The sequence below is a fragment of the Camarhynchus parvulus genome, chromosome 4A (genome assembly GCF_901933205.1).
Source record: "Camarhynchus parvulus chromosome 4A, STF_HiC, whole genome shotgun sequence".
In the NCBI taxonomy this organism is placed as follows: domain Eukaryota; kingdom Metazoa; phylum Chordata; class Aves; order Passeriformes; family Thraupidae; genus Camarhynchus; species Camarhynchus parvulus.
This window is the reverse complement of record NC_044600.1, coordinates 3,647,783-4,146,179: the sequence shown is the minus strand read 5'-3', so window position 1 is coordinate 4,146,179 and position 498,397 is coordinate 3,647,783. Positions and strand designations below refer to the sequence as shown.

Below are 498,397 nucleotides of genomic sequence, written 5' to 3'. Positions count from 1 at the left end.
CTCTGTACATGCCATTTAAATACTGTGTTTGTAACGTGCTGTGCCTGCCTTTAAATGAAGGAACACGAGCAAGCAGGTTTGGCACAGAGGTAAGATACGAGTAGAACAATATTGGTTGTTCACTAATGCTGCAACTTAAACAGGTTTTAATAGGCTTTGAAGTATTTCATGGTGAAAGAAAAAAAGAAATCTGCACTGAGTAAGGTACATACTGCAGGTTTTCATCGTTTCTTCACTGTGAATTTAAGTGACACATGACTGTGAGTCACAAAATTCAAAAAAAGCATGAGAATGAAGCTAAAAAAACCTCCTGAACTAATCAATTACATTCTGTGATACACTGACATGTATAGCTGAGTTAATAATTCAAAATTATGTAATGTCTGGCAATAATTTTTAACTGCTAGCAGTACATTTGCAAGTGGGTGAAGTTATTCAAAACATCGTTCAAAAACCAATCGGTATTGATTGGTTTGGGAAGACACACAAGTCACACAGTGGATTTCACTTCCTTGCCTGGGTGAGAATGGTTTGGAAGAATCAGATTTTGGGGAAAATACTTGTATTCTTGGGGGAGAAAAAAGATTGCTCTGAATGCTACTGAACATAGATTTCAAAGCCATTCACAGTTTGCTTTGTCTCTGCTTGTAGAATAGTTCTAAAAGGCAGAATGAAGGGGATGTGAATACAGCTGATGTCATTTCACTGAAACAGATTTCACTGATCATTTTTTCACAAGATAAACCTAATTGCCTCTCATCCATCAAGGACTGTAAAATTCATGCAGTTCAGTATAATAGAGGAAAAAATGTCATCTCAGTGAGTCCTAGTATCCAGAAGGAGATTTCATTATTCCAAAGCCAGACCAGGTGAAGGCGTCCTGCGTGTTTAGTTCTGTCTCCACAGAGCAGCTGAGGGGGGCTGACCTTGGCTGGACAGGAGGGCAAAAAATGCCATGGGAAAGCTCCTGGGTTGAGACAGAGAGATCACCTGCTAATGGTTATTGTAGGCAAAACAAACCTGACTTGGGGAAAATTCATTTATTAACAATTTAAAATACAATTGCATAGTAAGAAACAAAGACAAAATTAAAAATACCTTTCCTTTGCCTCCTCCCTTCTTTCCAGTCTTAATTTCATTCCTTCATTTTCAGTGAGCAACAGCGTAAATTATGGAATCCATTTAGAAATTAATTCATATTATACATGCAAGCAGTGATGGATGGTCACAGAAGTAAGTTACATAGATTGAACTATCTAAATTCCTAAAGAAATTTAAATATGCCTATTGTTTCAAACCCAAAAGATGGCTTGTGCTTTCATAATGAAAATATCTATATTGTTTCCAAATAGCTTTCCAAAAGGATTTCAAATGCCACTGCTTCATCATCAAGACATAACTGAGCGTATTCAGTGAAGTCACAAGTAAGCAGAGAATACTACTTAGAGATACAGCTGAAAATGAGAAACATAATTGGGAAGACAGATTTCTCAGAAATGACACAAATAGTAGGGAAAACAGATCATCTCTGTTTTAAGTTTAAATACAATTTCTGTAATATGAATAGATGAGATAAATAGTAGATAGTTCATAGTTTTGCTCAGCTTATCTTTAAAAATCTTTCAGTGTCATGAGATCATATTTTCTGAAATTCTTGGAATTGCGAGTCTGCATTCTGCTCTTGCAGAGCAGCTCTCAGCAAATGTGATTTGCACTGAATAGGCCAAATAAATTGTCCAGGAGATTCATGAGATTCATGAGATGAGATACACTGGAGAAATTCCCTCTAATGGGCTTAAGATTAACTGGGAGAAAAGTCTGAACCATTTGTCTGGCATTGCTTGTGCCTTAGAGCAAGCAAAATCTAATTGCTAAATTAAGCAATACAAAGACTTTATTTTTTCACAAATGTCAGCTGGCATTTGGAAGCCATTTCACAAGAACTTGTCATTCTCCTGGCACATTTACTGAACCCCACCCTGCAGCCCTTCCCTCCCAGCCACGGTTTCTTCCTTCTGGATGTCGGTTCCATCTAAATGGACTGCAGAGAGAATGTGCACAGGCACCACGGCACAATTATTTGGATTCTCACCACCTTTGAACTCACCGGAATGCAAAGTGCAATACAGATAATATATTTAAAAATTCATGTACCAAATCCAGCTTGTGTGTTAAAGTACATCCAATTCTCCTGGACCAACAGGTACTTAAACACACAGTACAAAGCAGCTGGAATTGTTGTGGTCATTTTGATGCCATATTTTTAAATAGGAAAAGAACAAGCCTTGGCTGTTGAGTTCATCAAGGGAAATAAATAGCATCTGTACAATAGATTTATTAATTTACCAGTTTTCCTGCTTGAATTCTCAGGTAAAACTTGGTTTTTAACATATACAACAGCATGGAAATGTTTGGATGTGCTTTATTTAACTGGATCTTATTAAAGTTAGTGTCTTCATTCAGAATTCCTTCAGGTAAAATGTCTCAGCCCATACACTTTCTTTGACACTCCACAAGCTGAGTCTTTTTGTTCCGGCTATTTTTCATTACAACTGATTTAATGCTCCCCCTGAGCTACTGATTCTGTATTCAGTGACATGTCAGATCTTTGAAAGTGTCTTAATAGTTCTCTCGGCATCACTTCCTGAGAGAACCAAGACATTTTTCTTGGTTTCATTACTTTAAGTGAAAACTACCCTGAGCTTGCTCTAATTGACATGAACAAAAATCAGAGGAGGAGGAGGGGGTTGTTATCAGTACATTCAGCTCTGGCTGCTGCCTTTTGAGCTGGGAATGTGGTGCTCCACTGGCTTTTTCCAAGGAAAAAGAAATGAGTGCTGCAGAGAATTGTGCATGGCCAGTTAAGTCTCCTCTCCCTCCTCTCAGCAGTTACAGCTCGTTCTCCAAGGTCCTGTGAAGGACAGCACAGGTACCTTTGAAGGAGTTACTTTACAGTGGCTCTGGGAAGGGCTCAGCCTCCTCAAAAATGGTACAATTCTGCTGCTGACCTTTAGGAGATTTCACTTTAAATGTTAATAGGACCTCTGGGAGAAAAATGAAGAATCTGGTAGAAATTGTTTAACTCAACAGAAATCTGAGGAGAACAAAGAATATTCTTTTCTTTGTCTCAAGTAATGCAAATCAGGCCAAGATTATCACAAACCTTATTTGCCATATTCTTTCCTCATGTGGTCTTACTGTCCTCTGAAGTGATAAAAGCATTCTTTCTGCCAAAGATAGCAGCATTCATGACCAAGGTGATATAGCTGGGGCCTGTTGATCCTTGAGGAGAGACAGCAGAGATATTTTGTGATAACTCACCAACAGTTGGTACAAACCCCTTCATGCAGTGGGGAGCAAAGTCCTTCAAAGATGGTTTGTGTAAAATGACCCTTGGCTAAGGCACAATGCAGCACAACAAACCCAGCCCCCTCTGCAATGCCTGTCAGCTGCCCCTGAGCTAGAGATTACCACCAGGGAATTTAATTATAGTTTAGACACTCAATTTGTCAGTAAAGCAAGTCTTCTGTCCCTGCAGAGGTTCTGACAGTCTCCAGAGCCAGGCCTAGGGAGATTCCTTAAGGAAGAGAGCCGAGGCCTGTCTGTATTGCTGGGCCCCAGCCTGAACCCCATTCAGGGCATACCTGGGTTCGCCACATTTAATGTTAGAGAAAGAAGTGTTGGCTGGGTCTCATAAAGAATTTATTCACTCCTCAGTTTTCACAGTAGGGAAATGGTGCTTTAGGGCAGCCAGAAGGGCACAGGTTTTCTATGGTAGATTTTCCATATACTACATGCCTTGGCCCACAGCACATCACCTTCCCTGCTGCCAAATGATGTTTACTTACCACTAGGACAAAAAATGGGTAATAACAGGAAAGACTGGAGAAGCAATATTAGCTATTTGTTTATATTCAGTATTAAAAAGCTCTTTTTCTTCCAGAATATTTCCCTCACTAAAGCTGAGGCTCAGGGTAGGTTTCCCAGGCAGGATGCTGTGGGGAAGGGTCCTCCATCTCCTCTCCCAGATGAATTCACACTGTGTAATGTGAATTCACAGAGCCTCAAGGCTGAGGCTCTTGATGGGTGTTAAGTGGGCACAGATCTGAAAATCCCTTCTGAAAATCACATCTGAGCCCTATCGGCTGTTGTATAGAAATTTCATGGCTATTTAAACCAAAACTAGTAAGTTGTATTTCCTTACTTGATGTTTATAGTTATTTTCTTCGCTCCCATTACACACAAGTGAAATGTGATGTTTCTGATCAGTTCCACTCTCTAACATGTGGGCAGGGAACACTCCACTCTGGATATAACTAATAGAAAAAGAAACATGTTTTAAAGCTTATTTTCTATATTTTACGGGTTATACCACTCTTGCACATCCAGAAGGAGGTTTATAAACAATATTATTTAAGTTTTTATCAGGTTTGAAGACAGGTGATATACTACTGGGACCTCCTCTTAATAAAAATATTTAAAGAATTCAGACAGAAACTGCCTTCAGGAAAAGAACCATATTCACTCTTAATGCAGGCCAGACAGATATATATTTATTTTTATCAAGAACATATATGTGTTAGAAGTGACAGTTAGGGACTTTAAGCATTAATGCCACTGTGTGAGCAGTATTTGAAAGAAAGCAATGTTGTAAAAATTATCAAATACATTGACAACCTGCTGTCTGACCAGCTAGGCCCTGTAGCTTCTGTCCTCACATTTCTAGAATATTGTTCATCCTCAGGCATTGGTGAGGGTATCAATACAGATCTTTTTACTAACAGTAAATGTGTCTGTCTGAATGCTGCAGATTAACTAAGGATGTCACATGATACATATAAACTATTGCATTTTTTCACTAGCAATCACAAAACAAATACGTCTTAACAAACTGTGTTCGCTGGCCAAAACACCAGTAAGACCCTGTTACCAGTTAAGACTTCTGTTTTACTGAGAAACAAGGATTTCAGCTTAAAAATCTGATGAGAAAACAGGTTAGGATTTAAGAGAAATGCACTAATATTAATAAACATTTTACATTTGACACATACTGTATTACAAAGACAATATCCTTGTAAGACCATTAATTGCTGGGCCATAGGTGACTTCCATCTAGGTTACTAAATAGCTAATAAACCTTGTACAGAGCCTTTTTTAGATAATGCTTACATGTATGGAAATGTATGACACCCTTGTACTATGGCTTGCACTTTACTTGCATTAAACTGTGAAGTAGGCTGTAGTAATGTCTTTGTATATTCAGGGGTTGAAATACCAAAGCACTGGAGTATCGTACTGCTGGTGTTCAACCTGTCCAACGTGCTGACAACGTGTATTTTGCAAACCCCACCAACTTCAAATCTTTGGCAAATAATGCTATGGGGTCTCCATGGTCTTTGTTTCTTTGTAAATATAAACATTCTTACTGTTTCTGTAGCAATAGGAGGTTATAAACCAAACTTTCACTAGGACTGTTTTCAATAACAAAAAGGAAAAATTAAATAAAAATCTATAGCGCCTTGTAAAAAAATCATGGAGACTCCATGACCTGTGGGCATTTTTGTTTACAAGCAGTATGTATATATGTATTAGAGGCAGAACTGTTATTTATCACAAAGTTATATTGTGGATGATTCTTTCTTAAATAAATATATGTTTTCTGTCATTAAGAAAAATAAGTATTTTAGAGCCATCTTGAGAAGTTTGAAGTGTTAAGCTTCAAATACGAGTAATCTTCCATGTTTCAGCCTTGTTTTTCTAATCAGCTGGGAGATGAACTGAGAGGCAATGGAAAACCACCAGTCCATGGCAGGGAAATGCTGGAGTTGTACGTTTTTGAGCATTCTGCAACTTTTCTATAGTGCCCATCGTGCTTAATGCTTTGACAAGCAAATGCTCCATCGGTACCACAGTAAATCCCTCAGCTCATGGATGCTACAGAGAGAAAACCAATGGTTCTAGACTAATACAGGTCAAACGAGGTTTCAACCCCTGGATAACACAGTATTTCTTCAGTTTCACAACAGTATTTTTAATTTTATACTTGTCTATGTTGAGAGATAATCCAATAGTTTCTATAGGCAATGAACATTAGGTTTCTTTTTTCCCTCTTTCCAGATGAGTTCTGTGTGAATTACTGTAACCGGCTGCGTTTTCTATCACAGATTAATAACTTGTTAACTTTTTGTGTGTCTACAATGAAAATTTATGAATGGAAAACTTCACTGTGTGTTGCTCACTGGGCATATACCTCATGGTACATTGCACAGACGTAAGTCGTAAGTTGCACTGCAACATTAAAAAAAGGAACATATTGCTCTTTTTTCAAAGATATTAACTTATTTAAGAGATATAGTCTGTACATTATTTAAAAAAAAACAAAAACAAAAACAAACATTTATTCTTCCTAAATTCAAACAAACCTTTTGTTTTGGGGAAAGAAAAAAAAAAGTTGTAAACTTCCGTTGTAAATTTGGACTTCAATAAACGAATTATCTGCACTTAGATTGTGTGTTTATGTGGGATTTTGTGTGTTCTGAGGGAGATTCCGGTTGAGCGCGATGCGGCCTGAGGGGCATCGCTGTCGATCTGAGGGGGATCCCGGCTGAGGGCGATGCCGCCCCATCGGGGCGCGATCCTTGCCCCGGCTGAGGGGGATTCCTGCGCACCTTAGGTCGATAGCGGCTGAGACTGATCTCTGCCCGATTTAGGGCGATCCCGCCGCGGTTGAGAGGGATTCCTGCCCGCTTTGGGGCGATGCTGGCTGAGGGCGATGCCCGCCCCGGCTGAGGGGGACCATCCCTGCCCGCTTTGGCACAATGCTCGCCCCGGCTGAGGGGAATCCATGCCTGCCGCTTCGGGGCTATGCCCGCCCCGGGTGAGGGGAATCCATCCCTGCCCGCTTTGTGGCTTTGCCGACTGAAGCGAACGCGCCCCTGCCCGCCTCGGGGCGACGCCGGCCGAGGGCGATCCGGCCCGGCCCGAGCGCGGTCCCGCCCCGGCCCCTCGGCCCCGCCCGGCGCGGCCCTTCCCGCGCGCCGTACGCGGCGCTGTCCAACATGGCGGCCAAGGTGAGTGTCCGCCCGCCCTCAGGCCGGCGCTGCCCCGGCCCCGCGGCTCCGCTGCCCCTCAGGCTCCGCTGCCGCTCCTCCGCCGGCTCGGGACAGCTGGGACGGCTCCGTGCGGCCCCTCGGGGAGCGCTCGGCCCGCCCGCGGGTCCGCCGGTGAGGGCGGGAAGGAGCCCCCGGTGCCGCGGAAGCCGGGGTCAGGTGGCGGAGTGGGGCAGGGAGGGGTCTCTGGTGCTGTGGGACTTGGCGGGGAAAGAGCTGGTTCGAGAGCTGGTTAAACTGTACAACAGGGAATAAAAGCGGGGTTTCTCTTCTGGTGCTTCTCCGTGTACTCGCAGCCCCCGAAACACCTTCAGCTCGAGGAATATCAAGATGATAGTTTGGTAGTGACATGATAAAGTGCTAGTGGTGCTGTACATCACTAAAAGAAGGCTGTTAAAATCATGCTGTTACGAGCTAACAGGGTTACAAGTACCTAAAATATCGTTAGTTGTAGGAATAATACAGTGTCTTTAAACAGAAAAACATGCATGTAAAGATCTAAGCTTTCTCACAAATATTTAGACAGGTTTCCAGTGTTGGCAGTCAAATTGATGAATAGGTTCATCACATGAATCTTCATATTTACTTTTTTAAGGCATTTAAAATGTGTATATATCTGGAAAGAAAAGGATGGTGCCAACGAGGACAGAAAATAAAGCATTTTACTTTTGTTTGTTTCAGCAGAAGAAACTGTCTTTGGCTTTGCTGTCTGTCTGGGTGATCTTGAAGTAATTTAGTTGGCTTAGTAGATAAATCCAAATGATTCAGTACCTTTAGTGAAGTGACATAATTTTCTATGTATTCTTTACTATTTACTATGAAATATTTATTAATAAGAGTGCTATTCTTAAGATTTTACTCTCTATGGGTCACTTACCAAGACTAAACCCAAATCCATGGAGTGTCAGGGAGTTGAGGTGAAGTGGAAGGATCTGTTCCATTTGTGGGGGAGTTTTTGGTGGTTGTCACCAGAGATTTATAAAGACATGCCTGAATTAGGATACTGGGTTTGGCCTGCAAGCTTCTGGCAATCATGTCTCATGTAACTTCTGGGGAAAACAAACCAAAAGGATGTGAGACAGTTTTGTGACATGTCTCAAGACATCTGCGTGGTAGGAGAATGTAATAAACCTATAACTCTTTATTCTTTAATTAACATCTTTTCATGGAAAATTTGATACGAGGTAGCTGCTAAATTTAATCTTATTTTACCCTGGCTAGTAGATTCCCATTTTGTGGTACAGAAGTTGTGTATTTTTTTATATAAATCCATGCATCAGATTTTTGCATATACTCCATTCTTTGATTCCCTTTGTTTTGAGGCAGTTCCTGCCTTCAGGGCAAGTTTCCTGCTCCAATTCTTGAAGCAAGCACACAGAATTTGCAGTTTCAGTGGGAAACAATGTCTTGGAGATTAGCATAAATTAACTATATGGTTTTATTATGGCTTAGTTTGTATTCTGCATCTTTTGAGTGGAAGATAGTGAATTCTTTGTAGTGATGTAGCTTTTTAATTTTTTTTAAATAGAATCTGTATTTTTGATCGTTGATAAGATTCCAACACTTTGAAGCAGATTGTTTGAAATGCAAAGAATTAAAGCCAAAATTATCCAGGTACATTTGACAGTTTTATTGTTATGTTTTGATTGGTCTTACTCCAGTTCTACTATTAAGAGGCGTAGCTGTAACAAGTTTCTGCTAGAGAGCATATAATGCATTTCTTCAGCAAATAATTGCTGTTCAGGCTTCTCATCAAAAATATTGCCATGTCTGTTTGTCTTGGGTGTGTTTTTTATTTCTGGGGAAAAAAGCATCAGGTTGTCCATGTTGTAGGTCAGGACCTTGGCAGTGGTGTTACAGGGAATGTTTTAATAGTGGCCATTGACCTTTCCTTCTGGTGGTGCTTAGCTCTGTGTCTGTGCAGAATTCATCTCCAGAAATGTCACCTGGCTTTTGTACCTGCAGCAATTTCCTGGATTCCTCAAAATGAAGATTTTTATTTATTTGTAAGTCAGTTATCAGCTGATGTTCTGGAGTCATTCTAGTGGCTGAACATGCAATCCCAGGGTGTTTCACAGCTCCAGCCTGTTGCAGGGGTTTTTCTCTGTGCTTCTTTCTTAGTGTTTGATAGAAAAATATGATCCTGCCATTTCTTCATTCTCAGTAACTTCTGTGGGAGTTTTCATAGGTAAAATACTTAGTGGTTTCTTTAACTAAAAAATATATGATTTTTGTTGTTTGATACATAATGCCTCGTAAGGAACTTTTAATAAAATAATTTCAATAAATTAATGCTAGAAACAACTTAGCTAATTGAAGTCTTTCAGCGCACCTCGTGATTAGCTAAGGAGCAGCTCCATGCAGTGAAGCCTCTTTAGTGTAGTCAAGGTGATGTTGCTTTTTCTTTCACTCTGGTTCTTTGTGATTTCAGTAGAAAAGAGTGAAACCCTCTTGGGATAACTGCCAGTGTAAATGTTAGCCAGTACAGCTATTTCCTTGGATCTTTAAACATTTATGTGTTCGTCTGCAGGCACCTAAAAGTAAAGCAATTACTGTCAGTCAGGAGCTGGACCACTTTGATCATTCCCTGTATAGCTTTTTCTCCTTTACATTGAGAACAGAATCCATTGTGACTTTTAAAAATACATGATTATTTTTAAGTGAACAATGCAACTTTCTCGTGCTCTATCACTTTTAAATTCAGTTTTCCTTCTAGTGTCTACTGAAAATTGGTGTTGTGTTCTGGTAGCATGCTGTATGGAAATAAGCAATCTGAATTATGATAGGTTAAAATAGTTTTTCTTTAATAATTCTTCAGAAATGGAGTTCCTGCATGCTGAGTAAATTACAGCTGAATTTACCCTAACAGGTGATGGAAGCATCAGCGTGGTTTGCTGGTTTTTCCTGGTATTTTAGACATAAAAGTGTTCAGGGTTCTTTAACCTTTTCTTTACCATTATAATTTGAGAAAATCTTTGTATAAGTCAGAAGACATTTCTAAAAGGCATAATGCTCAAAAAAGGCTTTAAAAGTGACTTGTTTCATCCCATATTTGATCAATCCAAAGGGAAATTTTAATTTCAGCATTAAGACTCCCTGTTTTCATCTCTCTGTCTCAGGTGGCAAAGCTGGCAGCTGTTTCATCTGGGCTGCCATTTATATGTATTACTGTATATGCAGCAACAGAAAAGGAATCAAAAAGTCAGCTGGTGAAGCCAGACAAGGTATGAATCTTCCTCTTTTGTGGTCTTTAAAATAATACCAGAAAAACCTGCAGAATAGCAGCTCTGTCCATTGAATTACATTATCCAGTAATTAAAATACATAGCAAAGTAATATGTGATAATAAATAACTGACCACTTTGGCTCAAATAAAACACAAAGTGTTATAATATTAAATTAGTGAAGTTTTATCTCATTTTCATTATTACAGTATTTCAAAAATGAACTCAGAAAAGGTGAAAATAGAAACTGACTGATGAGTCCTTTTCTGATGTGCAGTTTCTAGTAGTACACACATCCACACACATGCCTTTGCTTCATACCGAGTAATTCTGGTGCTAAGAACCCACACCATTGTTTCAGTTTTCACTTCCAAAGAGTGAAGTCCCGCTTGAGTAGAGCCAGTTGGAACTCTAGAACTTCATAATTCCACAGAGAGGCTTTGTGTGCTGCAGGGGGAACACTGAGGGTTTGCAGGCTTGGAAAACCCCCTTGAACTGCAGCAGTTCATGGGAGCAGAGCTGTGTCCCTGCTGCAGATCTGTGTCCCTTTTGCTCAGCTGTGTTTGCAGCACTCACAGGAGCAGAGCTGTGTCCCTTTTGCTCAGCTGTCTTTGTTTGCAGCTCCCTGTTTACAGTGCACCCCCTTGAGGTCCAGGGGTGCTGCAGAGCTGTGTCCCTGCTGCTCAGCTGTGTTTGCAGCACTCACAGGAGCAGAGCTGTGTCCCTGCTGCTCAGCTGTGTTTGTTTGCAGCTCCCCATTTACAGTGCTCCCCCGCTGACGTCCCGGTACATCGAGGAGCAGCCGGGGCCCCTGCAGCAGCAGCTCACGGCTCTGCGGAGGACGACCGGCCACTACTTCGGCTGGTGCCAGGTAAGGGATGCACCCAGCCTTTCCTGCAGTTCTCTCAGCACTAAACTACTGAAAAAACAGCTTACTTCCCCCTGGAGGTTTTTTTTGGCAGATCCTTGTCTTGCATAAGATAATTTTGGATGGAAAAATGAGCCTTCCTTCTACAGCAGGAGTTACATTGGTAAATTCTTGCTGGGAGAAATTGAGGGTGTTTTGGAGTCTGAAATTCCAGATGTAGTCCATGGAGAAGGAGCTCCTTCCAAAGGGCAGTACCTGACAAAAAAGACAAACAATGCATCCCCTGTATCTGTTGCAGCAGGCTGTTCCTCATGAGCCATCAGAAACACCTCCCAGCTCTGTTACTGCATGTTCCAGCTGGAGAGGGAACTGTGGTGCCTGTCACTGCTTTTGTACCTGCTGGGAAACGGCAGCTTCACCCTGACTGCTGGCCAGAGGAGATGTTGCACTTGTGTTTTGCTTTTGCAGAAATTGTAGACCCTAACAGTTGAAAACAAAATTCAAAATGTCTTCATTTTTTCTGTAAATTGTGATTCCATTGGTCTGTAAAAATGTTGCCAGTGACTGCATGACTGAAATACTCTTGTTATAAATCTGTATCAAACTTTTTAATGCCATTAATCATTGTGAGTTCCTGCACTGAATAGCAGTGACCTCTGGTGGTACAAATTCGGTGTTGATCTTTCAGTTTTCCTGAGAAAGTCTCTAAGGAAGAGAAGATTGTATTTTATAATTGAATTTTCCTATACAGTTGGCATCCAGGTGTTTTCCTATTCTAGAGTTCACCAGATTTCAGTTTTGAAAGGGAGCTTACATTAGAGAGATTTTTTTAAATTAATTAGTTGCCAATGTAAGTTTTAAAAATATATGTGTTTGTCACAAAGAGGGTAGATCTCTGCACAGCCTTTCTAGAAAGTCACTGGTTTGTGTTTTTTAATGTCACACAGTATTTCTTTGTCTCATTGTGCTGAGATATGTGTGAACAGCTACTTTTACAGAGATTTTACTTTCTGGTTTTGTTTTTCTTTCCTTGTAGAGTGTCTATGTCTTTATTAAAAATGGAATAATGGATTCGATTCAGTTTGGAAAAGGTAGGCAAGTCACATATCTGTCTCATTTCATCTATAAACTCTCAGTAAAATCAAAATTTTCACCTTTGTTTCTTAAGTGGGAAATAAAATGACTGACACTGAATTGCCCTGCTTCTTTTTTGTCTTTTTTTTTTCCCATTTCTTAGATGCTTATGTTTACCTGAACAACCCTCCCCCAGAATTTCTTCCCAAAGCCGCTGTGATTACAGTGTCAGGCCTGGCTGGTGCAGTGCTGGCAAGGAAAGGTAGGGCTGCCTTGTTTTCATGACTGGCCTGTAACAGTTCCAGTGGTCAGAATACTGTTCTGAACCATTGGCAAAAGCCTGTGGGACTAAAAGAAATTCCTGGTAAATGAAGGGACATTGTTGATTGCTGTTAGGAACTGGCTGAGAGCTGACAGAGCAGGACTAGACAGACTAATATACAATTCTTCTCATTCTTCATAATATTGGAAAACCTAGTTTGGGATTATTTGTCTTTGCATTTAATTGCTACAACTATTTAGTTTGCATTTCATTTTGTCTAATTATTGAAAATATTTGGCTTTGTACAGGTTCTAGATTTAAGAAAATTGCTTATCCATTGGGACTTACTACTGTAGGATATGCTGTTTGTTACCCAGCTCAGTCAGTGGTCATTGCTAAGGTAAGGTTCTGGTTTATCTGTGGTCATTTCCAACACAGTGGGACAAGTTTGGATCCTTTAACCTGGTGCTCCATCTATTGTGCCAACATTGCCAGCACACTGCTGATCAGGGTTTGATTTCATTTGGAGTAGGGGGTTTAGCATGGAAATGTTCCCTATGGATTCCTAATACCAATTTAAACATTATTTACAATTTGCTTGGTGTAAGGGAAATACATAGTAGATTTGAAAAGTTGATGCCTTAGGATGGAGTTGAGCATGTTCTCATGCAAATGTGATTAATTTCATTTGAATACTCTGTCTTTTATTTTAAAGACTATTGTTAAATTATGTTTTTCTAAAAAATAGGTAACAGGGAAAAAGTTGCGTTATGCGAGTCACCAGACCTACGAGGCTGTGAGGTCACTGTGGGCAGACAAGGAAACTGTCACCAAGGTAGGACTTAGGAAGTCATTACACCTCACACCTTGAGAGGGAGCTTAGAAAGTTGTGGTCTCTTCTGCTGGTGCTGTTCAAGGTTTACTGATGGTGTTAAGCAAGGCACAAACCCCAATCTGATCTTTTTGTCAGTTTGGTGTTTAATTGTTTTCACACCAGTGGATTTTGAGATCCCCTCTGTAGTCCCACAATGCATGCAGTGTGCACAGGAGAAGAAGAGCTCTCTTAAGGGCTCTTATCTTGGCATAAAGGATCCGTTTTGATTCAAGCTTTGGTCTTAGGTAGCCCCTGAATTTGGACAAAAGACACTCAGGGTTACAGTAGGTATGACAGGCTTACTGCTCTACAACCCTTGCAGGAAGTCTACTTTATTTACCCTGTGATACGAATTGTCCATGGCTGATTTATTTCTTCTCCTTGCCCTGTCCTCATGGCAGCCACAGTGAATAAATGGTCAGTAACCTCTTTATATTGGCCTACTACAAATGGAAAAGTTATCAGGGTTTTTGACCTGATTCTCTTCCCCACTATAACCTTCTGTTACAGAGCAGGCTTTCTAACTCTGACATAATTCTTCTTCTCCTCAGAATTTCCTCTAGTTTCTCTCCTTTTTCTGTTTTAGGGGATTTTGTGTGTGGTTAAGTGAGGCAGTCAAAATAGGACATATTAAACAGCTGAAGCCTTGCCAGCAGAGAGTAGAGGGCAATATGAACCTTCTGTAAATTACATATGGAATTTGGGTTGGTAATCCCAGAATTAAATGTGGGTTTTATCCAACCCAAAATGTTTTTTTCTTTAAGTGGACATTTATAAAACCTTGACAAAAGTAGCACTTCCCAAATAAAATTGCAGCTTTGCATGGTAGTTTTTCATTGCTCTTTTTAAAGAAAATTTCAGTTTCTCAGTTACGTTAACATGTAGAAATAGTTTGCTTTAAATTGACAGTGCTCATAGGCATGCAGTCCTCACCCTTTATTTCTTCTGAGAAGCACAAATGGAATTCTGAATTTTGAAAATGAGATTCAGATAACTGTCATTAAACTGATAGCAGAACAAGAATTGATGTGGTACAGACACTTCTCTTAACTTCATTTTTTCCCCTGAGTGAAGCCTCTTCCCAAGACACATTATTTGTCATTACTAGGGTGTACCCATGATTTATCTTTCCATCTCCTGCTAACTAGGGGTAGTAAGTGTTGTGTAAACACTCAGGGCTGTTCCAGTCTTGTGTAAGGCTAAAGGCTCCTCACCTGGAAATGAACTTGTGAAGGTCTTGGAGGGTCTCTGGTAAAACCACAGCTTCAGTCCTAAGTATATACTCATGACAATTTCCCTTCTCCATAAATTTATTCTGTCTGATCTGTGGGGTTTCATGAATTTTACTTTTTCCAGCTGTGCCCCTTGTGTGCAGCTGACTAGTTGAATATCATTGCATGATGTCATATCTGAAAATAATTTCATGAGATAAGCTTCCAGACTTGAAAGCTTTATTTTGCAATAATGTATTAAGCATATACCCAGGTGCTTTCTTTTATTAATATTTGGTTCACAGCTGCAGCAAGAGTCAAAACCAATTATGCAAGAAGATAAGAAAAAGAAGGGAATTTCTAGTACCAAACCTGAGTCTGCTGTTGAGTCAGGATCATTTAACAGAACTGAATCTTTTCCAGTAAAGTGTCGGAGTAATGAAGATCCAGTGCCTTCATCAGGTGAATTAAACATTTCAAGTGTAATCTCAGGGCAACTTGCAAATCTAATTAGTTGACTTAATTTTGCACTTACTCTTGCTCTAAACTGGAGCAGGCTGTCAGTGCATATTATTCTTGAGAGCATATTTTACATGCTGTCATTTAATTCATATTTCAGAGCCTCAGGGAGGTGATAATTTTCTCACTGTGGACCTTGTCATAATAACAGAATTATATATTTGCTGTTCTCTCTCAATAATGTCAGAGAACCAATATTAATGTAAACCAGGTTCTTTCAATGGCCAAAATAAGGAATAATCCAAATGCAAGTCATACAAAAAGGTTTTAATTTGGATTATTATTAGAAAATTGAAGTCTCAAATGGATTTTATTACTTTTAGCCTCTGCTAAAAGTGCCGAGAGGATCCATAGTGGAATGAAAGAGGGATGTGTAATTGAGAAATGAAGCATTGGATTTCATTGTGCTGGGTTTTCTGCACTGGTTCCTTGTGCACCTTAAGTGGTTGAGATAATCAACTAGATCACATAACAGCCTGTTTAACAGACAAAAATTTGGTAGTCCAATTTTTAAGAGAAAACAGTGGAATTACCTATTGAAGGAGAACTAAATTTGTTTTAAAGTATTGTTACCTCTTGTAAGAGGCAACTTCTAAATTTTATTTGTTGCAAGGAAATCACTTGGAAGGAAGGAATTGTTACCAGAGATTTTTTTTCTGGAAAGCAAGCAGAACATACTTGGATGAGGGTTTTACTATTTTTTTCCTTTATTTTCACTGTCGTATGCATTCACATCTTTGCTTTGCATCTGAATTTTTTCTGATTTAGTTTGTGGAAGGCTTTGATCTGTTTTTACACTTGCTCCAGGCCAAACTGTCTTTATTGGGTTTGTGTTTATAGATCTGTCGTTGCTTTTATAGGTGGAATTAGTTCATGTCCTTAATACAGCCAAAAATATCCCTGCCCTAAATGAATCTGTGTTGCCAGAGATGTTTATTTTCTCAGTCCAAGTGGAGCAAAGCTTTCAGGAGAATGTAACACCCTTTGTTGGATCAAGTGATGTAGCTAGAAAAGAAGCAGATCAGGAACAGGAGCCACAGCCCCAGAAAAGCTGCCTTTATATCCCCCTAGATGCTCTGGAATTGCAGTATCATTAAATATATCAGCTGTGCTCTGTCCTTCAGTGAGTGGGAGGGTTCAGTGGTTCACTAAGCTCAGTTTGTGGTTTTTGGAAGCTCAGAAATGAAACTAGGTGAGAGTGCTTGTCTTCACGTGGAGTTCTTGCCATCTGGCAGCAGCTGCTGGGAGATCTGGCAGGGCTGGCTGTGGGATCCATCTCTGCTCCTGGACAAGAAACACTAGGGGACTTTTTCCACACCTCAAACTTTCCCTTCATTTCCATGTGTTGGGCAAAGCGTCACAAATTCTTCTCTCACTCTGCTGGGGTAGGAAGTGGTGTTGGAGAGTGAGAAGAGCTCTTGCTCTCCATCCACTGCTGTGCTCAGTGTTCCAACCTGCCCTCATCCTCCTTCTTCACACACTTCGAACTGGAGCAGGCAGGTTTTGATCTTTTCTAAGTGTTTGGTAATACAGAAATTCTCAACATGTATCACTAAGCTTTTTTTCCTTACAGCTCAACTATAAGCATACTTTTTAACCATATTTTTTTCACTATCTCTAACAGGAACAGTGAAGAAATCAAAATTTAAGCCTGATCCAAAACTTGCAGACCATGGTCAGTCCAGCCCAGAAGATGTGGACATGTACAGCACCAGGAGCTAAGCCAAGTCTGCTTTACAAAATGCAAAATGTTACAGATAAGGGGGAGGGAAGAAGGGAAGGAATAATCTTTACAATACACACTCTGTGAGGTATAATTTCATCAGATATTTTCTTATCTCCAATTTGTATTATTGACTTACATGATTCTGTTTAGTGCTTATTTTGTTCCTGACTCCATAAAAGCAGTGGGAATTCACTCAGTGTCATTAGTGAGACACTGAGAAAACAAGATTTGTGTCTTCTCCCAGTGGGACTTCTCTGTGCCAAACTTGCTAATAAATATCACTTCACAAAGGATATTTGAAAATGCAAACGTATCTCTGCTTTGGCTCAGATGTTCCTTGATCTGAATGAAGAATGTGAGGGATGGGGTTTGCAGAGGCTTCTTTGTCTTTTATCTTTCAGCTCTGGAATGAAGTGCAAGTTCCTGCTGGTCTGAGTATCCTTAAAATCTCCGTGGTTGTATGATGTGAACAGCATTGGCTTTAAAGCTTGTGTAAAAGAGTCACTTTTTTCATTGCAAAATAATTTGGTACTGTTTGCCTCTTTCACAAAGGTGCATGGAAACAACTCCTTGTCCTGCACACCTCTGCTGTGTTCAGATGTCTCTGAAGTTGGGCAAAACCACACAACCGATCTCTAAACTTCCTTTCTAGACTAAGCATCAGCTTTCACTTACTTCTAATACTTGGAATAACTGTGCTTGAATTGCTTAATCCATGAAACTGATAGTGAATTTATATAAAATCCATTAGAAGTGTTTAGGAAGTTGGAAATCTGTAGTTTCAAGGTTTAAACTGCTGACAGTAAAAGTGCAGAAGTAGTAGGCAGCCAACTTTTTCATCCCACAAGTTTGTATGCAATATCTCATTGATTTTGGTAGGATTTCTGTGAAATTCTGTGTTTTTCCTCGAGAATGATATTAGAAATTAAGTTTCCTAGGATGAAGCTTTCAAACACTGCTTTTATCATGGTGCATATCCCTGTACTTCTGTTCATCCTCCATTTCTCTTCATTCTGTTACCTTTTAATTAAGGAAAATACGGGCTTTGCTGTAAAATTGAGGGGGAAGCTAGAGATACCAGATAGCGTGGATGGAAGGCTAAAGCCTGAACTGCTGCTGTTCTCAGCACTGGGATGTGATGGGATATTTGCTCCTGCTCTCCAGAAGAAGAAATTTCACAACCTGATTTCTCTGCAAGGCTGCTGATGCAAAGTCAAATGACCAGTGAAATACAGGCAGAATTCCTGGTGTCCCTGTGGGATCAGCAAAGTTGTGAGGAGATGCTGCAGGATGGAATGTGCAGAAGGCACAAATGGTGAATGAGCAAAAGAAGAAAAGCTTTTAGGATGGGTCAGAAACAAATTGATATTTTAAAATCCAAATTTCGTGAAGTGCTGGTTTTTGTTACACAGAGTCCAGTGCAAGGTGAAGTCAGAAAATGTGGAGTTTAAAAGAAGAATTCTATTAGTGAAAATTGCCTGGGACAGCTGACAGGATTGAATGTCTTTTGTTTCTTTAATCATTTCTTAAAGGCCCAGGCAACTGTCAGAATTCAGGCAGCAATCAGAGGATATTAAATCAATCTTCAGAGAGCTCCTGGACATGACACATTTAGTGTTTCATCACAGAGAGAAGAGTAGAAAACTTAGATGGCTGGGCTTCATATACCATTTCCAGGGAAACAGATGAAGACATAAGTGAAAATTGTGAAGAAATTATCATTTTCAAGTGCATGACTGAATGCCAGAAATTGTATTATCTGTCTCCCTTTGATAACATTCTGGATAAAAACATGAAGGAAAAGCCATCTGCTCTGCTCCTGGATTGTTAAATTCTAACTTTGAGTGATGTGCTAGCACAGCAAGTCAACAGGAGAGGTAAGATGATGCAGATTGCTTGGATTTTGCAGGAGTTTACTGTGGTGAGATTTTTCAGGCCATAGTGAAAAACTGCCGAGGAATTGGTCTGGTGGGAGCAGGGAGAGGAGCTGCAGGGCTGCTGTTGTGGAGCCAGCACATCTGCCCTTCCCAGGAGAGCAGCCTTGGGACACTGCCTCTTCCCTGGTGCCAGAAACTGCCCTGCACTGCCCAGGTACTGAGGGCATTTCCTTCAGGTCTGGTGCTGCAGGAGGGGCTGGCTGGGCTCAGATGTCCCTTGGCCCTGTGGCTGGGCAGCCAGGAGCTCCATGGCAGCCCCTGGTGCTGTGCATGGCCCTGGTGCCCAAAGCTGTCCTGGGCTGCATTTCAGGCTCTATTGACTCCTTAGGGCAACACTGGGATAGAACTAAACCTCAGAGTTAAACATCATAACATAAAATGAGTGTTCCTGCCCACTCTGATGGACAGCAAGAGGAAGGATGCACTTCTGTGCTCACAGAAAGGAGTCCCTGTGCTGTGTCATGGTTTGGTAGGTGAGAGGAGTGAGCAGCACAGGATTATTCCAGCTCAGGGTTTGCCAGGGGGCTGCCCCATCCCTGGAAGTGCTCAGGGCCAGGTTGGACAGGGCTTGGAGCAGCCTGGGATAGTGCAAGGTGTCCCTGCCCATGGCAGGAGTGGAAGAAAATGGGCTCTAAGTCCCTTCCAACCCACACCAGTTGATGGTGATGCTACTGCTGATGTTATTGTCACTTTCTAATTTAGTTTTTTCATCAGCTGAGATTTCTCTTTCTCCTCAAGGCAGGGTAATTTTCTGTTTGTTTCATTTGTATCACCAATTTTTGTTTACTATCCCCACACAGTGGGGTTAAAATTAGAAGGTTTTGGTTGTGAAACAGGGACAGCTAAAGAAAAATCTTCCCTAACTGCAGCCAAAGAAAGTGGAGGAGAAAGATGGCAAATTTTGTATTCTGGCTGGGTGTGTTCTCTGCTTTCAGTTCAGACATCTGAACCTCCAGGGGTTATTTAATACTTTACTCTTGACTGCAAGGAGCTGTAGCCACATGTCTGTATTAGTAATTTCTAGTAAAGGTGCTATGCAATGGCTTTAAAAAAGCAAACTCAGATCTGGATGATGCCACTCTTGTGAGTCCTGGGTAACCACGTGCCTGACTTGGGCTCTTGAAGATTTCAGACCCAACAGACAAATCTGTTACACTGAAAAGTTAACATAAAACATGGGAAAAGTTTTATTGTGAGACATGGTTTTATTAATTTATAGTGAAACACTTTGAAATGCCTCTGAAATGTATCCTTAAGTGTCACTTAAGTTTGTTTCACAATGCAATAATACAGTCACATAAAAGTAAGAATGTATATTGTAATTTTTATATAAGTTATATATTTGTGAAAAAATCAACGTCTTAAAGAATGGGGTCACATGGTATTTTATAATACAGGAATAGCTTTAATTTAATGCATGGGGTTTTTATTTATGGTTGATTGTATTCAATATAGAGAGATTTGGAGCTTGTTGGTATTAATTTTTTATTTACATAAAACTGATTGTGATACTTTATTTTGTCATATCGCTGTGAGGCACCTGGAAATAAAGGGTGATAAGATACTTTTTAAAAACTAAGTTTAATTTTTGTCTGTTGTTTTCATCTGTAGGAAAATTGTCAATTCCTTCCCTTTCAAGTACTTTTTAAGAGTTCATTTCTAATGACTAAGTCACATTTGTTTTATTAATGCTGGGGGAAAAACTTCACCCTGAAGTATTGAAACACTCCTGGAACAAATCCCTGAAGCAATAGGACAGATCAATGCTCAGTGGCCTGAATTTTGAGAAGTGCTTCCATGTTCTTCTCTTGGTATTTTTTCTAAAGAATGGTGTAGTTCAGGACTTGGAAAAACTAAAGTTTTTATCCATGCTGGAGGAGTGACACTGTTCAAGAAGGAAGCAGGTGGTAAATGTGTTTGTCTCAGTGTGACTGTGCCAGTCTTCTGGATTAAGTAATTTGCCAAGCACGGGTCATAAATTATGTAATCCATGTGTAAAATAAAGAGTGAAATACTCAAAAGGAGGAGAATTGTGTGAATGAGTAATGGGGCTGTTTTAATGGCACGTTGTCCCTGTCATTCTTGAACAGCTTGGGAGATACTGGAAAGGAATTGGAATGCAGCAGTGTTGTTATCTTGTAGTGAAAGTTTGGAGTATTTTAGTGAAAAGCTGAAAACATTTTAAATCCAAAAGAAAGTGGGGTCCCACAAAGCCAATACTTTTTTAAAAGGCCAATCAGTAGGCACTGGATTGTGTGTGGTTTTTATTTTAAAGTGCAGGATTCCCAGAAGCCAAGCTCAGCTATGTGCTGATGGCAAGCTGCAGCCAAGGAAGGGTGACTGAAGCCATTCCAGAAATCAGTGTGTCTTTCTTCCTGCCCCTGAGGTGCTTTTGTTGTGGACCAGAGGCAGAGAACAAGCCCTGTGAAACCCTGGGTTCGCTGTGGGCAGAGCAAACACCCTTGTTCCAGGTGCAGCTACTCCTTTGTCCTTTTGTTTACAGACACAGGAGATGGATTTTGCTGCAACAGCTGAAAGAAATTCGACTGCTGTGACCAGGGAATAGGTGTAAACTGAGCCTGTCATGGTTTCAAGCCTTGGTAACCTTTTCTGGCCTCTATTTGTAGCAGTCCTGACACCAGTGCTTGGGGAATCCATAGCTTGTGGTCAGTTTGTGTCACTTTTAGAACTCCTGCACTGCTGCAGGAGGAGAGACTGGTCTCCACAGCTATCTTGAACCAGATCTGAATTAAGATTAAAGATCATGAGCAGTTCCATCTTCCACCATTAATTTTGATCAGTAACTTTGGTTTACTTATATGCCTCTCTTTGAAGAAATTAAATGAGCCTGGATGTTGTTATAGAATAAATAACTTGGCACTTGATTGTGCTGAGTTCCAGAAACTCAGACAATAAGAGGAGGAAATGGGTGTGCTGTGCAGTACAGAGCTCTCAGCTGCTCAGGGCTGCTGGCTCTGGGTTTATTTGCTGTTACCCAAGAGGGCACTGAAAACAGAAACTGCCTCTCAGCCTCTGCAGCCCTTCCTGAGGCCAGGTCCAACCCCTCTGCATCCAATAAATGCCAATGATGCAGCCAAGTCAAGAGTTTGGGGTTTTTAATCTGCCTCATTAAAACATCTCACCCAAGGAAAAACTGCCCACTGCATTTCTGCATCCTTGAACCAAACCTGAGAGCCCAGGTAAAGGTGTTTGTTCATCAGCCAACGTGAGGCTGCCACTGAGCAGCTGGAGCTGGAGCCAGAGGGGAATTCCCTGTCAGCAGGAGAATGGAGCATCTGCAGGAACTGCTTCTTCACACTTCTGCCTTACATCTGAAGAAGGATCATGCAATTTCTTTCACTGATGTAAATATTAATTTCTTTGTTGTGGTCTGTTGTAAAGCCATCTTCTGGCAGGACTGAGAATCTCTTATCTACTGCTGTAATATTAAGTGCTGTTGGGCTTTAGCCAAAGCAGTATTCTTTCAAGAATTTGCTAGGCATTGATTTTTAGAGATCATTATTTATCCTTTGAGAAGCAAAGGTTAAAGTTTACCTTTTGCTGTTAATGTAACTGTGCTTGGCATGTTTACATAAGCAGCCAGCTCCTGTCAAATTAGGAACTCCACGTTGGGATTTTATCAGTTATGGATTAGTTTTGAAAGCCCTGTGCTAAGAGCAAGGTTTGTGCTAACTTCAGCTTCAATGCAGTCAAACTCCACAAACTTTGGGTGTAACCTGGGTAGTGTTTGGGGTGACCACAGAGTCAGATCTTCTTGTGCAGTGAATGTCGAGAATTTCTAAGGACTCTTTAAATAATAAAGAAGAAAGATGACAGGGGGTGTGCTAAGGTGTGAGTTTCTGTCATTACTCATCCTTGCCACATGGGTATTTTCTATTTTCTCAGAAAAATGAAAAATGAATCAACAAAACATAATGGTAGATGCATCCAATTACAGGATTCCCTCCTTCCCATCACATCCATCTTCAATGACTTCAGGACCATGGCTTTGTCTTTTAAAACAGTGTCTGTTCCAGGAAATTGTCTGCAAATGCAGTCCAAGTTTGTTATCTGTAAAAGGTAACAGCAGCCTAAAGGAAGAACAGAGAGGCTCCTGACAGATACCTTAGTGTGTTGAAATTTATGTCATTAAATGAATACCTCACATCTGATTACAAAAATTCAGAAACAGCAAGATTAATGAGATATTTTTATGGAACTACCTTGTTTCATAAAGGAAAATATGCTGGGTAAGTTATCTGGAAGTTGTATCAGTTTTAAGTTAATTAGTAATTCTTTATAGAGAAGGATGCTGTAAAACAAGCTCAAAATCCACAATCCACAGCAGCAGAAAGAGAGAAGTTCATTCTGCTGCTGGCAAAGTCTGGAAGAAAAGGCCCAGGATGTCCTTTCTGAAAGTGCTGCTGTGTGTCCTGGTCCTGGCCAGCCCCTTGCTGAGTGAAACTTCACAACGTAAGAACTGCTGCAATTCTGCTTTGTGGCTTCTCAGGGCAGGGATGTGGCCATGTCCACTGCTCTGGGCATTGCAATTCCTTGGGGGGGATTGCTGCTTGGGAATTCGTAGGCTTTAGGCTGGCTTTATTTCAAAGAACAGCAAAACAATGCAGATGTGAAAACCTTGGTGAGACAGCTGCTGTCCTGTGTTTGGTGGCACAGGGAAGAGGTTAGAACCAGATGAATTAATTACAGCTGAAACTCAGTGTCCTGGTGGGTTGGGATCATTTGAGTCAGACTCTGAATTTCAGAAGGGTATTTTTAAATGAGTTAAATTGTTTGGTTCTTTTTCAGTAGGGAAAAAAACACTTGGTATATGGGTTAAAAAAATTATACACTTTTTAGTAGCAAGTATTCTTAGACTTTTTTTGATACTAACAGGGAAAAAATCATCAATAATTAAGAGCATGACAACCAGAATGCACTGGTTAGAAAAGTTATTTTAAGTGTATAGTGAAGTAATGGAATTGTTTCGGGTTCTGTTAGACCAGTATTGGCCTGCAATTATTTTATGAGAAGATTTCCCACATATTTTACGGATATATTTATTTATTTTATCATCCCTGTTCTGTACCTGGTAGCTACCAGTTACTTGTAATTGGGTATCCCTAAGCCTGGAATGATGCAAACCAGCTGCAGTTATTATTTTTCTAATAAGAGTTTTGTTTGTGATCTGAGGAATTTTTTAATGCTACTCTAAACTTACATTTGCAAAATAAGTTACCACTTGAAAGCTAACTTGGCATTTATGTAGACCACAGAATTTTGAAGGGCTCAGCAGTGAGTTCCTTTATCACATGGAATATTAGAGCATTAATAGCAAAGGGAACACACACCCCCTCTCTCCCAGACTGGTGATTTTCTGCTGCCTTAGTGTTTTTTGTATTATTGCTAAAAGAATTATAATTGTGTTACTGATCAGAGGGGTAGCTAAAAACATTGCTTATCCCCCAGATGAGCCATGCCAAGTGCTACTTGGGATTTTTCATTGTTCTGTGTTTATAGCCATAACACACAACCTGTAGTTAGGTTTTCTTGGAAAAAGTTCCAGTGCTGATGACTCTAGAGAGGAGAGCATGCAGGGTGTGTAAATGGGCTGGTTCAAGCCTTGGTCACTGTAATCAGTTAGATTTATCTCTGATAAGCAGCAAAGGTTGGATTAGAGGCACTTGGACAGTGGAAAAGAAGGAGGCTTCCATCTCTTTCTGGAGTGCAGGCTGCTCCCAGCACAGTTCCTCTGGCTAATAATGCATCAGTCAGGAGCTGGTTCTGGTGGGAAGTCCATCTGACAGTGACAGTGACATTACAGCTGCTCCATCAGTTGCCTGCTGGGCTCGGAGGCTCTGCTCAGAGATCTCATCCAGTTCTGACTCTGGCTTCATTCCAAATGTGGCTGCTCTCCTGGAACTGCTGTGCACAATTAGATTTGGCTCTGGTGGCAGTTTGGGGGCTTTTCTGGGTGTTCAGGGTGGTGCCTGCTGTTGAGTCCGAGTGCTGAGCAGGAGAGAACAGGTAGCAAAGGATGTGGAGTGGGAGTGCCAAACGTGCTGGTGTTTGGTGATGATTCAGGCTGCTGAGGGAGTTCTTTTGAGCCAGCCAAATACCTTGAAATACTGTAAACACTCAGATTGTGGAACAAAATTTACAGCCCAGTGTTTACACAGCAAAAGAGATAGAGGAGAACCAACATTAATGCAAACCAGATCCTTTTGTAGGCTAAGCCAAGGAATAATCCCATTGCAGAACACACAAAAAGGTTCTAATTTGGATTATAACTGGAAGGTTGGAATCTCTAATGAGTCTCATGACTTTTAGTCTTTGTCAACAAGCCAGAGATGATATATAGTGGAATTCAGACACAACCACACTTATAATTATGAAATAAAAACCATACCAACACAAGCCATACAATTTCCTGGCCAACAGGAAGATGGGTACACATTCAGGGTAAAGTAATTTAAGCAGATAAATTTTCATTTCTCAAATAGCTTCAAAATTTTCCAGGGACAAGTCACAGGAAAGAAAGATTTAGTGTCATCTACAGAGTACATCTGAAGCATAAATTTCTGGTGTAATTAGCAACACAGCCCACTGACAGTATGTTACTGTATAATTGCATTAAATACTTGTTTTGTTTTAATTCACAGCCAACTGCAATGGAGTTGTGGACTTTGAGGCCTGTCTGGGTAATACAAATGAATTCTGTCCTGAAAATATTCCTTGTCTGTGTAAAAATGGAGAACCTTTTTGCAGGTAGTGTGTGGGCTTGGTTTGTTTGTTTAATATACACCATGTAAATGTCAAATATATTCTAAATGATTAACTAAATTTAGATCCTCCAAAGTGATCCATGAAAATAAATGTTGATCTTCATTCACAATCTGCATAAGTTTATAGCTCTGGTACAGAGCATCAAATCTGGGATTTGGGCATAGTGTTTTCTTTTTAAATATATGTGTGAGCATGTCATTCCTAATGTAGGTAATCACTGTAGCCCTTAATTTTTACATGCTACCTGTTCTCTCAACTATTTTACTTTAGAATTGACTTAGCTGTGTAATTGCAAGTTCATTTTTTTCTCAGGTTGATCAAATTTTGAGTTAAAAAAATTAGATTTCTTAATGTTCTATTCTCCATTATGTAGTCGGGGTTTTTTCCCTTTTAAAAAATCTGTATCATAATGACAGCCAGAAATGTGAGGTTTGACTTCCACTCAGCAGCTTTGCCATGCTGAGAGCAGACAAAGAGATCTTTGACCTGAGCCAGGCCATGACTTGGGTACTGCACCCTGTTCCCATCAAAGCTCCGTATCTTGGACTCCTGAAATGCCAACTTGGACTTGGTTACTCAGAGCCTGGCAAAGTATTTTTGCATCAAATCTGGAAACAGATGGGTGTAACTAAGATAAAAAAACACCTTTAAACAAACAGGAAAAATAGTGAAACTCTTGGCCCCTGCAGTGTCGAATAATAAATAATTATATAGCAGAATATTGTACTTTTTTGGTATTGCTTACTTTTGAAGTAAAATGCTGTTGCTAAAAGTGAATATTTTTATTTGCAGATGTGATTACTACAGAATGGGCTGGATGGAGTACTGGTACATGGGCCCCAAATGTAACCACCTTTGGAACACTCTGGATTTCATTTTAGTGGCTACTCTTCCTGGAGTGGCACTGATTATCATAGTGGTTGTAATATTTTCTGCTGTCTTCTCCTTGAAAATGAAAAACGCTGGGTAAGTGACTCTGGGTGCACTTATAAGGAGTTTTATACTCAAAATGGAAGTTCAGCAAAAGGAGTCTGGCATTTTGGTTAATTTTTAACCTCTGGATTAAAAAAGCACAAGGTTTAAAAGCACAAGGTTGCCATTCTGCCAAAATACTATTTATACAATTTAAAACTAACTCAAAGCATCTTACCTGAGCACTCAGCACTTACTCAGCATTTTACCACCTCACTCTCAGTCACTGCTTTTCTTTAGGGCTCACCAGGCAGGCTTTAAAGATTGATAAGTACATTTACTGCTTAAATTCAACACCACGAAATGTGTGTTTCTGATTTATTTGCTCTTAGGGATTTTTTTCCACAAGTTTAAAAAGAAAAGGAGTAAGACTGATAACTTGACAAGAGGCTTGGTGTTTAAATACAATTCTTTCCACTCTTGGGTCTCAGATATTGGCAATTTGAGATGCTTTTTGCTTTCATCACTTTTTCCCAGTGACACCTCTCCCAAGTACACAGACAATATGGGTTTTTTCTTCTGTCACTGAGCCCCAGAAGTGTGTCACTGGCCCTTGCTCTGACATAGAAAAGCTGTAATAATACCCAGCTCTTGTACAGCCATTGCCACAGGACATCTAAAGTTCTGACATGGCTGTTGAACCAATCTGCAGCACAAAAAACATCTGTCAGGACCCTCGGCATTGCTAATGCTCTGAATTCCCATTGTTCCCCCCAGGAAGCAGCCAAAGGCTCCATACAGTGCAGCACAGCAGAACCCTGCATTCAGCACTGACACAGCTGCCAACCCAGGGCACCATCAGCCAGCTGAGGTAAGAGATGGCACAGGGGGCACAGCACAGCCCCCAGGCCCTGGGGATTCAGCTCAATGCAATGGGAATAGCAAAAAAAAAAAAAGGGAATTTGAGTTTAAAGTCTCCTAGCATCTGATTTCCAAGATCAGCTGAATGCATGTGAGAAGGTGAAACCTGTCATCAAGGATTAAGTGAAACTAATTTGCATAGGGGAAAACAAAGAACCTGGCATTATTTTTACAGGATGTTCAAACAACTATTTCCATTTTTGGCCAGTTAGAAGACCAGCTTTAAAAAGAGATCATGCTCTGCTGTGCCAGTTTTCTCTATTAGGCAAGATGTAGTAGAGATCATGGCTTGAACTAGTAGGTGTCAAGAGAAAAGATGGATAAATACCATTAAAAAATCAATATAAAATACAAAGAATCACTGAAAGGGAATATTTGTGTATGTGTGTTCATTTCCTCATTTGGTACTTCAAGGGATTATTTTACATATTAAGGAACACACAGTATGTGAGAAGGAGACATTGAAGGCTGTCTGAGAAAAGGGAGAAAATAATCTAGTCTGCTACAGGATTTTCTGCTAAATCCATCTGTAGAGTATCAATAGCTTGGCAATGCAGCAGGTCTGAGCCTGCCTTTACCAGGAGATGGTGCTGTTCAATTTTTAACTAATTCAGATTTAGTCCTGCCGATGCTGTTGTTCCCAAGGTGTGAATCAGACCCAATCCTGCAGTTTGGTAGGGAAGAAAACCCTTTGTAAAAGGAATCTTTTTGGGTCAGAGCTGCAGAACTTAGGGTTTTCTCACACCCCAGACTGTGAGTTGTAGCCTAGACATTGTATTTTGTAAGTGAAAAATTGGTTTATACCTTCTAACATTCCGTACCTGGAGAGCTGGTTATTCTAATTTGTTGTCATTTTGCTCTGTGTAACCACCTGATCCCTACATGCAGGATGCCTGGGTTGGACAAATTCCAAAAGTTGTACTGAAAAGAGAAGATTTTAATGATGCCTCAATCCCAAATCAAAGACAGGATTACAGGTATGCTGTTATTTTTTGTCTTTTGTGCTCATTCTCACGTTATACCCTGGTTTGGAGACTCAGAATGACTTTGCAGCTTTGCCAGTGGCACAGCAAGCAACAAAGGTCCAGTAAATGGCAAAGCTTTTGGCTGGATTATTCACATACAAATCGTAAAATACTGCTTTATCCAGAGGCTTCTCTGGTTTTCCTCTAATCCCAGAGGCATTGATTTCATTCCTGTTTAGAATCACAGTTCCCTGCTTGTGTTTCCTCACTTGAATCCCCCTCAGCACCAGACTGCTGCAGCTCTTACTGCAACTTCTGCAGAGAACTTGTTTGCCAGGGTGCAGCTCAGTGAGAGCACAACAGTCTCCTCACACGTAGCAGGGCTCTGCTGCAGAGACAGGCTGGAGCTTGCTGATGTTTCAGCCCTCAAGGAAGGCTGGTTTTTTTCAATATAAATGTTGAAAATGTTGAAGGTATAGCTATGGTGAATTTTAAACGCTTTGAAAATGATTGTAGGAATATAGGAAATTAGGTACTGTGGCATTGTTTGTTGTAAAAAAAAATAAAAGCGTAAAGAGAAAGCTGCTTCTATAAATTCAGTCTTCTCTGTTTGCAGGATGAGGGCTTGACAGTAAAATGAACTTAAAAGACCTTTTAGATGTTATTGCCTCAGTGCCGTGCATGCAGTAGTGAGCTTTAATATTTTTATTTTTCAGTTTAAACAATGCCTTTGTGCAATTTGCAGTATATTATAAGGTTTAATAACCTTTTTCTCTTTTGTACAGTCCCGTGTATGCTCAGCCTCTAAGGACAGCAGATCCAGCATCAGATCATTTCCCTCAGTCCCGAGCCCAGCGGGATGAGTTTGACTATCCCAGGAAGGATTTGCCTTATCCAGTTTATCCAGAGGCCAGACAGTACCGGGTGCGTATCAATCACATCCCTCTGCATATTAATTACATATTCTGCATATTAATTACATAGTCTGCATATTAATTACATACTCTGCATATTAATTATATCATCCATCCTGGTACTGAATACAAATCATCACTAAATTGATAGTGTTTGTCACTAAGATGTGAGCTAACAGAAAGCCTACAGCCACCTTTCACTGTGCAGGTGTTTTCTTCAGGAATGTTACAGACCCTGCTGAAATGTTTTCAAATATTTCCAAAGCTGTTTCAGTTTGTGTGCACACAGTGGTAATGCTTTCAGTTATTTGCATGAAAAGCATCTTCCAAAGCTCTTGGTGAGTGAGCACTCAGAAGCAGCACATACTAAGAAAAGAAATATATAAAAATGTAGTTTGATTAGATACAGATTATTTTAAAAGCAAACATACTGGGGAGTGTGTGTCATGCTACTGATTTAATTCTAATCTCTTTACAGAGATACTAAGAACAAGTGCATCCTGTATCAGAAATGTCTTGGAATGTTGCATGATCACCGGACAATGCAGGTGCTGCGAGAGCAGTGAGACCTGGGTGGGACACAGAGGAAATTGCCATCCTTATTAGAGAGCACTAAGTTACTGCAAAGAGAAGGCATCAAGGATAATTGTGGAAGAAAACCTGGTGAATTCCTGATACTGCAGCAAACAAGGCCCTGGCCCTGGCAGTGTGGTACAAGGACTTGGCCTCTCTCTGTCCCAAGCTTTACCAAATACCTCCAGACCCATTCCCTTGTCTCTTGTCTTTTTTGCTTTGTCTTCCTTCTGTGTTGATCCCAACTGTCCTGGCTTGCTTTGTAACTTTTTTGTAAATGAGGAAAATAAATGAAGCTATGGAAGATTGACTACCTTGCCACTAAGTAACAAATAAAAGAGACTGAAGACGGGGATTTATTTCCCATTTTCCAAAAAATCTGAAGCACGTTACATTGCGATTTCTGTTAAATCATTTTCCTTAGTATTAGGTAATATGTGACACTATATGACAAAACTAGAATCTTAAGGGTTTTAGAAAGGGTTTCTTGATCTTCGGTTTTCTCTCAATGTAACGAAAATGCAAAGTGGGCAAATTTCATTGGATTTACTTCTACTACAGCAAATTCTGTCAGAAATAAGTGACTCTGGTTCCCTCTCTTATCTTCAGAAACACACAGATATGGTGTTAGCACATCTGTTCAGAGCCCAGACTATCAGTTTAAACAATCTAACCTCCAAAATTCAGATCCAAAGATGTCAGAGAGTTGTGTCAGTGAATTGCTTTTTTCTGTCATTTCTCAGCCTTGGTGGTGCCACAATCTGACAAACTGTGCTGGTTGTTCACCTCAATCCAGCTCTGTTGTACCGACCTCAGAGCGACCACAGAATGTGAGTGTTCAATTTTATATTCCAGCACTGCTCCAAAAAGGAGTAGGAGGACAAGATAAGGCAGGGCTGTCAATATCCATGGTGCTGGCAAGTGTAGAGCTGGCTAAACTGAGTCTCTCTCACCATTTCCCCCAGTGTTCAGTTTTGTCATTACCTTTTGCAGGTATTTTCCCCTTTGTTCCTTAATTGCATTGAGCAGTTTGAAATTATTTCATCATAAGAATGTCTGTCTCTTGCTAGAGCTAGACAAAATGACTGGTATGTCTTTCCTACTGATTTGGTGTGTGCTATGTGGCTTTCCTCTTTAAAACAAGAAAAAAAAGGAGAGGAAGGTCAAATGAAAGTCTCCAAGTTCTCTGCTAAGGAGGTGAAAGTCCAGGAGGATGAATCTCTGAGAATTATAGAAGCTCCTGAGGAGCCCTGAACTGGACACAGCACTCCAGCTGTGGTCGGTAGGGTCCCCCGGGAATGCCCCATCTCAGGATGCCCACCTTAGGTCGCCCACCCTGTGTTGGCCCAACTCCCAGAGCCCAGGTGGTTTAGGTGCCCTCTAAACCCCAGATGGGGCAGCCCTGCACTCCCTCAAGTAGCTCTGAGCAATCCCCTCTCAGCATCCAGGAATCCACCTCTGCCTTTACACTTTACTTGGAAACACTCTGGCTTAGGATTCCTCTAAGGAGTAGAAGACATGGAACAGGCACCAAGCATTGCCCAAGTCCTCTTTTGCTCAGATTTGCACAGAAGCCTCTCAATCTTATGACAAAGAGTAATGCAAAGTTTCCACTATCAGTTGCTATGCTTGTTATGAGAAGGTTCGTGTCTGAATCCTAACTAGTTTTATATGTTAAAAAAACTGGTTCAATTTTGTATTTACTTGTCACGTTTAACCAGGTAAGTCGGGTTTTCACGCCGGTAAGAGACCCACAGAACTGAAACTGTTGCCCGAGCTATTTAAATGTTGATTGTTTTATTCACTGCCCTCACGGGGACGGGTGTGTGGGAGAACACCCCCCATTGCCCCTCACGGTGCCCGGGGCGGGAGCGGGGTCCCCGCGCGGTGCTCGGGGCCGGAGAGGGGTGCCTCCACGGTCCCCTCACGGTGCCCCGGGCAGGAGCGAAGGTTCCCCCGCGGTCTCCTCACGGTGCACGGGGCGGGAGCGGAGGTCGCCCCGCGGTGCCCGGGGCGGGAGCGGGGTCCCCCCGCGGTCCCCTGACGGTGCCGGGGGCGCGGGGGGGTCTGAGGGGGCGGCGGCGGCTGCGCCTGCTCGGCGCGCGGGGGGCGCGCGTGACGTGCGGGGGAGCGGAGCGGGGCCGCGCGCTCGCGGCCGCCGCCCGGCCCAGGCTGCGGGCGGAGCGGGCCCAGGCCCGGCCCGGCCCCGGCGCGTCCCGCGGGCCCGGCGCACCCCGGGCCTGCACAGGTGAGCCGGGGCACGGACACGGGCACGGTGGAGCCGCGCAGGCCGCGCTCCGGCACCGCCGCCGCGGTCGCTGCGGGCCGCGACCGTCCCTGGGCTGGCGGGCGGGGGGCCCGGCCGGGCCCGCCGGTACCGCGCCGGGCGGGTGGTGCGGGCGGGCCCGGCGGTGGAGGGGCCGCGCGGGCGGGCAGAAAATGGCGGAACACAAGATGTCGGCCGGGCCGGCGGGGGGGGGAGGCCGCGGCTGAGGGCCGCGGGACGGCGTTATCCCGGCCGGGACCAGGTTATTCCCACCGGGCCGGCGTTATCCCGGCGCTGCCCCCGCCTGCCGGCCCGCACCGCCGCGGGACAGCCGCTCCTTTGTCCCCGCACTCCCTTGGCCGCCTCCCCCCGCCCCGGCGGCACCGCGGGCGCGCCCGCGCCGGGCACGCGCGGAGGGAGGGAGGGAAGGAGGGAGGGAAGCGCCGGAGCCGCCGGCGGCCCCGGGCACCGCCGGCCCGCTCTGCCCGTGGTTTTTACTACGGAAACTTTTATTGGTGCAACGCGTAGATGTTATTTATTTTTTCTATTTTATTTTTTATCGTTTTGTATGAAGAGGCTTTAGCGCGTTTTAGGCAGCGAGGCAAAATCTCGTTCGCTGGTTTTGTCTGTGGCGTTTTAAATGGATTTAGAGTGTAAGTGGTCGTGGTGCTTTCTAGGTGGACACAATAAAGGACTTTAAAATGGATATGCTGGCTTTTCATACCCAGTCTGTTCTCTGTCAAGGGTCTGCGTTAACCTGCACGTTATTTTATTAATTGGGGTTTTCTTATTAAGATTTCTGCACAAGCAGGACGTTTCTCATAGCGTTTCTTGTCAGCTGCTGCATTAAAATTAAGGGCAGAAAAAAATGAAAACCGTGTTATCAGGCGAGGATAATTTTTTGTTCTTCAGCTTGAATGTTAAGAAATTAAATGGTTACACAGCATCTGGTTCCTGTTTTTCAACGGCGTAGAAGTTTATTTATTGTTCCATTGCTCTGTGTCTGAGCCTGGTCCTTTTGGTTTAATGCAAATCTCATACGCAGCTTGTGAATAACCAAAACACCAGCAGTGCATGATGTTATGTTTTCCTTTGGAGCGTGTAAACAAGATGTAAATTACCTAGAAAAAATCCACTATTTTGAAGGAGAGATTAAGAGCTGACCATGCAATTAGGCTTCATGTGAAAATACACTACCTGAACCCACTGTGAATAGAGGTGTGTATAAACTGGGGAGATGCTTAAAGTTTGCAGCACCACACAAAATGCATTCCTAAAGCTCCATAAATAAGGAGCATGCATTTAGGCTGTAATTGGCATGTTGCAATTGGCGTTCTGTAGAAATGTTGTTTATGTTACACACATTTGAAATATGGCAACAATGCCTGGAAGCCAGCCCCGGGATTGGGAGTTTCCCTGTCCCCCTGGGAACACCAATGACACCCTCTTTTTCCTGGGAAGGGTAAAAGTGCTGAAGCATTGGTTATTAGCCCTCCTCCTTAAAATGCTTTGCTGAATATCGTTGCATTTGGAGTGCTTTCTTAAGCTCTCTCTAAAATGAAAATATTCCTGGCTATTTTGTGATACTTTCTTTAGGAAGAGTAAGCTAAGAACAGATCAATGTAGCCTGGGAACTTCCACCAGGTTTTCAGTTGAATGTTGCTGTTACGTGTCCTTAGGTCATTCCAAACTGCCAACCATTACCCTTGATTTTAAAATTGCCATGTGCAGAAGTAATTTACAGTTGTAGTCAGAGAGGTCAGATATCCCTTCTACTCGAAAATTCATTGCTTGTCTCAGCTGAGCCCCATCTAAGGAAGAACTTTGGCATAAAAAGCTGAAATAGATTGAAATGAACCTCAGGCTCATTAGAAAGAGAACTGTTATTTTTCAGAAAAGCAAAACCATTCCAAATACAGACATATTTTAAATATTTAGCCTTGAGACATTGCTCTGGGAGTCTCAGTGTAGGTTGCATGAAGTACTTCATTTTGGGATGTGATGATAATACGCTCTTTCCTGAGCCAAGATAGGAAAAAAAAAATCAATGAAAAAATTAATGGAATATTGTAAAGTAAATATTTTATTGGCTGATGCTAAAAACATTTTCATTGTCTTGAAATACCCAGAGGAGAAGGGGAATTGAGAGGAAGAATTGAGATGTCACAAGTTAGAGGAAGAGAGGAAGGGCTAAGTTTGGGATTGTGACAGGGTGTGGAATTGTGGCTTTCCGCCTGATTTCTCCCTTTCCAAAGCCCTGATTGGATGTGGCTGTGGTGGTGTGGGTGTGTTACACAGTGTACTACAGGAGGAAGCTGAGAAGAGCCACAATTAATCACTGCACTGCATTTTTTTGCTGTTCCCGATAACAAGATTTGCCTGCATGTGTGACATGTGGAACTGCATCATCTGCACTGCTGCAACCTGAGAGCAGAACCAGCGGGGCTGGGGCCTCCCCCAGGGTTCACTCTTCCAGCAGCAGCAGGAAGGGCTTTTCCTGCTGGCACTGCATTCCTTTGAGATCCCAAAGTTGATATAAAAAATAAATTTTTGATTGTATGGTTGATTCAAGTCCGTCCTTTGTCTGCAGTGAGGGTTTACAGGAACATTCTTCATAGGGTTGGTACAGCTTCAGTGGGGTTGTTACCTTGGTGTCATCATCCATCTCTGATTTCAGGGGAAGTTTAAGGGATTGCTGGTGCCATCCCATAACTTTGGTTCTTTTTCTAGTCCTGTTAACTACCAGGAAAATACTCTTTTAATAATTATTTGCGTTATCTGCAGAAATTTAAATTCAAATTGTAGTCCTACTTTGTATTAATTTTTTCTGTGTGCCACAATACATAATATAGTTGTGCATCTAATTATTTAATCACAAAATAAGTTGCTTATTGAGATGGAAAAAAATTCTAGCCTATTCTTCCTGTAATCTCAGATTGATATAAACTAAGATAATTTTTCATATCCATTTACTCTGAAAAAAGGATTCTCTGAAAAGGCTGTGGTTAGGATATGTTAGATATTGCCTTAATTCTGAAATAGTTAAATGAGCTATTTATGCCCTAGAGCTGCATTCCATTTTGTACTAGCAAGGATTCATTAGCTACAGGGAGAATTTTGGATGGCTGTGGTGGTAATTTGGGAGTGATGGGGCATTGCGTTGGGGTTCTGGAGCTGCTCTCTGATCCTTACAATGCTGAAAAATGTTGATTTTGGAGTGGAACTGAAGTAGTAAAATCATTGCCAACTTTTCTCATGGATAATATTTGACTTTTTTCATATTCTTGAATTCAAACCTCCTTGGTGTGGATCAGTGGCTTTTCCTTGCAGCTGCCATCGTTGGGCACCTTGGCTGGAGGAGCTCAGGAGTTGTGGGGGGTCCTGGCTCTTCCTGGGCCCCTTGACTCTGCCTTGGAGCTGTCTCAGATTTTGGGCACCTGTTCCAACAGCCTGGCTTGACCTTGGCTGTGCTGGCTCCTGATTGTCAGTATATTCTAACACAAAGTAATTGGAGTTTCCTTCATAGTTTGGATTTAAATAGTAAGATCTAACAAATTCTTGTGGTGGGGCGCTGGTAATTTCTTTAATGAGCTCTAGGAGAGCAAAACCAAGGTTGGTGCTACAAGAGGAAAGCAGGATGCTTTGGAGACTTACCTTGAAAGATTTGTACTCTCTGCCCCACTCAGGTCATGTAGTTCTGAGCTCTGACTGCATTCACCTCCCACAGCTCCTAAAACTTCTTATTTGCTCTGGGATTCTGACACTTTCTCTGATTCTTGGATATGAGAGGGCAGAAAAGTACAAGATTTTAGTCTTGTGCAACAGAGATTTTTTTGGGCTTGAGATTTTTCTCCTGTGAAAGCCTTGAGCTCTTTCTGATCCTGTGGGTGATCCTGTTGGGTCAGTTTGCACCGAGAACTTGTGTAAAGTCCTTGGGGCTGCAACAAATTGCAGAATAATTTAGAATCCACACATTTCAGTGTTTGGTAGCAAGGCTGGAATGCTGATTTTATCCTTCTCTCTCGTGTTTTATGGGGACACTGTCAAATGATAGATGCTTTCTCCTGCTCTGGGAGTGGCTTTGTGTAGTTGTACCTTGTCAAAGAGATCCGGCATCCCCAATTAAATATACACACTAAAATTGTTTTTGAAATGTCTCATATATCCAAATTTTGAAAGAATTGGAAAAATTTATACTCCCAGTACAATTCTCCCATTTTCTTCATTGTAGCTCCACACATCCAGAATCACCAGTCTTGATAATTAGTTAATGAGTCTGTAGACAGGCAGAGCAGAGGCTGCTTTGTGCACAATTGCTAATATTTATTATTATGCTAAGGTAAAAAATATAAACTGAAACGTTAAAGTGAATTCTGTGAAGTGTTGCTTATGGTTTTCTTGAATTTTTGGGTAAATTCTTCTCTGTGTTTGTCAGTGTAACACATCAATCCAGTAAAGCTGATCAACACAAGAACACTGTTAAACATAAATTCTCATTTTTGGTTGGTTTTTTTTGCAGTTGTTTGTGAATGAATTTGGCTGAATATGGATCCAGGTGGTGGAAGTCTTGGATTGCAAACACAGGAATCCAAAATGCCTCACACTATGATCATGCAAGATTTTGGTAAACATTTTAACTATTAAAAATAATGAGTAAAATCCAGGAGATGATCTTCTCAGGTGTTAGGAAGGACCACGTCTATACCAAGATATTTTCATTTGAATTGCAACACTGAATAATGTTTATTATTTTCTAAAAATTCTGATAAGAACCATTTTCTTGAGTGTTTTCAAGATTAAAACTGCTATTTGTGTGTTAAAATAGTTTACTGTGCATTTTATGTTATGTCTAGAAAAGTAGTCTGCAAATATGACTGGCCAGTCTAGTCTGGTAATGAAAACCAAATTTCTACCTCCAGCCATTCCTTGTGATGTGGCAAGTTGTTGGAAATGTTACCGTAAATATTGCATAAAACTGAGTGTTTATTTTTAACAAGGCCCTTGCTGTCCAAAGGATGAGTCCTTTTATTGTAACAGCAGTTAATGGTTTGTTACCACACTTCCAGTGTCACGCAAGAATTCTGTGAAGGTTCACATTGCTGCTGCAATCAAATGTTTTCTAACTGGGAATTAAAAAGAAAGAGACTGAATTGTAAACTGGCCTTTAGTTTTTAGCAGATCCTAAGTTTGGGACAAACTCCACATGACGTCCCAAAGTGGTGTGTTTTGTTTAAATTAGCTTATACAGAACAGGCTGCTTTGGACAGTGTTTATTGGGTGAAATGCAAAAGTGGATGTGGAGAAGTCACAGATTTTTCCATCTGTGCTTAGCTTGCCTATGTGATAACTCCATTCCTTAGACAAACCAGTTGCTGGTGCTGTAATTGTAACGTTTTTCTCCCGGTTCCTGGTTGTTCCCTAGTGGCTGGGATGGCTGGCACTGCTCACATCGATGGAGACCACATTGTTGTGTCAGTCCCTGAAGCTGTCCTGGTTTCTGACGTGGTCACAGATGATGGGATAACCCTTGACCATGGCCTGGCAGCCGAGGTGGTCCAGGGGCCCGACATCATCACGGAGACGGACGTTGTCACCGAGGGCGTCATCGTGCCCGACTCGGTGCTGGAGGCTGACGTGGCCATCGAGGAGGCTCTGGACACCAGCGACCACGTTCTGACCTCTGACCTGATCACAGAAACCGTGCGCGTTCCCGACCAGGTGTTTGTGGCAGACCTTGTCACGGGCCCTGAGGGACACCTGGAGCACGTGGTGCAGGACGCGGTGGCCGGGGCCGACTCGCCCACCATGGTGTCCGAGGAGGTGCTGGTGACCAACTCGGATTCGGAGGCTGTGATCCAGGCTGCTGGCACTGTCCCTGGCTCCACCGTCACCATCAAAACCGAGGACGATGACGACGGCAAGAGCACTTCTGAAGACTACTTGATGATATCTTGTAAGTCCACAGAGGTAGATGAAGCAGGAGGGAGCTTCTGGTGGGGAGAAGTTCCTGGAACTGGACTCTTGGAACGCTCAGGGGATAGGCTGGTGCCCAGTTAATTCCTGGTGTCTGGATTTGGGGGTTTTGATGCAAAATCATTGCTACAACAAGAAAGAGAAGGACATTGATGCTGCTGAGTGAGTGGGTGTGTATGTTTGTGTTTCTGAAACTAGATATTCTAGGAAATTTAAGAAAAACACCTTGGGAAGTTAAACACTCAATTTATTTTGAATATACAACTTTTCTCTATAAAAACACCACAGGTGTATTACAGTGCTATGGAGATCCATGTAAAAATAACATATTTGGCTTAATCAGGAGAATCCACTAAGAAATAGTTTTTTAAGATCTCTAACTCAAAGTTTTCTCAATATGTCCACAAAATGTGGTCTGCTTTGTGTATTAAAAATGATAATAGGTATTTTATTGTCTCTTGTGCTCTTCTGGGCTGAACTTGGAAATAAGGGGTGAGGTTCATTAATAGATTGGCTCATTAACACATTCCAGTTCTCACACAGCATCCAGCTCCATATGATCCTGTTGACAGGAGCTGAAGTTGGCTACTGAAAGAACCTTGGGTACTTTGTGTTTCTTCAATGCTTACATTATACCCAAGGTACCAGTTGTTGCTGCTACACAAATTTGATAAAATACATTCCAAGTAATTGATTTTTTTAATTCTTCAAATCACTTATTGAAATGTGAGCAGGTCAAAACAGATTTTATTTAGTCAGATGCAATATGTTAAAAAAAAGTCAATGCCAAGTGTGTCTAAGTGTCAGTCTGTTCACAACAAGCTGCAATTATTAAAAATCTCATGGCACAGGACACCACTGATTCATGATTATAATGATTTCCCTCTCTTATAGCATTTGTGTCCCTTATGCAAAATATATTTGTTTTTGTTCAGTACAGGATGAACAGCAATGATTTTTAAAGCTTTCCATCATTACTGTGTCACTAACAGAAGTCAAAAAGAGGGGTTTTTGAAAAAGAAACTTCAAAAATGAGTCTATAGAGCAAATTAGACCTGCTACAAAGAAAACCTTGTGTGTTTTTGTAACGAAAGGAGCACCATTTTTACAGTCAGTTGTTTCACTGAACAAATTCCTCCTTTCTGATAGAATACTTAGGATGAGTTTATTCTGTAACTGGCTATTTCCCTTGTCATTGTAAGTACAGTCATCTTTGGGACTCCTTCTGAGAGAGATGAGTGTGATGGATGCTGATGATCCTGCACTTAGACCAGAGCATCTGAAGCTTTCAGTTACCTGATGGCCCCACGAGTGTCTGACACGTTCATGGTTTTGTCAGGTGTTCTCAAGCTTGGCTTTCACAATGTCTCAAAGCCATTTTGAGACCTAGTTTTCAGCAAATTAAATTTTTATATCTGTATAATCGTGATGTGCCTGAATAGTCGCAGTTGGAAGCTACATTATTCATCTAGGAGTTTGTTTTAAGTAATCATTTATGTAAATTAAGGCAGTCATAGAACTGTGTAGGATGGGAAAGAGCTGTAAGATTATTGAGTTTAATCATTCTCCCACCACTGGCCATGTCCTCAAGGGCCACATCCACATGGCTTTTGAGTCCCACCAGGGATGGAGACTTCAGCACTGCAAGGGCTGCACAGCCCCTTCCATGAAGGAATTTTTCCCAGTATCCACCCTGAGCCTCCCCTGGCCCAGCCTGAGGCCGTTCCCTCTCCTCCTGTCCCTGTTCCTGGGAGCAGAGCCCGATCCCCCCCGGCTGTCCCCTCCTGTCAGGAGCTGTGCAGAGCCACAAGGTGCCCCCTGAGCCTCCTTTGCTCCAGGCTGAGCCCCTCCCAGCTCCCTCAGCCCCTCCTGGGGCTCCATTCCCTTCCCAGCTCCATTCCCTGCCCTGGACTCACTCCAGTCCCTCAATGTCCCTCTGCTCATGAGGGTCCCTGAGCTGTCCCCAGCACTGGAGGTGCCCCAGCAGTGCCAGCACAGGGGACAGCACTGCCCTGATCCCCTGGACACCATTCCTGACCCAAGCCAGGTGCCACTGGCCTCTTGCCCACTTGGGAACCCCTGGGTTTGTGTCCTGCTGCTGGCACCAACACCCCAAGGGCCTTTCCCAGCCCCTCTGCCTCAGCCTGGAGCTTTCCATGGGGTTGTTGTGACCCCAGGGCAGGACCCAACACCTGTGAGCCCCCACAAGTGGCCTCAGCCCAGGATCCAGCCTGTGCAGACTCCCCTGCAGAGCTTCCCACCTCCAGCATCAGCACTTCCCCAGCTCGGTGTCACCTGCAAAGCAGATCCCCTCCTCTGCATCACTGATAAAGGTCTTTGAGCTCTGTTGTGTTCCTAAGTTCCTGTGTTGTGCTGGGGATGCCAGGCTGACCCCACAAAGTGTCTGCTATTGTGTTTTTGTCAGCAGTGATGAATCATTCTTATGTAGCTTTTAATTTTTTTTATTGTTCAAATATTACCCTTGAATTTGTTTTGTTTATGGAGATAATGTTGTGTAGAATAGATAAAGGCCTCAATTTATCAAGCAGGTCAAAACTTTTTATTTACTTATATGTCTTCAATTGTCAAATGCTGTCAATATTGTAGAAAGTGAATTTTATATATTTCATTTGGGGTGTATATGTAGGACTGTTGAACTGTTTTTGTAATGTAAATCACACTTAAGTGATACTTCTAAAGAATTTCAAAATACTCAGTTGTCTTTTAATGAAATTTAGCATCTAAAAAGGGAAGACTACATAAAATGCCAGATATGCCCTCAGAGAATACCACAAGTTGTTCTGTTGAACACGTGGAACTACCAAAATATGATATTTTAGGGTATGGAACTGACTGTGGAGTTTTAATTTCCCTTATGCTTGTTGGGAGTTACAGCCTAAATGACAGAACCATAGAATGGGTTGGGTTGGGTTGGAAGGGACTTTACTGGAAGGTGATTTTTCACCATTTTGAGGTGACATTCCCATGTAGATACTTTATACACTTCTGGTAATTACACTTTCTGTGTAAATACTATTTGGACAATATTAAGTTCATCTTGATAGTTGTGTGAATATCTGTGTATGATTTTGTGATTGGAAATTTTCATTGGAAGATTATCACTACTCTGAGTTTAATCATTCTCCCAGCACTGCCAGGGCCACCACTGGCCATGTCCCCAAGGGCCACATCCACATGGCTTTTAAATCCCACCAGGGATGGGGACGCCAGCACTGCCCTGGGCAGCTGTGCCAGGGCTGCACTGCCCTTTCCATGAAGGAATTTTTCCCAGTATCCAACCTGAGCCTCCCCTGGCCCAGCCTGAGGCTGTTCCCCTGTTCTGCTGCTTTTTCAAACCCATTTTTGCTACGTTCACAACACGAATACCACGGGGTGTTGACGATTCTTTGCTTTAAGCCATCCGAACACCTCGATAAAAAGGAATTGAATCCCAAAGCTGTGGTGGGCCCCTGACCCCAGCCTTGTGAGTGAGATGGAGCTGGTGAGCAGCACAAGCCGTGCTGCAGGGGCAGTGGGCAGTGCAGCTGAAGCCTCCCCTCTTTTGTTTTTCAGGTTTGCGATATTCAGACCCACAGCGGGTTGCCAGCCCCCGCTCCGCGTGCCGGCCCCATGCACTATTCTGGTGACCTCAAAGCCACCACTGACCCACACTGGAGCTGGCCCGGGGCTAAGGTACTGTGCCACCAACACCTCCTTTTTAGTGTCTTACACTGTTGCCTCATTTGCTAAACATTTTAGGATTCCTACTCCTCTATTTGAACATATGGGACTTAAGTAGATCAGACATTAGAAAAACCCGGAGGATTGTCAAAGCCTTGTGGGACTTACCTTGCCCTCGTGTTGCTGCTCTGGTGGCTGTGGCATCACCAGCATAGTGCATGTGAGGCATCACATGGATTGGGAGCTGGCAATCCACGGTGAATCTGGACATCACACACCTGAAAACAGCCTAGCAGGTAAGTTTAACACTGGGAGTGTGCTGAGTTTGCCTTTAAAGCTTGTTCACTCAGGAGGATTCAGCATCTATTTATGGAGGTTCTCTGTTGTGTTTTTTTTCAGTTTATTTTAAGGGACCAGATAATAACATGTAGTGCTTCTGGTGGGTGAGTCAGAGCTGGAAGACACTTTGATATTCCATTGACAGAAAGGAATCAAGCAGTCCCTGTTCCCCTGAGCTATCCCTGGGGAAAGCAGCACAGAATTTAGCACTGATGGGTTGGCAGTGATTGAAGGAATCTTACTTAGACAACAGAATATTTTCATGAGCTGTTCTAAAAAACAATAATATTTTGGAACCTGGCAAAGATTACTTGTCCTGCTGTGTTGTTTTACTTAAATCTGTTTAAAAAGTAGATGGAAGCCATGAGATTTACTTCAGATAAGACAGGGCTTTAAGCAAAAGAAATTGCCAACTCAATGTGTTTTGTTATGTTTGAAACAAAAAGCAACATCTTACAGATAACAGTCTATACTGATGTTATTTTCTCAGCCCAGATGATATTTTCCAAATTTTGCTACATTGCACATTTGCTATTTTAGAAAAGTGATCCCATAGGCCCTGGATACACAAACTTCCTGATAGGTTTCCATTTCTTTAGCTTAAATTGTAAAGGCTGAATTTTTTGGAGAATATACAGGATGGTTAATGGTGTAGAAGCAACCACAAATGTTAAAAATACTGTTGTAAGTTTGCCCCTCTAAAACAGGACTCTATTTTCAAAGGATATTGAATATTTGGGGGCTTTACAGGCAATATTAAAACACTGTGTGTGTGTGTACATGCTGTATTCAGGTTTTGGGGTTTTCTTTTGCTGAAAGCATTCTTAAAAAAGTTGAAAAATTCCTTATTTTTTTCCATCATGTAATGTTTATTGCATTACAGTTGATGTTCTGGTCACTATCTAAGATTGTGAGATTTTTTTCTTACATTATTTTACCAGCCCCATAGCAGTGCACAGCCACTGTCACATAATATTAGTTAAATAGTTGGAAAATTTTCCATGAAGAAAACTTCCTATCACACATGTGGTAGCTCCCCTGTTCAGCAGGAAGTTGCTGTTGTTGAGTAACTTCATTTCTGTCACACTGGTAATGTGTTATGTTTATAAAATCTATGAGTTTAGGAAAAAATGGTGTTGCTGGAGTTGCAACTTTGAAAAAAACTTCATTACCACCTCCCAGTTCTAAATTGGCAGGGTTTGTAAGCTTTGAAATACTCTTTTGGCAGTCAGAGAGCTGGGTGTATAATCCCTCTTTGTACTGGGGATTACCTCCAGTCCTTCCAGCACTCACACATGCAGTGGGAATGGTCATTGTACCTAATTAAACTTACATTTATCATTTTCCAGAACATGCATAAGAAACTTTGATAAATTTTAAAAGCCTTGCAGAAAAAAAAAAGTCTTTAATAAATTCATGTTTAGTAAATGTATGGAAATACCTATTCCAAGATAAGGGAATTTCAGCATCTCTTCTGTCTGCTGACAACCCCATTCTGGCAGCTTAAAAAATGTCAATTAGCAGGTGCAGTAACACTCCCCCAGGGAGTTTAATGGGGTTTAATGACCTGGTGCTGGGAAAGTCGAGTGTCAGAGGAATATTCAGGTTCTCTGTTGTGGCTCTCTCAGTGTTTGTGCTCTGGGGGTTCCCAGTGTCCTGCTGGGTCGCACAAACATCAGGCTGCACGTGGCAGGCTCTCACTCATTGTGTGGATGTTCCTGGCATTGATTTCAGTAGATATTTAGAGAGTTTTTTTAAATTAAAAAAGCAAAAACTCCCTCCCTGAGGAATTTTTTTTCCCTGATCCATGTTGGATACTTTTTCAGCAATGGAATTAATCCATTAGTTACCAAAAAAGACCCCAAACCCCACCAAACAGCTAAACCAGCATTTTTTTTTTTTAATGTTTTCCTTAGATGTTTCAGGTTATAGAGCCTGGTGCTAATAACAGCAAGGTTGTGGGATCAATCCCCATATGGATCATTCACTTTAGAGTTGGACTTGATGATCCTCGTGGGTCCCTTCCAACTCAGAATTTTAATTTCCACCAAAGTACAGACATGACAGAGGTTCTAAAATAAAACCAGATATTTACTTGTACTTCCCTACATTTTATCCAGTTCTGTCCTCAATAACTTCTGTACTTACCTGGTGCAGTCCAGTCCAGGATTTGTGAGTAGAAATGAGGTTTCCCAGTGCTGTGAGCTGGGTAGGTGTCTGTGGGTAGCTTAGTTTGGGATTGCTGGGGTGGATCCCACTGCCCTGCTGCAGGAGAGGCACCTTCTCCTTCCCACTGCAGTGACTGCCCCAGCATTAGAGGGACTCCAGTTTAGCCCAGTGCTCAAGGGGGTTAAAGCAGCTCTTGGGAGCAGCCACCAGTGCCTGGGAGCAGGAAACTGGGAGGGGGCTTGGGGATCACTGCAGCCCTCCCAGGTAAGCCAGGGATCAGGGCCTTGGCATCCCCATGGAGTCAGGAAGCTCTGCTGTCACCTCAGTGTTCATTTTAAGGAGTTTTTCTTTGCTTAGTGCACACATTCTTTAATGTTACGTGTGCAGTAAGATGCTGTTTCCCTGGAATGTGTTTCATTCAGATTTTGTCTACATTTTGTGGGATTCTCCTCTATTTAGAGGACTTCAGTGGGTGTTCAGCACTGCACAGGTTTGTGTTGACCATCTGTACAGGAGCTAAATTTATCCTCAGTGAGAAGTGTGTCAGTACATGTGTCAGGGAGAGGCTGAGTTCAGTGCTCTCTGGGTTGGCAATGTGAAATGTATCTATGGTCATCTCTGTGATGCCCTTTTTACCAAAATATGCTGCTTTTAATAGTTTGGATGTATTTTTTTCTCTTAGAAATTAAATGAGCATTTTGAATGTATAAACCAAATAATCAGCAAGTGAGTTGTGTAAAGAATGAGAAATCAATCTCTCATAGTAGTGTTTGGATTTATTGTCACTGCATCTTTTAATCAGCTGCATATCATGCATTAATCTTCATTAATGTGTATGTTTTCAAGTGATAAAGTAGATAAAATCATCATTTCTTTGAGGAAGCAGATACAGTCAGATTTTTGATGCACACTTCTTTAGCTGGGAATATACTCCAGTCACCACACTCCTCAAGAGTTACAGCCACTAAATTTTAATCACTATGCATCAGAGTGAAACTTTTGAGAACTCTTAGACTCTAACAGGCAATTCTGGGTTAATTTTTAATGTTTTTGTATAGATCTTTAATTTTAATTATTGATAAATTTTTGCTTTCTTAGAATAATAGTTTCAGCCATAACCAGTTTCCTCATTCCCTTTGATGACAAGCTCCCTCTTGTGTCCTTTATTCTGTAATTCCTGCTGTGTTTCCTGAGTTGCAATAAAATACTGAACTTCTGGAATCTCTTAAGTTTCTTGAGATGAGCTGCTTTTAAAGGCCACTTATGAATACAAACCTTTCCTGTGCATGGGGAGAATAGTGGAGAAAATCATGCTACTGATTACTTCGACTTCTAAAAATGTGTTTGAAGCTCATTATTATTCTCTTCTCTTTGCAGTGGATGATGTTGGAGAGAAATTGGACCATATAGGAAGCACTCCCTTGAAGATCAGTACCGAGGTGGCAAATGATGATGTTGCTAAAGATGATGGCTTTGGTTCAGAAGTTATCAAAGTCTACATATTTAAAGCTGAAGCTGAAGATGATGTTGAAATAGGTACCTTGAAATCCTATTTATTCTTTCAGTAGTGTGAAGTGTTTCAGGGTCTTTCTGTTTGTTCTTCATTCCACATAATCCAGTGACTGGAGTGTTCTGTAGAACGTGACATTTGTGGAGGCTGCCCAGATGCACACGTGCTGGGTGTGGATTAGGCTCGAGCTCTTTCTTGATTAGCTGGGCTATTTTCAGGCAGCCAAAGCCCAAATGTAGAAGTGGTTGTGTGTCTGCAGCTGTTTTTTCAGCTGCTGCTTTTCTCTGACTTTGCAAGGCACAAGTGTGTCAGCACAGCAGAGCCTCTGGAGTGGATCCCTTTTGTTGGTGGGAGCCTTTGGTGGCCTTTGCAGAGAGAGGGGAGGAATTCTGGGGCTGCAGGTGAGCCAAGGGACTCAGAAATCTCTGCAGTTCCCTTTCCCCACAGATAGACCAGCAATCCCTGTACTCTGAGGGGATGCACAACTCACCTATGCCTGTTCCTGAAAATGCAGAATCCCCCTCTTGGCTGTTCTTGGAGCTGAAACCTCTGGATCATTCCCAGGCTCTGTTCCCAAATGCACTTTGTTCCTCTGGGGATGGGCTCTCAGTCTCACAGAGGACAGAAGGGACAGACTGCTCATGCAGCAGCAGGGAGAGCCAGAATCTCTGATGGCTGAGAAGTAATTCCCAGCAGGGCTGTTCTCTGAGCTGCTCTCAGGGAGGTAGTCCCAGCCAGTCAAAAAAATCCTTGGATCTGACATTAATCTTACCAGTGGCTTTGTTCACATTGACTGAATGTGTGTAACTTCTTTTTGTTCGAGGTGGGACAGAAATTGTCACTGAGAGTGACTTTCACAATGGCCATTCTGTAGCTGGAGTCATTGAACAAGGAGGTGTTGGGAGAATGCAGCGAGAAAAAATGGTTTACATGGCTGTTAAGGACTCTTCTCAGGAAGATGAAGATATTAGTAAGCATAATAAGAAACATTTTTGTTTCTCATGCTATTTGTACACCCATATAACCATCATTCTCAAGGACATTTTTAATTATTTTCTGAAGGATTCTTCAGCCTGAAGTAGTAGAAAACTAAACTTATCTTCCTAAAAATAAAAAGCAGGCTATAATTATTTTAAAGTGATGTGGATAATGCACTTTGTGCATACTGTGTGCAAACACTTAATTATTTACGTTAAATTTAACATGTCCATGGATGAAGTTAATGAGGTTTGTCAAACTTCTTATTTTTCTATTTTCCTACTGTGAATTAAGCAGCTTTCTGAAAAAGTGGCAAATGTCATCAGTTGCAAGTCCATGAGTTTGTCTGTTGGAAATTTTGTGGGCATTTGTTTTGTATTAGTATTTATTGATAAATGTTTTCTCTCTTTAAGGAATATCTGAATAAGCCATGATCCCCTAAATGCCAAAAGAAGAAAATTAATTTATAATGGGTATCAATCAGAGCGAGAGCAAATTAAATGAAGGAAAAATTTTGAAAGACAGAATAAAATTAAAGATTTATTCTCCTCCCTTCATCCAGGCTGTGCTGAAATAGCAGATGAAGTTTATATGGAAGTTATTGTAGGGGAAGAAGAAGCCACATCCCTTCCAGACACCCAGCTTGAGGACTCTGGCGTGAATAAAACGTTTGTCCCCGTTGCTTGGGCTGCTGCTTACGGTAGGAACCTGTGCTTCTTTCCTGAAAATCCCTGCCATTATTTCCTCCCTCATCCAGCTGCCAGCATCTCTGGGATGAACCTCACCTTGTTCTTGGGGTTTGGAAGCAGCTCCAGATCTCTGCTATCCAGTGATTGCTGTGTGTTGGGTTTCATGGAGTAGAAAGGAAAGCTTGTTAGGGGAAGTTTGATTTTGTTTCAGATCCCAACTCAGATATACAGAGTATGTGGGGTTTGAAGATCTTAATGCTGAAGATCTTAAACAAGAAAAGCCTTAAGTATTTTACATTAGGAGGGGGAAGGGGGAAAGACTGTAAAAAGGGAATAGTACGAATAAATGTGTAAATACATTCCTAATAATTTCAGGTTATAGACATGTTTTAAGCCTGTTAGTCCTCCAGGTGAGAAACAAAAAACTGATTTGTTTTCAGATAGTGGAAGTGTCTTAGGATGTTGTGAGTTCTGTCTGTTGTTTTGTATAATTTCCTTGGATTTTTGTGTGTTAAATTTTGTTAAGAGGGTATCAAATTATTCATAGTTTCTGATACAATTAATTAAGCAAGTTAGTAAAAATTCCTTGGTGTGGAATTTGGTGAAAATTCTTTTGTGAGAGCCCAACAGCTGGGCTGGTAAAGTGCTTCAGAACCACAGAGCTTTGGCACATAGCAGTAAATACTTCCAGTGCAAAATGAGGAATGTGCTCCTGAGGTATCCCTTGTGCATCTCCAAAACTCCATTGTGCTGAGGCTGATAAGGGCCAAGTCCTCTTATCTGCCTTCTACTCCAGGCAGATAACGTGCTTCCATCTCAGGAGCAAAGTGTGCATTTCAGATAACCTCTGCATTGCTATCTGAGGGGATAGATGAGGTTAAAAGTTTGCAGAAACAAGAATATTAATAATGGAAAGCAGGAGAGGCAGCAGGGTAAGGATGCAAACGCAGATGGGGTGGATATTAACTCCTCCCAGAGATGGGATTTTGGTTCCTGAGGCTCATGATTACACAACACTGAGCTGCACATCCCACTTGGATGGTGTTAACCTGTTAGCTAAGTTAGTTTTTTTTCATTATCAGGCTTTCAAAAGCAGCATCTTTAAAAAGAATATTATTTTATAATGACTAAAATACCATTTTCTGCAGGAGATGAAAGAAGGCTTCCCAGAAGATACGAAGATGGTCAAGCGGCAGGTGAGAACTTTTAACAGCATTAAACTAAAACTGTCTTTGAAAACACAGATATTTCTGTGTCAGTGCTCCTAATCAGAGACGCAAAGAATGAGCCATAAATTAGATATTGAAGGACTCCACAGTCTTTCTCTATTGTTTTGAATGAAAACAATTCTAGATGTCTGTAGGCTTTCAGAGGGGGTGGGGAAGTTGGGAAGCACTGCCAAGTTTTTAATGTAGTTTTGCAGACAGAAAAGAGATAATGCAGTTGTATGAAGTGAAAACAAGTTAAATAAAAATCAGGGAATATAATTAGAAATGAATCAGTGTTTAAACAATCATGTCCTTGACTTTTGCCAGGAAAGACAGATAGTGGTTCTCATTAGCATGCTTCTTTGTAATGTATGTTGTGGTAGAGGAATGGGCAGTGCTTGTTTTTAAGAAGTAGATAATGCTGCTGTGCAATTCCAGTCGTCAGTCCCAAAGAAACGAGTTGTTTAAGGTTTTTTATGGTGTCTAATTTTTGTTTCTAGGAAATAACTTGGATACACGATTAGAAAACAAAAACGGTAATGCAACACAGTACCTGCAGATTTGTGATAGCATTAGCACTAATAGAGTGCTCAAACAAAAAACCAAGAAAAGGAGGAGAGGAGAGGCCAGGCAATGGCAAACAGGTAAACACTGGATGGTTACGGTATTGTCACGGAGTGCCACTTACTCCTGTCCTATTCCTTTTCTCTTTTTTAAGCTGATGCAGAATTAAAAGCTATAAGTGATGATTTGCGTATTTCCTGTGTCCTTCCCCCCTCCAGTTCTGTGCCTAGAAAATGTCATATTTTCTATGTCAGAGTCAGTACACCCAGGGCTGATGCAATTCATTGGAATGTTGCAAGCTATTAAAAAGTACCCATGGCTATATTCAGTGCACATGTGATATTCCTGATCTGTTTGAGCAGTTTCTAAAACAGAACTATATAAACTATAGGTGCTGTGGATTGGTTGTTTTTAAACTACTGAGCCACTCTCTCTCTGCTGCAAGTGTAAGTGCATGAATCTGAACAGCACTTGGCTGATTTAAAACTTCTTAATCAGTAAATGTGTTTCCTTCATAACTTGTTTTTGTTTGTTCAAAAACAGCTGTTATAATAGGTCCTGATGGACAGCCCTTAACAGTTTACCCTTGTCATATTTGTGGGAAAAAATTTAAATCCAGAGGATTCTTGAAAAGGCATATGAAGAACCATCCCGATCATATGATCAAGAAGAAATACCAGTGTACAGACTGTGACTTTACAACTAACAAAAAAGTAAGTTTCCACAATCATCTGGAAAGCCATAAACTTATAAATAAAGTGGATAAAACGCACGAGTTTACAGAGTACACGAGAAGATACAGAGAGGCGAGCCCGTTGAGTTCCAATAAACTCATCCTGAGGGACAAGGAGCCCAAGCTCCACAAGTGCAAATATTGTGACTATGAGACTGCAGAGCAGGGGCTGCTCAACAGGCACCTGCTGGCAGTCCATAGCAAGAACTTCCCTCATGTGTGCGTGGAGTGCGGGAAGGGCTTCCGCCACCCCTCGGAGCTGAAAAAGCACATGAGGACCCACACGGGGGAAAAGCCATACCAGTGTCAGCACTGCGTGTTCAGGTGTGCTGACCAGTCCAACCTGAAAACTCACATCAAAACCAAACATGGCACCGACCTGCCCTTTAAATGTGAGCACTGTCCCCAGGCCTTCGCCGACGAGAAGGAGCTGCAGCAGCACACCGAGCTCTTCCAAGGCCATAAGACTCACCAGTGTCCCCACTGTGACCACAAGAGCACCAACTCCAGCGACCTGAAGCGACACATCATTTCAGTGCACACCAAGGATTTTCCCCACAAGTGTGAGGTGTGTGAGAAAGGCTTCCACCGGCCCTCGGAGCTCAAAAAGCATAGCGAGACCCATAAAGGGAAAAAGATCCACCAGTGTAGGCACTGTGACTTCAAAACCTCCGACCCCTTTGTGCTCAGTGGGCACATCCTCTCCGTTCACACCAAGGACCTGCCTTTTAAATGCAAACGGTGTAAAAGGGGCTTCAGGCAGCAGAACGAACTGAAGAAGCACATGAAGACCCACAGTGGCAGGAAGGTGTACCAGTGCCAGTACTGTGAGTACAGCACCACGGACGCGTCGGGCTTTAAGCGCCACGTCATCTCCATCCACACCAAAGACTACCCCCACAGGTGTGAGTTCTGCAAAAAGGGCTTCCGCAGGCCCTCCGAGAAAAATCAGCACATCATGAGGCACCACAAAGAGGCCATCATGTGATAGGTGAGCTCCAGCAGGAAGCGATGTAGGAACTGTCATATGCTAATTGGGGAAAAAAATAAATCTCACGAACTGTTTCTCCTGGTTTCAAAGCTTGATATTAAACCATAACTTTACATTCTTTGTATTAAAAGTCTTAAAAAGTATTAGGGTTGGCAGGGGAACTCATAGCCCTATGATTGTTGCTGATCAGAACATAAAGAGCACTAGAGAATGCAGAGGATGGATGAATGTCTTAAATTTGCAGAAAGATGGATGAATGTCTCCAAGTGAACAGTATTTGCCATTGCTGAGTCTAGAGGACAGGGCAGAGGTGATTGTGTGACCCATTCTGTCAGTCCCAACGTGTGTCTCCAGTATGGAAACAGATCCCTGGTGGGGTGAGCTACAGAGGGTTTGCAGAGGAGCCCCTCTTCACTTCTTGTGCAGTTTGGAACAGGGAGTTTTAGTCAGACCCTTCATCACAACGTTTTCAATTGTGCCTAGAAATTGAATTCCAGAACTGGCAAACTTACCTGGGGGGGGGTGTCCCTTGTTCGGTTTGGTTTGGTTTTTGTTTTTAAACATTTCATAGGGAAACTTTTTGGTTTCCTTTATTAGTTTAGGTCCAAGAAGCATTTTTTTTTACTGGTTTTCAAAGCTGCTAACCTATTTTATTGCAGGATATGATGTTTAAAATAGAGCATTATGTTATGGTCTCGGAGGTGGTGTTCTGGTGCTAGGGTTAAAGATGTATATGTATATAATTTCCCTTTTTTTATCTGAAACTACAGTTGAATGTTGTTCAGTATGGCACATATAACAAAATTAACTTTGAATTTGACTTTTTTTTTAAAGGATAAAAATGGATGCAGCTCATAGTGTTGTGACTCAACACTAATTTTTTTCCTCGCTACTTTAAAGTCTTCTCTAAAAAGAATATTAAAAACAGTTGAAAACTGTAGGGGTTTTTTAATTAAAATTCAAAGTACTTAGAGGTTCTTTAGGGCAGTCTTCTGAACAGGTATGACAGTTACTGTCCTACCTCCTAATATTAAATTTTCCATATAGACGTAAAATTGCACCTTTTAATCGATTCTTTTTAAAAAAGATCTATACCATGCTATAAACATGCATTTTCAATCTGTAAGAAAGTATATATGCAGTATTTAACCAGAAAAACCTGCTGCCACTAGAGTTTGGAGGTGGATCTTGAGTTTACAGTGTATACATTTAAAATATGCATCCCTTTAAAAATGCTTTGTGTTAGCATGCTGCAAATCCAATGGCGCTTATATAACGAGCTGGTCTAGGGCTATTTAATGAAAAACCTGGTCATAAATGTTATGCATATAATGTGTATTTTTTACTTTTTTTAGTTGCTTCATGTTTGCACACAGCTGTTCACATGAGAAATTGTAACTTCATGCTATATTGTGGCTTTGTGTTCCAGATAATCTTCATATTTTGTTTTTGCACCAGATGAGAATCAGTTCCTTGAGAATAAATTTTTTTTATATTTCTAAACTTCAGAAAGTTAAAATTTGGGAAATCTCTTAGACAAATAAGTGTTTTATGTGGCTGTAAAAAATGATGTACACGCTGTAAAATAAGATTGTCACTGTTCTGTGGGATTATTATTTCTAAATGTGTTACTCATCGTAACGGGCATACAATAAAACGCATCTCTTGCACTCCAGATTTTTTGGAGTTTCCTTTTCATTTATGGTGTTTAGGAAAGTCCCATTCTCTGTAAATTCACCTGATATTTTTAATTGCATTGTTCACTAATTAATATGTGATCACATTTCAAGTAAACAGGTTACTGCAGGTGTATTTATCAGACTGTTGAGGAGAGAACGTTGGGTTTGATTTAACCCTTTAGACTCACAGGTAATGTATTTGTGTTTGTTTTGCTTATTTCGAAAATAATTATCAAATCTGATACTGATATTCCTTTGAATTTTTTTTTCCTTTAAGAGAACAAAAAACTTCTCACATACTTTGGGAAAAACCAGGTAGGTTTTTGTCTTTTTAACTATATAATAACAGCTTGCAGAATGAAATGCTAAAACCTCTGCCATCCTAAATTCCCTCTCTTTTTAGAATACTTGAATTGCACCATCAGTAAGAGATTAAAAAGCTGAAGAAGAACATGTACTATTAAATGAACCCTTCACTGAGGATTCCAACGAGCTTTGAGCCACTGAACTCGTAGGTTTTGCACAAAGAGCAGAAATTAAGTAGACAGGAATTAATTTATCTGGGTTTTGTTGCTGCTTTTCCTTGCATGCCCAGCAGTCAGAAGGGAAAAAATCTTAGTGATTTAAGGCTGTGGATTTCTGACAATGTCAGTGTTTTATTCCTGAATGCTATGTTGAATACATGGACTGAAGGAGATGCTTCACCTGAAGATGATCCCTGACTCTGCCCATGGCTGTGCTGGCTGATTCTTCCACCCTACAGATGGACCAAATAATCAGGTAATTAATTGTTCTGTATCAAAGCAGGAGGTAGGTTGCTGTTCTTGACATAAGATTTTATTAGGAAGTGGTGTTTTAAATCTTCTGAAATGGAAGGATAAAATGGCACCTGAGTCCTCAGCAGTTTGAGGGACAGTTCCCAAATCCTTCTCAGCGCCCTCTCCCAGTAAATATTTGAGAGCTGTGACAGGTCAGGGGTGCTTGAGCAAGCACAGCCTCCCAAAGGTGTGCAGGGCTTGCTCTGAAATGTCAGACCTGTTTGGTGCAGCTTTTTATTGGGCTGACAGGTGCAGTTAAAAGTGATTCATCCTGATCATCAACTATGTTTTTCTTTCCTCAGGTTTCAACTGTCCACAATTAAAGGCAATAAATTAGAGAGAAAACAAGGAAGAGCTGCAGCAGAACTCTGGAGGTAAAGGTGAGGTACTGGGTGTGGGCTGGTGGCTGCTGGAGTTAGGGACTTCCCAGCCAGGGCTCTCTGGCTTTTATTTGACAGCTGAGGCAGAGAAACTTCAATACTGCAGAAAGGTCAGTCAAAACAAAGAAGACAGTTTTCTCCTTTTCAGTGCAGAACAAGACTCTGCATTCTGGCAGATAAAGACAGGGCACAATGTATATTGTTGTAATTATATAAAGTAAATAGTGTCTGACTTCTTTCTAATTTGTTCCTAGAAAAAATGTAGAAGTCTTGCTGAAGCTACTTGAAATTGAGGTGGGAAATGAGCTAAAGTAAAATGTTTCTAACCAGGATTTACAGAGCTGAGTAAATGAGAAAATGTTTTTCTGTAAACTTCAGCAGAACCTGCATTAGGTAAATCAGTTCCAGTTCCACAGCAAAGAGGGGACAGCTGAGCCCACAGTAACAAGTACTTCGTAGTAAAAAATACTAAATTTGCTTTTTAAATACATATGGTTTGAAAACAAAACCAGCCTATAAATAAATGGCCATATGCTTTATCTACTAGTCTAATTCAGCTTTTTGACAATTGCTTGGTGTTTTCTGTGAGTACAAAGTGTAGTTACAGTCTCTGTAGCATTTACAGGGTCTGGTGACCTTCAGATTCTTTGAGGAGCTGTCCTTGTCCCCAGGACAGAGCTGGCTGGCCTGAGCAGCAACCTGGGCTTTTTCTATGCAGGCTGCAGCTTTCCTGGCTGCCCCAGGATGGTGTTTCCACTGAGATGGATCAACTGGATTTGAAAAGGGCATTTGCCTGATGGTGGCCTTTGCCATGGAATTGTCTCACCACACCCAGGAGCTCCTGCTCTGAGCCCTGTCCCTCCTTAAGGAGTTCCTGTGCTGTGCCATGGAGTGGGGGAAACACAGGTTGGTGTCACTGAGGGGCTGCTCAGGAAATCCATGGCTGGGATGAGCCATCAGGACCTGTGGCCATCAATAACTCCCATTTCTGATCTTTGTAGCTTGGTCTGAGCTGTGGGGAACCCCAGCCCTGGTGGGAGCCCAAGGAGCAGCTGCACCCAGACCCCTGCACAGGTAACTCTGATGGCATTGAACAGACATGGTGCTTAAGTCCTTTTTGTGTTTCAGATCACCCAAGGTGAAAAGCCTTTTCCTGGCAGTGTAACTAAAATTATTTATTGCACTGACACTGTCCCATGGCAGGAGCACATTAGCTCTGAGTGTAGTTGTACCTTTTATTCACTGCTCTGCAGAAAAGGGGGTTGCTTTAGAATCTGTTTTAGAATAATTACTGAATGCAGAGGGGCAAGGCACTCCTCATTCAAAGGAGGGTATTTAACTAATTAAAGCCAGGCTGGTGAAACTGCAGGCCCATCTCAGCCTGGACACACTCAAAGAGCAGCAGCAGGAACAGGTTTTACTTGTGGCTCTTTGCCAAATCCTAAAGAGCACAAGGCCAGCTGGACATCCAGCATCACCTGAGGGAGTTCTGGCAGCAGCAGCCAGAAAAGGGAGCCAGCCCCAATCCTTCACTTGAAAAGATTCATGGAGAGGAACAAGACACCACCTACACCCCCCTGCCTCCAGCTGTACACAAGATGTTTTCAGGACAGACAGACAATGATCCAGAGAGTTAGACTTGGGTTTATTTCATGGTTACAGGTAGCCTCCAGCATTCTTTCCCCATTAAACATTGCCTTGAGTTTATAGTATCTGGGAACAGAAATACATGGCTGCAGCAGGAAAGCAAAGCAAGAACCCCACGATAAAAAAGCACCTTGGATTGCAGCATTGCAAACTTTCCCTGTGAGTCTCTGTGCTGTGTTGCTCAGACAACTACTAAATCATGAACACCAAATCAGTTTGAAAGAATTTCTGTGGTCCTTAAAGAAGTGGAAATTGTAAATGGCAGGTTGGTCTGATAAGGAAATTTAGTCCATGAGTTATTTTCACACAAAGTTCTTCTATATAAAAATATACCAAGTTCTTGAAAATTTGAAGCACAGCAAATAAATACAGCTGGTTTGGGGCTGAAAATACATCACCTCTGAGGGCAGAAGCATTCTCTAAAATAAACCTTGTCCCAGCCCTTCACTGAACTGAGTCCTGCTGGCATTTGCCAGGTCAGCAGCTGGGTTTGATGGAAGATTTGTCCTTTGTGTCCGAGCTTCCTAGACAGAGGCAGGTGTAAGGTGAGGAGCAGTTCCCAGTGAGGTATTTGTGAAGTTCCCATGCAGCCCGTGACTCTGCACTGAAAGCAGCTGTGGGAGGGGTGGGACTGACATCGGGGTCATTCCCACTCTCAGCATGAAGAGACAGATCATGGCTACAAGGACCAAGAGGAGAAGGTTCCAGGTGTCTTCCTTTTGTCTCCTAGATTGCCTGAGGGCTGGCTGAAGAACAGGAGCTAGTCAAGAACAGCTGAAGTCCACAGAGGGATAGCATCCCACTCCTCCGAGGGAAAAGTGAGTCCTTAATGTTTTCCCAGCCTTCCTCACTATCAGACTGAACCTTTTCTTGGATGCAGAAGAGCAGAAAGTAAAGCAGTTTTAGTGGTTTGTGAACTCCTTGGAGCAGCTCTGAGGGCTCAGAGGTTTCTCTCATTCCTAAAAGAAACAAGCAGCTTGTTAGAAGAAATACACAAACCTGTTTCTGTTATGAAACAGAACTACCTCCCATAAAGCATCTCATTTAATTACCTACTTGTTTTCTCTTGTACAGTGTCCAAGGGGACCCGTGAGCCTCTGTACCAAACACTTTACTTTTTCATTTCTCTATTGCTGTTTCATTGCTTGACATTTCACTAGGTTGCAATGCACCTGGGTGAAGTTTAGGGATCAGTAATAAAACTCTGCTCTTTCCCAGTGCCCTGAGACTTCTGCTTTTTTGATCCTGCTGCAGGCAAGGATCATGCCAGGTGTGTTACCTGCATCTGCTCAGGCTGTCACAGAACTGTCCCCTGGCTGTGTCCCCCCGTGGTTGTGTCCAGGTGCTGCTGTGACCTTGTGCCTGCAGCCACCACCACCCCTGCTTGGCCACCGTGCCATTTCTCCAGCCTTTACCTTGTAGCCAAACTTGGCACCACGAGCCCTGCCTGTAACAGAAATAGTTTCTGCAGCCCTGTTTTCTATTTTTACTCTGAATCACTCCTTAAAATGTCACCACTCTTCTGCATTCCTGGGTTTGTCACTGCCCTGGCTCAGGGTGAGTTTCAGGGATGTGGTGCTTTGTGTGTTTTAGTAATGGCTTGGAGTCATTAGTGCTGCTAATGCAGAGGAGCACATTCCTCCCAAATCCCTGCTCACCCAGAGCACAGCAGGCACAGTCCCTGCCTACCTGCCCAGTACAGCAACACCCCGGGGCCGGTGTTAGAGCAGCGCTGATGCTTTTGTTCCGGGCAATTACGTGCCAAAGAAAACAACAAAAGGTTTTATTTGTACCACACCCACCAATTACTGCCTGCTCCAAGAGCCAGGACAGTTCCCTGGCTGCAGTCACTTTGCTTTTTGCAGTTAAATTACCACGAGGGCATCACTGAGCTCTCAGTTTGGGTAACACTTGCTTTGAAGTTAAATTGAACACTTGGGGATTGCAGAGCAACAGTCCATCTCCAGGTAAACTTACATGTTTCCAGATCTCTCCAGTCCTCTCAATTACAATCGTTTGTGATTTATTGACCGGTGATGTGACCTTGTAGTCATCAGACAGGAGACCCAGAATAGGATACTGATTCCTGTACCTGTAGAGAGTTGAACAGGTTGTTTAACAGAGCCTAAACAAAGGAAAGCCCAAATGATGTCTTTTTTAAAAAGGTGAATAACACGTTACTTTTTAGTGATGATGGCTGTCACCCCAGGGGACTGGCTGCCTGAAAACTTGTCATGCTTCAGTCTGAAGAGCTCCTGACAAAACCAAAAGCAAACACTGATGTCAAGTCATGTTTTTTGAAGTATCAGTTCACTAAAGCCACAACAAAATATTTGCAGAAATTTGTCTCAACAGTCTGAAAATCTGCCCTTCCAGAAGGCTGGCAGAGAAACAGCATTCAGGTAGAACAAATCCTAACCCCCTTTCCTGAGCCAGGAGAGGACAAGGAACTTCCTGGTAAGGTTCCACCTACACAGTACCATGGAGGCTCAAACACAAAAACCCTTAGAGAAATAACTTGTATTATTTTACCTCTTGCTGTTGTTTAATAAAAGCCTCTTTGTCCTCCAGCAGCGATGTCAGTTCGTGCAGCCTCATTTGCAAGTCGCTGTTGCTCCCCTCTCTCCTGGTTATGTCCTGCTGGAACTGGCACAGCTGGGACTGCAGAACAAGGCAGGAGCTCTCAGGTGTGGGGGGCTCTGGGCAGGGCCCCTCAGCACCCACCCAAGGCTCTGGGGGTGGCATTTCATTAACACCATCAACAGTGAGACACAGGGGTTTTCAGGTCAGGAAGTTGAGCCACACAGTAAATTCAGAAAATGCTAATTGGACTGAATTCTACCCAGTATTAATGTAATGATTTTACAATTCTCAAGCTAAACCAACACTGAATCAGTTGAATTGGCGTCCAGAGTTGGAGACTTTTACCACTGATTTCCATGAGAGACATTTCCTACATACAGCTGTGACTGGGATTTATTTTTGTTTCCTATTAAGCATATTTTGACTAATTTCTTATGTTTTCAGGACACACAAAATATCCCTTTAGGACAGCCCATCCTTTAGGATCAACCACTAACCAGGTTGATCCCTAATTTCTTCATGTAAAGAACAGTTGGATTTTTTTTAAATCACAGTTTTATGTTCTACTATAAAGGTTTTTAACCATCACCAGTGTCTATGAGTAAAGTAACTGCACAGCCAGAAGACAGCCAAAAAGTGCCTGTGGAAGATCTCTGCTGCTCCAAGTGCAGGAGCAGCTGTCCCTGCACACAGCCAGCAGAGCCCCTCACCCTGAGGCTGCGGATCTCCCTGTCCTTGTCCTCCCTGAGGTTGTTGATCATCTCCACGTAGCGGCTGGACAGCTCGTCCGTCGTGGTCTGCAGCGTCGGGCTGGAGCAGCTCTGCACAAAGAGCCCAGTTTTAGTTTACAAAAAATGCTTCCATTGTTAGTTTTCTTACACTGATCCCTCTGAGTCTGGGACTCAGAGGGGACTGAGCCCTCACCTGCAGCTTGAGGCTCTGGATCTCCTGCTCCAGGGCCCTCTTGCTGTACTCCAGCTCCTTCAGCTGGCAGTCCTTGTCCCCCTCGCTGAGCCGCAGGGACAGGAGCTGCTCCTCCAGCGAGCGGCATTTGGCAGTGCTGTCCCTGAGCCCTTGCTGCAAAGCACAGGGGGAATGAGCACCTGCAGTTCCTCAGGGGAGGAACAGCATCACACACACAGCAGGCAGCAGTTACTCAGAGTACCCAGAAGTCAGCAAATTGCCCCCATTTTGGCTGCCTGGAATGACACTGGAAATGTTTCTCGATTTACCTGCTGCTGACGGTTGTTCTCCCTCAGAGAGGCCAGCATTGCTTCATATTCTTTCACTTGGCAATCCTTAAAAGCCAAATCCTTCTTCAGCAAGACATTGTCAGTTTCCAGCTTCTGCAGGACAAAAGTCAAAAGTTTACAGTCAAAAGCTGCAATTTTTCAGTCAAGTCTTCCCATAAAGTGCCACACAGTCATTAATAAAGGGATGGTTTAGAACTGAGAGAATGCTTAACTTCCTTGAAAGTTTGGGGTTTAGGTACATAGCACACACTGTAGTGCCTGTGGCTTTGTGCTGGGTGGTGAGCACTGGGATCCTGGACACTGCCCTTCCACTCTGCCCCAGAAACAATGGGGCAATAGAATAAAACAAAAACCACCCCAAAACTGCACACATTCCTTGTTCTGTGCTCAAGTTCAAACTCTTCTCCTTCAACTTTGCATTTTCCAAGACAATGCTGTGACATTCCCAGCAGTGCTGAGCACCTGTGGAGCTGCCACAGCCACCCCTGTCCATCGAGCCTCCTGAGGCACTGACAGAGCAGCCACTGGCACCAGCACAGGCACAGCCTGGAGTGCCAGCTCTGGGAGCAGCTGGATGAGGAGGATGAGGAGCAGCACTCACCCCCAGGTCATCCTGCAGGTGGCAGAGCTCCTCCCGCAGGTTCTTGAAGGTGGAAAGCACAAGTCTCAGGGATTTGTCCGATGTTGCTCTCATCTGGGAGGGGAGAAATGAAAAGGATAATTGGGATTAATTAGGCAGCTTTGTTTACAATATGCCTGACAAGAGGTAGAACAGAAACTGCTTTACAGCTGACAGTAACTTCTGAAACCATTGCACGTCCTTTGAAGTGCCCACAGTTTCTACAGGAAACATTTTCCTTGCACTTTGTTCTGCAAATGCCAGTGTTCAGTTTCTGCTTTGTAACACAGCACAGCATTGTTAAAATGGAAGGAACAACAGGGTAAGAACTGCCTTTGTGCACCAATAAAGGGAAAAATAAATGTGTTAATATTGTACAATTATTATTTGAGCTTTAAAAGCTTTGTGCTCACACTGATTTTTAAAAATTACTGCCCTGCCTGAAAAGGCACAGAGGAATGAGTCATGTTTGAGATCTGGCAAAGCTTTGGGCTCAAGGATGAAGAAATTTAATTAACATTTTTAAAAATTTAAATTAAAAAAGCTCATACAGCCAACTCCTCCCTTTAAAAGGAAAAAGATCCCAAAGATGAAAGGAGTCACCTGGATGAAAGAGAAAACCATAAGTGACCACAGCCCAACACTGTTCTCCTTTGGAATGTTAATTTTAATGCCTTTAATACCTGTGTATTGATTCAGGTGAAAATATAAATTGTTGCATTTCATGATACATTTATAATATTCAAAAGAAGAAAAATAGACTTTGAAAGGACACACAAAACAACTCCTCAAGCTGTAACGCTCCTGGAAGGGCTGAATAATCTGTGCAAAAGCTGTGGTTTTTTCCTGTCCAGACAGAAGTGAAACCCTCCTGTGTGTTCCCTTAACTTGGAGCTCTCATGCTCTCTGTCCATATGGGGATTGGCCCTTGCCCAGTTATTTATCCCCACTGGTGCCATGGTCTGACTGAGACTTCATTCCTGGTGTAACTCACCTTTCTGTTTGTTTTGTCATTAAAGTGGAATTTCACTTTTGCCTTATGGTTCTGTTGCTTTTATTGTGTAATACACTACAGATTGAGTTTAAAAGAAGGAATTGAGTCAAATGGTGAAATTTAGACTATAAAAATATAAGTAAAACCCCACTCAGCAATTGCTTAGTGCTAGAGCTTCCTAAATCCCAGAGGTGCCTTGTGCTTCTCTCCAGGGGAGTTCTCTGTGTCCTTAGAGGAGCCTCTGGGCATTCCCAGCTCGGGATCCTGGGCTGTGCAAACCCTTCCCTCCCTGCTCTGTCCTGGTGGCCAGGGGATCTGAGGGCACCCTGGGTGGATCCTGACAACACCTGGGTCCCCAAAAGCCATTCTGGCTGCATTTTATAATCACAGCTGTGAGGATGTAAAACCAGCTGGACACAGACACAACAGGAAATGCCTGTTCCAGCTTTTCACCTGGAGCTGAACCAGCCTCCCAAGGACAGTGTGCCAGTGAGAGGCCATGGAATGTCCTCATGCTGGCTGGAATGTCCGTGGGGTTGATGTCCCTCTTCCTTGTAAGAGAAGCACAGAATAATTCCAGCTGGAAGGGATGGGGAGGTCAGAGCAGGGCAGCTGTGAACTCATACGAGGCTGCTCCTTCTCAACCTCATTTTAATGGATTTCTTTTTTACCAGGAAGTGATTCCAAGGCGCAGCTCCCAGGTAGGATCACCCTTCCCCTACCTGAGGGAGCCCAGATCAGGACACTCCTGCTGAGGCTGCCCTGGATCCTGCTCTGACACCCCTGCCTGGCAAAGGCAGCTCTGAGTGCTGAGCTGTGCTTTTGGCATCCAGCAGCAAACTGAACCATTCCTGTTGTGGTTCAGTGTAAAGGGTTTTGTGCTCCTGGGCTGGTTCTTCAGCTCCCTCCCTGCTCCATGCCCAGCCACGGGGTTGGGCTGGGAGCAGGTGGGATTCAGGCTCTGCTGCTGGGCTTTTAGCAGCTCCTGTTTGTGTTTGGATTTTAAAGCCTTAACACACAACACAGAAAGATGAAAGGTCCCTGTTCTCCTGTCAGTGGTCAAAAGCCAAGACAGTTTCAGTGAAACTGCAGGAAAGCCCCAGTAGAGCTCAGTTTAAAATACACAAGTGAACTGTGGGTCCATGTGACACTTCCTTTAAAGCCACCATTCCACCCCCTCACTCCAGAAACAACGGGATGAGGGAATGCAGAGTGAAGGGTGTTATGTACCAAGTCCCTCCTGAGTGTGAGCCAGCTCCCACTGCTCCCAGCTCCCACAGGCTGCCAAGCTCCCATACCTGCAGGAGATAACGAATCTGCTGCTTTGTTGCCTCAGACAGTCCTTTGGGAATTAATTCTTCAATATCTTCGGTCTAAGCAAAGAAGGGAGGAAAGGGGAGACATCTTGATTAAGAATTTTGCCTGGTAGATTAGTAATGTGGTTTCTTCATTAATTACACAGCTCTGCTATGAAAAACATCTTTAGTACAAGGCAAATAAGAACAAAAATAGATCAAAGTCTATCCAGAAAAGTTCCAAAGTCTTTTATATGTGGGGCATGTACAAAATGAGATAAAGTGATACATGAAGCATATATTCAAATGCTTAAATTCAACATTTAAAAGCAGTATTCAAACCAATCCTCTCTCAGGGATTAACAGCTGATGCTCCAGCAACTCCCAGCAGTTTATGGTGGGGCAAAACCTCTGAATGGGCTGCCAATAAACCCCAGCTGACCACCAGGAGATGCTGCCAGGATTCAGTGGCATTTGCTTCCTGCAGGTGAACCCTGGACAGGTATTTCTGCCCCATTCACACTGAATGCCTTCAAAGGTGCAGCTCCTGCTGCTCAGCAGCAGCTTCACTGAGAATGACAGAGCCTTTGTAAAAAACACATTGTAAAAATACAGGTACCTGTGCAAGTCATTTTCCAGTGAAACCATTATTGGAACAGCAGGAGAGACTTCCAAAATTTGACTCTCATACTGGAATAATGTGAATTATTGAAGTTTCCTTTCAGTATTATCACATTTGCAAATACCTGCCTGGCAGTGGTTTTCAGGCTCTGAATGTTTTTACCAAGCAGGAAGCACTAACAAAGACCAGCCTCCTCCATTTCAGCTGCTTTGGCTTTGTCTGCTTGAGCCCTCCCCCAGTGGTGGCAGGGACAGCCTGGCCCTTACCTGGCACGTGAATTCGATGTCGTGGTTCCTGTAAAACACAAAAAGCTGCTTGAGAACTTTCAGGATTCAGGCCCACATTCACCACTAGAAGCATATCTGGACAATACAGAGCAAGGAAGGGTCTCTCTCAGCTGCAGAGTCATCACCTTCCCTCTGTGGAGGAATTCCTGGGGACACTGGAGTCCTACAGCAGCACAGCAAACACAGGCTGAGTATCCCTAGTCCTTTGGGCAGTTATCCCAATTATGGGCAGTAAACCCAATTACTCCCTTAATTGCTTGGGTAATGGTTTGCCCACAACTCTGCTGCAATTCCCTGCCCTGCTCCAAGTGTTGACTCAGGGTTTCTGTGATGGTTAAATTCCTTTTTTCCCCTGCTACAGGACCACTTTCCTTATTCAGTGACCTTGGAAGGCACCAGGTAAGAGTGGGAGTGAGGGGGAAGAATGAGGGTGATGGGAGGGAAGGGAGGAAGGTTGTGCAGGGCACTGCCTGCTGTGACTCTCACTTCTTGCACAGATAGTCTGCAGGGCTCTGCAGAAAATGTGCTTTATGTTCATTTGGATTTGGAGACTGAGTTTTATGCCTGGTGGGGGTTGTCCTTTGATCCATGACACAACATCACAACAGGACTGAGGAAATTTGGACATTTGGGTTGTTTCTTCAGGACACAGCAATAGAATTGTGTCATGAAATATGTCAGAGTGTGCTGTAAGTTCTTGTTTGCTCAATGTACAAACGTGTGGGAGACACAATTCTTAAGCATCACATTCAGTAAATTTCCTTGGCTTACAGCATTTCTGTGTCCTCAGTTACTTGCAAATCAGATGGATGTGTAAAACATCCAGTCAGTTCCAGCTGTCAGGAAGAAACAAGGAGCACAACCAATTCACAAACAACACTGTTCCTGTCAGCTGTGCAGTGCTGGATGTCTGGGACACAGGAATGACAGAGCCAGTGGCAATACCTTGTCCCAATCTTCTCCACGTGCTGCAGCAGGCAGCTGTACAGGTCATTGCTCTTGCGGTGCAGCTCGGCCAGCAGCTCCCCAAAGAAGCGACAGTCCAGCTGCTCGGGGCGTTCCTGGGGGCAGCTCACCTGGCAGGAGACAGGCAGGGCATCAGGACAGGAGGGATCCTTATCTGGGATAAAGCTGAACATGAAAATGCTACAGGTAGGATTTGGGTCTGGCTGCTCTTAGCAATTTTCAATTTAATTACACTTTTCTTGGTAGTGAGTCTTCCACGTCTGCTGGTTTTCAGTAAACTGAACAGAGAGGAATGACTTCCTTTAAAACAACAAGAACCAGCAAAGTCCTGCTTCCACAGCAGTGTCCTCAGCCCAAGCTGAGTGTCCTGAGCTGGTTGATGGGAGTGTCCAGCTCTGGAAGGTTCTGCACAGGTGTGACACCGAGGTCCCCAGGGTGTTTGTCACCCAAACAGCGACTGGGTGCACAGGAGGGACCTGCTGCACTCCTCCCCAGCTGCACTGACAGGCTGCAGGTACACCAGGAAGCATTAGTGATTCCACTGAATTTGTGTCAACAACTTTTGCATCAAATTGAAATACATTTGAAGCCCTGGCTGATCAGCATAGGAGGAAAGGAACCCTGAGCTGATGTTTGCCAAGGTTCTAAAGCAATGTGTGTTCCCTCCCAAAGCAGAGGCTGTGCATCCCTCAGTCTCTGTGTACAGACTGACAGCTGAAACCCGACTGAATTGATGGGTAAAGAAAAACAAAACCAAACAGCCCTATGAGACTGAGCCCAGCTAAAGTAAACTGGACTAAACACCACAGGCTCACCTCAGCCAGTGCACACCTGAGCACAGGTCTGTGACAATGAGAAATACAACTCTCAAACAGCCTTTTCCCCCAACAGCACCTGAGAAAGCCTTGGACAGTGCCAGACAGACACACAGACCCTGCTCAGTGACAAGGGCATGGTGCTGAGAGCCCCCCACAAACCTCAGGAGGCTGCAGAGCCACAAACCCGCTCGCTCCCGTGGTTCTGTCCCTGCCTAAGAACGAACCGCGCTGAGAACAAACCACGGAGCCCTCACCAGCTCGGGGGGGGCCGTGCCCCTCCTCACGGGGTGTCCCCGGCACTCGTCACTCCCGGGGCCCGGGCACAGCTCGCAGGGACTGCCCGTCTGTGTTTGCTGGCACTGCTGCAGCACCGGGGGCGGCGGGCACGGCTCCGGCGGGCACAGCGGGAACTGCCGCTCCTGCGGGAAAGGACCCGTCAGTGCTGGGCACCCTGCAGGGGCGGGAAAGGCCCCTGCTGGGGCAGAAAGGGTTAATGCTGGGCACCCTGCAGGGGCGGGAAAGGCCCCTGCTGGGGCAGAAAGGGTTAATGCTGGGCACTGCATGGATGGGAAATGCCTCTGCTGGGGCAGAAAGGGTTAATGCTGGGCACTGCATGGATGGGAAATGCCTCTGCTGGGGCAGAAAGGGTTAATGCTGGGCACTGCATGGATGGGAAATGCCTCTGCTGGGGCAGAAAGGGTTAATGCTGGGCACTGCATGGATGGGAAATGCCTCTGCTGGGGCAAAAGGGTTAATGCTGGGCACTGCATGGATGGGAAATGCCTCTGCTGGGGCAGAAAGGGTTAATGCTGGGCACTGCATGGATGGGAAATGCCTCTGCTGGGGCAGAAAGGGTTAATGCTGGGCACTGCATGGATGGGAAATGCCCCTGCTGGGGGAGAAGGGGTTAATGCTGGGCACTGCATGGAGTGGGACATCAACCTCAGTAGTGAGTGAACTGTGTCTGTGACTGGCAGTGCTGGTGGTGGCTTCGGATGTTTTAATAATCCAAACTAAATTGCTTTTATACGTAACAGGGTTGTAATTCACCAATTCTCCTTTAATTTTAGTAGCTGCCAGTGAGAAGCACAGGCAAAAAACCTTTCCCAAGGTGGATGTCCCACTACACATGAAAATTTCCTTTAGAACTAAATTTGACCTAAATCTAAACATAGCCCAGGTAATAAAAAACAGAAGTAAAACTGTGGTTTCCAGGGCTAAACTGCACAATTTTTTATTCTTTTCTTTGCACATCATCTGCAGAAAGAAAGAAGCTGTTATTTTTAATTATAGTTTTCTCCTTTTCCACTTCAGAGACTGGATATCACAGAATTCAGCTGTCTAAAATCCAGAGAGGCATGAAAAAACAAAGTAAAAAAAACCCTCAGGTAAATCACTCTCAGATACATGAAATTCCAAATCTTTTTCCTGTTGGAAATGTTTCAGAGCAATAAAATGGAGCAATATTTTTGCTATTGACAAAACACCAATTGTGAGATGAAATTTCAGACAGGTTTGCCACATATATTTTTTCAAGAGTTAGTAAAATAAAAAATTGTGGTTTTAATTTTTTTTTCTAAAAATGTATCTTGTGTTGTTCTGCTATAAAGCTATTCCAAGAAACTAATTCACAGCCCCTATTCAGATATAGACTGACAATATTAGAGATACAACAGCAGTTTTCAGTGTTAATTAATAATAAATTCTTAGGAAAAATACGGCAAACATTCCACTTTCTTCTCTCCTTAAACACTGCTTCATTTACTTTGAGAATGTATTCTAGATCACAACAAGGCAGTTCTCAGGTTGGAAGCTACTCCTAACAGAAATAAAAAAACCCAGAACCAACCCAGAAACATCAATTTCCTGCCACCAACTCAATTGTCTTCTTACAATAGATAATATAAACAGCCAACTTACTTGGAGGGGATTTAATAGCTCATATTTTCTTATTGTTTTTTCATAGATGACATTATTTCCAGGAGAGAAACTGGCCCCTCTAAGAAAAGGGGATAATGGCTCCTGTAAAACACATAAATAAAAACATCCATAAATCAAACAGCAAACTCAGGATTAGTGTAATTTTGACTAAAAACAGATAATTTAAATATATATGAGATGTCCTTTAGGATGTGAACATATGAGTGTGTGTCCATTTGGAAACCAAGTGGCTGTGCTTGCATAGGGACTGTGTGAAATAAATACAGTAGAAATAGTAATTAATCAATATTAATAAAGACTGAATTGCTGAGAGGTGGGAGCCTGAGTGGCCACTCTGCAGTGTTTTCAACCCCTCAGAATTCCACCTCTCACCCTCAGAGGTGTGAGCTGGGTGCTCTCAGAGTGTTTCCCATCCCCTGTGGAGGAGCTGAGGGAAGCCCAGCCCAGTTTCCCTACCTGATCCGGGTTCTCGATAATGATCCTGCGGATGGTGCCCTGCAAGGGAGGAAAAAAGCTTCAGGATTACTGCAGCTCAACCTCCAACACCTCTTCTGGCAGAGGAATCTGATTATGGACACTGGCTGTGAATACTTTGGGATCCACTGGCCACAATCACCTAGAGATATTTTAAACCCAGGGCCTTCCCACCCCAAAGGAATTGGTCCGTGCGCAGCATGGCAAGACACAATCCTTCATTGCATTTTATGAGCTGGGTTTTTCTCAATCCCCTCTTTGCAGGTCTGAGGGAATTAGTCCACATTTTCTGTAAGTGCAGCAGAACAGGCTACAAACCAAAGCTGGATGAGCCTTCCTGGATCCCATGTCCCTGTTCCAGCCCATCTCTTTTATTTTTGGTTTTTTCACGTTACACATCAAACTCAGCTGGTGTAGACGGAGATGCATCATATGCTTTTTGTTTCACCAAGGCATGAAAATTTGGATTTTGCTTAAACTCAGAAATTAACAGGTAGAGGAGCTGCCCAAGAACCCCCTGGGTCATGTCCAGTGCACACAGCTCCACAGCTGCCACCTATGGGAATGATGGCCATGTGCAGCATCTGCAATGAAAAATGAGATCTGCCTCTTTAAATTACAAGAATCTGTCCCTGGCAACAGCTTTATTTTCAAATAGATTTCTTCAGGTTTTGCCCCAGCACTGTCTAGAAGCAATTGCTTCTAGACACTGTCCTCCACCAGTTCTAACAAATCACACATTGCTTCAACCCTTCACATCCAGGTCTTTACCCAAACCAGCAGAGTTCCCACTGAACCCAATCTAAGGACTGGGCAATTTGTCAGTTTGCAGCACAGTTTATCCTCCCTCACAGCACAAACCTCCAATTTTCATAATGAATCATTTCTTCCCCAAAGCCAGGGGGAAGTTTATGTTGCTGCAGCTCAGTCTCAGCCGCATTCTCTGCCAGGTGAGAGCAGCTCTGAAGTAGGTCAGGTCTCCTATCAACTGTTGCATAAGTTTAGGAAGCCTGGAGCAGTTTTCCAAACCTCCCAAGAGTGAATCATAACAGCACCAGGAAAGAGAAACAAAAGTAGGAAAGAAACTGTTTTTTCAGCAGTCAGAGTAATTAAGAAATTTCAAAATTAAAACTGCTGCAGAAACTTGGGGACACAGCCCAGTGCAGCTGCCACCCCATGTGCCAGCAGGACTCTGGGGACACAGCACAGAGAGGTGGAACATGCAGCTCAATCCTGCACCACCAACACCTGCAGAACTGGAACTAAAAGGTGAAATACTCAGCAGAGGAATGGCCACTGGTCCTTCCTTCAGCCGAGTGTCAGAGCAGGCACAGCCGAGCCCAGTGTCCCTGAGCAGCACACGGAGCTGTGACACCAGAGAGCCCTGGGACAGCAGGGACTGACTCATTCCAGCACAGGGACAGCACATGGCCACTGTGTGACACTGAACAACAGCCCTGGAATCCACTGAAAGGTTGTACAACCGTGCCAGGGCTGACTCAAAATTGAGAGAGGATAAAACATCCAGGGTGTCTCTGAGGAATAAACCCACAGCAGAGGAGTCTGGAGCATTTTAAGTTGAAACAGACCTTTATAATATTCTCATTGTATATGCAATATTATACAGAACCTAAGAATGTTTTGCCTGGATAAAATTATGCTTATTTTTGAGATACCCAAACTCTTTCATTTTCAAAGAACTGCTTTACAAACAGGGATTTGCCTGCCCTTTCTCCCATTCCAGCCAAGCAGGCTGGACAGGCACAGGCTGGGAGGGGACCAAGAGGCAGAAACGCTGTGTCTGTGCCAGCCTGGATTGCCCACACACAGCTCGGGGCTCTGCACAAGGAGCTGCCACCTCCAAGAGCTCTGGAGCTGTCCCCAGCAGTAGGAACATGGAAAGGGATCTTGGGCTGTTTCTGTTTTCCAGCACTCCCAAGAGGCACAGCTCAGATTATTCTCTCCAAGCAGTCAGAAGATGCAGTGTCTGGAGATGCAGCGTTTTCTGTCTGGGAGAAGGAAGGGAAGGTGGGATTCCAAAGGGAAAGCCCAGTGCTGTTGTGGGTTTGGAATTCATGACAGCTTGAGCAGTCAGTCTGGGTCTGTTTTACAGAATCACAGAATGGTTTGGGTTGGAAGGGACTTTAAAGTTCTTCCCGTTCCAACCGCCTGCCATGGGGCTTATAAGGAGAATTTTAAAAGGTAACACTAAAACTTGCATGAATATTTTTGCTAGTCTTTACAATTTCTAAATAAGATTTTTTAATTTTAGAATAAGCACTTGATAGATTTATCCTAAGTGTGCCAATTTTATGTGGAAGCAATCGAATGTCCTTTTTTTTTTTTTTAATTTCAACAGGTTACCCTTGGCTTCAGCCAACCCAGAGATGAAAGTGAGAATTTCATCTATGTCAAAGGCCTTTATCCACAATACATTGTCTTGCTAATGACAAGCAATCCAGTCATCTGCTCATAATTTATGAGTTCCAGTTGGCAGGTGAAATGGGGAAATGGCAGGCTGAGTTTGAGGCTGTTACAACACAGACCAGCCCTAAAGCTGGTTAATATTACACCATTTTCATGGGAGCCCTTTGCACGTCACAGAACTGAGCCCAGCCACACAAACACCTGACTCCCAAAATGTCTCACATGGACAGAGAACCTCTACAGAGAACCTGTCAGGGTTTTGCCCTCTGCCAACAATTTGTATGAGCCACTTCAGAAATATCTTTTCATGACCATGGAGAAGGGATTCATACATAAGCCACACTAGAAGGGAATTTATTCCAAACACTTTTCATTTACATCAAGCAAAGCAAAATTTGCTGTGAATTTCTCCGCAGACAAAACAAACCAGGAAAGGAAAAAAAACCCTGAATCACAAAAAGCACCAGCACGTGTGCTCTGTGCACACAGCAATTTCAAATTCTCCCTCTCTCCAGCTTATTAAAGTGTACATAAACACGAGAGCACACCCAGCCACATGACTGAAGACTAGCACTGTGTCAACAGGGATGTACATGTCTGTTATTGTTAATCCACACAAGCTCTGCAGAAACAAATTAAATACTGCTCAAAGCCAGCCCTTTGCTTTAGCAGCAGCACAGAGCTGAAATTGCAGCTCTGGGCTGCCCCTAACCCCAAATCCTCCTGCACACCAAACACAGATGGGAGTTTGGTATCAGCCCATTATTCACTTTACATGGCCCCACACAATGGGCTCAAAGGGCAACTGATCCACTCCTGGGGAATGTCCTGCACCCCTCCCAGGGCTTCTCTGGGGCAACTCCCATTCAGCACCAAGTGTGCCACTTCTGCCTCCTCCCAGCTGACTTCCCTGTTTGTTACTGTTTTCTGCTTTAATAACTTCCTAATAATCTGTATTAGGCGCCTTCCTTCTCCACCACTGAAACTGCAACCCACACAAAGCCTGACTGAGCTACACCCTCTTGGCTTTAAAGTCTCGTCCAGCAAAACACTTCAGCAAGAAATTAGTTTTCATCAGCAGGACGTAATGGATTCAGTGACTATGACAGATGTTGAAAATTAAACATCCTCCATAGAGCAGCGACAGCATTTGAGCCTGTAATCCTTGTTCACGTACTTATCTAGGCTGAGGAAGCTTGGGACTGCAGTGTTTATGCCAATGAATATTTAATTAATTAACTGCAATTCAGACTATCATCTAGCCTAGCTGAGCAGATCACTTATATGGGAGGTGAGAGACCTGTGTTTACACTCCTGCCCTACATCTTGCAAAAGAGGATTAACAACCTGGATACAGAGGGAATGGCTCTGCCACTACCACCTCCTACAAAGCCCCAATGATCACAGACTCGTTCAAGCTGGAAAAACCCACCAAGATCATCGAGTCCAACCATTCCCCAGCACGGCCCAGGCCGCCTCTCAACCATGTCCTCAAGTGCCACAGACGCACTTTTGAACACTTCCAGGGATGCTGAGTCCACCAATTCCCTGGGCAGTGTGTTCCAATGCTTAACCATCCATTCCATGAAGAATTTTTTCCTAATATCCAACCTGAACCTCTGCTAGCACAACTTGAGGCTGTTTCCTCTTGTCCTTCTATTTAGCACAGCTGTTCGCTCACTTCCCAGGATTTACATAAACCATCCTGGAGAGGAAGGCAGCCCTCAAACTATGTAAATACTGCTTTGAAAGGAATGCAGATCTTGTATTGGTCTTAATCCAGACTCTTTCTGACAGGTAAATATAACACAGGAAAGAAAATTCAGTAAGAGTTCATCTTGAAACAAATGTACATTGCCATTTGAGTACAGCAGAGCAATCCTGTAGATGTTAATGGCATTCTACTGTATGAGGAAAAAATGAGCTGAGAATAAATTTTGATCTCCTTTCTGGTTTTGCAGTCAATTCTGTTCTAAAGCTAGTGGTTTCTAGTTTTAATACACCTTTTGCATGTGTTAAAATGACATTAAATTCCACCGATACTTTCAAGCCATGCCTTGGATACACACACAACAAACCTGCTGAACTGCATTGCCAGGGCCTTCCAAGCCCGACTCCAACACCTCAGCGGCGAACCTTACTAAGCACCATCGATACAGAGAGAACGAATAAGCACCCAGGCTTCGAGTTCTATTTACATGAGCAGCGCCAAGTCAGCAGAGACAGGCAGTGACATCCCGGCGTGGGAAGGGAGCAGCGCCGGCGGGGCCCCGGGGCTGGGCTGGGCCAGAACCGGCCAGAGCCGCGTTAAAGGGTGCGAAAAGGTGACACCGCTGTGGGGCCGGTGCCAGGGACCGCATCCCTGCCCGGGGACAGCCCGGCGAGCCTGGGGACGGTGCCAGGACCGCATCCCTGCCCGGGGACAGCCCGGCGAGCCTGGGGACGGTGCCAGGACCGCATCCCTGCCCGGGGACAGCCTGGGAACGGCGGGGAGCGCCCACAGCGGCTTTTCCACTGAGGGAAACGCGCGGAGAGGCCGGGGCTGGACCCGTCCCACCCCGGGGGAGCCCGGCCCGACCCTCAGAGCCTCCGCGCCGCCGGGCGCACCCGCAGCTCCCGGGGTCGGGCTCCGGCTTCGACGGCCCCTGATCCGGGCCGGGAGCAGCCCCCGAGGGGCCAGGCCGGGGCCGGGGCCGTGTCCGCCGTACCTGTGGCGGGTCGCAGCCGTGCCCGCAGTCCAGCGGCGAGGCGGCCCGGGAGGAGCAGGAGGTGCTGAGCCGGCGGCAGCCCGGCCCGTAGGTGCGCACCCGGTCGTAGGCCACGGCGCCGTCCTGCTGCGGGTGCGGAGCGGGGTCCAGGCAGGGCAGCGGCCGCGGCGGCTCCGGGCACGGCGGGGGCTCGGGGCACGGCGGGGGCTCGGGGCAGGGCCGGCGGGCGGGCAGGGTGCTGTAGTGCTGCTGCCGCCGGTAGTAATGGTGCTGCTGCGGCTGGAGGTGCGGGGCAGCGCGGGCGGCTGCAGCTGCTGCTGCGCCCCGAACATCGCGGCGGGACTGCGGCGGTGGCGGCGGGGCCGCTCCGGCTTTACCTGCGCGGGCCGCGCCTTGGGCGGGCCGCACCTGCGGGCGGGGAGCCCCGGGCCGACCCCGCCCCGGCACCGGCACAGCCCGGAACGGGCTCCGCACCGACCGCTCCCGTACAGCACCGCCGCGAAACAGCACACGGCGCTGGGGAAAAGCAAACCCCGCGCTGTTCACTAAAGCGCTTTGCTGTTGATCTCTTTGCAACGTGTGTAGGCAGAGTGTAAAGCCATAGCTACCTGCTGCGCAAATGAACTTAAGTATCCTTTTCACGGGAGGTTGTGAACTTGGCACAGAGCCGTTCCCACCTGCAGGAGCCGCGGTGGCCCCGCAGGAGCTGTGCCTGGAGCAGCAGCTGCCCGGGAGAGGAGCGCATCCTGTGCCCGCATCCCTGCACCGCAGAGCAGGGGCTGCCTCAGTGACCGGCTCATCTGAGCATCCCTGCATGGTCTGGGTTCAAAGGAACCTTAAAGCCCATCCCGTTCCGCCCTGTGACATGAGCAGGGACACTTTCCGCTATCCCAGGATGCTCCAAGCCCTGTCCAGCCTGGCCTTGGACACTTTCAGGGATGGAGAAGCCATGCAGCTCTGGACAACCTGTGCCAGGGCCTCACCAGCCTCAAAGGGAAAGATTTTCCCCAGTATCCCATCTAATCCCACCCTCTGCCAGTTGGAAGCCATTCCCCCTAGTGCATTCCCAGCTCTCATCATTATGTATGGAATACATCACAGCTCTTATCTAGAAAGGATGGAGTTTGTTACTTACACAAATCTCACTCTGCAGAGAAGAATGTGAAGTCGGTTTCTCAATCCAGCATATTTTAAGTTGGATTCCTCTGGCAGCGTCAGGCAAGCCCTAACTGAGAACATAATTTTGTTCTGCAAGGTCATGTGGCAATAACATAATTGTAAAATCTTGTGTAATGAATATTCTTCTTAATGATAAACCTGAAATTCTTAATTTTGTCAGTTTGTTTCTCCTATATGCCTACTGTGCTGTAAGGCCACACAGTACAGTCAGTCACAAAGACTAAAAACTAATTTCTAAAGCGCCATGTTAGGGCAAAACACCTCTGAGGGGATGGAGCAATACCTTTGCCTTGCTCTACACTGACAACTCTGTCTCTAGAATTAAAAAGTGTTCACCAAATCTGCTCAACAGGCTTTTGGCAAGGTAAGGATTTTAGGGTGAGTGCCTACAACAATCCAGTATTTTAAGGCACTGTGACATCTGGAGACATTCCTCACATATAAAATTCTCCCTTTTCCTCCAGGCATTAAACCCAAACAGACACCCTGTTTTACATAGGAATGTCTATAAAAAGCATTTCAGGTAAATTCTATCCCACTGGTTACAAAGGAACTAAATGCAAAGAAAATCTTGTCATTAAACCTCATTCTTGCTTCACAAGCTTGAAAGAGCTGTTAGTGTCTTCTCACAAACAATTTTAAAAAGAGCATTTCTTAGAAAGCAGTAAAACATGATTACAACAACCTCTGTTTTACACAGACCATAAGAAAGTTTTTTGTGCTTCAGTAGGAAACTACAGAAACTGCAGTAATACTCCTCGAGGGGAAAAGGTGCTGTAATATAAAATGTGGAAACAGCGCTGGTTTGCCAGCTCAGGAGCGTTACCTGCATGCAGCACGTTGCCCTGCTTAATGAAGAAGTTTCTACCAGGGTCAGCAGAAAGCTGGCCCCAAGTCATCCTGTTGGAATGGAAATAGGAACAGCTTCCGGAAGGCTCTGCAGATGTGGTGAGGATTATTGGAGTCATAAATAACAACAGTCGCTAATGCATGCATGGTGATCTGTACCAGGTAATGAAAAGAGCCTCAAACAAAGCTTCTGCATTTTAATGTGACCAAAATTCCATGTACATCCAAACCCTGGGATGGAGCTGCACTGTGGTGTGCAGGGTGTTACCTGCTGTGGAATTCTGGCTGTGACAGCTGGGGCTACAAGGAACAAAACTGCTTTGATATAAAAATGAAAAATACTCCCTTGGGAACACCATGATCAGGAACAGTGTTTACAGCATTTATACTTACATTCTTTATGGGGTTGGGAAGCTCTCTGAAGGACTGAGGCACAGAGGGTTACGAAGCCTGGCAGGCAGCAGCACCCCATAAGCAACTTGATGAGGCAGATAAAAATCTGCTTTCAGCTGGAGGAAGGCTTTAGAGCTGGAAGTGAAGTCAGAACCAGCTGGTGAGCAGAGGCTTTGTTTGTGTGATCCTCCCTTTGAAGGCAGAGCCATCCTGCACCTGAGGTTTGGTGGAAGGTGCCAGTCTGCAGAGAGAGCTCAGTGCCTCACTCCATCCCAAATGACCAATCCACACAGCCCAGTGCCCCCCCTCCATCCCAAATGACCAATCCACATAGCCCAGTGCCCCCATTCCATCCCAAATGACCAATCCACACAGCCCAGTGCCCCCCCTCCATCCCAAATGACTGATCCAGACATCCCAGTGCCCCCACTTTGTTCCTATCACCCTCAGGGTCAGGCTGTGCTGATGGTGGGGCAGCACCTGGTAGAGGGAATCAAGGCAAGGTGTCCCTGTCCTCCTTCCAAAGGCTGGCACAGCCTGGCTGCAGGGCTCTGCTTTGGACCAGCTGAAGCACCAGGGATTGACATGAAGATTAGGCAGACAAGAGAGCAGATGTCTAGGACTGGCTGTTCAAATCACAAGTACATCTCTGGCTTCTGAAAACTGAGCTCTGCTCTGGCTGTGTTTGTAGCAGAAATGACTCAGGATGGTCAGAGCCCACTCGATGCAGGTCAGGCTTTGTGGCCGTGCCTGGCACCAGCAGGTTCTGCTCTCTGGGGCCCAGGCTGGGCCAGAGGGGATTTAGAGGAGCAGCAGGAGGTGAATGGGGATGGGAAACAACAGATGAGCGCTGAGCAAAGGTCTGGCTGGGGAGCACCTAAGGAGTGCTGGAGTGTTGGCTCTGCAGCACCTGCAGCCCCATCTGCCTCCTCCCCACGGCAATTTTGGGGCACAGAATGCTGAGAGCAAGGATGGCAGCTGGGGTTTGGTGCTGCCTGACCCTCTGCCCTGGTGATTCGTGGCTCTGCAATGCCAACAGGCTCTGCTTCCCACAGGAAGAAAATAAAAAAGCACATGGGGTGAAATACCTCAAGTTGTTCAGGACAGCACTCCAGCCCCACACTGGAGCAGCAGGGGGCTGCTCAGAGCCCATCATTCCCTCTGTTCCACACAACATGTCTGTGTGCTCACCCACAATGACTTTTTATCTGCTGTATCATTTTATATTGCATTTAGAAATGTGTTTTAACAAGGTGCCTTGCAATGCACAACTAGCAGAGTTGGATCTGAAGTGCTTCTTGTGTGATTTTGGAATTATAATTCTCCTTTTACATTCAGTGGTAAGAAAATTCAGTGAGCAGAAAGGGTTTAACAGAGTTTAGGGTATGGTTTAAAGACTCATTTACCTTGCTGGCACTAGCTCATGACCAGACCATAAAGAGTGAAGGGGAAAGCTCTCTTATCCCATTAACATGTTCCTTATAATAAATTGTGATATCAGTTGTAGTTTATACACTTCAAAAATAAATGGAAATCCTTGGAATATGAAAAAAAATCAAGATTTTAAAGTTGCATTTATTGATTAGTAGCTAGGATGATTTATAATCTGAAATTGTCAAGGAGCATGCAAATACACTTCTACTTTTGCTGTGCCACCAGAGAGGAAAAATCATCTTTGTACTACAGTATAACAGCAGTACATAGGATAAAACAAAATAAACATAGAACAAAACAGAATAAATGACTTTGTTTTATAAGGACACTGGGTTTGTGATGGCTCTCAGTATTTTCAGCTACTCAAAAGATTGTATTTCATGGTATGAAATGAAATAATTCAGTGCTGCACTTACCCTGAAGCAGAAGTCACTCCTTTGTTCTAAGCATTTTCCTGTTTTAATCATGGGGGTTATTTAACAGTCACTTTATTTCAGATAATTAATACTATGCAGGAGATTGGTGATCAAGCAAAAAACCCCTCATTGAACAACTTTCCTGCTACCAATTAAAGACCTCATTCAGCATGCTAAGGAGTAAATGCCTCAGCTGAATGAAACACTGCCAGTTATCATTTACCAAATATCAATGGCAAAAAAACCCAAACCTTCAGAACATAACATTGCATGATAAATACAACAATTTAAGGCTTAGTAGAAAATAAAAACATGATGCTAAACTTTATCCTGACACTGCAAAAGTCCTGTGAGCCCCAGCAGTGATATCTGTGTTTGTCTGCCAGCTGTAATTTCCAGTTCAGGGGAAGGGAACTGATAAAGGAAAGGGCCTGCAGACATGTGGAACACAGGGAGCAGCTGATCTGGGAGTCAAACACTGCTCAGCTCCATGCCAAGGAAAGATATTACATTCATTATGACCAAAGAGCAGGAAACCTGTTCAATTCCAAAGCAACAATTTGCATTTCCCTCTCCTGGACAGACTGCCTGAGGAACAGTGCTCCTTATTAAAGGAGATAAAGGAGCTGTGCTTGTGGCACATTAAAATAAGTGTTGGTGCCTTGTGTTTTGGGGAGAACAATGCAGGGATGTGGGGGTTTATCTTTGCTGTTACATGTACATGACTAAAAATGTGTTTTAGAAACAGCTGGTCTGTCTATAAAGAAAATCTGAAATCATTAAGCAAGTAGCAGAGAAAAGTGTTTCGAATATAAAACTATTAAAAGTGAGGGAGTAAGTTCTTAACATCCATAAATAAAATCTGCTATAGATTTCAGAGACTGTTTTTCTACCCAGAAACCTCTCAAGATGAAAGAAAGCCTATAGATATACTTAATTTCTGATGCATCATCATTTCCATTATTCAACTGCTATGAAATTTCTGAGGATGAAGGATGATGGGAATTTTAAATAACAACTGTACTGAACAGTTCTTTGGTCAATGTGTATCACAGGAACAAAGTATCTGAATATCTGAGGAATCTGGGCATGGAAACTGGAATAGGGATATTTTAACCTGGTTCTACTTCTAAACCATTAGTGACTGCTAGATTTTAACTACATTCTATCACTGCTGCTGTTGTGGCAGCCAGAGGCTGACTGAAATGCCTTGTGCCATGCTGGTCCTACAGAGCTTCTCTTCTACATCCTATTATTTGGCTATATATAGTATATATTATAATATATATCTTTCTGTCATGGAATTTGTTTTTTTTTTTCACAGTTTCTCTCTCTTGGTGTGACTAAGTTTTGATAAATTCCTATAATTTACACCCGAAGTTTCAATTTTCTGTGAGTGCAGAGTTTATGCTGTTTGTCTTAATGCAGCACAGAAAAGTTTCCAGGTTATGGTTGCATTTAGCTGACTTTTGGTTTGGCTGAGGTAAAACATTGTGCAGAATTTATTTTTGGAAAAATTATTCATTTTGAGCCCTTCCCACTTCTGAGAAAGCTTCCACTTCTGACTTGTCTATTGCCAGGCAGGTAGAAAGCAAGAAACCAACTTGATTTTTCTATAAAAATGTATAAGATCTATAGCTGCTTCTCTGGGATTTCAGAACCAGAGCTCCTGACAATCCTCCCACATCTGTTTCATCAGCTGATTAAAATGCAGATCTCTGAGCAGGTAACACATTTTGGGATGCTGGGCGTTCCTCTACCCAGCTCATTATTAAGAGAACAACTTTATGCACCATCAGCAACTTGGCAGTGTAAACATGAAACAGTTCTTTAAATGGGACTTGGTGTTTTGTTTATGAGAACTTCCATTTTCTGGGAGGCTTTATGGCTTTTATCACCCATTTGAGCATAAAAGTTCTCGTTATCTTACAAATCCTTTTAGCACAAGAAAGAATTCAGATAGGAGCCTTATGTAAAGTGATGGATATCTGGTTTCCTGATTGTGTTGTATGATTTTTGGTGGTTTGGATTTTTTTTTAAGCCCACAAGCCACCTGACAAGTTCTAACTTATGCTTCCAAAAATGAGATCCTCGTGCTGATAGGGACAGCGTGTGCTGTTGCACTTAATTTTATAACTACTCTTTATTTGTGTTTCAAGTTGGAAAAGAGTCAAAATCCAAACATTCCAGTCAAATGTGTATTTTGATTTTGTTTTTGATTTCACAGTTAGAACAGTTGCAGTTTAAACCCACAACTGCTGATTTTTTGAGGAAGGAATTTTTATTTTGACACAGCTCCACTGTCTAGTCTCTGACTTGCTTTACTCTGCCAGCACAGCAACTGTTTTTCCCCAAACTAGAATAAAATAATTAATTGTACCCCAGTAAAGCTAACCCTGTACAATGCTGCTGGCAAAACCAGTCACAGCCTGGAGCCAGCAAAATGCGCCCAGTTTTAGGAAGAACAAAAGTTTTAGGAAGCAAGTTTTTTCCTTCTGTATCTCACCCTGATTAACACTTCAGGAATCATCTTGGTGCACAGGGGGGTAACACACAGCTCAGCATTTTGGTGATTATTGCCACTGACTCAAAGCACTTCCTAGTTTTAACCACTCCATCAGATTCTCTTTTCTCAGCTGCTGTAAATTCCCTCCTGGATCAGACAGCCACATGCAGTTGGGATGTAAATGATGTTTTAAAACACCCCATGGATATGGAGGGTTACTGGTTTATAATGAACAAGGTTATTTATACTTTGCACCTTCCTCCCAGGTAGGTCTTTACACTCACACAGTCTGTATAAAGCTCCAGAGCAAGAACAAAGTCCATGGAGCAGTGAGAGATTAAAGAGTCTTGGCTTTCACTAATTGCCTCCTGTTTCCTCATTTACAGAGCTTAGCAAATGAGGGTTTCCAGTCATCCCTGGGCATTGGCTGCAGCACTAGGAAGGGGATCCCTGTCGTGGGACTGCTGATGATTTACCCAGGTATGTGAGTCCACATGTGCACAATACCAGCACTCCCTGTGTTATTGCAATCCACATTAGCTGGTGCTTTTATCTTTGTATCCCATTATTTACTTTTTCCTTACACTTTTTGCCATTTCACTAAGATGCCACCAGATTGTGTTTTCTACATTACCTCATGCACACATTGTAATACTTCAGCTTTCCTGCTCTGCTTTCTGCTGTCTGGTTCACACATAATTGTTCTTTTACTATTGTTACTCTATTTTCTACTCTTTTACTGTTTTTATCTGTGAATTATTATATTTGTCAAGAAAAGCTTTCACTTGCATAATTTGTCAGGTACACACAGGCTAAAAAGGCAGCTCACCACCACGGAGACATTAAAGAATCCTCTCTCTGCCTGATGTGCTGTTGCTGCATTGGTTCAGTTCTAAAGAATCTGCTTTAACTCTCAGTTTCTTTTGTCCTGAAACAATGGAAAAACAAAAACCCTTCCTCCAAACAGCTCAGGCATCAGCACCTTCTGGAGCTTGTTGTGAAGCATCAGCTCCATTGTGCCTGAAGCACACTTTGTGTTCAGAAATACACATTTTCCATCTCAGTTTGTCTTGAGATAAATTATTTTGTTATTAGCCAGGAGTTAAGCTGCTTCTCTTGAGATGCCAGACCCTTGTTCTCTCCATCCTGGTGTTTGGAGCAGTGCTGAAAAGGTGAGGAGGTGTCCCCAGACCCATGCATGGCTGAAGGCAGCTGAAATTCGCAGCAAGGTCTGCACCAGAACGGAGTCACTTCAGTCCCTGACCCTCACAAACCACAGAAACCCCTCAGAATATTCATCAGCACCCACTTCCCTACTCCGGGCTGCTCTTGGACCAGGGAACAAGTAGGATCTTCAGCCATAAACAGGTTCAGGCTTTAAGGCAAATTAAGAAAGGCTTAAAAACCTGCAGCTAAAGGAGGCTGTTTTAGGACTGCCCTGTTTGCATAGGATCCTTAAGGCAACACGAGATATTTGGGAATATCTGGAAGTGGGAATGGTCCTTACTTGAGACATGGCTGTAGATAATCAACTTGGGACACGTTTGCTTCCTTTGCAAGGCAGGCATTGCTCTTCCATGCTTCCATACCATCTGAAAAACAGGATATGTTATTTCAACATAAAAATATTGGAATTCTTTTTCTAAGTTAAAACCAGAAGGATAAATAAGAGGTGGCATGTTTCAGACACTGTGTCTGCCCTTGAGGATGGTCTGTGCCATACCTGGCTTTGTTCACTTATCATCTCTTAAAGCTACTGGTAAAAATCTTGTAGTATAATAATGATAATGATGATGATGATGATGATAATAATAATAATGATAATAATAATAATAATAATAATAATAAACCATATAACTGTATCAGAAAAGATGTTCCTCTGTTCCCTTGCAGCCCAATTTCTCTGTCTCTAAGGAAGATTATCCACAAAGCATTTTACACCACAGAGCATGGGGCTAAAATAAACTCAGTGTGAAAGAGGCATGTGCTTTACAGGCAGTGAGAGTGAAGAGAGACAACTCTGTTCCTCACAAGCTACTAATTCACAAACTGCTAATTCTGTGGTCAGTGCAATGTAGACTATCACTCCCAGGACTCAATAATTACCTCATTATTTTAATTGCAAGTCAGCTGCCAACCCAAGTGATCAGTCAGAAAGGCACAGGAGAACCTTCTACCTGTGGCCAAAGTTGAAGGTGACACCAGGAGCTTTTCCTAAATGATCCAGCACCCCTCATCCATCCACCCATCAGTGCTGCTCCACAGACATGGCTGGGCTGGGAGTGTCCAGCCTGTAGCTTTAGGAACTGGGAAGAGTTCTGGAAAATCATCAACTATCAATAATAAGTTTTTCTTATGACAGGAGCAGAAGAAAGAATATTCTTCAAGCAGGAGGACAGGTTCAAACCAGTTCTGCAGGAAGCGTCACGCACCAAAGATCAAGAAGAATGCTAATGTGCAATCATTGAACAGAATAGGAGCCAAAACTTGATCTAAGGCACGTAATGAATAATGCTATACAATCAGCTTCTCTACACCCACAGCCTCTCTAAATTTATAAGCCATACATGCCATTGGATGGAATTGAAATGCATTTCCCATCATCGAAGGGTACCATCCAATCTGCTCTAACACAGCACCATATTGGGACTGAGCAGACCATTCTGTTTGTTAGAAACCCACCAGAATGTGCTGGTATTTATATCTCATAAAAGCTGTTCAGTAAACACAGTACAAAGACCTCTGATTTCACCCAATGCATAAACACGTGCAAAGAATTTCATTCTCAGATTCAAACAGAGAGAGCTCTCTGGCAAATGAGCTTAACCATCATTCCCCATCCCAGGGAATGAAACACCTTCCCACTTGGAAAAAGTCTCCTGGCTTCACCAATTGGAATTTCTTAGCTGAAATGACAAACTCTGAATTTGCCTATGACAGTTATTTAAATGCAGTATTAGAGACAACAGTTTGGGGATTTTTTCCCCCACCAACATCCTGATGTCTTCTTTGCCCTTTAACATTTCTGTGTGGACTTATATTTCTTGGTGTATTTTTATGGATATGACAGCTCAAGCCTGTAACAATGACTGTTATAATTTCATTTTTATTGTAAAGATTCTTTGTCAGTCTTGGGAAAAAGCGAAAGAGAAAGAACTAGAAACACCACAACAATCTCTGCCATGTACAATTGCTAAATCTGCTTTTCCAAGCCACACAAACTGAGCTGTAATAAACCAATAAACCAAGAGAGTATAAGCAAGTCGGGGTCATAACTCCTGCCTTGACAAGGAAAGGAACCTCTGAGGCTGAAAAGGAACAAGGCACTTTTCATTTCTGTTCCTGATTAATTCACAGTGCAAGGTGGAAGGATCTTGAGGGAATCAGCTCCACCTAAATGCATCCTCAAGTTTGACAGCCCCTTTCTGGCAACAGAACCTCTGTAGGCAATCCACTCCATGCCTTAACTGTTGTTATCCGTTTCCTTAAGATTATAGTTAAATTTCCCTTGCTGCCTCTAAAGACCATTATTTCTAGAGCTGCTTGTGGTGAACAGAGGGGAAAATCCTATTTCCTTTCACAGGCTAAAGACTGTAAGATATCACATTTAATAATCTCAAAGACATTTCCATTGAAAAAAACTCAAAGCAACAGAGACTCTTTGAAAATACCTGACAGAAGGAGAAATCAGCTCTCTTGGCAGGCTCTCCCTCTCTGGGCAAACCAAACACACTCAGTTAGAATTAGTCTGGGGTTGCAAAACTTCTCCAAAGAATCCCCAAATCTCTTCACTTAGCCTGGAAGGTGTTTGGGTTTGGCCAAGGAGTTACAAGGTGCCCTCAGGCCAGGCAGGGAGTTTGAGAGCTGATTGCAGGCAGGGTGATCTGGTTCCCTGGATCTTCCCTTCCTGGAGCACAGACCTTCCTGGGAATGTCAGACCAGGAGCCAGCAGGAGCCTCAGCACAGCTTTAAAGCAGAGAGTTACCCAGCTGGAGTCTGAGAATGGGAAAGAGCAGGACATTTCAGTTCAGACTGAGCATCCAAAACCTTCACAGAGTCCCAGGCTGGTTTGGGTTGGAGGGACCCTAAAGCCATCCAGTGCCACCCCTGCATGGCAGGGACACTTCCACTGTCCCAGGCTGCTCCAAGCCCTGTCCAACCTGGCCTTGGGCACTGCCAGGGATCCAGGGGCAGCCACAGCTGCTCTGCAAATGAATTGTCATAATTACTTTTATAATTATTTCAGGGTTTTGTTGCAGGACACAGAGTTGATTACTTTGAACCTGTGTGTGTAATAATCCTACACTGTAACTCAAACCCACAGCATCATTGCAATGATGGCAGATTTTACTCTGTGTGGTATTTGTAGACAAACAATAAAATACAATGTTGAGAATCTTTGAATTTTTTCCTAAATTTTCCCAGTCATTAATTACAATTTATGTCCCGTACCTTGCTTCTCTCACCAAGATTGATTTTGTGTTATAATTGCTAGAAGTTGCCTGGTTCTGGGATTCTTAAAATATGAACAACATTTGAAAAGAAATCTTGAATTTGAAGTAGATTTGTCACTACTCATTGAGCCAATGACTGAACAGAATAGAAAGGGAAAGTGCGTGAGCTGGCAGAAAGGTATTTACAGAGGAAGGCATAGAACATTTACAGAATAAAATATTTCTTATAAGTGATATGAGAAATATCTTTATCTTTCTTTATATGAGAAATACTTTTAATAAAATCTTTCCATAAAATTTAGTTTAATAATTCAAATGTTTATAGTCTGGTAACACTAGAACGACAGAATGGACCCAGCTGTGCAACTTTTCTTTCTAGACTAGAGCAGAGATGAATTTCAGAATCATCTGAGCCCAGTGCATTGGGAAAGATGAGTGACAAGGCAACTTCACAGTGGCTCAGACCCAGAAAATTTGGGTTTGTTACCTTGGTGTTGTTTTGAGTTGGTGGCAACAATCTTCAGTCTTGTGCAAGGATTTAGAGAGAGAATTATGGGTAAAATTCAGGAATAAGGTGCTTTGTAGGGTGGAGTTAAACTTCAAAGGTGGTGAAATAAAGGCCAGTCATCACTACACCTCACAGCTGTCCTTCTATTGTAATTAAATGGGACATTAATTGCCAAGTGTTATGACATTTAATCAGCTATATAAAAATAATAATAGTTATAAGAGTGATAAGCATCATCACCAAAGTTATGAGAACAAGCTGAGATCCCATGCCCAGTATCTCTAAAAGTTCTTACAGACAAGTCATTCCAGAGTGTCAGTACTGTCCAAAATACTTTCTTGGAATGTATCCTGATAAATTTCATTCTTTAATGAGAATTTCTGCAAAGAATCCCACGGTTCCTATTCACCAAATGAAACAACAGCTATCCTCTGCCATTGTATTTGACCTATTTATCCCTATAAGGATTTGAAATTATTTTTCTTTTCTTTTTAGTCAGGGCACATTAATGAAAAATTGTCATTTTGCACCATATTATAGGGGCAGGCCAAGTGAAGGGTTGGCAAATGATTGATCACAGGGCATGAATAATATTGCAGCTGCAGACCCCAAATAAGATTCGTGACTTTTATTCTCTGATTTTTACACCACTTTCCTTTCCCACATAAGGAACTGGATTGGATATATCCATTCCTTTCTTCTGTTGCACAGGAATACATGAACTGTCCTTCAATAAATGGGTGTTTTAAACCTTATCCTCCAGGCCTTGGGAGAAAATATGGAAACAATGAAATATGACAAAAATGTCAAAAAAATCCAAACCAAAAACCCCACCAAAAAAAAAATCCAAAGCCAACAACAACAAAAAATCAACCAAACAAAAAACCCACCAAAAAAACAAAATAAAAAAAGTGTTTTGAAATATTTAGGGTGAAAAATAAAGGATGAGTCAATGGACCTCAGTCCCTCCTGCAGGTTTTGTACCTTTTCCTTGTGCATTCCCAGTTCTTACAGCTTAGGCAATTCTTACAGCTGGTTATTTGCAGCAAATTTCTTTTGTTGTGAGGTTTTGCCTGTTTGGTTTTGAGTGAGCCACTTCCAAGAAGCACCAAAACCACCAGTGAAGTTCTTGTTGCTGGTTGGGAAAACCTTCCTGGGCTGTTAGGAGGAGCTCCTGGAAAAGGAAGGGGCCCGTTATGTTCCAGCCACATTTCAGAAGGATAAAAACAGGAGTGCAGAAGGAGAATGAGGAGGAATCATCAGTTTTGAATGCAGGGATACAATGCCAGCCAGTGCCTGGGTTCCTGAGCCACCCTGGCAGGGAGAAAATTCCCTCTGGGATGAAGGGAGGAATGCAGTCATGAGGAGCCACAGCTATCTCCCAGCTCGGTCCATGGAACCACCCAAAAATGCTCCTGCATGTTCTGCAAACATTCCATCCCTCCCCTGACACGTCCCTCGGGAGCACTGCCTGGTAGCAAGGAGGTGCCTCCACACACACAAAAAGATGTTTTTTTCAATTATTTTAAAGAACAGCCAATTAACCTCCCTTTAAATCACATATTTGTGCCAAACAGTGACAGTAAGGAATTTTCATGTGAACTTGGTCATACCATCAAGACTACTAATTTGGCAAAACAATTACTTCCAGCTGCTTCCTAACACTCCCCAATTAACTGATTTTTTTCTTGTGTTCTCATGTACATAGCAGCCAACTGGGAGTCCAACCAGCAGGAGCATTCTTATGGATGTTATGTGCCCATTCCCACACTTTGCACTGGTGCTATATTTGTTATTTAGAACAAGCCCAGATTGTTCCTGGAACTGTGCCTATAGAAACTCCTGCTGTAATGTGTTTATATGATCTATAATTACAGGCAAGCTGCAACCTGTCCACAGCCACTGCATTATCAAACACATGAGCCAGTCCCTGGATTAACTATTCCATCTGATAAACTCCCTTTCTTCAGCAGCTAATGCCAGGGAAGCTAAAAGAAACACAGGCTGCATTTTTGAGATGGCCAATATGTAATATTCCAATACCTAACATTCCAAACCAGTTAAAGGACATTCAAAACTACCAAATTCTCCCCAGAGCAACAGGGGTGTCAAGGCACCAGGCTGAAGATTAGGCCAAGATTAGTTCATGTCAGGTATTTGCATTTGAAAATACTTGTCAAAAACCACAAAGATGATGTAGGAACAATCATGGTCCTCACCTGCCAACAGAGCTTCATGCAGCTGAGCCTGTGTACACAAATATAAACTCTAAAATCTGCTTATAATCCCAGCAAACAACAGATTGTTACAGGTTTTGATCTAAATACTGTGTCAAGATAAATAATTAGGACAGTCTTAGTACCTGTAAGGAGAAAAATCTTTGTAGAAATAACATTTTAGTTAGACAGAAGAGTGGACCTGCAAGGCTTAATTATTTGAATTACTTTGATGTACTTCACATACAGACCTTAATACCTTTTCATACCAAATATTTCATATTTTTCTGACACCAAGCATCTAAACAAGTATTTTCTCAATAAAAACTGTAAATACATGTCAGTAAATTTCTGCTCATTCATTTTGCATCAAGGCAGCAAGTTATCAAGGAGAATTTTCAAATAATACTTATAAATGCTTTTAATCCCATCTACTAAATACCTCTTACATATGTGATGTCTGAGACAGATCTATAAAACCTGGCTTCAGTACTATCTAATCTTCAGCTTAATGCCATTGTCTAACCTGCCATTGTGTCTCTGTCCAGCACCACCACTCAGACAGAAGGGGTCCTGCTGGTGTTTTTGGATTTTCATTCCCATTTACAGAGGGAGAGGATGACATGGAAATCACTGCATCCAAAGTGCAGAGGGACAGGCAGGGCAGGGGCTCGTGGTGCTCTTTGCCATTTTATATTTTTTCTTTACAAATTTTATTTGGAGGGAAATCCAAGCCTAAAAGATGAATTTTGCAGTTATGAAATGGATGTGGCCAAAGGACCCCAGCACAGCTGGTCTCACTGAAATGAGGTGCAGGTGGCAGTAACAATCTTACAAAATTTGATAGGAAAATTGCACAATCTGCCTTATCAACTCACCAAGGGCATTCCTGCACATGTGGGGAAGCAACTTCTGCTCTCTCATATCTGACAATTCCCAGTTTGTAACTCCAGCAATCGTTTTTCATATGTGAATTAAATATTATTGTGTTGGTTTAGTGTTGTTCTATACTTATAATCAAGTGCAAGAAAATAGATATGGAGTTCCCATTGTGTTTGTGTTTTCTATTGCACCATGACAGTATTAAAGATTATACAAGAAGTTACCACCTGCTGGTACCTCTGACACAGAGGAAGAAGGAGGAAGTAAATAAAGAACTGAAGACCTTCCTGAGGTCACTGGGGCTGTAAGGGCATTACAGACAGGTCTGACATTTAACCTCCCACAGGGAAATTCCCAAAGAATTGCACTTTAATACCTCAGTTCTGAGCTCTTACAGCTCCAGCTCTTCCTTCCCAACTCCCTGCAGGTACACAAAGCTACACAGTGTTTTAGTCAGGGAAGTAATTCCACTGTAGACCTCACTGTTTTTTTTTAATTAAGGTTTTCTACATGTGCCTGGTGTTTCTTGGAAGAAAGTCTGTCTTGTATACAATATTAATGACATATGAATCAATATAGGGACTATAATGCATGTCATTTCCACTAGGGAATGTTACTTAATTAGATATACATCCAATTATCTCTTAATGGCAGGAATTTCTGTTTACAAACATGGTTAATACTGGGCTTCTTCTAAACATGATTAACACCTCAATATATGAATTATTATAAGCCATTCCTACACCAAACCCCACTACCTGAGTGTGCCAGACCCATTATGGTAAGACGGTGAAGATTCTCAGCTGACAGGAAAATGTGTTTATTTGGGATCAGGTTTTTTTGTCCCTGGTTCTGTTATGAATTTTAGGTTATCCAAGGTAAACCATCTCCACCTCCTGCCTGCCCTGTGCTGCAGAATTCCAGGTCCTTGCAGTGAACAGTCCCTTCTCACGTCAGGGGCTCCAGGCAAAGCTGATCCAGCTCATCCCAGCAGCTTCAGCTGGGGAACTTTTGATGTCCCTTTGGCTATAATGTGTAAATACCTAAATATAAATGTATGGATGTGTGAATGTGGATTTATAGAATGGATTAGGCAAATCATTTTCTGCAATATCCCTTTCTCCCCCTTACAGCCTCCAGAGCATGATCCTCTCACAGCTCTTTTCTGAGAGCTCCCAGATCTGGGGTGGCACGGGGTGACCTCAGGCACTGGGCAGCAAATACTGAGTAAATGCCCTGGAATTAATGGAATTACTCCCCTCAGAAAAACAGAAGTGAAGAATTTTTCCCTTCTCCTTTACAGGGATAACTGAATTTCACTGATCCAGAGAAGGCAGGGAATGGTTTTGGATTAGATTTTATAGCAGGAACACAAATGCTGCGTCCTCCTGGTCCACCCAGAGTCATCAACACTAAACCAGAGCTGATAAAATGCTACAAAAACCAGAACCAAAGACAAATCCCACCAAAGACAAATCCCACCTCCCACATTCCAGCAGCTCAGCAGTGCCAGAGCTGTCCTGACTCCTTGGAATAATTGTGCTGGGAGGGCTCCCAGGGACAGTGAGTGCTGCCCCTTTGTGTGGAGGCACATTTAGATAGAGACAAGGTCATTGAAGATAATTCTGCTTATGAACACGGCTGCCCCTTTGAGTCAACCAATTTTTTAATTATGTGTTACTCTTCAGGTGGAATTTTGGATGCTATTTTCTTTGATATCTTTATGACTCATGCTTCAGTTGAGCAAAGCAAGCTTCAATTTGCTAATGCAAGTGTGTACAAATTTGAAACTGGTTGGGTTGGGTGTGTCTGCCTGTAGAAACACACATTTTCTTATAGTTTTCAATGAATGTTACTGGTGCAAAATTATCTGGCTACATCTTAGCTGAATTTAAGTAATTCATAGTTTGAATACCATTCTTTCAATGTTAATTCAACTGGGTAATTGCTGAGGTTCAGAAGAGGAAAACTGCATTAATTGTGAAAAACCTGTGAATAAGAAGTTGTCTATCTTGATCAGCTCGAGGGTTGTACAACCAGCTGGCATCACCCCACATCTGCTGTGCATGAGGCCAGCTTCCCTCCCACAGCCTGGAAAGCATGGAGCAAATGAAATGGTTTTCATTGAGAAAATGAAGAAATCATTGTTCCCGTTTTCCTTCAGGCTGTTGTTTGCAAAGCTTGGAGGGAGCTTTGAAGCTGCTCCCTCCTCACCCTTCTGCAGGGCCAGGGGGGCAGAGCCCCGAGCTCCTTTGCTGCTGTGATGGGACATTTCCAGCAGCACCTCAGGGATTCCGTCCCCGCCATGGGGATGTCCTGGCACCATCCAGACAATCCCTGCTGCCCTTGGCTCTGCTCTCCCTGCTGTGCTCCCTTGGAGATGCTCCCACCCTGGCAGGCGTGACCAGAAGCTGCTCTGGTTCTACTCCCAGCCAAACAAGGCAGCAGCAAACCCCAAAAGAAGGGAAGGAAAAAGTTGGTTTGATTGGTATAATCCTCCCACCGTCCCCTCCCAGCTGGGAGCACCTTTACCAGCTCATGCTGCTGTGGTCAGCAGGAAAAAAAAAAATTATAGCATTATAAAAAACAAATTCAAGGCTTCTCGAGGAATCTTACCAGCACGCTGGGACTTTTGGGGAAAACTGCAAAAATCCAGTTTGCATTTAAATGTAGGTACCTCTCCCCAGTGCATTCCCTGGTAGTGCAGAAGTCCTGATTTATCACACACCTGCAGTGGGTTGTAGGAGAAAAACAAGGCTTACAAATCAATGCTTCAATGTGCTAATTCACTGCTTTGCAATATAGTTTGTTTGTTACTTGTAAATGTACAAATATGCGAAAATTAATTGTACCATTTGCTTTCTCAAAATAAATATGTTTTTTCATCTACCAATCCAAATGTTTCCAAAGAACTGAGTGATTAATATCATCTCTAAAACTGTGATTATGTCAATAAACATAAAGCAAGATATTGGACTAAGCATGACTCCAACTGTGAGTGATTTATAGTGATAAAAATACACAGATGCCATCTGTACCAACAGAAGAACACTCGTCAAAAATTTGTCTTATGGTAACACTTCTCTCTCATTTCTACTGAAACCAGCACTGTTTCTTTTCCAATGGCACTGACAGTAAAATATGGCCACTTTTCAAGTGAGTAACCTACCAGCAGGAGAAATACACTGAGAACTATGAATTAAACTACTTCTTTGACTCACTCAAGGCCTCCAGGATGTATCATTGAATGCTCACCAAGCATCAAACCCAGTTTGCCAGCCCAGCTCTGCTAACTCAGAAGCTGCTTTCACACAAAGAAGTTTTTTTTGGGGTAACACCCCCTTACCTTTTGCAGAGAAAATTAAAAAAAAAAAAAAAACGAAAAAAAAAAAAGCCAAAAAAACCCCACCAAACAAAAAATAAAGAAACAAACAAACAAAAAAAAAACCAAACAAAACCCTAAATGGCACAAGCTTTAGGCTGAGCAGCCAGCCCAGGTCATTATCTGTGTGTCTGATGCTTGCCAGCATCTCTGCCAGTTCAGCATTAAGCAAGAGGGCCATGGGGTATGCACTGGGGAAAGCAGGGCAGGCACTGAGCACCCTGCGATAAACATCTGTCAGCTTGAAATGCTGACAGAGACATCAAAAGAAAAGGAGAATTTGAATAAAATCTGCACACAGAGAGCTTCCAGTAGCAGCAGTCGCAGAAACAAAGACATGATACCCAAAGCATTGTTAATTTCTAACCATGCACCAGATCCTGAGAGTTTGAGAGTGGTGAGGGGTTATGCCATTATTATCATTTATTGCCAGGTGTAATAAAGCCATGGCAAGTGCAGGGGAGGGTCTGGCTGGGTCCCCCTGAGGATGCACAGCTCAGCCTCACGTTCCCAGCCCTGCCCTGGATGTCCAGGGGAAGGGAGATTACAAACACCCACAGCCCTTCAGAAATAGTTTTCACTAGCTGTGGCCTAAAGTGTGTCTGCTTTGGGCTCTAAAATATGGCAAGAATGTAAATTAAAGTGCAAAGTAAAGCTGTATTTATTTCTGATTTTTGTTCTGTCACTGTGCTTCCACCCCCACTTCTGTCAGTGCTCCAACCCCACAAAATTTCCTTTGTATCAGAAAGCTGACAGATTTAGCTCCTGAACACTTCAAGCTACTTTGCTTGCTGAAATTTAGGAAAACAGAACAGCTGTCATTCAAGCACACTTTGCAAGTAGCAAGCCTGTTCACTTTCTAATGTTTACTCCCTAAAAATCAACACTTAAATGACATGTTCTGCTGACATCACAAACCCACACTCGGATCTGACAGACGTGGGGGACAAACCTGTGCCAGGCCCTTCCAGGGTTCTCACACAGCTGATGCTGGGCATTGGTGCAATCACTTTTTTCTTTGCTGTTTTGAACTGTGCAGGGTTTTTTGTGCAGTGCTCACTCTTGGTCAGGTTGTGAATTTGGAGTGAGGACTTGAGGATAATTCCACCTGGAGCAATTCACTGCACAGGCACAGCCACAGGAATGGAGAAGGAGCTGAAGCTGCTTATTTCATGGAGATTTTATGGTTCTGGTGTCCTTCAGTTCCACACCAGGGTGCTACACACAAATCCAAGATGTTTTTTCTCCTTAACAAGCTGTGAGATCAAGAAGCCTCCCCTGGGCAGGGAGCATTTGTTCTTGAGCTCACTCCTCCATGATTTCACATCATGGTCCTCACTAAATCTCAAATGAAGTGCACTGAAAGTCACACATAATCCCATTTATCAGGGACTAGGGAAAGGCACAGTTAAATCTCAGTTCTTGATAACTTTTCCCCTAAGAAATCCAACCAGTTTTTAGATTTCATAGAACTATGAGAGAAATGAAAAATAAATCCACTGACTACACTCCAGACAACCCCCAGCAGTTCAGTTTCCATCATTTAAGCCTTGCTACTCCTTCTCGGGGGTGGATTTTTAATGCCAACTTTGATGCTGCTCTGCTCATTAGCAGATTTTCCATACCAGCCAAATGCCACTTCTGTGCCAGCAAGACATGCAGAAGTAGGTGATCTGAAATTATTTTCATTATTTTCCCTAATGACATTTTCTTTCTGGATGCAAATAAAATTGTGTCTGAACGTGGATCTGTATAATGCAATTACATGGCCTGACGCAAACAGAAACAGCAACTACAATCCTAAATTAAATAACTGCACATGAGAATTCCATGAAAATATACTTCTGGTATTTCATATCCCTTGTTCACCTGTCAGCAACCAGCATCATGGGTGGTTTTCTGCTGGTTTTTAAGATAAAATTGTGCAATGTTCATTGTAAAGCAGTAAACATCCACTCTTGGCATCACTGACTCTGGATTTTTACTAAAGTGAATGCAAAAGTCCCAGGAAGCAGAAGACACTTTTCTATTAATGTGCATATAAATATGTACTACTAATTAAGTAAAAGTTGCACAATTTATTCTGTCCATGCTGCAGATACTTTAATTGGGACTTTTTTCCTTGAGAAAAGTGATGAAACATTGCTTCAGGTATCTGCACTAATCAATCCCCCCATCCTGAGAACAACACAGCATGAATAAATTAAAAATGCAACTGAAGACTGGGAAAAATGCCGATTTTACATTGTTATAAATCTACATTGTTCAAATTGAGTCCTGGAGCAAATGCTGAGTGTCCTGGACATTTACAACACTCTGGTTTTCAGACACAAAACGTGCAAAGCTCTGCAGGAGTCAGAAATTCATCAAATCCTGTGCAAAACCCGATTTCCAGGGGTGACGTCAGATGGCCGCTGGTGGGAAAGTGAGAGAAGAGCTCTCTCTGCTGGTGCTTGCCTGGAAAATCCTCCTGGAGCAGAAATAAACCCCGGATAACAAACGGCAGCCCCAGCTCCGAGCTGCCCCCTCGGTTCAGCCGCAGTTCCCCCAGTTCTGCTGCTGCCCTGTGGCCACAAAAAACCAGAATTTGACCAAATGCAGGTATAAAATGCTCTCAGCTGCACCAGGGTGAGCAGCCTGGCTTTTGCTGGCATGGGCACTCCCCAGAGAACTTCAAAACCAAGCAAAAAGAAATGGGATTTGCTCTGGGATTTGCTCTGTACCTTGCAGGGAGGGAGATGATTCATTTAGAGAAATTCCCCAGCAGAGATGGAGGCGGCTCTGTTGGGATTTCCCGCTCCAAAGAAGCAAAACTCCGCCTCTGGGTGGCTGGGAGGGTTCCTGCTTTGTGTCATTTAAAAAGTGAATGACAACAGAAGAAACTTTACCTGGGTGCTCCAAGAATGCCTTACAGAGTGAGAACATTTTTAACCCAGCTGTGGTCCCGGAGGAGCCAAAATCTCAACCCCAGCCCCACCCGTGGCTTTGGTTCTTTGCTTTAGGTGCAGTAAACAGAGAGCTGCTCACCATCCTTAAGGAAGCACAGAGACTCTGACATGGGGATTTCCAGTGGTTTGGGGTTCACTTGTGGGTAGAGAGCCAGAGCAGGAGGGTTTGGCATTTCCCCATCCCTGCAGTGTCCCAGGCCAGGCTGGACAGGGCTTGGAGGGCCAGGGAAAGGTCCCTGCCCATGGGGCAGCTGCTTCCCTTCCCCAGCCTGGTCAGAGCTCACCTCTGGGAAGAAGGAGAACAGAAGAGATCAGGGAAAAGCAGGTAAATAGGGCTCAATTCTCAAGCTTCTGGTTTCCTTGTTATAAACAAGAATAACCCCCATGATTTCAGTACATGTTATAAACCAAATAAGCTCACTTTTAACAAAGCCTTGGTTCAAGCACATCACCAGATGTTGAATTATTACATCAAATGAAATTATGCCTTCACTGATTCCACATTTTTTCTATAGGGCTTTCATGTTTATATGAATTAAATATATTGCTCACTACATTTTCTTTCAATATAAAACCATGGCAATATTTTAACAATGTGCCCACGCAAGGATTCCTACTATAGTATTATTTTTCTTTATATGTAGCATAGAAGAAACAAAAATTGTGCAATTTTGTGGCACTATTTCTACACAAAGAATAGGATATTTATAGGACTTATTAAGGCTATAATTATCAGAAACAAAAAACAAAGTTAAATTTTCAACTGTCACTAATTTGTGGATTGTGAGCTCACATTGCCTACAGGTAACACACAGAGAAATGTTTATTTTGTGAAATCTATAAAGAGAATTGGAAGTTATTTCTAAATGCTAACATTATACAAAATTTGAATTTCTACAAATGTTTTTTATGTCATATTACAATAAAAATCAAGACACACATTGTGAACAAGACTTTCAGACCAATTAGGCACACAATTACATGTGCAGGAGGCATGCACAATTGTGCAGCTAATTTGTGCATGAAATTACTTTGATTGCACATCCTAATTGGATAAATGTGTGTGCAAATGCCAGCAGCCATTGGTGCTGCAATTATCCAATGCACATCCACAGTCATGGCAACTGCCTGCAGAAATGAGATGCAGCCTTGCATCCCTGACTGGGCTTGGGATTCCAGCTGAAATCCTTTTTGTCTTCTCCTACCAGAGAAATATCATCCTGGACATGGTATTTCTGGAAATTTCTACTTTCCGAGCAGGATGAAATCCCTGCCTCGATGCTCAGACCTGAGGTGCAGCCACCTTCCAGAACATTCCCCCAGTTTTCCCTCCCACATAAAGTTTTACTGTCACCCTGTTCTTCTAAGTTCTTCTAAGCCTTCTGATGTTTACATTTTTCTAATGGAGTTTCTCAGGTACTTTTCATGTAAATAATGATTGCTTTCCATTCCTTTCTGGAGGAGGAGAGAATTGGTGGACTGTTGGTTTGACCAGTGTAGCTAGAGAGGTGGCAATTTCATCCTCCAATCCACAGTCACTTTTAAAAGTCTATAAATATTAGAGTTCAGAAACAAACTGCTCCTTTTTACCTTGGGCATGTCAGGGTGTGCGTGTCGCTCATTTCGTGTCCTGTTGGGACATTTCACCCCAACAGGTTTTGTCCTGAGAACTCTTCATTCCATGGGCTGTGCAGTGATCAATCTGATCCCCAGGAAGAGTCCTAAATCTCGTTTGGGATTTTGGGCAGGTCACAGCCTCCTGGGGGAGTTTTGTTTGCCCCCAAAATGGGGCATCAGCCCTGGGCAGGAGGTTCCCAAGGGTGCACCAGCTGTGCCAAGAGCAGCTTTACAGAAACCCCATCAAACCAAGGAACAGCCATGAATTAAACCCCTAAATGCTGGAAGGAGGTGGGAGAGGAGAGATTTGGGGGTTGACATCTTTTATATCATAATAAAGATGGAGGGCTGGCAGCTCTGGAACTTGTTGATATGCATGGAACTCCAGGAACTCCTGTTCTTTCCCTGCAGTGCATCTGTCACAGCTATTCTCCTGTAGGACATAGAAAAATGATTCAGCAGAAATTGAAGTTCCTCATTTCTATGCTGCAAGAGCTCATGTTCATTTCCAGGGCACTTGAGAGCCTCAGAGAGATGGTTATTGTGAGCCTGCAGCATCCCCGGCCCCAGCTGCCCTGCTGAGGCCACTCCATCAAGGAAATCACAGCTCTGCTGCTCCTGTAAGTGATGCCCTGCTGTCCCCAAGCCTATTACACTGGCCCTGGGAAATGTGTCCCTTGTCACCTGGGGAATTTGGAATTTTCAGCAGCTTGCTGCCATCAGGTGTAACACAGCTCCCCTTTTTTCTGCAGATGGCAGTGTTCTCTGCTTACAGGGGAGCAGGAGCAATCTGCAATGGGCTCTTACATCTCTGCTGGGAGAAAAAGCCTTTTAAAGTTCAAAATTCTTATACCTTTACTCCAAAACCTGTGTATTACAGCTGCTATCCACTTCTGGAAGCAGTAGGAAAGAAAAATTAATTTCTCCAACACAGGTTAGAAAAAACTTGTGGTTTTTTTTTTTTTTTAATAATTTTTAAACAGTCTTCCTATGGGAAGAATGTAAAAAAATAGATGCAGTGAAGATGTCACAGTCAGATCTTGTGATTATCTACAACTAGAGCTGCAGTAGTTGGTATTTTTTGTTGTTGTTACTTTTGGTGGGATTTTTGGTTTTGATTTTTCAATTTTGAACTTTAAAAGAGCTTGTTCAGAAAGGGCAAACTAAGCACCCATGGTTCCAGCATTATTTTGTCAGTCAAAAAATCAAGAGAGTTTGAAAAGGAAATTGACCTAACTGACACTGGCCAATTGCAGCCTCTATTCCCCCATTGTTTCATATTCAGAGAACTTTGTATTTCTCTCTAAGTTTCAGCCCTGAGCCATAATTTTTTATGTATCCACTTCAGGTCTGACAACATTTCAGCATTTGAATTTTTTCCCTCTGGAGATATTGTATTAAATGGTATGAAATGACAAAGTAATCCTCAGAGCCAAAAGTCATTGTCAGCAGTAGATAAAAAAATTGCTAAAAATCTTAATCCAATAAATGATCTAAATGCATGTTTCTTACATTCCAGTTCCAGCAGAGCTTGCTCCTTTCGGTGGTGTCAGGGAAGGACAAGGGGAGAGGAGGGCTGTGTTTCAGTTTAGCTTCACTTCAGTGACTCCTGGTTCTCATTTAACATCAAATCTCTTTCAGTGCTGCTCAGGTTCTTGCCTTCTTTTATGTCCACCAGCTCTTCCCAGTCTAAGTAAAACCAGTTTATGGGTTGTTGGGAAAGAGATTAAATCACTTCAGCAAACAGTTTGGGCATTTTCCCTTCAACCCCTCCAACTTCTCCCAGGACCCCTCTGGGGGCTCTGTTCCTCTTATTACCTGGCAGTAATTTAACCAATTAAAACAGGTCTCTAATCACAGTACTAATATCCAAAAATTACCACATATTTTTAACTTTAGGAGCAAATTGTCCCTTTAAATGAACTACTTTGATTTCTGTGTTGTAGTCATAGGATTTCAGTCTTTAACTGCAGCAGTTACTGCCATACCTGGACTCACCATAGGGCAAAATTCAAATTTTGAGGAGTTTTTGAGAAAGAAAAGCCATCACTTTCCCTGGTTGCTTTCCTCACAGTTTTCAATGCTGACACAGCTGGAGGTTCTGGTCCTTGCTGGGCTTGCATTAAAGGGGTTTTACCAAATAAACCTTGATCCAATGAAGTTATTTGTAGGCAAACAGTTTATCCTATTAAGTTCTGGTTTAGATGCACAGGTGTTTCATTAGCCTTACACCTGAAGCTCTCCTCTACATCCTCTAAGTTCTTCAGCACTGTTTACAATTTAAACACCAGAATTAATGAGAAAACACTGTGCAGTCAAAAATTAAACCTCCCTGGCCTCGGCAGGGCACAACCCAATTTTTATATTATTATTATAAAATTTATCCCACATTGCACAGCATTTGCTGGGAGGTTCTGTTGAGTCATTTAGTGATTTTCCAAAGTGTCCATGCAGTGGCTGGGAGCTCTTTTCCCTGGGCTGCAGCAGCATTAACACATAGCTCATTATGATGGCTCAGCTCCCATTTCCAGCTGCATTACTGAGCATAATGGCCCTGTCCTTGTCAATGCTGATTAAGCCATAATCATCTTGTCAGTGGCAAATGTTCAGAGTGGTATTGCAATATTTATGTTACATTATTGATAAGAATATTGAAGGCATTAGACTTTTCCACCCTGGCAGAAAAGCTGCTTTTCCAAGGGTATTTCCCATTGCTGGCTGCTGTGGGAGGGCTCAGATCCATTTTACATTTTACTCTGTTCTAATCCTCTGCTCATTTGTTGTGCACCTAAAATACACATCTGTGCAAATGGCTTTATGAACATGAATTTTGAAGAATGAGATAAAATTCATCCTTTCCTTTTCTATTCTTTGCCTGGGATTCCTGAAGTTAATCAGCCTATAAGTAATTATCACAAACCCTACTATCAAATCAAAACTAGAAATTGAGTCTGGTAGAAAAAGAGAAAACACACACTTGGAAAATCCTAATCCTAATCCTAATTTACAATGATGAGACTTGTAAAAAATGGCAACATGGTTCCTAATATGTATTTCTCTGTGTCTATTAAATTTTGAACAAGCTGCAAAGCTGAATGGATCCCACTAAAGCTAAATTCCATAGGCTGAGCTTTTATTGGAATAGCACTTCAGAAGTTAAGAATGCAATAAAATATTTTTAGACTGCAGACAGGACAGGCTGTGTGAAATTAAGCAAGGACAATTTGGTAAAAAGTTAGAGGAAGATTTGAAAGCATTTTATGACTACAACAAGCTTGTTCCTAAAGAGTTGCACACATTTCAAGGCAAGTTCATTGGAAACAGAGGCACTGAGCTCGTGCTAAAACCAGAATTGTATGAAGATAAAATGGGCACTATAAGTGAGCTATAAATGGAATTAGTACAGCACTTGTTTGTCATATTTGAATGAATATTAACAAATTTTAAAAAATTAAAATAATTCTTCATTTTAAGATGTACTTTTCTTCTTTGAGCAGATTTCTGTTTTATATTAGCCCTGCTAAGTTCCTGCCCCTGGAAAGGCTGGGTGTGATGGAGCAAACCTCTGCCTTGGCTGACAGAGAACATTTTCCCCTAGATAAAAGTCAGCAATGCATTTTAAAGGCCGAGAATTTTGTGGTATTTTCCTGAAACGTGGAAGTTTTCATTTTCATGATGTGAATACCTGCAGAATTGCAGAGCAGAGTCCCCCCAGTCCTCCCTGCAGCCACGAGGCCTCCGTGTGTTCTGAGGCTGCCTTTGATGAGCACCGAGAGCCAGCGCAGCCATCTGGGCAGGGAGAGAGAATTGTGTAAAAATGAGATATGAGTGTGTAAATAAAAGATTGATGAATGAAGCCCTGAACGCTGAGATGAAAGTGAAGCAGAACAGACAGGTAAATCATTCTGATACTTATGTTAGTGCTGAAATTATGTTCCTCTACTTTCTTTTTTTTTTTTCTTTCTGCTGACAGCAGTGCAGGTGACAAAAAATACTTTCAATTTTGCTGCTGACACAAGTGCTGGTGGTTAGCAAACTGTTTGAGTTCTACTGCTGGGGAAGGATGCTTTAGTCAGGAGAAGTGAGAAAGTTTTGTGGCTTCATTTTTAATTACTGGGTTCTTTAGTTATGAAGCTCCAGCTTCAATGTTACCTCCAGAGCAGCCTAGGCTGGCTTGCCAAAATTGATGCTGTGTTTAGAAAAGAGAATAAGTTCTGTGTATCTTCTGGCAGAATTTTAAAGCTAGATTCCTTCCCCCACAGGTCTCTGATTTTTCAATAAATAAAATATTAATTTTAGCCAAAGTAAAATGGGAGCAAAATCCAAGCAATTCTTTACAGGCAAGCTTCACCTAGGAGCCCATTAGACTGAAAATGCAATTAGGATGTGTTTTTTATATGAAAATTAAGTTGACATTTGAGCAATGAACAAAAAAAGATGGTGATATGCAAAAAACCCACTGCAACTCATTTTTCACATAACTAATCACTGTCTGACATTACAGAAATCTTACTGAGTCCACCTACAACTCCAGCACTAACGAGAAGTAACCAGTAATTCATCCATTATCTGAAGCAGCTGAAATACCCACTGCTTATTTGTTGGTGCATTGGGCATTTTACAAATTTAAAGCCAGCAGCAGCCTCAGTTCACTCCTATTTTACAAAATATCCATCAATATCCTATTTTACAAAAATATCCAATAATCATTTTGTAGATGAGCAGAATCAATCTTATTTCTGAGTTACCTCAGCTCCTTATTCAGTGCTTGGTATTTAATGTAAACTACAGGACCATGCAAACCACCACGTTTACTTTTGATGGACATTTTTGTGTTCTGTGCCTGTTGGTTCCCTGAGAGTTTAGGAGATCCACCATGAGATATAAGAGGCTTTCCCCACCAACTTTCTGCAGAAGAACATCTGCAACTGAGCAGCTCTGAGTCCTCTAAAAAAGCCAGAATTTATCTGGTGTTTATCACTTCATTTGACAGAACAGTTTTAGGGGTAATTTTCAAAGGCAGAAGCAGGAATTTGACACTGATCTCTTCTCTAAATCACAATTTAAGAGTTCATTCACATGTTGAATGGGGAAAGAAATCCTGTCCCCACAAATATATACAGGCAGTTATATTTAAACAAAGCAAAAACCAATCCAAACCTTTTTACAACCCTTTTACCTATTTCCCAAACCTTGGGAATAGCCATTCTAGATTCCATCTAGGTGTTCACATCCCTGGGAATGGAAAGTTCTTGAATAAAATATAATGCAGACTTCTTGACAGAGAAATGCTGGCAGTTCACCACACAAATTACTGTAAAAATCAAAGGTATAGAGTAATTTATCTCTAATTTGAGCTGGGAGGATAAAATGGGAACAATGCTTTAATCTGTGCTCCATTGTTTATTCCATAAGGAAATCAATTAACTTCTTCAATTTGTTTTTGCCAGTTATAAAACAGAGATACTAAATATCAGTCATCATATCAAGCCAAAAATCAGAAGAGTGTTAAAGGTGGCAAAGAGGCATAATTATCATGAATCCCATGGAAAGAAAAGGGAATTCTCTCCTGACATGAAAAGGTTATTTCCTTTGAGAAAAGGCAAGATTAAGGAGGGATAATGTGCGAGTCCTGGCACATTATTTAATATAATATTTATTGGACAATACTGAGACAGAACAGACACAGTCACAAGACAGCAAAGGAGCCTGAGAAGCTGATCCAGCCCAACCTCAGCACCTTCCCCTGCCAGCCATGCTTGGGAACCCAAGGTGGAAAAGAATCGATTTTGGTGAACAGAATTCTACTCAGTTGTGTTAAATTCCAGACAATGGCAGCATCTCCAAGACACCATTTCTTAATTCGATTTTTGTTTCTCCTGAATGTCCCCATTTGAGACTTCTTCACACAAGAGAGGAAGCTTCCAAGGAGGCTGTAGGCACAGGGCAAGGGAAGAGGCAGGTGAAGAATGAATGGATGGATTTTCTTTCATGGATTTTCCCATGAAAGAAAATGAAAGAAAATCCATCTTGGGCAGAGGGACACTGGGAATCCTGTGCCTAAACTAAGCCTGGGCAAAGCTTCTGGGATTTCTTAGGCCAGGCTGGTGCTGAGGGAAGGCAGAGCCTAAAGGCAGCTCAGCTCAGCACTCCCTGTGCTGTGCCCAAACACAACTCCCAGCAGAATTCAGTGAGGAATGAAGGTGTCCCCTTACTGGGGTTTCTCTCCCCTCTGAATCAAGGAGAATAAAAATCCCTGAGCATCAGAACCACCACACTGCACTAAACTCTGTCATCTGGTCCTACACAACAGCCTCAGATAAATCTGTTTTGATGATTTTGAGCAATTGCTTTCAAAACAGAACATGATGTTGAAAAGGAAGCCATAGGAACATATTTTACATTGAAAGGCTTTGTGAAATTATATAATCTGTAAAAACTGAGAGATTTGGCCTCTGTTTGCTTCCCTTCCTTTCCTCATGGTTATTATTGCCTCATTATACAGTCGTTTGTACAATGTTTTGGCAGACATTCACTATTGCATAAATTAAAGTTGCTGAATCTAGTCATGCCTACAGGTCTTTATGAAAATACCAGAAACATTTTTATTTGAATGTCAAAGTTTGTCAACCATTAAACTGATTGATTTTTCATTATGCAATTCAATAGAAGAAGCAATCTCCAGTCTGTGTGCAACATTACTCAGAAAAATGTGCAGCTTGGAAAAATCCTTCCTGCTCAGTCTCTCCACAAAGGAGCTGTGCTTTAAGGCTGGCCTCAGACATTTCATTAATACAGCAACAACAGATAAGATGCTGTAATTCAATTCTTTGAAAGAGAATGAATTAATCTGTGGTGATCCAAAAATTCCAATAATCCTTTAAAACCCTTTCCAAGTGGCTTTTCAAGTGCAGTGTCTGTTGGCGTCAGGAAGAAGAGGTTGAAGCTGTGCAGTGTGAAGCCACCAGAGCCCCCAGCAGCAAGGACAGACAGAAACCCAGTGTTGGGCTTCCCTGCAAAATGCCAGAGGAGGAGAGGACAGAAGTGCCCAGAGGAGCTCCAGACTCACCTGGTGTTCATCTGAAGTGCCCAGAATTGTGAATCCCACCCAGAGCTGCCTTCAGCTGGCCCAGGGAGGGATGAGCTGGGCTGTGCCACAGCCCCTTCCCAGCAGTGCCCAGAGAGAAGCATGAGAACTGCAAAGCTTCCAGCAGGAATTGTTTCAGCACCTCTCAAATTCAGGAATTGTTTCAGCACCTCCCAAATTTGCCTCCCCCCACCAAGCACTCCCAGTGTGCACAAAAAGGAGGGGGCACCAGCAGGACTTACATTTGTCTTTGCTTTCTCTTTTCTTCCCACTTGTCACTTCAGTATTATTCTTGGCCTGGCACCATGAAACCTCCTTGACTCAAAGATTAAAGAGTGCAAAGCACACAATAAAAAGACCCTTTTAATTAAATTGGGACATGTTACAAATTCTACAAAATGAGCCCTACAAATATGCAGAATTCAAGCTGTAAAAAGGTGAATTAAAATAAGAATGTGCATGATCTGGTCACTGAATATAAAATGCATTTAGAAGTTAAGGACTTAAGGACAATAGTGAAATATCCAAAACAGGGCTCAGTGCTTACTCAGTCTTGTGACAAGTATCCAACTCACTGCTTTTATTTGAGCATCTCCCTGGAAAAGATAATTTATGCAAATAATATTTTACAAATGCTTAGGGAAATGCCATAAAGAAAGAAATGCATAGAATCCATTATCCCTGCTAAAGGGATTATCTGGAGTACAAAACCCAGCAGTTATTTTGCACTTTATAGCCCCAAATAAAGCACACATCCATATTTGTGGTAAGAAACTGAGAGGTCAAGTGCTGCCCAATTACTTGATTTAGAAGCAGTGAATAAAATGTGAAAATTCCAGTTACTTAAATTCAGTGCTCCAAATCCCGATTGTCTTCAAGGACAATATTTCAAACTTCAGATCAGTTTTCTGAGATTCTTGCTTAGTTTGGTCTATTTCTATTTTTTCCCCTCAAAGGATGACTTAGACTCAACCAACAATAAATATAATAATTTAAAACTCCCATGTTTACTGCATGCAGCAGCATTTTTCAGACTCACTGGACCATGGACAATGAAACTGAAAGCTAATGTCAGGTTAGAGTAAGTTTATTTTTAATTTAATTGCACAGTCAGAAGCACTGCACTACAAAAAGTTAAGACTTTCATTATGTCTATAAATAGGGAACCTACTGAATTATCAAACAGAATGTTAATGACATTAGCATTAAGTCCTAATTAAACAATGAAGCAATATGCATTACAATCTGCCAGCAAGACACGCATAATCAGAAAAAGATTTCATAAAATAAGGATAATTTGGTTATTTTTACTAAGCAGTAAACAAAGAGTTTGTGCTGATTGGTGAAACTTCACTTGAGAAACATGGGAAATGTCAGGGCTGGAAGGAGGGACTTGAATAACAAAACATTTGCTATCCCAGGCACCTTGCAGGAGTTACACTGGATTTTTTCCTCACATCATTTGCCCCTCTACTCAAATAATCCTGCTATCCATTTCCACAGTTATCATCACCACTGTTCATTTTCTTTCGCAAACACATTTACTTTTATATTTCACTGACCTTGTAAAAGGCTTCAGGAAATACCTGTCACTATTTTACACCTTTTTACTACAGCATTAAAGGGAAATGACTCAACCACATTCAGTGAGGAAAGCAGTGCCAGAGCCAAAAAAAAAAATCAATTTTTTTAGAGTCCCAAGTGGATCCATAATCCACTGGTGGTGTTATTCCCCATGTGAGTCCTGCTCTGTCCCCCCTCATGACTTGTGCACATGTTTTCAGACCTGGGCATGCCAAGTGCTCCCTCAGCAGACAGGAATATCCTCACTGAGAGGGCTGCTGGCTTTTACCATACTCATATTGTCATTTGGAATCAGGCTGAGAGTCTGGCAAAGAATCAAATGTTTCCTGGCTTAAAACTTCCATGGAAAGAAAATACATCATGTACAAATGCCACCAAAATAAGAGGGTGGCTTTTTTTTTTTTTTATTTTACAGCAGCTTAATTTTTTTTTAATATATTTTTCATAAAGCCATTTTTTATTTCTTAAAAATGTCTGATGTGATTTTAAAAATGGTGTATTCGTTATTATGTATTATTTTAGCATCCAAACACAGAGCAGGGAAATACCCCAATGACCTAAGCTAATAATTTGCTCTAAGAATCCCATAGGGGATTCTCCCTGGATAATCTATGGTCTAAAAATGATTCACTGAAGGTACTTAGCTGGGGCTTACACAGATTTTTGCACAAGAAAAAAAGGCTGAATTCACTGGGTAATTTATTCACAACAAAGGAATCCACCATGACTTGCAGTGACTTTCATGCTAGGGAGAGGTTCCCAGAGCAGGAGCTGTTTGCTGCGCTGGGCTGAGAGCTGCTCTCTCCTCATGATTCAATGGCTTTCCCTTGGGTGAGCTCCAGAAATGTGCTGGGTTTGAGGCAGAAATACATGCAGAGTCCCACATTAGCTGTTACTGAGTTTCTTGTGCACACAGAGTCTAAAAAGCTCAGGAGGGTTTGGATCTGGGATTATAAAAATTTTGGTTTTTCAGAGAAGACTCTTGTATCCTTTCTCAGACTCAAATTTCCAGCAATTAAAAACTTGTTCCTCCCTCTGGACATGCAGCTCAGGTAGAATTACCCACACTGGTTTATGGGTTGTGGCCTGGTTTTGAGGCGCTGGTGGGCTGCAGTCTGGAGCAGCATTACCAGATGTTTTATCATCACTGACCTCAGCTCCAGGATCCAGCCAACAACTGCTCCCACAGAGCATTTCCCAGGGCAGCTTCACGCTCACCTCAAAGGGGTGAGACAGAGCTCATGAGAGAAGTTTCCTGAAGCTGGAGCAGCACAAGAGCACTCCCAAAGGCAGAGGTGCATCTGTTTGACACCAGCAGAGAAGCTGTGCTGATTCAGGAGGGTCCATAGGCTTGGCCTGCCCCACTGCCTGAAGTCTTGCCCCTACAGAATGTAGGAACAGCACTAAGGCCTTCTCCAGAGGCCCAAACAGACAATGAATTATGGGGTGGCACTTCACAAGGAAGCATGAGATCCTGAAAATCTCCGTCTAAAATTGTGGGTGTTCTGAGGCTCCCTGAATTGTTCAGTCAAATCCATCTGGGTCTGATATACACTCAGGTTGATACTTTCCATCTCTTCTGCCAATGTATGCAAGTAGAGTAAAATAAATTGTCTGTTGGAATTGTGACAGGAAGAGTATTTTCTATTAAAGTCCCCTCTGATCAGAACTCCCATGCAGTCAACAACTGCATCTTCCTGATACTTTGCTGTCAACTTTCTAAATCTCAGATGTCAGTGAGATTTACAACATTCCTGCTGGGCTCCCCAGCCAGATTCTGAAGAACCATTCACTCTTACAAACAGGAGCTGGCAGCCTGTAAATAAACATAATGGTGGAATTGCTAATAAGCTCTATTTCCTCCACAAGTTGTTTTCAACATGAATTCCACATGGCTGACCATTTCCCACCACTCACCTCTGCAGCTCAAAGAATCCTTCTATGGTAACCTTTGATCCCATTAAAGAAATCACACACCTAAGCTAAGATTTCCATCTGATCATTGCAGCAGACTTACTGTTACATTGGTTTGCAATAAATGAATGTTTTGTATCAGTGGCTGGAACTCCCAGTGTCACAACCTCTTCTCCATCTTACCACAGGTACTTGGCATTATTGCTTACCCCAGGAATGCAGGCAACTACTCTACCACCACAACTCTCCCACATATTTTTGACAATTCTGGCAACACAGGCAATTCTAACTTTTGCAGGTTCTGCAGTGGCTGGTTTCTGCAAAAGTTTAAGTGATAAGCTTTCATGAATCAATAATTTTGCCATACAATACTCCTATATACACCCATTGGAGAAATATTGTTAGGAATTGTAGACACACACACACACAGATCAACTGTGTCATGATGTGATTTCAGCAAATTGCTGCCCTTGCTGGAAAATCAGCAACTGCATTAATGGCAAGCAAAACATCCTCAGAAAAAAATTAAAAAACAGAAGAGAAGTCAACACACCAGAATCTGCAGAGCTTATTGATAATTAATGGCTGAAGAGAGCACTCACTGAGGCAGAAAAGCCAGGAGAGATCTCTGGAGCAGTTTAGTTTAGTTGTAGTTCCACACCAGACTTTTTACATCCAAGGGATGACTTGCTACGGATATAAAATCACCAGATAAGTAAAACCCAAAAATGCACTGCAGAGATTACATAAAATATCTATATAAATAACTGTGTGAACAACACCATACACAATACAGAATGAATAAACTTATCCACAGATAAAATACATTCTCATTTGTGCTGCCTAGCTATTGAAGCACATATATGAGTGTTGAGGAAATTAATTTTATCCTTTCTGCAGAAGAGATTATGGATTGTAAGTGACCCAGTCTCTTATTGTGTGAAAACACTACATTAATACTTCTGACTTGTCATTAATCAATACATCACTAGCAAATTATTCTTGAAATTAAGCTGTTGCAACTCACAGTGCTGAAGCAAAAAGATTTAGAGGGGAGAGAGAGGGGGTTGAAATAAAATGAGATCCAATCCAAGGACCTGTGCAACCTGCTCAGTATGGAAAGGGAAATTGCATTTCCCAGCTACACAAAGAGAATCACTGGGGCAACTCCAACAAGATTCAGTGTATGGAAAATATAAAATACAATGTAAAAGAGAAAATGCTGAAAACTCCCCCAGAGCATTCCAGTGAAACAGCACATGCCCCAGCACATTTCCACAGGGGAGAGGCACTGCCTGCATGTTTCTGAATCAGCAAGTCTAACAGGCAGGTATTTTGTTTCAGGGGTCAATTTTCCCATTGATGCAAGGAGGATTTACACATGCAAGTCCCATTAACATTAATAGGAGTTGCCCACATAAATCCCCCTGCAATGATGGGAGAAAAGACCCCATAGTCTGCAAGGATCCAAGTTCTAATGATTACCTGTCAAATGGCCCTAAGCATCATCAGCAGCAGAAAAAGCAGACGAAGCAGCTTCCAGGCTGGAAATGCCTCCAAAGGAGCAGTGACCACCTGCAGTCCCACAGCCCAGGCAATGCCACAGGAGGGAAAATGGCATAAAATGGACTCTTTGAATATGAAGGGTTAATTCAATTAACCAACTTAAAAAGAAAGTACTCATTAAAAAAGGAATTCAAACATATCAAAGCACTCCTTAGGAAAAAAAAGGTGTGAATATTGTATGAGCTCCAAGGTGCTTGAAGGATAATACAGCTACTTGTTTAAAAATTCAATTAACCTTATCTTTCTTTAACTTGATTTATTAATAATCCTACAGATAAATTGCCAGTTTTTAAAAAGTCATGTTATCTTTTGAATACATCCTGTATGACAAGCCTTAAAAACGACTTCAAATAAGCCTAACCCTCACTTTGCATGCTTACATCATTTAAAGAAAGAACAAAATGCAGTTCAGAGCATGATTTCTGTAAAATACCAGCATCAACAGTCTGATCTACTGCTCCTGCAAGTGAGCTATTGGGTACTCAAGTACCATAGGAAAAACATTTAATGTTTCCATTCACCCTATGGAAGAGACATGAAAACAGTTTTTAAGCAATCAATGTAGTGTAAAGTCATACCTCCAACATGTTCATCATTCCATCAGATCTCAAATCAAACCTGAGCCATTTCCAAACTTGGCTTCACATGGACACAGAGCAGTCAGACATAAACTGATAGAAACTTGATAACCAGATACTCATATTGGCAATTACAGGTGTCCTCGTGCTGGAAGCAGCCAAGAGAATCCTCAGGAAACCCCAGCTAAAAGTGAATTGGTTTGCTTTGAAAAAAAGTTGAAAGAAAACACAGGACCATGCACTTGCAAGCAAACCTTTAATTTTCATCAAGAGATTCTCTTGTAAACACAGATGAGAGATTCAACTATGACCCCTGTTTTTGAGAGACAGGGATAGGTCCCTCCAGGACCCTCCCTTTACAGATCTGCAGATGTTAAATAAAATCATACACTCATGCTTCCCAATACACAGAGAAATTACAGCTAAATGAAGAGGCAGCCTGCTTATTAATAGATATATTTATATATAAATAACTGCTCAATCACAAGCATCCAGAGGTTACAGCTGCTGAACACTGGGAACATTCCAGCCACGTGTTTGTCTGAGCACTCTGGATTATGCACACACAGACACACACACACACCAGTACCTATCCAACACAGGGGGCAAACACTAACCCTGAAATGCAGACTGGACAGGGGGCACGATGCAGGACAAAGAGAACAGTATCAGTTATGCTGTAAAAAAATAAATAAATTCCCCTTTCTGGCCTGGAGCCAGGCTCAGGGCAGGCACAGGCACCACAGGACTGTACAGAAGCCTGGCTGTGGCATGGCCAGGCAGAGCTCAATGTTCAGGACTCGATGGCATTTTTTATTTACTTACAGTATTTAAGCACTCCTGGAACTGGCTCTACCTTCATGAAGAAGTTTAAACCCCAACTCATCAACTCTAGAGATACTACTGATCTACTGGGTGTGCATTTTAAAGTAAATCTTTAAGTACATGAGAAGTACTTTTCAGATCTGATTTCAAGCATGGTTCAGAAGAAGTGCAAGTTTAACATGGTCATTTACAGCAGCTTTCTCATTTTGTAGCTTTTTCATACAAACTAGGTTTATAAATAGTTCCATACATTTTATTGTATAAATGCTTCATGGTTTATCATTACAAAATGCATAGTTTACAGCTATCACACTAATTTTAATCTATTAACTGGGATCAATACAAACCTTTGGAATTATCAGTTGAATTTTTTCTCCACCACAAACCCCCCTCAGCTGATGGTCATTTAAACTTCTCAGAACCTAAACTTCAAAAAGTAACTATTGGCTTACTAAAGGCCAAAACAGTGCAACAAATCCAGGGAGAATAAGAACAGGAATGCTCCATTTATGACTGAACTTTGCTGGGAAATCTGGCATTAAGTTCAAATTCTGCCATTTTCCTGACTCCAGTAAATGAAGTCACTAGAGAAAATGTGTCATCTGTTAGGTCTTACTAAAAAAACTGAATGTAAAATAGTTCCATGTGAGGAACATCTTCTGGATTATACTTCCTACTTGATTATGGGGTCAGTTTCAAAACCATACAATAAAGCCACTGCAGAACTGTCAATATTATTGCCTTTAAATTCCATTCATAAGGCCACTGTGAAGGACAGATGGTGAGCCTCACCTTCAGCTGTTTAATTAGCAGAGATCCAAGGATTTTTAGTAGAAATAATTTTCTAACTGGCAAACAAACTTGCACTTTTTTCTTTTCGCTTAGTTTTGACTTCCTCTTTAAAAGATTGAGGATTCTTTCCAAAATGTAAAACAAAACCAAATCATCTCAATAAATCATGAACCCTATTTTAGCACTTTCAATTCAGATGCTTCATTCTGTATTTTTGTTTAGCTACAAAACCCACTGGATCTGGTGGACCTGTGACTGTTTAGAAATGTCTCAGCTATCAATGAAACAACTTTAAAAAATGATCCAAGCTAAGGAAAGTAAGGCAATGGCAAATAACATATTTCTGGGGGTTTTAAACCTTTTTTTCTTACCCTTCCTCCCTTATGTCCTAGTTTGGGTCCACCTACTCTTCTCCTAAGAAAACACTGTTCATTCATTCATTCATTCATTCATTCATTCATTCATTCATTCATTCATTCATTCATTCATTCTTCCTTTGTAACATCAGCACCACCTTCACTACTGCTCTCCTCAGCTGAGGTTTCAGGCTTTGTCTCTGGTGAATTATTCAATCCAGACTCTTCTGGCTCAATCTCATCTTCATCATAAATAATATCTTCTGGATTTGGTGGTGGGGGGCAAAACTCCTCTGCTGGAAACATTTCTCGGAAAATAGTCTCAGCCTATTCAGGAAAAAGAAGAATAACATAAACTTTACCTTGAAATGTAACAGCCTGAGGAAATATTTTACAGATATTTAAGATTAACCTGCGTTCTTTCAAATCAATAGTGATTTAGTACTTTGACAGTATTGTAAACACATGGGAAATCCATTCCTTCTGCAGACCTCGAAAGAGAAAAAGCAATTTATCTTTTTACATTGTTCTACTAGGAAGTCACAGCACAGGGCTTTGTAAAAAATGCTGGTCATTCTGTGCTGCATTGAGAACAAGAAAGAGGATTTTTCTGGAAGCAAACTGATCTTCTGCACTATAAAACCATCCCTAGCTGCAGTCCAAGGCAAAGCATGGGAAAGATCTTGGCTCTTTCCAGAGAGAGGGATCCATTTCAAAGGAAACCCAGGGAACTGTACACATGAATAATCCATATCATGGCTAGATGGGTTTCCTTCTTAGATTAAAAACTGCAAAAAAAATTCTATTTCCCCTTTTCTGAACAGCTTAAACATTGCCCAGCTGAGAACTACTCTTATCCAGTGGAACATTACCACTGAAAATACATCCCCATATATTTGTGGTTCATTTAAAACTCCTGTCTATAATTACAAGGTATTAGACAATAGTTTCTCCAATATTTAGTAGTATCAACTGAGAAATGTGTGTCCAGTTGAACCCAGCATTAAGACACAGGCATGTAAAGCCCTTGCACAGCAACTCCAGTAAGTTGGAGCTGAATAAAACTCAGTTCTGTTCCTGTGTTTCTGCATCCCAACTTGTGGATAAACTGTGGGGACTTTCACAGCAACTTTTACAGGGACCATGACCAAAGTACCAACACCTGATTAACTCTGAAATCCTTCCAGATATAGAAAATAAACAGGTTAAAGGACAAATATTGGCCTGACAGTTTTAGTACATCCTCTCCTGACCATGAAGATGCCTCAGAAGTCTGAAATATGTCAGGGAATATATTACTTTAGCTCCTAATAATTCATGTCAGGTTGCAGCAGTGAAAACAGAAAACTGGAAGCCAGATGCTTTACTAGATCCACACATAGGGAGTTTGAAAAGATCATCAATGGCATCTTCATTTCATTTAGCCTGTCCTCAGGGCAAGTAAATGCAACCATCAGCATTAATTCAGTATCACTCCAGGAACTGAACACAGAATTGCAATAAAACAAGAGGGCAGTAATTTGTAAATGAGGTGTAGATGGAGAGTTGTCTGTAAGAGCTGTGGTCCTGCCTTGCCAATAATGGATCAGCAGTGCAATCACACAGCATGACAAACAGAATTCAGTAATACTGATGGTAATGAAGAAAATAAATCGCAGCAAGTATCACTAAAACACTAATCCCAAAATGATTAGAGAAATCAGATATAATTTCCCAAGCTATCTTTAAGACTAATACACACACTGGTTTTTTTTAAGCTGTTCTGATCCATGAGTTTGCAAATATCTCCTGTTTGGAGATTCCCACCCCATTCCTGGGAGGGTGAGAGTGATTTGGGAGTGGAAGACACACCAACTTAGAGCTATTTCCCTGCTCCTCTTGTCTACAAGGTCCGTGCATGGTGTGACTCCTGCTTCATCTTCAGCCTACTCTTCACTTCGCTCTCACACACCACTTCCAATTATAAACACGGTTACACTGAAATATTTTCCACTTTAACTTTACTTGTGACCATTTGTTTCAAAATTTAAGTCAGGCTCAAAAAAATGCAGCCTCTCCCCATTTTTGTCAAAAGGCAGTGATTTGGCTCTTGATGGTTCCTCCTCAGAGATCTGCTCAGCACCTCCCTCAATGATGGCTAACAGATTGAACATAAAGGCTGAATTACAGCACCAAGAACGCTTAAACAGGGCCTGATTTATCCCATCATTGTTCACTGATAAGAAGAAAACCTCTTAAGGGAAGACAAACCTGAACGTTAAAAATGTTAAAATCAGAAATAAGTTTTAAGTGTATTAAATCAGTTTTTAACATGCCCTGTTTTAAACAACAGTTTGAAAAAATCAAATTTAGAAAGGAACTCATTTACAATTTAAAACTGCTACCATAATAATTGTCTTGCATTATTTTTTGTCTTTACAAGTCTGAGAGGCGAATTATTGCCTTGTAAAGCAAAATGAAGGATACTATTAGCCCTTAATGACACTGTTCTGACCCTGCAGTTCAGGCTATGTCAGCCTTTCCACTTCGAAACCTTATTTTTAAGAGGTTTATGACTTAGTCATAAAAAATCCTGCAACTGGCTAGAAGATGGCATGCACATTGTCTGAACATGGCTATTAAAAACACAGCTTTAAAAATGCCCAGTGACACTTAATGCTCCAAAGCTGTGAAGTGTTCTCCTCTCTGGCAGTGCCCTGACACCACAGGGGCTGCTGGGGCAGATCTGCCCAGGAATTTGTTCCTTCCTTATCCAGGGGATGTGTGAAAGGAAAATTCTTTAATACAGTGATACCAAGGCAAAGAGAAGGAAAACAGAGAGGAAGCCTAATCTACCACATTAGGAATTGTGCTGGGTTTTTCCCCAGTAAGTTTCTGGTTTGGGACTGTGTCCTGCAAGCACTAAACTTCTTTGGTGTTCCTTCCCACTTGAACTGTAGACAGGATTTTCTGGCTTTGGTTTGTACTGTACCTCCTCCTTTACCTCCCAGGTGAAAGACTGTGACTATTTCCTGATGTCTCCATCTACCTAGTTTTATAATTTTGCAGAGTTATCATGTATATGTTTGTATAGAAGAATAACCCAGACTGCATTTGACTTATTTCTTTAGAATGGAAGTTCTGCAACCAAAATCTGCTCTGCCCAACCTGTCTGACAGCACAGTCATTTCCCAAAGCAGAGTCTGGCCCAGAGCAGACATAAACATTGGAGGGTAAGCCAGCATAGGAACTCTTCTCAACTCCTGAGGAATCTCTCATGTTGAAGTAGACTGCCCAGAGGACTCTGGGTTTCTCCAGTTCTTCATTTCCAGTCTCTGAAAAGGAAAAGGAGTATTTGCAGTAATCAGTGTTGTTGTGTGATAAGGAAAACATGTAATCTAGCACACTGGGAATCAAATTTTTATCATGGAATTACTGTAATAAAGCATTTTTTTCTTCAAAAAGCCAATAATTTAACTTCCTGAGATTCTCCTTCATGATTCTTTCCCTTCCTTTCCAAGCACAGCTATGCAGACTCTACTCTCTCTGCACACCCTCCACCACACCAGCAGCAGTTATCATGCCAGCACCCTACCAAGCAGCCTGGTTTAAATTTAACACCTCTCACATGATCTCCTTCACTGGGGATAAACTGCCAGAGCACTGACAGACAGCAAGTCCTGCCTGGGCTCTGCCAGCTCACAGGCACTGCACTCCCCGTGCACAGAGATTTCTGATGTGTTCATACTCTATCTTTGTACAGAGAATCTCTAATTGTGGCAGTGCTGCTAAGTGAAAACAAATGTCTAATTTGTATTTATCTACAATTACTGAGGCTTGTACTGTGCTGCAATACTCATCAAGAATACAGAATTATCACAAACTCAACTTCCTTGCTCACGCTCTGTCCCTCCCTGCTGTACTTGGCACATTCCTGTGATCCCTCTGCACACAGGCAGAAAAACCTCTGGGAAGATGAAGGTCACTTTTTAACAGTGCACAGTGCAATGGAGGAACACACAACACAGAATCTGAGCTTAACAGACACTATTTGTTTGGAATATCTGCTGTCCCCTTTCTTGTATTTTACCTCCTCTAAAGTAAATGAAATGAAGCTTGTAAAAGACCCTGTGAGATTTACTTCTTTCCAAGGAAAAAACTTCTTGATAACTATGGCATTCAAAACAGTATTTTAAAGCAGCTGAATTACAAAAAAGAGATAAATCTGTGCTATTCCTTCAGTGTCTTTTTATAACTGTCAAATAGTTAAAAAAAAATAGGTGCTACCCATACTGAATAGTTTGAAATATAAATTAAATTCATCAGCCTGTGAAAGTCTGAGCCTTAATACAGGGCAAGATGCTCTTTAATATATTTAAAAGTTCACATTGCTCATAAAAGTTACTTCTTCCTCATTTAGGCAGGAAAATGAATGGAGTCCTCTTCTCCAGGTGACTTTGCCTCTTTGACCTGCCATGGCCCAGTGCTCACTTTATCTGGTGATTCATTTTCAATAACTCCAACAGTATTTGTTCTGACATTTTAATTAAAATACGACCACTACCTCATCCTGATGATAAAAAGGCCTATGTGTCAGGGAAAACTGGCTTCTCAGTGCCTCAGTGCACCTGAGGACCCCAATGATCACAGAGTTCCTACAGAAGAATTTCAGTCAGCTTCTAAACAATCTATCATTTCGAACCTGGATCACTTCAAACATGAAGATTAATGCCACCCCTCCCCAAATGATTAGAAGACACTAAGCTGATCTTCTCCTCACCAGGTCTTTGAAACACATGGCACTGTCTTGAAAATTGAAGAGAGAGGTGAAATATTAAAAGGTGAAAATTAGCAGGCTTGAAGTTAACACATCTACAAATGAGAAATGTTTGCAACTCTCCAGTCTAATAAAGTTTTCTATTTACAAATCTAAGTTGTTTTCTAAATATTACAAGCAAACCAATTATGAGTATTATAAAGTACTCCCACATCTTAGTAACTTGCATTTATACCAACAAAACCCCTGTCAGTGGGAGCTGAGCACTGTTTTCTCTCAGAAATGTGATTTATTGCCTTGCAGCATGGGCACACTGTACTTAAACTGCTTCTGCCAGGGTTAGAACACAGCAGCATCTCCCACATGCACATCACCTACTCTGTGAGCATCTCCCACAAATATGGCTCCAGTCACGATCTCAGGATTAAATTTCAAACACTTGTGTGGAATTAGCCCAGGTATTTTAGGAATAATTTCCTTCTGCTCCATCAGCAGCTGTTCTCCTCTGGGGTGTGGAATTGTCCATCTCAAGGCCAAAGTTCATAAAGTAGCCAAGGTTTCCTTGAATTTAGGGCCAAGTAGTTCATTATTGGAAATCTATCTTTGTGATAACAACATAATACACATTTATGCTTCCACTGCTTACAGCAGAATCCAGATAATTTCAATTCAAACAGCAAACAAAAAAAACCACTTGAAGACAAGAGGCTGAGCAAGAACCTAACAATAAGAGGCAAGAACACTCCAAGAAGCTTCCACAATTTCAAAATATTAAATTTCACTAGTGCAACTTTCAAGGATGTGCTGAACAGTAAGTATGTTCCATGGAAAATAGAAAGTGTGACAAATAAAAAGGTCCCAGACACTTATGGTCATGTTCTTGGATACTGGAGTTAAACCACAGCTGAAGCAGTCAGTAACAGCTACTTTAGTAAACTATATTTATGAAAGATAGTATCATCATACCTCATGTGTTTATTTTTACCTTTTTCTGTATTTAGACTGAATAACTTCTGTACAACAGGCTCTAAATCTTCCCTTGCAGTTTTAGTTGATGGACAGGTTAGATGGACTAAATCTGGGAAAAGAGAACACAAACTAATTCCAATCACCAACACACAGATAGATAAACAACATTTACAACTTTTAAAAGGCACAGCAGGCTTTTAGAAATCACAATTCTTCATAAAATCCCTTCCTTTAAGCCAGGGAAGTGCTGTACCATGGACATACAGTGTATGTACAGCACACAGAAATTCTCTGGAAACACCTGAGAATTCTCTAAGTCATTCCCATGATGGACACTATGACTGTGCAATCCTTTGTACAACATTTAATTCATCCACTTCTTAGATGGGAGGAACTATTGCTGAACTATTCCTTTATTTGTTCTGTTTCTCTGCTCAGATACAGAACCAGCTGCTTCACCCCACCTGATTTTCCAGCCATTCATTCATTTAAAAGCCTCACCTTAAAGCTTTTCATACAATCACCTTACTCTGGCTCTTGGAAACTTCTCACCAGAGAAGTCTCCATCAGAGAATCCTGAAGGAATTTAACACTGTGCAAAGTTTCAACTGATCAGTTTTTTCTTAATTACTGCAAATTTCTGATCCATTTAAAAGCAGAGCCCAGCTCTGGTATTATTTTAAACCTAGATGACATTCTTGTCTCTTCTCTCTGAAGCCTGGCTGTGTTTGTTGTCATTATTTTCCAGTACATCACTCAGATCTTGACCCTGGTTCTGTCAGGAACAGAAATTTAACCCTTCATGCTCCTCTACTCTCAGGTTGCACACATACAGTTTCTATTCAAACATTAATATTCATTTTTTTATTCAACCCAGACCAAACCTTCTGTCTGAAGGAATATGTATTAAAATAAGGAAAAGGGTGGTGATAATCAAAGTCTCCCCCTAACCTTAACTGGATGCTTCCAATCCCAAACACTGTAATAAAATCTACTCTTTCCTCAAAAAACCCAGCTATAAATCACTAAAGTTCACATCATTTACTTTCTATAAAATCTTTTTTATTATCTTTAAGGTTATGGTTATGAGTCACAGTCATCAGTATATATTTTGATTATATTTGATTTACTCAGGTATAACTGCATTAGTTACAGTGGTTGCCAACATTTGTCTTCAAGTAATTCTCCCAGCAGGAAGAACGATGAGTTCAGTTCCTGATTTCATCATTACAGTCTCCATTTTTAGGGCAAGTGAAGGAGTTTGGTTCCACTCAAGTGGCAATACAGATGATGTGCCTGTCATTTGTGCACTGTGATCAAAGAGTAGATGTATTTGTATACTTATCTTGAAATAATTGTTCCAAGGAGAAATCAGTCAGGTTAAAACCAATTTACAGATAATGATGTAAAAGTTTTTTAAAAAATTATGAAATATGTCCCATAACTGGAACTCAGCTATGCCTAATATAGAACTTTATTATTTCAATATATGAAGACAAATTTCATTAATGAAGGCAGTACCTTCTCTTCTGAAAGGAAAGGAATTGATGGAGAAAAGTAAATAACAGAAACCTTAATATTTCAGCACCATAAAAATCCTCCTGAAACTAATACTTTAGATCCATGGAACATCAATCTTTCATTAGTTTCACTTCCTGCTGTATATATCTTGTGAACCCTTAATAAAAAGAAATCAGCTATTTAAATGATAAATATTAACAATATGTTTTATAGCACTAAGGTATTAATTAATTAGAAGCCTATATTTTTTTACTATTATTTAGTAAGATATAACTTTGAATGACTTAAGCCTTTACTCTTCTTTCATATGCAAAGAACTTAATTCAACCCTATTTAACAGCAAAATAAATTGGTTATTATTACAGTTACTTCTTGTTAAAAAGAATTAGGTAAGGTAACTTCAAATTCTATTCTAATAAATACCCCAAAAAACATTTTATTGCTCAATTATTTCAAGTTCACATAAAATACCAACAACAGAATCCTTTTAGAAGATGAAAAGCTCCCAAATACATTGTATTTCAGGTATTTCCATTTAATAGTTCAGCTAAGGGAGCCCATTTTCAAAAAAACAAATGACAGAGAACCAGGAAGATCCATGTGCTTTGGATTATTATTTTTATCTCCTGAAGGAGGATTTATTCCTGTGTAAGTGAAAATGAGTCCATGAAGCTTCATGACAGCAGGAAGCCATGGCTCCCCATGTTCTGTGCAGCAGAGGAACAACACCCAGGGATTCTCAGTTGTGTTCCAGAGCTGCCAGAGCCAGAGGGAAAAGCTCCTTTACTTACAGGTGTCCTTCATGCACGTCATGGTGGAGGAGCAGAGCTCGATGGCACGAACGGCTGCCCTGCCCGGCTCCAGGGGAGGCACTGTCAGGATGGACACCTGGAACAGAAACAGAGCCTGAGGGACAGCACAGGGACACCTGGGCACAGAAACAGAGCCTGAGGGACAGCACAGGGACACCTGGAGGGCACAGAAACAGAGCCTGAGGGACAGCACAGGGACACCTGGGCACAGAAACAGAGCCTGAGGGACAGCACAGGGACACCTGGGAACAGAAACAGAGCCTGAGGGACAGCACAGGGACACCTGGGCACAGAAACAGAGCCTGAGGGACAGCACAGGGCCAGGGGGATGTGGCAGGGACAGCACAGGGCCTGGGGGATGTGGCAGGGACAGCACAGGGCCTGGGGGATGTGGCAGCACCACCATCCTCACTACAGCTCAAAAGGAACTGCAATTACAGTTTGGTTTTCTAGTTTACTACGACTGACAAAGCAGATCTAAAGATGCATTTTAAATTGAACAATGAGAACTTCAAACAGCCAAAAGGAATGTTTAAAAAAACCAAAGGAACTTTGAACAAAGTTTAGACAAGATAAATAATTAAGAGAATAGTAAGGGTAATAGTTTATTAAAAAGCAAGCAAAATTAAAATTAAAGACAGCAGCTTAGAAACTCTATTAATTATAGTGTGAACCAAGCAGAAAAAATCCCAAGCGTTGAACTAAACTTAACTAAAATTTGTACTAGCTTTATAGACACTAAAACAAATTAAACAATTACCAGTACAGAGAGCTGATTAAAGATCTTGATTCAAGCACAAACAAAACTGAATTAATGACTTCATTCCTACCAACAACTAAATATTAACACATGAGACAAGTGATACAGAATTGGTGTGTACCTGCTGCTCTGAGTCTGTGTTCAATACAGACTGATCTGTAATGAGCACTGCCCTGGAGATCTGCCTACAATTCAATAAAAGAATAATGTAGCATTAATAATATTATAAATTCAATAATACAAAATGAAAACAAATATGTAAAAATATCAATTTAGAATCATAGTTTTGGTAATACCAGGGCCATGTCACTATCTAACCCTCATTACTATGAGTCTTAGTGGGATATTTTGCCTGTTGCTGAAGCAGAAACACACCTGGGACACCAATGTAGTACTTTCAATGACCAAAACAGGTGATGAATAAATGACTCAGTGCAGTTGTATCAAACAGCCTCCTTCTGCTTTTTAAAAAATTCTTTTGCCTATTTGCTCAGGACTAGCAGCAGCACATGAAGGCCTTGTGCTGCTGCACAGAGTCCAGGAGCCTTGGGATGAAGGGGAAATGCAGCAGGGGGAAGCTCACTGCTCCCTGCACTTTGTGCTCCTGCAGTGCCAGGGTTATCCTGCTCTGCTGATCCTCCCCTGCCCTGCTCTGACACAGGCAGGACATGCCCAGGGCTTCTGCAGCAAAAAGCAAATCACAGAAATCGAGGAAGTTTAGGACTTGTCTAAAGCTGAACAAATTTAAAGCAGGGAGAGCAACTGGCACCTTCACCTTCCAAACACATTTTAGCAAATATGAAATTCCCAACACATTTAGAGCTCTTGGATTTTTTATATGGAAAGGGGAATCTGATTTCAATCAACTGAAGAAAACCTGACTATGGAAAGTACACAGTATATCCTCCAGTTAACAGAGAAATACTTTGCTCAATACTGAACCACAAAAATAAAGGAGTGGACAAGAGGCTCCTCAGTTTAACTTGCAGGGTACTTTACACACCATTATTTAAAGAAATTGTGTTTTTTGTTTTACCACATACCTGTAACACACATTTGTGCATGTGCTCTCTGAGAGGTAACTGTCTTCCACAATAAAATAGTTGGCACTTATTCTTTGTCCAAAGTGATCCACAATAGCTTTGCACCTATTTAAAAAAAAAAAACAAACCACAGTAAGAAATTTTGATTAAAGGTAACAAAAGCATGCATATGTTGTTAAAATTGACTTATACAACACAATATTTGTATCTTTCATTAAATTTATTGTATTTCTTGAACATGTGAACCCCTAAACCAATTCAACTGATCACCAAATCCTAGACTGACACATTCCACCTGGTGTACATGCATTTACACATGCAAAGCCAATATAGATAATGACATCCCAACTTGATTCAATTGATCACTTTTTACAGAAAATATAAGCTTACAGCACTGGCATTTAGCTCTATATTTCTAACTTCATAATATGTAAAAATAAATCTGTGAATTATTTTGGAGTGGGGCTTCTTTCTCAGAAAGACACCTTCACCAAAACCAAGTTTGTTTTGACAATAATATTTGGCAAATTAAATAGCAAATTAACTTGGGAGATTCGGGAAAGCTCCCTGACAAATGAGTGCATCAGACTGTTCCAAGAGTGAGTTGCTCTAAGACTAAATACACCCTTCATCTCTAAGTGACACACAAAGGGATTAACCGAGTCCTGGTGTTGTAAGAACAACACAAATGTTCTCCACAGAACAAGGACAGAAATAGAAGTGGGACAGAAATGCAAACCACAGAAATGAACCCATTCAGTGAGCTCAAATGAGAACACAAATTTCAGATTTTAAGGGGGAAAATTCTCTGTGAAAGAACAAACTTCACTTATATATGAAGTTACATCATATATATGAGACAAAGAAAAAGGAGGCTGCACACAGATACTCAGTAAAGCCACCTCTGCTGCTGATTCTATATCCATGATCTGTGCTCTCTTCTACACTATCAGAACATTTATTGCATAAATAAATAAAGCAAATTAACTTTACTGAACTTTTTCTGAACATGAAAATTACCTTTTTTTAAATTAAACTTTCTGAATAACTTTATCAGTGTTTCAACAATTTAACACACAGTGACTTAATTCACTTAAAGCAGTGAATTTTCTCACACACACTTACACATGTGTGCATGCACAGGGAAAATCCAAAGGAACACAATGCCTGAGCCAGAGATCATGTGCAGATTTACCTTTTTATCATAGCGCAACATTATCTGTGGAATATCTGCAAGTTACACCTTAGGAATCAACAACATTTCTGTAACTTAAAGCTATTTGTCAGCTTCTGTGATTATAATGATCTACAAACCCAAATCTAAATAAGTAACAGCAATCAGCTCCACCAGCTCTGGTAAACCAGTTGTTCCTATAACCTGAGATGAGAATTGAAAAAAGGTGACACACAGTCCTCATCTGTAAATGTAAGAGGTTTATGACTATTAAACATGTTTTAGTAACACTAACTTCTAATGCTGACCTCCCAGGCATCTGGTCCCTACATATATTCCTATTTTCAAATTCAACAGGTACCTGACAACAGTACAAGCACTGTTTGATGTCCAACATTCTTCAGTTTCAAATCCTATCCAACGTATGTTTCACTTGCAACTTTAACAAGTTTTTCCTAACTGTTAATCCCAGTGATTTAATCCCGGAGCTCTCATTTGAATACTGCAAATAAACAAGGAAGTCGAGCTGCTGAAGCTCATTTCTAATTATAACCTTTCTTATTGTTTATGAAACAATTTCCCCACCACCCCCCAAACATTCTGAAAGGGGAAAGGTTGATTAAATGTCATGTTGCATCACTCAAAGCCAGCAAAAGCAACAACACATTTCATTTTCCTGCTAAGTGTTGTTTCCTCTCCTTTGTTCAGGAATAGCAGCAGGTCATATGTGTGATAAGATTTTAAACTGAGAGAGAGAGAGCTTTTCATTTCAGTCCCACTTTACTTCAAAGGGTGATGCTGAGAAAATTTCTTTCAAGTAGTGCTTCCACATGCAGCAAACACTCCTGCACTGACATTATCAGGTCTCTGTCATCTGATCTGTGTTGCGACAATGAATCACAGCCAACCCTCCATTGACCTTCTTTCAATGTGTCTGGATAAAAGGATGAAAATTAGAATCCATCTCCTTGCAGTGCCACGAGTTATAAATGTACTTTATAGGGCTCATTATCCAAACTAATGGACTAAGGGCGACATCCTTGAAATGGACTCAGCAGCACTGACAAAGCCAGGCTGCAGTATTTCAGCAGATATGTAAATTACTGGCTGTTTGCTCTGTCTTTTCATCACAGATGTATAAATGGCCATTTATCACATCTCTTCCATTTTGAGACAGAATTATGCAATTGGAAACATATGTGAAACATGATCAATATAAAATGCCCACCATTATGATGAAATTTTACATGTATCCAAAAAAGTGACACACCATAAACACAGAAAAACAACATTATCATACATTAAATGTGTTTTTTTTCCTTAGCCTCAGAAACACAATGTGGTTTTTATTTCCTAACAGAGCATCACAGAACTCAGGATGTTCTACAAACTTATTAAAACAGCAGATCTTGTACCATACATAAAAACCAGATATTTTCAAGTGCATTACTAAAACCTTAAAATAGGGATGTCTAAAATTCCTGTTCTTTCACCCCATCTTGACTGAATCTTATTTTCAAAAAGTATAAAAAGACCTACAGAAAAAGGTTAAAAATAATTGTAGAGCTGGGTATGAAATCTACTGTTCTCTGTATATACAGGCATGGGTAAGAAAATGTGAAAAAGCAATGCTAGCCACGTCTAGAAAAATGCTGGAATAAACTTTGGTGATATTCTGAGACTTTTAATTAAACTCTTAACAAAAAATTTTAGAAGAAAATCAAGGCTGTAGCTAGAAGTATGCATTTTCCTTATGTGTACTAAACCAGGAATATTAAAAATAGAGAAAAAATCGCTGCCTTAAGGCATGGATGCAGCCTGGAGAGCTGTGAAAGGAGCTATAAAGTGGTAATGACCACTGCACAATGCATTTCTGCAGTGCTGAGTGAGCCATCTGTAACCTGGGGAAGCTGCCTCTGCAAGCACACAGCCAGCTGCACTGACAACCAGATATGAATTTGCCTCTTACCAATTACTATTAATGGTCTGTTGACTCAAAAGCTCAGTAACTCATAAATAGCCTCATTAACAACTTGATAGCTGATTTTTATTAGGCAAAACACTGAAGCCCAAAGTCAAGAGGAAATACAAGCTGGTGCAGGGGGGGGAATACACAGTGAGGAAGGAGATAACAGCAAGAACAAAACAGAAGATAAAGGAAAAGGATATCTTGGATGTGTTGTGCTTCTTCATATTCACTATCAGATAATGGTATTATTAAAAGCTCAATGTTTTTGGAGTAATGAAAGTCTGGTAAAATCTTTAGAAGTATTTCAATAATTCTGCTCCTCAAAAATCTATCATTCTAACATGGCACAAGTGAACCCCAAAAACAGCCTAAAAAAAGACACTTGTGCTATTTTTTTAAAACTGTATTCAAAACTAAGTCAGGTTAATGGAAAAGCAGCACTCCAGCTCTTCTGCAACACACATAACCTTGCAAAAAACATTGATTTCAAAGGTCTTCAGGATGTGCAGAAGAAGCTGGAAACTGGGGCAAGCAGTGCCGCTGACCAGTTAAGACCTGTACAGAGTAGGGTTTGGAAGTTGCTTCCAACTAAAAGCTTTGTCCCCCTGCAGGAGCAATTTAAGTATTTAAAAATTATTGGAATAAACAACTTCCTACAGCAGCAGTTCAAATATCAGTGTTAAAATAAATGACTGCTCCCGAAAGGGGCACAGTTTAATTTGCATATGAATTGTGCATTTGGAAGAACACACCTGATAAAACACATTTACACCTCAAAGTCTACAACTGTGCAGTGAGCTCCAGAATCTTCAGGAACTGGCAGAAAGGTAAAATCTGGAGTTTATCCAGTTTCAGGGAAAACAGCTACTACTTGACCATGTTGTGGCAAATGCAGCTACAAGGACTGTGCTCCAGGAATTGCAGAGGAGCTGGGAAATAAACTCAAACCCCCTCATTTAACTACTCATTCTCCTAACACATTGGTACTACATCATTTCTAAATTAATTCTCTAAATTTTCTACAAAACATCTTGAAATTTTCAATTATAGACACTAAGCTGCAAACAGAGTCTTCAGGACAGCGAAAGTCTGCAGTTAGACTAATACCTGATAAAATGTGTATAACAGAAATATGGCAATTTACAGAGGTGTGAAAAATGCCACTACGGAAAAAACTCTGCGTTGATTTTTCTTAGCTCAACTTTAAACCTGCCTACAGGCCTGATATTGTTGTAAAAGAATTTATTCTGGAATAAGAGGGCAGCATAGTTTATGACAAAAATCTACCTAAAAACTCATTAAAGTCTTTTCTCTTGGAGTGACATGCATTATCAGCAAAGATTAATCTGATGAGTCTTTAGGTGAGCTCCATTTTTAAAAATGCAATAACAGAGGGCTTTGTTGTCATCTGATGAAAATCAATTAGAGTAGGTAAGGCCACAAGGAAAACTAACATCACTCATCACCAGCCCCCCGGCAGCTGAAATGATTTGTCTTCCAAGCTTGGGTGATCAGGAGCTGTAGTAATATCACAGGGAAATTAATTTAGTTTCTATATTCTAGACCCACTTTCCTTGTTCTGGAGGACCTATACACAAATTACTTTTAATCAAGGTTGATGTGTTATTAATACCAAGGAGGATCTCAGAAGAATCATTTTTTTTTCAATAGACTTGAGACATTTTTCACCTGTGTTTTGTGTATAAACAGAAGTTCCTGGTGCCCCTTACCGGCCCGAAGCTCTGTCCAGCACCAGGCAGCGCACGGCGTGACGGAGGCAGTAGATCCCCCCAAACACAGCACACAGCCTGCAACAGGGAAACAGAGGTAATTAGTGCAGCTCTGATAATTGCAATCAGTCTGAGTGGTCAGCAAGGCAAAGCTCTGAGGTGTTGGTAACACTGATTTATTGACAGAAGCAAGATGTGGAGCTGTTGGAGTGCAGGGGAGGTCACAGAGTTATCACAGGGTTGGAGCCAGGCTGGCAGAGCTGGGGGTGCTCACCTGGAGAGGAGAAGGCTCCAGTCACAGCTCAGAGCCCCTGGCAGGGCCTGAAGGGCTCCAGGGGAGCTGGAGAGGGACTGGGGACAAGGGGAACAGCCTTAAACTGAAGGAGGGTAGGCTTAGATTGGCTATATGGAGGACATCCCCCTGTGAGGGTGGGCAGGCCCTGACACAGGTGCCCAGAGCAGCTGTGGCTGCCCTGGATCCCTGGAAGTGCCCAAGGCCAGGCTGGACAGGGCTTGGAGCAACCTGGGACAGTGGAAGGTGTCCCTGCCCATGCCAGGGGTGATACTGGATGAGCTTTAAGGTCTCTTTCAACCCAAAGCAGCCTCTGATTCTGTGATTTTGAAGTGAAAGCATTTTGATTTATGTTCACAGATGACAAACTTGAAAACTTTCACTTTGCAAACCTGACTTCCAAAAATGGCATTATTTCGTCATTCCAATGTCAGATGAGGCAGCTCTAAGCCAGTCCCAAAACCCCTCTGACCTGCAGGACTGGGGCAGCCCAAGGAACTGCCAGCACCACCAAGTACCATAGGACACCTGGAATACCCAGTTCCCAAAAAATACCCCTGCTCCTCATGGAAAACCAGAGATACATCCCAAAAATCCCAGCCTTGGCTGTTTGGAGGTTGTTGAAGATGCCACAAAAGTTTATTATCTCTAATGCTGCAATCCACAGCCTCCTGCCTGACACAGAGCTATCAGCATCTTTCAAACCAACTCAGAGGAGTTGATTTCATATCTTGCATATAAGAATAGCACTATTAACTTAACTAGAACTGGATTCCTTAGTTAAAAACATTAATTACAGTTTTCCTTCAACCACAGCCAGGAGGTTTTGATATATGCACTTTATTTTACCAGCATGCTTTGAAAGAACTTTGCTGCTTGGCCGCACAAAAATGTGAATTATTTCTTTCCAAGAGTAGCCTGCTATCCAGGGGATGAGGGCATGACCAGTTTTCATAGGCCAGCAGAAAAGTTTTTTTTTTAAATGAAAATGGAAAGGAATTTTGATTGTGTTGCTGAACAATCACAAACAGCCAAAACACCTATTAGAACAGCCTAGCATGAAAAATGACACAGCTAGGAAGGACTTGCCAAAATTATTTAAATACAGAAACTGAAATATTAAACTAAATGGCACCCCAATAATTTATGACAAAGTAGAATCATTGTGCTGGCATTACTTTCATACAATGGGCTATTCAAGATGATTTGACTGCACTTGAAGTACAAGGCAACTCTTTGATACCATTAACCCTAAATGACAGACATTTAAACTGATATTACTCTAATTAACTGGCGACTGCCTCCACCAATAATTCAAGTTTTGCTGAAAGATAGCAACAACACTGTACTCGGCTTCAACTTTGCCCTGCTGACATCAAATCATATTACAGCTAAATTAACAGTTGTGAAAATTTTTGGCCTGGTAGCCTTCCATCATACACAGCCTTTAAATGCCATTTCAGACCCCATCAAGGCAGAAATCAGCAGTTGCAATTTTTAATACAGCTGTGAAACAATATGACATATTAAAAGCTGCATTTTTGACAGCATATTCGCAGTGATTTATGAGTTTGTATATAATTTGATTATTCTATTAATTTTACTGATTACTGATTCAGCTAATACAGTGAAGGTCACTTACAAAATAAATCTTCATTACATTTCACAGAAAGTAACTGCCTCCAACTAGTTGTTTTCTTTAATTAAACACTAATGTAACAAGAGAGAAAATAGGCTTCAGGGTTGCTGCATCTGTTGATACAAGAGGAGTTTACTGCTTTGATGTAATGCTCTGTGATATTAATTGAACAAAAATAGAATGTCTCTCCATTTGACATCTCGATTTCCAACACTGAGATACCACAAAAACACTCACATTACAGACTTAGCCTTAGTTCACTCTGGAAGAATTTTAAAAGTGTATCAAATAATTTTACACCAAATTCTAGTTTTTATTTCTAGCACGTAATTTGTCTTCTGCTTTCTAAATGCACATTGTGATTAATTTAAAAATTGACTAATTTTTAACTGTGCATTTTTTCTATAGTAAAAACTACTTGCTTCTCTCCTTAAAGCTGAATACTCCATGTACAGCACTGCAAGCTTTGGAGAAAGATCAAAGAAAAACATGGCAAGTGCTGAGATAATGAATTGTCCTCTTTCAATTTATTTTTACACACAGAGCAAGCTGTGACCTGGTTCTTATGTTAAATTCTGTTTCCTGAAAGACCCCTAGAATATCAGCCTTTCCTCCAGTGTTGCTGTGTTCCAAAAACATTAACAAGTAGAGTTGAGACAAATCAAATAAATAAAACAGCTACAGCTACAAAAAATGGTGGTTAATCTTCCCAACACATGGTTCCCATACCAAAGGCAAAACTCAGTGTGTGCATCCACCTGGCTAACACCAAAAATCCACCCCACCAAAAAAAAGCACCCAAAAGCTAATGAAGGAAATAATCAATGTCATCCTGAACTGTCCTGGCATTTGGAGGGCTATGGAAAGGAAAATATGTGACAGAAGTGCTTAGGGAAGCAGATAAAGAGTCAAATATTTTGACTTTTTCCTGCAGGCTGTGTTCATTATTCCTGTGAAATTTAAAAAGGTCCTCTAAGATTAGAGAAGCAGCCTATGCTCTAAATCCATCAGCAACAGGACAATTCTACACCAATCACAAAGTTCCTGCACTTCCCCACCAGCACTCAGCTCACTCACAGAGAGTGCTTTGAGCCTGTAGCCCAAGGTAAGAGGATTTCTTTCCCCAGATTTCCCTCTCCTTCTGGAAACCAGGCTGGGACTGGGAAATGCTGCAGGAAGAGGAGCTGGAATGGCAGAGCTGGGGTACCAAATTTATCTTTAAAACTAAGAACTTGCTCCTTTTAATTGTATGGAACTAAGACTGCATATACAGAAATATCCATTCACATCCTGTGAAACATTCTGGCAGTGAACACTGCCAGTAAAACAGACAAGATATAAACTGCTGGGCTTGGTTTGGTTTAGAGCACAAAGCTCCAGCTACTTATCGCTGACCCTAAACAGACCCTCTGTGCACTTCTCTCCATAATTACAAAATAGGGGTAATTTCAGTCTCTTTCATCATCAGAGTCTGGCAAGGGCTGGTATTTATTGTTCATGGATTCTGAATGACCACACTGCACTTCAGTATTTCAGAAGTACAACTATTTCAGGAGTTTTAACATTTGAGTTCCTATTCTGTGATGTACAAGTTTTGGGGTTTGGAAAGTCACTGCTGCCTTTTACAGACCCAAGATTTCATTTCCCAAATTCAAACGTTAGAAGATAATGCAATAAAAATCTTAATTTCATCAGATATTTCTATGTTCCTATACTTCAGCCTTGCTTTGTGCCAGTGTAGATTTCTTAGGATGTTTCTAAAGCTGAGGAAATTCTGTTGACAGAAAAAGACCATGTTTAATTTGTCTTTGCATTTCAGCTAGTAATTAGCAATTTAAACAACTGCAGCAGCTTATTGCTGATAAAAGTGCCATGTTACTGATGACTCCTGTCACAATATAAAAGTACTGTTTATTAAAATTAACCACATTATCAACCTCATTTTTTCAAGGATATTGCAATTAACACTACTTTTTAGTGAATCAAGGTTAAGAGTCATTCTCTGGGATTCTAAACTCAAGAAACAGATGATTTCTATGAAGGTTAGGTGAGAAACCATCAGGCAATGTGTTTAAGAGGCCTAGAAATTATGGTTAAAGCACTGTGGCAACTGTAGGAAATTGCCACAGAGCTGGAGAGGGGAAAAAGAAAAAGGAAACAGAAGAGTCCAGTTGTTTCTGTGCTGCTGTGAGGGCAGGGAAGTGCAGAGGCACTCCCAAGGCTCCTCTCTGGGGAGGTGGAAGGACCTGGCTCTAAATGCCATGGGCCTTGCTGGAGAAGCAGCTGCTCTGCACCCAAGGTCATCCAGCTGCAATTACACAACAGCTCTGCCCTCCCAGAGAGGCTGGGGAGAGCAGGACTGCAGGGCAAGGCACTAGGAGCAGTCACTAAACATTAGCTCCTCTATAAAACCCATTTCTGTGTTCTCTGCCTCCAGAAAAGACAGAAAAATTCCAGCTCTCTTAACCCTCAATGAAATTCAAGGGCTATTTTACTAATTCTGTCATGTTTAGGAAGCTACCTTTCTCTGTCTTCTGGTTTAATGAGAAAGGACTCTGCTAAATGCAATTTGCCTCCTCATCTCAGATTTGCTCCAGTAATAAACAATCCTGTCATTTCCATAGCTCTCCTGATAATGCTGCAAATATTCACATGTCTGAGTCAGAACTCTCAGGAAGACCCTGTAAGGCACAAGCTGCACATCCCCACACAACCAGGGAGGAATTTCCTTGCTAAGGGACTGGTAAGAGGTAATACCAAATAATACACTAAGATACATTTCTCTCCTATTATCACCATTACCCTAATTATTAAACCCTGAAAAAGTCATGTCACAATAGCATTTGTATTTTGTGCTTTTAGGTTCCAAATAGGTTTTTAAAATGAACCAAGATGATCAAGAATGAGAGTAGGACACTAAGTCTGACCCCTCAATACAATTTCTTGACTGAAAACTTTTCCCTGCCTTGTTAGGGATGGGAAATCAATACACTTTGACAGCATCCACATGATTGAGAGCATCCCATGTGATAGATTCCAATGGCTGAAGGCCTTCACCAGGTATAAACTCCTGCAGAACACAATTTCTAGTCAGAAATAACAAGGAGCAGAACAGCTCTCATGTTTGCAAGTAATTTTTTAAACAAAGAATTGACAAACACTCAGAAGATAGAATCTAAAATGGGAAGGTATTCTCTAAGTTTCATCCACTTAATGCATTTTACAACAAAGGTTATTTCCAAATTAAAAGTCTTTCCCTGTCAAATTCTGAGAAATACTGTGGGCAAGGACACAAAAGCATTCCACAGCTGTATTAACGACAAGGCTCACTGATCTGTGAATAACCTGAAAAAAATGAAGATTATTGAGTTACTTTACCAATCTATCCATCCATCACTAGTGAACAGGTCTCAGAATGATGGATTATCTCACTTCCCTCATGTTTATCCCAAGAAAGAGTTTCTCCTTAGAGGGAAAAACAAACAACTGATCCTACAAACAATCCTGCTAACTCTGCTTGCCCATTTTGCATTCATCTGCCAACAAAGTGAGAAGAAATATATCAAGTTTGTCTTTAAAGGCTAAACAACATTTGAAGTTTTATTATTTCCCTGAAATGCAAGTGAAAACAATTAAGAGGAAAGCAGCACTGCAGTTATTGGTACTATTCAGTATTTTAGTACAACCCAAGGAATAGTGATAAGTTGTCAGTAATTCCAATTACATGTTCTGGTCCAAAGAAATGGAATAATTATAAGTGATAAGAGATAGATAAATATGAAAATTAGGTATTTTGAAATGGAGGACTGAACTCATATCTCACTATGATTTTTAAATCACCTGTGACTGTTTCATATGTGCTGACACTCAAATCTGTCACACCTGATTGTTACCAGGAATTCACATTGATTGAATTTCTCATTAATTTCTCATTAATATGCTAAATCATACAATTTACACACAGAAAAGTTCTGCATGTTGCTAACATGCAGAGATATAATACTTATGTATAAATTTAGCTGAAAAACATGGTGTGCCCAATTTTTAATAAATTATTGCAGTCAGGTTTTCTGAAGTCCAGTCTTGATTTCAGACCACTAAAACCTTCCCAGATTGTAACAGGGACATAATTGGGAATTTTAAAGGACCTGAGACTACCCCAGAAGCTCTGACATCTGTAGCAGGTAATAGTGCACATGTAAAGGTAAAACTGATTATTCATTTTTAAATATATACAGGAACCCTCAGAATCAATCACACTATCCATCTTATCTCAGCCTGGCCTCTTAATCTTCCTGTAAATATGGGCACTGAAAGAGATGGAACTGTCTTAATCAGATCTTTCCTCCATCACTAAATTACTGCTGTCACTGTCACGGAGACAGAAATTACAATTTCAGCCAGAATCTGTAGGAACTCCTACAAAGGGTGACACTGCCCACCAAATACACAATGGGAAAGCTCCAGGTCTGTTTATAGGAATGCACATCATGAACCAACTGCCCATAACAGTCAGGGACTCGCCAACTCCTCTGGCCAAGCAGCCAAGGATATTCCAGCACCTACTGATATCTGTCAGCTTTTGGATAATTCTTAACAAAGACACAAGAGACACAACGTGTCCCTGTAGGACCTTTGTGACATGACACAGGGGACAGTCACCAATTCCCTCTGAAAGTTCACATGGAAAAAACTACTGCTTCTCAGAAAGTCAATTCCATTTGAATGTCCATATTTGCATGGGTCCAGAGGAAAAAATCTGAAAACCAACTGAAGAGAAACTTTGCCTGCTCTGCCCCAAATTCAGCGTGTTCACAAAGCAAACACAGCAGCAGATGTAAAAGCTTGTTTGGGTTTTCCTCAAGAATGAGATATTATATTCACTTGTACTTAACATCAGAGTATTGCCACATCATTAGAAAGGAAGAGTCAGAACAGTTTTGTACCGAGAAGGAAGTAAAGGAAGCTGTTAAGGGCCAGTAAAGTTTTGCTTTTTTTGTCAGCTCAGGAGAGCAGGAGGCTCCCAAGGACCTTCCTTGTTCCACGACTCCAACTGATGGAGACAGAAACCTCCCATCTGTACCTCACCATATTGGGATGTACATTACAGTGATATAAAAGTTTAATTTTCTCTCCTAAACCATCCCTGCTTAAACCAATAAAGAAGGAAGAGCGCTTCTGCTCACTTGAGTGTCGTCAGCAGTTCCAAAAGGTTGTGGTGTTTATGCAGAATTCATTTGGGATGCAAGGATGTGACTTACAAATGTCTTTGACTCATTCCCATCAATATGCATGTGTGCCATTTATAACAGTAGCCTTGATGAGAACACACAGTGTAACTGGCTGCAAGAAACGCTTAAGAGGTTTACATTAAAGCAGAATATAGAACAGTGGTTAGAAATCACAGGCCAGGTGACACCTTCCCCTGATAAGCTGGTGATAAAAGCTGTAGGCTGTGATCTATAGGCTCTGGCGTTGCCTCTTTACTCCACAGCCCCAGCAGCATTCTTCACATATGGCTCACTTTGAGCAAGACACAATCCTGAGGGCAGAACACCTTTAAAAATTGTGATTAATCTCAAAAAATATTATGGTTGCCTCCTAAATTGTTCACTTAAAAAAGAAAAGACATTTTTTAAAAAAGTTTTGTATTAGAATGTTTGCAATACAAGCCTTTTAGAAGTGTAATTACTTTTTGGTTTGACGGATTAATTGGCTTCATCTATTGAAATACCTTCTTTGTTGTAGAACTTATACATTTTAGCAAAAAAAAAAAAAACCTAAAATGCAGCAACCAGTGATCTGAAATAGAAAGTTCAGGCCATCTGAAGAACTCCTGTCATCACAGAATGATTTTCTGATAAGAATATTTATAATACTTCTAGACACCTCTACTGCTAACTTGAAATATACTGCTGTTACAGATCAGAAAACTGCATGTGCTGGTTTTTAAATAAAAAAATTAAGCCAAAGGAATTTTGAGAATGCAAGAAAAATTACATGGATAAGAATCTACAGAGAAAAAAACAAGCAAGTAAAATTTATATTTTCATTATTAAATTTATTTTTTTCTCCAGGTATCTGAAGCCAAGGAAGGTTGAACTGCCAAAACTGTACTACTTCAATGGCTCTGATAAAATTGTGATTTATTAATCTCTGGTCACATACAGATACCTGGCCTCACATGAAATCCTATAAAGACACAAAGACATTCAGAAAATCCAGAAACACAAGTTCTGTTGCATGACTGTATGCAGAGTAGTTACCTAACCCCAATTTTTGTTCACAAATTATCTGTCCAATCACCTAATTATACCTAGGTCTGCACTTTAAATCACCATATAAATACAGCTCAAGGAGCAGATGAAAGGCTACTGACAAAAGATGGTAGCAAATAACATTTCTATTCAATGGAGCACAATTATTCCAGAATGTTTCTATCAACACATAACTGCATCCATCCTTTACACAGCCCAGCAGGATCAAGCTGCTAAGGCCATTCCTCTGGCAGTAATTTAGGGACTGTTGTGGAGAAGAGAACTGGAATCTATCACAGAGACAAACAGGAATACCCAACAACCTGCTGTAAACCACAAGTTCATAGTAGCACACATGTAAAAGCAGAACTTGTCCAGCACCAAACAAAGCAGGTAAGACCCTGCACTGCTATTTAAGGGACTGATGTACAAATATATCACTCAGACAAACTGGCCTCACCAGGCAAAGCTGCTTTTTTTAAACAGAGCTAATGTTTACTTCAGACCTACAGGTTACCACATTAAACCCACATTGAGCAGATGGAAAGGCTGCTTGCCAGCAAAAGCAAAGATGAAAAAAAAACCCTCAGCCTTTTAAAAGGCAGTTGAACTGTTGGAAACAACTGAAGTGAAAACCACCCACTCTCTGCACCCAAAAGCACCAAGCACCAGGTCTGTGCCAGAACCACGGGCCAGGGACACCTCAGGAGCCAGGGCAAGGACTGCACTGCCACTGCCACTCAAGTGGATCTTGGTTTATCCTGGAATCAACTGGGCTTTTTTGTTTTACTTGCTTTCTAAGGCTCAAGGAGTGGAGAACATATGGCTGCTGTTTGGATGTCAGAATGTAGCAGTGGCTCAGTGAAACAGAGCTGCATGGGATCTCCTCTGCTGTTCAGTTCATAGGAGCTGGAATCTTCAGTCTAGAGGGAGCTACAAAATAATGTCATGATTTCACAGCAATTGCCCTGTTTGTATAAAAGTCTGTGATGTAGAAAGGCTTGTTTTAAATGTAATTGTAAACTGGACACATGGCATTATTCTCCTCTTTCAGAACAATCCAGTTCATTATTAAATATATACCTGTGAATGGTAGATGAATTCTCAGCATTAATTAGTAACACAAATTGACAACACAGATCTTCCCTCAGTTTCAGAGAAGACTCACAAATTTTTTCAACCTACCCAAATGCACAGTCGCCCTTTTGGACAGATATCCCCAAGTCTCCTCTGCCAGATTTAAAAAGGGGCAGCTACATATGGGTTAAATTATGGCTTTTTCATTTCCTAGCACTTATTAACTTACTCACAGCAGCCACCACAGCCAGCAGCTACTACAGGCTGCATTTGTAATACAGTGAAAAATGTTGCAAAGTGTCCTAGTGAGCGACACCTCTTACATTACAAGGGTTTCCTTTTTGGGATGTGTCTGGGTGAGTGAGGCTTACCTGCAGAAGCACTGTGGGATCTCTCCTTGCCCATACAGAGGGAACAAGAACGGGGTGTTGCCGTAGCGGCCAAGGCACTGCAGGAATTTTTTTGTTGCCTGAAGCCCTTCCAGAGTGCTGCTCTCAGTCTCTGCCACCATTGCAATGGAGTGAAGGATGAAGTGCTGCAAGCTGGGGGTCAGCTTCCGTGTCTGGAGGAACTCAGCAAACGTGCTGGACTCGTGGTCTGGGGGAAAAGCACACGAGGCACTGAGCACACTGTAACATCTGCACTTCAGCTCAAACAAGTGCTTTGGATTCCAGTAAACATAGGCAAGTGAGTTTTTCAACAAAATCTTTATTGAAAATGGATCATCCAATCAATGAAAGTTAGAAGAACTACTCCCAGAAAGTGAGTTATCTCAGAAAACAGAAATAGCATTCCATTAAAATATTTCAAAATATCCCAAACTCACTTTATGGGTCCCCAATGGCATCACCTATTCATTGCTAGACTTGATCTAACTCCATTTCCCAACGCTGAGAGAAAAGTGAGAAACTGTGGACAGTGCCGTGGGATGCTGTGTCCTGTAAATTACCCAAAATACTAGCCCAGATTGCAGCCACAGAACAGGACTGCTGCATCCCCACTGCCAGTGCTAGACTGGATATTTGTGCTCAGAGAAGCCCCTCACACAGTGCCACAATCCAGAGATGAGAAGGTGCAATATTTATTTCAACTGAACAACTTGCTGGCAACAAACAAATGTGGATGAGACAGAGAGCAGAAAGAGATCAAGGACACCATCTTCCCTTTAAAATAATATTATTGCTGGCACATTCTGAAATTCCAAGAAACACAAGTCTTCTGGGAGATGTTTAAAGCATGTTGGCATTGATACATCTCTGAAAAACTTTATAGTCATCTTCATAACTGAAAGATTTTTTGCCAGGAAAAGATTGTATTTAAGCAACAGCATACTTCCATACTATTCAGAGATCTGCTCTTATTTCAGTCCTGGATAAATTCCTAACTAGTTCAGAAACACTTCCATCAATGCAGAGCCCAGTACTATCAAGCTATATATTCTGTTCAAGATTCAACCACAGCTTTATTACAAATGTATCGCACTGCTCTTTGTACAGCCATGCACAAAGTCATAAAATGACAGGGTTTTTTTTTGTTTTATCATTCTAAAAAAATTCTCAAGTTTTCCTCACTTCAAACTTCTTATATAATTCCATATTTTACGGAAAAAAAGCTTTAAAAAAATTCTTCACACTCATGAACTCTTCCTATTAAAAGTCTGCCTTCCCACGAATGCAATGATCTCATCAAGAGCCATTTTAAATTTCTTAAGATTTTACATTAGCCTAATCTGACTCAAAATATTCTCAATTACTTCTCAGGCTATTTTAAAATGTAGGAACAAAAACTGTTTAACTGTCTCTGTAAGTAAAATAAATCTAATGTTATTTAGGTACATGAATCAATGGATTCATTTAAAATTGATGTGGCATCTCCTTTTTTTACTTAATAAATTTTCTAAATACCACCAATATCCTCACTCTGAGCACCTCCATTTCTTCCAGCAGCAGCAAACTGAGATCACCTGTAATCAATAAACCACTTCAGCCTAATGAGTTTTTCCCCCTTCAGGATTTTCTGGAGTTCATTACAGACTCTCCTTTTCTTAATCTTACCAGATCTTGATACTGACTGTTCTTCTCTTGCATGTGCTTAATAATTTTCTCTGATGTTTGTACTCCTCATCCCACACTATTTCTTTTTGACAGATTTTTTTCTCTTTGCCTTGATTTACTTTTAGACTCCAAGAACTGAGGACACCACTTCATTCTTTGTACCCTGAGGAGCACGAACCCAAAGCACCTTCCTCCTGTTGAGCTGATTTCCCTCTTTGACCCGACACTCGTTATTCTTCACACATTATAGCTCAAATCTCGTCTGATTTCCTCTCATCTAAATAAGCCAACACTTGATAAAAGCACTTTGAACTTGCCCTTTACAACTAAAGAGCATTAAATTACATTTACTTTCACAGTTTAAAAATTCCATTTTCTCCATTTCTGATTTGATGTAAACCATTGTGAAGGTTTACCTAGTAATCCAAAAAAACAGACAGAAAATTCAGATACCTCACATTCTTTTAAAAAATACCTGGGGGAAGGGAGGAAAACACTTAAAAATGACAAAAAGCATTTTGCAACCTTGCTGTAATATATAATTTTGCTGTTAAAGAAAAATGTAAATAATAAATGATGTGGGAACTGGAAGAGCAAGTGCTTAAGTAGAAGAATTTAACACTGAAGTGAAAAGGTCACAAAAAGGTCAAAGCATACTTTAAAAATGAATCTGTAAAAATAAACCACGTGAAAACACAGGAGAGCTCTCAGAACTGTGCCTCCCTGAAGGAAGTCCTCAGAAGGGAGTGTGCCTTGTTCAATGAGACACTACCTTGGTATTCCTCAGGGTGCTGTTCATAGTCCAAACAAAATGTCAGAAATTTCATGAGCATTCTCTTCTCCACCATGGTCAGCTGTCTGCTGTTGAAGACATCTGCTCTAGAACAAGGCACCTGCAAAGTATTTTTTAATAATTTCAGATACTTTCCACACTCTGAATGTAAAAGCATCAAGCAACAAGTCTGATTAAATAACAAATACTTCAAATTACTGTTTTCAATTACAGCTATTTTCTTATATATTTATTTCCCCTAATTTCTATTGTAACTAAAGTTACCAGTTTTCCACAATAAGAATATTCAAAAATCTTTTTTATTTCACTTCAATTTCACTTGCATCTCTAACTGCAGAGATAATCACTGCAGTTTGTATTAACTGTGCCAATATCTCCTGTTGCCATTGTTATATACAAGAGAAGTCAGTGTGATAAAGACAAATCAAATCTAGTCAGAATCTTAAAACCTAAAATCTCTGAATTTTCAAGAATACACTGCCAATCAGTCATGGCCTAAACATTTAGGCTGAGGTAAAAGATTTATGTCAATGTGCTGGACTGCTGGACTTTAGTTTGATTTTATTTTCATATTTCTATATAACACATACAAAAAACTTTTCTTCCAGAAATTAAGTTAGAATCATAATTAAGGAAAAAACACTCAAAAAATCAATTTCAAGCTTCTTGACCTTCAGAAGATGAAATGAAACACATGCAGCCCACGATTTTCTGGTACCTGTTCTACTTTCCCCTCTCGGAAGGCGAGAACCCGCGTGGCGTTTTTGAACTCGGCGTACCTGCTCACGTTGGACTTAATGAGGAGGTCAATTAACAGGCCCCGGGAGTAAAGCAGCTGCACAAGAGCAGAAAGGAAGGGGTGGGTGAAGAGGATCAGTGAAGCACCCAACAAAATCCTCACCAGCTGCTCCCTAAATCCCCTGAACCAAGAGGCACCTTTTCCATGGGTAAATTCCCATGGAATTACCCATGGAGATCCCATTTACCTTCCCAATTTAAGGTTCTGTCATATATAATTTAATCATCTTTCTAGAAACTACAAGTATACGATGAAATACAGAAGGACCAAAAATGTAACTATGAACTGAAAGTGTTTGTCTGGATTGAAAAGTCTCATGGTCCTCAGGAACAGACTTTGCAAGAGCACACAGAACTTTCTGGATAAAGGTTTCCTGGGACACCAACAAGAAAGCTGATGTTCCTGTGCCAGGGAAACCCCAGCACAAACTCCTGGCCTTGCCCTGCTGACCACTCTTGTGTCTGAATTTGAGGGATTTGCTGCAGTTAACACCACGTCCCACAGAGTGTAAAAAGGATGCAAAATAGCATTATCTGTTAACCACCACCCACTGACTGGTGTACAAGATGTCATTGCAAGGATGCTTCAAGCAGGATCCACATTTGGAACTCAGTTTGCAATAATGATTTCGCAGTGTCTTCACAAAGAATTGAATGAATTAGTGAAGAGAGTTTCTTTTTTGGTTTCCAAAGGTTTGAAAAATCTTTTTAGGCACAATATGTAAAGTGAAGCATTCAACTTTGAAAAAACTTCCCTATGCTGTGAAAAACATTTTTTTATCTTTTTAAAAAGACAGAGCAATCTGCATGCAGATTGCTCTTTCTTGTTTAAAAATACAAGTTTTTAATGGCACTCTTTAAAAAGAGAGATTTTGCTGGTACTGCCCAAGTGCTATATTTCATGATATTTATTTCAAGGCAATATTTCTGAGCTGTGTTTTTTGATCTCTTTGGTTATAAAGCACTTAAGGTCACATATTAAATAACTCATGTTTATTTTAGTGGTAACAGTTCTTACTTCTCAAGAGTGGCTATTTTGCCTCAAAGGTGCTGTCTCAACGTGAATGGTTTTAAAACAAATGTCAGCATTTTAAGCAAAGCAAATGTACTTACACAAAAAAAAGTCATTCCATTCCTACCTTAGAAACTAAATCAATATTAAACCTTCTGCCTTCTCTAACAATTTGGGAATAGGTGATTTTCTTTGGTTCTTGGGCAGCATTTTCAGAGGGTGCAGTGTCTGTCTTTGCCGGTTGCGGAGCGGAGTCGCCTGCGGCTGTGCTGGGAGCAGCTCCAGTGCCAGGGGCTGCTCCTGCCCCGTCCCCTGCAGCTGCCCTGGCTGCCTCAGAGCAGCTCTGGGGCTCCTCTCCAGGGCTCTCCACTGCTGCATTCTCTTTCTCCACCCCCTCTGCTGCTGGACTCGGCTGTGATCCCAGAGGAATCCCCTCTGCTGCTGGACTCTCCTTCCCCGGCCCTGGAGTCTCCCCCTGGGCAGCAGGGGCTCCAAACACAGGCAGCTTTGGCAGTGCACCAGCTTCTTCAACACCTTCAGCTGAATCCTGACTGATTAAAAACACAGAGGGGAAAAAGAGGGGGGAAAAGTCTTTTTGAAGAGTCTGAAAAACTTGTTTGAAGTTTTGAGTCAGTGCCAAAGCAGAAACCTCAAGCATTTCTAGGAAAAGCATTAGAGTTTCTTTATCCTGGCCCATTCACTGGCCCACTAACAAGCTCTGGTTCTTTTGCTGCAAAGCTATAATTCAAGAGATTATTTTTATTCAGGAGAAAAAAAGCCAACAAAAATTTGAGTTTTTACTTTACATATACTCAAAAGATAGAAGGATCTCAAAATGAAAATCAAGGCACTCATGGTGAAACAATCCACAGCTACATAAAAAACAGAAATGGACTATTTTGAAATAAAACCAGTAACTTGGTCAGGCGTTCCCTACGGATTAAAACCCATGAAATTGAAAAGCAAATATGCATTAAGGTCATTAAGCTGAGATACTGTCCTGAAGAAAACAGACAAGCTTTACACAACCAAGCAGCCATGATCCCAGCAGGGCCATTGAGAACCAGACCACTTGGACCCAACGCTTCAGGAAAACTTTCAAATTCCTGTTTACACTCTGCCCTTGCATTCTAATGAGTTGCTCAAGCAGCAATGCTGTTATGCAAGCGCTCCAAATCCATGCACAGGGCATGAAGGCAGCCAGTCACAGGAGGGACATGCCCACAGAACATTCACTCTGCACAGTTCATTTCCTTTCCACAACATTTCTTTCAAATCCCCCTTATAAAGCAGCCCTCCACTCTTAATCTCATCTACTTGTTTTATGTTGAACTTCAGTGACACCTCCCTGAGAAAGCAGGACTTTTGAACTTGGTTTAGTTTACACTACCACTGAGATGAATCAAATCAGTGTCATTGTAAGTGAAAGGAGTTCAGCAATAATTCCAAACTGTCTTTTTATCTTTATGCCACAAACCATTAATGCACTGAATAAACTATTTAATCTTGGCTGAAAACTAATGAACTATGATTTAAAGGTGACCTGCAAACACAGAGTATTAACAGGATGCTTAAAATTCCCAGAACAGCAAGGAATTACTCAGCATCAACACCAAAATGCTCCCTTGCACACCTGCAGCCTTGCAGATGGAAGCAGGAGCAGAATTTCTGTTCAAAAAAGAACAAAAACCTGGGATCCTTTCAAAATTGCTCCTCATTTATGAACTGATGGAGCTCACATGGACTCATGAAAAGTTTGGAAGTGATCTCCCAGCTTGGGCACAGTCACCAGGAAGCACTTAACTCATGACTGGGGTAAAATATTGCCCTGGGAAATACAGGAACTGCTATAAGGAAGCACTAATGAGAGAAGGCTGTTTCTGTACATTAATTATGTCTTTTTGCTTCAGATTGCCAGCATTAAGTAACTATAAAATATCAAAGAGAGATAAGTAGTTTGTCAAATGTTGTTCAAAAAAAGTAATCTCTGCTACAAATAAAAATGAAAGTCTATTAAATTTTGGGGTTCTATTTGGATTTTGGGTTTTTTTAAGGATTTTAGAACAGTGTTTGTGAAAACTGCAAAAGCTCTTACCAGAAATTCAGTAACTAAGAGTGAAGCTTTTATTTAACTCATCCTTTATAAAACTTTATAAAACAAAATTTCAGAATAAGGTTTTGTTTCTAACTTCTCCCAATCTCAATGAACAGTTAATCTTATTTTAAACATACTTGATTATTACTTTTTAAAATCAAAATAAATTTGGATTCATATCACAATACAGTGTATTTTTCTATATCATTCTGAGAAGCAGTAACAGAAATATTTACATATTTTAAATCTCTATTCACTTCCCATTAAAGAATAGGTAAATCTCCATGATTTGCAGCTCCACAGTTTTTATAATGAGAGCCCAAAAACTGTATATAATCTAAATTCATGACATCCTTCCTATAAGACCAAATATCCCTGAATAATGTAAGAACTGTCTATAAAAATGACTCAAATTGAACTTCTGTACAGACAATTCTTCTCCTAATTCAGAAAAAAATAATACATCTGCAGACAAATTGTTGTGTAAATTTAGAATATTATCTTCCACCATTCATCAATTAATGGTACTAACAAAGGAATATCTTAAAATGAATGTGTCTTATTAATGCCTTGTAACAGCAACCCCTTCAGATAGGTCAAATGAAAAATTGCCAACCAGCTGGTTAATTTATTCAGCACAGGTGTTCACTATTTATTTTTCAGCCATTTGCCTTTTTTCAATCCAGCTTGTTGTAGACACAGTATTCTTTCCCTTTGATGGATGCACTTTGTTCTAAGGCCATTCATTTCAGATTTGCACTGTGTATATTATACTGCTACCCAGCTGTTTATTCTTTCAAAATAAATGTTTAATGGTTACTTCATAGGAGTTACAAAAGTTAAGCAAAAACAGAATCTAGGCAGAACATGTAAATTGTCAGAAGCACAGTAATTGACTCTCAGAAAGTTTCAAGTTCTTTTGGAGAACTTTTTCTTTGCCAGGTTTATTAAGTTTATCCTTGCTCCTTGGGGAAAATGTTTTTTTTTTTTTTCTGGGGATGACCAGGACAGACAGCACTGTACTGAGCTAAGTTGAATGCTTAAAGCTTAATTTTACCCAAGTATAATCTCACTTCTAAGTGTGAAATCTCAGTGCCAGGGGACTCATTTGGGAGCCAGCTATCAGTCAAAAATTATACACAAAGTTAAAAGACTACAAAACCTTTCCATCTGACTTAATCCTGGTTCTGAACATTATTTATTATGACAACAGGATGACAATTACAATATCCAAGTACTATTGCTTTAAAATAAGCATTACATTTTATCTGCAATCCAGTCAAGCACCATTACTGTGCAGCACTGAACCTTGGAAGAGTCTCAGTCTGTGACCTTCAGATTGTATTTATGTAATTCACACCTTTTTTCCCCTACTTATGGTGTTTACAGACAGAAATCTGTATTTCTTTATGAGTATGTGTCAGCATTCCATTTAGCTACCTATGGTATTTTCTAAGGGATTCAAGGTTAAATTTACAGAACTATCTCAAAGACTTTCCTCTCAGGAATTCTGGAGAATGTTCAGTTCAGTAGAAAATCCAGAAGATATAAATAAATAAATAAATAAATACACAGTTCCGTAGTTAAATTTATACTCAGTGGATTTAACTTCAGTAAGTTAAATTCATTGCATATAAAAAGGACAAAGGGCAAATATTACTTTATCATTTTACCACAAGTATTTCATAGTTATAGAACTGTTGTCCATTTGTGTTGTTGTTCTTTTCTAAGTGGTTCATTTTACATGGATTTAGGGGTTTTATTTTTGACTATGAGAACAGCAGCTTTTAGGCAAATTAAGAATGGAAAAATTTAATTGATGGCAGTGCACAACTGCCTACTACTACTAATATCTAAACACAACACTTCTGTTTTCTGCTCAGAAGTAAATCACAAACTTACAAAGTTGGCCAACAAATTGCACTGCACCCAGAGAGGTCATTTAGGAAGGATCAGGGTGTTTCAGTGAATTGATTTCAACAAAGCACAAGGACATGAGAACATTTCAGAGGCCAGGGATGCTTTTTGAGACAATGTGTAATATGGCAGCGTGGTGAAACCCTTAAAACCAAAGCACAATATGATAATTTACCCTGGGCATACAAAACTGCTCATGAATTTCTACTTTTCTACTTACTCTCCAAAACAGAAATCTTCTACGTGTTGAATAGTTTTATCCTTGCTGCTAAGAGGAATTGCTTCTTCATCCTCAAGGATCAGTTTTCTCCAGTCCTCACATTCATCACTGAGATCTGTCTTTTGCTTAAAAGAACAAGTATAAAATTACATATTGTACTGTGCAAGCTGTTCTTGAACTATAAATCTCTCTAGACACAAATAATATGTACCATCTAATAATATAAGGAAAAAGAACCCTGTTAATGGTCCTAATGTGTTTTTCTATTTATGTTTTTTGAGTTAAAACACTTAGAGCTGGTTACTTTATCACACCATGCCAACATTTGTACTACAGCACCGGCTCTATTAATCTGAAATACAGTGTTAAATGAAATAAAGGCTTTAGTAGAGAGCTGAATGTAACTTGGAATACAATCTCCTTGAAGAGAGGTTTGCCACAGCCAGGGTAGTTCTGTGACAAAATCCCTTGAATGGAGACCATATGGAAAAACCTGGTGATCTGGGGGATTGGATTAGTCTGTGCACACAGCAATCTCTAAATCATACAACAGAACTCATAGAATATGAAGCTCTGGCACTGAGCAAGTGCCCCGATTATGCCAGGAGGCAGCACAGTGTAAAGAGCAGGGGTGAGACTGAGCTGAGGAACTTCCATCTTCTACGGCCCAACAGGCTCTGAGCATTTCTGTAAATAACGGAGCAGCACTTGCTAATCCAGCCCTGGTGCTCCATCTCCTGAATAAATATCCTCCCTGGAAGATTTCTAGTGGACTGCCATGAATCAGATAAACTTTGGTCATTGAAAAATACACTATCAGCATTCATCTTTTTGTCCTGGTTACAGGACATTTCAATGGAAGGATGCAGCAACCACTTCTCTGCCTGCAAGGAAGAATCAGCGGAATACAAACGAGACAAACAAAAGGGCTGAAACATCAGAGAGAGGAAAATAATCCCAGAGGAAATGAAAAAGACCAGATTATCACAAAGGAACTGAAACAATGGTGTAGCTGCTTCTCTTGAAGCTCAAGAAGCCAGAAGTGTGGCTGAACACCAGGCTGGTCTCAATCAGACTGACAAGGCAGCACATCAGAGCCTCACACTGCCAGGCCAGATGGGTGAGGCTCAACCAGCAAAGCTGGGAACTACAAACCCCTTTGATCTGTCAAATTACCAAAGAGCAAAAGCAGGGAGGTGATTTGTCTTGAAATAAATCATGCAAACAGAGATTCAAGAAACAATTTGGGAAATTTTTACCTGATTTTCTTTAATCCAAGATAATAATCCTGAAAAACTAAAGCTGGCCCAGTTTCCACCATAGTAATTTCTCCTGTAAAAAAAAAAAAAAACCAAAAGGAAAACCTGTTGGACAGGTAAAGCAACTTTCTCAGATTCAAAGAAAAAAACAACTAAGTATGATACATTCAAAACATTTTACATGGTAAGATTTTTCAGATGCAGAATAGATAAAAATTAGCATTTTGCAATCCTTAATGAAATGCAAAATTTCCATTTTCCTCCTTGCATGCATCTCTGACCAAACACACTATAGTTCAAAATCAAATTATATTCAGGGTAAATGGATAATGCTGAGAACAACACAAGGGATAGTGTGAAGAAAAGGAAAATAGAGATAATACTGCTTTTTGGCCAAGACTGGCTCTCTTATCCATTATGTCAAATACAGGAAAGTGCAGTTTATTGTTTATCTACTGCTTACACAACAGATTTTGCCTATTACACATTGTGAAGCTGCTCTGGCAAAACACTTACTGAACTGCATGTACTGCAGGTGGAGCCAAAGGAACTGATTTGTACCAAGTGAACATCCCTCCCTGAGCACTTCCCAGTTTCTATTTGCCACCTTCTTGCTTGCAAAAAGATTATTTACTGCTTTTAAATCACAGAAAATTAATAGTTCTGCTGTTAAGCAAAGAAAGTCTCTGCTCTCTCTTTAAAATTTCTCTACCAATATTTCTCTAAACATCTGTTGGATTAGTTGGCATTTGTTGTCATGCATAGCACATCTTAAATACTTAACAACTCAGAGAAGAAAAATAATGGAGTAATTACATTTTAAAAAGTCACCAGTTCTTGCAAAATTAAAGTTATTTCAGGATTTAACTCTGTTTTCTGGCAATGTGTACTGGCACTTCAGAAGCCTCAAAGATACCAAAAATACCCTCCTCAACAGATAGCTATAGGGAGGAAGATAGGGTTTGCATTTTAAAGAATAATGCGAAGGCTGTTAAATCAATCTTATCATAACCTCCTCCACTTTTAAATTGTAGAGATCAGTGTGATACCAGTGAAAAGCTAAATTCAGGTTAGATTCTCCTGACTAGATTTACAATGGGCTGCTTTTGACAGGGCTTATCTGCACTGACAGAGACTTCACAGGAGCGTCAGCCCCGCTCAGCACCAGGGGCTGCTGCTCTGGACCTCGCTGCTTACTTAGCATATGAAGGACAGATGTCTGCTGAGCACTGCCTAATTGCTCCTGACTACAAACTGACCTAAAAAAGTCTTTCAGCTCCTGCAAGGCAATAGTGAAGAACATAAATAGGACATCTTTTGCAAAGACAACAGAATGCAGCATTCACAGAATAGAGGTGGCTCCAAGAAGGGATGGTGGTGTGGCAGGCCCTGCACTGCAGTGAGGGCAGCACTGGGCAGCACAGCTCCTCCTGCAGATTGGTACCACACAGAACACAAAGCAATGGGGATTAAATCCATGCACTGGGCAGCACAGCTCCTCCTGCAGATTGGTACCACACAGAACACAAAGCAATGGGGATTAAATCCATGCACTGGGCAGCACAGCTCCTCCTGCAGACGGCTCCCAAGCAGGAACTCCAATCCTCTGGAACAGGAGCTCATCCTGACTCTGTGTGACTGACATGGTCAGCTCCACAGCTACTGCTGCTTGGTACCACACAGAACACAAAGGAATGGGGATTACATCTATGAAATGCCCAATTCTGTCAGATTTCAATCTGTAAAAGATACTGACAGTTGCATGTGATGGTAACATCAAGCTTTGTTTAAGCTGTCAACGGTGCAAGGTAATTTTTTCATGTTTCTTTAGATTCTACAGAAAAAACTTCAATATCCATGTATTAACTATCATTTCTGGGATTTCCAAAAACCATGGCCATGAAGATTTCTTTTTAAGGAAATGTGCTGTTCTGGTTGCAAGTTTCTTGAATATGGAATATAATATATAGCTGTTGGAGCAGGCAAGGCCATGATCACAGAAATCCCAAAAAAACTGCCTAAAATTAAGAGTGGGTTTCTTGATTCTCCACCTATATTAAGTCATGCATATTTAGACTATTTAAAGTTAGAACTTTCAGTAAGAGAAATTAACATTATTTTCATAGAAAGTTACAGAAGTTTCTTTGTGAGCTGTCAGACATCTTTCATGTGAGCATGCCTCTGTTCATCAGCTTGGCTTTCCTTTGAAATTATTTGTTTTACCCAGTTTTGAGGCAACCTAAAGGGTTCAACAAAGCACTGCACGACCCTGGTGTGGAGCTCCATCCATTCTGAGGAGCTGGCACAGCCCTCTCCAAAGGAAAATGAACCACAGCTGTCCCTCCTTTCCTGGTGTCTGAGCACCCTTCCCAAGCTGTGTAATGCCACCTCAAATATTCATCTCTTCAAGTAGCAACTTCCAGATTTTTTTTTATCCTGGAATTTTAATTAGTTTCCCTGCACTACATGATGAATCAGGATTGCTTAATTTTCTCATCTGAAAACACTACAGAAGGAAGACAGAGCAGACATGATTACTGACATAATGAGCAAAGTTTACAGCAAGTCTTGAAGAGGAATTCTGAGAAGAGCTGACTAATGGTTTTACAATTAGGACTCCTTTGTAACCAAATATTTCTGTTAGAATTGCCCTGAAGATGAACTGAGGAATTCCTCTAAGTAATGGTCAAGATCAAAGCCTAATTAAAGCTAAAATATTGTCCCAAAATCTCCAGGCCAAAGCTGCCCTCTTCTCTTGCTATATTAGCCAACTACAAAGATGGATATTCTCTCCCTTTTTTAGGGTTATAATCCCATTATTCCCTAACTAAGAACAGGAATCATTTTGAAGGTGTAACAGCACAGGTGGAAAATACTTTTTCTACCGAGTTAGAGCACAGATGTTTTCCTTCCCTACCATACATTAGTTCCTAAATTATATTTGCTCAACTCCTCCCGTTTTACCTGGATTTCACCTGAATTACAACACTGCTCCTTTCTCTTCACAATTTTCAAGTCTCTAATCTGCAGTTCAGAGCTAACAGCAGAAAAAAGTTTTGCAAACTTTTGGAAATGTAACTAAAGTACAATTTTACCTTTGCAAATGCCTTGTCTCTTCTCCTATGTTACCTTTTCACTTTTTACTTCAGTTACCAAGACTGAAATAATTGGTAAATTCCAATCTGGAACACTGAAATCACAATTTGTTTCTGACTGATTACCAATCTCAATCTGAATGAAGAAAATCTCTCATGTGCCCTTCTGCAGACAGATGCAATTTTAGAACCTGGCCACTTGTGAAAGCAGGAGATTCCCAATGAAAACCCAAGAGCTGCAGAACATTTGTTGCCTGCTGGGGAGCTGGCCCTTGCCAGGCCATGGCTCAGCCCCCAGGGTGACACTCAGAGCTGCTGCTGCTGCACAGAAGCTGCTGATGCCTCAGGATTTCCCCCAAGAGCTGCCTCAATGCGACTGTCCTGCCTCTGATCTTGCAGAAGGAAGTCCTGAGCCATCAGAGCAGCTGTCTTTTGCACAGGAAGTTCTGCCACATCGATTTTAAGGATCTGAACACAAAATTATTTATGTTTCAAACCCATGAAGTTTCCTGTGCCACCTATTGGTGCACAGGCAGATGTATTAGAGATTCCCAGTCTGGCCCAGGGATGGGGTTTAGGAGCTGCCTGGCTTCCAAGAGGGAAGTTTAACCCAAACAGCTCCTGAGATCCTTCAGCCCAACAAAAGGCTGGGTGATGGTGGCAGTCACTTGTGCCACATCACATTATTTCCTGGGATATGAACATGACCAAAGGGAATTACCATGGCCCAGCTGAGACCATGGTTTACTCTCTAACACCTTTGCTGTGAGATTGGATCCTAAACCAAAATAAACAGAAAAAAGACTTTTTCAAGTAAACTGAAAAGATACCAGAATTAACAATTTTTTGCCTAGTTTTCCTTATTGAAATTAAATAATTTCTTTTTTTTTCTTGCAAGAATTGACCTGCTTAGAGCAGCACCTGTTTTGCTCTCTGGCTGCTGTAATCCCACAGCTCCCTCACTTCCCAGCAGTTAAAGATCCAAAAGAGGGCTGTACGAAGACACAGGGTCTATTACAACATACATTTTACAAGTTCTGAAAAAAAAAGTGAGACAAATTGTTTAGCAGGATGTGGAACAAACTACAAACAGGGATGTCAGACTGGGGAGGTACAGGAATAAGGCCCAGCAGAGTTTTGGATGTTCAAGTAAAAGAATTTTGGACATAAGGAACACTCAAGTGCTCTACAGGCAAAGTAGTCAAAAAATAGGAAAGGTAACAGGTCTCAAGAGCTGCCCAGTTTGTTCTACTTCTCAGAGAAGTTAAAATTCTGCATCTTGACCCTCCTTTGCATTTGAATTCAATTCTGTGTGGAAAGATAAATAAGCCAATGAGGAAGAATGTAGACAATAAAACTGCAGCCTACAAATGTATTTCAGACCCTGAATATCAAATACAAAATGTAGCTAAACATGCCTCACCCCTAACTGCCCCATCCTCAGTAACCAAACTGGTGCATAACTACAGATACAGAATTAAAAGAGGCAAATAAAGGAACTTGCTCAGGAACTTGAGCAAGTGGTTAGGGGAAAATCTTTTGCATGTGCACAATTAGTACAGGAAGCATATTCACTTCAAGTAATCCACTTTTAGTCTTGATCTACCTTTCTCCAGCAGCTTCAAATTTAAACTAAGTGCCAATCTCCACATTTTAAATTGCAAATTACTTTTGTAAATCATTTAACAAATATCCTTGAAATTTCACATGTCAACAGCTCATTAATATCTACAGCAAATGTAGCTCTCTGAGAAGAACCACAGATTTTATGTTTATTGAGACAGATAGCTGGCACAGAGAAATAGAGCTCCTTCAATTACTAGTTGGCAGAAGCTAACTTCAGTTTAAAATCAGTCTACAGCAATTTATGGCAACACTGCAGTGAAGTGACTATTTTGAATAAGATTAGCTACTGCTGATGGCAATGCTTGGACAGTGTTTATAAATCAAACTCAGAACTCAGTATTTTATAACAGGCCACTTCAAAACTATCTCCCATAATCACCTATGCAGTATATTATGATAAATGCAAACATGGCTGGAGATTAAAAGTAATAAAACAAGGTACACAAGGTAATGAGAGCAAGTAAACTATAAACAAAGACTTTATGCATATATGTGAGCAATACCTGGTGCCTGACTTAGCTCAGGCCTTTGTTCCCTGCAAAGATTAATCAAAGTAGCACATCTAACACAGCTATTTCACTAACCCCGAATCTCATTTCTTTATACACTGAGAAAAACTTTAATTAATAATTCTGATCATTAATGAAGGGAACCATTTACTTTGTTAAAAGGTAATATTCATCATAGCTAGAAACAGGCATGGATAACAGAAATCAAAGTTCCAGAGGCCAATACTATTACAGACTTTGATAGCCAATGAAAACAAAAACTGAAATAACACAAGTCATTCTCACCAAGAGAATGGGATAATTATTGTCAGGAATGAGAACCAAGGCACTAAACCTGCAGCCATTCCTGCCTGTAGCAAGGAAGGAGCCATCACAGCATCCTTCACCACAGCACTCATGTTCCAAATCCCTGAGCCAGCTTCCAAAAACTGCCTGCTCTATTGATGGAAATAACACCCCCAAAATAAGGCAGAGACAGAAACATAACATTACTTGGTGCCAGATGAAGAGACAGGAGTCCTGCAGCCCACACTGACAGAGCCACAGAAACCCTTGCAGTCAGTTTGGCTCAGAAAGGGAAATGACTGGAGTAACTTACGAATCCACATGAAGAACTCTCTGGCCACTTCTGGCACACGCTGCTGCAATAATGGACTCAGGCAAACCTGAAATGACACAGGCAGTTTTAGAACTTACCATGCAATGATATATTAAAAATTGCAATAATGGTAGAACTTGGTCAGGAGCAGGCAACTCAAAAGAAATTTTACAATGTGAGTCACTGAAATTTTTAACAGTCTCATGGTACTACAATAAGGAACACTATTTTATGCTCTTTAACATTTTGCTGACCCTCTTAAATGCAACTTTATTTTTATTTTTTAAATAACTGTATGGCATGTACCACTTGCAAACACTGCTGAATTAAAGCTTGGCACCAGCATCTTCTCTCCACACCCTGCTCTCATAACCAGACTGAGCAATTTCGAACACAATGATACCCAAAGCTTAGTGGGGTGCTCTGTACTCACATCCTTGGTAATGCACACAGGTATTAACTGACGGCATTTTTATTCACTTCAAAGTAAACAAAAGGACTGTGATTGTCCTTAAGAGTGGTATCCCTATCAAAATCTCCCACATTATGCAATTACACTCTACCAAATCAGTAAGTTTTCCCTATATTTAGAAAAAAAAATGTAGCAAAAAAGCACACCAAAAGGCTGTGATAGCTCTGCCAGCAATACATGCTTGGAATGGCACAGGATCCCACTGGAGCTCAATAAATAAATGGGGCTGTTCTGTAATGTCTGCTCCCACTCACCAGATTTCACATGCCCAGTTAAATGCCTTGGATTCTGGAGCAGGTTCAGAAAAGCAGGACAGCTCACCAGCTAAGCTCTGTGGCACTAACTTCCCTCAAATCTCTTTTTCAATGATCTGTTGGCTGTTCAAGCAAGTAATTCAGGATCAGCAATTAAAATCCTAGGGACTGGTATTAGAAGACACTTAGGCCATGTATTCAATTAAGGGATGAGATTAAAGGAAGTGAAAGGAGTGTTTGCTCGATCTCATTTTCAGCAGCACCAGAAGCAGCTGCAGAGACAGAACTGGAAGGGGAAGAAGCAGCCCTGGAAGGGCACAATCCACTCTGGCTCACTCCATGACAAACACCATTTCCAGCAGAATTCCAGACCTGTGCTGTCTGTTCCTTACACAGAACAGTGCCTTCACCAACAAATAAACCTTGCAGTCTAGGAAACATCCCCTGGGAGCTGGGTACACCAGGCCACAGTTTCACCAATACTTCAAACCAGCAAAGGCCAAAAGAATCATCAAAATAAAGAGGTGCAACCTCTGCCCTCGTCACCTGCCCCTCCTGACCTCCTTCCAAATCAAATAAATGGTCAATTTTTGGGAAAGCAGTTCCATGGTGTTGTCCAAAAGTATAAATATTTGTATCAATACAAAGAAGGAAGTGTTAAGACAGGCATGACAAATTTTCCTGGAAAATAGTTACAACTTCCCTTCAGAATTTCTGGTTTTAATGATTACTTTTTCGATGGATTTTAAAAAAATCCTTTTCTGAATTGATAAAGCAGAAAATAGTTTTGCACTGCTGACCTTCCACAGCAAGTGAAGGTTTAACACAGAATTAACCTCCAGGGCCAGAAGGAGGGATGAACAGTTACAGCAGTTCCCAGGATGTTTGTTCCACAGACTAGAAAGGCCAAAAGTCTTCAGAGTTGAATTTTTGGAAACAAGAGCTCATAACACAGACCACTGTGACCAAGGAGACAAGGAGAAAATACACAAGTGCAGCACACACTTCAGGACTGCCATGAGGCCCTGGCAGCACACAGTCATTACGTGAGAGCTCCACACTCAGCTGTCCCCCCATGTTTATATATATGGTTCATTTTGCTCCCTCTATAAACTATCTGGAATAGAATCTACAACTACTCTGTGTTTGGAGGTCCCAAAAAAGCTTTTCTTTCCCTCATTGGGGCACAGACAGTATTACTCTAGAAATGGAATTGAGAAACTTGTTTCTCCTTCCTTATTGATAAAAGCCACTGAGAAAGTGTTGTAAAACATCACCAGTGCTGCCTGGCTGACCTGGGCCGAGTTATAGCTACCAGGGCATAACTGATTGCTTTAAGCTTGATCCAATTGATACTGTGTTGGAGGTCTGTTCTTCCATTAACCTTGGATGAAATTGTTCCCTGAATTAGCTTCCTCGCTCTTGAAAGCTGGCATCAATTTTCTTCACCAACCCTGTGCTTCTAAGACACCGTGGCCCCCCACATACCCAGTGGTGAGAGTGGGAGCATGGCTGGCACATCCCAGCTTTTGGAGAGGCTCCCAACAACCTGCTGGAACAGGACACCCTTTGCTCCTGGGGACAACACCTCAGGAAATCCAAGAAATAAATAAGACTGTCACATGGCACCAGTTTCTGAATTCTCTTCTCCAACAGAAACAAGGGCACAGGGAAAAGAGGCAGCTTTGTCAAATGCAAGTTAGTCCTATCTGTGATCTGTATTGCATGATGGTTATTGAACAAAAGTCTTTTCCAAGAAAGAGGGTTCTGGACAATTACAATTACAATACAATTATACATTGTCCTTCTCCATCTAGGAAAAAAACTTACTTGGAAAAGCCTGCTTAGATTATGAAATCACAGCATGGAAAGCTGAATTGCCTCTGACAGGATGCTCAGACAGTTGTGCAAAATAGTCCCCTTCAGATAATCCAGGAACAGAGAAACGTGTTTTTAGAAAGTGTTCATACTTGGAAACAGCCTCCTGACGTGAACTTTGATTTCTCAAAACGCCTAAAATGGATTCTATTCAGATTCTGAAATGTGTTTGGATCCTCACTACAAGGCACACTCATCCTCCTGCATTTGGCTTCCCATTGGAAAGAAACAAAGTGGCAAGCAGACTGCATTGTAACAATAATTAGCTCTAATTAAAGTAACAAACATGGGCGGCATGGCCACTTCAGTACAGAGAGGAAACTGAAGTTTGTACCAATGCTTCTGTACAACGCCCTGGGAAGTGCTGGGAGAGACTGCAGGGCTGCCTTGGAAGCAGCTGCGGGCAGGAGGAGGGAGCCCGGCAGGGGGGGAGGAGGAGGAGGAGAAGGGAGCCCCACAGGGCAGGAGGAGGAGGAGGAGGGAGCCCCACAGGGCAGCACAAGCTCAGGGCTCTGGGTGAACCTCTGGGCTCAGGCCAGTCCTGTGCTGAGCTCAAAGGTTTCTCTGCACAGGCCCCTGCCAGCACTCACCCTCACCACCACTGCCCGAGCATTGCCTCCATCCCAGCCCTCCTGGATTCATCACAGGCAGATTCATCTCCATAAATCTCAAAGAGGTGCCTGCTGCAAGCTGACCTTGAAGTCTGCATCTGGTTGTTTCCAGTAACCTCTGACCAAGATAATCCCCATTACATGAATTTTTGGAGATTCCCTATGAAACAAAATCAGCCATACTCTCATTTTCTAGAATAGTGTTTTAGAAGTAAAAAAGAAAGAGGAATTAGCTTCAGATTATTTAGTTATACAAAACCCAATTCTATTCTTAGTTCCAGTACAACAAAATTAAAGTTTGAGATAAACATTAAGGTGGAAAACTTTAATTCAGTTTTAAAAGCCAATTAATTTCTGAAGTATTACAAAATAATGAAAACGTATAATTCACCTCTGTGTGATCAAAAATTAATTACAGGCTTACACACTGTGTCTCCTGCTTAGCAGCTGTACTTGCAGCTCTAGTGCTGCACTGCCTCTTGCAGTGCCCTGAAAAGGACTCAGCCACTGCCCTGAGCAATTTCTAAACTCAACAGCTTCACATCTCTGGGAGCATCCTGATCCTGAGCTGCTCACTGCAAACTGCTTTGCAGTCATCCAGATGATAAGTTTTTACTGAATTACACAAGATCCATCTTGAAAAGGCTTAAATGTTTAATTTGCTTCACTCCATCTACTAAATAAATCACAAGTGGCTTTTTCATAATATAAAATGTTGAAGGGAAATATATAAAAATGTTGGAACACAGACAATTTCAAAACAATCTTCTGGAGTCAGACAGTTCACCAGCTGCAATACATTTTGTTTGCATCTGAACTTCTAAGTAGAGAAGAGCAGCTGACTCTGGAGGAGCTCACTACAAAATCCTCAGGGTGGGTTTTTGGTATATGTGACATTTTAAAAGAATTTCATAATTAATTGCAAATTAAAATGCTTCTTGTACAGAATATTTAAAGATAAAGATTATTAAAATTTATTAATTTCAATATTTGCTCATATTGCAGAGCAGTGTCAGAAAATACTTCTGCATTACAGAGTATGGCATAGAAATGCCAACCCACTAAGAAAAGTAAGAACATGTTACTGGTCAAGAAAGAAGTCACAAAGTAAAAGTTTCTTTCCCTACACTGTAATTGCACACAGTTTTCTGCATCTCATCAGAGGAACTTGGCAATGAAAACCATTCAATCTCACAGCTGGTGTAAATGAACATTTAGGAAAGGAATACAAGCACTTAGGCTTGAAATAAAAATTTGACTTATTAAAAATTATACTCACACCAAGCAATGTTCTCCAGCACAAACTACAGCTCAGAGCCTCATCTCTGGTTTAAAGCTATAGCAGTCAAAGCAAAGCACTTGAATTAAAAGATCTGTAAAGCAAGACACATACTGAGTTTCATTTTCACTTGAGTCCTCTAATACTTCCACTTCTTTTCTGCTTCCCCATGGGAAAAGAGCTTGCTCTCCTTGCTCCTTACACGTTTGTAAACATTTCATGAAGGATACTGAGGAAGTTTCTCCTCCTCCTGGAGCAGCAGCTCCCAGGAGAGCAGCAGGGTCTCTGTCTCCCAGGGTGCTCTGACAGCAGCTCCTGCAGCAGGACTGGACCCATTCCCCAGGCAGTGGAACCCATTTCCTGCTGGGATACACAGACCTGGAGTCCCACTGTTCCTCATTCACACTGGAATTTCAAAGTACCTTACTAAGGCTTTTTCTAAAGGAGTTTTTCACCTTGATATGCAGATGACCTACTCTGTATTTTTCACAGTAGAGTCCTACAGGCTCTGATTCTGTAAGATCAGCAATATGATCTCGAAAAGCTGCAGAACACAGGCTGAGAAGAACAACAAAGGGATCAGAGAACAATGAGTTCTCCTACAAGAGCAGCCAGGGACACTGCACAGTATCTGCGAAAGAAACCTCCCTGAGGTACCAGAGGGAGCCTAAACCTCCCAGGCAGCACCTCTGCTACACCCCAACATCCAGACGGGGAGCCAGGCCAGAACACAACCCCTCCATTTCAGTTAGGTTAAAAAATCAGTAAAGAAGAAAAAGGTACATTTACATGTGGAGAGCACTGAAAAAAATGAAAGGGAGACACACAGAGAGGAGACACGGGACAGGACTGTGAGTCAGTGTTCATTTTGTTTGACATTTAAATGGACAGGCAATGACTTATCTACAAATGATTATAAAACATGGATCTATTTCCTCCTTCCAGACATCAACATTACAAGTCAGTGCTACTGTGTTAGTCCACAGTGACCACTGACGTCAAAAAATATCCATCTTCAGCTGGTTTTCCATTGAGCTTTCATCAACTCTAAATAGCTGCTGATATAAACTGAAGACTGTGCAGTTACATAAGATAATGTAACCAAAATATCAGCCCAAATTATGTATTACAAAATATTTTAGTCACATTCTAAAAATATCCTGCAACAATGAAACTATTAGGAATTATTATTTTTTATATCAATCTTCAGTGTTTACTTGAAAATTTGCATCTGTAATATTTGGGTTAGTTTACTTGTAAGGTATATTTTTAAAATTGTGTTAGTATCTGGAAGTGATTTTCCCTACCACACTACACTTACATAAGATAAACATGAAGTACTTACACCACTCCCAGCATATCGAACAATAAATAATAGATTCTCCTGACAGGACTTTGATGACCTGGCAAAGCCCGAGTGCTTTCAGCCAAAATCATATGAAACCATAAATCACTCCTTATTTTATAGAATATTTCAAAATGGATTCCTGCTTTCTACCTTGAAAGTCATTTCATGTGTTATTTATAACCACTGAAAACCAGAATGGAAAGAAAATTGCATAGAACTAGAATATTTACTGTGACTGCTTTTATAAAGAATAACTATTTTTTAGAAAAAAAATTAGAATTACTGGCAGACAAACTTGTGAATACAACACCTTTCAAAGAGCCATATCCTTTACAACTTTCCCAGCAGTTAACACAGGTCTTGGGGAGTGTCAGAGACAAGAAGGCCAAACTGAATACAATCCAATTCACTGAAAAAATTCCAAGGTAAACATGACCCTGCACCTGTATCCACACCACTCTGCACAGCCACAAAGTTGCAAATCTTGGCACTCACAGGGGTTTCTGCCCTAAATCAGCACCGCTGAATGTTTTGCCTGTGAATTTTCCTATTTGACAAAGGTGTGCCACTGACCCCAGTTCTGCTTCTAGACCAATAAAAACCACAGAGAAGACCTCCCCAAACAGCAGAGCTGCTCTGAGGACTGATGATCCTGAAGATCTGCTTTGGCCAGGAACCATCCAACAAACCCACCCTGCCTGCCTGATGGGTAACCAGAGCACAGCACTGGGCTCAAAAAGCAGGGAGAGGAGAGACTGGAGCAGACAGGGAGGGGAGAGCGACTTCAAGGCTGCAACAAAAAAGGAAGCAGAGCAAAACAATGTCCTAAAAGCTGTAATTCTCATACTGTGCTGGCCATGAAAAACCTCAAGCTATGCTCATCAGTTTCATATTGAGATAATCCAGTTTTCTTTAGAACTATGGATATAAATTCCATGACAGCAGCAAAACTTCAGCTGCTGTACCCACCAGGAGTATTTTTGTACCCATATCCACCTTGCTCTAAACTTGCTCATGCAAAAAAATAACTGAGTAAAGGAAAAAGAATTTCTTCTAAAAGAAAATTTCCTTTTCCCATAGCAATATTGATGAATTAATTGAACCTAGACATTAACTGAAGCACTGATAGCTAAAATTTAGTTGAGGTTCCATCTGCACTAAGCTCACTACAGGGAAACAGTTAAATGAGCCTGAAATAAAAACAAATTCAAATCTTATGTTACCACTCAATCTAATTACTAAATTTAATAGATACACAAGTTATAAAACCAGGAAAAGGCCACACATGCAGAAATTAATACAATTACTACTATGCATTAAAAATACCATTAAACACAAACATTGTAATTATTATGGTATGACAATTGCATATTCATAGGTACACTCAGCACTGGTGACAGCAACAGAAATAAGAGAGTTGAAGACTGGGGTAAAATATTCCCTCAGGAGTCACTTCCCAAAGAGAAGACAGATGAAAGTTCTACTCTGAACAAACTTCCATACTGAGAAATTTAATACAGATTAAAAACCCTCAGTCACTCACCAGTGCTAATCACCACTTGTGTCTGTTCTTAGAAAAAGGAATGCAAAGACAAAACAACTCCTGAAGAGCAGAACTCTGAGAATCTTGGAGTTAGTTAGAGCAGTACTCTCTACTGCTAGGTGGGCAAAAAGGCATCCTTGAATACAAATCAACACCCTCAAATACAGCATCATTTCAGAGAATTTAGCTCAGAGAACCTCCCTCCTGCAGCATCAAAGCTCCAACATCACACCTCACTCCAAAGCAGGGAAGATTGGGTTTGATGGCTGCACATGACCTGCTCTCTCTGGCACAGACAGTCCTTGCACCCTTCATGGCTAGAACAGTAAATAGCTTAACATTCATATCATTTTCATAAACCTCTGAGTTTCTGCATATTTACCTCATGGCAGTAAAGAATGGATCATTCCCAAAAATCACAGAAGTTACACCATGTTTAATATTTCACCCTTACAGTTTGGTAATTCAGCTTCTCATTATTAACCAACCTTCTCACACACTTAAAATGTTCTCAAATCTGAGCACATATAAAAAATGCCAGATTCATTATTGCAAACCACTCCACAGAACAGCGTTAACACACAGAAGGGATCTCTTAATTTGCTCAAGAACCTAAATTTTGCATTTTTAGCACAGTTTTGGTCAAAACAATGGGGGCAGTAAGGGTTTATAATTACTCAAAAACCCCATATATATATCAGAAATCTTTTAAACAATTATACATACACTGTATGGGGATTGCTTTTTTCTGCTGAACACTGAAATCAGCAATTTCTTTAAAGAAACTCATTCATTCAATTTCAAAGTGCTAGGAACCTTAACTCCCATGGACATAATTTCACAGATCAGCAAACTCCAAAATCAGTTACTAATTTCACATGGAAAACAGTAACATTTAGAAGTGCCTTCCCATTTGTGCTCCAAACAACACCCTGAGCTCTTTACAAAGGCAAACAAAATCTGACTGTTAATTTGGGACCTCTAAACTGTGATGTACTATAAGACTAAAGCTCAATGCTGAATTTAAGGTTTATCAAGACCAATCTGAACCAGGTCACTCTCATTGGGTTCTACAAACAGAAATCTATTCCAATAATTCAAGATTATTTTGCTACAAAGCACCAAGAATCTTAGGCCTGAAGGAGTATTTAAAATTTTCTCTTGTAGTTACATTGTGGTAAGTTACAATGAGACAGTCCAGGTCTCCATCATTATTCACCTGAACAGGATGAAGTTGTACAGGATACAGAGAGTGCAGAAAGATGAGAATTAAATGTTTGGTTTATGCAATCATTCATAGACAGAGAAATGTGCTTTAATGAGAAAGAATCAAAGAGTTTTCTGTTATTTATAAAGCAGGCACAGAGATTAGAAAAACTACTTCGAAGACTTAAAACTACACGTATTGGAGGATATGATAAAAAATATATTATCAGCCTACAGCACATATACTGCAACGAGATAGAATTTCAGCTCTTCAGAGCTGTTTTCCTTGCACAAAAGCAGACCTGAACAGCAGGATAGGATTTCGGGAATAAGGGCAGCCAGGGGAGGCAGAGTCAGTCAGACAAGGCTTTCCGAGGCACCAAAGGAGCCCCTGATCTCAGGTGTGGTTTGTGAAATCTGTGCCCGGTCACAGGGCCGGGGGTCCCGGCAAATTCCTCAGGGCCAGCCACACACGGCCCTCCATGACAGCTCCATTTCTAAGCAAACCCGGCCACGGCAGTGTGAGCAGCGGCCCTAGAGCGGGCTGCCATGCCCGGGGCGCTGGGACAACGTCCCGGCCGCTGTCACGGACACGTCCCCGCGGGTACCTCAGCAGCCACTCGCACACCCTGCCCGCCCTCCCCGGACGCCGCTGCGGCCCCTCAGCCGGGGACCCGCGTTCCCCCGCCGCCCCTCGGAGCTTCGGCCCCGGCCAGGGCTGGCAGTGCCCCCGTGCCCGTCCCACCCCGTACCGGTGCCCACCACCACCACATCGAACTCTGTGGGCAGGTTGTCCGCCATCTTGGGAGGCGCCGTCACGCGCGCGGCGCCGGCGGAAAGGGCGGGAGCGGCTGCGGGGTTCCGGCGGCGGCGGCGGGAGGGAGCGGCGGCCCCGCCTGAGGGAGGGGAGCGCTCGGGGAAGGAGAGGCGGCCCCGCCTGAGGGAGCGGAGCGCTCGGGAGGGAGCGGCGGCCCCGCCTGAGGGAGGGGAGCGCTCGGGGAAGGAGAGGCGGCCCCGCCTGAGGGAGGGGAGCGCTCGGGGAAGGAGAGGCGGCCCCGCCTGAGGGAGCGGAGCGCTCGGGACGGAAGGGCGGCCCCGCCTGAGGGAGCGGAGCCCTCCGGGAGGGAGCCTGGAGGGAGGGGTGTCCCGGGTCCATCCCCTTATAATCCTACGGCCCCTCGGCCTCACCATCCCTCACTGCTCCGCTGTCCTGCTCATCCACTGAACCAGCCCTGGCCTGCCATGCAGGAATGCTGCGGGATGCAGTAGGGAGTATATATACATACACAGCACCTACATCCATCAGTAAGCTTCTTAACTACAGTCACATGGCGGTATTCCATCTACTGAGTCAAATCGCTTCATTGCAAGCATGTGTGTTTTTGGATGGCTTACGGGTCGATTTGAGGAAGGAATTATTAAATTGTTCCCTGGCAAAGTGGGCAGGCCCTGGCACAGGTGCCCAGAGCAGGTGTGGCTGCCCCTGGATCCCTGGAAGTGTCCAAGGTTGGACAAGGCTTGGAGCACCCAGGGACAGTGGACGCCCATGACAGGGGTGGCGCTGGATGAACTTTAAGGTCCCTCCAACCCAATCTTACGAACGCCACTGAAGTTTCTTGGATGACCATTTCCTCAGAAACAACAAATTTCACCTTTATTTTTTCCTCTGCGTATTCACTGTTTCCAAAACAAATGATATTGGTTTTTTTCGATCTTGTTGCTCACTGTTCCTTATTAATATATCCAAGAAAATATTTTCATCACCATTTTTAAAAAGTTCTCTTCCTCCCAATTGCAATATTTTTTCCTTTAGCCAGCATGTTGAACAGAGATTTAAAAAGAAAGTTATTAGTGTTAGTTAGAAAGTTTATCAGTCATTAATTTCATGTCTTTTTTTGTTAATTAACAGATAGATGTTTGACTGTACTACATTTTCTGCATGCAAAACCCTTTCTTTTTTTCTCAACTCATTCATTAACTCTTTCTTTCCCTCTGAAGCCCAAAGCCACACTTTAGTCTTGCTCAGCCTCTTCTTTCACCTTACTAGGAAAAAAAGGGAGAATCAGGGATAAAATCCAGAATCTCCTACTTCAGAGTTGCCCCTCCCATAACAACAGTCTGAGTGTAAGAACAGCAGGAATAAAACCACAGATTTGAAAAAGCCAGATACAGCAATGTAGGCAAAATAACCCAGCACAGAACACCTGTGCCAGAATATGCTCGAAATTTCTGGAAAGTTTTTCTTTTTATGCTACATTTAATGGCTTATATGGCTTTAAACTAATCTCTTAATATTATTCATTGTGTATGATTATATTAAAGTCTTAGCACCTTAAATCAATAATAACAATAAACCAGCTAGCAGCCTGTTAACACCTTATTACAAGCTCCTTATTCACATAGCAAAAGAATAGTGAAAATAGTAAAAAGTGACTAATGGAAACCAGAGGCCACCTTACCCCTGTGGTACTGCCAGACGTGCTGGAGCAGAGTGCAGCACAGAAAACAGTCCAGCAGGAAACTTCCAACCATGCAGGAACAAAAAATAGAGATTTAAACAGCAGCACTTGCTTACTGCACTGATAAATATGTGACAGAGAAAATGAGGAGTTATGAATTCAGATAGAAGAGCAGTATGATCAAGTTTAATGTTCCTTATATTTATGTTTCCAACTGTCCCAGAGAGATTTTGATTAAAACTTCCATTGTTTTATTGTTTGATTTTGATTAAAACTTCCAGCTCCCATGCAAGTCCAGGGACAGAGCTGTCATTTCTACTTTTTAACATGTAAAAGAAATAAAGCTGCAGAGTTCTCACAGTGCTGGATCATCCCTGACCTAAATGTCTTGTGCTGAGGAACAAAGCATCACTATATTGGTGAGATGAGATAAGACAAACTCCCCTTGCACACCCTTTTCCTACTGAGGGAGGGCACACTCAGGAAGGTCTAACATCATCACGAAACCCTTTTGTTACTGTTCAATATAATTCTAGGACTGCACTGGAGCAGAGCTATTCCACTGTCAATGTCTTACTGTTTCTCAAGTGCTTCAGTATTTATCCCACCACAAAATGCTGTTGTTTGGTGCTGTGAGTTCCTGTTAGCTTCATTCATAAGATGCAATCAGTGCAATCCTATTTCGTGATGACAGTCATTATCCACTGGACCAGAAATCCTCCTTAGTACTTTTTATTTGACAAAAATGATTATTCAGGATCTTTAACTGCAAGGTTTGTCAGCCCCACACAACACCAAAATATTTCTCTGTAGTTTGCAGTTTTAGTATCAGCAAATGTAGAAGTGAAATATGTAAGTATGAATAATTTTTATGAGAATTTCATGGACCTTGAGAAAATGTCTTGCCATGTTTTTCTCTTTAGCTATTTAATTGCAATGTCATATTAACAGAAAGCAGCATACCCAATTCTGCATGGATGAATAAGCACATTCAATAAAGAAGATTTAACAGAGTAAATCAAACACTGGATTAAACATTTTCTGCATAACAGACCACAAAATGGGCATTCATTTTACCAATAGATCCTCTACATTAGAAACAAATAGAAATGCACACCAACGTAATTAAACTGCACATCCTGTGCCCTGATTACTGAATCTCCCTATATTTTGTTAAACTAGGTCTCATCAATTAGGATTACCAAAATGCATTCCAAAATGTATACTGAAAAACTGAATGGGTTTTTTAAAAACATTTGTATTAAATACATTTTTCCCTATGTTTTATGAAGTAATTCCTACATATGTAATCCTACATATTGCAGAGGATTTATACAGATTTTTTAGCAATAGCAGTTCAGAAAGGCACACAAAGAGAATTTTAAGATCCCACTTTTAGCAGTTCTAAATACTTTTTCTGTGAGCAACTTTTCCAACTTTGATCTCAACCAAAACATCTCTCATAAAAACATGGTGGTTTTTGACTTTTATTTGGGATTTTCATGTGTCCATAGAACTACCCTTGTTACTTTAAAGTTTGTGTAGTTAATACCTAACTCTATCAAAATGCTTTTCAGAAGTCCAGTAATCTGAGCAAAATCTCATAAGGTCTGGAAGTGTTTTTATTTTCCCAGGTAGGAACACTGAAGTCCAAAAGAAAATTAGGAAGAATCAGCATTAGAATTATGGAGTTTTTAGTTATCTCAAGATCTGGTCTCCCACCATTTGACCAAATGCTTCTTCCTCCAAAAACAAACAGCAAATGCTATGATGAATTTTAATTTTCTTGAGTTATGTAGTCTCTTTATCCTGCAGTGATTTCACGTGTGAAATCTCATTATTCTTTCTATTGTTCCCTCAATGGATACAGAATTTAATTCTCCTTGAGTACCAGTTTGAGTAAGGATCAGCAGCAGGATCGGGCCCATCAGCTGCTTGAACCATCCAGTGAATAATCTGATTTATCCCAGGGAAATGGCTCATTAGTTCAGGCAGCAGGGCAGTGTTGGTGTGGTTGGGGCTGCAGTTGTGTGTGGTTTTCCTCTGGAGTTTTGCAGTTCCACAACTGGCACCCACTCAGGCGTGCACACCCTGATTGTTCATTAACCACAGGAACAGCCTGGCCACAGCCAGGTGTGTTTGGGAAAAAATTATTGGTTTCCAAATTTATTCCAAACTGTCAAACAACTTTGATTCCAACTTCCTCTTGTTTACCATTATCTGAGTTTGTGTTCCTGTCACAGCTTGCAGTGGTCAGCCTCAGTCATGCCCATAGAACTTGTGTGACATTCGTGCCATTAGACCCTGTACTGCAAATCCTCAGTGGGATGCAGACACTCAGTTCCCATGGATGGTATGAATGTTCTTGTGATACAGGCCTTGGTAGATCAGTGACCTGAATATATTATAAAAACTCTGAATAATTAAACCCACATTCTCTACCTAAGGAGCACTGAAACTCATTTTGAAGTTGCCCTTTTGATTACTAAGATGTGTGTAAATTATGGGATTGCTTACAGAGACTGGAAAGAGAATTACATGTCACTTGACTTCTGTAACCATGCAGGGCAAAGAGTTTACTTTTCCAATCCTTAGTTAATGACAATCTGCAAAAATTCTGTAGGTCTCTCGTGGCAGTCAAAATTATCTTGTACAAAATGAACACCAAGGAGAAAAAACCCATGATCACAGTTTTGACAATGCTACTCTCCCAGTGTAACTGGCAGAGAAAGAAAGTTCCACTACAGCTACATTAAGGATTACCTATAAATTTTATGGGTTTCCCAAAACTACAGGTATCCAGGAAGAAGGAGAAAGTCTTTGCAGCAGCCCAAGATTCAGGCTGGTTCAAAGTCCAGGATGCCACAAAACAGAGTTGAAATCTTTCTGTCCTGGCAGTTCCACTATTTGTCCATTCCAGCATCTAAAAGTCTTGGTCAGTTAGGATACTTCAGAAAGTGTCAGTCAGAAAAAAGAAACGGATTGGAAATATAAGAAATGGAAATATACTGCTGTATAGTTGTGTAAGTAAATGAAGATTCATTAGGATTATGATTTATTAAGATTTAAGGAGGATTCAGTAAAGATGGACAAGTGTGTCTAATGACATTCAGTTACTGCCTTACTTCATTTGCAATATTACTTGAAGCAGTTTTACTGCAGTGAGGTTTTCAGACTTGTGTTCTCTAGTTTAGGAAAACTGTACCTTTTCCAGCACATCTGGAGACTGTAACTTAGGTAAGAAATTAATCTCTTTTCTCTGGAAATATTCCCATTCTTTTATATATTGCATTTCTTTTATTCATTTCTTTTGACTTGTTGCCAGTTTATGAATACAGATCCTTCAGCCATTAGTGCATATTCCTACTTCATTACAGTCAGCACAAGTTTTACCATGCAAAGCTCAGCCTCACCCTCTTGGTCTTTTTAATTTCATAATTACACCTGAAGGTGAACTGTATATTGCCTTAAACAGGAGATAGAAGTAGTTATTTTATTTCACTTAATTTATATATATATTTATATATATGTATTTAAAAATGTGCCCATACAAATACTGAAAAAAATCAGGAATTAGTCTGGGAGGTGGATGATACAGAAAATGAAATAACATCAGCCAGCTACAGGTTGGAAGTTCTGCATTTCCTATTTGAGGAGAATGACAAGTGCAAGATCACTGAATAATTTTTAGACAGCAGCATTTAATTTTAGCAGCATTCTCCAGTCCTGAAAATCATAACTGGCACCTTACTGAAATGAAAAGAGAGGATAAAGCAAGACTTTAAGTTCTGAAACTGATAAAAGTCCCTTAGGAAAATACCCATAAATATTATCTTATAATTAAAAGGGTTTAAAGTAGTCCATAAAGTAAAGGAATTGATGTGTCTCATATGCAATATTTTTGCCCAGACTTCACCAGAGAAACCATAAACAAAAGATTATAAAGGCCTAGGCTGAAATGAATTCTTGCCAGCTGGGATTCTTGTGAAGACACACGTGTCACCAAGGACTCCAACACCAAACTGTAGCCAGGAGACAGCTGAAAGTTAGGAGTGAGTAACAGCCAGGGACTGACTTTCAGGTAAATCAGGCTATTGGTGATAATTGCTACAAATTAATACAACAACTACATTTGAAATTACAGAAGCAGGTGACTAAAAATGATAAAGCAAACTCTGTTCCTGCTTTGATAAAATCTCTGTTGGAGGCTGAATTGCCTCAGTTCCAAGGCTGGGTCTGTCAGGGCTCCACTTGGAGCTCTGTGTGTGAGCAGAGATTTAGTTTGGGCTTTGCTGCTGCAGTGGTGGAAATTTAACATTATCTGAGGGTACACACAGCCAGGGAGGGGCTGCCAGACCCTCTTCCTCTGTTTCCTCTGGAAGGGCATGTATGAAACTATCTCAGCTGCAGCAGGGTGATTTGGGGACAAATTGAAGTTGTGAAAGGGCTGTGGCTAAAAAGAAAGTTATCAGCTTATAAACCAGGAGTATGTGTAATCACCTCTTTGATAAGTGAATTTACTACACTCATATACAGCAAAGGCCTCCTTATTGAGCATTTTTTCCCCAACATTACAGTTCAAGCAAGTTTTGTGTTAAAAACACTCTCTTTAGGAGTTTAAAGCCAGAGAGTAGCAGTAGTGGTGCACTGAAATCTTTAAGGCATTTGAAATGAGATTATACTCAGCTTGCTCACAGAAATGAGAAAAACTCTTGTTTTTCTTTCAGAAGCTGTGAACTGGTGCCAGACTGTATGTATGTGTGATGCTTTTGAGAATTCAGGATGGACACTCAGGATTTAACATCCATTTTTCATTAATCCAAACATAGTGCACTCCATTTAAATGCTGCCTTTTCTTCTGCAGAAAAGAAGACATCCCCATTGCACTTATTAAACTTTAATTAAACTATATGCCTAGGAAAAGAATGCTCCTACTGTAAACAATATATGGGACAGCTACATAGAAGTATTTAATGTTTTTATAAGATGTTTGCATTTTAATCTGTTTTCAGCGGCCAATATCTGCAACCTGAATTTCAACCCCATTTCTTTGATAACAGGGTTTTCTCCAGGCTGTGTGATCTTAGATTGATAATATATAAAATAATAAAAGGTCAAATCTTGTAGTCTGGATGACAATTTTAGGTTTGAATATAATAAATCATAATGCACCGTACTCATTAGAAAGTTGTTTATTTGTTTAGTCTCAGCATCATCTTTTTCAGGGTAAGATGCTGGCTTAGCAGATCCCAGATCCCTGCAGCACTCCCAGGACAGCTCTTCCATAAGGTAACTTTTCCTTCCATAAGGTAACTTCTCCTTCCATAAGGTAACTTCTCCAGGAGCACAGCAGTTATTCCTGGAACTCCAGCCACCTCTCTCAGGCGTTCTGCAGCACAGAATCTCTGAGGGAGCAAGGAGACTTTGGGCTGTTCTCTTTACTGCAGAGAGCAGAACTGCTGGGAGCACCACTGCCCTCCCCTTTTTGTACCTCCTTAGCGTCTAAGGAGCAGCACTTCCCTGTTTGATGGAGTAAATAAGGAATAGACTGTAGCTCCTCACACTGGGAATAATAATTATATATAAACCCCCTCATTTTGGCCCTTCCATTAAGCCAGAAGAGACAGAATTTCCCCCCCACTTCAGAAGAATGCTGTGCTGTTGTCAATGTTGAGGCAGATTATTAGGAAGATTTGCAAGAATAACTACTTAAAATGGTCACATTCATTTTAAAGAAAAGAAATATAATTGCTATTTGCATAGAAGAAAATGGATGAATTTAAATTTTAGTTGATTATAATTATTGTCATCATAATCATCATCATTATCTTTGTATGTCTAAATGACTGATTCAAAGAAGAATTTTTAACACATTTCACATGTCAGTGCAATTCTTTTCTGTTTTGTGCTTTAGTGCTTGGGGTTTTTCATTTGCTTTCTTCAGTCTGAACTTTTCATGGAAGCTATTGTAATTTTCTTTCAAGGTGGAAAAATGTTTCAAAAGAAGTCAGATCTAGAAGTACTACATACGTCCTTCTTTTTATAAAAAAAGATAATCAAATTGTACAGAAAAACAGGTACATAAATACTGTGGGATGGCACTTTGAACTGCTCCTAAGAAAGAGACTTTAAATAGTGAGGTGCTGCCTAAAGCTGCCCTTTAGAGCCAGACAAGGGATGTTAAACAGGGACAGTAGCACACAAATTAGTAGGTGAACTAATTGAAGTGGTAGTGCATCCAGATGAGGGTACCATTCAAAAAGTCCATTAATGAACTGGGAATGTATGTAGACACTGAGCTCCTAAAGATTTTCAAAGTTCCTAATAATTGTTTGTATTTCAGCACTGTGGATACTGATCCAGCTGGGATTTAATTCTGTGTTGCCTGGTAATGTTGCTACATAAACTCTGTGTATTCAGCTAGTAAATCTATATTGTGTGGGTTTATCAGTATTGGCAGTTATGAACAGTTCAGATCCACAATATTTGTTGGTGAAAGCAGTTTCCTTTTTCCTGAGTTTATATCACATCAAACCAGAGATGAGCAATCAAGACTACAAAGGCTGTATACCGTGCATAGCAAAATAAAAGTTTCATAATTCCAATTTCCCTGATGACTTTGAAATGACTATGAAAAGCATTTTGCAACAGAGGGATCATCAGAGCTGGTGTGATAGCTGCAATTCCTGATACCTGGCATCTGTGAAAAACAAGGCTTGATCTTCCAGAACTTAACCTTTCATGTTACTTCATTTTCTTTTGTTCCTTTACTCTTCCATCAGGGCCAGCGAGCCAAGTGCTAAAATCCTGTTTCTTACCAGGGTTACTGTGACTTGTGGAAACAATTGCTCCCTGCAGCCTCACAGATGGCAGTTTCTGACAGCCTCTTTTCAGATGGCTTCCTGCACGGCCAGAATTCCCTAAATAGGAATTGGGAAGATGTATTCTATGGGAAACCTTTGTTCAATTAAATTATGGTGTCTTTCCTATTTTCTTGGAATGAACAGAAGCATGTTCATGCCACTACACAGAAATATGCCTTAAAAAACACACTTGAGGCTGTAAAACCTCACAGGTGAGCTGCCTCTGCTCAAGAGGTGCACTGAGGAGAGCCTGTTGGGAGGATTTTCCTGAGTGGCTGCTCTTAGGCAGAGGAATTGTCAGAATTCACACTGACAATGGATGAGCTGCAGCACAGCCATGGAAAACCTCTGGCTAAAAGACAGACTTTAAATTTCCTCACTATGTCCAGGAATTGGAATTTTTAACGTGTATTTTGTATGGAAAAGGATTGCAGTGACAGATACTGGATTCAAGTAAGTTTCAATTAATGGAAAATATCAACAAACCCAGGATTCCTGGCTAATTTCATGCACTGAAGTGACCACAGTGCGTTCAATCAACAATTCATTATTAAAATAGCAAAGAAAATTAGTGTCTGAAGTCCTATCACTCTAAGCAAAACAATTTTTAAAAAATGCTCAGTTTTCTTTGATTCTATTGATCATGTAAAACAGACCACCATCTAAAATAGAACACAGTTCAATTTTAAAAATTTAAACTATATTGTACATTTACATTTTAGGGAAAAATATTTACATTGCAAAGTATCTATTAAAATAGAACACTCAGTTCAATTTTTTGAATTTCAACTGTATGGTACATTTACATTTTAGGGAAAAAATATTTACATTGCAAAGTATCTGTTAAACCTTGCTTGATCCTATATTCATAGATCTTGTGGGAAAAAATAGGGAAGATCTTGTCATATTGAAAATCATAATGGAATCAAATTGTAAGACATCCCTTTAGAAAAATTTCTGAAGAAATACTTTTGGTTTACAGTGCTCCTCAATGCAAAACACTCTAAAATTCATAATACTAATGAAAGATATCAGTGATGGTTTCCCAGGGTACTAGCAAGTTTTAATATTATAAATTTGGGCAAGGAGAATTTTTAAAAACTCAAACTACAGGATGGTTATGCATTAAATAATTATGATCACAGGTGTTCCAGCCTGTACTTTCAATTCATGGCCTGATCATCCTCATGCCTCCACAAGTCACTGGTAATTCCATCAGAAAGTCAATGAAGTTACAGAATATAAAACCAGGTTTACATAAGATTACATTTTTTTTTGGGGTTATCAATATTTGTCACATCAACCTTGATGTGCAAGAAAGAGGAAAAAAGGGTAGATAAAGTCAATAATGTCTCCTGAAGATGAAGAGAGACACTTCTTTAATATGGCTTTATCCAAAATCTCAGAGAACATACCGGGACACAGACATTGGTCAAGTTAAAAACAAAAGCTGCTCTTAAATATTTGATTCTGATCTCACTCTGAGTTGCTTTGACTGAGATTCAGACAGACTCAATTCTACTGTGGATTCAGCCTCAGCAGCTCAGGCTTTGTGACAGGCTAAAATAGCAGAGTGAGTCCCCAGTGAGACCTTTCCCTCCACTTCCTATAAAGAAAAAGAACGATGGACTATCCTGGAGCTAATTTCATTAAATACGTTTATTTACAACAACAACAAAAAATTAGGTTCATTATATTTTCTTCAACCTCCACCAGAGCTATGAAAAGTGTGACCCAAGAGTTGGCAGAGTGGCAGGAAGGCCTCAGGATCAAGCTCCTTGGGGAGTTGAAAAATAGATGAGAATTCTGAAGGAGAGGCATTTGAAAGTTCTGTGTGAACTCAGGAGGTTGTGTAGATCTGGCCTGAAGTTCCCTGCACCTGTCTTCTGTTCTCTCCAGACTGTCCTCCTAATTCCCTGAACATCCCAGATCTCTTATTTAGGTGGGGTTTTTATTCCTCTAAGGGCGTGTGAGATAAAACATCCTGGACTTTGTCAGCTGCAAGCAACATCCCAAATGAAAGTATTTACCTATATTTTAATTTGCTTTCTAAGTGAAATTCAAACCTTCCCAGGCACATGGTTCAGGGATCAAAGGGTCAAAATGGCATTTACTACCTCAACCAGTTTGGACCAGTTCCATTGATTTTACTCAGAACTCCAGAGTGATTTCAGGAGGAACTGGCAGCACAGATTGATATTACTTTATGGATTTCAGAAGAAATGTAGTGTTTGAAAAGACAGTATCATAAAATTGATGTTCAATGCAAAATACCCATTGATCCCCATTTGTGTCAATAAGATTTCTATAATTTGAAGATAGTAAGACACTGAAATGTCTAGTAGTACCCAAGGTAAAAATACCACTCACTTCCATGGAAACAGAAGCAGGCCCACATTATGAATACGAAAATATTATCTGTGTAATGAAGTATTTAAATCTTTATTATTTCATTACTGGTTTAGATAGTAGAAAAATCAAAGTATCTATAGAATTTTAAAATATGGTAATTTCTTAATATTTACTCTTATGCTTATAAAAGATCTGGACTCCTGAATGATGTAAATCAATTATCCCTGTGTGTGTGAAATGCTGTAACAAGATCAATGAGACCTGAACACAAGGAGGCATCTTAGGATAACAGCTGCAGATGCACACATTGTGTGGTAAAACCCAAGCAAAGGAACTCACCCTGCTCACCCCGATGGTTCTCCCTCCCCCACAAAAAATCCCTGCCATTGCCCTGCCCAACTGTAAATGCATGAAAGGAAAACCAAATGAGAGGAGGTAGCAGTCAGGAGATCAGCACAGACAAAGTACAATAAATGGTCACTCTTAGAGGTAAAAGGAACGCTTTGCATTCAGCTTGGGAATTTATTTTAGATGGGACTTAATGGTCAGACTCGGCTTACAACCAAAAGCTGTACAGTTAATGGCTCTGTGGAAAACTGCAAGGATGGATCTCCACTCCCTAAAATACATATTGGTTTTAAGGATGAGCTCAAGATGATTACTTTCACAATATTAATAATTCTGCCAATTGGATTTCCACAATGTAGATTCAATAAAATACTGGAAATATTTAGTCAATAAATCAATTACACTTCCACTCAGTCTGGATAGCTATAAATTGTTTTCTCATTGATAAAATTCTGTTTATGAAAACCTATTTTCAAGGAAACGACTCGTTAGGTTTTTTATTGGAAAATGCTTTGCAGTTAAAACAGAAATGAGAATTAATGGAAGGGCCACATACGCCTTATATGTATAAATAAAAAAAAAAAATCCCAGAACCTTTTTTTTTGCTACTTGAAGTAGAATGCAACGTCCATTTTTAAAAATACCAAAAGAATGTAAAGAAAATTAAATACCTTCTTATCCCACTAGATGGTGGTGCCTTCAGATTAGGGCTGAGATGCTCAGACAGTCTGAGCAGGAAAACTTTTGCTTTCTTTAACTGACCTGCAAATGTGGAGAGATGAGGTTAATCTTGTTCCTCTGGGAACAGTAACAAGCATCTGGGTCTGATGACTTACTGAATATATTGAAGTACATGAGTCGTGTCCACAGAGCTTTGCTATGAAGTGTGTTTTAACTTCAATACACATCTAATAGTATTAAGTTTTCTTCCTGCAGAAGAAAAGCTGCAAACAATATTGAACCTTAAGGATAATGGTATCTCATGTAAAACAGCCTTGTTCTACTGAGGTCCTGGTCCTTTTGCTGCCCTCTCTCCTCAGTCAAAATCCAGATTAACGTGGGGCATCATTAGCAACTTGTATTAACTGATTTCATTGGAACAAGCATAAAAGTACCACTCACATTTTTGCATGACAAATGTGCTGCTGGCTTTCAGAAAAGGTATTTACACATGTTAGACAGAAAGTGATAGTGCCAAACGTGGCAGGTCCCATCTCTCCAGTGATAACACAAGTGACATTTTGATGAATAGGAAAAGTGGATGGGACCTTGTTTGGGAGTGTGTTTGTGCTTCAGTTATCTCAGGCTCTGCAGTGAATGGTCACATCCTTCATGCCTCACATAGAGCTGGAGCTCAGGGCAGGTTCTGTGAACTGCAGAGCTTCTGTCAAGGGCTATGTCTGTCAGGGCTGGCCCAAGAGGAGCCCCCAAGTCACACTCAGTGCATGGAGGGAGCCTCAAGGTGCTGTCTCACCTGGGCTGGAGCAAGGCTGGAGCTCACAGAGTATGAAATGTGTGACCCTGCCAGTGAGCAGCACCAGTCCTGCCCACACAGGCTCTCCCAAACCAGCCAGAGCTCCCTGGCCAAGCCATGGGGACAAACTGCTGGGTGCACACACTTGGTACAGAGACCACCCACCCAAATCTGTGCAAAGTAGTCAGTGATCAGTCAGAAGCAATGTGTGATACTTGCACTGGAAAGAATAAAATAAGTCGGAACTGTTTTAATTTTGCTTAAATATCACGATGCCCAATGTCAGTATGAAAATTTTAAAATTAAAATTAGAAACTGCTTTGTGGACGAAGAACTCTAGTCAGGTAAGCTCTAATGTTAGGTTTTCCAATTTTCTTTTTAAAGATGGTGTGAGGTACAGAAAAGTTAAGGATGACCATGTGTGTCTTGGAAAAGACAGCATTAATCAAGAACCTCAGACTTCCTTTGTCTGTAACTGTTGTTGCTCAGTGGGTTTTACTCCTGTCACCCAGGTGGTCACCCCATCTGTAACACTGGAGTCATTTAGAAACCAGCCCTCCTTCTGGCACAGTTTACTTTGTGCTTATTTGCTGTATATTCCATTTATTCTGTTCCCCCTATTCTACTCCTCCACTTTTTGATTCTCATGTTTGCAATATCTCAATTTCCTGTTTCTGTTGCAGGTAACACAATGAACAGCAGCACAAAGCTGAGCTTTAATGTCACGTTAGTGTGACTTCAGGAAAGATTACAGACCCATAGTCCAGACACTGGCACTTAAAAACATCACAGCCAAAAAAGGCTTAATCTGAGACTTTTTAATGAGCACTTAGCTGGGAATTCCTTTGTATATATGGAGGACTGAGGCAGAAAAATGGATACAGAAATGGTTGTGGATGTCTGGATCTTCTGTAGAGCTTTAATTGTTTTGCATGTTAGAATCTTCCCAGCTGTATTAGAAAGAAGGGATCTGCTGTTACTTTCTCTAGAAAGGCAGGCAGGATTTTGTGAAATCCTAAAGAGGCAAAATTCACTCCAATCATTGTTACTTGCTGCCATTAAGGGTTGAAATGCAGCATTTGCCAAGAGTGCAAGTTCCTTCATTTGATCCCTTTGACTGTACCAGTATAACTGCCAATCAAAGGAAATACCTCTAATAACTCTTCCTTTTACTTAATAAGGAATCCCACATCTTTAAAACATTAGAAACAGATGTCACTGCATTACTTCACTGCTGATGTATGTAATAGAAATGACACACTAATTAATTTAATGCAGTATAAATGTACTGATTATTTATCATGGCTGACAATAAAATTATGAAAACATTCAATTACAATCAGTGGTAATTCATTATTTATTGATTCTGCGTTATGCACACATTAATACAATACATTTAATCACCTAAGAGAAGGGATCATTTTTCTATTGATACTTAGACATTTAGATTCATCAGTTTTATGTAAAACCCTTGATGTTGAGGTGGGAAGTTTTAATCCACAATTCCAAAAAAACCTCAGCTGAAATGTCAGAACTAAATTGAATACAAGTGTCAAGTACGAGTCTAGAAAAATGTGGGCACAAAGAATGACACACTAATTTCAGTCTCTTCTTTCTCTCACGTCAGTGGCCTACATTTGTTAATATAATTGTGGGTACTCTTTCTCAAGGAATCCAAGGCATTGAACACTAACCCAGCAGAAAGCTAACACTGTTTTTTCTTCCTTTTCAAGCTGTTACTCAGAAGTGGCACCATCAGGGCTTTGCATGCTCAGGATATAAGCTCAGAGCTCACCAGGGCAGGTTACCCGCTTTCCACTGGGCCCTGAGAAATTTCACTGTTAAGGATGAGGAGAAAGGTTTGTAACTTGGACTCCAGCTGGGTTGGAATTCAGAAAAAGAGGTGTTTCATTTCGTTATGATTAGGGTGCATTGCAAATGCAACTTTTGGTTATCTCTTGTCTTTCATTTTGGACACGCAGTTACCTCTGACCCTTGTAAGTCTATTTTCACATTTATTCCCTCCTACTTACTTTAGGGACAATCCAAGTTCTTTACTAAAAAGTAGCATTTTTTCCTGTAATCTACTCACATTGGACATTTCTCTATGAAGTCCATAGAAAAAAAAATTATATTAAAAAAAATCACATCGTGATATCTATGGAATTCCTACTTTTATTGTCCTCCCTCGTGTTTGGCTACAGGAAACTGAGATGAAGCACAAATAGGACTATTGAGCTTTCCAGTCTTCTTATTATTTTTAGTTCATTTTAGTTCATCCCCTACTGCTTCACTTAGCTGTCATTAATTTTCCTCAGTGTCCCCCCCTTGTCAGGTGTGTCACCCATCATTTTCTCCCTGGACCCCATGGAGAGCAGGAGCTGTGTTCCTGCCAGCTGGCAAAAAGAGATTTCCAGAATGCTCTTGACTGGGGCTTTCCTCTCTCCTCCTGTGTTAGGGAAGACTCTTTCCCATTTCACTCCAGTGGGGCATATGCAAGGATGACAAAAACAAAAACAAACAAATGGAACCTTTACTTGACATCTTGCCATACAAACACAGCCAATTTTTGTATAGGATTAATACACAATACACCAGCATTTCTATGGCTGCCAGGGTAAGAAAACAGAGTAGTTTTCTTACCTGCACACCAGTCAAAAAGAAGAAAAATAATGAAACCTTACTTTTAAAGTAATATTCTGAAATAGTTATTTCAGCTATAGGGAGGCTTTAGTAGTTTGTACACATTCAGATTACGTACTGCTGGACTTCATTCAAATAAACCATCTGGATACTTTATCCATTACTGGATGATTGTTAGGCTTTAGTAACTTTGCCTTGTCTTTAACAAAATTACAGAGAAATAATAATATTCATGGATATAGTTGATTTGTATATGCTTAGTTGAACTGGACAGCTGCCTGGCATTAATTCTCAAACCTTGAGCATTTTCGAAGTTTCAGAGCAGTTCTTCTCTCCATGGACAGTCACCTCTCAAGGGTACTGCTTTTACTACAGCCTTTATGATTTTATATTGCTTCATGCCACTCCAGCTCGCTGGGCGTTGATGTGCAAGGCTTCCTCTGGCCTTGTGAAGATTCAGTCTTATTTAGAAATATGTTTAGCTTATGGAAGGCATTAAAGTCAAAAAGGAGAAAGAATTCTCATGGTGGATTTTGATTGTCGCATTAATCTTAAAGGGGGAAAAAAGTCTTTAAAAGGGCAGAGTTTGACTCTGATTTATCAAATCTTTTAATAGCAATCACGTTCAGAAAATTAAAACCCAAAAGTTTATATATGGAGTCAGTTATTTGCTACTTCTATAACTTCCAGTCGGATGAGTTCAGGGCTTGATTGTACTTTGCCAAAGTAAGTAGCTCCTGCCCCGCAGAGCTTCCAGTCTAAGGTTTGAGCCTAAAAAGATGTATCAACTAGTTCAGAAAATATGAGAATTCTTATTGAAAGGTATTAGTTTAAACTAAGTTATGTGAAAAGTCTGCCTTGGTTTCAGGCAGTGAGGTTAGAGACCTGAAACCAGCGGCCAGGCTTCTTAGAACACATAAAATCAATGGGGAGAAGGGGAGGTTCCTCCAGAGTGTAATTTAAGATCAGTTCTGTTCACAAATATAGCAATTTAGTTAGCATACAGTCATCTTCTCTCATCTAAAATGGGATTACTCATAATGCAAAAAACATTTAACTTTGCAGAGAAGGTGCCTAAATAAGCAAGCCTAACAAAAGGAAAGAGAAGATGGCCCACACAGGCAATGGAATCATGGAAATAGCTGAAATGCTCTGTTGGTATTGCTTGCTTGGCATCAACTTGGAAAGTTTTGTTTATTCTTTTCTGCTTGTTTTGTTTATTGAATGGCTTAGGAGAAAGCTAAAAAAACCAAAACAAACCAAAAACAACAACAAAAAAGGAGAGGACTGAAAAAGTTAAAGGACTAGGAAAGAAGGAAAGCTAAAGAATGAAAACCAGTGGCAACGAACAGGAAAAAAGCATGTTGAAACACAGGAAAAACGGGAAGAGGGTGGGAAAAGAGGTGTGATACAACACTGGGAGAGGGTGAGACGCCAATAACCAATGTAGCCAGTGTGCCCTGGGCGTGCTGGATGTCTGATCATCCTTCGGCTCCTCTCGTTCAGGGAGAGGGGACACAGGAGCCTTGGCAGTTCTTGTGCCACCCGCCCTGGATGGGTGGAGAGGCTCAGGATGTGCGGGCTGCGGGGATGTTCGCAGGCCGGGGCACCTCATGGTGCTTTTGGGGGCTGTGTGAGGAGCGGGCCGAGCCCCTTGTAGCTGAAGCACAGCTGATGCCGCACCAAGGCTGTCAATTTCAAACAACTGCGTGCCAAACCTCCCGAGAACGGGCTTTGTCTGGGGTGAGCGACCGCAAACTTGCACATCTCTCCATCCTGCCCCTCTCTGGAGGGTCTCGGCTTGCTTTAGGCCTGACTCAGTGGCCGTGGGCCCGCGCCCTGTGCTGGGCCGGTGCCACCGCGCTCGGTGCTCCCGCTCCGCGTTCGTCTCACCGAAGGGAGCCTCGCACCACCACCCCTCCTCTCCCCGTGCCTCCAGCTCCGGCGGGGCACAGGTGTTTTAACACTTACAAACGTGCCAGGGAGCCGCGACCGCTCCAACTCCCTGGGGAAGGGATGGGGACGGCCCCAGCGCTGCCTCCCCTCAGCTCCCTTCCCCCTGAGCGCGGGGCAGCGCCCGCGGGACCGAAACCCCATCACACAGCCTGGGCAGCCCCACGGGATCCCGTCACAGCTCGGGGCACGAGGCGCTCTCCCAGCCCGTGGAGCGGGAGCCTCTCGCGGCCCCAGGGTCCCCCCCAAAACTTCGCCCCGAGTTGCGCGGCTGGGGCGCGCTGCCCTCGCTCCCTCACGCCCCCCGCCCCAGGTGCGCGGCCGGCGCTGCCCCGCCCCGCCCGCGCCCGCAGCCACTGCGGCGGCGGCGCTGGCGGCGGGCGGGGCGCATTGGCTGGAGGGCGCCGTCACTCTCCCCCGGCGGCGCTGGGGGAGGGGTCTGGGCGCTGCGTGCGGGCGGCGGGAGCGCGGCGGTCCGGCGGCACCGCACGGAGCGCAGCGCGGGGCTGAGGCAGCCGCGGGGAGCCGCGCCGGCCATGGCGGTGTCCGCGCCGCCCGTCATCGCCGCAACTTCCAGCGGCGGCGGCGCGGGGGGCTCGGCGGGTTTGTTCCGGGCGGACCCGCTGTACTCCAGCCCCGCGGAGTCCCCGCGCCTCACCAACAGCCTCGTCAACACTTTCCTCTCGGCCGGCGGCGGCGGGGCCGGCGCGGGCGGCGGCGGCGGCGGCAACGAGTGTAAGATGGTCGACCTGCACGGGGTGAAGGTGGCCTCGTTCCTCGTGGAGGGGCAGGAGCTGATCTGCCTGCCGCAGGTCTTTGATCTCTTCCTCAAGCACCTGGTGGGAGGGCTGCACACGGTCTACACCAAGCTGAAGCGGCTGGATATATCGCCCGTGGTGTGCACGGTGGAGCAGGTCCGCATCCTGCGCGGGCTGGGGGCCATCCAGCCCGGCGTGAACCGCTGCAAGCTCATCACCAGGAAGGACTTCGAAACTTTGTACAACGACTGCACCAACGCGAGGTGAGCGCAGGCTCCGCTCTCGCCCCCGGCCGGCCCGCGGGGAGCGCAGCCGGGGGCGGGGGCGCGGGTCCCAGGGGAGGGGGCAGCGAGGGGCTGAGCGGGGCCGGGGAGCGACGGTGCCGACACAGAAAACTTTCCCTGCTTCCATCAGCCCCCGCCATGGCCGGGACTGCCCGGCAGCGGAGCGGCTCCGCGCGCCGCTCTCCAAACTTTTCTCCAAGCAGGGAAACCGATAGTTCCCGAAAACACTCCTTAAAAAAAACCCCAACCAGAATCTCCAAAAGTTTTCTCCGTTACATTTGTCCCGCTGGAACCCGCGGCTGTGCTCCGGCGCTGCCGCGGGCGGTGCCAGCCGGGTGCCCGGGCAGGGGCTGCGGGTCCCGGTGCCCCCGGAGCGGCTCCGCTCCCGCAGCTCCGGAGCGGCCGCAGCCCCTGCCCTGCCCGGCTTCGGTCACCGAGCCCCCGGATCCCTGCTGGGTCTGCATACTCGGGGTTATAATCCTGGTTTGTGACCTCATGGTTGCTGCCTTTAGAAATGATAATGATCTAAATAAACACAAAACCCTCTCGGGGCTCGGCAGGAGCGCTGGTGCCGTGGGGCAGGGTGTAAGGCAGGCACTCCGGAGTTCCCATTCCCCGCTTCAGCAGTTGGTGAGGGACGTCTCCAGGAACATTTCCATGTCAGCGTGCTGCTGCTGCTTTCTGTGGCAGCAAACTTTCTTTACAGACGCTTCGGCGAGCTTTGGGTGCGATATCCGACCAGCGGCGTGCCCGTGTTTAGTAACTGAGGGCTTTGTGTCACTGGTTCGACCCCCTTAGCACCGAACGGGGGTTTTATCTTTAATAATTTAATTTCGTGCCATGCGGGGCCTGATCCTGCCCTCGCTGCTGGAGCGGGAGCAGACCGGGCGTTATTCTTGGATGCAATGTTTGCTCTGTTTCAAATCACTTTATATTACAGGTGGCAGTTTAGAGATGCACTTTATTCCTAGATCTGTTAATATGAACTATGCGCTTTTTTCCTTGCTCTCGTTCTGTTTCTGTAACCCCTTCTCCCGCTGCCTGTTTCAATGTCAGGCACCTCGATGACATCACACCCACGGCTTTATTTAAGTGATGCGTTTGGAAGTACGGTCTGAGGCTCACATTAATTTTATTCCAATACATTAGATTAGTAAGGGGCACATTTAACATGTAAATGCTTCTGTGAAAGGTTTCTGAGATTCGACTAGCATGAAAGTTGATGGTTAAAGAAAGACATCTTGTTAATTTCTGTGACTGTGCCAAAGTTTTTTATTAGGCAAATACAGGATTTGATATGATGCAGTCTGTAGATGCAGTCTAATGATTTCTGCTCTTGTACCACCAGCGTTTCAAAATCTTGAAATGCTGCAGTGTTAAATGTGTAAAACTTCTATTTCCCAACTTTTTTTCCCCCCTTCTCTTTGACAAAGACTTATGGGAGTGATAGGACGAGGGAATGGGAAATGCAGGGAGGATTGGGAAGGGGAGCTGTGGGTGAGGAGCCAGGGGATGCTCCAGGAGGGGCTGAAAGGAGCAGAGAGTGGAACGGAGCCCTGGAAAGGCTGGCGATGAGGCAGAGCTCTCAGCTCAGACTCACGTGTTGAATGTGCTTCAACTCTCCCCACACTGCTATGAAAACGTATTTTTACCTGTTCAAGAGTAGCAAATCCCTTTACATTTCGCTTCTTTGTGCCTCACGAAGATTCCGCTGGTTGGAAGAACCTGCTCACATCAGGCGTTTTACATTCACGGTTTCAGGTGTAGCACATCAGGAGTGTAATCAGCACACCTGAAACTTTGTTCAAGGATTGTAACTTAATGTTAATTGTATTCTGTCCTGCTAATTAAATGCTTAATGCCTCATTTTATTTACAGATTATTATTTCCCTTGAGCAGTCCATACTGACTGGAGAGAATGTTGGGTAAAAATAGTTAAATACACGAGTAAACTTCATTATTTTTGTTTGCTGTGAAGTGACCTGGGAAGCACTGCAGTGCACGTTATCAAACAAATCAAATGCAGTAGTACTGTTAAAAGACACAGTTTTTAGTTCTGTACTTGGAAAGTAAAGGCTTGAAAATATGTGATCTTTTGGAAGTACTGCTCTCAACTCGGAATACTGTACATTGCACTTCTAGTTAATATTCTTAAAAATTTGATAGCTATTTGTGTATTTATTTGAATAATGTAGAAATGCTGCAGTAAACTCAAGAGCTGCCAGTGAAAGCAGTAAGAAATGCTGGATATCATTATTTTAACTGGTAATTGACTTGTAAAAGTCGGCATCTCTTACGTTAGTGTGCACTTCAGTTATTTTTTGAATTGGGATGCAAACCATCAATTATATATAACTGAAAAAAAAGATAAATTCTATTTCTCCTGCGTACTCTATTGCATTTTTCTAGTTGAGTTTGTCTACAGAGCTCGTACAAGCTTCAGAGAAACACACCCGTGGGTGAAAGTTTTTCAGTGTGTGTGTTCTGTAGCAGGAGTTACTCTGTCCAGCAGCTCTGACCTGTGTATTTCTGTAGCGCTGTTGAAATTGTCACTCACATATTTACACAATCTTCCTAATGTTTGTTTTTAGCCAGCACCGTGTGCTCTTAATTTGCAAGCAAGGTTTGTGAAATGAAACTAACTGCTCATTTCATTGCAGGTCCCACCCTCAAGTGAGTACAACATACTGACAAAATCTAGCTCCTGATGGGCAGTACCTTGGAATATTACTTATGTTATGGAGGATTGCTTAAATTTAGTAGTAAAGCATAACATTTAGTTAACTAAAAAAAAGGCAAACCATAATGAGGACATATTTTTAAAAGGAAATTTAAAACTGTAGTAAGAACATGTTTGTGGTAATACATATGTCAGTCCTGAAAAATAGGATTATGAGTGTGATCACAACCTCTTCCATGCAGTTCTGTATTTGATGGATGCTACTGGCCACTGAAAAAGCATAGGTTGGTCTGGATTATTCAGTGAATGATCAGAATACATTCCAGAAAAGAGTATTTCAGTGCATGGCATATTTTTTATGATTTAAAGAAACCATTTAAGCTAATATTTTGCATTACTTCGGCTATTCACAAACAATAAAAGGCTTTAGAAATGAATTTAAGCAGTAAATGCAGACATTTAATTTCATGAGATAATGAGGGTCTAGTCATGTTGACTATTAAAAGCTACCCTATAGTCAGCAGTACTCTGTCTTTTATTAGGAGACTGATGTCAAGATTATAATTAAAGCAATCCAGCCATGTAGCACTGCACACAGCTTCCTGTATATTGATAGGAAATGTGGCCATCTGATTGTGCATAAACTTCTTTCTCTAAGTGGATATTTAGCCTGCATTCAGACTTGGCCAAATCTATGAATTTTGGAGGTGTTAGCATTTTTAAATAAAGATCAGTTTTTCAGTTTTCCTCTTCTCCTTGGATAGGAGGCTCACTTCAGACACTCTGGAGAGAGATCCCTGGCAAAGTGGATTCTGCTTGAGCTGGAGAAAGGAATTCTCCCACTTTTTGAGCGGTGCAGTTATGCTTTTGGAAAAATACCTCTTTCTTTTTGGGTATCTTGAAAGTCTGTGCCTGTTCAAAACTCCTAAAATACTTGAATATTTTCATCAGATGCATATCTAATCTGGAGAACCCTTGATTAAAATTCCCTTCTTTCTTCATAGCACTAGAGCTCCCCATTTGAAGGATAACATGCTTTTCCTCCAAAATGGAGTATTTGTATGATTCCTGCATGTGTATATGCATAATACATATGCAATTTTCTACTGAGACTTCTACAACTGAAAAATACTGTGTTTTTGTAGCAAAGACAAAAAAGCTAAACAATTAGGTATTAATGATATTCTTGTTGCATATTCAAAAGGTCTTTGCAAGCATTTCTTCTCCTTTTTTTCTTTTCACCATTTCAACCTGCAGAACTCTTCACTGTCACTTCAAATCACACAATTCTACGAAGATAAAACAACATTTAAACTCATTTGCTTTGGGAGGAAAATTGAGCATTTGCACCCAATAAGCCTGATTGTGGAACTGCATGCAAATTGTGTTTTGATTTATCTCTTTTGCACTTTTTTCCATTTGAATTGATCTTGCATTAATTTCGCCAAGCGGCTCTGTGAGGCTGCAGATGTTGCCCTGTGTTTAATAAATCAATGAGACAGATCTGAATGAATCACTTCAGATGGATTCTCTGCTCGGTTTGATGTCTAGATGTTATTCTTAGCTTGTTATCATGACAGATGCATTAATGTTCCCATACACTGCCAGCAATGTCAAAGAGATTGAAGCTTTTAAAGTGGCGGTATCCCCTTTTCCCCCTTCTGTTGGAATAACTAAATTGCCTTTAGGAATAGGTCAAAATATAAATTTAATCTTGGCATTATTGTGGGGGAAGATGCTGAACTTCTGATCGTATTATAACGCAGGCAGATGCAGATTCTTACAGAATGATTAATTATTCCCAAATAGTGGAGATCAATATTAAAATCTAAACATAGGATAGCTCCTTAATAGAGTAACCACTTTCTCAACATTAATATTTCATTGTAATAGGAATGATACGAATAAATAATATAAGACTAGAACATGTTAAAAGTATTACTATAAATAGAATTTCATCGTGTCCAAATTGATTACAGGCTGAAGTAAGGCTTTTCTTTTTTCCTTTTTTTACCTCATTAAGAATTTTCTTTTAAAGTTGAGTATGTCTGGATTCAACATCTGTTAGATTTAAAATACTTGTTTATTATGTTTCTGCTACTACTCCCCGTGTAGGGCCAGATATGTTGAAGAAGTTGTTGATCACTGTTAATTTCGGGTCAGTTTAGTTTGATATCCATTATCTTGGACAGAACCTGTGGAACACAAACCATAAAAGGCTTGAACGCGTCTTTGTGGAAAGGTTTTAAATTCTGAGAAAAAGATAGCACAAAGTGTAAAGTACTCAGCCATGAATAATGAAGATCTGTTTCCCACGTAGGCTATGCACAGCTTTTATTCCTCAGTGTTTACTAAACCACTCGTGGTCATCTTTGTTTTTCTTTAGAGGATAAAATAGTATTTTGTGCAATCATTTTGTTAAACCTGATTTCTCTCTGTGACGCTTTTATTTTCATTTTTAAAATTATCAGGAATGTTCCTTTTCCTAATCTTTCCTTGACATGGAAGAACTTTGACTTTTTGTCTTTAAGGCTTCTGAGAATAAATTGGAGAAACTGGCTGTAACGGATCTAGATTTATGTTGGCATTCTTGGTATTCTTGCTCCAGTAGTTCCAATTTGATAAAGGAAACAATATATGTAATAGAAATTCACAGTTTATTCAAATGAGTTTAAGCTTTAGCATTGTTATATTTGCCTTTCTCTCACCAATATATCAATGTGTGGCAATAGCATTATACTCAGAAAGCCTCCAGAAGGGACCAGCTCTGTGGATGGGGAATTATTCTCACGCTGGGGCTGTGGCTGCACACGCAGCCTCTGTTTGTGCCCTGCTTTGAAAGGCAGGGAAAACCAACTTTGCTAGGACTGAGGAGCACAGCAAAACCCACTGAATAAAAGAATCATGTTTTATTGTATGGCAGTGGCCTTAGAGTGAGAAGCTAGTCTCTACCTACCTTAGTAATTTTGCAGTAAATATTTCAAATGAGGCTCATGAGATGTTTTAAAGAATTGTCTTGTTTATTTCACTGCTTTCAGGCTGGAACTGGTGTTTGTAAGGGCTGTTTGTCAGCATTACTATTAAAAAGGTGTTGAAATCTGGGCTGTAAAGTCTCTGTTTTGACTTTGCTGAGGTGAACCTCCCTTTGATGCCAGGGGCCGTCTTCCAGAACAAGGGCAAAGAACTTAAAAATGTTTCTAGGATCTGAGCCCTTCTCATCAAAGGTGGGACATGTGTACTGAACCCTGCTTTTGGAAGAATAACATGTTCCTATGTTTTTGGGTCTGATCTTGTACTTGCTGAATGTAGGATCTTGAATCTCTTTTGTGCCTTTCCAGAGGTGATAATTATGAATTTTCTGAAGTTACAAACAAAGTTATCCAAATCCTTACTTTAAAAAACATGGAAAGTTCCCAGCTGGTTGCTTTTGTAAGTTCTTTGTGTGATTATCGGTGTAATAAAACCTGTAGGTGTATGGAAATGTGTGATTTTAATGATTATTTACATGCACAGTACTAATATCAAACCCAAACATAATGAGGCTGCTTCAGAGTTCCTGCTGTCTGGGATGTGTAAGGCAAGGTTTTTATATGTTCTGATTAAACCTGCATTCCCTAGCACAAGTATGTTAGTTAGTAATGATTCTTAGTGATTTAGATTTATCCTGGTTGATATTAGAACTGTCCCTCGGGGCTACAAGCTTTTGATCTTTGTTCCCTCTTGGTAAAACAGGGTTATCCAAAGTGTCTCAGTAATGGGGTTTCCCCTCTCCCTCCATTCTACAACCTGTAAGAAACACTGATACCTATTAACTAATGTACTTTGATACCTGCCCCAGAAGGTTCCAATATCCGAATCCTGTAAAGCAGAAATTTCTTTGCTTGCCTTTAATTTTTGGTAGTGCAGCCGTGCTGTTGTTTTGTGTGTGTGTGTAAAGTTTATTGTCACTAGCAGACGTGGGGAGATTATATTCCCTTGTCAGTACATCCTGACCCGCTGAGCCCATTTTGCTCATTAAAATAGATTATGTCAGAGCCTTTGGTGACTCACTCACAAATACCACTTCTCCAGAAAGTAAGAACCAAACCCAATTAATGTGCTCCTTTTATTACTGTGCAGTGCTTTAAAGTGTGATGTTTAGCAGTGTATATTGTTCCTATGATAAGGTATAAAATGTTCGATTGCAATTGTGCCTGATGTTATCAAGTTTCTGGAAATTGATATCTGGTACTGGCATTTAACCTACATCCACTCTGTCTGCTATCTATGGGATGGGTTAAAAAGAAAAAGTACTATTGATCTGTAGCTGGATTAAAGTTTGAAATCGGCAACAGCATGAGCACAAAAGGCTTTTTTATGATTTCTCAGCTTGCCATTGATCTACCAGTTTTATTGCATTCATTATTTATTAAAAGAATTTGCAAGCTAAACATAACGTTAAGCTAGTTTGCACACAGGGACTGCACTTAGGAAATTGAATGGAAATTGCATTAGAGATGAACATCTGTGCTATTTTTCCACTCGTGTGTTTATGGGTTTGTATAAAAGGTGTATTGGATTAACAGTTATAACCATTATAGCTTGCAGCAATATGTTAGAACCCCAAGCATTTAGTAGTTATTTAAGAAGGAGACTCTTTTTTCTTACACTAAAAAGTATGGTAATGCCATGACAAACAGAGCTTTTATTGGATTATTCCTTATTAATGGGCTTTTTACAACTAATGTGTAAAACTTGAGCTATCTTGCTATATTATGCATGTGCACTATTATCTATGCTACATAAAGCTCCATGAATATTGTCATTAATTGAAGGTTTCCAGTGACAGTATTAGTTAAGGATTTGGCATGTAGTCACTGAAGTATTGAAATGTATTTTATAGGAATGTAAGTATTGAAAAGATACTTAATATATGTTCCTTCAGATTTTTCCCAGCAAGTGAACTAGTTTACTCTCCTCCTTGAGCTGGGTACCTTCTGTGATGTATGGTGTCTGTGAATCAGGTGAAGTCTTAAGTATTTTGAAATACTTTCCCATTTCAGTTAAAGGGTTCAGTTGCCCTTAACACTGGCTGTAGTTGTGTGTGATGTACAAAGTGGAGGGTAGATCTTGAATTTTGAGGTCATCTCCTGTAATGATTTTAGAGTTTCTTTCTTGATTGTGCTCCTTCTGTTAAACAGAGGAAAAATTACTTCAGGGGCTCTGAAAAGTATGTATAATCAAGATGTTACCTACTAATTTGGTCTAAAAGTGAGTCCAGTCTGTTCATGACTAAAATGTACTGAAATATGTCACGTTGTGCTCAAGGCTCAACCTGAGACATCTCACAGCTTGCAAGACTTGAGGGTTTCCTGTGCTCAGACACAGAAATGAGCTCCATGCCAGGAGGTTGTGCTGCCTCTGTGGAATGCCACCCCCTCATCCTTTCTGTCTCTGGTAGGATGACAGTATTTTGAGCAGAGGTAGCTCTGATTTTTCTTTGAAAGAATCTCAGGGCTGTTTTTCAGCAGCATTTTGCATTTTCTGGTCTTAGTCTTCCTCACTCTTGTTCCCAGCCATAGGCTCCTGTGATCAGAGTTTTCATATTCTATCAGATAACACATTCAGCTCCCCTGTAAGTTAAAGCAGGAGTTATATTTAATATAGGATTTTTGCAATTAAGATACACACATACTCATTGACAAAATGTTTCTATACACACAAATTTATGTATGATGTGTTTTAACTAAACTTCTGGATTTTTCCAAAGCTCTCTCAACCATGGAAATCAACCTTCATTTTTGGAGAGGGAGACTTTAGAATAATCCAGAAATTTAGTGTAAATTTTATTTGCTATGGGCATGAACTAAAATTGCTAAATAAACTTACAGGGCTGTGTGGACTGTTTTGGTCTCCTTAGTTAAAGTCTTTAGTTTTTTATGTGCTTGTCATAGCCATGTAACTGAGGAACATTCTCAACATGTGATTCAATTCTGTCCAGTCCATGGCAAGAGAACTTTTAGGCTGGGATGCCCTCATGGTATTTTAAATCAGCAAAACACCAAGACTTTCTTCTTTGCTGTTTTCAAGCCTAAAGGGGCAGTGGAATTAAAACAGAATATTTTTTATTTTAAAAAGTTCATCAGAGTTACTTCATGCTGTGTATACAGTTCCAAATCTAATACATTTTGCAGTATCACAGAATTTCTGAGGCTAACCTGGTCCTCTTGAGGTCATCTTTGTGCATTTTGAGACAAGGGCTCTCCCTGTCTCTAAACTGGAGTGATCTGGACTGGATGGATGGAGCATGGATGGGGAATTGGCTGGATGGTGATGCTCAGAGCTGCTGGATCCCCATGTGGTGCCCAGGGAGCAGTGGTGTGCCAGGGTGGGGATTGGCACTTGTGCTGATTAACCCTGGTGACAGTGATGGGGACAGTGGGCTGGAGCCATTGGTGACAGTGATGGGGACAGTGGGCTGGAGCCATTGGTGACAGTCATGGGGACAGTGGGCTGGAGCCATTGGTGACAGTGATGGGGACAGTGGGCTGGAGCCATTGGTGACAGTGATGGGGACAGTGGGCTGGAGCCATTTGTGACAGTGATGGGGACAGTGGGCTGGAGCCATTGGGGAGAGTGACAGGGACAGTGGGCTGGAGCCCTCAGCAGCAGCCCCAGGCTGGGTGGGGTGGGCACACCCTGGAGGGAAGGGATGGATCCAGAGGAACCTGGGCAGGCTGCAGAGGTGGGACTGGGCAAACCTGGTGGAGAGGAGAAGGCCAAGCTCAGGGTGTGGCTGCCCCATCCCTGGCAGTGCCCAAGGCCAGGCTGGACAGGGCTTGGGACAGTGGAAGGTGTCCTTGCCCATGGCAGGAGGTGGGATGAGCTTTAAGGTCCTTTCCAACCCAAACCATTCTGGGATTCTGTGGTTCAGCCCAGTTCCTCTGTCTCAGCAGGGTCAGCTGGAGTTGGTTGTCCTGAGCTGTCTCCATTTAGATTTTGGATATTTGCAAGGATTGAGACTCAGCCTCTCCAGGCAACTTATTTGCAGAGTAGAAATACCTGTGCTGTGGAAGAAAGATTTTATTGGGATGGCTGGGTTCCGTGGGAGCTGGGAGTAGATGTCACAGGCAGCCACTGCTGGGGTCACTGCCCTGCAGAGGAGTCACTCAGGCAGGTCAGTACAGACACTCTGCTGGTGTTTGTCCTTCATCTTGTGCCATCTCTGTCTCACAAACAATTTCCTGAAATCCTGTGGTGTGCTGAGGAGCTGACTTCCCCTATTCTACGCTGCCCCTGGAGAAGAATATTTGTATATTTGCAATTACAAAATAAAGGTGACTGTAAAGAAAGCTCCTGGCCCAGGGGTTGTGCCAGTAGGGGGATTTAGTTACTTGTATGTTACAGTAACTTAAGAGTTGCTAATTAAGAAGATAAAGCTAGTTGAAATAAGAAAAAATATTTTGAGCTTCATTTAGAATCTCTAATCAGCATGTTTAGAATATTCTGCATTATGGTTTTTCTTACGTGTGCAGTGGTTGTTTTTGCCTAGTGCAAGTTTTACATGCTTAGCTAATAGACTGTTTTGATAACAGTTAATCAGAGAATGTCCTGTGTCTGTGAAATGTTATCCCTGTTGTTTTCTGGGAGGCTGATGAAGGCATCTCTCTTTCAGGGCTGCAGGTGTCTGCAGCTGCCTCCTCTCCTCCCCGTACTTTTAAATGTTGTTGTGTGCTGAAGGAGGGCAATTTTCTAAAGAGCTGCTGAGATAATACTGAAAAATAGAAGCAGGAAAAATGTCAAGTCTTTCCAGTGAGACTTAAAATACATGTCTAAACAAGACAAACTGAAACCCCTCCCCCAAACACAAAACCTCCCAAAACCAACAATAAAAAAACCAGAGCAGAGCAAGGTGGTAAAATGCTGGCAGTTAGACAAGAGCAGAATATGGATACTGAAACAGGACCCAGGGTAATGAACTCGGTGTTCTGTTCCCTCTGTTGGATGAGCTTGCTGCTGAAAGATGAATTTGTAGGTTTGGGGAGCCTTTTGGCTTACAAGCTTTATTTGTTGTGTTTTTTATATGGCAGTTCATGTATCTCATAGGTGACTTACCAGAATACCTTGAGTCGAGCACCCTGCCATTACAAAATCATTTCTATATTCTGCCAGGCTGTCTGGCTGTTTGCAGGGAGCTCAGTGCAGGCTGGCTGCACCCTTTGGTGCCCTGCTGCATTCCAGGTGTGTGCCATGCCCAGATGTGCTGCTCTCAGCAGCCACAGTGCCTCTTGCAGGAGCCCTCAGCAAGGGTTTGGCCAGAATTGCTGCTGTAACACACTGCAAACCTCACTTGTGCTCATGGCCAGCAGTGCTGAAGAGCATTAATTGATCCCGCTGTTCTATGAACTAAGATTTCCTGTCTCAGAACCAGAATTGCTGTCACTTCTTTCTGCTCTGTTTTTATGAATTGCCTTGCTTGCCACGCAACTGACTTTCGGTTCAAACAAATCTCTTCTTGCTGGACCTTAGGAACATTTCTGTCTTGCAGTTTCATGAATGACTTTTCTCTTGCATGTTAGGGTGGAGGGTTTCTGGTCATTTGCTTACCCTGCCCTATTTAAATATGCTTTCTTCAGAATTTTAATTTGCATGATGTGCACCCCACAACCACAGCCCTCTAATAAACTGCTCCATCTTAGTTTTTGTCCTTAAAGGAGAGAATCTCTATTCCTGTTGGTGTGCAAGCAAAACAAAAAATACTGGTGAGACATTTGTTGTAGTCATCTTTCCCCAGTAATGCAGAGAGTGCAATGGAGTAGTTCAGATTATGGCATTAGACTTTTAAAGCCATTTTTAAGAACTTGTGTTCACTGAGTGAAGATTAGTTGAGTGACTGAGTTTTTAACACTGGTGCGTTCTCATCTGGATAGAAAGTCTTCATGAGAACTTTTTTTATTCATTCATGTGAAGTTTCTGAGTATAAATGCCATATTTTTGGTGGTTTTTGGAAACTCAGCTATTAAGAAGTTGTTAAATGCCTGGTAGGGATGGGCATCTCTGCTGCTCAGTCTCACATGTAAGCCAGCTACATAAGGGGCTTATTCTAGCAGGACTGCATTTCATGGAAGTGGTGTGTTGCATTAGGGTCTGAGTGTGCTGTTCTGTGAGGATGATTTCCCCCCATCCTTGGCTGTGACAGAATTTCTCTCTAAAATCTTCAGGTTCTTGTGGCCACACAGCTTCATCTTTTCTCCACATCTGGACTGACCTGTCATTCACAAAAACAACACAATAACTCAATACAAAAACAGCAGACACCACTCACACATTTAATTTGCTGTGCTGGTCACTGAGTTGTCTTTAAAACTTTAAAAGTGTCTATTAAGCTCAAAGTTTAAGATTTTCTTGACTGTATTTTGATATTGGTGTTCGTTTGCAGGGATTTTTAATGCTTCTGTTTACTCTTCTGCTTTTTAGTTAGAAGCTCTTTTTAGCATCTTATGCACATGAAGTTTATCTGATGATGTCAGGTTGTTTCCAGAATAATCCCCTGTAGTGTCTAGCGCTGTGAGAATCTGAGTGAAAGTAAACAAGTTTACAGACAGTAGGTGGGCAAAGAGTGTTTTCGTTTAAGTGTTTAGGTTGGTTGCTTAGTTTGCTTGTATGACTGTGGGCAAAATTTGCAAGTTCCTTTTTTTTGCTGTTGGTTTTTCATAATGTCCTGACCCAGCCAGTGTAAGACTGCAGAGGAGACTGAATGAACACGAAGGCTTTGGTTCTCTCATGGAGGAGGGGATTGCTTTGCTTTGTATTTTTGACTCATAGCAGGTGAAATTCCGCAATGGAACCATTGTAGAACCAGAGTCTTCCAAGTGATTTCAGTGATTTTTGGATTGCCAGCATAGAAAGCATCCAAACTTCAGTGCATGGCAATGAATTAATCTGTAATTTACTTAGGGCCACATCAGGAAACATTTCATGCGAATTTGAAAGTGGAATAATGAAACAATTCTTGGGACATCCCTTGTATCCCCTATGTATTTAGTGAATCTTATATTTGGATAGATTTTTATTAAATCCATATATTTGTAGAGGGGAAAAAAAGTAGAGAAAGTGCATAGTGGAGCCCCAAACCTTTCCAGTAAAGATCTCAATATTTGTGATGAAAGGCAGTACATGGGCCAGGAGTAGTGAGAGTCAATAGATGTTCATTTGCATTGCCTGGTAAACACTTGTCAAGAATCAGGGATTACAGGGTGAATAGGAATATTCACTTTTTCCATTGGGGGAAGTATTTACCAGTGGTGATAAATACACATTATTTTAGTATAGAGAATATTATAAACTTGTTGCTGTACATTTATCGTACATTGCACATATTCAGAAATCCTTACTTGGATCATAATCATATTTCATGTATTTGAGACTCTCTTGATTACTTTAATCAGGGAGTGAATGTTAATATTCTAAGTGGAGGTGACTGCATGTAAAGAACAGTGAAAAATAATTTTATGTACCTTAGTTTAAAAAGTAGTAAACTGATAATTATTATGTATTTAATTAGCACATACATTTCATAAAGGTTATGGCATCATTGGTAGCATCCTGACTATTTAGCCAAATCTTGATTTACTCTTGCAGAATTCAGAAAAGACTGAAAACACGATCAAGGGCAAAGCACCAAGCCCCTGGATTTGTGTGAACACTGTACAAGCCCAAATTGTGGTGGGGGATTAGTACTTCACACATGCACCTGGCTTTTCTGGGAAACCCTTGGCACTCTCTGAAGGGGAATGGCCATTGCTGGGCTATTTCTGACTCTGGTTTTGGTGGAAAATTCGGCCTTGTGTGTCATTTAGACTTTGTGACACATGTAGCCTCCCAGGGCCTAATGACTTGTCTGCAGATGGGCTGTTATTTATTACAGTCATGTAGAATAAAATTGATTGTCTTCTAAAATTAATTTTTCATTTGCCTCCAGCTCTGCTTTAATAGAGGACACACAGTTGCCTGTTTGCAGAAATACTGTTTAATCACATTAATATCTCAGCCCCCCAGGCTGGTGAAGATAATTGTACAAACGAACAGCAAAATCTGTATCTTTAACTTCTTTTTATGATTAAATTATGCAAATGACTTATCTCCTGCCCTTCCAAGCACTAATCATCTAATTAGGAATGATGTGTTAAAGGGATGGTTTTGAATCAGGAGAAGGGGAGAACGGAGGAAGCAGAAAATGGGACCTGACAATGAAACTGCTGAAAGTACTATAGCAGTACAAGATAAATTTGTGTATGTGTTCAAAAAGCAATAATAAAGGCTTGCTGTGCTATTGCTAGTCCTGTTTTAGTGCTATTTTTCATACGAGGATAATTCTTCTGTCTGATCTTCACCCATAATTTTCCATATTAACTTTAAATTCTATATTATTGTTATTATTATTAACTTAGTGCTTTCTCTTCCAGTTCTCATAAGCAGTGAGTGTGAGTGTCTCTGCATTTGGCTTTAGTAATAGAATGCTTAGAAAGACAGAATGTTTATTTGTAGTTTGTGTTTTATCAAAGTGCTTGTCATTGTACTGGAAGATGTCCTGAGCCTGTTAAATACTTCATATATCTCAGTCTCTGTTTTTTGAATACTTAACTGGTGGTTAAAGAAACTCACAGCTTTGCATTTTAATGTGAAAATGCAAGTGTCCAAGTAAAAAGAGTGCTCATCTCTTCAGAGTCCTGTGCCTAGTTTGTGGCATTTCCTTTTGGGTGCAAACCTTTAAATTTAGATATTTAGGCAATCATAAATTTATATTTTAAGCATATTTATATTAAATAATCATGCCTGGACCTCTCAAAGAGTTTTCAGCCCAGTTTGCCATGTTTCTTTTTTTTCCTATTCCATAAGCCAGTTCTGTTTTTTGGAAGTCAGGCCTTTATAAATAGATCCTCCTGCCTAAGCCACATTCCCACATTGGGCCCAAACTGTCAGTGTGTTAAAGGTACAACAAACCAGCTCATACCAGGTGATAGCCCTGGCAGCTTGGTCATGTATTTGTTCTTGTTTTTCCTTGACTCAGTTATTGCTGTACTTTCTATATGTAGTTAAAGTGCAGTTAACCACTGAAATCAGAATATTCTAGAGACTAACTAATATTTCAGGTATTCCTCTATGAGACTGTATTAATTCCTTTATAAATGTGTGAAAGTATTAATGCCTGAGCGTATATGGATTCATAGGATGCTGTGTGTAGATAACCAGTACCTTCCACACTCCCTAAAACATTTTCCACCATCTGCCTCATTCTTTAAGGAGCCTTAGCTTCCTTGCCTTATGTGTCAGGCTTGTGCCCCTGTGTCTGTCCGACACAGGTTTGCTGATACAATCTGAGGAGTTTAACTTGCCCAGGAAAGTGTGAAACACTTTTACAAAGGTAGGTATCCCCCAAGAGAAGCCGAAGCAAAGGTGTCAAAGTAATCTTTTTGTTTGTGCTTAGGTGTATGTCACAGGGATTTAAGAAGGATGAAAAACCTCACACAAATGAGTTTTAAAAAATTAAAATGCTGACTGGGGCAGATAATCTGGCTTTTCTGTGTTGTTTTTGGATGGTTTAGCATAAAGAATGCAAGTTCTGACACCGCTTCCATTTGTCTGACACACACGTAAATTGCTGGTGGAATGTTTTCATAAACACTTCATGGATGGGGAATCTCTATTTCTTTCTGTACCTTCCAGCAATGGGATTGTATTAAATCAGTTCACATCTATCTTTGTGTGTATTTTCATCATTATTCCCTCAAAGTCTTCTTAGAAGGAAAGTTGGGACCATGTTGTTGACGAGGGCTTGCACCGAGTCTTCGTGTCACAATATTTGTGTAAGTAATTTTGGTACACAAGGTCTAAATATATTTTAGCAGAATTATAGGAGATTCAAAAAGAACATGGGATTTCTTATCGTACTAAATGATTCTTGGATCCATTAGGGATTTAAATTTCTGTGAAGGCTTTGAGCAGAACTCTTCTTTGGGTGGGAGTTCTATGATAATTAAGGAGCAAACAATCGTAGACTAATTTCTTCTGTTTCTTTTAGATTGGCTGGATCCAGATACCACAAGAAGAGCTAAAAATAGAGGCTTTGTGCTTGGGCTGGTAGTGTGTGATAAGTCAATGCAGAGCATGCTGGACAGCCTCCAGCTGCCATTCTTTGTGTGGCTGAATTTCTTAAGCCCGATGGCTTTTGGCTGAGGTGTTTTAATTCTGTAGGACAGTGGCCCTGGGGTCAGGGTTTCTGAGATGGGCACCTGCTGAGAGACCATTTGTAGATGGTTTTAGCATCAACAAGGAATCTAAAAACTCTTGTAATCTGTAGCCTGCATTTCCCAGCTCTCAGGCAGAGGCAGACTGGAAGAAGGTAATCTGCAGTAAGGACTTGGGTATCTTTTTCTTTTCTGAGTCTGCACAGGCTCAGGGCTTTATCTTACCCAGCTGCTCATTCAGATGTTTTTCTTATCTCTCCACTGGGCAGTTTGCACTGAGTAATGATATGTGACAACAGATGGTAGATAGTGAGTTGTTTTATGAATTAAGTTGGTCTCGCAAGAAGTTGAACAGGAAAGAATTCTTCTAAGACTTCCGCAATTAATAGGTACAGTGGTGGAGCCATCTGATTATTTTTCTTGGTGTTCAGAAAGTGTCAAGTCATTTAACTTTACTCCCATGAGTTCTTCCTCTTGGTGGCTGGAGTGCTGGGCTTACCTAGAGTGACCAGTTCTCTCTGCTGGCATAATTGATGGTTGCTAAAATATCCAGCAGCCTTTCATTACACAGTCAAATTGTGAAGTCTTTTAAATGTGAGAGAATTCAAGCCAGTCTTGACCTCTCTGATTACTGCCCATGGTGAGAGAAGTGGAGATGAGTGCTTCAATTACTCTCATACCTTACCGGTCTTGTACTTTGTGAAGGAAAGGATTGTACCCAAGTAAACACTAGGAGAGTTAGTACCGACTGCTTTTTCCCTTCTTTTTGTTTTGATTTGTCTTTCTCTTATCATCATGAAAGACAAATGCTATTTCAATATGAATCAAATTACATATTAAATTTAAATAATTATTGCACAGAACGTTGAACTGTTATGCCCTTCCTCTAGCATGATCTTACAGCAAATCCTGTGTCAGTGGTAAGGTCTAGGCCAGCTGTGACATTTAAGAGCAATGAGAGTTCTTACAGAGGAGTGGTCGTAGTTATTGATTTGTCTGCTAATTTCAGCTTAATTTAGTCTAGAAATCCAAATGAATTCCTTTCTGTGGTCTTATTGTGGGTTGGGGTAATTGAATATTTTTGAAGAAACACATAATCCTGTCCTTGGTCTGAGGTTTTGGCAAATATTGAGAAATGGTAGAAGATTTAAATATTGAAGGACTCAGATGTCAGTGTACATTACATGATGCACAGTCTCTGGAATTGTGGGTGATAGAGAATGAAGCTGTGTTGGTCAAATTTCCTTGACTATCCCAAGAATAATGTGAAGATCTTTCTTCACTCATATGGTTGAAACTCCATTTTGATAACAGAAAACAATAGTCTCTGCTTTCCATGGCAGGAGGGTGCCCACTGCTTCATCTCTTTTTCAGAGCCTGATAGTTCATGAGCATGAAATGACAGCCTGAGCATTTTTGTGTGGTCAGTTTAATATATTCCCATAGCTCTGCTATTTCTTAAAAGTTATAATCTTTGATCTTGGTTTTTCAGAAATTGCTGGACTTGTACATTTGATGACTCACAAATGTTAGAGAGGTCAACTTTCTTCATGGAGCTGAGATTAGCTGTCCGTGACTCAGTGTTCTTCAAGCTGGGATATGCAACGACTTTCAAGTTGCAGCTGGGTGAAAGTGTTGTGGGAAAGTGTGAAAAAAAACCACTGGAAATACTGGGAGGATGCAGATCCCCCTTTAAACTGTGGGGGCTGTACATAGGTTACCCTTGGTGGTGTGTATGTTCTCCAAAGTAACCTCTGGTGATCATATTCTGTGTATTTTAAGAGTCAGGAGATATAAGCAGTCATTAAAATAATTAGTGATGCATAAGAAGTGAAGTTGGGATTTCAAACCTGTACAGACACATGGGTTAATACTTCTCTAGGAATTGTTCTGGTTTCTGCAGCCTCAGATGTTGACAAATCCTTGTTGTCAGCCACCTCTCACAGAAAGCAGGACTGGGGAAGGGTTAATCTTCATTTTTCAAGTGCATTCTTTGGCCAGTTTTGCAGTTGGTACACTTCTGTATGTGCAGGAGATATTTAGTATTGTTATTAATACCCCGGAGGTTAATCTCTGATTTTGGCAGGGGACAGAGCAGTAGTTTGAGGGTAGTGAGGGTGCCTAAACTGTACCCCCTTTATGCACATATCTTCTTGCCTTGGCTGCAAAGCTTCAACCCTCTGCCAGCAAATAGGGTGAAATAGGAACGGGGCACATCAATTCTGGATCCAGTCAGATATAAACAGATTGCCTGAGGGCTCTGTGTAGTTACTTCTGCTCAGGAAATACTGGGATGTATCACAACTGCATCTTGTCTCTTCACATTTGAGATCAGACTCGTGTCTGTGTGTCTCTAAAGCTCTACAGGCAGCCTGCTTGTGAAATTGTGTGTCTGAGCAGTTAGCAAGGAGCAGCATGATTCCTGACATGGCATTGTTGGGAATTGTTTGGCAAAGTCTGTGGGACAGACAGAAAACAGTGATAGGGGACTCTGTAGATTCAAGGGGCACTTTCATCTTGGAAACTGTCAGGAATGAGAACAAAGGTATCCAGGAGCACTGACCATGTGATTTTTTAATTTTTTTTTTTACCTCCCAACACGGAAAAATTCTTATTTAATGGCATAGTGTATTCACCTTGGGTAAGCAATTAAAGTTAATTAAAAAAACCAAACCAAACAGTCACTCAGCGTGTGAATGCATAATATGAACTACACACGCAATAATCACAAAAAGTAAGATATGTATTCCATAGGGCAGTTATTTTGGGCTGGAAAGTTGCTCAGATTCCCCTTTAGATGTTAAAAATGAATTTTAGGAATGGAATAATTTTTACACGGCAAAATAAAAACTTTAAAGGGAAGAACCTCTCCCTATGAGATACCTTTTAATAGATTTCTTGTATCTTATTTTGCTGAAGACAGTTGGAGAGAATAAGTCATGATAATAGGTAATATGAAAAAAAAACCCCACATTGTAAAACTGCTTTGAGTTCAGCAGCTGCCCCAGAAGACTCTGGGACTCATTTCTGTAGACTGAACAGCCTCAGGTTGTTCCACAGCCGGTGAGGAAGGAGCTGGTTCCATTCCTGGCTGGAGCCCTTGGACACAGGTCTGTGCCTGGCAGGAGGAATTGGTTTGGTTTTCTCTGAATTTATCTCCCTTGATGCTGTGGATTTGCAGAACTGAGGTTGCATTTGATTCTGGAAATCAAAGTATTTTTCATCAGGTAAAAATTCCCAGAAATGTATTATGCCTGGACAAAGTGATATGGTATGGATTGTTGCATGAGAAATTGCTAATTTTTTTTTTTAGTTTTTTATGCATGTACTCTATTTATACTGTATATGTGTAACTCATAAACGAAATTTTAAAAAAGAATGTTCATTAACCATAACTAAGTTGTATTTGCATTTCCATGGCACTTAGTGGTGTGGTAATCTCAGGAATTCCCCAAGCTGTTAATTCTCCCTGGGCACTGGGTGTTAAACTGCTCCAGTAGTTTATGAATGTCAGATCTTGATTTTCAGGTAATTGACAAAAAGCATGAAGAGCAGCTGTATCCCCAGGGCCCCTGAAATTCCCTTGGTTTCTGGGGCAAGATGAGTATTTCAGTGGCTGGTTTGGAAAACTTCAGCCAGAGTCACTCAAGGTCAGAGAAACAAAATCTAGAGAGGCAACTCCTCCCCACGCCCTGAAATACAGTGGCGTAGAAGGTGCAGCTTTACAGAACTCTGTCATAGTAACTCTTCTGTTATGGGATGAAGGTGAAAAATACTTCCCAGATTTTCCCCTTTATGCTTTCATCATAACAGCTGCCTTAAATTTTGCTATAGGAAAAAAAGGAGTTTTTTTATCTCTTTATTCTCCTAGTACCAACAGTTTAGAGCTGGGGATTGCTTCTTTTTCAACCCTTGTTACACTTAAGAATCAAAGTGTGAAGTATAACAGATTGATTGATAAATTCAGATGCTGGATCTTTGCTCTAAATTGATTTATCTTTTCAAAATTTACGTGCAAACTCAAATGGAATTAAGATTAAAAAATCCAAACGAGTTGAGCTTGTCACATCTGTGGTTACGTAAAAATAGGGCTTTACTTTGTGATATTAAAGCAACAAATTACTGGTTTATTCCTAGAACAGGCAGATCATCTTTCTCAGTATAGCCTGGTTTTATCACTTATAGTTCTGTGAATATCCCATATAATTTGCACTTCGCAGATAATGTAGACTTCTGAAGATCTTCACCGTGGAATTTGTACTTTGTTTTTGTGGTAAGCAGCAGAGAAATAGGGAACAACCCTCTCATCATTTATGTATCATGACCCAGCATCTCGGAGCCTTGGGCTATTATTTCAAAATCCAATATATTCAAACTTTGGCCTCAGAGAGCAGTAGGATCAGTACACAAGAACAATAGAGTGATAAATATAGATTTTTCATTAAGGAAAAGACTATATCCTGTCATTTTTGAATCAGTGTTGGAAGGAGGATCTGAGGATTCATAGCCTCCTATGGGCTCGGATGTTGTTTTTGTTCAAAAAAACAGCTTTTCCCTTTTTCCTGCTTTTTCACATTGCTGTGAGCGAGGCAGAAATAAAATTATAATATATGCTAAAGGAGGGATCCACTAACAGTGTGACAGTAATTTAATGCAAGTCACTTTGGAGCTGTGCATAATGAGCCAGGGCTGCATCCAGGTGCAGGGCCTTGGCTCCCTGCACCACACATTTGCTATTTCAGTCAGATTATACACAGGATCATTCCTTGGAGCACAGAAACTCCGGATTTCTAGGAGGAAATGGGGCTCCTGGATGGATGGCATATGCTTTAGGCATCTCCTGGCTCAATGTCCATATGTACTGGAAGCACGCCGCCCCCACGGAGGAGGGGGATCTGCTCAAGTTCTGCAAACTGCTGAACTCCTCAGAGCTCTTAGCACATGTTATATTCTGGGAGACTTTCTGATTCTATGAATGCTTTTTCTTTTCCATTAAATGGATTTGCACTCTATTTCCCTAAATAGAGCAGCTGTGATAGTGTACAAACAATCAGAATTTATGCTGAAGAGTAATTCTTGCGCTGTTTGTTTCGTTCTCAAGGAAACAATTTATGTTCTTGTTTTGAACCCAACAGTCTGATGCTTGTTACTGGAGAATGCACTAAACAGTGAAAAGTTTTGGTTTGTGCAGTAAATTTAAGAAACCTGTGATTTTTGCTGGGCTCAGATGCCACAAAAATGTGTTTGACCTCATCTGTCAATATGTGTGTGCCTATTTAACCACATGTACTTCAGATTTGAATGTACACAACAATGCTGGGGAGGGCTTGGGGTGGACTTTGTACGTGTGTGGTGATTATATATTGCTGTTGTACCTTTTGGAAGTTTACAGAGGAGACCTGTGTTTGATTTGGTGGGAGGGAGGGTGGAGGTGGAATGATAAATTACGGCCTTGCTTTCCAAGTCCTGACAGGGAGATGCTTTATTCTGTATTGTTATCAATAAGAAAATAAAATTACAAAAATAATATTATTTCACAAGTTTTCTGCTTGCTTTTAGCTGACAGGTCTCAAAGTGGATATAGCTTTTTCCACCTGCAATCAAATGTAATAAACCATCTTCACTGCAGAAGTCAAATTCCTGGAAAAAAAGAAGTTGGAAGCTCACACTTACGCCATAAAACCTTGTTTATTGCACCCATCAGTCTTGGAAGATATGCCCCACAATGGGGTTTGGTAAAGCCATTACAAGGTGCCGTATGAGTTCCATTTGCCTACAGTAAATAGAATGTCAGAAGTGTCAGGGGGAAATAAATATCGGGCTGGTTAAAAGGGAGCAGAGATGGCTCAAAGCATCATTGAGAGGATTGATTTATCTGGCATGCTGTAATGACTGCAGATGTGGATCTGTTATTCTAGATGAGCAATGAATTTGATGAGCTGATAACACAGGGCCAGAGAGGCCTGGTTTTAATTACTGATGAGGAATTTATTTGTGAAGCACTGTGATTTACTGAGGGTTTGTTCTGTTATTGACAGGTGACCTTGGGGCTTTTCTCTTTTGATGAATAAAAAAGCAGCATTTTTTAAAGGAAAACTGTTTTATCAGTGCTGTGAATACAGTGAGGTCATTTTAGATAGAGTATTGTCTTTCAAACCATCTTTGTATATAATTATTTTTTGCAGCAGTTGTTAATTGCCTCTCTCATTGAGACTGTTGTGTATGCTACACTTGCTACTTGAGAGACACTAATTCTGGTGCAGATTGTTGCTAGCAAGAATATGTTGAGCAGAACTTTGTGGTAGAGATCTTAAAGCAAATAACAAAAAGTCAAATTAACCAAGAGTGTATTACTGGATTGTTCAGCTTTTCAGTTGCATGTCTTATCCTGCATGTATTAATTTTACTGTTCTCATTTTCCTTACAGACCACCAAGGAGAAAAAAAATACAGTGAATTAGAAGGCTCTTTGTTTGTTTATCTGTCTGCTTGGGTTTGGTTTTTTTTTTTTAGTAAACATATTGTTTTAATTATTTTAAGCAGCAATTTTCTGGTGTTGTGTCCATCAAGATACACTCTTGTTAAGCAGAAAGTTACTGACATACCAGTTATTTTTATGCACTTATTTTACTTCATTTTCTCCCACAGAATATAGTTTTCTTTTTGATCTCTACATACAGTGGGAATTTCAGTTTTGACTTCTGTGCTTACACTCCTGGTTCTGTGCTGCACTTGCAAACTAACATGAGAATAAATCAAAGTGATTTTTGTCTGAACTGTGTGCAGGTACTGTAGATGTTTTCCAGTTTGTAGATACTGTTTGCTCTTAATCAGGTTTTATTTTTAACAAAGTAGGAATTCATTTGGACTGAGCGTTTTGTAGATGATGTCTTGATGAAGGCATGTATGATTTTGGACATGGAGGAAGGGTGAGAAGAATTAGGAAGAAGTTCCTTCATTTTTTACATGAAGACATAACTTCTGGAGATGCTAGAGAAAAGAAAGGAACAAAGGTCACTTGATTAAATGCAGAATGACAAAACCCAAACCAAGCCCACCAAAACCCCCTTTGAAGCAAACACCTCCTGTTTCCCCCCCACCCTGTAGTGCAGTTTTCTTCCCTTGTTTTCCCTTGGTTTTTCTGTGGGATTTTCCATGCAAAGGGAGCAGTTAGCTAATCATGAATAACATGTATCTTATTATAAACACTCGGTGTTTAGCTCTAGGGATGGTATTTCAATTAAATGCATCAGACAATTTTAGATCTGCTCATGACTTAAATATTGCAATTAAGCAAACTGCAGTTAATAAGAGTATAAAAAATGTTCTGTTTTACAGATTTACTGGTTTTAGTGGGTTTTTTTTTTGTAAAACCAATGTGTTTTTTAAACCAATTAAGTATCTTTCACCCATAAAGATGAATATTTTAAGTAACAACAACAAAAATCTGTCCCCACCTTTTTTGTGGGACTCAGTTCAGAATATCATGTGGGACTTCCCTGATTATTAATAAAGTGAAGAGAGATCTATTGCATGAGTTTTCAGCAAGGGTTTGGGTATTTCTCTGCAATAATTGCCAGCCCAGATTTTGGTCTGGTGGGTGACCTGCAGCTGCTGAGGTCGCTTGATTTTTATCATTGATTACAGCAGGAGATGGCTGCAGGCCACAACTCAAAGCAATTGCATTGCTATTTATAAAGTTTGGGGTTTTTAAAATCTCTTCTTACGTACCATCTTAGCATGTACAAGAAATATAAAAGAATTAACAGACTTCGAAGTTTTTATAGCTTCTGTGGGACTGGGCTGAACTTGGAAACAATGCTCCAGAAGACACATTCCTTATTGCTGCTTTCCCCAGTGCCAATCTGTGTTTTGTGGCCCTGTAAGTAGCAAGGATGGAAGGGACAAATAAGCTGTTGTATAGGAACTCTGCTTGTTTAGAACAGGGTTTACTTTTTTCTCCCTCATGGATAATTAATGTAGTTCTTATTTTAAGGTTGCAGTCTGCTGCTGAATTGCTTCTTGCTCTTGTGGGAAGGTTCTGTGATAGCTGCGTGCGTGAAAATAATTTCTTGTACAAAGTTTGCATTATAAATTAGCTGTGATTTTTCCCAATTTCATGCCTTTCTGTGAAAGCCATTTTACTGTGTATCCTGTGATTCCAAGCTGTTGGTAGGAGGGAGTTGGTGCCTTCACTCCCCTTTCATCCCTGCTTGGCCACTTTGTGATTAGTGTTTAATGCCTCCAGCCTCATTGTCTGGATTTACTGATGCTGTCAGGACGGAGTGAAACTTGTGAATTCCAGCCCACTACAGGGAGCTGTGTTTTCGAGAGGAAAACACAGCCTTGGGTGTGACCTGGAGTGGCTGTTTGAGGAGTGCTGTGTTTTAATTCCTGTGTGTGCTGCTGGGACGCCGAGGTGACTCCACGCTGCTGCTTCTCACTAAAATCCCGTGGCAGCCCTGAGCTGCTCTGGGCTGCAGAAACACAGCTACAGAGTCTCTTTCTGCAGCTGCAGGGATAGAGAGGTACCTGCCTAGTGATAGCCCTGGTTCTAGGATGTGCAGTAGTCCCCAAATTTACCTGCCTGAATTGCCTCTGCTGTCACTGCATGGCGACGTGCAGCATGCAGCAGATGCAGCAGAGGGCCTGTGAGGCAAGTGATCAAAGTTATTTGGAACATGAATGTCTTGTAGCAGTACCTAATTTCAGGACAGTCTGTAAATAGACATCAAGGCTCTGTTATGAATTGCAGTTTTTTTTCCAAAATGCTTTGTTTGCTGTTTGATTTGAGTGTGTATAACATTGTATTTTGTTAGATGATTTTTGTAGTGTTTTTATGCAATCACATATATTGTGTGTATATATATATTCATATATTTGTGTATATATATTTGTATATATATGTATAAATACCTCCTAAAAGCAGTCTGATGTGAAAGGTTTTGCACTTTTTGAATGTTTAGCTGACAGAGGTTTTGCCTGGAGCAAGGTGGATTGTGGAGCTGTCTGTGCCTCAGCGCCTGCATGCAGCCAGTGCAGTGAGTTACTGCATGACTGCAGAAGCCTCAGAACAGGAATTAGAGCATGTCAGGTGTGTTGAAGCTGGAGATGTTAAAAGGTGTGTAAGTGTTGCTGCCTGGCAGGTTGCACAGTGCTGCTGAAATGTAGACAGCCAGTCTGTTCCAGGGCAAGTTATTCCTGGCCATCCCTTCATCCTGTGGGACAGAACACTGTTTCAATTTAACAGTTCTCAGTAGTTGTATAAAAACATCATTTGCTTCCAGCTTCACAGTTTTCTCCTGTTGAGAGTGGTGAGAGTTAAGTTGGAATGAAAAGTACTGATGCAGCTTAATTGAGATAGCAAATGATGTCCTACAGAGCAGGGTGGCACGAAGGTGAAAAGTCCACATCTAAATAAATGTCAGGGAGAGGATTAAGTGTTCATTTGAAGATGTGTACAGCAGTACCTCCTTTAAAGAGTTGTAATTAATCTTGCAGTGTGAACTTTTTGACCATATGACAGTGTAATAAGGCACAAACATTCTAATTCAGCCGATGTGCTCCAGAACGAGGAGCTGAACTGTTATGTCATGTAAAGCTGGTTCTGGACTGGCTCTGAGGTTACTGGTGTCTCATCAAATCCACAGTTGTGTAGAACAGAGCAAACATGGCTCATCTCTCTGGAGTTTTTTTCATTCAGGAAAACTCATGTCTTCTGTTTCTGTCAGGATTTTTTGGTGATTTCTGAGAGTGGTGTAATTGGAAAAGGGTGCAGGAATGCTGCTTGCTTTCCAGCAGCACCTGATGTTCTGCTGGGTTTTATTGCTCTGTAGGTGGTTGTTTTGTAGAAATTCACAGATATTTTTATTTGCACAGTTAATAAAATTAGATACATTCTGCGCTCAGGCTGGAGCTCCTTTCTTGTTCCTGTTGAAGGTATTTTCTTGACTTGAAGTCCCGCTCAAGTTTTCCTTGCATTGCACCTCTGAGCCCTGTACCTTCCACAGAGGTGCAGACCTGCAGCTGGTGATTTTTCTTGGTGTTTGTACTGGTAATTGATGTTGTTAGAGGCTGTGTGAGATCACTTACTGCTTCCAGTGTCTCTGTGTTTAAAACAAAAATAAAAGCCATGCCTTGGTGGCAGTAACTTCGTGTTGAGGGGACTTAAGTGAACATTCTGGAAGATGCTGGATGCCTCTGTGTTTGCCATTCTGCTCTGGTGTTTCTCCCTGTGAAGTTTGTATTCATAGATTTCTATAAATTTGTCAGGTGAAAATGAATTATAATTGTATTAGGATTTATTTATCAAGCTATTTTACCAAGCATACCTCCAACAAGGTATAGTATAATGTGGTGTTCATTTACATAATTTGGAAGTGAGTAGTAAAACATGCAGCTTTGCAGAGTTCATCTTCAGACTCAGATTATTGGCATCACCAATAACAGCTCAGATGGGATAAAGCAGCTCTGTTTATAGACACTCTCACACTCAACATAATCTCATGTTCCAAGTTTTTTGTCACTACATAAAAAGTAATTTTTGGCTTCTATCATTACTTTGAATTACTTTTAAGTAATTTTTTTTGGTGGTGTAATAAAAGAAATACCAGTTGATTAGTTAGTCTTTGTCTTTTCTTGGGAGAGGAAAAAAATGCCCAAATTTCAGGAGCAGTTTTGATACCTTGGTGGAAAAGAAAACACAGAAATCCATTCCTTTGCTTTCCGAGCTCGCAGTGTTAATGTTTGAGCAGATACTGGATATTTGTGGAAATATCTGTAAGTCTTGAAGGTTTCACAACTTCCATCACAAAACCGTGTTACTATGGAAAAGTGGCGTTCACTCTTTTGACAAGTGTGACACTTAACGAGGAATAAAAATAATACAAACCACAGAATATACAAACTGAGGAGGGAGTTGTCTGCTCAGACAGTTTGTTGACACTTTGTTGGAAAAGATCTCTCTGCTCTGTTTGTTGGGAAGGATCAAAAATACATGGGAATTGGACAGGGTTGTGAACGTTTTGTGGGGATGTTGCTGCATATACACACGTTCTAAATTGGGGCAGAGCTGTTACGGGCTGGGGGCCTTCATGTTGAGCAGAGAGACTGTCCAGGCCTGGGGAAATGCCACCAACTTGTTAGGAAAAAAAAGCAGAATACAGCACTTGAGCACTATTTCAGAATGAAGATCTTTCTTCACAGCTTTCCACGAAGATGCTCAGCGTAAGGTGTGCAGCTCTTTACAAACTGGAAAAAATAGAAATGTGTCTTTATTTTTTTTTCCTTGTTAAGATTGTTTTCCAAACATGGATGCAGTGAGACAAAAATGTGCAGCTTTTTCTTGGCGTAGGCTGTCAAAAATGACACTCATGAAGGTTTATTTCTGCAAAATATAAAAATGTGCTCATATAATTGGTGCCTTTTTTTTTTTAAACCACATTTAGAGTTGGCTGTAGTGGAGTTGAATGTTTGGTGCTTCCCCCCCACCCTTTACATCCATGTTTGTGTGTGGTGTGGGGTGGACCCTGGTGCACAGGGAGATCCATCCTTTGTTGTCCCTTCCCTGCTCAGGGTCCGGGCTGAGGGCTCCGAGCCAGCCCAGCTCACTGTGGATGTTGCTCTGGACTCTTTTGAATGTGGATGTGAAGCAGTTTGTCTGTCCTTTGCTTCGCAAGAATTCTCTTTTTAAAAAACAAAGCTGTGGCTATGAAGTAGCCTATTTGTCCTAAAACTTATGAAAAGGAGGGGGAGGGAGTGCTGGGACCCATCTTTATAACAACAATCAGCCTTTGTAAGGTTTCATTCCAGGCTAATGGCTGGTGAAATTGTTCTGGGTAGTTAAAATGAAATGAAATGAATTAAAGAACATGAAGGAGAGCAAGCAGAATGGTTTATTGCTTTTCTTTGAAGGCACAATAGCTATACTCTGTCTCTTTTTGTTACTCATATCTGTGTGGCGGATATTTAAAGTCAGGGGTTTGAATAGCATGATGGCTAAATGAGGGCTATAAATCGAGGGCTATGGTGCAAAATTCTAGTGCCAGCAAGTACTAAAACACAAGACCAAAGAGGCTGTGGTCTAAAATTGTTTTAGACTGATGAATATGCAGGCATAAAAACAACAGAATATAGATATTCCCTACCAAAAACCTCCAGAAAAAACTTAATGATCAGTTTTTTTAAAAAGGAAAACAAACGTTTTAAACGCATTAATGCTTCCAATTTATCCTGGAATGTTACTGGTATTTCCCTAAAAGCCTGCCAATCCGTGCTTAATTTTAATTAAGAATGTGAAAAACACGAAGTAGTCAAATATTTTGTTATTGGCAAGATGTGAAAATGTCAAGAAGCTGGTGTACAGTATTTAATTCATAAGTCTACAAATGTAGTCCAGAAAAATTTTTTGATGTGTTACCTTGCTGATAGCAACACAAAAGTTTACCAAAATGGGATAATGCAGCTTAGAAAGCACCTGGTTTAAGACTGTTGTTACACAGCTGAAAAAATAAAAGTGTCATATCAGGTTGGGGTCACGTTTGTCTAAGAAAAACTAACAGGAGGATTTCTATTGTCAACACAGGAGATGAGCAGTGCGATAACAGCAAATTATACTCTCTGATCCACCCCCTGTTATAGAAGTGACTTGAGATTAAAGCCTCAGCCAGGAATTTCATTACTCTTATACATTTTTCACAAAGGCAGTATTTGCAAAACCAGTGGTAAAGAGAGGTCAGAAATTTTCATGAGAACATGAGATGATTTTTGACTGTGTGTACGTGGGCATACATAGATGTGTGTGCACTGGTATAAGCATGTTTAGAACCCCAAAAGTTACTTAATACAGAGTAATGTAAATGCAATGTAAAGTTAACATGCTTAGACTCAGAATGGGAGAGTGGATGTTGGCTTGTATTTAGTTCATGTCATGTTAAAGGTCTGGGGATTTTTTGTTTGGTTTTCATTTTTTGGCTTTAAAACTTCAGCATAAGAATATAAACTAAAGCTGAAGATTATTTAGAATATTATGAGTTAATAAAAAGTAAAATGGTTTTCAGGAGGTGAAGAGTACAGAACTTTGCTACTTTCCAAACAAACAAACAAAAAAGGGTAACAGTTCTGGTTTTATTGTCATTCAACTGAGCAGAGCCCAGAGTCTGGGAATGTCAGTTTTCTGGCTTTTAGTGAACAGTGGCTACTCCAGGGGTTTGTAGTTGAGTCTTCATAAGCAGCTGCAGGGCCCAGCCTGGGCCTGTCCCTCAGTGTCCCTGTCATTTTCCCCACTTTTCATCTTGCACTAAACCCAAGGCTTCTTTCATTCCCTGAGCAAGGGCACAGGGGAGCAGGGGACAGATCTCCAACTGAAGGGTGTTGGCACTGGGGAGCTGGCTCCTCTGTGGGGTTGTGCTCCTGGTTTTCACTGTCCAGATCTGCCATCAGTGCTGGGTGAGTTGTCCCCTGGGACTCTGCTGTGATGGGTGGCACCAGAGGGATTTTCCAGCTCCAGACTGTGCCAGTCCATCCCTGCTGGGGGGAGAGCCAGCCAGCCCCAAACCCGTGGTGTGTCTTCTGCTGAAGGATGATCAAACTCCTGAGTCAAACTGGGGGCCCACAGAAGTGGAGCAGATGTGGAACACGGGTGAGAACACATATGAGAGCTGAGGTGTGTTCCTGGATGTCCCTCAGCTGCTGTTTAGCTGGCTTTAGCTGCTCACTTAGAGCCAAGGACTGCTCGAGGATGACCTATCTAGGTCTGTCAGTAGCAGGTATGACAAGCCTTGGAGCTTCATCAGGAGAGGAATTTGGGGTGTATGAGCAGGAGTCTGACTGGTAACCTGAGCATTTCACAAGTGTGAAGCTGCTGTACAACTTCTGCTAGAAAGCAGCACTTAGGTTTTTATCCTGCGTTAGGGAGGTTCATCCATCAGATTTGGGAGATGGATCAGCTCCAGCCCTGTGGCTTGCTGTGAAATTGCTATTTGGCATTGCCAATCTATTGTTGCAGAGCACTTAGTGCTGCATGTGGCTTTGTTTGTAGTTGCTCCCTTCTTAAATAAGTCAGTGTGAAAGGTGTTTGCAGATCCATAGGTATTTCTTTGCCACCCATAGGGAGGATCAGAATGTGACTCCATAACAAGGGCTGGGCTTTGTGCTCAGTTGGGAGGAAGCCTGCACACGTGCTCCCTACCTTACAACCTTGTTCTTCTTTCCTATTGGAATGCTTTTTAAATGTCTGACATGTGGTGGGTGACTGACATCTGCTTAGGCAGACACCAGGAAAAGCTTCTTACTAGTTATGCATTTAAAACTTTGAAAGAACAGTAGATAGGTGTCCATGAAAATATTTATTACATCCATATGAAATGGCCCATTTTTTAGCAGCTGCTGGTGTATTTCCATGACGAGCATGTTCCACTGGGATTGTGTTTACTTTAATAAAATTTTTCACTGCTTTGCTCTGATCGTATCTGTTCTTGGATAAGAATAGTTTGCAGGGCAAAATGAATGAGTGGCTTTATGCATAATACAGGAGTATCAAATTAATCAAAATGTAAGGTGCTTTCTGCTTTTTAATACTGACTAAATGTTTTTCTTGCAGAAGTTAGTTGAGTTGGCTGCAAAATAGATTGTTATATTAAAATGTCTTTTTTTTCACGACCTTTAAAAAATATTTGACTTTTTCTTTATGAAAAGGTTCTTTTCCCACAAGACATGTGAGAAGTACTCTAAGAGGTGGCTATGGGAGGAAGGAAGTAGTAGAATTTATGTTTAAGAGGCTTAAGTATGGCTTTGGGAAGCTGTGGCAAATACTGAGGGGCCCTAAAAGTCAGAACAGTAGCTCATGAGTTGGGTTTCTTGGGTTTCCAGCCTGATTTCTCCTAAGTGGTGGATGTTTGACTCATTGAGCCAGGTTGTCGTCTTCCAGTTTTCATTGCTGTGGCTGATGTTCTGAGCAGCTTGTGGTGGAAGACTGGATCCATTTCATACTTGGATGCTTTTAAAAAAAGACATTAAAGTGGATAAAAGCTTCCTGCAGATGTACCAGGCCCCTGGCATTGCTGCTCACCCCAGTCAGTGGTACCAGCCTGTGGTGTGGCACCCTACAGCTGGCACTTGGATTTTGAGTAAATAAAATGCTTGGGGGAAAAAGGCAAATAGTGCAGGGATTAGGGCCTCCACCTCTTTCTCCTTTCCCCCCATATACTTTGGATCCTTGTGCAATTGTTCTTTGTTCAGAAGCAGCCTGGGATGCTGCTGTCCCTGCTCCCCTGAAGCTGCCCAGTGTCTCTGGTACAGCTGTTGTCTGCTCGGCAGCTTTGAGCTGAGGGATTGAGCTCTGTTCTCACTGCCCTTTTCAGCTGTTTTGGTGTGGAATTTTGCAGAACAGTTTTGCCAAAAAAATTTTCAGATGGGTTTTACTGTCAATCTGCACATTTTGCAGGGGTCTGATAGTTCCCAAGTCAGGGATGTGCTGTTTAGCATTAACATTTTTGGGCTATGGTCAATGCCACTGATGAATTCTGTAAAAATGTAGGAAATTCACAATAATTTAACATGGGATAACAAACTAATAATATTGATCTTTCTGGGTTATTAGATTTGCTTTTAAAGGTAGATGAAGCATTAACACCTGAGACTGCAGCATTGATCATGGCAGTGTCACTGTAAAAGCCTGATGACTGTCACTTCACTGCAGAGGTAATATAAAGAGCAGCCACCTTTAAATCAGGTGATTAACTTCCTTCTCCATGCCGAGGCTGGAAGAAAGAGTTTGTCCACTGAATTTCAACAAAGGGCAGATTCACGAATTCTGTTCTGCCCAGACAATGGGAGTTTGCAGTGATGGTGCTGGGAATTTACCAGTTGTTGAGCATTTCCCATGAAGTGCTCTGGCCTTTCCTTAGCTGTTGTGTTGGAAACCAACTTGCAGAATGTACGTTTGAGGTATGTAGGACTAGAGATATTTCCAGATCTTGTTTTTGGAAATATTTGTTGTGTTTTGTCTGTGGAAAATAACCTTGGAAGTGTGACGTGAGTTGCCATGAATCCCTCTGGTTAAGAAAAAGAACAGCTGATGCTGATTTTTGGGGTATCCAGTTGGGCACCCCTAGGGTTAAAAGTGCTGAGAAGAGATCTTTGAAAAGTTACAAAGCCCACTTTCAGTGTTGCAAGCTTATTTTAATTAAAAAAAAAAATCATTGTTTGCAGGTGGAAACCTTTTAGCTTAATTATATGTTTCTAATTCTGCAATGACTATTTCAGTTGTGATAGCCTCAATACTCTATTCAGTTTTACTTTGAGAAAGTTTATTAATAAATTTAACAAGAGCTGCTTGCATGTGGCCTTTTTCAAGTCCTGCATTCTTGATAAAACAAAAATTTCTGAAAGCCTTTCACAGCAGTTAGAGATTTAAGTTTAAAATAAAATAAAAGTAATAGAAAACAGTTTTAAAACTGTTTTGTCAGAAGAAGTAAATATTAAATGTCTTCAGTGTCTGCTCAGGAATGCAGAGGTTGTGTATTGATGTATGACTCTCTTAACTGGGCATCTCCCACTCTCTTCTTTTTTCCTCCATGCATTATGTTTGCCTTTTTTGATAAGTAAATACAGAATGAATTTAGGGAGTGCTGGGAGACAGGAAATGAAAGGAGTAGCCATTTAATACTGGTAATAATATGTATTTTGGGCATCAAACCTTGAATTAAGATGCAAAAACTAAAGCAGATCACTGGAAGAAGTTTGTGTGATACAGAATTTAAAATTGCTGATGAGTAAATGCTGCTGAGGGTTCAGGATTTCTCCTCTCTTTTTTCTGTTCCTTCAGAGCCCAGAGGGTATCTGACAGCCTTTAATATTGGGTTTTGATTTTTGAATGTAAAAGTCTAGTTAAAAAACATAGTAAAAGTCTAATAAAGTAAAGCAGGTTGCATGGTTTCAATTTCTAGGGGTGGGGTAGGTTTTGTTTTTTGGTTTTTTGGTTTTTTTTTGCTTTTAAGCAGTTTAGCAGAAAGCAATTAAGAGAGCTCATTCTAGTGGCTAATCAAAATCATAAACCAAAACACAAAATAAAGGCAAAGTATAAATTAGTGCTACTGAAAAGATGTTCCCAAACCAGCTGTGCTTACATACATCAAGTTTACATTATTAACTGCACCATTTCTCCACCAGTATGTTGTCAGCACAGTGGAATGAAGCCTTCATCTTTACCCATTATTTCCTTTCATAAAAGCTAAAATAACTTCATCATAAAATAAGGCGGAAAATAAAGTCACATAAGACGCCGAGTTGGAAATGTGCCTTTTCATTCAAAGGTTTTGTTTAAAAAAAAAAATAAAAAACAACTCGAGGCGGTGAAGCTGCACGTGAAGAGTTGAAGAGGAGCTGCAGAGATAAAGATGACAGATGGGTGAGGGGGCTGGCAGGGCCCAGAGCCCCCCTGTTGGGGCTGACAGATCCGTCCAGCAGTGGCACCAGGGCAGGGAGGCATCAGCTCCAGTAATGGAGAGATGTCTGCTGGAAAGATTGCTCTATCACCCTGATGGGCTCCCTGCACCTCATAAATCTGAGATTGTTCTGGGCTCTGCGGAAATGAGCAGCTCCCTCTCCCTCCCCGAATGAAATGTCGGGCAGGGAAAGGGACAGAAATGAAAAGCAAAAGTGAGGAAAGTTATCTTTTTAACGTAAATCTCTTGTGGAAACAATATCAGAGCCATTAGTGGCTTGAAAAACAGCGCTGTGGCAATCTGGGCCCTATGCAGGGCAGAAAGAAGCTGCTTTATGGCCTCTCCTCCCTCCCCTCCCTGCTGCCTTTAATCTGGCTGCTGGGGTGATGGGCTGCTCTGAATTCCTGTGTGGGAAGTGAGGTCTGAGGTGGTGACAGCTCCTGGAGTCCCCATCCCTGGAGGTGGCACTCAGTGCTCTGCGCTGGGTGACAAGGTGGTGATCACTCACAGGTTGGACTCTGTGATCTCAGAGGTCTTCTCCAGCCTAGCTGGTTCTGTGGCTCCTTCATTGCCTTTGGACTGTGGTACTCAGCCAGGATGGTGTGGTGATCCAGCCCTCCTGCCCAGAAGGGAAGCTGAGGATCAGCAGTTCCCAAAGAGCTCTGAAGTGCAGCAAGAAATGATCGTGGGGCTGGTGCGCGCCTGTGACTTGTGTGTCTGAGAGCTCTGAGGATCAGCCCTGGCACACAGGCACTGCTTGTGGAAGCTGCCCATGGATGCAGGTGTGCTCCTCCTCCCCTTGCTGCCATTTGTTTCTGATCCTGTGTGCAGCTTAGGTTCATCTTGTGTCTGCTGTGAAGAAGCTCTGCTTCAGGGTTTGCTTTAAATCCTTCTGCCCTTCTTCAAAGGGGAGCTTTGGGGGTCCTGAGCTGCTGCAGGGTTTGGTTACCCTGGTCAGCAAATACTGTGGATCCTTCTTATGCCCCAGTAAGGACAGATATGTGAACATAACTTAATTTATCTTGGCAGATTCATATGAGGTTTTATTAAGTTTAGGGAGCTTATCAATATAGATTTCATAGTAGGAAACATGGAAAACTTAGAGGTAATAATTCATCTAATTTGCAGAGGAGAATTTGAAACACACTTTGTTATTGAATATAATTCAAACCAGGCAGAGAAGTGGATAGTTAGACACAATGTCCTGTGATTTTCCATGAGTAGATTGTGCAAAGCTGACTCAATAGCTGTGTTTGCTAAGATTACTGATTTTTCTAGAAATAGGAAAGGTTGCCATTGCTGTCTGGACTTCTGTAGAGCATGTAGTTAAGGAAATTCCCTGGATAGGTTGGCAAAAAGTGGGGAAAGCAGCTTAAGCATGTTCAATATAATTTGAAATTATCAGACTTAAGAAAGGTTACTTGATTGAGTTATCAAGGATTTTTTTGTGTCTGATCTTATTAAATATTTTTGTGATCACCCAGACACAGAGGACATGTGGTAATACAGTTTGCTGATGACAAATGTAAGAAGATATTGTCAATATAGAGAAGAATAAAGATGACAATTTGGTCATGTGAGGGACTTGAGTAATTGAAATGGGATGGAAATTCTTAAATTATAGGGCCAATAATTTTCTTAAGACAACTGCTAAATCTGAAACACTAGGCCAGACAAAATAATGGAGTTGATTAAAAGAGACTCTAGAAGACACTGAGAAGGAATGGTGTGGGCAAGTGAGGGAAAGCTCTGGTTGGTTCCTTTGGAACTGTGATCATTAAAGCTGCTCCAGGAGGGGCCTTGCCTGTCCTGAAGGCATCAGTGCTTGAGTCTTTGCAAGAATCTCCACTCCTGTCTGAATAATTCCTGTTCTCTGGAATTAAATGTGGCTCTTCGTGCTCTGCAGTTGGTGACTTGCTGCCAGTGCAGCTGGGAACAGAGAGGCTGCTCCTACAGGATGGCTCTGCTAAAATGGTCACACCTTCACCTTAACCACAACTGCTAAATGTTCGCAGATGTGTTCTTTTTATTTTTTTCTCCACTACTTAAGAGGTTTTCTGCTCTTCATGTCTGTGCCATCTCTTCTGCTTCCGTCTCTTCAACAACTACTGTTTGTTTCACCACAGACCTCACATTCTCATAACCATCCCATTTGTTCCTCCCTAGATGATTCCTTATTTCTGCTTGTTGTTTTACATACTTTACGTTGTGCCTTGCCTTTTTGTTTGTCTAATCTGTAAGTTCTGACTCTATTATGAGTAATCATTTGAATCCCTCCTGTGCCCAGTGGGATGTTGAGTTCTTTGTTACACATACACAGTCTGCTGCTTCCACACTGAACCTCACAGTCCACAGTGACCTCTGGTTTGTGAGGTTGTTTTGAATTTATTTTAAAACTTTGGAAATTTGTACATGATTGCAGCAATTTATTTATCATTCAGGAAAAATCCCATAGCTTGTTCAAACTCTGCTTGTAAACTGTCTGTGTAATGGGAACTGTTCCTTTTAGCCATAGGACATGGGGCACAGGCTGCTATTTCTCTTCTCTGTGACCCTGAAACTGCTAAAAATTGTAGAAAATAGATGGGTAAATGGATAAGAAATAGCAAGTAGTAAACAGCAGTTTCCATGTTTTGTCTTTATAGACAGTTGTTTTCCAGCGTAGCTCCTGAGATTTTCTCAGCACCTTAGGGAGTTTTTCCTGCTCTTCCTCCCAAGTTCTCAGGTCTGTAATGAAGTGCTGTCCTCCCATAAAAATGTCATAATCCTGGAGTGATTTAGAGTGCTTCTGGAGCTGAGATTGATGACACAAGGAATAGTTTGCTGTAATACACTTAAAGGCATCATGGTCCAGTTGCCAGAACCAGGAGTTGAGGAACTTGGGTCTCATTGCTGGCCCTGGAAATGGTTTGTGTGGTGACCTTGGACAAATCACCTCATCTCTTTGTGGCTGTGCAGTGCAGGTTGTGGGATGGGGATCCTCCTGCTTGTAGCCCCATCAGGCACTGTGGGCAGGATGGATTTGCCATGAGGGGATAGCTCAAATCTATAAATTCCATATGAAGTAAAATTTCTCTGCTTTATCTGAGTTTATCTTGACTAAAAGCCCTGGAAACAAGTGCATAAATTTATTTCTGAGTTTTCTCATCAGTATTGGTTATTTCAGGATCTCCCCCTCTTTGCTGGAATCACTTGTTTTCCTAGCAGGGTGCATTTTCCATTTGAATCCACTGGAATTTACTTGGGATATTTTTCAAATGTATAGTGCCTGTTAAGAAAGGAAGTTTGCCCAGTGGGCCAGTTGCTGTGTTTTAAAGTACATATTTATTATATAATCGATTTCACTCTGCTGTTCTAATATTCAGCAAGGATTCATTTTTCCATGGTTATGAACCTGCCTTGTGCTCACATCCTGCTTGGGAATTGCACTTGTAGGGTGCCTGCATTGACCTGTTGAAGGTAAAAGCAAAGAAGGGAGGTGACATAGGACCAGTCTGATTTCATAGATAAAATTTCTTCTCTTTTCTGGTGATTCTTGCTATATTTGCCTAGTTTCAGCAGCTGAAGATTTTAAGAAAAATGGTTAATATAAGGAATTCCACAATGAAGTTTGTGTTTGGCAGCAGGGTACTCCTGATGGGCATCACTTACCTTGTGCCATGGGATCAGTTTTGGCTGCCTGAAGGGAGAACATCTCTCCTCCCTTTTGTTCTGAGTACCTGAGTGACTCTTGGGAAGCTACAAACACATTTTGCAGGTACTTTCATTGTAACATCTATTTTGATGTTATATGTCTTAAATATATTGCAATTCTAGAACAATGACTTAGGAAGGATCTTTGTGTTGGTGCATGCAGCTGGGGACCTTCCATGACCATCCAAGGCGAGGTGCCTTTTGTTCATCAGAAAGCACTGGAAATATGTAGAGATGAAATTAGAGATGGTATCTTAAGGCTTGTGTTCAGTTCTTTATATATCAAAGAAATAAATAACAGAATTTAACCTAATATAAAATAATTTTTCTCATCCTTTGAGGGCATTTTGTCTACACTGTAAGAAGACTTTATTACCATTTAACCTTACTGTTTTCTTCTTCACATTTTCTTTTAAAAGACATATTAAAAGGAACATACCAGACTGAGAATGGACATGACATTCAGGTTTAAAACCAGAGTGTTTAATGGAATCATGAATAAATGGAAACAGATTTGTCTGTCAAAAATTAAATAGGAGTATTCTTTGATTAATATCAAAATCTAATCTAAAATAGTTTTAGCCATTTCATACAGGTGACATCTGTGCTTAAATATAATTTCCTCTCCCTGTTCTGGCATGACTGTTAATTACTTACTCAATGTAGTTCAACATTTAGTTAATAAATATGTCAAGCTTTTACCATGGTGTTCTTTTTGCAGAGTTGTGAATTTGCAATTAGTTTTAGATTTACTACATGGTGACAGACAGTGCTGTATAAATAGAGGTTAAACACACAATTTACATATTAATTTCATGATTCATTTATTCAATGATTTATGTGGATATAGATTGTATTTAATCTCCGTGCTGTAGTTGTTTCAGGCATGACGAACAGAATCACTACGCTGGTGGAGAAGTAATGATGTCTGTATTGAGCCACAGCAGCACAGAGGAACAATGAGAGATTTGGAAACCCAATTATTCATTAATCTCAATACTTTTTGAGAGGCTGGTGAAAAGCAGTAATAGGTTTGTAAAGCATGTATTTACAGATGTACATGTGTACACATGCACATACACGCTGGGGAATTGGATACTCCATCTTGTCTCTGTAATAACTCACATTATCATTAGATTGTGCTCCCTGCCCAGTTCTGTTAACCCTGGAGGCCAGATTAGTCACCACCTTCCCATTCTGGTCCTGCATGTGTCATTGCATTGTTTTCTGGACTTAATGTGTGTGTGTGTGCTTCATTTAAGTGCATGCTGCTTATTGTATTCCAGAAGTCTCCATCTCTACTTCTTCTGGTCAGATCATTTGCAGTCACTCTCTCTTCATTTATTACAATTTTTAAAAGTAGCTAAACAAGTATCATTTTATCTGTAAAAACACTTTCTCTATTTTTTTATCCTTAAGTTTTAATTTTGTTTTATTGAAGAGAAGAGCAAAGTATTCATAGGTGAGATGAGAACTCGAGAAAATATATGCTCTGATTTATATGTGCCTATTATACATATGTGGGTATAAATGTAGTTAGAGGAAGTATTTTATAAATACAGTTAGGGTTATAACTAAAGCTTATGCACATTTATTTGCATGATGAATGTACTAACTCAAGCATATTTTTGGTTTAGTACGATTTTCCTTCCTGCCAGTTGTGAGTATAAAGGTCTCTGAAGTGCAGATAGATCTCTGACCTAATTTAGCAGATTATGGCCTTTCAAAGGACTTGATGCACTTCAGACAGTGTTGAATTACAGTATATCTCTGATTTTGCTGGGTTCCTGTTCCCTTGCAGTACTGTGTGAATCCTGCATGTTTCTTATTCCAAGTGTTTCGTGAGGAAAGGGGAAGGCTCCACCTTCAGTGTGTTCTCTGAATCCCCTGCAGACAAACACTGAGTTAGCACAAAAAAACCCAACACATAACTGAAGCAAATAAACCAGGGTAGTTGAAAACAGATTAAGAAACTGAAACAAAAGACATAATTACAATAATTACACTTTTAATTCATTAAGATAAATGGCTCATGGCTACTTGTTTTGTGGAAAGATGGGGAGGGACCTTTTCTCAGGGAATGTTCTGGGTACATCCCTGACTGTGCTGTGCCATCCTCTCAGCACCTTCACAGGTGTTTCACATGTACAGTTTGTGTACATTTCAGGAGAGCATTTTTGGAAGAATGCTCTGATTTTTAAAGGACTGGAAGAGCCACTGATAAGGTGACAATATTGTATGAATGATCCTTTTGAGATCAAGTGCTTTGGACTGACAGTGGTCATTACTCTGTCTCCAGGTTGGTTCCACACCTGGGAGAGGGGGAAATCCCATTTTGCTGTAAGGAACTGCAGCAGTGTGAGCCGAGTTCAGCTGCTGAACGTGGCCAGGTTTTGGTAGTGGGAGGTGGTGAGGCAGCCCTGCCCCTGGAGGAGCTGGAGGAGGCTGTGAGCCCTTGGGAACCCACACTGGGGCAGGGTCCTGCAGGACTTGTGATCCCACAGGGAACCCCGCTGGAGCAGCTGGTTCGGGAGGACTGCACCCCATGGAAAGGGATCCGTGCTGGAACAGCCTGTGGGAAGGGTTCATGCTGGAGAAATTCATGGAAGAGTGTCTCCCATGGAGGATCCCACACTGGAGCAGGGGAAGGAGCAGCAGAGACAATTGGTGATGAGCTGAGCACAGCCAGCAGCCCACCACAGCCATCTGGAGAGTATCCACAGGGGAACATGCCACAGAACTCTGGAGATACCTTCTCTCCTAGACATCAAAAGAGGAAAAGTAATCCAAAACATTTTTTTTAATTTAATGTCATGGAAGCTGCACAGGGATGAGTTGAAAACTTCAGCCTCTTCCTTAGGTCTCCCCTTTGCTCACACATTTGCCCTGTGGTTTTCCTGGGTCCCTGAGCACACAGGTGTGTGCAGCACATGTGTTCTGGTGGTGTTTCCCTTTATTTGCCTGGGAAGAATTGCCAAGTGTGTCTTGAAGCTGCCATTTCTACTTCTTAAATCAAGTCCCTGAAATATGTTAGATCTGGAACCTCACTCCAAACCCCTTGAAAGTGCTCTGTGCTGAGTAGCTGACTGCAGGGAGCAGGTGTCAAACAATATTTAAATGACATTCTCAACAAAATAAATATTGAGCTGCCCTGTCACTTTGGTGGGAGAATAATCTGCTAAAAAAAAATCCCATTCATTGTAAACTGCCTCTGACATTTGTTCTTCAGGAATTATTTGCAGTTTATCTTCTGAGCTAGAGCCTTTATCAGCACAGCAGTTGAACTGCAGTGCAAAAAAAAATGGTAATTGAGTATTTTATCAAACGCTTCCAACAAAACGGACTTTGCAAGTCGTAAATGAAGATTAAAACCATTGTTGGCAGGGATGAACAAATTGGAATGATTTATTATCTGAAACATCAATATGTCACTGCTCAGAAATAAAATAAAAAGAAACAAACAACTGCCCCCCTCCCTGCAAAATGTGCACTTAGTCTCAGGCGAGAGATGGAAGGTAAATACATGTTTTAATTATTTGTGCTAGAGAGGCTGTTAAAAAAAAAGAAAAAGAGAGAAGAGAAAGCATCATCATAATGGCACAGCTGCTGTGGGACATTATGTGAGGAAAAGAGACAGTAATAAGAGAACTGTGTCAAAGGAAGGCAACTCTGAATGTGCACTTCAGCTCTCCTGATTACAGAAGGAAGATTAAATATTATAAATGGGGCAATTTGACAGAGTGGATTTACTACTTGTGTTTAACACCTAAAGAGCCAGGGTTTTTAAAAGGAACCTTATCTGACTCATGAAATATCTTCAAAAACAATTTGAGAGGAAAACATACTGCAATATTACTGTATATAAAAAATGGAGTGGTCAGGAATGAAAGAAGTTAATCTGTTATGAGCTCTGTATCAGTTTCAGATTAGAAAGCAGAAGGCATGAGAAGTTTTACAAGAACTGTGAGATTCAGAAATTGTATTTTCTGTATTTGTTCATAAATGAGGAGGCCTTAAAGGCTCGATCTAGGGGCTTGTTGACCCTGGCTCAGCAGAGGTCACTCCCTGTGGCAGTGCAGTTGCTCTCCTACTGTGAGAGCCCAGAAGGCAGCGAGAGTTTCCAAGGACAACAGCAGCAAAGCCACTTTGGTGCTATTGCCCTTGAGAACTTCTTTGTGTAGACATGGAATCTTCAACGTTGGAAGGGACTTCCAAGATGCCCAAGTCCAACCTGGCATAACAACTGTGAGTTGTGATATCTTTTGCGTTGTTGCTTCTGAGTTAAGCTCCAGCATCCTGCAGAGTTCCAGGCACCTTTCAGTGCAGGTGATGCCTGGGGTTTCTGTGCTGAACAGCTCCTCAGTACACTGTACATCATTTTTATTTGTTGTAATGAAGGGGGAGAGGCTTTGTGCCATCTGCACAGTGTTGGTTGGAAATTTGTTTAAAATGTTATTTTCCAAAGTGACTTGGAGTTCAACAGAGATAATATTCCATCTTCCTCAGTTAAAAAAAAATGAGTTTCAGTAACATAATATTGAGGTTGGAAAGTAAAGCTCTTTGTAATTGGGCAAATACCAAATCTGGGAAATAGGACTTTTTCCATACACTGCTTACATAACTGCTCGATCCTTCTTTTTAATGAAGCTGCTCTTCCATGGATTCCTGACTTTTCCGTGGATTACTGAGTTACAAGTAGTGTGTTTAGGGAAGCCACGTGTGTTAAACTTGTGCTGCAGAAGTGACTTCAGGGTGTGTCCTGTACAGCCTGGAGAGAGGGAGGGAGGGCTGGCCTTGGGAGCCAGCCCAGGGATGGGGACAGAATGAGATGGGGACAGACAGCTCCATCCACAGTCACTCCTAGGCCCCATCAGAGCTCACAAACCCCTCAGCAACCACCCTGAAAATAATTCTTGTGCTGTAAATCTTAACGAGGTCTGTGCTGGCTCAGGTTCTGTCCTGCTTCGTTGTTTGGCTAAAGAAACATCTCTGAATCCTGGTGAAGGCTTGCTGAGTAAGGGACATTCTGTGTCTAAGCCAGTAAATTTCACATATTGTAGCCATTTTTGCATAATAAATTCAGGTTGTGGAGTTGGAGGAGTTTGACAGGCCTGAATGTGCTGATTAATCTTCAGCTTCACCTTTGTTCATAAATTCAGTGTAGCGTAGTACCTAGGTTGGCAGAGCTTTAATTGTTATCCTGGAGAAATTAAAGTGGTGTAATTCCTACCCCACCTATCTCAGTTTGCTGTAGCACTGCCTTAAAATATATAGGGAGAATAACATCACCAAATTAGCAAGTCTTGGGGTATTCTGTGAATGCTATTCAAATATATTATGTGGAATCTAAGGAGTCTTTATGTTTAGCTCTTCCAAGTCAACATTTTGCATCAGGTTTTAATATAATATGTGATAGAGGAAAGGCAGTTACAGTGAATTGTTTATGTACTTGTTTTTTTCAGTCAGCAGATTTTTGTCTTGGCCCCTGATGTGCCAGAGACCTTGAATTTTGAACAATTAAGTAATAGTAATAGTACTATTAAAATTTATTATCTTTTGCTGCTCCCCAAGCTGAAACAGTCCTGAGCAAAACTGAGATACTCTGCAGGCTAAATGAAGTAAGGGGATTGTTCACAGTTTTTAAGAGACCTTCCTTATGTGTAAAATATACAATAATTAGACCACGCTTGAAAAAAAGTAGTATTTCTCTCCTGGCTTAATCAACACTGGTCTTTGGAGACTGTGCTGGGTGATTTGGAGGAGGTTAATTTGATATTTTTGAGAAAGAAATTATAAGAATTGTCAAGAAATTATATCTGTCTCTTCAGAGAAGACAGATACTCAGGAATTCTCTGCGCATTCTGGGCAGCAGTGATTCCTCACCTGGAAGACAAAGCTTCATCAGTCCTTCATGGTGTGATGCCTGTAGTGCTGTGTGTGCTCTGCCTTGGTTTGTACTCAGAGCCTGCAGCATCCCTGGCTCAGCCCTGCTGCTCTGGGGGGGCTTTGGGAGCATCTGGACAGTCCCTGTGGCTTTGGTGTCCCTGTGCTCCTGCCCCTGGTGTCCCTGCAGCGTCTGTGCCAGGGACAGGGGCTCTGGGGCAGCTCTCCCCAGGCTGTCCAGGAGCATCACCCTTCCCTGCAGCACTGCTTGCATGGGCCTTGCTCTGCATTTCAGGGCTGAGTGGTCTCCTGGAGGCAGAGTTTATGATGATGCTGTTGGGCAGAAGGTGTCCAAAGCTCTTGGACGTTGTTTTACCAAGCAGTGCTCAGACAGGAGTGCCTCATGCACTGACAGGTTTGATACTCAGCTGCTTACCAAGAGATGAAGTTCTTGAATCCCCTGCTGAGCCTCATTTTTCCAAACCCAGCAGATTTCTTTATCAAAAAAACCCCACTTCTGCTGCAGCCTTAATCCAGTGGACATCGTGGAAGAGAGTTAATAGAACAGTAAATTTTATTACGCAGTATATGGATGAGATAAAACTCCATGTATCATGTTGAACTGCATTGTAGAGGTGCAGTTTTTAGCTTTTCCTCCTCTTTCAAGGTAGCCCTTTATTGGCTGCTGTAGGAAAAGCAGTACCTGCTGAAGGGTCAGGTTTTCATGCAAACTCCTGTATCCCAATGGGAAATGCGTAAATAAATGTGAGACACAGCAGCATCTGGGATAATACCATGTAAAATAAAATGGTACTGACTCTCCTGAGCCCAGATAAAATGCACTGAACAGAAAAGCTCCTGTGGAATTGCCATTTGATGCTCTCTGTGATGGTGGTGTCTGTGTCCATGCTGCCTCAGTGTTCAAGTGGGGTTTTGGGGGGTGATCTTCAGCTACAGAACAGCTCGCTGCTTGTGCTGCATGTTTTATTTAAGTAAACCAAAAATATTTTTCACAAGTTTAATGTAGCTACGAAAAGACTCTACTGCTATTTTACAGCCCTTCTTTAACCCACTTTGCATCCTGGCAGCTGCAAGTGGTGGGAGCATATTTAAAAAATACCCCAGGTTCTGAATTGGAGGAGTTGGAGCATGAGTTTCCTTCTCCCTCTCCAACAAGAGCTTATCAGGTCAGTTAGAAAGCAGAATGCTGATTCTGTTGATTCAGGCTTTTAGAAAATAGAAAGTTCCAGACAGCCAGAAAGCTGACAGTTATGAAATCTGTGGTGAGGTTGGAAAAGAATTTGTACGATGTGGACATGTTTATTTTATGCATTTGGTAGCTGACTCAGGGCACATTTGCACTTGGAAATAAGTTACTCCTTGTTAACAAAGTGTGCAACTGAGATGGTTTTCTTTGAATAGTTATTGGCTCTTCTGAAGTGACAGGAGCAATCCAGAGGGAGGAAGAAAAGGAACAATTCATTGGTGCCAGTGTTTTTGGGTGTTCTTGTGCACTGATAATCTCTGATGCCACTGTTCAGTGTTGTGGTGATGCCCTGGGCTCTGCAGAAAGGACAGTGGAGAAGTCTGGGTGATGAATAGTTGATATAAAACCTAACATTCTGCCCTTACTGTGAGTTTTTAAATGGTAATTCTTTCAATTAAAGCCTGTGAATAGCTCAGGTGGGATTGTTGATGGACAGGGTGTAGCTGCAGTTTGAATTTGGAGGATTTTTGTGTTGGTTTTGGAAGGTCCTGAAGAGAAGTCAAAAGCCAACTTAAAGACTTTGGGTGTGGTTTTCTTTTGGGGATTTTTAATATAATTTTACATATGGAATATGGTGGTTTTAAGGCTGGATGTGAAACAATCTCAGTATATTCTATGCTCAAAGCCTCCTTCTGGTGATTCTCATCTTTACTCCAGCCATCTCCAGAGAGAGTTTTGGTTTTTTCAGAGAAATCATCTCCAAAAATTTGTGAAGAGACTTTCCAACTGCCTCTGTCAAGGGTTAGGTATTAGAAAAAGAGAGGCCCCAGGAGGGTTCATTTTATGGTACCTGTAGTACCATAATATTTTTGATTCATGTCATATAATTGGTCCTGGCTGCTGTTTGAATCTTAAATTTGAGAGAAAATTCTGCATGAAATGTGAGGGAACAAGTAACTGGGGCATCACATGAAACCAACCATTTTATTTCTTGTAATTTTCTGTCTGCAGGAAAGTTGAAAAAGCCCAAGGCCCCAGGGTTAAGACTTCGTACTCTTGCTGTTCTGCAGAGCAGGTTGAAGATGGAGATGATTTTGATTTACGAGGCTGTCTGTCAGACATTAAATTAATTACAAATAGGCAAAGGTTTCACAATGAAACAAACAAGGTCTTTGACATAAATTCTATCCTATCATTAAAATATTTAGAAATGTGTAATTATAGTATTTAGCAATGTTATTCAAATTATAATTAATAGGGGCCTTAATATTATTACCATATCTTAAGCGACTTCACATTTTGAAATGCTTCCTTTTATCTTTATGTGCATTTTGGATTTAGATATCCTATTTAGGTATCTTTATACTCTTCCTTCAGGGATCATTATTCTGGTGCATCGTGTGCAGAAGTTTCAAGGTCAGCATTACTTGAACAGTTGTAATAGTCCCAACAGAAAGATAAATATATATTGACTAAGGCTGGAGCTTCAATTCTTTCAGTTGCTGAAGGTCAACAGCCCCTCTGAGGTGCTCTCCAACCTTCAAATGTCTATAGGTTAAATCACTGATGAATTACTGCACTTTCCTAAATGCAGGAAACATATCCTAGACAGAGGCAGTTCATGGTGTTGTGCCTGTTGACTGTTCCCAGACTCGTGGAAATGTGTAAAAACCCAAATGTCTGAATTTGGTGTGTCAGAGCTGGAGTGGGGAGCAGAACTCCCACCTCTTTTCTCCATGGAAATCCTGCCCTTGGCACGCCCCTCTGTTGAAACACAGTTATGAAATAATTTTCACTAACTTTGAACCAGTTGGTAGCAGTGGCTGGAAGCAGCAGTGAGGGTGTCTGTGAGGCTGCAGTGACAGAATTCCAAACAGAATTTCCCTGGCACGCTCTTCCTCTGAGGACAGCACCCAACCATGCCTTGCTGTAAGCAGTGCTGAATCTTCTCCTTCCCAAAAATGTTGCAGGCTGGAAGGAAATCCTGTTAGAGAGCAATTCCAACCTGCTCAGGCGGGCAGGGGGAGACTAGCTGAGATACTTGGCTGTGCAGATGTTCTGCAGTATTCCAGAGGATATGGTGTGCAGAGGTCAGCTCAGGATCACCAGGGGGGCAGAATAAAGCAGCTTGTGCTCTAGCTCTGTATTTTACATCTAAATGAGCGAGCACTGCACCATCGCTGCAAGTTTAAGGGGCTTCAAAATATATCTTCATTTAATGTTGCCTTAAAATGTCTTTTGCAAAAGCAAATACTCTTAAAAACATCATTTTAATGTGTCATTTAAGGTGCATTATCCTAGATGTTGTCAATATTTTTAGTTTCAGTTTGATCTGTTGAATATGGGTACAGAGAAGCATTCTTACATAAAATGTAAATTAAAACATCACCTTTCAGAAGATCTGTTTTACAGTGACTTCTGCAGTTTGCATGGTCCACACAGGTTGTCTGCTCATTTGATATATCAGGAGGTTCAGGTAAAGGCTTTTGACCTGTAGCTGGTCTAGAACAAATACTTATATTTTATATATATAGCTGAATTTAAGTGTGTGTGTGTGTATATATGTAACAATTTTTAATATACCAAAAAAACCCCTTTATATTGGAAACTTTTTAGTATAATTTTGATAGCAAACTTCCTACAAATGAAAAAGCTGATCTGTTTATGAGCAGTGTAAATGTATGACCAAGTATAGACTGACTCAAGTAAGTCTCATGGCCAAAATTAGGGAAATCATTAAGCAGTGTAATTTCTGTGGTACTGTGCAGTCCCTTAACTTGTTTCTGTCTGATTTTTATAGGAAATAGTAATTAATAGCAAAAAATTTGCAGCTGCCATGCTCGATAAGTAGCAGTTTCCCTTGTGCAAACATAGCTATTTAATGTCATTTCTGCAAGAACAGGTATTTGTAAAGTAAATAACTTGAAATATAAATTTAAAAGTATGAAATACATTTCAGGAAATCCAGTTGTCCTGATAGCAGCTCAAATTCAACCCAAAATACAGTTAAGTGTAGCTGTTGTCATTATCTTGAACAGTTCAAAGATATGACATGCACAGTATTAAACCTCAGCAGTTTATTCCACATAAATGACTGTAACATGCTGGGCAAGATTTTTGTCATTTCAGATTTTCATCCCAACTTTTCTTTGTGGTGTTTATTAAATGCCCTCAATATCTGAATAAAGCTCTTGGGGTCCAACAGTCTGCAGGAAGATGTGTTGCTAAAATGAGGAAATGTGAGAGAAAGGAAGGTGAAAAAAAATTGGGTATCAGCAAATAAATTAACACAGTTTTTAAAAACGCATAAATTTCGTAAAAATTAAGATTTTATTTGCTTTCGGCCTTCTGCTTTTTTCTTTTTCTTCAAATGAAAGCTGGTTCCCCATACATGTACGTGACTCTTAGAGCTGAGAACTCTTAGAGACCACTGCCGAGTGTGAAAACTATGAAAAAACTGAACATTGGTAACGTAAGTCCTCGATAAGATTTGGATTTCAACAGCGCAGCCGTGGGGGAAATGGGGAAATACCGAAACCAGAGAGTGCCTCAGCAGATAAGGGCAACCTTCTCCCTGTGCTCGTGCCCGTGTGTTGTTGTGTCAACTTCTGACTCACTGGATTCTTCCTGGAAGGTTAAACCACAGGCCTGGCAGTTTAAGTGACAGTGACGTGCGGGTAATTGCTGCTGTGTCCCAGGAAATTAATTTGATATTAATTGCAGCACAAATGGGAAAGGAATTTTGTCACTCCCGGCTGTGTTGAAGACGTGCCTCAGGTGTACCAAACCTGTGTGACCTTTATGTTGCTGTGGAAAGCCCTTGCTTTGTTTTTTATTATCATCAGAATTCACAATTGGTACAGTTTTCTGCATTTGAAAGGACTTCAGGTTTTATTGAGATTGTATTTGATGTAGGATGTGTTTGATGTCAAGATTTGTTTGGGAAGGATGGCCTTCATCCTTTGTTCATGTTGAATTTAGACTGGTTGGGGATGGGATCCCATTCCAAGGGAGGAGAAATTTATCTGGGCACCTCCAATCCTCACTTTGCTTCCTTTGTCCTCCTGAGCTCCAGCAAAGGCTGCCAGGAGGAGATAAACCAGTTTGGATGCACAGTTCCATGGAGGGCAAGGCTGCAGGTGCCAGTGGTGGCCAGGGATGTTCCTCAGGAGGTCCAAGAGCATCCTTCCATGGGGACTGTCAGGAGGAGGTGGTTCCACTCTCCCTCCTTCAGAAAAGGAAATCCTTCTCTTTGGAGAGGGCACCGGCATTGCTGCTCTGTGTCGTGTCTTGCTTCCCATCTTGGGATTTTCTGGCACTGATGCTCCTCCAGCCTCAGTTCCACTGAGGTTCTGCTGTGGCACAAAGTCCTGTTGGAGAGGATGGATGATCTGATAGAGAGTAATTCATGTTGCTCGTTCTTTTAATCCCATTATGAACTGGCTTTCTATTCGAGGTTCTTCTAAATGGTCCAAATCATCAGGAATCAACCTTTATGAGCATCCCCTAAAACTTTCTTACTGATGGGATCTCCTCAGTATTGACTCTGAGCATTGGTACTGTCTTAAAAATGTGCGTGAAAGGGGAGAAAATGTGAAATCTAAACAATTTATTTTTTTAAAGACCTAAATGCTAATAAAGGAAAGCATAAAACTCCTTTAATCAATCAAAGTTGTCACTGAAATGCTGTAGCTTGGGCAGAGGATAATGCAATTTGGTGGAATTTTCAGTCTTATAAGTACCAAATATAGATTAATATATAGTTCAAAACACTTTAATTTTTAAACTCTTGTCTTTCTTCTTCACTGATGAAAAATTATTCTTGAAAAATAAAGAAACTGCCCTGTGGTCAAAGATAGTCTTAACTACCTGTCAATCAAAAGGAGAAGTTTGTTGAGACATTTAATTACAAGATAATGTAGTCATCAAAATCTCGTTGTGGTAACTGACAGCTCATTTTGGACTGAAAGCGTACAGCTACCTCCCCTGAGGTCAGAGATGTTCCGAGGTTAACGTAGTAATGACAAGTCCTTTATTATCACATTATGACATTGAAAAAAATTGCAATTATACTAATAAATTAATAACAGTAATAAAATGACAGTCATAATTGCATAATATACATGTTGTCAACGGCATTTTTGTTACATGGCTGGAATTCATATTTTATCTGCATATCTTACACGGTATTAAATTTTCCCAATTCAGTCCAGGCATGCATTGGCTCCTGAAATTTCTGAAAGCCTGGGCAGTTACTGCTGGAAATGAGACTTGGAGGAATCAGTTGTTTTTTTACATTTAAAGACTAAAAATATAAAGAGTGAAATTGAAGAATTTCGCACTCAACTGTAATTAAATATTAGAATTTGGGTTTTAGCCATATCCCTTAAGAAAATAAAACTGCTGTTATTGGATATAATAATGGATAAAAACCTGAATTAGACAGGAACTCCTAAACTGGCCAACAAAGAAAGAATGTTCATTTTCCTCTGTAAATAGGGAATTTAATGGTGTTTTTTCTTCAGATTTTCTTTACAGCTTTGCCTTAGAATAGGTAATTTTTTGTGTGGATGAGGCCAAGGGAGGAGGATGGGGCTCAAGACATCTCTGCTCTTACTTTGTTACTGAATTGCCATGACACTGATGGAAGTCAGAAGTCTTCCATTCTGGTACTCACCCATACATTTAATTTACATAAAACTCTACTAGGTACAGAATTAGGGGTCAGCACAGAGTTTCACCCATTTATCCATTGACAGTAGGTTTCCTTCTGGTGCTAATGCAGCTTTTTCTGCCTTGCTTCTGACAGTTCTCTGTCAGCTAAAATGAATAAATGTCCTGTACCTGTGCCATGGGAACAAGTGCACTTGTTCCTCTGCTTCACCTGTTCCCCTGGCTCTGGGAAGGGGTCAGGCTCACCCCAAGCTCTGGGCTCACTTGGGGTTTTCCCATTTTCCAGCCTGACTCCAGGAGCAGCTGGCAGGGATGTGCAGGTTCAGGCCTCTCATCCCCTCCCAAACACCACCCTGAGCATTGTCCTGAAGTGCAGAATTCCATTTAAAGTGTTCTGAGTTCCAGCTTCTGCTTTTTTGTGTCGGCTGAACTCTGTAGAACTTCTACCTCCAGACTCTTTCCTTGTTTTATTTTCATTTTCCAGCAGAGTGGGAAAGCACCACCAGTTTTTATGACCTATTCTTTGAGTTAATTCTTGCTTCAGTTCCACCCTCTGTTCTTGCTTCTGCTTCTTGTCCAGGTTTGATTTTCTCCCCAACACAGCATCATCAGTTCTGTTAGGGAACCATAAGTAAAAGCTTAGGGTGCAGTCACAGTGAGGCACAGTTATCCTAAGAGAAATCTTTAATACTTTTTTTTCCTGTGATTTTCCTTTGGACCTCCATGGAAGGAAGTGATGCTACTGCTGGCACTGTCTGCTCCTGCACTCCAGGCTGGTTTTTCTACAGGATTCCCTCAAAAATGAGCTGTAATTTGGGTTGGGTTTTTAAATTTTATATAAAATTCTGTAACCTAACAAGGAAAATGCAAAATAGAAAATTTTGATCATTTAGATACTGCATAATTAACATTTACTACATCAGATTGACAAAAGCTTTCAAGAATTTGTTTATGATGAGTAGAATTTTACATATTTTCATGACTACAGAATGAGTTTCCTGGAGGAGTCCAACCTGTACTTCAGGGTGTAGAGGTGCTGAAGTTTTGCAGGAAAAGTCTGGTATTTTATTAATAAAGGAGCAGCAACCTATTTTTCTGCGTTTCCATCACATACTTAGGACGGAAGCAGATACCAGATGTGTAAAACTTCAGTTTAAATCATTAATAATTTGCAGGAATGCAAAATACTGACTTTAATATTACTGACTCTGTAAAAGCAGTTGAGAACAGGGTTGTAATAATAACATCATTATCAAATCTATGTTACACCAGCACTGCTCTTGGGCAAGAAGTGCTAACAGAGCTGTGCAATGCATGTGTAGCCTGTGTGGAAACAAATTCTGCTCTTGACACAAAATTTTAGTTTCTCCCCTTTTTTTTTAAATGTTATCAAAAGCAATTTCTGAATTAGATAACATCAAGAAACAAAGAATTTAATTTGTTGAATAGTTACGTGAGTTGTAGGTACTATTCCAGCAGAAAAATTCCATAATATTTAGCTCAACAAATTACAGAATGCGAAGAAAAAAAAAGTCACAACTAATATTTCATTAATTTAATAATCTGTATGAGTCATATATTTCAACAATTCAGGTAGAGTTTGCTCAGTGCAATTATTTTACTGTTCATGTGCATGTCAGTTATCCTCTCGAGATAGTGATGAATATCAAATAATTAATACAGCTGAGAATGTTTCTCTGTAGCAATGGGTCATTTGTGAGATTAAGGGGAAAGGGTTTTTTTTTATTTTAATTATCCCATATTCCTAAATTTACTCTCTATCAGTGACAATTTCCTATTCCCACAAAAATCAGATGTGAAAGTTCCTTTTCTTGAAAGGTGATTTCACTACAAAAGAAATGGAACAATGCAGTCATATTTACAAATGTGTATATTGAAGTTTCAGTGGAGTTTTGCCAGTAAAGAAGTGTGTTGGATCTGCTAAGATTTATTTCTGTCTGAAGGGACAATTTTGTCAAATCCTGGCTGTTTCTATCACGTCCTGTGGGCAGGAGTCAGCTTTAGATTAGGCAGAATTTCAGTTTTTATTACCTATCCAGTGGTTTACTTGTGTCTGATTTTATCCTTGTTACTTCCATTCCTTTCCAGCTAATCCTGACCTTCCAGGATCCCCTTTCATTTTGCTTTCTTCCTTTCTCCCTGTCCTGTTTGATCCAGGTAGCCCTTTATTTAGTGGACAAGTTTTGATGAGAGTGTGAAAAATCTGGTCCTTGGAGCACACTGAGGGTGTAGAACTCCTCAGCAGGCTGCTCTGCACATGTCACCATCTTTCTCATAATTCTAGCAGCTAATGTGAATATTTTCACTTTGAAAGGAAGAAGACGCTCAGAAAAAAATAAACCAGAATGTGAAATAAATCCTTTTGTTCTCCCAAATCCACAGTGCTCCCCCCCTTCCCTTTTCCCCCAGACATCTGCTTTTGTGGTTGTAATTCTGTCTCAGTCAGTTTCCCTTTGAGTTCGGAGAGGAGGGTATTAGATGCTTTCAAGTCATTCACCTCTAATTTCTGAACTGCAATTAGAAATAAACTTTTTTCTTGCCCCTACTTTTTGCATCCTAGGGTAGCAATTAAGAGGAGCCGGGTGAATAGGTTACCATTTTATCCAACTCTATTACTCTGACTGATGGAGCTATTAGATAAAGGCAAACTGTAATTCTTTATTACCTGCCTGGCTCATTTCTGCACTTTGCCCTGGAGAAGAGCTGCATAAAAGATCAGAGTGTTATTGAAAACTCCTGAGCAAATATTGAGCAACTTGCTCGGTCACTCAGGTAATGACAGAATTCCAGGGAAACGCACATGTCAGTGTTTGGGTGAAGATGTGGTGAGAAAGTGCAGGATGGCAGAGCTGGAGTAGGATGGCTTTGGGAAAGAAGAGCTGGGAACACTTTGTATATGATAAATACGCTTATAATTAGTGAGATCATTAGCATGGACACCATGTACTTAAGTATTCACAAAGAAGTCTTTAAGCTAAGCAGTTAGCTTCACAATGAAGGAAAGAGACAAAATGAATTATATACAGCTGAATAAGCTTTTCAGAATCTCCAAGGAGGTGACTTGTCTGTTGATGGCCAGTGGGGGTCGAAGAGTGAAATAATTACTTAACAGCATGTAAACAATGTGAGATGTGAAGTGTGCATTTTTTTCCTTTTCTTTTTCTTTTTTTTTTTTTTTTTCATTGAGAGAGTTTCTTGTTGCGATGGCTCCACTGGGACAAGCAGCAGAGAAATTTGATTAAATGGATGCCTGGGGTCACGACCCTGTCTAAACATGCTGCAGCTCTCAGCATTAATCAAAGAATGTTAAAAAAAAAAATTTCTGACCTTGCTGCATATGAGTATTGGTGAGCTGTGAATGCAGGCGTGGATGGATGGAGGCTGTGTGAGCGCCCTGCTCACAAAGGGGACGGAGGAGGAGGCAGCTTTCAAGGACAATGGGAACCCATCGTGGTGTTTGAGTTCTTGTTCCGGGACTTTCATGTGCTGATAGCCCAGCAGCAGCCCTGCAGTTGGGAAGATCCCATTAGGATGCAGTTGGGAATGCAGCTTTTTGTGTTGGGCTGCTGCTGCTTGAACCCTGAGCGTGGAAAATATTTATAGCTCGGTGCTACATGGGAGATCCGTGGGTTCAGAGGGATTCTTGGCTGCCTCCCCTCGGCTTAATGGATCTGGAAGTGCAGAGGAAGCAGCTCTCCTCTGTAGGAGTAGCCAGGATTAGCATCACACTTATTGTTTAAGTTTGTATTCTTAGAGTTCTGGTAGTAGCAGGGTGAAAGGTCTTGAGTTTTACTGAGCGAATTACCTTGTAATAGAGCTTACAATAAATCAGAAAGTGAGATGTAGCCAGAAGTTCACAAGTGGTTTTTTAATATTTTCAGTAGTCTGGATTGCTCCCTGAAACTCCTATTCCATTTGATTTAGTCCTCAGTACCAACAGTTCTCATTGCAGGCAAGAATATTTTGGGTAGACAGGATTTTATCAGGGGACTCAAGTGTCACTGGTGTCTAATTTTGAAAACAGTCCAGGACAAAGATAGATCTTTCATCTGTTTTTATATTATTTAACTGGGAATTGAAGCAGTGTAAATACAGGGGCAGACTGATGTCTTAGAAGAAGGTGAGAGAAAAGGGAGATGGTCAATGCCATATAAGAGGAATTACTTTGGTATTTGATCTTTTTGTCTGTTGTTCTCCCTAAAAAGTCACTGTTATGAAAGTGACTCATTAATGGAAGCAGCTCCATACATTTACATGTTGGATTCTGGTCAACAGATTAACAAATTAGAAATGATTAAACTGTAAACAAATATAAGGGAAATACACATGTAGAGAATCTGTTGGAAGGAGATATCCCGAAGTTTGGAAACACCTGAAGTAGCTGGATAGAGAAAAGAGGGGTAATGGAGATCTCTGTGCTTCAGCAAGGACAACATACCCACACTGGAGGCTGTAGAAACCTTCAGGTGGAATTTTCAGTGTATTTCCAAGTTCATCAGGGACCTGCATTCACTGCTTTGAGAGTCAGAACTTTGCATGAACAGCCCAACAAGCCAGTTATCAGTAGAGTTGTACTCTGCATGTCCTTGTGATAGAAAAACCTTGAAAAGCAAGCCCAAGATTCCAGTATTCTGAACTAATAATACATGAAAATCAGTTTGAAAGGTCTTGGATGAAACCTCAGGCAAATTTCCTCTTGTGAGAGCTGCAGGAACCCTCAGTTCTAGAAGGGTTTGGAGTTCCAGAGTAAATCACTGATGGTAAAACCCGAACCTGGGGTGGCTGTTCCTGGCTCCTGCATGGCTGTGTCCAAGGGGGATCAGTAACACAGGGCTGATTGTTACCAGTATTTCTGTTACTCCTTGGTTTTCTTCCTGGCTTTCCCTCCTGCCTTCTTTGAAATTCCCTCCCAAAGAGCAAAATACCATTAGGTCCTCACCTTCTCTCAGCTTTTGGAAATTCAGTGATTGAAAGAAATGTAATCTTTAAAAACAGCCATCAGTGCTAGTGAGTTGGTTTTTTTGAAGAGGAACTTGGAGAAGCAGAGGTGCAGTTTTTGACTGTGATCTTTGCTTGTTAATGCAGAATTGAGTCAGAGATCACCCCAGAGAGATTTGGATTTTCCAAAGAAAAGCCCATTGAAACCAGAGACAGTATTTACGTGACATTGTTCAGTCTTGTCTTTGTAAAGAAAAGAGTTAATCCAACAGCAGGTGCTTTTCAAAAACCCACCTCAGTTTCCCACCTCCTGAGCTTCTGAGCTTTTTTTAAACTCCTTGAAGAGATTTGGCCGAGTTAGGAAGATAAAGACAAGCTTCTGGGTGTGCCACGATGGGCTCCAGTACTTCCTCTGACAGAGAATAATTAAGTTTTAAAAGTTCCTTTTATACTTTAATATCCTGAAACTCATTGTGTCTGCCAAATGCACGATTGCCTACAATGTCCTTAGGTGTGAGCCCTTCAGGTGGGGACAGGGTTAAGGTGGTTCAGGTACTTTAACTGCATTTTAATGTGCTGATTTAGGTGCAGATAATCCCTGAATTTTGTAAATGGCAGAGCTTCTAGGGTAAATATTTCATGATTGTAGCTTTTGAAAAGTTTTAGGTTTTTTGGTAAAAAACATTCCTGATTTTTTAGCTGTATTTAGTGCTGGATTTTGGCTGGGACTCACCATGTATTTCTGTAATTGCCTGCATTTATCTTTGAGAAGTGACGCAGAGGGTGGCTGCTGTTTGGACTGAAGGTGATCCAGGTCATTGTGCTCATGCCAGGCTGTTTGTATTTTTATAATTGCAGTGCAGAAGAGTTGTTTTGTTCATATCAGAGCAAGTTATTCATACATAGATTCTTTTCTGTGAACGTTTCTGAAACAGAATTTAAAAAATCAACATCCGTGTCCTTCACTCTGTGACAATTGTGACACATCATGCCATAACTAACCCTTACTGGCTTTTCCACTAAGGATGTCTGTATTCTAGTAAGACTTACATAATGAAAAAAAAATTCATTTGAAACCCCATTTTCATTCATTTTGGAAGTAGCATTTCATGCTGTAAAATCTAAATGGTCAGTGACTTTTAAATACCTTTATTCAGCTGTGCTAAACATAACTTGTGGCATTGGAGTTGAAAGTTCCTTTATTTTAACACAGAATTTTTTTGCACACACACAAAAGTGATTATTTTTGTGTAGTAAAAACAGGAGAGCAGAAGATGACCAGGTCTCAAATTTATGCATATGCTTTAGGATTAATTTAATGTGATTTTTTTTTAGCAAAATGAGCAGCTTGAGTAGGAGCTACCTGATTAAAAACAATATATTTACTGAAGTATTTATTGTAGGTTAACAAGAAATACAAAAGTGATTGGTAAAATGCTGTAGGTAATAGAATGCTTCAGAGCTGGTCTTGTGAATTCAGTGTTCTACTGGGCTTTGAAGCTTTATTGTAAACTTGTATTTTCTGTAAAAGTGGTTGTGGAAGTGGAGTTGGCAGATCTGTAGTTTGCAATTCCCAGCTTCTGCAAGACACCCCTAAATATTTGTGTTTTTCCATGCTCCAGACACGCCATGAGCCATTCCAGGAATGATTTTTTGTCTCTTCTGCCTCTGCACTGATCTCTGGTGGGTTTGCCAAGCTCTGCTGGCCATGGCTGCAGGACCCCTGGGGGTTGGTCTGTCCACTCTGGGCTGGACTGACAACCTCTGGTGGTTTCTCACTGCACACCAAACCTCTTTCCCATGGTACATTTTTATGTTAATCTTACACAGCTGACACTGACTGCAAAGGTCTCATGTTCTTTGCTGTTGCTTTTGTCATAATCTTCCCTCCCTTTTACATATCCCCTGCTATTTCCCCCCGTCTTCCAGTAAATAATCTGAGTGTCAGATGGGAAATTTTTTTGGATATACAAATAAAGAAGATTGAGCTCAACTATCTCAATTTTTTTTCATGGAGGTTTTGTTCCAGGACTGTGCACGTAGTTGGGCTCATCAAAGGCAAGACATTGTTTAAGTGTCATTAGGAGAGGATGGGGACTTAGAGATGGCAGAATTTGATTAAAATAAAGCGATTCCTGTAAAATTCAGAGTTTTAGGTTACAAACCAGACTCACATCTCTGTGTCATTGTAACCTCTGTGCACATGTACAATTGCAGAGACTGGAAGCCATGATTCTTACAAGTGATGTGTTTATTCAGATATGAAAAGGAACTCCATGAAAAGCATACTTTTAACAAAATATTTTGTTAAAAAGAGTTAAATTTATTCATCATTCTCGCTAAAAACAATTCTACAGTAAATATTTTAAGTAAGTTTCTTAGGGAACACAATGGACCATCTAGACTCAAGTCACACTGACAGCACTAAAAGGCATTGCTCGATTTATGAGAGCTCTCTGTTTACCCAAGAATGTAGAAATTTCCCTTTCTAAATGGGACAGCCTTATCTTTATTATTCCAGTGCCTTTTAGTTTACAGTTCTGCTGTAAGCAATGTTTCAGGAGTCTACTTCAGGATTCCTAAATAAATGAATAGACAAAATTAATGCTCACTGCTAGCAATCTACATTTCATATATTGTGTGATTGAAAGTAAGCCTTGCTGAACAGCAGAAAAGAAAAATGATGGTGGCGCTTTATTGATACAGAATTTATGTGATAACAGAAGGTAAATTGAGCTTCTGAAAATAAACCTTGTTTACAAATCCTGAGGTTTCTTTTTAAAAACAGAAGCAGTTTGTGATGACAATGAAAATCTAGTTCTAAGCACATCCAAGAAGCCACCTTTGTGCTTTTCATCAAATACATGTCAGAATGGATATAATTGTGCATCATATTTGCTCATTGCATGCAGACCAGCACTGGCACACAGTGTGGCTGGCTTGTGGCTGTCACAGGAGTGGAAATAAAGCCAGATTTTAATTTGCAAAAAGCAGATTCCAGTGCATAGACCAGGGCTAATTGCGTGGTCCCTATCCGGATGTCCCCAGGAAGTGTCACTTCCATGCATTAATACAGACCAGGGGCTTTGTGTGCACAGGTTTTCAATATGTCCTGTCCAGAGTAACTACAAAACCAGCTGATGGAGTTCCAGCTCAGAGCTCTGTTTTCTCCCCAAGATAAAATCCTACCAAGTGTAGCAGCTGATGGGAGCTGAAGGGACGTGTGCTGTTCCCATCTTCAGATAAAAATCTGATAACGAAAACAGCTGATGTAAGTTAAAACACAGTGTACTATTTATATGCTAAAAATAACATTTGGAATGCTTTTGTGTTGAGTTATCTTGGCTGTCTTGAGCAGCAATTAATAATTTATTCTGCCTATCTTAATCTGCTTTTCTGTCTGTTTATCAATGGACCTTCACTGGAGAAACGACAGTGACAAGTCAGTAAGATCTGGGATTTGATAGGCTTCTGTCTTTAACTGTGAGGTGGCTCTGTTTTTTGAGCAGACTGCTACTGCAGCTGAAATGTAACTTAATGTGCTTTTCTCAGTTCTGTTTTGTTTACTCTTGCATGTGACTGCTTCCCTTGCCCACCCCCTTGTTCATCAAATAATCCATCATTCTCCAGGATGAACCTTAAAAAAACCACTATGACCCCTCCTACCCCCTCCAAACAAAACCCCCAATGCTTTCTGAACTAAACTGATGGTTTCTGCTAATTTAGCGGAAGATTTTGGCTATGGAATAAATTATTAATCCCATAGATAATCTGCCAGAAAAACTATCTGTTTTTTTTAATGTACAAGGTAGTCAGGTCCCTATGGTAAGTTTTTTTTTGTTCAAATTACTTAAATGAAATGAAATTCCTTTGTAAAATTGATTTTATTTTTATCTCCTTAGTAATGTTTATTTTTCCTCTGCATTTTTGCTTGAAGTCTTGTCATGTTATTGTAGAAATTTAATATTGTTTTAAGGTTGATGAGAATCCCGTAGTTTAAAAAACTCTCATCTGAGCACAGTTTGGAGAACAAAAAGCAGTGATAACCAGGTTGCTGCTCTTGGGAGGATGAGACTTAGCATTAATTTATATTAGCCACACTTGATAGTGATTAAATACAGAAAACCATTCACGGAACATTTTAATTTTGTGTAATTTCATTAATTTTTAGGCTGTGCACCAACTGCAGAAAATCAGTGGAGCAGTCTATATGTTTAAGTTGGGAGCATTCTGTATGTTTAAGTTGCCTTTGGTGCTGGTGCTGCGTTTTGGCTTTTCCAAAGAGGGACTGGGGGCCCCGGAGCTGGCGGGGTCCTGCGTTCGGGGCCGGCCGTGCCTCCGTCCATCCCGCCCGGGCTCCCTCCTTCCAGCCCGCTTCAGATGTTTGTCTTTCCCTAATTAGATCCACGTAATCCATTCAGCCGGGCTGTGACGTCCCCGCTGCCTTGTCCTGGCTGGCTTGGGCCAGACAATGAGCACAAAGATACAGTCGGACTCGTTTTCTCATTATTGATTTCACGCACCAGCTGGCAGCTGTTGGAGCTTGTTCGTTTTTATAACCCTCTGGGCAACTTTTTAAAAGTACTTTTCTTTGACCATCTGCTAAATGCAATTGGTTTAATAATTAAAGACTTGCCATCCCTTTTTGGAGAAGCACAAATGCTGTTTCTGCAGCTGAGAGTTGGCTGGTTTTGTTTTAAGCATAGGTGGGATGATTCCTGTCGGCGATGCAGCCGCGGCGCCCGCGAATGTCCCATGGCTCGTGTTAATAAGGGATGAAAAAGGGAACTTTGCTGTGGGTTTGTTCCACGCCATCTGAGTGCAGCGTGTGGGGAGGGGAATTGTGTCCATTTCCCAGTTCTTGTGTTCGCAGGAGAGCAGGGAAAAGCTTTTTGCTGGGTTGTATGCAGTGTATTCCAGCCTGAATTGTGCATCAGGGAGGGAGGATGAGAAGATTTGGGGGTGTTTTCAGTGCTGGCTTTGGGAGCACCATCTGCCTGTGCCCTGCCTGGGGTCAGGGTGGCACAGAACCCTTGGCACAAACTGGAAACCAAACTCCTGGAAACCATAAAAACTTCTCTTATGTTCTGTTACTTTCAGCTTCTTTCTTTCTGTTTTTCCTTTTGCCGCAGTGATGGCAAGCGAGACACCAGGGTCTGTCTTACTGGGACTTATTTGAGATACAAAATTATAAGTAGCATGTACAAGTTCTTCCTAAGAACAGCAAAGTGCTTGCTAAAAATAAAAGCAGGGACAGTAGGTCACTGGTATGAATGGGTCCCTTGGAGCCCCTGGATTTTCCATGCAGTGTGTTTCATAGGCAGGATGTGTAAAAAAGATCCAACCTTAGTTTGAACCCATCTTTATGCTGTGATTAGATCTCAACTTTCCCATGATTCCTTCAAAAAGGGCTGCTGAAAAATCCTTCTGTTTACCAAACAGTTTACCATTTGTTTCAGATGTACCTCAAAGCTGACCTGGAGGATTACTCTCATGAGAGGTGAAAAAGGGTAATTCATTTTTTATGTTCCTTTAATCTTGGAATTCTTTCAGGAACTCGCTGCGCAGGAGTCAGTGCATTTTATTTTGCTATGGCATCATTTATTCCCCAAAAATTCTTTGCTGCACAGTGTATACTTACAGAATTGGTTAGAAATTCGTGTGGAAGAGGAAGAGTCCGTCAGAATTTGTCAGAGTTTTTAAATACAATTGAATAAGACTCTTTTGTAGAGATGAAAAAGGAAATAGTCATGTGTTTTCTTAATAAGATGAAAGATATCTGTGTTTGCTTTGAGATTTTTATGTTTGTTTGTTTTAAAAGTATTCCCATCTTTAATATTTTTGTACTTTACAAACATAATCTTGTTCCAGACAGCTGTGATCTCTGGTCCCCTCTAATTCCTAAAGTAGACAAGAGCAAGTCAAATTTTCCAGAGTATTTGGCTAAATATCCCCTGAAATATAATTGAACTGAAAGTGGATGCTTACAGTAGAAGTTCAGATTAGAGTGCAAAGCTTGCAATGAGAAATTCCTTTCTTGAACTTATCCTGTGCTGGTTTTCATATGGAGCATTCTCATCATAGATTTCATGGCTGTAGTATTTTTTTAGATCGCAACAAGTCTGCCCTAAGCCGTGTAAGCCTGTGCTTTGCGTAGGTATTTCTCTTTCAAACAAACCTCCTCACTTCTCTTCAATTTCTGCCGCTTAATTTCAGGAGCTGCCTCTCTCTGAGGCTGTTAATTACGAGCCTGTCGAGCTCTGTGTAAATGGGAAAGGGGCAGAGGAGATAAATACAATTTCTTGTATTTGTTGAGCTCGCAGAGTTGACAGAACCGGTGACAGCTGCACAAAGCGCGTTTGGGTCAGTGATGTTTCTCTCCAGGAGGTTGGAATGATTCTTCCCTGGATGCCCTAAACCTCTCCGAGTGTTTCACAATGCTCTGTAGAGCTGCTTTGAAGTGTCCTTTTCCTGTGCTAAGTTTAGTTCTAAATGAACTGCAGGCAGATGAATGGCCCATAGGCCACTGGCAGGGAGTTCAGCTCGGGATCAGGCACAGGGAATTCAGCTCGGGATCAGGGAATTCAGCTCAGAATCGGGAAATCCAGCTCTAATCAGAGAATTCAGGTCTGGATTAGGCACAGGGAATTCAGTTCAGTATCTGGGAATTCAGTTCAGGATCAGGAGCAGGGAATTCAGCTCAGGATTGGGATCAGGTCTTTACTGGGTTTTCTGTTAGCATTTTACACCCAACTTGTTTCCCTGTACAGAAGACAAATTCTTCACCAGGAATAATAGAGGCCAGAAATAAGCTCAGGGTCTATACAATGAAGTCGTCATAAAATGCATTCATGTGTTTGCCCAGGATAAATATTTTTGTTCATGCTAAATAATGATCTGCCATTGGTACAAATTCTGAAAGCAAGAAATGGTGTTTCAGAAGTTACTTTTTCTTGGGCTTTGTTTTTCCTTTTTCCTTCAGACAAAACTTTTCACAGATTTTTTTCCTGTGCAGTCGCTGGGCTGGGGTGTGTGACAGGCAGATTTCTCTGGGATGTGGCTACAGACAGCTGTCTCCTTTTGGAAATGGACTTCTGGCTTCGAGGGGGGGTTTGAAATGGATGTTGACATGTGGGAATTAATCCAGTTTGTCACATACATTGGAGTGTGGCAGAGATTGGGTTTTTCCCCCCTCTTCAGGCTGTCCCCTTGTAATAAAAGTACAGGCAGAGTTTTTCTTGTGCTACAGCCACAGTCATCATGTCATTCCTGAGGTGACCTCCTCTGGAGATGCCTCACATTCTGCTGCAAGGCTTTCCACTGTGGTTCCAAAGAAAAAGGTGAAAGGCTTCAATTCTCCCCTAAAATGTGAGGGTTTTGTCCCACACCATTGATTGCTTTCAGATGGTGACTGGAGAGGATTTGTGTCTCACCACACATCTCTGTAAAGGTTGCAGTAAAAATGGGCTCTGCCTGCAAAATTTGGAGTCCTGAGTAATTCCTGGGCTGTGAGAACTGGAAGACAGACTTCAGTGGAGAAAACCAGACAGTGCTGAAGGCAAATACACCAAAAATTTGGTGTATTTAGTTTTGTCTGTAATCTAATAATAACAGTAGTGCTTGGAATTTTAATTTATTAATTAATTTATTTGGGGTTTAATTTATGGTATCAAAGGAATTTCAGTCATTAAGTGATGGTCTGACACAGGTCTGATTTTCCCAACCTTGGTCCTTTCTCCATCAGAGAGCAGGACAGTGTCTATCCTGTTTGGAATGACTGATTCCCTCACCTGTATATAAAAACAGTCCAATAATTTTCGCAGATCTGATGAGCTGGATTTTCCAACTCTCATCTCTGGCTTGTGGCATTTGTGCAAACAATTTGTGCTGGTCTGGCTGAGGTTTAATTGTGCAAATAATCCCCATAGGACAGAAAGGGAAAACAAGCACTTCGAACAGGACAGGGGAAAACAAAGGTGGTTGTCAGTGCTTCTGTTCTGTTATCTTTAACTATAGATAATATAAATATTGGGGGGCTTTCTAGGGCATTTTAACACTGCATTTTTTTTTTTTTTTGCTTGCTGTGTAAAATGTTACCTGCAGTTAAAGGTGTTTGCAAAGGGGGATTCCACTCAAGCTAAGAACCTGTTGCTCAAAGTTGTTCCATGGAAGTATTTATGGTACTTGCATCAAAGCATGAAAGGTGCTTTTTTCTAAACATTGTAAATTTTTGTGTATTATTTCAAACAGTTTTATGCAGGATCAGTCCCAACTAATATGTGCTAAGTTCTGAAGACCCTTTGAAAAAAACTCATGAGCACAAACACTGCTGAGAAGAAATAAAGATAAACATTCCATGATCTTCTGGACTAGAATGAACAGCTTCTTTGTAGATCCATCATCCAAGTTCTCTAAGAGACAAAACAAAAACTGTAAAACAATTCTAAGTAATTTATGGGTATTGTTGATGCTTCCAAGTGAGTGAAGTGCATAATAATGACGTCTAGATAGTCATTATTTGTCTTTTTTTTCACACTTTTTAATTGAGCAAAATAGTTTCCTGAAGATTGTTTGTATTTTTTTGCAAGTTCTGTCAAATCCAGCAAGATGTATAGGTGCCATTAAAAATCCATATTGATTTCCCACAGTCAGCTGGGAGTTTGCTTGAAAAGTCAATCATTAGTTGAAGAGTGTCTAAAGCATGTTCCAATATCTACTGCTAGCTTAAGTTTTTAAGCAAAAATGAGTATTTTAAAAAGAATTTTTGTAAGTTCTGGGGTGTGTATGTGAAGATTTGGGTTTTTCACCATGCTGGTCTGTTCTGCCCTGAGTTTGCACCTCTAATCCTTCCCATTTTAATTTATTTGGATTCAGCTGCTCCTTGGGCACTCACCATGTCCTGGAGCTGAGCAGGATTTTGGCTTTTCCCTCTCTTTCCTTCCTGTTTCTTGTCTTCTTTCTTATGCTCCAGAGGAGAGAGTTTTGAGAGAGGAGGTAGCAGCACCTCCACAGGGTAAGTGAAATGGTTATAATTAATGGATGATAATTCTCTTTACACTTACCTTTCATGGACAGCTTATGGGATCTCTGTGCTAATGGATTGATCCTATTTAATGTATATTAGTAATTAAAGAAAATACATTTTTAAGAGGCAAGGATATATTTAATTTTAATAACTATCTTTCCCTGAATCAAGGAGTCTTTGCACAGAACTCTAATGGGTAACATTAGTCAAATGTGTGATAGATCAGATTGTTAAGTATGAAGGGTGTTGTTAATGTAACACAGAAGAGAAATCTTGTGAGGTAACTCTGAATAACACCCAGGAAGAGTGCATTCATCATGGTATGCTGACAAAACATCTGAGTAATGATGGCCATTAAATCTTTTGTCGTGGCTAAGATATGAAAAAAGAAAACAAGTTAAAGCGTGAGCCATTTAGGAAAATTGCCATTTGACATGTAAACCTTTCTGCCTCGGTGTGTTCATTTTTATACTGTGGAATGAATTTGCATTTTAGGAAGAAATTTGATTTGCCTAGCAATTAGGGTGGGAAATGGTGAATTTCAGTCTCTAGTTAGTCAAACCTTTAAATGGAAAGAGCAGAGTTGCTTTCCTTTCCTTTTTTTTTCCCCTTGGAAGGGAAAAAACCCAAAATCACAGCATAACAACCAGCTCACAAGATCCAAAAAGGTTTGATTTATTGATATATTTATTTTTGGAGAAGGTGTCTGACCATCTGTATTGTCTTTGCATGACCCTGTGTGTGAGTAGATGTTAACTGGGCTGTGCCAAAGCGGGAGAAGAGAGCAATTCCCAAACACTCAGCCCTTGTCATTTCCCTGGGTAGTGAATTTACTGAATTCTGTGTGGTCAAACATGGCAATAAAGCCAGGAATTTGCATGGTGAGGTCACTGGATTGCCATTTATAAGAGAGTTTTGGAATTGGTGTCACAGAGAGAAGAGACGCTGGAGAGGTACAGTAAATGAAGCAGAACTTGCAGAGCCCCTGTTTTTTCTGTTGTGGCTGAAAACCCAACTGCCAGTTTCTTAAAAGGAATAAACTCAGAAAAAAATCGGTTATGAGTTTCAGGACTTTGATGGAATGGGCATTTTTTAGCAGCTGGTTCCAGTATCACATTTTTGTAAGAAGATAAATAAGAAGAAAATGGTGATGTTGAGATCAACAAAAAGTTTGTGGTGAGACATTTTGGAGTTGCTGGAAAGGTCTGTCAGGTCACTGGAGTGTATCCACACAGCAACATTCTGTTGTTATATTAGGAGGAAATGAGGCAAATTACAATAAAAACTACATTTAGCCAAGAAAGAATTTGTAGCAAAATTGTCCAGATGGTTTATCTTAACCCTGACAGCAAAATATGTTAACCAGATTAGTAATTTAGACACCAGTGATATAAGAGAGACTGTTTGGAGCAGGGGTGGTTTGGGTTTTTTTGAGTTGGTTTCTTGATTGAATTTCTTTAAATGAATGGTCAAATTTTAGTGGTTCAGGTTATATTTTAATAAATGTGGCCCTTTGAAAAACCTGAATTTGATATATACAACTCAGAAATAATGGCAAATGTAACTCACACAAGTTTATTGAGTTTGTTTTAGTGTAATCCTTTCTAAAAGTCAGCTTCAGATAGCTTTGAACCATCAAACAGTGGTATTTCATCAGCAGCATTTATGGCGTAAGGAGAGGGCCTGGAAATTCTTCTGCAAGTTGTTACAGCAAAGTAGCAGCCCCAAAAAGAACTGAAAGGGATTGGAGCTACTTGTAACTTTAAACTATGGAGACAACAATAAAATATCTGAAAACACACATGAGACATGGAGAGAGGAAGAAGGGGGAAGGAGAAGGGCTGCAACAGCCAGTAATGGAATAAGAATGCAAGGAATATATGTAAAGGTTAGGAAATCTTCTGACCTCACTTAGGATATTGTTTTTGTTCTGGTTACCATATTCTTTAAAGATGGAACATTTGAAAAGGGGAATTTGATTGACCTTATGACTAAAGATAGGAAGTCTGAGGAGAGGCTAAAATCATGAATTTCTATAACCTTTAAAGAGCAAAGGTTGAAAGGCATTTAATTGAAAAATACAAAATCTCCTGAATTATATATCGATATATAACTCTATTTCTTTTATATCAGAAATTATTATGAAAGGAAGGGTATCTGTCAGTTGAGGGGCAAGTAACTGAGCAACCTCTGTGCACTTTTGCTGTTCTCTTCTGAGCACAAAGAAACCAGGCTCCCATTTCTGGCGGTACCTGAGCTGGGAAAATACAAAAACATGTGAAATGCATCTGGAAAAATCTGGAAATGCTCTCAGATATTTAGAAAGTCTTGTTGGTCATTGCTGGAGGGGCTGGGGCTCACACATACAAGTTCTCTTTTGGCCTTGGGCAGAGGCTGTGGTGTGACTTCTCAGGAGACCTTGCAGGATTTGTTCCTCCAAGTTCTGAGGCAGGGAGAGGTTCCACACCCTCTGCGGATCCAGATCCCTCCGTTCCCTGCTCTGGAGGAATCCTGCACCCCACACACCCTGCCTGCATCTGGGTGCTGGCAGAACTTCCCCTCTGGGATAGGAGTGGGAAGGGAACCAAACGTGGGGGAAGCTGTGCACCACGATTGTCACCTAAAACTGCTCTGGAATTACCAAAATACAGCATTTAATTTAAAACTCCTTACAGGCACAAACAGGCTTTGAGATGGTTTTTAAGATTAGTTTTAAAAATTATCCTATTCAATAAATATTTTATCTAATCATGTAGTATTTTTGCTTTATTTAGGCCCTAAAGAGATCAGAAAACAGTTTTTATAGTAAAATACTCAGGTCAGAATGCATCTGTCTGTGACAGCTCATCCCAGAACTATGTTTTAAGTAGTTGGTAGAAAGAAGAAACTGAGAAAAAAGCAGCTGAGCAGCAGCAGTGTTGCTTCTCATGTGGGTTGGTTGACTTTGCTCAGACAGTGACAGGAAAAAGGGAAGTGAATCTGCTTTTAACCCTGCTGTTAACTTGTAGAAATGGAGTCACTTTTCCAGGAGGTGGAATGGATAGATTTGGTATTTCCCTTTATCTCTGAAAAATGTTGTTTTTTGTACTCTAGGTCTAATGCCCACTGACATCACTGTTCAGCTATAATAATTTAAATATCTTAACTGGGTTTAAATCAGGCAGCTCCAAATGCAGTTCTGATGTGATCCAGTGCTGCATCACTTTGTTTGCCTCTTTCAGTATTCAGTCACATCATTTAAAATTTCTATGCCAAGAACATTAGGATGTTTTTCTAGTTTTGAATTTGTAAATAATTGCCATTTTGAGGAAGATGCCTGCTCACTGGAGCTCATGCATTGATTAAACCCTACTGTGGAGCAGGATCCATGAGAATGCTCAAGGTCCATTAGAAAATACCCAGCTTGATTTATTCTTGATGAGAGTGACATTGATCACGTTCACATACTGAAACAATTATTGATGGAATCTATGATGAACAAGTCATTGCAGTTGTGATGAGCATTGGCTTCTAGCAGACATTTGACACTGAACCATGAGATTCTTTGTTGTTACAGCACATCTGAGAAAATCATTAAGCTTTTTGAAGCCTTTACAGGCTGGGCCTGAGAGTATTATTTACATTAAGTTCCTTTCACATCAGTTTTGTTTTTCTTGCAACAATACATTAGAAAATTTGGGATTATCAGTAGCCATAGCAGATATTACAGGCAGAAGTATAAATGTAGCTCATCTAATTATCAGCATGTACATGTGCCAAAGGACCTTTGAGAAAAAGCAGAATTATGTTTAAGCTGTTAATAACATGGTAAAGGCAAACTGCAGCAATTCTGAAGAACTGAAAATGTTTGCAGTTCAAAATTTCCAAATGCTTGTATTCTTCTTCAGGAGAAAAAGGTTGAAAATCAGAAGAGGAATGTCCTTCATGGTTGGTTTCAGTCAAGTGTATGTGACTGTGAGGAGAGTGTGGCACCAGCTGAAGAAACCACATTTCTGAGTAATTTTCACACTGGAAGTTGCAGGATTTAGTTGGGAATTTTGAGAGTGCAGCTGGATTCCCAAGAATTGTAGTAGTTTTTACATCTGAATTGAGGCAAGCAGCCTGTTAGATGTGCAGGGCAGTCAGGGAATACCCTCCATTGCTGGTCAGACCTTTGGAATGGTTCTGCAGAGTTCTGTACATGAGATCAGGCTGCTCGTGAGCCTTTTTCATGTCATGGAACATGCAGGGGGAAGGTTGTGCTTGGGCTCGTGGCCAGTTTGTTCCTCTGTCCATATGATCACATCCACTCAGGGCCATGCAATCTGCTCCTGGGAGAACAGGAGGAAATCTGTGATCCCCCCCCAGACTGCTTGGAAACAAAGCCAGGGAATACAACAACACCTTGTCCAGCAGGATCACACTCTGTCTGCCTAAAGATCCCAATTGATTTGTGTAACAGCCTGAATAATGAATGTGGATTTTCAGTTCGGTCCCTTGAGCTGTTCCACTCCCTGTGAACTCTTCCTTTCAGATGTGATCTTTAAGTTAAATTTGCTCGGTATAATTTTACATTCAGAAAGAAGGTAAAAATTAAATTGTCTTAAGAATGCAAGATTTTTAATTGTCTTTTTTTGAAAGGTATGGGTAATTACTCTAGTGTTACACGATGGAGAACAGCTTTCAAGATTTACTGTCATTTTAGTATTTAAATTTTGGAGATCTCTGACCCAGTGTTCCCTGACCCACAGGTTTACTGTCAATCCTCTTGACCTTCTTGCACTCATGATTTTCTTTGATTTTTTTTCAGTAAACTGGTGTTACTCATAATGAGATAGATATACTAAAGTTAATACTCCCTTCTTTCCAAGCAGGGTCACTCGATATTTTGCTCCTAAAGTGCATTTGAAAGTCTCCATACAGGCAGAACAGGATCATACTTTGTATTTTAAGTGCTTCTCAAAGGATGATGGACAATCACAAACCCACTCCCCTGTCTTTCAACTCACACTCATTGAGATCCTGTTTTTTCTAATATTTCTGAAGACCAGAAATTGAAAAGTCTTGAAAAAGAGTGTTTAACATTCTTAACACAAGAAGGTTTTGCATTGGCCTACATTGGAAATGCACAGGGGTGAAAAACATGAAAAAGCATTATTCTAACCCACCAAACTTTTCCATTAAGGGCAGGGTGTCAGCAGTGATTTCTGCTCAGCATCACTTTCATTGGGTGACCTCTGGGGATGTTCTACATGCACGAGAATCGGGCAGACGGAGCTGGCTCGCACTTGGACTTGCACAGATGCATTTGCACAATGTGCTCCCTGAATAATTTAGAAAGCAACAGTCCAGAGGAGCTGCAGCTCAGTGTTAGAGAAGGCTGAGAAAGTTGCCTTGTAAATTACAATTTTTATTTTCAAACTTCAAACGTTGAAGTTTTCGACCGCTTCAAACTTTGAGCGTTTTTCCATTTTCTTTCCATTTCCTGTTCTCTTAGAACAGATGCGTTTCAGGGGAGGAAAAAAAAAGGTGGAAAATGAATACTTAAAGGAGAAAAAAGTAGTCAAGGAATAAAATATCCATTTTCCTTCTAATACCTCTGAAACCTACTCTCAAATAATGTTTAAATGAGAATGTTTTGCAAAAAAAAAAAAAAAAGGAAAAAATTCAATCTTGTGTTTTCAAAATGCAGAAATGCAGTACCTGCAGTACTCAGTTACCTTACAGGGAATTTGGACGTGTAGAGATGTTGTGTGCCTGCCATGGGGGATAACAAATCCATCTCTGGGTAGGGAGCAGCTTCTTGTGCTCATCTTGGATTATATGAGGTTTTCCTGGTTAGTGCTCAAATTTACCCCTTCCCCCCAGATGTTTGGGAATAACTGATGTGAAATTCTCGAAGGAAGCTGCTGTGGTGAGGGGTGGGATCATTGCTAAATGCATCTCAATCTTACAGAATGCCTGCTGAAAGGCAGGATAAAAGCCAAGTGGGGTTGCCAGGCTGTTTGGAAGAGGCAGCTTTTCACACGTGGTCACTCAGCATTAAAGAGAGCTGGAATTCTGATATATTCTCACAAGGTAGAAGTTGTGGGTTATAATCACATTGCAGGAGACTGGGTGTCTCCTGCACCCAGGGATAGGACTTAGCACTGGGTGACACTTGGCAATTAAAAAGTGAGCTTGGATTTATTACAATACATTTTTTTGTAGTGAGAATAGTCTCAGGTGAGAGTTGCATAAAAATATTATCAAGAATATGTGCAAAAAAAAGTAAATGGAATGCTGTTGCTGACATTATATGTAGTAAAATTGGTAAAAAAATTATTTAAAAAATGAAGAATGCCACTGGTGAGTCTCCACATAAATTAAGCATTGTTTACTTGTTGCCACATGTACTCTCTCTTAGTGCAGTTTGTTTATTTATTGCCCCTTCAAATGGTGAGAGAACCCTTCATTCCTTCTAGATGCAGGACATCTTCCTAATTAATGAAACTCTTCTTTTTCCCTCCTTGCATTCCAGATGCTCCCAGATGAGAGTTCTGTTATGCTATCAGGAATATTTGTTAATAAGAAAGTAACTTAAGTAGTTAACATAACAGGAGTTGATTTGACCTGCTGATATGCATTTTTACAGAATAAACAAAGCCTGTTATCTGAGATTTTATTTATAAGGATCTGCTCAAGTGATCTGAGATCCCCCTTGTTTGCCTGTCCTGCCCTAGACCTCGGCACATAATCTCACTGTACTGCTGCCCTTTTGACATCTGATTGCCCTTTCCATCAGCATCCATCCAAAAGCATATTTGTCTAAAAAGGAAACAATTAAATTCCAATCTCACACAGAAAACCTTTACTTTTCAAAGAAAACATACTGAAGAAGTCACTAAGTCGTACATGACAGGGAACCCTCACTAAATCAGAACCAGAAGTCATTAGGCCAAATTCAGCTCCTGCCAAAATAGACACCAAGCCACTGATCTTGATGATATTTTGCCTGTTTATATTAGTAATATTATATGCACTTACTTTTTATTTGTTTTTCCATTAAAGCCTGTAGTAAGACTTAAGTTATAGTGTATGTGACAAGTATCATTGACATGCAAGATAAATAACAAGTGTGATTGGGGAATACTGAAATATTTCAAATATGAAATGATCTATTTGTTTTAAGCACTTATGATAGTGGGCTAAAATGGCTGAATGCTGTGAAATTCAGTTTAAATGATGTTATTCTGCTCTCATACATGGATGTCTTATTGCAGAAGGATCTAAGAGTTGAATTATTGTGTTTTTTCAAGGATAGCAATGAATTACAGTAGTGCACAGAGCAGATCTGCTGCTCTCAGTGTTTGCACATCCTTTTCTGTTTGTATGTCTGCAGTGATCCCACTTGGGAAATGCGTTTTTGCCTTCACTCTGACATCATTCCCTGACTTTGTCCATAGCCACAGGTGCTGAGATTTGGATCACAAGTTTGAGCTGTGTTTGACATCTGTGCCTGCAAACAACTGTGAAAAAGCTACAAATAATTCATGCTGTATAATCAGTGGTATCGCCGAGTTATACTCTGAGTTTAGGTGTGATAGGGAAGCAGATTCTGTGTTGTACCTTCAAAGCCTTTCATGCTGAAGAATTTACTGAAGGGAGTTTTGACACTGATGTCTCATTGTAACTTTCTCAGGAGCAGCCAGGTAAATAAATTCCCAGTGTGGTGTTTTCAGAGCGGAATGCTGTGGGGGCATCCTGGTTAACAGCTGCAGAGAAGAAAGATAAGAGACATATTTCTTTTTCTTTCACATGGAGGAGAAAGTGGTCTAAAGGGAAAAAGATTTCTTTGTGTATTGTTTTACTTTAACTGTCAGTATTTATCTGTCACAGGTATGTCATGCTTGATCACAGACTGGAGATGAAAGGTTGATTATATCAGATTATATTTTAATTTGAGCTGTGGAAGAAGGATGCAGCCACTGAGCACATTATGAACTTTGGTGTTGACGCCCATCCTGGGGGTTCTGGCCATCAGGACATGATGAGTGAGCTGGGAGCAGGCTGGTGGCTCTTCCAGCCCCATCCCTGGCTGCAGCAAGGGAAGAGCTGTACTGGGCAGATTTCACTCCTGTAGCTTTTTGGCAAAGACCTGTTTTTATCACTGAACTTCCAAATGTAATTCTTACCTGAGAGAACTTGAAACAGTGCATTTTTGTCGTTAATTAAACTGCCCACAGCTTCTGTTCTAGGGAGAAATGGCTGAAATGACAGTTCCAAGGATCTGGAATGTCAGTGACGTGTCCCTGGGTACCACTTCTCTGCAGGTGGAATTCCCAGGAATTATTAAAGCCTCACTGCTGATAAATCCCATCCCATCCTGATTTTGTTACTTCTCCAGCTATGTAGGCTTGAGTACACTCATGGATTTACAATGTTTGAACAGCTTTGGAAATGCTAACAAGGTTTTTTTTCTGTTTAGTGAGTTTTATGGTACAGGGAAGGGGTGAGCTGCTGTTTCCAAACTTGCAGAGCTTACGGATTTGTAAGATGTTACCTGCTAATTTGAGGAGTGCAGCTTGCTCACCTGTGCACTCCTTTTGTTCAGTCTGAGATTAAACTAAATCTTGGGTAGTTGAGAACTGGGCAAGTGTGTGTGTATATATATATTTTTATATATATATATACACACACACACTAAAACACATCTGTGTGCTTGCAGTTTACTGTGTGTACTTGTTAGGGTAAAAGAAATTCAGCTGCAAGTTTGTCTTTTCAACAATCAAAATCACAAAAAAGACATTAAATACTTTCCTATTTGATATTCAAAGGTAAAGCAAGTCCAGCTAAGTGAATTAAAAGAATTGTTCTTAACAATGGGGTTAATATATTTCCCAGCTCTCTGACTGACAGTTTAATGGAGGTTTTATTGTGTTATGTTAATGATGTCGGTGGAATATATATTTCTTTGTTTGCATCTGTCACTTATAGAGTTAATTAATATTCTGCTGGTTCCATATAGCTTTTTGTTCAAAATCAGTCCTGTTTTACTCTCTGCATTTCTTTGGCAGCCCAGTCCTTACAAAAGGAGAAGTTTGCATGGTCCTGAGCAGATAAATGTCCCTACACACAGAACTGCAGTTTGGCACTGATACCTTGTGCAAAGCAGGACTAAAATACCAGTGTAGTACATAAGCCTTTTACCACCCTTGAAAACGCAGCTTGAACCTTGAGTGAGTCATTTACATGATGTTTCCTTGGGATTACCTACATTCTTGTCCACTTTGACCTTGTAATTTTGCTCACAGTTGGAAATGTAATGCAGAGTGACTAAGATAATGTTGTTTACACAGACTTTAAGTGGAGTGACATTATAGTCAAGCAAGTGTCACATCACCCAAAGTGAAGGAAGACTTAATTACCATAATCCTGTGAATACTAAAATTCCTTAGCCATGTGCAGCATAATAATGTAATGTTCTGCATGTTCCATTTAATAACCCGAAGGTGCTGCAGTAACTCTTGGGGAACTTTTAGTTATCCTAAAGTGAAAGCAAACAGATTTAGAGCAGGTTGGGAGAGATTCTGTGCTCAGTGGAGATCCTTGGTGTGTTACATTGCTGCCAGCACATCCCTCCTTCCTTTGAATTTATATTTTGGCAGCTGGAACAGAACTGAAGCGACTGCACCAGCATCTGTGTCCACCCAGGGGCTGTAGTCTGGGCCAGGGATTTCTGTGGGTGATGAAAGCTTAAGCTCACTAAATAACAAGATTGAGGCAGTAATAAAGCACAGTGTGTCATGGCAAACACACCAGTAAGCAGAGAGGAGTGTTAAATCCTTCAAGGCTGGAACAATCTGTTCCTTAAGTGTTCAAGCCATCCTACCTTTTGCTGATAGTCAATGCTGCACCAGCTTTAAGGACTCCGTGAGTAAGTAGATCTTGAATGAGGATATAATCATGAAAAGGCAAATCATGAGCAATTACGGTGCTTCACAAAGAGCTCAAGTATTTGTCATGTTCTCTTCTGAGCAGCCTGTAACTGTTTTATAGAGATGGAGTGATTATTCTTAATATGTTGTCTTTATTTGAGTAACACTGAGTAGTAATGCACAGCCTCCTGCATGCCTTAAACACAGTTACAGACTGACTTAAACAATAAACAGACTATTTAGCAGCTGCAAGGATGTAGTGTAAATAAAACAGAGTGCAGTGAACAGCTCTCTTAGAGCCCAGAGAATTCTCCAGATCCTGCCTGGCCCAAGTCCTGCTGTCTGGGCTCTCTGCTGCTGTGGTCAGTGGCCAGCAGGGACAAATGGATTTGAAAGCACAGGTGGAGAACCCAGCGTGGTTTAGTGTTGTTTCGAAATACAGATTGTGGGTTTTCATCTTCCTGAGAGCAGCAGATACAGTGGGTAATCTTGAGAGGGGTTGTGCTTTTATTTGGAACTGGTTTTTGATAACTCTGTGTGGTGTGTAATACTAACTGTGTGTTAATGTGTAGTTCAAATTTAGGGTGTAAGGCTCTGAGGACTGGAAAATGTAGGTTTACAAGGAAATGATGGAAAGGGGGACATTAAAAAGCACATGCTGCTGGTGGAGGATGTGCATGTACAAACAGGCAGGAGCACTCAAGCTGTGAGCCAAGAGCTGGTGTTGGTTTGTGCTGGCACAAAAAAGCTTTTCTCTTTACTTACACCAGTGTGATGCAACTGATGCAACTACCTTCAATGGAATTGGGCTTATTTGTAGGGAGGAAATGGGAAAGAAGGGTTTCTGTGTGTTAGTGAGGATTTTAAAGAATGGATATTGGCCCTAAGGATACTCTCCAGAAGGAGGGCACCAACTACCAATGCATGGCCTCAGCTTCACTGTATTACAGCAGGTTTTGAAAGGTGTCTTCAAAAGGGGTGCTTTTCCCTGGGGATTGGGCCTGGGGGCAAGACTGCAGGGTACCTTGCTGTCATCTCCAAATCATCTCAAAATTTTGAAGAACGAAATTAATGCAACAAGAAAACAGTTTGTGCTCATCTTGTCACAGGGGTGTTCATACACATACACAGTGCTAATATTGAGTAATTTTCTGTGGAGGTTCTGGCCCTTTTGTGTGTTTAAAATAAATGCTAAATCTCTTATCAGGGCAAAGAGCATAGACTTGCTGTTTCTTGGGTTGTTTTTGTAGAATTAAGCTGTGCTTAACGCTACTGATTGCCAGAGCTCTGGCCTTGCCCTGTAGTATTCACTAAGGGTATTATGGGCTAAATAATGGAAGACAAAACAAATGCAAATGACAGGGATTGTAGATCATACATGAGAAAAGTTTTGTTGTTACAGAATTATTTATTTATTTTTAGATACAAACTTTCACTCTTAGCAGCAGTGGTGTGTTCTCATTCACACATCCCTGCTCTCTCTGTGGTGGAACAGGGGCTGCCCTTGGGTCTGTGGGACGGGACTAAAGCTCTGTGCAAAGCTGAACCAGCGTTTGCTCAAAGCCCAGCTTGTGCTCTGGTTCAGCCTGAGCTCAGCCAGGCTGGCCCCACTTGTGGCTCTGGTGCCCAGATCCCTTCTCAGTGCTCTGGGCTGCCCAGGTTCCCTGGCAGTGGGGCAGGGGCTGTGCCCTGGGCACGGGGAAGCCCAGCAGTGCAGTTTGGGGTGCAGGCTGGAGCCCCTGTGAGCCCAGTGAGGCTGGGCTGGCCCAGCTGCCCCCAGGAGCAGCATTTGGAGCTCCCCGAGACCCTCGGGAGGGTTTGCCCTTCCTGTGATGTGAGATTTTTGTTGCTCAACAGGAGTTCTGGGAAGGAGCCCTTCTGTAGAACTGATGTCAGGGAGGAGCTGCCTGGGGCAGAGGCTGTCAGATGATCTCCTTTGTGACTGGAGCAGTGCAAATATTACCAAAGAACCAAAATCCCTTCCCTCATCCAGGGCTCCCTGGTGGCAGCAGTGCTCAAACACAGAACTCCTCCTATTGCCAGAGGTGAATCTTGCAGGTTCCAGCTTTTTTTATTTTTTAACTTCAAATTATGGAGTAGTTTTGGAGCATGGAGATTTTACAATATCATTCTTGAGAGGAGAAAGTCAGAGACTCTTCCAGATATTAGGACACCAGAGTTTGGCTCTCATCATTGCTGGCTTCCTTAAGCAGGTTTATTTTCCTAGATGTCTGAGTAATTACTTCTGCCATTATTGAGAACATCTTGGGTCCAGTGCATTTTAGTTTTCGATGTAGAGATTTCACACTCTGTTCTATGTTGTTCTGGAGTTCAGAGGGTGGGAAAGGGTTTTCCAAGACACAGGTGCTGGTTAGGAAGATGTGGAAGAACATTCTGAGTGCCCTGAGTTCGGGAAGTGATAAATGCTGTGTTGAAGCACTCATTGAAAGTTCAGTTTGCATAAAATCTGGTCAAAATCCTTAAAGGAAGCAGTAGAAGTTTGGCTGGGAGGGCAGTCATTGGCCAAATTGTGTCCAATCCCAGGGTAAATCCAGCAGCATTTTCATCTCAAACTTTGCACAGGACAATACGAACTATTCTATGAAACTAAACCAGGTTTTCCATCATTTCTTGCCCATTCCCATAAAAAGTCTCCCAGTCACTGGAAACATGATTGAAAATAAGAGGGACGTAAATATGTAACGTGTTGATGGTGGGGGGCAGAGCCTGGAGCTGGCATGGGGAGGGTGGCCCTGCCTGTCCAAGTGCCCATTCCCTGCCTGTGCCCAGCATTCCAGAGGGGACACTGCCCCCTCGGATTCCTGCAACTGCAAAACTAATTAGCGAAATTAACTTGAAAACACTGTAAACAAGTGAAGTTGTTATTCATTCCGTGCGGCACCACAAATGTGGGAGGACATGTTAAATGATAAATTAGGCATGAACTGCTTTAATCTGGAAGCTGAACATGCCAGCGAAGGGCCTGCATTTGTAATTAGCATCGGGGGCCACAGGAGAGTGGTGCCTCTTTTAAAACAGTGACAGGGAATTGATCAGTTTAGGTTGCCGTGGCAACCAGGAGCCCTCCATCACTTTCCCTTGTCCTCCTATTATGCCGTCCCCACGTTCAGAAATATATTTATGAACTGTAAAGATAAACTACTCAATAATGCAAAAGAGGCTCCAATGCTCAAATGCCAAAGTGATGGGGGCCAAGCGCTGCCTGACTACCCGATAACAAGCTTAAGTGTGCTCTGGTTGTCATGACATTTCTTTTACAAAGCAAATGATGTCTGCAGGAAAAAAAAAAATCTTAAAATTAGCCGAGAATGCAAATCTCTTTATGAGGCTGTCACCTTCATAATAACAGACAATAATTGATGATTTATGAGATGCCACCATAGCAACCAACTCCTTTGGCACCCCCTGGTTCCTCTCACACAATAGCTTGGGCTCCTGAGGAAAAGTTTCCAGCTCGAAGCTCAGGTCTTGGAGCTTCTTACTCCATGAGATGGATGAATGTTGCAGGGATTTTTGAAGTTGTCCTACATGTAAAGGGACTGAAGTCCCTTCTGTAAAAGCTGTGCAGAGCATTATTGAAATAGAGTGACTTCAGTCTGAGAAAACATATAATTTTTATTTGATATTCAAGTTGAGCAGGAGCTGAGGCACCCAGATCTCTGCTGTGCACTTGGCTTTCTGAGTCTCCCCTCTAATGACTTGTATTTAAAAGTGTTGGTTGTGTAAATCAGCTCTTTTTATGCTTTCTGGTGTGTAAGTTAACCTGACTGTCCTAGAAGAAGTGATTGATTTGGATTAGAACTTAAATGACTGCAAAAGAAAGGCTTTTATTTGCAAATGGTTCATTACATAATGAACGATTTTTTAAAAACAGTTTTTTAGATGTCTGCCTTTTCTAACTGATAAAACTGGCTGCAGGAGAATTAGGATCTCTGATCTTGGTTAAAGGTCATACAGCACTAGGAGGTATCAGGTGAAGTGTTTGTGTCTTCATGCCCAAAGAAAATATTATTTACTCTTCTGAACAGGAGTAGTGGGCATGGAAACCCTCATACCCCAGTTCTGCATCACTTTGTAAAACTCAGGTCCCCAAATTTGGTACCTAGAAAGGTCAATTTAATGTTGAGGGAGATGAACTGTCAGGAGCACTTTCTGCTTAAGGTGGTGTCATTTCCCTCCCCAGCCCCCAATTCCTTCCCTTCTTCCTGCCATTAATAAATGGAGATTCTAAATGTGCCCTTTTATTGCAGTTCCCTTTTTAAAAAAGTACTGTAGTAGTAAGAAAAAAAAAGCATTCTGAGAGTAATATGTTAATTTTTAGCCCTTAAGATCCATACTCAGACAATGATTCCAAAAAAAGTAATAGACACTTGTTTGAATTAAGAATTCATGATCTTTCCCATTCTTTTTTGCTTTGTCAAGTATGACAGGTAGAGCTGTCAGTTCCAGTAAGTGATTTCTGGTAGAATAGTATCTTTCAGTCACCCTGCCTGGCATAGAGAGGAAAAAAAGACTAAATAAATGGAAACCCTTCACGTTGTTCGTGGTTATAGCCAGGCATTTATTTTTTCTACTGACATTTTGACTTTTTTTTTTTTCACTCACTTAATCTAACTTATTTAATAACTTCTTCAAGAATAGTTTTTATAAGATTAATTAATTGCATGTTTATGAAAAAAATGGAGATTTCTTCATGTGTTCAGAAGGAAAACAAGCTTGGTGGTTTTCTCCTCCATGGCTGTGTCTTCTTTCCATCCTCACCTCTGACTTCAGCAGAACTTGCTGCTTTCTCTGCCATTGACTGTTTCAAAACCACGGACAGAAAAAAAAAAACAAACCAAAAATCCCAGCCAAAACCCCATAGCATCTCCTGCCTTCTTCTGGATCACCGGGTTTGAATACTGTAAAAAACGCATGCAGGAGGAAGAGGAAGGAGTAGAGGCTGTTGGTGTTGGTGGGCTATACACAGTGGGTGTGATTCCTGTGGCTGGAGCCTGGGGAGCCCCTCCAGTTCTGTGTTCCCCTCCTCTCCCAGAGCTGCCCTGCTTTCAGGGGCATGGAGGACATTCCCTGGCTCCCTCTGGGTGTGGAGCTGTTCTCATCAGCATTTTACAGGCTCTGTGTGTGCAGCAAGTGCAGAAAAGGCAGTAAAATTTTTTTGCAGTGTATTGACCTGAAGTCCATTTGAAGTTGATAAATACCAGCTGTTCAAACAGAAAATTAAATAAAAGCAAGTCAAAACTTACTCTGAAGTAAACAGGTGAACAGTATGTAAGACAAAGCAGTTCCCCAAAGGCATTTTTAGTACATGGTCATTATTTAAGTCCTGACTGAAAATAAACAATGCTGACAGAGTGTGTGTTGGGGGGCTGTGATATATGAACAGTGTCAGTTCTGTAGGCTGATAACCTATAGCTTGACATCCTTATCTATAAACTTTGACAGATACATCAGTTTGTTATTGTCACTTTATTAACTTGCTTCTATGATAGCAGAAGATAATCTTTCTCAAAGCCTAACTCAGCTAATACTTTATTAGGTAAAACAGTTGGAAAAATGTCAACAAATTTTGTTCTCCCTGCTAAGGAAAATCCTTTACAGTTCTTTACACGTTGAGCCAGTATTTCACGATATGGAACAGCATTGTTTGCCTATCAGCAGCAAACAATAAACTGTTTTTTCACGTTAAGTTATTTTTGCCAGAGACATCCCAACAGCCTCTCTTAAAAAAAGGAATGTATTGCTCAGATTTGTGGTTGTGGCTGCGTGAACTAAACGTTTGCTTAATAAATTAATATTTTGGTCTTGTGATTTTTTAATTGGAAAATAACAGCTGTTCCTAGTTGGAACTATGTCTGCTTTGTCTTGTGGTGGTTTCAGCAGAGCTGCTGAAGCAGAGCTGCAGCACAGCTCTCACCAGCCCTTGTTCCAACCCAACCCAACCCAACCCAACCCAACCCAACCCCCAACCCAACCCAACCCAACCCTGCTGATGTCCAGAATCTCCAGAACTAGGGCTGTCTTCTTCTAAAACTTCTCTCAGTCTTCCTCTGGAATGCTGGTGTGAATTATGCTTCCAAATGAGCATTTTCCTGCATCTTCTGTAACAGTTCTTGAAGGTTGGTTTGGATCTGAAACTTTATCTGTTGCAGCACTCTTTGCCAGTCTCTGTCCCTGTAACTCTGTGCCCTGTCTAAGGTTTGACACATCCTGTATTCCTGTGTGCCCATGTGTGTGACTGATGGAGGAGCTGGGAAATGATCCTTTAAATGCTCATAAATGCCTTTTTTTGTGCAGAGCAGTGAGGTGAGGCCGGGCTGCTCTCCAGCTGCCCGAGCCCACAGTGTGCCCTGGGTGTCCATGCCAGAGGTGTCCTTTGGGACGGCTGTGAAGGACAGCAGAACTCAAACTGCTCGAGCAGCCTCAGTTCTGAAATTATATAATTTTGGGTGCTTGGTTGTCTCCATGGTGGTCTTCAAACACAACTCTCAGTGTGTGCCATTACTTGTGTGTTGCCCCATTCTTCTAAGTTCTTCTAAGCCTTCTGACGTTTACATTCTTGTTATGAAGATTCTCATGCAGTTTTATGTAAATAATTATTGTTTTGCATTCTTTTCTGGAGGAGGAGAAATTTGATGGGCTGTTGGTTTGTCCAGTGTCATTGGAGAGGTGCCACTTTCATCCTCCAATCTACTGTCACTTTTGAAAGTCTATGAATGTTGGAGTCAGGAAATAAACTTCCCTTCTTTTTACCTTGGGGGTTCCAGCATTTTGTCACTTTATTTCGTGTCCTGTAGTGACACTTGTGATCTAGAGAAGGCAGTCAGACCCCAGAGCTGCTGTGATCTGCTCCAGTGCCACCCAAGGGTGCTGCAGTGACTGGGCTGTCCAGCCCTGCTGTGGGCACTGATGGAGCTGTGCCTGTGGCCATCCAGCCTGGGAAGAGCTGGGTGCCTTTGGCAGCATTTTCCTTGTTTATATGTGTGGTGGAAAGGCTGAGCTGCACTCGTGTTTGGGGAGCACTTGAACCACCACAAACTTCTGCTCGTCTTTCTCAGCTCACACCAGCCGTTCCCTCCCTTTCCTGCTCTACTCCACTCCTTCACTCCATTCACAGGTCCTCATCTCTCATCTCTCTTCTTCAGAGTTTGCCTCCAAGTCCTGTTTTACCCCCACTCGTCTTCCTTCAGCTGCTTGCCTTGAGCACAATCCTGGGTTTTTTGCCTCAAAACTATTGGCAGGAGTAGGAGATCGTTCCCCAGTGTCCTGAAGTGTTCCAGTTCTTCTGCAAAGTGTGTTCAGGCAGGGAGGATCCATTGAGGTTAGTGCTGGGAAGCCAGAATAGATTTGGAGAAAGGGGAGAGGCAAAATTCAAGTGGCAGTGGTTGCTGTTGATCTTAGCAGGAATTTAGGAGAGGAGGAGATCCAGGCAGGAGTTGAAGCCAGTTTGAGCAAAGGGCTCAGTTGGCTTCACGGTACAAATTTAAAGGGAGTTGACAGTGCTGATTATCACATGTGTAATCTTGGGAGTGGGAAAGGATGTTAATCAAAGGACAGGTTTATGGCGTCCAAGTTAAATTTGAGAAAATCTGAATTTTCAAAATTTTGACTGCTTTTCAAGAAAGGGATATTGTGAGGGTGCCCCACATCCAAATCTGTTTCTGCTGCATAAAAGTCAGTGTTATGAAACATGGGAGTATTAAGGGATTATATATAAAGAAAACTGTCATTGGAATAGCAAATTACAGAATTCTTCTCTTGCTGTTTTTCCAGAATGGTCCAGTGAGGTCTTATCAACAATTTGTGTTTGTATGATTTCCAGAAGAGACTCTGCAACTGAGCTTGGAGCTCAGTGTGTCATTGGAGCTTACAAATATTTATTGTTTGGTTTAGTTAGAGTAACAGTATTATGTGTTACAGCATTATTACTTCACAAATGAAATAATTTTTGTCTCAAGTCAAAGCGCTATGGATTAAAAAATACTGACTTTGCAGACAGTCCTGCTTTTTAATGGAATTTATTGATGCATGCTGACACGTTTTTGAAAAGATCATGTAGAATAAACTCAATTTTAAGGACATATATGTGGCATCAGAGAAAAATCTTGCAGCATAACATTTGGTCTCTTTCTTCTGTTCTTTACTTAAGTAAAAGTAATGTTCCTAATTTAACTGCGCACAAGTTTAGCATGGCCTAAAAAAGTAAATCATTAGAGAAGAGAGCTCAGCTCCCTGACTGAATGGCTAATGAAGCACAGCTCGGGGAAGACAAACTCCTAATTCCTGTTAAATAGAATTCAGCAGGAAGGTGGGAGCTAAACAGAATGGTCATAACAGAACAAAATGGTCAAACAGAATAAGAAACACTAAGTAGGAAAAGTAAAGTGTTGTAGAATTGCTGTTGCTCTCCTGCTGGGTTGAGAGCAGGGTAACTCACACACAGTGCTGCACCAGCTGCTCTCATTTTTGGGGCACTTTTGCTGACTTTGACCACTCCATCCCAGGGGCACTGCATGGCAGCAGTGATCAATGTTCTATCACGTCATGATAGATCAATGTTCTGTCATGTCATTTTGTGCTGTGAGAGAGCTGCAGGAAACCTCAGGATGTGCTGCTTTGGAAATGTGTGGCTGGAGCTGAGGATGGGCTGGGAACAGCCTGTGGTGGGGTGTGGAAATGGAGAAGTTGCCTGAGGGGAATGAGTGAAAGAAATAGAGAGGCTTTGAGTGGCAGGATGAGAAGGCTAACTCTATGTTTACATCACTGAATTCAGGGACTTCAACAAACTCTGGGTAAGGCTGATGTACCTTTGAGCCCACTGGATTTTGTTGCATTTCCCAGGTGGACCAGGACTGTGCACAGGCTGTAATTAATTATTTCTGAAGCAGGGTGGTTCTTCCTCCATCAGTGGATCAGGAACTCTGCTGATGGTGTGATTTAGGAGCTACTTGTTTGTTCTGATAGTTTTTTCCTCATCTAACCTGTTCTGAGCCAGTGGAAGCGTTAATAGCAGAGGGAAATAAACATGTTCAGTGGAATGCTCCATCTGAGAAAGGTGTTTTTTGTGTTTACATATGAACTTGTTAATTAAGCACAAAGATTCTAGATTGGAATTAGAGTGGGATGGCAAAAAACAGATACATGAGGTTATTGTTAATGTTTTTAGTGTGTGTACAAGAAACAGGGTGGTGAGTTGGCTCCAGATCACCTTACAGTTGTGTTGTAATCTCTGAAAATAAACAGGAAAAGCAGATAAGAAATCAGTATATGATCATAATTTATGCTTGTTATGTAAGAGAGTTGGTCAGATAATTCACAAAGCTGGAATGTTACTGTAGAGGATGTGGCTTGTTTGGGAAGCAAAGACAACTAAAGAAGAAAGAGATGTTGCCCTTAGAGCAGGGCTTGTGCACTTGCCTGAAGGTTGAGCTCTGGAGGGAGATGATGTGGTAGAAGGGCACTGGATGTGATCTTCCTCTGGAAAGCCACCAAAGCAGGAGGGATCCCTGTGGATTTGGGCAGAATCATCTAAAGCACAGGATTTTGTGGTAATGTGAATTTTTTTCCAGGCCAGACATAACCAGTATGTACTGGAATGCTTTATATAAACTTCCTCCAATATTTTTTTACATATCTATATCAATCAGATGAAGAAACTTTAAAGTAAAGTGTATGGTAAAAATGCTAGTTGAGAATGTCAAAATGTAATAGAAGTAGGGTGAGAGGGTTAACAAGAGTTAACAAGCCATATGACAAGTAGAAGAAGAAATAAATCAAGCGCCTTAAAATAATGCAGACTGGTGTATTAGGATGAAGAAGTAACAACTTCATGGCAGTAGAAGGGTAAAATTTTCAAGAAACTTTACAGTTCCTTTAAAAAAATTAATGTGGGCATAAATACAAATTATTCCTTTGCAGAGTAAAAATAGCAGCTGTGGAAAGAGGTTGGATGGGGTGGGTTAGGATCTCTCTGACGGTCTGGGTGCAGTGTGGCAGTGAGGGAGCTCAGGGACAGAGCAGAGCAGCTCAAGCACAGGGGATAGGATGGGAGAGGGCTGAGTGATGCCTTGTGAAGGCTGACCTAGAACAGAGACCAGGCAGAGCTAGAGAGTAAAGTAGGGATTTATTAAGAGGCCTCAATAGATTCACCTTGGGCAGCACAACCCAAAATGGACACAAAAATGGAGAGCTGGTCACGGGGTCTCTCACTTCTATAAGTTCTGATTCATTTGCATATTGGATTTCATTGTCCAATTACAGCTTTGGGTTATGAAGTCCCATCCTGCTTGTTTTTCTCTCTCCAGCCCACATTGTTTGCGCTCTTGGCCCTGAGATTTGGATCATTTGTCCTTGGTCCCCAGCTGGAGCAGGAGTTGTTTTGTCTCCCTGCTCTGTGCACAGAGCTCAGCATCCTCTGATGTGAAGTCCAGACCCACACACTAAAGCAGAACAAAATCTGAAAAATATAAAAGCTAAAACCTGAGGTATCAGAGAACAGTGGGAGATGCCATCAGAGAGGGAATCATTCCAGGTGTCCATCTCAGGAAAGCCAGGCTGATGTGCTGCAGTGAGAAGGGAAGGGCAGCAACAGATGGTGCTGGGAAGATGGAAGAGTTTGATGGCTCCAGGTCACCTGTGATGAGATGTCTGACACAATTAACAGCACTGACAGAGGTGCAGGAGCCAAACTCGAGTGAGAAAACAAGTGTGACAGAAAGCTTATTTGGGGTAGATGTTCTCCAGTCAGCTGGGTCTGGTGCTGGAGTTAAGGAATGGTGGATGAGGTGTCGGAGTGATTAATGGGTAACTTGGGAAAGCCATGGAGGGATGGATGAGGCACCAGCAGAGGGGAGGAAAAGCTTGGAACTTACAGAGCACTCAGCTAGAAATATGCTGTGATTAGTAAACCGTTTGTGAGCATCCAGGAGATAACAGACAACATGGAATAGTCAGGGGCAAATTCCGTCAAACTAATGGAGTTTTGTCTGCCAGAAGAGGGGCAGTGCAGGAGGACAGAGGTGAAGCAGTCAGTGTCACACGTCCTCACTGGAGGGAGGTCTATGAGTGTCTCACAGAGACTGGAAAATGCAGTCAAGGTGAGGCTTGTGATACACAAAACAGGTTTGGGTTTGTACTCAAATATTGCAATTTGCATAGAGAGGCCAAAAATGAACTCTTAATGAACTCGATCTGGGAGAAGCAGGGTGTTCTATCACAATTACTGGAAATTTCTCTGGGCTTTTGCTGCCTCCCGTGGAAATGGTGTCAGTTAAGTAGGATTAAGGCACAAGGGTTATGATTCAGCACCTTGACTAAGTTTTGCATGTTTCTTTCCTGTCCTCTTTTCTTCCAAATTACAGCAGGTTTTTTTTCTCTTAAAATGTTGTGTTTTCCCTGGACAATACCTTTTCGGGTATTTTTTTAAAGTAGTTACATTCTGTGTTTAAAGTCTGGTCTGTGGAAGATGTACAAAAAGCTGCTCATTTTCCTTTTTTATTCTGAGGACTGTTGTAGAGCATGGTGCTTGGTAACAAAAAAAGTGATTTTAAGGGCTGAAAATCAATCTGTAGGACAGGATTTGTATCACTGTCAGTGGAAGGAAAGTGTGTTTATAATAATTGAAATCCCACATGCTCGTAATTGACAAAATTAGAGGCTATATGCACAATTTCCCTGTAGAGAAGGAAGATAATGATTTCAAAACCTTGTTTGTTCAGGCTTTTTAATAAACTTTATTAAAAAGAAAAAGGAAATCTGCAATTTGCAGCGGTCTAAACTCTCACTCACGTGGGAACTTCAGATAAAATCATGGCTTCCTTTACATGATTTGTACATCATTACAAATCATCAGGCTGCATTCTGTGGCACGGGGGCTGGTTGGAAATCATGGCTTTTTGTCAGGATGTATTTGGGTGGCCTCTTGATTTATCTCCCAAAAATTAAGTTGGCATTGCTGGAAGCACTTTATTTTTGCCAGGAATACATATTCCATATGTAATTTTATTGACTTCTATGCTTTTGCTGTAAGTTTACAAATCTAATCTGAGAGAGCATGATTTCCTCAATATTTAGCATAGGAAACCCAATGTTTTCTGAAAAGCAGCCTGTCAATAACTATTACATTTTTATGTTCTCTGAAGAGATGTGCCTTGGCTCTTGCTGCCCAGTCCTAGGAAAATTTTAATTTTCCAAACTTTTATATCCTGCTGTTGAAAGCACTAAAGGAAATCATGTCATCCTGGTGCCAAAATGTTGGCTGCAGGGTTTGTATGAAATGGCCATTCTGCACTACCCAACCACAGGGAGGCCAAGAATGGGTAGCACTGAGGTGCTGAAATAATACCTTTTTTTATATTTTCAAGTTTCTTCTTTCAAGTCAACTCCAGTAGGAGCTGATTCAGTAGGAACCACGAACATTTCAATTTGCTCTCCCCAAATGGTAGTTTTTGTAATAAAAAGTGAATTTTAATGACCAGGGAAAGCTCATTTGAAACAAAGAAAGCCGTCTGTTGGTTTTATTTTGATTGACAAGCGTGCCAGGGATAAACTGTTGGCTGACACTGGAACATGCCTCATCAGAGCAGTCTACAATGTCCCCAAAGTCAGCTGAAAATGTTAAATAACATAGAGCATCAGGATCTTGGAACGGCTTGAGCGACAGGAAACAAACTGTTTTTTGTTTTTCATTTGGTTTGTTTGTAGGTACAAAAAGGAATCTGGTGAGTGTTTACATCTTCCCATGACATTTTGCACTAATACTGTTGCAAACAGATTACAGAGTAGAATATTAAATAAATACCACAAAAGGAACTCCTGGTTTTCAGTTTCCCCCAGTGCTGAATGACAGTAATCCTCTCTGACAAAAGAGGGTTATTGCCATTAGTTAATCCTGTTATGTAGTTCCCTCAGCAGCCTGGAACACACGTTGATAAAGACTGGGAAAATCTAAAATGTCAAACTAAGAGGCCACTGATGATCTTGACCATGAGGCTGTGGGAGCAGCCCAGAGCTGGATCCCTGCTCCAGCAGAGGGTTCAGCTGCTGGGATGATGCTCCTGGGCTGAGAGGTGCCCATGGTCAGTGGCATTCCCTGTTTGCCCAGCAAAGGGATGGGTCAGTGAGGATCAGCCTGGACTCAGGCAGGATTTCATCCTCTTTGTATCATTTTTGATGTGCCAAGCTCTGCCAGAGGCCATGGAGTGAAATCTGCAATATGCAGACAGTGTAGAGGCATCTTTGCTGTTACAGGAGTGGTTTTGAAGACTCTGCACTTCCGAAGTTTTTATGAAGTCCTCCCAAAACTACCAAAGTTCTGTAAACCAGGGGATTGTTTTAAAAGAACACACTCTCCAGTGTGTCCCTACAGAGTCAGACTGTCACAGTTTGGGATTATGGTGAAAACAATTAATTAATCTTTGGTTAATTTGGAATTATGAAAGGAGGGTTTCTGTGTGTTGGAGTGGAAGGCCTGCCTGGGAAGTAGAGTCTTGTCAAAGCAGTCAATGACTGTTAATTGCCTTTGTTACCATAATGAAGAGGAGCAAGTTGCTTTCTGGGTCTGATGCTGCTTCACACCAACATTGTGTATTCAGTCCCTTGGCAGGAGGGTGGTTCAGAGCACATCCTGTGTGTCTGCTCCAGAGACAGACGTGTTAATTCCGTGCTGGGAAGCTGAGGATGCTCCTCCGCTTCTCCTGCAGCTCTGAGCTTCATTAGAGTGTGGGTGCTGTGTGTGATTTCCTGTTTCAGAGCATGTGACAGTTTAAAAGTTGTTGCAGATCTGAAGGAAACTTCAGCAGAACAGCTCACAAGTCTGTTGTCATGGCGAGAGACTTATTTCCCTTTTTCTGTTAGAGCTTTTCACTGGCTGCAGGACAGTTGGAAATGTTGGGCCCTCGTGTCATCTTTTCATATGCACATCCACTGGTAAAATAGTAGCTGAAATGTTAGCTAATAATTTTATATAATGGTGATAATTTCATAATGTAGTTTTCATTAGTCATAAGTGTCACTTGAGTAATATATACATAATAATAACAATAATAATAATAGCTATATATAGAGTTAATAATAATAGTTAATAATGTATCTAATACAGTATAAAATATAGTTAACTATATTATATAGTATATAATATAGTTAATAATAATGGATTTTTATATATCTATATAATTACATAATTTAGTATCTTAATGAGTAAGCACTCAGTATATGATCTAAACAATTTAAAATGCATCTAATTCTGGCATGTTTGAATGCATGTAAGTTATTTCCAAGATATTTGAAAATACTTGGAATACTCATTTCAGCATGAAATGCATCTCTGGACCTCAAGTGTTGAGCTCTCAGGGCTTCTCTGGGATATCCCATTGGAATATATCCCTGGGTTAGGGTGTTGTTTTTCCTGAAGATTGCATGGTGTGGTAAAATAGAGACAATTTTGTTTTAGTTATCCAATCCATCACATCACAAACTGGTATTTTTTCAGAATATATAGGAATTACTCTAATTACTCTGCTTTTCCTTTAACTAAGCCTTCACTGAAAGCCTGTAGCTCACAGTGCTGCTGCTCAGAGAATGGCTCCCATTTATTTCTAGTCATAGCAATTGAAATCCAATATTTATTCATTTACCACTCAGTAATATATTTGACAGATGTGTTGAATAACCGAGTAAATTGCTGCCTTTAAACTCCTAGCCTTTTTTATTTGAATTCACAGTATCTGGGAACACTGCTGGCAATGTAGTAGTTACAATATCTACAAATTAATGTAGCTGAGTTCCCACTTACTGTTGTGATTTGGCTGCAGATCAGATTTGTGGGGTTTTTCAAAAACACCAAGTCAGGTTCCCTCTGAATAAGTGACTGCTGAGAGCAAAGTCAGTTCAGCAAATCCTGCAGGAGGCAGATCCATGGAGTTGCTGCATGGAGAGCAGCTCTGGGTGTTTGGAACCTGCCAGGGGTTTTAGCTGTGGCTGGTGGGACTCTGTGGCACAGAGCAGGTACAAAAAATGAATGGATGCACCCCAAACATCAAGGTGCTCTTCCCCTAAAGGCTGCAGAGATGAACTCAGGGTCTTGAGACACCAAAAGGAGCAGTGTAACCTGAAATCCAGTGGCTGGCCCTGGGGAATGGAGGAGTTACTGGGCTGGAGGGATGGAATGGTGAGGGTTTGGTTTGTGTGAGGTCAGCCCTGAGATGCCAGGGGAACAAAGCAGTTTCACTTTTTTATGGTGAGATAGATGTTGAAGTTACCTTTGTAAAGGTCTGAGGTTCTCAGATTCTATGATAATCATAATGTAAGGAGAGTGAACTCTTCAGTGCCCAGCTAGATCTGAACTTAGGCCATCAATTTTGTATTTGTGGTAATAATACAGAAATTGAAGGGTGGAGGAAAATAATGAGGGAGAAACCCTTTAAAGTAACTGTGTGATGTGGATGGAATGGACTCCAACAGACTTGGGAGAGACTGATGTACCAGGGCTGTTTGTTGAGTGCTTTACACCTGCAGCTTTTTGATCACAGATACTTTGTGGGGAATCCAGTCTAATTTTAGAGTGTGTTTCTCCACTGTTGACCTCTGGTGCGGCACTTTTGGGATGGGATAACTACCTGAAGGGAGCAGGTTGTGACAGAGCTGAGTCATGAGGCATCACACACAAAAGCGCAGCAGTTCTTGGGCAATGTTTCATGTTGTCCCACTGGTTGCAAAAATAATGGTCTTTAAGAGAAGGGAAAGACTCCTTGACTTGCTTTTTTGTTTTTTTTTTCTTCTGCAAGTGTTAATTCATCACTTGTGGTTTTTCAAGCCTAAATGCAGAAGTGGAGAAGTTTTTCCGCATTGTATTCCTGGCTGGTGTTCCATAACAAGTGGAGCTGCTGTGTGTGGAGGAGCAGAGCTGACTCTGCAGGTAACTGGAAGGTGGAACAAATAATTGCTTTTGTATCTGGATCAGTCAGGGGTAGAAAACTGCTGAAAAGTTTAGTCCAATTTTGGTTCTTTTTGATGAACAGAATATGACTAAAGCCCTCCCCAACAGTGAGACTGTTGTTCCCTGCTCTCAGATATTAAATTGGTATCAGACAGTAAAGTCTGAAAATTTTAAATAAATCTTAATGAGCTGCTTTGGCCACATCTATCAGAAGAAGAGTTTTGAATGAAAGTGTGCTGCTTGTCTGCAGTCCCTGTTTTGAGAGGGAATTTGGGAATATCAATTTACCGTCAGTAGAGATTTTAATCTGAAGTAGAGTTTTGGGACTTTTTTTAATCTGGAGGCATTTTTTGCTCAAATAGTGTGATAAGACCATGAATGGCTTCTGCCAAGCATTAGGAGAGACGAGCAGAGCACACAAAGTGGGGTGAGGTTCCCTTTCCCTCCAGGTGCTCTGTTCTCCCCATGTTTTGTGGATGCAAATAAGCGGCGCTGATGAAAGCGTGCATTTTGTTTTCTCACTTCATCTCCTGCCAGAAAAGCTTAATGGTATTTTAGAGCTGATATTACACCTCAGAAAAGGGGTAATGCATCTTTAAAAGCTAAACTACATCTTCTTTACTTTTATCAAATTCTCTATAAATCTTTCATGACAGTTTATTTAACAAAGTGTCATTGAAACTGTATAGATGATTGATGTGACCCGTGTAAGATCAACATGAAATGTTTGTAAATGTCAGCAAAATGTGACCATCTAGAAGCAAGTAAGGATGGTGTTGCTGTGAAAGTGAAAAACAAACAGAAAATGTTCATCTTATTCTTTACTTTCTGGGATGAAATTACAAATTCATAGAAGTAGTATTAAATGATTTTTCTTGGACATTGTAGTAGGGAGGAAGATCAAAATTTATCTTGACATACTGTACTTTTATTTTTTGCTTCTTTTACAGTGGATAATAGTTTCTCAGCCATTAAAAAAATCCTAATTTCACTTCTCAGAAGAATAGTTCTAATTTGGATTTAAAAAGTAGTAGAAAATTGATCAGATTCTCAATAAAGTAGCTTTATTCAAGCAGCTCCTGTCATCAGAAGAGCTGGAAACAGGTTGAGATTCCCTTAATTTACCATATCTCTGAAGAATGCTGGTCTTAGGAACACACATCTGCTTTTTACCTGTTCCTTGTCACCATCTTGTTGAAGATGTTGACCTGGTAGCTCCATCATATCATTTCCATGCTTCTGACCTCAGTACAGTTGAACAGAAAAATAGAAAAATTCTACTGGAATCCTTCCGATAAACTAATTTTTGGGATCATCTTCTTGATCTCCTTTATTGCTAGAGTTTGCCAAGATCAAGGAAAACAGTGACTTTTGGGGCTCTTTAGAGCCCTTGGAATGCCCTGGGGTGTTGCATGGTGGCATATGGGGCTCACCAGCCTTTAATGGCTCATCCTTCATCCTGCAAAAAATTGCAACACAGAGCATCCCATGCCTTGCATTTGTAGTCCTTTGTGCTGGTGGGTGTTCAGACACAGATAATATTCTGGGTCCAGAATAAGTTTCTGGCTTTTATTTGCAGCAGCTGCCCTGTTCTATGTGTTCTTCATGCCACCATGTTTTAAGGGGGGGGAAATAAATCATGAATTAGTGATAGATGTGTGTGGTTTCTGGTTTGCTTCTCATCCCAGCTCAGTGCAAAGCAGCTCTGTTAGAGCTCAGGGCCCAGGCAGGGTCCCCTCTTCATTCAGAACCACCCAAAGCAGCTGCAACCCTTGTGACCAAAACTCCATAAAGGAAATTCGTGAGAGCTGGAGATAAAAACATTTTTGATCAGCAGCCAAAGAGAGTCTGAGCCTGAGCCCGATGGTTTTTGTAGTATTGCAAAACTTCCCTGTGCCCAGAAATGAGGTACAGCAGCTCAGAAACAGACTGGGAAAGGGAAAAGAACCAGGAGGTGAAAAGAAATCCCTTCTAGTACCAACTGGGACAAAAGCCTTTGCAAATTACTCTAATGGGGTGATAAGATACTGTGGTGATAAAAATCTTGTAAATCAGACTTGTTTGTATTGCTCTTAAATTAAACTAAGACAACATCAAAGGAAGATGATTGAAAAAATTAATATCTGAAGTGGGAGGCACAAAACAAAACTGAAGGAGAGAACAACAATCAAATCCTGTGTGCCAGTGCATTTCCAGATGTGATGGGATGAGCTGAGCCTGGCACAGAGGTTGTAGTTGGGTTAGCACTTCCCTTGAGCTGATTTTGCCATTCCTGGCCTTTTGGGGTTGTTTATTTTTTTGTTTGTTGTTGTTTTTGTTTTGGGTTTTGTTTGGTTGGTTGGTTTTTAATTCCCTATGAGACACTTTAAGTTTTCGTATACATAGATACAGATGTCACATAGGCTGTATGTATTTAAAATGGGTTTACTGGAGATGCAGTATTGGCTGTTTACAGTGTAGTGCAACAATGATGTGACATTGTCTGGGAAATGGAGAATCTTTGGCATTTCTGTGGGAATACAGGACTTTGTGCTTTAATGACAATAACATTGGCATCAGAACCTCAGGAGCAGCCTTATTCAGGAACCAGGAAGCACTGGGGTTATTCTGATATCTTTAATAATCACAGTGCCCTGATTTTAAAAAGTATTTGATCTTCATATACACTTAGAAGATTTTAAAAGCTACTTGATTGCTTTTGGAAGAAGCAGGGAGTAGTTCTGGACCAGAATTTAGTTCTTCGTGAAGGGGGATGTGTGTCTGCATAAACTTTAGTATCAGATCCTGAGTGCAGGTGAGCAGGTGTGTGACAGGAAATGCTGAGTGAGCTGTGGGAAAAGCTGCAGATCTGAGTTATTTGTAAACTGCCTTCATTTCAAAGTAACCTACATTTCAGAGTTTATTTTTTAATCATAATTAAATAATAATCCAGCATATGGTTATCATAAAAAATACAGGAAGTAGCTGGAAGTTAAAAAGCAGAGAGTTTGTGAGTTCACACTGGTGGTATTAACTGGTCACCGGTGGCAAAAAAGGCATAAAGAAAGCAATAATCAAAGGAGACAGGGTTGTATAACAAATAATTTATAGGTAGATATGGGTTGCATGTTTTTTGGGAGTGTGCACAGGCAGTCAGAGGAGCTGCACAGTTGGTTATCATCCCTTGGCTCCCCTCAGTTCTCTCCCAGCCCCTGCCTGCCAGACGAACGCCCCTCTGCACCACTTGGATGCTGCACCACTATTCCTTACAACCACGGCAATGAATATGCAAATATCATTACATTAATTGGCAGTTACAGTTCTCTGTGCTCTCACAGCACTGAGGATTCTGAGCTGTTAATAGAAAAGCAAAGAAACTGTGGCCCGTAGGCGACCAGTATAAAATTATACTTTATTTTCCCTTTTCCTTGGCACTGCCGTTCCTGGGGATGTGTTGCACGTGTCATTATGTTCTTCTCTGAAACTCTAAGCATCTCTCTTAGCTCAAATTCACTTCTGACACAAGTTCAAATTAAAATCCTTCAGCACACCAACCCCTCTGCGTGTTGCTGGTTTGCAGGAGAGGAATGATGGAAGCGGAAAGGAAAAATCGAAAACATTTTCTGTTTTCAGATGCCCTCAGCATATGGAGGATTCTGCTTCTTCCATGCCTTCTCGTATTTTAATGTGAAGTATTGGTTCAGAGATTTAAGGAAGATTTTTTGTTCTTTCTTGGCTAATTTGAGAAGAAGATAAAGTGTGCTGTGTAGTGCTGGAGCAGTGTTACTTTCTGGTGTTTGACCATACATATTTCTGATACAGCACAGATAAATCCTGGGAATTCTGTTTTATTGTGGATGTGCCTGATCCGGAAAGCCTAACATTTTTTAAGGGAAAAAGGGACTTTTTCCCTTAAAATCCCCCCTGAGCAGTGACTTCCCACTGCACTTAATTTCTGTAATTATACAAAGCAAGTAATTTTCAAAGATAATAAAGATTAGTTTCTTCAGTTTTCTCAGCTAAAGGAATAAGTAAAATGAATGTACAGTTCTGAATGATGTTTAGTTCTACTGTGTCTTCTGATCACTTTCTGCATTACGTCCTTTATGTACATTAAACATAAAAAATGTAGAAATTGTTCTAAAAATGACTGTATAGGTTTTTTTCCTCAGCAGTAAGGAGCACTGATGGCTTGAACTAGCAGCTGACCAGTGGTAATCTATAGCTGGCTTAGACTTTAGTCTTTAACTGAAAAATGAAAATTAAAATGTAAGAATTGGTTTGAATGTAGACAAAATTGAAACACCTAGAAACGTACTTCCTTGTCACAATTATACAGGCAAAACAACACATTTCTGCAAATTGCTGTTGTAAGAGACACACATAATCTATATGTGACATAATAATTTAGTGAGAAGCATCTTGGACATCTGAGGGTGAAGATTTACTTTCAGGGGTTCCTGTAGGGGTTGTTCATATTTTTTTCCTGAGAGAGAAATATTGAAGGTGAACCCAGGGAAGCTTTTCATGACAGAGCTCCAGGGTGAAGTACTTGAGGAAGCAGAGGAGCTCTCTTCTGACAGGAAGTTATGGCTGGAGCCATCTGTCTGTTCCAGCTATCACAGGGAAACTGTAGATGTGGTTTAACATTATTTAAAATTTTAAAACTTCAGTTTAATGTGTATCCAGTAAAAATCCGAGGTGCATTAACGCGTGGAAGGCTATTAATTCAGAACAGTTTTCATTTTCTGTTTTGAAGCCAGATGTTTGTAGGTGTCACCTTCCAGTCTAATGAAGGTTTAAATGACTTTCTCCCCCCTGTTTTACCAGTGCACAACTTCGTGTGCAGAAGGATCAATTCCCAGGGGCCTGTGACACGTGGCTGTGCTGGATGAAGAAGTTGCCAGGGCCATTTGCTCATCAGGCAGCTTCTTGCAAGGATTTGGGACAAGCAGGTGTTGTTACCAAACAGGGATAGGGGTGGCAGTGAAACACCAACCTGAACCACCTTCAGTGGCTGGGCAGGGCAGCCAGAGCAGAGCTAGTGAGTGAGGAGTGGGTTTCCCACAAATCCATTATGTTTGCTTAGGAGAAGGGAAGAGGCATTTTGGAGAAATGGCAGAAAAGCCTATTTTGTGTCAGATCTGCAGGCAGAGTGTGGTCCAGCACTTGGGAGAGCTGTGGTCAGGGCTGGTGGTCACAGCTGCCCGTGGCCAGTGGAATGAGGATGAGCCTGCAGAGCTGCCCAAGGCTGCTGCTCTTTGCCCAGGAAGCTGAGGGGTGCTGGGCAGTGACCTTTCTCCACAATCTTAATCTTGAACATCACTGGAGAGCCCCAGATTTTCATTTTTTTCCTATTGAGCTGTAGGCACAATGCAAGTCACTCTGTGCGAGGTGAATGGAGCTCTCTGCCAACTCCCACACATGCATGAGGGTACCAGCTCCAGAAACGATGTCAAACTTTAATTAAACTAATTATTTAGCAGCTACTGTGGGACAGTTGTTCTCAAGTTTATTTTGCAATCAACTGTACAGCAGCAAGACAGGTAAACTTTCAGGACGGTCAATATTAATAATCAAATTAATGCATGAAATCATGTCCCTTTTACTACTGGTTTTGCCTCTGGTGGGTTTGTCACCTGTGTACACCAATCATGTCACAGATTCATTTTAGGACGTGTTTTATCTCCTTACATGCAGTATGTATAATTACATTTGAATAGTTACACGCAGAAATAATACCAGTAGGTTAGAATATTCCAGGTTCTGGATTTTTTCTGTGCAGTGCAGCTGTTCCATGCACTATTTCTGACAGTGCAGCTATTCTGTGAGCTGCTTGGGAGCCTGTGATGTGAGGTGGAGCCCAGGGGAGGGTTGGGAGTGTGCCTGTGCCGCTCCTGTGTTGTGACAAGGCGTCAGCGGGACGTGCCCAGCCCCCAGCTCAACGCCGTCATTACACGGCGTGTTTATAAAACAGCAGCCAGGAAAACGTGTCAGTCACTGCAGGCAGTGGTGACAGAACTCCAGGGGAGAACGTTCCCTGTTCAGAACTGCGGGAGGAATGGGCTGGGAGGATCCTCAGCGCATCCCAGAGCCGCCGAGGCACGCGGTGCTGGTGGGCTCCAAACCTCTGCTGTGTCACCAGTGGGAGAGTTCATGGCTTGATGCTTGGTGTGGATTCATATCTTGTGTTTTGTGGGCTGTTAATGCTATAGAAATCTGTATTTTAAATTTTTTTTTCAATATATAGTCTTGAAGCGATGAGTGATGTTGAAACAACCTTCCCACCCAACAGTTTCTCTTAAATTCAAGTTAAAAGATAATTAAGAGAAGACAGAAAGTTAAATGGAGTCTGGAAAGTGGGACATCAAAAATCTCTTCTCCAACCAATCGTCTCAGCGTTGCTTTCTTGGGATTTTTAAGAATCCCAGTGATTCTTCAGTTGTCAAAAATTTTCCTGGAGAGGCAGTTGAGTATATGAAAAAGTACATAACCTCTGTCTGGTTGTCCTTTGAAACACACAAATCTCTCAAACCACAGGGTGTAAGGAATTTTGAAGAGGGCTAGCTTTGCATTGTAAAAGTGGATTTAATGCTTGTGAGAATGCTGGAAGCACAGTGAAGTATTCTATTGTTAGAGGGAATTTTATAAATGGACAGTGTTGTGTTCCATGGTTGCTTCAGTAGGTCTTAACTCCTCATCAGGGGTAGAACTACACCACCTCTCAGTCAGAGAGTCACTGAGAAGTTGGTGCTGACATCAGCTCTGGTATTTATTTTTATTCCATAACTCAGTTAATTCCATTAGGTTATGCAAACTTACCAAAAAATCATAAGATACGCACCGATTGTTATGCATTTTTATTTTTGCAGTGGCTTTAATAGCAGCTCATTGCTAAGTCGGAAAAAACTGTTTTAAGTAATTTTTTAAAACATTTGGAGAAGAACAGAAATACTAGGCAAGTTTTAATCATCTAACACAAAGTATACAATAAATGGAGCAAAATCTCAGTGAGTGTGAAAAAATGAGCATTAGCTTAGTAACAAGACTGTAACAAGTGGTTATTGCTTTAGCCTTTCCCCTTTGCAGATGTGAATTTAAGACCTGCTTGAGGCTGCAGTTAATGAAGTTGAGTGGTTTCACACATTCTGCTTGGTGCCATTATCAGAGTTGGCCCTAAAAGGTCCTGGGCTGGGCTGGCAGATGTGTGGCAGGTCAGTGCTGAGGTGCAGGAGCTGTGGGAGGGAAACACCACCTTGGTACATTTATAATCAGCATGTTAGTGGAATATTCAAAAAAGAACAGCCAGAGAAGAGCATGAGATTTTGCCATTGCTCTTCCATGAAGCACTGCTGTGTTGTTGGATCAGCAGGAAATTACCACCACTGACAGGGACATTTGTTCCAGGGACTCCATGGTCTAAAATAGCAGAGCAAGATGAACTGAGTGAGCAAAGAAAATGCACAATGGAGGTTTTACTGAGACTTCCACATCATTGTGACAAGCTGTTGAAAAACTAATCTAATTACAGATACGTGCGTTTATTTCACGGATTAATTTTCAAGTCATAAGCTACCTTGTGTTCCCAGTGTGAGATGCTTAAAGATCATTGTCTAAGCCCCAAAAAAGAGTATAAAGCAGGATGTAGAAGCAGGATCTGTGAATCAGTGTTGGGTTTGGTACTTCTCCCATGTAATTTCTGAGCCTGTTGTCTCGGGGTCGGCTGCTTGTTCTCTGCCCCCGAGGTGAGTTGGGTGGTCCAGGGAGCAACCCCAGGCTCTGAAGAATGAGACTGGACTCTTTGCTGTTCGGTCTTCAGGTTGTTTATTAAGTCTTATCTACAAAATTTTCTTCCTGGCAGACAGAGGTCTGACCAGCAAGGCAGCCACGACGCTCTCCGACCGCTCCCAAGGCTGCGCTGTCTCTTATACCACAAATTACGTATATCATATTTACCTTTACCTTCCAATACCTATCACCCATGTTAGACAGTGCACCTCTATTCTAAACCAATCCCCAAGTGCTAACATCACAGCAGAAGACGGAGGCCAAGAAGAAGAAGGAGAAAGGCTGGACACAGCCAGTTCCCTCCATCTTGCCTCCTGAACCCCCATACCAAAAAACCCAAAATCTTCTTTTCCAGCCCGTGATAATTTCACTATTATTCTACCTAAACTGTTGTGGCTTGCTGATCTTCATATAAGGTTGGTAATTTGCTCCATGGGTCATAATCAAAACCACAGGTGTCTTGGGCTCTGTGACAGGGTCTCTGAGACCCCTAGCAGGGGTCCTGGTGTCCTGAACAGCCAGAGGTGTGTCCTGGGTCCCGACACTGTTGGTTGTGTGTTGGTTGTGTACTCGCAGTTTGTTGAGTTCTTTGTTGAATCACCGCTGTCCTGTCATCAAACCACGGCAGATGTGGGAGTAGGGAAGATGATACCGGGCTGTGGATGTACAGACATCCATGAGACAGCTGTAGGGATGAGGGGCCATGGCTCACGTAGGCCAGGAAATGCCAGATGTTTCTTTGGGCACTTGGATGTGCCAGCTCTGCTCCGCTGCTGGAGCGGCTCACAGAAATATTGGAGTATGAAGCAATTATGGATATATTCTTCTTCAGGTAATGATGCTCTTAAAAGGAAATGTTCCCCACATGTGTATGAGATGTGCTTATCTAAATATGTTTAAAAGTGCTAGAAAATTACTGGGGAAATTTCCTAGATCAGACATGTATAAACTTTGATAAATATTTTTGAACATTTAAAGGAAATATTTTGTTCTAACTTAGTGTGGCCCTTAATGGCACAAGAGAGTCTTGTGAGCAGTGAAGGAACCAGCAATGCCTCTAGGTAGTATTTGTTAGTTATTAGTAACCAGCAAGCAGAAGCCATCCCTGGAGGGGTTTAAAAGCTGTGTGGATGTGGCCCTTGGGGACGCTGGTTAGTGGTGGCCGTGGCAGTGCTGGGGGAACTGTCAGACTTTTTGCATCTAAATCAGTGTGATTGTGTGGTTCTATGATTTTGCTTGAGGAAATCAGGAGAGGGGCCTGGCTGTCCCAGCAGCATCAGGAGCGTTCCATGCACAAGGAGCCGGGGCTGTGGTCGGGCTGCTCCAGAAGTGCCCAAATGCTGGTCTGCAGCTGGCAGATTGATCCAAGCAGGATCCATCCTGCCAGGGGAGGTGTCTGAGGGGCTGGGGTGCCTTTGGCACAGAGCAGGATCAGGCAGATGGAAGAGGCTCTCCCTGGACCCGCGGGCGTCGCTCCCCAGGAACGGCGCTGCCTTCAAACACCAGGAACTGATGAATTGTACGCAATATGCAAATGGGAATGCATAAATCTCCTGAATGACAGCTTAATTTATGTGAACCCTTAAGAATGTGGGATTAGATTTTAATTAAATATCTTCAAAGGCACCCTGACTTACTCAGTTTTTTGGCCGCTGTCTTTATGAGAGTTTAGGAGGGGACAAAATCCAAATTTTAACTATATTGTTTACTGTATTTTCTAATAAATTATCCTTGAACAAAAGTCTCATATACAAATATCTTGGATGCATATATTTCAGGGACTATTAGATAAATCCTATGATAATAATAATAAAATCAAAGTACCATGACACTTGTTTGAGCTTAAATAATTAGTGCCACTGGTTCACTTCTTCCTTTATGTTCAAAATGGGTAAGCATCCAAGTGAAAGCTGCTATAAATGTTTAATGTTTCACATTCAAGAAGTACCTTAAACTTCTAAAAACTAGAATGCATTTTAATGGTTATTTTTGCTGTAGTTGTTACCCCAGTTGGGATGAGTTGATTGTTTCTGCTAAGGCAGTGAGAGTAAATCCAGCGGGGCTGCCTCAGCCAGTCTGTGGCAGCTGCAGGAGATTATCTGCATGGGCAGAGCATTTTGAGGTACCAGGGTATAAACAGTGGCTGTCTAATTCCCTGGCTCCTGGAAGGATCAGGTTGTCCTGCCCTGGAACCAGCAGATGACAGGAGCAGTGGTTGAAGCTGGAACAAGCTGGGTCAGCAGAACCATGGGGAATATTCGCCAGGTGCATTTTTGGTGTTTTGCTGGACAGAGTTTATCAGTCTGCAAGAAGCAAAACCAATGTGATGGGAAGAGGAGGTAAGAAGACAAAAAGATATTTCTGCTTGGATTTTAGGTATATGTAAAGTCACAGTTAGACCTGAATCATGTCATAGTCTTAAAATTCTTTTTACAAAGATGCGCTTAAGCTTAGCAAAATACTTTCTCCAGCTCAGTGAATCAATGGTGGCCTTGGCAGTGCTGGGTGAATGTTTGGACTGGATGTCTTCAAGGTCTTTTCAATCAAAATGTTTATACAATTCTATATAGGAAAAACTATGGACTATGTTACTCCTTTGTGATAACCTTTCATTTAAACAAGGACGTAGTTAATGAGGGTGAGGAAACCCTGGCACTGGGTGCCCAGAGAGATCCCTGAGAATGTCCCAAGGCCAGGTTGGGTGGGGCTTGGAGTAACCTGGTGCAGTGGAAGGTGTCCCTGCTCATGCAGAGGGTTGGACTGGATGGTGTTGAAAGGTCCCTTCCAACCTAAGCTGTTCTAGGATACCCTGTCTGTATTATTTCTGTGGTATTTCCATTTGTGTTGCTCCCCCTGCTCACACCCACTGAGCTGCACCCTTGAGGTGAAGTTCCAGCTCTCTCTTTTGGGTGTTTGAATTGTCACCTGCCCCACCCTCTGTGAGGTCCTTGCTCTTGTTCAGGGGCAGAGCAAAGATCTCCCGTTTTCCATCAGCTCCCATCTGGGAGAACCTCTGGGATGGTGGGAAGGGATTAGAGCTGACTCTTTCTATCCAGGGAGAAGCAGTGAGGGCAAGGGGCAGGAGCTTCATTTCCTCCTGTCTTCTGGGTCATTCTTTACTTTCTTTATGTATTTGATGCCATAATATTGGCCCAGGGAAAGCAGCGTGGATGAGAAATTTCCCAGTGGTGGGAGAAGACTTGAGGCTGTAGGATAGATTTGGTGAATGTGAGGCCAAGACCTGAAACTTGGAGGACATTCCAGAGGCAAATAATTGGGAAATATTGAGCAGTTGGGGTAGATGTTGGTTAAAAACATAAACGTGGAAGGAAATGGATTTTGAACCTTGTATTTCACAAGTTTTTAGTTGCAATCAATTTCATTTTTACCTATCTTGATTTAAATGCTTGCTCCTACTGTAATGCAGTTGCAAAATAGGTCACACTGGTGAACACAACACACAAATTAGGGTGACTTTTTCAGTTTATTTTGGTGCAAGTCCTTAACCACAGCCCTGGTGAGCTGTTCCTGCCGGGTTCCTGTGTCCGTTGGTTATCAGGATTGGAGCTGCCCGCTCACCGTGTTGGCTGTTGCATAAACAGTGACAGCACATGAAAGAACAAACTTACAGTTGCTGTAATCCAGTATTTTTTTAATGCCAGAAAGTAAATAAAATTTCGAGGTATGGTGCTTTTGTATTGTTGAGAGTAAGGATGGAGAGTTTCTTCAAGCAGGGTTGTGGGGTGGATAAATCAGGGGAGATTCTGAGGTTCAGTGAGGAAACACTTCTGGGTCAAAGAGGAACAAAAAAATGCTGAGGAAAACCTGAATAGGGGACCAGAAGTGCTCTAGGAGTTTCAGAAATATTCTCATTGAGTGGGGCAACATCTAAGTCTAAGCCTTTTTTAATATGTTTTTAATGTGGTGGTTTTTTTTTCCTGTTTTGTTTTTTTTTTTCCCTGTGGTTTTTTTTGTAGGCAGAACTTTTCTATAGGTGACCATATTTTTGCACCCTTGTGGGCCTTTTATATTTCACAATATCTCCCTGACACTGGCAGATCTGTGGGAATATGTGAAGGCAGAGTCTTTAAATCTTTTTCATTTGGGCACTGATGGATAATGTTTGCTAAATATCTTATTACTGCCTTTTATAATTATATTGACCCATTGCTATTAAATGAATGTTTCCTGTCATTATGGCTGCATTTAAAACTGCAGTCTTTAAAACTTTAAAATTCCAGTGAAAATTGGTGTATAGATTAAAGCATGGCAGTGAATGCCATTTATTTCTGAGCATTTTTTATTTAATGTTGCTCATGATCAAGAGCTGTTTTAAATCATGAGATTGAAAAAGTCAAGTTAAAAATAACTCTAAAACACATAAAGGGTGTTGATGGAAAATTTAAATATATAAATATAGAATTGTTAAATATCAAGGTAAAATTCTAATGTAGAAAATAGAGCAGGCCAGTGCATTTTTTTCTGAACAACTTCATGTTGATTCTCTTTTTAATTTTGCCCAGTTTTAAGTTTGGAAGCAGTTTAGGTAAGGGAAACTTGCTTTGGGAAATCTGCCATTGAATCCTGACAATTAATATAAATTTTAGACTCTAGGGAAGTCTGACAGATCTGAAAGTCTTTGCTGAAAACACAAATGCTAATAATGGATGGCAGAGGTTTTCTGGACTTTAATGTGCATATAAGTCATTGACTGTGCATTTTTTGGCTGGAAATTTAGAATTGATGCCCAGGGATTCACAGGAATACCAGGAATTGTCCATAACAGGAGGGAAATGCTCCTAGAAGTGTGTGACTGCATCCAGTCTGTTTTGAACTGAATGCACAGTTATAAAGAAATTTAAATTTGTGTCATTTCAAATAATTTTTATGCTGTGCAGAATCACTGTTATCCCTATTAGAAAGTTAAAAATTAGCATATTAAATATCCCAATATTAAAAAGGGAAATCCAAGTATGGATTATCCAGTAATCCAAATATGGAAATCCCAAAATGCAATATTAAAAGGGAAGTCCATTTTACTTCATTAGGAAAGCATGTTTTAAGAAATGAAAATTGGAAAAACAGTTTTAAAGCTTCATTATTTTATTTTTGTTTTTCCCAGGAAATTTCTACATCCAATGATAATAAAAATCAATGAGTAAATAAACAGTGAGAACATGCTCACCAGGCACCAGACTTTGAGATTTTATGGAAAAGAAATCAGGCTTACAAGGAATTACTGGAAAAATGTTCTTGTACATTTTCCTTTGAGATTTCAGCCCTGCAGCCTAAGCAGAATTTCAATCCAGACAGATTTTGTGTGGTTTGAAAAGAAATGTCTTTGGTTGTATTTGAAAAAGAATCAAGTTATGTACTTTGCACTTCTTCTAATGTCAATTAGTCATGGTTGAATAATGCTTTGGAATAACTGGGCTCTTTTAACTATCACTGGAAAATAACCTTTGCAGTCAGCTGAGGAGTTTGTTCTGTCGTTAATATTTGCTTAAGGAAAAGCTGTGCAATTAAACCTGGGAAGCAGGAGGAAACTGAAAGTGCTTCAGCATTTCTGTTCTCACAGGGAACCAAAGTTCACACCAAAGGATGCTCCTGCACAAAGCTCTGCCCTGTACCTGAAACCTGAAATACCCCTCTGGGTGTTTAGAAATAATCCCAATTAATAAAGGGTGGAGTGGGGAAATCTCTGCAGAGGCTGGTGGGTGTGCAAACTGTGCAACCAGGGTAGTGAAATCTTGACTGGTTATTTTGCTGTCCCAGCTCTGCCCCACAGGTAACCCACAGGGACTGAGGAATTCTGTGCCTTTTTACCATTTCACATTTAAGAGTAGTTGATCTCTACATTCCCATTTCAAGGAAGAAGTTGTGCTGGTTTTGCTGTACATGCAGAGATCTGCTTAGATGTGTTTTATGTTGAGCATTCCTTTCACATCTGCTGTTTGCCACACAGAATACAGCGTTGTAGATCTTAATATTTCATTTGAAACCAGCCCATTCTTACAGCTTAATCATTCTGTCTGCAGTGCTTTCAGTTCCCTCTAGCTTGGGGATATCTTCCCTGTAATTAGGCGCTTTAGGAATCCATGTGCAGTTCCAGGTACAGCCATGCAGGAGCAGATCAGTTTGGGCAATTTCTGCCTTTCCTGATGTGATGCTTCCAGGCTGCAGCCCAGCAAAAAGTTGGATATTTTCCTTGTTTTATCACATCTGCCTAATTTGCAGTCTTTTATAACACCTAAATGTCTCTCAGCATATTAACATTGCAGATGTTGCCTCTCTTTTGGAGGGCTAAATTTTTGTTGTTTTTCACACTTCATTAATTTTGCTTTTTAAAAAAATCGAATTAATTTTTAAGCTGCTTTTATTCACTCAGATCTCACTGAAGGGTTTTGTAATCTTTCCCCTCTCCTGTAGATGCAGTCTCTTCTTTGAGCTGTTTTAAACTTCCTGCTTTCTTTTCTGAATGTTTATGAAGATATTACAGTTTGAGCCAAATCACTTTATTGCTGATTTTTCAAGGTAGTTCCTCTCTATACCATGATTTGCTGTTTCAGTCCATGAGTGCTCACAGTCATAGTCATCTTTTATTAGACCAAGGCACTCTGTTAGTTGATTTTTCCCATTAAATTAGGGTCTAAATGTACTGCATCTTCTTTTTTCCCCCATATATCAATTAAATCTGCAACTCCCTTTCTAAAAAGATTTTATTCTGCCTGCTGGCAACACCACCCTGGGCTGCCATCAGCCTGACATCATTCTTTTGATGGTTGTTTAAGTATTTATCAGAAGCAGAAGTTATTTCTCCAGGTCAGTAATTACTGGACCTACCTAGACTGGAAATGAACACAGAACAGATTTTCATGCTTCCTTATCTGTGCTCCTTGAAAGTGTTTTTTTTTTTCAATAAAAGCTATTTTTAAAATTAAGGAAAAACAAGTCATTGACCTGGAAACTAATTACCATGCTTGAACTCAAGTTTTGATTTTTGTTTGTTTTTAAGAAAAAGGAAAATTGTTAGTTAAAAATACTACTTAGAAACAATTACTTGAGCAGCTGGAAATTTTGCACTGAGGTGATGGGACTGTTTCAATGTATTGTTGATACAGAGCTGAAGCTGCCCCCTCATCTCAGTGCAGTGCAAGGTGAAGTTTCTGGTTGTAGTTATTTAAGTGTCTCTACATTTTAAAAGACAACCAAAATGCTGAGGAAACAATTCTGTGGGATTATTGTGCAAGGAAATCATAAAACCCCTCCAGAAATGTGGGGGGCCCACAGGTTGTAACTGTGCCCTACAGAAATTCCCTGTTTTCCAGCATACTCAGCTATATCATGTGGCACACAGGGTACAATTAATAGCTTTGTTGCCTTTAATTTGTTCATATTTATCTCTTTTATCCCTCTCTTGAAATAGTGCAGGTCTGATTTTGTTTTTCATATCACTGATGAAGCCAAATTATTTGCCTTCTAATGACACTGAGGAAATTTCTCTTCTGAATTTTTAAGAAAAACCTCAACACTCTGAAGCTCTTAAAATTCAAGGAAAGAAATATATATCTAAAATGATAGAAATTGTTAATAGTGGTACACATTGAATTGTCTGAACGAGAGCAGGCCAGATGTCCATCACTGCAGAATTAAGTTAAGCAGTTGAATTTATTGTTGAATCAGTCAGTTTACTGTGTGATGTATTTGATAATTCTCCTAAGTTAATTAGTTCCAAGCAGATATTTTATGGCACTATGGCCTGGCTGTAAAATAATGCAGCTGGGTTGTTTTCAAATGGGAGAGTCTTCTTGTGTCATTTCTCTACAGCTTTAAAAAATATCTGAGTGTTATCTGGAATAAGGCTAAGCTGGAATTTCTGTTACCCGTTTAGTCCAAGGTGATTATTCCAACTTGAGAATGTCAACAATTGACCAGTACTCATGTTTAATTAGTAAAAGGGAAGCACCTGTATTTTTAGAGGAAAAGACTTCAGGATTAGACTGTACAAATTCAGGTTGTAACAAAAGACAAAAATGAGCATATTATTCATCCTTGGGGAAAATCAGTCACTGGATGGGCTCTGTTCACGGAAAAAATGCAACAAATAATTCCTTTTGCCTCTGGTCCCTATGCTTTTGTACTGATGAATATCAGTAATGATGTTTACAACTGCTTGGTCTGTCCAGCAGCAAAACAAAAGAATTAAGAGCACTTCTGGTGATTAGACAGACCCGTGGCACCGTGGCTTTAATATCTCAAATTTAACACTTGACATATCATTGCCAACTGAAAAATGAGACTTTTTATTTATTTTCTTTAAATGGCTTTCTTTAAACCACCATCTGGTTGAGGCATTAAAACAGGCAATATTGCTCTAAGAGTTTTCTTAAGACCTTTCTTTGGCTGCTAATTGCACATTTATAATTATGTTCTTACAAAAAGATAAAAGAGTTTTGAAGGATTATTCTTGGCAACAGACCTGAGGTTGAAAACCTGCTGGTTTAATGTGTAAATTATAATGTGTGCAGTTGCGAAGAGTGGTTTTGTGAAATGCTCGAGTAAGCTCAAGAATCTGAGAGAGCTGTCAGAGAGTTTGCACTCGTAAGGGGCTAATGTTCATTGCAAAACAACTCATAATATGCTGTGCCTGAAGGCTAAATGAGCAGTTCAACTTAAACACAATCACCAACTTTCTGGAAGACAGATAAAGGAAACAATTGTTCCTCCAGCAAACTTAGAGAAATGAAAAAAACAGCTTCACTTTGATGCCTGTTTAAAATCATTAATTTTCCTGTAAGTTAATGTAAATTGAGGATTAAACAGAAACCGTTACCATCTGACCCTTATAAACTAAACTTCTGTGTGGCTCATCTATTTGAAGTCAAATCTATCCATACATCTAAACAGGAAACTGAATGAAAACATTTTTTCGTTTCATTTCCTATATCCTGCAAACTTTTTCAAAGCCTATTTCCTTTTAAAAGTTAGGCTGCATGCTTATAAAGCTCTTTTTTTTTTCTCCTTCTGTGATCATAAACTTAACCACCAGTTCCTAAGCAGAGGATTAGGAGGGGGTGATCTCTGGACGCTTAAAGTTTATCCATCTGAAAATCTTTCTAAAGTACCATCTTTGCAGATGGTTTTGGGCTGTGTGAGGGATCCAACCTCTGGGATAGGGTACAAATATTGTAATTGTGATCAGTTTGATTTCACAACTAAGTAGCAAATGCTGGGGGTTCAGGATTATGACGTCTCCCTACAGCTCAGGATGATTTCCACCTTGTAAGTCTGTATTTCCCTGTCTCTAGTGACATTGATCTCTAGAAAATTTTGCACTCTAGAGACGAAGTTACTATATTTATTATTATTATTATTATTATTATTATTATTATTATTATTATTATTATTATTATTGATGTTCTTTATTTACTACAAGGATAAATGACACAACTCTCGTGCTCACTGCTGAGCTCCCACATCTATGTCTGATTTAAGTGCATCAAAGAATCCTGGATCTGCTGATTGGATACATTTTCCTTCACGAAGACATCCCTCCCTAAACAAAAGAATACGTTCAATATGGGAGGTGTTTTATTATTTTTACTTCAATACCTGGATCAAGAACATGAAGCCCATTGCTTTTGGAAATAATTCCCATGCCTGAGCAGTAGTAGGCAAGGTGTTTCATTGAGGACATGGTGGTGAGGTAGAGGATGTAGAACAGCAAATTCCTGCCATTCAGTGGGGTCTGTTACAGCACACAGAGAAAGAAAATATAGAGAGGCTCCTTGTACCCTAATAACTGGCACTTGATAATACGCTTTTAACAAGAAATATTACAAAAATGCTGCTAATATAATATAATATAATTAATATAATATAATCTATCTGCTTCCCTGCTTTTTGTCCCTGCAGTTCACCCAAGTTAGTTGATAAGGACATTGGAGGATTGAGGGAGCATAGAAGCACAGAAATCTGGAATTTGCCCTTGTTGGGCAAACAGCATCCAAACAAGATGCTGCAGGTCACAAGTGTCACCTTCTGCAAAAGCTCTGTTTCCCTTGGTTTTTGCAGTTGATTGAGCAGTAGTTGTATTCCTTGTTGTATAAAATTTTGGACTGGTCTGGTGGGAGGGGACAGCGAACTTTGTCATGTTAGAGCATGAGCCACTTGCATTGAAAGAAAAAAAAGGCTTCTTTTAGCAACTTTCAGAGTAGTAAGATAGAACTTAAATGAATTTGGCTCTGGACCAGATAATCCTCTTTTGTTGATGTTAAACCACTGGCCACAGCAGTGATTACAACATAAGAGTACAAAAGAGGCTTTATTTATAATACACTTTTTCTTTCATGTTTCCAATCATAAAAATAAATACATCTTATTAGAAAAGAAAATTTTACTTATTTACTAGTTTGCGTGCTGGGAGGCATTAAATATGTCCTTTTTTTTCTTTAGGGGAAGTGTGTCACTTGCATTTAACTCAGATAAAAATGAAGGAAGATAAAATTAATTTAATTTTAGAATGTAATTTTTTTATTTGTTGAACAACTGTTTTAAAATGGATAGCCTGGTGTGAAAGAAACAAAGCACTTCAATAAAGCAGGAAATCAATAGCCACAAGAAAGCCTAAAGAAAATGAATGCATCCAGTGAGCAAGTGCCATAGAAATTACTTTCTGGTGTAAGAATGGTAATAATAGAATGCATATGGAGGGGATGAATAACATGATAGAAATACACATAGAAAAGACATGTTCTCTATTTCTAGTTATAAATAATGACCTCTGTGTTCCAGTATTTAAACTTTGAAGGGTCTAGATGGTGGTTTTCTTCCTGATTTCCCCACCCCCCAGTCCTAGGTAAATATTTATGCTTGCAAAATTTAGTAGGCTGGCCGCCATGGAAACGTATGTCTTTCATTTATCTCCAGGAAATCTGGTTACAAACACTCTTTTACTTGAATTCTTACAGTCTTTTCCAGCAGCCTTTAAAGCAAGCCCTTGAGTGAGGAGCAGGAGTTGTGTGTGTGAGGTGTGAGTGGGATTCTGTGGCAGTCATGGCAGGGCTGTGTTTGCCCAGGGGTGGATGGTGCTGGGAGGTTGGAATGGAATTTTTGGGAGAGTCAAACCCTTGGGGCTGAAGGGAAGTATTTTAGAGACATCAGCAGCAGGTACAACTTGTCTGCTCAGCTGCTGTATCTACTCCAGAACATACTTGAGTTCAGGAAATCACTGAACGTGGGAATAACTCGTGCTGCTTTTCAGTAGTCTGAGCTGCTTTTTCTGTAGTTGGCTTCTTCCAGTTTTTCCCAATGGTGTGTGAGAGGGACATTTGTGAAATGACTTGGTGTTTCTCAGTGGGAAATGATCTGTGGCTGTGGTGAGAAGGTTGCTTGGTGTTGCTGTTGATGGAAAAGCAGACAAGCTTTTGGTCAGAAAAGGATAGAAAAGCAAGTAGTATTAGAGGCTTATTATGAGATGAGAATAATTATTCCCTATATCTGTTACCTCATCTTGGGGGGGAAAGAGTAAACCTGACTGATGGAGCAGAGGGAATATCACCAAGAAGGGAAAGAGGGAGGCTGTGATCTCTTAGGGGAGGGAATGAAATCCAGAGCTCACCTGCAGTGGGGAGGGCAATGAGACACCATCAACTTCATGAGCCCATGGCTCTGGTACCCAGCTGAGATTACAGAGTTACAGATTCTTGCTGAAGCACCTCTCTCTGTCAGCCCTGAGGCTGGCCACATTCACAGTCAGATTCAGTGGGGTTTGCTTTCAGACATTTCAATTATCTGCTGTTATGGAGTTCCATCAGGTAGAGTTTCTCTGTGTGTGCATACATGTCCACAAAATAGGGAAAATTTCTACATTCCTGTAGGCTAAACCTCACATAACTGATAATACTTCTGTGGCTTTATATATTCACATTAGCATCTTTTCAAAACATGAAGGTTTTGTAGACAAAAATTAATGTTAATTTTGCCAGAAATTTCCTTTTGCCCTTCTTATTTCTCATGGTCCTAAAGGTTTGTGCTTTGTTGTTTGAAAAATCCTTCTCCTACTCTACATTTGCAGTACAAGTAATTACCTTGTCTGTCTCTGGAGCTAACAAATGAAATGCCAGCAGTCACAAAATCTGGAAAGGTAAAGGGAAGGCAGTGTCCCTCCATTACTGCCTGTATAATTTCATGCTGGTCAGGACCAGCAGCAAACTGCAGGGTATTTTCTGTGCAGTGGAGTTCAGCCCTCAGATATTTTCTCCTGGACAGAATCACCTAATCATAGAGGCTCCTTTGCATTGCTGGGAACAATTCCTCCTTTCAACATGGACATAGGTGCAGAGGTTCTATGTTCTTGCATTTATTATTCTTTGAAAGGTGAATTTCTGTTTTCTGCCTTTGAAGGGTCTTTGCCAAGATTGTGAAAACACCAAAACTTGTAGTGCAGAGATTAAAAACACTTAAGGCAAGAGCAGTTTCCCACTGCATCAGCCTGCACATTGCTCTGACAGCCCTGTACCACCACAGCACAATGCAGCCCTGTTAGGGAATTAAGATCAGCTCCCCTGGGTTACGTGGTACTCAGGGCTGTAAATACATCAGGTCTTGCTCTTGGGTTTCTGGCCAGAGATAATAGGCTTAAACAGTCACATTTTTTACAACTTTCACTGAATGGAGACTTACTGAGACACAGCTTAGTGGAAACCAGCAGTATTTCAAAACTCTTTTACTGTAATACATTCCTCTAAATTGGCACTGAATTCAGATACAGGTCAAAAATAAAGCTTGGAAGGGGCTGATACAATTCAGACACATGACATGGATGTTGGTAATAGGTGGTGATTCCCTGCTTGGAAAGTTTCTGTGCAAATATTTGTGGATGAATGTGTAAAAATTAAGTAGTTCTTAAAAAAAATTTGGGCTGAATTAACTTGTATGAAAGGAGATTAATGGCTCCTCAGTGTCCTGGCATATCTTTGCAGAGGGCTGGAGTGTGTGCAGTGATTCTGTCTGGGCCTTGGGCAGCATCAGCTGCTGGGATGGAGCTGTGATGTCCCCGTGCTGAGCCCAGTGCCTGCCTGCTCATCTGCTCACGTCAGTGCTGAGCTCTCACACACAGGTGGAAAAATCCTAAAAACCTGCTCAGTGGCTTGGTTCCACCTCTGAATAGTCAGATACTTCAAGAGATTAAAAAAACAAAAGAAAACCAGTCAGAATGCAAATTGGATAATAACACTGGCTGTAATCTGCAGTGCTTCCCAGCTCTGACTGGATCCAGAATCCAAGCAGAGCCATCCAAGCAGCTGAGCTGAGCTTTGCAAGGCTCAGAATAAACCTGGCCTTGTCCCTGGCACTTCCACGTTTGGTTTAGCTGGACGTGGTGGGGGGAGCATTGTTTAGACAACAAAACTGTGCTTTGAATTTGTGGTCTGGGTGTGTTGTTAGTGGCACAATTCCAGTCTGGACAGGCCCCCTCCTGCAAGGTTTGGTCTGGGCAGAGTGGGAACAATGGGAATGAAGACACAGCAGCAGGAACTTTGTTCCCCTGGCTGTGATCCATGGCTAAATGCACGGTGTTCTGTTTGTGCCAGTGCACCTCCATGCCACAGCTACTGACTTCATGCAGTTCTGTTAAATTTCTGTGTTTATCCCTGCATCTGCTGGAGTCACGCTTCCCATTTCCTCACTGCCACACCCCTAAATTAAGCTGGGCAGTGTGGAACATGGATCAGCCTCCAGCTTGTCTGCAGCCATGAATCTCCCCAATTCAGAAATTTGGTGAGTTATCCCCCTTTTTTCTGTGGTCTTATTTGACAAGAAAAAAGCAAAACCAGGAATGTTGAGCACCTGTTATATCTGCAGGCACACTCATAAGTAATTAAAGAGTTATTTAAAGTTTTAAATCTTAACTAACCAAAAAGCTTTTTTTTTTTTGTTTTAAACTTCCTTTGTAATGCCTGGTTTCAGAAATAAGCAATTAAACTTTGTTAAGTAAGAACCACTGTAGTGACAATTGAATACAAGGAGTTCAGGTAATTTTTCTGAGTACTGGATTTTCACTAATTGAGACTTTTTAGGATGAACACAGTGATAAAGTGCTACATTCCATTCTTAAAGTTATAAAGTTATAATATTCCACTGGTGTCCCAGCTTTGAGCATCTCAGTACTGTTAAGGAGTGTTTTTTTTTTTCTAACACGAATCACAGTGGCAGAGAAAGTTTAGATCTGTGATGCTTTAAAACAAACTCCCACTGATGTTTTCTCTTTGGACATTCCTGCTGGAATTCCCTGGAGAATCCCTGGGTAGGGATGATGCTTTGTTAAGGCTGACCTAGAAGAGAGACTGGACAGAGTTAAAGAACAAAGCAGGGATTTACTGAAAGGCCTCAATGGATCCACCTTGGGCAGCACAAGAACCCAGCCAGGGCTGCACCCAAGATGAACCAAAATGGTCCCAAAATGCACGACCGGGCACGAGATCTCTCACTTTTATAAGTTTTGGTCCATTTGCCTGTTGGAGTTAATTGTCCAATTACAGCTTTAGGTTATGTAGTCCCATCCTTGTTTTTTCGCTCTTCAGCCCACGTTTGTGCTCCTGGGCCTGAGGTTTGGATCATTTGTCCTTGGTCCTCAGCTAGAGAAGGAATTGTTTTGTCTCCCTGCTCTGTGCAGAGAGCTCACCATCCCCTAACAAGAAGTTCAGACTAAAGCAGTGTACACACTAAAACAGCACAGAATCTGAAAAATACAAAAGCTAAAACCTGAGGTGTGAGGGAGATTGTGTTTTGGAGTGTCAGAGCCTTCCTGCACATGTCCTGTGTCCCCTGGCAGGTGAGCAGTGCCTGGTGCTGGCGCGGGCACTGCCCCGAGCGTTGCCATGGGCACCAGGTTCTCATCAGCTCCAACAGCTTCATGTATGATTAATGTTAATTGCCCATTTTGCATGGATGGCTTTTTCCCTGCTGCTGAATTGGCTCCTGTTGCCTTTGATGTGGCTGGTGATCCAATGTCCTGCCATGGCCAGACAAGTGATCAGTTTGCCAGCGCCGAAAGGAGACAGAATCAGGTTGCTGCGGGGTCAGGGTTTGCTTCTCTCCTTAAACACTGAAAGGTCAGGCAGAGTTTAACCACCCCTGGCATCTTTGAAACCTTGTAATAAATGCCAAAGCAGGGAGATTATTTTAAGTCCGTGCTGCAACTAAAAATCTGAAGGTATCAGGGAAGAATTCTAACTCGTCAGGATGTTACATTTATTGGTGAATACTTCAAAAAGTACCTTGCACAATCACTAGGGGGTATTTCATGATCTTTGAAGAGACGAAAAATTTTAATTTCTGGTTCCTGTGCCAGTTTCAGGAAAGTAACGAAGATTGAGGGTGTGTGTGTGTTTTATTTTGCTTTTTAAATTGTCATTTTTGTTGTGTTTTTCTTTTTTATTTACGTCTGAGCACTTGCACCACTTACTGCCACTATTAGCAGAGCAGTTTACACAGCGTGTCCTACAGTACTCCAGTATTTCTCCTTTAAGCCTAATAAAATATGTTGCTATTGAAGAAATCTGTGATACATATGAGAGCTTCCTAAATCACAGGACTAGCATATTTTTGAACCAAATAGCTCCAGCCTCATGAAATCAATAATTAATTTATTAACTGGATCTATTTTGAAAAAAAAAAAAAAAACACCAAAATCAGCAGTCCTGGCGAGGCTGCCTCCTGCCAATTCATAAATAGTTGATGACAAAAATGAAAAAGTGTAGAAGTAAAATTCAAATCTTAACGATCAAAGTATTGGGTACCTCATCTATCACAGCTTGGAATAAACATATCACAGAAAGTGTCATATCTCATTGACACTGCAAAACATAATGCTTTCCCTTGTTATCTAGCGAGCTGCCAAGGCTACAGAGTTTATAGGCTGCTAAGATAATGTGCTGCTGGTAATCCACTTCACTTGCAGAAATATGAAGTACTGTTGAAATGTATTTCTACTTGGTTTATTCTTTGCTCTCCAGAGGGTAGGATGCTATTTCAGTTCCTCTAAAGAAGCTCAGAGAATGAAAAGGAAAACATCAGGATAAATTATGCTAAATGGTGGACTAGACCCCAGAGGAAATCATGCTTCTGTGGTACAGTATTCCTCCATTTATCTTACAAATGTTACATCTAATGTTAATTTTGTAAAGGGAAAGCATTCAAAGGTCCATCTGATCCTTTTAATAATAGTTTTAGTGCTATAGTGTTATTTGTCAAATTCCTGCCATCATAACTACTAACTTTCCTAGTTTTGGCAGACCATTCATACAGAAAATATTTTGGGCTACTAATACATAACATTTTATTTCACAAAACACAAATAACCTAGTAATTACACTCCAAAACTTAACAAATAATTGCCAGCAAGCAATTACCATTCAATTAAAGAGTAATTACATGGTTATTTGTGCCCTGTAAAATAAAGCATTACTGAAATCAGTAGTGCAATCAATATTTTAGCAGAAACAGGATGCTGCAGTGATGGACCTTTCAACCTGTGCTGATTAAATTGTCATCCAAATAACAGTTTCCTAGTTAAATCACCACATGTTTATTTGTCTTGATTAATATGCAAATTCTCTTCTGATTCTAGTAAATCTCCTATATTTAAAAGCACAAAAGTAGAGTACTATCATACATCAGCAGTGATGTGCTGCATATTTCCACTGATTAATTACATTTACAAAGCATTGATGAATTTGTGGATTTTGTGAAATTCGGTTGTCTATAATGAGCATAAAATAGTTACAAAAGACGGAGCTGATCAGTAATTGTAAGAAAATCACAAAAATAAAACATTACTTCATGTATTGACTCAAATTAAAAATCCTTGTGATATCAAGGGAATATATAAAACTTTGAAAGAACAAATAATAAAATTAGCTCTCAACAGGAGTGGAAAATAAAGAAGAAAAGAGACATTAATGAACAATTTCTCAGCATTTTCCTGTATAAATTTCAGCTGTCAAATATACTGCTCAAAATGTAATTTATTCTCTGACAAATTTAATTTCAACCAAAATTTAAAAAATGAACAACATTCAGATTAGTTCATTTTTCTCTTTCAGGAGTTAGTGATTTTGTGGGGTGGAGAGGATGACAGTGATGACTTTAGAACCGTGGTGCAAATGCAGCTAAAAACCCAAAACTTCCAGTCGTCCTCACTTTTGTGTAATTGGTGATCCAAGGAGCTTTTAGGTTTGAGAAATGCCAATCAAATGTTAATCAATACTTATTTTATTTAGTAAAAATAATAAATTTCTTGAAGTTATACATGGGAAGCAATATTGTTCTTCTGTTTTAGCCTCCATGGTCTTCACTTGGGATCATAATTTTTGTTTTTTAAAAAGTTTTTAAAAGATACCCATAAACTAGAAGTTTCTGACTGAATTAATATCTACTTTAGATTTGAGTAGTTTTCCATTTACGAAGATCTATTGATGGCAAGTAAAATCTCTACACAAATTTTTTAGACTCTCAAAGAAATACATTTAAAATTGTTTGAAGAGGATTGTTCCTGTTTATACTTCCTTTGTTACCAATGGGGAAAAGATTTTTTCACACTTCTTGAATATGTGACTTCCTTGAATGAGAGAAAGGAAAACGTGAAAAGAAAATGCCGTAAAAGAGCAGGGTGACAAAAAGATGAGCAATAATATTAAATAAAGTTAATATTTATATGCTAATGCTATTAGCATTTATATGCTAATACTTCCATAATCACAAATTATGTCTTACTCTCCCCAAATGATAATTCTGCTTGCCTTGGGTTTACTGTGCAGTGCTTTTCTTATCAATTTTGGCTGAATGTGGAGGTTGCATACATTTTAAATAGGGAGGGTGAAATTTGGTGGATTTCTAGAGCATGTGGGGCAATAAGAGGGGATTTTGGGGGGAATGTTGAGTCACGGAGCAGTGACATTCCATGGCTTGGTGGTGCCAGCAGCACGTTCACTACAGAAAGTAAATCCCATCAAAACCTTACATCTACTGGTCCTTTGTGCATATCTTACTAAAAAACCCAAGACTTTGAGCAGACATTTGTATCCTCTGTGAAATTCCTGGTGTCATGGTTAAACAGAAATGGCAGAAAATCTGTTTGTGGCCCCAGATGGAAGCATTTGGACTCAGATTTGTCACATCCTGAGTTGTGCTGTCCGCCCAAGCTAAAGCTGTTGATTCCTGGTGGGTGACACATCTCTGGGAATATCCAGGGAATCCAGCTGGAATTTTGAGGTGTGTGCTGCAGTGCTGGGGGCTCTGGGATTCCTGTCCTTGCTGGGAGGCAGACACAGGGCACTGGGAACTGCAGAACTCAGCATTGCAGACCCAGACAGGTCCTTGCAGGTGTGCCATGGTCAGCTGGGAGCAGCGTCCAGCTTTTCATTTAAAAGCCGAGATAAAATTAGAGACAAAGGACTTGGGTTTGATTTGAACAGATTCAGCTGGGAACAATTCCATTCAGATTATCATGGCTATAGCTGTCAGCCCTGATTCTGGGCCCTAGGAGTTCCTGATTTACAGGAGTACTCACTAAAGGGCTTTCACTAGGGTAGGAGGACACTTCTTGTTCTTCAGTCCATCAGCCCCTTCCCCAGGAGGACACCAAGACAGCAATCCCCAATCCCAGAGACACCAAGTGCTGAGTTTTCCCAGTGGAACTTGCCTTGCCTGTGTGAGGGAGGATATAAATACAGGATATAAATACTTCCAGGGCCCTGGAAGGGAATGGAGTAAGCTTTTTATGTGAACTCCTCCTCCTTCATCTCTTGGGCTTTCCATGTGGGTCAGAGCTCAGGCACAGGTGTCACATTGAGGTGTGGAGACACCTTAAGCTGTGCTCTGCTCCACCTGTGGGCCATGGATGGTCAGAGCCATCAATGTGAGTTCCTGTCGGGGCAAAAACTGCAGAACCAGGGCTGAAACTCCACAGTCCCCCCTCCTCGTCCTCTGAAAACACAAATCACGACTAAAAAGTCTCTGTAAAATCTTCTAAAGCTGTTTGTTGCGTTTTGAAAATGTTTTTCTTAGATTAATACCAACATACGGAGTTTTCTTCTAAAGATTTGTGAGTATTTGAGCTCAGGAGAAAAATGTTTTGTTGTTTTGTTGATTGAGCTCTTCCACTGGAGAAAGCTGCTAATTTTAGCTGGTTTGTAGGTTTTTTTCAGAGACAGTAAGTGCCAGCTAAGCACTTACACATGCCTGTGGATTACAGGCTCCTTAATTCAAAAGAACAATGATTCCTGTTTGTTCAAAACCCCCACGTATCAACGTAACGCTGTCTGTTAGAAATTTTGTTGTGCAGGGGATGATTTCAGCAGGTGATTTTAATAGAGAATGCATGTGTGCATCAGACTTCCCCTGGAAATCAAATGCTCTTATTTTAGGTTTACATTATTACAGCCCAGCAGTTCTTGTAGCAAGCTTTACTGCACAGCCATCATAGTATGATAAACAACTGAAAGCATCAAAAAGAAAAATGGAAAAAACACTGAATAAAATGAAATTCAAAATGGACAAACCCGAAGCTAAAAAGAGGGGGGAATGGTTTTATAGAGATAAAATAGTGAACCAAAAAAATGATTTTGTGCTACTTTGATGTACAGAAAAACAAAATAACACTAGCATGGTGTGAAAAATGAACAGGTTAATGGTACCTCTGTGGAGTGCTGCTGGAAGTTTTCTTCATTTAAATGCAGAGTTTGTCATGCATTGATGGAGGGCTTTGCCACTGTAACTTGATAGAGTGAAGTTTAACTTAAATTTCTTTGTGAACTAGAAGTCATTTTGGAAATGCTTTCTATTCAAACCTCATTCATTGTTGCAGCTTAGTTATTTTATACAGTGTTTCACTCTGTGTTGTCAAAAGCTCTATTATTCAACAGAGTAAAATCTGTTATGACCAGAGAGAAGCAGCGATACTTTTCCAAACATGAGGAGGTTGCATTTGTATTAGATGGCTTGAGGAAGAGTCGATTCAAATGGTTTTTTTGGCCTGTAAATCTGTGTTATGATGGCAGTGGAGGATGGGGACAGGTACACACACTGATGTAAGGGGTGAAGGTGATAGCTGAGAACAAGAGTTCAATGGAACCAGTCTGTGAAGGGGCCTCTGACATTTTGGACTAAAACCTGCACTGATAGTCCACAAACTGGTGAGTTTTTTGGCAGGTTGGGCTAACACTTGTTTGATCTGTGGTAGTTAAACCCAGCAGTCAGCCTATGAAGGTAAGTGGTGAGCTTTGCTGCCTTCAGGAGGAGGCAGGTGCCTGCCATGGTCCACAGCAGGGTTGGAGGTGATGCATTCAGGGCTTCAACTCCTCATCTCCTCAGGACATCAGAGCCTGTAATTTTCTGTGTTCCAGGTACATGGCAGAGACTGTGGAGCAGTCGCTGCTATAACCCTCTCCACTGAGCCCCTGTGAGGTGATGGAATCCTTGGATAATGGAAAACCTTACTGCTGGCTCATGTGACACCCATGCAGTTCTTCCCTCTTTAACCAAGCCATTTCTCCCTTTTTTTGTTTTTCCGTCCTGGGCCGGAACTCCTAATATTTACTGTCTCGTATCGCTGACGGTTCACGTATTTCATACAAATCGATGCTGTGTGTGGGAAGCAAACATTTCCCCAAGAAAACCTTGTTTTCATGTGTGCTCTTGTGCCAGCAGCTCCCGCCCAGGCCGACCCCCCAAGCGCTCGCTGGGAGTGGCGATCCAGGAGAACGCGCGGCTGCTGCCCCACGGAGTGCCCGGCCTCCTATCGCCCGGCCTCATCTCCCCAACAGGTAATAAACCCCAGCCAGTGATCAGCCTCATCTCCTCATCCCGCACAGCAGTTAAAATAAACTAATATTGATCTAACTGCCTTGTCCTTCAGGGCTTTTGCAGGCTTTACCAGAGGTTACGTTATTGGATTTTTTTTTTTTATTTTTTTGAGCGTTCATGAAAACTCTGTTTTGCTGCTGCAGTGACTGAAAATGTAATGGATTTGTAATTTAGTTCTTTATTAATTGTAATTTCCTTACAGGAAATTCCATTAAATGTGTTATTTTAGTAAAAGAAAAAAAAAAACCCACAAAAAAACTAAGCCAACCTGAGAAGCTGAACTATTGTCTGGGAGGCCTGTAAGAGGCATTTCTTGCTTTGAAATGCATGTGTGTTTTAGTTCTCGTGGGATCTGAGCAGCGTGGCTAATGCCTGGTGTATTGTAACCCCATTAATGTCTGCTGGGGAGAGACGGAGATGCTTGTAGGAATTACAGAAGGAACACTTGAAAAGCAGATAAGTCCACGTTGCCACAGTGCATTGTGCTTTAATAATCTGCTTTCAGTATCATAAAGTGAAAAATCAAGCATGAAAATATGTGGAATTATAAACATAATTTAATGCATAGTATTTAATTTCACTTCATTAATTTATTAATAGAGTTTAAATTAAATCTTGTGCTATCCTGATGAGTGTTTTAATTTTTTATTAATTGCTGTGTGCTAAAGGTAAGTTGATTTTCATAATAAAGCTATATTCACAGGCTGTATTCATAAAAGTAATTGCTTACAAATTCAACAGGCTTAGCAGTTTTAGGATTGCTATTAAAGTCCAGTCTAAATAAACTGTAACTCCCTAATAGCCAAACACAGTGAAGTTTTTAGGAGAACACAAAGTCGTAGAATATGTAGCAGGAAAAGCAGAATTAAAAATCCTTGCTGGGAGTGGAGTGCCATCTCTCCTGATCTCACAGGTCACTCTGCTTGCAGAACCTGTGCACTGCAACTGAGGGACACAGAGAGAGCCTTGATTCCCCTGGTGTCCCAGGGATGTCACAGGGAACCTTTTCTGTGGAAAGAGGGAAAGAATGTTCCTAAACAATATTTACAGCAGCCCCAACTGGAGCAGTTACCAAAGTATGAAAGGGCTTGGCCAGAGCCACGTGCCACAGCTGGGCTGCTGCAGCTTCAGGCACTGCTCATGTTTGTGACAGGGGTCCGGAACTATGATTTCCCTCCTGTAGTTCATAAATGAAAGGTTTTTAGTATCTCTGCCGTGTTCTCAGCTCAGGAATTCCATGGATTCTTGTTCATGTTACTACTGATAGACAGGAAAGCACAAGAGCCTCTTGCATTGATCAGTTCTTCTCTGAATTCCAGAATATTCCAAGTTACTTTTCCACTGTGTGTGTATGTGTTTGCAAATAGGACACCGGATCACACAGACTGCCATGCTGCCTCAAACTGGGAAATATTTTAGGACGTGGCGTGTTGGGGGTGCACAGTGAAGCACCTCAGACACATTCCGTGTCTCACAGATATTTTGAGTAGCACACAGTTTGAGTCGAAGATGATGAATTTCCAGGCTGTTGGGAGTTGTCTGGAGCCTGGAGTGTGAGTGGGCTCCATCCCTGTGTTTGGCACAGGGGGGAAGGTGTGTCTGGGGGTGTCTGTCGGGGCAGCCACCTCCCTGACCCCGGGAAAACCTTGGGGAGTCCCAGACAAAGTGCCTGGAGCAGCTGAGGGGGCTTTGGGAGCAGCTTGGAGGGAGAAATGCTCATTTCAGAGTGGTGGTGCCACCAGGGCTGCACACAAGGAGGGTCCCTGTGGCTGAGGTGGCCCCAAGAGCAGCAGGACAGCTCCTGAGCCCTGTCACTTGGGACCACAGCTCTGTCACTCAGGGTCACAGCTCCCCAGGGCTCCTGGGGCTCATGTTGTTCCTAAGGGAAGAGCTGGGGGAGCTGCTGGGCAAGCAAAGGTGCCCAAAGAGCCTCTCGTGAACTCCCCAGGGATCTGAGCAGTCCTGGCTCTGGATGGAGCCCCCATGAGCTGCATCTGTACCTCTTTACACTGAGATTTCTCATTGCTTTGCCTGCAGTACTTTGGGATTGGGTTCTTTCCTTTGGCCGAAATAAGGACAAAATGGGTTTTAACACTTGTCACACAGAACAGAGGTTTTTCTTCCAGATTTCCAAATGGTGGACAATAGACTGGAATAAAAGCTGCTCCCAGCTCCCTTGTGGATGTTTGGGTGGCTGTGGGAGGGGAGCAGGACCCAGGACTGAGATATTTTGCAGCATGGCAGGGTTGGATCCATCCCTTCCAGAAGAGCAGAGGCTGATAGGGAGGCAAGACAGAGCTTTTACATCTTGAGCACTTCTCTGGTTACCTGCCCCCTGTAACTGCAGTGTAATTGCCTGAAGCATTTCCTCTGGACGTCTTCTTGTCCTTGATAATCCTTGTGTCTGATCTTGCCTATTGTTCCTACAGCACGGATATGCAGATGTTAATGTTAGTCTGCCTACATTATTCTAATTAAAAAAAAAACCAAAACAACAACAACTCTCCTTATGTGGCTCCCTCATTTGCCATGTCCAGCTTAGTTGTTTTCTCCTATTTAGTAACAGGCTCCCCATCAGCCAATGCAGCATGATTCACCCAGCATTGCATTTTTTCATTTTTACCCCCTCTCCAGGCTGCTGTCAAGGTGCAGTGGAGGCAGTGGGGTCCAGGCTGGCTCTGCTTAGATGGATGGGTCTCGAGTTGTGGCTGCAGAGCTGGCAGCTCTGTCTGGAGGGGGTATTACACACTGATGATTGGTAACTTCCTGCAGACTCCGACGAGCCATCTGTGTTTCCACTCCTTGAAATGTGCTGTTATTTTCATCACCCATTTGGTTTGTGTCAGCTCGGTTTACATGGTCATTTTCACATAATAAACAGGTAGTTAAATTAGGCACGCTGCATTTCCCAGTGTGGAGGGGATTTTTTTGACCTCTTGGCACAGCCAGCTCCATCTCCTCTGAGACCTAAGGAACTTGTGAAGGAGCTGCAAGTGAAGCCTTGACCTTTTTAAATGTTTGTAGGTACTTTGCACCTTGAGGGAATGGGAATATTTGGGTTAATCTGGGTGAGTGCTGTGCCTGAGAAGGATGAGGTGGTGTGTGTGGGATGGCCACCCCTGGGGAGGGCTGAGGAGGCACAGGAACCCTGCCCTGGCTGCATCCTGGAGTAAGCACTGTCCAGTTTATGTTAACTTAGGAGAAAGTGCTTTCCTTTTTGTATTGGTGTAGGAAATGTGGGGATCAGCGTGGTGCCCCTGCCTGCTGTGAGGGCAGAGCTAAAATCCTGTGTGTCACAGAGGGATGGTCATCAAAGGCTCAGTCCTTCAAACAATGCCGTGGGATGAAGTGACATGAACAAAAAAAGGGCTTTATCTCCTACTAATGTACAAGTCTTTATCATCAGTGTATCTTAACAAGGCAGCTGGGACTTATCTGGGGAATAGATTCTCAAGGAAGTTTTGGGGTCTGAAGCATTAGTTTGCTGTGTGGAGAGAAGCTGAAATCTGTTGCATGATTGAAGCCAGTGGTTCAGCAAACTGTCCATATGGAATGAAGCTGAAAGAGTGGCTGGATCTTTTGATAGTTATCTGTGCAACTGCAGTCCTCCTTCCCCTCATTTCGGTTGTCCTCAGAAAAGGTTAGAAAACCACTCTGCCTTCATGGCAATTTTTCTCTGCTCACTCTGTAGAATGGCTGCCATTATTTCAATAAAAACATTTTGGGGACTGCTTCATTTTGTCTTCAAGGTATTGTAGAGGGTGGCTCATGGAAGAAATGATCCTGTCTATAGAACTTAGTGAGATGGTGGTACAGGGCGCTCAGCAGCTGCGTGGGGCAGTTTTTGGGGCAGTGGGATCTCTGTGAGTGCCCATGGCTGTGTCCTGCAGCTGGAGCTGGCAGTCCTGGGAGGGTCAGGGTGATGGCACGAGCCTGTTTGGAGCATCCCTGTTGGCTTTTTCTGGGCTGTGCTGCCCCGAGCTGTGGCAGCCTGGCAGGGGACAGCTGGGGGGTCAGCAGTGGGATCACAGGGAGGATTCAGGGCTGGGGGGTCAGCAGAGGGATCACAGGGAGGATTTAGGGCTGGGGGGTCAGCAGAGGGATCACAGGGAGGATTCAGGGCTGGGGGTCAGCAGAGGGATCACAGGGAGGATTCAGGGCTGGGGGGTCAGCAGAGGGATCACAGAGAGGATTTAGGGCTGGGGGGTCAGCAGAGGGATCACAGGGAGGATTTAGGGCTGGGGGGTCAGCAGAGGGATCACAGGGAGGATTTAGGGCTGGGGGGTCAGCAGAGGGATCACAGGGAGGATTTAGGGCTGGGGGGTCAGCAGAGGGATCACAGGGAGGATTTAGGGCTGGGAGCTGCTGAGGGCTCAGCACAGGGATGGCAGGAAGCCTGGCTGGTGGGGAGACAGGTGAGAAGAGGAAAAAAAGGCATTTTCAAGTGGGTACTCAGACAGAAGCAAACCACCTGCATTTCCAGTGTGTAAGATAAACTGCTGTTTTCATTATCAGCTACATTAGTTTCACTCCTCTTGAAGTGATTCTTCTTTTATTTCATAAGCAGTTAAAATAGACTGTCTAAGCTCTGTCTAGAGTTTTTAAGAATGCAGTGTTTAAAATATTGACTCATTTGTACAGATACAAATACTTTTTTTCAGAACAGTTTTGTCTTATTAATAGTTTAAAGAATCTGTTGTGAACTTAATAGTTTCAGGTAATTAATAATTCAGTGGAGTTAATATTTTAATAGCTGCACCAAGTCGCATCATTGTGGGACTCAAATAGAGCAGCTCACAGGATCTGGTAACTTCTTGTGTTCCTTCAGCAGCAACAGCAGCAGCCACTCAGTCTTTGTACAGCAAAGGGGGGATAGAACAGGATTTTCTGCAGTCTTTGGAATTTTGATGTGGTATCTCTGTGGTAGAGCAGTGAAGGAGCCTGGAGGCTTTTGGGGTCTCTGGTGCCCAGTTGTGTTTATCCAGGTGGGCACACATCAGCCAGCACAGCCTATGGCAGCTCCTGCTGCCAGCAATCCCACAGACCCTTGCCCCACTTGTTAATTTGACTGAGCATTTCTGTGTGTTTACATCCCATTTCTGTGGCTCATTTCGCTGTTTACAATTACCCTTTTTTTCCTTGTGGTTTTTTTTTCCCTTTTTTTTACTGTTGTCATACGTGACATTTGAAAGTTCCATTTATAATGAGAAGCATATGCAGAACTTTGTCACTGTTGGCATTACCTGGCTTGGTAGAAATTATTATTTTTAATCAAAGGCAAACACGCTGATTAAGGATGCCACAACACTCCTCTGCCTATGGGGAACATTAACAGTTTATAAATTGTTCTTGGTGACAATTCAGTAGTGAATTACTTTGATATATATGGCTAATAAATTAATATGATTAAGTTAATGAGTAGTACAAGTGTTGCCAAACTCCACTCGTCGGGCTTTTAATGCTGCTCCACATTTGCAGCTCGAGCTTCCCCCTGTGGTGAGAGGATCAGTGCTACCTACGCACTGTCATTGTGATAAATGGCATATCCCACAGTGCCCTGCACTCCATCTGCTGTGTCCCCAAAATGAGAAATATTTTATACAAATCACACACTCAGAAGCTCAAAGGACTGTGGAAAGATCTATTTTTTCAAACAATAATAAAAATGCATACGTCTCTTTAGCAACTCTTCATTTTTACTGTCATAATGAATGCAGATAGATTTGGGAAATGAAAGCTGGTGTGAGTTACATAGGAAAGTTATCCACTGCTCAGTAAAGCTGACAAATAAGTTACATGTGCACTCTTTCATTTGATCATGAAATGTTCTTAGATAAAAAATGATGTTAGAACATCTATTTAACTGGATTTTAAAATTAAAGACCATGTGTGCAGCATGATTGAGCACCACCCATCTCATGCCAGCAGATTTCTGTGCTGAAGGGAGCCTGAATTGGAGTGAATGAGGAATGCAGGATCATATCATTACTCTTTTAATACAGCCATTCACTAGAGTTCTGATAATCTCAGAACTATACTTGGTGAGTGTGAGTCACTCAGTTCCTCTCTTTCCTTTTCTAATACTATCTTTCTTCAAGGATCCATTTTCAGTGTCTGCTCTGTCAGGTGGGACATTACGTTTTTGACAAATGAATAGCTAAAGCTGTTGAGATTTTGCTGAATGGTTAACCTTGTTGTAAATTTAATTTACACTTAGCCTCAGCTACTAATTACTGTCCGAGAAGTGTGAAACTCAGCAATGTACTTCGATTTTTATGCATTTGTAAAAATTTTTTTTTGAAAATTAATCCTACTGAGTTCCTACATCTTTAAGGAAAACAAAGTTCAGTCAGGGTGGTCACACTGAGAGAATTAAGCCTGTATCATCTTGACACTCAGGGTAGGGCTGCACTGAGCTTGCCTTGATTTGCAGGTGGAAGGGAAGCATTTGAAGAAGCTGGCTGGAGCGTCACAGAGTTAGCAAAACCAGTGAGTTTTCATCTCTCTGTTTCTGGCATCCATGGCATTATTTTCCAGCAGCTTTCCTGGTAGTCTCCTGTCCATGGCACTCAGGTCTGGAGTGATCATAAAGCCTCTCTACTTCTCTTGTCTTCAGCTGACTTTGAAACCTTTTTTAACTCCTTTAAGTTATTGTTAAGAAGTGACTTGAAGTCACAAATAGCATCAGGAGGTGTGAAGGATTTGCCTTCATTCAGCACTCCCTTTTTTCTGGAGGACTGTTTTGGCAATAACACTGTTATAATTTAATTGGTTTTGTTAGGTTTTTTTTTCCTTTACAGTAACTTTGATAAAGTTGAAATAAGAAAAAGTTAGTATCACAGTATCTGTCTCATTGTGTTTGATTCCCACACTGACTGCATTTTGTGTATCCAGCAAGATTTCAAGACTTGTTAAACTCAAGTTATCTAAATTCTTAGTTCTGTGACCTCAAACTTAGTAGGTACAATTTTATCTGGAAGGATAATACACCTCTGGTTGCAGAAAAATACTGGTCCATCATCTACTTGCAATGCTAAAGGCTGCTATATTTATAGAAATAATATTCTCTTGAAATGCAGCATTCAGACCTGCATTAGATTGGAGTAGTGTGGCTTCCTAAAGGAAAGCTTCATAAAGCTGTATTTTAACAAAATTCTTGATATAACAACACTGGTGAAGTTATGCAGGAAAAAGGAGAGAATAAATCTCACTGGATTAAAAAATAAACATAAAGTGTACTTAAAAATCCAGGTGGTTCCATAGTTCTGGCCAGGCATTGAGTGCTTCCATTGTCATTTTAAATATGTTTGTGTTCTGGTCCTTGTCCCATAGACATGGAAAATGCTTCAGTGTGATTTAAGATCAGCAAACGAATGATTGATTTGGTTTGGATTACTTGGTGTTTTAAACACAAGTGTTTTCCTTAATCAAGTCTTAACCACAAATGTTTTCCTGCTCCCCAGAGTTTTGGAGAAGAGGTTCTGTGAGGATGCTTTGCAAAGGCTGCAGTCAGTGCCTGATCCCAGGGTCCCACCCTGGCTGCACTGGTGTCTCCTCCTGCACAGGAACAATGTGCTCTTCCCTCAGCCCTCCCCAAGCAATAAAAGTTGTGCCAAGGGCTGGCAACAAATTAGAATTTGTGGTGAACAGGAAACATCTCTTTCTGAGCAGTCTGGGGAGGTGCACATTTTTATTTGGAAGAGAGAATAACTGAAACTGATTGATTGCCTGATCACTCTCAATAAGTGAGGTTGCAGTAGGATTTCACTGGAAATGTGTTTGTGTTGTATAAACTGTTTTAGTTGCGCAGTTTTATAAAGGTTGCATAGTTGCATAGTTTAGTTGTATAAACTGTTTTATCACAGGGAACATTAATTGGTGTAAAGCAAAACAAGCAGATTAATGAGTGTAGTATTTATTGTGCACCATCCTCTCCTGAACAGAAGAGCCTCTGGGTTTGCTGGTGGCAGCTGCTGTTGCTGATCCTCTCTGGAAGATAAATGTAGGGCTGCAGTTCTGGAGGATTCAATCTAGAAACCAAATTCATGCTGAAAATCCTTTGCAAAAAATTAGAAATTCCTCCAGCTACCAGCCTCCTGTGACTTGAATATGAAAAGCTGCACTTCAGAAAGAGAAGCATTTTATATAATACATGTCTGAATATAAATGACAGACTTTTTATTAGGAAAAGAAAGCCTTTATTAAAATATAATGATCTACATTGTTTTTATGTAATCTAATGAATTACATTAAAGGCCTGAGAAATGAGCTGGAAAAGGTAGAGTACTCTCCCATGAAAGCAAGCTATGATAACCTTTTTGTAATTCTTTAACATGTTGAAAGAGTATTTCTACACAGACTTATTAAATTAAGCAAGGTCACCTTTTCATTTTATTAACAGAATTAGTTTCCCAGATCATGGACTTTGATTCTGAAAAATGTAGATGAATCATGCACTAACATATGTCAAGTAGAAAATTGGTTGTAAAATGATAAATCATTTTGATGCACATTACATCTTTGTTTTTACTGTTGAACAATTGTAAAAAAATGAAATGCTTAATTGCTGGGGTTTTTTTGCATTTGCATACTGACTGGATGTGCTTTAATAATAATATTATTATTTCTAAGTGGATTATCTCTCCTGACTGGGGCAGTCTCAATCCAATATTTGCATAAAAAGAAGAAAATATTCTCTTCAGTAGCAATGTAACATTTTGTTCCTTTGACATGCAGTACACAGTCATTACCCTGAAAGGTTAGCTGTAAATAATAACCAGTGAAACTGAGCATATGCCTAAAGATGAGCACATATATTACATTTACCAGTCTGACCCCAGTTCAGCAAAGCAGGAATAAAACTGACATCATGTCATGCAAGTTGTTTAGATGTGTTCCCAAATCTCTGCCTGTATATTACAGTCTTTTTATATAAGATGTGTGAGGAGGACAATTACATTTAATGGATGTTTCATAAATTTATTGTAAAATCTGCTGTAATTGTTCATAAAGAATTTCATAATCATTCCTAATTAAGAAAAAAAATGTCATATATATTTCTAGTGCCTTGCAATGGCTTTATTTTTTCTGTCTTTGCCTTTGTCACTTCCTTTGTTAAAAAAGCAGCAAAGCACAGGCCCTTTGCTGGGATATGCAGCAGAATTGGGAGAACATCCCAGCAGTAGCCCCAAACTCTCTGTAAACAGGGGAGTGAATGGAACAGGTAATTTTCATGGTGCTTGTGTGGTTTCACATGTAAAAAGGCAGATGTGCAGCTATAGCTGGGTCTCACACGTGCAAGAAGCCTGGTCCTGGTCCTTGGCTTGGCCCTGGCAGTCACAGAGCAGGTGACTTCATTACACTGAAATCAGGCAGAAAATGTCCTTTTCTGGCCACTCGAGTGAATCAGTCAAATTATCGAGTGGCAAAACTAATTCTGTGCCTTGGGCCATCAGAGCTGCCACTTCCTATAAGTCAAGCCTTCCCTTAGTGTGAAATTGTTTTTTATTTTATTCTCTTTCATTTATTATGCTTATTTCAGCTCGTCCACTCGGTGAGTGTGAATTGCCCAGCACACCAAAGCTGTTTCAGATGTGCAGCCTCCTCGTGCCTGGCTGGTGAAACAGGACTGGTTTCCTTTTAAAGAACTCCTGATCTCTTATGATCTTTACATTTAAAGTAATAGTTCACTTTTTCAGATGAGAACTCAAATGAGGAGAAGAGTTTGAATATGGTTTTAAATTAACTAAAAGTGCATATGGCTGAGCTCTTCTTTTAAAAGCACTTACAATTCAGATGGGTCACATTTTTAAGAACTAGAAATATATCTACAGTGAATTGTAGGCCATTAAGTACTAGGTAATTTGAATGACTTTGACAGAAAAAATACTCCTTTGGAAAGCACTGAATATTGTTTTCCAGCAGTAAAATATTGCCTTCAATTCTGCCAGAAACAGAGCTGAGATGTGCTGAAAGCACTCATACAGGTGATATACCCTAGGCAGTAATTGGGTGTATAATTCTGTCCAAATGGCAATCCCTCATCTGACTGTGCCCTCTGGTACACAGCATTAACATCTTCCAATAAAAGAAGAGCAAAACATATGGAGGATTTTATTTCAAGCAAAGAAAAATCAAAAAGAATAATGAGGATAAAAAGCAAAGTGCCTGTGGTGATGGGCAAGGCAAGTTGCAGGGGAGATGCTGCAGCAGAGTGCTTCAGAACAGCAGAGCAAAACCAGCCTGGAGGCACCTCCCCGAGGCACCCAGATACAGCTTCCCGTGGGTGCAGGGCAGATCTGGGAGATGCACATGTAAAAGATGCTAAAACAAAGAGGCAGCGTGCAGGAGAGAGCAGGGAGACTGCCCGAGCTCTTGCTCCCACAGGGCTGGGAGCTGATGGGTGGAAGGAAGGAGAAAGAAAGGGAAGTTGAAAGGCTCACACTGTGATGGAGATGGATGCCTTGCTGACAGTGTCAGAGCAACAGCTGCTAAATCCAGGAGGCACTTGAAAGAGCCTCTCCATTTTGTTAGGTGTGGAAGTCAAGAGGTTATTTGGGCTAAGAACACCCTATTATTCAAATCCAGCTGACCCAGGCAAGTTTGCCATCTCGCAGTGGGAATTCAGAGGGCTCTGCCCTGGTGGGTTCAGTGCCTCCCTTCCTGTGGACTCCTGTGTAATACATGGATATATTGATCTCAAGTTTTTTTCCTGAAATTCATTGGATTAGTCAGTGTAAAGCTTTAGAAGGCTGTTTGGTGTTTGTAGCTGGGTTAGATTGCTGAAAACTTGTCAGCAAAATCTCTTATTCAAACCTGTTAAATGTCAAGGAAATGCACCACAAATTGTTTTGGCCTTCCTGTTTTGGAACTGGTTCATTACAAATTTTAATTACAGATAATATTTCTTCAGAGTAGCTTATCATTCTACATTAGCTAAGCATGAGTCCTAATCCTGTTGAGAATTTGTGTTCATTTTTGGGACGTTTTCACTGTAGATGGCACTCAGGAAAATATCCTGGGAACAGTTTTTTGCCCATAATAAAATAAATTTGGTTTGTGTAAAAAGAGTTTAGACACAGGTGTCTAAAAGGAGTTATCAATATTAATTTCATCAAGCAGTTGGAATAAAATAGAATAATTTCCTCTTAGTTTTTATATTAAATCTTAGATTAAAAATGAAGGTTTTTCTGAAGTGCAGAATGGATGCAATGTTGGTTGATCTTGGTTTAACTGGGACTCTGAAGATTCATGAGTTAAATTGATGAGATGGAGTAGGTTGGCACTGATCTTGCCAGTCCAGACTTGTAACCATGTCAGTATTGACTACAGGTGGAGCAGTCTGTGTTTGCCCATTTCTGCACATTTAGAAGAAATACCAAGAGCTGCTGATGCTTTCCTGCTGGTTGGGTCATTTTCTGGTAGAGGCTGTGAACTTGTGGTGTGGCTAAACCTTCCCTCAGTGTCTCCTACATCCACTGGAATGTCTTATTTTCTCTATTTATTTGTCATTCTTTGCTGGGAATTTCACTGGAGGCAATTAGCTATGCACTGTATGTAGTAATCAGATTAACTCCTGATTTTTCCTTTAGATAGGAATGTCTTGGTTTCTCAGTTTGAGCCATTCATTGTGTTCTGTGCTGAACAATGTCTTGAAGTGAAAGGGAATTGAAATATCTTCTCTGGTTTAGTTTTAATGTTGCTTAATGGATGAAGGAAGATGAAAGGCAGCCTCTTCCCCAGGGTTAGTTAACACTGGAACCTAATTAAGGGATCTGAGATTTTTTTTTTTTTAACTAGTTTCAAAAAGTGAGAATGTTAAAGGCATTCCCAGGTGCCTGGCTCCTGGCACAGGGATGGGCTGGGGACTCACTTGGCATCTTCTGGTTCCCATCGTGCCATTTCTGTGTGTCTGCGTTTGACTGGCAGCTGTCTGTCATCCTGCTTCCACTCCCCAGAATGATGCCAGCCCTTGGATGATGCCATGTGGGGCCTGACAAGGTTGATTAGTCAATAGATATGAAATATTTAGATGGTGGAAAATGTGTGTAGTACAGTGAGGCCATGATTATTAGTCATGTCTTTAAAAAATCTTGCACTCAATTTCAGGGCATTCCGCCCACAGGAGAAGAGTGAGAGCAGATTTTTGCAGTGAAATTGCAGAGAACTGTGGAAGATAATTTGAAGTTGCAGTCCCTCAACATTTGTATTCTATTTGGGATGTCACTTCCAGTAAGCTTTTTAGAAATGAAGCGGTAGAAATGGAAAAGTTTCAGCAAATATTAAATTTAACAATGAAGACTTTTGTTCTTCATTAAAACATTTCCTGATGTTTCCCGATAGATTTTCATCTAAACACTTGCTAATCCCAGAGCTCTGACAGGCAAGGCCTGCTGAATTAGGCCAACTTCTGCTACAAATAGCTGCTGCACATGAAACAGTAATCATTGCTTTCCAGTCTATTATTAGATTGACTTCATAGGGATTGCTTTTTTCTCCTGTGAGTTGATGCATAAATGACATGCTTTACCCTCCAATAAATCTAACAGCAGAGTGGCTCTGACATGATGTTCATACCCCTTAGTCCCATGACAGATTATTTTTGATGGCTGCAGAAGTTTACAGCAGCTTGAAACCATTAGAATTTAAAGGCATCATTGAAATTTTACAGCGTACCTGCCTCAGACACAACAGGGCTGGGGCTGCTGTCGCCGCCTGTCACGGGAGCCCTTCCTGCCTGGGCTGATCCCCAGCTGTCCTGGAGAGGGGAAACTCTCCTGCAGCTCCTCAGAGAACCTGTCCTTCTGTGCATCCTCCCCCTGTGCCTGAAACTCCACCTGGAGACAGTCCCAAACACAGGCAGAGCATTGGGCACAGACAGTGAACCTGCTGAGACATTTCAGCCTTTCCTTCTTGTTACCCTCTTTAAACATTTTTATATTGTTAGTGGTCCCTTTATTCTCAGCTTCTGAGTATAGTTAAATTCAGTTTTAGTAGTGTATATGTGCTTTATTAACAGAGTTCTTTTTTCCAGATTTAAGGAGTTCAGTTTTTTTTTCTGATGAAACAGGAATTAAGTTTGCAAAGCTCAGGACCCCTACAAATCCTTCACAAGGAGGAAATTTCTGTTACAGAGAGAAATCCGAGGTGTTTGCTGACATTTGTATCTCATGTGAATGAATGGCTGGTTTTAGCTCTGGTTCTAAGCTGTGATTAGCTTTTGTTTCATACATCTGTCTAATATTTGCTGCTCTTAGACAGAAACACAACTATAAAATTGCTGTCTGACTATAAAATTGCTGTCTGACTTAGTAGGAAGATCTGTGCTGATTTCCACTGATCCGTGTGTGTGTTTGTAGGTACCTAAAAAGGATCATATCAAATTGAGCTCTACAGATTGCCGTAAATCTCTCAATAGGTTTCTCTTCTATGAAGTTTGTAAGAAAAGAAATGAAAACTTTTCCATCTAACAGCCCTGGTTTTGTATTCTGGACGGGGTGATGGAGCCTGCTCGTGTTCCTGACTTCTGTCCTGTAATAGTTATGTCAGGCAGGTTGGTGTGGAATAGAGAGCTAATCTCAACACAGATCTGCTGTAGCCTGACAGGTTTAGATTTGACAAATATCCTTTCTAGGGAATGCCATTATGGAGTATAAGATACAAAGATATTACAGATGGCACATATTGCTGATAGATAAACAGGAAATTCTCCAAAGAAATCTTTCAGGTATTTGCTCTAATTAGGTTACTCTATTTTCTTTAAAAAATCAACAAAAGAGATGTTGAAAAGTTACGTGGACTGAATCCCTTAGTAAGGTGGGTTTGGAAATGGGTTCTAGTTCTGCTCTGTTGTGGTCACAAGCTCCCTTTTTCTGAGCATTCTTTACCATAAGTGTCCTTTCCTGTTTAAGAACACAGAATATGAAGTGACAAAAAGATTTATTTGTGGAAATCTTAAGCCCTATGGATTTATACATCAGTGTTTAATATTATATTCTAGTCTTTCTGGAAATAAAACTGATTTTGTTAGGGTAAAATATTTATGCCATAAGAGGAGGATAATTAAAAAAGGTATTGAGAAGGTATTTGGAGTTTCCAAATGTGAACTTTAACTGCAGAACCTCGAGCATTAAAAGCTACTTGTTAGATCAGGGAAGATAATTAATACTTTATGTACTCAAGTAGGAATTAAATTTGGTCTTACCAGAACACCTTGAAATTTGATTTCAGGTGTTCAAAGCATTTTTGACCAGGGTTTGCGTCTCTTCTCTGTGACATTGTTCTCCTGAGTTCCCTGAGCTGCCTGAGCTCAGTGTGTGGTCACTGCTGGGACAGTCCTGCAGGAAAGGCTGAGTGGGTTTTGGGGCTGGGCTCATTTATGTCTGCAGCAGCGACCTCTGCTCTTGCTCTCAGCGTGGATATTCCTACATATTTTGTGATCTTTAGTGTTATAAATGATGATGAAATGGTGATCACTTGGGCTCTGTCTCACAGAACCTTCTGCAGATGAAATAGAGGCTGCTGACAGCACAGGGAACCATACAATTTCAGAATTAGGCCATTTTTCTTCTGACTGGGAGAGTCAGAAGTGAAGGGACCCAAGGATTAATCCACTGTTTATATCCACACGTAACCCCACAACATGTGGATTAAATCTTCCCTGCACCTGTAGTATAACATTTTCCTCATGCTGAGGAGTAATACCTTAACTAAAACCACCTCAGCTTTCTGGTGGCTTCAAAGACATGAAAAACCCCAGTCAGGATGAAAGCGTTTTATTGTTTGTAATTTTTAGCATAGCTCATATTAAATGTAATAACTGATGAGTTTAGGAGGATAATCTGTTGCCATATGCAAGAACCATGCTCCATAAGTTATATACATTTTTAGGAACTGTTAACTTTTATAGAATTTGCTGCAACAAATCATTCTGGGAATGCTGTGTACTTGTGTTTTCAATTGAGGCTCTAACATTTGGTTGAAGTATCTTCTCTACTTCTATCATCTCATAATTTCCTTCAGAGCAACGAGAGAACAATCTGCATGTTGGGTGGGAGGATGAGGGAATGCTAATTGAAACCATGTAATAAAAAGGTAATTTAGCAAAACTATTAGTTTTTGGTTTTTTACTATTTTAAACCTATTATTTTTAAAATTACATCTGTATTAAAAAGGCTGTAAAACTCCACTCCATGTCAGCACATTGCATCTTAATTCTCATTTTCCTTTGCATGAATAATAAAATCTTTATAAATTGAGAACCAAAATTAATTGAATAAACTTCAGTTGAACATTTTTATGTTAATGTTTGGATTAAAAAAAAGCCATATTACAGACTTTTTGAAGACCATTTAATGGTTTCTGTCATTGACCACACCTTGAATGCACTATGGGAAAAAAGTGCTGATGGAGGGAAACAAAGCCCAAGAACAAATGTTAATTGGGTTGTGTGTTTATGGCTGGCTTTAGGCTGTGATGGAGTTGCTTACACCCATATCTATTGCCAGATCTTGCTTTTCCAGCCAAACCATGACCAGAAAATGCTCTTTCCAGCCTGGCAGCCAGGGGTTGCACAGTTCAGCACCTGGAGATGGGGCTGGGGGTGACCAGGGAACTTCTCCAGGTCACTTTTGAGCTGAATTGTGTCTTCCATGTCTAATTCCTACAAATCCTTCACAAGGAGGGAATTTCTATTACACAGGGGGGTCTGGTGAGTGGGGACAGCAGTGGTGAGGCTGAGCAGGGGGGCAGAGAGCTCAGGGACCACCTGGCCCTTTCCTGAACCTGCTGGGCCCTTGTGAGTGTGTGTTGGTGTGAATTTGGGTGAACTTGGGTGTGTGTTGGTGTGAATTTGGATGTGTGTTTGTGTGAATTTGAGGTTTTGTGTGTGTGTGAATTTGGGCGTGTGTCTATGTGAATTTGAGTGTTTGTGTGAATTTGGGTGAACTTGGGTGTGTGTTGATGTGAATTTGTTTGTGTGTGTTTGTGTGAATTTAGGTGTGTGTTTGTGTGAATTTGGGTGTGTGTTGGTATGAATTTGAGTATTTGTGTGAATTTAGGTGTGTGTTTGTGTGAATTGGGTGTGTGTGTGAATTTGAATTTGTGTGAATTTAGGTGTGTGTTTGTGTGAATTTGGGTGTGTGTTGGTATGAATTTGAGTATTTGTGTGAATTTAGGTGTGTGTTTGTGTGAATTTGGGTGTGTGTTGGTATGAATTTGAGTATTTGTGTGAATTTAGGTGTGTGTTTGTGTGAATTTGAATGTTTATCTGTGTTTTCATGAATTGGGGTGTGTGTTTGTGTGAACTTGAGTTTTTTTTTGTGAATTTGAGTGATTTGAGTGTTTGTGTGTGTGGATTTGTGTGAATTTGGATGTGTGTTTATGTGACTGAGTTTTTGGGTGTGTGAATTTGAGATTTTGTATGTGTTTGTGTGAATTTGGGTGAATTTGAGTGAATTTGGGGATGTGTTTCTGTGAATTTGAGTTTTTGTGAATGTTTGTGTGAATTTGAGCGTTTGTGTGTGTTTGTGTGTAAATTTGGGTGAATTTGAGTGACTTTGGATATGTGTTTGTGTGAATTTGAGTGTTTTTGTGTGTGTTGTGTGCACCCCAGGGCTGGGCAGTGTTGACCCAGCTTTTCCCTTTGCTCTCACTCATAAATGTTGGGATTACCTGGGCGATTGTTTCCTCAGAATGCCAAAATGTAATCTCGAACCTAATACTCCAACAAGCATGCACTAATTAAAACTGCAATTATATTTTTGCTCAAACAAAACGACTTAATAAACATTATCACAAACTGTTTACCCTTCCCAAAAACAATTTATGCTCACTAATACAATTTCCCATTAAAACTGCTGCCAGGTAAATTAAAAACTCTTGAAATAGTAAGTAAGTGGGAAATTAATTCAACAGTTTAATCTAGAGCTAATAACAGTTGCAAGCTCAGAAAAAGATTGCTACAGCAGGGAGTTAATTAACAGCTTATTCCCCATTTGATAAAAGTAATCCACTCTAATTCCAGTGTAATTTACCTCAATGTAATATAAAACCACAAGCTGCTTCTGGTGCTGGTAATTATTAGCCTTGTCCTGTGGCCACATTGACAATAAAATTCAGCAGTGTCTTAATAATAAGAGGCAGACTGCTAAATGCCCACAATTAAAGATGTAACATGGCATCTTGAAGCTGCAGCAATCATGTGTGAAGCTAAAGGGGCTGGAGGTACAGTTGTGACAACCTCCACTTGCTGTTTCTCCTCCTCCTCCCCACGGTGGGCCTTTCCTAGCCCAGGTTGTTTTCCTGCAGGAAGTTCTGGCTCATAAATGGTACAGGGAGCAAACAGGGCTGGTGTCATTCCCAAGTGAAACACAGATTTGGAGCTCTTGACCTGAAATTCCACACGGGGATCGTAGATGCAGGGTGGCTCTTTTGACCTCCGCTATAATGCAACCTGTTTTCCTTCCATTTCTCTTTTTGTGGGGTTAAAACCAAAGATCAGATTCTAAAAATATATATATATACACACACACATATATATAAAATATATAATATTATATTATATATAATATATATTATATATATTATATATATTATATATAATATATAATGTACATATTATATAATAAATAATGTACATATATATAATATACATATATATATAATAAGTTTTATTACAAATATTCTTGTTTGACCCTAGCATAGTATTTTCTGATGTTAATTTTGATTGCCTCTTGAGCAATCGTGGCAGTCTATCAGCAAACTCAAACTTGATATTTAGGTGTTGCCAGGTTTGCTTTCTGACTGTTGGGCAGCCTCCCTGGTTTGTGTGCATGATGTGTTCTTAGCACTTTGCCATTGTCACTGATTTTGGGATGTCATAGTGAGGATAACCACAAGTTAGTGCGCTGTAATCACAATTCAGCTTCAGTACATGGAATTAAATGACTTATCTTGTCATGTAAATACTCATACTTGAAATAAAAAAAATGTGGTTTTATTTCAACCCAGTGGTTATTAACAAAGGGTGAGTTTGATTTTCTGCTGTCACCTAAAACATTTGTTTACCTTATTTATGTGCTTGAGAAACTTCCTTCTGGGAAAGGAAAATAAATGCCTGGGACATGCTCATTGGATAGCATTTGCTAACGAATACATCTGAAGTTATAATTGTAGGGATTTTTAAGTTGTTCTGAGCAGAGGAAGGGTGAACTTTGAGGGCTGACTTTGGGAAGACAGAGCAGAGGTTCTGGGTCTGTGCCCTCCTCTCATGGGACAGGGTCAGAGCTGGTGACAAACATGAGGACAGTGGCTGCAGGGGTGGCTCAGTTGCAGGGATAGTGTTCTTTCCCACGTGTGAAATCTGCATTTTCTGGGTGTAGTGCAGAGGCAGACAGATGGTTGGGAGTGCTTTGAGCACAGGTGAGATCTGGTGGAACACTCTCCGTGCTCTGTTTTTCTGTTAGTGCTCATTAGCTAAACCAATGTGCTTTTTCTGCATCAATGTGGCTCTTCTTTCTTTGTAATGTTAATAATGTTTCCTGCTTTCAGTGCTGATTTTTGGTTTGACTGAGTAATCAGCCCTGGGGCAGGAATGTTTTCCCCAGGAGAGCTGCCTGGGAGGGAGAGCTGCCTGGGAGGGAGGGCTGGGTGACCACTGGAGCTCCCTGGGCTCAAATCTCCATCCCTGCACATCCCCAGGCTCACCTGCATCTGTCCTGGGGAATCTGCTCCAGGTGGCTCTCAAAGGGAGGGTTGGGCTTACATGATCTCCAGAGGTCCTGTCCAACCTCAGCCATTCAGTGGATTTCCTGTGGTGCTGTAATTTCTCCTAAATCTAATGTTAATTTATCATGTTGAGGTTTTTCTTTCAGGCTTTTCCAGCAAACAAGGTAAGAGCTGTTTACTGAAAGAAACAGGAGAGAGGAGTAGGCTGAAAATGAGAAATGGGAGGCTTTTATTTCTGATAGAAGAATTCATAGGAGAAACTGTTGGTGTCTGTATATTTAAATTCTGGTACACATTCCCACTTCAGTTATTTATGTACTTAACAACAGTAAGTTCTACCAGCTTTAAACTTAATTTACAGTTGAGTTGGGAAGGATTTTTTTAAATTTTTGTTGTTAAAGAAATCTTCAGTACAGTAAATAATCCTGATTATAAAGGACTTTCTTTCCTGCTGACTTAGAAGTCATCCATAATCCCTATTTTGTCTATATACAAAATCTCTAATATGAGTGAAGCCATGCTTAAAATTCTGTAGGTCAAGGATTGAAACCCAATCATGTCCAAGTAGATGTGGCTGGAAATGAATCAGCACAGCTCATCAGCTGCTCACAGCCTGGCTAATGCACTCCTGGGCCTCCCCTGCCATCCCTGTGGCCACAGCAGGGCTGGGGCAGGCCCATAGCAGCTTTAGCTGAATTAAATCCAGATTGTGCAGGGTGGGGAACTCTCTGCAGCTTGAGCTGAGGTGTCCTAACAGCCAGAGAAAGTCTTAGATTTAAATACGATTTCACACTTGAATAATTTGTATTTTTTTATTTCGTTGCACTTGACAATGGAAGGAAAAACATTCAAGCAATGTTTGAAAACAGCTCAGGTTGGTGTTGTCATTGTCTGCTCTTCAAATACATCTCCAAGGTTATTGTTGTGAAAAGTTACATGTAAATCAGTGCAGCAAGTTCTCTAGAAAGAGAATTCATTCTTGTTTAGTATTGAGCATCTCACCTGGAGCTTGTGGGGTGTAATTGTGGGGGGCTGAGCTGGTGTGTCCCAGGATGGAGCAGTGCATGAGGAGGTTTCTCCCACTCCTTGTGGAGATGGCCTGGGCAGTTCTGTGTCCTCAGCAGTGCCAGAGCTCACAGATTGATGGGCTGGCACCAGAGAATTCCTGTGGTCATGAGGCACAGTGAAAATTTTTAATACATTTTATACAAACCAGCCATTAGGGTGCAGGTTTAAACCTTCTTGCCTGCTCTAAGTAGGTTTTTCTAGAGAAACATGTTTGTGGGGGACATGTGCCACTAAACAGACCATAAGAATAATTTTTCTTAAAAAGTTTCTATTTCACTGAAGCATTAAAACCCCAGAATAACTGTTTGTGTACATAATTATTGAGGCAAACAGTCTGTTGACATCCATGGTACACAAATCATGCCATATTCCAAGGAATGATTCTGAGTCTCCCACAAGGAATTTTTCACTCTGTGGGGTAAATCTGCAGTGCAAGGGCAGCCCGTGGGCCTGGGTTGCCCTTGGGCTGCACACTGAGCAGACAGGAGTGTGTTAGGGAGCCGTGCTGGCCATGTGTGAAACCCTCCTGTGTCACCAGGGCTGGGAAATTCCACCTGGGAGCAGCCTGCACTCCAGCTGAGCTCCATCAGTACCTGAGGGGCGCATCAGGCCCAACTCAGAGATTCAGCTGATGGAGAATTCATCCCACACCCAGAAAATGAACCCAGCATTTATTTATTTATTCATTCATTCCTGCTGTTACAAAATGACCTTTTTGTTTTCCTGTTCATGTTAAACTTTCTGCCTGCTGCTGCAGATCCTTTGAGCTTTATTTCTGTGGTCCAGCACTTGCCATTTTTCTTTCACCTGTTGCCTTTTTTCTGCCTTGACCCCGAGTGCAGGGGGTGGGAGCAGCTGGACCTGGTGACCAGGAATGGGCAGGTCCTGGCACAGGGACAGAAGGGACAGCAGTGACATCAGTGGTGGTGGGAGCAGCACAGATTTGCTGTGGAGGTGCTCTGCAGGCAGCAGGGCAGGGATTGGGATTTGGGGAGGATATTGCAAGGCTCAGGCAGAGCTGGCTGGTGCAGCCCATGAGTTCTGCACAATCTGAGCTCAGCTTTGCAGTTGTGTAACCTGTGAGCGCATCTGTTGGCACAAGTCATTTATTTTCTTCTCCTGGTTTTGTCTGGCCTTTCAGACAACTTCCATTATGCTAATGTAATTAATAGATATTCTAGAAAGCAGGATTGGGGCAGTTTATTTCAGGAGTGTCTGCTTTGCTTTTTTCCTTTCCCATGCTGCCACTACACATTTCACTGCTAATGCTAAAAGAACCTGCTTTTCTGCAATTCTTTCTGGCATGGAAGGGCTTTCCTGTATTTCTCTGCCTCATTGACTCTCCATCTCATTTAAAAATCTTTGCTGAAGATACATCTTTTTCCCCTTGCATGACCCTCATAATTTTTATCTCTCTCTGCTGTTATTTTAGTATGTAATTTTACTTTTAAACTAGCTGATGGCCCTTCGCTGGAGAAGGGGCAATCAATAAATTATGTGCTGATTGTGTATATTCTTCATCATATTCTTCGATTTCATTGTCCAGACCACAGCAGTTGAGATATATTTTTGTTATACTTTTTCACCTTCTTTTGGGTCTTGTTATCCTTGGCTTTTAGTAATTGAAGAAAATTAGGTCTTATTCCATGATGAAAAAGAAAGAATGAAAGAATGAATCTCCACCTGCTAAATATCATTTATATCCATCAATGGCCTTGCTGAAGAAACACAAGCTTGAGCAAACTCAACATGGGTTGAGCAAAGAAAGTGAATGATTTTCCTGAGTAATTTTCCATTCAGATCATTAAATCATCAACCAACAGCTTTTAGAGGTAATAAATTTCTATTAAAAACTCACCAAGAACTTCAGAAATAATTCTTTTTGTGATAACAAACTGTTTTGGGGGGAACTTCTGTAACAGCTTTAACAAGAGAGGTTTCTGAGACTCACCTTGATCCTTCTCACAAGATTTCAAGGGGAACTTTGCAACTTTTTCCACAGTTAGTCATTAGTAGCAAGTTTGGAGAAGTGAGGTTTAGAGAAAGAAGATCCCACCTGGGGTAAATATGGTCAGTTCTGGCAACACCGAGGTGTGACTATGGGTGCAGGTAATTAAACAGGAATAATGGCGCCCTTTCCTCTCAGGTATAGACAGGTATTTCTTGTAGATCAGTTCTGTGGTCTCATTACATGCTAATTAAGAAAAAAAAAAAAGATAGGACTGAGCAACTTGTGGTAATTTAGATCATTTTTCTGCCCATGAAACTTCGGCTTTTTTGGCAGCAGCTGTGTTGCTTCAAAAAGGTTGTTGGAACACTTGTGATTAGCAAAGTTTGTCTTACTGCTGTTTTGTGGAGTTTTAAAAATTAATTGAATATTAAATAGCTCTGTAAAGTAGCCCCACCCATGTGTGAGTTACCTTCCCAGCTCTCAGGAATGGTTGGTGCTGGCACTTCATGCTGTTACTGGATAACTAAATTGTAATATGTAAAAAAGCAGGAACGTATTCTTAGGTCATCTCAAAGCATGAATCCAATCTCATAAAGATTTTCATTATGGTTTGAGGGATGGGATGTGCATCTTACTCATTTGCTCACACAGACCCTTGCTGCTGGCCCATTCATCAAATGCACCAGTCCAGGCCAACAGGAATGAGCTCTCCAAGAAAGATAAAGAGCAGAAATCTCAAATGAAAGACATTGTTCTTTGTACCAGTTCACCTCATCTGCCATCACCTGTAATTGAGATTATCCAGCTTCTCATCTGCCCCTGTACCAAGGTGCTGGGTGGGGAAAAAGGGGTAAAGAGGAGACACAGACTTCATAAAACAAAATCAGGGGAATTCGAAGTCCTGAGTTAAGACAGTGCTGGAATATTATTTAGAAGCCTTTCAGCTATTTCAGTTTAATTATTGTTGAAAAAAAGAGTAAGCAATAACACATTGCTGGCAAGAGAATGTCAGCCAGCCAAAAACAATCACAAAGCGAGACTACCTTGCACTCTGAAAATGCTGATTGCACTTTCTGTGAAGCCAGCAGCAAAAATATGCTTGTTTTATTTCTTACTTTTGGTAAACAACTTAATTAATTAATCTCTCATTGGCTAATGCTGTGCCTGCAGTGTTGCAGATGAATGTTCAACTATCACAGCTCCCAAAACTTGGAAGCTGACACTCAATTTTGTAAATGTAACCCAGCAAGAAGTTATGATGCCTTTTCAAACTCCTTAGCAAATTAAAAGGGCAGTTCTTAGAGCAGTGGACATTATTTATTGGCATTTAAATATCCTCAGCAGTGAATTGTTTCATGAGATGTGTCAGTGTATCCAGAGTGAGTTGGTCCCAATAACCCTGTCACTCTGGTTGGGCAGGAATCTTAGACATGAAGCTCCTGCTTCAAAGATTCCATTCCTGGTGAAACAGCAATTATCTTATTGCAGTTTGGAAACAGAGCTGGTCCCTCTGCTGGAATTCCAACAGAGTTTGGTGAGGAATATCCCTGGGTGAGCTGGGTACTGCCTCATCTGTGCACATCTGTTTTGTAGGAGATGTGCCCAATTCCTGAGCCCTGCTTCTTTGTGATTATTTACTTGGTTACTGCTTTCAAGATACATGACTTTTATTGCTTTTTTCTTTTTTAAAAGTATTGACATGCGACATCCTGATGAAGCTGGTTTCATTTCTCTCTAGGAGATCATGGGTAAGCAAGGAAAGGGAAGTTGCTGTTGCTGCAGCAGTGCTGCTCTCAAAATTTAGTTTGAACTATCCCAAAGTGTCTTCAACTTGGTAATAATAGAGTTTTGCAAACTCCTAAAAGTGGATAGCCAAAATATTTATTTTAATGAGTATTTTTATTAAATTAGACAGCATTATTACTGCTACAGATTAAAGACCTATAATGTGACTTTAATACTGTTATTAGATGTTAATGTCTTAGGAAAGCACTTTGAAGATGAAATAGTTCTCATTTACTTTTCCTCATAATTAATCCTAATGTGTCAGGGGACAGCCCATCTTTGCATCTTTGCCTCCTGTTCACTTTGGCCAAAAAGGAAAGACAAGAATCTAAAACACTTAATGCACTTGTGAGTGAAACTGGAAGTTGTGAGTAAATCCAGTAGAAATCCACTTATACAGATCTACTTCTTAATTTTCTGTTTCCACTGCATAAAACAAGAACTGGCAGTAGGCTGTCCAGTTTCCAAGGTTTCTGGTAGGAATTATTCATAATAGATTTGTTATTTCTACAATTTAAAACACCATTTCATCCCATCACTGGTGGTGGTATGCTCATCAGATTACCAGTTCTTTCAGGAAGGGAAGAATAACTCATTTCCTGCTGTGGGTTTGTTTTCTGCACTTAAAACTGGAGACTAAATATTTTTGTTCAAGGACAGAAATATTTAATCATCCAGACAAGAGTAAAACAACAATGTCCTCAGTAAATGTGGCTGCAGGGTCTGGGGGAGTGGGGACCCCGAGACCCCTGTGCCCCTCCAGGGCTGGGCTTTGCTCCTGCTGCACCTTCCTGTGCTCCTGTTTTTCACTGGGAAATTTCCATAGATAAAAAGAAAACAAAAGAAAACCTCGCCGTGATCATTTTCGGTCTCTGGCTGTTATTTTTTAAAAGGTGCAGTTATTGATGTCTCTGTACCAGATGGTGTGATCCCATGATGCCTCTTATAAAATGTGATATATAAGCATATACCTCAATAGTTCAGGGTTTGTAATATAAATCAGTCTTATGATATCCTCCACAGGCTGGTCCTTTTATATTCCTACTAAGAACCAAATTAATCAAGCACTATTTTGCTCTGATTTTTGCTTTGTAGTCTTTGGGTTTTTATTTGATAGAAGTTGATTTTTATCCATAAATACACTCTTGTTTTTTAAAAATTCCTTTTCTTGCACAGAACCAGACACAAAAGATTATGAAGCATTTATTCATTTCATTGTTTAAGAAGCACAATATTTTGAAACTTGAGCCTACCAGCAGAACAGTTGGAAGACTGAAGCTATATCTTCATTTACCAAACATCTGAATAACTTGTATAGCATTCTACTAATTGGTTTGATAACAATTTTTTTTCTGTCCTTTAGCACATTTTTTTTGAGCTTCTTTCTTTGGAAATGCCAGTAACCACAAATCCCACAGTTTAATCTTTAGACAGATAAGCTTAATTTTATTTGGGAAGTATGTAAAAATAAAATGCAGATTTGTGCTGCTGGACAGTGAAATGGATGAGACCAAGACCTGTTTTGGTGATGCCCAAATGTGCTGTATAATTAATGTTGTAGGGTTTTGTGTCCTTCGAGGGATATACAGAATAGCAAATGTTCAGCTGCTAAAACAAAGGAAGTTTTTATTGAAATTTCGTGGGCTTCACGTCTTAAGGGTAGAGAAGTGAAAATATTCCTGACTTCAAGAAGAATCAAACATTTTCAATGCCTGGAGAAATAAAACTGAGGAGAAACAGGAATTCCACAGGATTGGGTGTTGATCATCAAACTGTTAAGAGGGGAAGAATATATTTACTTAATTATATATACATATATATAATACAACCCCCTCCATGTGGGGTGGATAGCAGCTTATCTAAAATTAGATTTACACCAAAGCTAATATCCAGCTTGCTCCCATCCTTGTTTTCTGTCCTTGAAAACAAGGTATTTAACACTGATGAACAGCTCTTCTGTGTTGGTGTGGAGTTGTCTTCTTAGATCTGTATTATTTTTCTGTCAGTCACTAACCCTAAGGTTACAAACTAAGGTTTGCAGTGGTGTGGGTCAGTGCTGGCTGGGATCTGAAGATGAGGGTGTCATTTTTGGTGTTGGTGAGCTGAGGTGCCGAGGAACAAACCAGGTTTATTTGTGATGTGTGACGAGGTCCTGCAGGTGGGTTTAGTGACTCAAGGGAGGTGAATATTTGTAATATCTGAGAGTGCCAGAGCTGAGATGCTGCTGGGTGCAGGTGTTCTGTGCCTGGGAGGGGCAGAGCTCAGCTGAGTGGGGTTTCTGCCCTGCAGAGCTCTCAGTGTCCAGGTGGGCTCAGCAAATCACTTCTTGCCTCAGCAGCAGAAATGTGGTGCAGAAAGTCATAAATAACAGCAAAAGGTGTAATAGGCCATGTCCTTCTAAAACAAAAGAGGGGAAAGTCTGGGATATTTTCCCTTTTTAAGAGCTGAAGAGTATAAAGAAGGAAAGAGCCCTGGTGTGGTTGAATTTGTGGCTGGAGGTTGGAGAGCAAACGGCCGAGGTGCCTTTGGGTGGATTTTAAGTGGCCCTGGAGAAAGGCAGTGACAGAAGTGTGGGGGAATCACCTCTTCCTTCCCTAATTTACTTTTAGGGCTTCTGGTGAGATGTGTCTCCTTTCATGATGATAAATACCTGGCTCGGTGTCTTTAGAAATATCTCAGCTGTTTTATCAGCTCCTTATCACTGCTGTAATACATGATAGAATAATTTGAAAGTAAGAGCAGAAAATTCTTCCCTTTATATAATGTCTGTAGGGCTTCTAAGGACAAATGTTTGCATAACTCAGATGCAGAAATTTTTATTGTAATGTAATTTGTGATGTAAATCATTTATTTTCATCAAAATGCTAAAACTGAGGTTTTGAGCTCTGGGCTTGGGGCATTTCCTGCCATCACTGATTTTTTTATCAGGGCTCATGGAACTCCTTTGGAAAGTTTGTAGCCCACCAAGTGGTTTAGAGGTTTCTGCAGTTCTTCTGGTGGCTAATGATAATTAATTTTTTCAAGCAATAGTAATGATTTAAGCATTTTGCTTTAATGAGTGTTATCTCATCTTTTTCCTTAATTAAGCAAGTTGTCTTCAGTTAGCAAACACCATTATTGCTGACAAATTTGAAAGTAATACTTTGTAGATTGTAATCCATTCCTCTCTTTCTTCTATTTAGATTACAGATGTGTGTCCCCAAGAAATAATTTGGGAAAGGATCTGATCTGCACTCTTGGTTAGGGACACAGTTGCTTCTTTTGACTGAGTATTCCAATACCTTTTCTCAGTGCTCTGCACTTTCCCCTGTAATTTCTTGCTAGAAGTACCAGTGGTCCTGATTGTACAGCACCAGTAGATGGTAATTCTTAAATTGGCCTAAAATTAGGAAAATATATTCTTAAAATTGTTTATACACATCTAGCCTTAACAACAAGTTAGGTATTTAGAATTACCCTGACGTCATTCCAGTAAGAAAAAAGTCTGGTCAGATACTTCAGATGTTTTTCCAAATGTTGGAACATGTTAAAGTCTTACCAAACTCTTGAAACCTTCAACCAATTCATTTTAGTCGGATAGGGCCTAAAGTTGAAGTCTTTTATAAAAGCTAAACAATGCCAAATGCATTTGGCTGAGATCAAAACCCAAATCTATTTGTTCTCTTTCATCTTCAGTGTTCCATTTCCTAGGAGTGTGACCTTAGTCAAACATCTATTAAAGTTAGCTTTTGATCTTACTCCCTGTACCAAAAAAAAAAAAAAAAAAAAGGAAAAAAGTCAATCTTTAGAATTTTCTTCCAGAGACAATGACAGTATTGTGTTTTAATGTTCCAGTAGCGTGTGAGTAAATAGGATTCTCTGATGTATGTGATAGAGCAGTGGCTAAATGGGACAATCATTTTTGTGTCAGAGACAAGAATCAAAAGGCAGCATTCTTCAGAAGCTGTTAACTGGAAAAATCCCCCCCAGGTCAGTGGAAACAGGTTAGCTGGTCACTGTGCTGCATTTTTGGGTTCTTTGATGGAAATGCCTTGTAATTTGATAACAGGTAGCTGTTCATTTGTAACACAGTTTTCTCTTCACCAGTCAAAGCTGCCTAGTGATTAATCAGTAAAGGGGTTAATTTTCTCCTCAAGTATGAGCAGTTGGTGGTGGCTTTTTGAAAGAAGTAAGGACAAATTATTTATTTGCTGAAGCGAATATAAATAAGTTTCTTGGTCATCTTTAAGTTCCTTCACATTAGGGGAGTCTGTGTCACATCCAGCCCAAGGGAAGTGAGTAGATTTTCTTAAATACATCAGTTCCTAAACATATGCAGGGGAATAAAGTTACAGTTAGGATTTCTATTTAGCATACTGAGCTGCTCAGATACTAATTGATAAATGTCTGTTAGTTCTATTCTTATCAATGTAGTGCTGCTGTTAGGGAAATGTCAATTAAAGGATATAGTAGATAAATACTGCAAAGATTTATTTAAAAGGAATAACTATAGAAGAAGCAGTATTTGTCTTTTTAATAAACTTCAGAATTGACAGATGTTTTGCATGTTAAGCTTCTAAAACCAGAGTTAAATGCTTACTGGGAATACACTGGAATATTACCTAGATAACTTTATAATAATGAATTTAGCAATGTGGGAAATGCCTTAAAGTAGATTTAAAACTCTCAGCTCTAAACAGCTGCAAAAAGTACAGTATTAATATTGAGAAATGGCTGAGGACTGCAGAGTACAATAGTTGTAAAAGGAATGCTTGCAAGGGGTTAGTTATATAATTTAGAATTCTGGAAAAGCAGGATGAAAGATACCTGCAGTATTTTTCTGAGTTTAATAAAAATATCTCAGTACATCTTGGACATCATTTATATTAAATTCAGTTTTATTTTTAAAGTAAATTTATTTCATTTCAATTTTAAAAATCCTGAGAATCTATTTTAAAATATGAACATACTTTGACTACTGAAATAATTGCACAAAACCTGAGCTAAAAATGTTTGTTGCCATAGTTCTAGAAGAAATGAAACTGCTATACTGGTGCAAACTCAGGAGTAAAGACCAGTAGAGTTCCTGTGTAAAGATTTGCAAGGGCAAAGAGAATATTTGCATAATTTTAGATTACTCAGTGTTTCAATTCAGTAACTAAATTATTCCTCTCCTCCTCGAGCCTGCATTTGGCTTGGAGGCTGGAAGTTAATTCAGCTTGACCAATGAGTAGAGACACATCCTTTAAGATTTTAAAAATGGTGTAGTTCATCTTCTACGTGTTATTTTTATTCACCACCTGGAACAAGAAAATAAGCTTCCAGTCAGTGTCTCAGCTTTGAAAAATGTTCTTTACCTTGCACAGCGTAAAATGGAAATAGCTATTCTGGCATAACTTCATAAACAAAGGTGATATTAACCTATTGGGACTAAATTACTTGTCTCCTGTGTTATTTGTGCAAGTAAATGTGCATGAATAAGCTTCAGCAAAGCTGGAGGAAGGTAACTTAAAAACAGAGAATGATCAGAAGTAAAAAAAAAAAGCTGAAGAAAGTAAAGGTACCCACTCCTCTGTACTCACATTCCTCACGCTGTGGCTGAGGGATCAATAGTCATTCATTCCTGCCCCAGAGGAAAACAGGGCTCTTTTGTTTCTTTACCTGTGCTCTGACCATTCCCTGGAGTTCAGCCTGGCTCTGCAGCCCTTGGGCAGCCTCCTCATTTTCCCTGTGCACTTTGGGACTGCACAAATCCATCACCACGCACAGGAGCCCGGAGCACCAGCGCAGCTCCTGCCACAGGAATTTGCTGTGCAGGCTGGAGCAGTGCATGGAGCTTGTCCTTCCTCAGGATTTTTGTCCTTTGGAGTGTCCAGACCCTGCTGGAACTGCAAGGAACTCATCCAGAACATCTCATTTCCTTCTTCCAGAGGAGAACCCCGTGGTTCTCACCCTGAGTGCCAGGGTACCACGGGGTCCTTCTTGCCACAGCCAGCACTGCTGGAAGGGATTTGGTGGCAAATCTGCATTTCTGAGCTCTGTGTGGTGATCAGGCTGTGGCTGCTCTAGGGGAATGTGGTTTTTCACTCCCTGAAATGGAAAACAAACCAGAAACCCAACAGGGTTGTTGAGCCAAAAGTGTATAAAGACATCATATTATGGCAGTGGGTGGAGTCCTTATTTGAAGGGATAGAGGTCCCTGCTCCCCCAGATGTTATTTTATTTTACATTGAGCAATTAATGGAATATTCATCTGGGGGTTGGCTATTCCAGGAAAATTGCATTTGTGCACTACATTCTACATATTTTGTCTGATTTTCCAGTAAGTGTAAATGTGATAGGTTCTGCTTGAAGCTGGAGATCCCCTAATGCTATCCCCAAATATTTTTCACTGTAAGTTGTGGGTTTTCAAATGATCTTAAAGCATGAATATTTTGCTTTAATTCAACAGCCTGAATTGCAGAGTGGTTATAGGTCTCAGAAGAGCATTCCTGGAATTTCTGTTCCTAGGAGATGCTGCTTTCAAACTTGAATCTTTTGAGGTTGTGCTAATTAAATACCATTTGGAGAGGAGTGTCTGGGCTCTCTCTTTTCATTGCTTAGATTATTGTGCTTCAAATAAGCATAATATTTTTGTGGGTTTTATGAACTGGCCACAGATTTCTCAGCCTTAAGTAACCAAGAGTTGTGTGTGATCAGAGCATTCCATTTCTGTTCTGGCAGAGTCCAGAAAATGGCTCATGTGGAAGCAGCAGCATGTAGGGGATGATTCTACAGATTTGCAAACCATACTTTAATAATCCAGTCTCCACCAGCAGTGCTGATCCTGGCAGTGTGTTGAAGTTTTTTGTGAAATATTTTAATATGATGAATTTATGGAACTCACTTAAAATCCTTGAAATGCACCATTTTAAAAGTGTGGATTGAGACAGCTGGGGTGTAGCTGCCATGTGTCATCTGATACAAAACAAATATTTGTGTGGTGTTTTCCTGTCACAAGTAGGAAGTAGCTTGAAATCACTCACAAAGATATCCTTATTCCCAGAAGACCTTCCAGCCCAATTAATTTTACAAACTCAAGAGATTTGTGCCAGCTCCAGATAAGCTTTCAGACTTTGGTACTTAGCTGAAAGCACTTCCAAAAACTTCTGCCATTTCCCTTCTCTCATTACTGCTTATGGACAGGTGCTTGAAGCTCACAGAAACTGATGTAATGGGAAAGGAATAAATGGGGAGAAAAAAAGAAGCAACAGCAAATTCTGATTTCACATGGCAGCACATGCACCATGGCAGACTTCTGTGGTCCTCCAGTCAGAAGCAGATGCTGTTGGTAACCCCATTCTTTCCTGTGACTTCTGAATGCTTAGCATTTTGGAGTTAGTATTTTTTTTCCTGTAAATGGAATTTATTTTGTGTTGCTCTCAGGGAGGTAATTTAACACATTTCTGTTTTCATTTTTAATTTTTTAAGTCTTTATCTCATAGAATTGCAGTCTTTAGTTTGTGACAGCATTATGAAACCATAAGCAGATAGTTTGAGAGTTTGGGTGATTATGAGCGTTAATTTAACTTAGTGAAATCAGTCCTTATGCATAAATTTATCACTCTCTTAATGTTTGAAAACAGTGCTTAAATACATTCCATTTTGTAAATTCCCATTTTGTGTCAAGAAGTTTCAATGACACGACTAAAATTGCATCAGGTCTGCCCTGAGGAATGTAAAAGTTATCAAGGGGTTGTGGTTTTTCAGTGATAATTCAGTGGCTGCTGTGTCTGGTGTGTGCTTCCATCTTCTGAAAGCTGCACATCCAAAGTGGGGTGGTCAGTCAATCAAATATACAGAAGAAGGTAAAGGTCACAGTAGTGCAGAATACTAAAAGTATTACGCATTAGAGCCTTGACAAATCATTCTCATGACAGTGATTGTAAAAAAGAGCAGAAAATGTCACAAAATTAATCAATTCTCATGAGACCCACTGTAAGAATTATGGAAAAAAAAAACCAATGTAACCCTCTCAGTGCTTTTTGAAGTTGTGATTTTCCCATTTCCCTCCAAGAGGGGAAGCTGCAGTTTGGTTTCACATGGGATGCAGGTGCCTTTTTGGATAGGAAGTCAACTGTGAAATACACAGCTGGGTTTGCTGTGCATCAGCTTGAACAGGAGTGCTCATCTTACAGATCTGGGCACAAATTTGGGATTAAAATGTCTGTGTGCTTCTAACTGAGCCCCTTGGGTCTAGAGGGGAAATCTGACAGCTCTTGGGTCATCATCTCCTCATGTGGATGGAGGATTTGAAATATCCCAGGTACTTGATGGAAAATGTTCACATTAAAAATGTTTCCAGTCTTTCAGATGGATGTCAGGGAGGATAAGATCAGGACAGAGGTTATGAGTGGGGTGAGAAGCTTAAATAATAGAGACAGATACGGGATGAAAGTATCTGGAACACTTCTCATGTTTAAAGCAGACTCCCAGATTTTGTAAGAATCAGGGCTCTTGCTACTGTCTAAATATGTGTGAAATTAGAGAGTGACAACCTGTTGCTTCTGTGAATTGTTCCACAGAGTAGCAGGGATGTTTTGATGTTTGGAGGTTTTAATCTTGTTTGTGCTCATGTGAACTTTTGCATGAAATTGTATTTTAAAGTGGGGTGAGCAAGCACACCATGTTAAACAGAAATTACCAGGATTGCAAAATGAAGCAATGTCAGAAACTCAGAAACATTTGTGCAGTGCTAATTCTGATCCCTTGAGCATTTGGCAAAGTCTTTAAATGACATTATCAGTGTTTTCCCCAGCACCACTGCCTGGGTGGTGATGGAGCATCCATTGACCTGTGTGGGATGAAGAGATCTGTCCGTGGGTCTGTCCCCATCCAGCAGCTGCACAAGGGGAAGTTACCTGGGGAATATTTAGGGAATGCACAAAAGCAGGGCATCAAGTCCCTCCAGAAAAGACTGTGACATTTTCAAGATGACTGGAGCTTCTCTGTGAAAGATGAATTTCTCACAATTCCTGATAAATATGAGTAATACTTGTTTGGATTTTTTTCCCCCCTCAGTAGGATTCTTTTGCCATAGTATAATGTTTTTGACATTTTGAAGTGGTGGTATTTAAAAATGTTAGGCCACTCAACATTTTTAAGTATTGTCTGAAATGTTTTGATAAGGATCATCTAAAGTAGTTTCTCAGTTTTTATTAACTGGTTAGAGAATCCAAGAATCCCAGATTGGTTTGTGTTGGAAGAGACCTTAAAGATCATCTCATTCCACCCCCTACCATGGGCAGGGACACCTTCCCCTGGACCAGGTTGCTCCAAGCCCTGTGAAGATAAATCAAGGAGTCTTCATTTTCTCTTTTGCTTTGATCATGCAGCATGATAAATGCAGAATTTCAAATGTTCTCCTCAAAAAACCAGTTCCTGCTGTCATTTGTCAGTTTTTCTGTTGCAAAACGAGCAAGAATATATTTTTGAGCTATGATTGTAATATCAGAGCAACTGGCTGCAGGTGTAAGAACAGCTCCAGTGTTGTGATGCATTTCTTGGCTCTTGGCTGCCTTTCAGCTGGGCGGGCTCAGAGGGGTGTCCTGGATTTCAGCCTGGGCTCTGGGTGCCCTCCTGGCTCTGGGGTGATGCTCCCACAGCCCAGCCCACCACAGAGCTCTCCAAAATCCATGCCCAGCCTGCAGTGCCCAGTTACTCACCAGTTACTCACTGGTTCCAGCCTTGGGCTCTCAGATGATGCACACTGAGGGATTTCTGTGCCCATTCCCAGGTGGCAGCCAGGGTACCTTCACTGACCACTGGAAACAGGACACGCACTGGAGCTAAACCTGCCTGCTGCTGCTGTTTGAGTCTGTTCACAAACATGAAAAACATCTGCAGGAACAGGACTCAGGAGTTTGGATCCATCTCCAAACTGCTTTAAGGCTTTGGGCATTTTACTGTTCTTATCCAAGAATTCAGTTTCATTGTCCTTTGTGTAGTGCTGGGGTTTGCCTCCCTATTTATCACTAAGCAGGGATGATTCATTTCAGCTGGAGAAGCCTTCACATCCCAGCCTGATTTTGAAAATTAATTAATTAATAAAATTTTGCAGGCATTCTGAAAATGTAAAGCATATTATATGTATTCCCTTATTAATTTTAATTAAAGTGAGTGTTCCTTTTCAGTCTTGGAAAGCCTAATTTGTTGGAGGTTTCAGGATTGTTTTCACTGTTGGCAATATGGTCTCTCATACTGACATTTCATAGTACCAGATATTTTATCATTGCTCTTTTAGCACAGCATGCTTGACCCATAGCAGCTTTGAATGCAAATAATAAACAAGCCAGTGCACAATGCTTGACTGTTATGCTGAAATAATATGGCACAGCTAAACTGGGTTTCATTTTTCCTTCTGAATATTATTAATTGCAATGTGTTGACTGTTAATTTAATTAAATGTTTTGTTTTAATATAAAACCATTTTTCAGTTCACTGACTCACCATTTCATTTAATTAATTGCAAACCTCAGGATTTGATTACTCATAGTTCTCCTTTAGTTAATTTACTTGTTCACAGTTTTGACAGAAAAGCTTTCAAACTAATATGAAGGAGAGGCGCAGTCTGACTAATCAGGAAACTGGAAAAAAATAGCTGTAGCTGGAGTATGAGATTAGCAGACACTTGGGGTCACCTGAAAAGCTCAGAGCCCTTGTATTTGCCATCAAAATCCAATTTTCAGTGACTGGGCAGTGCTTAAATGTTGCACCCAAGACAACAGCAGAATGTAGTTGAGTTTTGGATTCTTACCCAAACACCAGGAAGTATTTGCTAAGGAATAAATTGTGACATTACTGGGGGCAAGGGACACTGTCCCCTGCCCCCTGGAGCTGGGGGTGGCTCAGCACTGCCCTGTGGTGGGACACAGCAGCAACCTGGGCTGTGACTTTGGGCCGTGCAGGGAAAATGCTGCTTCTCCTGAAGGAATTCACTGAGGAATGACCTCCAGGAGTCTGTGATGGGGATATGAGAGTAAACAATTAATGACCTGCTGGGCTGGAGGAGCCTCTCTGGGCTCTGGGGTGCTGCAGGTCCCCTGGCTGTAGGAGCTGAGGATGTGCTCAGGGGGTGCAGAGCAGCCAAGGGCTCATCTCCAGCACCCCAAGCACTGGGGTCTGCCCAGGGCAGTGCAATTCCCTGTGGAGCCAGCTGGGAACAGCCCTAGTTTGGATCCAGAAAAACTTGGATCCAAATTTCATTTTGGAAATGGTTTGGTTCTTACACCTGATCTGTCTCTCCAGAATACAACTGCAGAATTTTCCTCCAATGCCGCCTGTGCCATGAAGTGTTGGTTTGTGCATCCTCGAAGGGTTATTTTGGTAAATATTTGGTTATTTATTATATAAATCCCTGTACTGTGCAGCAGAATTTGCCAGAGGGAGGGTGCAGTGTCCTGGCTGAGCTGGGCTCACAAAAAGCAGATCACAGATGGCAGCTGGAGGTTCTGCCGTGCCCACCAGGAGCTCCTGAGCAGTTGGGATCGGGTCCCTGTGCACAGAACGCAGCTCCCAGTGCCATGTCTGTCTCAGAGATCCCACCAGGAGCTGCTCCTGCCAGCCCAGGTTACTGGGGATACTGGGGGGCTGTGGGCAGCCTTGCCAGGAACCATCCTGACTGTGCCAGACCTCTCCTGTGCTGTGGTGCTGTGTGGGATGTCCCTGTTTGACAACAAATGTCCACAGTTTATTTCCTGGGCGTTCCCTGACTGATCACAGCTGGCAGAATTTAACTGAAGAAAGGAGAATTTAAAGTGTAAATGGGCAGGAAAAGCCAGAAGCTTTGAAGTGTGTAATCCAGCACGTGGGTTTTCCTAGCAATCCTTTTTTGGTTTGTTTAGGGGAAGTAGAGGGACAAATGTAAATGCTAGAGCAGTTCCCAGGGTATTTTTCAAAGTGAGGTGCTCTAAGTGAGATTCTGCTGCTGATAAGGATTCATCCAAGAGGATGGAAATGATTCTTCAGTTCTTTGTAGATCCTTAGATAAGTCAGTCAAAGAACAGCCCCCTTCTCCACAGCTAGCCCAAGCTGAGTCAATTATGGAAAGGAGTTTTATTAGTAGTTAAGTTAAATAATACCTCCAGTAACATTATCCATGCTGGTACCTAATTGAACATTGTGCCAGTGCTGCCTGGTTTGTTTTCTGAATCATTTCAATCAGCAGCACCCCCTTTCTGCTGAACCCATTTGCTTTAGCCTCAGTTTTATTGTGTCTCAGAGATGCTGAAGAATTACTACATTGTTTTTAAAGTGCCTCACACAAAGTATTTGACTTTCAGTTCTAGAAATTATATAGACTGGGGAGGAGTAAGTGAGTGAGGGAATAAAGACTTTGCAGACAGACTTTAGGGATAATCTCAGCTCTGTTTTCAGCCTTGTGCCTGGCTGTGCAGGACCTTGGTGCTCTCTGCACTGGGGCTGTGTTTTACTCTTGAAACTTCAGCTGCTGGAGTGGAGTGACTTTGGTGTGGCAGATGGCACAGCAGAGTTTTCTGATCCATCACTGTTTCTTGGCTGGTGTCCTTATGGCAGCTGTGTCTGGTTAGGGCGCTCAGAAATGCCTGACAATAATTACCTTGAATTTCTGCAGGCCGCATCGTGGTGATTTGGGGACTGTGTTTATTACTTTCTGTTTGTTCCATGCTACCTTTCTGCCTTCATTACACTTCTGGTACAACTCTTCAGTGGAAAATTTGGGGGAATTTTTCTTTTTTTTTTTTTTTTTTTTTTTTTTACACAGTGCCCTGGATAATTCTTTTCTCCTGTTGTTTCTCTGAACATTTTGCTAAAGATCTGAATTTTCTTCCATTCCCTATTTACCTCCTTATAAATAGTTTCTTTACCGTTCTACATATTTAATTAAATTTCATGGCTTCCAATCTATATCAAGAACCTGTATAAATACAGAGCCTGGTGAAAAACACTGGGATATTGGTTTATCAGTGCATCCCTGGGTACATGCAAATGATAAAATGTTGGAATAAAACACTTTGTGTTCCAACACTATATTTTTGTAACCATTAAAATGTATGTGCATTCTTTGCAAATGGAGTAAAAATAGAAAGTGAAAAGGTGCCTGGAAATCTTGAAAACAGTAAATTCCTCAGAACTGTGATGATGCTTAATTTTTTTTTACTTCCTGAAAATAATGTAAAACTCACTCAAAGAACAACCCCACTTCCTTTCCCTAAGAAAAAAAAAAGGTGAAAAAGTTTGCAGACTATTTCATCTTCTCCAGAAAGTGTGTGGAGAGTTTTATCATTGAAGATGTATTCTGTGATGGATTAAGTGAGAATGTCTGAGATAAAAACAGGAGTTTAAACATCAGGATTTTAAATCTTCTTGATGAACAACCTGTAGCATTTGTAAAAGAACTTTAAAGGGTGTTGAAAAAAAATTACAGCGTAGTGGTGTTTTGTGTGAAGTGAGGGCTGCATTAAATAACCCAAAAGACAAAAATATTGGTGATGATCAGAATATCTTTGCTGAACTTGCCCAAATTGCTGTATCCATGTGTGATGAAAGGTGTCCCTCTCCATGCAGTCCTGGATTGCTTCCTTTGTTAAATCTCTCTGAAATAATCAGAACTTTGTGCAGCCCTTTGGAGGAGCAGCAGAGCTAATCTGAATGTCAGACTGTTAGCAGCATTTAAAGGAGTGTTGTAATTTATGGATAAGGTGTGGAAATTATTCCTTCCCTTTAATCAGTATCTAAATCTCTCAGTAAGCAATGCTTTCCAGAGGCAGATTATTGAATTCTGGTTGCATGTATGATATTTTAGTGGGTTGCTAGAACAGGCACCACCACCAAAAAAATAATGGGTTTTAATAAATGCAATCAGTGATTTTGTGGAACTAGGTAGCAAATAATAAAAGCAAGTCCTGCTGTACTGAAGGGAAGAATAAACCCATTTAATCCATAATTGAGTGAATAAACAATTGTACCTGTAGAGATATTTTTGGCTTTGTGCCTGTATCTCTTGGATTTTCCTGCAGGAACCTCAGATTATTTTCAATCACATCTTGCCCAGAATAAAAGTAATTTGGTACTGTCTGGAAGAAAATTTGTTTCTTTATTTAGTGACCAAGCCCAAATGGTAAAACTTAAAAACTTCACACTTATGAAAAAGAGAAACTGGGAATCTGAATAATTTTTTAAAATCACTATAATTATGTAACCTGTAACCTGATGTTACTCTGCTTCTTCTCTTTTACCACTGGAAATTAATTGTGTTTTAGTAATTTGAAAATCCTTTACCAATATCTCCCTTAATTCTGGGAATTTCTGCTGGTCTTAATGGTCTCTTAAAAGTGGGATTAATTCTGTAATTATCCAAATTGTGTTTTTCTACACATTTCCAATGTAATGTTTTCATGTTACAATAATATTAATCCAAACGATCAAATTCCCAAAAGGACAAAAAATATTTGGATGCTTAATAGAACAATGAATGCTGTAGTATTACATGTTAATTTGCTTTGAACTGTTGAAATTAAGGAATACTGTATCTTACTCTGCATGTGGAAATTTTGTTGCAGCTAAATAAGTCAAGCAGAAAGTGATCAAAGTGACAAGGTGATCAAAGTGACGGGAAATTATATTTAAAAGTATAATCAAAAGGGATACCATTAAATAAATATTTCTTTGTGCTCTACATGTTAAAAAGAAAAATAAACATGAAAGATTTTTTTTTAAATTCTTAGAATGGTGTATTGAAGTGGCTTGACTTTAAAACAAAGATGGTGTTCAGGGATAGCATTACTCTACTGGACTAAGAATGACCATTGAATTTATGTGACTTTTTCTTACTGAAAAGGAATGTTCTGTTCACCTGCAGTGCCACATTGTACAATCTGACACTGCATATTGTTTATTTAAATTTTTCAGGTCTGACAGCAGCTGCCATGGCAGAGGCTATGAAGCTGCAGAAAATGAAACTTATGGCCATGAACAGCCTGCATGGAAGTGGGAGTCAAAATGGAACCGAGTCAGAAAATGAAGAGCTCAATTCTAATGCAGGTAAGGGATGCTGTGCCCTGGAGCTCTCAGCACCTGGGTCTCAAATTCTTGGGCTCTTGTATTTTGTAAGCTTTGCCCTACCAGTGCTAAATCAAAATTAGTGCTCTCACTCCTTCATATTCCTCCAGTTTTCCCAAGAGCTCACTTTTCTAATTGTTTGAAAAATACTGGTGAAGGATCATCATCATTAGGGTTGGACACAGAGCTTTTAAAGGGCCCCCTAAATACATCTGGAGTAACAAAAGATTTCTCCATTGGCTTTGACACTGTCTGGAGTTTTCCAGTAAGTGATGGAAAGTTTCCAAAAGGCCAGGCTGTGGGAACTCCCGAGTTCCACAGGTCTTTGGAGAAAGGTAAGGCAGGGAATGCTCCATCACCAATTTATGGCTTTTCTGCATTTTGTTCTTTCCTTGGATGGGTATTTGCAGAGCCCAGCTGTGCAGGGGGTTTGTGATAATCCTTGGCTGGGGCTGGAGTCACCTTGGCCAGGAGGCCCTGGCATGGAACACGTTCATGTGCTACATAAACATTAATATAGGTTTGAACTAAGCTCCCCAAGCTATATAAACATTAATACAGGTTTGAGCTAAGCTTCCCCTGTCCCAGCTCCCCAAAAACAGGGTTCAAAGGTGAAGTCAAAACGAATCCTTTGAAGAGGAAATCTTGGTTTATTCTGATGTCCTTCCAGGTGAATAGAAGAGATTTTCACTTGGTCAGTGTAGGGAACCTGGAACGAGACAGATCCATTTTGTCTCTGGTACCTCTCACAATAAGGGCGGTTTCCCTTGGCCTCACTTCTCATTGCATCCTGCACCTCTGCCCCTTGGGGAGCAGATTTTGTTGGTTTCCATTGCCAATTCAGGAGGAGAGGCTCAGTGATGCCCGTGGCATCCCCCTCTCCCTTTGGCATTCCCAGGCTCTGGAGGCAGAGCCTGCCTGCTGTGCTGCATGTGCATCCTCCCAGCAAAATGGTAATTTATTAGACCAATAAAGCAGCAGCTGGGAGGTCTTAGACTCATTTTCTAAAGGAATAACTTTGAATTCATGACAAATTATGCACAAAGCAGTCTTTCCAAAAGTGGTATTGCCTTTTGCTAATTTTGTGTACTCATCTGTATTTGAAGAAATCTGGCTTCTAACTCGTGCATTAAACCTTTCCCCAGCTTCCTGTTCTGTAGGGTGTGTATTTCTGATCCACCTCTCAGACCCTAATCAATTAGTGCACATTGAATTCAGATAAAAAAGCACTGAAAAACCCTATTTAGTGGTTGTAACTAAAATAGTTTGTATAAAGTTCAGAATGAATTCTGAAAGTTCACTGATTGCTAAGAAAAGGGACTGAAGATGGAATTACTACAGAAAAGTAAGGAAACTTCATACAGAAAAGATGTAGGGTTGGTGTGGGGGTTTTAAAAGCTGCTGTACAAAAGTTCAATTTGAATGCTCAAAGTTTTGTGTGTTGCCTGGTAGGGCAAAATTTGTGTACCTCATGTGGGGAGAATCTACATTGATGTGATTATTTTAGGTGCCACATGGAACAGGAAATTTTTTAGGGACTGTCACATCAGCCTTTGGACAGTGCATCGAGGGTGTGCAGTTCACAAGGGAGTTCTCTGTGGTTGAGCAATTCAGTGAGTTCTACAACCAGCTCAATGCCAATTTAAATATTTGGAAAAATTCCCACTGACTTTTGTTACAGTGGGACCCAAGAATAAGAGTGTGGTGGCAGTTCCATACAGATCTTTTCTCAATTCTTTCCCCTTTTCATTGCCTGGTACAGTAAAATTGCCAAGAGCAAATTTTCTGGCTTCAGTGCCAGTGTTGCTTGCAGAGCAATAGGTCCTTATCAGAAAGAACTGGTACTGATCCTATTAAAAATCACAATTTCCCCTCTTTCCAATATGTGCAACTTGAGTTTTGGGATAATTTTTGTAATGAGTGGATTCCTCCTTTATTGCTGGGTCACATTACAAAGATTTACATTGAGCAGGATGTGTCAAAAATGGAAAACCACTGTGAATAGAGTGAAAAAGGTGCATTTCACCAAATAAAATAAGTGAACAATTATCAAACACTCACTGCAGAAAACTCCTTGGTGTGGCATGAAGAGAGTGGGAATTTTGTTTAGAAGTTAAACACAGGTTGTAACTTTGATCTGCTGTGAAGGGAACACCAGGATAATTCTGTGTGCATGAAACCTTCACCAACTGTTTGCTTTGCTCTAGACTTACAGGTTAAATGACTATTAAAAATAAAATGAGGATGTGAAACGAAGAAGAAAATCGATTTTTGTTTTTTTTTTTTTACTAAAAAGAGGTAGAAAGGAACAGAGCAAAGGAGTCAGAAGCCTCATAAGTGAGAAAAACATTTTATTTTAGGAGAGAGACCTACAGTTTCTTTGATTTGAGGTTGTGTTTAATAGCTTCTGTAATGGCTGCAACATGACTCTGCATCTAGATTTCAGCATGAATAACAACCTGTTCGTGTTTCATTTAGCTCCAAATGAGAAATTCTGTGTTTTATTGTTTTAGGAAATTAGTCTGTGTACTATTGCTCCTGGAACTTTATAATTAATCACTAAAGGTTATGGCTGTGGAGAGTTTGTGGGAAATAGATGTCTGAATGATTATAATTGTAGCTGTCAAATCAGAAATATGGTTGTACAGAGCCGAGGACCTTTTGCTTCCTTTGATTTTTTTTTTCCTTTTTACAGTAACAAAGACTCCTAGAGTTGCAGTTTTACTTACAACAATTAAGTTGGGTTTTTACCTCAGTGTTACACATTAACTTCCTACAATGCCACTAAATATTTCACTTTTGGATATGTGCCTTCCTGCTCGTCCCACAGTCTGATAGATGAGAAGAATACTCTCTTTTTGCTGTTGTTGATTTTAAATTAAATATGTAATTGAGCAGTATTAAGTCCTGAAGCTTTATTGCCAGATTTTTTTGCAAGTGTGCCATTATATACAGGCCATTAGTATAATAAAAAAAAGTGTTGAGGATGTCTTGGCATATTCATCTCAATCCCCATCTGTACCTGGTGAAGTATGAAATAATTTTGGGTTTGCTTCCTACTGATGCCTAGCCTGTCACTTTTACAGTTTCTTCCTCTGTGCATCATTATGATGATGGAAACTTTTAAGAATTCTCTGTCTGAAGGCAGAATTTGTCCTGTCAGTTTAAAATCTGAACTCTTAACTCAATTTAACATGGCCAGTGACTAATTCCTCAGATATTATATTGTTCTCTAGCAAATTGCAGGTGTGGAATTGAACCTTACACATGTGTCTGAGGGACAGGGGGATAAATGTGCCATTTCTTTTCCTGCTTCTAATCCAGCTGGTGGTATTTTGCCATCAGGTCCTACCTACCTCCTTTTCATGATGTCACCTTAATCTCAGTACTGGTGGAGTTTGGTACTGGGATATTCTAAATAACTTAGTAAAAATAAATGCTGCAAGAGTTAAAACTGAAAATATAGGGGGAAAAATTCCCCGAAAAGTTTAGTTTGAAGATTTTTTTTTTAATTGAAGCAATGCTTTAGTTCACAATACTGTGAAGAATGCTGTTACACATTTGAACATTGATGTCCTCCTTCCACTCTCTCTGCAGAAGAGAAAGAGATTTTTTTGCACCTTCCTACTCATCATATGAAGTGTTGAAGCAAAACTTCTCTGGCAGTTGAAAATCTCCTCTCTAATGTGGCACTGGAGCCTCTCTGGCCCCACAGTCCAGCTGACCTGGGCTGGCTCCTCCTTGGGGCTTAGTGTCCCTCTCCATCCTGGGGTGGGATCTGGGCAGGAAGGCTGAATTTGGAGAACCAGGTCGTTTGGGACAAAAGTGGCTGGATATGGAGGAAATCCATCCCTCTGGAATCTCAAATTCCCAGTGACCATAAGTCTTTTGTGATCTGTTCCTCCTTCTTTGGCTCCTCCAGGTGAGTCCTTGGAGAGGACGCTTTCTGCTGGTGGCACCTGAGGGTTGCCAGGAGTGGTTGTGGCCTTTCTGCTCCTCTTGGGAAGTGGGGAAAGGCTGGAGGGAGCAGCTGGAGCTGACTCCTGCTCACCCCCAGCCCAGATCTGTTGTTCTGTAGAAACCAGATAAATAGAACAAAAGCTCTCTGGTTGCACAGAGGTGTTGAGGAAGATGAGCTCCTTCATCGTTGTGCAGAGCTGAAACCAGGTGAAGTGTGTTCTGGAAATTAACATGTCATTGCTTAGGGGGATCTGGAACTTAGCTGAAATCTGAGCTTTTCTTTTTAATGGCATGGCAGCAGGTGATGTGCACAAGTGTGAGATGGGATAGATGGTAGAACAGAGACTGGGTGATGCCACCTGGATGTCCCTCACGCTGCCTGAGCCAGGAGGGATCAGAGCATGGCAGTCGTGACAGGAGCTGTGTGTGCAGAGCCTCAGACCAGAGAATAAAGCAGGTATTTCCTTCTGGTGGCTTTTGGAGTTAGCATGCATGATTTAAGAAATGTGTTTTGCTTTCCCAGGAGAGATATCAAACAGTACTAAGTGTTTCAGTGGTATTTCCTTAGGAAGTCAAAATGTTATTCTGTGTGTAGAGGCTTGTTGCTTAATTTCCAGACAAGGAGCTAAGTTAGGCAGAAAAGAAAGGAAAAACACCCGAGCTTTTGGCATATGAGGATCAGGGAAAAAAGCTCTCTCGTAGCAAAAAAAAAAGTGTTATCTTTTTATCCTTCTTTCCCTTCAGTACCTGCCATGCAGTTTTCTCACAAATGCAAACATCCTTCACAATCTGTTTAAAAAACCACAAATACATCACTCGGAGGAATATTTAAGGAACCATCAGGAGGGAAAAAACTCATTGGTTTAATGGAATGCTGTCAAGGAAAATCAGCATCACAAACGACACAGGGGCAGAATTGATACTTTTGCACTGACATGTTAAAAGAAAATCCCATGCATTATTTAGAAAACCCAGAAATCTGTCAGCTGTATGATTGCCGAGTTAGCAGAAGCAGGAGGATGCTGCTCAAGTTGAAAAGAAACGCGTAGGCACAGATCCATATTGTAACCTTTCATGTTCTCCACCCACCATGAATACCCAGCTATTACACGGTCAGCATTTTTTAGTTTTTCTCTTTTAAAATTTTCAAGTGCTTGAAAAGTCAAAAGAGGTAGGTCTTTTCTCTAAAAAGCAGGATGCCAAGGCTGTTATTTTATTATAAGAATGTAAAAATGACAGGACCAGAGAACAGGTTTTTCTTAATCCTTGAGTACCAGGTAGATTTCATGAAGTAATTTTTCCTGTTGTTAAGGCAAGTATTTTTGTGTTACATGATCAGAGAGTTAAGCATTTTCTGAAATAGTTACGAATTTTCTTAAATTGTCCTTTGGCCAGGAGGGATATATGCAGTCTTGAAGCAAGAGAGAATTTAACATGTTTTGGGTTTTGTGCTGTCTCATCCAAAAACCAGACTTGACTTCAGCCCGAGCAGACACGTTACATTTTATCCTAAAAATCGAGACTGTGCTATTTTTGTGGGTAGTGCAAGTGCTGGTGATGGTGAGGATGAAGGTGGGAAGGTGAGGAGGCACACAGGGGATGCTTGGCCCCTGTTGTGGGGACAGGATCTGCACAGGGAGGTTTCACCCAGGGACATCACACCCAAAGGAGATTCAGGGCGTGGTGCCACTTAGTGATTTCAGGATGTGCTTCCATGCTTAGCCTTGGAGTTGTGCTTTTATGGAACTTTGTTGAACCCACATGGAAGTGATGGTGAAGTTTATTTGAGCTTTTTCAGTGAAAGTGGAGTGAAGGAACTCAAACATTCTCGTGACATGGGGGCTTTAAAAAGCTTTCCCCAGTGCTGCTTGTCAGGAAAGATCCATGCCTGGGGAGTGACAGGAGCAGAGAATTCCCTGTGGATGGTGTCAGTGATGCCTCCATGGGGACAGACACCGATAATCCTGGAGGAAGGGGTGGATGTGCTGTTGTATTTTTAAGATCCAACTCCTCAAGCATTAACCAGGAAGAGAAATGCTGTTTGTTTGGATCAGTTGTGCCTCGTTTGCACTGTGCTGTTTTCTCTCCTGTTCCTCCCTAATGGGCTCCCTCAGTTATCCCAAGAACCCAGTCTCCATGTGGGAAGCTTGGAAATAAGATGCAGATATCTATTTCTTTGGCAAATTGTGGTTTTTTGGAGAGCGAGTGTCAGTGGATATTTTGTGCTGTGTTACCCCATTTGGCAGGGTTTAGTACCAAGAATTTCAGGGGGCTTTAGTGAAGCTCAGTTTTAACTGAGTGCAAAAATGAATTTTTTATCTGCAAACTTACCTTAATGTCCCATTTTAAATACATTCTTAAGCAGTTACCTATTGAATGCGTGTGAATAATTTAACTGTATTTTTAAAGTATTCATTTAAATTTGAACATAAATACTTTATAGTAAGTGTAGATAATGATTCACACATAATTGTTGACACATCAGCTAATATTTATGTATTTGGATTGACTGACACCCATCTGAGAAATGTGAAGCAGCTCTGGCTTTAGTTTTAAAACTAATAAAGGAGATAAAAGTCCAGAAGAGTTTTGAAAACTCTTCTCTGTAACTGAGACATCTTTTTCTGAGAGAGGAATTCTCTTTTTCATACTTATCTTACACATGATGAAATTAACTGTGTTTATAACATCCTGAGCTATATGTAAACTGGTTTAAAGATCAACCAAATTTAGGTTTTATCCTTTTATTGGGTTCTTTTTAGAAAAGTTGTATTAACTCGTGAAGCTCTGGGTTGTGTGAATGCTTTTTGAGTGGGTAATTCCCAAGGGCATATTTTAAATGGAATCATGACAATTAGATATTAGATACTGCTAAGTGTTTACAAATGGAGAATATATATACACTTGTAAGTTTATTTCAGCAGTTAAACATCTCACATAATCTGTTTCCTTGGTATAGTTTGGTTGTTATTTTATTTGAAGTCAAAGAACTGTTGTTCCTTTTTCCCTTGGAATACTGAGGAAATACTGTTGTTCCTTTTTTTTTAATGAAGACAGGATTCCTTACTATGATTTCTAACTTTTGCTGGAACAAATCTATAGATTCATATCTATTAAAGATTCATATCTATTAAAAAACCCTGCCTACCACCAAACCAAATCCCCCTGGGTGCACATGGCGGGATCATAAACAACCTCTCCAGATTCTTGCCATATCTGCTGGCAGAACTAAGTGCAGCAAAAGATAAACTAATGACAAAATGTAAATGCTATGGCTAAACGGAGGAGAATTGAGAGCTTTCACATGTCTGTCACCTTTCAGATCCTTTACAAATTTATAGTCTCAGAGTGCAGAGGTCTAAATCTTCAAAGCTTGAAAAACAGAGGTGCAGCATGAACTAATCTTCATTTTTCCCCCTATCTTCTTACAGCAGCACTAATGGAAATGTATTTTGTTTAATGACTCTGAAATCCTGTTTGTAATTAGATGTGGGAATTGGTCTTACTTTGTAACAGATGATACTGGAATAATAATATGAGAGATGCTACGCTGAGACCACTATCCTCCTAAATCTATATCATTTTTCATTTTATTGACAGGAAATGTGTTCCTGGAACAAAGAGATTGATTTTAAAGAGTGGAAAAATAATGTCTAGTAAAAACTCGAATGAAAACATTTTAGCATTACTTTAATTGTATCACAAGAGTATATTAACCCTTCGGCTGTATTTTTAATTTTAGTAAACAATCTTCTTACAGTCGTTGCTTTGTCACTGGCACAATCTTTGAATGAATGCACCAAAAGGTAAAGAACTTTAATTAATGATGGGGTGCATACAATTAAAATGCACATCATATTTCAGAAGGATTATTCAAAATAATTAATTTTGTCTGTTAAAACACTTTTCCAGTTGTAAATGAAGTGATTAGGAATGGGCACAGAAGATGTGAGTGAGGGCTGAGCTCACACAGTCCCTTCAGAGTATTGCTGTCTTTACTAGGTCTTGGTGTCATAAATCATTTTGGCCTCTCTGGAGCCAAGGCTACATTTTTTCCTTGGTTATAATTCTCGTTTTTGTTGGTAGTAGCTGAAATCTGTGCCCCTACCAATGTGCAGAAGGAAAGCAGGTGGCTCCAAAGTGTTCCCATTAAGACAAGGTCTCGTGTTCATCTGCAAGGCTCAGGGCTCCACAGCACTGTGGGGACTGATACTGGTCAGAAACGCACCAAATTTAGGACTTTCTGTATAAAATTTTATGAAGAGCAAGGCAGATTGGATGCCCCACACTTGAAAAGGAAAAGCATTGCAGCTGAGATGTTTTAGTAGGGTCCTGTGGCTGCTGAAGGACACGGTGTGGAGAGGGTTGTCCCTGCAGTCACAAGGTGAGGAGGCACCTCACCTGGGGTCAGGAAGGCAAGGGAGGGGAAGGGCATGATCCAGCTCTACCCCTCTGAAATGCATCTTGAATTTTATGTTGAAACATCCTTGGAAAAAGTAAAATCAGAGCCAGGAGCAGGCAGCATCCATGGGTGACCAGCAGAGCTCTGGTAGTGTGGGTGCCAGGAGTGCCCAGGGATTTGCAGCATTTCCACAGTGCAAGGATAGGGAAATACCATATGCCAGATACTTTTTTCCTTTCCCCAGGTCCTTGTACGTACTCTTGTTTCCACAAAATCTCATCTGCTGATCATTTTGCACAAAGTAACATGTTCAAACTCTGTTGGTTTAATTTCCCATTGCAGGGTGTAAGGATGTAAGGAATCCTGTAAAGAATTCCAGTAAAAGCAAGTATTAGTGATAGTTCCCTTTGTTAACAGTAGTGAGTCCACTTCAGTCTCACGTTAATGATATTTTGACAATAGAAAGTACTTCAATATTTTAATTACATTGTAAAGTCTGGAACATTCCTGTTCTTGTTAAGGCACATATAGGTTAGGATGAAAACTGGCATATTACCTTTGATGTGGGCCACATGCTGAGAGCCCCCCAAAGGATGTCACTGACAGTGATACAGCTGCCAACAGCAGGAGCCTCATGAATGACAATTTTAATCAGATTTTTTTTAAAAAGTCCTCTAACATACAGTTAATTTATTTTTGAGGCAAGAAATGTTTGTGGTGTGATTATTTGGAATATTTTCTTACTGAAAGGAGTAGCATTAATCCCCCCCAAAATTTTCAGGCCGTGGGTTTGTAGTTAAGGATTCAGCACTAGATTTGTGCGGCGTGCCCTGAGCTGACATTTCTGCAGCTGAGATTTGGTAGCAGTTTTCCTTGCAACAGTTGGTGCTGTTGAAATGTCTGGCTGATCTGTGAATTTGATGAGACAGAAGTCACCCTGGTCTCCAGTAATTCTGCCTCTCCTTGCACCCACAGAGTACAAGGCATCCCTTAGTTGTGGAGCAGGGGCTGTGTGGGTAAGCAGGACACACATAGATCAGAGCCCTACTACTTTTTATAGAATACCTTGGCTCTCTTCAGCACTTAGATTCAAGTTTTATTTTCCTTTAATGAAGTTTTGATCTGTGAGAAAATCAGGATTATGCATTTATTTCTGTGATTTTACAGTAAGCATCTGACAGTTTTGCATAATAGGTTATGCTTTCTGCTCCATATTCTGTTTAAAAAAAGCTGGAATCCAAAGCTGTGAGTGACATTTTGGTAGAATTTTAGCAAGTACAGTCATTACCAAATTAAAAATAGATACAGGTGGGTAGTCTGTGTTTTTAGCTCCTTTTAAAAAAACCCAACCCTTGACTGTATACAAGAGCAGCAGTTTATCAGATCATTATAGTTACAATTAGGAAAGACCAGCAATGTTGTCTCAGACCAAGAGTAAATTTACCTTTATCCACCAGAGGCTTTAATTTCCATGGCTGTGACATCTTTTCCTCAAATGAAATTCTTACTCTTAATTTTTTAGAAGTCAAGGAGAAGAAAATGTTACTGGCACCGTATAATTGAAGCTGCTAATTTGTCCATAATCTAAAGGAAAAACACTTGGACTTTTAATACAAGTTTCAAGTGCTTTATTATTTTGGAAATCCAACCAATGTTATGCTACCTGGTACCTAACTAATATGCATTTATTGGCCAGTTGTGTGTAGAGGAAGGTTCCACAGTGCAGGGCAGTGCTGCTGCTGTGGGTGGGCACTGCAGGCTGTGCCTGCAGGCTGTGGGTCACACCTGGCTCAGGTGGAAGGGTGGTTCAGGACATTTCACCCTGCAGGATGGCTCAGGTGGAAGGGTGGTTCAGGACATTTCACCCTGCAGGATGGCTCAGGTGGAAGGGTGGTTCAGGACAGTTCCACCCTGCAGGATGGCTCAGGTGGAAGGGTGGTTCAGGACAGTTCCACCCTGCAGGATGGCTCTGACTCTGGCTCTGGTCTCTTGCTGCACTTTGTGGTGTTCAGGATTATCAAACCCAGTGCCTGCAGACTTGTTTCCTTACCATACTCCAACTCTGCCAGCCTCATGTCTGACTGACAGTTGTCCAGCTAATTTTAGAAATTCCATAGGCTTCTGATCATGGTAATTTTTCCTAATGTTTCCCTAAGTCTTCCTTGTTAAAAGTCTTTGGTTGCTGCATCTTGTCCTGTTCACTGTGGGTGCAGACAACAATTTATTCCTCTTTATGACTGAGCATGTTCTTTATCTAGAGAAGACAATCAGTGAGCTCCTGCCTGTTGTCCCTTCCCTCCAGTGACCAACCTGCTGTTCTGCAGGGCTCACACTGAGGATCTCCTCAGCCCTGCTCAGCTCTCCTGTGCTGCCCTGGCCCCTCTCCAGGTGATTCAGATCCTCCTGCTCCCTGCCCAGGGCAAGGCCATGCTCCAGGCAGGAGTGTGGCAGGGATGGAGACTGAGAATGCCTCCCATTGTACAGGCACTGATCTCCTGGAATTGTGTGCAGCTCATTCTCCTGGCATCTCCTGGCAGCAGCATCCTGCTGACTTGTGTTTACCTGCAGTCTGCTACGGACCAGATATTTTTTTAATTTTTATTTTTTAAATTTACTCAGGCAGTTAAACCCCATTCTGAGCTGAGGATGGCTATTCCAGCCTTCCCTCTGCCCTCAGCAGATTTTCACGTTGTATCTCTCGTAAATCTGCACAAAAGTTTAGACAAATTCTAATAAAATCCAGAATTTTGGGTAATTCTGCTGTGTATGCCTAGGATATAGACTAACATCTGCCCTTGAATGGGGAGTATTTAGTTCAGTTGAGTTTGGTCATTTTATGGTTCATTCTCTCTGTACAAGTTGACTGAAGGAACATTCTGAAGGTAAATGAAAATTGATAGCTGAAACTGAAAATCAGCATTTCCTGTCTCAATGCCGTGCATTTTTTAAGCTGTACACAGCCATCTGCAATTAATGCTCTTTGTTGTATATCTTCTGTATTTACAATATATTTGACAATAAAACCTTTTTTGACGTTTAATCAGTAGCAGAGTTGTTCCACTCTCATTATATATTCATGAACTTTATCACCAAGACAAGACATAAATGTTGAGCTTCCCTTTAAGATCAGACAGGCATTGATATTTAAAACATTGAAAATTGAGGGGGGTTGTTGCTGTGTTCTGCATTTGTGCAATATAAAAGTTAGAATAGATTCTTCTTTTTAAGAAGATGCTCAGGTTTGAAGGATGGAGACAGTGAAACTTCAGGACTAATGGAACTGTAAGAGCTGGGTATTCAATTACTGATTTCATGGGCCATCAGAGGCTACTTTTTCCCCCTTTTCCTGTAAAGCTTATAATATTAGTTAAATTGGGATTCATTTTCTCATATTTCAGATGGAAGTTGTAAAGGCAGTAGGAAGAAAGTGTCTTGCAAGTTCTGTTTGTTGATTGACTGTCTCTAAGAAATTGATGTGAGGAGGATTTTGGCATTTCATCCTTGAGAAATATTCCCCCTCATTTGCAGCACCCCTTCTATTTTTCTGGATTTTGACAAAGTAGATGTTTTTTGGAAGCCCAGTCCAACTTTATTCCCTTTCTCTGTAAAGTCTAAGATCCAGGCAGAAAAGTCATTTAGAGAAAAACAGATAGTACAAGTAAGATCTTCAATTTCACTTTTTAAACACCAAGCATATCTGAGTATATCCTGTATGTTAAATGGCATTTCTGTGTCAGTGGGAGATTGAACTTTAATACAAGAACACCACTGAAACAAAAGGGAATTTGCATGAAACTTGCAGGTATCTTATATTTGGGTGGGTAATCTCTAATGAGCCTCTCTGAATTTAAACTCAGTGATTCTGTCTGTAGAAGAAATATTTGCATTGTCCTATTGCTCACAGGTGATACTGATTTTCTCTCCAAGTAACAGCTCTTCTTTCTGCCTCAAATAATTACAGCCCAGACCTTGCCCCTGTACTATGTAAATGGAAAATCCCAATCATCAGGATAGCAGTGTATCTTCAATTTGGATTTAAAAGAAGTATTTTATTTATTAGATGCAGTTATAGCACTGAAATAAACGGTTGGTGCAGTTATGTAACATCTCACCTTCAAAATTTAATCATCTGCAAATGTAATTTATTTTTCATAAGCTCCTTGCTTTTTAATATGATTCATTAATTTTTTTTTTTCCTGTTGGTTGTTCATCTATTTTGAATGGAGACTCCAGGCATTTATTTTTCCTGTTCCTTAACGCTTGATATGGTTGAAGTAAAAATATTTTAAAATAATGTTGGTATTATTTAAATAATTTCATATTTAAAAGTTTGAAGTTGCCCAGAGAGGTTGTGAACTCCCAGTCCCTGGAAGTGTCCAAGGCCAGCTCGGACAGGGCTGGGAACGACCTGGGACAGTGGAAGGTGTCCCTGCCATGGCAGGGGGTGGCCCTGGATGAGCTTTAAGGTTCCTTGCAACCCAAACCAGTCTGCCATTCTATATTTCTATATTATTTGAAGCACATGAGGTGTGTGACAACAGTGTGGTCACAGCTCCCCCAGTTTTAGTTATCTTAATCGTATACATGCAATAACTTCTAATTTAATTAAGACCAGCAATATTCCACATTAGCCTGTGTGTCAAAATCCATGCAATATCCTATAAAAAAGTCATTAGTTTGGTAATATCAATTTAACAAGTTTTAGCTCATTAACCTTGACACCAGCAGTGCTGGAGAGAGGAACCTTTTGATATTGTTGTTCTCAGCACAGAGCAGGGAGCTCTGGAAATGGGCTGAAATCCGTGGCCATTATCCCTGATCATCAGTTACGGCTGTGTGCTGGCTCTTCTGGGCAAACACCACAAATTACAGCTCCTCAAGTCAGCTTAATAGATGGCTTAGCAGTTACACAACATCTCACCTTCAAAATGTAATCATCTGCAAATTGCAGAAATGCTTCTTCAGTTAGTTCTTTTTCTGTTCTGGCATTGTGCTTGAGAAATTGCAGTTACCTTTGTAATGAAGTTCTTGGCTTAGCTTATAAATATTATTCAATATTGGTGCAGGTACCATTACAAAATGGAAAAATGAGCAATCACTTAAAAGCAGGGGACAAAGAAATCAAGACAAAACTCCAGCAGTCAAAAAGCTGTTGTGTATTGCATATTTTCTTTTATACTTGTAGAATAAAAAAAATCAGTGTTGAAAAAGACCTTGAATATTGTCGAGTCCAACTTAGTGTTGTCTGATTTGATGCCTCAAAGTGGGTGACTCTGATTTTCAGAATTGAGAAAAGGCAGAGCAGAACTCATATTTAGCCCCATTGTTAATCACAGAGGCATTTGAAGAGCAGTGAGAAGGGATTCTATAAAAATACACGGTATTTTCTTAGAATCAGCTTCCCCTAATCCCTTCCAGTCCTTGAGAGTCTGTGACTTTTTATGATTTGAGGACAACATTTGGATGTAGAGAGAATGAGCACCCACCTGTGAGGAAGGGCTGTGTGAAACAGGGAAAGAAGAGGGAGTTAGATGTGGAAGTGGGAAAACAAAGCAAGATGAATGTGGAAAACAGAATATTTTGTTGTCAGCTTTTTTTCCTGTTCATGCCAGTGCCAAATTTTCATGGGTTTATTTCCCTTCCCCTTAACCATTTTCCATAAAGGAACAGTTTAACTTCAGCCAAATTTTCAGCCTCACTAAGACAAAACAAGGTCAATTTAAATAAACCTAAGTATATATGTTTTTTTTACCCTGGCACATTTGTCTCATAATGAGTGAGCTTTTTTTTTTAATTTGGCATTTGCAGAAATCTAATCCAAAATAAAAAGTACACTAGAGTAAAATTGAAATGTTGGTTGACCTCCAGGTAGTGGGGAAGAGCATGGTGTTGAGGTTGAGTGAGGTTTTCCATGTGCAAAAAACCACTGTACTTTGTAGTTCTGTAAGTTTGAAAAGAGATAATTTCAAGTGATCTTAGCTTTGAGAATTTACAAAATGTAAATTTTTGTTCTCTTTGTATTTTATACTAAAAAGCAGCTATGTTGAAAATTCGTTACAAAATAAATCTTCTAAATTGTTATTCTTTTAAGATACGTAAAATCTAAAATCTCCTCTGTGCGTTGAAACTGGGCTTTTGTCTTTATCTAAGGAGCATTTTTTGAGTAATCCATAAAATAATTTTTTAAATAACTGATGACTGTATGGATGCAGAAAAAAAGTGCAGTTTTATGAAGTCCTTCATCTAAGACCTAATTCAGATGGAATCACCTGTACATGAAATCAGAAAATTAACATGTGCTGGGTAGTTGGGCAAACATGTCTGTAAGGCAAAGCTGCCTCTGCAAATATTGGATTTCTTTCTAAAGGGGATCTTGCATTATTTGACATTTATGAAAAACTGTCAGAGTTTTATGTGAAACATGTAATGACATTTCTTGTGGCAAATGTATGTTATTTTACATTTATGTTAAACCCCATATGGGGGCATTTCTGCATGTATATGTATGAATGTGTCTCAGTATATTGGAAATGAGAACTGCAAATCAGACTGCAAATTTGTGCCCTCTAATTTGGAGGTTTGTAGTCTGACCATGTTCACTTGAGATTTAAATATCTTTCAAGATATTCAAGCTTGATTACTTGGCCTCACTTGAAAAATGTAGCTTAGAGCTAAGGCTTTTATCTGGGTAGCTGTCTTTGTATTAGGACTAAAAATTCCTACCACTTCCAAGATGTTTTGTATAGTAAAATATGTATTTTAGAAGTTTCAAAGGCTTTTTTGACCAGTATTTTCAAAAGCTGGCATAATTTATGAAGTGGAGGTTCAGCTGCAAACTGTGGGGTCTTGGCTTTAGGGGGAATCATGGTTGGGGGATGTTGGTGAGCAATGACATGGATAGAGGGTATTTGCAGCAAAGCCATCTGGAGCTGTGGAATGACCAAAGCTGTCTGTGGCACTGGGGGAACAAAAATCTTTCACCTTTGGCCAAAGCCCTGGGCTCTGGACACCGGGAATGCCAGGCTGGAACCGCAGGTACTGAGCCACAGGTGTGCTGGGACAAAGTGCATCTCTCAAAAACCTCAGCAGAGAATGTGATCCTCTGTCCCTTTTCTTTCCACGCAGAATCTCAGAAGTGAAAAACAGATCTTCAGGCTTCACAAAGTAAAGAGCTTTGGGAAGAGTGGATTTGTCATTATGTTTAATTTGCACATACCTCACCAAAGAAAAGGCCAGGGGAGCCAGGCCGAGAACACAGCTGTACAGGCAGCTCAACTAATTGCCTCTCCATCCTCAACCTCATTTATCTTCATTTCTTCCCAATTATACCAAATTATCAATAGTCTCTGTTGCATCAGAGTCTTAATCCCCTTTATTCAGGCAGCATTAGACAGTGGCAGATGAATTCTTGGAGGGAGTCAGGGTAAACAGCCATGAAATGCCACCTCTGGCAGATGGCATTGCTCACAAGAAATGTGACAAAACATTTGGAATTTGTTACCAGGCATTGGTATGAGAAGGCAAGCTGTCAATATTTTTTTAAATGATAATCAAGGTGGTGCATACTTATACCACAAGCAGAAATGAATCCTGTCCAAAACCTCAAGCTTAGTTAAGTTCAGCTTGGCACTGAGTTATTCTGTTTTGTTGCAGAAGCCTCTCACTTTCTCTTCTTAAGAAATAGTTTCACTTTATCTAGTATCAATATCAACATTTTAATAATGTTTTTTCTGATGGTAGTTGTTATTTTTTGCTTTGTATTGCTCAGAAAGAAATTCTACCTTGAAAATGTAGAATATCCTTTACAGAATAACCATTCAGGAATGGTTTATTTGGCACTGTTGGTCAGTTCTAGGGGTTGGATCCTGCTCCTTAGAGCAGCTAATGCTAAACTCCCACTGCTATTCCTGGAGGAGAATTATTCCACAGGTGATAGGAATACCCAGTGGCTAAGCTTGCAGAATGAGAAAAGTGTTCTGAAAAGCAAAGATGGATTGAATGTGTGAGATGGATCCAAGTGCTGTGGTAGGAATCTGTTCAGATATTACTGTGAGCACAATTTGTGAAAGGAAGTACAAAGTTGGCTGCTAATGTAGTTCCAGGAGTTTTTGTGTGTTATTTTTAGGCTGGCATTAAGTGAAACACAGTGGATGTCCCTGCTGACCTTTTCTGTGAATTGGGTTTGCTCACGAGCTCTCGTGGTTTTGGCAGCACTCTCAATTTTTTGGAAGTCAGGAGTATTTGGTGCAAGGGATCAACTGTCAGATGTAAGAAATGGAATGAATGTGTACCTGGCCTGAGGTCCCATCCTGACACAGCTGGGTGGGGCTCTGCAAGGGGCTGCAGCCGCTGATCCTTTGTGGAAACCAGGACTGTGGCACTAAATCTCACTAGAGACCTTCTTCTGTATAAAAGTGTGTTGGGCATCCCTCAGCAGCCTCTCCTTCTCTGCTAACATCTCCAGTAAGTTTTGTGCAGGTGCTGGAAGTTTGGAAAACTGTCCAGGTGTATAATAAGGCCACAGATTTTATTTCATTCTTTCAAGCCATACTTTGCATTATATAGAATTTTCTTAGTATGAGGAGATCTTGGAAAGATTATAAATACATGATCCATTTATGTCACTGCAGATTAACTCAGCATATTGCCATCTGTAACTTGGACTGTTCTTAATAATAATTTCAAAGGAATAGTAAATGATGAATTGTTGAAGCTCAAATAACCTGATTTTGTAGTTACCTGTCTGCCCTGGATGTCAAGATATTCTCAAAGCCTCTCAGAATCAAACTGAATTATCTGCTGAGTTAGTCATGGTAAAAATACACAGTATTTTATCTCAGTGGTTCTTTCAGTAAGTTGTTAAATATGGGGAAATATTAAGTAATTTTTTTAAAAAGGCAGAGAATTGTAAATTGTGATGAGTGAGAGTATGGGTGATTATCATCACTGGAATACAAATCCTGGTTCCCTGCTTGCTGCTGGCTGCAGTAGTGGAGTTCAGAGGGATGTATGTTTTATCCTTTCTGGCAGGCAGCCCTGCAAACTGTATTCAAGATCTGAAAGTTAAGCTGTTTTATTTCTGGCTTGTGCATCATCAACAGTAATAAAAACATGACAGACCAGAATTTTGACCTTCTTTCTCTCTGTGAAATGAACGTGTTTCTGAAGGCAGGCTGTAGTCCTGCAGTAGAAAACAGTTTTTTTGTTGATGGTCCTTAACCAGAATAGATGCTGTGTTCTAGTACATCATTCTTATCTTTGTATAGAAAATGAAACAGTTGTCACACAGTTGTTACTAAAAATGTTAGCAATAAATGTACTTCATGTTCTATAGAAGAAACCGAATAGAGTTTTATAACTTAATATTTAATCCAGAACTAGGAGCTGTCAGAGGAAGACAACAAATGCCCAGTTAACCCTCCCAAAACACCCCTTCAAATATCACCAGGTGGTTTTTTATACAGTGCAGGCACAGGTATCTGACTCTGAGAGGTGCTTGTGAGTACCAGTGCATTTTAGTGACATTTGTTGTAAGAGTTCATGTCTAAATTTCTGTAAATCTGATGTTTCATCTTGTTAAGTGTAACTTTTACAGGGCGCTGTGGTTGTGGAAGTTGAACCACTGAGGTGTGTTTGGTGTTTTGGAGTTCAGCTGGAGGTACTGAAGGTCATACTGAAGTTTAGTTGATGTAGCCAGTTTGTTCATCTGCACTGGTCTCAGAAAGCAGCAGAAAACACTTGGTTGTATTTTAGGAGCATTTTTGTGGATCCAGTTTGCAGGGATGAATGGCTCTGTCTGCTGTGAGAGAGAGAACAGGTTTCCTGCTGTTCAGAGCCTTGGACAGCAGCCCCTGGCTGTAATGGTGAGACCTTGTTTTGGCTGGAAAGGCCCAGGGAGGGACGGTCACACCTGCCAAGGTACCTGGCACTGAGGAGACTTGGCTGGGGCTGAGCTTCAGCACCAGCCTCATCCATCAGCACGTGGGAACCTCGCAGCGCATTTCATTTACCACCTCCCTGTTTCTTTGTTCACTTTAAAGGAAGCAGTTGATGGTTTGGGAGGGATGGTTAGGTTCCTAGATAAATACTGCAACTCTGCTTTTATCATCTCAGAAAGTGTCTTCCTGAAATTAGTTGTTCTTAATTAATTTGGCATCAAATATTCAGACATATTCCCAGTTACCTTTAATGTCCTGTTTGCTGTGAAATAAACTTTGATTTTGCTGTCATCAAGACTTTTCAAAAAGTTTAGAAATGATATTCAGATTTCAGATGCCTTCTCATTGTGTAATTATCAACAGATTACTTCACCTAAGTCCTGACAGACATATTTTTTAAGTATGACTGACTGATGGACAGATTGGGAATTGCTGAATTAATGGGCACATTTCAAAGCCTTGGCAGGGCTAAGCAGTAATTACATCTGCTGAACCACTTGATAAGTTTTTGGAAGTAGCCCAGTAAAGCCATCATTGGATTTCTTGAGTTTTAATATCTTACCCTACACACTTTCATGGCTTTCTTGTAGGGTACACTCCAAAAGTTGATACAGCCCAATACACAGCCAGACAAATCCATGAATTAAAGCCTTAAATGCATTTCAGATCTGCCATTTAGATTTCCAGATGGTTGTAATGACTTTGGGCGCTGATTAAAAATCTTGTTCCCATTTTTAAATTTCAGGATTTCATTTGGGTGTAATAAGGGACCACAGAAAGTGCCCACACCTGCATGGCCTCTGTAAATAACATTATCTACTGCCAATACAAGGGACAGAATTTGAAGTTAAATGGGTCAAAATCCTGACCCAGAGCAGTTGGATGGTTTTCTGACTGGAAGGTGACACTTGACCAGGAATGAGACCTGGGTGGTCTCTCCCTGACCTTCCTGCAATGAGAGTCTCAGTTTTTGACCTAATTTTGTCTTCCTGGGATGCTCAAAGGTTGATACCATGAAAATGTTGACAGTAGGCTGAAATGTTTTTGCAGAAGATACTCTGTGTAGGCCAAAAACGTGACCATTTCTCCCAATATCAGGGTAAGGTTGGGATATTGGTAAAATAGTCTGGAAACACAAGGATTAGGAGTGCTAGCAAAAAGCGCTGCTGTGTTGTTTTGGGAGTCATGGGGTTCTGTATAGTGCAAAAATTTTCAAAGCTCTGTGTGTGCTGGACACTCACAAGAAGTTAGAGGTGAGAAATACTTTGGAATTACCAGTACTGGAATAGCAATGCACTGAATACCTTTTTCTTCACAGCTGTTGTTGTGCTTAATATGCCCAACAGGATGAAAAATGTGTTTAAAAATAATTTGAGAATAAAATTGGCCAGTGAAGATGGTATTGCTTTTTACAATTGGAGTTCAATTTTTCAGGAATGTATCACAAGGAACAGTAAAATGACAGACATAGATTGAAGCAGTGTGGTTGTGGAATTCGAAGGTAGCTCTGACAGAGAGGATTTCATTTAGCACAACCAGACAGATTTAAGGCTGATAAAATGAATTTGAAACCAAATGAAAAGAAACTGTCACCGAATTGAACTGTGATTACTTTGTGGAGATCTTTCAATACCTAAAACCAAGACACTGATTTAATCACTACAGATATATCTTCACCAAAAAAAAACCCCAACAAACGAACAACAGATTTTGGGGTTTTGTTCCGAAGAATGGAAATGCACAGAGAGGCTTATTTCTAGAAAGCTTTTGGCTTTAAGAGTTGCCTTAAAAAATTCCTGAAGTTAATAATGGGCAAACAGCAGCATTTTCAGAAAAACTGAAACTGAGCTCATAGCTTGCATTTCCTTCAAATAAATAAAATTAAACTTAAACAGAGACACTTTGTGATGATAAATCACCTTCCACTGGGGCTGTTGGGGAGTGGGGGGCCTGTCACTGACAGGAGGTGAATGTATTGCTTGGGCTGCTTTTCCCTGTTTGTTCATAGTACCTGTGATTTAATTCCTAAATTCACCTGATTTGTGCTTCTGCTCAGTTGCACACTAGTGTAATTCATGCACTGCTAAGTGACTTCTCTCAAACAACCTGTTTAGACTGCGAATAGCAGATTTCATTTATTACCCATTAAAAAACTGCCCAAATCCACATGGGGTCCATCTTTCTGTGTGCCCTGGACGCTGCAGACACTTTCTTTAGGCCTTTCTTTAACCCCCGCTGTGCTTTCAGCAGCCCCTCGGGAAGCAGAGCCTGCAGCACAGCTCTGCTGCTCTCAGCTGGCTGGGGGAGGCAGCCCAGACTTCTTTTCTTTCCCCCTTTCTCAGGTTGTGGTCAGGAGCCCACGAGCTCTGTGCCTGCCCCTGCTGAGCACCAGGAGCTCTGGGGCTGCATCTCCTTTCTGTCTTTCCCTTTTCCAGTGCTGAGAACAGCCTGTTCTGGGACAAGATCGACCAGAATGCAAACAAGATAAGGAAAAATCACCTTTCTGTCCTTCAGTTTTCTCTGTTGCAGGGAAGGTCATGCGGGTAGTGGGTAAGAGTGTCAAACATAAAGCTTTTGGTAAAGTGTATAAATGATGTATTGGCATTTTGACAAATAACTTCTGGGTGCTCTAATAATATTCCTATGACACTTATGTATCAAGTTACTCATATTTTAAAATGAAATATTATTTCTCATGTAAAATAAATAAAAAGTTTTATTTCCCTTCATATAAAAGAGGTAGGTCCCATTGCTGTTTCCTGTTGTTTCATTTTCCTTAGGAGTGTATGTTTATTTTTTTCCATATATCTTCCCCTTTATGTTTTATATACCTAAAAGAAATTATTTAAAATACATCTCTGCATGTACTGTAAGCTCATCATACAAAATGCAGAATTGAAATTTTAAAAAAATTAAAATCAAAATGTGATATCTTTGCCTTATGGATGGCACCTGTTTGGACAAAAAATGGCTCTGAAAAATTGTGGTTAAACATGAATTTGAAGCATTAGGATGGATTCAGTTTTTATGGATGTATTCGCTTCTAATTGTTATGGCAACAAAGAATTTGAAAATCCACATTGATATGTTGCATGTCAGATATGTATTTGCTGATCAAACATGCTGACAAGTGTGTTACCAAATAAGAAAATTGTATACTCAAAAATAAATACCTTTTTTTAACGCTGCATGGCAATTAAAGGACTGAGTGTACCAGCACAGGTTTGCATGCCACATACTTGGTTTTTACTGTGAATCTGCTTCAGGCTTGCTGTAAAATTGTATGTAATCTTTTTCTTACCCTATGGGCATAGATACTCCAGGGAAGAATGCAAATTTTCTTTTAGAATGGTTCTTTTATAGCTGTGCAGAGGGACTGTGGGTAGGACGGATCAGAGGTGTCTGTGGTGTAGGGCACAGGGATAGGACCAGAGCCCTGACTCGTTTCCAGTTCCGTTTCCTCACTGGTGTAACAGGAGCTCCCTAATTCTGCCCCTCAGCTTTCCCACCAGGAGCTGACCACACTGCCCTTATAAAACACTTCACACCTGAGCAGTTCTAGGTGAGAACTGTTCTAATTATTATTTCATTTTTAAGAGGCTTCCTACCACATAGGAAATGCAGTCCAGATGGAGAGATGGAGCTGTTATCTGTGGGACACTGCCGGCTAAGGATGCATTTCATTTAATATCACTTTTATTATACATTGTACACTCAGCTGTATTTTTTTCTTTCTCTAAGGAGAAGTGATAGGGAACATAAGAATACAGGAATGGTCTGCAGAGATAAGTGTATTGCAATTTATTCTTGTGTTGCTGGCACTGAATACTGGAGCAGATTTACAAGTGGAATTTGCAGAGGGGAAAAGTTATTGTTGTCCCCATCTGTAAGGAGAACTGGTCCAGTGATTTGGACTGTGTGACATAATTTAAATTCAGTTTCCCCTTCCACTGCAGATTTCCTGGGTTTCCTTAAGCAAGTTGCTTTTCTCACAGGGCAATTCCCATCTGTAAATTGGGGATAATGGAATTTTCCTGGGGAACAAGCAGTGGTTGTAGAGCTGGGCTCGGAAAGCTGGGGGGGCTCTGCTGCTGCAGCCTCAGGGCCACGAGGCTCTAAGAGGCAAGAGAAACTTCCAGAATTAACTCAGTGAGCTGAGTTTAGACTGTCTGTGCCTAGGGCTGGAACTAGCCAGGGCAGAGGAAGATGAGGAGAGGGAAACTTTCAGATGAAGACTTAGTTTTTTCTTTTCATTCAGAAATCCCAACAAACTGCCTTTGGCCCAATTTTTGTGGCCTGTGCCCTGACATGTGAAATGACAGCTACAAAATGTGTTCCTAAGCAAAAAATTCATGGAAAAGTATGTGTGTTTTTTGAGGAAGAATAGAGTGTAAGTGTTAAATTTGTTTAAAAAGCACACAGAGAAAATTAAAACTCACTGGTTAAAATCAAATGCTCAACATTTCCTCTGAAAGTCCTTCATAAATCACGCCTTTAACTTCTGAAACACACCAAATAATAGCACCCCAGATTCACAATAGTCAAAGTGAACAACTTCCACACTAAATAGCAGTCAAATGTTATTTAAAAGAGCTGATATACAGTATATTAAATAACAAAGATGCTGACACAGCCTCAACTGTAGTAGTTCTAATTACTGCACTATGCCATGCTATATTATATCACATGGCATAATTTAGTGTATCTTTCTTTGTCACTGTATTACTCATCATTTTACAAATTACAACTCTTTTATAGGAAGGTAATTCATACTTGGACATAGTGCTAAAATGATGGAGTGTTTTCCTTTTTTCTCAATCACTGATCTTTCAAACTTTTGCATTTAGCAGTATTAATCATGTTTATTAGCCAAGTGTTGTCATAAAGAATGGAATTTCTCTGTTACTTTCATATTCAATTAAAATGGTTTTTTGCTTGCTGCCTCTATCTGCTGCACTCCAGTAATCTATTTACTTATTCTAATTGAGATCCTTGTTCATAAATTCAAAACAAAATCAATACTGCAGTTACATGTTTTTCTAACAATCTATAATCTAAGTGACAGTGTGGGGTGTACCTGAGAGGGGAGGGATCTTAAAATACCTTGAAATGTTCAAGAAACTCTAGAAATGTTCACTCTAACTTTTTTTTAAGTGTTCTGTTTTGTGGACCAGATATATTTTGGAATTCAGTAACATGGTCTACTTAACCTGCTGTTTAAAAGGAATTTGTTATTCAAGTGTGTAATACTAAAAAAGCTACAGTCTGTAAAATTGCTGCAGAAGACCAGACAGAGATTTGAGACACCAAGTGCTGTTTTCTAGACTTTGTGCTTGTTGTAGACAGTAATTACTATGCATAATAGATATCTGGACTCCTAAGTTGAAATTGCTGAATATTGATGATTTCCAAGCACAGCCTGTGCCCAGCTCATTTAACCCACAAAGTGAAGGGTGTCAGGCGGGGTCAGGCCCAGCGGTGGAGGGGGAGCTACTGAAGCTCCAAGATAACCAGGCTCGAGGATAAACTGTAGTAAACTCTTCAGGGCTGAATTCCAGCTGGAACATGGTGACAGTGGAAGGAGGGAATGGCCAGTGCCTCCAGGATTGACAGTGCAGAGACCTGCTGAGCACAGGGTGGACTCAGATGGATGTCTGGCAGGGACTGGTGGCCTCATGTCCTGTGATAGCAGGAGATGGTGACTCAGCCTCTCAGATATTCCCATTCTGATAATTCATTTAATCATGACTGATTATTTCATCCTCAGACATTTAGCTTTTCCTGTTTCCACAAACCAATGTTTTGAAAGTAGGTGATGCTGAAAGTGTCTAAAAATATTTTTTTTCCCATGCTTACGTACTAATTTATTTTTTGAAAAATTCAGGTGCAGGTGCCAGGTGCTCAGCTGTGGTAAAGGAGTGTTGGCTCCTTGCTAACCAAGCAAAATATCTCAGAGTAAAGGTACATGCCACTCATGGTTTGTTGTGCCTTGGTTTGCAGGTGGCAGTGAATCCTCCTGGGACAAGGACAAGCTGCAGTCTCCCATCACGACGGGATCCCAGCACAGCATTGGGCACGCCACGCTGTCAGGGCAGTCCAGCCTTGGGAGTGCACACCCGCTCAGCCCTCTGCAGCAGAACCACCTGCTCACCAACAGTACGTACTGGGATCCTGCTGGGAAAAGGGAGTGCCTGGAGCCCTGCTGGGAGCTGGGCTTGCCTTCCTTCCCAGCCTCAGCAAGGGGGGAAATGATGGGGGACACGTGAGGGACAGGAGGGTCAGGCCTTCCACTGCCAGCTGCACTTGTGTCTCATGTCCAAGCCACCCTGTGCCATCAATCCAAGTCCAAGTGGCTATTCCCTCTTGGAATAGTCACTCACTCACTACTGGATTTGGGACTGTCTGTCTTTGTCAATTCCATGGCATGGATTGAAAGGAAAAATATTCATAAAGTTGCTTCAAATTTTAGCTATATGAGAAAATTCTCTTCCAGATGGAAATGCTGACCCACCAAATAAAATAGGAGAGCGAGGAATTAATGCGAAATGTCCAGTTAAAAGGTCATGCACTGAACCGAGCTATCCAAAACGACTGGAATAAAATGACACAGGTTGGATTTGGAACTTGGAGCTCCCCGAAAAGCCATCTCTTTTCTTTCCCTTAGGAAGGGAGCAGGTGGGAAGCCATCAGTTCCACATCTGTGCACCCAAAGAGGGAAGGAAGGGAAGGAAAAAGTATTCCAAGAAAGATTTGATTTGGGATTGACATTTTAAAAATTATTGAAGAGTAAAGTTATTCCTATAGTTGATGATAGATGAAGAATGAAAAGCTTTTTTATGAACTCTTGTTGCTTGTTTAGGCTCTTTATCCTCCAAGTTTTCAAAGTTAATTTTTGGTGTTAGTTTTAGTGGATGAGTGACATTTCTGTCTCCTTACACAATTTTTGGAGTAGTCAGTTCATTCTCCTCTGCCAGGCCCCAGACCTGAGCAAATCAGAGCTATTGAAATGACTCCTATAAAATGAGTCTGCTTTGTTTGTGGGAAGGTATGGGCCTGAGCATTTTGGATTAAGTGTCAGTAGTTAAAAATCACCAGGTCACAGGACTCAAATTCTCTGTTGTTTGTCCCTTCAATTTATATTCTTGCATAATTCAATACCTAGATTTCTTTTACACACAGACACATTGTATCCTTTGGTCTTAATGATATTTTCCAGTGGATTTTGTAGTAGGTGAATGTCTATAGGCTGTTAAAGGGTTTACTGGATGTCAGACATTATGCCCAATGATTTGCAAGTGCAGGATATATTTTCCTCATAGTCCTCTGAAATGTTTGACGGATTGTGTCTTAAAACTGGTGATGTGCTGTTAAATTCTGTTTGTAGTTTGCATTTCGTTTGCATGTCAATTGGACTTTAAGTAGACATACAACTCAATGTGGCCAGATGGTGTCTGGGAGTTTTGGAACTCTATAGAGGATGAGGAAAGATTATTGGGCTGTTAAGGGAGATCTGCAGGGGAACAAAGGCTTGTGGATGCAGGCACTGGAGGGGATTGTCAGAGTGGTTTGAAGTGAGGGGAGATGTATGTGGGCATTGCTTATTGCCTATCATAATTAATATTGGCGTGGATCATCATATAAAATAGAGAGTGAGTCATTAGACATCACAGTTGTTGATCATGATATGCTCATGTTAAACAGGAATAGTGTGGGAGCTGGGAATATTGCAATTCTGCCTTTCCTGGTGGGCACCGTGGTGTTTTTATATCACTGGAGTCAAATTCTGTAGGAATAACATAAGATATGTCAGTCAGTGGCATTTCTTGTTGTTAGTTCTGTCATACACCAAAAACTGGCCTTCTGGTGACTGGCCTCCTTTAAAATAGTTAGGACAAACCCAAAAGTTGAAAACTTTTTAGCAATAAATTCTCAATGGTTTGTGGTAATGACTAGCTATATGTTTGTGTTATTTAATACTTGCACCTGAATTTTTTAATGAGGATTTCTTATCTAAATGTTATTTAGAAAAATGATAAGACATTTTTGTCTGGCAGAGTGGGTCCTGATTTTTGGGGTTTTTTTCCTGAAAAAGTCAATTTTGGATGCCCGATAGTAGCTATCTCCATGTGGTCCCTCTAAAGAACTCTTGAATGCACAATAACCTGAACAATTTTTTCAGTGAATTGGTGTCTTGCTCTTTCTTTCCAGTGCAGTCATTACTAAATACAAGAAGTAATACACATGCTGAAATGGATATTAATGAAGTATGAGAATCCAATTCTTGCTAGCAGTAACTTCACCTTTTTGGCAATGTCAAGATCTGCAAGTTGATCCAAATAAATTTCATACCTTCTTAAATTGGTTTATATCCATAGCAGAAGACAATTTAAAGTGACATTTTGAAAATTAAAACCTCTGGCAACAATTTTAGCCTCTCATTACGTGTTGCAGTTCACAGACCTTCTGTACAACTGCTCAGTGGTATCTGTAGTCCAAGCCACAGCCTCCTGGAATCAAGAAATAGAGTAAAAGAATTTAGTGTGACATTGCTGAGAAATAGTAATGGGAAGAAGTCTTGGTAGGAGTGTATGATCAGATAAAGTTATTAATAAATATTCATCTGATATGTTGGAAAACATGCAAATTATATGCATGTTTTGTGGAGCTTTTTCCTTCGTTATTTCTCTTAACTAAAGAGATCTCTGAACTGGCGCAGTTGTATATTCATTTTCTGTCCCTCCCCAGCTGTGTATTCCTCTCCCCAGCACAAACCAGCCTTTCCTGGGCTGCACAGACAATTATCCCCTGCGGAACCCCAGAACTGATAAGATTTGCTGCTCTTGGGTTTGAGTGGTGGATGTTGCAGTGGGATGTGAGAGCCCTCAGAGTGTCCCAGGGACATGGTGGATGGTGTGGGCCCTCAGGGTGTTCCATAGACATGGTGGATGGTGTGTGCCCTCAGGGTGTTCCATAACATGGTGGATGGTGTGGGCCCTCAGGGTGTTCCATAGACATGGTGGATGGTGTGGGCCCTGCAGGGTGTTCCGTAGACATGGTGGATGTTGTGGGCCCTCAGGGTGCCTGAATGACATGGTGGATGGTGTGGGCCCTCAGGGTGTTCCATAGACATGGTGGATGGTGTGGGCCCTGCAGGGTGTCCCAGTGACATGGTGGATGGTGTGGGCCCTCAGGGTGTTCCGTAGACATGGTGGATGGTGTGGGCCCTCAGGGTGCCTGAATGACATGGTGGATGGTGTGGGCCCTCAGGGTGTTCCATAGACATGGTGGATGTTGTGGGCCCTCAGGGTGTCCCAGTGACATGGTGGATAGTTTGGGCCTCAGGGTGTCCCAGTGACATGGTGGATGGTGGATGCTGCAATGGGATGTGGTCCCTCAGGGTGTCCCAGTGACGTGGTGGATATCGTGGCACCTCAGGATGCCCCAGTGACGTGTCTGTGCTCTCCACAGGGATAGACCTGCCCTTCATGATGATGCCGCACCCCCTGCTCCCCGTCAGCCTCCCCCCGGCCTCGGTGGCCATGGCCATGAACCAGATGAACCATCTCAACACCATCGCCAACATGGCAGCGGCGGCGCAGATGCACAGCCCCCTCTCCAGGGCAGGGGCCTCCGTCATCAAGGTAAGAATTCCTCATGGCGTGCAGGGATCTGCGATGGTTCTCTCAGCAAGGAGGAGGATGAGACACTGAGTTCACACTGCTCCAGCTCACCTGGGCTGCTCCCAGCTCACCTGGGCTGCTCCCAACACTGAGCAATACCCATGCTGCAGCCAGGGAATTCAGCTGTTCTGATCTGTCAGAGTGAGTCTGTAGTGTAATTAAAAATGGCCACTGACACTACAGGCTGGAGTGAGATCTCTGAAAGCTTCATAACTGTCCTAAAATGTTGTTTAAAGTCAAATTTAAGAGAAAATGCTGTAGGACAAGAATTCTAGTGCGTTGCAAATCCAGAAGAGGTAAATAGCAGAGAAAATTATCACAAGTACATTAGGGAGGCTGAAGAACAAAACAGGAATTCTAGCAGTGCAAATCCAGAGCAGGTAAATACCTCAGTAAATTATCACAAGTACTTCAATGAGTAGAGTCTCTGGTAGCCAAAGCTTTAGCCAACCAGAACTTCCTTCTGGTTGGTTAAAACATATTTGTATTTTGTAAGGCTTGTCATAGTCTCTGCCAAGTAGGCTGTTCAGAAAGGTTCTTGCCTGTGTGGAGAGGTGCTGTCCTGCCACACACTCAAAAATGCATTAAAACAAGAAATTTTCAAAATAGAAGTGTGTAGGATCAGTGTATGTGAAGGATTGGTGTTCTCTAAAACAGTGTGTCCACTTTTTACTGAGCAAAAATGAAAAGTGTTACCAGTCTGACGTGTGTGTGTGTATTTGCATGCACATGTGGGTTTCTTGTTGACAAAGTAAAATGTTGTCAGCTTTGAAAGTTCATTAGTTTAATCCATTTTTCTTTGGGTTTAAATATAGGAGTCTATAGAGCTATCCGTTCTGGAAAGTAAATGTCTTCAATATTTGTGTTCATTTAAACTCATCTATTCCTGTCACTCTAGAATCTGACTTCTGAGTTGCTTTGTTCTTACAACTCTCACTGATTAGCTGAACTGATTTGCTCTCACATCTTTATTGTAAGACATCTTAATTTTAGTGTGTCATTATTTTATCCTTGAGAAAGTCACTGTTCCCAACACTACAGTCCAGTTGTGAGAATCCATTAAGTGAGGGTTGTGTTGTACTTCCTTATGTCACAGGCTGGTGCTTCAGGAGATTTTGTTTCTAATCAAGCAGGGAAAGAAACTCGTAGTGACCAAGCACGTGTTTGTTGTTCATGCCCACGTGTTCTGATAGCAGTATCCTCTCAAGGGGGACAGCAAATGTCTCCTGTCACATCACTGCAGTAAAATTCTACATCCCTCTGCTGTTGAGATTCTGGCTGGGGAGCTTTGTTTTCCTTCTGATTTCCTTTCTGGCCCAAAGCATCTCCAAAATTACCTCAGATTGTTTCTCATTTTTACTGAGAGTCCACTTCCAGATTAGGGCAAATATTGTTCTGAATGCTTTGGTTTTGTTGACTTTTTTTTTTTTCTCTTGGATTCTAGGGAGGCTGGGAAAATTCAGGAGTGACATTTCCCATTAGGATCCCTACTTAGGATTAAGATGTGTAAAAACTTCTCTTTATCATCATTGTACTTGCACAGCTGTTGGCTGGGTGGAGAAAACATCTCTCTCTGATGTCCAGCTGTATCTTAGTTAATGATAATTTCCATTAAACTATTGGAAATCAGTTGAAATTCCATTCATTTTAAACCATAACCTTTCCTTCAAGTGTTCAGAGACCTCTTGACAAAACCCTAATTTAAACACAGCAGTGGAATATTTGTAGCACAAGTAAACTTGCAGAAGCTTTGATTGTATTCTAAATGTTAGCAGTATGTCAACATGAAGATTAAATACATATTTGTAAACAATGCCAGTCCTTTGTAATTTAACCTGCAGTTTTTGCAGGCAGCTGGGTTTCAGAGTGTTATTTAGCAGGCCCTTGCTGATGAGAGTTACTCATTTACAGCAATTTTTTCCCCAACACCTGCACCAGAGGAGACACAATATCTCCACAGCAACACGAGGTCTGGCCAGCACTCTGGTGGGAATTATTTTCTCTCATATTGCAGAGGAAAATGCACCAGTAGCCAATGTGACAGAGGCAGAGTGGGCATCTTTTGCTGTGTTACTCTCACCTGTCAAGTGGTGCTGCATCTTTTTCTAGTTTGTCCTGAGTGCTGAAAGTGTAGATGAATTTTGTTACAGTGTGTGAGGCTCCTTTTGTCCTTTCCTTCCCTTATGTACAATCATCCAGAGCAGAATGATGACCAGTTAACATGAAATTCTTGTACAAAATAAAACATATAAAAGAAAAGCATTACTGTTCCTGCTGTCAGTAATAGTTTTTATTATAGGACATTATTTAAGTGCATTTAATAAGTATGAAACATAGCTAGTTTTCAATAGAGTCCAATCCCAGCATCATGTTTTTACTTAAAATGGGAGAAATGAATCAAATGTATTGAGTGTGTGTCTGTTTCCGTAGTCTGATGACTAAAATACCACTTGGCCTGTTTTCTATAGGTGTGAGGTGAGAATCAGCTGCTTTGTAAGGCTTTGAATGAAGTCATTATGCTTTTTATATCACGTTTGCCATTTAGAAATAAGCTGTTCTACCAAGATATGCATGATCAGCAAAGTTAACATTTAGTGCTCCAGAAAGAAATGTCATAACTATGAAACTTGATTTCTCCCTGACAGGAACACCATAAATTAGGGAGGCACAATGGCCAGGCTCACAAAACCTTCTTAGCCATCTCTAACATGATGTGATGGGATTATAGCAGTACTAGCAGTATTGTGGCTGCAGGTCTGGCAGTGCCCCTGTGATAAATCCAGCCTTACAGGGATTTACTGAATATCTGAAGAAGCTTGCTGGGCTTGAAACTTGGCTCAAATTGCTCAGGGGAATCTCTGTTATTGAGGGTCTCATATGGCCAAAGCAGAATTTGACAGGGACACTGAGTTCACGACCCTCTCTCTTCTCCCTCCTGCATCCAGTTCCTGTTATTTCTTCATTTTTCAGAGCTGTTCTTCAGCTTGACCTGCTCTGCAATCCAGGAATGGCCTGGATGCCAAATGAGGATCAGTCTGGGGTGGAATTTGGCTAAGCACACTTGAGTCATGGGTTGGGCAAGAAAGAGCAGTGGATGCTCAAGGCCAGGCTGGGGAGAGCACCCTGGTCTCGTGGAAGGTGTCACCTCCACCTGGCAGGAGGTGACTTTTAAGGTCCTTCCGTCCCAAACCACTCTGTAACTCTATGAATAAATGTAGCAGTTTACTGTTACAGGATAATCTTGTCCCTGAAACTCAGAAAAATCTACTCAGTGACATTATTTTCAGAAGGAAAGTTGGAATGGGTCCTTTAAAGAAAAGTAAGAGGATTTTTCACTGAAGTTTGTGAAACACTCAGCTCCAGAGAGCAGTAGCTATATAATGTGAAGATTTTTATTTTAAAGTGCACCTGTAACAAATATCACCTTACATGACTAAAAACACTGGTTTACACAATTCCAGCCAAAGAGCAGGGAGAGGGCAGGGGAGAGGTTTGGGGTTAGGAAGGTGGAGGAAAGGCTGGCAAGAGCCAGGTCTGGAGCTGACTGTGATAATCTTGGACTGTTCACTGAAAGTCTAATGTCCTTGGGAATAGGCTGGTGGGAAATACTGAAATACTGGGTCAGGCTGGGCTTGAAATTCTGGGAACCAAACCCAAACCAGCGCCTTAAGCTGCTCCTTTTGTGTTAGACATGCAAAGAGTACTGAGAGTAATGAGGCAAAACTTCATGCCAGAGATCTAAGACTTATTTTCTCCCAAATTTCCTCTGCTTCTCCTTTTACTTACCTTACATATTTTGCACCCTGCTTCCTCCTCTTGCTCATGCCTCACCCTCTTCCTCCTCAGGCTCCCTCCCTTTCCTTCTGGCAAAGAGCCTCTTTGTAGCTGCTGAGGGATGTGCTTCTCTCGAGTAGGAGTAGTTCTGAAAATTGGTTTCCTGCTGTCCATTTTTCTTCTGTTGTCATCCCCTCATGCTTGCTGTATCTCTGCTTTTCTCTTATCTTTCTTGCTCTCGTCAATGTCCGAGTTAGGAATAAATGGTGCTTTTGTTGAGTGCAAATGGGAAACACAGAAAAAACAAAAAAAAATAAAAAAGCTTTAAACAAACGCAGCATTTTTATTTTCATATTTCGTAATTCCTTGAGAATTTCACCCCAATGCACTCGAGAAACTAATTTGATAAACAGAGCAAAGCATTATTTGTACAGTGGGATCTATCTAGACATGCAGTAGAGACTTCTGAGTCTCCTTCTCTTTGAGTTTTTTCTCCTGATTTTGTGGGATTGTTAAGGCATTTGTAAAGGGTGTATATGACATGATTTTAAATTCCCTGAAGAGAGTACAGATGGGCTGTGTAATTATTGCTGAGAGGTGCTATTTTTCTGTGTGCTCTACAACTCACATTCATAATATTTACCTGACAGCCAGAAAAATGTGACCATCTCAGAATGCTCTAAAACACTTCTTCTCACAATAGAAACATTTCCCATTACAGAATTTCTAACATCAGTAATTTCATATCTCTCTGTGCATTCAATCCATTATGAATTGTTTTCAGAATATTGCAACATTTATAAAATCAACCTTCTGTACAATGTATGTGATTTTTCATGTTGTTAGATTTATTCTGTCCTGTTCCATAGCAGGCAGCTGATTGCTGGATGGGGCTGGGATATGTTGGACGAGTGACATGGGAGACAGGAGTTTGTTTGTTTTTTGGAAGGTTCATTTTTGTGGCTGAATTTGAGGTGAAGGAGGAGGGAGTGTGCAGGTTTGTATCTCTTTTTTCACTGATTCAGAGAAATTACTCTGCTGGGAGATGTTCAGATCCTTTCAAATTGCATTAAATACCCTTCTCATCTCCTCCTTTGGAGGGAGGCTGTCCCTCTCCCTGCAGTGCCAAGAACACCTGGCTCCTTACCACCCTCATGGAGATGTTTTAAGCATTGAGAACTTATTTTAAACTTCCAAGTGGAAAAAAAATCCAGTCAGAAACGTCTCTTTTTGCAGAGTTTGCAAAGGAAAATTGTTAGGCCAAGCACATCTAAGCTCTTAGTTCTGGCTCAGATCTTTTTAGTATTAGCTTAGTCATTTGCATTTGTCCTTAATAACTGGTATGGCTCTAATGTAGATGAGGTAGAGCATTTTCATCATTAGTCCTGGGAGTGCCTTTCCTCCCTTCCATGGCAGTGCTGGGTGAAACAATTGAAGAGATGGGCACAAGTACCAAGTTTCCACCGTGAGATCCTTTCCAGTTTCAAGCACTGTTGTGCTCTCAGATTGAAAGTAAAACATCAAGATCTTAATCCAGGAGTGAAGGTTTCCATGGCTGTCCCAGTGACAGCTAATTTAAGAAACGGGGAAGAAGGCAGCTCCTGTTTGGCTGTTTCCCAACACCATCTGATTAGCTGCACTTCTCTGTTTGGCTGAGCAGCTGGCAATTAATGGATTGATAGCAAGTAGTCACAAGGTAATGGAATTAGTGAGTGAACATCTGGTATTAAAATCAGTAAATGTAGGGGTTTTTATGATTTCTTAAATTCTGTGAGAAAATAATTGCCAGTTGACTACAACTGTCTATATGTACACAGTAGGGAAAAAAAGTGCATTTTAAATGGCAAAGTACATATTTTAGGCGAAAGACTTCCCTATACACTGCAAAAGATGAATGGGATCCAGCTGGCTTTCAGACACACAGATCCTATCTTGGTTTTTAGACCAGCTGTTTACCTTGTTCATCTCCAGTACCTACAGCAATCACAGGTACTATAAGTAGCTCAGAAGACCAACAAGTCACCCCAGTCTTTGTGTGTGCTCATTTCCAGGGTGGAATGACTCAAAATCCAAACCAAACTGCTCTTCTCTAGCCCAGAAATGGCTGTGACCATCCTAGTTCTTGTTGGCATCAGGTCAGGTGTAGCCCAGCTCCTGCTTCCTGTGGCAGGGATATTCTTTTCCCTGGAAAAGCCTAAATTGAGTAGTCCATCAGGGAAGGACTGTAAACTTGAGATCAATATTTAAAATCTTCTGGTTATTAGGATTCAAACAGCATTAGTATCAAGTAAGGTCAATTAGAAAGAAACACATCTTATTATTAACTAAAAAAAGGAAGTGTTAGCAATTCTTTGCTGGCTGGAATTGTGAATTGTGTTAACTTTTCTTGTTCTTCTCACTTGGTGAGGATGGGATTCAGACAGAGAGGAGGGAGCAGAGGTAGCTCAGCAAGGAATTGGGGCTGGAGACTCTGCCTGCCCATCCTGGCTTCACAGACCCCTCCAGAGGAGTCAGGCTCTGGTTTCTAGATTTTTTTTTATTTCTGTGCACTCCATTTTGAGAATATGAATGGAGATCTTGCAACCAATGGGAGGGTGAGGTGTGGCATAATGACCATCCCACTGTGCAAGTTAATGCTGGGATTTTTTTTCTGCCAGTTCCTCTTGTTTTTCCATCGTGGTCAACATCAGAAATCTTTCTTACAGCTCTTCAAAACTCTAATCTAGCCCTAAAGCCAGTAGAATCTCCATTTTTCCTTCCTTTCCATTTCATTAGATAGGGTGAATTCCAGCCACTGCAGAGCCCTGTAGAGCAGAGCAGCAGCACCTCAATTAAATATGAAATATCAAGATAAATGTGTGAATAAAACATCCAGGACTCAGACAAACTTCCAAAACTTGCTTGTCAGCAGTGAAATGCCATTAAATCCTCTAGGAACTCATTAATAGATTAACATTTGGAAGAGTAATTACAACTACATTGCAACTAAGAATAAAGAAAAATAAAAAGGCAAATCCAGCAACATCATTTCTCTAAACTCTTGACATAAAAGGAGGATCAATACTATAAAAAAGCAGAGGTAAGGAATTAAGGCCGAGATGATTATGTCAAAAATAGGTAAGCTGTTCATATATATTTCAAATAAAACCATGTGTAGTATTTGCTATTATTGGTGTGGAATACTCCCTCACAGGGGACGGCAGAGGGATATTGAGCTGAAATCAAGGATCTGTCTGGAAATGGGGTGAGTTCATGACTTCAGTGCCTTTAAGCTAAATCACAACTAAAATCAACAATGTCAAGCTTTGTAGCTGCATTTTCCAAGGCAGAGAAGGACACTGATTTTTAGTGAGACAAATATATTGCCCTTCAAGAGGATTAAATACTGGAAAAGTCCTTTTTGAGAATTTATGTTACAGCTCTGTAAAGGAAGGAAAAAAATGAGATACAGTAGGTACTGTGGGTAGATAAATAGGTGAGATCTTGAGAAATGTTTTCATTTTTCATAAAATTCTCACAATCTGTAGAACCCTTATGTATAATTAATTCAATTATAACCTGGAATATTAATCTTGCAAATTTATGAATATGAATAAATATAAATGGGGAAAATATTACTTTATTTAGGAATGTTTCTTTATTACTGTGAGTTTACCTTGTGTGTGACCAGGCTGCCCTGCATGGTGCAGGGGGAACTGAGCCATTTTCAGGGGAAAAAAATATATGAAAAGTAACGAGGTTATAAAATACATAGATGACAAATCAAATGAAGTCATCGACGTGTAAAACAAAATGTTAAGATTTTAGATTTGCAATTTTCCTATTTAAATGCCCTCATTGATTTGTTACAAATACTGTTAACCCTGTGTTTGGAAAATGGTGAGGACATTATCACTTGTGTTCTCATTTGTAATAAAATAGATTAACTTGCTGTGAAATTTTAACTAGGCTGAGACACAACAGTAGCTACCTAATGAACCAGAGCACATTGCTGTTAAGTAGCTAAATAGATGCATACTGATTACAGGACTGAAAAATGGAGCTGTTTACCAGCAAAAGAAGAGTCTGCTCATAGCATTATTCATTATAGGAGGGGAAATTCAGCACATTTCCACATAAACATTTAGAAATGGACAATTTCTTGATCCGTATGCAGCCTCACATGGTGATACTCCAGCCTTATTTGGAGCATATATGATAGAGAGGGAATTTCAGCTTCTTTGTTGCTTATAGGGAAAACTCTGCATTCCCAGTGCCTGTACATTGGTGTAGCTGGTAAGACATTAGATAAAATAATCAGCTAATTCTCTTAGAAAGTGACTCACTGTGTGATTTAGAAGGACATTTTTATTTGACACTTGTACATCTGCCTGAAGATTTCAAACCAAGACCCTGAGTCTGAAAGCAAATTATTCCAAGCAGAGATTATTTCATAATGAGAGACAATGGGAAATGCAGTTACCAGAAGGAGCTGGAATACTTTGCTTTTCCAAATCATCAGCTTTTGAATTACTCAAATAACTCCCATTTAAGATGACATATATGGCTGTTTGTGTGATATCTAAGTGTTAATTCCTAGTCATATTTGTTCATAGGGTTTTTTTGCGGAACAGTTGGCATGTCCTCTCCTTGGCTATTCATTTTCATAGTTGCAGTAGACAATGAAATTTACTTAAACTATGCACTCTTCTGTAAAATTAATCATTTCAAAATGATATCTTAATTGTAAATTGAGTGCTCTTTGTGGTTAAAAGAGAGGAAATAGTGCCAAAGAGGACTGTTAAAACTGAAATCCATGCAAATGAAATTGCAGTCAGTGTTGTAACCTGTTAGTAGGAACCTATTTGGAAGCTATTATTTGCACAAAGGTAAAAACCACACAGGATTTATCCACTCAAGATTGCATGGGTATGGTTTGTTATTTAGGACAGTACTTTTTGGGGTAAGAATGTGCCTTTCAAAAGCAGCTCAGTAAGCAGCACATCCACAAAGTCCCAACTCCATTTCACTCATCTGTTCATCTCAGCAGCCTCCAAATTCTCTCTTTTGGAGGCCAAAAGGAAGAAAACATAGGAAACTTTAAGCTCAGTGAATTGGATCTTTTTTTTCCTCCCACAGAATTTGAAAACTAATTTGTATAAAACCATTCAGTTTTCAAAATTATAAAAACTTGTGACTCAACATAATAGACTCATATCTGTTAAATATTATCATTAAAAGTCTCCTTTTCAGATCTATTAGTTACTGTACATTCATTAAATAACAGATAATTAGTGAAACTGATCCATTGAGGATTAACAGCTATGTAATAGATACACATCTGTTACATGGTTTTGGGGCTGGGTTGTTATTTAATGTACAATAACAATCCTATTAAAACCAGGTCTGGTGCCACATTTTCAGCTGGTGTGGTTGGAGTAGGGAAATGCCATCCCATGCTGTGAGGAGGATCCAATCTCATGTTCCCTTTGCATAACTCCCAGAAGTATCTGTAAATACAAAGATGAGTGTGGCTTAGAGGGATGGTTTTAATGGGTAACAGAATATTCTTGTTGATCTTGCTGGCAGTGTAATTAATGAATTGCCCTGATACCTCCAAAGAGCAGATTTTATATCAGGGATTTATAATGGAAAAACTTCTAGAAACCACCATGTGCTTCCCAAAGCTACATTATTGATTCAGGCTTCCGCCTAGAAAACTGCATAAAAACTTAAGATGCTTCTGAGCTTATTTTCCAGAGTACACAGTAAATTGCTACCAAGGAGCCAGATTGAATATTTCTAATTAAACATCTTCAGAATAGGTTAAAAGGAGGAAAGATTGCAAAGTTCCTTTGAGACAACTTTCCCAGATGAACTCTAATTGTGATTTTTTTGTGAGGTGGAGGCAAGAGAATCTCTTTTTTTAAAAAAAGGAAGTTAGATTTTAGTTCTGGGTTTGCACAGGAAGCAGGTGATGGCCAGGGATGAGGGCAACGCCAGAGGTTCAGTTTCTGGAGTTCTGTAAATTCAACCATTTTTGCTCATTAGTGTCTCTCCCTTGGAATTACACCTTCAAGGACTTGGATAGAGGTTTTAAAACATAGAAGGCATTTTAGGAGAAAAATATCTGGAGTAACTCAGGCCCTGATTGTCCCTTTCAGAAGATTCTCATTTTCTGTTGGTTCTGGGAACAGGAATGAAGAGCACTGAAATTTTCAATTCAAAGTATGTGTGTGGAAACACTGGATTGAAAGAATCTCAGGTGGTCTCACAATCTCTTGTCTTAAGGATGAATTTTTACTTATGCCTTGTTTTTCTGACCTGTTCCTAAAGATTTTTACTGATGAAAATTCTATGGCATCTTTAGGCAACTTGCAAGTATAGATACACGGAAATACAGAATTTAATTTTGCGTTTTAAATTTTTTTTATATTTCTTACCCATTTTTTTTCCCTCCTTACCTCAAGTATTACATATATTTAAATTAGAGGTTAATATCAAAGGTTCTTGTGCAAATATAAACATGAGGTTTTGTGAGCAGACTCTTGTTTTGGTTAACCACTGGTGCTTTTCATGCAAGATGGAAGTTTGTACCAGAGCCACAGCATTTTATCATTTGTTCAGGTGCTGTCCTGAGAAGATACTGATGTAATTTATTCAAGTACAGATTCTAGTTACAAATTCACAAGTACAGATGCTAATTACAAATTTGACTGCATTTAGTGACAGTTCAGTCCAACTGTGAATTGTTTATTTGAAATGTGACTCATATATGGCAATCTCTCTACCTGTAGATTAAAAGTAGTTCGTGAAAGCAACATGAAAGAATATTTTATATGTTCCTACGTGTGAAAAACTTGGAACATAAAAAGTTGCCAACAAGAAAAAGGTGGCAAATGATCAGCTAAGCTCAGACACATTGTTTGTAGAAGCCAGTGTTGGTTTTGGCTGTAGATGACTACACTGCTCTTAGACACGAGTTCTGTTCTCTGTTTACCTCACCAACACCATTTGTTACCATTACTTTTAAGCCAACCTCACTGTTTTAGCCTGAACCTCGGTGAAACCCGTGGATGAAAGGACCCAGCCTTGCTTTGCTTCTGTTTGCAGGAGAGGATCCAGGACAGCCCTTCCCCGGCGCCATCCCTGGAGGACAGCCAGCGGCCCGGTAGCCACGCATCCTCGCATCCCAGCAGCAGCGTGTCCAGCTCCCCGTCCCAGCTGGATACCACCCCCGACAGGATCGGTCAGTGCCGCTGCCTCATGCCCCTCACGGCCCCTCGCTCCCCTCACAGCCCTTCACAACCCCTCACAGCCCCTTGCAGCCCCTCACAGCCTCTCTCAGCCCTTCACTCCCCTCACAGCCCCTCGCTCCTCTCATTCCCCTCACAGCCCCTTGCTCCCCTCGCTCCCCTCACACCCCTCACAGCCTCTCTCAGCCCTTCACTCCCCTCACAGCCCCTCGCTCCTCTCATTCCCCTCACAGCCCCTTGCTCCCCTCGCTCCCCTCACACCCCTCACAGCCTCTCTCAGCCCTTCACTCCCCTCACAGCCCCTCGCTCCCCTCACACCCCTCACAGCCCCTTGCTCCCCTCACAGCCCCTTGCTCCCCTCATTCCCCTCGCAGCTCCTTGCTCCTCTCACAGCCCCTCGCTCCCCTCGTTCCCCTCACAGCCTTTGTGTGCTGGGAACGCGCAGGGAAGCGCTCGCTTGATACAGAATGCGCGGGAAGTTCATCCCTTGGTTTTTTAATTAAAATTAAACACAGTCTCAATCTGCGTGAAGGAAATACAGGTTGGGTATTAGGAAGATGTTTTTTACAGAAGGGTTGATAAAGTTCTGGAATGGTCTGTCTGGGGAGGTGGTGGAGTCACCAGCCCTGGATGTGTTTAAGAAAAGACTGGATGTGGCACTGGGTGCCATGGTTTAGTTGAGGTGTTGGGACATGGACTCAATGATCTTAAAGGTTTCTTCCAACCTAGTAATTCTGTGAATTCTGTGAAGTTCATCACTCAGCAGAGCCCAGCCCCTCCTCTTGGGTTACTGCTGTGCCAATATCCCCTGCACAGAGGGATCACCCCTCTGCGATCCTCTGTGATCACCCTCACCCTTGCGCCCTTCCCTGGTCCAACCATCTCCCTCAGCATGCTTGGGTAGGGAAGTGCTGCTCAAGGCACCTGCCATTGAAAAAGAACAAGGTATCTTTTTCTCTGCTTGTGTCAAAGAAAGTTGCAGATTATATGATGACTTTTTGTTCCAAAAACCTCCTTATGCCCACACATTCCTTCATCACCCTGAGGCTGAGGCCTTTCTGGCTTTTTTGGTCCTTTGACAACCTGTGCACTATCGATTAAAATGCTAATTCCGTCTAGAGGAAGTTTAGATCCTATTCTTGGTGCTTCCAAGAGGGATCTAGGGCAAGTCAATTAACATCTCCTCACGTCAGTGCGTGTCAACACTGCTGTCTCCTCATGGCCTGGAGCCCGTGCAGGCACTGCTGAGCCAGATTTAAACCACAGAAGCCGTGCGCTCCGGGTGAGTCACTGGAGAACTCCCTCCCATGCACAGCCTACCCCTGGGATTTTGCTGTTCTGACCCTGGTCCTTGCAGCAGCACCACAGCACTGCCCAGCACAGTGGATAGAACCTGGATGTTCTGCCTAAATCTGTGCACACACAGAGACTGTGAAGTAGATTTCCCTCATCTTTTTCTTGTGTAAAATAAGGCTGGAAATACACAGGACAAGAAACTTTTAAATTCCTGTAGCAGCAGTGAAAAGAGGCTGTTGATGTCTGTATGTAAAGATCTAGTGTTGTAAAGATATGGATAAATGTTTTTCATTAACAGAAATACAATGATTTTTACTTTTGCTATTATAAAAAGAAGCTCTCCCTAAAACATGGTGATGAAGTTTGTAACAAGTGTCCTCCCTGGAATAACTGTGAAGTCTGTAATTGGTAGATTGCAGAGAAGGAAATGTTTTAATCAAATAAAAGCAAAGAAAGAGGCATCCTGAACTCATAAACTGCAGGTGTTAAGTAAAGAATTCCCTTCAGCACTGAAATGTTAGGGGGTGTTTTGCTGTCACCAATCAATTTGGGCTATGATCTGGCAATCTGTTTTTATTAAGCTTACTGCTTTATAGATAATTACTAATACTTAAAGCCTTAAATATATTTTCCCCCAAAATTATTTTTGTGAAGTACTTTTCCCATTAATTAATTAATTTGAACATTTCATAAGAAATCACATTCATCTCAGTAGTAATTTGTGTTCTATCTTGGTATCCTTGTCTAATAAACTTGAGTAGATTAGCTTTTACTGCATATTTTACTTGGCTCTAAGAGTTAAAATACCAAAATATCAACCAAGAGGAAATATAATTTAATATTTTATTTTCTCTTAACACTTTTTTACTGATAGTGTTATATAAATGTGCCCTTTTTTTTTTTTTTAGCCATGCTGACCAACAGCAGGGAAGGAGAACTCATTGACCAAGAAACTGGGACCAGCCTAAAAAAAATACAAAAGGAGAAAGGTAAAATCACAGACTGTTTTCCATCTCAGGCATTTAATTGCACTTATTATGTGTTTTATTCCTTTTTCTCATGTTCTGCATATGCAATGACGTTATATTACTAATTTAAGAGAACTAAGTGCTTAATTGCAATGAATAATGTATCCAGTGAACTCACATGGAAGTGTAAGCAATGAGAACTTTGCTTCTCTCTGTTTATATAGCATGAGGGTAATATTTTGCAGGTCTTTTGGCTCAATTATTTATGAAGTTCCAAGCAAATATTTGATCAGTCATGTGCTATTGTTTGTTTGCCTTCAGGGGATGTGTGTGCCGACTGCTCTGATGCTCTGGGTGAACAATATAATTTTATATTGTCTCACCAGTGAGGGGCAGCAAGGGAAGAGGTGATGTTTGGCCTGGGGCGTTTCTCCTGTAGGCAGGGAAGTGTTTCCTCTGCTGGGCTCTCCTTGCAGATGTTCTTGGGTGCTGGAGGAGGTGAATACCCAGGGATTTATTCTGGGAAAGTACTGCAGAGAGGTGTTATGGGGGATAGTGAGGTTTTAGACTGAAAAAGACGTGAAGAGAAAGAAAGAGAAGGAAGAGACAACATAAACTAAATGTACTTGTAAGTCTACTGAGAATATTCATATTTTTCATCATAAATGAAAGCACAAACTGATTTATATTTTGGTTGAGGTGATTTTCGTGTATTTTCAGAGGAAGCTAAAAGGCAGGCATAGACAATTTTATGGGCTACTCAGAAGAGAATTTGGACCCCCTCCGCGCCCTGTGGTTCCAGAGTTATATAAAATTATTTGAGCAGTGTCAGGGTTTTGTACAATCAGCTCTATTCCTTAGAGATCTGTGACTGATCCAGTCATGGGTAGGAAGAGCCTGAAACTTCCTCCTTATATTTTGTATTTCTGTACTCAACTCTCCTTGAAGACAGAAGCTGTTTTCTATTCACTGGTTTTTCTGGACATTTAAGCACTTTCCTCATGAACCCCAAAAGAGCCCTTCTGTGCCATGCCAAGGTAATTTTCTGTCTGGATCATCCTGCTTAAATCCTTCCCTCTTGACTCCTGTTGACATTTACAGAAAGTTACCAGCCATACCTTCACTCCTAAGATTTAAAAATTACATTTCTGTAGTAATTGCATAGTGAGTATTTAATCTAAGCCTGAAAGTGTAGTTGATTATAATTCTGTTGAACTGTACATGGTTTCTTGCCACATGTTCAGTAATTTTTCAGTGAAACAATTCAGTATCCTGTGGGGTTCAAACATGCAAATCATGTACTTCTTGGTAGTAGCAGTTCTGTCACTCAGGATGGATGAATGAAGGTATAGTTTAAAAATCTGAAAAAATAATTCAAAAATCCCCAAAGCAAAAATAATTGAACCTCCACCACCTGTGAACCCAATTCCCAAGCTCCTGTGATCATTCCTTTTAACATGGATGAAATCACAAAGATCTGATGCTAACAGTTTGTGTGCCATAATTCTCCTTAAGATTAAAGTTGTGTAGGTTTATTCATTTCCTAGTCTACATTTTTGCATAATTTCTTTAATTGATTAAGTACTGGGAAATACGTCTTTATACATGTGTTAGTTCTGCATGCACTTAGGGGATGTTTTTGGAATTAATTTAGTGTGCAGAGATCCACCTGCATCAGAAAAAAATGCTTTGAAATCATGAGACATTTTAAAATATTATTTTAGAGGCAGAAAAAAGTTTCTCCTTTTCTGCTTGGTCTGCAGATGTCAAGTTTTTCTCAGAATATATGAAGATGAGAAATTTATTTTTTGTTGTCATGTACAGATGTGATTTTCCAAGTCACCCTGTGGCTCCAGAACCAGAACCTTTTGATGAGATTATAGTGGGACTAATACAGAAATTGTAAAGGCACCAACCTTTACATCCAGGATTCCAAGCTGATTTGCATTAATCAGCGGGACAGACCTATACTGCACTTTCTGTAGGAACTACTGGGGTTAGTCCTCACTGATTTGTCCCAGTCCTGTGTGGATTCTTTGTTCCTAATGCTGTTATTGTTTTCTCCTGTATAATTATTTTGGGCTCAGTTATGTTGAGTGGTTTAGAGTCAGGTGTGGACAGTGTGAGGAGTGGGATCTGTGCTGCCTTGCCCTGCAGAAAACGTCTATGTAATTTGTATACAGAGCAAGCTTTGTTTTTCCAAACCTGCCATTGCTCTTACCAAGGCAAAATATATTCACCATGGAAAAGATTTTCAAAGTTATTAAGAAGGAATGTAGTTAAAATAAAAGTATCAACATTTATTAAGTATGACAAGTAAGCGGTTTATACAACCGTGGCAAACATATGTTTTCACATCTGTTTTGAGTAATATCATCATGATTTTAAAAATGATTTATAGCTCTGCAGGCCATAAAATGCCAGCTTTGCTGTAAGTTGGAAGTTTTCAAACAACAAAGAAATTATTGAAGGCATATATTGAACGTGTGGTTGTGTTATACGCCTTGACATAACTTCACAAAGCTGAGCTCTCTACAGCAATTAAGACAGCAACAATTGAAAATTAAGGAACTCAAATTTATCAGGAGTACTGTTTATTGAAATCTTAGCATTAAAAAAATGATTAAAGTTATTGTAATGATTACAGACAAAATATCCCTCAGGATACACAGGTTTTGTTTTCCATATCCCATTTTAAGTGATCTCAGCAACAGACAAAACTGTGCCACTTTGTTCTCATCAAAGTAATTTCAGGGTAATTAGGGCTGAGGAGAACATGGCTTCACAACAGTGCTTCTTTAAAAGACAGTTAATATGAGGTTGTTGCAGTTCCTGTGTTGGTGGGGCAAAATGTCCAGAATTGGTGGTTGTCTCTTGCAGAGCATTTAGAGCCCAGTTACAGCCATACCTGTAAGCTTTTTGAAGGAGAAATGCCATTAAATCTCAATTACTCTGCTTCTTTTCATCATCCTTTTAGAGGAAATATGGTCAGATTTAACATTAGAGGGCAACAAAGTTAAACATCTTTGGAAGTCTGCATGGTTTGGGGTCTTTTTATATATATCTAAAATTGTTTTACTGCATGGATTACATACAGTACTATATTTTTGTCAAATGCCTTTTTCTGGCATGTTACACCAGCCTTTTGCCTGTGCATCCATTTCTGAGTGAAAACCATATCAAGAGTAATCTGCACTTTATTTTGAAATCACTAGTTCAAGGAAACAGTTACAACCCCCCCCCTAGAACACAGCCCACATTTTACCTGCACAATTACTCACAGAAACTACACTTTAAATTCAACTGCTTCAATACATATCCTGGAAAAAATCTCTGTTGTGTGGGGTAGGATTGTGTTTGACACAGCCCTGTATAGGCTTTACAGAAAGCTCCATATGAATTCTGGCATTAGGAAGGTGAAATGAGCCAGAAAAGAATTTGGCCGTGCCTTCCAGCCGGATTTAGATGCTGCTACAATTATTCTGTTTGACTGCATGACAAGAAATATTTCAAACTCCTCACACAGGCTGGAGCAATAAAAGGCCCAGCTCTTGCCACAGTGAAATCAGTGGGGATGTACAGGATGTCTTCAGTGGGAACACTTTGACCAAAGCTTGGTCTTTTGGAAGGTTTTTCCCCCAGCTCGTGCTGCTGGTTGTTATCCAGACAGGGATAGCGTGTTCACTTGGGGTTTGGGGTGCAAACCAGAGGAAAATACTGTAGGAAAATTCCATTAATGACCATATTGTCAGACTTACCCACTGTTCATGCAGGCTATGAGTACAAATAAATAAGATTTTTGCTGAGAAGGGGGCTGCCCTGCACTCCCAGAGCTGCTCCCTCCTCCAGCCCATCCTGCATCTCCAGAGCCCAAATCCAGGCTCTGGGGCTGTGTCCCATGGCCCAGCACATGGTAGTGTCCAAACTCTGCATCTGGCAGCTCTCCCTTCCCAGTCCATTAAAGAACACCTTTTCCTTTATTGCTTCAAGGAAAGGGGAATTTTGCATCATTTCTGTCCGCTGAGTGAAATATTTTCAGATGGCCAGAGACCATGGTAATGAAAGAATAACCATATTTATTTATTGGATTTCATTAGCAGAAAAGAGGGTTTATGCTGTTTAAATTAATCACTGCCAAAGGACCGGGCTACTCAGGATATGAGGGGAGGAGAATGAGCAGGTGCAGAACACCTGAAACAGCAACAGGCTACTGGGGCTGTGCTCCAGAGAGAGGACTTTCCCAGCAATTAATCTGAAAGCATCCAGATGGAAAAGGGAAGGAAGGAGAAGGGGAACAAGGAGCACGAAGCTGAACCACACGGTGGCTGTGCAAAGTGTGCAGGAGGTGCCAGCACCTCACATGGTCTCTGTGCTGCTTGTTTGACCTGTCAGTACTGGCAACTTAAAGATATAATGAGAAAAAAAGCTGTTTTCTTCACAAATGTGCTCATGAATACATGAAGAACTCCCCAAATCAGGAATGAAACCATGTTCATTCTGGTGTCTGAGTGTGTGTATCACAGGCCTGAGGTTGTTTCATCAGCAGTGGGTGCAATGGTACATGAATTTAAGGGTTTCTTTGTCTCAAACCTTGAGTGACATGTGCAGCGCAAGTGTCCTCTGGATAAGTCAGAGATATTTTTATATTTTCTATCCTCAGAGAATACTGAAAGATAAGAAGCACAGTGCTCTATTCTGGGTGGAGGCATTTTCCACAAGTGTTTTTTTGTTTTTAAATTTAACCTACAAATGAACTGACAGCTGTTAAAAAGGTGGCCTAATAGTAGATGTGATTGTCTGTCAATCAGTCAATCCAAAAAAACCCAAACCCATAAAACCAAGGCAGACTCTATTAACACTTAGATTCACAAAATGTAAATAATTAATAAAGGTAAAGCTTTAATTTTTGAAGTGTCTGTACTCATGATGTTATGATTGTGTGCTTAACCATTGCTGAAAGATTTATAAATATAAAGGCAATTGTGCAAGAGATCCTAGTGAAGTACTCCAAGGTCACACCTTTTACATTAAGTTTATATTAGAGCTTTATTTGCAGAATTATTTTTAGGAGTGCTCTTTTTCTGATGCGTAAAATACCTACTTCACAGTTAGCTTGCCAGATGGGCTAAGGCAGTTTCTTGCATTGATATATAATTTATTAATATGTTTAATTTATTAAATTTCAGTGACTTTAATGTACTGCCGTGTAAACACTGTATAAACATGGTGAAATAATGAAATGTTCTTTACTGAAAAAGCTTTGAAACAAATTTTTAGTAAGGTATTCATTCATGTCAGTCTGTGCAATAAAATGGGCAAATAAGAGGGAGATCAGGAAGCTATTCTTCAGTCAGTTGTCTCTTCAGGGACATTCCCACTTTTCCTCCAATACTGTAAATTGTTTTATGTAGGTTCATCTGAGCTATATAAAATTTGAAGAGTATAAAAAGAGGAGAAAAATTGTTGATTTTCACCCAGTGACCTAAGAAAGCTTTTGAATTAGGCCCAGGAATCTTTCCTTAGCACCGGTCTTAAACCTGACGCACTGGATTCTCTGCTTGGTGTTAGCTGTGGCGCAAAGTCATTAACCTGAGATCTGCAGCTGGTGACATTCTTAATGTCTGTGAGTTATTTAATAAGTTTGCCTTCAATCCTCATTATGGGCAGTAGGATGTGGACAATCTGTGTCCTGAGAGGTTGCTGAATGTTTTTGTCATTCAGAAAATCCTTGGGATCTTGGGGAATGCACCAGCAGGGGCTCAGCCTCCTCTGCCTGGGCACCAAACCTGCTCAGGGGCACTCTGCTCCTGCATTTGTGTGCCCAAGTGTGCAGCTCTGCACCCACAGAGGAAGAAGAGGATAAAAATGCAGATAAAAATTCAAATTAGTCATAAAAATTGTTAATTCGTGACTTTGGAAGTTTTGCGGTATTTGTGACGGAGGGAGACCTTCAAGAAATTCGCAGAAGCTGCGCTTCATAAAACACAGTTCTTTCCTGAGGGTTCCTTCCAGTGAGCCAGAGTTTGTCCTGCTGCCCACAGCTGGATGTTCCAGATCAGTGAAATGCAGAGCTCATGATTGTGACAGCAGTGTGTGCTCCTGCTGTCAGAAGAGCAAACCCAGCACTGGTGGATGGTATTTTGTGTAGCATTTTTTGTGTACTCAGGAACTTTTTTCCTAATTTGATCTTAAATACCTAAGATGGCTCTGTGGAGTGTGTCTCCTGTGTAACAGTCACATTAAGATGGCAATTAAGGGCTCTGTCTTCCCTTTTGTGGAGGACTTGCTGCCCAGAGGCTTCTGGGGACAGCAAGGCTGAGACAAAATTGCACATTAAGGTTAATCTCCAAAGTGGTTTAGAATGCTTAGTGCATTAGAATATTCCTGATAATAAAAAGTAATAAATCCTTAGTGAACTTCTAACCCTAACCATGCAAGGGATCTGTGCATAAGATAGTGAAGTAACCTCAGAGTGGAAGTAGAAAAAGATTATTCTTGATGTGTAGTCATGAAACCAGAAAAAATATGTTCTTCATTATATCCCAGACATTGTGTTGAGTTCCTTTGATAAAGTTACGTGAATTCTTATTAGCAGAGCTGATAATGGCCCATGTGCTCCTCTCAGAAGCCACTGGGGCTGCAGAAAATCAGATTTCATGTTTGATTGTTGGGGCAGAAGGCACCACTCCAACACTTGGACTGTGTATGGGATTTGTGTGTCACAGCCACAGTGGTTTCTGGGGATGGACAGTTCTCTCAGTCAGTTTTTCATATGATCAGCTGTCCTTTGGAAATTCACCATTGTGCCTGAAAGAGCAGGAGCCCACAATTGTAATCAGTCAACAAAACTTCAACTGGATTAGCTCAGTTTGTTACAGCCTGGTGCTGATAATGCCAAGGTTCTAAGGGGGATTTTATCCTTGCATTGGATAAAATTTCACTGAAGAGCTGGACTTGAAAATCCTTGTGGGTCCCTTCTGAAGATTCCTAGCCATGAATATCATTCTTGTAGCAGGACTGATAAAAAGATGGAAGGGGAGACAGCTGTGAGCTCTGAAATTGGAGGCGAATGAGTACAAACTAGAAAGAGGGATTGCTCCAATACAGAATTCCCCAGCACACTTCTTTGGTCATGCTTGGCCTTTCCATGTTGGTGTCAAAATACCAACTGATTTATTTTCTTCTTTTATTTTGTAGTCAGTATGAAAGTAGTTTCCAAAGCAGATTTTTCTTCTAGTTGACAGAATGTGACAGGCTATAACAAGCAGTTTAATAAATAAAATTCTGCTTCCAGGTGTATTCCGAGATGTTATAATCTATAAAACATGGTGCAGTTTTGAATCTGTCTGTTTCACCCGTCACTGGGGCTGCTCTGTGATATTTTGATAGTTGGAGCTGGCTTGTGTGAATTTGCTGACATATCCTGTGGCTGTTTTGGGAGCAAGTTGTCAGCAAGGGGATCCAGAGCTGTACAAATTTCACTGACAGTTCAGTGGAGAGCCTCTTGTGCTGTGCTTGGAAGATGCCTTTTTATGTGGAATATGCTGGATGATGGAGAATCTCCAGGAGATGGCTGAGCTGGAGCAGAAATTGGGATGTGTGTGTATACACGTGCCTGCTCACAGAGGCCAGAAAATAACATGTTCAGAAATTGTTCAGAAAATACCATGTTATTTATCCATCTGTAATCTCTGGGGACTTTTTAGATGCTGTCGATTAGGAGACTGTATTTGTTATTGCTGTCTTGGTATTTTTTAGTTTGAAAATCTTAAAATTGACTGTAATGATGGCAGCCTCCAGGCAAAAGTGTGGAGAGATTCACATATTAAAGGAGGAGTCACCAGAGCTGCTGTTTGACTTGTGACATTATTGTCATTATTGTCATTATTGCTGAATGGCCTTCGGCACTCGAGGCAGGAGGGATTTAGGCAGAAAGGAGAGTTGGAATTGCTCTATAAAACCATAGATCTATATTTATACTTATGTATATTTCTATTTATATGCCATCTATATTTATATATACTAAATTCTAGTCTAACTCATATATTACAGGGAAAGCATAATATTTCTGTAAAATCACCAGCAGTAGTAATAACAATAATAAGGATTATATCATGGCATAATTTCTTTGTACAAAGCTTTTGATATTTAAAAAAAAGAAAAGAAATTCACCACTATTCAAAAACTCATTAATAAGTTCCTTAGTGACAGTTCTGTTGTTTCAAGAATGGTCATTGTTAATTTCTCTCCATAGTCAGGTGTGGAATACTCAGCAGAAAATGAGTCAAGTATTTCTAGATTAGGGTCTGATTCACAATAAGAATTCTCTTTAATACACAAGATAACTTTTCAGCAGCCTGTTTTAGGATGAGTGTTCTGTAAACATCACTTCCTATATGGCTCATATTAAATAATGTATGGAGCAGGCTGGAGCTTTAATTTTACACAGCTAGCAGCTCATATATCATCAGTCACATAAAATACTGAGGGTAAATGGTCCCAAGTATCTGCAAAGTATGATTATCTTTCTGGAAGAGCTGTTGCCAAATTGGCAGAATCAGTGTGGAGTTTTTTCACCAATGAGGGCCAACCTACACAGATTATGGGGGTTAGTAAATTGTAATGCCAGAATTGAAGTCTCAAATTTTGCAGTTTGTTCTTTTTGCTCGATTTTTTTCTTATAATTTCTGCTGTTTTGAGCAGCAGAGTGGCTGGGCTGGGGCTTTCCTGGCTGACTGCAGTGCAAGTGTGTTCTGATATTCCAGTGTGCAAGTTGTTGTGGAACTTGTTTCTCTTCTATGACTTACAAGAACATCTGTTCCCATTTCCTCTGTAGAAAATTTACAGTCTCAAGGACTGTCATTTGTTCCCTAATATTCCTCCTCATCTGAAAAGGAAAATCTCAGCTCTCTATACATGAAACTGCCTAGTTTTCTTTTTTTCTTGAAGTCTACACATAGAAATAAAGCTGCAGAGAAATTCCAGCTGGCAAAGGACCAGCAGCATCCTGCAGTACTCTCCTGAAGGAATTATTATGGGAAGTGTCTGTGGCGTAGCTTTAGAATGTTTGCATCACTAAAATGAGCCTGTTTATCTAAAAAAAGAGATTATAACAGAAGAAATCCAGAAGGCATAATAATACATATTAAACCTTGTTTTCCACGCTGTTGAATCGATTTATAGGAATCTGTGAGTGAGCAGGAAGGTAACAGCATCTGGTAGCAATAACAGTTTCCCTTCCTGAGTTACCAAATTAGCTATGGGAAGGTGATTAAAAATAAAATGTAATGATTTCTGATAGAAATAGGTAAACGGCATGGGCTTTGAGATAAGAACTTGACAAATGTGTAAAATAAATGCAAAACTGGTTTTGAAAAGGGGGGGAGATTACAATTTTCTGTGTTGTGTGCCAAGGTTTGTGCATTTCAAATGTTGGCAGTTGGCTTCTTTTCAAAACTGATAAATAATGATGTTTGCTGTGGAAACAATTATCCTAAAAATAATTTAAAAGGATTGTATCCCCTTTTTGTTTGCCTATAAAGACCACATTCGATTTATATATAGACAGAAAAGCTTCACTTGCATCTATAAAACAGTTCTTAAATCATTCTAAATTATTGATGTGCACAAAGAACTCTTTCCGCTTTTGTTTGAAGTTTTATTTCTGCGGCGTTGTGCTTTCTAATTGTACTTTCAACTGCTATGACATCTGTTATAGTTGTTTCAAAAACTTTCCATACTTTTCTTTTTTAATGATAGACAGGCTTTTCAAAGACAAACTGTCTTCATTTTGAGCAAGAAAAATAATTAGTTGAAAAAAGATCACTGATTTGGCCAGCGAACTCACCATTTTACTGGGGTTTTTTTTTCACAAGTTGCTGTTTTATATGATTCCAGCACCTATTCAACAGAAAGCTGGCCAAGAGGAATTCATCTCTGCAGTAACTCAGAAACCATAGAGCACCAGCATATGTCCCTTGCTTCCCCGAGGAAATGCAGGACTTTATTCTAACAAAAAGAGTACCAAGAAAGTACTTCACAAACCCATAGTCTCTATATGTCTAACAGATGGAAAAGTAAGCTACTATTCCAAGCTGCTGTGCCCAACAATATAGGAATAAAGCTCAGAAATTGGAGATGAGATTAATGCTTAAAAGTCTGCTTAGAAGCCCTGTTTATTATAACTGATGATAGGAATATGTGGTGCAGCAATAAACAGGTTTCTAAGAATCTGTGGCATAATGCAGTCTTACCTCTGGTGTAAAGTCTAAAAAGACTAGATCTAAATTTAAAGTATTCCAGATTAGGATTTTAAATCTAAATTTAAAGTATTCCAGATTAGGAAAGCACAATGTAAAGACTTTTCCTTGTCTTTTTTCAGAAGAGGGAATTTTACCCCTAAGGGAGAATTTTTTAAAAATTTAAGCCCTGGACTCTGGTCTAGTTGTGGTACACCATAACTAACCTTTAAATTAGAAGTTGCCCAGAATTCATATGATAATTAATACAACGCTTGGGGATTTAATTGACCACAAGATTAAACTATTAAGGAAAAAAATTCCTCCTAATTGAGAATTGAACCCCTACCCTTTATTCATGGAGTGTCTGCTCTGCCACTTGAGTCGTGAATTGGGGGTTAATTGACTGTCTAGAATCTCCCAAGGAACAATTATTTCATGCAATGGTGTTAACACATCCTGGCATAAGGCATTTTTATCGGGAGTCCTTTTTCCCCCTGGATTTAGAGAGATGTCCTGAGCACAGCAAGGAAAGCTGCTGGATGTGAGGAAGGGAAAAAAGATGGAAACAAAAAAGGGATTTGGGGTTTCCTTTCACACACGATCCCAGCACTTTTCATGTTTCTGCTTAGATTCAGCAACGTAATTTGGCTGCATTTTTAAGTGTTTGCTCTTTTTCAGTGTTCAGGGAGTATAAATTCCTTTGATAATAGTTCAAATTTGTGGCAGAATTACACTTCCCAGCTCAAGTTGTTGCAAAGACTTAGAAATGAGCAGCCTGGTGTAGTGGAAGGTGTCCCTGCCCATAGCAGAGTGTTGGTCCTTCTCTAAGGACCCTTCCAATCCAAACTATTCTGTGAATCTCTGAAATAACCTGTAAGTAATTTAACATAAACTCCTATAAAAACCATTACCAAAAAATCTAGGTGTACTTAAATTTTTTCTATTTTTTACTAATTTGCTTGCATGGTGATTAATAAAATTCATTACTTCATAGTAGATTTTTCTGCTTCATTAGTGCAAATTTGCAGAACTTTTCTAATTACTATTCTCCTTTGAAGAATAAATAATAAGAGATAATATCAAAATTTTTAACTAAATGAAGACTTAGTTATGGATACAGTGAGGCATTTTTTATATTTAAGTGTATTCTGGTTTTTAGATGGTTTTATAAATGTGCCTTTTGTCTTTACAGAAGAAACTGTCAGAATTTAGGAGAAACTATTTTTGGGTGGAATTATCAAAGTTAAAAGGAAGTGCAGAAAAAATTAGTTTTTTGAACTCTGATTTCAAAATTCAGTCTTAAATCCTATGAGCAGGAAGGCCCAAGTTAATTCACGCTTGAAGCTGTGTGAAATCTCTCTGTGCTGAGTGGAGGCTGGGAAGGGATGGCACCTCACAGGTCCTGTTTGAAACTGATGCTGTACAAAAATCTGTTTGGTTTTCATGGTTTTTTTTTCCATTTGATTATTCTTTTTAAGTAAGTACCACACCCCAAGGAAATCTTAATTGTAATGTCATGTAAGTATGTGAAGTGTAATCAATATTCTGTAATACCTCTCCCTGCAGTTGGTTCAGATCAGGGTTCTCAGCAGCAGTTTAAAGGTGTTTTATGAACAGGTACTTTTAGAATAGAGCACTTGAACCATGTTCACATCTGAGAGGGGCCTTTGCAGTGCTGCTGTGATTCACGATGGATCACATCCCAGCTCTGTGTTCTGTGGGCTGTGGAGAGAGATGTGCTCTGCCCGTGCAGTGTGTCAGAGTCCCCAGGACAGGGGTCACCCCAGCACACCCAGCACCTGTGTCCTGGCCTGTGGGGTCACAGGGATGGGAGAGGGGAGGTGAACAGGGCTGGCTTCTGGCAGAGTGCTCGCTGCAGGGTGGGGTGTGGCATTCACAGCTTCACTTGTGTTTGACACCAAAGATAAAATATAAAACATAAAACCTGTGTGCTTGTTTGCCTCGTGCCTGCACCCCCATTCTGCTGCCCAGCCCCAGGGTAAAGCAGGGCACTCACAGGCACAGCAGCACTGTCACAGCATCCAGGTGACCCCTTACACGCACACACGAGCTGCTGTTTCACACCTGGCTTCACATTTCTATTTACACTTCCTAACCTGCTCTGTCTGCAGGAGGTTGGAAAGACGCTCCTGTGCTTATTCACTACTACAGAAATATCAGCAACATAATCCCCCAGACTTTCTGCTTTTTAATAGTTGTGTTTTAGAAAGCTGGAAGTGTGGAGGGCAGGCAGGGCTCAGACTCTTCAGCTGAAGAAACAGCATTTGAACTAAAAAATCATTATTTCTTGCTTGTAAACATTAGAGGTAAGCAAGTAAAGTAGATACAACAAACATGAAAGAAAGAGGATTTTACGGTGTTACGCAGATTTCAGTTGGGTTTCAGTCACTCATTTCCAACTGCTCACTAAAATCCTGCAGTACAGAAAGAGGAAACATGATCTGGTATTTCTAACAAAAAAACTCAGCAGAGTGTTTCTTGCAGTGTGAGGAAATAGTTGTCCCAGGTCCCATAATAACAGTCTAGGCTCCCAAAAGCTGCCAGCATCTGAGGAGAATGGTGCCCTGGTGAGAAATAGAGTAAGAAAGAACAGCATTTACCATTGCTGGTGACTTGGAAGAAAAAACCTGGACATGTTCACAGTATGAACTAAGTGACAAAGCAATATTTTACACTCTGAGTGTGATTCCTTTACTGTTATCACCTAGTTCTAACTTCTCCCCTTTAAATATAATTCTGCTCTACAGTTTCCTCCACCTGCTGTTTTCCAAACCTCACACATGTCCTCAGTCCACATACACCATCATCCTTCAGCTACACTCCCCAGCCACATTTTCCACTGCCAATTCAAGCTCTCTCCAGCACCCAGCCTGCCTCCCTTCTTTCTTTTTTTTTTCCCTTTATGTTTTGTGTTTTTTTTCTTTTCTGTAGGAAACAAATCCATATATTGACAAAGAAACCTTCAGGGTCAGAAACCTTTTTGGTTTTGATGTTTTGGGGTTTTTTTCTACTCTATTTATTCTTTTTAAGTAAGTACCACACCAAAAAAAATGTAACACTTTTAATGACTTTTCAGTGTGTTAGGTAAGTGTAATTGACCCTGTGTAACATTGCTGTCTGCAGTTGGTTTAGATTTTAAAAAAATCCATAGTCTATCACATAGAAGACCTGCCTGGGGTGAGTGGAAGCCCTCAGCAGTGTAAGATCCAAAGCCATACCCTGCAGGTATTCAGCACTGCTCGGGGAGTATTGTAAATTGTGATGATGGTCACACAATATTCCCTGTGGAATCTTGCCTTTAGCTGGGCATGGTCTGGCAAGTTCTGCAGTTAACAAGCAAATAAAGCCCCCACAGCCCCTGCCTGTGCTGCCATACAGAGGCCTGTCCTGGGATTCCTGTGGGCCTGGGGGAAGCAGCTGTGCTCACATTCTGCCCTTGGAGCAGCTTTTGCCTTCACCTTCCCTTCACTGCTCCTGGAGGAAGCAGCTGATAGGGATCGACACGATTTCCTGGGCACAGCACATTCAGATTTTTATTATGATATTACCAGGACATATGTTTGTGGAAAGAAGATATATATGCATATATCTCTCTGTTTAGCCTCGGAATAGAAACTCTGTAGAAATGGTATATTACCTGCATGAAACTGAAAATATGGGTGCCATAGGGTGCAGGAATTGGGCCCAGCTTTGCTTACAAATCAGCTTGATGATGAGGCTGCAAAAGTTATATTTTCACTGCTTTCACATACTGAATTTATTAGCTTCTGGAAATTGATTTTGGATGCCTTTCATTTGCCATTGGGCTGGAGTCAAAGGCAAAACGATGATATACCACATTTTGCTCACTCATCTTTTTATTGCCCAACTATTGTTATTGAGGGAAAGACATTTGATGTGTTCCTCAGAGGAGACAGAAAGCACATTTCATTTTCTTTTAATTGATGAAAGTGTAACCGAACACAAGTCCTGCAGTCCTCACCTTCAATATCCAGGAGGAGTTATAAGGGATAGAGGGAATGGCCCTGGGATTCAGCTTGGATCAGGGCTGAGAGCAGAAGCCAGCAGGGCTGTCAAACTTTGTCCTGTTTTATTTGCTTGGAAGGAACGGTGCAAAGTTAATATTGATGCAGTGCTGTGAAAGTGCTCAAGTAGTTATCTCTGGGAAGGTAATGTGAACTCAGCAGTATCATTGCTTTGATCTTTGGTTAAAGTCTTACAAAACTAGATTGCTGTTTGATTGACAACCTTGTCAGAGAGTGAATGAAGACTGACACTCTAATATTGAAAACGCAGCGTTTACAAAACTTAAAGCCTGAGTTTTCTCATGACACTGCTGCTTTTGTGGAAGACTGAATTTCACATTTATTTTTAAATAAGTGTATACCTTGCTGTGTGCAGCTAAAACTTATGATTTTAGACTGCTGGCTCACAAATTCTTCTCACCCTAATAATTGGTGCAGATATGTTTATAGCAAGAGCACTGTCACCGTGCATTTCAGGAGCTGCTGTTTGAAGGCTTGAACGTGGGGGTATTTATCACATCTCAATACCAAATCATGATCAATCCAGCACAGGCTGATGGATGCAGGAGTGGCAGGCTGAGCTCGGGTTGGGTAGTGGATCTGACAGTGTCTGGGTGGGTCTGATAACACAGGTTAAAGGTTTTCTGACTTGCAGTTCTCTCTTGAAGGGTTGTCTTGAGCTGTTGTTTCTTCAATTACCCCTTGTAATACCCTCAAATGAGACTGTTAAAGGGAGACTTAATTTGTGGAGTAGACTTCTTTCATGCCAGAAAGTCATGGGCTACTTTTCCACACATTCCTCAATTTCTTCTTATAATCAGACAAAATAATACATTTTGCTCGTTCAGAAAATAAAGGGCTTTAAACAACTCTCACTCCTATTTTTATCTGACATGACATTAAATGCCACGATTTAAATAAAGTGTAAGAATGAACCAGATTGTGCCTATTCCCACATCAAAATACGTTCAGCAAGAAAATGTCTCCCCAAAATAATAATCCTGCATCATCCAGAGGTGTTAGTGAAGAGACTCTTGGTATGATGTATTTTAAAAATAGGCATCCAGAAGATTTTCACAGAAGGGGCTGCTGAGCTGTGCTGTGGGGCATGGGAACTACTTAAATTGGCTTTCCTGTCAAAGCCAGTGTTTGCTGAGACTACATCATCAGTTTTTCCTGACCTTCTGGTTCTCAATTTACTTCAGGATTGCTAAATTCTGTGTGCAGTTCTTTCCTTACCTCTCAGCTCATGTATGTCCTGGATGGATGTGTGTGGATGCAGCATTTAGCATCCCTAGAAATCTGCACAAACACTTGCAGATTGAGACATATGCAGTACAATGTAATATCTTTACTAAAGCATCCTTCATGAAAAAATATTGATTAAAAGCCCAGATTAAAGCCACTTTCATCAGCTTTGCTGAAGAAACCCTAAATTTGACTGTATTTTCAAAGTGGACGTGTGTAAGTCATGAGGATAATTAACCATTTCATTATTTGAGGTCTGCAAGTGAGTGATTTCAGAATGAAAAACATAGCTGTGTTGATTATGCAGAATAGATTACTTTCAAACCCCACATTTAAATCAGTACATTTTTTAATTGTGTAGAAAATTCATGTCCACAAAAAAAATCCCGTAATGATCACCTAAATTTTGCTGTAAAGAATTTTTAAATATATATCTGAAATTCCTTTGGAAATGTCCACAATCTGCTTCCATATTGCAACACATATGGTAAGAAAATCTTGCTTACAAGCCAGTGACTGTTTTTAAACAGTTTTCAGAATTGCACTGAATAACAGCTCATGCACAAAAACTGGTGTGTTTTGTATTTATAACAAGCAGCTTAACATTTTCTAAACTATGACAAATTTCTCCCTGGATATTTTTTAATGTAATAATAGGATTAGTTTAGCTGTCCCTAGGGTTTTTTATGTACATAGGCACTGGTGGTGTGTTAGGCATATTTCTGAGTCATTCTGGTTCTGTCTTCCTGCTTTCTTCAGAGCTGAGAGGCCTCTGTGGCCATAAAGGTTGTTGCTGTTGATGGCTTTGATGTGTGTGTGTATGACACGTAATGTTGATATTTAGGAACCGATTCCCTTGCTATGATTTTGATAAAGCAGTTTCTGGAACTTGTTGTATTTCAGTTAAAGATTTACGGCTCTCCTTTCGCCTCAGACCTCATTTTTAAAGGTCAGAAGAGAAAAGACACCCCAAACCATAAACATATTAAGTGAAATATCCATGGTACCTCCAGTTAATGGTATTTCCTTAAAGCAGATAAGTTACTGAGCCCCCTTTTAAAAAAAGAGTGTTAATTTACTGTTTCCTTTCATCTGTTAAAATAATTACTTTTCTTCTTCGCCTTCAATACTTTGTTCTGGTCGTTAACATTTCTGTAAAATTAAGTTTGAAAGGTGCTTTTAATGTTCACATAGACTGCAGAGCACATTTGAGTGTTAAAATCAACCTACTTAAGGCAGAACTAATGTTTAACACTCGCAGCTATTTGAAGTAGTTCACTGCCCAGTTTAATGGTGCCGCCAAGGGCAATGGTCACATTACTCGCTGCTGGATTTGGGGGGGGTTCTTGTGCTGGCAGTAAAGACAATCCATGAGACTCCTGGAAACATTGGCTTAGATCTTAAAGGCATCATTTTCCTACTCCCAAAGCTATAAAGTGTAATTTCGTGGGTAGCAGTGGACAAGAAGCACCAACCCCTGCTCTTGGCCACGTGCTCTGTTTAGGAGTCACAGTTTCTGTGTCTTAATAACCTTTCCTGCAAACTCTGGTTAAAAAAGATGAGCTCAAGCTGTGCAAAACCCATGCTGATGGTGGGAGAAGAGATCTTACACCATGGGAACTGGGGTTTATGGGATCAGGTCAGCTTTAGGGCACCTGCAGCAGCAGGTGAGGAGCAACCCTGGGCAGCCCAGCCCAGCCTGGTGGGCAGGAGGTGGGAGGGACACGTGGGGACCCCTTGGCTGCACCGGGAACCAGCTCTGTTTTGGTCACAGCCCAACCAGCACCTGCTGCTCTCTTGGTTTTTGTGGAGTTCCCTGATTCCTTTGCAGAAGTGGATGTGTCTGCCATGCACTATAAAAATGCTGCTCCAGCCTTGCACTGAGAACCCTCCCAGTGGCCAAACTCACTTCAGACCATTCCCCTCCCAGCACTGCCTCAGTTGGAGGGGTTGAGAATGCAGGTCAGGTGAGATGATTTATGGGAATCTTCAGGCCAATCCTACAGAAGAAATTGTAACTATTGCTTTGTGGAGATGGGGCCCGTGCTGGAATCCTCAGCACATCAGTGGGAATTGCCTGGTGCTGGCCTGCCCTGAGTAACCCACAGCCCAGCACATACATCACATTATTCCTCTGTGAGGTCACGGATTTATAACCAAACTGTTTTTTCTCCTTTGATAAGCAGGAGCAGGCAGAGAATTTAAAGATTAAACAATACATCTTCTCAACCAGAAAAAAAAAATTATATATATTTACTAAACAGTGAGTGAAATTTTCCCCTTGGCTGGTCTAGTGCAATTTTGCAAGCTCCAACAATGCTGAATGGATGTTATTGAGAAGTGAATTTGGCTCATTCTTTTTTATGCTTTTAATAAATACCCAAGGGAAAGGCAGTTGTTCAAGGAAAATGAAATACAAATAAACATAAAATTTATTCTTAGTAGGCATTCTGAGGAACTTGGGGCTTGAGTTTTATGCCATGTTTTTTTTCCTGTTACTTGCAAACAAAACTAAAATATTCATATAAGCTGTCAGTTCTCTAAGGCAAATTCATCCTTTTAAAAAATAAAACAAAATATAGATTCGGTGTCTAGAACAGAAACAATGTGAAACATAAAAATGATATTTCTGTTCCAGAGTACATCATTGTAATGGACTGTATTATTTTGGAATGTGGATATAAATGTTGGGGGTTTTTGCACAGCATCCTGTAACAATTCTTGAGACACAGTCATGCATAAGACATCATTTGTAATTATAGCAGTTTGCCATTTTCAGCTGCTCTCTGCTTATTTCTCATTTGATTGATAATTCATGTACTTCAAGCTAATGAAGATTGTTCATGCTGCCACCTAATAGACATTGCCAGTTTTTCCTACCTAAATTTCAGGACAACAGTAGTAGTTTTATTGGAAGGAAAAAGGAAATAAAATCTTAGTTGCTTTCCAATGCCTTTTTCACTTAGATTCGTGAGGTACCACAGAGAAGTACAGTCAGTGGAGAACGTTTATTACAATAAAGAAGAATAATTTAGATTTTGGATTTCATTTCAGACTAATCATTGCCCAAACTTTCGCAAAGTCCTTAAAAAAATCTGTTGTTCTCCAGGGGTAGTGTCCTTTTTTGGATGCATGAGTATTTTTATTACTAATTATTTATCTTTCAGTATTACTGTTATGACTTTTTCAGAGTTGAAAAAGAATTTAGTTGGACTGTCTAATAATTGTTGGTTTACACAAATCACAGAAAGAGACTTTTTATGGCTCTAGACTGCACATCCAGCTTGAATACCTTTGTCAGATGCAGTGCAGGTTGATTTGAAGTCAGTGTTTATGCTAGAGGGTGCAAATCCAGACTCTGCATGGTGAAAGCCAGAGCAGATTTCACTGTTTGAGACTGAGCTGCAAAGGTTCCCCAGCACCTGGATTGACTCTGCAAAAATGTGGATTTTATTTTCCTGGAAGCTGTGTGGGAAAACACCTTCTCAGGTAAGGTTTGTGTTCATTGATATTTTGATCCACTGCTTGTTTTTATCAGCCTTGGAAATTTTCACAAACCACCCAGAAATAGCTTCATCCCCAGCCCCTTCCCCTGCGCCTGCTCACCCCTGTGAAAACCCCAGGGCTCGAGTGGCAGCATGTACAGCATCACTACCTTTCAGAATTGTACAAAACTAGCTGATTAAATCTGATTTTAAATACTGCTTTCAGCCCAGAACCCTGCCTTTTTAATAATCAATTAAAACATTGCTTCATTGTGTTTATTCAGTGTGTATAAAGCACTGCTTGACATGGATTAGACCTTACATAGCAGTACACAGCTGTAGCCCATCCAGCATTTTCCAAATGAGTTTGCACAAGGAATAAAAGATTGCCATCTGAGCAACACTGGAGGGAGACAAGAGCAGACAAAAGGCAGTTAAATGCTACAAAAAGAAAAAAGACCCTGTTGAGATAGAAATTTCTGAGCAAATGCCTCCATTTCACAGGGAGATACTGTAGCAGGCAATGTACATTGATTTTAGCACGTGAAGTACATTGCTTTGGGGATTCATTAAGCTTCATTTTGTGCACTATCATGAATGGGGATGTCAGCCACTCTCTCAAGTAATGCAGGGTTTCAAAGCGAGGAGGTAGAATAAGCCAAAGTGAAAATATAATGTGCCCTGCAAAGAGAGTGAGGCAGTTGGGAAAGGAAAATGCTTGGCTTGCTAAAAGCCATACGTCACAGGAGCAGTAATCAAAACCTAAACATTTGTAAAGGGTTTATGCTTATAGAGTTAATAATGTGGCTTAGAGCAGTACGTGCATGCTCCTGGCTGGCCTGCTGGGAGTCCCCTGGAAGGAGAGATGCACTGATGGAGTGCAGAGCCTCATTCCTGTCCTTTGGAAGAAAAATGTGGACAATTGTTTGATACTTTTAATTTACCTCCTTCTTTTAACTTGTTCAAGCTATTTTTGATTTCGGTCACAGCTGGTTTTTCACTGTCTGTATTTGAAGTGAGAGGGTGCTTAAGAAGGTGTTGTGTTCCTCCCTTCCACTTTTCCTTGGGAGCCAGTGGCAGAGCTCTGCTCTCTATGGCCCCTCACCATCTCCTCAGGCATCAGCTGCCAAATCCAGAAGCCACAGAAAGTGGCAGGTCCATAGAGCTGGGTTTTTCAGTCACCAGCCAAATCCAAGGTTGGTTTGAAATCTGTGAAATGCACCAGAGGTCTGTGTTCCTGTGTAATTTGTTTTATTTTGTATCTTGTTTTAGTTGAGAAGCATGTAACTCCAAGGATTTATCCAAAAGTCTGTTTAGTTGGTTTAATTTAGTAATTATGGCAGCACTGACATTTTTTGACTTAGCCTACTACATAAATTACAGTGATTTGGAAGCAAAACATTAATGAAGTTTTCCTGGTGATGGGATTGCAATGCCAAACACCAAAAGAATGGGATTGTACCTACACATGGCTGTGAGGGGAAAAATGCTCATTGCTCAATTCTCCAGCTTTTGTGCCTTGCCTTCAGCAGTGTGACATTGGTTTTAATGCAATTAACCCCAACACCAGGGCTCTGCTGGCACACTGTGCCACGTGCACTCTGTAATAGAACATGGCTTTATGGATTTTCCTGTTCCACATTGGTGGCACAGGGTGCTTGGGCAAAGAGGAGTAGAGGGAAACTGCTGAGAGCTGCTGGGAGTTGTAATCCTGCACCATATGATGACCAGTTAGAGGGAAGCAGACCCTGGAATTGCTGAAATAGTTCACACTTTTTTTTTACAAGTGATGTTTTGTCTCTGTCATGTGCTGGGGGTCACTGTGAAGGAGGTGGTCACTGCAGAGGTGAGCACAGCAGTACAGCATCCACCTCCCCAGCAACTTGGGCTCCTCTGGGGCAGGAGCACAGCAGATTACTGTCAGATAGCTGCTGCCTTCTCCAGAAAGTTCTCCTCTTCCTTTCCTCTCCCCAGTATTTGACCCTTTAAAAGCACTCAGGCCAAGTGACAGCTGCAGACTTCCCAGTTATTAGGCTGCAGAGTAGTGGATGTGCAGTGTTTGGTGCTTCGCTTCCATTTATACCCTGATCACAGCTGCCATTTGGGTCAGGAAGAGGTTTTCCTGTTGATAGATTGGCTGTGTGCTAGGAAAACTTGTCTTTCCCCAGAGCATCGTGTAATGATTTGGTGGTGAGGAGTTGCCATGGCCAGGCAGCTCCGCACGGATTGTGCTGGAATATCCGTGAGGCTGTCACTCTGTCACTGCCCTGTCACATCCCCACATCGGGGCTGGGTTTCTGCCTCAGGGGCTCTCCTTGCCCTCCTGGCTCAGCACAGAGATCAGGCAAATTCTGGCTGTTTCCTAGCCCCACGGAGGGTTGGTTGTGTCAGGGTGCAGCTCTGCGACCTGGAGTCCTGCAGGAGATACTGGCAGTGTCTAACTGGGGGCACTGGGAGTGGAGATGGGCTCACAGCAGGGATCAGGATGTGCTCTGGGCTTCGTGGGATGGATCAGGAGCTGGGGCAAGGTTAAAGGTTTCTGGGGAAAAGTCAGAATTAAAGCAGGTGAACTAAAAAGGGATGGATTTCTCATGCTTAATCAGGGTTTATAAAATCAATGTGTAACTGAACTGAATTCAAACACTGGGATATATAAGCAGAGTCCTTTATTGACATCTGAGGAATTCATAATTCATCCAGAAGCAAACCTTTCAGGTGGTCATCTCTCTGGGTATATTTTCCCGTTAATCATATTTCTCCTAACGATCAGTTTTGAAAGTTGTCTTATTTCTGCAGTGCAAAAAAATCCTGCTGGGGAACATTCCCCAGTTGCACTCATAATTATTTGTGATTAAAAGTGCCCTGGCCTGACAGCACCAGGGAAATTAATAGGAGAAGCTTTCTACAAGTTTTAGAAGACGAGCAAAGACATGCTCACTCCCTCTTAAAATTATTTAAGCAGGTGCTGTGGGAAGCCATTGCTTTTATAATGCTCTTCAGATGTTTACAGCAAAACATTTTTTCCCAGTGATTGAATTTTTCAAAGTACTAAAATACCACGGAGAAATATGTTTCCCACCAGTTTTATGGCTCCCTGGATGCATTCTATACAAACCTTGTATCTGCCTGGACACAAACACTCTATTGCAAAAAGATATCTTGCCATTTTAACAAGCTGCACTGCTTTGAAAGGATACACTGCATCACCAGTGGGAATGTCAGTACCTTAAGAGTAATACTGCTTTAAGGGTACTATTTTATTAAAGCAGACCTCAGTAATTTGTTCCTGACTGTTATACACCCTTATTTTATTAAAGGTATTTTACATCTGTGGAGGAGATTACTACCACTCCTATTTTCTCCACTGCTTGGCTTTAATGGATGATGTGGAATATAATATTTATTAAGCCTAAGCAAGGGAGGACATAATAGCAGAATTGTCCTTTATAACCTATTTTACACAGCTGTAAAATAAACCTTAATAAAGCAAGAATAATTATCCAGGAACATCCAGGAAATGGAGTATTCCTCCTGTTTCAAATATTTGAAAGGTTTAACTGCTGGCTATACGTGTACTTTAAGAAATTGAACTCAACAGTAATAATATTAATATTAGCTTGATACTATTTTAAAATATATTAAGAGGTTAAGTACCTTGTGTGTCACAAGTGCTATGTTAGCATAAATCAATACATAACTGTAATTTCTCTGTGGTGTTGACTGTATATGATCCTCCAGGATTATCCTGTTTCCTGCATAGCCTTGTTTTCCTGTTTCTTGGTGTGATTTCTCTTCTTGGTGACAGTCACTGGAATCTGTCCCAAAGGGGAAGATTTTGTATTAAGGACCTAATGCAGCTTTGCAAACTGATTCCTGATCAGATATTCCAGAAGAACTGCTAAAGCAATTCCTCTCTTCCCTCTGCCTTCTTGATTTCTTCCTCCTGTTGTCCTATTTATATTTTTTTTCATTGTGGAAATGATTTGGACTACAGTTATTACATTAATTATCCAAACTGACATTTTTGCAGTGTGTGAAAGGACAGGGTGGTATGTAAAATAGATGCACTAAGAACACCTACAGTATGACAACAAGTAGCAGGGTAATTGCTGAAAATGAAGGCTTTTCTGCTATCCCTTCTCTTCAACATCTGTTGTTCCATATGGAGTCATAAATATTTGCAACAAAATAGTTGAAGAAATAATCTCAACATTAATAGGGAAAAGCTGAATCCGCGAAGAAAATTGAAGAATCTTTTTTTTTTTTTCTTCTTGGCAAATTCCTCCTACCCATCCTCATCTGACACTTTAAAATCTCAGTAGAGGAATAGTCAGACTACAGTGATGCTTAAAAATCACCATGAAAAAAACCCTTTGTGAATGTTAATAGGAGAGTTAGCTGAGAAAAATGTTATAACCTCCTGATAATGACCATGAGGAGGATTTTGTTTATTTTGTTTCATTCCCCCCCTTTCTTCCATGCCATGGTAATTTTGCTACTAAACTTTTATTGAATAGTTCACAATATTTCACAGAAATAATCCTCCTCATTGTGGTGAGGAGTGACAAGGTACCATTATTGCCTGAACAAAATAGTTACTTTAAATTGCCGTATGGAAAATGCACATCAATCGTTTTTAAGCTTCTCTCTAGATTAAGAAGCATTTTAAAGCACAGAGCAACTTTAAATATTTTGGAACCCAGATTACCAAAACCTGCCTGAGGAGCAGCTTGTAGGAGAAAGCAAAGATATTAATAACACAGACAAACAACAAATTGTAAATACTTGAGTATAAAAAAACACTTTAAAAGCTCTTTATATATATATTAGGAGCTTTTGTGGGAGTACTTAGGCTTCTCCTTAATGAACAGAATTTAACAAGGTGACATCAGTTGTATTTGTTTTTCTTAATCTGTACATACTGAACTTTAGACTGAGGTTATGTGCAATGAAACTTTAGTTCTGATGTTGAGCCAGTGAATACCTGCACTTTTTACTTTCATTTTTCACTATTATTGCAAACCAAGTATCTTATCTAACTCAGGTCTTTGTTTTTAAGGCTTGAATTAATAAAATATTTTCAGGTGTTTTTACTGCCAATGCCACGTGAACATCAGAGTATATTGTAAATATGTTAAAGTTATAAATAGATATAATTTTCTGGGTTATTAATGAGAGTACACTGATGAAAATGTCAAAGCTGTATAATTATGCGCCTCTTGATAAAGAGTGCACAGATAAAGGCAATTTATAAACTGTAATTTCAGTCTTTTCTAGTGAAATTTTCATTTCTCTGCTTTTTGCCGCCTCCTTGTATTCAAGCCTCAAGTGGCAGCTCTGTGATGTCCTTTGGGAGGACACACCCTTGTCATTCCTGAGATCAGGAATGGTGTCCAGGGGATCAGAGCAGTGCTGTCCCCTGTGCTGGCACTGCTGGGGCACCTCCAGTGCTGGGGACAGCTCAGGGACCCTCATGAGCAGAGGGACATTGAGGGACTGGAGTGAGTCCAGGGCAGGGAATGGAGCTGGGAAGGGAATGGAGCCCCAGGAGGGGCTGAGGGAGCTGGGAGGGGCTCAGCCTGGAGCAAAGGAGGCTCAGGGGGCACCTTGTGGCTCTGCACAGCTCCTGACAGGAGGGGACAGCCGGGGGGGATCGGGCTCTGCTCCCAGGAACAGGGACAGGAGGAGAGGGAACAGCCTCAGGCTGGGCCAGGGTACAATGAGGTTGGATACTGGGAAAAATTCCTTCATGGAAAGTGTCCAGCCCCGGCACAGCTGCCCAGGGCAGTGCGCTTTAAAAGCCATGTGGATGTGGCACTTGGGGACGTGGGCAGTGGTGGCCTTGGCAGTGCTGGGGTAACAACTGGACTCCATCATGACCTTACAGCTCTTTCTCAACCTCAACAATTCTGTGGTTGTATGGACTGCGTTTCCTGCTGATCCCACTGAAAAAGTTTTATTAAACACTTGTTCAGACAAAATGGAGTGATTTCAGAGTGCACAGGTGAGAATCTGCTTGGACACAGATAAGTGGAGCATAGTTGGTGGCACCATTCTTTGTTTCTAGAAGCTTTTAAGGCAGCATGGAAATGTGTATTTAATTGTTAGATACTGTTCCCAAAGTGTAGTTTTTCCTGCCAAAGCTCAGTGGTGAACAAGGCTTGTATCAGTCACTGGGAAACGAAATGAAATCTGATTTAAAGGTACTGCACTGGAATAATCAGCTGCTCCTCAATTGCATTCATTGACCCCACTCATTCAGGGGCTGTAATTAAGAAAAACAGCAGTGACTTTAAATTTGGCACCTGAATCACAAGGTTAAAGCACTAAATTTCTGCCTGGTGCCTGGTTTACAGGAGACATCTCTTTTCTCACTGATGATCAGGAGTCTCAGCTCCTGGCAGAGCAGCAATGAGTGAGGGGGGAAAATATAGAGGGTTATGGAGGATTTTGGAAGTTATTAAGACATGGAAGACAGATAACCCTGTATTTGTGAAATTAGAAATACAAAATACTTGAAATAAACAATGCTTCAGATTACAGGGTTTTTTCATACTTGTTTTGCTGTAAAAGAAAAAAACAGCCTGGCTTCTAGTTAAGCAATACAAAAGTAGCCAAGATTTAAAATTAAAATAAGAAATCTCTTTCAGAAAACTGTTTTTTCAGTCAAAAATAAGAATTTTAGCCCTAATTATATTAAAATACCCATGTTTGGACACCACCTAGAGCTGGAAGTCAGGGCACCTCTTGCCACCATGAAGATACATCAATTTGGATGATTCTGTCAGGTCTTTGGGCAAATAATGGTATTTCAAATATATATATTACTTTCAGAGATGAGTCACACAGACAACCTAGCTGATGTTGCAAATCCTCTGCTTTATTTTATTAAAAGACAAAGAGGTCCATTAGAGTATCCAGGCTGTTCTGTAACTATGGGCCATTAAATGTAATCCACATCAGTCAGGTATGAAACTCAAAGAATTACAATTTTAATAAACCACTTCAGTCCTTGGGTTTCTAAATTTTATGCCACAGGCAGGGAAAAGGAGTGACCCAGCCACCATCTGTGTCCAAACCCATCTTCTTATCCCTGCCTGAAGGGTTTCTGAGATCAAATGTCTTGGTTAGTAACTAACAGGTTAATAACTATAAATCCTGTATCAATTGTTTCTCTCTCCTCCATATGCCATGTATTTATTTAATGTATGAGTTATATTCTGTGAGCTGTTGGAGGTGAATAATGTTCCTACAGCTGCAGGTAGATAAAGTTTTTAAATGCATAAGAAGAAATAACTTGGTGGTCTAACCAGTGTAAATTGTACCTTTAATATTTCTCCCTTATTTTGAGAGGGATGTGGCATTTCGAGTGGATCAGGGCTGTGACTGATGGGTTTAAAAACATGCCTTCTGAAAGCAAATAAACCAGCTGGCAAATAAAAGTGCCTGTTGGTTTGGGCCGTGCAGGGAGCAATTCACGTTCCCCACGTTCCCAGTGCTGTGTTCAGTCTGGAGGTTGATGCTTCATTTGCCAATCCCTGTTGCTGCAATTTAGGCAGAAGACAGAAGATGAAATACTTAAGCATATTGAATTAAGAGCAAGAAACTTCCTAGCAGATTTCTGTGTGCTTTCCCAGGATGATACTCCATTCACTGTTAGTGTTTACTGTGTATTTCTTTGCTCTGCAGTATAATTCTTACTTTCATCTATTCATCTGGATGTCAGCTAGAAATTAAAATGAAAAGACTGCACTCCAAATGGATTCCTGAATGCTTTTATAAAGCATGGCAGGTTTAACAAACAGGCTCGATAAAAGTAGTTCCCACTTTGCTTCAATAATCAGAAAGGTTGTTTGTGTCCTTGGTCAGCCTGGAGCTGTCTTGGCTTTATTTCTTGCTTATTCTGTTGTATTGTATATGTGAGTGCAGCTTTTAGCATTTATATTTTTAGTGGTGTTTAAAATCAAAATCCTTAAATCAACATTATTTTTTTTCCATTAAAGAGATGCATTTGATACAGTCCCCAAGAAATGCTTCCAGCACATGCCATTTTTAATTGCTTTACCAATTATGATTCCTCAAGTCTAGCTAATAAATTTCTGCCTAACCGTGCACTTATTCAGAGCATGGGCAAGATGTAGACACCGTTCAGATGTGAAGACCTATTACAAGATTGAAATAGATTTCTAATGCATTTATCATTCATCTTTGCAGAGTGTGATTTCAATCAGAAAAAAAAATGATGAATGGTTTGACAGTTTCCACCCATGTACGCTAAAACATAATATGCTGCTTCTAGTTTCAGCTATTACAGACTTTAACATGCAATGTGACCTTGGTCTGCAAAGCATGTTTGGTTAGCACAAAAACTTAATCATAAGAAGTCATAAGTAGAATCCTTCTTCTTTACTGCCCTTTTTCTGGGACTTGGAAATTTATTGCTTCTGAGACAGGTAGGATATGAACAATGGGCCAAATAGAGTCCAGGGTTATCTCATCTGTGTGAAAACTGCTGCTGAAAATCGATGTGACCTCTGCTACACTGTCATCCCAATTCCCACCCTCTGTGTCCTATTTGTCTTTTGGTAGAAGCTTAGATCTGTGTGCTGTCTCTATGTGTCTCTCTTGGGCCAGATTATCAAAATGAATCATTGCCTGCATACCTCTTATATTTCTATTTATTTTCCTGGTGTTGACTAGGTCTGATGAAATATGGTTCTTTTTGCATTTGATCCTCACTGCAGCAAGCAGCACCTAATTTAGCTGTGTCTATCTCTTTAAAGAAGAGTAATACTATTTTGAAACTTCAATCTGCTGTACAGTAGCATTACAAACCATAGACCATGCAACCTGTCTTCACAGTCAATAGTAATTTTCCTTTCAGCCAATTTAATGTTATTACTTTCATCTCCAAATAGCAGAGATTTCTAGAGGTGTTAGAGCAGCTCCAGTTTTGTTATGCATACTTCATGTATTGCTTTCTTTTTCAAATGCCACTTCTGTTTAGTCTTTTGTGACTCCGTGGCTTCGCTGTTATTTCTGTGTGGCACCATGTGTGACAACTAATCAAGTTATTTTAAAAACTCTGCCACTGATATATTTGAATGTGAGAAATGGTGTGTCTGAATCAGCACAAACTTCGTGGTCTGAGTTTGTTACCTGAGTTGGGATTTTTAAATGGATCACTTAAATTCCATCTAAGATGCCATCTCTGAGGACGTGTGGAGGTTACTGGCTTTTGTTATTAGTCCTGAAAAATCATTAGGAAGATGTTCCATTTAATGAACTCACAGAAAAAATACAAAATACTCCCAAACCAGAGATTTCAATGAATACTTGAAAACTGCTAATGCTCCTGGTTTGTTGTCAGCTGGATGCAAAAAGTGCAGCTCAGTGGAGGCTCCTGAGTGTGTTACACTAGAAAACAGTGCTGCAGTGGAGACACCCTGGGTTAATTAGTTGTCAGATTCTTTTTAAGTTGTTTATTCCTTAAAAACAGGAGTGGGAGAAGGAGAGCTTTTGAATATGGTGTGGTCTAATTGTAAATTCAGGCTTTAATATCACCAAGGCCCTTGACAGATGAAACTCTGGGGGTGGCTGGCTGCTGCCCTGGGTCAGCGCTGGCATCAGGAGCTCATGGCCAAGGCAGGGATCAGAGGCTTCCCTAAAAGATTTTTTATATATATATATATATATATATATATATATATATATATATAAAGAGAGAGAGACTGGAATATTGCACAGAGGTATTTTTTTAGCATTTCAGAGTGAAAAAATTGTACGAAGTTTGGCTTCAGTCACAGTTAGGTTTTAATTGTGTGGTTTTCAGCAATGAAAATGAATATGTGGGAAGAAGTACTCAGAGCTATCTGAGAGAAGGAGCTACATCTACTGTCCTGAAAGATCCTTCAAATATTCTATTCAAAAATTGGAGTTCCTTAGTGATAGTATTGATTCCTCACCAAATTGAAGGGATTCTAGAAAAAAACAATTCCTAACATTGTTTCTTTCTGGATACACATTTCTGCTGTCTGTGCACAGCTTGATCTATACCCACACCATGTATTTGCAACAAGGAGTGAAGGGGGAAGCTGCCAGGCCCCAGTTTGCTCTCTGCAGGAGAGGCTCCAGTTCCAAGCAGTGCTGGCAGAGGGGATGGATTACTCAGTGGAGATTATTTACTGCTGAGCACAGGAAGGGGAAAGGTAAAGAAGAGATGTGATACATCCCTTGATTAGAATTTTGCCAAGGTTATAGCAACAAAAAACACACATCACAGAATGGCAAACATGATAGAATGAAGACAGGTCATTCAGGTTTAATGAACTGCGTAATACTGTTATAATTCTGTGGTATAATTCTGTAGAATTTGAGATATAATAGTCTGTACTCCATTACAGCTGTGTTATAGGCTCAGTGTATTGATTATTGTTCTGTACTATTTTGCCAACTTGCCTTGGCAACAGTCCCAGCTGCCCAAAGACTGAAACAATGTTGATTTTACTAATGCACTTGTATTTTGACTTCCAGATAAACAAAATGCTAGTTTCTAGAAATTACAGTCACCTATATTTCCAATGCTTTCTGATGTTGCTTTTAAACCTATCTTTACAGAAGAGGTCCAAATTGCCATTCCAATAATGAAACCAACCTTAGATAAAGTCCAACTGGCTGGACAGGCCTTGCCTCCTGGATTTCCGGCGCCATTTCTTTTTGCTGATGGTCTTTCATCAGTAGAAACACTATTAACCAACATTCAGGTAAATTCTTCTCTACAGGGCCAGGTTATGTCATGATAGATAATATGTGTTTCTTTTGCACTCTTAAAAAAGTTTCAGAAACTATTTTGTATTTGTAGTTTCTCATCTCTTTAATTTAATGTCGTGCTTAGGTTTCCTCCCTGCCTGGCATTACCAGTCATGGAAGGGTTTCATCCACTGTATATTTGACTTAATAATTGGCACTATTTTAAATTCACCATTCTCATTATTCCTTCAGTGCTCTCTGCAGTTACTGAGGTGAGCAGAGACATGGCACTGTGTGTGTAACCAAATTAACCAAAGCTGTACTGAATGATTCCATGCCACAAAATTCCTCATAAATAACTCCAACATTAGCTACTTTCAATACCCAGTTGTGTTTCAGCTCTGTAGGTTCCTGCTTCTAATCTTTCTGTTTTCCTAGAGGGTGTAAAAGAAACAAGTGGATGAATTTTGTCACTGCTGAAAGAAAATGGTGTTTTCAGATCTTGCATCTGTGTGTGTTTTAGGGCCTGCTGAAAGTGGCTGTGGACAATGCAAGAGTCCAGGAAAAGCAGATACAGCAGGAAAAGAAAGAGTTAAAGATGGAGCTCTGTAGAGAACGAGAACTACGAGAGAGCTTGGAAAGGCAACTCACAGCTGAGCTGCAAAGCAGAGGTGAGTGAGTGAAAAACGGAGTTTAGGTGTCTGTGAAATGTGTAACCCTTTGGCATTTCCAGCTGGAGCTGTCGAGGGCTCAGAGTTAACTGACATTCGTACTGGTGTAAGGCAGCAGTGGACCTGCCCTGGTAATGAAAGACTCAAATCTCCTAGAACCACAGAAAAGCACAGGTTTCTGTGAGCAGAAGGAACAGTGGCTGAAGGATTATTACCTGTAGGGCAACTGGCCCCAGAGAGTTTTGGCAGGTTCTGAGAGGGAAGCTGGGGCAGTTCCATGGCTTCCAGGTGTATCAGCATCACTCTGCTCAGGTATTCCCAGCCCAATTTCTTCATTTGACAGCTTTAATTTCTTTTTGTTTCTGCTGTTATCCTCCAAGCATCATAAGTCCTACTGTGAGAAAGACATGGCTTTAATTTGGGTATTGCAGTGATTTTTGTCATTACTTCCCTAACCCACATTTCTGCAGCCTCAGTGCTGCTCAGTTTGCCTTGTAGAGAACTTCAGCTCAACAAAATAGAGCTGTGAGAAATTGTCTGCCCAAGTGCAAGATCTGAACCAAATACTCCTAGGGTTTTGGGGTTTTTTTTTTGCATCAGGAGATTGAGGTGCAGTAGCACGCCCCAAATGGGGCTTTCTGAGACAAAACCATGACTGGTTAGAAGCTTTTGATAATAATAGGCAATTAAATTGGTAAATCTGAATTTCTCGCTGTGCTGCTGCAAAGGAGGCAGTATTAGTATTCTTTTTAAAATTCAGATCTTCATCTGAAGGAAAGGAACAGCACTTCATGTGCCAAAAGCTACTTCTAGATTACATCCATGAAATCAGAAAGATAAAACTAGATAAGACCAAAAGTGGAGGTGCCAAGTCCTTTCTTCCTGTGCTTTTGAATGGAAATTGGGTGTGTGGAACTTCCTGCAGTGCCAGGTCTCACTCAGGGGCACCAAAGGGCACCTCTCAGTTTGGGTGTGAAGGGTCAGTAAATTCTGCTGAACCTGTTAAATTGCAGTGGGTGTCCACAAATGCTGCATCACCCAAGTGTGATGGGACTGTAAAACAAAACTGAACTCACTAGGACAGCACAGTGTGTCCCTCCTGAATCCCAGCTAACTCACCAAAAACTTCAAGTCATTCACAGACTTTGATAGCTCCTGACTTGTGAGAGAATTTCACCAATAATCAGCATCCTCAGAATTGTTTGTCTTTCAGGTCACCACCACATGCACATCTTTATTGTCATCGGGGTCTTGAGCTAGAACTGCACCTTTGAATATTGAACATTAACTAATTTTTTTCTGTCTTCATCATCTGTTAATTGAGCCCTGACAACCATTCTTACACTGCCTTTACATTTCAGCCACAATTCAAAAACGCTTGAAGAAAGAGAAGAAGGCAAAGAGAAAATTGCAGGAAGCTTTGGAATTTGAATCCAAGAGAAGAGAACAAGTGGAACAGGCTCTGAAACAGGCCACATCAGGTGACGGTCTCAGGATGTTAAATGGTAATGTCTTAGTTGGCCTTTCACAGTCAGCTTAAAATGATGTTTGATTGAGCGAGGAAAAAAAAAAATCAGATGGTGCACAGAGAAAATTTCAGAATAAACCCCCACAATTCTTTCCTGAAATAATGAAAAATCTATTTCAGGCTATGTGCTCTGGGTCGAGAATTAAAAAAATAAATAAGTCTGCAACTAGAGAAACAGACAGAGCAGTTTACACAGAGATGACAAGAAATGCTGAATATATTACAGAGAAATCTGTTACAGTGCCAGCTAAGACAATGTGAAATTTGGTTCCTATAAGGTTCTGTGAACTCTTCTCTCCCAGCAGATTCATTTTTAGAACTGCTGAGCTTCATTTCAAAAGCCGTTTGGCTGAAGTTTGCTCAGCCTCAGGACCTATTAAGTTTGTTAAATATGTATCAGCTTTCAGAGCTGACTGGGTTTTGAACACTTCCCAAATATTCCTGTGAAACAAAAGCAAATCAGTTCATCTCCTAAACAGTGATTAAGTTCTGGCTACCAGGAGGATTTGCCTTTTGTGCTTAAGATGATTCTGGCCAAACTTTAGAACTTTGGTTTGAACATTTAAGACTGAACCTAGCTGAGATTTAATTAATTTCAGGTTCTGCAGCTAAGGTTTAGTCTGTGCATCCCTACCTGGAGTCTCTGCAGAGGCTCAGGAATCAGAGTGACATTCAGTCCCTGCTGCATTCAGCTGTCCTGTGGTGTGTTAATTTGTGCTGCCTGCTTTGGGCACTGCTAGAGACTGCAGAGTGCAAAAGCTGCCTGACTGCTGAGCAAAAATAATGAATTTGGCTTGTCTGGAGTTCTCAGCTGTGAGAGCTGCCCACACTGTTGTCTAAAGGCAGGGCAGGGCTGTGCGTGTGCCCTGGCACAGCAGTGCTCTTCAGGAGATGGGAGCTGGATTTATTTGGGGCACCCGAGGCACATAAACTCTGGGAGTATGAGAGCAGCATCTCTCAGAGGCTCCTCTCATCTGCTGTTCAGAGCCCTGCACATCCTGGAAGCAGGGACTGGCTGCCGGCAGTGGCCAGGGAGATCCAGGTGTGGATTCACAGCTGCAGTCACGGCAGGGTGGGGACAGTGACCAGGGACAGTGGGTGACAGTGACCAGAGCCAGCAAAAGCCTCCACTCCTCCACTGGTTCAGACAAATGCCCAGAATGGATCCCACGGACAGAACCAGCACCTTGAGAGGAAAGTCAGAAAAAACCTAAAATCCTGCTGTGCTGCAAGGTCACTCCCCTGGGTGCTGCCACTGCAGGGAAGCACCTGCTGCTTACACACCAGCCAGCAGCACCCAGCAGTTCTGGAAGCCACAAATCCAGGGATACCAGCGTTCCAGCAGTGTGATTAACACACCTTTACATCTGCTAGTGTGGGCCTGGCTGCAGCAGTTTGATTTGCAGGCACACTCAGGTAGTCATATATATGTTTGTGCCTGCAAGAAGCTGATATTTACATGCTAATCTGATTGCACATGCAAATCAGGTAGCTCATTAGCATCTTAATCCACAATTTAATTGCAGGTACAATTTTATGACAACAAAATGTGAAGGGCTATTCTGAGTATTTTTAATTTAACTCTGACAGTCTGTCTCATTTAACAGATGCTGTTATTAGTTACAGATGACTTTGTCATTTTTGGTATATACAACGTGTACTCTGAAGGGTTTGAGAAGAAAGAACCTTTTCAGATTGATAGGTCAGTGCCCTGCACTTACCTTCAGAACAGGAATCTGAGTAAGGGAAGCCCTGCAGAATAGCAGTCACTTGTAATTTTGTAAGAAAAAAATGTATATGTGAAACTACTGCTTTTTTATCACATACACATTTATGGGGCTATATATGCACACATGACATGAATTTCACTTACACATTTATTGCTGAGCTATTGCTCTCCTGTAAGGACTGCACTTCTCAGGGTTGCCCTGCTTTCACTCAGGGCTCAGTTCCTGCAGGGTCACCAGCAAAGCATCACCTCTGTGACAGATCCTGACACTCAGCTGAAGGGATCTGTGAAAGCAACAGTGCCCTTATTCCCTGTTTGAGAACGTCCCGAGCAGGATTTTACACAGAAAAACCCCCAAACTGTACACACAGCTTCCTTTCAGGTGTGGGTTTTCCTTCCTGTAATTTCTAAGGGCTGTGTGATAAGGGAAGCAGATGTTTCTCCAGGATTTGAGGTGCCATGGATTCAAATCACATCCCCTTCATGCTAATCCTTGCTGGCACAAGGTGCATCGTGGCATCTGTTCCTGTAACACCCTGGGGTGTTGGAGCTCCCGCCCCCACCCCAAGGACTGTGCAGACACAGGGATCACCAACATGAAATTAAACAGGCCCAGAGTGAGTGCCATGAGACTCCTTCTCAACTTGGGGAAAAAAAAAAAAGAGCACAGTCCTCTTTGGAAAGCTCTTCTCAGAGATCTGGAAATACTTCACATAATATGACAGCTGTAATTTGGGTTTGGGTGGTAACACATGCTCACACATCCCGAGCTGAGGCTGGAAATGCAATTTGCACAGTTCTTATCTGTAACATGCACTCACACAAACTGATACACACACACCCCAAAACTGTTGCCTGGCACTGGCTATATTCTTCAACTCTGTAATTTGGAGGTACTTGGCTATATACAAGAGTCAATGTAGTTTAATATTATCACAGTTTAATTTCAACTTTTATTTTTCATGTGTCAGATGCCCTCATTCTCCAAGAGGATTTTGCAGACATATTATTACCACGTGTTGGTTATTATCTGATCATCAGACAAATGTGAAGCACGTTAAAAATAATTCACTGTGAGACCAGTAATGTTTGCACATTTTGGAAACAATTTACTACTGAAAATTCTATGAGGACCAAATGTTTTATGCAAGACCATGTTAACTTGGAGAGCACCCTAGTTTGCTATAAATATTTTTCTAAAGATGCCTGAGAGAGGGGCAAAGGGGAATGCATTAATCTTCAGTCTCCCATCTTTCAGATGCTGGAATCCCAGATATGGAAATAGAACACAACGGAACCCAACATGACAGTGCAGCCATGCAAGGTGCAGTATGTACCACAGCTCCTCACTTGTGTGCTTGTCGTTAAAAATTAGGTTAAATCATTTTTATATCTGTTTTCATGATTTAAGATCAATGTAAATTGCAGAGCTTCAGTTTGTTTTCCTGTTTGATACAGAAAGATTTGTATCTTTGTAAGATTCTGATCTTTGTAAGAGCAAAGATCAGAAATTAACTTTAAGTAGAGGTGATATTTAGCTAGAGGTTATTTAGAGGTGCTGTTTGTTTTAAAACTGATATTTATCTACCAAGACATATGCTCTTAGTTCAAAAGGGGTTTTACATATGATTTATCATTTGAAATATTTTACCTCTGGTCTTTACCTACCTATCAAGATCACAGATGTTTTAAAAAAATGCATGCACTGTAAGTGAAAAAGAAGAGCCATGTTCATGTTATGGGCAGTTGTCTGGTGCTACTTTTCCTTCACCGTGTGGCTGTGTGTAAGTGCAGCACCTCCAGCTATGACCTGAGTGCTTCCCAAAGAGCAGGAAATTAATTCTGGCTGCAGGTCTGGGATGTGAGGAATTCTGAAATCCTCCTTTGGGGCAGCTGGGACACAGGGATATTCCCAAGGGATATTCCCAAGGGATATTCCCATTCCTCTTGGAAGCCTCTTTGAGCCACACAGAAAATCCACAATCACCTGTGATCAGATCTGCACTGAGCAATTTGAACATTGGATTTCTGATGAAAGTCCAACTTGTAGAATTTTTCTCCCATCAGTCCTGTGCCATTTTCATTCCAGACTGTTCAGTTCTGTACTGGCAGCCTGCAGACAGCTGCCTCTTCCACAGAACTGCTGCTTCTTAGAGCAATCCCACCCTTTCTCCTGCTTCATGGGATGGTAATGTGCACAAATCCCCTGTGCTGAGGCAGTTTGTGCAGACAGGAGAAGGGCTGCAGTGCACTTAGAGACACAAACCTCACTTGAGCACTTCTCTTCAGCTGGGGAAGGTTTGACTTGCATACCTCTGGTATGCATCTGTCGTCCATCTGCCATCCTTACAGGAAAGCTTTCAAATATTTTTACTGCTGTCTCTTCTTGTGATTTTAGATTCATATGCTTTGTATTACAGAGAAGGAGAATCACAGCTTTATTGTAATGCAGATATATACATCTGACATATGTGTGTGTATATATATGTGCACATATAACGAGAGCTGTGCTCTAAATATTGCAATTGGAAAATTGCTGCTGCCAGAAATAGTCAAAATATTGGATGAGCACATGGGACACATGCATTTAAATTTGATGAGGAAAATGTTCCTTTACATTTCTGATCTGTTCATGGTACCTGCTGAGAGGAGTGCTCAGTGCTCTTCCAGACAACTCTGAGAGTCAAAGGTGCATCTGGGCAGACTCTGGTAAAGATGGGGAAGGTAATTTCACTTTTCAGTTGAGAAAAAACCATGACACTAGGCTCAAATGTGTCTTTACATCAAAAATGAGTAAAAATACTGTGAAGAAAGTGATGCACAGCCACTTCCAACGACCATTTACTTGCCTGAAGGAATCGAGAGAAGTTTATGTTACCTGTAGTTTATTAATACACAGGAAAGCCATGTGACTTTTACCATTTTTATTTCACAGCAAGTTTTTTTTTTTTTTTTTCTTTTAATCTGATCCCAACTATGTCATCCCTTCAGTTATGAGAGGCTTTGGATCAGGAAGTTTTTATTAAGCATGGCCAAGGGGAAAGCTGGATATTCCCTGACTTGTGTCACTGGGCTCAGTGGGAGCAGGACATGGCCTGGGCAGCAGGAGCTGCAGCCCTGTCCCTGTCCCTGTCCCTCCCCTTCCCTTTTCTGCCCTGCTGGCTCTGACCCCCCTGCCTGATAATCCTGCTCGTGGGGGCACGTGAGGAGCTGAGCCACTTGGTCACTAAACACTCTGAGCTGATAAAAAGCTTTCTGGAGAGCTCTCTGTGGAGCTTGTTTAGATTTCAAAGTGTTCCTGTCCTGTAGCACCATCTCTTTCATTTTTATTTATGCTGATACTGTAATAACTTTTTATTCCCTTTCCTTTGATAACCATTCGTGTTCCTGACAGCTCCTATTGCTGCTGCAGCTCTGACAATTGGAGCACACTCCCTCACTGCCCCTGTCATTTGCTGCCTTTGTTTTTTGGGCCCTGGGAGGAGGAAGGGGCAAAACACATGTCCCTGATACAAAGCTGTTTCCAGGTTTCCAAAATCTCTGTCAGTTGCTCCGGAAAAAAGCTCTAGCATCAATACAGAGCTTTCTTTTTCTGTTGTCAATAGCTCTGCTGGACAGAAATCTATCGTTCACACAGTGCTTTTCCTTTGAAATTCAATTAGTTCCACTGCCAGTATCTCCTTAAGACGGTTTAAAGGAAAATTACAGAACTACTGCACAGCCACCTTTCACAGTGATTAAGTCATATCATATTTTATGCTCATTTCTTAAAATGATTTTATTAACACAAGCTGTTCATGTACTGCTTTTCTGATCTGCATTATAAATCTTTTCCATTTAGTTGACTCATTTTCCCTCTGCTTTGTATATTAATTGAACAGAAATTTCATGCAGATGAGACTTAAAACTTTTTTTAAGTTTAATGCCTCCATCCTCCATATCCCAGAAGTAGTACAGAGCTGGAGCTGGGAGGTTTTTAGCTGGCAGAGGAGATCAGAGCAAGTGATGAGCACTCAGACAGTCTCCTGCTCCTCCTTCCACCACTCACTCTTGGGCCAGCACCACAGTGCATCAACCATTTTATCAGCCAATCTCCCTTCCACATAAAATAAACATACTGGGTGTCATTAAGTGCACCTTCAGATCAATGATTTTTGCAAATGACATTCAAGTACCATTCGAGTAGTGCATTTTTGCTGATAAAAGCAAATTAAATTAGCACAACTACAAGTGTGCTGATAAAAACTAAAACCGAACAGCAGCACCATTAGCTAACAAAGTAATATTTTCTCTTTACTGCTTTCTGCCATTTAGTTATTATCCTATTGGAAATCTAATTATAATCCTTTTACTCCCTAGTCAAACTTCACAGTTTTTGCAAGCTTAGCACTGACAAGTGATTTCATTACATTTGATTGCCCGCGCCCAGATTGACTTAACTTCACTCGGAGACCTAAAAGCCCTCTCAGTTTCTCAGATTCCCTGTTTGCACATTACAGCAACAGCTCCTTTAATTAATTAGCATGAACAGCAGTAACATGAACTGCTGAACAGAAAATAACATCATTTTATGATCGCAGGGAGACTTCTCCTTTTGCATGTTTATACCTTAGTTAACTTTTGTATTACAATATTTCATTGTTAGGGGATAGCTGAACAATCAGCGAAGCAATGTTAGCTTAAAATCTTAAAAAGTAGATGTTACAGTAATACTTGATAACAACAATTTACAAAAAAATAAAATTTCAGGAAGGAGGCAGCAGCATAGGCAGGCAGGCTTTCCTGAGGTGAAAATGTACTTCACTGTGCCTGCAACAGGAGGGTGACCCAGAGCTGCTGCTGCTGCTGCATTTGTTTGTGACATAACCTGGCAGAGATTCAGCACAAAAACTCTGGGGTTACCGTGAATAACATTTCATTTTTATCTAACATGTGAATAACATCCTATTTATTTGACAAAGATGAAGGACTGGTGTAGTTTGGAATGTATTTTGGGGTTTATCATGGACTGGACTTCAGTTCATTGGTGCTCTGATCTAACCAGAGTTCTCAAATCAAGCTGCTTTATCTGAGTCTTGGGCCTGTTGTTCTTCCTGCCCAAGCTGTGTTCTCTCCCTAGAGCGTGTCCTGCTCTGGAGGCTGTGGGTTGTTAAACCCCTGGTAGCTGCCTCGTGCTGTGTCATTGCAGAGTTCCCAGAAAAGCTCTCTCAAAGCCCCTGTGCAGTTCCCAGAGTGTCACTCCATGCCCACACGGCCACCTGCGGCTCAGAGCTGCCCCATAGGGGCTCCCCAGGAACAGGCTTTACAGGGACTCACTACAAATCCTGAGTTTAATTCAAGTTATTTTAACTCTCTGAACATGGATGAGGAAATACTTGACAGGGTCAAGTCAGCTGCCTTACACACAAAGTAAGAGGGGAAGAAACTCCTACCCAGCGGCTCTGTGGGTGAGCCGCCCTGCAGGGTCAGGCTGGCAGGAAGGAGAGGTTTTGGTACCAATCCCAAGGGATGCCCTGGGCTCAGCCAGATCAAGATATCAGAGAGAGCACCTCTGATACCATATCTGCACCTCTGCAGGGTGGAGAGAGGCCATAGGAAAGTGGGAGAGATGAAAACAAGCCAACCCTTGTTGGTACTGCTGCTCACAGAACCATTTATTGATCATGTTCTTCCTCGGTCAAGAGGGAGCTGTGCCCTGCTCTCTCGCTGCTCAGTTTGAAGGATATTTGCAGATAAAAGAGAAGTTTTGCTGGACAACCAATAAGCAGGCAAAGAAGTAATTTTTACTTGTCATTCAGCTGAATGATCAGCCCAGATCCATCTTCTTTTCATGGTAGTGAAGGGATCCTTTGCTGGGTTTTGGTCATTGCTCTGGTCCCTACCCACAAGCAGGGCCTGGATTCGTTCCCGTTCCAGGCAGGAGCACTCCTGGAAATCCCTCAGCCAGGGGCTGTAGGGAAAGAGGGATTTTCTGAGGGATATGATCCTTTGGAGAAGCAAACTGGTTTTGTCTGATTTTTTTTCTTTGTACAAAGACACTGGTTCAAACTAATTAGCCCCAGCTTTGCAAGTTAATTTATTGTTACAGCATTGCATTTCCCATGTGTTGCTTCCTCCAAAGCTGAGCTTGGCTCTGATCTAACTGAGGTGCTGTTTACCCAGCCTGGGAAGGGTGGAGAGCTCATCTCCTGTGCAGTTGGACACTTGTTTTGTTTTAAAGTAGTTTAGAGAAATAAAGCTAAATTCCTGATTTAAGCCAGAGATTTTACAAACAAAGGATTCATAAAATTCAGAGATGTGGAATAAGCTGGGGAAAAAAAATTAAATGTGAATAAATATGGAGATGATGATTATTGCCTTTGGATTTGTCCTTTATACATCCATTAAAACCTTGGAAGAAAAAGATAAATGATGATATTGTGGCTAAAAGGAGTGCAAGAGCTGCACCTACCCTGGGCTAACAACTCAGGGAAGAGAATGCTGTCCTGAGGGAAAATTCCAGTTATTAACACAGACTCTGGCTCACCAAGAAACTCAGAGATCTTTACTTGTCTTATACGTCGTGAAGGGGAAAAAAAAACCTCCTTTCTAAATGTCTTGCTTATTAAGCCAGTCATGCATTGCTCTGTAGGCTGTAAAGCAGTGTAACATGCACAGGGGGCTCATAAGCATATTTAGTGTTAGGGAATATCATTTATACAGTTTTTATATTGTCAGTATTACCCCTAGAGAATGAGATTAGGCTTTAAACTACTGTAAATCTACACTTTTGCTCACCTTTGTATAATTTCGTTTTTTAATAGAATGAAGCCCACATAAATGAATATTTGATTAAGGGATAAACCTGATAAAAGAATACATTTATTGCACACAGATTTATTCAAATCTTTGCTATATAATACAGTAAAGTGCTATAAAATGGTCTGTAGCTTGCAGTCAGCTGCACTGAGGAGATGGTGAATATTCTCCAGAAAAGATTAATTTGACAACATCACATTGTCTTTCCTGTGTAAGTGGGGGCACAGCTGCTCCCAGCACGTTAATTCCTCAGAGGTGATTGCTGTGTGACGTGGTTAATGCCATGAAATTCAGTTTATTGCACAGCAACAAAAAAAGTATTTTAATTTCTGGAGAATAATTTAGGGTGTTATAAAAAGGAAATATTTAACTATGCACTTTCTGTTCACTGATCAATGATATCTCCTGGGTGGCTGCACTGGGCTTGAGCTGTGGCATTTACTTTTCTCTCTTACAGGTATTCCAGGTATCTCCATTGAACTTTCCTTGAGAAATAAAGGGGATTGGAAGGAAATATGGAAATCTGTTCCAAAGTTTAGTCAGCCCATAGTACCCCCAATGTCCTCATCTTACCTTAATTTAAAAAATAATACTTAAAATTAAAAAAATAAGACTCCAAATTTAATAATAACATAAAGAACAGCCTCCACTAGGAAGAAGCCATGTGCAGCTTCCTAATGATCATGAGAAAAAGGAAAAAAACCCCCAAACCACAAACAAACCCCACAGTGCTCAACCCTTGCATTTCTGCTGAACCCCCCCAGGCTTTAGTAATTCCCCACCAGGTTTAAAACAAGAATTTTCATCAGCCAATGGCCTGAAACTAATTTTAGTTCTTTCTTTGGAGGCTCCCAAACATCCCCCTGGAGTTGTTATGTCCCTGGCTCTTGTGATCTTTATTTGTGCTTACATCCAAAATACGTATTAAATCATCTCAGTTTGGAGAGTCTGAGCCTCCTTAAAACCACAAAACATTCAATTACTAATTAGCTGTTTCCTGTTCCTAATGAAGTGAACATGTCGGATTTGGATTAAAATTCAGCTACTGCTCTCCTCTGTTTATGGTTCCAGATGTTTTTGTTTTATCTAGGAGGTTACTTTGACAGCTACTGCTAAATGATAAATCACTCATATTATAGCTGAAATGCATTTTGAAATTGAAATGTGGCAAACTTGGAGATTGCTCCAAGGATCAGTGTCAGTTTGCAGGTCAATACTTGTTCTTTCCTTAGGAGTGCTCGGTATTGGCGTATGTAAAGCAGTAATGGGAGAGATGTCAACATTATACAAAATGCTGCTCCATATTATCATTTTGCTATCATCTTCCAGATCAGTTCTTGCAGATTTAGCTGGGTGGATTCATGATTCATTGTATAATGAGCAGGAATATGGATTCTTGTTAGCTTCAGTTTCTGTGGGCATTTCAATATTTATTTTTTTCTCTGGGCTTAAAGTTGCTTAATGTGAAAAATCACAGTTGATAGGTACTATAACTAAGAATATTTTTATGAAGTGCTTTTCTGCTTCGTTCGCTAAATAAAGAAATAGAATTTTAAGAGAAATGTGGTGGTTTCTGAATGAAAGAACAGTTTTCCAAGAACAGATCCTGATTTACATTTTCTGAAAGCAGTGCAGTTTTAACACCCTGTTCCCTGGCAGGTTTTGTGCAGGGTGTGTGGTAGAGCTGGTGCCTTGTCCCTGGGTCTGTCCCAGGGGGGCAGCAATCCAACACGGGCTGCCTTTGGGAGAAAAGGACTGTTTGATTAAAAAAAAATGGCTTAAAGGAATAAAATCCAAATCAGGGTGTTTGCAACCTGTCCCAAGCCATTGCTGGCAAACACCAGGGCAAGTGGTGGTGGGTCTTTGTCCTTTCTTGGGGGCTTGTCATCCAATGCCTCCTTTTCCTACACAAAACGTGCCACGTGATGGACAGTTCAGTTTATATCACTTTTAGATCTGTTCATTTGGCTTGAGGGAAAAAAAAGATCCACAACCAAGTGAAGAGGCCACCTAAGTGTCAGTTAATTAAAAATGTTCAACTGTGTAATTGACTTTTTTTTTCTTCTTTCTTTCCCTCCAGAAAACAGAACATACATCAAGCCGACCATTATGTACTGAAGGAACCACCTATTGCTGAAAAATGTATAATGACCACTATTTGAAAACTATATAGTTCCTGAGAAATGCCCCTTCCAACCTTTGATGCCTTCAGTACTGTGTGAGGAACAGGATTTGTAGCATGAAACTTGAAGGACAATTTCAAGCAATTTACTGTTGCTGCATTGAAAACTGCCGTATTAAGAAATACTGAGACTTTTTACAAGCTTACCATACCAAACCAAGCCTGTCACAACAGATCATTTTTAGGTCCCTGGAGATAGAAAGGAGTTTTAGTATTTTTAAGCACATACATCAATTATTTCCCCTCCCCACCCTGCCCCAAAAAAGAACTTTTTTTTTTCCTTAGGAGGTGGCTATTACTGAATAGCAATGGCACAATGATTTTAAGCCACAATGGTCCTCACTGGCTGTACATCATACAAGTCCAGTTTATCACTGAAACTGTTCAACATGGAGCTGTTTCGATTGTGTTTATAAATTAAGCTTTGTTTACTGAAGCAGATACTCGATATATATTACGTTTTAAAAAGAAATGTGTGTACATTTTTTAAAAGAACGATGTAAAAATTGTCCTTTCATTAGATGACCGATTCAAAAGTGTGAGCTAAACCCTAATAGCTGATGTAATATGAGGATTATAATTGATGCTTTTTTTTTTAATGCTCAGTTCAGCTTGGCTTTTGGTCTTTTAAGATGGAAAAATGAATATGCAGTAGAGTGTTAGATAATGGAAACTTTTAAGTATGGTTTCTCTGTTGTACCATATTAAGTTAAAGTACACATTCTTTGTTAAAAATGTTCTTGCTAAAAATACAGTATTAAAAAGTTTTTTGTTTGACTTTGGAAATCTTTTAAGATTTTTTTTGGACTGTGAATTCCCATAGTAACTGTACTAATGCAAACCAGTATTTTGCACTATTAAAAATACTTGAAGAAATGACTTAATAAAGAGGGTGGGTTGGTATTAAACATTTTCCTAATTATTGTATGCTCCAGATTCTGAACTTTGAAAACTGAAAACAGCTGAAAGCTTCCCTTCTCAAAGCATGGCACTGAAGGCTGGTTTGAGTCAGGTGGAATTAAGTGATCACCTGTTCCCTCTTTATTTTAATTCCTGGGTCAAAGGCACAGTGCTTATTTCCTTGCAAACTCTTGTTTATGTACACATGTTTACACACACATGCCCTGAATATAAATCACTGTCACTTAAAAACAAAAAAGACCTTTAAATAGATCTACAGGGAATATATTCCCTGTGATTATGTTTACTTCTCCCTACATCTAAATGTAGAATGTTCACAATTTCTTTCATTTTTAGCACTGCATTTTTTTCTTCTTAGCAGACTTTTGTAAACAGACTCTGCAGAATAGAATCACCTGATTTTTTTTGTTCCTGAAAGAAATCTTTATCTTAACCAGTGTCAGTGCAAGAAAACGTGTTGCCCTCTGCTCTACAGGTGATCAAGTGACTTATCAGAATATTCTTCCAATGTACAAATTGAGTTTTTTTTAATATTATTTTTATAACAGCTGTTTTAATAACTGCATTAATCATGCTGCCATTGATCAAGCCATCAAAAGTTGAATGATACAAAGAAAGAGGAGCATTAGGAATTGTGAGTCCTCCTGATTCTTAATAAACACTCATTTGTGAATAAAACATTGCAACAGCAGAACTTAAATTGTATCTTTAGGTATTACATTAATTTTAGTTTCAATTCCAGTGGGATTTTCCGAAGTGAGACTTTATTCTAAATCTTATTTTTAAAAAGGAGTTGAAGCAGCCCTTGGGGTGCTGCAGCATTTCTGGCTGACCCAGTGCTGGCAGTGCTCCTGTGAAATGCAGATGTTGAACAGAGATCTTTGCTCAGTTATCCAGTATCGTGTAGTTTAGAAAGATTTCATGTATCTAAATAGCTCAGTCTTTAAAATAACAACATTTTTGCACTTTCCTTTCATCCCCATAAAGGCTTTTTGAGCATTTTTCCCCTCAGTGACTGGTGTAGACATTCCTTAAGGCATCGCTGCGCCTGGGTTGATGAGCACAGGTTGATTCCTGATCTGCCCATCCCAGATTGGTTTTAAATGTCAAAATTCTGACAAATGAAGTTTAGGAGACTGATAAACTGGAGAGACCGACTCTGTTTTCAGTCCTCACTAGGTGGCTCCTGGTAAGTATTGACAAAGCAAGAGGCTGAGGGGTTTGGGTGTCAGCAATGAGCAATGATATATAATAATGAGCAAACCTTGTGTGGAAGGCAGGTGTTAAAGCCTTTTAAAGGCTTAGCCTTCCCCAGCACACTCCTCCTCACTAGAACAGCCCCAGCTGGCTCCCAGAGAGGGACAGCACCTCTTGGGGTTGGGGTTTTAGGGTGGTTTTTGTCTGGGTGTGGGGCAGAGGGACACGGGCAGCTCCTCCTGCTGCAGTGGGAGCTCGGCTGGGCGTGTTTGGGATGCAGCACCCACGGCTCTGCCAGCCCTGGCTCCCCAAGAGCCTGCCCAGGCCTGGGGAGTGGCCATGGAGCCATCCTTGGTCTTGGCTGAGTGCAGGCAAGGGGGTGGAATGCAGACCATAATAAACCCCAGAGGATCAATAGTGCCCAACCTCCATGTGAAGCCTGGATGTGTAGCAGTCCACACTGAGAACATGGCTGTGCATTAAACCCTGGATGCTGCTTGAATTGCTGCCTACAAGGAAGTGGCCTGGAAATACATTTATTTACAGACTGTTTTTAGTAACATGACAAAATGTGGGCTAACCTGAATTGTTACAAATTTCCTTTATGGCCTCAGCTGATCTCCACAACCCCTCCTGTGCCTGTGCATGCTCTGAGCCCTAAACACACACGGGACAATTGCCAGCCTGGGCTTTGGTCTGGAACCTTTGGCAGCAGCAGCAGCACTGATGGAGGCACTTCCACCTTCCCCTGCAGCTCCCTGCTGCGGTCCTGCAGCATCCACTGGCCCTGCTGCCCTTGCTGGGCTGGGCAAGGAATTTACAGAGGGGCTTTTCTAAGCCAGGCCGTGTGCTGGCATCATTTCTAATACATACTGCTAATGTTTCAGCACATGTAAAAATCACTGTAATAAACAATCTTACTAGTTCTGTCTGCAAGTAAGGGTGTCTTTGATGATTTGAAGCTGAGATGGAAGGGCAGTAAAAAAAGTATTTTTATAATGATGTATTATGGATGGATAATGATTTGCTGCTGCTTTGTTATTGTACATCAAAGGAATCAATTGAAATGAGCCAATTCAGTGTCAGCAGAGCACAAATGCTGCAGCTTTTGTGGGTGCTGCACCCAGCCTTGCTTTTGGACCTGGACCTGTTTGGGTCTTCTGTAGGAACAGAGCATCCTTTGCATGAACATTTGGGTGTGGGCATCTAAGGCAGGGCAGAAAAATTGTCTTTGGAGCTCATTTTTTAAAATAAAAACTCCCATTTTGCTGAGTTTCACTTACAAATGCAGTAAGATTTTACTACATCTTCATTATGTGATTCTGTTGACATAATCCAAAACTGTGAAAGCCAATACAGCACCATACATTAAAATGTTCTTATGATAAGTGATACTTTAAAAACTGGATGCTTTATAATAGTTTAACTATTTTTACATACATTCAGCCTTGCATGTTTGAAAGTGCTTTCACAGCTCGTTCAGAAAGGACACTGAAATGTGCACTCAATGAGCAGTAGATCCCTTTTCACCATCTATTATTTTTTTGTCTCCAAGAGTGGTTAGTTGTGAGAAAAGGGGAGGGTTTTGCTGTGTGTATATATAAACAAATTTATATAAATACATATATATATACCTGCTGCTCCTGGTACCAGAACAAGCATTCTGGAATAAATTCTGGCTGGTCAGAGGGAAGATGGAGATGCAGCAGCCAGAGAAGTGACATGTTCATATTGAGCTATACAAAATCCATCCAGCTCTAATTAATCTGTGTGCTTCACTCAGCCCCCAGTGGGCCAGACTTACTTTTCACAAGAAAATCCAAAGTAAAACAGTGGAGACAAACTCAGTCCTTCTGAGTTGTTACCTGAAATGGTTTCATTATGGTGAGGTTTGTGTCACAGCTCCCTCACAATAAATGTTGCAGTCCCACACCCCTGACATTAAGGTTATTGAGAGATTTTGCTGGACGCAGTCTGATTTAAATGCTCTTCATGAATCACTTGAATGTCCCAGCAGCACATGGATGGACCAGGGCACCTCTGGGACTGTGCTGGAGGAGAGCAGGGAGGTGTTTGTGGTCACCCTGCCCTGCCTTTGGACAGCTGGACACAGCAAGGAGCCGGCTGGGTGCTCCTTTAGGATCTGGGCTTGGCCTGGAGCTTTACCTTGTTACCCAAAGCCACATGCCCAAAATGGATTGTCCCCTTCGTCCACCAAAGGGGCCAAACAGGAAAAACCACTGCCATTAAGTGAAACAAGATGAATTAGCTAAGGAGAAAGAATTAACAGGAGTGAAAAATAAACCTTAATTCGCTCCAGTGCTGGTAGGATTTGGTATTTAACTTTAATCCTATGTTTCATTCTGTGTCAGGGAGGAATACCTGGGTTGTGTTTCCCCTGACAATTCCTGCCATTAGCTGAAAGTGTTTATTCCCAGAGCTGTGTGCCATCAGTTGATGATGCTGGGACACTTACAAAAGAGAGGTTTTGGCAGGAAAAATTCTTTAACATTTGGAACATTATTATGAAACATAATATTGTTGTTTGTAGATCAGTCCAAAGCTATTCCATGCAAATTGTTGCATTCTCTTCCTTGGTGTCATCTGGAGCAGAGGGGGAAACCACATCCCTAAAAGTAAGAAAACAGACCAAAAATGCTTAAAAACAAGGAATAAACTCCCTATTGGACTTTTTCTTGATAGTTCTGTAAAGCTGCTGAAGACAGAAATGGTACACAGAGATTTTTGGTGTCAGATCAGTGCTTTGCATTTTATGTGATCATTTACACCTGTGCAAAGTAAGTGTTTGGTAGCATTTGACAGCTGATTTAGTAACGTTTGACACCTATATTACAATGTTGAAATTACTTTACAATGTGCAAAGCAGTGGAAAAAGCTCTTGATTCTTTTCATGGCTTTTTCTTTATAGTTGAACATTGAAATTCCATTCCAAAGGAAAAAAAAAATATAATTCCTCACATCCTGGCTGTAATTCTTTATTTCTTCTAGTGTGTTATGTTCTGCTCATACTAACTTGGAGGGAAAAAAAGAAAAAAGCATAAAGGGAAAAGAGAAAAGCAATTGTGTTTAATCCACAGCCGGGATTCACAGGTGCTGACTCTTACACCAAACCAAACCCAGCTGAAAGGACACACAGGGAAGTGAGAACTCTGCCAGTGGGATGAGAAACTGCAGGACTAAGACTCCTGATTTGTGGAAGCTGGTAAGTAAATTACATGCTTTTTATAGTTATCAGTTTTTTTGAAATTAACAGAGATTTTCACCAAATGAAAGTTTTGTTTTCACTTAAATGGTTTTGGCTTCTTCAAAGCAAACTCCCAAGCCAGAGTATTTCTTTTTGGCTGCTTGAAGACAGGCAATATCAGACTGTTCAGGATAGGGGGTTGGTCACTTTGATAATCTTTGTCAGCAATGTAATTTCTGTGCATAAAGTCACTGCAGTTCTGAGGTTACAAATAGAGCTTTTCCCACTCCAGGACAAGCCCAGTAAGAAGAATCATGGACACAGGAAAAACACTGTCTGAATTGTACTGTACAGTTTGTGAAGGCACAGCTATTTGAAATGCAATTGCCAATGTTGCGTGTTGACAGGATGTGATATCTTAATGAAAATAATAATATTGTTTGCTCATCTGGTACCAGCCTGATTTCCAAAGGAAAAGCCTCTCAGTCTTCACACATGGAAGTGCTTTTCCAGCTGAACTGCTGCAGTAGCCAGTGCAGCGTGAGGAAGTGAAGTGTCTGTGAAGTTCATGGGCTGGTGAGGAGGCAGGACCAGCTTGCCGAGGCTGGAATTACTGACAGGCTGAGTGACCCATGGCCAGGCTGTCACCTCACTTACATCACACTTTGCAGCACAGCCCAGCAGAACAGAACTCGGGAAAAATGACTCCAGCAGGAGATTGCAGGGTTTTCAAGGTTACCAGTGCTGGGTTGTCATTTCCCAAATCAATTCCAGTGGCCTCTTGCTGGCACCTATTGATAAGGCAGAGAGCAGCCTGTTGCTTTGCCATCACTCGGAATTAAACTCCCCCACATTCACCAGTGGCTGTCTCTTGGTCTAAACCAAAAACTCCCCATGCCCTCCTGTGTTCACAGGGCTGCTTTCACCTGCAGTGCCTGGCTCAGGGCAGCCCAGCCAGCTGGCACCAGTGGAGAGGCTCAAATGTTAGCCAAAGGACAGCAAAATTATTTATTTTAAACAAGAAAATATTGCCGGACATTCAACTTGTTCAGCTTGGCAGCTGCAGCTGAGGGGGAGAACAGACAACAGCCCAAATGTTTACTGTATGGGTTTTGTAGCCCACAAAGGTAGCAAGGGGAAATCGCTAAAGGATCATTTGCTCAGTGTCAGGGAAGGATTGATTTCCAGGGGGGCAGCATAGTGCACCCCAGTATCTGAGATTTACTCATTTCCCACTGGGGCTCCCAGCCAGGAATCTCCACTGCCCTGTGCTCAGGCTTTCTGGAAGGGCTGGAGGCTGAGGGAGGTAACATCAGCTGCTGCAAATGGGCCTGGTGATTTCTACTTAGGGTTTTATTAGGAATTTGAAGGTGACATCCCTTCCCGATGAACACATCCCCAGCCCATTGGTGTCAGCCAGAGTTCTGCTCACATGGCACAGGGAGCTGATCCCTTCCGTGTGTCTGTCCAGGCTCTGACACACAGCCCCAGTCCTGGGCCTGACTCAAACAATGACAACTTAACGAGGGTTTACTCTGTGCTCCATGGCTCTATAAAAGTAATTTTTAAATAGCATAATGGAATAATATTTACTCGACAGCCTCTGCATTGTTTATTCCCCAGTGTCTATCTTGCAGTCTCGTAAGATGGAAATAAATATTTACTCACTCTTCATTCATGCAGTTTATTCTGTGTAGAACTGCAGCCAGCTCTATTCATCCTATTGCCTTTCAGCTGGATGCTATAAAGAGAAGAAATTAATTGTAGTTAAACTTAGGTATGTGATAAAAAGGACGAAAAGAGTTTGTGCTGGCTCCTGTCTGCATTTTACTGCACATGCCCCATCCCCTCAGCCAGTGTTGGGGAGAGTATGTGTGTGTAAAAATCACATTGCCTCCAGCTCATTGCTGTCCACTGACACAGCCTCTCTGTAAAAACTTTTGATGAATAGTCAGCGTCTAATTCCTCAGTAATAAAAAACCCTAAGTTGCTTGCAATCATTATTCCAAATGGAAAAATTAATTGTAAATAACTGGAAGTCAATTAAGGCTGGGTTCTGCCGGGTAATGCAAATCTTTTTATAGTTTTGTTTCAGTTAACTGCCTCATTAATGATTTATAGATGTGTATACAGCTGTGGGAACCATAGCATTATCTAATGCACTCAGAGAATAATTACATATGAAAAGAACTACGTGGCTCAAGGGAAAAACTCAGAAATTACTTACTGCCTTAACTTCAACCATATTAAGATGCAAAGCATTTAGAAACCAACTGTGATGTTTTATCATATTCTTGAGGTTTCATGTTCTTTTTAAAAAGGGAAAGATAATCCTTTCTAAAAAAATATTGGTACACTTCAGTATTACACAGTACACAAAAATCAAGATGTCTCAGCTGACAATGTCAGCATTTATTTATTATTTAAAAGCCTAAGTTATAAAACACTCCCATTCCCTTTGTGCATCTGCTATACAGGAATAAAAGACATTTCTCCAATTAAACAATTCATGGGCATATGCATCTATCTCCCTGAATTACATAGAGCCAGAAGTAATTTTGGGAAGGCTTCCTTCAAGAGTCATTTTCCTGAATATACAAATACACTGGTACTTTTTCTTTGGTGATGCTAATTTTGGAAGTTTGAGGAGTTTTTTGTAAAATACTGTTTTCCCTCCTGAATAGGGCAGTGAAGCTGAAGTTTGCACCATTTGGTACTTATTTCTTATAGATTTTAATCCAGTGATAAAATGCTGCAGGATATTTAGAAGCACCATAGAAGATATTTTGCTTTTAACTCTGCTTTTTTTTTCCTTCTGAGGGCAGAGAAGGGGTCAGTTTTTCTCCCCAAACCCCGACATTTGACCTGCAGGGCCTGCCCTGACATTTTCTGTACAGTTTTCTCCAGAACAGTGCAGGTCCCCAGAGCTCCTGGCACATTTTCTGAGTCAGGGCAGAAAATCCAAATGTGTTCTGTGCCCCAGCTCTGCCTTCATCCTCAGGCTGAACAGAGCCCCCATGCCCTGGCTCTGTGCCCAGAGCGGCTCCAGGAATATCGGGGTGTTCCTGGCCAGCTGCTGCTGGTTTGAGCTGTCCACAGAGTGTCCCTGGAGCATCCTCAGAGCCTCTTCTTCCCTGACACATCTCCCAGAACCTCCTTCCTCTCTTCCTCAGGCCTCTGCTCCCAGCTCTTGCCTCCAGCCCCGTGGTGTTTGTTTGCTCACTCAGGTGTGATGGGATCTGTCTGTGCTCCTTCCCACGTGTCCTGTGATTTAGGGCCTTTTTTGGCCACACATTTGGCAATATTAAAACCCTGGCCCAGTTGTCTGTTGGAACTATACAAGGCCAGAGGGAGGCAAATAAATTTTTTTATTTTGTCTGCAGATGTTCAGCCTCTGACATAAAACCTGTAACTATCCTGTACCTCCTTCTCGTTTCCCAAATCGCGTCAGCACCTTCCACCAGGTGGGGAAGAAAAACAACCAGCCTGATGTGCTTCTGTGGGGAGGAGCAGAGGGGAGAGGACACCAGGCACTCATTCCAGGCTTTCCCAGTGCCACCAAACCACAAACACTGCCTGGCCACCAGCCTGCAGCTGCTGGCCAGCTGGCTGTGGGATGAAACAGAATGCTCAGTGTCCTGCTTGCTGTGCTGGAGAGCTGCTTCCAAAGAGAGGGATGCTTAGGTGAAAATTCACAAGTGATTTCTGGGCAGAAAATCCGTGGTAGGTTCTGCTTCTTCATGCCTGTTAAAAACAGGTTTAGGTGTTTGTAATTCCTCTTGGCACTGAAGGAAATTGTTGACTCTAGATTGTATTGACTGATGGAATAATTCAGGGTGATGAGGTCTCAGGAAGTAATTTGTTCCCACCTCAAAGACTTCTGTGACCATGTGTGACATGGAAGTGAAGGCAAACACATGGGAATAAGGTTTTTGAAGGGTTTATTGCCAGATAATAAACAAATAGACAATTGAAATAGTCATAAAATATTTGTAACTCTACAAACTCTACTCAGTGGTGTAATGAAACATGATGTTAATCTACAAGGACAAATTAAGGGCTGCAAATCAAGTATCAGTTAACATTAGAAAAATGTACTTTTAATTCTAAGCTTTTGAGGCTGTACAGCATAACCTGCATAAGGAACAGCTAAATTAATCAAGATTAAGCTGTCTAGGGTGATTAAGCACACAGATACAACCTTTGGCTTGTGACATCCTCCTAGGTGTCCTTATGGAGTTGTAGGCACAGAGTTACATGGCATTAATGGCTCTTGAATGGGCCTTGGAATATTCTTGTGCAGGGTCTGGGCTTGACACCCTTTTGTTCAGCACAGTCTGGCCATTCTTGCCTTCTGCTATCTCTGTTTTTCTGTTTTATTTCAGTGCAACCACCACAGGTCATTCCATTAAGTCTTCCTGAACAGTAGCCAGTAGTTCTTATGGCCATTTCTTACTTGTTTTTGGAAAAGCAAAACAAAATAGTTAGGATATTTGGCAAACCATCTCCTAATTAGCAAAAATGTTTAGTTATTTCTCTTGTTCGACTGCAGTTTATCACACTGTGAGCTGAAAAGATTTAAAAGGCATTCTCAGTTCTGGTTTTAATGTTCTTTATAACCAAAAGGGTAAAATGAAGGTGCATCACCACGATGAGTATGGTGGGAGGCAGGCAGAAAAGTCCTGCCAGCTCTCCCCATGCCTCTGTCAGAGCTCAGTGTGCCATAAAGATGCTCCCTCAGAGACAAAAACAATAATTTGCATCTCAGATCTTCTGCCCCTGAGAGAAACATGGGATCATAAAATTATAAACTGGAAGTAACATTTTATTGTGAATTCCCTTTGGAGATGGGATTGCTGCACTCAGTGACTGCCATCCTTTCCTTCCTCCGTCCCACACTCAGGCTGGAGATCTGCCATGAGAATGAACCAAAACCAAAACCTTTGTGGTGGGACAGGGGACAGGAGACCTCTGGGGACTCCCCGTCCACCAGGGGCCAGAGGAGATCCCAAGTTCTCAAGGAGACAAACTCATTCCTTCAGCAAGCACAGCCCAGTTCCTCTTCTGTTTCCCCCCAGTCAGGTAAATTCTCATAACCAAAAAACCACAGCCAAGGAAGCATTAATTTTGTTTCCATATGACATTCTCCATCTGAAAGATTTGTAAATCAGACCCAAAAGTCACTCACAGCAGGTTGAAATCTGATGTTAAAAAGATTCAATCTGGGAAAAAAAGATAAACCCCCTCCCTGAAATAAATTCTGATCTATTATCTTTACTAAGAGTCCAGTGATGCCTTTCCATGTTGTACAATTCTCGTGGAAGGTGAGGGAAATGATGCATATTTATCAGTGTGGTGTTATTCTTTATTCTGCCTGGATGCCTTTGGCAGTGACTGCAGAAGATAAATGCTAAACCCCCCAGCTAATAACTTGGGAGCTTTGCTCTGAGCTCCAGATGCCCTGGAGGAGAGCAGCCCCAGTGATCATTTCTCCTCCTGGATCAGGATTTTGAAGTGTTCCAGTTGGATCAGTGTTTGAGAAAGATTTGTTCCTCCTTATTCCTCATGGCTTGCGCTGTCCTTCCCCTGGGGAGCAGAGTTTGTAGGAAATGTGTGCCCTGAACCCTCCTGTGGGGTTTGCAAACATCCAGGCACAGGATGGAGACCCCGAGGCCACTCCTAAACAACTCTGCTTTTAAAATACATTTACCCACTTCTAACTGAAGAAAAGAATGCAAAATGAGGCTGTGGAAACTCTGTACCAAAATACATGTTTTCTATTTTGTACATGAGAATTTAAGACTGAGTCTTAATTAAAATTAGCAGTGAATAATACATATTCACTTGGATAGTTTATTATTTCCTCACTGGATGTGTTTTTCTCACATCATTATGCATTCATGCACATTTTGTGGACTGTAAATGTGATTAGCCCATCAAGTTATATTTAGGGCATTTTTAAATTGGCCGCTTGCACCTGTGTGCCACACATCTCATCACTGCCCCTGGAATCTCATAAAATCAGAGAAATACTGAGAACTTCATCAGCACTGTGACCTCATTTGAAGAGCACCTAAAAATGCACTTGCTTTTATTATTTAGCTATATACAATCAAACTCTACATGTGATAGCTAATTTTAAAAACAATATATGCAATTTCATGTTCCTGTGGGTGGTGAAATAAGTGTTATTTTGTCCTTACAGCTGTTGCTTCCTCTCAACATAATAATGCACAAATCAGTAGCAGAAAGACAACATTTCATAGTCCTTACTTATGCTATAAAGGTGATGCATATAAACTTTATAGTTGGTACTGGTATAAAAAGTGCTGCTATAGTCTGAGTGCATCAAACTATAAATTCATAGCAGAAAGTACCAGGATGAAATAATTTTGGACAGCTGGGGAGACTTTGATGCTATAAATTGTAAAAAAATTAGTAATGCCAAGTTTTCATGTGGACTCTAATAGGGTCTGAAACAACACAATTAACAACTTTTCATAGCAAAGAAGGGAAGTTTTGGAAGTTTGAACCCTGATTTAAAGAAAGGGTGCACAGTCCAGATCTGAGCCCTGCCTTTATCCCCCAAACCTCACCCATTCTGTGGGACAGGGCCATGTATGAATCCCTAAACAGGGGGGGTTGGGGACACAGACACAGGAAAGATCCTCCTGATTCTCACCTACAGATGGGGAAAGGGATGTCAAATAGAGATTAAAGTGACTTGAATCTGTGGAGAACTGGCATTTCATCAGCTCCAAATGCAGTCACAGCCCTGCTGTGCCCAGAGCCCTCCCAGCTGAGCAATGCCATCAAATCACTGATAAACCTGGGGGGACAGAGAAACCATCAAATCCCTCAGGCTTGCTGATTGAGGAGGGTGGGGGAACCCTCTGGACGGACAGTTGGTGAAATCTCCTAATTACTCTTGGCCAGTAAAAGCTGATGTCCCTGCACTGGCCAGGAGAATGATGGGTGCAGTTTGAATTCCACAAGAGGGTCCCTCACTCTCTGCCCTTCATTTTGTGCACAAGGGGAAGGAGTCTGTGGGTGTCCCCAAAATCCTCAGCAGGTGCAAAGAGAGGATGGCAACAGTCAGTGACAGCCAGGAACGGCAGGAGTGCAGATCCAGGGTGATTTGGGGGTTTCACTGGTAATGTTTCACTGAATTAAGGTGAATTTTGGTGTCCTGCAGGCTCCAGACTGAGTTTATGGAAGGGAAAGGTGAGGCTTGTGTGGGTTCTGCTGAGGTAAAACATTCCAAGCGTGGCTGTGTCTCCATCCAGGCATTCCAGGGAGGATTCGTCATCCTGCTGAATTCAGGAGCCTCCCCGGGCACCGAGACTGGCTGGAAAAAAATGGATAAAGATATTTTTAAAAAAATCCCACTGGGACCCTCTCCCATATTTAATAAGGAAAAGCACCTTCTGTGCAGCCAATAAAAGTTGAGTCTCTCATGAAGATTTATACCATATTACACACTGAAATTCAATGTACAATGATACCCTTGTGTATACAGTTGTCAGAATAATAATCTTTGTCTGTCTGATCAACTTATATTTTATGCCAACAACACAGCTTTTAATATTATACATTTTAATATTATACAGTTTCAGAGGAAGAAAATAAATTTATTCATGTAACAACTTGCCCAGTAGCTTAAACAGACAAAGTGAAAAAAAATAGCTTGGAGTTTTTACATTAACTTGTGATCCACAATACAGATTTCTGTACAATTTCAGCAATTTTATGCAGCAAGAAAAACTATGATTCTTAATCTAGTTTCTGAAATTGCCTCACTATTTTATACTGCCTTGAGGAATAATGCAGTTGGATCTGACTGCTGCAGTTTGCTTTTGGCATCCTCCTGAAACCAGGAGCCTAAAAATACCAATGGCAATCAACAGCTTCTTTCTATATTCTGCATTGTCACATTCTGTGCTGTATTCTTAGGCTTTGTGCCTCAAAATATACATCCAGGAACACTTATAGGGAAGTCATAGATGGACTCCCCCACAACCAAAGCACTCCTTGAGAGAAATCAGTGGAGTCTTCCCACGGCTGGGGCTGGTTCCAAATGATGCAAAGCTCTGCCAGATAGGAAAACTTCAGCAATATAGAAAATCTCTGTTATATGTAGATCCATTAATCCATTCTCCTAGCAGCCTGTGCAGAAAACTGACAGACTTTGAATGATTTATTGGTATCTTTTTAAAGGCATCTACTTTTTACCTTACATTAATTTTTCTTTGTATAACAATACCTGACAAAAAAAAGGGAACCTGGTGACACACCACCCCCTCCCAACTCCCCAAAAAAAAGCTGATGAAAAGATTGGATAGAGGATTGGGAAGAGAAATCAAAGAGGATGGTTAGAATTGTATCTGTGCCCCAAGATGCACCCTAAGAACAAAAGCTGCACACTCAGAAAAGAAAGGGGTGCCACAGCATTAGAGCAGAGCAGTTAAACCTCACTTGAAGTTAATGTTTAGTTAATATAAAGTTATTATTGGGCAGGCCCTGGCACAGGTGCCCAGAGCAGCTGGGGCTGCCCCTGGATCCCTGGCAGTGCCCAAGGCCAGGCTGGACACTGGGGTTGGACCACCTGGGACAGTGGGAGGTGTCCCTGCCATGGCAGGGGTGGGATGAGATGAGATTTCAGTTCCTTCCAACCCAAACCATTCTGGGATTCTGTGAAAAGTAAAATTCTTGTGAGAGTGTAACAAAATGGGCAGAGTTGTCCATTTTTACCAAAACCTCCAAATCCCCCGGCTGGGCTGTGATGCTTTCAGGGAAGCATTGCCTGATAATCCATTGGTGACTATCACTGAAACTTTTCCAAAGTTGTGTATTGTTGCACCAAGACACAATTGAATTGCTGTTTCCTCACAACAGGATGTGCTCTGAGGGCCTGAGGAACGTGCCTGATTCCAGAATACACACACACACACTGCTCCTGCGTGGGAAGGAGCCACCAGGACGTGCTGGCCGAGGGTTGGACATTTCTTTTGCAATCAAAGACAGGAAACAGCCATCCACTGTCATCTTAATTATCAGAATATTTCCATTTAGGCAGCTGTGGACCTGTTTATAGGTGAGAACTTTAATGCCAAGTTCATTTATGTGGAATAAAACACACACGTGTGAGAACAGAATTAGGTAGACATGACAGAAATGCACATGAGAAAAATACACCTTCACTACAGGAGAAAAAAAGCTGAAGGAGAACACAGATTAAATCCAGCTTTGAGATTTATAGGAATTTGTTTGCATAGAGCACATTCGGAGCACTTTGATCAGATTAACTCCTCTATATAAAAGAAAACCAACACTTCCAACCTACATCATATTGCCCTGGGAGAAAAACAAAAAAAAAGTCAGTTACAAATGAGCTGTCCCCCAAAATAACTCAGGCCTTCATGGGTTGATAGTCTGAAACTGCTCCAGAGAGGTGAGAAAAGGCAAAGGAAAATCAAAACATCAGAAAAGGGAATTGGCTGAAAGCATAAGAGAGCTCTTGCACAAGGCCAGCTGAGCAGGGAGGTTCTGCTGACTGACCCCAGCTGGGCAGGTCTGCAGGGCCTGGAAGCTCAGAATTGGGGAATGTATTCAGTGATTCATGGCACTCTCTGAGAATTAGAAACCTAGAGCCCAAAAATAGAAGTTATCTTTTTTTTTATTGGCAAAAGAAATCACCAGAAATCTCCCAAATCAGATGCACATGGTAAAATCAAAACACTTTGAACCTGGAGAGGTTTTATTTGTAACTCAGTCAAATGCACTTTGAGATTTGCTCAGTGGTAAATTAACACCAGATTAATTGCTGTTAAAATAGGATTATGACTCATAGTATTGTGCAGACAAGACTTGAAGTAAAAATTAGGAGTAATTAATTATAATTCTAATAAAAAGAATAGATTCTTAACTGAAATACAGTTTGCATCACTCAACAGCTATCATTACCAGACTATGATTTTGTTTGGAAGTAGCTCAGTTAAACTAACTTTAGAAAAAAGGAGATTTTTTGTTTGTTTGTTTCAAAAGTACTCTACATCTCCTTATGATCCCTTTAGAAGGTTTCATCCCCTCCAATTACTTCCAAATACATCCTGAGCAGGGATACTGTGACACAAATATCTCTGTGCTGCAGATGCACTGCTTGGGAATGTTTGTGCTCGTTTAACCAGGCACATTAAATTGAGCTGCACAGATTTGTGTCATGTATTCCCCTCAGATGGCTCCAGAATGCTGGAGCCACAGGAACAGATCACCTGCCTCTCTTGGGCCCAGTCCTGCTCCTATGGAAGTGGAATATTTCATATTTACTAAAGTAGCCAGGGCTTGCTGTACACAGGGAGGAAACTCGACGAACAGAATTTGCTCTTTGTTTGTATTTGGACATTGGCTTTTGCAGTCACATTATTTATCTTTATTTGTCTTAACATTTTTTGTCATACACCTGAGGATGGTGGATTTCAAACCAGTCAAATTTTGTAGCTGATGGAAAAGAAAATTTCCTTCTTTTCTCCATACAGATGCATCTTAGGTTAAGCTGTGTAAACAAAGTTTTCCTGAGAGATTCCTTTACCCACTGGGAAAATTCTGGAAGATACCACATTAAATATTCCAGCAGCTCAGACCTCAGAGAGAGCCTTGTTTTCTAATGTAATGAATTTCACCTGTTTTTCTTTTCATTTACCAATTTGCTTATCCCAGCAGTGGAGAATGAAAAGCTAGTTATACAAAACATATAGATTTTATATTGAGTGCAAAATGAAGTGGGTAAAAAACAGCTCCATAAAATATTTTTGCAGGGCTTTTTTGCTTTGAAAGAAAACAGGTGTCCCTGTTCCCTATTAATCTTTTTTGATGCATTCTGTACAGGGTGGCCAGCAAACTGATAAGATCGTTCCTTCAGATTTCAAAATTACTGAATCTGGAAATAGTTCTCATTTATCTCATGCACTGCTGAGAAAACAATCTCAAATCGTTGGTTCTACTGATGAAACTTCCTTAGCAACACAAGGGCTCCAGAATTATTTTTCAGACCTTGTCAATGCTTCCTGTGAGGTTTCCGTCACTGTCAGCATCCAACACCTCGCAGATGAGCAGGGAAAAAAACCCAGCCAGCCCAGAAAGCTGTGATGAATTAATAGAAGGTAAATTAATAGATTAAATGGAATTAGTAGGAGGGATGATAAATCTAAAATTCCCTAACAATAGTCCAGTGAATTATGTTTTAGATTTATGAAGTGTTTTATCATGTAAATGAGAATCCATAGAGAAGGGACTGTGTCCCAGGGGGGTGAGAAAAAATCAGGAAGGCTGAACACTTGGACCTGGGCATTTCTTTGGGACTGCACCCCAGGGACCAAGGCAGGAGAACCTCACTGCCTTGACTTCCACAGCCTTGGTGTTGGACAGGACACCCCAGCAGGAATCCTGCTTTCCTGAATCCTACAGGCTGCTCTCTCTGCCTTGCTGGCAATTCAAATAGGACTTTTTAAAGCCATAATCTCTCATGGTAAATTATATTTAGGCCCCAGTTTAAACCTTCACCACCTTCAGTTTATACTGACTAAGTCTCCGGTGTGCAGCCAGTCCCTTAAACCAGATTTCATCAGTTGTAAAGTGTCAGCAGTGCAGGATTTGGCTTTTAATGTAATTGGAACAAACTAAAGTGACTTTATTTCAGGTATCTCCACTCTCAGGTTAGAGGGTGCTTTCTGCTGTGAAGATTTTTCCCTTCCCTGACACAAACGTTCACCCCAGTTCTCAAATTCACCAGTGCTCATCTGACACTTCACAAGTTGCCAAATGTCTGCTCAAACAGTGAAAAACCCGATTTCTGCTGAGTTCTAAGCTAAGTGTTAGAGAGGAAGGCTGGAAATCAGTGTGAATGTGTTTAACCAGGGCTGAGCAGAGCCCCTGAACATTAACCCTTTACTGACTGCTCTCAGTGTTTGCCCTTTGCTCAGTCCCTGCTGCCAGGGAACAGCCTCCCCTTCCAGCTTGCTCATGCCCTGACTTCTTTTTTTATTTTTTTTCCTTCAAATTCCTCATAATTTTTTTAAAGCTGCTCTGATCCATCACCTGCTTTCCAGAGTGGCTGTGCTGCCCAGACTGAAGTGGTCAGGAAGGGAAAGAAATCCCTGCTGAGGCTGTACAAGACAAACCATAATATTCTTAAACTATCTTGTCACCTTTAAATCTTCAACTTACTACTTGCAACACTTCAGTGTAAGAAAAGCTCCTTAAAATTTTAAGAATACGTTAAGAACTCTTAAGAATAACTCAAGAATAGCTTCTTAACCTCCTTCTAAATGAGCTGAGTGTTCCCCTCTTGATCCATTCTGCAGTGATTTCAGACAGACAATTTAAAGCCAGGGAGATTAAATCAGTCAGAACAGAATGGTAGATAAGATTTCAAATGTTCAACACTGAAATATCTACTGCTCCAGAACAGAGTGGAGATATAAGCTGGTAACAAATGATACAAAATGAAGTTAAATGGCATCAGCATTGTTAGGATCAAGAGTTTTCTCCTAAAAGTAATAAAAAACTACATGGTCTACTCAGTGAAGAAAATGAAAAGAGCAGGTAGTTTATGTATTTATACAGGTTGATGTGTGTATCACTGAGCAGAGAAAATCCACTTTTCCCTCCTGCCCCATCCCGTCCAAGGGTGACCTGAGACAGCTCTGAGCAAACAGCCTGCGCTGCCTTCACCTTCAGCTCCAGGATTAGGAATTCCAGATGAATGAATCAATGTGACAGGAGAAACCCCTGTCACTGCTTGGATGGCCTCCAGCAATGTGACACAGGGACCCTGTGCTCAGCACGGGAAGCACCAGCAGATGGGAGATTCTGGAATGCAAGTCCTCAGCAAAACGGGCTCAGGAGTATCCTCAACCTGTCCTCCCCTTTCTAATCTGCATTTAAATGTCTGGTTCAGAGATTCAAACTCTGATTCACCATGGCAGCAGGGTTGGTCAAAGCAGTAGATGGTCATCTTTGCTCCTCTGACAGTTTATGTCTCCTGAACCACAAAAAAATGGCTGTAGTGAGGCAGGAACAGGGGGATAAATGGAATAAATGCCTATAGGAACAGCAGGACAGCACAGGCTGCACCAGCCTGTTCCACATTTACATTCCTGTTGTATCACAGGCACACGGGGAGAACAGAAATATTCATTGGGAGAGATCCTCATGCACTGATCCCGGGCTCAGTCAGAAATAAACCCTCAAAGTTCAGCTGCACAAGATCCCCCTGGATAAAGGACACAAGAAGAAATGATGCAGGCACACAGATGGGGTGATTGGGAATGGGGCTGCACCTGTGCAGGACAGGTGAGCAGCTTTGCAGGCAGTGAGACAGGGAGTGCTGAGTGCTGGGCAATCCCAGAGGGCACAGGGGGCACTCAGGTGCAGGGCAAGTGGGATCAAGGGTGTAAAAGAGGAGAACATGCAGCAATAAAGGAGTTTTTGGTATATTACTCAGTTGTTTTTTTTTTTATTCCTTTATTTATTTTTTTTGTTTTTGTTTGTTTGGGGTTTTTTGTGTGTGTGTGTTTTTTTTTTTTTTTCTTTTTGTTTGTTTGGTTTTTTCTTTTTTTTTTTGTTTTTTAAAATTTATTCTCTTGTCTGTAACAAAATGCCACCCTGGAGGTTGTTGCTCAAGCACCTGAGGATGCTGTGATAAAGTGACCTGTTTAAGGTAGGAGTATCTGCACAGAGCAAAATGTGCCTCAGAATGAATGCAGAATTCTGTTCTGCAATGGTTTTCAACTGATAATTTGTCCCTCAAAGGCTATTGGGGTATAAAAGTTGTAGATCAAATTAAGAACATGTTTACTAGATAATAAGTAATGTGATTTGTACAATAGGTTTAGTGGTAGCAGTGAGTTGAGTTTGAGTGCATTTTAATTCTGTAATAATGAATGTAGCCTATTTTTTATACATTGAATATAGCATTGTCTGTAAACTCCATCAGCCTACTAGTATTCTTATGTTGTACAAGTTGTTTAAATACTCTTCTGAGACCCTCCCCTACTCCAGGGTGAATGGCAGGTAAAAATATCTCATGAATATATATATAATCACAGTATTATGTAGCATATCAGCTGTCCCCATAAATGTCATCTAACCATATTACACAGAATATCCTGGAAAGCCTTTAAAAACTGTGTTACAGAATTGAGAGGTATTGAACACATCCCAAAAGACAAAATTATTGTAAATAGGGTCAGACTTCCACAGTCAAAACCTCTTGGAATAAAGGGAATATTGAAGAAAACAGGAAGAGTGAGAGAAAGCAAGACAGTTTAACAACCTTCCTTCCTCCTCCTAAATGCTCAGTAAATGCTATTTATTTATTTGAATAGTTATGAACTGTGGTGCTGCTGCTGCCAAAGAGGCAGAGCTTCTTCCCCATATATAATTTAAACAATCAAACATGGGAAACAATGCATGAAAGGTAAAATTTAATATTAAAAATGAAGTGTGGACTCCTGGTTATTATACTAGTTAAGTATTTATTTAAACTTAAGACAATTAAAATTATTGCCCTACATAAAATAAGGATTTTAAATGACAAAGGAACTAACACTGAGCAGGCTAGTTTATTAGCTGACAACCAGAAAAAAATAAATGCAAGAAATTTCAGTGTGCAAAGGGATTTCTCAGCAGAGAGGAGATACACAGTATCACAGATTTCAACTTTAAAATGTTTGGTATATTTCTGCATTACATAAATAAAATCCCATCCTCTACCATTCTGTACTATAAATACATTGCAAATAAATGTTTTATGGTGTTCCCTCCCTCATTTATACCTTTAAAAATGTGCAGCTATGATTTATGCTTTTGAGGATGGCATAATAGAATTTGACATTTTCCAGCTGAGGTGTGGCCTAGTTCCAGCTCCATGCTTCATTACATTGTGCTCCCTTTGAGAGGATGAGGAGAGTAAAAATAGCCAGGTTGTTAAAAATGTAAAAAGCATAAATGAATTCTCACCAGATGTGCTGTTCAATTGTCATTTTCATAAAATTATGGTTGCTAGACTTTTGCTTGCCATGACATGCTAGAAATCAATATGTGCTATGAACAACGTGTCTGGAGAGATCGTTCCCTCCTCATTAGCATCTCTCTTCTTTGGATTCTCCCATAATTTAAATAAGAGGGGACTGCCAGGGTCCAGCCTCTGCCATGGGCCACCAGAGCATCCCTGCAGGCACAGACTGGATAGAAAGGTCACAAACATTGCAATGCTCAAGTTAGAAATGTAAATAGTTTAAAAGCTTTTAAAGCACAGTCTTTTTGGCAGGGGACAAATGAGAGTGTAAGCAAGACATAAAATGTGTTTTCCTTGTCCTGCTGGGTAGATTCAGGATGTTTTTATCTTAACATCAAAGCAGTTGGGTTTGGCATCGGGTAACAGAAATGCCTCACAATTCACTGAAATCTGCTTTGCTGAATGCTGGAACTAATGTTCAAGTATGGAGCCTATTTTAAGCCTGTTCTCTCACTGTAAGATGAATTTAAAATAATTGTTTGAAGGAAGAAATGGGAATTATGCTGCTTTTACACTGTGTGGGCTCCTGCACACAGATGACTTGCTTGCTGAATGTCAGGAAGTTTGGGATGGAGATTTCTGCTGTCTGAAGAAAAAGTGCTGTTCTTTGGTCAAAAAAGTTGTTACAAACAAGATAGCCAAGAAGAAAGATTTGTCAGCTTCCCTCTGAATGGCAAAAGGTTGAGTAGATTACTCAATATTTGTCAGGTTTGAGGTGATTGCCTGTCACTACACAAGAAGTGAATAATATTGACAGCTTTATAAGATCAAAATTCAAAGCCTGCAAGGATCTGTAGCTGCATTACACAGAACTTTGCAAAGACCTTCTGTGTCAGGAACCTCAGCTGTGAGGAGTAGGGGGAGTGCAGGTGCCAGCAGAGGAGAGTCACAGGATGGTCCCTGGTCTGGGGTCACATTCCAGTTCTCCAGCCACATTACCCAGTCCTGTCTGAACACCTGAAGGTGCTCAGCAGCTCCAGCAAACAGCCTGAGTAATTCTCTGAGTGCTGAACCGACACCACAGCTTGTTCTGAGCCAGTTCTGGGACATGCAACAGGCAGCTCTACACCTGTCACCCTAAACAGCTTAAAAAATAAATTATAGGATATTTTATTATTATTCTTTTTCCTGCACATCCTTTTTCACACTCAGAAAATCTTGGAAAGCTGACATTTATGAACAATCCCAGGTGTAATCCTGCTCTTAGATGCTCCATGGAGAGTGGATGCAGCTTTAGGGGAAAAGCCTAGATCTCCTTTGGGATCAGTGACCCTGTTCCTAAAAACTGGGTTTCTGAATGGAGAGGGCACCTGAGCTGCTGCAAATGCAAAAGGGTGAAAACAGAATAACAGGGAGGGTCAGCAAACCCTTGATGGGAATCTGGGAAAAGTGGGCCTGAGTGGGAAGGGAACCAGGATTAAATACAGAAAGATCAACTGTGAATGAAAAGGGGAAGCAGAAATTAAAGGGGTAAACTGAGCTGCAGTTTGAGAAAGAGAATGGGGTGGAGATTGATTAAAATAAAAGAGGTCTGGTATCAGGTGAGGGCTTGGAAATACTCATCTGGATGGAAACCAGGTCAGATAAGAGGACAGTTAGAGAATGGTTTATAGCCTGGGACAAGAGGCAAGTCTGGGGAGAAAAAAAAAGAAAAAAAGGAAGTAAAACATATTTAAATATACTCAGCAGAGGAATACAGCCACTCATTTGTTATTTGTCTTCATTCCTTAACTTCTACCTAGAGATTTGGCAGTATCAGAAATACAGATATTTTTATTTTTCATTTCATTTGGCTTCACCAAGAATCTCGTCTAAGTATAGATGTCAATGGAAAAATTCAGATCTTTCTGCTGAAGTCATGATTGTTGTAAAACTAATGGAGTTAAGAATTGCAGAACAATATCCCACATCTAGAAAATGCTCTGAGATATTGCATAATTCATTAGAAGGTTAGAAAAACTTTAAAAATTGTGCAGGACAGCTGCATTCTCAAAAGCAGTTTCCCTTTTGCCGACTCCATTCTAGACTCTGGGAGAAAGCCGGTCCAGGTTTCCCTTTTGCTGAGTTCATTCCGGATGCTGGCTGGAATCCAGCTTGGGTTTTCCCTTTTGCCAAGTCCATTCTGGACTCCTGGAGAAATCCAGTCCAGGTTTTCCCTTTGCCGACTCAATCCTGGACTCTGGGAGAAATCCGGTCAGGGTTTTCCCTGTTGCCAAGTCCATTCCAGACTCTGGCCGTAATCCAGTCCATATTTTCCCGTTTGCCAGCTCCATTCCAGACTCCAGGGGAATCCGGTCCATGTTTTTTCCTTTGCCAACTCCATTCTGGACTCTAGGGGAAATCCGGTCCCAGTTTTCCTTTTGCGACTCCATTCCGACCTCTGGCTGGAATCTGGTCTGGGTTTTCAATTTTGCCAACTCCATTCCAGACTCTGACTCGAATCCGGTTCAGGTTTTACCTTTTGCCGACTCCACTCCAGACTCTGCCTGGAATATGGCCCGGGCTTTCCCTTTTTCCGACTCCATTCCGGACTCTGGGAGAAATCCAGTCCAAATTTTCACTTTTCTCGACTCCATTCCGGACTCTGGGAGAAATCCAGTCCAAATTTTCACTTTTGCCGACTCCATTCTGGACTCAGGGAGAAATTCCGGGTTTTCCCTTTTGCCGACTCCATTCCTGACTCCGGCAGGCATCCGGTCCGTGTTTTCCCAGCTCCCTGTTTCAGCAGCTGAGCGCTTTCCCTGCAGAGACAAAGCCAAACACAAATGCAAACCAAAATACATCCCACAAATCTTGCTTTGGAAAATGATCCTGAAATAAAAAATTATACTCCTAAATGGGAATTAAAGATTTCCTGGGAATGGCAAGGACCTCAGTAAAGATACTATAATGTGGCGTTTGACGTTCTAGAGGGTTTTCAACAAGTTTTGCATGGTCAAATTCCATTAATAAGTTGGCTTTCTTCCAAGCCTGTGTGTGTCCCTCTCATCTGCCATGGTGCCCTCACTGTAAGGGAACTCACCTCACCTGCTCAGGCACATCTCAGCAATTTTAATTGCTTTTTCTGCTCGTTACCGTACCAAACAGGCTTAGGAAAATCTGAGTACCCTATAATGTAGATTATGGGGGTTCTGAGTAGAACAGGAAGGATTTTGGTGTTGTTGTAAGAGGATTACAGAGCGTGGTGGGGGGAGTGCCCCGTGGATGGATATTGATGGTGGTGAGAAGGGGGGGACAGGAGACAATCAATGGGCCTGGGTTTGCAGGGAGCTGCTCAGGGAGAACCACTGCTGCCAGTATTGTCACTGCAGGGCTCTGTAATGGATGGGCTTTATTCTCTAGCTCTGCTAACATTTGAATTAGAAATACATATTTACTGCTGCTTCCATTTTGGAAAGGACGTGCAGGCTTAGATCAGAGCACGTTTGAGCCAGCCTGACTCTCAGTTTTTAGCAGATGACCTTTAATTAGTGGGAAGATATTCTATCCATATCATATTCGTTCACTTGTCTTACTGGGCATTAGATGGCTGCTGTGAAGCATAAAGGATTTTTTTGTCCTAATCCCTGTGATGTGACATGATTAATGAGATGAAATTCCCATTTGGAGTTTCCTACCAATCAATAGGCAGATGGGCAGTAGTGGATGTCGAACAACAAGACAGCAGGAGTTGCTTAAGCTCTTGCTACTTTCATAGAGGAAAAATATTTGGAGACATAATTTAAAGGAACAGATATTACCCATTGTTCACATTTCTCCCCTTCTTCAATACTTGTTTCTTTGTTTTTAATGGTCATAGGTAAAAATGCCATCTTAGATAAATAACATATTGAAGTTATTATTATAACATATTATAGTATATTATCCCCATATAAATAACATTTTAATCTAAAATAAGTATATTGGAAAATCCTATGGGTGTCACTTCTGCCAGGTGGGCCTAACACTGCATTGGCATTGTAAAAACATTTGCAAAATGGTGGGTTTGATTTTTCTCCACATCCATGTTGATGTAAATATACTTACACACCAGAGAAGCCAACAGAATTACAAAACCTTAGGCTGAAGCCATTGTGAATGTAAAGTTAGGCGAGCTGTTAAATGCTGAAATGAAAAATTAAATGCGTTTTGCATATCCTACAAAATACATCCTTTTCCACCAATTTCAACATTCCACTTTCTGACCACATAGTCTTTTATACCAAGGAGTTAATGTGTAAAATGATTGAAGTAATAATCTTCTATAGGTTATTCTCAGCTGTGAAAACTTTGAAGTTTATAAAATGGGTAAAAAAAAAGTAATTTAAAATATTTACCAATTAAAACTGCCTTTTCTTGAAAGTAGAGTTTATTTATAAGTATGGGTAAGTATTAGAATAAATTCTATTATACAATTATACCTTTATATGTCCCAAGATCTTAAAAAATTACCATAAGGCAGAAAAGGAAATGATAAACCAAAAGGTAAAATATGGCAGACTGGTGGATTTCTGCCAAGAAGATTAAATCTGAGGAAATAATGCAAATTTCCAAACAGAAGTAGCAACAGGTTTCAGGAGATTTCTTTCATAGCCCTCGTGTCGATGCTCATTTTCTTCTGGGCAACACTTTAATTCCTTTAACCAGAAGTATTCATATTTAGTTGTTTTGTATGTTTAAATGATTGATCTTGTATTTCCTTCTCATTACCTTGTTCTCCCTCCCTCTCACAGACAAAGATGCTCACAGAGTAAAATTCATAACACACTCTTCCTAATGAACAAACTCCCACCGAGCACCAAAGTGCTTAATGATGCTCAGCAGGCAGAGTTCTGCAGTTCTCCTATGTGAGCCAATGTATAATCACACCACAAGTTAAAACAAAGTTAAAACAATATTTAGGTTGCCAAGAGAAACACTGGAAATGTAAGACGTGCTGCATTTAAATTTTTCCAAACTTTAATTCTGTTCCTCTGTGTGTTCGTCCGCTGTAATTCGGTGGGGGGAGAAGCACACTGGATGAAGTATTTGTGATTATGAAATTAAAATCTCTTTGCAAGGCAGCCAAAGTAAATTTAGGCAAACTGTTTCTAATCAGCCTTCAGTAGCTTGCAAAATACCCTGTTTTAAACAATTTTATTTGTGTAGTACATACTGTATATATTGATCTTGTCTCCTTTTCCTTAGTAATGTCTACAGACCAAATTCTGCAATTCATCAGCTCTGCAATGAAGTTAAAAATTATTTAAAAAAAACAACTCTTTTTGCCATGGCTGTTTATTAGGGGGTTCTTAAATTAGACCTGGCAACTAGAAACCCACCTATCATGGCCCACTCAGGAGTGCTTTTAGGAATGCTGCTCAAGCATTCCATTTGTTCTTGGGATAATAAAGCAAGGAGATCTTAGGCTGGGTGGTGGGAGGCCACTGCCTGCTCCCATCCACTGGAAAGGCTCCAAAACCACGTGGATGTGGCAGTTGGGAACATGGTCAACAGTCAGACTCGATCTCTGGGGTCTTATCCAGCTTACACATTTATATAATTCTGTGGTTTTGAGACACTGCAAGTGCCCCTCATGTTCTGAGACAATTCTGTCCTTCCCTGGCAGCTGGTGAGCAGGTAAATGACTGCACTGCCCTGGCTTTTTCTCAGATACATATCCTTGTCTTCACTCCCTGAGGGGGACCCTTGTTTGGTTTGATTTGTTCTAGGAGAAAAATCAAGAGTCCTACAAAAATTTGGCAAAAATCCCCTTTAACTGGGACCAATCCCTGTCCCTGCTGTGGTGCCATGCCAGGGATTGTTGTCCTTATGGGGAAAACCAAGGGCACACCTGTAGCTACAGTGATTTAAAGGAAAATACATGGGACAATTCTATGGATGCAGTGGATTCAGAACATGGCATCTCCTCATGTGTTCAGGGATGCTCCCAAAAGGCAGCTGTGGAACAGCCCTGCCCCTTTGAGCTGTGCAGACAGGTATGGACAGGGTTAGGAGCAGCGCAGTGCACCCAGCAAAGGAGCTGGTGCTTTGTTAGGGGTTCAGAGATGGTTGGATTAGATGGCAGACAAGCAGAGAATGAGGCACTGTAAGGGATTTAGTTGTGCAGAATTTATCGCCCAGCCATAGGGTCCCTTGAAATCTCTTAGCCAAGAGCAGAATTTCCAGTGGCTTCTTTGGAGTCTTGCTTCACACTTGGGATTTTCTTCATGAGAAGACAATAGTCATTAGTGTGTTAGTTTAGCAAAACAAGCATACTAAAACGATGTACTTACAAGTTTGATTTATTTATGGTAAGGCTCACCCATGGTAAGGCATGCCTAATTATTCTGATTTTTTATTTCCCCCTCGGTTTCTGATGCAATGCATGGCTGCAAAGGGTTTTGCACATTTCTCTTCTCTAGATTCTTGACCATGGGTGGCTATGCAGCAAGCTCTGCTGAGAAAGTGCACATTAAGAAAGTCTTGCCACTTTATAAGCAGTAGGGATTATCTTTCCTCCTCTAAAAATGACTTCATTCAACTAAATACTGCAAACTTTCTGTATTTCACATTGATTTACTTAAAACACTGCAAGAACCACAGCGCTGAAGAGCTGAATGTAGCAGGCGAGGAGGCTCTTTGGCTTCCCCAAGGAATGGCACATTCAATTATATATTGAGGATCTGATTTCCTAAAAGGTTAAATTCAGGAAATACTGGGATTTCAGTCATCTTTGTATTTGACCACAGTGTGAAGCTGGATGGATTCCCAGAGCCAACAAATGCTTCTGCTGCACTGACCACCTGACCTCCTGAAATGCCCCGTTAACGGCCAGTGCTTGTTATTTATCCAGTGCTCATTCTTTGTGCAGCCTTCAGTTTTTGCTGTGGTGAAGCAGACAAACCCCAGCACAGATAAACATTGGGTATTGATTTTGTTATTTATAGGGGGAGCTCGGGCTCAGTCCTCCCCCTGCTTCATGACCACTGCACCACTCAACAGAATATAAAGCGTAATTTCCACACTAGTGATTGCATAACAGGAAATGCTGATATAATTCTTATCATAGTGGCGCTGCTCAGTGCTCACATGGGAGGACATCTCACAAACACCTTTCAGAAATTCTGGTTTTGGTACTACACAGATTATTTCACTTAAGTGAGGAGAAGAGTATTAGGTATTTTCCAACACAATAAATTTTGGCTGTAACGGCTGAATGAACCAAGTGGTTTGGACACACAAGTTCATAATTATCCTATCGATAATTCTACATATAAAAATACATCCCCATGTGGAACATGGATTTGTTGAGAATGAGCTGAACAGCCTGAGTTTGAATATTAACGACAATGCCTCAGGTTAAGATGAATATTTATTGCAAACTTCTTCTGAGAAATGGGAACAGTCTAACCCACGTCATCTATGTGAACTTTTTTTTCCCCACAACATGGCAGAAAAATACTAAATATTTTAAGGTCCTTCAGTAGGCAATAGGAATATTTTTTGCTAAGCAAATATATTTGGAGAGAGAACGATTCTTGTGTTTAAAAGGGAATATTGCTTGAGAGAAACTTGTACTTATCAAGTTCTACTGTTATAAGGGAAAATTGAGGTAGCTCTAAAGGGAAAAATGGACAATTGCTCTTAAATCCTGCACCATTAAGAGTTGTGCTATGTGGGAGCAGGAATAAATAAGGTTTTGCTTTCAAGAAGGTACTTACGACCTGGCAATTACAGCTCTTGCCTCGGGCTCCTGAAGGAAAAAGCTTTTAAGTGCCGAGCTCAGCTGAGGTTGTTGTATTTTGTTGTATTAAGGAGTGGGTGAGTGGGAGTTGTTCCACAGGCAGAAACAGGCTGTGCTGCCCTGGCTGGCTGAAAACCAGCTGAGCTTCTTTAGTACGATGCTGAACTGACTTAAGAGAGATTTTAAACAGGCTATGCCACGTGAGCTTGGGTGTAGGATCACCCTGAGCTTTGGTGTGGATTGGCCGTGCTCACCTTGCTCTGCTTCCCTTGGGGTAAGGGCAGAGCAAGACTTTCTGCCTACAAAATCCCAGATCCATGTGCTGATACCCTAGGTGTGCCACCAGCTCCTGCAGGCAGCCTCTGTGCCCCACAAAGGTTGTGCTCACCCGGGCACTTCCAATAAAAATATCAATTATTATATACATATAATAACTATATTATATATAATATATCTATATAATATATAGATATAGCTACATTACAACTATATTATTATAATATATGATTATATTATTTATTATTATATTATATAATATATTCTTATATTATTATAATATATAGATATAACTATATTATAACTCCATTATATCTAATATATAATATATCAGCTGCTTTTCAGGTGTTGACCAGATGAGCAAGGCAATTAATGGGGAAATTCCTTTGTATCAGAAAAACTCGTGTCTCTGTTCTGCTAAAAGGAAAGACAGTTAATATTTTCTTGCATTAATCTCTTAAATATAGAGCAGTTTGCTTTAGATCTCTGGTATTTCCCTTCCAAGTACAGGCCTGACTGGAAGCCACAGCACACCCATCCCATTTATTCTTTTTAACTTCACTGCTGGAGATCTGAAGAACCAATAAGTCTCCCAACCAAAGTCCCCCCTCATTCCTTTAAAGTGCAAGTTAATACAACGTGCTTTCTATTCCATCATATAAACCCTCTAAAACTCTAAACTAAAAACTCTAAAACCTCTCCCCTGAAAACTTAGCAAAGATCTGATTGGCCCACTTAAGACTGCCCATGACTTGGGAAACAGGAAAATCTGTAACATGTCAAAACCAGGCAACTGCAAAACCTGAAACTGTGCACATCCAGCCCATTTCCCACCAGGCTTGCACATGCAGAGTTGCTAAACCTCATTACAATGTAGCATAAATGGAGGGCTAATTAACATAAGAAACCGATCCAAAAGAAAATCCCATCAACATACATGAAAACGAAGTTGATGTGTTTGAAATTCAGCCAAGTACAAATTAATTCAACATAGATTACATATACAGGAGAGAGAGGCTCCAGCAGAGTCACTGGCATTGTATGGGCATCCATGCCAGAGAGATTCCCCTTGCCCCTGCATCCCCTCCCAATCAGGAAGATGAATTATATTTGTGCACCATATGCTCCAGCACCAAACCAAGCAGTGGTCAACCTCTTCATCCTGATAGCTGTAATTTCTTTGTAAATTAATTTGTGCTATGTCTGCTTTTCCCCTTTCTAGACAAGTGGTTCTGGGCCAAGCTCGGTCATATGGTGGCTTGTAAAAGACTGAGATGTCTGATTGCTGCCCCCCTGCTCTGTCACTTGCTGGTGGTGCCCATGCTGGTGCCATGGGAATCCCACTGAGGGCAGAGCAGGAGAGAAAGGTGCCTGAGCTGGGATTGGGATAGGAGCAGCCTGGGAAAAGCTCTGTGCTGGTGTTTCTCTGTAGCGCAGGATCCAAACTGGGTTTACTGGAGGAAACAGTGGAGGTGAGGACAGATCAGAGCTGCAAACTCTGGCCATGCCAAGGTGTGCCTTGGCAAGGACTCTTCCCACCTCAGAGCTGCTGCTGTGGGCAATTCCTGTGCAAAATTCACTCTCTGGTCACTGACAGCCTCCAAAGCTTTTCCAAAATATCATTTTATCCACCAGATACAACTATGAGCAGTGCCATTGGTGCAGTGCAAGCACCTGAACCATATTATTTGAAGAAAATAACTTTGGGAATCCTGTTTCTGCTGCTGCTGTTTGGCTGAACAGGGAATATTTGTGTCCTCATGCTGGAGGAAGAACCATTTTTCTTCTCTTTATTGCTCTGGTCTCTAGATCTCAAATTATCTGAAATACTGTCTTAGTTAAGTTCATATTGCTCTGCCCTTCAGGTCATAGCAGATGCCAGGACCAGAATATTCTCAAAAACACTGGCAGCTGTTTGTTTGAGTGGACTTTTATAGGTCTGAAGCCTCATTAGTTGTTTTCATGACCTGAATACTAATTTAGCAGTGTGCTTTCTAGGCTCTGGATCTGAACACTCAGAAAATTCCAATTAATTTCAATCTATAGGTACCAGTTATCCTTAGTTAAAACAATATGAATTAGTTTAATAAATACCTTTTATGCCAATAGAAATTCTGTGTAAGTATAGCAGATGATTAACAGAATCCCTGTAATAAAGTATTTTATGTCAAGATGTCCCACGTACAGCAAAAAATAAATTGTTGGGTCAAGTGGCAAGTGAAAGATATTCAGGATTGGTAACACCTCATTAAAAACCATTTCAACTGCCCTAAGGCAAGATGTTAATACGCAGTAATTGTCTGCCCAGAGTGAATCTTTTTGCAGTTACATGAATAATGCAAAGTAACTAAATATGCTTGTTTATGTATTTAACATATTCACTATAACTTCAAAGCTAAAGACTAATTTTTTTTAGTGTTTTATGCTACAATCACAAGTTCACAAATAGGAGAAAGAAGGATAAAAACACCCTCTTCTACAACTGCAAACTTCACTTGCAGAAAACAAAGTATGAAAATAATTTAATTAGGGTATATGTGAATCCTAAGGAATTAGTAGTGCTGCTGCATCTGCACTCATCATGTTGCTCCAATAAAAATGTAAACAAATAATAGGACACCATTAATTGTAATTAAAACAGTGTAAGTGATGCCTATTGCTGCTCAGAAAATTACAGAATGTTTTCCAACTGCTTTTGTGAAATTGTGTATGTGTTTTTAGCATTTAGCAAAGAATATCTGTTAAGTACTGGGACAAAAATTCCAGTAAATCTCAAGTACCCTCACAAACAGCAGACAATCTGCATCTTCAATCTGCCTCTAGAAAAGGAATTTGAGATTTATCCATCTCAAAATAATATTTTGATCTTATGTCTCAGACTTTGAGTGTCTGGATAAAAGGAGTTCACTTTTCTGTTGGATTACTTTTTTATAAACTACTGCCCAAGTTTTTGGAAAGGCTGGAATTAACACTAACTCCTGAATTCAGTCCTTCATAGGGTATTTTATGAAAGTAGATGTCTTGATATGCACTGAGTGTTGAAATAAGTAGCTCAAAACTTGGGCAGAGAAAAATTGTATCTCTTCTCTGAAATAATTTTTACAAAATCTTTTTCTCTGCAACTACTTGATCATTGGAATACAATTTGTGTATTCTAATGTTGCTGTGAGATGTAAACAAGATCTAATTGAGTGTTCCAGAATATTAATGTCCCATATGAAGATTTAATTTATTATTCATGCTTAGAAAGTAACCAGTGTATTATTGGGTTTTGTGTGTTTGCTCTGCTGCAAATAGCTCAAAGATATAATCTGGTTTGCAATCTAGAATAAATGTTCTGTTTCAGTTGAGCAAGAACCTGGTACCACTGGTTTTCCATTGGCAGGAGACAGAGTGGGTGACAAACAACAGCTCATTCCCCACTCTTCAGAATTAAGTACAATTTCCTGTTAATTTCTGGAGGTCTATCCTGAAAGACTTGTATAAATTAGCACACAAATATAATTTATGTAACTGTAAATTGTGGCAGTACAGAACTTTCTACACTCAGGGAAGAGAATTTCCTTTGGTGACTCTGTAACCCAGTGACTTGCATGGGTCCTGTGAAAATCAACCTCCCAGGACAGGAATCCCTGGCAGGGAATTCAAATCCCTGAGCAAACAAGCTGTTCTTTAATTAGGCATCTTGAGCTATATTTTTCACTGTCTATACTCTGAACTTATGATCTAATCAAATCAGGAGAGAAAAATAATAGGGGGAGGAATCTTGAACTTAGAGCAGTGAGACTGATCAGAAACCAGGGAAAACCCAGTGGGTTTGCACAGATTTCTCAAAATGTAGAAATCAGTGCCAGGAATTGGTATCAGGTATGTTCTGGGCATTCTGAAGCCCCCTGAAGAAATGAGAAGGAGCTGTGCTCTCCCTCCCACTGTTGTGTTTCAGCCTTGATTTCAAAGGTCTCTTTTTCAGACAAGCCAGGATAGCTCATGCCTAGCCTACATTGGCCGTCCCTGCTGAGAATACCAACAGGAATGTCTCATCTCCATGCGATATTTAATCTCCTCTGCAAACCCCTGGGGGGCAGAGATCACATCTACTTGTCTGTAAAACCTAATGTGCACATATGGCAAAGAACAAATAGTAAAAAGGATCACAGACAATACGTGAGGCTAAGTTTTGTTTACCTTTCTGACATGGGAGTGTATTTATGCCACAATTACTTTCCAGAATACTTAAGCCCCATAAAGCCTGTGCAGCTCCAACCAGGGTGAGGTGACATCACTCAGTTCAGGAACACAAAGTTTTACCATGAGTTTTTCTCAGACAAAAGTGTCCTGTTAACAGCATTTAAAGGTTGAAAGGCTAGTTAGGAAGACTGAATCCTTTGTTTTGTCCTGATGTATATCTGATGTGGCAGCTGCTCCCTGATTTAAGAGGAACTGGATAATTTTCAATAATGGCAAGAGAACTTAAGGCAGGGAATGATAGAAATTTTCAGCTTTTCAGCACTTTTTTCCTATTTCTTTCCCCAGTCAAAGAGCAGTACAGTGCCAGCAGTGTCCTGCAGAGGATTGCTGATCTGAGCAGGGATTTGGGAAGGGGGATGTTCCTCAGCACTGTGCTCACCCCTGCCCATGGCTCAGCAGCAGCTCCAGCACCACAGAACCGCTCATGGGCTGGCTCGGCCTGCTCTGTTCCAGCTGGAGGCTGGGCCAGAAAAAGCCACCATTACATCTGCAAGGTAATTCAAACCAGCAGCCTGCTTTGGCCAGGATGACAATGGGTGGAAATAATGCAGGTGAAGAGCTAAAAACTGCCTTCCAAAGGCAGAGCCCTCCACTGAAATCATAAAGCGTGCATGCACACGAGTGCTGGGTTGGAGCAGGGAGCCAGCTTTCTGCCAGAGCTGGCATGGGAGCAGAACATTATTTGGATTCAAAAACTATGTTAGAGGAGGACAACAACATTGTCTTAATGACTCATTTTTGTCAGACCGGATTCAAAACTTATACCAACAAATTTGACATTTCATACTGCTCTGCAGAAAGCAAGTAAAATGAGTCCATGTTTTAAAACAGCAGGGAAGCTTCCAGTGCTACAATTAACTGGTAACATATGCCACTGCTGCCAAGAGGATTTTTAATCTCTTTAAACATTAATGTAGCATTTTTGCTTCTGTCGCAATAAGGCAGCCATCTGTGTTTGAACCTGCTGGGAAACTGGGGATATGTTTACAGAGAGAGAAATAGAGAGAGGCAGAGAGGGAGGTAGACATCCATGTTTCTAGACCCAGCATCAAAAATAACAATTCAAACCTTTTAAATAGTATTATTAAGGTGTCATATAGCAGTAGGAAGATTGTTAAAATGCTCAGACTGCTCAATTTAAAACTGTATGAGAGACTAACCCCCAACCCAGAACATATTCTCCTTATTTAATATACTTGTTTTTCTGCATGACTGTTGCAGTTAATAAAGGATTTCATTACAGACTTATTTCCAGGAAAATCCCGGGTCTATGACATTGAGACAAGCCTTTTATATGATATTGAGCAACAGTGTAAAGCTCAGAGTTCTGTAAATCCTTTCAGCATGAGCCTCTCCAATTCTGCACTGTAGTCTCAGATTTATGAGGTTTTAATTTAATTTTTTTTATTAGGAACTTATGTCCTCTGAGAACCAGATACAAAAATGCAAGCTCACAGCTACCCTCTACAGACACATAAAAGGTGATGGATCTGGGAAAACATCAGCCCAGCTTTTTTTGCAGTTTCTGTCTGCACTGCTTGGGATGACAGCCTTCAACACAGGGACAGGTCTGGGGGAAAGGAAAAGTGAGAGGGATTTGGGGTGAGGAGCTCACATTGCACTCAAAAGCAGGTCTGGAAAAACCATGGTCATGGATCTTTCTTGGTTTTGGGGGTGATCCCAAAGCAGCTCCCTGGTGCAGGCTCTGGAGCCAAGGCACCCCCAAGAGCACAAGCAGATCCCAGCAGGGCCAGCAAGGTGTGGGACAGGCAGCCACAAAAATACCCAGGCAGAGAGGCAAAAATAGCACAAAGAATAACCTGGTACAATGCCCAGCTGAGGAGGGACCCCTGGGAAAACGCCAGCCCCGGTGCCGATCACTGCAGCCCTTATGAATTCACATGGTTAATATTTTTAATTTGGTGGGCTAAATTGTTAAGTGCTGACATCCAGCATCCTTTGATGAAGCTGCAGGTGCTCAGCACATTTAAAACGTAGCCACACATTTTTGGGCCCATTTGTTTTTCCTGGCTACAGCAATTCAGGTGGGAGGTTTTAAAGAACTTAAGTAGGCTTTTTGCTGCTGGGTTATTGCTGGTTGCTGTGGATATATTGACTAATGGATGGAAAGGGGGTACAGGAGTGGTCTATTGTGTTATTAAGGATTGTCAAGCAGGAGATAAAGCCCTTTTTAAATGGATATGTGCATAGGTTAAAATACATCACATGGATCCAGACATCACTGTATAAACCCTGGAGTGATAGCTTTGGTTACAGCTCCTAATTTACTTTAAATGTAAAATGGCCATAAATAACAGTTATTTCTCACACAGACAATTAAGTACCCAATATTTATAAAATACCATGTATCACACAGACCTCTAAAGTTTGAGAAAAATCTCGTGCTGTTTTGGGGATTTATTACATCCGATAGATTTCCTATTACATCCCATATATTACCTAATGAAAGAAAACCTATATGAAAAGAATAATTTCCTTTCTTATGGTGTTTGTTTCAATTTTATCTCTTTTTCTTTCAAACCAGCCCTTCCTTAGCTTTCCTGAACTTGGAACTGGCATGGTCTGCCTTGTATATGATCTTTATGATGTGTTGAACTCACCCATTAAAAGATAAGTGTAATTCTATGACAAACCACTTCACCTGCCAACAGTTAAGCTTGGACTATAATTGTGAATTGTTTGATTTTGAATCACTAAATGTGCACTGAAGTATTTAGGTTCCCTATATATTTTTGCCATTATACTTTATAAAATATTTTATCACAAACCAATCCTCTTAAAACAGACTAAGGTAATATGGTCAGACAAAAAAAAAAAAGATAGAAAGTCTAGCAAGGGGAACTAAAAAGAAAGAGCAAAATTCCTGACAATGACAGTATTTATGAGCCACCTGCACAGAAACAGTGGAATTTGTCTAGATTACTCATCATTTATTTTTAAAAACTATTTTGTCCATCTATTTTTTAATACTTGAGGTTCCAGACAGATTTTGGCTTTGGTATGACAAAAAATGATTGCCTTGGATTTTGCTTTCTGCAAAATATTTGACATAAAAATTCTGAGTAATAACAACCTTTTTAAAAAAATAATTTCTATTTCATGAACTCTTGGACAAGTCTCACTTTCCACAATCTCTCTGTACAGAAATTTCCTGCATTATATCCAGTGGCAAAGAAAGGATGCTGGACTTGCTCCTGCTGGTCCATATTTTCACTTCCTTATAAACAAGGAGATTGTGATTGAGATATGACCAAAGCTAAGTATTTGTGTGTATTTTTTCCACACAGAAACTGAAAGTTTAACACTTCAGTTAACTTAAAAAAAAATACTAGGTATTTAATTCAGTGAGCACCTATGGGTGATAGGTAATAGCAAAAGAATATTTCAGTTTTTTGACGGACTAATTAAGGACTAAAAATTAACTTAGAGGAAAATATTGATAATAAGAAGCTCAGCATGAAATCTGCTGATAGAACAGTTACTAAAGCCTCATTCTCTTCAAGAGTGTTCAAGGAAATACCAATATTCACTCAATAGCAAAAAGCCCAGCAGAGAAATAATATTCTGTAATCAGCAGAGGCAGTCCAGAGAGGCTGTTAATTTAGCAAAGAAATCAATCAGCTTGGCCAGCAATGATTTGTTCCCGTTCCACCAGGTCACTTTTTCCACCTTGCGCCTGAAAATGATTCCCACGAGGACACAACTGAAGTTGGTTTTTCCAGGCCCAGGATTCTCCATCCCCTCCTTGCCCTCCTTCTTCAGCAATCCCCCTGTGAGCCTTACAGCCAGGTTCAAACCATTTCTGGTGGCAGGAGGAAGAGATCTCTGCCAGGTGCCAAATATAAAGCAGCACAAAGGTTGGCAGCGCAGTGAACTTGCTTAAATTGTATTTTTTCTTAAGAATTTTTTCAGCCTTGAGTAAATGAACCTCCCTTGGATTGGAAATGGCAACTGAAACATTATATAAATCAGCACGCCAGCTTTTTAAAGGCATAAAAATAAATTAAAACTTGAAAATTTGGATTCAACAAGTTCATCATGCTTGTAACTGACAGTGTCAATATACTGAAATGATTCAAGATACAGCTCCTAGTTCTAATTTTTGGTCAATGCTGCTTTCAGTAACGAGCGTTTTGGCTCAAATATGAATTACTGCTCTTCTGAATGGAAGCTGACTAGTGCCATCCCACAGAACAGAACACAAAATCTTATCTCATGGAGGGCGCTTACCAACTGCTACAAATGCCACGTTCAAAATCATGTCATGACCAAAATCAAAGTTCATTTCTTCTGTTGTCAGTTCTCTACCGCTGTGGGAGCTCTCCTTACACACTAATCAAAGTGATTTTCCCCCTCTCTCTGGATCAATTTCCTTCCACAATAAAAATCAATTCTCAGTCACTTTGTCTTCCCCAGTCAAAGTCAATTCCCCTCACGCTGACATACATATTCAAATGTCTCCCCTGGACCAGCAGCACAGTCCAGCCCACTGCAGGTCTTTATGAATTGATCTGCTTTACCCACGGGCAAACAGAATTAATCCCCACTCACACGTGCAGGATCAATTTCCTCATCCCTGTTTAACTCTGTTTCCCTCCCTGACCATCCCTCCCTGACCCAGGAATTGTGCCTCGTGCCCTTCAGGAGCTCTGATCTCCTCCCAGCACATCCCTTCCAGTTTTATTCCAGCTTTTCCCTTTCTTATTCCTTGCTCCAAACTGGCAGCAATCCCAGAACACACACTCCATTCTTCCTTCCCTTTATTTGACACCTCTGTCTCTTGCACCCAATTCCTTCCCAGCTCAGCAGTGGTGCAAGAAGTTTGCTTAAATAGAACTTGGAACACCTCAAGGAATTCATTCTGCCTCTATCTTTTATTTCCTTTTATTTTTTCATTTGTTTTGCTCAGTGTGCTACTCTTTTACATGCTGATCTTTTGAGATTTCAGTACACATTTCTCAGGAACACATCCCAGTTAAATTGTCACAATTCCATTAACTATCTTCTCTAACATCTCAGACCCAATCCTTGCCTCGAACCAAGATTTGTGGGATGTCATTTTTCTAAAATCTTTTACAGATGGACTCTGAAGAAAACCCACCCACTCATCATATGTCTCTCATGGGGTTTTTATACCTTTTGGTAGATTTTCATCCAGACTTGTCTGATTATATTTTGAGAATAATTGTTTTACAGCTCAGGAAAAAAGGGAAAATGAAAACAGAAGCAAATATTCTAAATAATATCCAACCAGAAATTAGTATCTCTCAGCTTTTTGAGTAAGACTTCAGCTGGAGGTAGATAGAATAGGAAAGTAAATGCAGAAAAGAAAGGAGATAAATATTCAAGTTCTGGTGTAAAACTATTAGATGTTATGTTCAGAATATCTAAAATAATTTTAATGATCTGACAATGTTCACCTTGAATTTGCTTCAATGCATAAAAACATTACACCTGCAACTGCAGGGCTGGACTCTGTTAGGCTGCTAATGTAATTTCCTTCAAATTTTTTTAGACAAAATTATAATTCTGTGATTGATATCATCATACTTTAGCCTCAGTCACTTCCACAATATCAGCCTCCTTGATACATAACTTCAGAAGATTTTGGTTTTTATCAGCAGAATAAATAAAGAGCCTTTTTCCCCCCTCAAAATAAAATTTACACTATTTCAGGTGAAAGCAAATTTATTCATCCACAATTGTCTTTATTCTTTTGCCTCTACCAGCGTTTAGAACTTGCAACACTATTTTTTGCTGGTTTTGTGCAGTTTGGAATTAATTTCTATGCAAAAAAAAAAAAACCCAAAAAACAAAAAAAAGGGGGAAAGTCGTCATAAGTGCAAACAAGAAAACAAACTGGGGATTTTGCTGGCATGGAGCAAGGCAGGGCTGAGTGCTTTCCTGGAAACCCTGCAGTCCCAGCCTCTCTGTAAATGCATTAGTACCTATTGTTTCAGCTCCAGGTGCACATGTTTGTCTACAAATTATTTTCCTCCTGAAGGCCAAAGAACAAAAGCCAAAAAAACCCCCTAAATTGGAAAATAACCTCATCCAAGCTCATTTGCAGGAAATCCAACACTCTCAGCTTTATCATTCCAAAACCCATGAAGACAACACAAGGGACAGCTCCATGTGCTTTATATAGAGAAAAAGAATAATTCTGCCTCAAGAAAACTCAAACAGCCTCACTCAGGGACTGGGGGAAGAAATGTTCAAGCCTAATGATGTCTTTGGTTTCAGTAAATTTTATCTAATTTAGCAATAAGATAAAAATCTGAATTTTCTTTTATCACTCATTTATCATAGACCTTCCTGTACAGCCAGAACAATTAAATTCTTGTGTTGAATGACTGAAAATGTGCTCAAAAGGGAAAATTTCTTGCTTTGGTTTTGCCTTTTCTTTTGTGCTCTCCAAAGACCTGGTTGAGAGACTGCACAGCTGGAGAATACCACTCATGTGGAAAAGGGAAAAAAAAGATGAATGGAATCTAAACCAATTAAAAATACTTGAGATTTTATAAATTTTTTATCTCACTCTTGCATTTCAGATTAAATAGATCTTTGCAACCCCTTCTGATCACATTCTAATGACAACCAACACATAACACAATCTGAAACAATTTTGGAAATCACACAGAAAATCCACAGCAGATCTTTTTGCCCACAGTGGTTAATAGCAGAAGCTATGGAAAAGTCCACTCAGGTATTTCCAGTTTTCTGAAAATCTGCTTTTCCAATTTTGAATTATTTTAAGGAACACAGAACATTCAGATAGATTTCTGACAGCTCACAGTGAGTCACCCAAAACCAGAAATGAATCCCCTTCCATGATGACAGCCCAAACAGGAGCAGCACTGCTTTTTAGGAGTGGGGATTTGTCATGATAGTCCCAAATAAAATGGCAATCCAAGCTTTCATTTTTAGAGTTCTTCAAAGTTCTGAAGATAGATTTACTGCTACAACAAACAGCTCTGAAGAGACTGAATCAACAAGAGTTTGGGAAGGGAGGGATTTATCCTGAAAAATCAGAATACCAAGCTAAGTTCCTCCTCTGTAGGGAAGTGTTTAATTTCAAAAGGCCATTTCAGTCCAATGGGAAGTCAAAAGAATAGATAAGGCAAAATCCCTTTTTGCTTAACATCACTTAGGTAAGAGCACAACAGGAGAGTTACAGCTGCCAGTGGTATTTTCCACAAGCACAGCTCACTGATTTCATCGGTAAACAGAAATAGAAATAGGTTAGAAATAGGTTAGAAATAGAAATACAGAAATAGAAATACGTTTCTGTTTCCTGCTGGGGAGCCAAGGGATGGGGCTGGTGCTCAGGGGTACAGGAACTGATAAGGTGCTTTTCAGCTGTCACTGAAATTTATAGGAATTAGCTTCTGATGTTTCATCATCTCTATAATGACACAAAACTAAAGAAAATAAAGAAAATTTAAGAACTTGCTACATCCTCCATGTGTTTGTGTTTCTGTGCAATAATCTGACTCTCAAATATTTAACTTAGACGTACTTCTGAAACAAACTCAGCTTTTTTCCTACTTAGGGACTGTAGCTGGGCCAATATGTGTTATTTTCAACTGTTTTCCATCCTACCTTTTCCTCTCTAAATATTTGTGCTCAGGTATCATTGTTGGCTTGATTTTCCAGAGCTCAGAATGTGGACATTTCATATTCCACTCAACACCTTCTCATGAGATATGAAAAAAGTATTCATAGAAAGAGGTTGTATTTGGGTTTAACATTGTTAGTGTTTCCTCTCATGAGGGATATTAAATAATTTCATGCACAACTGCTCAAAATATTTTTTAAACTTCGGTAAACATAAGATTGCCAAAATCTAACATATGTTATGTGGTATTTAATCCTCCAGAGGAACTGAAGGAACAAAACACTTCTGCTAAAGTAATTAATAAGCACCAATACAGATACCTAGAAGCTGTTCCATCAAAATGAATCATATCCTTCTCGAAGTCACACCCAATATTTAAGCAGTCTAAAAATGAAAATTCAATACACAAGAACACTGGCTAAAACAAGTGCTGAAATCTCATGTATCGAGATCAAATCACCAAAGCTGTGCCACCTTCTGCTGCTCCTGAATCAGGAAAAATAGGGAAGTTATTTGTAGAAAATTAATTTTGCCTATGAGAAACCTCATTTGGCACAGCACATGAATCCTGTGGGGACTGGTCATTAAGGTTAAAGTGCATGTTAATGAATTATTGAAAGTAAATTAAAAACCAGCAGAGTACCTTAAAAAATCCTCTGCCATTTGTGAACGTATTTTCAGTTACAGCTTACAGACATGACAGATAATTCTTACTTTTTGTTTTCCTGTAATTTAACATTTGCAAAATTATTTGCTAAGTGAATCCTGCTGTAATACTTGGCCAGCATTAAAGTGCTTCACATATTTTGTCCTAATAGTTACTCGGCAAAACCAGAAGCTCAGGTCATGTGTGGATCTTTTCAATCAACACAGAATTCCTCAAGGTGGAGCAAAAAGTTTGGGCTCCTTCCTTCTATCAGGTTGGTGTTGAAGCTGCTGCCTCTGGGCAGAGCTGCAGGAAAATGTTTCTTCCAGTTCAGGGGCAAAGAAATCCTCTCCTCCTTCTCTAGAGAAAATAAATTAAAATTCCATGAACAGCAGAAGGAAGAATAAGGAGAGGCAGCATCCCAATCAATGAGGAATTTCACTGGATTACCATTGCTCGTTCTGAAATTAGAGCTGCTCGATTGTTTTACACTGCACTCAATGAACACTTAAAGTAAATAAAAATCAGCCTCTGAGCCTGCATTAGAGCCATGAACTCCTCCATGGGTGATGTCACTGGGCTAAAAATTCATGATCTTTCTCTTAATATTTCGTGCTTCTTTCTTTTCTTTTTTACTAATTATCATATGAGAGTTTTAATACATAAAGCCTAGCTTACACATCTTAATATTTGTATTTTTACTCTTTATAATAATTTCAATGTAATTTTTATGACTTGTGTGGCATTTTTCTTTCTGCTCTTCATTTTAAAGTAATCTTTCCAGTAATAAAATTTCTGTATAGAAATGATAAGACAAAATAATAATAAAAAATATTGATTCTTGGTTTTGATTTTGAAAATTCTCTTAGTACTGAATAAGGAAATCTGCATGGTTTAAGATGTTATTAATAAAATAAAAGTCCTCAGTAGAATCAGAAAATAAAGAAAGGAAGAAGCCTATGCTTCTTCATCTTCACATGATAAAGAGAGAATGGAAAGTTACAGCTCTAAATGTCCAGGTCAATTTTCATGTAAAGGCATTTTCAGAGCAAAAGTGGTTTTTGTGGTTGAGTTACAGTAATTTTCATTCAGTTGTCATTATCTGAATGACAGAAGTGACACAGAAATTGAAATTCTCTTTTTCTTCACAGAAGGTTCCTCCAATTCAGTATTGAAAAAATGAGTTTAATACCAAAACTGTCACTGCCTTTTTCACCTGGGTTCTGCTGGGCCAACACGCTGCACACCTTTGCAAAATGTTTAATTAATTTACACTAATGATGCAGCCACTCCATTATTGCACTTTACAGAGATCCATTCCTGAGGATCAAAGTCAACATTCCTGGAGCTGGAGCTCTCTGAGTGCTCCGGGGCACAATTTACCTTGCTCAATAAAAACATGGAGAATTTATTTATTTTTATTCCTGGATGAAGAGGCTCTTCAATATCCTTACCACAAAGCAGAATAGAGTGGCCATTAAATTTGGGCTCATCAGTGGATGAGGTGTCATTAACCTAAAATTCCTGTGATTAAACAGGCTGAGACAAGAGCAAGCTTAATTACACTGGGGGAAGAGTTTAAGGATCACGTTAAGGAACAGAAGAGGGGAACCCCACAACACTGAACCCTTTATGTAACAGAATCTTTATAAAATATATATTTAGCAGATATATTTTCTGCAGACAGGCTCTGAAAAGTATGGTTTTGAAGGTTTTAGAGACCAAAATACAGATTTCTATTAAAAAAAAAAAAAAAAAAAAAAGAAAATAAAAGAACAAAAAAGAAAAAAATAGTGGGAACTGCCTACTTGAGTCCTTTCAACTACATCACAAATTTACTTTTTCCCTAACAAAAATACACTTTATAGACAGGTTGGTTCTTTTGTTTTTTTGGTTTTTTTTGGAAAAATCCAACCCTTCCCCAACTTTTGGATCCACTGATGAACTTCAATTTGCCCAATAATAGAGATCTCAAAGATACACAATTCAGAAAATATGAAAATACTCACATGGTGGGCATGAGTGGCTTTAAGCTGATGGAGGTGAGGCTTAAATTGGATGTTAGGAAGAATGGAATGAGCTTTGAGGTCCCTTCCAACCCAGACCTGGAATTCTGTGATAATCAGCAGCCTGAGAGGAAATCACTGACCCCACAGAAGGAAACACTGAGAGTTTGACATTTTCTGTTTCATAAACTGAATATTTCACCATTTTTCTAGGCGTTTTTGGAGCCAGCTGACACCATTTTGTGGTTGGTGGGTAAAGGAGAAGTGCTGGGCTTGAGGGAAAATCTGATTCCAGCTCTCCTGAATGTAGGAACACATTCAGAAGAAATGAGGCTCCCTTGCTTCACAAGGTGTCTTTCCAGGTTTCCATCCCACAGCAATTGTTTGTCACAAAGCTGAAATACTTAAAAATCAGGTTCTGAAAGAGGCTGCACTGAGAACTTCACATTTTTCACAGCTCAGCAAACACTGTCATGGAAAAGCTCTGTTAACATGGTTCACATGGTTGTGCTGAAAATGACATTTAGCTGCAGAAACACATACACCATGTCAGAGATGCAAAAAAAAAAAAAATCCAAATATTTTTCCACATAAATCCAGAATGACAAAATATTATCTGTTAGCACAAAGCAGAATAAAAAGAACTGACTCTCTTTTTGAAGGTATTTAAGCTCAGTAAATGTCTAAAAGAGAATTTTCCCTCGCTGCTTTTAAGAAACCAAAATTTATTGCAGCATAGTAGGAGCCTTCAAGGTCAAAGGGTAGATAGTCTGCTTGCTGCAATATAATCTGACATGCTAAATCATGTACAAGCAGCTAGCAGTGCTGCTATCATGAATTTGGAAGAGAATAGAAAATGATTTTTACAAAATATTCATTAAACTATATGGCAATTTTCATTTTTTATGTGTTCTGTTTTACTGCTTTGTTTTTCCTTCCCCATAAACAATCTTTACAAAAAGCTCCTTCTCTTTCTTATCTCTCCTTTGACAAACATTATGTCACAGAGCAAAGGCTGCTAATGGAATAGTTTCAGAGACAGCAGGTAGAGGCTTTCTTTGGGACTATAGAAAAAGCATTTTTCAGAAAGTATGAAAGGAAAAAAAATGACATATTCAGGGTTTTTTGTTTGTTTTGTTATGAAAAAACACGTGTATAACATTCCTGAGGATGATGGCAGAGGATCAGAGCCTTCAGCAACACATTAATCTGCTGCTCAGCTCTATTTATATTTCACCTGAAGGAAGAAATAACTGGGAGATGGACAAAAAAAGTTCCTGAATTTGTCCAGGGCTAAATCCTGCAAGCATGACAGGCTAGTTGAGAGTTGTAAAACTCAAAAATCTCACAGACCCATGAAATGGGAACTCCTGAAAGAAATGTTTTACAGGACACAAAAGGAGATCCCAAAGCAGCCAGTGCAGGGAGGCAATTTCACAGCATGTAAAGTCTTTGGACTTTCAGTCCAAATCCTTATGGGCAATGGAGAGTAAATAAATAAAATAAAATAAAAAGAAAATAAATTGCAATAAATATATGAACGAAAGCATTAAAAAACCCCGAATCCAGTGCATTATTCAAAACAAAGCAGCTCAGGATCTCTTTAACTCAAACAGGATGGGATACAAAGAAGCAGAGTGAATTCTACTAAAAATACAAGATTTTACTTGTACTGCCTGCAATGGCTCTCAAGGTGCTCCAGAAGAAATGAATGGTTTTTATCCCCTCTTCTTACATAGATCACACAGTTTTCCCTGAGAGCAGCTGAGTTGAATCCATCGCTATGCAAGAGGGAACAATAATAATAATAATAATAATAATAACAACAACAACAACAACAACAACAAACAATTATTATTATTATTATTATTATTATTATTATTACCATAATCTCCTTCTTCTTTTAGGACTTTAAGAATCATAGCTTAAGTTCTCTCCTAGTTTTTCAGAAAGAACTAAGTTTTGTTTCCCTGTCCTTCTTTTCCAGTATCCAGAGCTCCCCTATCTGCCACTCCTTAATCTGTTTTCAGTGTCATTTGCAAAAATGAAGAGCTGTAAATCTTTCATTGATTCAGGACAACTGAGGATATTCACACTGGCTATTTACCTATAAAACACAAAAGTGTTTGAGCTACTCACAGGTTGGTAATTTAAACAAACCTATGCAACATAGATTTATTTAATATAACATTTAATTTCTCAATAAACTATTACACAAAATCATAGATTCATACACAGATAACAATAAAACATAAAGGCCAACCCTCAATCTAGAAAATATTTGCCATTTCTATTTGAATTATCACTGGCAGTATCAGCATTAAAAAAGGAAGGATTTGACTTTGATTTGACCCCATGCATTTATTTTTGGGATGGCAGGAGTGAAGTTTTTATTAGCCAAGAATGCCCAGTTTGCCCTTATTGTCTGTGTAACTAACTCAGAACACCTGGGCCACACGGGCTCTGCATTTCACCTGCAGCAGCCAATCCCAAACTGGGCAGGCTCTATCAGGACACCACATGGCAGATGCCAAAACCTCTCATTTTTACCCAGAAAACCCAGCAGTGGCACTTATGAACTGAGAAACTATTTCCACTCTTTTTACATGAGGAAGCTTGAAAGCAGCAGCCCTGAGAGGGATGTATAAATGGAAATTAGATGCTGCTTTTTGCCCAGAAAGCAAACAACCATCAGCCCCATCGAATGTTTGCTTTTCCTTTTCTTTTTAATTCCTTGGAACAAAAAGGCCAGCTGGCATTCCTTCCATTTCTGTTATTTTCTCCAGATTCAGAGTAAGCCAAACTCACAATTACCATAAATCTAGAGGGCAGTGTCTAATAGATAAATCTCCCAGAGCTGATGATTTGCATTTAGCTTTTGAGAAGAAGCCCTGCTCATGCTGCACCCACACTTCAATTTTAGATACATCATATGAGAATGGAATGCACCTCTCCACCCTGCTGTAATTCTTCATCCCACCTTTTCTCTCTGGCTCTGATCACTGTCATTATCATCCCTGTGGGCTGCCATTTACAGCTTTCCATGGCTTTTGGGTCCAGAGAGCCAGGAGCAGCTGAACCCACTTCACCTGATCCACTGAACAAGTGCCTTTGCTGTAGCCAGGGGCTAACTGAGCACATTAAATCATTAAATACTGTTCTGAATCACCAAACACAGAACTCTGCAAGCTGAGACACTCCAGGCCAGATTTATTCCTCATAAAAATAGGTGTAATCCTTCTTCAAAGACTGGATCCTCAAAGGACTGAAGGAACTTTCTATTCCCTACCCTGAAAAAGGGAGTATTAAAGCTATTCTGAGTCACAACGTTGTCAAATCCCAACCCTTAACATTCCCACCAAAATGTCCATCTATAAAGTTGTGCAATTCATGATGGGAATATCCTGTTAACATCCAAAGAATCTGCCATGAAAGAGCTGCACCTGGTACCTGAGATCACCACAGACTTCTGCAGACTTTGAGGAAGATGCTCTTATATCTGGACTAGAAAAGCTTTAGGAAATGATGCTTTTAGTCATAAGTGCAAAGCAAAAGTTCATCCTGACAGCACAGCACTCCACAAGCACCAGCCCAGCTTTGTTGCTGGTCTGTGGAGCCACCTCTGTGCTGCAGAACTGCCCTGGAGCCTGGGCTGCCTTGCAGTGAAATATGGATAATTCATTTGCTATACCATTAATGGGAGAAATTCACAAAGCATTTACATTTTAAACCCCCCCAAAAAGAAGAATAATATTAATACAGAATTTCCCAAAACCAGAGCTTTCTATGTAAAAATATAATTAGAGCTCAACTCACACACAACCAAAGAATTACAGGAGGAATTTGGATTTGCATTCCTTCACTTGAAGTAATTAAAAGCAAATCTGGAAATTGTTATCTTAATATAAAAATGCATTGCTGCAAATTTCCAGGTTCAAAATTTTTTGGTTAATTATTGACCAAATCAGTACTTCAGTAACTATTTTCTGAAGAAGTAATTTGGTTTACAGAATGACCACAGCATGTGGATTATAATTATCAAGAGTCTTTGTTCAAAGTAGCAGAAATTCTGAAGAAAAAGCTCTTTGTTGGTCATTACTGCAAAATTCTGTTTTACAATTGAAACCTGTGCCTGTTCACCTGGGAAGCATTTTAATACAGGAGCATTTTAAACGTTAACACCTCCATAATAGCCAACAGAATGTGCCTAATAAAGGCTGATTTACACTGTATTTGATTAAACTGTATCTCCATCTGCAGAAGGTAAATGGATTCTTAAATTACTCGGGATAATTACAGCCCACAAACCTCCCAGGCCTCTTGCAGCAGCTCCTGGGCAATGAGTGAGGTGGCAGCTCCTGAGCTGAGTAAGGGATGAGGACACGTTGTGACTGTGGATTAAATCCAGGGAATCAGCCCATCCCAAAGCTTCCCTCCTCTTCAGCTGCCCCAAGGGAAATACAGGTTGGATATTAGGAAGTTTTTTCCAGAAAGGTGATAAAGTTCTGGAATGTTCTGCCCAGGGAGGTGGTGGAGTCCCCATGCCTGGGTGTGTTTAACAAAGCCTGGATGTGGCACTGGGTGCCAGGGTTTGGGTGAGATGTTGGGGCTGGGTTGGACTCGATGATCTTGAAGGTGTCTTCCAACCCAATGATTCTGGGAATTCTGTGAATTCCTTCCAAAGGCACCACGAAGAACTCAGCAGGAGCCCTGTGCTGGTGCTGACCCTCTGTGCAAAGACAACTCCTCTCACCATGAGCACTGAACCCCCCTTGGAAAGGGGAACCAGAAAAATTCCTAACAGAAGAACAAAAGAGTTGGTGGGGCTCGGGTTTTTTTCCCATTAAATGGTTGCTGAGCAGCCCAAATGCTCCAGGAAAGCTGAGCTGAAATTTCAGCTGGCAAATATTTTGATCTCAAACGAGGTTATTTAAAGTAATTTTACCTCAGCTTCAAGAAGAGTAATCATGGATGATTAGATAATTACTGAATTATTGAATAATTATTAGATAATTATTGAAAAAAGCAAGCTTATTTAAAATGGTCACAGCATCCTAAACTCAATATTTCTGTATTAATGATCTACAGAAGCCTATTTTCAGACAGTCTCAGACTAACATATAGATTTTTTTGATATCACATTTTTCAACTCATTTTAAACCAAAGAAGGCAGGAAGCGATTTGAGGACTTTAGAGTCCAATCTGCATGCTGTAGTCATTCTTGTAGAAAATACAAAGTGAGAAAAAAGAGGCTGTAAAATGTTTTCTTTTTTGATAATGGGAGAAAATTGTCCAGTTTCCAATTTTGTTGTTGACTTTGCTGATAAGAAATCAGTTAATGAAACCTTTGATGATAATTAATATAACAGCAAAAAAAAGTGATTTATTGTCTTTTAATTTAATGCCAAATTTTATCCATTTTGCTGGTAATTTATAAAAAAAGTCGGTTTCCCTTGAAAAGTCCCTAGGCAATAGTTTTAAAGTCTACAGAAAGCAGAGAGAGTCAAAGGAAAGGATTTGGCAGGACACTAATATATAATAAAAAAAAATTAAGATGTTTAAGCCAAAAGACCCTGACAATAAATATTTATCAAATCCTTATTAATTTTCAAATTGCACTGTGGGAAAACTGTGCCTGACTCCACAGCTGCTACAGCTCTACCACCAGCTTTGGAATATTTGGTTCCACATCATCTCTGAAACACACCTGAGTATTATCCCTGGTTTAAAGAATACAGGAAAACTGAAGATTTCTGGCATGTAGGTAAAAAAATATCAGGAGCTTGAAAAATGAGGAATGTGTTGGAAATGTGTCAGTTTGTGCCAAGGATGTAGAAGAACTGAATTCCTCTGTAGGGTTATCACTTCTGTGATATTCACTCAGGAATGAGTGAATAACTAGCACAGAACAAAAAATAACAACAAAAAATGTAATTTTGTATACAAGAGTTTATAACTCTTTTTTTTTTTCCTCTTAGCCCAGTATTCCAGTGTTATTATTGAGGAATCCAACAGCCATAAAACAAAGAGAAGAAAGAAAAATCAGATTCCATCAGATTTTAGAGTGGAATAGATACTTATTATTCCCTAGAAAGAATAGAATACTTATTATTCCCCAGAAAGGATAAACTGTGGTCTGAAGATGGTAAATGAAATTAAGATTTGATGTAACCTCACTACAGAGCTCAGAGTGATCCTGGGCCTGTCCCTCAGCTCAGCTGCTGCGGAATGAAATCCCCAAGGTTTAGTTGAAGTATGACTCAATGGACAACCAAAACTGCCTGAGAACCTTCAGTGTTCTGAAATTACACATATTTTCCCAAAAATTTCAGTAATTTGGAACCTGATGCTATCACCTAATAGTTTTCATTGGATGAATATTATTTAATAAAAAGCCCTGATAGCTCCTAGGAGATTACAAGACAATAAAATTGTTTTCCTGATACTGGGGCCCATTAAAGGAGAAACACAGGGCTCAGGTCACACGTGCTATTGTAAACTTTGGATTTTCCTCTGACAGATGGGATGGCTGAATTACAATGGAATCAGTTCCTTGAGAGGGAAACTGCAATTCCTTCTCCAGACCTTGTTTCGTTTGTCACAGTAATTGATGCTGGGGCTCTGGACAACAAACAGCCCTGTAGAATTGTTCTGGGCTGTGCTGGGCACTGCTCCTGGTGCTGTGCAGTGCCTGACTGTGACCCCAAATGCAGCCTGAGGAACATTTCCCTCACTTCTGAATCACCCCCTCCAAATACAAACCATTAATTTCGAATGTACATAGCTTTCATACACTACTTTGCTATTTTTAAAGTCCTGTTAATGGCAAGCATTCAGCAGCCCTACCCTCCCTGAGAATTCAGTGGATATTTCAACTTTCTTCTAAACTCATTGTTATAAACTGCTGCTGGTCACATAAATCAAGGTGCTCTAGGAATGAAACAGCCAAATCACCCCCTCTGAAAGCTCTGTGTGCAGAACTCTGACACTGAGATGGTGGCCTGATGGGCTTCATTCAAATACCAAATTATTTCATTAAAAGCCAGCAAGTTTTTAAGAACAGGCAACAGAGGGTGATAGAGCAAACAGGAATTAAGTCACTGTTAACTCTGTATGTATTGAACCCTTAAATTTACTTCTCAATTCAAATGTAATTATCAGCACGTTTTCAAGCCAAGAGAGTCAGGGACATAAGGGTGTCCTTTGCTAATGCCAACACAGATTACAGAAAACTCCTGTGAAAATTCAGTCATGTGGCTGCAAAAGGCCCAAGGACACAATGGTTTTCCAAGAGATGTGAAAAATGTGGTGGCTGGTCAAACCTAGCTCAGAAAAAGCAACGCACAGACACAGAACTAGGAAAATTAGGCTGGGAGGTGTTCAATTAATCTGGATATATTAATTTTACCTAAATAATAGAGAAAAAAAAAACAAAGACAGAATTGCAGCCTTGTCCATTCTAATCAAAATTATTCTTTTCTTTTGCAGGTGTTTAAATAGCTTTAAAGTTTTAATTTTAAAATTTGAAACAATACTTGCACTATTTTCTTTATGACACTAGGAATGAAGGCAAGCAGCTTCCTACTCTGATGAGTGCTACATTGCAAAATTTACTTTTTAGTGCAGTCTACACTTCTTGCAATCTATTTTAGTAAAAGTGACAAAGGTGATCGAATAGATTACTAAGCTAACCAACTAAGAAAGACCAGCTTTTCATTGCATTAAAATTAACAGCAACTTGTTTTATCAGATCATAAATAAAGAGAGACACAATTAAAATTGGAAAGATAAAATTTTCAATGGTAAATGAAAGCATTCTAATGCAATAAATTCTGAAAATCCAGTGATAGCACAGAGAAAAATTAATGATTTGACTCTAAAACAGCTGAAAGGAGAAGGGATTCTTCCTGCTGATTCAGCAAGGATTTGGGATTGCAAGGCTTTCCCCATTGCCTGAGTTAAAGTTTGGGATATAACAGCACAGAAATTAATATTTAGATATTAAAGTTGTACTAATTCCATATAAAATCCTGGGCTACCCATTCATTAAATAGTGTGAGGATGCTGCATCTCCAAGATCTCTGTTGCCTTGATGATGCCTGTATTAGAAATTTTCTGGTTTTACAGAATTTGAGCATTCACCCGGATTATCCATTAATATAAAAAAATGCCTTTCAGACCTGAAAATGAAATAACAAAAATAAAATGCAGCTCTGAGTTTGCAACAGAGCCATTCTAAAGCCCAGATCTGCGCCCTGAGCTGGAGCCTGTCCCTGCAGCAGGAGGAGTTCCAAGAGGACTTTGGGGTCCCCTGCAGCAGCGGGGGCTGACAGACAAAGCCTTTGAGGGGTGACACCTCAGAATAAGTCTGAATAACTCAATCTGAAAGTTGAGCTAACAGACTTTTGGACAGTAGTAAATCACTGTCAAACAATGAGAGACACGTTGATGGTTATAACTCTTTTCTCTGTTGACACATCAATCTGTCTGTCATTCAGCGCAGAACAGAATCCATTACATTAATATGTTTCCACAGGCAAATTGAGAAATTGTGATTTTAATCTCATCAGGGTGGTTATTTTTGCAAATAGCAATTTTAGCTTGTTTAAAGTTCTTGTTATAATAAATGAAATTATAGTTGAAGAAATGAAACATTTAGAGCTGAAAACAGTTAAATATTAGTGCAGCTAAATTGCCTTTAATTTTTTTTAGTGCTAGTGCTTCTGGAGAAGGTAATACTGTATAAAACACTAATGAAGATACTACACATTATCTTCCTCAAAACTAGAATATTTTAATTCATGGAGTTACAGATGCAGCAAATATTTCTGGCGTATTAAAACTTCACAGGGCTTTTCCCTGCTCCTTCCCCAAGCAGCATTAGCTGATGCATGTGGGTTCAGTCAGAATATTCCAATGTCCCATCAAATAAATAAATAAATAAATAGCCTCTCAAAAAGCAGAATTGTACCAAATCCATGGCATTGCCCCTGCAGGCCCAGATGGAGCTGGAAATCATGGAAAGCTGAGAGACTGGCTCCCTGAACTCCTAACACCAAACACCACACATTTTGCATAGAAACTCTCTTTTTTTGGAATTCACACCTGAATTTCTGGAGGAATTGGATTCAGCCAACCAGCAGGACTTGTGATGAATCTGAACCAGACCTGTGAGAATTCAAGTTTTTGCCTCTCAGAAGGGAGTGAAGTGTTTCAGGATATTTCACTTTTAAAGTGAGGGTTTCTGCTGGTACCAAATCAAACCCAAACCAACTGACTGAGGTTCTTTTTTCCTCTGAAGTTTTATTCATGATCTTTATATTTCAGCCTAATACTGCTCTCTAAAGATCATTTTAGTGCCCAGTTGAGTGTAAATAATTTCCTTTGTGGTGCAGGAGTACAAAAATACTCTTCCCTAGTTCAGTCCTCATGGCTAGAGCTTGAAAGGGACCTTAATGAGACTAATATAATTTTTTTTCAGCTTTTTGAATATTTTCATTAATGACAAGGAAAAACGTGGACATTCACAAACCAGCAAGAGCATCCTGGGCTAAAAGAACAAAAAAAATAATTATTTTTTTCAACAGATTGGATGACACAGGTAACCTTTGCCATTCCTCTGTAGTTTACATGAGACAAGGGAAAATAACTATAAAATTATACAATGCCAGGTATGTAGAAATGATAATTTCCTTCTTCTCTGAAAGTTTACCTACCTTAAAGAAAACAAATAATATTTTTCTGTATGTCAACATTGTGTCAATCCCTATGTTCACATTTTTATACACTTGTGGAAGACCGTGGTGAAAATATCTAGTAAATGCTTGTAGAATAAAAAAACCAAAAATCTGACTTGTTTATTATTGATTGTGAAAATGGTCTTGATATCATAAAGCTCGTGAAATCAGGACAGTTGCTTACGAATTTTAGCAGATGGAATAGTGCAAACTCCAAGGAATAATGTAAATTCCTGTCCTCAAAGAGGACAAAGAATTTAAATTTGTCTATAGCCCATGGTCTATAACTCCTTTACCTCCACATGTATTTTTATCTTTGTGTAAATAACTTTGCATTGTACCCTGCTGTGTATATTTGGGCTTCTACCAGGTATATTTCAGATGACAACTCAGTACAAAATGACATTAATATTCAGGCACTATTCCTTCCATGGCAGGCAATTATGACAGAGAATTCTTATTTTTTTCCTCTTTTAACCTGGAGCTGACCTGCTGCTGGAATGCAGTTTCCTCTCTCATCATTGTTTCTCTGTAAAAACACTAATAGCACCATGTCATGCAACGCTGAGAAAAACCCCAAACAAGCAAAAACAAAAACCCCTCACAGACTTGAAATCCCATTGTTACTTGGGTAATAAAGAGAGGGATTTTCCCTTAATGGCTCAGGGGTGGACACAAACAGGACAAATAATGGGACAAAAAAAGCCAAGGAAAACTACCAGGGTCTTTGGGCCGAGTGACAGAGGCACAGGGAGGAGCACAGCCCTCCTGCCACACTGCTGCTGGAATTTGTCCGCAAACACTCAATTTGGACAAAAAATGGAACAGAAAGTATTAGGAACTCTTAAAACTATTTCAGTCCACACTTGAAGTATTTTAAAAATTCCTGACAATGGTTGGAGTTGGCCAGGTAAGCTGAATTCCTGTTGTTTCACTGCCCTGGTGCTGACAAACAGGAGCCATCAGTGGGTGAGGTTCCAGCTGGGAATCCATGGGAGCAGAGCCAGCCAGGGGCACCGAGGGGACACCAGGGCACCATGAACCTGCAGGGATATTTGGGGAAACAAGACTGCTGAGCCCTGGAGTCTCCTTGAGGGGCAGCTGCATTTTGGTCCCTGGATCTCTGGGAGAACCCCTATGTAACCCTGGAGGGAGTTCCCTGGGACACAGATTTTGGTCCCTGTTCCTGGGAGGAAAGGGACTGCAGGATTTTGGTCCCTGGATGTTCTCTGGGAGGGAAAGGAGGACTGCAGGATTTTGGTCCCTGGATGTTCTCTCTGAGGGAACGAGGACTGCAGGATTTTGGTCCCTGGATGTTCTCTGGGAGGGGAACAAGGACTGTCCTTCAAAGGGAACCACCAAAATGCACTGGCAATGACCCACTGAGCTCAGCTGCCGTTCCTGTAATTCCATTTCTGTAATTCCAGAAACTCACAGCTTTGTTAGCATGGCTAAAACGGAGTGGCTGGAGGCAGCAGAAATATGACTCCATTCAAACCTCAGACAGAAGAACTTACTTCTCTTTTCAGTGTTTCCTCGCCACTGTTTGGGAATTTCCAATTCCTTGCAGGCTTAAAGAAATCTCAAAAGCAGCATAAAATTATTGAATTAGTTTTAGATATGCTAAGCCTTTTAGCTCACATTACATCAATGGCAAATGAGGTACATCAGAGTTCTAAAAGGCAGATTACTCATTCAGGATCAAAATACAACTTTGAAATATCTGGCATATGCACTTTTAAAATTAAAAATGTATTAGCAATTAATATTTGGGTTAAAAAGTATCATCAGAAGTGTTTTGGTGGGGATTTTCATGAGATAAAAAACTCCACATGACAGTTTAAGCTGAATACTTCTGGAAAAGATTATAGTAATCGCACATATATAATTTTCAGATTTTTTTTTGCAAATAAACTACCACAGAAGCCTCAAATAAATTCAATTAATACAATTCTTCCCATTGAGAGAGAGAGAGGAATGGACTTTATGTACTTTATTCTTCTGTTCTATTTGTGTTATCTTATGTTTCAATTTAAAATAAAACTTGTTTCAGATGACTCTCATGTAGTGAAACAAGACAAATTTTAGTGTTTCAGTTTTGCAGCTATGATTTAGCATTCAAAAAAGCACCTTTACAAACCAACTCATTCTGCTGCATTTTTAAACTTTTGTAAACAGATTGCAGAGAAGGAGCCAATGCAGATCTGGACATCTTGTATGTCATCAGGCACAGCTTTTGAGTTTTTTATTGCATAAGGGATGGATTTCTGACAACACATTTTAAAAATTGCTTCTTATCCAAAAAACGACAGGCAAGAAAATTACTCATGGAGAGGAATCTTTGTTCAGTGGGAGCAGAGCCCCCACGTTCTCTGCACTGGCCGAGGGAAGTGGCTGCGCGTGGAGCACCAGACAGATCCCAGGGAGCAAAATCTCCCCAAAACTCCTGCCACAGGGGCTTCCCACTGCAGTTTGTGCTTCCACTCCAGCCCCTGGCCTGGAGAAGGAGCAGAGACATCTGAGCTTTCCCTAACCAGAGTTCTGTTACTACCAAATCTGTCAGTGTAAGAATAAAGTCAGAATTTTAGACACCTTTCACTGGACAGTGCACTAAAACCCCACACATGGATTTTTTTTTCAATAGTTGTTATGAAAGCTGTGTGGATTATGATAGTTACAGAGGATTTTAGAAATTGTTAGTTTTTCAACTCCATTAATTAAAGAAAATAATAATAATTAATAAGAAGGAAAGTTTCTTTACAAATGTTGAGGCTCTCTAAGGAGCAGGAAATGTTTGGTAGAAGAAAGTGATCAATGTTCACCATGGCGAAGGATGAACAGAGTATTTCAAGGTTTAGTCCCAAGGCATATGAAATACATATGCCTTGGGACTAAACCTTGAAAATTTAAGTTTTTTTAAACAAGTTATATAACATTTTTTCAATGTAATATAACTTGTTTAAAAAACTTAAATTTTCTAGCCATTCTAATATTTTCATAAGAAAATGAAAATTCCACTCATAGACTACACAGTTCTAAATCAATGCCATCAACTGTATTAAACTTGTCAGGAGGCAGATCCAACGTAGCTGAACAGGTGTAATCAGGAAATAAATGTTATCATAGAATGATGGGGGGGAAAGGTGAAACTATACTGCTGACAAGTGTATGCTATTTCATAAAAAAATTCTGCTTTTATCTGTAATTATGGTCTGAGAAAGACAATGTAAAAATTTTTAGAAACATTTAAAAATTCTTACCTGATGAGAATTTGAAAAGACTAGAAAGTCTAATTGAAGCAGCCACGAATACAAGGATACACCATAAAAACTCACACTCACTACTGGCATGTGCAGAATGTCCAAAGTTCCTCCCTGTGTGTTCAGGAGCTCATCTGGAGAACATCCAAACATGAGGCGGTTCCTCTCCAAAGAGTTGATCTTGCCTGACATCCCTGTTCCCTCGTTCTGGATTTCCTGAACAGAGATCCTGTCCCATCTCTCTCCTGCATAGATCTATTACACAAACCCCTCAGCACTTCAGATTCTCTGCAAAACAGACAATTTTGGGGAACAGCACCCGATTTTATGTGTTCTGCTTTCCTGCAGGAATCCACAGTCCCTGTGAATGTGTCACTTTTCCCCAGCCTCCATCCACGGTCTCACACACCCAGCAACCCTCTCCTCTGGCAGCTTTCCTTCCTTCCCAGAACAGAAACCACTCATACATTTTACTCTTTTCCCCAAAATATTGCTCATGCTACTAATTACAGCCCCACCAGTACTTTTTTACTTTGCTAAACTTGCTGCTCTTCTTCATCAGAGAAAAGACTTTTGACTCCATCTTACCAATTTCCCTTCCACCCTTCACATGGCCTTTAATCCATCTAACAAATTAATTCATATCTGATGGTCACAGGCCTTTTTCTGGCCAAACCAGAGTTGTTTTTTTCTGTTCGGATCTTCTGTAAATTCTGTTTCTCTTTCCTGTTGTCTCTTCCCTTTCAGATCATCCTGCACAACTCTCAGAAATTTTTTCTTTGCATTACATGACATTATTTCAACTATAGATACTGAGTCAAAAATCTTCTCTTTAAAAAATAAACATAATATTTGCAATATTTGAAATATAAATAGCAACCAGTTAAATAGCAACCATCTAAATAGAACTTGAGCCATACAGTGAATAAAAAAGCCTGGTCTGAAATCCTGCACAGTACCTGTTACATCTCTACCAAACAAAAGAATGAGTTGAGCACAAAATGAACCTCTTGTTTTCCAACAAATGCTACTTAGCTTTAGCTCATAATATTAGCTGAGAAGATTAGGCCTATGAAAACTCAATTTTCCCAGTCCAATGGGAATAGTGGAAAATAATACACAACAAAATAATAAAACCAGCCTTGTTTTACTCAAAAAAACCTAACACTGTGTCAACGTCCCCTTCAAGTGATTGATGAAGTAATATGGAGCTACACCAAAACAGGGGTTGGCTATCATTTAGAAAAACAAACACGTTGGAGTCAACCAAGGAAACAACTGTACAGATAAAAACCCCAAACCACTGACAAGGCAAAGAACACAATTCAGTGCAGAAAATGCAGAAGTGCAGAGATAGGAGTGGGGTTCCATTTGCTGCCTGGCTGACCAGGGACAAAGGGCTGACAGGTAATGCACTGGAAAAACGCTGAAATTCCAGGCCAAATTCCAGGCCAAAGTCCAGGCCAAAATTCCATCTCAGGTTAAGGCTTTTGCACAGTGAAGAGAAATGGGGTGGGAGAAGGGCCCTGGCTGCAGGAGTTGTGGGGAAATGTGTGGTGTCCCAGAAAACACAACCTCAGCTTCTGAGGGATCTTGGAAGTGTCACCAGGGCTGAAGGTGGGAGCTCCAGCAGGATTCCTCAGCAGGAGGAATTTTCAGTGAAGTAGCCCTAAGGAGAAGTGTGGACCCCAAAAAGCTTTCAATACTTTTAAAGAAACTAAAAATAGCTCCTGAAGTTTGTAATACAGACCTGATCTCTTACAAAAAGTTTTACTGAATTTTCAGCTGCATTTGTATGAATCTGCCTTCTAACTTCTGTAGCTTGTTTATTAAATGGATAGCTTTGGTTCAGCACTCCAAAAGTTATGGAAATGGGTGCCTGAATTCCTAAAAGCTGCTGTCAGACGCACCTGCATTTGTCACAGCCTGACAAGCACGAGCACACCTGGACAATGGTCATGGCTAGAGATGGCAATGGCTGATTTGGTGATCCAGAGGAGTGGGGACTCCTCTGTTCTTGGAAAGCATCCACAGCATTTCATATAGTTTTCCCTAATTTTGTATGCTGCCATATGGATATTTCACTTCTGCCAGGTCACAAGAGTGTTTGGGCTCTTTCCTGATTAACTTCATGGTTTACATTTGCTCAAGTTCCAAAATGAGTGTTTAGTGCTGTGGGACCATGAATCTCCCCAGAGTACTGCAATCTCCTTGAAAGGTTTTGTTACTGGAGAGAAGAAATTGAACCCAGAAGGAATAAGGTCTGTAAAGAACACAACAGAACCATAAACTCAGAGAAGCACCTGGAAGAGAAAGGGAATAGCCTGCTAACTGTATTTTAGGAGAAGTTATAGAAGTTATGAAGCCAGGCAGATGAAATCAGAAGGAGGGACTATTTTGAACAAAGGCAGAGGGGATAGCAGCTGTGAGGGGCTGACAGGGAGAAGGATCTTGTGCTGAGGCCCCAGGTTGTCAGACTCCCAAGTTAGCTTAAAGGTCACCTCTGAAAGATAGCATTTCAAAGGGCAAATATTACAAGGTTGCCCTCTCTGCTCCTACAGCTGAATTAGGCCTCCAAGAGATGGACTTTGAAGGATGGCACTCCAGGGCTCTGCCTCTTCTGCCTCATCATTTGTCTCTGTTATAAGACAACACTTTATATATTTACTTCAAGATCAGCAATGCAAAGAGCAAGATTACATACAAGGATAAAGAACACGTGCATTTATCATGATAAATATCTACTACAGAATACCAGAGCAAGAAAATTAGGTTGGGTGAGGCTTTTTGGGGTTTTTGTGAGACACTGGTAGAATCACTAAAAAAGATTTTGCCAAGACAGGAAGATTTTATTGTTTGTAAAGGAAATAAAACACAAATTGGCCTGCAAATTCTTATAAAGCATCAATGACAGCTTTTGCAACTGAAGGAGGTACTACAAAAAAAAAAGGTTTTTATATTTATAGGAAGAAGCTTGTTGAGAATTTAGATATAAAGCAAGGGGAACGGGATGAGAAAGTTCAGAACCTTAAAAAAAGAAACGCAGCAAAGTAAAATCTGTTGATTTTAAGCAGGTAGATCAAATGATGAGCACTCCAAATGTGAAATACTTGCTGATGTCACAGAGAGAAGCACAGGGAAAGCAGGTCATGCAATAACATGGGATTACTCTCAGAAGGACGCAGGGACAAGTACCAAGAAACACTGAAGTTATTAGAGCAAAAGAAGAAGCTGGGCTGTGAGCAGGCCAGCAGTGGGAACACTGGCTCAGCACTTCCATATTCAATGGCATCACCAACAAATGACAATTATGGGCTGAAACCTTCAGCCTTGTGCACCCACCCTCCCTCCATGGCCAGGCAGGGATGGGGCTGCCACAAATATAAACAAGAAAGAGGTAAAATCTCAGCCTAGAATGGAGAAATAAGAGGAGGTCAGGAAGCACTGAGTAAAACGGAGCCTTTCAAATTAGCAGGAACTGATCATCTGCCAGCTGGAAAACTGTTCACAGGGTCTCAGGGCAAGTATTGGTGACTTAGAGGACAGAAAAAGGACAAAGTGCTGCAAAACTGACAATATCAATCACATATATTGACTAGAAATGAACAGAAAAAGGGAATTGGAGCTGGGAAGTGGCATCTGTGGTCCATAATTAAAGACATAGCTTGTAAATACTGGAAATAAGGAAAAAAGAGACAACAAACTTTGCAAAAGACAGTGCGAGGAAAATTCACCTTGTTCCATTTTGCTTAGCATTTCTTTGCTATGACTTAAAAATGAAGAAATAAAGTAAATCTAGGAAAAGGCTCTGATTTGAGAGACTTGCAAACAGATTCTGGGTTTCTAAAGAAGAATCTTTGAAAAATGAAACGTTACCTTAGGAAAATGGAAGTGCTTTAGCTGAGCACCAGAGACAAAAATTTACAGCATGTGCCAGGGACCTCAGAGGGAGCCAATCCATGTGGGAAAAAACTTGCACTGTATCATGAGACAAAACTCCTCAATTAAGATTAATGTAATTCTAAAAGAATTCTCTAATTCTTCAGTGTAAATTTAAGTACATTTTTGCATTGCAAAGTGACAAAATCAAAATAGCATATAGCTATCAGAAAATTGGACTCTTAGCCCAGAAGATCTTTCTAATTGTAAGGTTTCTATTTGACAGAGATATAATTCCAAAAATATTTCTAATTTAATATTACAACTACTGTAAAAGAAAGCTAGGAAAAGATGCTGGTCCAGCACAGTGTTTTAAATAAGCAAATCTGTATTTAGAGAAGAAAGAATTTGGTCAGTGATCAGATCAAGAGATATCCTCATCTAAGGCAAAACCCTTCCCTACTGCAAATCTCCTGACTGCTATTTCTTCTTTTCACACCTATTTCTATTCAGCACCTTGGAAAATTCTTCTAAATCTAAGAAAAATTTATTGTGCTTAAGCAACTCCTGCCTTGCACTAACCTTCTGACTTCATATTTGCCATCTTTCTACACTATCCAGAGTGTGCTTAGTCTGCAAAAGTAGCATGGAAAATTTTTAATTCTCTTGAAATACCTGGCACTGAGCAACGTCAGGTGAAAGAAATTTAATTTTGTGGAATATCATTTGGCTTTGATACAATTTACCCTACCTTGTACATTAACTCCAAATTGAAAATCAGTTTTTTGTCCAAGACCCCTTCTTCAAAAAAAAAAATTAAGCTGTGGACAAGAAACCCTCTTTCTGTGTTTTCTCACAGGTGTAGTCATTGACCCCTGAATATTTGTCCCTTCATTTTAGGATATAAACAGCTTTGTTATTGACCCTCAGAGTTTCTGACCTTGCTACTTTTGTAAAATAATAGTGTGAGAGTGGACTTTTCTTCCAAATGAAATGTTTACTCTATAAAGCTGTAACTGCTATATTGCATTGTATTTTTATGTTTATTGTTATGAAATGATGTTATTTGTAAGTATAATTCTGTAATAAAAACAAAACAAAGATTGATGCTGAAAGAGAATGAAATTTCAGAACATGCTATAAAACTAATCTAATACTGGAAAATCATAAAAAAGTGCGATTACTCTATTTACAGGTGAAAAGGAAAAACAATTACATACATAAAAATAAAAGCTTTACTTTTATAGTCAGAAGCTTATGAACATTGAAATGAAAGTGAAATCCTCTTACAAACAAAAGGGTTAATCTTTACTGTGCATCAGGTTTGACTATAAGAGGAACATTATTTTAATGCTGTAAAACCTGTTTTTTACTCAAAAGTACCTTTGCATAATGAATGTCGTGGCTGGTGCAGAATTTGCCTGAGTCTTTCCACATAAATCAAACTGCAGCCAACCTCCTTTTGTTTTGCAGAGCTGATGTTCAGTCACAATGTTCTCTTTGGTGCCATTCTGGAAGTATCAGTTCCTGCTGATGAAAGATGCAGATTTTAAAATCCACTCACTAAATAAAAGTGCAACCTTCAGAAATATCAAAGGATGGGGCAAAAAGATAATTTGGGATGGGGCCAGTTGGAGCCACAGAATTACATGTGATGGGTGGAAGGGACAAGGAGAATTTATTCCTGGTTTATCCTGGAAAACCTCTAACACACCTGGGAATCTCCTGGGAACAGGTAAATCTGTAAAAAAACACAATCCATATGAAACATTAATGTTTGCTGTTCTAGCAGTATTTTCAGTTTTGAGTGGAATGGGTTGAAATTTCCTCCTTGTCAGAGGAGCTACTTTGAGAGAGTTTCAGAGTGATTTGTTGCAGTTTAGAAGACAACAGTGAAACCAACCTGTGGTTTTGCACCACAGTCCTCCAAGGATGAAGAAAATGTCTCCATGTGACACAATATTTGTGATACAATACTCATAATCCAGGGAAGAGATAAATTTGAAAGCAAAGTGGCATGTTGGTACAAAGGTGACTTCCAAGTCTCAACCCTTCTCAATGGAGTGTTCTTGTATGGAATAAAGGAAAGCTACAAAAAGAATTTCCTTTAAATTTACCCTCAGCCTGTCTATACCAGAACTAAAAATCCCAACAACTTCTGTGCAGAATTTCCTGAGTTTTTTGTACCAACATCTGAAATATCCATCAAGCACTGACTTCTACAACAGCAAAAGTGCTGCTGGTATAGCCAAAGAATTTATTTGTAAGGGAAGATCACATCCACCAAAATCAGACACTACATCCTCTAGGAATTTAATGTGCAAAAAGAGAAGAAGGAACCATATTAATCCAAAGCAAAATGGAAAAAGCCCGTGGAAAGAGCTACTTCCTGAGCTATAGTAATTAAAAGCCTTGACATATCTATGAAAGAAGGGCTTGGATAATCTTTATTATACTGTAAGCAAGGCAAATGGCAGATTGATATCCCTTGGCACAGGAATACGCTACTAAATATTTGAAGACAAGCTGTGACTTCAAATATCACATCCAACTGCAACTTTAATTTTTTTTTTTGCAGAAAAAGCAACTCATGCTGAGGAAGATATGGCTTATTTGAAACTTATTTACTGTCATAACAGATGGTGAAGACTAGAGAGAATATAAATGAAAAATATGGGGGCCCAATAAATGTCAAGGCTCCCAACTTGGTTTGTAAAATTAAAAGAAAAAAAAAAGAAATCAGCTATATCTATGCAAGATACAAAAACTTAACAGAATAGATTAGCTTTTTAACATCTTGGAAATAACCATTTTTCTGCCCACACAACGTGAGATCAAAAATTGCATTGATTTTACAGTCACTGCCATCTCGAAAAAGTTATACAGCCTGATCTACGCAGAGTTACCATTATTCAAAGCTCCTCTTCAGGTTCTACCCCCAAAGTTCTGGTGGATTATGACAATTTTATCAGTTACATCCACAATGGTCAGGATAGTTTCCCATGAAACCATGGAGGGGTAGGAACTTTGTTGGCTGTGTTTGTAGCCCTACAACCACAGCCTGAGGAATGAGGTCAGAGCTTGAGCCAGAGCCACAGATCCGGGCCCTTCTGTTGATGGGGAATTTTTCAAGTCTGGGGTTCTCATTTCTAAACAAAATTTAAAAACAGCAAAATCTGCAGGACAAGATTATTCTTTATGCTCAGTCCTCTTTCATCCTCGCCTCAACCTCTCTTAGCTTCAGAGAGAACTGAGCACTCAGGAGCAGGAAAAGCATCTGGCATCCCACAAAATGTACTTTGGAATCTCTTCAGAGAAGACAATCCCGGCATGATGAATTCATCCCTGCTTTCTAAAGTGTGCAGGTGAACAAGGAAACACAAAGGAAGGAGCAACATCCCTTCACTTGTGGAGGAAAACTGTATTTGGGCTGCTCCTGGAGCCATCATTGCCTTGGCAATGCCTCTGCTATCAAAAGCAAACAAAGTTTAGGCAGAGCTGAACCAAAATGACATTAATGAAAACCTGAAATAAATTCTTAATGTGAAGTTACATAATGAAGATCAGCCTGTCTTCACCTTACTGGAAAAAGCTTCCACGGCGACACTGTGCCATGAATTGACACTGCAGTTCACAGCAGAGCACAAAGCCAACAGCAAAAAATAGATTTTAGTCTATATTTAGCTCCTCTCGTGCTGTCTTATGCCACCTAGGTGACTGGAAAACACACCACTAATGCAATATTTCATTCACTAAAATACTGCACAGCTTTTAAATTTTACTTTCAATCTAGCAATAAATTTCAGAACGTGGTAAGAAACGTAATATTAACTATCCCATAAAGGCACAAAGGGAAATAAGGTAGTGAGTATATTTTTTATACAGTTTTTCTTAATGAAAAACAAGGAAACACACAAAGTCCTGGAGATTTTCATGCTGCTACCTTTTATGTTTTTTGTGCATTGTATTTGAATGCTCTCCTCTTGATTATGTTCTCTGAAACACTTGTTTGAAGTAAGATACTTTATTTTAATAAGTGGAACAAAGCTTTGAATAGCTTGGTTCAAAAAACAGTTTTAAATGAAAGGAGCTGTTGCTAAGCACAGGGATCTTTGCCAAATACTTTTTAAATGGTTTATTGTGCCCTAGCAATCCTGAGATTAAAAACATCTCTTGAATTACAATGACACATCAAAAAATAAAATTAATGTGGGGGTTTTCATTACAAGAACTGAGCCTCTGTGTGTTATTCTTTCCATTAGATAAGAAAGAAACATACTGTGGTACATTGTTTTTGCTGTCAGAGCGAGCTTTTAGGCAAATATACACTATCACACTACATCCCTCATGGATTCAATCATGCACTCTACAAGTTCTTCTATTAATTTAACTTAATGCTCAGGATTTAAGGGATAGACTGTATATTTTCACATATTTTTCTGCTCTGGGGAGGAGTTATTTTTAGACTCCATAAGTCTTCATCAGAATCAGATCACATTGACTCATCCCGCTACAATATGAGCAATGGTATTGCCTCACTCTGCAATAAACATTTAATTTTCCACTGTTCTTGTGACGTTACAAAACAAGTGTTTGACCAAGATCTGGTGCTGCAGCACTGCAGAGCACGTAGAGCTCATTGCCAGTGAGAAACCTGAGCAGAGAGTGCAGGATGTTTTAGAGAAAAACACAATCAATAGCACTTCCCAGCTAATACAGATGTCTGAAACAGTGCTCTGAGCCCTGCTGGCCTCAGAGTACACAAATTGTGATTTAGAACAGGGAAAAAAGGAAGTAGAAAACCCAACAGAGAGAACAGCTGCTAATTGATTTTAAACCAAACTCAGTTTCCACACCTTGAAATCTTATTTCACTTTGTGTCTGGGGGCTGTGAATAGCAAAAAGCCAAAGTTGCAGATATCTCACACTGGATTTGAAAGCAGGCCATGCAGATTGTTGGGATTTTCCTGTAAATCACCAACTCCTCTGTTTTACCCAACATCTCCTAAGCTGCCACTGACAGCACAAGCCCCTTGCCAGAAAACACGAGCACCCTGGTACTGCACAGCTTTATTCCACAGGTTTTATGTCTCAGAATCCACTCTCCTGCTTTATTTCCCAAGGAAAAATTAAAATATTCATCTGCAAGTTATAGATTACAGCAAATTAAACCAAAATTTGCTGTACACATAAAACTGAGCCAAATCTGACCTAGGAAAATTGGCAAGCACAAGAATGATTGGAACAAGTGGGTCGGACTATATTGGTGCTGTTACTCACATATGTAACACCTCAAATGGCTCAAAAAACAAAGGCAAACATAGAAAACTTAAAGAATTTGCAGTGAAATCCTGCCACTTTCATACACTTTTTTGGACAGTCCGTTATGAAGATACATATTCAGTTTTTTTAAAGCTCAGGACATTTCTCTCACAAAGAATTTTAGTGCCTGTCCCACACAGTCACACTCTTAAGAGAATCTGCACCTCCAGGTACAGAGATTTTTTATTTCCCATCTTAAATGGGAAATAAAAATGATAAAAATATGATGATGATGATGATGATGATGATGATGATGATGATGATGATGATAATAATAATAATAATAATAATAAAAAATAAATAAATAAATAAATAAAAAAAAATTAAGAGGAACATGTCAAGAAGAAAACCAAGGTCACCTTCTCAAGCTGGCCATGGATTCCTTGTTCTCCAAGCTGGCACAAGTGCTTGGAATTTCAGTGAGGACCTAGACTGGCCAGAAATGTGCAGAAGGTTGTTTCCTACTCCTAAAGGCACAAGAGTGAACTTGGAGCAAATGTCTTCGAAAAGGCAGATGTTAAAGATGCTGGATGTTGGTCAAGTCAGGAAAGACCTGTACAAAACTGTATTTTTAAGACACAACGAGTTTCAACCAGAGACACTCCATGGCTTTAATGTTCCTCCTCCAGGAGATCCCTAATGAACCCACACATAATCAGGCTCATCAGGGCTCTCTGCCTGCAGTCACACAGGACCAGGAGCTGTGTTTTAGGATGCTTCACTCCTCAAGCCCACTCATCTCATGGGGAGCTCAAAGGCAGCGAATGCCACTAGGAAAAACATTCCATAACAGCCCCATTTGATTCCCTGCTCCGATAGGAAATAAGAAATAAAACACTTTAAAAATGAAACAGATCCCTTCAACCTTTGCTGAAAGAAGACCATCACAGTTTATAGGGCTCAAAAGGTGAAGCAGAAATATAAAAAAAAGATGAAAACAATTACAAACCTTTGGAAAAAATACACTTTTCTGGTTTTCTTTGATAATTCCACATAACTCAAAGGGAATACACAGCCTCACATAAAATATCCATCCACCAGAAAAGGCATTTATTGGCCTCAGAAGCCAGATATCACCCAAAACAAAACACACCATTATTTGGACAAAGATGAAATGACTCGTCCTGCCATTGGAACTCTCAGGGAGAGGCACTTCATCACCAGGCAATATTCAATAGCACTGGGCAGGGAAATTGGGCAGCTCTGAGCGCTGGCTCTGGAGCTCTCAGCCCATGGCAACTGAATCTGCTCACATCCAGTGCTGAGGATTCTTGTTTATTCACTACGAGAGACATGCAGCATAAAGCAACTCTGAGCTAATCATTTTCTCATTTCCTAAAACATTAATTATGCTAATAATTAAGGCACTGAGTTTTCATACTGATTGAAGAAGGAATTAGCACAACTGAATAAGCAGTAATTCTCATGGTCAAATTTCCAATAGCCTCCAAAGCACGAGATTAATTTTTGTGTTTGAATGTCTTTAGGACAAGGATCAGGCTGCAATCTTTGCAGGCATTGATATACAACTAGGGCTTGTGAATAAAAAAAAATACCTGTGCAGACTCAAGTGTTCTGAACAAACTGTGCAAATTTTAGATGCTTCAGAAAAAATATTAAAGGCAGAGTAAGTGAGAGAAAGCAACTCTCTGGTGGTAAAAGCTTAATAATAGCAGATCATCCACTGCCCATGAGCTACCCTAGACAAATACCTCCTTCTAAACTAAAAGTGAAGCTTTAGGGGAAAAACATTAAAAAATGGAAAACCATGCAATAACTACTGGGATGACTCAATTTTCAGGAAGAGGTTTCAGTAGGAATTATCCCAATTTCTGGCAGTGTTTAGGTTTATTTTATCTCCTTAAGTAGCCTGATAGTTTCTTATTAGGGTACTTGGCTTAGAGCTTATTTTTTAAATTAAATTTCAGTTATAATAAACTCTTGCATAGCTTAAGCCAAAATATTGCAGTGGTAGCTTGTAGAACATGTTATTTCAATAAAGAAATGTTGTAAGCTCGAAGTTTAATGATTCTCTAATGATGGCTCTGTTGTTTAATTGGAACAATTGCTGCAGAGACATTTGTGCTCTTTGGCAATTGCCATTTCTGCTAATGTTCAAGTAAAAGTAAACATGCTTTGGGTTCTGGAACCTCCTTAATCCCTTTGCTAAACAGAACAGGAGAATTTTGAAATTAGTAAAAAATGGGATTAATTTTCAGTTTTTAGTCAATGAGCTGAAATCTCCACTAAAATTATCCACATTCCAGTATTTTCCACCAGGCATTCCCTTTAGAGCCATTCCTTCCTTCTGACCACTTCTGTAACATGATCTTATTTCCATGGTCCCATGGTTTGTGTGAGACAACAGGTGAGAACCACGCAGGATCTTCATTCTACTAATAAGCTTGAAAATTGAAAATACTGCATTTTAGGAAAACATTTCAATCTAATTTTCACATAAGCTTTTAAATATATGGAGTTTAAACCAACTGTCTTCCTCACTGAAAAAGTGAAATAAACCAAATCACTCACATTCAAAATCAGTAAATTATTTCAAATATTTCCCTTAACACACACTTCCCAGTGAAGCAACATCCTCCTGCAGTCTTTCCATACATTATTTCTCTTCTGCTGAGTCTTTCCATACAATTCATATCCACTCAACTAAAATGATAGCTCCTTATCTGTCTGAATCTTGGATAAATCTTTCTGAATTTTGCCCTTGTTTTTCATGGCCTGCCACTGCCTCCCAACACAGGAACCTAGATGTGTGCTATGCCTTGGCTGCATGGTCTTTTCTTTTTTCCAGACCATTGGCTTATAAAATGAACAAAATTGGTCCTAATACTGATCTCCTGTGGCACTCCACTAATCACTTCCCTCTTTCCCAAAAACCTCCCTTTGATGTCTCAGTAGATAATTTATCTATTCACATACCTCAGCTACTATAAAGCATCAAAATTACAGACCTTGCAGATTATTCTTTTGTGTTTTGCTCTATCAACAGATTTCCTAAATGCTAGGAAAATGATTTCTATGGACCCAATTTACCTTGTTACTGCATAGCAATGATTTGTTAAACATAATCAAATTTTTGTGGCTGCCTTTAACTGTAATATTCCAGGTGCCTCCACTGGGGCCTGGTATAAAAAATAAATGGAGTAGGAAAAAAAAATTAAAACTCCAAGATCCTTCTGTGCACTCATTTACCAACAGAGCTCAGGTAGAAAACCTTGTAACAAAGACTGCTGAGTTTATCAATAGATATATTCTCTATACTGGTATTATTCTCCATGAATAGATCATATTTTGTTTTAAAACAATCTGTTAATGAAGGGAGATGTGCTGATTCTCATGAGGTCAAAGCAGATGATGCAGGATAACTCAGGAAAGTGCAATTTCACTTCTACTTTGTGTGTTCAGTTGGTGGGCAGTGACATTTCACCCCATGGAGCAGCAAAAAGTGTGGCACAGACAGAACCAGAGATTTCAGACTTTGGAGTGAAGAACATTGATGGAAAAGTGCGCTCTGAGCTGCTGACATCCTTTAGCTATAAAGCAAAAATAAAAGCAAAATAATGTTTGGAAAAGAATAAAAGCTCTGGTTTATATTTACTCCGTGCTCACAAAATTCATTCTTCCTTTCCTTGGCTAGTCAGAGACATAAAAATTCTATTACAAAAAAAGGAGTTTGTTCCAGACCCCATCAAATGTCAGAGACATCCTGATAGCCAAGTGCCAGCACAAGATATAGATTAATAATATTGGCAGCAACCTCCTTTCCCAAGACTTCTGTAAGGAAAAGGGATGGCAGGGTAGCCATGCAGACACTTCTTGGCTCCTACTTTCCCACTGGTGTTTTTTCCAGTGTAAGCTTTGTCCTGAATCCCTTGAATTATTGTCAGAATTCCCATGGATTATAATGATGTGGTATCACCACTTCACCCTTTCACCCCCCAGCAAAAATATATAAATAAATAAATAAGGAAAAGGCAATGTCACAGTGCAGAAATGTTGTTCTGCATTCCAAACCAGTCCCACACGTTCCTGCAAGCACAGTGACTGCATGGATGTTCCTCTCATGCATAAAAAAGATCCTTAACAGGCTGTCTTTACTCACAGAGCCCTTCAACAGGTATTCCCACTTATGTCTGGAAGTGCTATGTATTGTAAACGTGCACACCATCTTATTTTATATTGAAACAGAAACAGATTGTTTCATATAGTTGGAATAACTGATAACAGAAGGCAGAGCCATGCTAATTTATGTTGATCAAGATCTGTGCACATTTTCAAATCTTTGAAGGGAGGCAACTCGAACTGAAGCTGTTATGTCTAAAACCATCACATGGAGCCCAACTGAAGAGAGCTGGAAAAAACAGTGGTGCAGGAAAAAAAGATACTTTAAAAAACAGTTAAATTCTTGTCCACTTTGAAATTGAAGCAAGATTTCTGTGCTGAGATTGAGAAGAAGCCCTGCATTCCCAGCAAGAACAAGTATCAATGGACAAGATGCAATGAAAGAAGTGATGTCAGCTAAGCCAGAAGCTCTTAAGCCAACTATGAATTTAGGAGAGAAAAGCACAAATATTTTTATGACATAACTGATGTTGGAAATCTGACTTCTTTTAAAGCACTGGCAAGGATTTCCTCCCACAATTTGTACCCTCAACATTATTAATCAACCAACCAGTGCTGTCCCAAGGTGGCACTGGGATTGTACCACCAGGGATGGGTATGAGAGATTTCCTGCACTGCCCTGGCATTGCCAGAGGTAATTTCTCCATGAGAAACAAGACAACAAATCAATGAAAAAAAAGTATGGCAGAAAAAAGGAAAATACCAGAGTTATTGGGTGATCTTCCAAGGTGTACCCAAGAGAGAAAGAGAATTACAAAGTCTCCTGAAAAGGGCTGGGGAAAGTGCTGGCAAGAGCTGGGGCTGCTGTGGTGTCAGGGCAGCCTCTGCCCCATTGCTGACCTCCTGGGGAATTTCCAGGGGTCAATCCTGGCAAACAGCAAAGAGGCAGCTGGAACAGGCTCTGAAACCCAGCCCTGCACCAGGCTGGAACAATGAGCACAAGTGATAACAGCCAAGCCCATCCTTATCTCCTCAAGAGTCAATTCCCACAGGGATGGGAGGGCAATGGAAATTGGGCAGCAGCTGCTTCTTGCTGTGGATGTGGACACCCTGAGCCCGGCTGGGGAGACAGGCTGCCATTCTCTAGAGAAAAATCACATTTTTAGGTGGCTGAAGCAAGCATGCAGACAGAGATCTGTACAAAACAAACATGGCAGCTTAGGCTTGGCTGGGATGGAGATTTCCTCATCACCATCCACCACCTGTTTCGCTGCCACCACACGCTGGCACAGTCACAGTTTTATTTTCTGATATCAAACATACTTTTAGAGTACCAGAAATGGCATGTATTTTGGAAGTGCAGGGCAAAGAACCCCTATTCATACAAAATTAATGACTAAAAATGCCTAAGCATTATTTCTCACCAAGAAAAAAAGATAGTTACAAGAACCTGGATTTCCAAGTCAATTATCAGGCCAAGAAAAACCTAAAATCTTAACTATAATAAGTGTAGTAAAATAAAAGAAGGAGTTTTTAAGTGCTTTCTGTTTTTAAAAATATCAGAAAAAATACAGTATGGACTGTCTAAAAACCCTTTTGAAAAGAATGCATTTATTTATGGAGAAAACAAAATTTCAATTTCCTTGCCATGGCTGATAGACCCCTTGCCCTAGCCATGCCCTACCACAGAGAAAAAGGGATTTTATTACAGAGGCATTAAATTCAGGTTGAACTCCTTATGCAGATGAATGTAGAGATACAGAATATGATAATATTGAAAAATCAAATTTACACAGGGATTTAAAAAAATGTATTAATATTACTTTGGCTTTCAGGAGTGGATGGAGTAGTGTTGGGGAAGAACTCTGGGAATGGCTGTGCTGGCCCAGAATGAACCAACTTTTCCCTCCTTTGTACCACCCTGCTCTTTCATGTCCTCTGCCAGTAAAGCCAGGGCTGATTTGTAAAAAATAACTCAGAATAGAAAAATAAAAGTGGACATTTTCTATGCTGCACATCACTTGAGAAATCCCTGACAGACTCAGGATTTGCAGGAGACTGAATTGTTAACTTCTAGAATTACAAATCAAGCATCATCCCATATGGCACTACTTTTCAAATGACTTTCCTGTAAATCACAAAATCAGAAGTCTGACTCATCAGCAGTGCCACTGACATGAATTTGGGATCCTCACAGAACCAAAGAATTTACAATATCCCAGTTCGTGCCCAGGGTGAACTGGGAGTAACTCTGGGACTAACCCAGTTCTCCTTCTGAGTCCCCATTTTTCTTTTAAATTATTTTTTTCCCTTCTCAGGGGTTTACTTTTATCTTGTAGCTTTTCTGGAGCTCCTTGGCTCCCCTCCAGGTGAATACAATAGCCAGAAAACATTCATTTTTCTGTAAGTTTTATGCAGACCAACGAGGACATGACCAGCATCAGCTCTACCAGAGCCACGCTGCTGTTTTGGTCCTAATTTCTATTATTCCTATTTATCTATTATCAATTGTTAAACAAGATTTCCTTATTTAAATGAAACATCTTCCTTCCATCTCCCTTGTCACAGGACCCAGAGTCAGGCAGAATCTGGAAGTAAATCTGCTTTTTGTGACACATCAGTGAATAAAACAGGCAATGTCTGTAACAAGGGAGCTTTGTTTTATGTCAGCAGAATTTCCTCTCTTCCTCACATTTGTTTTTTTTTCTGGAGCATCCAAACAATACCTTTTTCTTACATACTTATTGTACTCCATCCACAATCCTGAATATCCATCCTCTCCATGTTTGGAGTAGACCTGTACAAGCTTTATCCTATGGACTTCTAGTACATGAACTGAAATATAAAAATCAACTCTGCAGCATCACCACCAAATCCCATTTCAAGCAGAATGACCAACTGAGTCAGTCACAGGAATCAGGACAAATAGAGAGAACTTCCTTGAGCTTCTCAGGGTTTTCCAACACATTAATTTGATATATTGTTACTGACAAATATTACACCTGTGTAATATTACACTTCAGCTTTCAAAACTACAAAGACTCTAGAAGAATGACAGGATAAAATATGATTTTTCCAGTAATTCCAACTGTGAATTAGTTAAAATTTTCAGTAGAGAAGGAAATAAGCTTTGATCCACACTGCAGCATCCCCATAGCTCACTCCTGAGATTATTTCATTGCCATCTGAAGCACGTATGGAGACACAGGGCCTGCTCTAATTACAATATTGTAGTTTTGACTGACAGACAATATGTCTACAATCAACTCATTTGAAAGCCATGTGTTGCGACAGTTCCTTGTCCGACTCCACAGTGCGGAACCAAGACAAATCAGTCCTTGTTACTCTGCACTAATCCCACAGCTAAAAAAAAATAAAAATCTCAGGAAACACATGTACACACAAAGAACAGTGGGGCCAAGAGGTACCCCAGTTTCTTTTTTATCTTTTCCTAATTGTTAACATCTGCTGACTCCTCAAACACGGCCAGAGCTTTTGAAAACAACATTTCAAGACATGTAAACTCCAAAACAGCTCGTTCCAAACTTCCTAAGCGCTCTAAACAAAGTAAGTTTGAATATGAACATTTAAAATCACCATTTCTGAAATCACAAAACCCCCAGATTATCACACTTATTCCTTACACCAGTATATCCCTGATACTGAAACAATGTTTTTATTCTGACCTCACACCGGCCTGGATAAGTATAATTATTATGCAGCAGAATATGACAGAGATATCTGTCATTAGTAGAATTTCTGGAATTTTGAACATACATTTCAATAGCCTAAGTGGACCTAGCTTGGCAATTTAGCTGACCCTGGAAAAGAGTGCCTTATGTTCATCTTGTGCAATCTGTCCAGTAACAGATGTACACCATTAGGATGTAAAGTGAGGTGGAGGAGGATGGGAACAGCAGGAGAAGAGTCAGGCCATTAGCAGAGGAGCCATGAGCTTCCCTAGGCCAGACCAAGGGAGGCAGCAACCTACAAATCACTCCAAACAGGTTTTCCCAGTAAACCTGTGATAAACACATTGCTATTTCTGAAGCGTTGCACTTACTTTATGGTAAACGATATGTAAACATATTAAAAAATGAATTTAAAAAAAAAGTGAGTCTCTGCAGTGTTTGTGGTGAGAGCAGGAGGTGGGAGCAGGCTGCAGGGAGGTCCAGTTGTGACAGAGGGACAGCAGAGGATGCAGCCAGTCCCAAATCACACACTGGGGTCAGATGGAGCAGCTTTGCTGTCCCCTCCAGCTCACAGAAAACAGCAAAGCCCAGGGGTGGTGAAGTTCTCCAGGTGAGGAGCTGGTGCTGATGAGCTGCCCCAGCAGCAGGCACAGCCTGGCACGGCACTAACTCATCTGATCAGCACCATCAATGCTCTGCGAGGCTTTAATGGCTTCAATGTCCTTCCTACCAGCTTCTGTGAAATTTTCTCACCTTTGTTTATGCGGTTACTACCGCAAATGTGTAAAACCAGACAGGACTTGCAATTAATTGGTTTTTAAAGCGTTCAAAGTGCCACTTTCCAGCATTATCGCAACATAAAAATATTCATCATATCTGCCCACACCAAATGTTGATATAAATTATTAATTTAAGGCAAATGTGACAATTAAGCAGATTTATTAGCCTTAATACATCATGCAATTACTAAATGACTTCTTTTTAAAGCTCGTCTTCTCTCTTTCTCTGCAAGCAAAACTGCTTTTGTTTTAGGTACCATATTTTATTTATTGATACACATCATCTTGAGAATGAGCTATCCAAGTTAAATTTTGTAGTGACAGCGTTCAATTAACACACAAACAAAGTACAGATACTTATTAGCATCACAATAGCAGTCTCCAGGGAGGAAAAAAGTGTCTTTCAGGCAGAGTTTTCAAGTAAATAATTAACAGACAAAACAATCCCTGAAACTGTGTCTAAAGCACCCTTCTATTTGCAGTTTTAGTACAGGGCCCTCTAATTGACCAGGGTTGGATTGTTCATCCCTAAAATAGCCCCTTTTGCCACGAGGCTGAAACCACAGATGGGAGAATAATGGCCACATTTGTGTTTGCCTTGTCCATGGCACAATGGCTATTTTGTCAATAACAGAACATCAGGATTATGATTTTTATGTTTTCAGAGGTATGAGAGTCCCTAGCTATCAGTATATTGGAAATATAGCTAAAAATTTTTAAAATCCACTTAATTGTAATAAGCACATCTGAAACACGGCTCTTTGGACAACTCTGGTCTTTACCACAAGCACAACTTATTCACCACATATTCCTTTGGGTGTCCTTTGTAAAAAACAAATGTGGTTGTGGTTTAGGGTTTTCTTTTCCCCCCTCACACATTACGTGTTGCTCTGGGAGCTTAAAATATTGTTTTCAGCTGAGCAAAAGGAAACGTCAGGGATAATTTTGATAAATGTGAGCCATCTCACATTTTCTGTTAACAAGTGCTTTGTGTGTCTAATAACATGCACCTGTGAAGCTGATTTTTCTTTTTCCTGTGACCTCACAGAACTAAAAAGAGGCTGTGCCTTCTGCTGGGGCCCTTACATGGATGGAAAGATTTAATAAACATAGAGAGAGAAAAGGCCTCCTAACCCCTCTCCACCCTGTGGACCATTCCTCTCTTGGGAGGGTTTTTCTGGTGAAGAACAAACCTGGACCCACAGATAGAGGTGGGATGAGCACACCAGGGCTGAAGTGGGGTGGGCTCAGCTTGGCTCAGCTCAGAGATCAGTGCAAAATCCAGATCCATACAAGATCAAACACTGGACTCGATCCTTTCCAACCTAAGACTTTAGAGCTGTTCCTCCAGGAACTGAACTCTCTTTACACAAACTAAGAAACCCAATGATTCCTCCTTTCTAACAGACTCTTTACTAGGAGGTGGAAAATACTACAGAGCAGTGAGAATTTACACTGATCTCATCAATATTTGGAGTGCTAAATGTCCAGTGTATTATTCCCAGTGCATTATTCCTTGTAGAGAATTTACACTAATCTCATCAATATTTGGAGTGCTAAAATGTCCAATGCATTATTCCCTGTAGCTAAATGTCCAGTGTATTATTTATTCCCTGTCCAGTGTATTATTACCTTTGATAATGCAAACAGCCTCGAATTGTGCAGTCCAGGAAAATTCCCTGTGGTTCCAACGTACTTTGCTTTTCAAACAGATTTCCCAGGGACAAACTGCACAGATCTTCCCTCCTGAGCTAGCAGCCAGCCCTGTTTGCCCACAGGGATAAGCTGTGGGCTTTTCAAGCTCCCTGCCAAAATTTCCCAAGTCTATTGGTTAACGATGAATAGGGAATGGTATATTTGCTTGTTTTGCACAGGTGGTTCTTGTTTCTTCTTCTGGGGATAAAACATTAAAAAGAAAGAATTGTATCCTGATACAGAGAATACCCAATGAAACAAAAAAAATATATAAAACTCGATTTTTTAAAAAAAATCAGATTTCCTACAGAACTGCTATTTGATACCTTTGTCACAAGTGAAAGCTTCAAAGTTTCTGTTTTGAAAGCTGTTTCATTTTTCATCATGTAAAGGCTCCTGTGAATCCAGGTAAATAGTAATGAGTTTCTTCCAAACACTTGACAACTACAAAAGAAGTGAATATCCAATGGCTAATAAGAATTAAAAAGAAAATTGTAGCCTACCTGTTTTCCTGTAAAAAAGATTTTCCTAAGCAGAATCAGTAGATCTCCAAGTGACAAAATATTTTTGCTTTAGATGAGACAACTTTCTCATCTTTAAAGAAGTTCTTTAGAAAACTAAAAATGTATTATATAAATTTTCTCCCACACTGAGCCTAACACTAAAATACTTCATAGTTAAAAGAAATTTGTCTTGTACTATATGAATTTGTACAAACTTTAGACTGCAATTCAATATGTCTGTGAAACCTGACAGGTGAGAAATTTTCTTTTTAAATTAAATATCTTCTGGTCAATTTTTAAAAATCATTCCATCTCTGCTTCTAAACTCCTCTAAGCAAGCTTGTTTTATTTTAGGAATGCTCTTTTAGTCAATTATTTAAATTGTAAGGCTGTACAACAGGATATAGTCTGTAGGGATTTGTTATGTACCAATGGGTCATTTATTTATGAAATTTCTGTGCTCCATGCCTGCTAAAATATTGATGCTCTTCCCCTTTGCTCCTGTCTCTGATTTAAGTAAAATGGTAAGTATTGAATTGAATTAATTTAAAGATTAGCCATTATAATGAAGTCTTATTTAATCATTAAGAGGAGCCAAAAGAGGCAAAATGTGGCTGACAGAGTTTCGTTTGGAGCAGGCAGGAATCCTGGGAGCAGAGCGAAGCTTCTGTAAAATCTCACCCACATTCTGGTGTAAATATGAGGTTAATTTTCCTGAGGAAGCAAATGTCAGTGTCACCTGCATCACTTATCCCTGAACCTCCCAGGAGGTGACAAAGTTATATTATTATTATTATTATTATTATAATATTATTATTATTATTATTACTAAATATTAATATTATATAATAATTGATGTATCAAATATATTTAAATAGTTATTTAATAATTATATATAATGACATAATATATAGTAATACTTAATATTATTATTAATAATAATAACAGTATTATCCCTCTTGATTATTATTCACTTGATTTTCACTTTCTAAACAACACCCATGGCTATCTAAAAGTGTTCAGGTAATTTAATTTTGCTAAAAATCTTGCAAATGTCCAATTCTCTTTAAGTGTGTTCCTGAAGCCTGCCATTCATTTATGGCAAATTATCACTCATTATCTATTTCATGATTTGCTGCTGCTCTCTTTTACCAGAGAGCTGCTTTTACAAGATTCTCATGTGAGTAAAATATTTCCTAGCTAGCACAGCTTTCTAATTTAATTCCTGGTTTTTTTCATCCATACATGAGAAATGAGCCTTGCTGGCCAAGCTGAGTGATTGGTGTGAATGTCTGAGGTGTCATTTTAAAAACAATGAATTATTAGAAGAGCTAATAGGAGCAACCTATGATGATACAGTGTCAAGCAAGGCTATTTGTCCTTCATAATCCCTGCCTTTATGGGTTAAAAATAGTTGTATATTCAAAAGCAATCTGAATTTCAGTGTCTCAGTTGTTGCTATGTCAGTAATTTATCTAGAATAGTCCATACTTTGTCATAATATCCCCAAAAATATTGCAAGTTCATTTAATAGTGTGCTGTGCTTTAGAAAAATACATAGTTCCATTTCAGGAGAAATGTTACAGTCAAAGTTTTCTTGGTGTCCTTGGTATTTTGAAAAAGACAAGAGACTTCGAAATTGTAATACTTGGGTGTTTAAAGAGGTTCAGTAAATATATGAATATGAAAAAAAATACAAAGAGAAATTTCTCTTTTCTCTAATATTAAATACCCCATAGTCTCTGGAATAAAATGCAGCTCATGGAATAATAAAAGAAAACCTCTATGTATATATTGGATCAGCTTTGAAATATACGTGCACAGAGGGAATTCTGGTCTGCACTTCCAACAACTTCTAAAAATAGTTTCTAATGAACAAATGGATCACGAGGCACCTTCTGGAATCACCACAAAGGGGGGAGTCAAAACCTCCCTACCCAAATCAGGGATTGACACCTGACTCTGCATTCTTAGGAAATTTGATTTTCTGTTTCAATTTTCTACTTGTAACTCCAGACTTTCACATAAATTTATAACCCAAGGAAGAAAACATCAACCTCAAAATGTGTAAGTAAAATCTGGGACTTATTGTGATCCATGAAATCCTAATTACAGAGCTGTTTACCAGAGATAAAAGCTGGCTGACAATGCAGTGCACCAGCACAGTTTGATCACTAATTGTAATCTATCAGGAGCCATAAAATTACTCCAGAATGCTATTATGGTTTTTAATTCTGAACTGGGATTTGGGAACCTTAAGATGCTGTTTAAAAAGGACCCCTCTCTATCTTGAAAAAAATAAGCTTCTGCAAGTGATTAAAGGAAAATGAGGGATGGATGGGCTGAGGAAAGGACAGAGTGCAGGAAACAAGCAGAGAATATAGAGTATTTCAGAGCTGGCATGAATTCAGGAGCCAATTTAAAGGTTTTCTCTGGCTATCAGATGATCTGGTGGGACACCAGTACAGCAGGTACCTCAGTGAGGGAAGGGCACCTAAAGCACCTTGTTAGATCTCCCACACACCTGAGGGAATGAGGGGCAACAATTTAAAAAATAACTCTAATATCTACCACTGAGCATCTGCTCCATCACTTCAGTCCAAAATTTACCATTAAAATTATGCAAAGGATGTAAAGGGTTATTCCCTAATTCTAAATCACAATGTTCTGGTAGCAGCTCAAAACAAAGCAATTTCTTTGTGCTCCAGCTCTTTCAATGAACATTTTAAATTCAATTTTAGCAATTACAATTCTTATGCCATTAATCAGAGTTTGGATTTTAATGCAAATAGCAATATGGGACATGATGAAAAATTCCAATTCTGGGTTAGAAAACCAGGCTGGCATTGCATTTCAGAATGATGCAGGTCAGGGATGTGGGCACAGGGACAAAATCTGCTTGGTCAGGTCAGTCAGGGACCTGCTGGAATGAAGGAATCAGGGATGCTGGAGCCCCTGGAAAATATATTTATATTCTTTACAAATATAAAGCTGAATTCAGGCTGGGCTTTCTGTGTGGGGATGGCTGTCCTGTGAAGCCAGCATGGCACTTATTTGTACTAAAATAAACTAAAATGTCACACCTGGAGTGAAACAGCTTCACTTGGTCTGTTGAAGGAGCTGAGTGAGTTCATGGAAGAAAAATCCATCCAAAGTTACCAAAGAAAGGCACATCCCACATCTGCCCTGGGGAGAGCGAGCTGCTGCCAGCTGGGAAATCTCTGGGAAGGATTAATTCTAGGCTCATCCTGGACACTGGCCTGAGCTTCTGAAGTGCCCTTCCTGCTGAGACATTGTCACCATCAACAAACCTGCTCTGAAAGAGGGAAATCGAGAATTTTAGTGACAATAACCAAATTATTTTTAACAATTTTAAACTATTTTAAACTTTTTAAAACTATTTTTAACTGTTATTTTTAACTATTATTATTAACTATTATTTTTAACTATTATTTTTAACTATTATTTTTAACTATTATTTTTAACTATTATTTTTAACTATTTTTTAAACTATTATTAATTTTTAAACTATTATTTTTTAACTATTATTTTTTAACTATTATTTTTGAACTCTACCTCCCCGGACATTAATTGTGGAGGCAGATGAAAGACATTTCACTGCTACTTTTCCTGGTTTTGCTGTGCCTACAGCCAGCTCTCTGACACTCTTCCCTGTGATATTTAGTTTCCCCCTGAATGAACCAGCGTTCTTACATAAAGGGGCACTTTGTTTTCCTGCTCTTCAGGGAAAACCCCTGCCCTTAGATCTCCAAAGAACAAGTATTCACATGACTGTTTATAAAATAGCACAAAAATTGTGTTTGTCAGAATCTCCTGTAAAAATATTTTGCCTGTGCAAAACGCTTTTGGCCCAATGTCACAGAAAGTTAAGTTCATTGCAAGAATCCTTCTAATATGGCAAAGAAAGTCTTTGATCCCAAATTTTACAGAAAAGGCACTCTTTGATTTTGGAGCTCAGTTTCTTAACTTCTACCTTTTCTTTTATATCCAATCATATTTGCTTTTTCTTTTCTATTCCTTTCTTTATAAATGCAGACATTTTGCAGGT

General features: G+C 40.7%; 5 protein-coding genes and 1 long non-coding RNA gene across 13 annotated transcripts; 4 read left to right on the top strand and 2 right to left on the bottom strand.

The window, feature by feature from the left end:
- Nucleotides 1-7,015: 7,015 nt before the first annotated feature.
- Nucleotides 7,016-20,824, top strand: APOOL (apolipoprotein O like). 2 transcript variants are annotated; one of them, XM_030967917.1, is made up of 9 exons: nucleotides 7,016-7,070; nucleotides 10,229-10,333; nucleotides 11,085-11,204; nucleotides 12,238-12,292; nucleotides 12,439-12,537; nucleotides 12,846-12,937; nucleotides 13,286-13,372; nucleotides 14,928-15,084; nucleotides 16,766-20,824. In XM_030967917.1, the coding sequence occupies exons 1-9, from the start codon at nucleotides 7,059-7,061 to the stop codon at nucleotides 16,861-16,863; spliced, it is 825 nt and encodes a 274-aa protein (XP_030823777.1). In that variant the 5' UTR covers nucleotides 7,016-7,058; the 3' UTR covers nucleotides 16,864-20,824. The 2 variants fall into 2 exon arrangements, with proteins under 2 accessions (XP_030823777.1, XP_030823776.1); XM_030967916.1 differs by lacking the exon at nucleotides 7,016-7,070 and adding an exon at nucleotides 8,329-8,723.
- Nucleotides 20,825-32,063: 11,239 nt separating this feature from the next.
- Nucleotides 32,064-52,646, top strand: ZNF711 (zinc finger protein 711). Of its 4 annotated transcripts, none has more exons than XM_030967447.1 (9): nucleotides 32,064-32,123; nucleotides 36,661-36,765; nucleotides 37,564-38,094; nucleotides 45,681-45,839; nucleotides 46,637-46,783; nucleotides 47,354-47,491; nucleotides 48,629-48,676; nucleotides 49,189-49,224; nucleotides 49,796-52,646. In XM_030967447.1, the coding sequence occupies exons 2-9, from the start codon at nucleotides 36,687-36,689 to the stop codon at nucleotides 50,971-50,973; spliced, it is 2,316 nt and encodes a 771-aa protein (XP_030823307.1). In that variant the 5' UTR covers nucleotides 32,064-32,123; nucleotides 36,661-36,686; the 3' UTR covers nucleotides 50,974-52,646. The 4 variants fall into 4 exon arrangements, with proteins under 4 accessions (XP_030823307.1, XP_030823306.1, XP_030823308.1 ...); XM_030967446.1 differs by having other exon boundaries at nucleotides 49,189-49,332; XM_030967448.1 differs by lacking the exon at nucleotides 46,637-46,783 and having other exon boundaries at nucleotides 49,189-49,332.
- Nucleotides 52,647-53,723: 1,077 nt separating this feature from the next.
- LOC115914740 lies at nucleotides 53,724-61,716 on the top strand. The gene is made up of 3 exons (XR_004061450.1): nucleotides 53,724-54,759; nucleotides 54,855-54,927; nucleotides 56,231-61,716. It is a non-coding gene; the product is annotated as an uncharacterized LOC115914740 (long non-coding RNA).
- Nucleotides 55,491-72,819, bottom strand: POF1B (POF1B actin binding protein). Its single transcript, XM_030967451.1, is given in 16 exon segments — nucleotides 55,491-56,459; nucleotides 57,478-57,592; nucleotides 57,682-57,755; nucleotides 58,033-58,161; nucleotides 58,794-58,904; nucleotides 59,008-59,160; nucleotides 59,316-59,429; nucleotides 59,938-60,030; nucleotides 62,248-62,322; nucleotides 63,133-63,160; nucleotides 64,099-64,229; nucleotides 65,192-65,356; nucleotides 66,858-66,959; nucleotides 67,335-67,373; nucleotides 72,488-72,780; nucleotides 72,783-72,819. Coding segments are annotated over 16 exon segments (1,665 nt in total). The 3' UTR covers nucleotides 55,491-56,453.
- A 35,423-nt stretch (nucleotides 72,820-108,242) lies between these two features.
- Nucleotides 108,243-159,385, bottom strand: CHM (CHM Rab escort protein). Of its 2 annotated transcripts, XM_030967472.1 has the most exons (15): nucleotides 159,292-159,385; nucleotides 149,949-150,015; nucleotides 144,121-144,193; nucleotides 142,862-142,986; nucleotides 138,757-139,180; nucleotides 137,538-137,654; nucleotides 136,799-136,919; nucleotides 134,344-134,569; nucleotides 124,708-124,785; nucleotides 119,835-119,939; nucleotides 118,913-118,976; nucleotides 118,011-118,107; nucleotides 115,715-115,807; nucleotides 113,121-113,287; nucleotides 108,243-110,300 (listed from the first exon to the last, which is right to left on the bottom strand). In XM_030967472.1, the coding sequence occupies exons 1-15, from the start codon at nucleotides 159,338-159,340 to the stop codon at nucleotides 110,103-110,105; spliced, it is 2,004 nt and encodes a 667-aa protein (XP_030823332.1). In that variant the 5' UTR covers nucleotides 159,341-159,385; the 3' UTR covers nucleotides 108,243-110,102. The 2 variants fall into 2 exon arrangements, 1 of the variants encoding a protein (XP_030823332.1); XR_004061451.1 differs by lacking the exons at nucleotides 108,243-110,300; nucleotides 113,121-113,287; nucleotides 115,715-115,807; ... (3 more) ...; nucleotides 124,708-124,785; nucleotides 134,344-134,569 and having other exon boundaries at nucleotides 136,896-136,919; nucleotides 138,757-139,176.
- A 17,751-nt stretch (nucleotides 159,386-177,136) lies between these two features.
- On the top strand, nucleotides 177,137-419,239 carry DACH2 (dachshund family transcription factor 2). 3 transcript variants are annotated; one of them, XM_030967999.1, is made up of 12 exons: nucleotides 177,137-177,652; nucleotides 295,790-295,905; nucleotides 334,383-334,514; nucleotides 358,833-358,988; nucleotides 362,301-362,473; nucleotides 373,379-373,514; nucleotides 375,726-375,806; nucleotides 405,423-405,568; nucleotides 406,078-406,225; nucleotides 407,587-407,730; nucleotides 410,741-410,806; nucleotides 418,361-419,239. In XM_030967999.1, exons 1-12 carry the CDS (start codon nucleotides 177,168-177,170, stop codon nucleotides 418,396-418,398), a joined length of 1,821 nt encoding a protein of 606 aa, XP_030823859.1. In that variant the 5' UTR covers nucleotides 177,137-177,167; the 3' UTR covers nucleotides 418,399-419,239. The 3 variants fall into 3 exon arrangements, with proteins under 3 accessions (XP_030823859.1, XP_030823860.1, XP_030823858.1); XM_030968000.1 differs by having other exon boundaries at nucleotides 295,787-295,905; nucleotides 407,587-407,706; XM_030967998.1 differs by having other exon boundaries at nucleotides 295,787-295,905.
- The last annotated feature ends 79,158 nt before the right edge of the window (nucleotides 419,240-498,397 follow it).

Coding starts and splice junctions, on each gene's coding strand:
- APOOL (XM_030967916.1), top strand. CDS start 8,694: ATGCAAAGAATTAAAGCCAAAATTATCCAG. Junction 8,724..10,228: donor TTAAAGCCAAAATTATCCAG/GTACATTTGACA, acceptor TCTCTGTCTCAG/GTGGCAAAGCTGGCAGCTGT. Junction 15,085..16,765: donor AGATCCAGTGCCTTCATCAG/GTGAATTAAACA, acceptor TATCTCTAACAG/GAACAGTGAAGAAATCAAAA.
- ZNF711 (XM_030967446.1), top strand. CDS start 36,687: ATGGATCCAGGTGGTGGAAGTCTTGGATTGCAAACACAGGAATCCAAA. Junction 36,766..37,563: donor TATGATCATGCAAGATTTTG/GTAAACATTTTA, acceptor GTTGTTCCCTAG/TGGCTGGGATGGCTGGCACT. Junction 45,840..46,636: donor TGAAGATGATGTTGAAATAG/GTACCTTGAAAT, acceptor TTTTTGTTCGAG/GTGGGACAGAAATTGTCACT.
- CHM (XM_030967472.1), bottom strand. CDS start 159,340: ATGGCGGACAACCTGCCCACAGAGTTCGATGTGGTGGTGGTGGGCACC. Junction 142,987..144,120: donor CTTGGATTAAAGAAAATCAG/GTAAAAATTTCC, acceptor TGTTCTTTTAAG/CAAAAGACAGATCTCAGTGA. Junction 139,181..142,861: donor GAAGATTTCTGTTTTGGAGA/GTAAGTAGAAAA, acceptor GTTTTTAATCAG/TCAGGATTCAGCTGAAGGTG.
- DACH2 (XM_030967998.1), top strand. CDS start 177,168: ATGGCGGTGTCCGCGCCGCCCGTCATCGCCGCAACTTCCAGCGGCGGC. Junction 362,474..373,378: donor CAGGGGCCTCCGTCATCAAG/GTAAGAATTCCT, acceptor TTCTGTTTGCAG/GAGAGGATCCAGGACAGCCC. Junction 375,807..405,422: donor AAAAATACAAAAGGAGAAAG/GTAAAATCACAG, acceptor CTATCTTTACAG/AAGAGGTCCAAATTGCCATT.